General features: G+C 42.2%; 5 protein-coding genes and 1 non-coding gene across 8 annotated transcripts; 4 read left to right on the forward strand and 2 right to left on the reverse strand.

Annotated features, from left to right (window-relative positions):
* Positions 1 to 24553: 24553 nt before the first annotated feature.
* Positions 24554 to 123363, forward strand: ARHGAP29 (Rho GTPase activating protein 29). Its single transcript, XM_060232233.1, has 24 exons — positions 24554 to 24775; positions 28865 to 29210; positions 64101 to 64244; positions 85270 to 85366; positions 86968 to 87040; positions 97965 to 98031; positions 98468 to 98605; positions 98853 to 98917; positions 99373 to 99483; positions 99603 to 99683; positions 100027 to 100212; positions 100415 to 100552; positions 102281 to 102471; positions 104753 to 104916; positions 107840 to 107968; positions 108113 to 108211; positions 109998 to 110161; positions 110901 to 111089; positions 111201 to 111338; positions 116378 to 116610; positions 116859 to 117165; positions 117757 to 117862; positions 118322 to 118432; positions 120161 to 123363. The coding sequence occupies exons 2-24, from the start codon at positions 28949 to 28951 to the stop codon at positions 121045 to 121047; spliced, it is 4080 nt and encodes a 1359-aa protein (XP_060088216.1). The 5' UTR covers positions 24554 to 24775; positions 28865 to 28948; the 3' UTR covers positions 121048 to 123363.
* Positions 123364 to 125330: 1967 nt separating this feature from the next.
* On the forward strand, positions 125331 to 304777 carry ABCA4 (ATP binding cassette subfamily A member 4). The gene is made up of 50 exons (XM_060232234.1): positions 125331 to 125442; positions 140909 to 141049; positions 149939 to 150032; positions 152830 to 152971; positions 155407 to 155543; positions 157885 to 158012; positions 166665 to 166862; positions 185670 to 185759; positions 188833 to 189073; positions 192969 to 193108; positions 195510 to 195626; positions 197284 to 197481; positions 205046 to 205251; positions 205794 to 205970; positions 219439 to 219661; positions 222112 to 222333; positions 224024 to 224228; positions 229728 to 229826; positions 235204 to 235410; positions 242145 to 242322; positions 247796 to 247927; positions 248690 to 248829; positions 250628 to 250765; positions 254420 to 254613; positions 255439 to 255529; positions 257340 to 257545; positions 258642 to 258678; positions 259945 to 260195; positions 262062 to 262186; positions 263242 to 263340; positions 265091 to 265280; positions 268172 to 268266; positions 276248 to 276280; positions 277785 to 277890; positions 278235 to 278309; positions 279775 to 279944; positions 280395 to 280572; positions 281591 to 281706; positions 283217 to 283364; positions 284499 to 284622; positions 287023 to 287152; positions 287288 to 287408; positions 287787 to 287849; positions 287942 to 288048; positions 290070 to 290211; positions 293346 to 293480; positions 297105 to 297208; positions 299310 to 299402; positions 302236 to 302485; positions 304075 to 304777. Exons 2-50 carry the CDS (start codon positions 140984 to 140986, stop codon positions 304195 to 304197), a joined length of 6984 nt encoding a protein of 2327 aa, XP_060088217.1. The 5' UTR covers positions 125331 to 125442; positions 140909 to 140983; the 3' UTR covers positions 304198 to 304777.
* Positions 304778 to 307719: 2942 nt separating this feature from the next.
* Positions 307720 to 357593, reverse strand: LOC132566821 (very-long-chain enoyl-CoA reductase-like). Of its 3 annotated transcripts, XM_060232235.1 has the most exons (13): positions 357534 to 357593; positions 329340 to 329390; positions 329066 to 329117; positions 328252 to 328296; positions 324714 to 324817; positions 322059 to 322174; positions 321834 to 321939; positions 311761 to 311833; positions 311623 to 311666; positions 311094 to 311157; positions 309996 to 310084; positions 308593 to 308638; positions 307720 to 308498 (listed from the first exon to the last, which is right to left on the reverse strand). In XM_060232235.1, exons 1-13 carry the CDS (start codon positions 357558 to 357560, stop codon positions 308371 to 308373), a joined length of 945 nt encoding a protein of 314 aa, XP_060088218.1. In that variant the 5' UTR covers positions 357561 to 357593; the 3' UTR covers positions 307720 to 308370. The 3 variants fall into 3 exon arrangements, with proteins under 3 accessions (XP_060088218.1, XP_060088219.1, XP_060088220.1); XM_060232236.1 differs by lacking the exon at positions 308593 to 308638; XM_060232237.1 differs by lacking the exons at positions 308593 to 308638; positions 311094 to 311157.
* Positions 357594 to 369744: 12151 nt separating this feature from the next.
* On the forward strand, positions 369745 to 390467 carry GCLM (glutamate-cysteine ligase modifier subunit). Its single transcript, XM_060232238.1, has 7 exons — positions 369745 to 369963; positions 377878 to 377943; positions 379950 to 380034; positions 383332 to 383388; positions 386264 to 386466; positions 387779 to 387893; positions 388621 to 390467. The coding sequence occupies exons 1-7, from the start codon at positions 369838 to 369840 to the stop codon at positions 388791 to 388793; spliced, it is 825 nt and encodes a 274-aa protein (XP_060088221.1). The 5' UTR covers positions 369745 to 369837; the 3' UTR covers positions 388794 to 390467.
* Positions 390468 to 392787: 2320 nt separating this feature from the next.
* DNTTIP2 (deoxynucleotidyltransferase terminal interacting protein 2) lies at positions 392788 to 404335 on the forward strand. The gene is made up of 7 exons (XM_060232242.1): positions 392788 to 392977; positions 395469 to 397156; positions 398009 to 398144; positions 399734 to 399829; positions 400579 to 400743; positions 403015 to 403124; positions 403738 to 404335. The coding sequence occupies exons 1-7, from the start codon at positions 392903 to 392905 to the stop codon at positions 403829 to 403831; spliced, it is 2364 nt and encodes a 787-aa protein (XP_060088225.1). The 5' UTR covers positions 392788 to 392902; the 3' UTR covers positions 403832 to 404335.
* A 5564-nt stretch (positions 404336 to 409899) lies between these two features.
* TRNAR-UCU (transfer RNA arginine (anticodon UCU)) lies at positions 409900 to 409984 on the reverse strand. Its single transcript is given in 2 exon segments — positions 409900 to 409935; positions 409948 to 409984. It is a non-coding gene; the product is annotated as a tRNA-Arg (tRNA).
* Positions 409985 to 513111: the final 103127 nt, after the last annotated feature.

The following is a 513111-nucleotide window of genomic DNA, read 5'->3' on the forward strand; positions in this document are numbered from 1 at the left end:
TGGTAGTCACCCATACAAATGCTAAGCAGTCCAGGGTGGATCCTAGTGTTGTCAGTTCCAGGTTGGGAAATAACTGGAGATTTTGGGGAAAATAGATGTGAAAAACCTCAGTTTGAGACCCTGGAGAGCCTCTGCCAGTCTGAGAAGACAATACTGACTTTGATGGACCAAGTGTCTGATTCAGTATTTATTTATTTAGAATTTATATCCCGCCCTTCCCACAAATGGCTCAGGGCGGCTTCATATGTATAAGGCAGCTTCATATGTTCATATATATATATATATCTACCTCAGGATGAAGCAACAAATTTTATTAATATTTTTTGCATATAGAAGACCCTCGATGACCTGGTGGAGTCCTGGAACGATGGGCTCTCCAGGGCCATCGATGAGATTGCACCTAGACGTCCTCTGCGCCCTCGCCTAAAGCTAGCACCCTGGTATAACCAGGAGTTGCGGCAATTAAAGCGAGGACTCAGACGACTAGAGAGGCAATGGCGGTGTACTCGAGACGAAGCGACTAGAACATCTTATAGAGAGTGTATGAAGTCCTATGAGATGGCAGTCAAAGCCGCAAAGAAAACATACTTTGCGGCTAAGATTGCATCTGCAACTTCGCGCCCGGCACAATTGTTTAACACAATTCGGACTCTTATAACGCTGCCACAGGGCAGCCCAAACGCTAGTCAATTGGAAATCGGCTGTGAGGCTTTTGTGAATTTTTTTGCAGATAAAGTCGCGTCGCTCCGCTGCGACACCCCCGCCATATTGGAGACAGTATCCGAACCCGAGGCTCCTTGCCTGTCTTCAGATTGTATTCTGCATGGTTTCGGCGCTCTCAGCCTGGAGGAAGTTGACAGGATCCTCTTGTCTGCACGCCCTACAACTTGCAATTCGGACCCTTGCCCCTCCTGGCTTATTAAATCTTGCCAGAGGGAGCTTAGGTATCCTATACGGGATATCATAAATAGATCCCTGATGGAAGGGCAATTTCCAACACCTCTTAAGGAGGCAGTGGTCCGCCCCCTCTTAAAAAAACCAACACTGGATCCGGCCGAATTGGCACACTATCGGCCGGTCTCGAATTTACCCTTTTTGGGTAAACTCATTGAGAGGGCAGTGGCGCTGCAATTACAGAGTTTCCTGGAGGATGCTTCCGTCCTTGACTCCCATCAGTCGGGCTTCCGCCCGGGTCATGGGACGGAGACAGTGCTGGTCGCCCTGGGGGATGATCTCCAGCGGCATCTGGATCGAGGCGGCTCGGCAGTACTGATGTTGTTAGACCTGTCGGCAGCGTTCGATATGGTCGACCATCGGTTGCTGACTTGCCGTCTCGCCAACATGGGGATTCAGGGGTTGGCTTTACAATGGCTTACCTCTTTCCTCAAAGGTCGGGGACAAAGAGTGGCGATTGGGGGTGAATTGTCCCAGAGGTACCCGTTGGATTGCGGGGTTCCTCAGGGAGCAGTTCTATCCCCGATGTTGTTTAACATCTATATGCGCCCTCTTACCCAGATTGCCTGGAGATATGGGCTGGGCTGCCACCAGTACGCTGATGACACCCAGCTCTATCTACTTATGGACGGCCGGCCTGCCTGTGTCCCAGAAAACCTGGACCTGGCATTGCAGGCCGTGTCTAGATGGCTCAGGCTGAGTGGGCTGAAGCTAAATCCGACGAAGACAGAGGTCCTTTGCCTGGGTTGCCGTGGTCCGGGGAGGGAGATTCCCTTACCGGCCCTCGACGGTGTGCCTCTGTCAGCGGCGCACAGGGTTAGGAGCCTGGGGGTGCTACTGGAGCCTACCCTAACTATGGAGGCCCAGATAGCAGCCACTGCCAAGTCCGCATTCTTTCATCTTAGGCGGGCAAGGCAGCTGGCCCCTTTCCTGGAGGACGGTGACCTGGCAGCAGTGATCCATGCAACGGTCACCTCGAGGCTGGACTACTGCAATGCCCTCTACATGGGGCTGCCCCTGTGCCGAACCCGGAAGTTGCAGCTAGTGCAGAATGCCGCTGCCCGGCTGTTGTTAGGGCTCCCTAGACGGGAGCACATTCAGCCGGGGCTTCGGGAACTGCACTGGCTGCCGATAACATACCGAGTTCGGTACAAGGTGCTGGTTATGACCTTTAAAGCCCTTTATGGTCTGGGACCTGCCTACCTTAGGGACCGTCTCTCCCCACATGTTCCCCAGAGAGTGCTGAGGTCGGGGTCTCAGAACCTCCTTGTAATCCCTGGGCCAAAGGAGGCCTGTCTGAAAGCGACCAGGGACAGGGCCTTCTCGATTGCAGCTCCCGGTTGGTGGAATCAGCTCCCGGAGGAGGTGAGGGCCCTGCGGAACCTGGAGCAGTTCCGCAGGGCCTGTAAAACAACCCTCTTCCGGTTGGCATATAATTAATTGTGATCAGAATGCCGAATATTAAATCTCAAACATCAGATTACTGAATATTGGAAATTGAAGGACTGATTTAAGGAAAATGTAGCATAGTGTATATCGATGTGAGTTTTATGTATTTTTAGGTTTTTATGTATTTTATTGTATAATTTTAATCATATTTAAACCGATCTCTGTTAGCTTTTACTGTTGTAAGCCGCCCTGAGCCCGCCTCGGTGGGGTAGGGCGGGATATAAATCGAATAAAATAAATAAATAAATAAATAAATAAATAAATAAATAAATAAGCAAGCAGGAGAGTTCTTGCACAGCTATTATTCATTTCAGTGGCATTTCCGGATAGATCATTACTTTCTCATTTGATCAGAGTTTTACTTACATTAATACCAGAAAATGGGGGAAACTGCTCTTCAACTAAATTAATGCACATATTTAACATTTTTCTACAGTTTCTAAACAGAAGAGGAATTTCTTATCACCTTTGTGGAATGTAAACACGTACGCATGTGGTACACAGTATACTGGCTGTTAAGGTATATTACTTGGACAGAGAGTCCTAGACCACTCATATTTTTAAAACTTCTTTGAAACCATACTGGTTGCAGGCAATAGAAAATACTGGGATTCAGTTTTCTTTAATTACTTAAAAGATAGGGTTGCCAGGTCTGTGTTGGAAAATACCTGGAGACTTTGGGGGTGGATCCAAGAGACGGCGGGGTTTGGAGATGGGAGGGGCCTCAACAGGATATAATGCCATAGAGTCCACCCTTCAAAGCATCCATGTTCTCCAGGGGAGTTGATTTTTGCCAGCTGGAGATCAGCTGTAAAAGCAGGAGATCTCCAGGTCCCACTTGGAGGCTGGCAACCCTATTTAATAGATGTTATCTCAAACTTCAGAATATTAATCAAGTGAGATGCAAAATGAAGCACAGAAAGTGTAAAGAATTTCTTGCATAATGTAGGGCCTCTTGAGTAGAAAAGAGAAGCAACAAGTATATTTAAAATACAATTATTGTTGGACTTGGGAGACTAAAAGGAACTAAAAGGAAACATCATAAAACATTACACACAGCTGCTTAAGAAAACCACTTTATTTTGTAAAGTTCATGTGCTTTATTTGTAAAGTTCATGACAGAGCCGTGGAACTCAATGCTGCTAGAAGTAATAGCAGATTACAGGATAGCTGAATTTTAAAAGAACTACACAAATTCTTAGTGTTGGTGGGGGTTGAAATTGTGAGTAACTAGTAGCAGGCTCAAAAGATTCATTGTTGTAGTTGGTTTTCCCCAAGGCAGAATTAGGCTCCCTAATGCTACTGCTAAATGTCACTTTGTTCCCTCTTCCTTCTGGCATCTCTTATACGATAGCATATGATGTGACATTAGTGCACTATGCAATGCTCCATCACCCACTTCACATCATTGGCTGACAGGGAAAGGCACAGTATGATGCTGTCACTTATTGTGTTGTAGCAGATTTACAAGTAAGAGGGCGCAAAGAGCAGTGGCAATTCCATCTCCTAATGTTTAGTCTCACACTACAGACAGCAGCAACTAGACAATAGGGCACTGACAGAATTACTGCAATCAGATAAATTCCTTTTAGCTCTGCCTTCAAATGTTTGAAATACCATGAGAAATTTCCAGGGTGTTTTCTGCTTCCTTTTTCTATGTTATATTTACTGAAAGGGCATAAATGCAAACTTTTTTTTCCAATAGCATTTGTATTAACTTTTAAACAAAATATAATGCCATAACTGCATCTATTATACACCAAAGTACAGATAATCAAGGTAAAATTCAGAAAAGAAATAAAGAAAAAGGGAGTATGTGTAATTATTCCATTCTATTTGGAAAGATAGTTATCTTCTCTTATTTTAAAAAGTATTTTTCTTTTTTCCCCCACATACATATTCAAAATTATGTTTCATAAAGATACCATTTATTAATAATATTTGGTACTTCAACTTGAGAAATTAAATAATCTAAAATTGGAAACCAAATAGTTGCAAAGTTTGTAATTTGAGTTGGATTCACCAGAGATTTTAATTTTTTTGTAATATTGCTCATTAAATAAAGATTCCAGATCTTTTTGTGACAATGGTGGTCTCCCCCCCCCCCATAATTGAGCTATTATTGCTTTTGCAATGCAATTTGTATAAAGTTTGTTTTATATTCATGTCTGACCATCATAGCCAGATCTAAATGTAACATATATCAAATCCACAACTGTTGCTGGTATAGTCTTAAGACACCAAAAATAAATTCAGCTACATCTCTTATTTATACCTGTTGAATACCCCCCAATATTTATTTATTTATTTAATAATATTTCTATCCCACCCTCTTGGGTTACAACAGAATAAAACAATTAAAAACATCACAACATACTCAGTTAAAACCCATGAATCCCAAATAACAGAATCCACAAGATAGCAATTACAGTCTGAGAGGAACTCCTACACGAATCCAGCATGAGTGCCAGAGATGGACCAAAATGTCAGGGGAGTGTCAGGGAAATATCTTTTGAGGGCCAGCATGATGTAGTGGTCACAGTGCTGGATTAGTATGTAGAAGATTTAGTTCAAATTTGCCAGGTGACATTGGACAAATCACTGATCACACGCTTGTCAACCTAACTTATATCACAAGGTTGATGTGAAGATAAAATAAAGGAGAAAAATGTAAGCTGCCTTAGATTCTCAGAAAGACAGGGTATAAATAATTTTGTAGTTATTACAATTTTGTAGTTATTGTAGTGTGTGTGTATATATCTGAGAACTTTGGGAGTAGAGCCAGGAAATGTTGAGGGTGGAGCCAGAAGTAGGGTTGTGACAAGCACAATTGAACTCCAAAAGGAATTCTGGCCATCACATTTAAGGGATTGCACTCCCTGTAATTGCCTTACCTCTATCGGAAATAATTGAGGCACTTTTTAAGGGGGCTTATAGAACTGGACCCCCTGGTCCAATCTTTCTGAAACTTGGAGGGAGGGGTGTTGGGTTGAGGAGAGGCACCAGATACTATGCTGAGAATTTGGTGCCTCTGCCTCAAAAAAACAGTATCCCCAGAGCCCCAGATACTGACAGATTGATTCTCTAATATACCCTATGAGTATACTGAAGCAGGAGGAGCACCTCTGAACCAGAGGATCCCCTGCCCCCAACTGGGGATTGGCCACCTTATTCCTGCTTCCTTCTCTTCTTCCCACGCACCAGCCAACCTATCTTTATGTGTTTCCCTGTCTTCCTTCTTCCTGGGAAAACTCTGGCCTCCACTGCTGGGTCCATTTGCTCAATGGCTGCTACCTGACAGGGCCTGGGAACTCCAAAATGGTGACTGAGAGATCAGTAGGCATTCTTTTCTTAAAGTTACAAGCATTGTTTCTATTGGGTTTTTTTTTTGGGGGGGGGGGTAATACTCTGATGCATTTGCTTTTAGATTTCCAGGTTTTCTGCAAACCTGGGACTTCCTTCAGGTTTGTAGAGAAATCCCCTGTATCTGTCCTAAGCTTCGTTTTGTGGACCTATTTATCTACACTCCATGGTAGGGCTGCCAATCCCCAGGTGGGGGCAGGGGATCCCCCGGTTTGGAGACCCTACCCCCACTTCAGGGTCATCAGAAAGCAGGGGGAGGGGAGGGAAATGTCTGCTGAGAACTCTATTGTTCCCTGTGAAGATTTATTCCCATAGAAAATCATGGAGAATTGATCTGTGGGTATCTGGGTTTCTGTGGGGGCTGTTTTTTGGGGTAGAGGCACCATATTTTCAGTATAGCATCTAGTGCCTCTCCCCAAAATACCCTCCAAGTTTCAAAAAGATTGGACCAGGGGGTCCAATTCTATGAGCCCCAAAAGAAGGTGCCCCTATCCTTCATTATTTCCTATGGAAGGAAGGAATTGAAAAGGTGTGCAGTCCCTTTAAATGTGATGGCCAGAACTCCCTTGGAGTTCAATTATGCTTGTCACAGCCTTGATCTTGGCTCCACCTCTAATGTCTCCTGGCTCCACCCCCAAAGTCCCCAGATATTTCTTGAATTGGACTTGGCAACCCTACTCCATGGCCCAGTTTGGCATTATATATATGATTATTATGATAGGCTAACTGCCTATGTCATAGCTATTTGACACATTTTTGTAATGTCATCTTTTAGAAGAAGAAAAAGATATTGGATTTATATCCCGCCCTCCACTCCAAAGAGTCTCAGAGTGGCTCACAATCTCCTTTACCTTCCTCCCCAACAACAGACACCCTGTGAGGTGGGTGGGGCTGGAGAGGGCTCTCACAGCAGCTGCCCTTTCAAGGACAACCTCTTCCAGAGCTATGGCTGACCCAAGGCCATGCCAGCAGCTGCAAGTGGAGGAGTGGGGAATCAAACCCGGTTCTCCCAGATAAGAGTCTGCACACTTAACCACTACACCAAACTGGCTCCTTAATTTCAGTTGAGTTACTCTTCTCACAAAATTTGCTCCTTGTTTGAAAACAAGTAGAATTTCAGAGCATGATGAAATGGTTGTTGGCAAAGGCTGATGCGGAATGATTTTCTGTCAGCCATGCCATGGTCTCATGAACAGTGGAATCACCTGGAGTAAAGCCAATTTTCTGTTTTTCTCCGGAATACTCTTGGTGAGAGACAATGTCCTTTCCTCACATCTGGAAGTTTAAGAACTAACCTCAGCAATAACAAGGATGAAATGCTATCAAACACAGGACACTGCTATGGTGGGCTAAACACAAGTTATTACAGAGCTTGTGATTTTGCAAACCAAAAACCATAGGCTGGGGAATCAGAGAAACCTTACATTACAACAGAAGCAGTTCAGCATTGATCCACTGAATGATAGCTGGCTGGAAAATTAATTTTATTTCTGTGGGATATTCAATTATCTTGAAATGTAAAGAGTCTAGCTATCTAGCAGATAACTCTAACAAACAAGAAACTTTGCTGCACTTACTGGTATCTTTTAATTTACCTTTACTTTTCTCACTTTCTTAATATACTTATAAAAAAGAAATGTAGCTAAAATTAAAAGTTAAAATGGAAGACTGAGCTCTTGTGCTCTCTTCCTTAAACTCAACTAAGTAACCACAGGGTCAATGGGGAGTTAAAGATTTCAATAACTTTTCCCATGGTTATCCTTCAGTCCCTTTCCTGCCTACAGAAGTAGGACTATTTGACATCTGTGCCTTGCCTTAGTCCCTTGCTCTCATGATAAATTATTTTATATTTGTTTGCTCTAACCTAATCTGGGCATCTGTGGAACCAGTCACCTGAAGAGCTCAAATCCTTTTGAACCTTTCTGCATTATTGTTCTTTACTTGTTCTTTCTCTAGGTTTATCATCAGTAGACGTTGATAGTTTGTAACACTTCAATAGATTCTCACCCTTACACAAGCTTTAATTTAGGCAAAGAGTTACAGGGGGAAAGAAAAGAAATGTGGATTAACCATGGTGAAAATAAACATAAACCACATTTATTACTACTGGGTTCAATAATATTTGTTCTCCGCTGCTTACAAATAAATAACGATAGGCAGGGTTTGCAGGTTTTTTTAGCAAGAATGCACAGGAATGCAGTTCCAGCTGGTTTAGCAACAGGGGCATGGCCTAATATGCAAATGAGTTCCTGCTGGGCGTTTTCTACAAAAAAGCCCAGACTATAGGTATAATCCACGTTATAATTTGTTTTAGAATTCTTCTTTAGATACTAACATGCAAAATGGAAAACAATAGCAGTAAGTATTATTTGCAGGTTGAAAAGCGCAACCTAAAGCCACTTCGGAATATTTTGAAATTTGTACAAGTCATATGCCTTCAATTCTCAAGCCTGCAGAACCTTCATAACATTGCAATTTTTCCCCAAATTACACACAAACCACTTCGGACCAGTATACCACTGTTGTTGGTTAAGGAGAGCAAAGCCTGGATAGTTCCTTAATTTAAAGGCCCTGGCTTTGCAAAGCTTTACTTTACCATAAACTATATATATTGCTTGAAATGGTATATAAATTAAAGAGTTGCACAACAGAACCACTGTATGCATTGAGATTCAAACATACTGGTCTTAAGGAGACTAGTTCTTTTGGCAGTATAGCCTGCTGATTTCAATAATGCTTACAGGTAAATTGTGCTCAGTGCAATCTGAAGTAGAATTACACCATTCTAAACCCACTGATTTAAAAACATCTAACTCAGCTTAGGAGCGCACTCTAAGGTTGTGGTCAGATGAGAAGTTTGATCCAATGTTGTTGCTGTTCCCTTGTGGATTTAAAGAGCATGATCAGACAGGGACATCAGCCTCCCCTTCCCCGGTAGTTGGCACCCTGTTCCGACCCACCTTCAAAACAGAGTCATTAGGCACAGGGGAAAGTCTGGTCTTTATAGATAGCAGCAGTTTCACCCTGCATTCCCAGATGTCTGAACTTCGCTGTTGTGAACTGAAGCCAGTTGGGAACTACAAATGTCTCCATCATTTTTTTCCAGTTGTGGCAATGTGCACATAAGATCATGTACACCCATAACATTAAAAAAACCTCAACTGAACAGTGCAATCTGTGGTTGATGTGTAGTATTAATCTGGATGATTGAATATGGAGTGTGCTGTGAAGCCACCTGAGCGTGTGCTGTCTGATCAAACCTTCCCACTACAACTTAAACAGGTACAATTAGGGGCACAGTCAGACCGCACCTAGCCTATAGTCTGACCACAGTCTAAGAGTCAGTGACTCAACAGAATCTTCCACTGAAATACACCATGATTACTTCCATTTTATGCGTCTGAAACCCACAGACTTGCAGATGATGTACGAGCATTTTATAGCCAAAATACATGCCCATCTCACACTTTTCATGGCTCTAAACTGTTCTAAAACCTTTTAAAGTATCACTGGTGACCCATTTTGAGAGTCCAACCAGTTATTTTAGTAGTAGTGGTTTCTGCACAGCCACCTCCTTCTCAATGTGGCTTTCAAAAAGCTTAAAATCTAAAATGTAACATGAAAGGCAGTAGGGAGACAGAGTAGGAAGGCAGAGATGGGGCAAGCAGGAAAAAACATGCAGTCAGTTCAGTGACATGTGAGGTTTTGTGTATTATGTGATGGAATTGGATGCTTGCATAGGTTGTACTGGCAGCAAACATGGTTGCGAACCATCATGTAAACAAAAAAAATGGTTGTAAACCATTATGCACACTCTGAAACTGCCTTATGCTAGGAGAACTAATCCATCTACGTCAATGTTGTCTTTGGCTGCAGCTCTCTTGGGTCTCAGGCAGAAAAAACAGACTTTCCCAGTCCTGCTATCTGAGATGCCCAAGGACTGCACCTGACAAAGTCTGTACTTCGCTAGTGGAGAGACAGCCTTTCTCCAGTACTGACATCATGAAACTGAGCATCCAGTTTTCATTTTTCCATCAGCTACTTTGCCTGCAGCCTTATAATTATGACTATGTTATCTACAGAAAGCCCTTTTCAGTTTAAAAGGCCATAATCTGACTTCTCCAATACTTTCATGACTCTTCCAATGCTTATGACAGTGTGTGATTTCCACAGTTCTTGATGCAATTTCATTTCAAGTAGGCTTGTTTCAAGCAATTCTCACAGTGTAGCCATCCTCACTCATCCAACCTCTCCTGATGCATGACCAGCAGAGCCAACAATGCTGATGTAATAGTTCTAAAAATACAAACATTCCTTTCATTGTAGTTAAAACAGGCCTGCTATTATTCGGTGCTTAGGTGGTCCGCCTGTTCAGCCTTTGACCTTTTACCACAGGCCCCTTCCATTCAACTAACACTATTGGAACAGCAGAGAATGCCTCTTCATGCTTTCACCTCCCATCACTGACTTCTGCATTTCAGCTCAGTGTAATGTACCAGTAGTTCACCAGAATCGCAGATAATGGTCCTGCAGATGAACTACTGCCATGTTGGATGCTAGCAACCATCTAGCTGACAAAAAGACCCCAGCTGCAACCAACAATTCAATCAGGACTCCCCCACCTCAGTATTTTTTATTAAAGCTGGCTGAGTAGAATATAACATTTAGCAAATACTATAAAAAAGGAAATGGAAGAATATAAAGTCTATTGCAAGAAGGTTCAGTAAAATTGCTCCACCCTTGTTTATTTATAAAAACTCTGGATTTTACCTCCTGCCTGTAAACTTCTGCTGGGCAGTCAAGCTGTATAATCCCACACAGCAAAACGGAAGGATGAGAAGATTACTTTAATTTTTCTAGCTATACTCAATGCACTCACACACATCCAGTTGTTGTGGAAAGTTCAGGATATTAACAGATCACTGTCAACTTTAAAGACAACAGAACAGCTGAAACTGTTCAGTTTGAGTGACTGAGAGGAAATTCCTAAAAAGCCCCCTCAAAACTACATAGGAAGCTTACATAATTTTCAATTAGGAACAATTTACAATTGATGGTACATTGAAAGCAACTTTGGTAAACTACCAAGTAATTATTTAGAAATATTTTATTTTGAAAATGTACATGCCATTTCTCCCGAGATCTGCTTGAGGCAGCTTACAGCTGGAATAAAAAACCAAAAACTATTAAAACACAAAACAAAGCCATGGTTTTATATGCTCCTAACCAACTTCTAAGCAAACTCACTTGGTTTGTGCAGCAACCCCCCCCCCCTTATGCTGAAGTAGTTTCCCCCCAGGCGAACACACAAACTGGCCCATCCCTAATTTATAGCATAAGGACTCATGACAGCTGCAATAAAAATGTAGCTGATTCTTGCCGCACGCTGAGGAAAATCTGAGTTCCCTGCCATGTTGCCCTGCTCAAGATATCTCATCCTCCTGCATCCCAAAGAGCATTTTCCTGCATGCTGTATGTGCCATTAATTTATTCTACACGCCTCTTCGGCATGAATGATTACAGATATGCTTTTAAAAGTTTTCCCGGGAACATTTTTAATAGTTCCACTGATACCCAGGAAGACACCCCTGTACTTATTCCCAAGCCATGCACCCCTGGAATGTGATATTGCAATGTAACCCTAGAATATTAATTGGATACAGCAATGCCCATTTGAATTGGAATGGTCTTTCTTGCACATAAGGGAGACAAATCCAGTTCCTTCTTGACCCCAAAGCAGGTCTGTAATGTGATTCTGGTTCACAGGCCAGAACAACATGATGCCAGCTGAAAGGTTGAGAAGCGTCCATCTTTCTGCTCCTGGGAGTGAAAAAGTTTCGGGCTCGGAGAGGTGGTGTGGGCAGTGCCATAAAAATTCCTTCACTTTTGGCAACCTTTAAAAGTCCTGTTATCACAGCATAAGGAAATAAGAATGACCCAGGAAACCTCCAACACAAATAAATGGCTTGTATCTGGTAATCCTCAGGACAAGATGGCAGAAACACGAGGTTAGAGGCCAAGCACTCCTTTTGTTGTGAATGTGTGTTATAACCTGTAAACTGATCTCACAATTCTGACTTTTAACAAAGTTTCTATTTTTCTTTAATTAATTGCTAAGGCCATCAAAGTCATTCAGTCCCCTGACCACTTGATGGATGCCCATCCATGTTTGACACTAAGAGAGAAATCTATCACTTTTGGGGAGCTTCAAAGGAACCAGTTTTGGGAAAAACAAGGCCATAAAGTCATTTGGCCAGTGTAATTAAAATGCCTATGTTGGGGTATGGATCTATGATACGAATGGTCTCTGATTGGATATTACACATATGACACCCCGACTTTCCATTGGTGTGACACTCTGCCCCCTCATTGGGTAGTGGAATTGAGTGATGTGACGTAATTTTCCCTAGAAAACAGACAACCCAACCCGTCAGGTTTAGGGTTCGTGGATGCTGGTTGCAGAAGAAGAAAAAGGAAGGAAAAAGGGAACCCCTTCATCCTCTCCTCCCTCCACCCCCTTCCTACCCTCACCCCCCCTTCCTCTCAAGAGAAATCTCCCTCCAGAAGCCTTGCATTTTCCTCTGACTGAGTCTACCCTGCAAGATATAGGTATTGTATCACCCTTCCCCATCCTGCTTATTCAGCTAACCTCTTGTATTCCTCTTGTATGCTTGAAATTGTTTGATTGAGATGTAACTATTTGAAACCCTATGCTATAATAAAATCCATTATTAACCAAAGGATTTTCAGTGGTCTATCTCCGTAGACAAAGACATAGATCCCATACACCTCACCTCTCGTAGGCCTACCATTTTGAGCTAAGAAATATTAATATTCCCCAATAAAAAGTTGTTTGAGGTGTAACAAAAGTGGTGGAGAATGCAGCGGGCATGTCCTGTACTTTTGGGAACTGTGAGCTAAGCCTCAGAAGTAGTGGAAAATGCGATTGGCATGTCCTGTACTTTTGGGAACTGTGAGCTAAGCCTCAAAAGTGGTGGAGAATGCAGCGGGCATGTCCTGTACTTTTGGGAACTGTGAGCTAAGCCTCAGAAGTAGTGGAAAATGCGATTGGCATGTCCTGTACTTTTGGGAACTGTGAGCTAAGCCTCAAAAGTGCTGGAGAATGCGATTGGCATGTCCTGTACTTTTGGGAGCTGTGAGCCAAGCCTCAGAACCTAAATTTACAGATTTAGAGAAAAGACCCTGAAAAATCCTGGTTAAGTGTGTGTGTGAGATTCGGTGTGCTTGAAAACTGTCGGTGGGGATCAGCTTTCTCTTTTTTCTCTCTACGGTGGAGTGTCAGTCAGCCGCACCGATTGGGCCATGAGATTCCGTGCAAACGGCCATGAGCTTTAGTCGAACGCAAGGGGTTGACACTTGCTGAGGTCCTTGGGAATCAGTGCCCATCATGGGCCTCCCTGTTTGTTATTTTGCCCAGGGCTATCTGGTTGGGTTCTCATAGGCTAGGGAAAAGTCTCACCTGTGTGCAAAATCCCCTTTCTCAGGCAGAATGCTGTCCCTTTAAGGAGCAGCTCAAGAGAGAGCCAGCAGTTTTACCCTTAATGAGCAGCTCTGATTAAGACAACAGAAACATAATGTTTGACAGAAAGGACCCCTCAGACAAAAAGGAACCCTCTTCCCCATCCCAAACGATGTTTAAACCCAAAGAGAAGTTAGGCAAACTTCAGAAGTGGCTTATCAAACAAGGAGAGAACCCATGGAAGGGAGGTGTGTTTAAAGGGCCAGACCCACGCACCACTCTGAAAAATGCCTTTCAAGATTTCTGTGAAGGGTTTAAGCCCCGTTCATCCTCTAAAGACAAGTATGCTGCTTGGGGTCTATGGTCAGCACTGGGAGACTGTGCTGAATATGCAAATGAGATGCAGGCTAGTTATGAGGAAGCTGCAGGAAAATTGGCAAAACTAGAAAAGGAATTGGCTGAGAGAACAGAGACAATGCAGAGAGACTCCAGAGAGAAATTACATCAGCTAGAACAGGAATGGACAGAAAAATTGAACACTCTAAAACAGGAATCTGAGGAGAAACTAGAGGCTACTGAAAGATCCTACATAGAACAGATAGACACACTACAATATGAGGCACACAACAGATGGGTCTCCCTTGACACAGAGTTACGTGAAAAATTAGAATTAAAGGAGACAGAGATAGAGAACTTGCGTGCTGAGAAATATGACCTATTTGTTGACAAGCAGGCTTATGCCTCCTCTTCTTTAGATGCCCAACAGAAACTTAAGGATGCTTTGACCCGTGCTAGTGCAGCAGAGCAAAGGGCTGCAGACTTAGAAAAACAACTCACAGAAACTCAGCATGCAGCCAAATTTTTAGTAGAGCACCAGTCTGCACAAAAACTTGAGTCTTCACATGACGCCTGCAGGAAAGAAATACACTCCCTCACACGCAAATTAGGACTACAGAAGGCCTTGATTGCCTCTGTACATCCAGGCACTATTGTAGACATGGATTTCTCTGAGCTAGAGCCTGACAGTCAACAGGAAGATGCTAAGCCCCCACCCCCTCCTTACAACCCAGACTGGCCACCACTTAGACCAACTAGGCCTGGAGCTGCCCCATCCCCAGTCACCAGTAAGCCAGTCAGCACTCAGGCTGACACAGACCCTATTTCTGAGCAAGCCCCTGAACCAGCTCCTGTCCAACCCGTAACTACCAGAACAGTTTCCACCCGAAGCGCAGGAGGGAGACTGAATGTTCAGGAGGTCAGTGAAAAGGTACCCTGGAAGCCGCAGGAGGCAAAGGCTATTGCTGACCAAATTGGTCCCCTTACTAGGGAGACTGGGACTGCCTGGTTCACTGCCATCCAGAACACCTACCCAAATGCTATAGGAGAAGACCTTTCCCAGCTAGCAAGGCTCTGTACAAATGGAATAGATGGCCCCACCATTGAATCTGGTATAGCCACACGCCATCTCTCAGCTCTTAGAAACCAGCTTGACTGGATGAGAGAGGTTGCAAAATTGCTCTGGCCTGGACGCCCACTTGAACACCTGTACATCACAGAAACTCAAGGCCCAGGGGAAAACCCAGAAGCATATGTAGATAGGAAAAAGCTTTTAGCCATGCTAGCTAGGAGAGTTCAAAGCCTACATGGAACCTATGAATTTGATGATGCAGACTTTAAAACAACGCTTGTTGCAGGACTAAATACCCAGACAAAAACCATCATTGGTCTACTGGATCCCATTGCAGTTCCTTGGGACACCTTGGCAGCCAGAATTAGGCAGGCTACTGACTATCTGAGAGAGACAGGAGGCCTGAAACTGCAAAACCGTTCCAATCGTAAAAATCAGGAGCCCAAAAACTCAGAGCCAATTCAGGTAGTCACATATGCTAACAATGGGCCTCATTCACAATACAGGAATGAGACAAACAGCCGACCTAATGCACCTCAGCCCCCTCCACGCAGCTGGAATAGGGACAGGGCAGGCAACAATAGATACCCAAATAGGAATCAAGAACCTGGATACGGACATGACCCTGCTAGAGCTGCCCCACCCCAGAATTTTTACCCAGCTCCCCCTCCTAGACAGAATCCCCCTTCAGCTCCAGCACAAATGACACAAGGACTTGCTCAGGGACCGCCACACAGTCAGGCACCCCAGCATCCCCCACAAGAAACACTTAGAAAGGCTGTTTGGAACCAGCTCAGAGACACAGGAGCTGATATGTCTTACTATGACAAGCAACCCTTGCAAGTGCTCCTTGCAGGCCTTCTGAACTCTATGCCCCCTGCTGCTATGCAAAATCAAGCTACACTCATGCCTGCCGCCACACAAAGCCAGCCTTTACACAGTCAGCTTGCTCAGAGCCAACCTGCACACTCGAGGCCCACAACCCCACCCCAAGCACAGAATTCAAACCCTTTCCATGCCCCTCAAGAACATCGCCCCCAGAGTATCCCAAGGATAGCAACAGTTTCAGAGTCACGTGTTTGCCATGACCAACGTCCAGGGCCTAGCCACCAGCAATAGGGCTGCCCGAGGTCCTTGCCTTTACCCCAGGAAGTCATAGCTAGATTAGCCCCTGATGAATGGGGAAGGCCAACCGTTAAGGCAGGTGTTGGGACCTCAGGGAAAGAGTTACCTGCCACACTTTTAGTTGACACTGGAGCTTCACTGAATGTGCTGCACCCAGAATTGGCTGCTTGTGGAACACAAACGAACAAGGCCACAATTTTGGAAGGCTTTGCAGGAGGGTCCCACAGGACCAAGATCTGGGAAGACATACCCCTGACCGTAGGAATGCTCAGGACTATAATTGCAGCTTGTGAGAATCTCAGGGAGGATGCAGGAATTTTAGGAATGCCCTTTCTCAGAGGACAGAGCATTACAGTCGATTTGGCCAATGGTTTCTTATGGCAAGTTCAGAATGGACCTGAAATAATATCTGCTATCCATAGATGTGCTGCTCTAAAGGCTCCCTTACCCCTAGCCCCAATTGTAGGCGACCCTTGGGTGGAAGAGTTTCCTGAAGTCTGGGTCACAGACAAAGTAGAGTGTGGGACCGTTAAAGGTGCCTGTGTTCTCATTGAAGGGAAAGACCCACCCCCTCAGAAGCAGTATAGGTATCCTAAAGAAGCAGAAATAGGGATAGGGAAAACTATTGAAGGTCTTTTGCAATGGGATGTAATTACACCCATGCAGTCCATCTGCAACGCGCCCCTATGGCCAGTCCTCAAGGCAGACGGAGTAACCTGGAGACTAACTGTGGATTTTCGAGCTCTTAATGCAGTCACACCTCCTGTGGCGCCAGTGGTGGCTAAATACAATGAAATCTTGACAGCCATTGCTGCAGGGGCCAAATACTACAGTGTTTTGGACCTGGCCAACGCCTTTCACTCAATTAAACTACATGAATCCTGCTGGTATAAATTTGCCTTCACATTCCGAGGTCAGCAGTATGCTTTCAAAAGGACCCCCCAGGGTTTCCACTCTAGCCCCAGCATTTGCCATGCACACGTGGTTCAAATGTGGGACAAATTGAGCCCTGCATCTCGCCCCCATGTTGTTTCGTACGTTGACGATATTCTCGTGTATTCTGACACGGAAGAGAGAACACGTGAAATCACAAGGGAGGTCTTAAACCTCATTAGAGAGACAGGCTTCAAGGCAAACCGAGAGAAAGCCCAATTGGTCAAAACCGAAGTGAAATACCTTGGCCTCTCCTTAGGAACTGATGGACGCACCCCAGACTCTCAGAGAGTAGAAGTTGTTTCTAAGCTCCCAGCCCCCACTGACCTCCCTACTCTGAGAGCACTTCTGGGAACATTCAACTTCTCTAGGGATTTCATTGAATCATTTGCAGACAAGGCACGTCCCTTATATGCACTCTTAAAGAAAGGAGTTCGCTGGAACTGGGGACCTGAGCAACAGAAAGCCTTTGCAGAGCTCAAACGTAGTTTGATTCAAGCCCCAGCGCTTGCACACCCAGACGTGACCAAGCCTTTCTACATACAGCTAGCCACTTCAGACGAAAGCATAGGGGCCACTCTCTTGCAGCAGCAAACAGGCTCTCTAAGAGTCATTGCCTATGGCTCTAGGAACCTCACCCCTGTAGAAGCCAGATTCAGCCCCTGTGAGAAGAATTGCCTAGCCCTAGTTTGGAGCCTCACACACTGGGAATTCATTATAGGAGGTGCAAAAGTCATAGTTCAAACTACACACACACCTCTCAAATACATCCTTTCAGGGAAAGTGCAAGATGGCCAGGTCTCCAATGCAAGGATTGCTAAATGGACACTAAAACTGGTAGGCAGAGGAGTAGACTACAAGAAAGAACAAACTGAATCTCCTGCCCCTTATGGCCTCATAGTTTCAGGGGAACAGCATGAATGCCCCCTCCCTCAGATGAATCACACTCAGTGGCCAGTTATATGGGGAGAGTCTCTAGCAGAAGCACAGCAGCAAGGCTTTGTGTGCTGGTTCTGCGATGGCTCCTCCTTCCATGTAAATGGTTCCCCCAAGACAGGCTATGCTGCAATCAGAGTACATGATTCTTATGTTCTAAAGGGCATAGCACGTCCACATTCTAGCCAGGCAGCAGAGGTAGCAGCCCTCCGTGCCATCCTGGAATTTGAACCCTCAGATTGCCCCCTGGCTATATATACAGATTCAGATTGGACAGCAAAAGCTGCAACTGTATGGCTGCCAGTATGGTTGGCAAATGAGTTCAAATCCTCAGAGGGGAAGCCCATCTCACACAGAGACAAATGGATCCATGTTGCTGCACTAATTCAGAGCAGGCAAGCTGCAACCTGGGTCACACATGTCAAAGGCCATCAGAAAAATAATTCAGACACAAGCACCTGGAACAACCGAGTGGATGCACTAGCTAAAGAAGCTGCCCTGGAGGACCAGGACCCAGCAAACCCAGAGCCTAGTCCCCAACCTCTACACCCAGTTACAACCAGACAAAGAGCAGCACTCCCTGCTCCCCTCTTAGACCTATCTACTCTCCAGGAGGGAGATGAGCAAATCCAAAGCCTAGCCACTGTAGGAAAAGACCCCACAGGCAGATATACCATCGAGAAACTAGAAGGAGTCTACTGGGCTGTGGATCAGAACCGCAACAGGCACTGGATAGTCCCTGTAGAAGTCAGAAGTGATTTAATTCAACTTGCCCATGAACAAGGACACAGAGGAAGACAGCTCACCCTAGAAAGAGTTAAAGACACAGGGTGGTGGCCAAACATGAGACAGGACATTGAGCAATGGGTAGACAACTGCCTAGCCTGTGCAATGGTTAATGCAGACAACACAGGAGCCAAAGCACCCATACAACACCAGAGAATAGAGGGTCCTTGGGCACGGATTCAGATTGACTTCATAGGCCCCCTCCCTCTCACATCCCGTGGCAACCGCCATTGTCTGACAATAATTGATCCCTTCAGCAAGTGGGTAGAAGCATTTCCCTGCAGAAATAACACAGCAGCAACTGCAGCCCGCCTTCTTTTTAACAATGTTTGGTCTAGGTGGGGCATAAGTCGTCAAATTGATAGTGATAGGGGCGGAGCCTTCATTGGTGACATCACAAAGGAATTATGCAAAGCATTAGGCATACAGCAAAGATTTCATGTGGCTGGTCATCCCCAAAGTTCTGGAAATATAGAACGTACAAACAGAACGCTCAAGGAGGCTCTGTGCAAAATGGTTAAATCCTCTGGCAGGGACTGGGACGAAAAACTCCCCATCATCCTCATGGCTCTTAGAGGTACTAAAGCTGTTCATGGTTTCTCACCACATCAAGTGATGACTGGCAGAAAAATGCTTTTCCCAGAGGCTTTTTGGTTAGATACAAGCCTCCCATCAGACTTGGAACCAGTTGTAATAAGTGATGCATGGGTAAGGTCCCTGATCACTGAAATCTCTGCCATTCACAAAAAGGTTGCCCTGCAGTTAGGCATAGCCCGTCAAGCAATGGATAAAAGACTGGGATGGGTAAGAAACCCCAGACAATGGGAAGAGGGTCAACTTGTAATGTACAGAAAGTTTTCTGAAAAAGAACATGCCCTCACTGCCAAATGGAAGGGACCAGTCCCAATCACAAAGAGGATCAGCCCTGCTGTGTACCAAGTTGCCATCCCCAAGTCAGGAGGTACCTGGCTCAAGTTCTTCCACTGCTCTCAGTTGAAAGACTGGAAAGGGAAACCCCCTGACGCTGTGGCCAACTCTGCTCCAACTTCTCCCCAGAAGAATTCTGAAAAGCAACCCCCAGATAAACCTGGAAAAGCCTCCTCTATAAAGATCAGACAGATCTCGCTGAATTATGCTCCTACACCTGCTCTGATTGATCTGGCTGAGACTATTGTGGCTCTCTGAGGCTACAAGCATTGAGCTACTATGTAAATATAGGAAACTTGACCCTGCACCCCAGCAGCAAGGGTGGGGCAAGCCTCTGCTATTTGTGTATATGTTTCTTTCTTGATCTTCAGCTAGAAGTACTATGCAGCCAGGCATAACCCTTTTCCCTTACAGAATACACTCTCCTCCAAGGATTGCACTTCAGGACGAGGTTGTTTTTCTTTTTAAATTTTTAAATATTGTAATGCATCCCATAGTGATAATCCTTGCCATATAAGCTGGCATGGTAGTCTTTTTAATTTATCTGGTATGTTGGTTAAGGCGTCAATTCAATAGACTAGAAGCCTTGGCAAACTCAATCAAATATAGTCACTCAGAAGAACTATGAATGCATTACAATTTCCAGAAAAATATCTATATATGCATATATTTAGGCATATGTGCATATACACCTAAGAACAAGCAGAAATTCTAAAGATTTGTTTTTAAAAAAATGCCAACCTCCAGGGCATACCTGGAGATCTCCAGCCGAGACCTGGAGACATGCAAATGAAGTCTGGATTTTGTGTTTAATGTAGCAGCCAATGAAAGTATTCAAAACTCAAAAGATGGAACCAAAAACAAAAACTCAAAAGAGAAAAACCAAAAAAAAACTCTGAGCATTTCCTTTTAGCAAAGGATTGGCTCTAAGTGAAACTTTAGGATGCCAGCTCCAGCCTGGAGGTTCCAAATATTTGGAGACTGCGTTTGCCTTATTTTTCTTTAAGCCCTTTCTCCAAAGAGACATGGTACTTAAGCTCCAGGCATAAGATATAATATTGGAGGAAGTAATCTCCAGGTTCCAACTGGAGACTGGCAACCTTACAAGAGCGGCCATGTTTCCCCCCCCTCTTTTCAGAAATCCCACATGTTCTCCCACTCCCCTTTTTTTTTCTCTACAGTCTCTCCCTGGCATGCTTAGCAGGAACTACAAGCAACTGCCACACCTACCCATTTCTCTCCCCTCATCACTAACAACTCTGCTCTGCACTTGCACGCCAACCCTGCAAGGCAGACCAGGTACAAATAGCACGTTTGTGCAATGAGAACAGAGAAACAGTCCAAAAAGCCTTAATGCCAAGGCAAACAGACAAACAGCATTATTTTGAAAACCCCAGCCAGACTTTTTTTTTACAAAACTTCCCCCACAGAGAAACTTTTTAAAATTAAAACAAAGACCAGTGACCACGTGGTCAGCACAGAGATATACCTTAGACAAAGGAAAGGCAAAGAACTACAGAGTTTTTTTCTTCCTCTCTCCCTTAAGTACAGAAAAAAACTAGGGGGGGAAGTCAGTGATTTTTGAATAAGAATCTACTACTGTGGAGTGGAAGTCAGAGATTTTTGAATAGATTTTTGAATGGATCCAGTTTTGAATGGAAGCCAGTGAGATTTTTGAATAGATTTCTGAATAGATCCAATTAGTTTTGAACAGAATCTAGTATTTTTGAAAGGAAATTCTCTTTGAACCCAAGTTTGAACAGATTTTTTTTAAAATGCCTTCCCTTTTAAATTAAGACCATTTTTTTTTTCCCTCTGCAAACAGCCAAAAGCAATTTTTATTTCCCCTTGCTGGAAACTGGGAACTGCAAGCAGAATTTTTAAGCCTCTCATATGCTGCTACAGATTTCACAGCCAGGCAATGGCTGATACCAGCTTCCCTCTTCCCCCCTCCATTGCATGACGTTTATACTTACAAAAGAACCGGGTGTTTTGAAATTCTTATCTCCTTGTGTTCTCCTTTTTTTTTCTCTGCTCCATGCAGGGAAAACAAATCCTTTGTTCAATAAGGAAATAAAGGAAAAACAGACTGCTTTTTCTTTCTAGATCACAAAAAATCATAGAGAAAGACAAAGCCATCTCTTTTTCCAAAAATGAGAAAAGGAAAAAGTGCCCTGCAACCCACATTTTTGTATGGGGCAGGACTGACTTAATTTAAAAGGAAAAACAGGAAATTTTACCAAAAAGTATACCAGCATTGCAGAGACGCATGTGCTCAGAGCCATCTTTCTTCCTCTGTCCTTTGAAGAAGAAGAGGAGCAGGAAATGGGTGGAGTCCCACTGGGACAATGAATTGCCTACTTGTGGCATGTAGCTAAAGGAATGCAACCTTTTGTTTTACAAATGGCCCTGAAGAAACAGAGGGCATTTTAACCTCATGTGCTATATCTTCCAGCTCATTTACACACACGCCAGCAGTAAAAATGACCCTGAAGACTTCAGTTTGCCCAAACAAAGGTGTGCAGCAAAAAAACCCTGTCCCTTCGGAAATGATGGTTCCAGATACATCCCTGCTGCAAGAATACACGGGGAAGAATAACAGATTTCAAATGTGCCTGTTAATTTTGTAGATGCATATACAAAGCCTACAAGAGGAAAATGTCAATGTAAATGTACCTATGTATCTGTTACTGAACCCCATTGTGCTGTACTTGTCACATTAAGAGTTAGATTAATATAGAATCCTATGTTCTTTCCCCTTCCCCCTCAAGAAAATGATATTCTATGTTTGTCTTCAAGTTTGATAAGAATATTTTAGCAATGAGTTAATAACTGCCTGTTTGGTAGCTTAGAAACATTGAGCATATATTTTGAACATTTTTTTTTCTTTGTGTGTAACTATGCAACTTTTGATATCCTGTTAATTAGCAATATAAGTTTAGTTACTGTTTTGTACTTCATTTATATTAGAACTTATGATTAGCTATTAAGTGACCTTATATATATGCATAGTATAGTATAGAAGGAGGATTGGTTTTGGTAAAAATGTATACTCTCACTTTTATAAGGCAAGAAACTGTCTTCCCCCTAAGCACCTATCCAAATATGGTTTTGACTCCCATGTTCTTTGTACATGCAACCTCAGAGGCTCAGTGTTCATTATCAGAAACATATATGCACACCCCATGAATTCAGCTTAACCCACCAAAGGTTCCAGTTAATTTTTGAACTGGCCTGCAGTTTTTTTTATTATTATTTTTTACCTTTTAATTGGCTGCAAAATTTTAAAGCTCCCATAACCTTTTTTTTTTCTCCTCTCTCTCTGTTCTCAATCATATTTTATGGCCTGACATTTCTTTCTCTTTCTATATCTGTATGAATGGTTGTACCTTGATGTGAAAAAGAAGTCTCACTGAGAGTTCGTCTCCATTTTCAAGGGGGGGACTGATACCCAGGAAGACACCCCTGTACTTATTCCCAAGCCATGCACCCCTGGAATGTGATATTGCAATGTAACCCTAGAATATTAATTGGATACAGCAATGCCCATTTGAATTGGAATGGTCTTTCTTGCACATAAGGGAGACAAATCCAGTTCCTTCTTGACCCCAAAGCAGGTCTGTAATGTGATTCTGGTTCACAGGCCAGAACAACATGATGCCAGCTGAAAGGTTGAGAAGCGTCCATCTTTCTGCTCCTGGGAGTGAAAAAGTTTCGGGCTCGGAGAGGTGGTGTGGGCAGTGCCATAAAAATTCCTTCACTTTTGGCAACCTTTAAAAGTCCTGTTATCACAGCATAAGGAAATAAGAATGACCCAGGAAACCTCCAACACAAATAAATGGCTTGTATCTGGTAATCCTCAGGACAAGATGGCAGAAACACGAGGTTAGAGGCCAAGCACTCCTTTTGTTGTGAATGTGTGTTATAACCTGTAAACTGATCTCACAATTCTGACTTTTAACAAAGTTTCTATTTTTCTTTAATTAATTGCTAAGGCCATCAAAGTCATTCAGTCCCCTGACCACTTGATGGATGCCCATCCATGTTTGACACTAAGAGAGAAATCTATCACTTTTGGGGAGCTTCAAAGGAACCAGTTTTGGGAAAAACAAGGCCATAAAGTCATTTGGCCAGTGTAATTAAAATGCCTATGTTGGGGTATGGATCTATGATACGAATGGTCTCTGATTGGATATTACACATATGACACCCCGACTTTCCATTGGTGTGACACTCTGCCCCCTCATTGGGTAGTGGAATTGAGTGATGTGACGTAATTTTCCCTAGAAAACAGACAACCCAACCCGTCAGGTTTAGGGTTCGTGGATGCTGGTTGCAGAAGAAGAAAAAGGAAGGAAAAAGGGAATCCCTTCATCCTCTCCTCCCTCCACCCCCTTCCTACCCTCACCCCCCCTTCCTCTCAAGAGAAATCTCCCTCCAGAAGCCTTGCATTTTCCTCTGACTGAGTCTACCCTGCAAGATATAGGTATTGTATCACCCTTCCCCATCCTGCTTATTCAGCTAACCTCTTGTATTCCTCTTGTATGCTTGAAATTGTTTGATTGAGATGTAACTATTTGAAACCCTATGCTATAATAAAATCCATTATTAACCAAAGGATTTTCAGTGGTCTATCTCCGTAGACAAAGACATAGATCCCATACACCTCACCTCTCGTAGGCCTACCATTTTGAGCTAAGAAATATTAATATTCCCCAATAAAAAGTTGTTTGAGGTGTAACACCACTTCCTCTGTAGACTTTGTATGAAATAGGTGGCTATGAGCTGACTAGTACATAATCTCTTATGCTACATCTCCCCCTCAACTTTAGTCTCAGTAAGGCGCTGAAACCTGAATGTTTCGCTGTACATTGGGTTTTTTTTTTAAATGCCTGTTAAAAAAATCTCCCCGAAGTATAAATAATAACCAAAGGCAGGTACCAGAAAATAGGGACAGAGAGAAGACGCACCGTTTCAGCTACTTTTCCCCTCCAAAAACTAAAAGCGGACTAGACACGCGTGTACATTCACACGAAAGGGGAAACACAAACGTCCACCCCACCCCTGGAGGTGCGCGAGACGCCTCCTCCTCGTCAAGGCAGCCGCCCATTCCTCCTCTTTCACCCCGCCCGTACCTGCTGCTTCATTAGCATTGCCGCCCCGCCCGCTGAGCGGAGCCGTCCAATAGGAGTCGACATTTGGAGAGGGGCGGGGCGGGTCCGGGCGGGTGCGCTAGTGGCGACGGCGTTGGTCAGTATAGGCAAGAGGGAGCGAGAGACCGGCGGACTGTGTTTGTCCAGGGGGAGGGCTTAATGGGCGGAGGGGATGTGGCGGCACCCGAGGATTTGGAGCCGCCAACGACAGCGCCCTCGTGCCGGCCATAAGGCTGCCCTTTCCCTTCTCCGCTCAGGCCGGTAAGAGCCGCAGAACGCAGCTGAGGCGGGGTCGCGTGGGGAGGAGGGAGTTCGAAAGAAGGGGCGCGCAAGGCAGGTAATAACGACGTCCCTTTGCGGCTCCCCCCCCCCCCCTCACCCTTCTCTCTCCTTCAGGGAAGCTGGTGCTGCGCGGCGTGAGCTAAAACTCCGGGGCGACTTTCTGAGGGCGAAGTTGGGCTGGATAGGAGGAGCCCTTGTTCCCCCCCCACCCCCCATTTTAACCACCTTACTTCTGCGATCCTGACTGACAAATCTCCGCGCCCACACCTTGTCCACTGAGGGGAGAAAAGTGATATCAGCTCCTTTCCCTCCCCCTTCTCGTGCCCCTCTGCTGGGGGGGGGGAGTGGGCTGTTTCCGCCCTGCCTTCCACAACCCAGTTTCGTCCCCCAAAAGTTTGCTTTGGTTGCTATCTAGTTGTTGCTCGCTGCCTGCCAGCCTGCCTCTCTCGCTCTTCCCCCGCCCTTCCCGTCTCTCTCTGCGTTTGCAGCCCCAGCGTCTCCTTTCGATTGTATTTAAATCCTGGGCATGAGCAGCAGGAGAAGGGAGGAGGAGGACGACGTGCGATTTGGCAGCTGGCTGCGTGCATGGGCCGGGGAAGGGGGCTTTGGACTGCCTGCTGCAGAGTGGGAGACTGACGGGAGCGGACAGAGAGTCTTGCTAGGAATGCCAGATATTCCTTTGAAGGGGGCGGGAGTGCTCGGCCTTTCCTTCGCACAAATCTGGCCCACGCCGGGGAGTTGTGAGCGTGTTAATCCATGCATTTGTTTGTCAACAATTCTTGCAGTTAGGTGGTTGTCTCGGCCCGTATCACGCCCGCCCCCCCCCCCTTAGTAAAACCGTTGCTGAAAGCTCTCTCTTTTTACACCTTGCACGTTTTAGATTCGGTGAGGGAGAGGGGGGAACTTTGAAAAAGAGATATTTCCTAAGGTTTGTTTTTAATCAGGAATGTTGTGCATGAGAACTGAGCTGCCTGTAGGTCCCATTGAAGCCGGTGCAAGTTATTTATGAGGAAATACGCAGAAGTTTCCTTTGGTTGCTATCTAGTTGTTGTTTGCTACCATCCAGCCTACCTCAAGTTTGAGATAGTTATTCTAAAGAAAAATAGGAAGCAGTTTTACCCCTGTACTGCAGTGTGTGTTGTCTAGGCTGAAAGTTTTGCTTCTGAGTGATGGGAAAATACAAAAATACATGTTTTGTGCCATGGAAATTTTATATTGATAGTCTATTGGTCTGAAGACTGGGATAATAGTTGCAGATGAAGGCCAGAATTATTTCCTTTGAATAATTATGGGGACTTCTCCCACTGGGGAGAAGATGTAACATGTAGAATAGACTGGAGATCAAAAGAGGATTTCAAAACAAGTTTTCATTTTAAAAAACTAAATCATTGTCTTTTTATTTTGTGTCCGAAAGAGTTTTGGTTAACCAACCTGAGAGGAAGCACTTTAAAATAATTAATTATTCTAAATAAAATGTGACTTACAGATGCCAAACCACAAAACTTGTGTGTGTTTAGCAAGTTCTGCTTGTCTCACTGGTTGTTTGTCCTTTTAAAAGAAGGAAATTGTTAAGCGGAAGGTAGGCTTGCAGAACAGTTTTTTAGCTGTGAAAATACATAGGAGCTGAGGACGGTTGCACAAAGCGTTTGCATAACATGACTTAAAGAAAACTTCACCTGGGATAATTTTCCCATATGTCCTGTAAACCATATGTTCTGTAAAACATTGTTGACATGAGTTATATTTATACTTGGAGTATGCTTCACTTTGGAGCATTACATACAGATGTTTGGGGGAGGGGTAGAGAAAGCCCAGATGGAACTCATTTGCATATAGGCCACACACCCTTATACCAAGCTGGCTGGAACTGCATTCCTGCTCAAAAAAAGTCCTGACAGATTGCTTTTAAACAAATTTCATAGTTGTAATAAGCCTTTACGTTAAAATGCTGAACACAATTGAAGCATGTGTTCAGATATTACATCTGTAAAATATGTGTTCAGAATTTTTAGCATAATTTGGTTTATTTCTTAAAAGATATTAATTGGATATGCTTATATACACTAAAGCAGATCTTGTTTTTAACCAAATAGTAATTTCAGTATTGTTAAATTATTGGAAATTACAGGATGAGAATTTCAGCCTGACAGTTTTTTCGTTTGTACAGTATGTAGAGAAGGAAGGTTGAATACCTCAGTAAAATATAAATGAGCATAATAAATAATTTTCAGTTAATGGTATTGTTGAATTGTTGTACAAGTAAGGGAAGCCATTTTCATCCAGTCTCCCCATTTTGCTGTCTCTTGTACTTCATGATATTTTGTTCAGGAGAGTCCCCCAAACCTCAGAAGAGCTGAATGTTAGAGAGGGAGAAATTTGGGGTTTGTTGTTTTATTCTGGTTTTAACTGGAAATTATTTTTAATATACTATTGACTTTGAATCATAAGGAAAACTGAGGTATAAATGTTTTAATAATGCAAGTAATCCACGTAATGGTGATGGCCCTGTCCAGATTTTTGAATGACTTCACTCACTGGTTTTATATAGATATTTAAAAGCTTGGGGACCCCATAGATCAAAAGGCAAGGGATTGAGCCACATTCTTCCTTGCACCACTTCTGAAACTTACCCTCCAGGTAGGATTGGAATCACTGCAGAATGGCACCTCTCAGCCCAGAAAGGCAGTCCAGAAGGATACCATGATCTGTGGTATCGAAAGCCACTGAAAGATCCAGAAGAGTCAAGAGTTACACTACCTCTGTCCATCTCCTGGTGCAGGTCATCCACCAGGGTGTTTCAGTTCCACAACTAGGCCTAAAAACAGATTAGAAAGGATCTAAATGGGGAGACTGATGGGAGAAGGTGAGGAAGATTTTCATCAGTAAAATAATTCCAGTTATGAGATCCCACTTACATTATGCTTTAAAAGCAAGAATAAAGGTCGTTTCTGACTCTGGGGTGACGTCGCATCACGATGTTTTCATGGCAGACTTTTTATGGGGTGGTTTGACTTTATTGTGACAAGGATACAAAGAACTGGTAACTTTTGCTTATGAACCCCTAGTAATTTCAGACATCAACTTCAGGTCCTTGCAGTTGCATTGCTTGTAACTGTTTTTAATTCCTGAAGAAGTATGCATGCATGTGAAAGCTTATACTCAGAATAAAACTTGTTGGTCTTTAAAGGTGCTACTGGATTTGAACTTTGTTCTGCTGCTTCAGACCAACATGGCTGCCCACCTGAATTTTAATGTGTGTTATCCTCATTGTGCATCTTCTAAAATGATAATGTCTGAGGCACGTTAGGTACTCACCAAAAGCTGGTCCAGTCACACTCTGCACTGTGTTGGCATGGCACATATAGGGTTGGAGAAGAAAGTTTGAATGTACAGATTTTAAGAATTGTAGTACATACATTATACAAGTCTGTAATGTATACCTTTTAAAATTTTAACATGTGAAGCAGGCCTTGAGGAAAACTGCTTTTTTGTTGCAGCTTATTTTGACATGTACATGCCTTGAAATATGCCTTAGAAACAATGTATTTTCAAAGCGCATGTGCATTCTTAATCCAGATGGATTTTATCCAGGTTGTGACTTCCTTGTGTGAAGTTCTTTTTTGTTTTTAAATAATTGTTTTTATTGAATTTTTGCTTTATAACAAGGACAAAAACATTAACAGTAGAAATACAGGATAAAGTCAGCAATAGGGACATACAGTATGTGATTTAATACAATAATATCACACACAGTAAAATTAGTAACAAGGTCTGACATTAAGGATTTTTGTAATTCAGAATAGAAATTCTAATTTTAAAAAAGCTTGTATCTTAGTAAGGTATATATATTTTGGTCAGTACACCAGGGAATAGATTTTCAAAGTAGTCATAGGACTGCTCTCATTTGTTAGTGTCCATGTAGTTTTAGTTTCCAGATCTGCTCTTAGCTGAACATTTTCTCTAAAAAGGTACATCTAGTAATTTAGCATGTAAATACCGTTTGTAATTCATGTTTATTTGCACTGTCATTTTTGTTCAATTTATTCTTTTTTTTCTTTTCTCTCTCAGTACTTCCTGTTTTACTTGTCCAATGGACCCTAAATAACATTGAATGTTAAGTCTGGAAATTTCATAAACTCTGCAGCGGCTGGGATGTTGCGACAGAACGGCGGAGGCAACAAGCGTGGTTTAGGATTAACCAAACTATCTACCTCCAATTTCTTCACCATCTCTAACTCAGGAAACTGGGGGATGGGGCGCAGTACCAAGAGCAGCTCTCTGAGCAGTATTAGCTCCAACTCTGACTGTTATGACAGCACTGTTGTGGACCCAGAATACATTATGCAGTTGGTGAATGATGTCAGAAAATTTGCAGATGTTCTGTTTTATTTGAGAGAAGCCATTCTTTCAGAAGGTATGTTTATTGCTTCTTTGCAGCTACTCTGGTTGGAAAGTGGCTGTTAACGTGCTATTTCTTGCATATGTTTTGCCTTATACAGGAAGCGGTGGGGGGTTTCACCACACTTCCTCTATGAAACACTGTAGAAATTATTTCATAATTGGGTACAGATGCAGAATTTGAAGTAAGCAAAACTCAGTAATGATGTCTTTGTAAATAAACAAGGGAGGATATATGATAGAAATAGAGTCTACTAAACAATGTTAGGAGCTGTAGCTACAACTGGGCAGCAAGTGTTCTGACAGTTTACTTGGGCAACTGTTAACTGCTTGAAAAATCAAGTTTAACTTCTGTAAGTTTTCTTCTCTAAACAAGATGCTTTTGCTACTTCCTGCCAGTAGGTGGAAACAGCAAATTTGTTCACTCAGATTTATGGTCAGTGTTTTAATACACGAAAGTTTTGTTATTGAAGAGCATCAGCTTTCCTTAAGCAGTACAGAGGGAGTTTCTCACTTCTGAAATAAATCTCTTGGCATTATAACTTTTCACTTCTATAACTAAAGCTTCTATTGCTAATTGCTCCAATTCTGCTTTTAATTCAAGAACCTTATGAACAAGTTGATTGTGTCTTCATTGTATTGTGCAGTAGCAATTTAAGGTTTTGGAAACCAGATTTTTATGTTTCTAGAAATTTTGGTAATTAAGTATAATTTATTATTGCAATGAAGCAGGTGTCTTTCTTAGAAAAGGTATATAGACACATTTGTGATTTTTATTTCTTCAGAAACATGCTTTGCAGAGTAAGTGGATTGTTATAAATGTATGCAGCTCTGATAGGTAAATCAGATAATAAATTTCACTTTTGTACCGTTTATTTCAAGATTTATTGTTAAATTAGTGTGTGGATGCTGCCTTTGGAATTTCTGAGATGCACTACTGTTACTAATTTTAAACTGGCATTCAGTTAAGTCAACCACATTTTAATTCAGGGGAGGGATAGGCATTGGTACTTCCCATTGACAAAGAATGGGAGCAGTTGTGTCACTGGTTCTTTTTAAGTGGTCAGAAGACAGAACCTGGAACACTTGCCTTCACTTTTTCCATTTTGGGAGCCAATTCTTATATCCTGATCATTGTGTTTAATTTCAAATACATGTTAAACAGAATTCCCAGTTAGCATTATGTAGCGCCCCCTTCCCAGTTGTTTCATAGAACCACAGTTTGGAGCAGAAAGGTGGGATTCTTTTGAGAAGGATACTTGCATTCCAGTTTTGGATCCTAATCATGGTTAAGTTGGGAGTTATTTCTGAATTGCACTGGCCAAATAATAAGTTAATAAATATATGATTATCGATATGAGCATAATAGGGTCAGGTGCTCTGCTTTAAAAACATTGTCAGGAAGAGTTAAGACATAGCATGCAGATTTAGTTACATATGCAGCTGAGTTCTAAAGGATGGTCACCCTCCAAAGTTTTTTGACACTCCAAGGGCATCTCTCCCATGCTAGTAGCAGACTGTAATTGCGAAGAGTGCTTCTATTACAGCCCTGAGGTGGGCCACATCACATTGCTTAATGTTATCTCTGACCCTGTTAAACGAACTGTAACAAGGACTTTTTATATTTGTTTTAAATATTAATAAATACCTACTTCTAGGTATTTAAAGGCACTGCCAGTTATGGTCAAATGCTGTTGTCTTATTTAATGTACATAGGAAAAGGTTTCAAAATAGCAGTAGATTATAACTTTAAACCTCATCATCTAGTTATGTGTGAAAGACTTGTGAAACTTCAGTGCTGTACAGTAAGATCCTATTTGTCAATTAAATATAGCTAGATCACTTACAAAAACTGGTATTTCTGAAAGTCTAGGATTTCTTGTTTCTTGCAGTCTCTCTTCTATCTTTGTGCTCACTGAGCAACATCATATATATTTCAACACAAAATAAAAGCAAGTGTGGCCAGATTTAAAGTAAAAGTGAGTGCTTGTTTTAGCCAGTTAGATTTATATAGACATCTTGGTGTCATGCCATCTGGTTACACCTCAGCATGTTAGGTCATGCTACTTGACTATCTCTGAAAACATTTTTTTTCTGGTGATGAATCATGCTCCCCCCACTTCCAGATAGAGCTGCCATTTGCCTCATAGGATGTTGGAGACACACTGATGTAACACATTTTGACCTTGTTTATTTCATTATCAGGATTATTACAGCAATGTATCATTGCCCAATACTGTGTTTCACTACATTCAGTTTGATCTACACAGTTGTGTTAGGCTGCTTAAATATTTTTTTTTTAGAAGACGCTCATAACTTCCATCAAATATAAGGATGGCCATAAGCCTTTAGATGTTATTATGACCCTTTCTAGTTCATTTGTTACAATTGCGTATTCTGTTCTGACATGTTTTTAAAAGTTACCATTTGGGGCAGGACACTAAAGGTCTCCATACTAAACACTAGAGAACTACCAATGTAGCACTAGTGCATTTATGATCTTTTAGTACAAAAAAGAGAGAGAATATTTATTTATTTATAACCCACAAGCTCTCTGCAACAGAGGACATGGGGCAGTTCACAGCATATATAGTTGTATTTTGGAAGTGTGTTAGTCTCTATAGATCATATAGGTAGGATTGTTGTCTTCAGAAAGTGGTGTGAATATGAACTTCTTTCAGTTAGGAATGCTGTTTTTTTGTTAAGAGGAACAGCATTGTGTTGTTTGCAAAGGAAAAACTGGGTCCTTCAGACAAGTCTAGATTATTTAATAGAAAATAATCTCTGTAACACAGGTAAATAAGAAGCTGGTACCAGCTAACCTGGTGTGAATTCATTTTGAGGAATGCTGCCATATTTTGTGTTTGTATAGCAGTTGCTGTATTTGAAATCCCTTATCTGCTGAATGCCCAGTAAGTCTGCTTTTGAGCAATTGTGGTAAATATACATGGTAGTTAACCATATCTTATACTTTTAATCAACTAACATGAATTCAAAGCTTTAGTCTTTGCTTCAAATCCAAGAACATTTTTTTGTTTTTTATGAAGGGTTTGTCTGATAAGCTGATTTGGGCATCTTTATTCTTGAATATCAGAATTATCCTTCTGTTTGGCAACTTAAACTAATGAATGCCATAATTTATCAACTTGTTCTAGGTGGGTTGTTTAGCTGAATCAAGGCAGTTTCTTTACCTCACTAGAAAGACAGCAAGCTTTAGCTGGCAAACAGGGAACAAGTGAGAATTGGAACTCTTGCCATTGCATCTGAGATTTAGACAGTTGCATTTGAATATATGAAATACATTTCCTGACATAATTCTGAATAGAGTTGATCCTAGCACACTATTTTACTATTTCTATGGTCATCAGTACCTAGTGGGGCTCTAATCCTAAACCAATGCCTAGTGGAGCTCTAATCCTAAAGCAAATAGAACTACACAAAATAATTAGTTCTTTTTTTAGATTTTTATTTATTTTTCAGTCTGAAGTAGCATTCATACCAATAATAGAGTCATGTCACAGGATGCGAGCTATCCACACTCAAGAAGAACACAAACTTCTTAAGAAATTTAAGTAAGAAAATGTTTCATTAAACTTGAAATCCAATGTTTCATGGATAATGAACTCTTATTTGTGACATATTAATCCTATCAAAAATATCATACGTGCACCAGTTTAAGCTCAAGTTTTGTGATGCTTTATTTAAGTTGGTTTAAGGTTGATATTGATTTCTAAATCTCCTCTAAGACTGTGTTAGATAATACCAGTGATTTTGACAAGTTCCACCAAAGATTCCTGAGTAAACTTAGCAGTCATAGGTTCTCTTATGGATTAAAAACTGGTTACATGACAGGAAACAAAGAGTAGGATTGGGGCCAGTACTACTTTATTTATTCATAAGTTATCTGGAACTAGGGGGGAATAGTGTAGTGGCCAAGTTTGCAGATGACACAAAATTATTCAGGATGGTGAAAACCAAGGCTGACCGTGAAGACCTCCAAGAGAACCTCCACAAACTGAGTGGGAAATAATGTGGCAAATGAAATTATATGTTGGTAAGTGTAAGGTGATGCAAATAGAGACAAAAATTCCAACTTCAAGTATAGGCTAATGGGGTCTGAACTTGCTGAGATTTAGAGGGGAAAAAGATCTTGGTGTGAAAGTGGACAGCTCAAGTGTACTGCGGCAGTGAAAAAAGCAAACTGCTTTGGGAAAGGAATTAAGAATAAAACAACCAATACTGTTATGCCCCTCTATAGATCTGTGGTGTGGCCTCATCTGGAATTCTGTGTATAGTTCTAGTCAGGGCTTTTTTTGTAGAAAAAGCAGAAAAAGCCCAGCAGGAACTCATTTGCATATTAGGCCACACCCTCTGACACCAAGCCAGCAGGAACTGCATTCCTGCTTTTAAAAAATTCCCTGGTTCTAGTCACCATATCTCAAAAAGGACATTGCAGAGCTGGAAAAAAGTACATAGGAGTACAACCAAGATGATTAGGGGATTGAAGCACCTTCCCTGCAAGGACAGGTTGAGGAATCTGGGACTTTTCCGTTTAGAAAAGAGACAAATGGTGGTGGTGGGGAACAACAACATGATAGATATTTATAAAATTATGCATGGAGTGAAGAGTTGACAAAGAGAAATACTGCTTTACACAGAATGATTAAAATATGGAATTCACTGACAGAGAATGTCCACAGGAATAAAAAGATTTAAAGGGGGATCAGATAGATTTGTGGTGGGTAAGTCTATTAATAGCTATTAGCCATGGTGACTGAGGGGAACCTCTGCACTCAAGAGGTGCTAAACCTTTGAATCCCAGAGCTTGGAGGCAACATCAGAGGATGGTCTTCGCTTCTATGCCTTGTCGTTGGCCATCCAGAGGAACTGGTTGCCCACTGTGAGAGACAGGATGCTAGACTAGATGGACCATTGGTCTGATCTAACAGTGCTCATTTTACATTCTCCCTATAATAGGTTTTCGTTTCTGATGGGTATACTACAGATAAAATCATGGAATTACTTTGTTATGTGGTATTTACCCTCCTCTTTATCCTTCGGCATTTGTATTCTTTGAAATTGAAAAAGCATTAAAGTTGAACCGTGAGTAGTTAGTGGTAGAAAGTGTCAACCTTGCCATACTATAGATGAGAATTTTTAAATGTTTTTTAGTCTCATCATTGGATGTTATAAGGTTGTGGGTTTTTTTAAAGTTTACTATAAGCTTTGCCTATTTGGGCATCATTTTGCACACTGCAGATTTATGCTCAGTACAGCCACCTGCACTACAGGGTTAAATAATGAATAGTGAAATTGTCTGGACAAGAATGGACAAGGATCTTGTTGTGGGTCGGTCAGGACTCAGCAACAGCAAGGATTCCTCAGGAGAAGAAGAGTCTCAGGAAATTGGCTCTGAACCAGCAGAAACTGGATGAGCTGCAGGTTTGTTAGAGTTCACAGAGGCACCAGCATTTCGTTCCAACAGAGGAAACCCTGGCGGCTGTTACCAGTCCTCCAGTTTCATCCATACCCTTTGAGTGCCAGAGACAAAGTCTTAGAAGGGAATATCAGGTATTTTGGGGGTATTTTATTTATTTGTTTGTTTGTTTGTTCTATTCTATTTTTAGCCCACCCTTCCCTTATAACAGACTTAGGGTGGGTTACATCATAAAATCAACCAACAGTAAAAAAACTAATTTAAAATATATAACATTTAAAATTACAGAGTAACAGTAGAGACTAAAATGGCAAATTCTGTCTCACAGACATGGCCTGTTGTCCAGGTGCAGCAGGTCTTACAGCACTGGGATGGAATGAGGGGGGGAGGCCAGTAACAAGTGATGTCCACTGCCTCAGCTGAAAGCCTGGCAGAAGACCTCTGTTTTACAGGCCCTGAGGAATTGAAGTAGATCCCACAGGGCCTGGATCTCCAGGGGGAGCTCATTCCACCAGGGGTCAGGGCTGAAAAGGCCTTGTCAAGGCCAGATGGATGTCTCTGGGGCTGGTTATCACCAAAAGTTGTTGGGTCACTGGTCGTAAAGACCTATGGGGCTCATTCAGGGAGAAGCGGTCCTGAAGGTATGCTGACCCCTGGCCATATAAGGCTTTAAAAGTAAGTACCAGCACTTTGAACTGGATCCAGTACTCAATGGGTAGCTAGTGCAGTTCACAGGATTCAGCAGGATACAGATCAAAGGATCTCATTAATCTACTGGTATACTACAGGCTTTTATTTAGCTTTTATTCAGGTTAGCTATACCAACGAGAGGATCAGCTGGGGTGGTGGGAGGTGAGAGTTCTGTGCTGCCTCAAGTGCTGGGCTCCTCAAGCCAGCTCTGTGTGCTACAGGGAGAGACCACCATGTACTGATCTTGAGGCCAGCCAGTTCTGCATGCAGTGGCGAGAGACCTCCCTGTTGCATGCATGCAGATCCTGGGGTCAGCTTCTCCTCGCCTGAAGTTTAAACTGCCAGGTAGGAGAAGCCTTCCAGCCAGGTCTGTTTGTGGCATTGAGAGACCTCCTTGCCACGCACAGATCCTGGGACCAGCTTCTCCTGAAGCATGGTTTAAACCGCTTCAGAAGAAGCCATAGGTATTTTTCTTCTCAGGTCTATTAGACATGGAAAAATTCAGGACTTCTGAAAAATCCCAAGTCCCAGTACCATACTGGGATTTTCCAGAAATAACTGATTTTTTTTTTCTGGGTCCAAGAGACCCAAACAAAAAAGTACTGATTTTATTTGTGGATCAGGAGATTAGATGGGGATTTCTTTTAAACTATTTTTTCAGAGTTCTCATGATACTTACTTAAATTAGTAAGTTTAAATTCTGTTGACTAAACCACCAATTGCATTTCAGTTTCTTTATCGGCATATGCAACTATACATTGTATAATATAGCTTATTTGTCTGGACAAGAATGGACAAGGATCTTGTTGTGGGTTGGGGATTTTTCAGTTTAGAAAAGTTAAAGTTGAGGAAGCTACTTTAGTTAGTCAATAATAGATCTGAGAAAAAGATTAACAATACTCGCAAAGTACATATAGTGTAATGGATAGCTTAAAGATTCAATTAACTTGTTAAGTCTAACTTTCTCTCTGACTTAAAGTTGTGAACACTTGCTCTCCCCCAATCGCATACTCTGCATTCCTTCAGAACAAATGTTCACTTGTTGCTATAGTGTTGAAGATCAACAGTTGGTAGGGGTATGTTTCTTAAGCAAGTGCACTTGAGTGTTCAGATTCAACTCCTGGTTAACTTAATTTTTGTTGATTTAAATGCCCTTTAAAAAACTTTGCTGTTAAAAGAAACAACTGTTCCTAACAGTCTTATTTCTCTTCTGGCATTAAAAAACAGCAAATACTAGACTTTATTCCAGATTTTAGATAGATGAGTGTACTTGAACCCATGGCTGCCATGGCTGTTAATGCCACTTACTGTCTTATTAGTACTGACTGAGTCATAAGAATTATGTTCCTGTCACATACATACAACACATCCAATATTTATACTGGGACTGAACTTATATACTGAACTTGATGAATGCTAACTTTTAACTGAACAAAGATCAGCACTCTTAATGCAAAAATTCAAATTGAGAGAAATTATGCTTATTACCTTCTGTGAAATGTTGCAAGGATTCTTTGCAAAGTTAAAGCTTTGTGAAGAGGAGTTGTTAGGTTCTGTGTGGTACAGAGTGGTAAAGCTGCAGTCCTAAGCTCTGCTCACGACCTGAGTTCAATCCTGATGGAAGCTGAGTTCAGGTAGCTGGCTCGAGGTTGACTCAGTCTTCCATCCTTCCAAGGTCGGTAAAATGAATACCCAGCTTGCTGGGGGGGAAATGTAGATGACTGGGGAATGGCAAACCACTTTGTAAAAAGTCTGCCGTGAAACGACTGGTGCTTTCACAGGGGACTAGCTTTACCTTTTAACTAGAACAGACTGTTAACAGTTCTGCAGTATATATACAATGGATATGATTAAGTGTCATCAAACTGTCAGTTATTGAGCTTACTCTTTTTACTAAAGCTGTGACTTCAGATATTTGCAATCACATGCCCCCTTCTCCTGTATGGGCCACTTACTGGGTTTAATCCCATTCAGTGAGAATTCCAGCAATGAAGATTTTTAAACTCATTATCCCCACCCCTCGGTCCATAGACTGCAGATGCAGGCAAAAAAAATTCTCCAAGTGTGTGCAGCTTCTCAACTTAGTGCCCTTGACATGCACAACCTGTGGCTTCACTAAGATTTTGCAAACCTTAGGAAAGTCTTGGGAGTGCATTTGTAAGGTATTTACATTGTAAGCTCATGCAAGCACAATAAGTTAACTCTTAAAGAAAGTTTTGTGAGTGTTGAAATTGTACAGAAAAGAACTGTACTCTCAAACTATTCTGGTACTTAAAGAAAGCAAATCGAACTCTTTAGTTTACAGTGATTCACACTAAGAATATCAGTCAGGATTTAGAAATCTTTTTCTGTAGCAGCACTGTTGTGTAATTTGAGAAATGTTGGCGGATCCATTCCTATGACTTCCCTAAGTTTCAGGGATTTTGCTGTTTGCTCTTGGTATTCTGCTTCACTGATTTTCTGAAACATCAATGGAAAGTCTTTAGGGTAGAATCTCCAGAAGTGGAATTCAAATTCTAAATGGGGTGGACTTGCAAGAATCAGTTCATGCCCAATTTTTAGCATCCGGGGTACTTGAATTTGCTAACTAAAGAACAAACTGTCTTAGACCATCCTTTTTTGGGCAGGAGCTCACAGGAACACAGTTCTGGCTGGCTTGGTATCAGGGGATGTGGCCTAATATAGAAATGAGTTCCTGCTGGGCTTTTTCTACAAGAAATCCCTTTGATGTCAGGGGGTGTGGCCTAATATGCAAATAAGCTTGTGCTGGGCTTTTGCTACAAAACAATCCCTGGGTAATAATATGCTACTTTGAACAGTTTGCAAGGCAAAGTCCATTTCTTTATTAGCACTCTAATTTCATAATCCTGGCTCTGTGTGGTCTTTTAGGTGAGTTGTCAGAAAATACCCCTTTCCCCAGTTCCCTATAATGAAAATGGGAAAGCATATAGAACAAATGGCAAATAATAGTAAAAAGAAAATGAATACAACTCAAGTAACTTTGGCTGGATCATTTTCATCCTGCAAGTAAAATCTTGACTCTTGAAAAATTACAATTAAAAATTCTATGAATTTGCCATGCACAGAACAGGTTGTGTAAATAAAGTTAATAGTTTTGGGGCTTTCTACTGCAGTCCTTTTAAAGAGTCCTATAGGCTCAGCTGATCTTTGGGCTAGTTTCCTACCAGCTCAGCTGGTCTTGTGGGGGGGGGGCAGGGGTTCTCATGTAGTCTCATGAAGACTGCTTCCTGCTGGTTCAGAAGATCTTCAGGCTGGCTTCCTGTGAAACTTCATTTCAACAAGGCTGGACAAGAAGCCAGCCATCCCAAAGCTCTGAGCCAAACGAAAGCACTCTGCTGATCCTTGGGGTGACTTCTGTGTAGTACCTTTAAACTTTAAAGAGACTGCAGTAGAAAGCCCAACAACCAGCTTTCCACTGTTTTTTGGATCTTTTCCCAATATAACTGATTTTGGGGGGATTTTTGCCCCCCGTTTCCTTTAAAAATCCTGGATATCTTTGGGATGCCAAAATATACTGGACAAATACTCATTTTTTTGGTGGGGGGGTATATTTTCAGCTCAGGTAGATCCAAATGCACACCCCTAGTGCAAACTGTTCAGAATGACCGTTGGGCACCTTTCCTATCTGTGGAGGCTCAACAGTATAAATAAGATCAGTTTTTCTCATTCATGAATGCAGTGTTAGGGACCATGGTGATGACCAGGAGATGACGTGCTTCTGATATATTTTTCTACTTCCATTTGCAAGTTTTTCCTCCATTTGAAAGTTTACTTGTATTCTGTCCAGATGTGAATATCTTGTATCAAACTGAAAAACTGATAATTGGTGACATGGCAAACATAAATGAATCTCATGGCATCTTAAAGACTTGCAGATTTATTGGAGTTTAAGTTTTTATGAGCTAGAATCCATTTAATCAGATGTATGAACAGTCAGCAGATACATATCCATAAAGAGGAAAACACTGAACAGGGTCAAAAGGCTATGAAGTGTAAGCAGTGTAATCTGACTGGGGTTTTTTTTGTAAACTGAAAAGAGTACAAGAGCCATAGGCTGGAAAAATGACATTCTGTTGAGCCTCTGGGACTTGCAGACATGCAGACCACTGGCTTAAAGCCAGCTGGAAAATAAAACCATGCAAAATGAAAGATGGTATGTGGCTTGTATTTTAGATAGTTGTTTAATTTACAACTGGTGACAAAGTAACTGTTGTACAGTGCCCACAGCAGTATATCTGTCATATGAGAAAGATGTTCTTGTAACTCTGCAGCGTTTAAGATTCAAGGGTCTGAATTAACAATTGTTCACTACTGTACTAGTTAAAGCTTAAATATAAGCAATTTTATACCTTCAAACTAAAAGGAGGGGTTTGTGTTTTTGGTCATTAGAGTTCTTGAAATGCCTAAAAATTATTGACTATCTCACATCAAATAAAGCTCTCAGCAATCACTCCTCAAGTATGTTTTTATTTTTAAAGATGTCTTCTAAAAAGTTGTTAAATGGTGGATTAAATGCTTAAATTGTATAATGCATCTAGGATAGATGAAACTGGAATCTTAAGGCTTGTGAAATTAAAGTTGAAAGAATGAGAGTATTGAAATAGATGGATGGAAAATTGCTTTGTAGCAATATTAGATTATAGTTTTGCACTGTGAATTTTTTGGAGTTTTTCTTCAGCTTAAATCTAATTTTTCATACTAACAATTCATAGTTTATACCATAATTAGCTTCTTGTCTTGTTTCAGCAGAGAAAATAGAACTTTTCCACCTTCTGCTTCCGGTTATATAATGTTTTTGGTTTCTTTTATTGGCCATCTGGTGATGTCTACATACTCAGTAGTCTGTTTGGTTGTCTGAAGCATGTTCGCAGTGAATAAATTGTAGTTTTCACAGAATTCTGTGAGTTGCTCTCCTGCTTCATTTGGTGCTCCTAACTCAAATTTTCTGACAGTATTTGATTTTACTATGTTTCCTGCTTTTATATTCCAGTCACCTGTGATAGTCAGCACATCTTGTTTAGATGTGTGATCAATTTCTTCTTGGACACCTGCAAAACGGACACCTTTCCGTTTCTTCCTTTTTAGCTTCTGTAGTTGGTGTGTAAACTTGAATGATGGTTATAGTGATAAGGTTTCCATGAAGTCTGATATTTTTTGGTCAGACTCTGTATTATAGTACCTGACTGCTTGTGCTACATCTCACTTCACTGTTACAGCAATTGTTTTTTTCTGTGTTTGTCATTCCCTTAGTATAACACTTAGTTCACTCACTCCCAGGATTGCAATGTTTTAAACATTCCATTGCTCATTTTATGATCTCAAGCTTACCTTGATTCATAACTGTCACATTTCATGTTCCTGTTATATGCATCAAACAGCTTTGGACTTTTCTTTTGCATCCATTGACATCAACAGTTGAATGTCCTTTTGGCTTTAGCCCAGTTGTGATTAAGAATACTGCTAGTCATAGTAGCTACCTTCAAGAATTCTGCCCCCATCACCACTGGAACTATCCGTTCTCTTCTGCTGATGTAGCCATTGATCCCTGAAAGGGGTGGATGCAATTTGATCTGGTGTCTCAGCTCTGACTATTCTGCCTCAAGTGGCTCTGCTAGGAGTTTAGCCTTTTGACAGGGTCTAAGCTCCTTAAGGTATTGCTCTAAGTTTTGCTGACACACACAAAGCCCCTCACCATATTAAGGTGTGTGTCCAAGAGGGTAATGCAGTAGTGGTCCTGAATCACTGCCTGGCTGTTGTGGTTAAAAGTCTAAAAGTGAATAGACACCTTTAGACACATTCTGCAAAGACAGAGGTAATGCTGGCTAGGAGTGTGAAGATCTTGAAGAACATTGTTTTCCCCACTTTTGATAGCGTTCAGCTGAAATCCTTGGGGTTGTGTGGGATCCAGCTTTATTACTGGAGAAGCAACTGCAAAAAAAATGCTTTGCACCAACCCAGCCTAGCCTGTTAAGATTGCCCCTTTCCATTGATCTGGCCACCTAGATCCACACCACAGTAATGAAGCTAGACTACTGTACATTGGTTTCTCCTCAAAATCAAATAGGACACTCCAACTATTCCATAATGTTGCATCTCGACTATTATTCTGCAGACACTCCATTAGCTGTCCATCCATTATTGGGTTCAATTTACTGTATTGGCTGTGACATTTTTCCATCTTCTGGGCATGGAGCTGGGGTCACTGGGATGTGTGTGTACGGCGTGGGGGGAGGTATTTGTGAATTTGCTTTAAGAAAAGCTCATGAAGCGTCCACAGTGGTACTCAAGGCATCTGCAGTAGGATCTATGGCTGCAAGGGCATCCATTGTATGGTAGAGAAAGTTGATCAACATACTCCCAGAGGACAACCACCGCACCGTAGAAGGGGCCAATCAGATCTTGAAGGGAGTTTCCTTTCTCATGAATGGTGCCTTGGATTCCATGATCTTAGCCTCCAGAGCAATAGCTTCTTCTGCAGCAGCCAGATGTACCATTTGGCTCAGAACATGGTTGGCACTTGTTCTAAGAATATTGTTACGTTGTACTCCTTCTGTTATGTTCTACTCCTCTTATTTGGAGAAGCTGTAGACCAGGGGTGTCAAACATGCAGCCTGAGGGTCGAATCAGGCCCCTGGAGCGCTCCTATCAAGTCAATTAGCAACTCACTGTTGTCTGCTTCCTTCTCCCTCTCGTTTCCTTCTGCATCACAACTTGCTTTGCCACGCTTGCTCAACTGCACAGGAGATACAGAGCAAGACTCCTCCCTTGGGGAGGAAATGGAGGAAGTAGAGCCAGCTTTGCCAGACTGTCTTAGTTGTAAAGCAGAGCTACTGAGCCAAGCCTCTCTTTCTTCTGTTGACTGAGGCTCAGCAAGCCAGTGAGGTGGATTAGGCTGAGTGTGTGTGTTTGTCTGTGTCCTTTATAAAGTTTATATCTCCCCTACCTGGCATATATTGTGACACACATGGCCTGGCTCGACAAAGTGAAGATAACATAACAAATGAGTTCGACACCCCTGCTCTAGACAAAATCCTGGTGGAAACCAGGGATATAAAAAAGGCAGTGCCCAAGTTCATACGCTACTAGGAGTGCAGGTTCTCATAGCAGCCTTCCTTTCGTTCACAATGCATGCTGTCACACTTTTGCCAGGTCTCCAAAAGAAATTCATGAAATGCTAGTAAACAGCCATTTAGATGCACCACCTTCAACAAGTTCAAAAAGTCAGGAGGCAAACAGTTGGAAAGATCTGACATGGACTCCAAGATCAATGTCGGGACTATTCCACATTCCCCGTCGGGGCATATCTGCCACATTTCCAGCATCAATAGGAGTCTCCAACAGGTACAAAATAGAATTTCAAATGCTGCCACCCACACATTTTGTCCACTTTCTGGAGTACAGCAGCTCAAAAAAGAGGCAACGAACAATGGAAGCCATTCAGTATCTACTAGATATAAGAGTGATCAAACATCTACCAACCAATGAAAGACAGAAAGGAGTCTGTTCCATATTTTTCACAGTCTCTAAGAGATTGGGTGGCTGGCAAGCAGTATTGGACTTAAGAACTTTGAATGGATGGAAACCTTGCAGTTTATAGCAGAATGTCTGCAGCCTCAAGAACTATTGACCTCTATAGACCTCATGGAAGCATATCTGCATATCCTGATTTGGGGGGGTCACCAGAAGTTCCTCTGGTTTTGTTACAACAATCAGCATTTTCGGTTCAGGGCTCTACCATTTGGCCTATCATTGCCCCTGAGCTTTTATGAAGGTTCTGGTAAACCTTGTCATCTTGCTTAGGGAACAGGGGATCCACATTCACCCATACCCTGGGTGACATATTGATAAGGGCCCCATCACTAGAGAGAGCACATGACCAAAACCATCCATCAGCTACAGGACTATGGCTTCTTGGTGAACAGACAGAAGAGCTCTCTAACTTCATCTCACCAACTGGAGCATCTTGGGGTCATCATAGACACCATGTCAAATGGACAGTTCCTATGGATAAGCATATGGAGTAGAGGTCCATCAGTGGCTATTAGCCACAGCTTATTGTTCGAACTCTCTGTCTGGGCAGTGATGCTCTGTATTCTTGTGATTGGGGGGGGGGGCATAGTGGAAGGGCTTCTAGCCCCACTGGTGGACCTCTTGATGGCACTTGGGTTTTTTGACCACTGTGTGTCACAGAGTGTTGGACTGGATGGGCCATTAGCCTGATCCAACATGGCTTCTCTTATGTTCTTTTGTTGCTGTATCAAAAAGCCTAGAAAATCAAGGTGGCAGCATTTTCTGTCATCAAGTCTTCCTCCTTGATGATATTAGCCACCCTACAGGGCCTAACGATTGCCACCATAGATATGATACAATGCGGCAGATTTCACACCAGACCACTGCAGAACTGCTTACACTTGTACCAGTACCACATATCCAAGAAGACAGATTACCCCATTTTAGTTCCACTGAAGGTGAAATTCAGCCTTCGCTGGTGGAAAAAGGTAACCAATCTGACTCAAAGAAAACCTTTTTGGGTTGGGGAATGGACCCAGATTTACACAGCCTTACAGCTTGGGGAGCATGTCAAGACATCCCGGTCCAGGACACATGGTCCACTGCAAAATCCAAGCTGCTGATCAGTGTGTTAGAACTAAGAGTGATCAAGCTGGCTCTACTGCGCTTTGCTCTGAAGATCCACAACCTCTGTGTTCTGGTCTGGATGGACAGTATCTCTGCCAAGGCCTCCATCAACAGGCAAGGAGGCTCAAGATCTATCCTATTACACAAGGAAGCCTGCCAGCTAATCTCATGGCCACAAGATCATCTAGCTTCAATAAGGATGGAACATACAAAGGGTGTTACCAACATCCAGGCATATTGGTTAAGTTGCCAACAAATCAGACAGGAATAATGGTTCCTAAACAACAAGATCTTCCAGCAAATCGTGAACCAATTTGGATAGCCCGCAGTGGACCTGTTTGCATCTCCAAACAGTCACAAATTGAACTGCTTTTATACCCAGTATTTCCATCTGAAAGCAGAATCTACAGATAACCTAACGGCTCCATGGACAAGGGAACTTCTTTTTTCCTTTCCTCCTGTTCCACTACATCCCAGGCTAATAAGGAGGATTTGGGAGCTCAAGGCAGAAGTTTTAGTGGTAGCCCCATATTGGCTGAGATGGCCATGGTTCACAGACCTATAACTTATCAACGAAAAATCACCAACACTACCCATTTTTACAGGGGATGTTACACCAGGGTCCGATCCTCCACCCCCATCCAGAGTGGTATCACTTGACTGCATGGAGATTGAAAGGTCAAAGCCGTTACGTCTGGATTATTCTCCCCAGGTGACCAAACGATTTTGGCATCTTGAAAACCCTCTATCATAAGAATCTACAACATCACTTGGAAAATCATTTGTACGCTGGTTTAGGAGGAAACAAATGGACCCTAATCATTCTAAGATTAAGTCAGTCCTACAGTTTCTCCAGGATAGTATGAAATTGGGCCTAAAGGCAGCCATGCTATGTCGGCACGCTATGTCTTCTGTGTTGTCTAAGGAGCACAAGATGAGTCTGTCTAAACACCCACATATTTCCCATTTTCTAAGAGGCACCACTCTGTCTCTACCTTCTCAGGCACACAGATTTCCCACTTGGAAACTTAATACAGTTCTGGTGAAACTAACAAAATCACCCTTTGAACCTATCACAGAAATCTCTTTAGCATTCCTTTGAATGAAGGTCATCTTAGTAGCCATGAGATTGGCAGGTGGGTCAGAATGACCTCTGCATTTTCCCCAAGGAAAAGGTAGCACTCAAAACTGAACTGACCTTTTGACCAAAAGTCCATTCAGACTTCACCACAGATCTCAAGAGATACACTTGCCCTCTTTTTGCCCACATCCTGTGCACCCCAAAAAGAAGATATGGCACACACTGGGTATTAGAAGAGCACTAGAATGTTACATCCATAGGACCAAGGACATTAGCAAGACAGAATCACTGTTAATAAATCTGTCTCTACCCTACACAGGCAAGAAGATGCCCAACACCTCAGTAAGATGCTTAGGTTATGCATCACTGATACCTACAAAAGTCAAAAGATACAGGTTTCTCTAGGAATAACTGCCCACTCAGTAAGGAACACAGCCACAAATATGACCCTTGCCAACAGAGCATCAGTTAAAGAGACTTACAAAGCAGCAGCATGATCCTCTATATCTACATTTATTAGATAAATCAACGTCTACGACTCAGCAGATGCAGCTTTCAGTTATAGGGTCTTACAGCACATCCTAGAGGACTCAATGATGAACTCCTGCCCTCTCATTAGGAACAATGCTGTAAGATGTTCCACAACATGTCTTCTGCCTCAGAGGGAGAATGGATACTCACTGTGAAGGATACACTTCATAGTCATCTTGGCCTTTCCACATCACCATCACTGTCCTTCAGGAATTAAAAAAACCAACAACCCTATCCCAACAGCAGGAAAGGGCGTATCATTCCACTTTCAGGCTATCTTCTAGTTATGTGTAATTCCTGATCTTGTCATGTTTCTTCTAGTTCTGATTGTTATATATGTTGTTTATTACAGTTATAAGAAAGATAGCTACTGCATATCAGAATTGCCAAACTGAGTTGAGGGTGACTCCCAATATGAAGTTAAAATCGTTAGTTCCTGCCTCCCTGCTTTAATAGGATGGGACTCACCTGACTCACCCACAAATGTCCTCCTATCCTCAGAGGAGAAGGACCAGTCACAGTGAGTATCCAGTGGTCATTCTCCAGAGACTTCTTCTAAGACACAGCTGAGGTGACAAACACAAGATGGTGATCACCTTCATACCTGTGAATATCTAGAAGCATTTGGCAGGCTGCTATTCAAGAAGATTGTGGAACTAGCTAGCTTTTTGATCAAAGCAGGCAATTGATTATTGTATTTAGGAGTGTGTAGGTGAATGTTGCCAACCCTAAAAGAAGTTGTCTGACCTGGCATAGGATCAGGTAGGCAATATCTGAGGCTTCCTGAAATGACTCTCAGATCTCTTAACAATGTGAATTAATTGTCAGGAATTTTAACAGAGCCTGTCTTACACTTCCCCCGCCCCCCAATTCCACCTCGTAAGTTGCCTTAACCAATCTCATTGTCTTTCTTGGAGGCAGGGAAATTTTTAAACTGAAGCCATCCATTATATTGGTCCATTGTGTGCTACTTGTGTGCTGAACTCGCTGTTCCTTGCTTCTTAGGAGAGCATCTTCCTTAGATTAAGCTAGATCCCAGCTGGGTGGATCCTGCCTGGACAGCAGTTCTCAACGGACTAGTCTGATTTATTCATTGCTACTACTAAGCTAAGACTTTCCTTTGTCCTCTTACCTGGGGGAGGGTTAGTAAGGAGTGGTGCATTTGGTTGCTGGTTAGGGGACTTTGGGAGTGGAGGTGTTTTGGTGTGGTGCTCTATGCAATTTCATATGCAGCTTGTGTTGTTCCTTTTTTGTGCTTCTCTAAAGTTTCTGTTTCATTGTATATTTTTCTTGGTTTATTGGCTTCAGTTTTGGATTTTCAAACTTTTTGCAGATTAATAAGTGATTCGGGGGAACATCATTATTTTATTGCTTTGGTTTATATAGGTAGGCTCTATTTTCTCTGATTGACAGGGTGGGTGCACACTTCACTAGACAGACTTTCTGGAAGGGCTACTTGCAGTTAGTAAGTTTGTTCCTTCCCTTCCCCCAAAGATTCCAGGAAACTAGCAGCCATTTTCACACCTTGTTCAATTTACAGAGAAGATGTCTGGGGCACCCTATTCAAGGAGTTATAAAATCAAACCCTTTTGTCCAATTCATTTGAACCATGTCATTTAGAAGACAGGCTAGATAAACTAAGTTCCCTGATATTTTGAAACCATTTGGTAAAATGGTTTTGCTCATGAAAATCTGCCATGCCATTTTTTATCTATGTAAAACAATGGGCAGAGATCTGATCCTGTCTTAATGAAAACAGAAATGTAACCCAGCAAGTCTTTGTGATACATCAACAGCATTTCTGAGAATTTTTTAAAAAGGATACAGCCTCATTTTCTGGAATGAAAGTAAAATAACTTTTTCAGTACACATGCCTAATTGTGTTCTGACATATTCTGGAGAACTAGAATGCTGCTAATATTCTCCAGTAGCTGTTAATAGCATCTCCAAATTTCTCACATTCTTGATTTTCCTAATATGCTACTGAAGAATCTACAACAATTTTGTGCATGACAGTATCTGTTAGGTCACGTGCATGCTGGAACATCATAGGTCTGTCTATGGAGACATTTCATCACCCTTGTGGAATGAAAAAATTGGGACTAGCATCCAATTAAAGACTTTTTGGTGTCTCGTTTAATTGGTTGAATCCGCATAAATGTGGTAGTACAGAAGAGAAAACATTACTTTTTAGAATAAATTGTATGTGTTGCAGTATACAGCAATTCAGAAGATATTCTCTCTTTTTAAAAGAAAAAAATGTAATCTAAGATGATGCTCACTAGCCAGTTTTTGTAAGTACAATAATTTGTTTACACTCTTGCTTTCCATTTTGTATCCTGGAAATGATAAGGGAGACATATCTTTGCAGACATCTGCTTGACAGGCTTGCTTCCCAAACAGGACTTTTAGGTTATACCACACTATACAAAGTCATACTGATCAGTGAAAACATCATGGCTGGGGAGGACTCTCATTCAAACAAGGATAGTCCTTGTTTGAAGTTTTGCATCTATTTGGCATTAGTTTGATTCCAGTAAGTGGGGGGGGGGGATCAAATACTGTGTTTTTAAACCCACTGTGAGAAAGTTGAGTAGAGGGAGAGCGCAGGCTTCAGCCTTGTACAGTTCCCTCCTCTCAAGCCTCTGCATGGTACCTTTGGGGGGGGGGGGCAGGAAAATGTTGACATGAGATCAGGCAAGGGGCCATAGAAAGAGACAGCCACCTTGTGATCTATTCCCTCAACCTATGGGTAGGTACTTTTGCTTGTTTTGCAGAACAGAGACTAAGGTACTTGACCTTTTAACAGTTAAAAGTAAAAGAAACAAATCATGCTTGAAGGTGGCAAAAGTATGAGATCTCTCTCCTGATGTAAAAGCAATCATGACTTCATTAGACATGCTTCTACACACTGACAGGTAAAGCAGTCTACTCTACTCTTTTTTTAAAAAAAGTAGAATACATGGGTGAGGGGAGAAAATTCTGCTTCCCTTTGTTTTACTTTATCTTGTTCCTCTGAGGATCCCTGCACTCCCAGCCTATTCTGCAGGTGTAAACTTTAATCGTGGCTAAAATGGATATCCTTCTCCTATCTGCCAGGATTTGAGAGGGCAAATCCTTTGGATGATGTCTATAATCCAGAGTCCAGAGAATTTCATTGAGAGTCGTGGATTGAAAGTTATGGATGGGAATGTACTTTCCATTGAAACCAAAGTAAACCTGTCCTAAATACATTAATTACTTTGAAATAATATCAAAGAATCCAAATACAGTTTTAATGAACAAAACAAGCTGAACACAAACTGAAGGTTTCTGAGCAGATCTCGAATACTCAAGTATGTAAAATAACTATTACTCTATTTTGTAGGAAGATATATTTTGAGAGTTTGTGTTAGGCCACATGGTGGTTTATGTGCATCGCATAAATGGTCTTTGTACTGACATAGAGCCTCTTGGAATATTCTAGAGCTAGGGTTTTAGGGACAAAAAAATTCCCAGAAAACTGTGCATGCCCAAGGGGGTGGAGTTGTGGTTCTCTTTTGGTTGCTATAACATAGATTGGGAATGTTCTTGGAAACTCTGTGAACTAGTATTTTTAGTTCTTTAGTCTCTCTCTTCAGTGTTTTTCCCTTTCCTTTTTTCTCTCCTTTGATCACTTTTGTTTCTTGTGTTATTTTCCAATTATAAGTTAAGCAGAATTAAAGACAAAGTCTGGATATGGCAATAAATGAAATCAGCTCATTTCTGTAGTGATTGTAAAGGGAATATTTTGATTATTTGATTTCTAAATTTCAATTACTATTTTTCTTTACAAGTAATTTTTTATTCCCAGTTATTTACACTCTTCAGACTTTGAGGTCATGATAAATCATTGTCTTTAAAGATTTTGAAAAAAGTTTTTTCCCCTCTTTGATCTAACCCAGTATTTATGGCTGAACATGCCATATTCAAGAGAAACTGATGCTGCAGAGGGAGGAAAACTGGAAAAATTCCATTTTCTGAAGTTGGATCCCTTATACAAAACACTTTCCATTAATTAATACCTATTTATTTAAAACATTTCTATCCTATTCTATTCTATCTCCTTAGTTGAGGCAAACAGTGTAGCAACCAAGTTGCAGAGAAAAAAACCCCTTAGTCCAGTTAATATCATTTCTCATATGTAATCATTACTTGATAATCTATCACCATATTTGAGTTCTCTTTTCTACAAATATTTGTAAAGCTATTGAGGGGAATGTAAAGTAAAATATTCTTTCTTCAAATAAGCATGTGTGAAACAGAATGCATGTGACTGTAAAAATACCATATTTGCTTTGAAACTACACTCCCTGACCTTCCAACATGCATTCAATATCAATGGTGGTGGGGAGGTAGTGTTGGAATGATTGGGGAAAATATGTGATGAGTTCAACTTGTTTTTCCAACTGCTGTGCAGATCAGTCAGACAGTGGAAACACAACTCATTGTGATAATTTTTGCTTAGTCTGCGATGCTCAATGGAGAGTTTTGTTGCCCAAATACAGAATCAATCTGAATGGTTCTATAGTATTTTTATAGTCTGTATTTAAGTAAATCAAAGCAATCTTCCCCATTGCTGCAATATCTGTTACACTGAAATAAGAATTTGTTAATGACAGTTGCCCAGAACCTAGTCTCAGCTGCTTGTTCTAATTTTTAAGTTGGAACTTTATGTCCTATTTGACATAAACCCTAATACACTCTAAGAGAAGTTATGAATTTCATACACTAGGACTGATGCACAGTTTGATAGATTTACTTCCTCTTCCTTCCTTCTTCTTATCCCTGTACTATTGCCATAACTACTGACTTGAACGTGATGAAGATTCTGTTTTCCCAGTGTTTGCTGTTACCCACAATATGATAGTCAGGGGTTGCTTCCATGCAGATCTTTTGTTCTACCTTGCCTCTTGAACTGCAGCAGTTCTTTTGGGGTCTCCCGCAGGACATTGCTGCCTGGTCATTATCCTTCAGATTTTTCCTGACTGAACGGCAGGGTTTTTCCAGGCCTGCTCTGGTGGTACTGTCTTTCCTAAAAGAGCAAACCCAAATGGATTTATGGACAGTGTGGATTTGAATTTTTAAAAGAGTTGCAGAGTAAAATGCTGGATATTGATATTAAAATTTTTAAAGGGTAGCAGAGAGCCAGTTGAAGGGTAAAGAACATGTTAATACGCCATGTCTTGCACTTGTAGCAGTGATGAGAGTAAAGTGGGAAATCAACCCAGTTTAGGAGCAACCTTAGACAATTGTCCCATTTCCAGTATTTTGGCACTTTGAAGTAAATATTTGTGTATCGGTTTTTGTTCGTGTATTCAAAAAAAAAGTATTTGCACATTGTAAACATGGTAATAGATGTAACTTTTTAATAAAAGTGGATTTTTAGTGTGCTGATTAATCTGAAATGTAACTTAGGTGTCTAGGAAGTTGTGTAACCAGTTCCTTAAAAGCTATTGGAATATACTTCGCATGGATCTCTTGGGTCTTATACGTAGTGCCTAACAAAAGGAGGCTGGGCAGAGGAGCTTCCGGTTTGCGGCACGGTGAGGCAGCAGCGTCTTCGAGCCTGTGTGTCGAAGACGGGCTGAACTAAGGCTTTTGGGGGACCGTCAGGTCCGTGCAAGCCCCAGTCGAGGGGCTAAAGCATATAGAAGGAGCGAGGGGGGCGGCTGGGAGCCAGTAGAGCTCTCCCGACTCTCCTGTTACCTTGTTAATCCCGGAGCCAGGCGGCGTCATTGACGAGTCAGCCCCAGCCTTCCGGAACACGGAGGTGGATGGTGGAGGAGGGGCAAGGAAATTTTTCTGTGATTTGGCGTTGTTTTCTTTGTGTTTTCTGTGCATTTTTTGCTGCAGTTTTTTTTCTTTGGTGGACTTGGCATGCTCCCCTGGAGGGTGTGTGTGTGTGCTGTGATGGAGTTCGAGTTGGAGAGGGAGTCTGCACGAAGCGGCTTGGAGCGGACGTTTCGAGAGAGCCTGAGCGCTGCGGTGGAGTGGGGTGCGCTTCCAGGATCGTATGCCTTCCTTGTTCCCAGCTTTGAGTGAGAGGGAAGGAGCAGGAAGGAGTGGGTCGAGTGAGTTGACGGCGGCCGCCACGGAGGAGGAGGCTCGGCGCTGAGGCGGTGCTTTGAGGACTGTGGGGCACGCCTCTCTTGATTACAGCTCTTCCCTTTGAAGAAAGAAGAAGGTCGTGTGTGTGGGCGACAGGCGAGAAACCAGAAAAGGGTGTGTGGACAGGACGCTGAGCTGCTGAGCTGTGCAATTTGGATTGGAGTGGGTGCGGCTATTTCCGGTATCAGAGGGAACAATTCTTTTTTGCTGCTTGCTGTTTGTTGTTTGTTGTTTATGTTTCTGGTTCAGATTGGATTTACTTTGTACTTCCACAGACCTGAAATTTAAGAAGCAAGAGGCAAGGGTTTCTCCAGTGGGGTGGGTGCTGTATTAATTCTTATTAACTTGTAATAATTTATAGTGATCTGCTTTGTCTTGTATTATCAAGAAAATAATTTGATTTAATTTAGGAAAGAGTGGTGACGTAAGGAGCTAAAGATTAGCATTAAGAGACTAAGGTTATAAGTGGTGAGGAAGGTTCTATGATTAGGTGGGAAACATTTCGGTGTTGACTCCCAGGTTGACTCCTTAGTTCATTTTGGTATTTGTTAGATGGTTAAAGAAAGAGAACAAGACTGGTAATATCTCTAATTTATCCTTAAAGATACAAAAATGTCACAACAGGTAAAGTCGAAGCTGTCACCAGGCCAACCGAAGTCAGTTGGTGTAGGTATCTCACAGGATGCTCTTAGAGATGTACACCAATCCTTCTTGGAGGCTTTGAATCAAATGCAGTCATCCCTAACCTCTCAGATGGAGGGCTTAGCGTACAAGTTGGAAGGTTTGGATAACAAGTTTAAGGACACTAAGAAAGATATTTTAGAAGTAGTTAAGATCACAAAGTCGATTGAGGACAAACTTAAAATAACAGAAAAGCGGGTAGGAGAAGTTGAGCAAAAACAAGATGAATTTATAGGTAAGATAGCTCAATTAGAGATGGATCAATCGGAATATATTCTTAGATTCCTTAATATACCAGAGGAGAAAAATGAGAACCTAATTAAGATCTTGGGGGAGGCTTTAACAGACTTACTGGATATGAAAAAAGAGGAGATAGAAAAGGAATTAGATTTTGCCCATAGAGTATTTACACAATCTGCCAAAAATAATGGATTACCCAGAGAGGTGCACTTAAAATTTGTTCGGAGGTGTTTGAAAGAGAGGGTATGGCGAGAAGTTAGAGATCAACCGCTTATGATTATGGGAACAAAAATTAAAGTTATGAAAGAAATTCCCTGGCTAATAAGATCTAAAAGAAAAGAGTATATGAAATTGGCAATATTACTTCAAGAAAAAGGGATTGTTTATAGGTGGTTGATCGCTGAAGGCTTATTGTTTACGTATGCAAACGGAAGATATAGGATTGACTCAACCTTTAAATTAGAAGACTTTCTCAGAAACCAAGCTGGACACTGGGGTAGGAAGCCAGGACGTAGAGACTCAAAAGAGGTGGAGGATAAGTTAGAACAGAGGGCTTCCATAGACTTGGTGGATCTATCATATTTGAAAGACCAAGAAGAAGGGGAGGTTACACAAGAGGAAGAGCAGACTCAAAGAGAGACAAGGCTCCAGAAGAAAAAAAAAATCCTACAAACCGAGCGTTAGAAACTTTATAATATAATCATGATCAAGAATCTGAAGATTTTATCTTTGAATGTTAATGGCTTAAATTCGTCGCAGAAAAGAAAGCGTGTATTTCTGCAAATAAAAAAATTAAATGCTGATATTGTCTGCCTTCAAGAAACACATATTAAGAGAAAAGATGAATTCAGACTGCTAGAGAAGGCTCTGGGGAAAGCAATAATAACTTCAGATTCAGATAAAAAGAAAAGAGGCCTAGTAACGTATTTTAAGGGAGGTATACAGGCTGAATTACTATTTGAGGCTAACGATGCCAGATTTCAGGGTATAGAAATAAAGAGAGAAAGACAAAAATTCTTATTAATAAATATTTATGCACCCAATGACAAGCAGGCCACATTCTATAAAGACCTCAAGGCCGAAATAAGTAAATGTAAAATTGAACACATATGCTTAATTGGTGACTTTAATGCTGTTGCTAGTCCGGAAATAGATAGAAGCCCCAGATCTAGCAGGGGAAAGCAAGGTAAGACAGGTAGCAACACTTTGCCAGAAAGCTTTTATAGGTTGGCTGATGAATTCCTTTTGGTGGACGTTTGGCGCACGCTAAACCCTGGAAAAAAGGACTTCACCTTTTTTTCTAATAGGCACTCTTCTTGGTCCCGAATCGATATGGTATGGATAACGACAGAATTGATGAAGCTAATAGAAGAGGTGGAAATCCTGCCTCGTACCATAGCAGACCACAATCCTATCTTATTAGGTATGCGAGGCGGGAAAAAGAAAATAGGCTGGAAAATGCCAGCAAGTTTAATGGAAGACAAGAAATTTGTTGATTATATAGATCGGGAGATGAATTTTTTTTCCAAGACTAATGTACAGAATGAGATCTCTTACAGAACGATATGGGATGCAAGCAAAGCATATTTTAGAGGGATAGTTATAAACTATAATGCTGCCAAAAGACGTGAGGAGGACAAAAATTTAAAAGAACTCACTGAAGTACTGAAAAGAAAAGAGAAAGAACTAAAGGTGAAGCCTACAATGGATGAAATTAAAAATTAAATTAAATTTCTCCAACACAAGATTCATTTAGCCCTTTCAGCTGAGATGGAGAAAAAAATACGGTATACTAAGCAACAGTATTTTGAGAATGCTAACAAACCTGGGAAATGGTTGGCATACAAGATTAGGAAAGAGCGTGAAAAAAAGATTATAAAGACTCTGAAAAACAAAGATGGAAATCACATATCTCTACTAGAGGAAATGAAGAGAATTGTAAAAGATTTTTATAAGGAATTATTTAGTGCAGTGGAGGTAGATAAGGAAACCGAGGAGGATTATTTACGGAATAATATATCTCAAAAGTTAACGGAAGAACAGAAGCTAATTTTGAACAGCCCAATTTCGATGTTCGAGATAGAGGAGGCATGAAGTAAATTAAAGGTGAATAAGGCGCCTGGTCCAGATGGTATAATCGCGGAATATTATATTACATTCAAAGAAGTTCTTATCAATCAGTTCAAAAAACTTATTGAGGAGGTATGGCGCTCAGCAAAACTGCCAGATTCTTGGAGATCCGCAAATGTTGTCCTTATCCCCAAAACCGAAAAAGATTTAGATGAGGTTAAGAACTACCAACCAATATCTTTACTTAATGTTGATTACAAAATGTATGCTACAATAATAGCCCAGCGTTTAAAGAAGATTCTTAATACCATTATTCACCCGGACCAAACAGGGTTTCTTTCTAATAGATACATGAGAACCAATGTTCGAATACTTGTAAATATTTTGGAATATTATGAATTACACAGTGACAAGCAGGTGGCGTTATTTTTTTTAGACACTGAGAAAGCTTTTGATAATTTAAACTGGGAATTTATGTTCTTAATTTTAAGATTCATGGATTTTGGGGATGGATTTATAAAAAACATTCGAGCTATCTACAGCGACCAAACGGCCAGAGTAGTTATCAATGGGGACCTCACAGAGGAGATTAAGTTAGGGAAAGGTACAAGACAAGGTTGCCCCTTATCTCCGTTATTATTTATTTTATCTTTGGAAATCCTGAACAATGCTATCAGAAGGAATAATAAAATTAATGGACTGAAGGTCAAGGGCAAAACGTATAAGATTTTAGCCTATGTGGATGACATGGTTATGATTTTGCAGAACCCATTAGATTCGGTTGAGGAAATGCTGTCCGAGATAGAGGATTATGGGAAAGTTGCAGGGCTAAAAATGAATAATCAAAAATCAAAAATAATTACAAAAAATATGTCAATTCAAGGTACTAAAGAGTTAGAGAGAAAAACGAAATTCAAAGTGGAGAAAAAAGTCAGATACTTGGGTATAAATATGACAAGCAAATGTAGTGACATATACGATAATAACTTTACACCTTTATTAAGAGAGATCGAACTGGATACCAAAAAGTGGAGCCATCTGAAACTATCCTTTATGGGCAGAATCGCGCTGGTCAAAATGAATGTGTTACCAAAAATGATGTTTCTCTTCCAAATGATTAACTTTGCGGTTAGGAAGACACTATTTCCCAAATTGGGCCGACTGATTCGTTCATTTATCTGGCAAGGGAAAAAGCCAAGAGTCAAATGGAAAATCTTAACAGACAAGCGAGAAAATGGTGGAGTAGGACTTCCAAACTTGGGAATATATTTTACCGCATGTGTAGTCCTCTGGTTAAAAGATTGGATCACTTTGGAAAGCAGACGAATTTTAGCCCTGGAGGGCTCTGATTTACAGGCAGGCTGGCATGCCAACTTATGGTATGTGGGCAAGACTCAAAAATATTTTATCAGCCATCTAATACGTAAGACAATAAATGATGTTTGGCTAAAGTTAAAAGGGAAGATATATAGTAAAACACCGAGATGGCTCTCACCTGAGGAAGCATCAATTCAACCGCAATTATGGAAATTTAATAAGGTGGTCAGATATAAGGATCTTTTAGACGATAATGATAAACTGAAAGGGAAGGAAGAACTGGAGGCGGCAGGGGTAAAAATTCACTGGTGGGAGATGAACCAAATCACGACTAAATATAATAAGGATAAAATAAGAGGTTTCACCAAAGATAATTTTGACTTTGATAAAATACTTTATACGGATAAAAATAAAGTGATTAAGAAGGTCTATAACTACTTGACCCAGTTAAACCTAGAAGATGAAATTGTGAAGGATACTATGATTAGATGGGCTAAAAATCTAGGAAGGAATCTTAATTTAGATCAGTGGTCTCTATTTTGGAAACTGAATTACAAGACTCTTAAACCAGTTAATTATAGGGAAAACTTCTTTAAACTATTTCATCGATGGCATATTACTCCCATACAGTTATCTAGAATTAACCCAAAGATCTCACCTATGTGTTGGAAATGTGGAGAGAAGATAGGTACCTATTATCATATCTGGTGGATGTGTAAATTAGCAAAAAAGTTTTGGGTTAAAATGCACGGAATGCTAAAAGAAATTTTAAATGTTAATATTCTTTTAAAACCGGAGATAATGTTACTTTCGTTAGTAAGGAATGAGATCCCAAAGGAAGATGAATATTTAACAATTTATATTCTCACGGCAGCTCGTATCTCCTTTGCTAAATACTGGAGACAGGAAATCGGGCCTCCGCAGGAGGAGATTGTTAATAAAATATTATATGCAGCGGAGATGGATGTTTTATCTAATCGATTGAAAGGGGAGTCGAATTCTGATTCACTTTAAAAATGGGGAAAATTTTATAGCTGGTTGAAGAAAACTTCAAATGGGGAGGTGAGAAAGGGATTTGATTATGTGGTATAAGATGTTATTTATTTGGTTGCTTTTTGATTTCTCAACCCCAAATATGTAAACTTATGAGCTCTTTTTTGGTTGACCACTTCCACACTCCTCCTGTATATCTAGCTCATTGTACCTTTTTTTGTTGTTTTTTTGTGACATGTTTCCTTCAGCTGTTTATTGTTTTGTGTGATGAAATAAAAGTATAAAAGTTAAAAAACAAAAACAAAAGGAGGCTGGGCTAACACAGCAGTGCCCTTTCTTGGTTCTATGTAATGTAATTGAAACTGAACTGGCTGGAAGTTGTATTAAAGTTTACAGACTTGTTTATGGAATTTTATTTTATGTTTGGATAGGCAGAATCTTTAACTGTGAGACCATTATTGCTAGCAGTGATAGAGTGGATGTTAAAATTAGGGGAAAAAAAGTGTGTGTGTGTGTATATAGATATAAAAATACCAAAGATGAAACAGTGGAAAGTTTGCAACTTGTATTCCTGGAGCTGAAAAACAAGTGTGTCTAGAGTAGTCTTAACAGGTCTGCTGTATTGTGAGGGCATAATGTTCAATATTGGGTGGTTGTACCTCCCTGATTTGTTGGAATCAGGAAATCACTGGCAATAATTGTTGCTTCCCTGGTTAACATCAGCCTTCTCAGTTGTTTTCCTATTGCTGCCTCTGTGCTAAGAGCAAGAATGTAAGGAGTGTTCTGCTTCATTTCTAGACCGTCTCTGTATATGCCTTGATAGCTCTTCAGTTGCCTTTGATTTCTAAGTGATGTGTTTCATTAGTCTCATTTATTCTTCCTTGCTTAAAAAAATGTAGTGACTTAATGGCAGGTCATAGCTTCCCATTACATGTTAATCTACTTGGGAGAAGTACTCACTTCCTTTGTCCATAATTCCAGAAAGGGTGCATTTTATGGGAACATAACGTCACAGTGCCGAATGAAATGTTGGAAGAGTTATTGTCATCTGATCTGAGGATCTTTTTTTAGCATTGGAATGTTAACTGTCATGCTTCCTTTAATCCTCCAGCCAAAAAACTCATAAAATCTGGAGAGATTTCTACTTCATCTACTGCTCTTTATTTTTTAAATTGTAATTTCATTCAGGAAATTCTCCCATTTTGCTGTGCTAAAGACTCTGAGTTCAAAAAGAATACAATTTTATTTATTTTTAATTTCCTCTGTTCTGATGCCGTGTTAGGCATTAACAACTATCTGCATAAAGGATATTTCCTGGCTGAATAGATTAAAGTTGCTGATTGCAGCCCTAATTCTGCATCACCAGTGTTTTTCTTATTGCCACTTGTTTTTGTCAACATGGAGGATAGAATGTATCTGCAAACAGACTGCTGTTGAACCAGTTTTGTTTTGTTTGTTTGTTTTAACTGGTAACGTATGAAGGTCTTTCTAATCCACTAGTTTGGGTGGCTAAAAATAATATATATATATATACACACCAAAGATGAATAAATAAAACAGTGGAAATTATTTTTTTGCTGTGAATACAGTACATTACAATTTCAAGGCTACTTACTATTTTTTTGTTACACCCAGGTATATTGAATGTCCCAATTAATGTGACATCAGCCATAATTTTTGGTGTACAGCTAATTGTGCATGGGCACAATACAAATTTTAAAATTTGCAGGTGTGGGGTGTTGTGATCTGAATTGCCATTTGGGTTATGTCTCATTGAGAATTTAAAACCCCCAGTTTTATTTATTTATTTGGACAATTTTTTATGCTGTCTCTCCAGGAACCTGCCTGAGGCAGCATTAAAATTCAGCATTTAAAAGCCCCACTCCAGCAGAAAAACAAAGATAGTAAAAACAGACTACAGACAGCTTAAAACAATAGTTTCTAGGCTTAAAAAAGTAAACCTGAGTTAAAAACCTTGGTGAACAGAATGTTTTTGTCTGAAGCCTAAAAGAAAGCAACATAGGCAGCCAGGTGAGCCTCAAGAGGAAGGGCATTCTACAAGCAAAGTGCCACTACTGAAAAAGCCCTGTCTCTGGTTGCCACTTATCTCACCTATGAAGGTATAGAGAGCAGGACTTATGAGGCAAATGTTAACTGTTAAATGTCTTAACATTTATGGGGCAATTAAGAGTCTTCTTTCAAAGGAGTTGAGATATTAAGGTGAATGCTAACATTTGCAGTTCTCCCCCGTCCTTTGTGCAACCTGCTTAGCTTATTAGATGCCACAAGAGATAGAGATCATTTCCCTCTCCCTTTCAATAGCATATCTATGCCCCCTTGGCCTACACCAAATTCCTTCCTGGCTTGAGCTCTATGCTCAAGATAGCTGTGAGTGTTGGAGTAAGAGGGGGATAAGCACCAAGCCTAATCTATCAAATGTTGTCAGTTAAATATAGCTGTATATACAGTTATTGGGCAGCTTCAGGGACGCTGAGGGGAATGAATGAGGTTGCCATCTTTCTTATTCTAGCAAGGCTCTTGTGTCTTTGTAAGTTTTATTGACAGAACAGAATCACAGGTAGAAATGTTTCAGTCACTTCATACCCATGTCTGCCCGTCAAATATTCTTCTGGATCAACCTCAAAGAAGGCTAAATCAACCCCAGAGAAGAAAAACAAAATGTACACTGGTTGCTGTAAGAATCCAGAGAGAGAAATGCAGTAATAAGTAATGTTCTGCAAAAACAGCACAGAGCAGGTGGATTTTTGATATTTGCAAGTGATGCTTGGATTCTACCTTGGGTACAAATGGATGGTAGTTCTCACATAGAGGGGCTGTTACTGTGTGGTCTTGCTGGGCAGGTTAGTTGATACTATCTGCACTGTATCCTGATCCTGCAGCAGTAGTACAGATTAGCTTGGCTAAGTTGGTAGTCACCCCAGACTGCAACTGTTCTTCCCTGTCTACAAGGGAGAGAGCAACACTGCCGTGTTGTCATGCTGACAGTGTGGTACTGGGTACTACCATATCCACCAGCTCACCTGTAGAATTCTATATACCAGGGGTGGTCAACGGTAGCTCTCCAGATGTTTTTTGCCTACAACTCCCATCAGCCCCAGCCATTGGCCATTCTGGCTGGGGCTGATGGGAGTTGTAGGCAAAAAACATCTGGAGAGCTACTGTTGGCCATCCCTGCTATATACTACTTATCCATAGCTGCGGGAGTCAGGGTTAATGGAGCAGTGCATAAAGTAGGTGTCATGATCTTAGGCCTAGTGGCCTACATCTCCCAGGATCCCTTCTGTCTCTCTGATTTGGTGGATGGCAGTTTTGGAGGAAAACTTGTCCAGTGGAGACCAGAGGGGTGGGATCTGGAAGGAAGGAAATAAAAGGCCCTGCTAGAGCAGGAGAGTTGTTCTTGCTGGAGAGAAGGCTGCAGTCAGGAGAGTTCCCTCATCCAAAGAGTGCTGAGTCAGTTGGAATTAGAGTAAGGGAATGGATAGTTAGTCATGTCAGGGCTTTTTATTTTGCTTTGTACCACCTTTCCTGGTTTTCCATGTTCACTGTTGCACAAAAAGTTACAACCCACTTGTTTGTTCTTGTGCATTTACAATAAACTTATTGTTATACTGTCTGGGTCTGCACACCTCTTCAGTCACAGAGAAAAGGTGCTTGCTGAGAAGGAGGACAGGGGTGAGGTGTGTGCTCTGGGCCCTCCCATACAGACCCTTACAGAGTGGTGGCATCCAGTAGAAGGCCCTCCCTGGTCCCCTGCTTGTGGCAGTAGGTACAGTGGTTAGGGGAAGCTGGTCATCTGGAGTGTATTGTCCTTGCGTGCACACACACACACATACACACTGGAGGAGCAGGGTTTTCCATTGACTGTCCTGATATGGAATACCTGTAAGGGGTTCTGAGTACAGCAGTGTTAGGAAAATGACACTTGTTCTCTTCCTTGACTATTTGCATCATGTTATCCAAAGTTCTTTTTTTGTGAGGTTCCCACTGCGAAATCCCCCTCCTCCCAACTTGTGCTAGGGAACCCCAGTTTGCATGCTCTGTCATCTGAGCTGTGGGTGCTTGGGTTGGAGGGGTGGAACCCCTCAGAAATTGCTGTCAGTTCCAACTAGGGTTGCCGGCCCCCAGGTCTTGGCAGGGGTTCCCCTGATTTTGGGGACTTTGGCTCACTGCCAGCCAACTGGCAGCCCCATCCTCAAACAGTGATGTTGTCACATCGGGGACATTACACTCTCTGATTTTGAGGCAAACTATGGTTTTGAAGCCAAAAAACCCATAAGAGTTTTGCCCAAACCCCAGAGCACTGCAGCTGATGTGATGATGTCACTTTTGGGTGACATCGCTATGGGGAATTGAGCACAATATCCCGCTCACTCCTGGAAATCTCCCTACAAAAACAAAGAGGGGACCTGGCAACCCTAGTTCCAACCAGGATTACCCAAAAACACGACATTTAAGTGGGAATTCCAACAGTCCATACCATCATTCTTGAGCATGATACGCTCCTTGTTACTTCATATATCATACTGGTCCTCACATGAGGGTCCATCCAATTTCTGGGTTGTCCGATTCCAGGCTTGAAGCATTTCCCTTCAGTTACGGTTTCCAGACTGCCAGGGTTTAACTATCCCCTCTCAATCCACTTCTCTCCCTCAGAGGCAAGATTTTTCCCTCCATTTTTCTTTCCTGTTCGAACTGAGCAGTCCTAGTGGTCTGTTTTCTTCTTCCCTGAAGAACTTTGGCTGTTTCATTCTGATATTTTTCTGTGAGCTCAGCTCAGGAACCTGAGGGGGAAGGGTCAGGATTGCCCTTTAACTTAAATGGCACTCAAGGAGTTTTGAAATTCAAAAATAACAAAATATTTAATTCAGCATAGAGGGGAAAGGTCAGTTGAAATCAGGGGTTGAAGTTTCCGAAGTAACTCAGTACAGATAACTCAGAGGTAAAACCAGTAAATGCACAGACTTTAGTTCTTATATTTGAGAGAGAGTTTCTTAAGCTATTTACAGTTACTTAAAATCTTTATGTTGAGAGGCTTTTGTTCCAGTGTTTTCCAAACACTCCAATACACTTTGAGTATTTCCTTGGTTTCCAGAGGGCTAGTACACTCTTTCCATTACCCAACCCCCTTCTCTAGAAACAGGAGTACTCATCTTGAGTTTTTAGCTGACTTTTAAGGTTTCTGCCTCTAATCACACCAGACGGGGTCTGTGGTCTCTTCAGAGCTAACAAAATTCTAACTAAGAACTTGAACTTCAGAGCTAACTCCTGTTTAGACTCGGTAGGGAAATTCATTCTCTCTCTAGAAGATCTATCTCGGTTCCTTGGCCCGAATGACAGTCTTAATCAACTTTCCAAACTTTTTTGCCAACTTTCCCCCAGTACTCTTTTTGTGTAAAACTGCTCTCAGCTACAGCTGAAATCAGACTTGACTCAGTCAGGGCAGAAATCCAATTGACTCCTCAGCATGCAGCTCTCAAGTCTTTCTCTACTCAGCTGATCGCAACCAATCAGATTGCTTGGAACAGGCTGTCATTCAAGGCTCTCTGTTTCAGTGAAGAATTAACCTATCACAATCCTTCAGGTGTTTGTAAGCTCTTCTGAACTTTTAAAAGTGCAGTTTGTCACACAGGAGAACTCCCTTTTGAGGCCTTTCCAGCACCATTTATACCTTGTGATGATGAAATCTCCAGTTCTGGACCCCTCTTCCGACGTCTCACGAATTCAGTCTCCTCCTTGCTGCTTACACAACCATCTGCTCACTTGCTATCAACAAACTGCTGAGCAGCAGCTTTCCCCATGTGCTTGTTGGGATACTTCAGTATCCAATCGTTTCAAGTAGGAGTAATGTTCTTCATCATCACATACTGATGACTCTGATAAGTATTGAATTGTTCACCTAATATCTTTTTTGGCCTTAAGCCATTAGAGATGCTAGACTATACTCTAAATAAATTATTCGTGTGCCAGTGGAACTGGGTTTGCAAATCACAGATCAGTGTATTCAGCAGTCAGATCCAGTGTTTCAGTTTATCAGCTCTGATTTACCGCACCTCCTTTACTCCCACTGTTGCCAGCTTTGCTGAGGTTGGCAAAAGATGCTTGGCTAAAATCTGTATCAATGCTGTAAATGTCCAAGAGGATTAAGAAATTTATACAGGCTTCAAGAAGAGGATTGAGAATTTCACCCGCTGTATTGTAGTTGAAGCCTCACAGGGAACAGAGAGGCAAATTTCCCATCTGGCCCTTACTGATAAGAGGATAAAAGTTGGATTTTATGGGGAGAAAAGTTTATTTTGGCTGCTGTGTCTTTTAAGGTGGCATATAACCTTGTGTGCATGGCATGCTACCAACACTTTCTGTGAAAATCTTCCCCTGTGCTTGATCATATATGTGAAAAAGTGAAATACATGACTGTCCATCTTTAGAGATTAGGGACTGCAGCTTACAACAGACAGAAACATGTTGTCTTGTAACATACAGAACATAGAACGAAAACTATTGCTGCTACCATTGGCAGCTGCCAGCATGTGTGTCTCTGCACTACTGTTTTGCAATTTGAGGTTGAATTGTGCATAGAAGACTCTCCCTTTGATAGAGGCTGGCTAAGAAGAGTTGAGTTGTCTTGCAATTTAACTAGGTGATCAAAATTGTCTTTATGTAATTAACATTTAAAAGACATTCATTAAAAATTGAGTTTTCCTACCTAAACTTAAAAGTGATATTTTTGGAAACCAACAAACCATTTGATAAAACCTGGAGATTTTTTAGTGCTCTTTTAAAAAAACATTTGTTATAAATGCTTTTGTTTTGTGACCGTGAGTACAGTTCAAAGATAATTAATTGCACAGTAATTGCATGAAGTCCCATAGAAATAAGTGCCTTTATCACTGTTCTTTCACTTTGACTTCAGTGAAATATAGTTTAATTTTGAATGCCACCCTTAACTTCATTAAAAATCATATTTTCTTAATGATCTCACTCTTTTTCTCAGTCATGAATTTATGATCTAATAAATATACTGCCTGTCACAGCTATTAACTATTCTTTTCTCCCCCCAGAAAATCAGGATTGTCTTCATCATGTTGTTCATGAACGTTTGGGTGAGCTGCTGCGAGTTCTAAAGGCAATAATTAGCAAACACCCAAGTCTCAACTCGGTTGACCTTCTAAGTGCTGCAGGAACAGTAATTGCAAAAGTAAAAGGTAAGGAGATGGGAGCCCCTTGGGCTTGTGCTGGTGGATATGAATTGTAAGCAGTCAAATCGCTTCATAGTGCAACATCAAATACAGATGGTTTGACCTGTACCTTATATATTCTTCCCTATAGATGTTCTATAAACCATAACGAGACCCTCATGTTCTCCAGTGTAACTTCATATTAAGCCAAGTAAATACTGCTCTGGAATTCATCAAGAGTCCATGTGAACATGTTTTTTCCTTTTAATAATTCCCAAGCTGTTTGTAGTCATAAATTGCGACTGTGGACTTACCGTGTGGTTGTTTTGCAGCCACAGGGCTGGGCTTCAGGATGGGAAAGGTCTGAGTATTTCTCCCACTGTGTCCTCTGGAGGCTGCAGGGGCAGAGCTTGGGTGCCTTCCACATGGCTGGCCGATTGCTGGTTGTCCAGGGATCACTTCTTGCAGAGGCAGGGCTTGGGAGGTGAACCAGGGTAGAATCACCTTCAGCAGTCTGCTCTGCTTCTCCCTCTGAGGCAGAGGCCATCTTGTGGGTGATTCTGAACCCACTTGTAGGGAAGCAAGACTAACTTCAAACTTCCTCTTCCTGTTGGGACTCACCCCAAGTCAGTTCTTTTCCTGCCTCAGTAGGGAGAGCACCTAGTTATAGGCTGTGCCTATTACCTCAGTAGTTTACAAATTCTTATCTCTATTCAGTTATCCCTCTTTACTGCTCTATTCCTGCTTTTTCCTTAACTAGCCTTTTGGTACCTGTCTTCCTCTCCTCACTCTTTATTCCTTTCCTTTAGTCAGGTGCGGGCTTCGGCTCCCTGGCTGCCATTTTTTCCTCACGGAGAAGGATTAAGGCGGCTGGAAAACATGTTGAGAAGAGAAGAGGACGACGGATTCCTATCGGAAGGGAGGGTCAGAATCTCACCTCCGGACCAGCGAACTCGAAGGGAGCTGGCAAGACCCAGCAGAGGCTTGTGCGGGACTCCCCATTGGAGCCGCCATTTCACAGCGTGCAAGGAAAACGCGCCAAAAACGGCCGCTCCATCACTGAGACGAGGCTGATGGCTTCGGGCCCGACAGAGTCTTCCTCATCCAGCGAAAGCGGTGAGCATAGCAACCCCGGGAATGAGCACCAATGCAAGGAAGGGGGAGGGAATGAGCCGCTTTACTCTCAGCTCACGAGTAGGCCAGTTTGAAAATCCACCCAGGAGATCTTATTCCCGTGCTTCTCCCTCAAGAATTCCTCACTATGCTATGTGATATGCGGGATGAGATGGACTCCTTCCATAGCAAGCTGACCAGATCCAATAGGTCCCCCTCCACATCTTCCTCGCGATCCCCTTCCCCTCACAGAGAGTCCAGGCCACAAAAACACCCATGGCCAACCAAGGCAGCCCAGAAGCGCATGCTGGCCCAGGGAAGAGATAGAACCGAAGAAGGGTCCCCCCCTTAGAGATGGACTTCAGACACCCAGTGACAGGGAAGAAGGTGAATTTTCCTTGGACGAGGACCCAGATATAGAGGTCCCAGAGCCAGTGCAGAGATTTTTCAAGGGGGAGGACCTACAATATCTGTTAGTTAGGACTCTCACTTCTTTGGATCTCCATGATGATCCTGACATTGAGGAGGAGGAGACTAAGTCCAAGGTCAAGCACAAGGAGGAAGACACGGAGTTTTTTCCAAAGAGGGCTTCATATGCCAAGGCCTTTCCCTTCCCAGCTTATTTTGAAAGGCAAATGAGAGCAGAGTGGAAGAGACCACTAGCTAATAAACAATACCCAGGGTTCCAAAAGTTTTATTCCTTTACTAATGAGTTTTTGCAGGTCCCCCTGGTGGATGCACCACTAACAGCACTGCAAAGCTACGGCATAGTCTCTGAGGAAGGCCATGGGGCCCTGAAGGACAATATTGATAAAGTGGAATTCGCCCTTCACAGAACTCACGAAGATGCAGCAGTGGCGCTCAAAGCTTCGGTGGTGGGATCCTTGGTGGCCAGAGCGGCTATAGTATGGATCCACAAGCTAATTGAAAGGCTACGCCAGGAGGATCATCGTTCCATGGAAGGTGCAAATCACATCTTAAAGGCCATTTCTTTTCTGGCTGACTACGCTAGGCACTATGGGGTTTGCTTCCAGAGCTGTTTCTTCGTCAGCAGCGGCTAGACGTTCTATTTGGCTAAGAGCTTGGTCAGCAGACACCTCCTCTAAGAACATTGTGATGGCATATTCCTTCTATGGGGGGACATATGAAGCTGCCTTATACTGAATCAGACCCTTGGTCCATCAAAGTCAGTATTGTCTACTCAGACTGGTAGCGGCTCTCCAGGGTCTCAAGCTGAGGTTTTTCACACCTATTTGCCTGGACCCTTTTTTGGAGATGACAGGGATTGAACCTGGGACCTTCTGCTTACTAAGCAGATGCTCTACCACTGAGCCACCGTCCCTCTGGAGACTTTTCACTCCAGCTCTGGATAAGATCTTAGTGGAGACCAGGGATAAGAAGGCGATGCCCAAGTTTATACAGTGTCAAGACCGACGATCTTCATATCAGCTTTCTACATCTTCATTTCATTCACTGCATACCCTTCCGCTTTTTCGACAGGGTTCCAAAAGACCACCATAGAACAATTCCAGGCAGTCCTTTCGTCGCCCCGGTTTCTCCAAATTCAACAGAGCTGGAGCTAAACAGCCTGATAGACTGGAGAGAGACCATAAGGGCACCAAACCATGACTACACCCTTCTTCCCATCAGGGCATGTCTGCTCCACCTTCGACACCAATGAGAATCCTCAACAGCAGACACCTGGTGCAAGGAAATTGTCACCAACGGATACAAGATAGACTTTCAGACTATACCACCGTCCGGTCTTGTTTCGTTCTGTCACTGGTCCACAGAAAAGCGCCTCAGAACTTTACAAGCCATTCAGCATTTACTAGACATAGCAGCCATCGAGCCAGTTCCTCCATCAGAATACGGTCAAGGTGTTTATTCAATCTTCTCCACCGTGCCAAAGCGATCAGGGGACTGGATAGCAATTCTGGACTTAAAATTCCTCAACAAGTTTGTGAGTTACAAAGCTTTTCAGATGGAGACACTATGCTCCATAGCGGGGGCACTTCAGCCCCAGTAGTTATTAACATCAGCAGACTTAACGGAGACCTACCTCCACATCCCAGTCTTTCCAGGACATCGGAAGTTTCTTCGATTCAACTATGGCGACCACTACCAGTACAGAGCCCTTCCATTCGGCCTGGCTTCTGCTCCTCGCATCTTCACCAAGGTCATGATCAATGTTATTGTTCTCCTTCAAGAGCAGGGCATCCTGATCCATCCTTAACTGGACAATATTCTTATCAGGGCTCCCTTAAGAAAGAAGTCCGTTCAGGTCAAGGAACAAACTATTTGATATATGCAAGAATTTGGGTTCGTGGTCAACGTCCAGAAGAGCTCCTTGGTACCCACCTACAAGCTGTAACATCTGGGGGTAGTTATAGATACCAGGTTGCAATGTCTGTTTCTCCCGATGGACAAGGCACAAAAGATCAAGGAAGCTGCGTCCTTGGTAATCAGTCGTCCTTGATGTCTCTCACTTTTCTGCAGGGGTCAATGATAGCCACGTTAGATGTTATATATTGGGCCAGGTTTCATGCTCGACCGCTTCAAAACTTTCTACTTCCTTACCAGCTTCAGATTTCCAGGAACTCAATTTGGAAATACGGGTGCCTCTGAAAATAAAGACCAGCCTGCGTTGGTGGACAAGGTTGAAAAATCTTACCAAAGGGAAACACTTCTGGATCAAAGACCAGATCCAAATCTTCACAGATGCCAGCCTTATGGGCTGGGGGGCCACATGTCAGAACCAGTTTGCCCAGGGTCTCTGGACCATGAAGGGAGTCCAGGTTACCCATCAACTTGTTGGAGTTGAGAGCTGTAGGTTGGGCCTTGCATCACTTTCAACGTAAGGTCAGGAAACGCCATGTTTTAGTTAGAACAGACAACATTTCAGCCAAGGCCTACATCAGTCACCAAGGAGGTTCCAGATCAAACAGCCTACACAGAGAAGCTTGTCAGCTTCTGTCATGGGCTCAAATTCACCTTCAGTCCATCCAGTCGGAGCATGTCAGGGGAGTCCTCAATATCGAGGTGGACTGACTCAGTCGCCAACAAATTCGGCAGGGCAGATGGTCGATCAATGACAGGGTTTTTCAGCTAATAGTGGATCGATTCGATCTACCCCCTAGTCGACCTAATCGCTTCTCTGTACAATCACGAACTTCCCCGCTTCTTCACTCGATTTTACCATTCTCGAGTGGAGGATATGGATGCCCTGACAGCCCCGCGGCTGCGGGGATATCTCTTTGCCTTCCCGCTGACTCCGCTCCTACCTCGCCTACTCAGGAAAATCCGAGACCTGGAAGCAGAGGTGATTGTAGTAGCGCCACATTGGCCTCACCGCCCAAGGTTCACAGAACTGCAGGAAATGTCAACGTAACCTCCCATGATTCTACCTGTTTCAGCGGATCTCTTGCAACAGGGTCCGTTCTTCCATCCGTGTCCAGAGTGGCTCAACTTGACCACGTGGCAAGTGAAAGGTCGAAATTGCTTTGGTCAGGATAATAATAATAATAATAAATTTTTATTTATACCCCGCCCTCCCTGCCGAAGCAGGCTCAGGGTGGCTTACAGGTAATCAATACCATTCTTGCCTCAAGGCGACCTTCCGCAGTGAGAATTTATAACACAACCTGGAAAGCCTTCGTTCACTGGTGTAGGAAAAAGCAAGTGGATCCTCTTCGTCCAGAGATTAGGTCCATCTTACAGTTCCTCCAGGATGGTCTTGATTCAGGCCTTAAGGCAGCGACACTAAGGTGCCAGGTGGCAGCCCTTTCTTCGGTTCTTTCCCAAGATCGCCATTCTGGTTTGTCATCTCATCCTCACATTTCCTGTTTTATCAGAGGAGCGGCCCTATTGCTTCACCCTCAGATCCATCATTTTCCAACATGGAGGCTGAACACTGTTCTCACAGCCCTGATTAAACATCCGCCTGAACCCATTCAGTCTATCTCCATGGCCTTCCTTTGCATGAAAACAGTTTTTCTAGTCGCAGTAACTTCGGCGAGATGAGTTTCGGAATTGGGGGCCTTGTCAGTACAGAAGCAATTTTGTATCTTTCGCAAAGAGAAAGTTGTCTTGAGGACCAATCCGACCTTTTGTCCTAAGTTCAACACGGCCTTCCACAGATCCCAGGAGATCAGTCTTCTCTCGTTTTGTCCGAAGCCCGTTCATCCTAAGGAGAGGATCTGGCACACCCTAGTTGTACAATGGGCCTTGAAATGCTTTATTCAGAGGACACAGAGCATTTGTAGAACAGACTCCTTGTTCGTCAACCTTTTGCCCCCTCATATGGGTAAAAAATGTCAAATGCAGCTATCAGCAAGGTTCTCAAACAATGCATCATAGCAGCTTACAAAGTTCAAAAGATTCCAGTTCCTTCTGGCCTGACAGCACATTCAGTGCGCAGCGCAGCCACCAATGCAGCTTTCATGCACAGAGCTTCGGTTGAAAAAGTCTGTAAAGCGGCCATGTGATCGTCAATTTCCATGTTCATTAGGCATTACGAAATCAACGTGTATAATTCAGCTGATGCAGCTTTTGGTCGTAAGGTGCTTCAACACAGTTTGGAGGAAGATGATGATAGACATCCTCCTACAATCTATTGACACTGCTCTTATATGTCCCACAAGATGGCCTCTGCCTCAGAGGGAGAAAGACCATTGGATACTTACCATGAGGGGTCCTTCTCCTCTAAGGTCAAGAGGCCATCTTGATCCCGCCCAGTCGTCATCATCGTTTTCTCCAAAATATGCTGTACAAAAAAAAAATCAAACAAGCACAGAAGGATTCTTACCTTTTCTCTGTGTATCTTATTCTTTGTCCAGCTGGAACTATTGTTATTCTTCCCTTCCTGTTTTTTCATGTTGAAGGTTTTTCATGTTCTTATAACTTGTTTTAGTTATGGTTCTACTGCTGTTAGGAATACCGAACTGACTTGGAGTGAGTCCCAACAGGAAGAGGAAGTTTGAAGTTAGTCCTGCCTCCCTACAAGTGTGTTGGGAATCACCCACAAGATGACCTCTTGACCTCAGAGGAGAAGGACCCCTCAAGGTAAGTATCCAGTGGTCGTTCTGTTTCAAGCCCCTGCTTCATGCTTTACTGTGCTGCTTTCACAGACACCCGTCCTTCCTGGTGTTTTAGACTGTAATGTGTTGTTTTCTTGCTTTGTTATTTATATCACAGCTTCTGGCAGTTTTACATATTGGGCTGGATCCATTTGGGGGAAGCTGACTTGCATGCCAGTCTCCCTGGTTCAGGGATCTCTTTAAGGGGGCCTGGGGGTTGAGCTCTTGCAGCGGTGTGCCCAGCTCAGGGGCAGTCACATAATGACTCCACTCCCAGGAAGTAAGGGCTCCATGCAGAGGCTTGTGCTTCATTTAGGACCACTAGTTTGCCATTCCAGGTTCCCCCAACTGGCAGGTTGGTGATGAGTTTCATCGGCCAACAAGTGCCCTATACCTGGGTCCATGCTCTTTGTGGCACTAATGCTCCAATACGCTGTAATAATAATAATAAAAAGCCGTGACCTGTTTTATCCCACACATCTCTTTGTATGGGTTCCCTTTTCCTTTCTCTTCCAGATGCTCTTCCTTGCCTTTAGGCTCACAGTAATACGTCTGTATAACACTTTTCTGACCAAATGTTGGCCTAGGCAAGAAGCATTTTCTACATTCCCTTTCCATTGATTCTACTTCTGAATGTATTTTCATTACGTGTGTAGTCCCATTTCACAACTCTGCACAGTCTGCATGCATGATTTAACACTGTCATATACAGTGATAAATGGACATTGAGTTGTAAGTTTTGTGTTTACTTATCTCATATTTTTGTGGTATTATTGGTATTACAAGCACTGGCATGCAAATTTGCTTTTTAAATGCCCTTGCAAACAAACATACACACCCACTTATTGCTATAAATGCAATGTTGACCACATAGCCAGATCCATAAATGAAGAGGAACTATTTACATAATGTTTCAGCCACTGATTAAATAGTATGATGCATAACCCCAAGCCTGTCCCAAGTCTATTCCTAGTCAAGGTGTTTCTTGTATATTTTCAGAAGATAACACAATAGCCTTACAGTGTGACCAGAATTATTCCTTTATTAGAAATTGGAAATTGTTCAATGTTTCAACTGCATTAGTTTTAAATCATATTCAGAACTGATACATCTTACACAGTAGGGAAAATGTATTTAGAGAAACATAAATGAAAAATAAAAACCCATTTGTGCATAGCAGAAATTCTGTCATAGATGATTAGGTTGATATATTGGTAACTTGTATATAGACTGTAGAGTTGGTTTATCATTAGATGTAGATCAGCATTTTTTGAGGAACAAAAAATTCAAGGAAGGAAAAAGAAAAGTGTGGAGACTATGTTCTGAAACTGGTATTGTTTCTCTACAACTGGCAGCTTCTTCCTGATTGTCATTTAGATTTACCATTTTCTAAGGGCAAACTGAGACCTGCAAGACTTGTGGGAGAATATTTCCATTCCTTCTCTTCCACTTGTCCACCAGCTAACCTGGTTGCAATGCTACTGCTGCTCCCCCCTCTCCCAGTGACCCATATGGCTCATGCAGTTCAGGTGTAGTGGCAGAAGTAGCTCCTGTTCCTCTGACAGCTCTGCAGAGGAGAGGTAGCAGTAGTGGTGCTGCCAACTGGAATAAACATCAGTGTCACACTGTCACCACTCCCACCTATCTTGCTGAGGTGACTGCAGCTCCTCTCTTCCACCTCAATTTCCTGCATATGTCTGCTGCAGCTCTTGGAGTACAGACTAAGGGCATGAATTCAGCTATATCTGAGCAACCCCCCCCCCCCCCCCCAAACTGAAAAATGCCCTTTCTGGCTATTCTTTGAGACAGATAAAGATTCAAGCATTTTACTAGCTACCTGAAATAGCCAAGCCTCAAGAATCCCAAAATTATTCAGGATTTTTCAGAACCACCTGATTGTCAAAGTTAAGGGCACTTAAAGTGATTGTAGTCCCTTTAAACACTGTCCAGGTAAACTCACCACTTGAAGATGTTTAAAGGGACTGCAAGCCCTTTAAATGCCTTCAGGGTTCTTGGAGCTTGGAGAAGGCATTTAAAGAGACTGTGACCCTCTTGAACACCTTTTTTTCTCTCCACTGAAACCAATGGGTGGGGACACCTTCTTTGGGGCCCCCAAAATTAGGCCCCCTGATCCAATCTTTTTCAAATTTGGGAGGGTTTTTGAGGAGAGCCACCAGCAGCTATGCTGTAAATTTGTTGCCTCTGCCTCAAAAAACAGTCTCTCAAGATATGTCCAGATACGTTCTTCATTATACCTTATGGAGACCATTGACTTTAATGTTGCCATAGGGTATAATGGAGCTGGAAAAATGTAGGATTTCTGAAAAATCCCAAATCCAGATACTATACAGGTATTGGGATTTGAGAATATTGAAAAATACCAATATTTTTCAGGTTTACTATACCCAAACCCCCCCCCCCCCCAAAACTTTTTTTTCCTGCACACCCCTAGTACAGACAATGCTCTTATGTGGGAATTTAAACTTTTTTTCTACCTGTGAGGCAGAGGATATCTTGGTGGGTAATTCCCACTATCCTATCAGGGAGGTAGGAACTAGATTTTTCATCTTCCTATCTGCTGGGGGAGTCATCCACCTCTTCAGTTCTATTCATGCTTCAACAGGCTGAGTGGTTCTTTAGTAGGCCTAGCCTTCTATTTTCATCTATAGAGCCTTTATAGTCCTCTTCCCTTATCACCTACTACTACTTAACTTCTATTCCTAATCTGTCCTCTCTGAGTCGCCTTTCTTTTCTCTTTCCCTTTTGAAGAAGACAGTTCAATGTGAGACTCAGTAAGCCACATTGGCCATTTTGGGCTGACTACAGATGTCCACAGCCACAGTCCCTCTTATGGCTTCTAAGGAGTCCATAGATGGTTTCCTCTTCTAAGGGGAAATAGACACTCCGCTCAGAACCATCGCTATAGAGCACGTAACATCAGGAGCCAGCATGCCTGCTAATTGGCTTGCTTGAGCTGCTCTTGATGAACCAGCCTCCCTTGTGGTTCAGAAGCATGTGAAAAAGCACTGCCTTCTGAAGCCTTCATTTGAATCAGTAGCCCACTTCAACATGAGGTGGCCATTTTGAAAAACCTAACTTGACAGGCAGAGATATTATGTAAGCTCCTACCATCTGTTCTGAGCCGAGAGAAGCCAATGCCAGTTCTTCTCCAGGAAAAAATAACTCAAATTTACTTCCTTCAGGGGAAATCTTAGTGGCACAATCAATCACCTCCCTCCTGATGGGCATTGTATCCAGCCCCAGGGCTTTGATTATCTCAGTAGAGTTTATGAATATGATAAGGCAAATCATGAAGAGGAGAGATATTTAACTTTTGCCACCAAGAAGGCTTAAATTCCAACTGGGCTCCTTCAGACTCTTCTGCCCACCTCTACTACCAAGCATAAGGTTAGCACCTATATCAAAGGTGCCCAGGGCCAACCAAGGCAGCCCAGAAACAATTCTTTGGCTGACAAAGAAATAGGGAGACCCACTGGGAAAGTGAGAGTTCAGGTAGCAGCAGGGAAGACAGAATAGGGGGAATTCATATCTGATTAGGAAGAGGGTGAGATTAATGTTCCTGAGCATTTGGTTCATTTCTTTAAGCCTGAGAATTGCCAGTGCTTACTGGCTAAGACCTTGTCAGTGGTAGATCTCCCAGAGCCCCCGGTAGAAGATGACTCTACATTTCCTGGGTCAGATATCAAAAACAGGCCCAGAAGGAACAAGGAATTCTTTCCTAGATATCTCACAACAGAGAGAGTATTTCCCTTTCCTGAATTTTTTGAAAGGCACTTAAAGGCAGAATGGCTAATTAGTCCTTGGCAAATTGTCAGTTCCTGAGCTTTGTTAAAATTATATGCATTACCAGCCTTTGTAAATGAAATTTTGCAGGTTCCCTGGTCAATGCTTCTGTTGTAGCCCTACAATCATTTGGCCTCCAAAGACAGCCAAGGGTCAGTTAAAGACAACTTAGGCAAGAGAGCAGAAACTGATTTTAAAAAGGCACACAAAGCCACCACTATGGCTATTAAGGCATTAGTCACAGCATCCATCAGGGCAGCCATAGTCTGGGCTTGGAAGTTGGTCCAACTTCTCTCAGAAAACAAAGACTACTAGAGGAGTCCAACAGAATCCTGATGGCCAACATGTTTACAGCTGATGCCACGTTGGGTGTCCTAACCTTCTCAAGACCTATGGCCTCTGAAGTGGATGCAGGGAGTATGTTGTGGTTATGTCCACTCCAAAAATATTGTTTCAGCCTACTCATTATAAGGTGACAGACTTTTTGGAGACGCTCTCAGTAAAGTTCTGATTGAGACCAGTGATAAGAAGAAGGCGATGCCCAAAGACGTTCAGATGCACTGATAGGAAAACCTTCAGCAATCACTCCTTTCATTTGCAGAACACCTCACTCAAGTTTAAACAGGATACCAAGTGACCAGTCTGGGAATCCTTCAGGCACGCATTTTGAAGAGGGTGATCCAATCCTTGATATAACAAGCAATCAGCATACTGAACTGATTCAACAGATTGCGATGACAAGTACCTAAAGGCATGACTGGCCAAACATTCTGGTGGGGGGATGGCTTCTTTTTTTCAGATGCCTAGATCAACTCTCACACAGACTCCTGGGTGATAGAGATAGTCTTGCAAGGCTATTCCATAGAGTTTGCCAGAATCCCACCAAATGGTTCATTATGGTTCTTCCCCATACACAAGAACCAGACAAAACAGTACATAACCTTCAAGGTAATTCAGCATCTGCTCAGGATTGAAGTGGTAGAATTAGTACCTTAAGTAGAGAAGGGCCTGGGAGTCTATTCCATTTCCTTCACAGTCCCAAAGAAGAATGGAAATTGGAGAGCAGATCTCAAGGTCTTCATTGTGGTCTCTGTGCCATCCCACACTTGGGTACTGAGCTCATGCAGAAGCTCACCTTGGAGTTTCCAAAGCTCCAGTCTTAGAATCTTGATGCTCTCGGTCTGCCGTGGGGACCAGGCTAGCAGTTGCATGCCTGAGGCTGAGGGAGAGTGCCTACCAATAGAATTCCTTACATTGATAGGTCTCACAGAGGCATATCTCCATATGCCAATATTTTTCAGAAGTTCTGCATAGGAAGACTTCATCTACAATTAAAGTCCTCCCCTTCAGTCTCTGCACTGCCTCAAGAGTTTTCTCCAAGATGTTGATCAACCCAGTCATTCATTTAAGGGAACCAGCGCATCCTTACTTGGACAATTTGCTCATCAGATCACGCTGCAAAGCCAAGTCCCATTTGGACACACAGAGGATAATTTACTGCCTGTAGTCTCAAGGCTTTCTTATCAATTTTCAGAAAAGCGCATTACAGCCAACCCAGCGAATAGAACATATCTGGGATTAAATATAGACACAACAACTGTTTCTTTCTCATGAGGGAAAAAGCTTAGACCAACAAAACATCAGAAATGTTCATCAAAACCACATCATCTCTGATGATGCTTGCCAAAGTATTGAGGATGTTAATTTCAAGCAGCAACACAGTCCAGTGGGGATTCCTACATACGACATCATTGCAGCTCCTCCTGAGACCCTTTCAACATCAAATTATGAAAAAGGAAGATCTTTCTATCTAGGTTCCATTACATAAATCTAATCTGATTTGGTGGACAAGAATGCCTAATCTTCTTCAAGGGGAGGAGAATTACGCTCCTACAGTGAAACAAATCTCCATGGATGCTAGTCTGTCAGGATGGGGTGGAATACGAGGCAGGATACCTGCTCAAGGCTGCTGGTCCAGGAGCAAGGCATGTCTTTCCATCATCCTGTTGGAACTTCAAGCAATCCATCTCACCTTGCTTCACTTCAGCACACAGATAGTAAGCCAACACATTTTGGTACAAACAGATAATATCTCAGCCAAAGCTTACCTCAACAATCAGGGGAGGGTCCAAGTCATCAGGGCTTACAAGGAGGCAATCAAAATTCTAGCATGGTCAGAGGAGAAGCTAGCATCTATATGAGCAGAACACATCATGGAGTCTGTAGACCTTCAGGTGGATTGGCTCAGTGAGGAGACCATTCTGGAAGGGGAACGGTCTCCCAAGAAGAATCTGTTATATCTAATCACTTCACACTTCAACCTGCCAGTGGTGGATCTGTTTGCATTACTCACCAACCATCAGCTACCTTGCTTTGTCACCAGGCTCTTCCATCCATGGGCCGAAGCAATAGATGCTCTGACAGCTCAGTGGCCAACAGGTCTTCTCTTTGCCTTTCCTCCCATTCCAATAATCCCCAGGCTGATAAGAAAGATCATGGAAATGAGGGTGTAAATCATTGTAGAGGCACCACCTCGTCCATGGTTCTCAGTGCTTCAGGAAATGGCAGCTTCTCCAACTCTAGTCCTACCAGTATCCACAGACATGCTCCAAAAGGGGCCAGTCTGGTACCCTCACTCAAAGTGATTGTGATTGACCACTTGGAGGTTGCACAGGGCAACTTCCTATGGTTAGGGTACTCTTAGAGTGTGCTGGAGACCCCCTTCCCAGTCTGTTCTATTAAAAAACCCCTCTTCAGATCTTTCTGTAAACCTGGGAGGTCTCCCGGGTTTCCAAAAATATATGGTTTCTCTCTGCATAGCCCTGATCCATGGAGTTAAATATCTACAGATGGGCCATGCTGAAAATTAGATATATTGATGTGTTGGAATGCCCAGTTTTATCCAGTTTAATCAAAGCAACAATTACTGGAATTCAACACATTCCCTGGTTCTGGCACTGCTGAAGTGATTCGTTCCAAAATAAGTGATACCTTGCCAGATTGTTTTCAGATTGTCTAAAGACTTTAACACAGAGCCTGGAAAGCCTTTCTAGAGAACTTGGAACCTTGCAAAGTGCAGCTAAATTTTGATCAGTCTTCATAAAAAAAATAAACTGCATCAATATGTGTTAAATGTAACTTGTAATCTTAATAGTGTAATTTATAATTAGTCCATAGAATTTAAGTAATGCATTTTAAACGCTTGAAAATAGCAGGTATTAGAAAGCCATTTTCTTAAAGTAATAAGCTTAGTGAAAATAAAAATAAAATCAAGTACAAAGACAGTATGTGTGTTCTCATTTGGTTGTCTCAGTGTCTGTTATGGTTGCTGTGTAAAAACTGAAAGGTATGGGAGAGCTTTGATTGGGACAGTGAATTAAACTTCAGTTCTGTTCCTGAGAGCATTCAGCAATCTGGTATAAAGTCCAAGGCTAACAAATTGGAAAGCTAAACTTTGTGAAGAATTTGGCACTGCTCATGACATAGCAATATGAAGTTTGTGGTTTATTTCAAAAGTAGTAGTTCCACAGCCTTGCCACTCCCTGTATGCCCCTTTCATCAGTCATATCAATGTGTTTTTCCCTCCAAAACATCCTGTAATGTGCGTAGTTCTAGGTGTCTTGGATTACAGAATTTGAAGCTATGAAGAAATCCTCAAAATGTCTTAGTATCCTTTTTTTTTAACAAGTAGTAATCAAATTACAGTAACAATAAAAGTAAAGCACCAGTCGTTTCTGACTCTGGGGTGATGTCACATCATAATGTTTTCACAGCAGACTTTTTACGAGGTAGTTTGCCATTGCCTTCCTCAGTCATTTATGCTTTACCCCCAGCAAGCTGGGTACTCATTTTACCAACCTCGGAAGGATGGAAGGCTGAATCAACCTTGAGCCAGTTACCTGAACCCAGCTTCCGCTGAGATTGAACTCAGATCGTGAGCAGAGAGCTTAGACTGCAGTACTGCAGCTTTACCACTCTGTGCCATGGGGCTCCTATAATTTAGGGCCAAACTATACATTCAGGTTTTTAAAGAGCTGGGTCTGGGTGGAATAGTTTCTTTAACAGCTGTGAGGAATAGTTTCTTTAAAAATAAAGGAAAGCTTAAATGGGCTTGGAATGCTGCTGCAAGAGGAAAAGGGGCTTTTGCTTCCCCCCTCCCAAGCCATTTCCCCTATGCCATAAAAGTACTTGGTGGGGGGGGGGGAGTTATTTCCCTGTTTTTGCTGCTCCATGTGTACAGAATACTTCACTTGCTGTGTGGCTGCAGGGAAACCTGATTTGAGTCTGGGAACCTGGACCCAGCTGTTTAAAAGTGCTTAGTAGCTCAAGTAGCCAATATGTTTAAGGCACTGAAAAGAATAGAGTTAATTTGGAATTAACTAATTCCAGCTGCAAAATCTGTTTGGCAAATTTCAGGTTGATGTTCTGATTTCTGTAAATTCATAGACTGTGTTTTAAATGATGTTGGTTGGCTGAATGTGTTTACATTAGTCTTTCCTATTTCCATCAAGTTGCGTTCTCATTTAAGTGTAGCTGCCTAGATAGTTGTCATTTCCAGACATGGAAATAGCATTAACGGTTATTGTTGTCAGTGCTATTGTGTGCAGCCAGGATGTCCTGGGGAAAGACTGTGTTCAAAGCCGATGTTAAGTAATATCAGTTGTTTCAGTGACTGTTAGAAGAAAAGCATTTGGACTCTTTGGATAAAAGTATTTTGGAAGGAAGGTAGGAGTTTTATATTTTGTATTTTATGTGGATACACGGGTTTATATACATATAAAAGTTAACACAATTCCCACTTCATTTAGAAGTGGGTGAAACAACTTGTCACTTGTAACAAACTAAAAAAATAAGGCTCCCATCCTAAACCCACTTACTATTTGAATTCATTAATGTGGTTACGAAAATGTTTAGATAAGGAATACTCAAACATTCAACTGAGCTGTGTTCTGTAGGTAGCTTTCCTTGAGGGTGAAAATCTTTGTGCAGCCTGAATATTATAAATAAACTTTCTCTCTCACTCTCATATTTAACTGCATTTCTGAATATAAAATTAACCTTTTGCTTTGACAATTTTCACGTGGCACACAATAGTTGTTTTGCAAGAACCAGGGCTTTCATATACACAGTAGGTATGTGATTTTGATTTATCAGATAAAATTATCTGGCCTGTTTGAACAAAAGTACTCTCTCAGTTATATGGTGCCTGAATTTGGAAGTTTGGGAATTTGTACCCACTAGAAGTCATAGTTATTGTCAGATCAGAGTGATCTTTAACCCCAGTAGTGACATTAGTTGGTAAAATTGCTATTAACTTTTGACTACAAATCTCCTCCCTGTCATCGACTTTTGTAACTTGGGTTTATGAGGAGATGAAAGGAAAGTCATGATGCTCCCCATCATTAGTGGCTAAATTAGGATTGTCAGAGGAATACTTCAGGGATTTGAGTTACTAGTAGTGTGAGACCACCTTTATACAAGTAACTTCTTTATCTCGCTTTAACTGTTGTTCTGGCATACTTTGGTGATCTGCTGATTGCTGAGCATTGAAAGGCAATACTGAAGCTCACATGGACATTTTACAACTGACAGCAGTGAAGGGCAGCTATTTTTGGACTCTGTTTGATGAACGTTTGGTCTTGACCATAGATCTATTGAAGATCTGTCCCATGTGACCTTTTGGTGCCAAAGGTTTACAGAGGAGCAAGAAAGAGATCTTGGAAATACCTTATTACGTTTGCCAGGGAGATCAGATTTAAATAAACTTGTAAAATTATTGACAGATGGAACAAAATGGATAGCATTGCAAATTCCAAAATTTATTGCCATGGTTGTTAAGGCTTAAGATAAAGTTAAGACCTCTTGATGTAAGTCCTGTTGATGAATAGTTTTGTTGTGATAACCAATTTGTGTTATGGTGTAGTTTCTTATTATGGAAGTGATTATATAATTAATCTTTATTATTATGGTTGTGAATTTTATACTGTAGCTGGCAATGTAACATTTTCTATTGTTTTGAACACTAGTACTGGTGTAATGTACCACCTATGGAACATTTTATAAAAATTTCCCCTGTAACTAACTGGTTTGATAACTTTATAATTGTTTTTCCATGCTTGAGACCAATGTTCCAGCTGTATGGTCTTTCCCAAATTCTGCGACCATTTAATCATTGTTTCTTTAACCACTTCCTCTTCTAATTTTATTTGCATCAAATAGTTATATACTTTTTTGATTGTTTTATCTTCTTTTGCCAGTAATATTCCATCTAAATCAAAGTTCTTTTTTGTAAAACCAATTGTTTTATCTTTATTAAACTTAGCCATAATCTGCATATTCAGCCACCAGTCTATTTTTAGTCTTTCACCTAAGTGTTGGAAGTGTGGAATTAAGCCAGGTACATTTTATCATGCATGGTGGACTTGTGATATTGTTAAAAAATTTTGGGTGAAAGTTTATATATTTTTAAAAGAAATGTTAGGTATGAATTTTCATTTTGAACCAGAGACAATGTTACTATCTATGATAGGTAAGGAGATACCAAAAGAAGACGAACATTTGGTGATTTATACTATCACTGCTGCTAGAATTTTAATAGCCAAATATTGGAAGAAAGGGAATTGCCCAAAATTGGAGAAATTGATGGAAAAAGTGCTTTTTGCCGCTGAGGCAGATATACTTTCAGCACTTCTGAAAGGGCAGGCGAAACCAGTAGCAAGTAATAAACGGAAGAAATTGTACAGATGGATTGAAAGGAAGACAGAAGGGAAAGAGGGGGGGGGGGGAATTAGGTTGAAGAGGAATTTATGTTATGATAATAATCTACTTTATTTAAAAGTGATAATTAACATGTTGTTTGAATCCACTTTCACTCTCTGTTTTTTGTTTTATGTTTCATGTATAGGGATTGCTCAGAATTACCCGGATGAATGTTTAACTCTTTTGTTAAGATAGTTTGTTTATTCTCAGTAAAGTTAAAAAATTAAAAAAAAACATTTTCTATTGTGATTTTATTGCTCTGTGTTTGTTATTTGCAGTGACTTTGAGACAATGCAATAAAAGGACTTGACTTAAACATTTCAAGCAGAGGTTTTCATCAAATATGCTTCATTTCAGCTATCTGAAACTCTGACCAAAATGCTTTTCCCTTTTCCCCTCTTCAGAGAGTGTATGGAAGGAAGTGGGCATTGAGCTCTGATTCTGCCTATCCTTTGCAGGACTGGAGATGGGAAAGTTTCTCTCACGTAAACATGGTGACATATATAAACCATTGCTTAAAATACCGAATGATCAACATAATCCATTCAATATTTTGTTGCTAGTTCAGGTAATGATGTGTTCTGCCTGTTGCATTCCATGATTTTAAATGTTACAGGCACTTGCCCCCCCAGTCGGAATGAAGAGACAGACACAAGTGTTGAGTGTAAAAACCGGGCCGCTTTATTAAATAACTTATAACCAATAACTGGCAGGGATGGGACCTGAACGGGACAAGCCCTGGGGTCACCCCCTGACCCCGCCTTGTCCAAAGGGCGAGCCACCCTGCCCCCAGCACAAGCCCGCCGTATTCGGGTTGTAGCTGAGCGGCCAGGCCCCCAGCCATTCTCCACCTGGGCTAGCATCAATCCCCCATAGAAAGATCCGCCCAGGTGAGGCTCCCCGTGATCTGCATTCCCCGCACTGAGCCGTGTAGCCCATCTACGGTTCATACAGACCACCGCACCAACGGTGCTAGGCCATAGGTGCTCCCCTGAAAACCCTGTGGCCAAACATCCTCCAGCCACCGCCAATGCCAAGCCTCTGCTTAGGCATTAGCACCCCAACGGACGGCCCAGAGCCAAGAGAACTGCAACGACCTGGGCGGGGCCAGGGCTTATATAGCCCCGACCCCACGCCCAGACCCGGATACGGGTCTATAACTCTGTTGCTCCCTCCTTCCGAGGGGGCAAAGACGGCCCCCAGCCTGAACGCCGGTGAGCTGGCTTGGCTGGGAAGGGGCCGGACCTTAGAGTGCAACAGTGTTAATGTGAACAGTGTGCTGGTTAGGATTCCTGAGCCTTTGCTGTCCTTTGAAAAATTTGTCTGCTTCCAGCTTATTTAGTTCCTTTTCTCTCCTGCAGCTGACTGGTTCTTGGCATTCACAAGTCATCTGTAAATTATCATATTGTGTTTTGTGTGAAATACTGCCTTGCCCTCTGTAGTAATTGTTCAAGGCTACTGATTTTTATAACAGTTATAATTTTACAATCACAATATTATTATAAGCCAAAACATTCTGAGTAATGGCTTTAGCTGTCACTTCAGCTTGTCACAAAGTTTTTAAAAGGTACCTGTTCCTGGGAGGGAGAGGGCAGTTAACCATTTGTTCCTTAGTATCTTGAGAGAACAGGAAGTAATTAGACCGTACATAAAGGAACAGAAGGAAAAATTCAGGGGGGGTTCTTTCGCTAAAGGCAAAGTAGGTTCTTGCATGTGACAACGAATTTGTTTAGTGAATATCCCACCATATTAAATGTTGCATGAAATCCCCATTTCAGTTCCTCACCTAGTAGAATGTAATAGATGGATCCTTCAACAGTGCAAAACGGTTGCTGTGTAGAATAACCCCAGTTTATCCCTGTCTTTGAGGGTCAAACAAGATGATACGCTGGGAAATCTATGAGCCACTCCCCTCAGTTTTCTGTAGAGGGAAATAACCCTGCAGTCAGTGTGCAGTAGAAGGTTTAGTTTTCCCCAAGTACTTTACAATCAGCTCTACACAACATGATGGTAGTCCTGGAAGAAAAAAAAGAAGTGCTTGTCTCTTTTCCCTTTTGAAATAAGAACATGCAGGAAATGGGTGGTAACCCCCATCTGCTCCTCCCCAGTGGGCCCACTGTGACATGTGAGGCCTCATGTAGTTGCTATTTCCCTATCCATGAATGCTTCAAAGATCTAGTCAATGATTTCCTAGCATCTTGTATTCTTTCTCCTCATTGGGAGGGATGGACATAGCTGAACCTCTTTTGTGTTAAGAAATCTATTCTTGCTTGCCTTTCATAAATTTCAGAGTTTTGTACACACTTTTTTTTAGTAAGATATCGTAAGAGTTGTATAAGAACTAAATATTTCTTAGGACATATCAATCCAACATTATGGGACTCCTATATGAGTTAGGACTTCATGAAAATGAGGCTCAGTGCATACAGTAAATTTCAGAAATGCTGAAATCATGTTCAGTCAAACCTTGATCATATCAGGTCGGAATATTTTGGTTGCCTGTGGACTGTCCTTAGGCCTCTAGATGTTCTTGGTATTGGCATGCATTTGAATATTACCTAATTAATACCCCAACTGGAAAACTTTTGTTTGTTAGTATATCCATTATAAAGTATTCAAAATGAAAGATTAATAGTCGATAATCAGAGTTTTGTCTGTTCTGTCACATGATTGTCTAGTTTAGACTCCAGTGTTTGGAGGAAGGAATATGAGTCAGCAGATATTTAACTTACAAAAATATTTTCAAATCAGAACAGTTATTGCACAGATCTTACCATTAGAGAGTTTAGCACTTACCAGTTTTTCTTCCATATTTATTTTATAGTCTGCCTTTCTCACTGAAGGTGGATTACGCAATATATCAGTATGATCAACAGAGTAGGATATCCAGTAAACAGTGCAATAGGTTTTGGATTGTAGAATATTGAACCAGAACTGAAACAAAGTGTAAGCCATTTGGATGTGACACTTAGTAGGAGCATACTTATGGCAACAGACAATGCATACTGCTACAGTCCTGATAAATTGGGGAGTACTTTGATTTTTTTATGAACAGTTGCTCATATTTGCTTGAGTTCTCCTACTCTCTGGCACTTTACCTAATAGGCAAGGGCAAACTTTTTACTTCCGTGCCCTAGTATACAGGCACCATGGCAGAGGTGGGGAAGAAGTAAAGGCAAGTGGTACATTTTAGTGTAGAGCAGGCAGACATAGGCAAAGAAGGTTTACTTGTACTACTTGGGCCATGCATAGTTAACGGGAAGATAAACCCTATAGCCCCTGCTAGACGCTTTTCTCTTAGATGCTAGGCAGTGTATTCTGTCTTCTATCATTGTGCAGTCCAGTTGGTGAGAAGGAGATACCTTGCCAAGTGCCTGCCTATAGAAGAATTTTCTCCAGCTGGGATAAAAGCTGCTTTCTTTTTAGCAGAAAACCAGCTTGAGAAGAAGAGGCTAAGGAGCCATTGTCTTTTCTTTGAAACTGCAGGTCCAGTGGCTGCAATTAGCTGTTAAAGATTGGATACAGGGATCCTTAAACTACTTGTAATGTGATGTTCTGCCATAAGAGAGAGAGAAACCCTTATCTCAGTGTTGCAAAACAGGTTGTTGAGTGGGTGGTTTTGCAGGGTCACCTGCAGGGGACACCTAGTGCTGAGACATCTTTACATTTGTGCTATGTGGTGCCTGGTGGTATTTTTCTGCATACTTGGGGCCTCTCCTGTGTAGGTTACTTGTATGTGGGTGGCCTTGTTTTTCAGCTTTCATTGTCCACGTATGGTTAGCTGTTAGATACAGAAATTGGTGCATGCTCTGTCATGCTCCTTCTTCCTTAGCTTGCCAGATGCCTTCCAATCCACGTTCTGCAAGCAGAAGAAAATTAATTGCTTTGGGATGCATTCTCCTATCTGTCTAAAATCTTTCTGAAATGATTCCTCTGAGAAATAGGATCCCTGACAATTTCATCCTGCTTTAATGAAGGGGAAAAGTTATAGCTGGAAATGTTTCCCATTTAAGCCAATGGAAACAAAAGTAAATGTAATTTTCAATTATACCAAGTCAGTTTCTTAAAAGAAAACAAATTAAAAAGATTTGTATGATCCTTAATACTTGACTACTAAGCACCCAACATCTCTCCAGTCAGTGATGATATGTTCCTAATCGCGTTCATATTTATTTATTTATTTGTATATTTATTTATTTTATGCAACACATTTTTATCCTACAATCTGATTCAAGTTTCTCACCAATGAAAGTCCACTCTAGTAAATGTACTGTCCTTTCCTTTGTTTCTCCCCTTAGCTGTGAACTTCAAGGAGGTTAATGAAGAAAACAAGCGAGAAGTCTTAAGTGAAATATTCTCTTCTATTGATACACTAGCATTTACCTTTGGGAACATGTAAGTGTTAAAGATTTAGCAGTGCAGACTTTTTCCTAAAGTGCCTTGGGGCAAATTCGTACATTATAAAATGATTATCTCCTCTCCCAACAAAAAAAAGTCTGCCCAGTCCTGTTGACCAGAATCTGCTGCTTGTCCACTAAGGGTTAAGGCTTTCCTCCTGCCCAGCCTCTCCTCCTCCTTTGTGTGTGTGTGATACCGTAATTTTAGATGGTTGTACATTTTTTGGTTTTTTAAAAAGACACTTATATCTTATTATGCAGGAGAAAAATGGGCTAACAATAAGTAATATGTGGTCTGGGAGTTCTGTCCCCATAATAGGTTTGTGGTAGTTTGGTTTGGAACATGGAGGTGGTCCTTAAGCTCAACCCCACATGCTGTTCTTCTGTCCTGAGACAATTTCAGGGAGCCAGTACTTACTCTATTGAGAAATCTTAGGATAGTGATGCATACTCCCAAAGGAGCAAATAATGGTCCCCTGAGATAAAAACAGTCAAGGGAAAAGCTTTAGTCACATCTCCCAGTGTACCACAGTCTTGATCTGGATCATGCTTGTGCACATTTGGGGATTTAGAGCACTGAAACTTCCAGACCACATCTGTAAACAAGATGCATGGGGCCAGAGTTGTCTTACTGATCTAAGGCATTGGGCAAATGTCAAACATGGGGCCCCAGAATCATTGGGTGTGGTGGGCAACATGATGCACTTCCCCCAAAGCTTGATGCTGTTAGATGTGACATCCCAACCTGACTTACAGGCAGACGTTACATTGGATGTTCCCAAGCATGCTGGGCCTGATTTGGCTGATAGGCAAGAGGAGGAGTTGCTTCAGCCTTCCCTGGTGAGCCAAAATGGCCATAGGGGGCCTTATTTACTCCAGCACATAGGGCCCTTCTGACCAGTTTGCCTTGGGAAAAGGTAAAGCCAAATCAGGCCCTGGAGTGTTTAGGAACTTTAGTGCTCTGACATAATGTCTGCATGTAGTTCAGTTCAGGGAATGCTGACTTATAGCCGATAATCACATCTCATTTGATCTGTCTGTGACTTGAGATCCTCTGGAGTTACAACAGCAAAGGTTGTATGGCGATCAGAGGGGCCTCCCTCCTCCCTACAGCTGATTGGTGCCCGCAATTCCAGAGGCTCTCGAGTTGCAGGCAGCAGCTTGGCTCAGGCAGGGTGGCAACTAGCTGTAGGGGAGTGGAGGGTTCTCTCACTGACCTATACTGAACTGCCCAGAAACTGCTGCAACTTGAAGTTTCAGAATAGTAGCTGAGGCAGCTGGCTTTTTGAAACTATGTGAGATCTCTGTTCATTTTCCAAAGCAGTACTAAAGGAGTCTCATGATTTTTCTACTGCTAATAAGAGGAGCACTATCCTGTTCAGTCAGTCTTTAGGAAAGCATGTTCACTTCTGAAGCATCTTTGTCTGTACCAATACCAAATAATAGTTCTACTCTAAGTATAGAAGGAAGATAGAACTTTTTAAAAGTTTTGAAGTGGACTCTGGATACCATTTTGTTTTTTTAATCTATGAGTATGGTAGACATTCCTATGTAACAAGGCAATATGTAAGTGTGGTTTTTTTCTGGTTTACATGGCAGAGTTTCAGACTTCCTTATGGGAGATGTCGACAATGGCTCAGCATTGGGTCTTCCTGTATCTCGACAGAGTCAGGTAGGATGAGTATGTTCTTGCAATCTAAATTCAAACCATGTTTTTAAAAGGTTAATGTTACAAATAACATTTTATCTTCTTCGTGGTCTCTGTGCTTCACACCCATGGGATAATGCGCCTGCGCCGATCCCCGAATCGGTACCTGAAAAGCCCGGGATTTTTCCGCGCTCGGTGCCAATGGGCATGCGCAGGCGTCCCAGTACGCATGCCCACCGGCGCCAGCGCGGGGATCCCGCCAGTTCCTTTCTGACCGCTGCGCTGAGAGGTTTACCTTTCGTGTTCCCTGGTTGGTGAGAATTTTGGCTTTGCCTTCTCTTGTATTTAGCCCGTTTATTGTTTTTCTTAGTGTAGATAGATAGATAAGATAGTTAGTTAGAGAAAAAAAAAAGTTTTTCTGTGTGTGTTTGTCGGATTACCCTTCGGGGGTCTCCTTCCGTTGTTTCCCCCAGTTTTTTTCCCCTCAGAGGACTCTGAGCGGGTTTTTTGGCGACTGCCGTCTATGGACAGTTGCTGGGGGTTTTTCAAGCGCTGCCGTGCCTGCGGGAAAAAGATTGCCCCCCAGACGGCCATTCCTTGTGTTTGCTTTGCTTGGGAGAAGCGCATCGCGTGGAGGCCTGCGCACACTGCCTTCGCTTCTCCAAACAAACGAGGAAAAACCGAGCGGCCCGACTGTCGGCAGCGTTGACCGAATCGGCACTTTGCCCACAGGGATTGGCATCGACCTCATCGGCACTGAAGATGGCGGATACCCCGGCCCAGGAGATCACATCAGCTGATGTGGCTCCGACTCTAACTCTGTCCGAGTTGCCGGAAGAGCGCGGCTCCACAAAGCGTTCCCATGAGGGTTCGGTGGACACGCCCGCTAAAAAGTGCCGGGACGACTCGGGGACCCGAGTACCCAAGAAGGCAAAATCGAAGGAAAAGCGGAAGCGACCCCGCACTCCTTCGCCTTCGATCGACGCTTCGGCTCTGGTGACCTCAGCACCACCGAGGAAGATCCTGGCTTCCCCGCGCCACAGCCCACTGACTCAGCCACATCAGTCGACGTCGGAGCATGAGCGTGAGATCGATTTGACCCAGCGATCTTCTTCATCTGGATTGTGTCGGCTCAGCGCGAGCGGATCGGCATCGGAGGTAGAAGTTTCGGCACCGATAGCCCAGGCTACACCGATGAGGTCCTGAGAGAGATGAGAGGTGGAACCCCTCCCTGCACCTCGCCGTTTCCCGATACCACCATGGGAGCAGCATAGGTGGCAACCTCCGTATTCTTTCTACCCGCCGTACCAGTGGTACCCAGGAGAATTTCCATAGTGGGAACAGGAGTCGGAGTTTTCCTGTATGTCTTGGGTCTCGCACCGATCCCGGAAGGCATCGGTATCGATCCCCCCGGAGAGGTGCATGGTCCCGATCGAATCTCATTGACAGTCATCGCCGCTGATCCGGTCACCCCCGAGGGAATCGATGCTGATTTTGTCGGAGCACTCCGTCCACCAGGAATCCTCGTCATTGGCCTCAGACAGCGAAGCCCAGGACGTGGAGCCCTCGCCAGTCTCCCAGATGGCTGAGGATCTTCCGATTTCACCATCGGAGGATCTAAAGTCCTATGGGGACCTTGTGAGGAGACTTGCAGCCACTCTCAACCTGCCTGTGACTCAGCCGGAGCCAGTTGTGGACGATAACGTGTTTGATATAATGCAAAGGAACACATCCACAGCCATTGCATTACCAGTCACCAAGGTGATTCTCCAGGCAGTCAAGGAGCCCTGGAAGAGACCATCATCCACGCCGGTCTCCTCCAAAAGGCTGGACCACATGTATAGGGTCCAGGAGGCGGGAGCTGAGTTCCACTTTACCCACCCGAGGCCGAACTCAGTGGTCGTCTCCTCCTCCTCTAAGGCACATAAGGTCCACTCCTCTCCACCGGATAAGGAAGGGAAGAAGATCGACGGCATGGGCCGCAAGGTCTATTCAGCAGGGGCACTCGGAGTGAAGGTATCTAATTATGCAGCGTGCATGGCTAGATACCAGTACTCCGTGTGGGAACAGCTCTCCCCCCTCCTCTCTTCCTTGAGTGAGGATAAGAAGGCTGCCGCCAAGAAGTTACAAAAGGAAGGCCTTGCTGTAGCCAGGCAACAACTGGCTGCAGCAAAGCACATGGTGGAGGCGTCGGCTAAGGCCATCACTTCTGCTGTATGCATCCGGCGCCACTCCTGGCTCAGATCGACTGCTTTGCACCAGGATACTAAGACCCTTGTGGAGGACTTGCCGTTTGAAGGCGATGGGCTCAGCACCACAACGGACACTGTGTTGCAGGAGTTTGACAAAAGTGTCAAAACTTCTAGGAACCTGGGCGTGCAGGCCACTTCTAAAGCTCCCAGGTCAAAACAATGGCACAAACCCTGGGCCAAGAAGCCCTACCAGAAGTTTTCTCCGGAGCAGCAATGGCGTCCTCATCCCTCGCAATCTGATAGACCCTCCTATTCTGGCAACAATAGGAGCCGTTATGGGTCCCAAGCAATGGGCAAGTCCAAGGGTGCTCGCCCTCAGAAGCAGGGCCTTTGACTTTCCTCCAGCATGCGTTATCGCCCCCACTGGGACGACATCCATCCGCCTATGCCCTTTCCTGCCTGCCTGGGAGTTGATCTCTACAGACAGGTGGGCTCTGTCCATCGTGAAAGAGGGCTACAAAATAGAGTTTGTTCAGACCCCGGATCAGTCCATGGTAGTTACCACTCCCCCTTCTCCACCTCTGCTGGCGGAGGTGAGCAACCTCCTACAGAAACAAGCCATAGAGGAAGTTCCGTTGGAAGGCAGGACGGGAGGTTTTACTCTCGCTACTTCCTGGTCCCCAAAAGGGACGGGGGCTTGAGACCTATCATGGATCTCCGGAGTCTGAACAAATTTATTCTGTCCCAGAAGTTCAGAATGGCCACGCTGCAAACAATACTGCCCCTCATCAATCAAGGGGACTGGATGGCGACTCTGGACCTCAAGGATGCCTACTTCCACGTCAGCATCCATCCGGCGTTCAGGCGTTTCCTCAGGTTTGCAGTGGGTGCTCGGCACTTCCAGTTCAGAGCCATTCCGTTCGGCCTGTCTACTGCTCCTCGGGTGTATACGAAGCTGATGAGCGTTGTGGCTGCCCATCTTCGTCTTCAGGGAGTCGTCTTTCTGTACATCGACGACTGGCGAAAGACATTGTCAGTCTGGTGCAGCTTCTTCAAAGGCGGCAGTGGGGCACAGCGCAGCAACTTCAGTGGATGCTGGGGTTGATGACGGCGACGACAAGCATGCTACGTTTTGCAAGACTACGAATGAGAGGTCTTCAGCTATGGTTCTTGCGCTATTTTCATCCTCTCAGAGACTCACCTCGAAAGAGGTTCACCATCCCGCCTGCAGCTCTTCAATCGCTACAATGGTGGGAGTCGGAGAGCAACATCTGCCAGGGAGCTCCCTTCCATCTTCCGACCCCTACTGTGACTATCACTACCGATGCTTCCCTGTGGGGGTGGGGGGCCCACATGGAAGATCTCTGAGGTCAGTGGCCGCCGAGTCTGGCTCGTTGTCACATAAATTACCTAGAAGTGCTGGCGGTTCACTTTGCCCTTTGCTCTTTCCACCCGCTGGTGGCGGGAAAGACTGTGGCGTTGCTTACGGACAATACCACTGCCCTGTGCTATATCAACAGGCAGGGGGGGACAGTGTCTCGTCGGCTCTGTGCATTGGCGACGGATCTCTGGTTGGAGTGTCTCCAGTTCGGCATTTTTGTAAAGGCGACACATCTTCTGGGGGTTCTCAACATGCAGGTGGACTCCCTCAACAAGGGTGGGGCTTCTCCACACGAATGGGAACTGCAGTGGCGTTTCCTAGAGCCTGTGTTCCAACTTTGGGGGTACCCGCAGCTGGATGCCTTCGCCACAGCCGAGAACAAGAAGTGCCCTCTGTTCTGTACCAGAGGGGGAGCGGATCCAGCCTCTCTGGGAGACGGGCTTCTGCTTCCTTGAGAGGGTCGGTTCCTTTACATGTTCCCGCTTCTGCCACTGCTGACGAAGGTGGTCAACAAGCTAGCACAGGAGAGGCCCTGCTGCATCCTGGTGACTCCCTGGTGGCCCCGCCAGAACTGGTTCTCGATCCTGCTCCAGCTGTCGAGGGGGGTCTTCTACCAGTTCCCGGTGGAGCCGGACCTGCTGTCGGCTCAGGGCGGGCACGTGTTCCATCACAACGTGCCGCATCTGAAGCTGACAGCGTGGTTCATCAACCAGTTGGTTTTTCTAACAGGGTCCAGCAAGTCCTCATGAGCAGTAGGAAGCCGTCCACCCGTGCTTCCTATGAAAGGAAGTGGCGGAAGTTTAGTAAGTTTTTGGCTGACTCTCCGGTGCCGCCTGGCAATGTGGGGCTTTCGGCAATTTTTGAATTTTTACTGGCCTTAGTGGATGAGGGCCTGGTTTTCTCCTCCATCAAGGTTTATCTGGCAGCGATTTCTGCCTTTCATGATTCGGTGGAGGGGTACTCTGTTTTTGCCCACCCCCCAGTCCAAAAGGTTCTTGAAGGGGTTGTTCAGGCTACATCCACCCTCGAGGTCCCCCCCACAATTGTGGGACTTGACTCTAGCTCTGGACAAGCTGACCCGTCGTCCATTTGAGCCAATGGCGACGTGCTCTTTACAGCTTCTGTCGTGGAAGACTGCATTTTTGGTTGCCATCACATCAGCACGTCATGTTGGGGAGCTCATGGCGATGCGTTGTGACTATCCCTATCTTGCTTTTCGAGAAGCTGGGGGTTCCCTAGCTCCAGACATTACTTTTCTTCCCAAAATGGTCTCTCAGTTCCACCTTAATCTAGAAGTTTGGTTACCTACGTTTTACCCTAGCCCTTCCTCGGATGAGGAACGTAGATTGCATGCGCTGGACGTTAAGCGTGCTTTACTGTTTTATTTAAATCGTTCACAGGGTTTTCGTAAAGACAAGCAGCTTTTTGTTTCATATGCTGCTCCCAAGTTAGGGTCCAGGATTTCGTCTCAGAGTCTCTCGAAATGGCTCACGGAGACGATTAAACTTTGTTATTTGCTGGCGAAGAAGCCTTTACCTGGACCTGTTCGTGGGCACTCCACAAGAGTGATGGCCACGTCGGTGGCATTCCTGAGATGTCGGTGGCATCCCTTTCCGATGTCTGCAAGGCTGCTACCTGGTCTTCTCCGCATGCCTTCATGAAGCATTACGCGCTGGACGTGCGTGCTCAGCAGAGGACTCGGTTGGGAACTGCGGTGCTGCAAGCTGTTTCTTCCGGTTGACCGTCTCCCCGCCTCCAGGTATGCTTTGCTTGCTAATCTCCCATGGGTGTGAAGCACAAAGACCACGAAGAAGATAGACAGGTTGCTTACCTGTAACTGTAGATCTTCGAGCGGTCATCTGTGCATTCACACTACCCGCCCTCCTTCCCCACTGCTGACGGTCTCCCTCCGGTAGGGGCTTCCAGTGGTCAGGAAGGAACTGGCGGGATCCCCACGCTGGCGCCGGTGGGCATGCGTACTGGGACGCCTGTGCATGCCCATTGGCGCCGAGCGCGGAAAAATCCCAGGCTGTTCAGGTACCGATTCGGGGATCGGCGCAGGCGCATTATCCCATGGGTGTGAATGCACAGATGACCACTCGAAGATCTACAGTTACAGGTAAGCAACCTGTCTTTCTTCTTCCATAAAGGTTATTGACAAAATGAAAATTATTAAAAATCTAGCTGCCGCAGAGAAAATTTGAAATCATAGTTGTGAAATTAATTGGCATGTAGCAAACAGTAAATGCACTAAGACTGTATGGATTTTAGTAGAAATGTAGCTGGTTTATTGGATTATAGTGTTTATTGTGGTAATTAATTTTGTTAGTATGTAACCTTTACTCTGGTTAGGAGAAGCTAATACTCTATCACAGTTTAATAGCAGTGGTCCTTTGTTTTTCTTCCTTCTCTGTCCCCTTACAACTAAGAAAATACTTGAGTAAAGAGCAGCAGTAGAGGGACATATACTTAATGAGAGCCAGTTTGATGTGTGAGAGCCAGTTTGGTGTAGTGGTTAAGTTCATGGACTCTTATCTGGGAGAACCGGGTTTGATTCCCCACTCCTCCACTTATACCTGCTGGAATGGCCTTGGGTCAGCCATAGCTCTGGGAGAGGTTGTCCTTGAAAGGGCAGCTGCTGTGAGAGCCCTCTTAGCCCCACCCACCTCACAGGGTGTCTGTTGTGGGGGGAGAAGATATAGGAGATTGTAAGCCTCTCTGAGTCTCTGATTCAGAGAGAAGGGCGGGGTATAAGTCTGCAATTCTTCTTCTTAATAAATTAAAGCAGGACCATGGGAAGTTTGAATTTGCTCATCAGGGAAGGAGTTTTCTAAAGCCACTATCCTTTATTTTTGAATGTGTTGGAAGTATGTCTGTGACACTTAAGAGACAACAGAAAACAAAAGTTTGTTGATTCAAGAGCAGACTTTAAGGGACATAGTTAACAGAGCACAATATGAAATCAATGTAGAATATTACAACTTTCATTATAGACTTTCAAGGTTTCCTGCTTGACAACTGGCCAAACAATTTTTGGGGAGTGGAGTAAATTTATACAGCAGCATTGGCATTTGGTGTTGGATGCCAAAACCTTTTTGACCAGTCTTTTAACAACTGTTTTAATGTCTTTATACATATTTTATAAAAATGTTATTTTTATCATATATGTTTTAAATTGTTAGCTATCTTGGTGGCACTTGTGAGGACAGAATGGTAGAATATAAATCTTGTAAATAATATAATATGCCAGAAATTGGAAGTAGAACAATAAATTATATTAATGTTGCTGTATCTCTTCAGTTGCTTCTATATTTAAAATTGTACTTGGGTCAGGAGCAAAAGTAGAGCAGATATCATAAAATCAGGAGTTTACTCCTTGTGTAAAATTTAGAAGATTTGAGGCCATTTCTACATCAATTGCTTGTTTTATGTATATGGTTTGCTGTATTTAAAATCCTTACACTTTGCCTTGCAAAATGGAAGTTCACAACAGTTAAAATACAATAAAACTATAGCTATAATAAAAACTAGTAGTTCTCAGATATACAGAATAATGATCAAGTAGCAAAACAGCAGCTAAGAGTATTAAACAGCAGTAAAGCACTGAAACTAATATTGTCTTTTTCTAGAAAGAAAGAAAAAAGCATTGTCACCTGGCACCTGTTTGTTTACTTAATTGCCCTGCTTTTCTCCCTGATAGTGATCTAAAGGGGTTTCCCATGTCTCCTGCATTTTATCCTCATAAACAATCCTGTGATGCAGATCTTACTGAAACATATGACTGCCCAAAGTCACCCACCAAGCTTCCCTGGCAGAATTGGAAAGCCAACCCAGATCCTATTCCAACACAAACCAGTGCACCATATTGACTTTCCTAAAGCTCAAAAGCATAGCCCTGACACATAGATGCAGGGAGTTTATCCAGTGGGAATCTAATCTCTAGTGATTAGGATTTTTGCCTCAGAGATTTGTCCTGCTCTGTGTGACCCCAACAATGACCTTAACAAGGAAGCAGGCACTACTTAGGGTACCTTAATCCTGGAAATTTAAGGATTTTAAGGTAAGACATAGCGTGTTAAATTGTGCCTTGAAATAAATTGACAGCCATTGGAGTTCCTGCAGAATTGACCATATGTTCTCAAGGAACAATTGCCAATCAATAGTTTTGCAGCTGCATGCTGACATTCTAAATGGCACACATAGAGCATACTGTAGTAGTAGCATACTGTAGTAGTAGAATGGGGATGTGATCAGAGTATGTATAACTGTGGCTTTGAATGCCACTGAACTGCTTATTGCTGTATTAATGATCAGTTTGAAATGGCACAAAATTAACCTGAGAGAAGGGCTATATTTTCAACAGACCTTTATGCGCACACCATAGGCAAGTGGCTTAGGTCTAGATCTAGCCACTGATGTAGCTTCAGTGGAGAAACACTTGAGAATGTAGAAATGCTCATCTAGTGCAACCAACAATATGTCATTGGTATGTATGATAACATCCTGCTTCTTGGCAAATGATCCATAGTTTATGGATGCCGTTGGGAAGGAACAGCACAATGGTGTGATTCCTTTTAATTATGTCCGACCATAAACAGAAGGAGGCTGCTTCCCCATAGGTAATTTTTCCCCTTGGGAGTGTCCACACAATGGCATGTTCCATTTGAACACAATTTGTGAGGCTCCCTTAACTCAAAGGAAAACCTTTGATTCAGATCAAAGGAGAAAGTATGGAGGTGTCTGGAGGATGTACATCAATGTGAACACAAAAATAATAATAATAAATTTTATTTATATCCCACTCTCCCCGCCTGGGCAGGCTCAGGGCGGCTAACAACATATTCAAATAAAAGTTATACAGTAATTCTAAATCAGCATTAAAAAGTTATACAATAATTTTAAAATCAGCATATCTTAAAAACCATTCCAATTTACATAATTTAACAGTAACAATGGTGTTCCTGGTGCTAAAAATGGTAGAGCTCAGCATCAAATTATCCCCTCCTTCCAGTTCAGACGGGGTTTTATTTCACATCTGAGCCCTGGTTCAGCTTTGCTCCATGGTTTATCTTTCAAGGGGCAAAAAAGGGTTGCTTGGTTCAGGGAGTACATGAGATTTGATCATTGGTGCTTTTTGAATTCAGTAAAGAAGTGGCCCCCCCAACCTTTTTGGCACCAGGGACCAGTTTTATGGAAGACAATTTTTCCACAGACCAATGGGGGTCCTAGGGTTTTTGCTGCCTCCACACCCCATCCCTGCCTCCCATGGGGGTCTATAAGTGAGGAGTGAGTGAAGGTCTCTGCCTCACTCTGGCCCCAGGACCAGCAGGGTGGGAGCACCGAATTTGGCCTCCCCCGCCCTGTAGGCAAATCCCTGTTTGCGTCCCCAGCCTCCTCCATCCTCCGCTATTCACAATTCTAAGGCCCAGGAATGGGCAGTGAAGTGCTGTGTTCCCGGGCTCTTTAAAGGCTGACCCCTCCCCACTGCTGATAGGTGGGAAAAACTGTGCCGAATGCTGAGCTCCCATGCCCCTCTGATGCGCTCACTATCAGCGGTCCTCCCCACTTTCTTCTTGGGCGTGGGAAGGAAGTGGGGAGGAGGCAGGGGCGGTGCCACTTTTTCAGTGGGCCGCTCGCTGCTGCTGCCCCCAGCGCTGATCATGAGCGCACCAGAGGGGCATAGGAGACCAGCCTTCAGTGCAGTTTTTCCCGCTGATTGCCCGGGGGGGGGTGTCGGCCTTTAAAAAGCCCGGGAATGCGGTGCTTCACCACTCCTTCCCTGGCCTTAAAATGGTGAAGAAGGGAGGGAGGAGGAGATGCCATGGAGGGGGGTAGCAAGGTGGCGATACTCTGTGTGGCCTGGTTGCTAACAGGCCACGGACCGGTACTGGTCCGTAGACTGGGGGTTGGGGATCCCTGCTGTAAAGGGATATATAATTAAATATGTAATTAAAACAAAGTAGAGAGTATGTCAAGATGAAGTGGTGCAAGGGGCAGCACATGTGGAAACCATCCCCAGCTTCTCCCACTCTGCTTGCTCTTGCTTGCACAGACCATCTCTGGCATATGCTCTATTAGAGAGTCTCATAACTTCTGCAGTATGATATTATCTGACCTCTTGATACTACATCAATTCAATCAAATGTTTAAGTAGTTTAGCTTTCATTCCCAGTGATGAAGACTCTGCTTTACCCTGCAGCATGTTTAGGGTATCCTATTTGCAGCATTGTATAGTAAAGACAAATTAGAGTTCAGAATAATAGTGCTAGAAATTTCTATTCAGATGTCCCCTCTATTCACACATTGCACTACTTTTTTGAAGTACAGTACTACATAACTTAAGCTGATGAATAGAAACAAGAATGGCTTGAGTATGCATATCATCAGCAAAAATGTCTTCATTGCAGCTTTTCAGAATACTGAAGGTGATATCACCTATCCACGGTCAAAGGCAGCTGTCTTGAGAATTGATGGGGAAGTAGCTAATCCTTTTACAAACTGCCATGTTTAGAGCTCCTCTGATTGGTGATAAGGATTGTGTGGGTGGGTGGTGATAAAAATCCATAATGTGCTTAACTCATAATGAAATAGGACACTGTGGGTGAACTGGACTTTGTGTGTTTATTTTATGTAGAAAGTTTCTAGGCCACTTTCCCATTTAACTGAATGCTTGAAGTGGCTCACACAGTTATTTTTAAAAAATTACTAATTAATCCCCTGGATTTTATTAAGTGTAACAAATGTGCATTTGAAAAAGTGCACACCTTTCACTCAATACCTTGTTTTGTGGAAAGCAGTATATTTGTCCAGAAAATACAATGCTTGCAACCAGACACTGTTGTGGTTGTTATGCTTAAGGCAGCTGTTGGATGTTGTTTGCAGTATTCATGATGATAATAACTTTACTCCAGTGCCTTTTATGCTCTGATGTCATTCACTTTCCAGTTCCACGTAATGCTGAACATCTTTTCTTAAAAGTGGTGAATGCTAGCAGGGTTGCCTCTCTATACTTTACTACTTGGTGAACTTCCTTGGTTCAGCGCTGTCTCCCACTCTCTCTCTCTCTCTCCCTCCCTCCCTCCTCCCCCCTTTCATTACTTTGTTCCACCAAAGCTTTAAATGTTGAAACACACATTAAAGTTACATTAGATCTGAAATGTCCTGCTTGTTTCAATAGTTGCAGATTTAACAAGGGCTTGAAGGTATTAGGCATTCATACATTCCAGGCCATCCTTCTGCATGTCAGTATGACAGAATAGCATAAAATCAAGTACCTGTCAGTCTGTCTGTTATGTGTTACTTTCATTATGGGTTACTTTTGTTTAGTCACGTGTATATTTAGCTAATGCTAACAGGCTGTTTTGTTGTATACCAGTCTTTTGAAAATCTTTCTGTGGATTCTGGGGGATCACTGCATGAAAGGGATGACATTCAAGGGGCAGGTAAGCACGATGGATTTTATGTTTTGTGTAGCACTCCAGGCATGTAGATATTAATGCAAATAAAGTGTAAAAACAGCTTAAAATTAACATGTTTGTGTTAGCCCATAATGCTTAGAGAGGGGAAATTACTGTTTCCATGTAATAAATTCTGAATTGAAATCACAGGAAACTTGTAAAGGTTTGGGAGTGTTAGAGGAACGTCATCCATTCAAACATTTTCTGTTAGGAAGCTTTTGGTTGGCCGTATAATTTGTTAAGCAACAATTGTACGATCCTTTAACATGTTCTAAAACTCCTGCCAGTTCTCAGTAGTGTCAACAGGCATTAAAGAGAATCAGTGCTACCTTAATCTTCACAGTTGGCTATTACCATCTTTCTTGTTGCGGTGTGATCATGTCTAAAATATACTTTTTTCCACTTCATGCTTTATTTTCAGGGCACTTTAGAAGTGAAGAAGTTGATAGCATTCTTTTAAGAAGTGATAATGGCATTGAATCGGCTCTGTCCTATGCTAAAGCATGGTCAAAATACACGAAGGACATAGTTGCATGGTTAGAAAAAAAGCTTAACTTGGGTGAGTGGCTCTTTCTGGCACCTAATGAGCTTTGTCATGATGAAATTAAATCTGTTGTCAGGGGTGTGCTACAGACTGTCAGTAATGTGATTTCTAAATTAGCTGTTCAGTGGAATGAATGGAACTATTGCCCATTTCCTGTGTCTAAGAGACTATGGCAAAATAGTGTCCGTCTTAAATGAAGACTAGAGAGGGGTTTATTTGCTTTCACTCTGTTCATACTAAGTGAAATTTTTTCTTCCTACAGAAATGGAGTGTGCTAAAGGCTTGGCAAAAATGGCTGAAACTACTAAGGCTATTATTGGACCCCAGGTGAGTGGTCAGTGAGAAATGTGTTAAGTTTTACCTAAACATTATTTTAACTGAAGCTTGAAATTACATGGGATAAAGTTCCTTCACTGTTTTCTTATTCATAACTATGTAATAATTAAATTCTGCTGAGTCTTATTTGGCTTACTTAACGTTTTGATAGATCATACTAACACAGAGTATAAGCAGAGTATAAGCAATCTTGGTGTAAACTGCTAGTTCTGATTCTTGTTTGGTATTATTTTGAGAGTTTGTTTACCAGTGTAGTTCCATAACATACTTTTTAAGCATGTTTATTAATGGGGGTTGTTTGAGAAAATTCAGTAATAGTGCAGAAATTTTCAAATGTGTCTGTTTAAAACTCTTTTACACTTAAAACAAGGGAGGGAATTCCACAGAATACTTTCAAGAACTAGACTGATGTGCCTCTGACCCAGATTGCATGTTTTTGCTTATAGGATTACATGCCATTCCAATCAATATTCATAAATGCATTTCAAAACGATATAGAGAACAGTCAGCTTTGGCAACAAACAGCAGCAGCTCTCCAAACTAATAAATTTGTTCAGGTAACTTTCTTCCTAGTAGAAATGTTTTCTGGATGTTCACAGTGTGTGCGCGCATGTGTGCACAGATATTTAGCTATTGATACTTACTTGCACAGTCACTGGGTTTCTCTTTTATGTAGCCACTCCTTGGCAGAAAAAATGAACTGGATAAACAAAGGAAGGAGATCAAGGAGCTTTGGCAACGAGAACAAAAGAAAATGGTTGGTATCTTCATATATTACACACTCTGTCTCATGAGCAGAAATTCTGAGCTGCCATGTGAACTTGCTTGCAGAGAATGTAAAGTATTAGGTACAGATTTCTTCTTTTATTATAATTAATTTTTTATAACAAATTCTCTACTTACATTTTAGATACTCACTTTCTTGCCCTTAATGCTCTCCTTCTCTCCCTCCCTGTAAGTCAGTTTGATGCTTTATATTAAAATTGAGTTACAAAATAAAATGTAGAAGGAGCTAGACCAACACAGCAGTGGCATATTAATTTTCTGTGCTCCTATATGAAAGCTGCTAATATAAAGATATTTTCTTGTGCAATGAACAGCAAGAACTGGAATCCACAGTGAGAAAAGCAAGACTGTTATATATTCAACGGCAAGACGAATATGAAAAGGCAAAATCATCAGCTGCTCGTGCTGAGGAGGAACATGTGAACTCCAATGTGGGCATTGTCAAAGATGCCAGCAAACTAGAGAAAAAACGGAAGCTTGAAGAAGAGGCTCTCCAAAAAGTAAGGGATCCTCTTCAGAAATGACTGCAGTGAAGACAGTCTTGCTTTAGTTCTTGAAAAGATTTAAGCATACATACAGCATGTTGGCTTGTACATGTTACCTGAATTATATTAATCCTTTTAAGTGGCCTTCTCTAGGGGGTTACTGGAGTAGGAAATTCTAGCATCGTCACTTACCTACAACATGATTGGTTACTTGCAGGCTGAAGAGGCCAATGAACATTTCAAAGCCAGTGTGGCTGAAGCTGAAGAAAAGAGAAGTGATCTAGAAAATCTCAAAAGTGATGTCTTAACACAGCTGCGGGAACTTGTGTATCAGTGTGACTTGACACTTAAAGCTGTAAGGATGGGTATTTTACTGTATCATGGCAAACTCTGATTAGTTCTGAAATAAAAAGTGAGGGCAAAACAACATGTTAACAGGAGGTGGGAGGAAAATGTATGAGGAATAGTGTCAGTAGCCATATCTTATCGTATATGATCATACAGGGTAATACATACAGGGGTCATACATGCATGCGAAAGCTTACATTATGAGTAAAACATTGTTGGTCTTAAAAAGTGCTACTGGACTCCTACTTCGTTCCGTTGCGTCAGACCAACACGGCTGCCCACCTGGTTTTATTCTATGTTTATGTTGCTCTTCAGCCAAGTCTTGACTTTTGAAGCTGCTCACATGAATCAAAATATAGTAATAAGTAGCATGTCAGGAGGACAGGTTGGCAGCATTACCTTCTAAACACAGAAAATCAAGGCCTTTCTCCCCTGCTTTTCTCCCTACTGGGGGCTTAAAGTAGTTTACAAAGAAAAATATATCATTTATACAAAGAAAAATATAATATGCCTTCCTGCCTTGAAGTGTTGGATGCAGTGACATGGCTCACTCAGGTCCACTGGCTCTGACTAGCCTTCAACAGGGAAAGATAGCAGCAGCTTAACTTCAATTTGACTTGCAGACAGGCCCGTAGGACCCTATGGGACCCAGAAGTTGCAGCCTCCTTGTGGATTATAGGGGCCCCCTCCTCAAGCTTTGACTCCCCCCTCCTCCTCGGGACCCCTCACTCCGATCACCTCAGCACATGAAGCAGGTAGTGGCACCAGCAAGTTCTCCACTGAAGCACTCTGAGCAAAGTTGTGTGGGTGGGCGGGCAGATTCCAAAATATGGGGATGGGTAGGTGGGCAGCCCTGCTGCTCCTGGTTGGGGAAGGGCACAGGAAGGCAGGGAAATGAGGAGGGAGCACAGAGATACAAATCAGCCTTCTTTTGAACTTTGGAATTGGAGTTGATCACTACAGGCTGAGCTTCAGGAAAGGTAGAAGGAACTGCATGCAATTTAAATCACATTGGAGGGGGGAGGGAGAGGGGTGGCCCCCACCCTCTTCAGCTTCTTGTTCTGACCCCTATGGCCCCCTCCACCTGTGACTCTTAAATATGGGACTGCTTGCAGCAATGTTCCCAAGAGTCCCCCATCCCTTTCTAACTTATCCTTTTATCCTTTATAGTTCAAGTAGCTGTTTTGAAACTGGCAAATATTTTGAAATGTACACATGATGAAGTAGGGAATCATTTCACCTGACTGCCCTCTCCACCACAGCCCCCTGTGCCCCATGGAATTTTGCCCATGAGTCTCTCCAGCATTAGTTTTTCAGAGGTGAATGAAAGCAGGAAAGATCCATGAACACTTTTCAAAAAACCTTTTCATAATTTTTTGCAGTAAGGTTGGGAAATAGTCTCACTGTTTAACTGATGCTTTCACAAAATACAGTTGTTCAAAAGGCATAGTTCTTTCCTTCCTTAGCACAATTTCCACAAAGCAGAGAGTTGCTCAAAGAAAAATAACTCTTTCATATGGTTGCTTTTCTTTTAAAAAGTGTCAAAGTTTTTGTAGTTGGGATTAAGAGTTAAGCCATTTATGACATAACATATCTTTAAATACAGTAGGTTAAATGCATGATAATTTGGTTTTGAACTTCTGGAAATATTTGTTGTGAACCATGAACTGGGAAGAACAACATTAAATAAAGTTATCATCTGTTTCTCAAACTTGCCTGTATTTCTTTCACACAGGCAACAGTTAATCTGTTCCAGATGCAGCATGCCCAAGTTGTGTCTGTTCCAGTTAACTGTCAGTCTCTCTGTGAGAGTGCCAAGCTGTATGACCCAGGACAGAAGTACTCTGAGTTTGTGAAGAATTTGCCAAAAGATGATGTCCCCATTGAATCAGGTTCCTTTGAAACTCAGAGCTCTCAGGCTGGAGGGTGAGAACTCAGATATCTTCTTTGCTCATTTGGCAGTAAAGTTAAACAAAATGCTAGAGGAATGTACACAGAAAATAATAGTTAAATGAACTTGTCATTTTAATAAATCCAGCATTGTCCAGTTGATTTGTGAGATGCCCGCAAAATGGTATGAAAATGAATGGAAATGGGTCCTACAGATAGGTGAATCCTTATATAGTAAAAGCAGAGTAGCCAAATCTCTGGCTGGTTATGTGAGATCAATATTGAACTTTATCTCTGTATCTCCTAGCCATGTGTGTCACTTCTTTCTCTGTCCGTTCTCTCCCCTTGGTCTCTCTCTGTCTCATATCTGCCTGTTTTTTCCTAGAATGCCTGCTCTTTTTTCCTGTTTCCCAGTGATGCTGTATTATTCTCCCCACCCCTCCCATCATTAAATCTTGGCATAATAGTAAAGATACTGCCCAAAACTGCAAACTCAATGAGTATTTTCATCTATAACAGTGATTTTTAGCCTTTTGGGGGTGTCAGACCCCTCTGAGGGAGTTTGATGAAAGCTGTGGACCCCTTCCCCAGAAAAATGCACATAACATTCACCATGATGCAATATAAACAGATATGTATAATCATAATGGCAGGACATATTTTCTTCAATTCCTATCAACAGGAATCTATTCTTGTCATCATAACATGATGGAAATGATAACCGTATGCTACCTGACCACATACAGTAGCATCCTGGGCTACCCTATACTTGTTTGGAGTGAAACAGTATCTACAGGCCCATGGACCACAGGTTAAGAACCTTGGGTCTGTAATATGAAAGCCAATTGGTGGGTAGATAATACTCTTTAACATAATAGGGTAGCCACATTTCCATTGTTGCCTGGTGTTGCTCATGCACATAAGTTTGAGAAGAGAGTTTGATTAGGCAGGCATCCATGTTCCTGCTTTGGAGTTCCCATTGGGAAGAGACTTTTGGTAGATTAATGTAGGCTAGTGGCCATGGGCAGTGAATCCTTGGTGATTCACCTTCTTTCCCTCTAACCTTTTTCCATATACCTTCCGTCTAGTAGAATGGTTCAAGAGCAAAAGGAGGTGGAGTATTGAATGTTTTACTGAAATCTTTTCTTGTCTGTTGTATAACTTTCTACCTACCAGACTGTCATTTTCATAATTTAGTTGTTGAAATTAGGAATGTGTATTCAGAGCATAACTAAGCAAAATATTACCTAAATATATCTTTTCTTGTCAGAAAGATAACCAATTCTAATTAAATTACGCCCAGTTTTTTGTATCCATGCTAGCTAGCAAGAAGTCTCTGCAGGCTTTTCAAGGTTGAAAGTGGATACAGCCCATGTTACTGATTCACACAAAAGAAAATCAAAAGAAATGTTTTGGAAACAAGGAATTTGAAAGCTTCCCTTGTTAGACTGGATAATTTGCATGTGTCTGTCAAAGTTCCATATAATGATGAATTCTTCCAATACTTATCCACTACAACAAAGTAATAAAGACATTGTCAATGTTAAGTCATTTGGGAGGCTTGTAAAAATATTCATTTGGTTCTGATTCTGTATCTCAAGAGAAAATTCAATTTTTTTCAGAGGATACTTTAAAAAGAAATTAAGCCTAGAGCCAGGGCTTTTTTTTATCAGGAACACAGTTCCAACTGACTTGGTATCGGGGGTGTGGCCTTACATGCCAATGAGTTCCTGCTGGGCTTTTTCTACCAAAAAAACCCTGTGTGAAACAATGGTGACATCAGGGGGTATGGCCAAATAGCAAATGAGTTCCTATTGGGCTTTTTGTACCCAAAAAGCCCTGCCTAGAGCTAACAATAGACAGCAAGCTCAAAGCTGAGTTCTTGAACTCTTGACTGTAAACTAATTTTATTGATTTCTCATAGATCCCTGCTTTTGCTGAGCATTTCAGCCATATAACCAGGAGTAAATATGTTGAACAGGATGTGGGAAGTGTTCCACTGCACAAGCTCTATTCTGCTTTTCATTTGGATGCAGACTTTTACAACTGTTGCGGTTAATTTGTATACTGGAAGGGGAAATAATAATATTTTGACAATAGAAATAGCCTTTGTTCAGGTGTGCTTTCAGTAAGTTGTGAAGCATCTATTTCAGGTCCCATAGAGTTGAATGGGTCTAATGACATAATAAACATGGCTAGAATGTAGCCTGAAGCCCAAGGATTTAAAGTGGGAAGGGAAGGGGAAAATGTAATTTCACTTTTAGCTGAAAATATTGCAAGTTCACATTTTCTAAGAACTGCCTTTTCTCTTTGAAAGGATTTTCAGTAAACGATCAAACCATGCACATGCATCCCAAGGAAACTTATCCCAGTGTTCAGGAGACTTTCCTACTCATGCAATAGAAGACATTGGAAGCCCATCCTATTGCCGCTCCCAAAAGATCGGAGAAAAAAGATCTTCTAGCAGCACCGATATATCTGGTAAGTTTTAAATAGGCTTCTAGTTTTCATGGCTGTCTTTGGCAAATCTATCAATCATTCAGCTGTGTATCAAGTAGATATTAGGGGTGTGCATTCAGCTGTATCTGAGCAGACCTTACCACTATTTTCCAGGTATGTTTTTAAGCCAAATACAGATCAGAGAATCTGATCAACTACTAGTATAGCTGATAATAAATAAAATCTAATTTTTTGGGTATATTAGATTATACTGAATAGCTGGTGGTGGAGAGGTTTAAAGTTAAACAAAGTTAACTTTCAGTTCTCCTCTAGGGCTCTTTCCCTCCTTTTGCTCTGGTTTCCAGGGCAATAGGAAGTTGGGGGAAGAGATATCTCTACAGCCCAATGGCAAAAGCACAGGGGGGGCGGGAAACTGTAGTATTTTAGATCCAATCTTTGCATTATTTTTGCAAATGGCATTGCGTTACAGGTTTGCAGCTTGCAGGGTTGTTGGCTTCAAATGTTGAATTCCAACTAAGTAACTATCTTGTTCCCCACCCATTTCCCAGAGAACAGGAGGGAGAGGGGAAGGAGCAATGGCAATTTGGCAAATAGGATTTCAGGTTACAGGGAACATTGCTAGAGAATCACAGAAGTGTGTTCTTTTTTGGAATTCTTCTGTGCATGGGTGAAGATGAAGAAGAATGCAGATTTATACCCCACCCTTCTCTCTGAATCAGAGACTCAGAGCAGCTTTTAATCTCCTACATCTTCTCCCACCACAACAAACACCCTTTGAGGTGGGTGGGGCTGAGAGGGTTCTCACTGCAGCTGCCCTTTCAAGGACAACTCCTACAGTAGCTATGGCTAACCCAAGACAATTCCAGAAGCTGTAAATGGAGGAGTGGAGAATCAAGCCCGGTTCTCCCAGATAAGAGTGTGCACAGTTAACCACCACACCAAACTGGCATAAAAGCAAAGGTCTGGCTGAGCTAGACTCCATTGCTGACAGATGTTTGGAGAGTGTGCACTGACTATGGCTTCAGCTGCTGCTCTGAGCCTGACTCAGCTGCCTGCTGTAGACTTTGCATCAGATCCTGCCAGCCTATAGAAGAGTGAAGACAGCGGCTGGTTTGACTGAACATTTTAAAAGAAGTTTCTTATTTTACTGTTTGTTGTTCTTTGGACTTGGTGGATGGGGGCGGGGCACGAAGCCAAGGGTTTCAAGCCCTTTTTTTGTTCCCTTTAGTTTTATTCTTAGGTTTTAGTTCCTTCTGGTTTTGTGGCTTTCAGTTTGGTGGTTTTTGTTACTTGTTGTTTGGACCTGGAAGTAGGGGAGAGGGGATTAATTCCTTCTGGTTTTGTGGCTAGGCTTGCAGTTATTTTTGTGGATAGATCCAAGAGGTCAGCCATGTTGGTCTGAAGCAGTTGAACAAAGCAGGAGTCAAGCTGCACCTTTAAGACCAACCAAGTTTTATTGAGAACATAAGCTTTCATGTGCTCTCTAAGCACACTTCATCGGACGAGGGGATCACAATACCTGATCCCCTCGTCTGATGAAGAGTGCTTAGAGAGTTCTCAATAAAACTTGGTTGGTCTTAAAAGTGCAACGTTGACTCCTGCTTTATTTTTGTGGAATTTTGTTGGGGAAATGGTGTATAAGGTTTCTCTGGGTTTGGCCTTGGCTTTGGAAGAAAACAAAACATTACTGGGCTTCTGTGTACTGGGCTGGCCATGGTTCAAGTGGGCTAGCAAAAGGGCCTGCCCACCCTGCACTTTTGAGCGTTCTGCTGGGCTTCTACTACCCTTGCTTCTGCCAAAAAAATGTTTTTTAAACCCTGCTGTGATTCTGTGGTGTGACATTGGTTGGTTCTTTTTCACTGCTGCCTCATTGACACTGGGTTGAAGAAGAAGATTGCAGATTTATACCCTGCCCTTCTCTCTGAATCAGACTCAGAGCGGCTTACACTCCCCTAGTAGATACATATACTATCGTATCTTTTAATTCTGGCTATCTGTATTTGGGTTTTTATTTGTAGCTGTTTTAGCAAAACATTAGAAAAAAGCAGAATAAATAATCTTGTTTCATTTTAAAAAAACTTGTGCCCAAAAATGAATGAGTCAGGCTGCAGATGTGAAAAATGTTGAGCTGTTTGTTCATCAGTAACACAGCTTGGTGTTTAACATTTTAGCCAACTCATTTGAATGTATTTATAAAATCACATTTCAACTTTATATATGGCTATTTTTATGTGGTTAGTTCATGTGACTTGATGTCTTCATACAATAATCTGTAAACTGGGTACCCGTGCACACTAGCAAGCCATAAAAGAATTCTTGTGTGAGTCTTTCATAATTTATTGTATGTTTCTACTAAACTCAGAATATACATCCACAAGAGTCTACATGCTGCATCTCTGCATTACATATTGCCTTAATTATTTCATTCCATTCAGTATTGAAATACAGTAGATGATTCTGCCACAAATCTGATTCAGTACCCAGTGCAGCAGAATTATCTGCCTTCATTGAAAGCAAGCCACAAATAGTGTCTCATGCAGATAAATAGGAAAGGTAGCTAATACTTAGCACTTTCTAGACTTGGTGTTAAAACTGGAGGCATCCTTTGTTTGTAATTCAAAAGAGTGTCTTTCATTCAGCAATGTGCAAGTGGAAATGTTAGCACAGTTTAACTTCTGCAAGGCCTTGTACAATACCTAGTACTTTCCTCCCTGTATCTTATAGTGTAAGAGGAAAAGTAGTTTAGAATCTGCTGTGTTTTACCTTACTTCAAAGGGTTAACATGAGTTTTCTTAACACTTCCACTTGCACTTCTACTAGCACAAAAGAAAATCTTTTGGTAGATGCAAGCCGGTGTACTTTAGCTACCACAAATTTGGTAGCTGTTTGAATCTGAATAGAATGCTGCAGTTATGAGACATACTTCCTTTTTTTCCCCCTTAAGTTGCAAGGGGACCACCACCATTTAGGTCCTGGTCTGTTGGTAACCAAAGTGGAGGAATGTGCAGTGACTCTGAAAGTGCAGGAGGAAGCAGTGAGTCACGATCTGTGGACTCTCCATCTGCAAGTCCAGGTACAGATACCTCTGAAGTGATACTGGTCTTTAAACATGAATGCATCTTGGCAGTGATTACACGCTTCATCCAGAATCCATTATTGAGAGGCAGTGAATAGTCAGGCTCTGGAGAAGTTTGAAAATGCCTTCTGTCTTTCATAGGAGACTTTAAAAGGAGGCTTCCTCGAACACCGTCTACTGGTACCATGTCATCTGCTGATGATCTTGATGAGAGAGAACCACCCTCTCCTTCAGACTGTGGTAATGGCACTACATTCTAAGCTGAACTCAAAATCTGTCATAAGAAGTTTTGTAAGTGCTTGATATATTGGAATGCCCTTGTTGGATTTTGTCAGAGGGCAGGCTGATGAGATAACTGGAATGTTGTCTTGTCAGATCAAAGTAACAGCTTATTGTTAAACTGGAACTATAGTAGAGACTAGATCTGTTCTGTAACTTAGGGAAAAAATAAGGTCTAGGCGCTGAGCAATAATGCTAATGTATCAGGAAAACATCTGTTTACCAAAGTGGAAAGCAGTACATTTCTCTTCGGCTCAAGTAATATGTTGACAAAGTGTCAAAGCCAAAAATGTGTGTGAGCGTGAAATGCATAGGTTAGGTAATGATAATGGTGAGGGTGGGAGAAGGAACTTTTTCAGGGATGTTTTGTCCTCCCAGTTTTCTCCATCTACAGTCACCCACCTACTCAGGATTACAGTGTTATTCCTAAGCATGTGAGTTGAGATTTGCAATGATGCATTGGGAAGCATGTATATAGACTTTTCAAATTTCCATTGAAATATTTTAATACAAGATTGACCTTGCATATAAATGTTCTCTTGTGTCACTGAAAAGTTTACAGCTCTCCAGTGGTCCTTCAGAGGTGCAATCTCTACCTCTGGGAAGAAGCTCCTTCTCCAAGCAGGCATTGTTGCCATTTCTTTGCAATTCCTATAGGGAGAGGTACCTTTCCCTCTTCCCCCTGTTTTTTGGCTCTGCCTCATGGCAGACAGACACTGCTTACTGTGCTCCGCATTGAGCACAGCAATTTTCTTTCTTAGTATTGTCAAGGTGATTGCATTCAGATGAAATTCAAGAATAGAATATATAGTCCTTCTGTTGTCCACTTCAGAGTGCAGGTGGGGTTTCTGTATGAAAAATGTTTCCCCATCTCAAAATATAATATCCCTCCCCAAATATCATGTAGTATGGGGAGAATTTTTCTGTTTTATAAGCAATTAATATTATCACTAGCAAAGTGAAGACAGGGAGATATATCAATTGGCATGTTTGTGAATGGTACTCCTTTCCCGGGGGAGAGGGGAAGCAAGGTGGGACCTGTCACAGGAGGCAAAGACTAGTCTGCTGCTTTCATTACCTTACCCCAGTTTCTGCACCTGTGCATGCCTGCATGTGCAAGCAAAACACCTGTCTTTGTATTCTGCAAGGGAGGAGAACTGGCTGTTTATTGTGAGGTGTGTGAGTAGGAAGCAGTAGCCTCTACTGTCTCCCTAATCTGCTTGCCTGGCCTGACTACTGATAAACATTGCCCCTGCCTATCAAGCATGTTTCCAGAGAATGAAAAGGCTCACACAAACACAGAGCCTATGGTTATATATAATACTTTCTTCCAAGAACAGTGATCCACTAATAGAAAGTGGAAATGCTAGACACAGAAAGGCCAGTCAGGATCATCCTGTTTCCTAAGAAGATGAAATAACTCTTCTGGTTGAATGATGTCCTTGTCTGTCATATTTCTGCTGTGTTACTCTCTCCCTTTCTGCCTTTTACTATTGGGAGAAATGAAACCAGTGTATCACAGTAATTCTTGAATCTGGATGTCAACAGCTACAAAATGTTGGAAATAATTCAGTTTGGATTTAGAGCATTTACTGTCTTTGTAAATGAGCTGTTCAGGTTGGATCTTGATTAGTAAATTTACAGTAGTTCCCTACAAATGTCAGTGTATGAAGAAAAATGTATTTTTCTTGCTGTAGTGTTTTTTGTAATTTATGAAGAAAGTAATAGATGAACTTTTTCTTCCAAGGTTTAAATGATCTTGCAACAGAAATTGCCAATTCACCTGGACCTTTTAGAAACACTGTTCTGTCCAAGGCAGCTCAAACACACAAATTGAGGAAGCTGAGGGCTCCATCTAAATGTAGAGAATGTGACAGTCTGGTGGTATTCCATGGTGCAGAATGTGAGGAGGTAGGAATTCGAGAAGGCTTTGTTGTTTTTGGACTCTTCATTGCTGCAGCCAGATATGAAACTAGGCAGTAATATGACATACTCTTTTTTTCTGTCTCCTGCTGTAAGGTGCTTTGGGGAGGGTTTTGTGTGGTAACCACTAAGATGGTTACTCTTTTGTTAGCCATGTTCTTGATAGCTAAGTAGAATGGTACTTAAGTTCCCCTTTCCAATGAGTGTGACATCTTTTCCCCTTGCCAGTTTGGATGTATGAGGGACAAAAAGAGAACTGTTGAGATTCATTAAGTTAGAGGCCAAACTGTACAATATATATGTTACTATTTATACACCTCTGCTTATGAGATGCATCTATGGACTATCAGTTTGCCAAAATGTAGTATTCTGGTTAAACTGCCACTCTCCCTATCTAAGGGGAGAAAGTCATGAAATGTAGAAGACAACATACAGTGTGAAATGCTGTGATAAATTGGATAGTGTTCCAAATCCTACTTCCTTAACTTGTTAAGGCCACCTGAGCATAAGTGGGCCTCTTTTTACTAATGCTAGTGGCCTTGAAGAATACTTTGGTCCTTCCCAGGTTTCAGAACCTCCAGAATCCAAAAGATTTGAACAATTATCTGCCCATTTTGAAAACTTTTAGGGGGCAAGCCGATGTGATTGTTTCATTAATAGAAATTACTTCCCTGCTCCCAAGTTGAAAATGTTTGGAATGTAAATTCATTTGTTTGTTTTCTTCTAGTGTTCTCTTGCCTGTCATAAAAAATGCTTGGAGACTTTGGCTATTCAATGTGGCCACAAAAAACTTCATGGGAGACTTCATTTATTTGGAGTAGAGTTTAATCAAGCTGCCAAAAATACCCCTGACGGCATTCCCTTCATAATCAAGAAGTGTACCTCTGAAATTGAAAGCAGAGCCCTTAATGTAAAGGTAAATATTAATTGAAATTAGAGAGATTGTACCTTTACATAATCTCTAAAATTATTTGCAAGTAACATTTTAGTTCTGCAGTTGTTTACAACTTTTTCTGTTGTATTTAAGGGTATCTATCGTGTGAATGGAGCCAAATCAAGGGTTGAAAAGCTTTGCCAAGCATTTGAAAATGGAAAGGACTTGGTAGAGTTATCAGAACTCTATGCACATGATATAAGCAATGTCCTTAAGCTGTATCTTCGTCAGGTAACTACACACATCTCTGTTGTTCAGTCTGGATGAGAGGTTTACTGAAGTGAACCTGAGTTGGACCTTGTAGATAAGTGCATGGAAGGATTTGGCATTGTGGACCTTGCCCCACTTTCCTCTTCCTTCAAGAAGCCTGCTGCTCATTCTGAAATTCTGTACCAGTCAGTGAACTCTAGTGAACAAGATACACTACAGTATTGGGAGAGAGGGTGAAATAAGAAGGGAGATCTGCCAAGCCCATATTTGTTTTTATAATGTCAATATTTTAAGGATTCATGCTTAAAATTATTGATCCCTTATTGTATATGCTCCAAGGTTGCAGGAGACAAGTACATCAGCTATGATTGTGTTTTTATGAGCTCCTAAAATCTGTTGACCTGGGGTGAGGTGAAGGAGATGAGACAGATAAGTACTGTTGAATTAACCATGTTAATTTCAACATTTTAATATTTTTATTTACATTCTTTATAGTCCACCTTTCTCTCAGGGCAGATTACACATAGTGAGTCAGTACAATCAGCAAAATGGGACACTCAATAACCAGTGATTATAGAAATCTGGAACTAACCTGAAAGAAGCATACATATTGACCTGACACATTAAGTGGTGCAATTAATCGTTGCGGTTTCTGTGCAGGCACACATCCCCAGCCGCAGAAAAGAACTTCCAAGCTTTTCAGAAGAAGCTTCTAGGCTCTGGAGTGCTTCCCCCTCCCCTCTGTCAGTGGAGGTCCATTTTCTCAACCGAAAGGTCACATGACAGGTGGGGCAAGCACTCCTTCCCTCAGTTCTCTTCTTGCTGCTGTGAGGAGAGGACGTGCTCCTAAGGTGCCATTTCATGGGGCCTCAGAAATAAAATGAGGTTTTTCCACAGAGAACAGTGAAGACTTTCACCTACAAATCAGTAGGATGGTTCTATTTAAGAAGTGTGGGGAGTGCCGAGTTAAAATGGCCTAAAATGATGATCATTCCTCATGCCTCCTATGTCGGGGATTGGACCACATTACAGCAATGTACCTTACTCCTAAGGTACATGATGGGAGAGCAACAAGACTCAAAGCCACATTTTTGGGGAAAGCTCTGAGTGCCCCAGATCCCCATAGGGAAAAAAGAGGCCCAAACAGGAAGGGTGCAAGGGCCCATTGTTGGATCTGCAAACTCAAGTCTCTTCTTGGAGCCAAGTATTCACACCAGCGATCTTCAAATTGAAGTCCCTTCAGCACCACAGTTTTCCATTGGAGTTCAATGTTGACTCATTTTCATGTCCAAAGATGTCCTTACAATTGAGAAGAGAATCAGTGTCCCCAGATTCCCCCGAATATGAGGTTTTTGAGGTGCCTCCCAAGGGCCACCTGTGTCACAAGACAAAGGGGAACTAGATCTATTGTCACCAAATCATCAGTGGGCACTCATGGCAACCTGTAATCTTCCACAAGATCCAAGCACCAATACCAATCTGACATGGATTTCCCTCAACACAGTTCTGATTCTGAGAATGCCCTCTTCCAGATTTCAGAAGCAGAGAGCACTGACCCTTTGGCTCCCTCCCAAGGGCCACCTGTGTCACAAGACAAAGGGGAACTAGATCTATTGTCACCAAATCATCAGTGGGCACTCATGGCAACCTGTAATCTTCCACAAGATCCAAGCACCAATACCAATCTGACATGGATTTCCCTCAACACAGTTCTGATTCTGAGAATGCCCTCTTCCAGATTTCAGAAGCAGAGAGCACTGACCCTTTGGCTCCCTCCCAAACAGAGGACCTTGAGATGTATTCAGAGCAGTAGTTCCAAAGACTTGGGTGTAGAGTTTAATGCTTCAGAGCTACAATTGTCCGACCCTATAATGGTTTTGTACAGCCCCAACTAGGGTCCTGCATCACTCTTACTTTTGCAGGGATACAGGCCATAGTTTAGCCATTATAGAAGTCTGGAACTAAACCTGAAAGAAGCATAACATACGTATTAACATGACACATTAAGTGGTGCAATTAATCTTGGCTAAACTGGCCTCAGCACCAGCATTATCAAGGAAGCTGGAAAACCTCTATAGGAACAGAAAAGAAGGCTTTGATTATTTCTTTCATGACCCTCAAGCAAACTCTCCAAGGGAAGAGCTGGAAGCCATTCATTTCCCCCTCAATAAAGAGGGCAGAAGACTTGATCTGCTGGGGAGGAAGATCTGGCTCTGGGGGTGGGCTAATTTTACAGAATTTGGGCTGCTACCAAATTCTATTATGGGGAAAGATGTCACAGTTTCTTGAGTTGCTGCCGGTTGATAAGCAGAGTGTAGTGAAGGTCCTCATTGCAGAAGGACAGAAATTAGAGAAATAGATCGTAATAGCAAGTCAGTGACCTCTGGCATTGTCATATGGAGATATGACCACCATCTTCAAATACTTGCAAGGCTGGCATATAGAGGATGGTGTGGAGTTGTTTTCTGTGGCCCCAGAAGGTAGGACCAGAACCATTGGGTTGAAATTGAATCAAAAGAGTTTCCAACTCAACATTAGGAAGAACTTCCTGACTCTTAGAGCGATTCCTCAGTGGAACAGGCTTCCTCGGGAGGTGGCGGGCTCTCCTTCCTTGGAGGTTTTTAAACAGAGGCTGGATGGCCATCTGACAGCAATGAAGATCCTGTGAATTTAGGGGGAAATATTTGTTGGTTTCCTGCATTGTGCAGGGGGTTGGACTAGATGACCCTGGAGGTCCCTTCCAACTCTATGATTCTGTGATTCTATTGATGATTATGCTCCTCAGTCCTTCTGCTCAAAATGAAAGCCAAATTAGAGGATCTCCCATTTAAGGGTAAAGGCCTATTAAGTGACAAAACTGATAGCAGTTTTGGATTTGATTAGGAAGAACAGGTTGACAACCAAAAACCCTGGGCATAACCCATACTTCATTGACACTTTTTAAACAAAGGTATTTCCCAAGGCATACAAAGGTATCCCCAATCAAGGTTCTGTTGTTCACAGGACCACAGATACCAAGTCTTCCTCCCCCCTAGCAAGGCTTCAGGCCTCCTTATACCCCATACGAACCCCAGAGAGCACTGAGGTCAGCGGGAAAGAACCAGCTGAATATCCCTGGGCCGAGGGAGGCCAAATTGAAGAACACAAGGGAACTGGCCTTCTCTATCGCAGCTCCACACCTGTGGAATCAACTTCCGGACGAAGTGCGGGCCCTGCGGAGTCTTGATCAATTCCGCAGGGCCTGGAAGACTGCTCTTCTTAAGATGACCTTCGCTGAATGCTGAGCAAATGATAGATTCGCTGCTGTTGTATTCCACCATCAATTTATTAAAAACCTGTAATTTAGCACCGTAACTTAATTTTAATTGAAATGTCGATTTAAATGATGGCTTTATAATGTAGTATTTGTTGAATTATATTATTGTATTGTATTGCATTGTATTGAACTAATACGTTGTGAGCCGCCCTGAGCCTGCTTCGGCAGGGAGGGCGGGATATAAATAAAAAGTATTATTATTATTATTAACCCTCCCAGCCCAAAAGACTGGGCAGACAAGATAAAGAGTCTGAGCTTGGTCCTGCACACTATTCAATCATTGTTTTTTGGTTTTGAATTTCTGAAAAGAGAAAGCATTATTTACCACTCCCCAGGGCCAAGATTATGTTGCCTCTTGTTAAGAAATTTCTGTCCAACAGATACCAGTCAGCCAGACACATACAAAGACTTCTAGGTTATATGGCTTCCACCAGTGCTGTGGTCCCATATGCATGAGGCCATTGCATAATTGGTTTATAAGGAACTTCAACAGCAGTTTCGAACTTCAGTGGAGGAAATTGTCCCTGTTATAGCTGTTTGACCAATGTAGTGTCTAGTTGGGATACAGAAGGGGGGGGCAGGATTGTCAGTTTTCTACCTTCTTATCCAGAATTCTGTGTTTTTAATGGAGGAAATCAGACTGTACACATCCCAATAAATTTGTCTGTGCTCTTTAAAAATCGATTTGGGATTCTAAATTTTAGCCATCATTTAGCAAACTTTAACAAAGCAATTTTTCACTAGTCCACATTTATTTTTTATTAATACAAGGCTTATTTGAGTCTTGATCTTTATATATTCTTTTGTATAGATGCCAGCCCCCACCTCCAACCGAGCAGATAGTTTAAAAGATCTTTCTTGAATTCCAGAGAGCATTTCTGCTGACAAAAGATTTTTGTCAGCAGCATGAAACTTCCCCACAGCCTAGAATGTCCCCTGAAATTTTACTTCTCCCCAGGAGCAGCATTTTGAGAAGTGAGAGAATTAAGTGAGAAAGTTGTTCTCCACTGATAGAAAAATTTCTGTCAGCAGAAACACTCTACAGGATCCAATGCACTGACTTCTCCACTTCTTTGGACAGTTGAAGACAGGGAAGATAAAGTTGTCTGTTCAAAACAATAGTAATGGAATATTGGCACAGCAGGTTTCTACAGAGAGGGAGGCAGGTGGTCACTAGAGGCAAGAACTCTTTTGTGGTGGTTACAACATAGAATAGAAATATTTTAAATCAAGCAAATAGTGTCTGTGTCCATTTAATGGATCCCCCCCCTTTCTTGGAAGACTTTGAATCATATAAATGGTGGGTCCCTTGTCCTTTTTATATTTGCAACAGTAGCTGAGGCTGAGAGAATGGCTGTAGATTAATGACCTCGTGATTTTCGCAGTTGAACCAGACAGCTGAACCCAGGTCTCACTGGTCAAAGCTCAACACATAACACTCTTTAATTCAAGTAATTAATTATTAACTCTGCTCAAGTAAATATGATTGGAAGCTTTTTGTTTATTTTAAAGAAGAAAATAAATATAGGAAATTTGGCATTTCAATGTTGTGACAATCAATGGTCTGTAATTTAACAATAAATCCTGCAGTGTATTGTGCAGAGATTTGGTGAGGTCAGCAAGAGAATCTGTCTTGTAAAATAAGAAGGGAACTAGACTAGATAAGAGCTAGTGGTAGGTAGGTAGTAAGACAAAATTAGGTAAAAAAATGCAGGTTGAAATAACTTCTGATATTTCTCCTCAGCTCCCAGAACCTTTGCTTCTGTTTCGGCTTTATAATGAATTCATTGGACTTGCAAAAGAGAGTCAAAATATTAATGAGGAACTCGATATGAAACGAATGAGTCCCAGATCAAAAAAAGGGCAGTCAGTATGTATTGAACTGAATAGGATCATTCTTAAAATCAAAGATCTGCTCAAACTGTTACCTGCACAAAACTATAACACTCTGCAGTTCCTTATAGGCCATCTGCACAGGTAAGAATATTTTAAGTCATCCAACCCATGTTCAGAAATATGTTTTAGTATTTATTTTTAAATATCTGTGCCGCCTTGTGGTGTTCCTAATTTGTGCTAGCACAAGCCCCAACTTAATTTAGTCTCCCATTTTCAGCTTGGTAATATTTAATTCTAAAACTTCTATATAGATTTTATTTACATTGGTCTGCAGGGTAATTTTTTGTGGAAAAATTCAAAGTTTTGTGATGTGCTGTTCTTTTATATAGGGTTACAGAACACTCTGATGAAAATAAAATGTCTGCCAGCAACCTTGGCATTATATTTGGCCCAACTCTTATCAGGCCACGTCAGACAGATGCAACAGTCTCTCTGTCTTCACTTGTGGACTATCCGTATCAAGCTCGGGTTGTGGAGCTTCTTATAACCAATTATGAGAAGATCTTTGACATTATGCTGCAGCCATTATCAGATGCATCTCGGTCTGATGAAAGTACTAATACTAAAAGTATTCTACTAGCAGAAGATCGAGAAGCACAGCAAAGGAAAACTGCATCCTGTGTTGCTCTGAAGGAAGTGAGTGCCTATCATGAAACTTCAGCATTTACTGACTGCATTATGTTTGTACAACAAAAGCTTTGTTATCTAGCACTTGATTATCCACAATGTGCAGTTAACCTTCATTGCCAAAAGGGCAAGCTCCTCCTTCCATACTCTTGGTCTTCACATGCATGCATGCCTCTCCAACTGGCCAGTTTGATGTCTGCAGGTGTTCCTGAGGCTTTCACAGCTGGCAGTGTCAGCTGATAACATCCTTCAGTGCCTCCTTTTCCCTGAGCTTGCCCCAGGCTGTTGCCAGAGAGCTCCCAGGCAGCTAGCATGCTTGTCTGCCTGCTGAGTAGGATGAATTTGTGACTTGGAGAAAAAGGAGGGAAGGTATGATGCCTGCACCATAGGGTGAGGTTTGGTTGTTGTGGTTTCCTCTATGGTGGAGGGCTGAAGAAGAGCAATAATTTTGAGTATCCAGCACCTTTGATACACTAGGAACACCCATTCCTCATGTGTGCTGGTCCAGCACTGCTGGATAACAAAGCTATTACTGTAGTAACTTGTTCTGGAAAACTTTCTCATCTCAGTTTCCATTTATTTTCTGGCTTTTATTGGCAGAACATCCAGTTAGCCCAAAATGAGAATAAAGATTCAGAAATGGTTGTATTGTTTGAAGGACCAAATAGTAGTAAAGACACACAGAAGATTTCTGATGCATTAACAGGTTAGTGTTTGTGTATATTTAAAACATAACTACAGATGGATTAGCGAACAAGGAATTATTTTGACTCTGATATTCACTGCATGGCACACTTTCTTAAAGGAGTTAACTGTTGACATTTCCCATGGGAACTATAGTCTTGGGTCTGACTTCACAAATGCAAATGGCTGCTCAAGGTATGGGGGTTATTTTAAATTATTTACCCACAAAAAATTTTAAGTTCAGAAATCAATCAAAACTTGATCCTCTATAACAAATGAATTATGTCTAATCATAATACTTCTTGGTTAAACCTTACCAGAAATGTAGGGTTTAAATATGTTGTTTAACTTTTTTCTGTTGTTTTCTAATTATGAATATATTATTTGAATGTTTATATTGTTTAAAAATGCTTCAGGCCTGGAATGCATATTTAAATGTGCCAACAGCTTACATTGTGAGCTTCTTTGTTTGCTTCTCTAGACTGGGATTTACAGCTTGGAGCTAAACACAGTCTTGGAAGGAGAAACTCTCCTTCAGAACCACCTCCTGTCTCAGTTCTGGAAAACCACACTGCAACTAAAAAAGAATCTGGTTAGTGTTGGCATTGTTATATGGGGACCCTGTAGAGTCTTCAAGGCAAGAAACTTTCAGAGGTGGTTTGCCATTAATCCTGCTTCTACGTAGTATTTCTGGTATTCCTTTGTGTTTTCCCATTCAAATACTAACCCTATTTAGCTTCCAATATCTGATGAGATCAGGTTATCCCGTGCTATCTAGGTCAGCACATTACAACATATACAGTTGATCCAGGTTACTATAATGGAATGCAAAATAAGAAAGCAGTACATTTTGTTAGACCAACATCTGTTTGTCTTTGTAGAAAAGAAGCTAATTCTTAGCTGTGTAATGGTAACAAATAGTTTAAAATGTACAGTTTTAATCGCTTTATGTAATCATCTCCACAAACCTCCTGTAGTGAAAGGAGTATCCTTATGAAACTTTTAAAAGAGATTTCTTATTAACAGAGACCTTAAGTTCCAAGTTCATTGCAAGAGTCAGTAACTCCAGCATTTTCGTAAAACAATGTGGTGTGATTTATCTCAAGTGACAAAAATTTCTGTAGCTAATTTTATTCATATATGTATAGCAGATAATTGGTTGCTTCTGAGAACTGTGTGACTCAAAAGCTTGTTTAAGCCTGCACAGATAAATATTTGTTAAACTCCTGCTTTTCCCACATATATTATGTTATAGATGGCTCAAAAAGCAGAATTCACCCTGTGTGTTTTAAGTCAGTTATGTTTTGCAAAAACTATTTTGTGAAGGAGGTAGATTTATTATGCCGGCTGGCACAAAGATTTGTGTTCTCTTTGTAACTAAGTCTGTAAAATTCCTTTCTCAAAATAAATAACTGTTCTTCTGAACTGTACCATTTGAGCCAACTCTGGAAGTCCCCAGTCTGTGTTTAGACTAGTAATAATTAGAATGGAGCTGAGCAGAATCTCCCAGTGACCTGCATATGCCAGATATGCTGTGAAACACTATATCCATCATTTTTTAAAAAAATTAATCTGAAAATACATGATTTCTGTTACTGGGAAGAGCAAGATGAATATGTCCTTGTCTCACATCTTGGACTGATCTGCTTTTTACTTATGTAAAATTCAATAGCCCCCCACAGCAGCCATTAAGCTATGATCTGGGGCTCATCATTAATCCCTGTTTCACGTATGTGTCCCTAAGACTCTGATGAAAATAGGAGGGGAAAACTGAAGCCAGATGTTACTTAGAGATTTCTGAAATGAGCTGCTTTTTAATCCTATAAAATTTAAACTGACAAAGGTGTTTGTTTCTACTGCAATTCAGGGGGTTGCACTGGAAACTTTTGGGCTAGGGTCCAGTAAGTCTATTACAGGAAGATTGTAGGAAAGTTCCTCCCTTCCTGCAGTATGTCAAAGAGGAAGAATGATGTATTACAATAAATGGAACCAAGTGGACAGAATTTGCTTTAGAATAGGAAGCAGTTGAGGAAGAATTCTCTTGCAAGATTATACTAAGCAGGACAATGAACTTATCTGCAAGACTGGTTTCTGAGTGGTTCTTAAGTTGACAGTTTTTCTGTATCAAGCATATGGTGTCTTATTCACACAACAGTAAAGCTATTTTAAATGAAATCTCCTGTTTACTCTATTGAAGGTGCAGTCATCTAAAACAGAGTTTCATTTTCTTTATGTGATAAATAGCTTTCTAGCTAATATTGTCAAATTTAACCCTTTCTGATGTCAGGCTTAGAGTTAAAACCAATCTGTTTCTTCCTAGGCAATGCTGAGATTCCAGTTTCAAGTCAAGACTGTGAACCATCTTTCTCTGCAGCTGAGGATGGTACTAAAACCAGTCACTTAAGACCTAATCGTCAAATAACCAAAGTTCAGTTACGCTCTCAGAGGACAAAGCCGGTTGTTCGCCCTGTCAGTTTACCTCTAGGTCAAATGCTTCCTCCTTGTGTTTTGAATGAGAAAAATTCCCGAAATTCAGGGCTGAGTACAGAAAAGCTTGGCAAAAGCCCTATTATTGAAGAGGTTTCTGAGACACCATTGCTTCCAGCTGTTAATGTTGGCTGTAGACTTTCTTGTTATGACCCTCAGACTCTGAAAAAGACTTGGGACAAGCAGTATAAACAATATGATATGACTCCAAGGACAGCAATGATTGTGACCAATCTACCACAAGAAAATCGAACACAGGAGTCAGTAAATACATGTGCCTTAGCATCATCAAGCAGCATTGTTAGCAATTCTGTGAATGCCATACTTCCCAATAAGCCATATGCGGTACCTGTCAGAGCTGCAAGGACAACTGCAGAAGGACAAACCCCAGATTCTAATCCGCTTGCTGCTTTCAGAACACCAAGAACTTTGCAACCACCACCAGGGACATTCTATAAGCCACCAGCCAACAATAAGGCCAAACAAAACGATGAGAGTTCTCCTCCTAAACTCTGTACAGAAGTTGTCAAAGATGAGACTCCAAAGCTAGCAGTGAACCCTGGGCTTGTTCAGGGTTCCTTAGGCTCCTCTAGCCAAAACATAAAGCAACAAAAAAACAGTTCAGAAGCCGTTTCTCCTACAGACTTGAAGCCCACTTATCAGAGATTAAGGCCAAAACGCATGCAAGAACTGGAACAGAGGGAAGCTCACTTTGTATAGGGCAACAAAATTTATCTGGAACATTTATACAGCCTTGTAGTCTTGTCAAGGTGGACTTAATTCCTAGAGGATTTCACCTTTGTGCCATATTGGAATTATTTTTATATACATATGTACAGATTTTTTAAAATATGAGATGTAAAAAAAAGCTGTGAAAAATAATGAAGTGAGTTTTTTTTAATGCATTAGGTTTTTCTGAAAAATGTATTTAAATGCATTCTCAATATAGAAGCAGCTAATAGAAGGTGCAGCTGAAACACCCAGTTATCTAATTGCTTGGGTGTGGAGTTCCCTTCCTGTTTTTGGAAGCCAATTAATTCTGCTTGGGCATAGCAATGAAAGGAGCCACTTTTTCAGTATAAATGATTTTGATTAGATTACAGGGTATGAAATAGAGCTACTTAATTTAAGAATAAACCAAAGCTTGAAACATTGCTCTAAATGTCCATACTCATTTTTTTTCCCTAGCCAGTGCAATTGAATATTTTTGCTCCTGAATAGGTTACATACTGGCCAATACGGCCTTTGTATATCATATATGTGTGTATTATATAACTTCATGTTTATCAGTTGATTTGTTTTGTCACTTGAATCTTGCTTGTACAGAAAATATGTATTATTGAGCTTTACATGTCCAGTTACCAAGTGGGTTAAATGTGAAAAAATCACGCTAGTTCAGGTGCCCTTCAGAAAGGAAGACAAACTTGTGAAAGTGGTACTGCCATCCCTACTGATTAATAAGCCACCATTCCCTCCTCTCACTGCAAATAGCATCTTTTATTGCTTTGTGCAGATGGGATTAAGATTGTAGTTCTGAGGTATGATAAAATAGGTAATAATATCCAAAAACAGCAGTTAGTAACAACCAAATGGTTTTCCATTTTGTATTGTTTATATTTACTGTTTGCTTTAAATATATACATTAATGTGTTAACATTTCACTGTCCATGTAATCTATAATGCCCTTCCTACTGAATATAGAACCTCTTTGTTAATATAATATGATATGAATTAATATACTTGTGTTTACTTAAAATTACTCTGTACAAAAGAGTTTATTTTGGTTTGCACATTGCAAATGCAAAAGTATTAACATTATGAGGAATTTTTTAAAGGAGAATACAAAATAATGGAAAACTGTTTTTTAACAGTTGCTTTTATATATTGTTAATTCAAAATCAAGCGTGGGATGTCAGTACAATAGCAAGTTGGGTTTAAAGCCAACCTCCTCTTCCCATAGGAATATTGAAACTTGCTGCTTAAAATTTCTTCTGTATTCTGATGTTTGCAGAAAGTCTTTATATATTTGCTGAAGCCATAGTAGACAAATGGAGGTCAATTTTTTAATCATCTGAGTGGACTTAATGCACTGAAACTATGTTGTGAATGCAAACCCTGGACAAGGAACCTTAATGTTGGCACCATTAAAGAGCTTAGGTGGGAGAGGCTGATGTTTTCTCCTGCATAGTGATAGAAAGAGGCCTACTACATTAGCCAGGGACTATTGAGATAACAGAACACCTTGATTGTGCTTATTGACATAGTTGCAGTTGTGTGATGTAGCAGCTTATGGGTGCCATTGTTGCATCTTGTGTAAAATATGTGAGAGATTGGATTCTATGCCCCTGTAACTGGTAAGATATACTTCCACTGATTACTTGATGTTGCAGTTAGGATACCAGCACACATGACACAGATGTGTCCTAAAGGGAGTATGCATATGGGCCTGGGCATAGTCTCCATGTGCAGCAGAATGAGTTATAGAATGGGCTGTCCTATTTCAAATTGCTGGTGGGTAAATGCATTTTTAGTGAGTATGTAAAATGTCCCTCCAAACAACTATTACACTACTGGGGGGAGGGCAGCTAGACTAACTCTTCACATGTTGTATGTGTGCCACTTGCAGTAAATGAGTAGTATAGGAAAACTTGTAAAAACATAATATGTCTCCTGCAGTCTGAAGTGGCATGAGCCACGCTACTGTCTCAGCAGTCTGCCATTTCATTCTGCTGCAGATGTAGATCTGGTTATATCCTTAATATCACTTCAGGGTTGACATGAAGATCCATTTGGATCTGGCTGCTAGGCAGAATCTATGGGTTTGCACAGAAGTTAAAAATTGGAGTTCAAATTGGAGAGCCCCCTGTCCCTAAATGAGAAAACAAGTTTTCATGTTAATTTGTTTATATGAGAACTAACCCACCTCTTCATTGTATCACAGATGTGTTAGTGTCTAATTTCTGTTCACTATATATAATTTTTGAACACTGATCATAATCAAGTGTCCTATACCTAATAAATCAAACTTTGTTAATACTTTTGTATTCAGATTAAATTGCCAAGATTTGCATGAATTTAGTTCATCTTCAGGATTTACACAAAACAATATTGGTAAATTTGGTACACTGAAATTACATTAGAGTGAAACTTATACCTGTACATCAACTTCTAAATGCTGTCAGTATACAGTCATCCTACTTTTTGCCATAGTGTGAGCCCTGTGTACATGTTCAGGATGAGTGAGAATGAGCACACTGGATTTAGCCCTTCATGCATTCACCTTATGTAGGCCTCATACTTATAAACGCACATGTAATCTCCATTCCTGTAATCAAAAATGTTCAAATGACAATGCTTTTGTGAAGACAGAGCATAAACATATATAGTTTTTGCATTCCTAAGGCAATAAAACCAAGTAAGGTACATGTGTATAGGAGGGGGAGGGATCAGCTCAGTTGTGAGCAAGGAATGGAGCCGGGTTCCTCCTCTATCTGTGCATTAGCCCTATATGGATGCAGAACAATGAATGCACTTTCAGTCATAATTATATTCAATACTTTTTAACACTTTTAATTTAAAAGTATTTCACATAGAGATTAATCTGAAAGTAGATGGAAGGCTACTTATTTTGCAGTGAATCAAGATGGATGAAGTATGTTATCCCAGCATTACATTACTATCAGAAATGACGTGTATACCTCAAAGGTATGGGACATTTTGTACTACCTTATATCCTGCACTTTGGAAGGATACTTCATTACAAAGGAACATGTTCTATGGCACCACCGCTCTAGTAAAAGTAAAACTCCTCACAGTCTGATTAAGTAGGGGAAAGTCATGGTTGCAACACTGGACGAGTCCTTTGGTATATTCAGACTCATTTCTGCTTTAGTTACATTTAAGTCATTGTTAGTCCAAGTCATTTTCCTGTTCCTAAAAGCATACATGAAGCTGCCTTATACTGAATCAGACCAATGATCCATCTGAGTTTGAATTGTCTACTCAGACTGGCAGAAATCTTTCAAATCACCTATTGTCAAATTGTTTACTTAGAGATTGAACCTGGACTTTCTACATGCGAAGTGGATGCTCTGCCACTGAGCTACAGCCCTTCTCTTAAGAAAGAAAACCACTCTCTTCACACCATCTCAGTCCAACTGTTTATCCACAATCTATTGGTGGGTGTGCAAAAAGCCAGTGGGATGAAAGACTAGGAAATGAGCAATGGACTTTGCTTAAAGTGAAGCACTGCTGTCCTGCATCTGTTCAGCCCAGGGGGAGTTGAGGGTATTGATAGAGGTTCTGAAGCATAGTGTTTGCCACCTACTTATCCTCTTGCATGTTTTGTCTTGTTGCTGCATATATAGATTCTTCTGTCATTCCCTGTTCTTTGTATAAACCTTTTCTATTTTATCCTTCAAAATCTGGTAAATTTAAGATTGACTTCCCAATCTCCATGGCCTCTGTTTGTAACAGGGCTCCAGGTTCTTCAGGCTTCTGCTGCAGTACTCGGCCTAAATCTAGATATCTGTCAAAGAAGCAAAGATGTTATCATAATAGACCTGCCATTTTAATGTTGTCACAAGCCTACTGGCTGCAAGAGAGCATGGTACCAATTTGCATTAATACCCCGTGTGCAGTCCTGCTGCCTTGATAAGCCATAGCTGTCAGATTTGCATGTCATTTTGTGTACTTATGCTAACTCACCAAGGGCCTCTGCGGCTTTGGTGCAATACTGACTTCCATAGCTTGCTGACCCAATTAGCCATGATTACTTGTGCGTGTGTGTTTTATAGAGAGCTCTAGAATCTAGAGATCTATTCTGTTTAAAACACCTTACATCAAATTTTCAAATCTTGTGAGGAATACAAACTTTTTTCAATCTGTATGCTATATACAGTACTTTTAATGCAATGAGACTTAAATGGTGAAAACGGCTGCCCCACGTCAAGCTGGGGATTAAAGCAATCTCCTTACAACTGAGCTGTATTATTGTCTAAGTGCTCACTGTTCCTGAGATGCATTCCTCTACAGTCATAGTGGACTTCCTATCCAGCGTCCTTTCAAGTCTCACAGCAGTACAATGCCTTTGATGGAGATCTCAACCCAAATGAGGTAAGTTTAACATGTTTCGAGTTTTATTCTTAACTCTGTGTGTGTGTGTGTAAAATTCCCACTTCTAAGAATTCTGTGATTCTTGTAATACTGACAAGGCAATATTTAAATGCTGACTTTATCTAGTAGTGAAATTATATGTAATTTTAATATGTTTATACAAATGAAATTTCAGTATTTTTTGCATTTATAAAACAGAAGTACTATAGTCTGAACAAATACTGCAAGGAACAAATTCAGGGGTGGGGGGAAATCTGTATAAGTTATTTTGGTGAGGTAGTGGGGGGAATGATTTTTAATTCCAAATCCTCTGCATTAGGCTGTAGTTGCATGAGAATACATATAATTATACTCAGTTTAGATACAATTGAGGTCAGTAAATAATATCCATACAGTGGAAAGAAGGCTTCTTAGTTAATATGAACATGATATGAATGAAAGGTTGTAAAACATGATTTCTCGAACCTCATATTACATACGTGTATGACCTGTTGAAATTGTCCATATCTCCTTACATGTGTTATCCTTAGCAGAGTTACACCCTTCTAACCACATTGACTTTAATGAACTTAAAAGTGTGTAACTCTACTTAGGAGTGCCCTGCAACTTCCTTAAGGAGCAAGTCCCAAGATCTGTTCATCTGGTAGGGGTTTTAGAACTTGCCCTTGAAACAATAGATCCATAAATCTTATCACATACTTTTTGAGTGAAGGGAATTCAGACATGCTTGCTTTCCGACATGACGGAGGATACTGTCTGAGAAATCTAGATCATCTGAGTGCATGGAAGTCATTTGCAATTCTGATTCGTATCTGTAACGTTCAGGTTTATTATGCTATGAGTGTTCTATAAGTACACTATTCTCTATAAACTACAGCAAGGTTCAAGACATCACATTAAAGGAGAGATGGTCTGCAAATGCCGCCTATGGCCTCCCTCAACTTTATTAAAGGTTTTGTATAGCAGCTGAGTATTCTAATTTTCTTGAAGTGCCTGTGATGCAAGTCCTTTTTATAGATACAAAACTTAGATTTGCCAAGGATTCCAAGTGCATCCACACTGCTGGGATGCAGCTCTGTTGTCAGATCTGGCAAACTTTCAACAGGAGAGCTACCTTTTCCATCATTCAAGAGGAAAAGTTAGCAGCAGCATGCCATATTGATAATGGTGAAATGAGCTGCAGCTATCAACATTCCTTCATCTTTACTCTCATAAGACCAGAAAAGCACTCATTGGCCTCTTTCCTGTTCTCTTTGTTACAGAAAAGTCTCACCGCACAATGTCCTCTAAACTACCTTTTAGCCAAATATGCCATTCCTGGCTGTTGCAGTTAATTGTAAAGAGCTGCTGTGCCAAAGAGGAATGCAAGCAGAGTATGATACGCATACATCCTCAGGCCTCCTCAGATGGCTGCCTGTCACCGAGCTGTGTTGCAGGATCAGCAGAATATAATGTCTCTTAAATTATAGATCAAAAGCTCTAGATGAGCAGCTATGTTAATGTGTTGCAGCAAAAAAAAAGGAGTCTTGCAGCATGCTGGAGACTAGCGTAAACCTATAAATTGTGGTGCCTACCCATTAGGTACTGGGAACAGATGCTCGCTACACAGTCATTTTAAGTTTGAGGGGAGAAACCACTAGGGTAAAGAAGCCATAAAATGGAAGAGCATGTGGGGAATGTAAAGAGTAAAAATCTAATCAGAAAAAAATACAGAAACCAGCTAGTTATACTATCCTAGTGAACATCTGAAATAGGTAGAATGTCACTGATTTTCAGTTATGAGATGAAAAATTCTCAGTTCTAGTTAACCCATAGGAGACAGGAGGAAACATGAACCTAAGTTCATGTTTACTACTATACACTGTAGGTACTGCCTCAACTGACTCCTTGTGAATGTACACAGAGCTGCCCTAAAATGTAGCATCTCAAGACTATGGCTATGCCCCAAAGATAATTTCCCTCTTTCTTGAGAACGTTGATCAGTAACATAGCTGTGCCACTGTACTTCCTATCAGAAGAAACCAAACCCAAATCAGCTGTAACCTTAGTTGGTGCAGTTCTAGATCCTTCAATGTTCTGAGCTCCCCTGCCCTATCCGTTACAAATGGAGTCTGCAATTTCTTTCCAGAAAGCTCAATCAAAATCACAACTCTGACTCATGGCCCCATCCTAAGTACATTGCTGCAGCTGCTGTCCTTTCACTTAGGAGCCTAATTTGGCATTCCAAGTCACTTCATATGTTTGGAGAGACAAGCACTGTGCCATGTCAGAAGACTGCTTGATTGGAAGCATGTCCAGCTCTTCTTTTTGTATTTGCAAAACAAAACAATAAGGAATGCTAGAAAACGGATAACACATTGGTATGTGTCCTACTATTCCATTCAGCAAGTCGGAAGCCTTCCTACAACTTCAGCAACTCTTTCACAGATGGAAGAGCTACTGAAGTGGAAAGAAGGTTCTTTTAGGTAAGAAAGGTTCCCAGTTTTGCTCAGGAGGAGTAATAGGACACTGGCCATTGCAGAAGAAGGCTGAGATAGAGTTAGAAGCTTTCTTGTGAACATACAGATTTTATGCATAGATTTTGACAGGACTAGTACAAAGTTATCTGTTGAAGTGGTACATATGCTGCTCTTTTCAGTGACCTGCTGCAGAGAATACACATTCTTTATAAGCCTAATGAGATACAGGCCTATAATCTCATCAAGGAATATTTCTTAAACCTTTGCACCAAAAATAATACCATGTTTAGAAGAGTCTCAATTTTGCCTCTAGCAGCGGCTGCTGGACTGGCCACTTCTACTTAAGAGTGACTTCTTTGCACTTAACCCTATTATTATAATAGGACTAGAACCACTGTGCAAATACATGAAGATCATTTCTGTTTAAACGTAGGTTGTTTCCACACAGTGTCCTCCCCCCACAACTGCAGCAGTTTAAGGGGTGGAGGGGGGCTTCCACATTACATTCTTACATACATGGCCTTCCACCTTCCAGGTTTTTCCCAGGTTTAGGGGCATGTTTTCTCAGCCTGCCTTGGTACAATTTTTCAGGGGGAAAGCATATTCAAAGCAAGTTTTGGAAAATTGTGGATGAGAAGGTGTGGGTTTCTACACTTTTCCACCCACATTCGGTAACATTTTCCCTCACACTCACTGCCCCCCATCTCACTCTGCTAGCAGGTGTTTTGCCAGCAATTTTAAAATAGATATATCATTATAGCGTTGTTACATTTGTAAATCAGCATGTTCCTGTCTCTTTAACCTTAACCTGAGCATAGTTTATGGTCAGACTAATGTGTGGTAAAATTCTAAAAAGTGGTTAGATTTACTCTGATGGAATGCTTTGCTAGGTTCCAAACTTAATATCCTTAAAAAACATAATATCTAGAATGGTAGAAATAGCCAAGTTTCTGAATTGAGATTCCAGATGTCCATTATTTTTGTATACATCTCCATTATTTTTTTTTAAACAAACAACCTATGCCTTGCTGAGTTTAGAAGTCCCATACACTTAACTCAGAATACAAGTAGGTCAGTCTCAGCCTACATAGATGGTGACACCAACAAGCCAATCATCTTCCAAATGGGATTTACAACTTAATTAGGAAAGATCTTTGTCCAGTCTAATCCAAAAGTCAGATGTGGCCATAGTATTGACAGAGAAGGAATATTGTTTCAGGGTACCCTTGTATACATTATTCAATTATATTTTAATTTGTTTAGATCATCAGTCTCCAGATGCTTTCTGTGTGGGTTCAATGCAATGCAGTGATCTCTAGTTTTCATTCACTTTATCCCTGTTGGAAAGGATATATAATCCAGATTTGTCAACTTCTGGGGTTGGAAAAATGGAGAGCTAACCCGCTTCTTCCAAGAGGAGCGGATCAGACCCTTTGTTTTGGAAATAAAAGGCGATTCCAATGCCTGCTGCCTACATTTTCCAGAAAGGGAACTGTCCAAGACATGCTTGAAGAATGTTGAGGGGGTTTACTTTGGCAGATGAGGAGTCCCAGAGGGATTCCTTTTCTGCTTTGAAGAGCCCCCGGTGAAGAATTGCATTCCATCGTCTACAAAGGGTCTTTGGGGTCATTAAATTGACATAAGCTCATCAAGATTCCAACTTTCTATGGATTACAATAACATCTGAAAGGGAAGAGATCGGTGTAAAGAAGAATAGACATTTGTTAAGGTAAAGATCTTTATCTACCACTCCTGGACTAAAACAAGCTTTTTAAAAATAAAAGATTAAGATTTGGGACAAACTGTGAGAGTATAAAGTCAAGAAGAGGAAGAAGGGGGTAAATTTGGAACTTTTGGGACTTAAGATAAGCAGGAAAAGGCAGAAAAATAACTGTTGTTTGACATACCTGTGGTTTTGGAACCCCCCCCCCCCCCGACATAATAGAGTTGCTGAAACGGGAAGTGACGTTTTACAAATATCGTGAGACTACTAACCATCGAGAACGAGACTTCATGGCCAAAGAGTCAGGAAGTAAATGCTGGAAGAAAGAAACCTTCAAGCCTCCAGGGGCATCTCTAGAGCCAGAAATCATAGAGAAACATCGGCAGCCATTAAAGAAAGGTCAAAGGTTTTATATTTTTAAATAAAGAACGGGATTTTAAAAGTTTATAAAACCGGCAGGAATCATCCTAAAAAGGAAAAAGATATTGGACTATATGAGCAAAACCAAATTTTAAGCATTATCGAAGAAAGGAAAACTTTTTGAAAAAGGGGCTTGGAAAAGTCACAGTTGCCATTTTGGATTTTATAAGAACTTTAAAAATTAATATCTTGAGAAAACGGCGATTTTGGGCTTGTTGGAAAGGGCATGCCCTAATCTATTGAATTCTGTCATTGGTTTGCTGATTGGTGAGGTCAACGTTAGAGCTTATTTTGTGCAATGGGAGGACAGTGATGTCTGATCAAAAGCCGGGAACACGTTTGAGATCAGGCTCATTGGGGGAAGGAAAAATGTCTAAACAAGTTCAAGAGCAACTGGATGCGATGGAGGCAAGACTGGTGAAGGTGATGAAGGACTTAATAACTGGAAGTGAGAAGAAACTAACTAAAGAAATTAATTCTAGTGCTGAAGAAGTCAAGAAAGAAATTAAAAAAGAGATTGAAGAACTCAGGAAAGAGTCACAAGCAACAGCACAGAAGACACAGGAGACTGAAGCTAAAGTCAAAGACCAAGATGCTATTATTAAGAAGATGCAGGAGAAAGCAACACTACAAGATTGCAAGTTAATGGAAAACTTGATTCGTTTAAGAGGTGTTCCTGAAAATGAACAAGAGGATTTAAAGAAGTACATTCCAACAATCATTGCTGAGTACATGGGAGAGGACCCTGAGGTGACAGGACATTTGTATGACTATGTTTAAAGGATCAATTCAGAATTTGCTAGAAAGCGCAAGCTACCAAGGGATGTGGTGGTAAAATTTACTACAAGAGATATCGTGGGAAGGATTTTAAGTCAGCAATATGAAAAAGAAATGGTGGTGGAGGAAAGCTGAGTAAGAATAATGAAGGAGCTGCCAAGGAAGGTCATAAGTGACAGAAGACAATTTAAGAAATTGACAGACAAGCTAAGAGCGAAGGGAATAAGATACAGATGGATTCTACCTGAAGGCCTTGGCTTTGAGTATAAGAGACTGAGAATTACAATAATAGATACTCAAGGCATGGAGAGATTTTTTGCGGACAATAAAGAATTTGGAGACACAGAATAAGTGAAGAATCATTATGGATTACAAATTAATTTATTGGAATGTAAATGGACTAAATTCACCGCAAAAGAGAAAAACAACATTTCATTGGATTAAAAAACAAAAATGTAATATAATTTGTTTACAAGAAGTACATATTAAACAAATGGATTACAATTTTTTTATGGAACAAGTCCTTGGGTGAAGAATTTTTTTCATTGTTAAGGAAAAGAAAAATGTCGTTTTTTATATTAAAAAAGAATTGGAGCCAAAGTTGATTTTTTAAGGACAGTGAAGGTAGATATGTTGCAGTGGAGGTGTTGATGAATGAGGAAAAAATGTTGTTATTGGAACTATATGCCCCAAATGGAGCAAAGAATGTTTTCTTTAAAGACATTATGCAACAATTAGATCAACTGACATATGACCAGATTTTGCTGATTGGAGACTTTAATGGAACTATTAAGAATTCTTTGGATAGGTCCAGGAAAAAAATATAGATGGCAATCTGCCAAAGTCATTTTTTGAACTAATAAAACAAGAAAGTTTGGAAGATGTATGGAGAAAGTTTAATCCCAATGTACGTGATTACACTTTCTTCTCAGTAAGGCACAGCTCCTTCTCAAGAATTGATATGTTATGGACTACCAAAGATTTGGGATTTATTACAAATAAGATAGAGATTTTTCCAAAAATAGGTGAAGACCATAATCCATTATTGTGGTTGGCAAAAGATAGAAAAAAGGTGAGGAGATGGCGATTAAATGAGGACTTATTGCAAAATGTAGAAATAGTGGCTTCTCTTGAAAAAGAAATTAAAGCCTACTTCCAAACAAATGAAAATCAGGACGTTCAATATCAAACCATGTGGGACGCGTATAAAGCTGTAATGAGAGGAATTTTAATTACATTGAATAATAAAGATAGAAGAGATAAAGAAAAACAAATGGTGGATTTACAAAAAGAAATTGGTAAAAAAGAAAAAGAACTGCGAAAAAGACCGGGGAAAAAGAAAATCTTGAGGGAGATTACAATTTTGCAGAGTCAATTGAGGCATTTATTGAATAAAGAGGTGGAATGGAACTTAAAAAGACTGCAGCAGAAATCTTTTGAGGGTCCCATGCTCTTTAACTTGTTCATAAATGATTTAGAGTTGGGAGTGAGCAGTGAAGTGGCCAAGTTTGCGGATGACACTAAATTGTTCAGGGTGGTGAGAACTAGAGAGGATTGTGAGGAACTCCAAAGGGATCTGTTGAGGCTGGATGAGTGGGCGTCAACGTGGCAGATGCGGTTCAATGTGGCCAAGTGCAAAGTAATTCACATTGGGGCCAAGAATCCCAGCTACAAATACAAGTTGATGGGGTGTGAACTGGCAGAGACAGACCAAGAGAGAGATTTTGGGGTCATGGTAGATAACTCACTGAAAATGTCAAGACAGTGTGCGTTTGCAATAAAAAAGGCCAACGCCATGCTGGGAATTATTAGGAAGGGAATTGAAAACAAATCAGCCAGTATCATAATGCCCCTGTATAAATCGATGGTGCGGTCTCATTTGGAGTACTGTGTGCAGTTCTGGTCGCCGCACCTCAAAAAGGATATTATAGCATTGGAGAAAGTCCAGAAAAGGGCAGCTAGAATGATTAAAGGGCTGGAGCACTTTCCCTATGAAGAAAGGTTGAAACGCTTGGGACTCTTTAGCTTGGAGAAACATCGACTGCGGGGTGACATGATAGAGGTTTACAAGATAATGCATGGTATGGAGAAAGTAGAGAAAGAAGTACTTTTCTCCCCTTCTCACAATACAAGAACTCGTGGGCATTCAATGAAATTGCTGAGCAGACAGGTTAAAACGGATAAAAGGAAGTACTTCTTCACCCAAAGGGTGATTAACATGTGGAATTCACTGCCACAGGAGGTGGTGGCGGCCACAAGTATAGCCACCTTCAAGAGGGGTTTAGATAAAAATATGGACCACAGGTCCATCAGTGGCTATTAGCCACAGTGTGTGCGTATATATAAAATTTTTTGCCACTGTGTGACACAGAGTGTTGGACTGGATGGGTTGTTGGCCTGATCCAACATGGCTTCTCTTATGTTCTTATGCTAATAAATCTGAGAAGTACCTGGCGTGGCAAATGAAGAAAAAAAGGGAGAATAAATTTATAAATAGAATTATAGTTGGAGGTAAAGATATTGCGGATCAAGCAGGAATTAAAAAGGGAATTTTATAAATACTATGCTAAACTATTCAAAGGTCAACAAGTAGATAAAGAGAAAATAGAAGTGTACCTGCAGGGAATAAAAGTAAAGCCATTAACAGAAACTATGGGAAAAAACTTTAAATGAACCAATCGAAAAAGTTGAAATAGAAGCAGCAATTAATTCATTAAAATTAGGTAAAACACCGGGTCCTGACGGCTCTTCAACAAAATTTTACAAAGTCCTGGCGGACGTATTAGTACTGAAGCTTCAAAAGTTGATGAATAATATTAGACAAGATGGGAAAGTGCCAAATACATGGAAAGAAGCAGTTGTTTCATTGATACCAAAAGAAGACAGAGATGCCACGAGTGTTAAAAATTATAGATCCATTTCATTACTCAACAATGACTATAAAATCTTTGCTAGGATACTAGCAGAATGACTCAAACAGCACTTAAATACCTTTATTCAAGAGGAGCAAGCGGGTTTTCTCCCCAGAAGGCAAATAAGAGATAATATCAGAACAGTAATAGATATTGTAGAATATTATGAAAAGCATCCAGAAAGAGAGGCAGCATTGTTTTTTGCTGATGCAGAGAAAGCTTTTTGACCATCTTAATTGGGACTTTATGTTTGCAGTGATGGAGAAATTGAAATTAGGAAGTGACTTTATAAGAATGGTCAAGGCAATTTATACAGAACAACAAGCTAAACTTTGTGTGAATGCAGACCTGACAGAGCAAATGACAATTAGCAAAGGAACAAGACAAGGTTGCCTTCTATCTCCGTTGCTATTTATAATGACTTTAGAGATTTTGCTGATGCAAATCAAAGAGGATAAAGAAATAGTGGGGTTGAAATTGAGAGGTTTCTCCTATAAATATAGGGCTTTTGCTGATGATGTGAAGTTTATTAATGAAAACCCATTACAAGTGATGCCCTTGTTAAATAAAATTAAAGAGTATGGAGAGTTGACGGGCTCTTATATAAACAAAGAAAAATTGAAAATTCTAAGTAAGAATCTGTCATTGAGCAAACAAAGAACTACAGAGTATAACTGGATGTGAAGTTACCTTGAAGGTAAAATATCTAGGTGTAGAGATTACAATGAAAAACATTGATTTGTATAAAAACAATTATGAAAAGATTTGGCGTAAAATTGAAGAAGATATGTTAAAGTAGAATAAACTGAAAATGTCTATGCTGGGTAGGATCTCTGCATTCAAAATGAATGTTTTACCAAGAATTATGTTTCTTTTTCAAACAATTCCAATAGTGAAAGATAAACAATTTAATCATTGGCAAAAAAAAGATTTCATAATTTGTATGGGCGGGTAAAAAGCCAAGAATTAAAATGAAAATTCTGACGGATGCGAAAGAAAGGGGTGGTTTCCAGTTGCCTGATATTAAGTTATATCATGATGCAGTTTGTTTGGTATGGATTAAGGATTGAATAACTTTGCTTAACAGGAAATTATTGGTTTTAGAAGGCCAAGGAAATGTTTTTGGTTGGCATGCTTATATGTATTATGGGAAGGAGAAGATGGATGGATTTTTCTCACATCATTACATAAGAAAAAATTTGTTGAATACTTGGAAAAAATATAACAAATATGGTGATGAGAGAAAGCCGTTATGAATTGTGCCAACAGAAGTTATAAAGTTGTCTTCAGATCCACAGGAAGATAAATGGCTATCATATAAACAACTGCTAAAAATACAGGGAGGCAAGGTGGAACTAAAACCGGTGGAAGAATTGAAGGACAAACTTAATTGGTATCAAGTGCAACAAATTAAAAGTTTGGTGGAGCGAGATATTAGAAATACAGGAATAAGACAAGAGCAAACAGAATTGGAAAAAGTGCTGTTGGGCGAAAATGAAAAATTGATCTCAAAAGTTTATAAGTTACCATTGAAATGGTCTACAGAAGATGTAGTGAAACTTCAAATGATAAAATGGGCAATAAATATGAACAAAGAAATACAAATGGAGACATGGGAACACCTATGGAAGAACTCTATGAAAATATCGACATGTTACAATATAAAAGAGAACTGTTTCAAAATGTTGTACAGATGGTATATGACACCTAAGAAATTAGCAAAAATGAATAATCAAATATCAGATAGGCGTTGGAAGTGTAAAAAACATGAAGGTTCTTTCTACCATATGTGGTGGACTTGCGATAAAGCGAAACAGTTTTGGCAAATGATTCAACAAGAAACCTCAAAAATTTTGGGTTATGACATCAAGAGAGCACCAGATATCTTTCTGGTGGGATTACAAATGGAAAATTTTCCAAAATAAGATAGGACATTGTTGTGGTACTTGCTTTCAGCTGCAAGGACATTATATGCGCAAATGTGGAAGCAAGATGAAATACCAGAGAAATGGGACTGGATCTTAAAAGTGTTACACTGGAGTGAAATGGATAAACTGACTAGAATCTTAAAAGACTGTTACTCAGAAAAAGTCAAGGATGATTGGAAGAAATTTCAAGAATTTGTTGAAAAACAATGGAAAGTCAAGAGACACTTAGTGGTTTTTGATAATATTTTCTGAACTTTTAAGGGGAAGATAAAGATGTAAAATGGATTTTTGATTTGACATGCAATTTAGTAGAAGGTTAGATTATGAGATAAATAGAGGGTTAACTTTAATTCTAATTAATACATAATTTTGGTTTATTTTGTATTAAGGTAAATTGGAAGTGAAGATTCTATAAGTGTGAATTTTACCTTTTTTTTCTTTTTAATTATTTTAGACACCGACGGGGGTCAAGAAAAAGAGGGGTGGGGGAGGAGGAAATTTTGTAATGTATTGGTTAATATTTTTGAATTTATGGTTGATGAATATTTTTCAATATGTTGCAAAAATAATAAAACTTGGTTTTTACAAAAAAAAATAATAATAATCCAGATTTGTCTTTTTGTCAGAAAGCGCAGAGGTGAAAAATCAAATAGACAGACAGAGGCCGCCAAATCCCACTGATTTGTTTGTTCTTTGAAAGATATTCTTTTGGTGACAAAAGCTGGTGCTTTGTAAATTACAAAGAGAAACTGCCTCATGGAAGACCCTAGTGGGATAGGCTATAGTGGTAGCATCACCATCACCTTATGCTACCTCTTCTGCATTCCAATATGTTCTCTGGAGTGTTTAAGTTTTGAAGCAGGCTAAACTCATGTGGATGATCTGGCACAATCATCTGTGAGCTGCCAATGTGTATAATGACAAGAAGAAAAAAATGGGGCTCTTGTACCTTTAAGAGTGGCCTAGAAGAAGAAATTTAGACAAATACAGCTAGTCCTGCACAAATGCGGAAAGCTTCACCAGGTCTCTGATTCAGCTATTAAATGTAACCTTATTTGTACCTGGCTATATTACAATTTCCTGCTTTAGTATGCATCATCTCCCATTACAAGACAAATGAATCTTCCAATATCAGCATGTACATCTATTAAAGCATTAAAAAACCCCACCAACCATGAAGTGAAATCCAAGAATAGCAATCAATATTGCAATAAAGTTTCTATGACTTCATTTATGGGTTTCTTTCCAGTGCATAAGAAATCAGGGCTCTTTTTTCTGCAAATCTTTCAATTTTTATAGTCAGTCAGTTTATTGCGGCACTAGGCCAATCAACAACAACAACTCATCAATAACAGTACAACACAACACCAAGCTAAAATATAACATAACAATATAAAACTATGTACAACCATCAAAGTAGTAATAAAATTATCTGACGTAGGCAACACTTAACTAAGGGCATCTTCTTTCAAATACAAACAGCATTTTTATAAAGTCACACTTCCCAGACAAATAAGTATTTATGCTCATACAGGAATAGCGGAGTTTGATTATTTCATGGCATTTCCTGTGCCATGAATATCAATTTTGTAAAGAGAACAAAAGCTGATCTTTACAGGCAAATAAGAAAAATCTTAAATGCAACTATCCAGATAAGGGCAACCTCAAGGGAGCTTTGAGATTCCTCATAGGTCATAAACATTTTATAACTCTGCTTTTTTCCCCTTGTGGTAGACACAAGCAATGTTCCCTCTAAGCTGTAGAGCCTTGTGAGCAAAAATTATCCTTTGTGAGCTACTGGCATTAAAGTTGTGAGCTACTACATAAATTAGTTTGCTCTGGGGCTATTTTTCCTGAGCTAAGACAAAAATGTGTGAGCAGGAGGCTAAAAAACTGTGAGCTAGCTCATGCTAACTCAGCTTAGAGAGAACCCTGGACACAAGGACATGAATCTTTCCCTTCAGATAGCATTAGTCCTTTCAGCTCTTCCAGTGGCATCTGTAGATGTTTCCACAACTGCAGGTCTCAGTGCTGGAAAGAAGCAGGTGATGCTTTTCACATTATAAGAACAAACAGTGGTTGCATATCAAGCTGCTGCTGAAAGTTCAGCTAAAGAGGTCAGTTGAAAAGTTGCCAGCTCTGTATACGTCCTTTCCCATCTACCTATTAGATCTGTATTCTGCTATTCTTCCAAGGGGTTCAGGAAGGCATGCTCTCCTTCTTTGCTTTATCCTCCCAACAACTATGAGGTAGGTAAGGTGGAGAGAGAATGACAAACACAGGCCTACAGAATTCCTTGGCTCTGTGGACACTTAAGCACAGCCTCCCCAGGACTAGTTTGATGCTTGAACAACACTGTCAATATAAAACTGTGGCAAAAAGCCAGGCAGGTGCAAGAGGAAAAGCACAGGAAAAGCCCCTAAGCAGAAGATTTGTTGCCTTCGAATGCCTTTGCCTTTGCAGCAGCAATGGGAACAAAATGGGAAATAGCACCCCCCAACTGAAACATGTGACAACAGTTACAGAAATCCCTCCCTCTGTAAAAGTTAAATTGTGCACAGATGTCACAGCTCCGATCTGAAGGCAAACACAGAAATGATATTATTTAATTCTTAAGAACATAAGAGCCTTGCTGAATCAGACTAATGGCCAGGGGTCCTTTTGTAGGAAAAAAGGGTGGTGGAGCTCATCCAGGGATTGTTATGCAGCTGTACCTACTATTCAATGAACAAGGTGGGAAGGAGGAGGTGGAACTGTAAAAAAAGTTCAAGAGCTGTGCTCCTGTGAACTCCTGCTGAATCCGAGGCATGCCAATGGCCCATCTAGTTCATCCTGGCCAACCAATTCCTCTGGAGGGCCAACAACAGGGTATAGATGATGAGACCTTTGCCTGATGTTGCCTCCTGCCTCTTGGATTCAGAGGCTCAGTGCCTCTGAATATGGAGGTTCCCTTCAGCCACCATGGCTAGTAGCCATCGACAGACTTACCCTCTGAGAATTTATCTAATTCCTTTTGGAAGCTGTTCATTCCTGTAGCTATCGCTACATCCTGGCATCACTACATCTTTCAACCCCTGCATGGTTTTGCTAATCAACACCAACCTCCTTTTGCTGCTGTTAGCATTTTAAAAACTTCTCAAAAAACTTGTCTTTCAAAGACCAGTGTTTATATCTTTAAAATTAACAAAACCGGAAGAGGTTGAAGGGTTAAGTTCCCTCTCCCCTTCCTGTAAAGTATCGGTCTAATCCATGGCTACAAACATATGTAATTTACCCTGGCCATAGCTGCCTTGGCCCATAGTCTTTTGCAGCGAAATCAACAGACTCATGATTGTTTGAAGACAGATTTATGCTGGTATCAGTTTTTAACCACTGCAAATGTATTGGTCTTTACAGGATGCTGCAAAAATATTAATTTAAAGCAAGTGGACAGCTCAAGAAAAACATAACATAACTTTGTTTTCACAAGGGCTGCAAGGTTTCTGACAACCACCTCTTTGCAATAATCACCCAGGCAGACACTGGGGCCAAGCTGCACCCTCCCCCCCAAGAAAAAAAATCTTTGGGCCACCCCAAATCTCACATCACTATATTTCAGACACTGCCCCCTGCGAGAAAACATACTGTAGCGCTGGATCCAAACCTGAGTATAATCAATCTGTGGGACTGGGGGAGGGGGCTGTTTTTTGAGGCAGAGGCACCAATTTTCAGCATAGCTGCTGGTGCGCCTCTTCAGAAAAAAGCCCCAAGTTTCAAGAAGTTTGGACCCGGGTCCCATTCCATGAGACCCAAAAGAGAGTGCCCCATCCTCCGTTATCTCCAATGGAGGGAAGGCATTTAAAAGGAGCACAGTCCCTTTAAATGTGATGGCCAGAACTCCCATTGGAGTTCAATCATGCTTGTCACAACTTTGCTCCTGACTCCACCCCCAAAGTCCCCAGATAGTTCCTGAGTTGGGCTTGGCCATCCTAATATCTTCTCAGAGGGCAGAGTCTCCGAAATGTGCTGGTGTATGATCTGTGGTGGCCAAGAGCTTTTAAAGTTGCCTCAGTTTTTGTGGTTGGCTTCATTAATAAGTCATGAGTAAGGAACTGGGAACCAATTTCAGCCTCCTCTGAGAAAGACATTGCTAATTCACAGGAGCCAACTTCTGCACAACCAGGTGCCTGGCATCCTTCCAGCCCTGTTACAGGATAAATACCTTCCTGACTACCCACAAAAATAAGTACCCAGAGTAGCTTCCTGCACCTATTTAAAGTACTTATATACTGGTGGCTGTGGTGAAGGTCTACACAATAAAAAGAGAACATCTGCAAGTTGGGAAGCATCAGGAAGTGCTACAAAGGACATTGTATCTCCCCCTGTCTGTCCCCACCCATAATACTAGACAAGGAATACTAGACACTGTGTTTAATTAGCATGCCCAAACAGTCCTGGAAAGGGTTCTTTTACTGACAGAAACCAAGGCTTGAAGGTTGGTAATACTGTTGTTGCCTCTGTGGTCTCAGAGGGCATTCATTTCTCACAGCTACAGCTAATGCATCTATTGTTTTAATGGCTTACCCCTCTCCCCAAGTGGGTTTTTAAAAAAAGATTTCAGGTTTTTCTGAAAATCTAGGACTTTTTCAGGTTGACAGAAGAATTTGTGTGGTTTATTTATGGGCATTGCCTCCTGATTTAAGTATCCACAGACGGGGCCATGTTGAGAATGAAATATATTGATAGGATATAGTCTATTGCAATGTTTATTATAGGTATCATCTTGTTTTTACTACATTATCTTCTACCTTTGTAACCTACTTTCTGCCCTGTGATGTCATGCCTTATAACACTTTTCTACATTGTTTTGCAGTTGTGTAATCCTAGTCTTATTGAACTGTTTATTTGGATGTCTTAGGCTTTCTCATTGAATTGTTTTTTATATTTGGTAATCCACCTTGAGTCTCGTGAGAAACTCCTGCGTGGATGCTCTGTTGCCAGCACAAATGCCTTGGCACTCATAGCATCAAGGAATGTGAAAGAGAATCTTCACAGAATGGATGCAGCCACAGAACATCTTGATATTAATGTTATTCTCAGCACAATACATACAAAGATTGGAGAAACAAATTATATAGTTTAGTTCCATCTCAGGATACAACAATGTACATCCTACCTGTATTGTACAACAGATTTTCTGGTTCAACTGGACTTTGGTTAAAGCCCTCAAGGAATATCTGTTTATAACTTTGTTATGTTTCTTTCCAGAACTCATTTGCCTGTGAGAAGATAACAGAAAATTTCTCTTTTCCAAGTCTGGAATGCTGCCAATGCATAAGAAGAATGAGCTTCCTCAGACAGGTCAGACTTCTGCTATGGAAAAACTGGATACTTAGGAAACGACAGAAGGTAAATCATTAGCGTATTTGCGCTGACATGGAGAAATACAGTTAACATGTACAGTTCATAGTCTTTTAATTCTACACTGGTATGTCTCTCTCGGCTTGGCTTCGCGAACGAAGATTTAAGAAGGGTGCAATAGTCCACGTTTGCTGCAGGCTCGCTGGTGGCTGACAAGACCAATGTGGGACAGGCAGGTCCGGCCACAGCGGCTGCAGGGAAAAGTCTGATTTAGGGTTGGTCCTGTAGCAGTGCGATTCTTCCTCAATCTCCTTTTGTCCTCAAGACCAGCTATGCGTGCGTTCTCAAAGGAAGAGACAGCCTGGTGGATGGTGTGTGCTGTGCTGTTATTTAATCCATCCTGATTGTGGGATACGTTTAAACTTTCCATTAGTTTTTAGTATCATCTTCATTTTTCTTAGTATTTTATAAACAAGTTAATGGCTTAAAAAACTTCCATGAGGATGCAACACATATCACCCAAAACAAACACTGGGGAATTATCCTGCTCTGTCAAATTGACAGCAAAGTTCAAGGATCACAGGCCTACAGATGGGCAACAAACAAGCAGGGCAGGACCCAAATGTGAAGGCGGGAGTAGGAGCTGAGGCTGGAGACTAAAGATCTCAATGAGTGGCAGGCAGACAGACTGTGGAAGGCTAGAGCTTAGCAGTCAGTTAATCTCTAGGCTAAAACACAAGCTGGTTGAAAGGAGATGCTGAAACAGCAAAAACTCTTATAAGGCTCTTTATATAACATTTGTTAAAACGTCAAAATTAAAAATTAAAAAAAAAAACCCTGAGGCTCAACTGCAGGATTATATAGGGAACTAAGAGTCCCACCCCGTCCTGAAGATAGGGCTAGGTCCTGAAAGAAGATGATGATATTAGATTTATATCCCACCCTATACTCTGAATCTCAGAGTCTCAGAGCGGTCACAATCTCTTTTACCTTCCCCCCTCCCACACACACACACACAACAGACACTCTGTGAGGTAGGTGGGGCTAAGAAAGCTCTTACAGCAGCTGCCCTTTCAAAGACAATTCCTACGAAAGCTATGGCTGACCAAAGGCCATTCCAGCAGGTGCAAGTAGAGGAGTGGGGAATCAAACACGGTTCTCCCAGATAAGAGTCTGCACACTTAACCACTACACCAAACTGGCTCTCAAGGGATCTTGAGAGCTATATCTTCTTCCCTTGGCTCAGGCTTCAGCTCCGGTCTTCCTCTTTCTCCATTCCAGTGGTTCTGGGGAGGCAGATTGATTCACTCAAGGTTTCCTGGTCTGCTGGTTCTACAAGAGACTGAACAGATGGTTACAGTTGAAAAGGAAGCATGGAGTCTATACCAGAAGTTTCTGGAGTGCTTGAGCACAGTGGAAACCATGAAAAGCTTCTCCCCTGAGAAGACATCTGAAAAGTCTTCTCCCTCTGTATTTGCTGGGCTGGGATAAACCTAGACAGGAATATTGTAAACGGGAAAGCCAGTGCCAGTCAGAATGCACAGTGTGGTGAGAAGCACTGATGACTTGATAAAAGGGCAGCAAAGGGCTCCATCTTGACAGTTTCCATCTTGGTTTGGCCTCTCTCCCTTCTCCCTCTCTGCACTTCCCCCTTTTCTTCTCAATAGACAACTCTACCTCACCCTCCTCCCTAGGATTCATGCCATCTTTTAGCTGTGTAGTGGGAAGCATTTATTATGTATTTTATTATATTTTATTGTAACTGTGTGTTAGTTTTATAAACCATATGTCTTTACAAATGATATCACCCACTCTGAGTCTGGTTTCTGAGGAGAGTGGGTTATAAATTTATTAAATGATAAATAAAATAAATATATTCATATGTACACAAAAAGTAGATGGGGGGAAATTCAGTTTCAACACAGGAAGAAGTGCTGAACCGTTTCCACTCCCTGACATCTTACCTCCCTGTAGCCTGCCCACTGACCTTATTTTCTCCCAACCAGGTTTACTTCCAGAAAAATAATTCCCATGAGATCATCAGGAACGAAGGACAATTAGGACTGTCATTACTTGTTTGCACTGTGTCTTAATTTGATTTTGGTACATGGTTTTGTAAACTGCTTTAAGGGAAAGATGAATATAAATATTGGATGGAAAGATAAATAGAGGGAAAGATGGATGTAATTATTTTAATTAACAAACCGATATATAGGGAAATCTTCAGTCATGTACTTCTCCATGAATTGACACTTGGAAACAAGGAAAGGAGATGTGGGAAAGGAATGCATGATCAGGGCAGACTGTGGGGGTGAAAACAGCCCTGGAAAGCCCCTCCCCATGGAGGGGAAGAGAAAAGAAGGCAAGAAGGGGACAGGGAAGGAGGGAACTCACCATAGTTCCAGGCCACATTATACAGACTGGGGGTCACTGGGGCTTGCAGCTGCAGTGGCTGAAACCCACTTCACACTCATCCACCTTGTGCAGGGGACACAGGCTCCTGCAGTCAGAGGCTGTCAGCTTGTGGTAGTTTGCACCCCTATGCAGGGGCCACCACCTTGCAGTGCTAGTGGATCCTACACATTTTGTGTGAGCCTGCCCCAGGATAGGTAAAGTCCTGGCAGGGGGTAACCCTCAAGCCATTGGTTTAATGGCTAGTCCAGCCCTGTGCATAATCTGAGGCCCACTCCAAGTTAGTGTTCCCAACAGCTCAGGAAGGGAAAAAAAACGTTATTTTCCTGTGATAGAGGATTAATGTACAGAAATAGTTGTAACTCTTCATGGCATGGAGATAACATCAAATTAAGCCTCTATTAAAGGGACAGGACAATTTTTCAGGGGTGGGGGAAGGAGATCTCCTGACTGGTGCCTCCTAGTCCCTACCATTGCTTCACAGGTCAGTGGGGGGAAATGGAGTAGCTGTCTGGTGATGTGCCAATGCACAGCGTGACTTATAGCACTGAACCTTTAAGACCAATCATTGTAGGATTCACTCCAGACTCTATGGCTTAATCATGTTGGTGCAATATCAAAGAGATTGTTCTTGCCCCCCCGCCCCCACTCCCAGTTCTCCTTATGGATTGACAGCTACAGCTAGCAATCCTATCTGCAGTCTACGAAGCAACCCTGCAACCCAGTCTAGGGAGCTAGATAGGATCTGGAAATGACAGAAGAGAAACAGAGCCTTGAGCTGAAATAAAGCAATTGAGGGAATAACGTGGTATCTTGTCATGTTGTATTGATAAATTTTATCATTCTTGACAGTATCCAAGATATTTTTAAGCCACACTGAGAATTTTGGGAGGGAAGAAGGGCAGAAATTTAAGAAAGCAATGCCATGTGAGGTGGGGGAGAAGGAACAAGATCTAATGGATGCTTGTGCACTTGCCTCCCTCTCTCTCCAGTTGCCCTCATCCATACAAGTAAATCTTTCTATATTGACAATCAAACCTTTTCAAGAAAGCCTCAAACTATTGATAGTTGGGGTTGTTGTTTCTTTGCCTCAGAACATTTGAAACTCCTGGCTATGACATTCTTTGAAATGCCCTCTCTTACTTCTTTTTTCTTACGTGGTTCTAAGATTCTGGGTATGCTCCAGCAAAAACACCACAAATGCATTTTGCTCAATCAGCCCAGAATGCTCAGCACCTGAATAGCACAGATTGTATGGATTTATGCTGGGGCATTCCAGTGACTCTAAATGAGAAACAAAACAATGATGAGGAAGTGAAACACTGTTCTTTTGTTTTTCATTCTGAGAAATCAGGAAGAAGGTATTGCTAACTCAATATTCACATCCCTTCAGTCAAAGTCTGAAAACTCAAAATGCAAAGAATCATTTCTGGTTGGATCCTAGGAAGCCTATGGCAATTTTTTTTTTTTTTTGCCATCCAGTCACAGCTGACTTATGGTGATCCTATAGGGTTTTCAAGGCAAGAGACCTTGAGGTGGTTTGTCATTGCCTGCCTCTGTGTCACAACCCTGGTATTCCTTGGTGGTCTCCCATCCAAATACTAACCAGGGCCAGCCCTACTTAGCTTCTGAGATTGGACAAGATCAGGCTAGCCTGGGTTATCCAAGTCAGGGTAGGGGAAAATATTACTGACATTTTTGGCTTGCTTTATGTTGGAGCTGGACCATACACTGAAGCACAAATCAAGTGCTTTGACTTATGCTCAACTGTAGTAACATTAATTGGTTTCTGAAACATGCTTAGTTCTTTTGAAGTTGTCTAGAGGGGTTTTAGGTTTGCAAACAAATATTCTCTATTGTATACCTGAGAGTTCAGCAAGAACCTAGAAACACTTCCCTTGTCTGTGGCCATAGTTTGCCACCCTACTGATAAATTTTGGGTGATATTGCTCTGCTCACACAATACTTTGCCTTAGGCAGTTTGTTGTTCTCATTATCATTGAATTTTGTATTCCTAGTCCTATTTCATTGTTCATTGGAAGATTCATGTTGTATGATTACATTTCTCTCTCACTCTTTTTACTCTGTGATACACCTTGAGTCTCAAGGAGAGAGGTGGGCTGTAAATATGCTAAATAAATAATAGATGGTGGGTAGCTGTGTTGGACTGAAGCAACAGAATAAAGTAAGAGTCCAGTAGCACCTTTAAGACCAACACAATTTTATTCAAAATATAAGCTTTTGCGTGTATATACACACACTTCTTCAGATACAATTAAATGGGAGAAAAGCATTCAAACAAAAACAAAATAGCATATAACATGATGTAGACATTTTGAGACAAATAAAATACTGAATGCTGTTGCTGCCTGTGCAAATTTGCTTGTGAGTAATTCGGTTCAATGGAACTGAATTCCTGAGTCAGTGTGCATAGTTATTTAGTATTGTATTACAAACTTACTTTTAAATAACAATGTTAAGATTGGTTGTTATATTTATAGAGTAGTCAGCAAACCAATATCTCAGTGGTCCAAGCTGTAAAAATGTGTTCTAGATTACTGCTAGACTAGGACAATGAAGTCCAAATTCAGTCAAGCAGATGCTCTCCCCAATCTTTGTCTAGCTAAGCTTCACCCATTACTTCCAGATTCCATCCTGGCTAAAGCCCTGGCCTGACGCCTCCCACTATTGTACCTGACACATCAGAGTCTAATTTCAGGCTGCCATAACTGTTCAGATACTTCTGGGATGTGTCTCTGATCTGTCAGCTTTTGCCCTGACTCTGCATTCCAGCCATTAAGATTCTTTAAATTGAAAGTTAGCAACCTTATAAGGTGGATGTCTGATGGAGGAAGAGATAAACAGTGCTATGTAAAAGAGGATATGATTGCAGTCCGATGCATTTTTCTGCACAGAATTTCATGGTACAAATAACTTTCAGACAACCCCTATTTAGTTTTTCAAAACAAGCACTTAACTTGGAAAAAAAAATCTGCCACAACAGCTCCAAATCCTCTTCAAATTCTCCTCTGCTAACTTTGATGTTGAATAGTCACTGAATGTGTCTCCTGTTCTGTGCAGGAGAAACTAGCTTGGTAAGATTCTTTACTTCCTCTTCTGCTTGACCAGTTAAATTCAAAGATCTCCCCCCACCCCCGAGTTGGGAAACACCTTGACTTCTTTCTGTATTAGATTTATGTCAGACTTTCATTTTGGGTTGATGGGAAGGACAAGGTGTCAAATTATCTTGAAACAAAGGTAGTAAGATGTAGAGCTTGACCAATGTGGTCTCCACACCAACCCTGCACCTGCCAGATTTAACCTAAGTGGCTTCTGAATAAAATAACTACAGTACCCATGACAGAAACAGAAAAATAATAAAACTTTTATTTATTTCAGGGAGGGGAGGCTTTGTTTAGGTCCAGCCTGCACAGTTTGTGAGACCTACCAAACAGGGATTCCAGCCTCCAGGTGGAGCCTGGGGATCCCATGGAATTACAGCTCATCTCCAGACTACAGGGGTCAGTTCCTCTGGAGAAAATGGCTGCTTTGGAGGCATTGTCCCCTACTGAGATGTCTGTCCTCTTCAGGCCCCATCCCCAGATCTCCATGAGTTTCCTAACCTGGATCAGGAAGCCTTATACTCTGCTAGTGGCCAGTGGGGACCTGGCAACCCTATGACCAGGGCTTGAATTCAGCAGGAGCTCACAGGAGCACAGCTCCTAAACCTCTAGCCAGGGTCTGCATGCAGTGGGGAGTTCTCATGCAAATGAGATATGCTACTGAGCTCTTGCACCTTTTTTCCCTACAAAATGGCCCCTGCTTATGACACAAAACCGGTCTCAGCCCATCCTCCAGCTGGCCCGTCAAGGGCATGATACTCCTCCTGTGTATGCTTTCTGGTGAGAACTGTGTTTGGTTTGTGGAGTTGTAGCAGCTTTGTTGTAGTCTGGAAGCTGAAGACTACAAGGGATGTTGCAGAATCTCCTGGACCTGAGACATAAACAGTTGTGAAGAAGGGGGGGCGGGGGGAGTTAGAGTCTGAGTATGGTTTGCTGAACCTCTGAGTATATTCATTTCTCCACATACACTTCAGAGAAGGAAGTTTGTGTAAGTAGATGTCCTGGTGCTTTTTGTTACATCATGTTTACACTTTCAGCACCAGAGAGCAGCTTGGGGATCTTCCTTCTTTCCTGTGATGAAAAACTGAAGGCTTCCCTCCCCCCACATACTTGTTTCTCTGCATGGTTTTAAGCACTGGACAGCAGGAAGCAGTGAAAAAAACAAATGTGCGGCACAACTCAAATGCTACCATGCAGAGGGAAAACACAATAGGGTTGGGGGAAGGAATGTGTTGCGTTTGTTATGCTGATTTTGGTATTAGGATATGAATATTGTTTTGCGACAACCTTTCCTTGCTTGTGTGCTTACTTTGGAATGTCTGTAATACTTGCTCAAAATGTATATTTGTGAAGAGATTATAAGACAAAAGCACTGTAAGTGTCTCAGATGTTGCAAAAAAGATTGACGTTGTAGAGTGTTGATGTTTGCTCTAAAAGAAAGTACCCTGATCATCCCATTAGGATGAGAGTTGTCCAGCAGTTCAGTGTTTTTTGAAAATGTGATGTGAGCAACACATTTGGACAAAGGAAAATGTTGAGTATTTGGACAAATAGAAGACTGCTTTGGAAAGGTTTCTGCATCTGCTGAGGCCATCAAAGCCAGGTGGCAGTCATGGACAGCAATATCCGAATCTACACCTGGAGGGACTGTGCACCAGGTGCTTGCTCACAGTTCCCCTGATGACAAGCCAGAGCTGGAAACGCTGTAACATAAGATATACATATTCCTACTGATTAGCTGAGGCAGAAAAGCCTGGTTTCCTCTCGGTGTGTTTATATCAGGTATGACTATTGATTTAAATATTTATGCCTTTCTCCCCAGTGGGGACTGAAAGCAACTTATTATGACATCATTCTCACTTCTGCCTTTTCCCCCTCAAAACATGAGGTAGCTTAGTCAGAGAGAGTTACTGGCCCAAGGTCACCATGCTAACTTCCATGACAGAGTGGGGATTTGATCCTGGGTCTCCCAGGTGCTGTTCTGACATTCTAATGATTACAGTCATACTGGCTCCCTTGAACACCCTTACTGCCTTCTGTGCTTCATGTGGCTTGAGCTGCCCATGGACTTTGTTACAGCCTTTGTCCATGACAAAGGAAGCCAATGAACTGCTTTGGTTGCGACAAAATAGTATTTATTTTCTCATGCTGAATGGGCCAAATTCTCCAACTTCTTCATACTCCAAAATGGGGGAAATAGCTGATAATATGAATTCAGTATAATTCTAAAGGTTAAAAAACCTAAGTGCTTAACAGAGAGGCAAAGATGATAACTAATACAGAACTAAAACTGCTGTTCTAAAGAACGGAACTACAGAGCTAGTGATGACAAAGGAACGGGTGTCTGTCCTTTTTAAAAACTAAATTGCATCTCCCAGGAGTATCTGAACAACATTGCTTATCTGGCCTTCTTGTCCCTCATGTAATCTTAAAAGATTCTGAGGCTGGTAATGTCTAATGGCTTCTCCTTGAGTGTGACAATATATCAGATTATACCACCATGCTGTATGCCTTCAGAAATACCAGATTAACAGCCCTTTCCCACCTTCCACAAGCAGCAGTCAGTGAACTGGAGTGAAGATGAGGAAACATTGGCCTGTCTCCATCCACTGTACTCAGCAAAACTAGAAAGATCCCTTCAGCCTAAGGCTCCTTCCTTCAACTTAAATGGCTTCTCTTCCACTGTAAGAGCCACTTACATTGGAGAAAGGCTCTTCAGGCCAGAGGAACTTCCTAGAGCCTAAGGTAGGATGCCACCAACAAAGTATGATGCTATCGCATTTCTGCTCTAATTAAACCTGACCAGGAAGAAGTATGGTGCATTGGCATCTGTAAGGTAGCACAAAGCTTAGCCTTGAGTAACCAAGCAAAACAAACAACACAATGAATTACAGAACACCAGCAGAAACCTCCTCTTCTTTGCTGTAATGTTTCCATAATGTGAGACAATTATTGCTCAGCTCCATTTCACACATTGTGCAGCAACAAACACAGTTTTGCTGCCAAGTATACATGAAAACACAGACTGCTCCAAATGTTAGTTCTCTAGGGTTGCTCCTGTATGGTACAAGAGTTTTCAGACACTGATTGGTCACACTCACATATCATATATTAGGTGCATACCTAAAAAATGTAGTTTGTGAAAAATCTTATCTCTCTGCTTTTCCTTAGCAATATTCTGAAGACTCCCCTCCTCCAAAAAAAGAAATGGTCTATTGTGCAACAGTGATTTATTGGACAAGCTCTAGGCCTTGCTAGCCAGCTTGTATTCTATTGTAACTGATGGTTTTGCTTCAGAAAGAATTCTTGTATACTGGGATGATGGATTCATGTTTTATAAGAACTGTGGGAGTCAAAATGATTGCAGGCTATGTGTACAATTATCCAATTGTTTCTTTTTCAGCTTCGTCTTCTGGTTGAAATTCTATGGCCTTTGTCATTGTTTCTTGTCCTTGTCTGGCTGAGGAGGGCTAACCCTGTCTATCGCCAACATGAATGTAAGAGCAGCATCTGTAACTTGAAGCAATCCAACCCACCTTGCTTGGGTTTTAAGTAAACTGATCATGTAATCCTTAACAGTTGATATTCTTCTAAGCCTTTAATAGACCCAGAAGAGTACAATTCTGCTTGGGACTATGCTGGGAGAAACCTCTAAGACAAAAAACAACCAAGCACAAGTAGGTTGCCAGGTTGTGGAGGAAGTGGGGGACTTCCAGGAGCAGGAGGGAGGCCCAGACAACATTGCAATGATGTGTCTATGTCACTTCCAACATGACCAAGAAGTGATGTCATCACATAGTGCCGTTGGATGACACTCTGCTATTTGAATAAAAACTTTATGGTACATTTGGCTTCTACCATAGAGTTCTGCCCAAATACCAGAGTGTCACCTCAACATGATCTTGTTTCCTATGTTGAGGTGACACTCTGATCATATGACTTCCAGGTCACATCAGAAGTGATGTAGACACATTACTGCACTGTTGGCTGGGTGTCCCTCTTTTTCAGAGTCAGTATCCCCCCCACTAGCCAGCTGATCAGCAGCATGATGGTGGGGCCTCATGGTGGGAGACTCCCAGTTCCATTTGGGGTCTGGCAGTCTTAAGCATGACCTTATAGAGAGCTAGAATCCTAAGCTGAAACCATTTCCCCAAACATGGTAGTTTTCTGCATGCAGAGAGAAAATCATAATTATCACATACTAGGGATGGGCACAAACCAAAAAATGAACCATGGCTCAAACACAAACTGTGCAGAAGCTGAGCTTTCCAAGGGGCACCTACTTTGGGAGCTATAACTCAGACATCCCAAATCCAATCTTCACCAAACTTGGAGGGTGGATGGAGGAGAGTATGCTGAAGACTTCCAGTGAGTTTGGCATCTACAATTCACAAGGAGACTGTTCTACCACTTCCTGAACCAAATGAACCATAAACCAGTTCAGGAAAATGGTGGTTCATGTAAGTTCATGCAACCAAATGAACCACGAACCAACATGAACCACCATTTTCCTGGTTTTTACCCATTCCTACCACATACCATACCACACAAGTCCAGACTGCCCCCTGCTCCCAGACACATTGCATGATTGTCAGAAAGAAGAAAGTTGGGCTTGGTTCTTATGTTATCTTAAAAATGTAAATTGTCAGGGTGGGTTTGTTCTGAAATTAAAGCTAGTTTCCAGTGGGTAGTTATGTTTGACTATAGTAGCGGAACATACCTGGAGTCCAGTAGCACCTTAAAGAACAACAAAATTTCCAGAATATAAGCCTTTCTGAGTCAAAGCTCATTTAGTCAGATACTGTATGTGGTGAAGTGAGCTTTGGCTCATGAAAGTTTGATCTTTCAAGGTGCTACTGATCTCAAATTTTGTTCTGGAATTAAAGCTAGTTGTATTAGACAGTCTGTATGAGAGTCATTTTCTTTGCTTTCAACTGAAAATGCAATTCAGAATATAATTTCCCTCTTTTCCTCCTGCCAAATGGGATTAAATTCTCAGACACTCATCCAAGAAATCCTTCATCCCAAATTTCAGGCAATTTTTAGGAGAAAACATCCCTATGCAATTATAATTCGTACTTGCAGAGTGTGCATGTAAAGGCATGAAGTAGAATATGAGTGAGTTTTGCTTCTTTTTCCAGAGGCTTTAATGGGCTTTCTTTTGTAATAGAATATTCAAAGGAAAATCCTACCCCCATGCTGTGCTCTGTTTCTTTCAACACTTTTCTCCCATCCTGGCTGACTTGTGTTGGAACATGACCAGAAGAAAATATGTCTCCAACACTGTAGTGTGGCAGGATATTGTGGGTGGATGGATGGGGAAAGCAACATTTTGTTTTAAAGTAGATCTCTCTCTCTCTCTCTCTCTCACACACACACACACACACACACACACACACACACACACAGATCTACTTTAAAACAAAATGTTGCTTTCCCCATCCATTCACCCACAATATCCATCTCTCTCTCATACCCACAGAGGGAGAGGGAGAGAGAGCACTTTGTCTATGAATGAATGAGCTTGGGCATAATGGCTCCCCTTAAGGCTGCAGCAACTTTAAATATAATTAACTCATCTAAGAGATCTTGGATTCTGCATCAGTCATTTTCTTGTGCTTAAAGAAATTGTCCAAAACTTTGTTATCACCGATTCCCTCTGTCATCTATGTGGGTCTGCATACATTACATGTGAGCATTGCAGTTGTGAAGGAGGGAGCCTTAAGCCTCTGCTTCTATCCCTTTACCCCAGTTTTCAGGGCAGGTAGATTTTCTATTTCTGCAGGAGAGAAAGAAACTAGAGCCTTTGTCCCTGCCCCCCCCCACTGCAGCTCTGCCTGTCTGCCAGCATGTGCAATTAGAACCTTTGACTCTGTCTGTTGTATTTACAAATGGCTATAGTTCAGACCAGATCTGGATTAGTACTGCACAGGGCTTTTTTTCCTGGAAAAAGAGGTGCTGGAATTCTCAAGAGGGAAATGAAGGAAGAACACATGAGTGCCCCTCATCAACTTTTATACAGTTTTTGAGAATTTTGTTTCCATGAAGAAGTTCTGAAACTTCATTCCACTTTCCGCCAGCAAAACCCCTCTGGTATTGCATATCCTTAGAATTCACCATCCTTGGTTTGAAACCTAGCTTTGGAGGCAGAGGGGCTCATAATACTAAATAGCTGTGCTGTTCCCCTTACAACCAGCTCTGAAAGAATTCTTTGTAGAAATGCTGTCTTCACCTGAACTATTTTGGCCACTAATCCTAGCAGTTAATTTTCTGCATTTCATTTCTCATATCCAGGTCATTTCCCAAATAAGGCAATGCCCTCTGCAGGAACTCTGCCATGGCTACAAGGCATCTTCTGTAACATAAACAATCCTTGTTTCAGAAGTCCCACCCCTGGAGAGTCTCCTGGAATTGTATCCAACTACAATAATTCCATGTAAGCAAAGGGAGTATCTTGCATCTTGGATTAAGAAAACATACAGGATGCCTTATTGTATTTACAGTGCCATCCTAAACAGAGTCTAAATCCACTTAAATTTGTGGGATTAGAAGGTATAACACTGGTTAGGAAGGCTGGAAATGCTATGTCTGATATATTACAACTGAAAACCACACCAGATGAGCCTAAACTGTGGGCAGATTTTGTGAAATTTAAAAATGGGCAAACAGAGATAAACTTTTAGGGCATATAAGTGTCTGGATTTATTTCTAATTTTTCCACATTGAAATTTTCCACTTGTCTACCATTACACCTCATTCTCAGGATGTTTCTACACCAGGCATTTTCTGCAGTGTTGACACGGTTAACATTTATTTATTCCTGGAGATTTCTCCGAAGGTGGTGTATTCTCATTTCCCCCCAGGTGTTTTAAATGATTAGTTCTCTGGAACACATTCTGGAACTCTCATCACAACTCCAGCTCAGTCCTTTCTTGTGAAAATTGATACAGCCTATTGAAGCTGAACCTGTCAAAGATGGAGGTTCTGTGGCTGTGGGGAGCAGGGTTGGAGTTGGAGCATAGACTGCCGGCTCTTGACTGGGTGCCTCTAACACCAGCACCGACCTTTCAGTTAGGACAGCAAGAGTTGCCAAACTGGCACCTCCCCATGCCCCATTAGGGGTCCCTTATTGCTGCATCTGGAATTCTGGATTGAAAATCTTTAATAGGACACCATTAGAATTTGTAAATGTTATTTTAATTGTTTTTACTGGTTTTAAATGTTGTATTTATACATCACCCAGAGCCAGGCTTTGGTCAGGATAGGGCGATTCATCAAGTCAACTCCCTTGGTGGTGTGGTTTTTGACATGGTTGGTGACTATGTGCAAGCCTACCTCCATTGAGACTAGCTATGGAATGTAATATATACCTTTCTCTGTCATTATTTCCTTCCTCCTGCACTGTGCCCTACAATGTTATTAAATATGATGTAGCCATGTAGACCGGATGACAATCTGGTTATCATGGTTGGCTATGGCTCAGTGGGAGAGCATCTACTTAGCATGCAGAAGGTCCCAAGTAATCCCCTGGCATCTTCAGTTAAAAGAATCTGGTAATAGGTGATGTGGAAGACCTTTACCTGAGTTCCGGGCAAGCCTCTGGATTATACTGGCCTTAGTGGACCAGTGGTCTGGGTCATTATAAGGCAGCTTCATATGTGTTCCTCATTATTTCACACAAGTTCAGACATCAAGTTTTAAAGTATCCTTGATGCATGATGAAAAAAGACAGGGACAATTTGCACGGATATAAGCCCATAGAGTACTTCTAATTCTTAACCATGGTTGAGAAATTGAGAAGTGTTACATCTGTTCCAGGGTTACAACAGAAATGTCAGAATTTTCTATTTTGTGAAATCAAGGTAGTAGTAAAGTCAAAACACAAGAGACATTTCCTTTTCCTTTTCAATTCCTTTCTTTTTACGTTTTAATGATGAACATCTGAAGTGTTTAGTCACATTCTTTGAAGTCACTCTTCTTCAATGTTCATCCCTGGAATATGGACAGACTTTTATTTATTTACTATGCATTAAGGAAAACTGGTGTGTTCTTACAGTAACAAGTTCATTTTTTTCATGCTCTCAGGCATATATTCTGAGTGTTTATAATTTATTCAGGCCCCTTCCCTTGGAATGGAGAGTAACTGTCAGGTGGGAAAGCTCCACACAATTAATCACATGAATGTGATACCTTTACTAGCAGAGAGGCTATAGCTCACTGGCAGAGCATCTGCTTGGTGTGCGGGTCTATGGTTCAATCCCCAGCATCTCCAGTTTTTAAAAAGGGACCAGATAGTAGGCGATGTGAAACTCAGTGCCGGATTAAACCCTGTGGAAGCCCCTAGGCATTCAAAATCTCGGGGGGGGGCCTTGCAAATTATCTCAGAATTGGAGCACCCGCCCTGCTACCTGCAGCCCCCACTGCAGTCTGCAGGCACCTTCTCAAAAGTCCCTTTGACAAAGCTGTGGGGGAGAGGCAGAGAGAGGCAAACTTGGCAATGACGTTAGCATCAGCCACATCAGGCAAGCTGGGCAAAGAACAGCTCAGTTGCTGGCTGTGTGAGCAGGCTGGGAGGGCTGCAAGCAGGGAGAAAACTGGGCGGGGAGTCAGCTAGGGGCCCCTAAAGGTGCAGGGCCAGTGCCTAGTTGGCCTAATTGTTAATCAGGCCCTGGTGAAACTTGGGATCCTGGAGAGCCACTACCAGTCTGAGCAGACAATACTAACCTAGATGGACCAATGGGCTGACTAAGTGTAAGGCAGCTTCATGGGAGATACACTCATGATGTATCTCCAGCAGAGTCAGATAGCATCTTGGGAAACTAATTTCAACCAAATAACTGTCAATGCTATGAAGCATTTTCTGCCTTTCAGTTTAGCAAGAGTGTACCAAGATGCTCAACAGCTTTTACTGGAAGCTCCTGGGATACGACTGGGCAGACTCTGGAGAGAATTGCGAACCTTAAGCCGGTTTATGGAAACACTGAGGACTCATCCAGAAAGGATTGCAGGTCATGTTCCTTTTTGTTTTCTTTCTTTCTGAAACCACTGATCCTTGCTCAGAAGAAGAAATGCAGGTTGATACACCTACATTTACTGAACAACAGCCAGATAGAAGTCCCTGGCTGAGGTCCAGGTATCTCTGCCAGCCAGATTTTCTGCCTGTTTTCTTGCCAACTTCCCCATCTCCTGGCTTGCCTCTCTACCTGCTGTCTACTTGCATCTACTTGCTTGCTATCACCTGCTGTTGCAGTTACAATCTGCGAATACACTGTGAATCTGTGAATATACTTTCATCTCTATTTCTATGGTAAATGACCACTCCTCCTTTGTCTAATGAGAGCAAGTGCAAAATTCTGCATAAATTCAGGAGTCTCTAAAAGACAGCATTGAGAGTGACTGCGACTATCTTGGAGAGATGGACTGAAGAAATAGTGTATCAAACAATTTATCTTTGGATGGGTGGGTGAAAACTTTATTTTTCTGCAAGGCTTTGAGATGTACAGTTCCAGGGCCACACTCCAGACCTTTGGAACTTATTTTCTGCTCCTTGAAATCCCAGGTCTTCCTTTTATGAGCTTGCCAGCTCTATTCATCATTCAGAAAAATAAACAAGTGTGGTCTAAATGCCAAGCCTCTTGTGTAATGAGCAATAGAACTGTCAGTTCACATTCAAGCCCTTTAAAAAACAACAACACTCAATTGCTGTTTACTGTTAAATGAATGTGTTTGGAACCAATGTTGCTCAAAGGCTCTCCTTTCCCAAAGTCTAGCCCCTTCCCAGCCTGTTACTAACTATGTATTCAGAACCAGTGTGGTGTAGTGGTTAAGAGCAGTGGACTCTAATTTGGAGAACCAGGTTTAATTCCCCACTCCTCCACATGAAGCCAACTAGGTGACCTTGGGTCAGTCATAGCACCTCTGAAAGGTCTCTCAGCCCCACCTACCTCACAGGGTTGTTGTGGGGAGAGGAAGGTGATTGTAAGCCACTCGAAGACTCCTTCAGGTAATGAAAAGTGAGGTATAAAATCAGCTCTTCTATTCCATAGCAAAATGTGTAGATCCTTGTACATGGCCATTTGTACACGTTTTATTTTCTGCTGTTTCAAAAGATCTGTACGTGGACTGAGATGTTAATTCAGCACCAAGGTTAGAAAGCAAGCAAGCAGAAGGCATCTCTGACTCAGAGCTATGATCATGAGGGGTGGGGTGGGGTTGTGGGAGGTCAAGCCCCTCTCTGCAGCTTCCTATAAACAATAACTAAGGGTGCCATCACAGTAAGTAGAACACCGAGTGGAAGGTGCTTCCTCCTGAAATTTTATCTTGATCTGACTCCTCTTAAAACCATAAACAGGGAAACAGAATTAGAATAAAGTAAACTGGTCTAGAATGATATTACAGGGCAGGGGGTGGGTGGAGCAGTCACCCTAACAACCAATGAAAACCAAGGATGATATTCCACCCACCTATGTCTTGACTGGGAAGGAGGCAGAAGTTCCACCTGCCTCAGGATCTTATTCCTCTCTGCAGTGCTGGATTAAACCCTGTGCAGGCCCCTATGCAGTCAAAATCTTGGGGTCTCCCTCACAAATTATTTCAGAGCTGGAGCGCCCACCCCAGCACCCACAGCCTCCGCTGCAGCCTCCAGGCAGCTTCTCAAAAGCCCCTTTAACAAAGCTGTGAGGGAGAAGTAGAGAGAGGCAAACTTGGAAATAATACAGCAGCCACATGAGGCAAGTCAGGCAAAAACTGGCTCAGTAGCTGGTTGTGCATAAAGGCTGGGAGGGCTGCAAAAGGGGGAAATGGGGGAGGGAGGAATTGGCCTGGGGCCCCTAAAGGTGTTGGGGCCCACAGGCCAGTGCCTGCTTTGCCTAATTGTTAATCCAGCCCTGCCTCTCTGCAACATTGCACCTTCTTCCAGGTGTTGCTCTCCCCTCCCCTGCCAAGAGTGCTACCTTGTAGTTTGAAAGGGGCTCTTTAAGGTAAAGCAATCAATGCAGGGGAGTGTGGTAATGCCTTGGTTGCCTCCTCCACTATTTGTATTTATCCTGAAAATGTCCCGTCTTCTCTACCAGCCAACCTAATTTCAATCCAGTTACAGTCTCCTTTCTAGCATTTTTTTTAGTGTCCAAAACATGTAGCATACAGTATCTAATGACGTTTACGACACTCCTGTGAGATAAGCCAGTATTCTTATACCTATGTTGCAGAAGGTGTGGAATATGAATTGAGTGTCACAAAATAACAGCTTGCTAAACGCTGCCAAGAGAGTGCATGTTTCCAGCTCACACGCTTAGCTTTGCTGCTACACCAGCTCATGATGGCCTTCTTGTCATTTCTGTCTTTATCCAGGAAGAGGAATAAGAATCCAGGATATTTTAAAAGACGGAGAGACCCTAAGTAGGTTTCTGCTTGGCGAAATGGACCTTTCTGATACGGTGGTTTACCATCTGATGAATGCACAAGTGCGACCTGAACAGGTGGGTTGATAAAATGTTGCAGCAAACTTTGTGTATATATGTGTGTTTCTACAACATATTACCAGTCATCTTATATTAAAGGTCTAGGAAACACTAGCCCCAGTCCTAGCAGCCAGAAACAGTGAACAGTTTACCTATAAAACACAACCTACAGGTCCAGCTACATTAGTAGCAGCTGACTTCTGATCAGACAGCATGGAAACTATCTGACCAGGGGTGACCAAACTTGCTTAATGTAAGAGCCACACAGAATAAACGTCAGATGTTTGAGAGAAGGAAGGAAGGAAAATAGATAGGTGAGAGGTGGAAAGAAAGCAACTTTAAATGCATTCTCCATGCCAGCTGACACGGCAGTGGGGGCTTTGAGAGTCACACAATATGTGTGAAAGAGCCATATGTGTCTCCCAAGCCATAGTTTGGCCGCTCCTGTTCTGGAACATCAGCCCAAAAATGATGCCAAGGAGACCACCATAGAGGTTTCTGTTGGGAATGAATTCTACATCATGGAAAAGGCCATGCTTCTTGCTCTCACTGTCCTTCAACTGGGTAAAAGGCGGTAAATGGACTGAGCTGTCCCCCAAGCCTTAAGGTTAGAGAGGGATATGTAGATGGGATGTCCTGCTAGATATAGAATCCAGGTAATTTTAGGGACAGTCTCACTTAATGGGTTCCAAGACTGTCCTGAGGTGGATGATATTATAGGTGTAAAGGATATTTTGGCAAATATAGAACCTCTGTCTTTAGTTATCTCAAGAGCTTCATTTGAATCACTCCAGATATACCTTTGCTAATCATATATACCTTTGCCTCAGTGTTGGTAAAAAAAATCCCCACTGTGCAGTGAAAACTTGATCAGCTAAACCCTTCTTGCTGAGGGTGTTTACAGGGAGTAACCAAACCTTGCAAGCAGGCTGGCAAGGTGGCAAAGCTGCCTTAACCATTAATCTGATCAGTGGAGACCATGGTTAATGCAAGCAATGGCTGGCAAACCAAACAATGGCTTCACATCCTGATCCTTAAGCAGGCCTTCAGCTTTGACACTTAGCCATAATTAAGGAAACAAGCCATTCTTATGCCAGTATAAGGCCTAAATATTACTAGACGTTGCCTTCTTTTATTTGAAGTTCTACTAAGTCTAAGAAGGACAAGTGTCCTGTACTTTTATTTAGAATTGCCAGGCCCAATTCAAGAAATATCTGAGGACTTTGGAAGTGGAGCCAGGAGACCCCAGGAACAAGGTTTTGACAAGCATAACTGAACTCCAAAGGGAGTTCTGCCCATCACATTTAAAGGGACCGCACACCTTTGAAATGCCTTCCCTCCATTAGAAATAATGAAGGATAGGGGCACCTTCTTTTGGGGCTCATAGAATTGGACCCCCATGACCAATCTTTTTGAAATTTAGAGGGTGTTTTGAGGAGAGTAATTGAATGCTATGCTGCAAATTTGGTGCCTCTACCTAAAAAAACAGCTCCTCGCAGATCAATTCTCCATTAGACCCTATGGGAATTGGTCTCCATAAGAAATAATGGAGTGCCCAGCAGGCATTTGCCTCCCCCCCACTTTCTGATGGCCCTGAAGTGGGGGGAGGGCCTCCAAACCTGAAGATCCCCTGCCCCCCACTGAGAATTGGCAGCCCTACTTTTATTAGAGGCTTAATGTGTGAAAATGGATAATTAAAGCTTTTTCTGACTTGGAGGTAAATAACATCACATTTCATTAACCCTCTGTTAAAAGGAGAGGACATTTTTCTCCAGGCAGTTGGCAATCCTAGCGAGATAGCAGACCTAGCTGCAAGGCACCTTTTGCCCATGACCCGTCCTGGCTTGGGCTCCCTTTGTAGCTGGGTGTGAATCGTTTTTGTTTCAGTGGAGGCAGAAATGTTGTGCAGGAGGAATGCTTAGATGCTCCACTTTTGAACTCTGCAGAGGGACAGATGCAAAGGCATTGTCTGTGCTTTGTCAGTGGCAGACATTGCAAGATGGGTCACCTGCCTTGCATTCTCACCAAATCCTACCCTTCTTTAATGGAAACCAAATTAGAAAAGACTCAGATGATCTGCGTGTGACTCAGACCTGCCAGGCTGTCCTTGCCCCTTCTGTCCTTATGGCTGGGGAGCTGGAAGAGGAATGCCACACATGAATGAGGGTCTGCTGAATCAGATCTCTGGAACTAAAGCCTTTCTGACTGTGAGTACAGGAAGAGAAAGAGAATAACTCAGGCCAAAGAGCACAATTCCGCTGCCCCCTCCCCCTTTGCTACATAATGCCCAAATGTGGGAAATGCGTGTGGCTATTTGTGGCCAGCAGGAGATGGAATTAATGAGCTTGCTTTTCAGTTCTTTGGAGTTTTGCAAATTGTAGGTGGCTTGTATGATCATGGCTGGATTGTTCAGCCAGTTGGGTTCGGACTGGAGCTGTAGGAAGCTCTCTGGCAGTTCTTTGAATTGCACAGAAGAACTTTTTTTTTCTCCTGGCAAGGGAAAGAAAAGTTCTCTGCGGCTTGTAAACTAGCAACGTTGCCAGCACTACTTTGCCAGTAAAATGAAATTATTTGCATCCTCTCTCTCTCCAAATGTCCAGTCCTGCTTGATTACCCACCTTACAAAAAGGACCCAGTGTTCATGGTAACTGCAGGACTCCTCTATCTCCTTTCAGTAGGTGCTGAAAACCATTCAGCTGCCAGTGTGTACAATGCCAAAGCAGTTCTAACACGCCACTAAAAAACAAAAAATCACAGGAGTCTTATTTTGTGTGGGTTATGTGCACTTACTTGTACTTGAGCTGCTGACTGTGCCCTGGGAAGGGATAGTATGCATAAATGTGCTAACTGCATACATTTTGCTTCTATGCATCAGCATGGTATGAACAAATGGAAAAATTGATCCTTCCCCATGATCAGCAACATTTGCATGGGTCATCTATATGGGGCTACTAGAAGCCCTGTTCACAATTTACAGTGAACAACATGCAGGACTATTTTTGTAGAAAAAGCCCAACAGGAACTTATTTGCATATAGGCCACACCCCTGATGACCCCATTGTTTTGCACAGGACATTGTTGTAGAAAAAACCTAGCAGGAATTCATTTGTATATTACGCCACACCCTCACACCAAGCCCGTCAGAACTGCGTTCCTGTGTATTCCTTCTCAAAAAATGCCTTGAACTCATGTACAATAAAAGTACAGTGTACACTTGATTTTTCTTTGCATATGTGTTGAGTAAGTCACAGTTGCATTCAATGCATGTACAGCTGAACATTTATTCAGGTGCTGGTCCCCGGTTTCATTTGTAAACTGAGTGTGCCTTCTCCCTTTCTTTCAAACAGATGGATGTACATCCAAAGTGAATATGGTGCTATCACTGTAACATGTGAACAGGGGTTATGTGGTTCTTAGGCTGGGTTAGTCTGCACAGTCTGTATATCATGAGGTAAAACTGTTACTGCATTATATCACTTCAGTTTGTAGATAGGTGGGTTTACATGTTTAACCTCTCCATGGAAAAGAAATCACTGCATATAAAAATAAGTATCAAGGAGAGATGAGATTAAGAAACCTTCTCCCTGACATCTTATTACCTCTATACAGTGTCCTAGACCAATGGTCCACAGACCCAATAAGCGACTCTGGAATTCTGACATAAAGTGGGGGGACAGAGCCACCAAATGGCTGCAGCAGGAGGCAGATCTACCTGCAGGCGAAAAGAGGGATCACTTTTTTAAAAAATACACTGGGGGAAAGGAACGAGACAGGGTAAAACCAACTCAGTTGTAGCAGCTGCCCCTGAAGCAATGTTAATCTAATCTGCCCAGCCAAATGGATTTCCCATGGTCAATCAGAAGCTAGGCAAATGCCCCCACTTGGTCCCACCCACTTTCTAAAATGGTTGATAAGCACCAGGAAAGATATTTGTGGGTGCCATAATGCTTATGGGCATCATGTTGGGGATCCCTGTTCTAGATAAAGGAGTATTTAATTCCCCACCCACCTTCTAAAGTCCAGGAGCAGTCTGGCTCTGTCATTTGCAGCTTAATTCTTAGGGTTAAACTAGATGTCACTTGGAACAACTGTGATTAGGATCTACCACTTGCACAAGTCTGCAGTCTGAATGCTTTTGCCCAATAAAAGACATGCAGCCAAAGTCCAGGTGAGGAGGAAAAAGAATTTATTGCAATAGATTGTGGAGCAGAGCTAAGCCAAGACCTGCATACCAAGCTATTCCTTCAGGGTGGTCAGCCTTATATACTCATGATATGTTGGCACATGTTGGCACATATACATACTAATTGACTGCAACATCCAACATAATTTAATTGTGAGAGTCAGCTACGCATTACTAATACATTTTATCAAGTTGGCATTCGTTCATTGGCTACAAATTGTGGTGTAGCAAAAAATTCAAATGTGTGTGTGTCTGTGTTGACTGGTTAAATCTGATTTGGGGTCTAAGAACCCCGTACTTCTATTGTTACTTAGAAACGCAGTAGAGATTCAGTAGCCATAGTGAAAGATTGGTGAAAGTTATATCTCTGTTAGAGGTAAGGATGGTATGTTAGTTGTTTTGGTTTCAGACCCTACATTGTGAGACAGGGACCAATTTCGCACTCAGTTTACCCTGCTGTCATGTTCCTCTTCTCCATGCAGCGTCCTTTGGATTTTCCACTATCTGCTCCAGAGCTGCAGGAAACATCACGGTTTTCGTGGGGCAAATGGAAACTGGTTTTTAGCAGTTTCTGTTTGCCGCGCAAAAACTGCGATGTTTCCTGCAGCTCTGGAGCAGATAGTGGGAAATCCGAAGGATGCTGCGCGGAGAAGAGGAACATGACAGCGGGGTAAGCTGAGTGCGAAATTGGTCTAACTCTTCTACCTTTTCAGCCACGCCTGAGTGTTAACATTTGAAGATGTTGCTTCTGCAGGCTTGCGGTCTTCCTAACTGAAGCTGTGTCCCACAACTTTTTTAAAAAGCAGTCATGTGAAAGAAGGAAATTCAGTCAAATTAGGGCCATATTTCTAGGGGAGAGGAGTTGACCCTTCCCTCAGTACCATTTTCTAGCTAATCAACCCTGCTTCTGCTTAGCTGCTCTTTGCCTCATATGGAAAAACATTCAGATCCTATATGAGGCATGATGGAGTTCCATAGAGAGTGTGGCAATGTTGATGTTCTGCGCAGAATAGATTAAGCACTAGTACTGACAGATCTTCATTTACCTTGGATCTCCAACTGGCTTAGTATATGTTGGGGTATCATCTGGGAATGCATATGTTTTGGGGAAATATATCTTATTACAAATAACATCCTTTTACTGGTTGCCACAAAGTGCGCATGAACTGTTTGCTACGTGTAAACGGATGTCATTACTGAAATGCCATGGGATACTTTGCCCCATTACTCATATATCCTGTTTCCACCTTAAATGCTGTTTTGAAGACAGAATGTAAAGAGGTTATGGGTCGCAGAAAGACCCCCATCACAAGCCTGTGAATCTTGCAAATAGCTGGACACAGCTGAAGTGCTGACCTCACAGTACCCTGGGAGTGCAGGAAATGACACACACATGAAAGCCAACACTAATCTAGAGGCCAGCTAAGTGAGAAACTATTTTATTCCTCATCTCAAAAGTTCTGAGGGAACAATAGCATGCTGATAAAATTACTGGAATGTATTTCTCAACTGCTGCTTTCAGGTTTCACAAAAGATAACACTCTGCAGTTGACTCATAGCAAAAGCTCAAGGAAGATTGGTTAAAAGTCAGAACCGCTGCCAGGTTGCTGCTGACCTCTCACTCTTCAGAGGCATTTTCTAAGCTGAGGCCCTGTTCTATCAAAGTTCCTCATGGTGATTAATTACAGGAAGCCATGTTTAAATCCTTCTTTCATTGCTGACATAATAGAAGATTTTCTAATTGCTGGGAATTTTGAAGCCCACTCATAAAAGAGAATTTAGATGTAAATGCTTTTAATATTAATGCTCAGGCAAATCAATTAGGTCTGCTGCCCACAGAATATGGTTGCTGGGGGTGGGGCTTAAAGTGCTGTGCCAAGAAAGGCTCAAATATGTGAACTGGAACAATGATTAAAACTAAGCATATTTGTATTTTTTAAATTGGCATAATTTATTCAGAAGTAGGGCTTTTTTTCCTATGAAATTTTCAGGAAGCTTCAGCCAACATGGTCAATATTGTTTTCTTTTAACTGCCTTTGTATCTAGGGTTGCCAACTTCCAGGTGGGGTCTGGAGATCTTCCACTTTTACAACTGATCTCCATCTGGCAGAGATCAGCTCCCCTGGAGAAAATTGCTGCTTTGAAGGGTGGACTCTAAGGCATTGTACCATGCTGAGACTATTCCCCTCCCAAACCCTGACCTCTCCCAGATACACCCCCAAAATCTCCAGGTGTTTTCCAACACAGACCTGGCAACCCTATTTGTATCTGTGGCATTATGTGTAATTGCTCCTGGTGCTATTATGGGTATCATAAATCTTTATTATATTGTTTCTCAGTCATCATTTCCACATTCATATCTGATGTACTTTATAGTATATATTATTATATTTTATATTTCTAAAATCTCATATCGCCACATAGACCTGTGAATCTGGGTTAAATACGGTCTAATGAACAACACATTACAAAGATAATGTTATTTCCTGTCAAGGAAACACCCCAGGAAATTTCCCTTCTACTCTCCTGTCACTGTATTGATATTCTGTGCAGATGATATGTGCAACCCCTGACACTCAGACAATTGTGAAAGTAATCATACTCACTGCAATAGTACTGTGTAATTAATTGTTTTTACTACTTGGGATAGACTCCCAGATAACTATTCCCTGCTCTGGAAACTAGCACTGGTGAAAGTTTAGAATGGACACATGTGAATATTTTCTTCATAGAGTTGCCAACTGGCCTGGAGAAAAATGTCAAAAAGGGACTCACTACAGTTACCATCTTGCCATCAGTGCTGAAGGAATGGTTATCTGATTGGGTAGTGAAAGAAGTGCCTAGTACCACTCCTTAACAGCACACATGTTTTGATTTCACTAGGAACCCCAAAATCAGACACTGGAGACCATCCATGTAGACTATTTGCATGGGACTTGGTACAAGTTTGTAAGGCATTCAATATATACTATTAGAGACATGTGGCCTCCATCTATGGATAGCTGCAGCCACAGATCGGGGCCATGTGGAAGCTAAACAGATTTTTCAGCAAACTTGAGGCACTTCCCAGGTTTGCAGAAAAATCTTTATTTTCTGCAATGAACCATGAACCAAACTGAACTTCAAAAATGCAGTTAACGTCTGGTAAGAAAGAGCTTAAGACAGAGGGGCAGATAAAGGTAGGCTGGCTATTAAGTGGAAAGAAGATAGGTTGCCAATTGCCAGGTTAGAAAATTCCTGGAAATTTGGGCTGGGGAGTTGGGGAGGGGAGGGACCTCAGAAAGGTATAATGCCATAGATGCCACCTTCCAAAGCAGCCATTTCATCCAGGGGAACTAGGGTTGCCAACCACAAATTACAACTGCTCTCCAGATGACAGAGATCACTTCCTCTGGAGAAAATTGCTGCTTTGGAGGGTGAACTCTACAGTATTATATCCTGCTAAGGTTGGTTCCTTCCCCAAGCCTTGTCCTTCTTCTAAGGCTGCTCCCCAAAATTTCCAGATATTTCCCAACCTGGAACTGGCAACCTAACTCGGGAACTGATCTCTGTAGTTGGGAGATCCATTGTATTCCAAGAGATCTCCAGGCTGGCAACCCTAGAAGGAAAGAAGAAAGCAAGAAAAGAAAGACTACAGGGGGCTTTCAGGAAAAGAAAAGAATAGTGGGGGAGGGGAAAACAAAATGTCTTCTGTAAGCCCTTGTGGGTTCCTGCTGGCTGTTATTTGATTTTCAAGCCAAGTGAAGTGTGTTACTATTAGAAGGCCCTTATATTCCATCTGATAACCTTGAGGCTTTTATTCACATGGACCTTGTTTTTCTTGCTGCAGACCTTAAGCAACTTTTAACCTTATACTAAGCAGTGTATAGACACATATAAATGTGCTTGAATATTAATTAGTACATGTAAGCAAACAATACTTCTTTCTTATGATGATGGTCCTTCAAGGATTTTTATTACTTCTTTAATCAGTATTTTAAATTACTTTTATTGTCTAATTTCTGTTCATTTGTCCTAAAATAATGATCTATGGTTGACGAAGAAATCTGGGTTGTAATACACAAAGGTTTCAAATCAGGGCTGTCCAGGGACACATTCATTTGATGTGTCTGTAGCACCAGAAGCAATTTGATTTCTTATAGCCACAATTTTGAGTATCTTATAAGCAAGATGACAAAAGAGTAATGAGAGAATAGACAGTTTTTAAAAAATCCTTGTGATTTTGATTTCTTCCTACAAAACAGATATCCTGAGGAGGAGGGAATTTTAAATTACATCATCAGAGGTCAGTTACCTAACATCAGATAGAAATGGGGATGTTGAGCCAGTTGGGTCTATTGTCTGGTTCAGCAGGGCTCTTTTTATGCTTCATGTGGCTATTGGTGTTATTATTCCATTAAAGAAATGATAGCAGCATCATGACCAATGCTAATTTGTTATTGGGAACAAATGTTGATCAAAAGATGTGATTTGTGTTTTGGCTATAGTTTGCCTTTGGTGTTCCAGACCTGACTTTGAAAGATATAGCCTGCAGCCGGACCCTGCTGGACCGCTTCCTTATATTCAGCAGTTCTAGGGGCTTTCACGCTGTACATACAGAAATGTGTTCCCTTTCCCAGTACAGTTTACAAAGAGTGGAAGACGTTTTATATGCGAACATAGACTTCTTTAAGCTTTTCCGTGTGGTGAGTATCATACGATTTGTCTTTTTACATGTTTTTTTTTGTTCTCAAAAGATCTTCTTTGCAGTGACTCACTATGCTGATCATATTTCCGCAGTTTTACATTAACTGCACTGGCTTCCAGTTTGTTTTGGGTCCAGTTCAAAGTTCTAATGATGATCTTTTAAGCCACTGGATCAGGGGATCTGAGGAATCTTCTTCACTCACATGAACTTGCCTGTAACTGAAGACTTATGGCTACTGCCCCTTTCTTCATAGTTGTATTAGGTGAAGCAAAGCATGTAGGAGAGGGCTTTAGGAGCATGGATACCAAAGTTCCATCCCAGAAGATTCAGCCAGTCTTCTTACTTCTTACTGTTGGTAAGGTAATCAGTTCTAGGTAGAGTAATTCCGGGAGATGCGTGGGCAAATGCCTGGGGAGGATGGGGTTTAAGGAGAGAAAGCTCAGAGGGGATAAGATATCCCAGAGTTTGCCAGTTCACCTAGAGGAACTAATCTCTGTTAAGTTTGGAGGTCAGTTGTCATTGCAGGAACATTCCAGGGCACACCTTGAGGTTGGTAACCCTAACTGCTGACTTCCTGAAAGGTGGTGAAGAAAACAGACACCCTTTAAAGGAGGCTGAATCCAATATAATGAGTTTATTGCCAAGACACTTTTTAAAAAATCCCTGTTTATTGGGTTTTATTGAATGTTACCACTTTTGCAGCACTTTTGGTTACCTGTTTGGATTTCATTGCAATTTCATTCTGCTTTTTATGGGTTTTTTTAGCTTGTTGTTGATATTTATAGCTTTTCATATGCAGTTTTGTGTTTTAATGTTTTAAATTTATACACTACCCTGCATATTCTGTAGAAGGACAGGATTTAAATAAAGTAAATGTTTAAATAAAATACTTGATATACTAGTTCCACTGCTATGTTTGCCCTGGATGTAGAAGTGAAGCTATTTGAGAATTTTGTTAGACACAATTGTTGTTCTCCTCTGAAAGAATAACACATGACGACTGTGGCCTAGAACCCCTCAAGAGAACTCTCCAGGCTATTTTGTACAAACAGTACTCCTTTCCTTTATGGATGCAAACTGGCAGCATTTTACCCAGTTTGTTCAGTCAGTTAAAGGTGCTCTAGACATTAGATTATTTGTACTTAAATTGTTGTTTTCTTCCATAAAGTAATGTTACTGTAAGGTACTGGGGTCGGCGCAGTAAGAGACCAGAGTCGGAGAGTGATTTCAGCAAGCTTTACTTCAGGAACACACACAGACAGACTGAGCTCTGTTCAAACTTCCCGCTCCTTTATACAATTCTTGCCCCCTTCTGATTGGTCCTTAACTATCTACACGGAATGGCTGTTTACAGGGCCCTAAGGGCCTATCAGGGTACAGTATGAGCCTGGATGTTGGTTGGCTACTTATGTTTCAATCCTTCCCCTGATTGGGCACGCTTAGGCCTTCTCTGGAACCCTGGTGTGGAGTTCAAGCTCTGGCTTGTTCGGCTTCCCTCCAAAAGTAACAGTTCTCCCATTTGAGCCTAGGACACAACACCCCTCCCCCCATAGTTCCAGCTATCAGGGTGACATAGTCCTGGAGATATGCCGGAGGGCAGCGGTCTCATGTCGAGTGTCGGAGCTCCGAGGGGACTGGGCGTTCCAACTCGGTTGGTGGTACCGCGGCTGCAGAGCTGGAGACATCTGGGACGGCGGCCCCGGGAGACTTGGGTTCAGCTGCGCGGTCAGGGGTCTCCTCCTGCTGGGCCAAAGTGGGCTCCACGGAACCCTGTTCTGTGTCAGGCTCTCGGGGACTTACGTTGTCCGGATCTGGAGCCTCTGACCTTGGCTCCCCGGCAGCCAGGCGACCACGGAGTTGGTCGATGTGTCGCCTCAGGATATGTCCACCCTCCAAGGTCACTGCATAGGAGACCGGTCCGGTGACGTGGTCCACCTTTCCAGGGAGCCAGGCGGGGCCAGTGGTGGCATAGTTCCGTGCCCACACTGTCTCACCTGGGTAGAACCCTCTGGGGGCTTTAAGGTGTTCCGGCGCCGGTCGCCTGTCTGGGGCTCGGTCAGGGTGCAGCTTGTCCAGCAGGGTGCTGATGCGGCGGCCCATGAGGAGTTCTGCTGGACTGCGACCTGTGGAGGCGGTGGGTGTGGTCCGGTAAGCCATTAGGAAACATGCCAGGTCTTTTGGCCAGTCTGAGGGGCCCAGACGGTTCAAGACCTCCTTTGCCATGCGCACCATCCGCTCTGCCTAGCCGTTGGTGGCTGGATGAAACGGGGCAGAGCGAATGTGCCTGATGAGGTTCCTGGCCAAGAAGTTCTGGAACACTGCGGATGTGAATGCTGTGCCATTGTTGGTGACGATGGTCTCCGGCAAACCGTGGGTTGCAAAGATGGCCCTCAGAGCCCTGATGGTCGCCTGCAACGATGGCGAGGGCACCTGGACCACCTCCAACCACTTGGAGTATGAATCCACTAGTATGAGTAGAGTCCGCCCATGGAAGGGGCCAGCAAAGTCCATATGCAGTCTTGACCAGGGGTTTTTGGTGGATTCCCATGATTGCACTGGGCCACGTGGGGGGTCAGGCCTTGACACCTGGCACTTTGGGCACCTTTTAACCCAAGCCTCAATTTCTGCATTGAGGCCGGGCCACCAGACATAGCTCCGTGCGAGAGCCTTCATGCGGACTATGCCCGGGTGTGCCTCATGCAGGGCTCTCAGCACTTGGTCTTGCAAGGGTTTGGGGATGACGACTCTGTTGCCCCATAGTAGGCAGCCTTTGTGGGTGGATAGTTCGTCTTTCTGGGCTGCAAACGGAGTAAATTCCGGCCCAGTCGAGCCCTTGGGCCACCCCCTCCCCACCCAGCCCAAGACACGGGAGAGGACTGGATCACGAGCGGAGCGGGCAGCAACGTCGCGGGCGAGCAACGGCCTGTCCGGAAGCATGTCCATCAGTAGGATCTGATGAGCTGGGGCTGGATCAGGATCCACGTCAGGCAAGGGCAAGCGGCTCAGGGCATCAGCATGGCCCATTGCCTTGCCCGGGCGATTCACTAGGGTGTACATGTAGCCGGCTAGAAAAATGGACCAACGGAGGACCCATGGGGACAACACCTGAGGGGTCTGCTGGTCCGATGCAAAGAGGCCCAAGAGGGGTTTGTGGTCTGTATATGTAATTTTTTTGACGCCGGCCACGACTGCCAACCCTTCTTTGTCAATTTGGGCGTAGTTCCGCTCCGCCAACAAGAGGGTCCGCGAGTAGTACGCGATAAGGACTTTGGTCCCATCAGGGAGTCGGTGGCCCAGAACTGCCCCCACGCCATAAGGGGATGCGTCGCATGCAAGGACCAAGGGCAGGGTCTCGTCGAAATGGGCAAGGACGGAGTTGGATATCAGGAGGCCCTTGATATCCTGGAAGGCTTTAGAGTGCTGGCGGCCCCACGCCCAGGGTCGGTTCTTGTCTAGAAGTCGGTGCAGGGGTTCGGCCACCGCTGCCTTGTGGGGGAGAAAAGCATGATAAAAGTTTAGGAGGCCAAGGAAGGCCTGGAGTTCTTGCTTGTTGGTGGGCACTGAAGCATCTCTGATGGCACGCAGCTTGGCGTCGGAGGGGTGGACCCCCTGGGCATTGATGGAGAACCCCAGGAATTCCACCCAATCCATGCCCAGGAGGCACTTCTCCCGTTTGACCTTGAGGCCGGCTGTTTCAAAACGTTGTAGGGCTCCTCTAAGGCGGACGGCGAATTCTTCAGGTGAGGCTGCCGCGATCAGCACATCATCGAAGAATGGAGTGACTCCGGGAAGTCCTTTTAAAAGGGAGTCCATTAGTTCCTGGAACAACCCCGGAGCCACACTCATGCCAAATTGCAACCGCTTTACTCTAAAGGCCCCCCAGTGGGTCACAATTGTTTGGGCGTTGGCCGTGGCCTCATCCACCGGCAACTGTTGGTAAGCTTGGGCCAAGTCCAACTTGCCGAAAATTTTTGCGCCGGCTAGGGTGGCTAGAACGTGGCTGATGATGGGCACAGGGTATGCGTGGGTCTGAAGAGCCTTGTTGAGGGTGCACTTATAGTCTGCACAAATCCGCACCTCCCCACTGGGCTTGACTGGAGTCACAATGGAAGTTTCCCAGGTTGCATGGGTGACAGGCTCTAGTATTCCCTGTGCAATCAGTTTATCCAGTTCCTCCTCAATTTTAGGCTTGAGCGCGAATGGAATTCGCCGCGCTTTAAGCCTAATAGGCCGCACTGTGGGGTCGAGGTGTAGTGTAACCGGGGGACCCGTGTAGCAGCCCAAGGTGCCATCGAAAACAACCGGGAACTCTTCGCAAACCTTTTTAAAGTCCACTCCGACAGTTATTGACCCCCTGATCTCTAGTCCCAGGGGCTTGAACCAGTCGAGACCCAAAAGGTTTGTAAGGTGATTCTTGACCACTAGCACTTGTAGCTGGCCCTTGAACCCCTTGTATTGGACTGGGACCGGGCCCACTCCCAAGATAGGCACCTTGTTCTTCTGGAAGTCCACTAAGGTAGACCCCGGGTCCCTGAGACGAGGCCTCAGCCTGGTAGGAATTTTTAAAAATGTCTCTGCCGCTATAATAGATGATGCTGACCCAGAGTCCACCTCCATTTGGCAGGGCACCCCCCCGATCCCTACATTGACCCGGATTTTGGAGGGCCTGACTGGCGAGGGTAGGTACTGTACCGGGTATCGGTGGGCGTGGAGAGCGTCAATCTCGAAGTCTGGCTGGCCTTCAGAGTGCGCAGATCTTTGCGGGACACGTGCTCGGGATTTGGATCTGCAGGCGCAGGCGATGTGGCCTTCCTTGTTGCAGAGTCGACAGGTGGCATTCCGGAATCGGCAGGTCTTCCGCTCGTGCTGGCCCCCACAACTAGCACATGCAGGTGGTGTCTTGTGTCTCATGCCTTGTGGGACGTGGGTGGTCTTCCTTCCTGCTGAACGATAGCCGGTTTGTAGAGCTCTGTCCTCGTCCGAGTCCTCAGTAGATGGTTCAGGGTTGATCTGGTGTGCCGCAGCCTGTCTTGTCGGCTGTGGCTCTGCTGATCTGCTCTTCTCCCAGCTGGTGGCCACGTCGATTGCCTTTGTTAGGTCGCAATCGGAGAGGGACAGGAGTTTCCGCACTAGTTTTTCGTCCCTCAAGCTCCATACAAACTGGTCGAGAAGGGCTACGTTGAGGTCTGCGAAACTGCATTGGCTTGCCACCCAGCGCAGGCTTGTTAAGAACGCCATGGCGGTTTCGCCTGCCTTCTGTGTCCTTTGTCGGAAGTCCCAGTGCCGGGTGAGCTTGGTTGGCTGGGGCTGGAAATACTTCTCCAGAGCGCTGATGTCGTCCACCAGCGTCTCTGAGAGCTTCCTGGGTTGGAGAAGAGCCCTGGCTAAGTCCACGGTCTCCGTGCCACACGTACTGATAAGCAGAGCTCTCTGCATGGTAGTCTCTGTAATCTTCCAGAAGGTCAGGTATGACTGGAAGCCTTCGACCCACGAGTCCCACAGCTCGGGGCGATCGATGCTAAAGGGCTGTAGGAGGTTGGCTGGAGCCTCCATTCTTGGCAGCGCGTCTGGGCGGCTTGCAAGCTGGGGTGTGCGCAGAGTGGAGGTGCGGACCCAGATGGCTTGGATTTAGTCACCTTTCCGTGTTCCTGGTTCTGTTGCTGGTTCTTACTGGAATCCCACCTTCGTCGCCAGTGTAAAGTACTGGGGTCGGCGCAGTAAGAGACCAGAGTCGGAGAGTGATTTCAGCAAGCTTTACTTCAGGAACACACACACACAGACTGAGCTCTGTTCAAACTTCCCGCTCCTTTATACAATTCTTCCCCCTTCTGATTGGTCCTTAACTATCTACACGGATTGGCTATTTACAGGGCCCTAAGGGTCTATCAGGGTACAGTATGAGCCTGGATGTTGGTTGGCTACTTATGTTTCAATCCTTCACCTGATTGGGCACGCTTAGGCCTTCTCTGGAACCCTGGTGTGGAGTTCAAGCTCTGGCTTGTTCGGCTTCCCTCCAAAAGTAACAGTTCTCCCATTTGAGCCTAGGACACAACAGTTACAAAGGGCTGGATTGAAAAAAATAACACCATCCCTAGAAAAGGCTGATGTCACTTCCTGTCCATAGCCAAGATGGCAGCTGCTGATCCCACACTAGGGCCCAATTGCCTTGTGATGAGGAGGCAACAGACGTCTTTCCTCACAAGGAGGACAAGGTGCAGGCAGCAAAAGAAAAACAAAAACCACCACACTGTAGTGCCTTATTATGAATGCAAATTACTTGTCTGTATTCACATAGTCTAGCAAATAATTAGGGTTGCCAATCCCCAGGTAAGGACAGGGGATCCCCCAGTTTGGAGGCCCTTCCACAGGAAATAATGGAGAATTGATCCATGAGTATCTGGGGCTCGGGATGGCTGTTTTTTGAGGTAGAGGCACCAAATTTTCATCCAGTGGCTCTCTCCAAAATACCCCCCAAGTTTCAAAAGGATTGGACCAGGGGGTCCAATTCTATGAGCCCCAAAAGAAAGTGCCCCTATCCTTCATTATTTCCTATGGAAGGAAGGCATTTTAAAAAGTGTATGGTCCCTTTAAATGTGATGGCCAGAACTCCCTTTGGAGTTCATTTATGCTTGTCACACCCTTCTCCTGGCTCCACCCCCAATAACTCCTGACTCCACCCCCAATGTCTCCTGGCTCCACCCCCAAAGTCCCCAGATATTTATTGAATTGGACTTGGTAACCCTACAAATAATAAAGTGAAAAGTCTCTTGTTAATTTCACAACAGGTTGCTTTTTTCATAGAATTCATACAGCAGCCTTGACCAACAGACCCATCTGGATATGAAGACTGTTTCAAATCGTCAAATTCTTCCTCATGGTCACCTTCTTGTTTTTGGAACTGCACAGAAAAAATAATTTTCAAACATCGGTAAACTCACATCTATGTCATAAATCCCAACTCTAATGAAGCTTACCCAGTACTCTAATCTTCTATATCCTCAACCATAATCAAGGTTTCTTCTTAGTTTCCCTCCATCACAACATGCCTCATTCTGGTAGGATGTCTGGGTGTTTTGGAAGCGCTTGGTGTTCCAGGCCAGATTTTTTGCCCATACTGGATCTGAACATTTGAACTCTTATTTTCATAGTTGGATTAAAATAAAAAACTATAAACCAAGGGTGTGGTTTAAACATTACATTCCTATAGAGAGGAATTAAAACATATTTTGGTGGGGGGAGCACCTCGGCCTGCTTTCTAAGAACAAGCAAGGAGCAAGCATTTTTTTTATAGATGCGGGAGGAATATCAGAATGTTGAAATCATCATAAAAGTCCTGCACATACTCTTTCCACATATTCCAGAAACTGTTGTTGGTGGCTATCTTTCTTTTATACACCCCAAATCCAGGTTGGTGAGGAATGAATTAAGACATGCTGAGGCCCTGAGCAACAATAAGTTTAAGAGGCCACAAAATGATGCCATATTTAATCAACTGTGAAAAACCTGAAACTGTAGTGATTTTTAATGTAGAAACCTCTCATTTATTTGAGTCACTAATCTAGTGTTCATTTAGCTTTTTGCATAAATTTGACTGTGAAGGAGGCTTTTAAAAAGATTTGTGAGAGCTGAACATTTTAAATCATATTACTGAAGAAGGTAAAGGAAAGGCAAAGTGATGAAACACAGGACAGGAATGAGAGATGTGCAGATGAAACAGAGGTAGAGAAAAGAAAAGCCAACTGGGAATCAGAACGGGGGTGGGTAGCTGGAAATTCACATTCTTGGGAAATAATGCAAAATCGTTGTCAGTGAAAGAAGAGTAAAGGGAGGATTTGGGGTCAGAATGAAAAAGAAATGGCCAAGAATCTGAACTCTGAAATCAGAGAGAGAAGAATAGTAGAGTTTTGTCTGTGGAAGCAAAGAGTGAGTGCAGCTGAGAAAAGAAAGATTGGCTTTATAATTGTCAAAGTCAGCACATTCTTTAGATTTCTTCCAGAACTATTCAGCAGCCTTGTACCAGGGGTGGAAAAAGTGGGCAGACAGAATGGGAGGAGTGCAGAGGAGGAAGATCCATGGAAGAGGGCTGGTATACTTTAGCCAGCTTTTTTGTTTGTGTTGGAAGTCATTCTGCGTAATAAAACTTATCAGGTGAGGAAAAGGAATAACAGTCTCAGTGTGCCTCTTTTCTCATCCCTTCAGAGACGACATCAACAATTAACTTGGGGTTCTTTAGGCTGCAGGCAGTTCTGTTCACTGTACATGACAGGTAATAAATACCAGTCTGTGCTTCCTATAAAGCTGTCAATTTGTAAGCATTGTGATAGGACAACCTATGAGTTACCTGTGCAGTAAAAGCTTGCTTCTGTGCTCAGCTGAGACAGCTCTCCAGAAGGAATGATACCTCAGCTGTATGGTTAGTTCCACCAGAAGCTTTTTAAAATCTGCAGTCTGATAGAGGGCTGTTTCATTTTACAACCCTGCCTAAGGATATGAAATCTGAACTCAAAGAGGATCCCCACTGAGCAACGGAAGGCTAGAGAAAGACAGACAAAAAACTTCCAGAGTAAAAGTGACTCCATCCTTTACCCAGACAATTGTTGCAGTGTGTCAGGAAATACATATTTACAGGCCTGGAACGGTTACCTTTCAACCTAACTCTGGAACTGATTTCCTGTCTTTGCTACTGCTAAGGCAGAAGGAAAGGGATGTTTTTAGAGCTACCGTAGACCTTTCTTGCAGATATTGCTGGGCCCCAGAGTGAGCTCATACTTTGCCTATCTCTACTACTAAAGTTGGTTACATGTTTCATTCAGTCCCTGTTCATTAATTCAGAATTTTGCTGCCCAAAGGAGCCCTGTTTCAGTCACATGGGACATAACTGCTAAGTTTTCAGAGCCAGTGTTTGTTTAAACAGAGGCCCTCTGGCGTAATTTCTTTTCTATTTGTTTTTTTTTAAACTAAGCAGGGAAAAATCAGATTAGCAGAGTCTCTAAATGATTGGCTGTAATCATGGAGCTCCTGCCTCAGAAGTATGTTTGCTCTATGCAGCTGCAGTGCGGAATTTTTAATATATCAACTGGAGCTTTTGCAGCACTCTTCCCCCCACCCCACCACCTGTGCTCTCTTCAGCACCTGGCAATCTACAATATAACCCTGAAAATGGCTTGTTTGTTTGAAAAGAGGATCTGGGAAACTGCAGACCAGGCCAGGGAAGATACTAGATCAGCTTATAAAGCGGTCATTCTGTAAGCATCTTGAAAACAACAAAGTCATTAGGAGAAGCCAGCATGGATTTGTCAAAATAAATCCTGCCAGACTAATCTTATCACGTTGTTTTGATCAGGTTACTAGCCTAGAGGATGATAAGAGTGCTATGGATGAACTAGATCTTGAGAGGTATAGTTGACAGTTTCCCATGATACTTTTGCTGGGAAACTAGTTCAATGCCGGCTAGATGACTGTATCATCCAGTGGATCCTCAGCTGATTGCGGAACTGCAGTCAGAGAGTTTATCGGGGCTCAACTAAATTTTATGCATCATCTGAGTGGGGTGAGGGCTCTGACCCAACTTGAAATACATGTGCTATCAGGGAATTGTCACTCCCAAGTGCTGCAGGCTCGGTTTCTGCTTGTGACCACAGAGCATGAGGAGGAGGGGGGCTTCAAATAATCCAATGACAGGGCAAGATGGGAGATAACCGGCTCGGTAGTAGAACATATGAAAAGGGTCTTGGGACTGTTGACTATAGGAAAGGCTAAAGGAAATTTAAGTTGCATGGAAAGAAGCATAATATCTGTATATTTTATATACAGGCCTTAAATAGGTCCATGCAATATAGAAATCCTTAAACATGCTAGAAATAGTTGGGTTGTATCTTATCTCTCTGCTAAGTGCAGTTTTTTCCTGTCCCACGGTGACTTCCTCTGGAGGAAGGATGCTTACCCTTGAGAAGACCCCTTTGAGCTCAGCAGCAGTGTTTAGCACTATGTTCAGTATGGGAATCCTGCCAGGAATAAGGTGTCATTGTCAAGAAGAAGATATTTATATCCTGCCCTCCGCTCCAAATCTCAGAGTTGCTCACAATCTCCTTTACCTTCCTCCCCCACAACAGACACCCTGTGAGGAGGATGAGGCTGAGAGAGCTCTCCCAGAAGCTGCCGTTTCAAGGACATCTCTGAGAGAGATATGGCTGACCCAAAGCCATTACAGCAGTTGCAAGTGGATAAGTGGGGAATCAAACCCGGTTCTCCCTGATAAGAGTCCACACACTTAACCAAATTGGCTCTCAAGAACTGTGTCCCTTCTCACCTGCAGAATTATTTTGTTTCACTGTGTTGTCATGTCATGAGCTTCCTTGCTCCCATCAGCAGCTGCCAAGATTCTGGAGCATTTAGTACCAGGAAGCCTTTTTAGTTCCTTGTTCACTATGGTAGCTTTTGAACACAAACTAGTGAGGATCAGTGCTGCGTGAAGTCATATATGGTATAACAAGCAAAGAGCAAGGTTACTACCTGAAGCTTTGCTTTACACAACTATTCTAATAGGGGTTTTTTTAAGCAACATCTGTTCTGACTGGAACAACACGAAACATAATTTTGAAATATAGAATTTTTATTTAAATCCCACAAGGGTCAGAGAATTGATCAAGAGAGGGAAGGGAAGCTTAAATTTGCAGTCAAATACAGATACAATTTGCAATAAGGGGCTGTATCCAGTTAGCTTGTTTGCTCAATCTTGGCCCATTTTGCTTAGCCTCTACCCCATGAGACTTTTGTGCATGCAAGTCCCACAATCTTCAGCATAGCGTTGGGCAAGGGGGGGGGGGAGGTTTGGACTTTTTTCACCAGTGGAAAAGCTGGCTAGATTCAACCCAAACTATTTCCAGTATAAATGCATAAAAAATAGGGAGCTTTGTCCCAAGGCCTCAGACTCCTAGCTATACCACTGGTCAGACATAATATATCCAGATATAATAGAATGCACACACACACACCGCCTTTCTGCCTGAAGAACTGGCAAAAATGTTTGGAAGTTAAAATGTTTGAACATTAGAGATCCATATATAGTAAAATATTACTAATTAATTTATATACATTAATTGCTTTGCTTTTGAAATTCTCAGGTAATACTTGTTTAATTCGGCTAATAATTATAAGGATGAATAAATTAGTAAATTATTCATTTATTAATACTTAAATGTTATATATATATATATATATATATATATATAACTACTTAAATATTATAAAGTATTATAGAATATATTTTACTATAACCTTTAAATAACTGGGATTTAATGTTCACCTTAAAATAAATAATTTTCTTAATTATAGTACAGTTACTATATATCAGTAATTATATTTACAAATATTTATATAATAAGTTATTTGTAAAATTAATTTACTATATACATATATGTTCACATATTTATATTTATAAACAAATGAATTTACATAAAATAATGTTTAATTTCTTGTTTAAAAACTGGAAATCTAGTATTAATATGTTAAATATTTATTGTTATGTCTTCCACCTAGTTACCTTATAAACACTAACATTATAACAGAAAAAAATGTTAAAGAATGACATAGGTCAAATAAAAAAAATCAAACTGTAATGAGAAGTTAACGGACAGTCGAATATCTTCACTAATCCAAGTCACCAGTGTGATCTTGGGTGTGTGTGGCAGAGCATGGAAATGAACACAAATAGGGATTAGATGAATTCTTAAAATTCCTTGTTTGTCGTAAAATCACCCACCATACAATTTCCTGGTTTTCTAGATCGTTTCATAGGAGGAGAAACTTGAGGCCCCACTTGTGGTATGTGTGATATCACAGAATCATCCATTGTGAAATAATTTTAGTAAGCCTGATAAGCTGTCTAGAAGATAGATATAATTGTGAAAAGGCAGTGGATCATCTTCATTTTTGGATTTTATGTTTCCTGCCATCTGAGAAATGAGAACAAGAAAAACTCACACCTGTTTTCATCTTGCATTTTGCAGACAGCTCACCATGTTCACATGCATTCAACACTGTGTTCCTCCAGGTTTCATCCCCCCACCACACACACATTTTTTTAAAAAAAATCCCAGTCTAGGAAAAAGGACAAGCACATAGGTGGAAGGGGAACATGGAGTGGAAGTGGCTTCCAATTCTTTCAAGAACAAATCCAACAAACCGTCTCATCAAGTATCTTTGACAGCCAGTGGTTGGGCCAATATCAAGATAAATTAATCCTAATTTAGAGAAACCATGGACCCTGTCTAGCATAGTGATGCTCATAGTCATGCTCAAGTTAACTGCAGTGGGAATTATTCTTTCATCAGTAAAAAACAGTCTAAGAATTACTTAGATATTATTTCGTGGGAATTCAGCCCTAAGACACAAATTATGTTTTCATTTTGTCAGGGCCTAATTTTCTGTATCTCTTGATACACAAATGGTGGTCTCTGTTAGGAAAACAGCTAAACTAGTATCTCTACCATTTTACACAGCAGCGTGGAACTAGCGAGGACTCGTGAAAGCAGAACCCCATTTCTTCCTTCCTGTCTTTCTCCTGCTCAGTGTTCCCTCCCTCCCAATCACCGTCTTCCTGTTCTCAGTTGCTCCCCCCTCCTACTTTTTGCAACCTCCATCTCCTCATTTGGTAGCCATCACTGATGTTCCATGCCAGACCTTGACACAGACATCTTGGTGTCCATTGCAGGCACTATGGGAACTCAAATTGTCTCAGCCTCTGACAGTTCACACACACACACACACACACACACACACACACACACACACACACTGCCACCCATGGCTGTGCATGTGCATGATGTCATTATTTTGTTGGAGGGGGTTGTTGCCCCAAATAGAATTGCTTTTTTACAGAATTGGATTTTGAGGGTTCTTCTGGGTTTTTAAGATCCTCACTGGTCACTGTGGACCAGCAGAATTAGATTTGGTTATGATGAAAATGCAAGCCCCCATTTGGCTACCCTCCATTGCATTTGTACAATTCACAACAGGTGATCTCTTATCTGTACAATGAGTTCTACAATTGGTAAATAACCAGAAATTTCACCTAGGGGTGATCTGTGACCAGAGGATCTATATGTTCAGGCCGGAGGGGGCCTAGGAGCATTGCGGGTACACCTCACTGGGTTTCAGTGCTTGCCAGAGGTGCCAAGCTGTCTTAGGGTTATTGGGGGGGGGGCTGTTGGAACTCTGGGGATGTTTATCTGTTATTCTGAACCTGCCTTTGGAGACTTCGGGGTTAGCCTGGCTGGCTCAACATGCGTTTCCATTCCTCTGCACAGTTGAAAAATTCATCACAGTTGATGGGTGTGCTCTGGACCTCTGTATTTCAGCCTGGGAGGGTGCGGTGAGAATTGTGGGACTGGGCACATTTCCCCTGCTTGTCTGGTGGGACTGGGATGCCTGCCACGCTGGTGTGGGGTTATTTTGGGAAGCCCTTGTCAGACATTATGTCATGTCTGCTTTCTGTCATTCTAAATCTACCTTTGGAGACTTTGGGGGGGGGGGGTGGCTGCAATCAGGCCCATAGCCAGAAGATTTTGGGTGGAGGGGCCCCCAATAGGGTTGCCAAGTCCAATTCAAGAAATATCTGGAGAATTTGGGTGTGGAGCCAGGAGACTTTGGGGGTGGGGCCAGGAGACATTGAGGGTGGAGCCAGGAACAAGGGTGTGACAACCATAATTGAACTCCAAGAGAGTTCTGGCCATCACATTTAAAGGGACAGCACACCTTTTTAAATGTCTTCCTTCCATAGGAAATAATGAAGGATAGGGGCACATTCTTTTGGGGCTCATAGAATTGGACCCCCTGGTCCAATCCTTTTGAAACTTGGGGAGTACTTTGAGGAGATGCACTAGATGCTATACTGAAAATCTGGTGCCTCTACCTCAAAAACAGCTCCCCCAGAGCCCCCGAAATCTCCAGATCAATTCCCCATTATACCCTATGAGAATCGATCTCCACATAGGGAATAATGAAGTGCTCAGCAGACGTTTCCCTCACTTTTCCCTCCCCCCCTGTTTCTGGTGACTCTGAAGGGGGATTGGCCTCTCTATTCATGAGTTGCTGCCAGCTTCTTCACAGCAACGCAGACACCCCATCCCAAGAGCAAGCCTTTCAATCGGAGACTGAAGCCTCCAGAGGTGCAAAGGCACATGGTCCTCTGGGGGTGGGGCTTCCCCCCACCAACCAGCTGACTGGGAGTGGAAAGGAGTATGGGAAAGCGGAAGAACCCCCACTGGGACCTGGGGATTGACAAGCCTAGCCCCCAAAGTAAAAAATTTGGTGGGGGGGCTGCGGGGCCAATGACCTTGTTTGCATGGAAGGCTCCACTTGGGGAGCCCTTCATGCAAACTTCATGAGTTTCCCTGCCTCCTCAGCCCACCGGCCGCCACCAAACTCTCCTTTCCCTTCCCTTCCTTTAGTCCCCCCCCCCAGGCACGGTACCCGCCCTCTCCTTCCCTTCGCATCCCCCAGTGTGCTGCCCGCCACCCATGCCTTCTTCGCCAGCCTGCTGCTACCACCACCCATCCCTCATTTCTCTTCCCTTTGCACCTCCCCCAATGCGCTTCCCGCCACTGCTGCGGTCTGTGCCTCCTTTGCTGGCTTGCCACCACCATTACCACCACCCACCCCTCCTTTTCTTTCGCCTCCCCCCCGGCGCAATCACCACACCTGGGCCCTGCTGTGATTGCACGCGGGGCAATGGAAAGGGAAGGGAGGGGTGGGCAGTAGCGGTGGCAGCGAGCTGGCGGAGGAGGCATGGGTGGCGCTGTGGTGGCACGGTGGCGGGAGGTGCAAGTTCAACGGTGCTGAAAAGAGGGGCCCTACAGGGGGAAGGGGGGTTAATAGAGGGATCATGCCCCCCCCAGGCTCCCTTGTGGCTACGGGCCTGGCTGAAATCTTAGGGGGGATGCTTGTCTTGCTTCCAGTATCTGGATGAGGGGATCTGCCCAGATTAAGTTTCCCTGTGAGTCTGGTGTCACTGGCTTGTTCTTGAGCTGTTCCATAGATCTCTGTAACTGTAGCTGTCTTTTCCAGAGAGAGCACTGAGGTGGCCTTGTGGGGGGATCCATAACTGGGACCCCAGAAATGAAATCCACCCCCAACTTACAGAGATTGTAGGGAAGTGGGTAACAGGGTGAGGTTTCCTGTGCATTTAATGTGTGGCCTGCAGGGGATCCATTCTATACACTTTGGAACCTGCGCCTGACATTTCCCCCAAAAGCACTTTCCTGGCTTATGCCATGTTGTCACTGGTTCCGCTGAGCTTGCAGGAATGCCCCCCACCTAGGCTTGCCAATTCCCATGTCCCAGTGGGGTTCTTCCACTTTCCTAGGCTCCTTCCCGCTCCCAGTCAGCTGGCCGGTAGGGGGAAGCCCCACCCCTGCAGCCCCCATGTGCCTTTCCACCTCCGGAGGCTTCAGGCTCCACTTGGAAAGGCTTCCTCTTGTGTCTGTAAGGCTGAATGGATGTTGTGTCTTTAAGACTGAATGGGGGCGGGGGGGGGGGAGTAAGCAGAAGAACATGGCTGCTCCCAGTGGCTGTGGTTGCACAATCTTTTCAGAGGTCCTTTGCATAAGAAAGGTAACTTGAACCTTTGGTTGCTCTGTGTTACTTTGAAGAATGTGGAACTTCAGCAACTTGTGAGTAGAGATGCCAATCCCCCCACTTCAGAGTCATCAGAAATGGGGCGAGGAGAGGGAAATGTCTGCTGGGCACTTCATTATTCCCTATAGAGATCAATCCTCATAGGGTATAATGGAGAATTGATCTGGGGGTACCTGGGGCGCTGGAGGGGCTGTTTTTTGAGGTAGAGGCACCAAATTTTCAGCGTAGCATCCAGTGCCTTTCCTCAAAATGCCCTCCAAGTTTCAAAAAGATTGAACCAGGGAGTCAAATTCTATGAGTCCCAAAAGAAGGTGCCCCTATCCTTCATTATTTCTAATGTAGGGAAGGCATTTAAAAGGTGTGCGGTTCCTTTAAATGTGATGACCAGAAGTCCCTTTGGAATTCAATTGTCCTTGTTACAACTTTGCTTATGGCCCCACCCCCAGTGTCTCCTGGCTCCACCCCCAAAGTCTCCTGGCTCCACCCCCTAACTCCCCAGATATTTTTTGAATTGGACTTGGCAACCCTACTCCCACCTTCAGTTTTTACTGCCAAGATTCTCAGGGACTTTGGTTTTGTTCTTCTGGGCTTCCATTGCCCTTACCTTTTTTTGCTGTCTTTCCCCCTCTATTAGAAACAATGAAGGATGGGGCACCTTCTTTGGGGAACTGTAACTCAGACCCCATAAATCTGGTCATCACCAAGCTTGGAGGGAAGGTAGAGGAGAGTCACCCGGAGGTCCACTGTGAGTTTGGTGTCTCTAGTTTGCACATGATCCGTTCTATACATTTGTGAACTTCTGGACCTGCTCCTGTCATTTCCCCAGAAAGCACTCATCTGGGAGCACCTTCTTTGAAGGGGGGAATATACTTCAGCCATACCCCATAAATCCAATTATCACTAAACTCACAGGGCAGATAGAGGAGAGCCAGCCAGAGATCCCCTGCATGTTTGGTGTCTTTAGTACACTGGAGGCATTCTATCAAGTCATGAATCTTACAAACTGAATCAGTTCATTTAGGGCCAAAAAGTTTGTGACAGCCCATTGTTCGCAGACCGGGTGCACCACAGACTGACCTGAACTGCATTTCCGCAGTTTGTGCCCATCCCTAATAATCTGGGTAAACTCTCGCATATTATCTGGTGCATCTTCTTCATATCCTTATCTATAAACTTTGAAACAAGAGCCAAATAATTTTGTTTTAACCCAAGCACAAAACTCAGACTAGCTCAAAAGCCTGTTAAAGCAATTCTGTCTTTAAGCCTGGCTAGATGGTTAGCAAACTAGGAACTTTTGTTTCCTTCTCTGTGAGATTGCTCTAGAGGAGCTGAGCAGCATTGGGGAAGGCTCAGGTCCAGGAAGCTGTTGGCTGAATCTTGACAATAGAGGGCATGGCAAGAGATGGGAACCTATAACAGGGTAAGAACATAAGAGAAGCCATGTTAGATCAGGCCAATGGCCCATCCAGTCCAACATTCTGTGTCACGCAGCGGCCAAATATATATATATATATATATATATATATATATATATATATATATACACACACACACACACACACACACACACACTGTGGCTAATAGCCACTGATGGACCTCTGCTCCATATTTTTATCTAACCCCTTCTTGAAGGTGGCTATGCTTGTGGACGCCACCACCTCCTGTGGCAGTGAATTCCACATGTTAATCACCCTTTGGGTGAAAAAGTACTTCCTTTTATCCGTTTTAACCTGTCTGCTCAGCAATTTCATCGAATGCCCACGAGTTCTTGTATTGTGAGAAAGGGAGAAAAGTACTTCTTTCTCTACTTTCTCCATCCCATGCATTATCTTGTAAACTTCTATCATGTCACCCCTCAGTCGACGTTTCTCCAAGCTAAAGAGCCCTAAGCGTTTCAACCTTTCTTCATAGGGAAGGTGTTCCAGCCCTTTAATCATTTTAGTTGCCCTTTTCTGAACTTTCTCCAATGCTATAATATCCTTTTTGAGGTGCGGCGACCAGAACTGCACACAGTACTCCAAATGAGACCGCACCATCGATTTATACAGAGGCATTATGATACTGGCTGATTTGTTTTCAATTCCCTTCCTAATAATTCCCAGCATGGCGTTGGCCTTTTTTATTGCAAACGCACACTGTCTTGACATTTTCAGTGAATTATCTACCATGACCCCAAGATCTCTCTCTTGGTCTGTCTCTGCCAGTTCACACCCCATCAACTTGTATTTGTAGCTGGGATTCTTGGCCTCAATGTGCATTACTTTGCACTTGGGCACATTGAACCGCATCTGCCACGTTGACGCCCACTCACCCAGCCTCAACAGATCCCTTTGGAGTTCCTCACAATCCTCTCTGGTTCTCACCACCCTGAACAATTTAGTGTCATCCGCAAATTTGGCCACTTCACTGCTCACTCCCAACTCTAAATCATTTATGAACAAGTTAAAGAGGATGGGACCCAGTACCGAGCCCTGTGGCACCCCACTGCTTACCGTCCTCCACTGCGAAGACTGCCCATTTATACTCACTCTCTGTGTATGTAAAACAAAGTATGTATAAACAGTAGTTTAAAAAGTATGTATGTTTAAAAAGTATGTTTTAAACAGTAGTTTAAAAGCAGCCCCACACACACCGGTCAGCCCCTATTTGTTTTATCCTCCTGTCCTACTGCCTCCACTTCCCCTTAGGCCAGAAGAATACATCAGAGAGCCCTGGTCAATGTAAAGGGAGTAGCACTGGAATGTTGGTGGGATAGCAAGTCTGTGGGTGTGCTTGGAAGCTAATTCAAAATTCCTACACCGAAAGTATTTCTTCTTGCAAATCATCACACAGGCACGTGTATGTACTTGTGCTGGGAAGCAATGATTGGTAAGAATTTAATAAGCTTTGAAGGGGCCCTTAGGGTGTCTTCTCTCTGGCTCAGGCAATACTGTCACTCAACTTATGGTTCTGCTTAGAGTTTCTTGCTGGCACTTGGTAGTCTCTACAGGGTAGTTTTATATCACTCTAACCCAGTAATTGATGGGCTCAAAAGAATCCATCTGAGAGACTTCAGGTCCAGTCAATTGGTGCTTCCCAGGTGCTTTTGCCATCATTATTTCCTTTTTGTTTTCAAAAATTTTCTAGATTGTCTAGAGTCTGACTGTTTCTCACTTTTATTCATTGACAGCTTCCTACGGTTTTAGACATTAATTCACCAGGTGCTGACTTGCGCTCATGGGGCCGAATATTTTCTAATGTGTCTCAAGCAGTGCAACAGGTAAGTGTCTGGGGAGTTGAAGTTCAAACTATGTATTGTTCAGAGCTCCAGGATTCTAACTTGCAATTCTGCGAATTTTTTAAAAAACCAAAGTAGTCTGGGGCAGACAATGTCTATAAAGAGAGGTCTGTTAACCCTTTCTTTTCCTATCATTTTTAGCTCAAAATAGCCCTATGAAAATCTATCACCCTGCAGATGAAAAAGCAACTTGGGGAGAGTGATTTTGAATTGCAGAGGCACCATAAAAGAGATAAGCAGCATATCTCCATTTCCCCACCCAGATATACAGCTAGATCAGGACTGTTTTAAGCTTTAAAATGCAGAGGAAAGAGTAAAGGAACTCTGCAGTGTAGTTTGTGATCTCCCTTTCAAAGCAGCCATTTTCTCCAGGGGAACTGATCGCTGTAACCTGGATATCAGTTGTAATACTGGAAGATCACCAGCCATCACTAGTCCTTTCCTATAGGAATTTCCCAGAAATAAATCTCACTAAATTGAATTTATCAGCTGTTTCTTTGTCTTTCAAAGGTGCTGCTATTTATTTATTTTGCTTACTTTTTTAAAAAAAACCCATTTATTGTGATTATAATAAACTGCAAAACATATAACATCCATCACATGCACATTAATAAAACCATGCATTGTCTCCTGACTGAATGATTTTCTAAAGATGGATATTTTCACGAGTGTTCCTTTGGAAGGCCTAGAATGATGGCACCAACCTCACCTCCAGGGGATGGGTATTCCATCAACTACAGGCAGCAGCTAGAAAATGCCTCCTGCCCGTATCAATAATAAATCTGTCAGCAGCACACACTTGTTCCCACAGGAGAACACCATTTGTTGATTTCAATACATAGGCACCTGAAGGAGGCCTAAGCTGTTTAGGGATTTAAAGATTAAGAACAGAACCTTGAATTGGGCCTGGAAACAAATTGGGAGCCTGTATAGCAAGAGTAGCCCTGGTTTTACATCATGCTGGATCCCACAAAGGACCCTTGCTAACTGTGTTTTGGAATAATTGAATTTTCAAAATCATCTTCAAGGCCAGCCCCACATAGAATGAAATACGCAATGATCTCGTGTCATCAAGGCATGTGAACTAAGGAAAATGTGTTCTGCTACAGCTGGCTGACTGGAGCATCAGGGCAAATTCAGACACCTGAAGGACAGTTCTGGGTCAACACCCCCCTGCATGGGGTAGGCATGAACGGCACTTCCTGCAAGTGGGTGACCAAAACCCTGAATAGGATGGGTTCTAGTGGGAAACTGCTACTCTTTTTCCTTTTCCTTCCTCCAAAGTGGGAGATGGTCTATGGGTACTTGGGGCTCCCCAGCCCAGGGCTCAGGCAAGGGAACCCATTGGCTAAGAATGGCCCTGAAGCTCAGCAGGTTACTTTAGGCCAGTCATTTTCTCTCTAACTAGCCTCACAGGGTCCCCCCCACAATTAAATGGAGGAAGGAAGATCAATATGTAATCTTTATATATACTGTATATATTAAAAGCTTGTGTCCTATTTTCACATGCATAGTAGACCCTGGCCTGAAAATACTGCCCTCTAAAGGGAGGGGATTTCTATAGAGACAATGAGTGAATGGTTGCCTGGCAACATGACAGTAAAAAACGGGAGTTGACTCTTAAGGAAAAGTGTTTTTCTCCTGAGGGAGTGGCAATTTCTGAATTTCTGAAGATGTTTGAGAGGAAAAAAGTCTGTGGAAATGGAGAAAGGCAGTTGGCAGAAGTGTGGCCATCTTCTAATGTGGCCGTTTGATCCTGAGTCCTTGTAGGTTTTCTGTTATGACTTTGAGGAAAAATGGCTTTTCAAAACTTGTGAAGAAGAGAGACCTTACCAAGTGTAATACAACCTATATGCAGTTTGTGAATCAGAGTCAGAGACTCTGGAGGCTTCTTTTTTTCTTATCCTAACTTTGGGACTGCTCATTGCTCAGTAGAATTTCAGGAGAGAAGCCATGATGACCTACATTCTAGAACAGGGGTCCTCAAACTACGGCCCGCGGGCCAGATGCGGCCCGTTGAGGACGTTTATGCGGCCCGCCGGGTTATGGCAAAATCAGACCGGAAGTGACGTTCGACCTAAACTTGCGTTAGCAACGCACACTTCTGACACTGGGCTGAGGCGGCGGAGACAGAGTGTGAGGTGATACCGAGGTGAGGTGAGTTCCCAGGCCGGGGTGTGTGGTGTGAGGAAGGGAGAGAGATGCAGAAGACGGAGAACTGATGGCCCGCAGCCTTGTACAGTAACGGCAGTCTGGCCCTCCAACAGTCTGAGGGACAGTGAACTGGCCCCCTATTTAAAAAGGTTGAGGACCCCTGTTCTAGAAGAACTAGATTGGAGTCCAGTAGCTCAAAATCTTGTTGGTCTCTAAGGTGCTACAGGACTTGAATTTAGTTCAATGAAATTCATTATTCCCACTGATTTGTTTAAAATTCCCAGTTCTGAACCTGTTGTTTCCTGACCTTGAAATAAAAGCTATTTGTTTAAACGTTGTTCAAAGTTTGGAATGGGGCATCCACAATTCTCTGACCTCTACATTTTAAAGGATGATATACATTCTACTCTGAGCTCCTTGGAAGAAGGGTGGGATGGAATTGTAACAGAAATGTAAAAAAAAAAAAAAAGCAATAGATATGAAATAAATGTAGAGAACACGAGCGTATAAAGGCAAGATGCATCCCTTCGAACATCAAAAGCCTGTGAGAGGTAAGGTTTCCTTTAACTGGTATTCTTAGCAAGAGATTCTGATCTGAAAGCCAGTGTAATGTAATGGTTAAAGTGTCAGCCAAGGATCTGGGAGATCCAGCTTTGAATCCCTGCTCTGCTTGCTGGGTAACCTTGGACCAGTCACAAGCTCTCAACCTAACATACTTCACAGGGTGACTGGTATGAGGATAAAATGGAGAAGGATAGAATGATGGAAATCATTTTGGGTTCCCTCTGGAGAGAAAGGTGGGTTATAAATGAAGTGAATAATCAATAAATTTACACTCCACATAGGCGTATCCTTCTATATTTAGTATAACTGCTGATAAAGATGCTTTGTTTCACTACAGCTAATACGTAGGCCAAGTGTTCAGGATCTTTTGTCTGTTCTGCGACCACTTGTGCAAAATGGAGAACCAGAATCCTTAGGGCAGCTGATGAGTGTTCTATCTGATCTTCTCTGTGGCTATCCAGAGGGAGGTGGCTCCCGAATACTCTCTTTCAACTGGTACGAAGATTATAATTACAAGTCCTTCCTTGGAGTCGACTCTACAAAGAAGAAATCTGTTTATTTATATGATAACTCAACCAGTAAGTATGTCGGTTGTCTGTGACTCTGTACATTTTCTATGGGAACAGATTAAAGATTGATCAAGCTGCTATTTATACAATTAGTTATTTTAGGTACTTGGCTTAAACAATTAGCATCTCATCTGTGTCATGTCATAAGGTAGCTGGGCCATTAGAGAAGGACTCTGGGATGATGTCATGTTCCCTTGCAATGCAAAGTTACCAAAGCTGTCATTTAAACCGGCTAACTGGTTTCCTCTGTTGTAGTGTCTTGGCTGTGATGGTGACAAGCACCAGATGCCTCAAAGAGAGAGAGACTCAAACTAAAACAGTGATGGATATTCTGTCCATTATGGAAATAGCTTTATCAACATCATTGCTGGTGAAGTAATTTTATTGATTCAAGAAGAGTTTTTAAAAATGGCTTTCTTTGAAAAGCCCAGTCTTGTCTGTTATAAATATTGGGGATATGTTCAGTACAAATATCAAATATATTTGCTAAGTATGTACTTGAAAAATATTATGTGGTAGAATATTCCATGAATTGGTTTATGTTTTATATTGTTTACTTTTATAGATTATTTAAATCAAATGCTGTTACTTTTAGTTTTACTCACCTCACACATTGGTGCAATTATTGATGTTCCCTTTTTCTCTGCTACAGTTCAACCATATTTTTTCTGTCATATATTTACTTGTTTTTCCATGTGGTTTTGGACATGAAAATGCCTTTCCAATATTCTGAGGAAAGTGGGTAACCTCTTCAATTATGTTAACAAATAAAGGAAAGAAAAGTGGGTAACCTAGAATGAACACCTAGGGAGCAAATGCCAAGCAGGTCTACTCAGAAGTAAGTCCCTTGTTATTCAGCTGGATCATAAGGAAGGCTGAACACAGAAGAATAGATGCTTTTGAGATGTGGTGCTGGAGAAGAATCTTGAGAGTCCCTTGAACTGCAAGAAGATCAAATCAGTCAGCCCTAAGGGAAATCAACCCAGATTGTTCCCTGGAAGGTCAGATGCTGAAGCTCAAATACTTTGGGCACCAAATGAGAAGGGAGCACTCACTGGAGGAGATCCTGATGGTGGGAAAGACAAAAGGCAAAAGAAGAAGGGGATGGCAAAAGATGAGATGGCTGGACAGCGTTACTGATGTAACAAACACGAATTTGAGCAGGCTCCAGAGGATGGTGGAAGACAGGAGGGCCTGGCATGACTTTGTCCATGGGGTCACAAAGAATCAGACTTGACTGTGTGACTGAACAACAACAAAACTCCCAAGGAAGCGTAGCCCTAAGGATATGACTTCTCTTCAAGTGATATTTTGATGGTTTGAATTATTATCAAAGTGATTGCTCTGATATTTGGTACAGCAAATAAGGAAATACCTAAACCCAAGATGTATTTTTTCACCATTTGATCACAATATAACAATATGGCAATAATTTTTGTCTGAACTTTTTCTCTTTCTGCTCAGTTGTTTTCAGAACTCTGCTTTGATAGATTTTCTGTACAGATCTGATAGTTTAGGCAGCTATAAATTAATCTTATGCACACTATGATTTGAGTCTATTTCCTTTTTTCCTTTTGCATATGCTCATATCTTTAAACCTAAACATCTAATTGTCCAGCCAGCATGGTGCAATGGTTAAGAGCAGCAGACTCTAATTTGGAGAACCCAGTTTGATTTCCCACTCTTCCACATGAAGCCTGCTGGGTGACCTTGGTAATCATTTTAGGTCCCTGCTATTTTGCAGAACTCTCTCAGAGCCACCTACAAACAAGATCGGCCCTATCATGAGGTAGAACATAGTGAAAGGGAACAGGTGCCATATCTTGAGTACCAATAAAGGACAGAGTACAAATATTGTTATATAATTTAAATTTGTTTGCCCTAGGCCAGTGGTGCTCACTCTTTGGCTTGCAAAGAGACATATTTGCAACTACTGTAAAGCAAAAGGCTACTGTATGTTCTGTGTACCATCCTACCAAATGCACACATCACCTGTTGGTGTATGGGTAAATAGAAAAGTGAGTGCTTGAGGCAAGAGCTGTTATGGAATGGGAATATAATACTGCCTCTGGGTTGTCAACTGTTTTTTTTTCTGCCAGGAATGCTAAACCTTTACATTTTCTCTAATTGAGTCAAACGACCTACACAATAACAGCTTCTGTAAGCCATCTTCCTGTGATTGATGTCTCCTCAGAAAAAAAGGATTTGTATTTGTAAAAAAATTGGATTTGTAAAAAAAGGATTTGCAGGACCTACAGACTGCCACTAAATGGGGTGGGGTGGGGGACAAAATCAGGTTGTAGTCTTAAACCTGTTTACTTGACTCATAAACCTTAGGGATGATAAGCATTACTTACTATTGAAATACTTACTCCAGTGGCAGCAAAAACACAAAAGACCACTATTTGGATAACAAAGAAGTGGAGAAGAGAGCAGTTTTAAGCATGTCTACTCAGAATCCCACTGAGTTCTGTTCAGTGGGTCTTAGTCCAAGGAAAGTGTTTTTAGGGTATTTTGAAGAGACATGCTCTTTCCCAAACAGAAATATCTGCATATTTTAAATATATACAGATTTTACATATCTATACATATTATATGTATTTTACAAAAACATATGTGTGGAGAAATGTCCTTCACCCAGGAATTCACTCCAATGTCTCGGTCATTGTGACTATACTCTGTGTGCTCAGGAACCCAAAGGCAAACTCATAACTGTTGGAGAGCAGAGGGTTGGGGAAAAGAGCCATCAGTCTCCAAGCGCAGAGCATTCAAGCTCTTGGTTACGTCAATGGCTCTGGCCAAAGCAATACAATGGCATACCACCCTGTTAGAAGGTGATATCCGGGGACAGAGATGGCAACAAACAAATTGCAGAGGTGTTGAACTCATTTGTTACAACTCAAGGGCCAGATCTGACATAAATGTTACATCATCAGGCTGGGCCATGTGTGCCATAAAACGTAACACAAGGTACCGGAGATATAAACTTTTATAAATGGTATTTCAAATGTTGGATGGCAACAGTTGGTGAATGCCAGTAGCAGGCTTGATTGGATTAGGTGTGCTATGCAGAGGGGTAGAAGGCATGGAGATACCAGTATTGGTAACAAGACAGGAAGCCTATGTCTCAGTTCCATCCAGGAGGATTCAGTCCAGGAGGATGCAAAGAATAACTGGACTTGTCTGACATTAGAAACCACAACAGTCAGTTGCTGACCTAAGAGTAGCAGTGCTCTTACAAAGGAATTTCAAAGGGAGATTAGAAAGAGAGACTGCTGAACTGCAGTTGATAATGAAACTCAAGACAATGCATCCTCTGGGACTGAATTGAGAGTTAGTTTTCCTGTCTCCTTACCAATGCATGTTGTTATTTTTTGGCATTTGAAATTACTCCACTCTCCAAGATATAAGGACCAATCCAAGAAAACTAAGGTAATGGTGAATTTTAAACCAATTTCAATACTAGCCAGTGCTATCTAGACATCGTTTATGATAAGTTCCATGGGTAGGGAAAGCAGACTGTGTGTTTTCACCTTTCTTTGTACTATTGATCAGTATGAATGCTTGAACAGGCTATTAGTTCTTTTTTTAAAAAAATACATTTATTAAACTTCTTTATATATTGAATGCTCTGAAACCAATCTCTGGTAACATACCTTTTTGGTCTTGCTATCTACAGTGTGGTTATGGAGAGGGGTAGTGGATGAAAAATAAAAAACTGTATGATGCTGTTCCTGTATGGCTGCATGGAGCCATACATTTTGCTCAGCCTGTTAATTTCCCAGAAGTTGATATGGCTGCAGTTTTATATGAACTAAATGAAAATAACTGAACTGTAGAATAATTATGAACAATGAAACTGGATGATTATATGATGTATGTCTTCTTTTCTCTATCTCAACAGCACCCTTTTGTAATGCTTTGATACAAAACATGGAGTCAAACACTTTCACCAAAATTGCTTGGAATGCTGTGAAACCACTTTTGATGGGGAAAATCCTGTATGCTCCTGATTCACCAGCTGTGAGGGAGATACTGATGAATGTAAGAGAGATTCTCTCTTTTTCCAGCAACTTAAATGTAATATATTTTAACTAAGCATTCTGCAAGGGAGATCCCCTGAACCAAGCAATTCCTTACCAAGGTTCTTTCAATTTCTTTGATTTGGTGGTCATCATTAAAAAACAAAAAGCACAGGATCCAAAGTTGCTCAGTACTCCTGAGGAGAGGGGGAAGGGGGATCCAGCAACTTGAGACAGGTTATTGTTGCCCAAATTCAGAGATTTTATTTATTTGTACAATACTTTTCTCCCCAATGGGGACCCAAAGCAGCTTACATCATTCCCCTGTCCTCCAGCTTATTCTCACAACAACCTTGTGAGATAGGTTAGGTTGAGAGAGTATGATATTTTTATTACTTCAGCTGATACGTCATAGGTATGTTCATTGCCCAGTCTGGAGTAGTCCAGTTGATAAGAAGTACAGCAGAAGCAAACTTCAACCCCTCCCTTCCTTCCTTCCTTCCTTCCTTCCTTCCTTCCTTCCTTCCTTCCTTCCTTCCTTCCTTCCTTCCTTCCTTCCTTCCTTCCTTCCTTCCTTCCTTCCTTCCTTCCTTCCTTCCTTCCTTCCTTTTCATACTATATTTAACCTGCCAGAGGGTCTTCACAGATACATTGAGATAACAAAGCAACATTCTGTCATTGTATTGCTTTTGTAGCAAAATACTATGCCATCCTCATAGCCTTGACTAATTTGACCTTCAGTCTGTGGCTTTTATCTGTGGTAAGGCTCCCTTGTCTAACTTAGGGGAAAATGTTTTGCTGTCTAGGATAGCTCTATAGAACTTAAAAGCACCATTTTGTTTTTCTTCCCTCCAATTTTTTTTTTAAAACTAGGTAGGGTTGCCAAGTCCAATTCAAGAAATATCTGGGGGCTTTGGGGGTGGAGCCAGGAGACTTTGGGGGTGGAGCCAGGAACAAGGGTGTGACAAGCATAATTGAACTCCAAGGGAGTTCTGGCCATCACATTTAAAGGGGCAGCACACCTTTTCAAATGGCTTTCTTCCATAGGAAATAATGAAGGATAGGGGCACCATATTTTGGGGCTCATAGAATTGGACCCCCTGGTCCAATCGTTTTGGAACTTGGGGGGTATTTTGGGGAGAGGCACTAGATGCTATACTAAAAATTTGATGCCTCTACCTCAAAAAATAGCCCCCCCCAGAGCCCCCAATACCTGCGGATCAATTCCCCATTATTCCCTATGGGAATCGTTCTCCATAGGGAATAATAGAATGCTCAGTAGACATTTCCCTCCCCCCTCACACTTTCTAAAGCGGGGGGGGGGAGGGCCTCCAAACCAGGGAATCCCCTGCCCCCTCCCTCTCTCACACACACAAATACTTACTGGGTCTTCTTCCCGCAGAACTTTACTTGATCTAAAAATGAAAGCAAAACAAAGGGAGGGGCCGTTCTCCGAAGCCCTTCCTGTTTCCTGCTCAGCCTTAAAGGCACATATTTTAAAAACAGACCTGCAGGAGCTCTAAAACTACATGGTGATTATAGCGGGCGGGGCTTCCCCTGCTGGCCAGCTGGCTGGGGGCGGGGAGAAGCCTGTGAAAACAGGGGATCCCCCGCTGGAACCTGGGGATTGGGAAGCCTAAAACTAGGTAAGGCCCTAATGAAATCTAGTTTTATAATGCTGTGTTACATTAATCTCTACAAATACTCAGGCCTCAGATTCAGCAGGAGCTCACAGGAGCACAGCTCCTGAACCTTTCTGAGGGTTCCCCCTCCTCCTCCCCACTTACCTTGTCCATTGAATAGTAGGTGCAGCTGCATAACAATCCCTGGTTTAGGAGAGTAGGCAGCCAGCCAGCCACCAGGGGCTTTGCCACGCCCCCAGCAGCCCTCATGAACCCCTGGAGAAGCCTGCACCACCCTTTCTCCACTTCTTATGGGATTTTGGGTGGCAGGAGGCTTGCTGGCCTTTTGACTGGGGGGGTGGGTGGGTGGGCAGGAGACCAAGGCCTGCTTCAGTTGGCTGGATCTCTAGCCAGCCCAAGCAGTCCTCGCTCACCCAGGGCTCTCCTTTCTTGCATCGGGTTGCTTTTGACTGGTGGGGGGACATATGCTAATGAGTTATGCTGATGAGGTCCACCACCTGTTTTTCTACAAAATGACCCCTGCAAATACTACTGGCAGCCTGGCAAATATAGCCATAAAGCTTCATTAATCAGTGTGCCAAATGTGAGAACTGTTGTTTGTAGCAGAATTCCAGAGTATCTTCCATTTATGGTATCTTCATATTTTGCTCTATGATAAGAAAAAGGATGTGTACCATTCTTTGGTCAAGGGTAAAAAGGGTATTTAACATATGCACAAGCTCTTCATACCATCCACAAGCTCTCCCTGCCTCTTTCTCTGTCAACTTCTTACTGTCCCAGGCAAATTCCACATTTGAAGAACTTGATCGCCTGAGAATGATCACTAAAGCCTGGAAAGAAGTGGGTCCTCAGGTGCGGAACTTCTTTCAAGACAGTGTGCAAATGAACATGATTCGGGTATGTAGAAATGCCTTCTTGAGTATACGTATACAGTATGGGAAGTCAACAGTCAAGGATGAATGAAAATTCAATCTTTGAATAGGAATAAACCTGAAAATTCTTAAGAACATAAAAAGTATCTTGGTGGATCAAATGAAGCACCCAAATTATGTTCAACATTCTATTTCCAGCTAGCCCAATCTAGTCCAATACTCTGTTTCCAGCTAGGGGGCAGCAGGAAACATCTGGAAACACAAGGCTCAACAACAGCTTACCTTTTCTTCCATGTTTAATTTAAACTACCTTTTGGGGCATTGTTTTTCAAATTTAGCTGCCAGGATTGCTTCATCAAGAAGGAGGGCATGAGGAGGAGGCAAAAAAGAGGCGCTGTAAAGCATTCCTAGCATTCCATTTTCTTGCTAGAAAAGCCTCCACTGCACCCCACTTAGGGTTGCCAAGTCCAATTCAAGAAATATCTGGGGACTTTGGGGGTGGAGCCAGGAGACTTTGGGAGTGGAGCCATATGCAAAGTTGTGACAAGCACAATTGAACTCCAAAGGCTCTTTTTGAAACTTGGAGAGCATTTTGAGGAGACTCATCAGATGCTATGCTGAAAATCTGGTACCTCTACCTCAAAAAAACCGCCCCTCCAGAGCCCCAGATACCCCAGGATTAATTCTCCATTATACCCCATGGTCCAGCAGACATATCTCTCCCTCTCCCCCATCCCCGTTTCTGATGACCCTGAAGCTCCGGAGGGCCTCTAAACTGGGGCTCTCCTGCCCCCACCTGTGGATTGGCACGAGTTGCTGAACTTTCAAGTTTTTCACAGTAACACAGGGCAACCAAAGCTTCAAGTTTACCTTTACACTATGCAAACAACCTCTGCAAGGACTGGGCAACAAATGGAGGGTCTGGGCTCCTTTCACAGCCATGTTGTTCTGCCTCCCCCCCCACTCCCCTTTAGCCTTAAAGATGCAGACACACCATCCAAAGAGGAAGGCTTTCTCAAGTAGAGACTGAAGCCTCTGGAGGGGGAAAGGCACATGATGACTGTGGGGGCGGGGCTTCCCCCCACCGGCCAGCTTACTGGAAGCGGGAAGGAGCCTGGGAAAGCAGGAGAGCCCCCGCTGGGACCTGGGGACTGGCAAGACTAACCCCACTGCTTTTATTAAGTACCTTCTTCACCCAAAGGGTGATTAACATGTGGAATTCACTGCCACAGGAGGTGGTGGCGGCCACAAGTATAGCCACCTTCAAGAGGGGTTTAGATAAAAATATGGAGCACAGGTCCATCAGTGGCTATTAGCTACAGTGTATGTGTGTATATAAAATTTTTTGCCACTGTGTGACACAGAGTGTTGGACTTGATGGGCCGTTGGCCTGATCCAACATGGCTTCTCTTATGTTCTTATGTTCTTACCTTAATACTTCAATCCTTGAGGCTGCATTTGCAAAGGAAAAATGTTTAAAATAAACACAGAAGAAATCATAATCTTCTGTAATTTACCTTGAATCAAAATGAGAGAGGTACACTACACATTAAGTAAAGAAAAAAAATGGTTGAGAATATAACTTGTAAGTCACGGTGCATTCAGCTAGTTCCCACATGGACTGAAATGATATTGTATAAAATATGTGCAATGAGACTGTTTTTTTAAAAAATAAACCATAGGACACTCTGCAGAATCCGACAGTAAAAGGTTTCTTAAATGAGCAGCTGGGTTCTGAAGGTCTGACTGCAGACGATGTGATCAATTTTCTGCACAATGGCCCATCAGAGAGAAGAAGGGGAGAGATGGTGAATTTTGATTGGAGAAATGTCTTCAATGTCATCAATCGGGCTCTCAGTACAATTCACCAGTACCTGGAGGTGAGTGGAACTTTCCCAATTCCCATTTTTTTACCCTCTCAGTCATGTTAGCATTTTAACACCAGTGCCTCTCCTTAACAAACATAGGGGATATTCTACAGTATGTTTGAAAGGTCTCCTTCTTACATGGAAGCAGCAAGTTGCAAACACAGCTATTATTGGTTGGACAATTTGCACTTAAGTAGTTGGCCTGTTGTGTAGGAACAGGCCTTGCATGGCCACAAGTGCTTATCTTGGATTTGCATAAAGACTCGCTTCTCATCAGCACATGAGCCTTAGCTTCTGCTTCCTAGAAGGTAATTCTACATTTTAAATAATGGTATTTGTTTATATGCAAATGATACAAATCAATTATTTATTTACACATATATTTACTCACAAGAAAATAATATGATTAATTTACAAAATATTGTAAATAAATTAATGAGGTGCATGTTAATGAGGCATAAAGCAATCAAGCAAAACAGAAACTTTCAAATGTTGGGCTGTGAGAAATAAATGGATTAAGTAATGGTTTCTATGAACCCAAACAGAGGACATTCCTTGTTGTATCTGTGCATGATTTATTGTTGTGGTCTTTCTTATCTCTGTAGATTTAGACAGGTAACCCTGTTGGTCTGAAGGAATAGAACAAAGTTTGAGTCCAGAGTAGATTTCCCAGTCTCCCACTGGGGCAGCAGTTCCCCTGGTTTGGGGGCTCCCAATCCATGTCATTGACCTGGCCCCAGGGTGGATCCCCACCCCAAAAGAGCTCCATCACACATTATGTGCCCAATGCGATGACATCACCCAGAAGTGACATCATTGTGCTGGGCATGTCACATGGGGGACAATCTAGCAATTTGGGTGAAAACTCTATGGCATCATAGAGTTTTTACCGAAATCCCCTGCATAATGTGCCTGGTGAGATGACATCACTTTTGGGTGCTGTCGTTGTGCCAGGTGAGACCTGGCAACCTTAGTCCAGGGGCACCTTTAAGATGAACAAAGTTTAATTCTGGGTAGAAGCTTCTGTGTGGACACAGAAACTTATACCCAGAATTAAATGTTGCTGGTCTTACCTTTTTGAATTAGCTTTATCTTTCAGTAATTTTCTTGCATCATTGCACTGGATGTGAATGGATCTTTCCGTTATTATTAATACAAAAATGCTACAACTTATTTTAAAATCATGACTTCTGAAGGCTTCAAATCTCAAAGAACATATACATCCTCAAAGCATCCTCAAAGAACATAAACCTTGCAGAATCAGATAAAACATTAATCTAGTCTAATACTCTGTTTTCAGCCAGGGCTAGCTAGAGACCTCTGGAAGGAAACACAGAGGGCTGCCAACTCCAGGTTGGGAAATTCCTGGAAATTTTGGAGCTCAGCCTGGGGAAGACAGGGGAGCTCAGCTCTGGGGAAGAGAGCTCAGCAGGATACAATACCATTGGGGAGGGACGGTGGCTCAGTGGTAGAGCATCTGCTTGGGAAGCAGAAGGACCCAGGTTCAATCCCTGACATCTCCAAAAAAGGGTCCAGGCAAATAGGTGTGAAAAACCTCAGCTTGAGACCCTGGAGAGCCGCTGCCAGTCTAAGAAGACAATACTGACTTTGATGGACCAAGGGTCTGATTCAGTATAAGGCAGCTTCATATGTTGTTCATATGTTCAAACCATTGAGTCTACCCTCCAAAGCAGCCATTTTCTCCATGGGAACTGATCTATATTGCCTGGGAAGGGCTGGGGGTAGAGAGAGGAGGCACTGCAGTGTACAGTGTCATTATACCTTAGAATGGTATGATGTCATACAATCCACCTTCCAAAACAGCCCTCAAAAGATGAGTATTCTTCTTGTTTCAAGGTAGGGAGTGAGGGTTTGTCCCACTCAGACATGGATTACACATAATCTTTGCTTCTTCCCAGAAGGCCCCTGATGGAAATGGAGAGAAGGGTAAGTTCCCCTTTCTTTCCCCTCCTCAGCACAGCCCAGCTTTGTATACAGCTTTAATTCCATATTGGTTCTTCAGCACTGGAAATAAATTGTCCAGGGCTGGACAGGACTACTAGTGAGAGAAGATCACCAGCCATCAGTGTCTAGCATCTGATAAATCACTGGATCCAGCCCAGTATGCTTATATGAGCGATCTGAAGATCATGGCCTGAAATATCTTTTTACTCCTCCCCTTTCTCAAACATTCATCCAACATGATGAAGAGTTTTGGAGAACTCAGACACTTGCACACTGTACTTTGGGTGATCATAATCAAAAGTATTCGATAGCTATTATTTTGGGATTATACTTTGGACCAATACAACTACCTGTTGTCTTGGCTGCCGTGTTGATGGTCTCAGTGGTGTTATTATTACCTTATCCACTGCTTGTGAGAACCATTTCTTTATTATTGCACCGCAGTTAATCTCTAAATATAAAGTGCCAGGGCATTTTTTTAAAAAGTATGTCAGTTTATGTAGCACGTCATCCTTTTTTCTTGGGCTGCTGGAAGCACACAGATTAGAAGGCAGTCCCTTTGGACTCATTAGGATTAATTTGGGGGCCATCATGCTTACAGCTGGGCATTTAGTGTTAAAAATCATTTCAAAACCCCATGCAGGTTCACCACATTTGCACAATCTGAATAAGTAGGGCAAGTAGACTACCTCTGACACTTGCTTGCAGGGATTTCCCTCCTTTACTTGAGTCCCTCTTGATTTTGTCTGTTTTCAGATTATTCTAAAGCAGGACTGGCCAAACTGCAGCTCAGGAGCCACATGTGGCTCTTTCACATATATTGTGTGGCTCCCAAAGCCCCTGGCATGGAGAAGACATTTCTCTCTTTAAATCGCTTCTCCAAGCCAAACCAGCTGGTGGTTTGGAGAATGCAAATCTATTTTCCTTCCTGCATTCCTTCCTGCCTTGCAGCTCTCAAACATCTGATGTTCATGTTTAGTGACTCTCAAACATCTGACATTCTATGTGGCTCTTTCATTAAGCAAGCTGGCCTCCCCGCATTCTAAGGGCAGAACTACAGATAAATTGCATTTTTGTGCTTCTGGTGGGGGGAGGAAGCTGGGGTGGAGTAAAGGAGCCTTTTAGCCATTTTCACTCATGCTATTTTCATACTGGACATTGCCACACCATCCTTAGCAAGCATCACGGTACAGTAGGGTGACCAGGTCCTCTCAGGCCACCAGCAGGGGATGGGAGGGTAGGGTTGCCAAATCCAGGCTGGGAAACTCTTGGAGATCTGGGGATGGAGCCTGGGGAGGACAGGGACCTCAGTGGAGTCCAATGCCACAGAGTCTACCCTCGAAATCATCCATTTTCTCCAAGGAGACTGATCTCTGGAGATGGGCTGTAATTCCAGGGGATCCCCCAAGTCCCACCTAGAGGCTGGCATCCCTACAGAAAAGTACTATGTGTAATGTGTCATTCTTTCCAGCCAGGTAAGAATTAATTTAAATTTAATTTTTGGAATATTCTGCTAACAGATTTTACTTGGGACATTTTTGAAGTTGTAGCTTTTTACTTCTGGCAATACTACAAGTTTTAAAGGTGTAATTAAAGTAGCTCCAAATCCTTTTCCAGAGGCTTTTCAACTGGCCATTGATTATACTTGGGTTTTCACTTTGGGGGTCTTAGCTGAGCAAAAGATGGTGATGCAAGGCCAGGTGAATTTTTTGGGTGGGACAGGATGCCTAAAACAATGGACGGATTGTTTCCCCAAGGGATTTAAGGAGTGGTCTTGGCAGGCATTAATTATAGGCCTGTGTCTTTCTGACTGATGGCTATGGGAGGGGAAGACTCTACATGAACACATGAATAATGGTGGAAGGGAACTCAGTGCAAGCAGTTGCTTGCAAACCTCTGTTCATGTGGAAAATCTGAAAGATCAACAGTTTGTGAGTGTTTTAATCTGGTTTACTGGATTTGTAAGAAGCTGCAGTCTGGACTGGAAGTTTGCATGGTGGGAAGGAGCAGGGCTTTTTTTTTTTTAGCAGGAACACAGTTCCAGCTGGCTTGGTGGCAGGGGGTGTGGCCTCATGTGCAAATGAGTTCATACTTAGCTTTTTCTACAAAAAGTCCCATGTGAAACAATGGTAACATCAGGGTGTGTGGCCTGATATGCAAATGAGTTCCTGCTGGCCTTTTTCTACAAAAAAAAGCCCTGGGAAGGAGGGATACATGTTCTTAGATTTCAGCCTGGGAGCATTTTAGAGATGAACAAGAGTTTCAGGGTGAATTAAAGCTCCCTTCATCTGGTATCAGATCACTGATTCTCAAAAGTTTATTCCCTGAAACTCTTGCTGATCCCTAAGGCCCCAGTAGGGGTCAGTCACCAGAGGTGAAAATGACTTCCAGGTGCAGACACAGACACATACACTATCTATCTGTCTGTCTGTCTGTCTGTCTGTCCGTCCGTCCACACATACATACAAAATCCCAAAAATAAAAATAAAATAAAATGAGTAGCCATGTTTGTCTTCTTGTAGAAAGAGAAAAGAGTCAGAGTCCAGTAGCACTGTAAAGACTTAAAGACTAACAACATTTGTAGCAGGGTATAAAGTTTCATGCTCACTTCTTCAGATACAGCTAGAATGCGAGTTCATCTGTCCTTATATCTTGGACAGTGGAGTGATTTCAGATGCCAAATGATAATAGCAGATGAATGACAATAGCAGGTGTGATACTCAGAGGGGATACTTCTAAAGGTCAGGGTATCTTTTGGAATATTATCATTTCAGGATTTTATAGGAACCTGAGTTCTTATCAAATACACCCCCTTAAAAATGAAATGGAAAAAGTTTCTTCAGATGACAAGGATGAACTAGGGTTGGCAGACCCACAGTCCAGGTGGGGGTTCCCTTTATTTTGGGGTCTTCAGCCCACAGCGGGCCACTTAGCCAGCAGAGGAAGCCCCATCCCCAAACAGCCTCCTTGTGTGGCAATTTCGCCAGTGCAATGACATCACACAGAAATGACATCATGCAGCAGAGTTCTAGTGTTTGGGGTAAAACTCTGGTTACAATAGTTTTCCCCAAAAACTAGAGCATTCCTGCTATGATGATGTCACTTCCATGTGGCATCATCACATCAGCAGTGTCATGCATGTCAACATCACCCCAACCACCCCACTCCCAGAAACCTGCACCCCACCCCTGCCAGCAGGGTAAGTCCACCTGGCAACCCTAGGATGAACAAAGGAGTCTTTACATTACAGAGTTTTCTGTCTGTTAAATAACAAGTTGCCTGTGAACACTTTGAAGTAGAGTAATTATTGGTTATTGGCCTGCAAGAGACCATCAAAAAGATAAGATCAAACAAGTTAGCTTTGTGGCAATCTGTGAAGTGAGGTAATTAAATACATCTCTTCCCAGTCAGTTTGGGAGCTGAATACTGTATCCTCACATTCCAAGATTAGAACTAGGTAATGACTCTAATTTCAGAGGAAGGAAGTATAAGCAAGATACAAGCGTGTGTGTGTGTGTGTTTGGTTTTTTTTAAATTCCATTTATGCAGTTTCCAGTTGCTATAGTATTTACTCAAGTGCAAGACATCTAGGTTTATTCCCAGCTATGCCATCAAAAAACAAAAAAGAGGGGTCATCTTACATTTGCATACAGTTACTGTTATGTCTACTTGTGTGTGTGTGATTATAATATTTTAAGGAGGTCACATTACATTCACGGTCATCTTCCTTTTAAGTAAATACTGTATTTTTGAACTAGCACATTAGTTAAATACCATTACATGAAGGTAGAATTGTGACATGATGTCTGTTGTAAGAACAAATGTGGCATAGTTCTCTAAAGTGGAAGTTGTCATGCTAGATCTCAGCTTCATCATGAACTCACTGGGTGGGGGTGGGGGGACTTTGTTACCCTATACATTTAATATACACATGAAAACAGTGACCTATCTTACAAAGTTGTTAGAATTACTAGGATAATAATGCATGTTAAATTGATTTGGGCAATTAGGAAAAAATGCATATAGCAAACTTACCTATTTTGGTGCTGGGAGGGGCAAAAGTGGGAGGGCTTCTAGTGTCCTGCCCCTACTAGTGGACCTCCTGATGGCACCTGGTTTCTTTGGCTACTGTGTGACAGAGTGTGGGACTGGGTGGGCCATTGGCCTGATACAACATGGCTTCTCTTATGTTCTTATCTATGATTACAATTCACATCTCACTTTTGCCATGTGAACTCACTAGGCGCTTTAGGCATGCCTTTGTCTCTCACTTTCCCAGTCTGCAATATAAGGATAACTAGACTACTTTACAAGATTGTTGTAAAGATTACAGTGGTGATGTATGTCAAGTCTTTGAACATTCTGAAGTGTTAAATGCTATCAAATCTTGTTGTTGTAGTGATTCACCTTAGGCCATCCAGTAAATTTATGCTCTTAACCCCTGTGTAACAGCAGCTCATTTAATCTGAAAGCAGCGTGGTGTAATGCAGTGATTCCCCACATGCTGCCTGCCATTGTCATAGTGCCTACCAGTGTGTTTCCCAGCAGCCACTAGCTACTTGCCCAAGCAAAGAGTCAATTATTCCTTTCCTCCAGTGTTGGAGTAGGAGGTGCTTTAGAAGAGCACAGGGGGGCTTCCATATGGGCTCCCCATTGCTGGTGCAGGTGGTTCCCTATTGCTGGTGCAGCTGCAGATAAAGGGCAGCAGTCTTTGCTGCAGTTTCCCTGTCCCAGCCCCCCAGAACTGGCCACCCTTCTCCCCTGGTCCATCAGGGCTTTTGCAATTTTTTTTTTTTTAAATTAGCACTAGAATATCACAAGTGGAGACTTGCAAGAAACTTGTGGGGAGGGTGCATCTCTTCCCCTGCCTTTACTTCCTTCTCTAACAATCTTCCCCCTTTCTCATGCTCTCCCCTTCTGTCAGTCTTTCACATCTCTCTTTCTTCTCCTTCCCTTATCTGTCAACCTCCCCACTCTCTTTTGCCCCATCCCCTTCTCTATCAGTGTACCTCTCCCTTTCAGTGTTGACCTACTTCCTCCCTATTTCTCCTAGCTCCCCTTCTTGTCAATATCCTCCATTTCTCTTTGTTCCTTGTCCTCACTTTAGTGGCTGTGGCTGCTGTGATGTCAGGTAGCTGCTCCAAACTGGGAGCAGCTGCCACTGAGTATGGTGTGGCTCAAGACCCAGCCATGGCCTGCAGCATTGGCAGTGTCTGGGAGTTGCTCTGGGCCCAGAGATTCCTCCCCCCCTCTATTAAAAAATCTAGAGAGAGATGCGCCAAAGATTCTTACCAAATTGCAATTTCTTCCTCAGAAATAATATTTGAATTCTTACCAAATTGCAATTTCTTCCTCGGAAATAATATTTGAATGGGCTTAGAACCAACAATTCCTTCCTCATGAGTCTTTTCACTGTATGAGGTAAGCCATGGCAGTTAATCTGCATATAATATTGATGTCTAATTAGAGTAAAAAGGAATACAATGATATTGAACCTATTTTCCTCAATGGATGCCTGGATCATATTAAGGGGGCTGTCATTTTATATGCCCAATGTATATACCTGGCTGGTTTGTTCTAATATGTCTTCCACCTTTATGACTTTCTGCAGTGCTTGAACCTTGATAAATTTGAAGGCTATGCTGATGAAGCTCAGATCACTCATCGTGCTCTCTACCTCCTGGAGGAAAACAAATTTTGGGCTGGTGTCATCTTTCCTAACCTGGGCACAAGAACCAAACAGTTGCCACCTCACGTGACATACAAGATACGTATGGATATAGATGCAGTGCAGAAAACAAACAAAATCAAAGACAGGTGATGGCTTCCTTTCATATCAAAATGTGTATATGATCCAAGTCTTTGCCTGCCTTGTGGCCCTAAGAACAGGATGGCAAGAGTCAGAGTGGGGGGGTTTTTTAGAAAAAAAAATCAGAGCAGTGATGGCTCCAGACATCTGGATCCAAAGGCAGAATATCCGAATAAGAAGCTAGTGCAATCCTTGGCCTCAGTGGAAACAATATAATGATAAACAAAATAACTGACATTTCAAAAACCGCTCCCTAATGATAGAGTTGCTCCTGAATTGAAAGAGGCTTTCAAACAGATAGGTGCATGCTGATACTGTACAGGCTTGCTTTACATATTTGATACAGAGCTGAATTTATTTCTAGACCCAGCCTTGTGGAATAGTAGAAGAAGAGAAGGCTTGGTGAGTGGGTTATAGCAGTGGGGCACAGGAGGTAATGTTGCCACCAGCAGTGCTTTTTAGAACTATAAATAATAATTTTAAAAAGCAACTGATCAGAACCACGTTCCCCCATCAGTTTCCTGGCTAAGTGTGTGTTTTTCCTTCACAGGTACTGGGATCCTGGTCCAAGAGCTGATCCAATCGATGATTTACGTTACATCTGGGGAGGGTTTGCCTACCTTCAAGATATGATTGAGCATGGCATTATCAAAACCCTAACCAGTGCTGAAGTGCCTTCAGGGATTTACCTGCAGCAAATGCCCTATCCGTGCTTTGTAGATGATGTGTGAGTAAATGCAGCCCTGGTGCCTCTCTCTTTCTCTCTCTGAACTAACTGGGTGGCTGGCTGGGTGGCACCTCAGCATTTCCAGGAGGCTGGGAAGCTTTGCCTTTGATCTTGCTGGAGAAATCCCAGGATGAAGGTATTAGGCAAATTCTCCCCAAGGAGTCAGGGATTGTGCTCCCCTCATTAAGCCTCCGATAAGGAGGTTTGAACAAAAAACAAAGCACTGTAGGGTGTTTTCTTTAAATACCTAAAAGACAGAGCAACATAAGAGGCCTGTGATTTCCACTGAAATAAAGCCTTCATTTGATTCATTAACAGCAGGAGAATGCAAGAGAAGTTGCGGAGTTTATAGCCAAGATTCTTTTCCTTCCCCTTGAAACAATAATGGGGGGGGGGAGCATTAATTTAAAGAACAAAACAAAACCCTCCTTTGACTTTTTAAAAGAACCCAACAAGAGAATTGGTGTAGCTGTCCAGAAACATGAAATGATTTTGTAAGACCTTTTATGTATTTGCATGTTATGCAAGCAGTTGAGTCCCACCAAAACACTGAACAAGCTAGGCACTTCTACATTTCTGACCAGGAGATTTTAAAGTTCTGGCAGAAGGAATGCATCTGCAGAACTGAGTTCCCAGTTTTGCATGGGATTTGTCAGGGCTCAGCTGTCTGTACTGTTTTGCAGGACTCATGTTGTGCAAATACAACAATGTGTGAGTTTAGCAAATCAGCCCACTTCTCTAGCATTGTAATTTGATTGTAATTTAATGTTTTAATCATATATTAATATGAACCTGGTTGTTTTATTCTTTGTTGTACGCCACTCTGAGTCCTGTTTACAGGGAAGGGCAGTATAAAAATTGAAATAAAGAATAATAACTAATACTGGCTGGGCTAACTGCTGCAGCTTTTCACTCTTGAGGTATCTAACTCCCTGAGGTTAAGCAGAGCAGACTCAGTCACATTGAAGAGGGAGATATCAGAGAAGGTAAAGCTTTCTCTAAAGGTTTCACATATCTATGATTTATCATCAATCATAATGAACCCCAGATCTCTCTCTGTTGCACATAATGAAGGGTTCTTAAGCCCTGCAACTGGTTTTGCTCAAAATGGTACAGTGCTTACGCACAGTGATATCTCTGTAAGTAGCATAATATGAGAGGAGATCCTACTTCTTTAACATTTTATAATCCATTGTTTAAGTTGTTTTGAGACTATTAATTGATCTTCTAAACTCAACTGTAGTAGACAGGTAGCCAGAGGTGCACGGTATGCCTTGTTGTATGTTTGTGAAGAAAGATGCACCCTTGGAGACAGGGAGCCCTCTGGTGGTCATTGACACCACTCCACAAAGAAAAATCAAAACACATGTAATTAGGATGAACCAAAATGATGCAAAACATCATATGAGCTTTTGAGTGTAATGTTTGGAATATTTGTTAAAAATTAACAAAACTTCCAAAGCAGTTAACTGTAGTGTTTAAAGTGTTACATGAACACATGTAGCTGGTTTATATTGAATCAGATCCTTGATCCATCAAAGTCAGTAGTGTCTCTACTCAGACTGGCAGCCTGTCCAGGGTCTTAGACAGATGTCTTTCATTATTACCTACTACTTAATTGTTTTACCTGGAGATGCTGGGGATTAAAACAGAGACCTTCTGTATGCAAAGCAGATGCTCTGCCATTGAGCCATGGCCCTCCCCTGGTGTCAGATTAGGAAATGAGGGTGGGGTGGGCCCAGGTTCAAATTCTCACTCTGCCATGGAAGCTAGCTGAGTGACCTTTGGCCAGTCACATGTTGTCAGCCTTACCTACATCACAGAGTTGTTGTGAGAATAAAATGAAGGAAAGGAGAACAATATGAGCTGCTTTGTGAAAGGAAGGGTATGTAGTGGAAAGAGCTGTCAAGTCACAGCTAATTTATGGCAATCCCAGAGGTTTTTCAAGGCAAGAGACATTCAGAGGTGGTAGGGTATAGAAGGAAAATAAAAAATAAACCAATGGAACATAAATTAAAGTAGTAACCTCTTACAGTAAGCCAAAAACCAAACGGGGAGTTGGAAGTCTATAATTTCTGACAGTGAGGAAAATTCTTGCCATATCTGTGCTTCCTTGGGTTATTGATCGGGTGCAGTTCTGAGGTAAAATTGTCCCTAAGTGATTGTAGCTTAACATAGTAAGTTACAGTTGGTGTACACTTATTTGTATTCATATACTGTCAGGTGAAGGCTGTTACATACATGACATATTTCCTACCTTAGGGAGAAACTCCATTTAGAGGCAATATTCATATATAACTTATTCATACACTAATTTTAAAAATAATTCTGGTGTCTATTTTGCTATATTAAGTTGTGGTAAAATAGACTTTTGCAGATTTTTCACATGTAGTAGCAGTCACAAATTTCCCCAATTTGCCCATGTCGTGTGTGGAGCAGCTCTGAAATGTGCTAAGGTAACATTTTCATGCACTATATTTATTTCATGCACTATATTTATTTCATGCACTATATATTTCATCCATTAAATAACAGAGTTCAAGAACCTCTTAATGGAAACAAAATTATATTTTTTAAAAGTTTAAAAGTTCACAAGGGGCACCTGTGTGTTTCTCCTTCATTTTCCTCTTGAGTGTTCCAGCATTTCTCTTTCCAGAAAAAAAAAAAGCCCTGGGTAAGATATACTATAAAATAAATATGTCATGCAGCTCAACAAGACTATGCCACAAATGTTGAGCCATTTTTGGCCTCAGATTTCTATATGTCATTTTTAAAAACCTCTTCTCAGAGGGGTATAATATTGACTGGCAAAATGTGTTCATTCTCTTCAATATGAGCATTCTCTATGCTCAGTCTCAGGATCTTTCTTTTTCTTTGCCTATTCAGTAGCAAATTCATTTAGCAGCTTTGTCCTGGGGCAACAAATCTTCTACTTCTTCCCTTTCTTCCCTGCTCCTTCATTTTCCAGCTGATGCCATCCAACCATAATCTTACCTTTGGCTCCATCTCCCCCTCCCTGGTGGTAATCCCCATAAACACATGATGTAAATTTATTTTTTCCCCTCTTTAATTACTACATCTCCATGCGTGAATATGTTTTTATCTGCTCAAGAATGTGGGCTTGCATGGAGAAAGAGTCTGTCACTAGATCTGGTATCTGAGAATGGTAACCGGTTAGAGAGCTCTGACACTAATTGCCTGGTGAGCCTCAGAATAAGATTGGAGCCTGTAAGAAGTAGTAAAAGAACAGTCAGTACTATTTTTAAGATATCCACAGCACCTCATTATTTGGCACTAAAATTAGGGTGTCATCTTTCTGACCCATAAAACCCAAAGATTCTTGAGCAAGTGTAGTATAACGTTCAGAGTGTTGGACTGAGAGTTCAAATCCATGTGGTGCCATGAAGCTCAGTAGGTGACTTTGGGTCAACTGTACACTTTCAACCTAACCTACTTCACAGTTTTTTGTGAAGATAAATAGAGAATGGAATACTGTGTATGCTGTCCTGAGCTTCTTGGATGAAAGGTGGAATAAGAATGCATTATAACAGGGGTGTCAAACATGCTGTCCATGGGCTGGATCAGGCCCCGAGAGGGCTCCTATCAGGCCCACGAGCAACTCACTGTTGTCTGCTTCCTTCTCCCTCACTTCCTTCCTTCTGCATCACAGCTTGCTTTGCCAGGCTTGCTCAATCAAGCTACAGAGCAAAGCCTCTATTTTCTCCACTGACTGACCGGCACATGAAGAACTTATGTACAAAAGCTCACAATGCCCAGCCATTTCATGTTTTCTTCTGGGTCTTAGTCTCAAAGCATTGACCATGAGATTTCTGTAATGAATGTCAGGAAACTGAAGAGGAAACTGAAAGGAAAGGTAAATACAGTCAAAACCCTTGGGGAAGCTTGGAGGCTATTTAAAACTACAATCCTAGAAGCTCAGATAAAATATATACCACAAGTTAGGAAAGGCACAAACAGGTATAAGAAAAGGCCTGCTTAGTTAACAAACAAAGTAATGGAAGCTGTAAAAGGTAAGAAGGACTCCTTTAAGTGGTGGAAAGCTAGTCCGAGTGAGATTAATAAAAGGGAACACAGGCTGTGGCAAATCAAATGCAAGACTGTGATCAGGCAGGCAAAAAGGGACTATGAGGAGCATATTGCAAAAAACATAAAGACCAACAATTAAAATTTCTTCAAGTATATTAGAAGCAGGAAACCAGCCAGGGAGGCAGTAGGGCCCTTGGATGACGAAGGGGTAAAAGAATTACTGAAGGAGGATAGGGAAATGGCTGAGAAGCTGAATGCATTTTTTGCCTCCGTCTTCATTGTGGAAGATGAGAAGTGTTTGCCTGCTCCAGAACCACTTATTTCGGAAGGGGTGTTGAAAGACCTGAGTCAGATTGAGGTGACAAGAGAGGAGGTCCTACAACTGATAGACGAATTAAAAACTAAGTCACCAGGTCTGGATGGCATACATCCAAGGGTTCTGAAAGAACTCAAAGTTGAACTTGTGGATCTTCTGACAAAAATATGTAATCTTTCATTGAAATCTGCCTCCATTCCTGAGGACTGGAAGGTAGCAAATGTCACCCCCATCTTTAAAAAGGGTTCCAGAGGAGATCCAGGAAATTACAGGCCAGTCAGTCTGACTTCAATACTGGGAAAGTTGGTAGAAACCATTATCAAGGACAGAATGAGTAGGCACATTGATGAACACAAGTTATTGAGGAAGTCTCAGCATGGGTTCTGTAAGGAAAGATCTTGCCTCACTAACGTGTTAGAGTTCTTTGAGGGGGTGAACAAATATGTGGACAAAGGAGACCCAATAGATGTTGTTTACCTTGATTTTCAGAAAGCTTTTGATAAAGTTCCTCATCAAAGGCTCCTTAGTAAGCTCAAGAGTCATGGAGTAAAAGGACTCTTGTGGATGAAAAACTGGCTAATTAATAGGAAGCAGAGAGTGAGTATAAATGGGCAGTCTTCACAGTGGAGGATGGTAAGCAGTGAAGTGCCGCAGGGCTCAGTACTAGGTCCCATGCTCTTTAACTTATTCATTAATGATTTGGAGTTGGGAGTAAGCAGTGAAGTGGCCAAGTTTGCAGATGACACTAAATTGTTCGGGGTGGTGAGAACCAGAGAGGATTGTGAGGCACTCCAAAGGGATCTGTTGAGGCTGGATGAGTGGGCGTCAATGTGGCAGATGAGGTTCAGTGTGACCAAGTGCAAAGTAATGTACATTGGGGCCAAGAATCCCAGCTACAAATACAAGTTGATGGGTTGTGAACTGTAAGAGACTGACCAAGAGAGAGATCTTGGGGACGTGGTAGATGTCAAGACAGTGTGTGATTGCAATAAAAAAGGCCAACGCCATGCTGGGAAATTATTAGGAAGGGAACTGAAAACAAATCAGCCAGTATCATAATGCTTCTGTATAAATCGATGGTGTGATCTTATTTGGAGTACTGTGTGCAATTCTGGTCACCCCACCTCAAAACGGATATTATAACATTGAAAAAAGTCCAAAAAAGGGCAACTAGAATGATTAAAGGTTTGGAACACTTTCCTTATGAAGAAAGGTTAAAACGCTTGGGGCTCTTTAGCTTGGAGAAACGTCAACTGCGGGGTGACATGATAGAGGTTTACAAGATTATGCATGGGATGGAGAAAGTAGAGAAAGAAGTACTTTTCTTCCTTTCTCACAATACAATAATAATAATAATAATAATAATAATAATAATAATAATAATAATAATAATATTTTATTTTTATATCCCGCCCTCCCCGCCGGGGCGGGCTCAGGGCGGCTGACAGACATGGGAATCCCATGAATCATAAAACAACATAAACAATTTTAAATATCAGTTACAGTAAAAATTATTTAAAAGTTAAATATATAATAAAATAGGTGCTAAATGCTGTAGTCGTGATATCCACAAGATGACTAGTTGTCCATTCATCAAATTAGTCGGGTTCCATCTCAAAGGCCAGCTGAAAGAGACATGTTTTGCAAGCCCTGCGGAATTGGTTCAAGTCCCGCAGGGCTCGCACCATCTCCGGAAGGTCGTTCCACCAGCGAGGGGCTATCACCGAGAAGGCCTGCTCCCTAGTGGCCCTCAGCCTGGCTTCTCTTGGCCCAGGGATTGTCAGTAAGTTCTGTGAGCTGGATCTCAGTGCTCTCTGGGGCACATATGGGGAGAGGCGGTCCTTTAGGTAGGCAGGTCCTCGGCCATATAGGGCTTTAAAGGTGATAACCAGCACCTTATAGCGAACACGGTAGACAACCGGCAGCCAATGTAGATCCCGCAGCCCAGGCCGTGCAGTTTCCCACCGTGGAAGTCCCTCCAGCAGCCTGGCCGCCGCGTTCTGGACTACCTGAAGCCTCCGTGTTCGGTATAAGGGCAGCCCCATGTAGAGGGCATTGCAGTAGTCTAATCTCGAAGTGACCGTTGCGTGGATCACAGTTGCTAGGTCGGTGCGTTCCAGGAAGGGGGCCAACTGCCTCGCTCTCCTAAGATGAAAGAAGGCGGATCTAGCAGTGGCAGCTACTTGGGCCTCCATTGATAAAGAGGATTCCAGTAGCACTCCCAGGCTCTTGACTTTGCGCACTGGTACCAGTGGCGCACCGTCAAAGGCCGGTAAGGTGATCTCCCCTCCCAGCCCGCCGCGGCCCACGCAAAGGACCTCAGTCTTCGCCGGATTCAGCTTCAGCCCGCTCAGCCTGAGCCAGTCAGCCACGGCTTGTAATGCCCGGTCCAAGTTTGTTGGGACATCACCAGTCCGGCCGTCCATCAGTAGATAGAGCTGGGTGTCATCTGCGTATTGATGACAGCCCAGCCCATACCTCCGTGCAATCTGGGCAAGGGGGCGCATAAAGATGTTAAACAACATCGGGGAGAGAACTGCTCCCTGAGGCACTCCACAATGAAGTGGGTGCCTCTGCGACAGCTCCCCCCCGATTGCCACCCTTTGTCCCCGACCGTCAAGAAAGGAGGAGAGCCACTGTAAGGCTAGCCCCCGAATTCCTGCGTCGGCGAGGCGGCGGGTCAGCAGCTGATGGTCGACCATATCGAACGCAGCCGATAGGTCTAGCAACAGCAATACCGCCGAGCCGCCTCGATCCAGTTGTCGTCGGAGGTCATCCATGAGGGCGACCAGGACTGTTTCCGTCCCATGACCCGGGCGGAAGCCGGACTGGCATGGATCTAAGACGGAAGCGTCCTCCAGAAATTCCTGTAACTGCATCGCCACTGCCCTCTCGATAATCTTGCCCAAAAAGGGCAGATTTGAGACCGGCCGGTAGTGTGCCAATTCGGCCGGGTCTGATGACGGTTTTTTCAAGAGAGGGCGGACCAATGCCTCTTTCAGGGGTGTTGGAAAAACACCTTCTGAAAGGGATCGATTTATAATATCCCGTATAGGATATCTTAATTCCTCCTGGCAGGCCTTGATTAGCCAGGAGGGGCATGGGTCCAGGTCACAAGTCGTGGATCGTGCAGTGCCAAGAATTCTGTCGACTTCCTCCAAGCTGAGCGGGTCGAAGCAATCCAGAGTTAAATCCGAAGACACGCATTGGGCTTCGAGTCCACTTACTGCCTCTAAATTGGCGGGGCAGTCCTGGCGGAGCGATTGGACCTTATCCGCAAAGTATTTCGCAAAGGCCTCGCAGCCTATCTCCAATTCCTTAGCTTTTGAATTGCCTTGAGGCAATGTAGTCAGGTTCCGAATTATTCTAAATAATTGGGCTGGGCGCGAATTTGCAGATGCAATCTTAGCCGCAAAGTATGTTTTCTTTGCGGCCTTGATTGCCATCTCATAGGACTTCATAAACTTCCTATAGGATGTTCTAATCGCCTCGTCACGGGTACGCCGCCATTGCCTCTCTAGCCGTCTAAGGCCTTGTTTCAGCTGGCGTAATTCCGGGGTGTACCACGGAGCCAGCTTAGTCCGAGGTCGCAGAGGGCGCCGAGGTGCGATCTCCTCAATGGCCGTAGAGAGCCGGCTATTCCAAGTCTCAATCAGGCCATCGAGGGAGTCGCCAGAGGGCCAGGGATCCCGCAGAGCCATCTGGAACCGTTCCGGGTCCATTTGGCTCCGCGGGCGAGCCATAATCGGCTCTTCGCCTAAACAGGTTTGGGGGGGCATACTTACACGGGCCTTGAGAGCGAAGTGATCCGACCATGGCACTACCTCTGCAGTTATATCGCTCACTGTAATCCCGGCCGCGAAGATCAGGTCTAACATGTGTCCTGCCTGGTGAGTGGGGGTTACAACAAATTGAGAGAGTCAAATTGAGACAGTCCCAAGAACTCGTGGGCATTCAATGAAATTGCTGAGCAGTCAGGTTAGAGCGAATAAAAGGAAGTACTTCTTCACCCAACATGTGAAATTCACTGCCACAGGAGGTGGTGGCGGCTACAAGCATAGCCAGCTTCAAGAGGGGATTGAATAAAAATATGGAGCAGAGGTCCATCAGTAGCTATTAGCCACAATGTCTGTCTCTGTGTGTGTGTGTATAGACCACTGTGTGACACAGAGTATTGAACTGGATGGGCCATTGGCCTGATCCAACATGGCTTCTCTTATGTTCTTATGTCAGTAAATCAAATGTAAGTCTGCAACTTACAGATAAACAGCTGAACAGCGCATGAACAGCATATTCAAGATTGCTACAGCACAGACATTGTCCCCAGATTCAGACCAAGAGGTGTCAGTTATTAGAAATAAATAAAATATTATAAGAGTGCTAATCTTTTCAAGCATGTTTTAAATTTTAAAAAATCTTTAATTGTGCTTGTCTTTAATTGTGCTTCTTCATAATGTTTATATCTCCGCTACCTGGCATGACATTTTATGACACACATGGCCCAGCCGAACAAGGTCTCATTTATGTCAGATACAGCCCTCATAATAAATGAATTCAACACCCCTGCATTAGAAGACCTTCATTCCCACAGATGCTGCATGTGTGAACAATGGAAACATGGAACAACTGATATTTGTTGTTCATCTTTGTGGCATCTGTCCAGTCCCATATGGGGACTGCACGTTTGCAGGCTGGCCACAGAGAGGAGCTAGTGAGTTTTACAGAGAAGTTTCTAGAGCTCAAGAGTGCTCCCCTCCCCTCTGTCTTCAATGTAGCCTTTCTTGTTCAAAGCATCACATGACAGAGGGGTGTGAGAACTCTTCCCTCAGTTCTCTTCTTGCTGCTGTTTGGAGAGGACATACTATATAGCAAGCTACCATGAATGACATTCCTCAGTATTTCTGACTAGATTTCTTTATCTTTTCTTCAGAAGAAAGGGTAGGTTGGTACTTTTTAAGAAGTGTGAGGAATGTGGAGCCAAAATGGTGAGCACAGATTGTGCTTCTTATGTTTGAGTGACAGTCACAATACTGCCTCCGGCCTAGTCTACTTCCACCTTGTGCCGAAGGCTAGTGAAGGGAGAGTGGCTAGACTTAATGTGGCTTTGTGGAGAAAAGCTTTGGGAGCCCCAGGTCCACATTTGAATAACCACCTGGGCTTAGAAAAAAAATCAAGGGTCTCATCAGTAGGCTCAGTACCAACCCCCTTGATGAACCACCTGAAAAATCAACCAAGACTCAGTTGACCTCAGAGCCACCAGCAAAAAAATAGAAGAAAAAGGCAAAACATACCGCACATCATCACACCATGTAGTGTCACCTTGACACCAACAATTCACCTTGCCCTGATGTCAAGCTTCACTTTCATTTGGGAGTTGACACAAATCAGCAGGTTGTCATCACTCCCAAGTGGTGTCTCAGAATAGTGCATCGTCACTGTCCAATCATGCTTCAATGTCACCTCAATGTCTATCATCACCAATACTGATGGATATCAACTTCTTCCTGAGGCTGAGGACTCTGTCGTCTTTGGGGCAATACTACCAATCTCTGAGATTGCTGGACCACGAAATCTTTGAGATCCCACCAGCACAACCTCCAGTGCAACATGGATCACAAGATGAGGAAACCTCAGGTCAAGGGCTGCCACAAAATACAAGTGATATTCCCCACACAGTGGGGCTCATGGGACCAGTAGTAGTTTCCTGCATGATATCCTCCCTCTCAGCCTTCTAAGTTGAGTAGCAAGAAACATGCTATTGCCACCCAGTGCTCCATCATCAACGCAGCATCGTATTTTTAAAATTCAGAAGGAGCCATGGATCAGTGCTTGCAACGCAAGTCAGAAGATGCATCTGTGCCTTCACCAGATGACACAGTGGGTGAGCTGTCAGCTCAATTGTCAACAGAAGACCTAAAACTTTATACTGAGCAGATCATTTGTATGGCTAAAGCCTTAAATCTGGAATACCTCTCTACGGAGCTCCAGTCTTCCAACCCAACAATAAAGATCCTATACAACCCAGAATCTGGACCCGTGGCTCTGCCATTACTGCAACACATACAAGATATCGCTATGAATTCTTGGTCCCAACCGGCCTCCAATGCAGCTTTGATAAGGAAGTTTGAACATTTGTACAAAGTGAAAGAAGAAAGTTGTGTATACCTCTTTCATCACCCAAGAGCTCCTAGATTAGAGCTCCTTGGTCTCTGAGGTCCTTCCAGCTAGAGGATGGTTGTACTCTGTACTCTGTACCAATGGACAAGGGCTGCAGACTTGGCTTCTTAGGCTGGAAGGTATACTCATCTGTGACACATCTAGGATATTTGAGTATCTCCTTACTCTGAAAGATGAGGGCTTAGCAACTTCATTAAAATCCACTTGGCTGTGATCTCAGCTTTTCATGAAACAGTAAAGGGTTCCACAGTTTTCTCTACAGTTCATTGAATTTATACCCACTTGCTGTACACCTTGACCCACAATGGAGTTTATCTGGTTTTGTGCCAGTTTGGTGTAGTGGTTAAGTGAATGGTGGGGTATAAGTCCAGTCTTTTCTCTTCTTCTGTCCAAATTGATTTATAAACCATTTGCACTGATGGTGAGGACCATTTTGTCTTTTCTTTCATATAAGACAGGGTTTTTGGTGGCTATCGCCTCTGCCTGCAGGGTTGAGGAACTAAGCACACTTTGCTGCCACCCTTCCCTTCTAAAATTCCATATAAATAAGGCAGCGCTGACACCATGTCTGGACTTTCTCTCTCAGATAGTCTCGCAGTTCCTCATGGGTCAGGATATCACCCTTCTGGGGCTTTCTCCCCTTCTCTGACATCTACATCAGAAAAATGATGCACATGTTAAACGTTAAAAGGGCTCTCCTCTTTTATTTAAAAAGAACAGAGGCCTTTAAGAGGGACAGGAATTTGTTCATCTGTTTCTAAAGCTGCAATAAAAGGAAGGCTGCCTCTGCACAAACCTTGTCTAGATTAGAGCAGCATACACGGAAACAGGCAAGAGCTGTCCATTCACTGTATCTGTGCACTGTACGAGGACTCAGGCTTCATCAGTAGCCTTCTCATCTAGGCTATTCTTTAAGGATGTCTGCAAGGCTCAAACCGGCTAAACACCCTCGACTTATGTACAGCATTACTGCATGGACATCAACTCCCAGAGTGAGACAATTGTGGGGAAAGTGGTATTACAGTCAAATTTCCGCTAATCCAGCCCACACCATCCGTCTCGGTAAGTGAACTTGTTTTTTCTCCAATGTGGGACTGCAAAGAAGCCACAAAGATGAAAATGGGGTTGCACTTACCTGTAACTGTTGTTCTTCAAGTGGTCTTCTGTGCAGGCACACATCCCTCCCTCCTCTCCCTGCTGTGTGCCTCTCTACTTATGCTCACTCCTTACAGCGGTGAAGGAAGAACTGACAGAAGAGTTCTTGACCCTCCTCCATCACTGAAAGCCAGTTTGGTGTAGTGTTTAAGTGTGTGGACTCTTATCTGGGCGAACCACTTGCAGCTGCTGGAATGACCTTGGGTCAGCCATAGCTCTTGCAGAGTTTTCCTTGAAAGGGCAGCTTCTGGGAGAGGTCTCTTAGCCCCATCTACCTCACACAGGGTGTCTTTTGTGGGAGAAGAAGATAATTGTAAGCCACTATGAGGTTCAGAGTGAAGGGCAGGGAATAAATCCAATATCATCATCATCATCAGTCATCATCATGTAACCCTTTAGGCATGAAAGACTATGCTGAAGATAGAGGGGAGGGGGAGCACTCTTGGGCTCTAGAAACTTCTCTATAAAACTTGATAGCTCCTCTTCATAACCAGCCTGTGAAAGCTCAGTCCCCATCAAGACCACTTGATGAACAATGTTTATAGGTATGTGCAACCTCATTTTGTCAGCATGAATGGAATTATCTGTTGTATCATATATACAACTTTCCCTTGCTTTCCCTTGTTCTGTTTTTTTCATTAATCTATAGACCTAAAAAAAATGGAAGGCGAGAGATGGAGCTGTTGATAGTCTGTGCTTATAAAGCATGCCATTTGTCCCTCTGCTGCATACCCAGTACACTTGGCTGTCACAGTAACTACAACCTGGGATCTTCAAATTAGTGCTGAGGACACAATCCCATTGGATTAGGGTTGCCAGGTCCAACTCAAGCAATATTTGGGGACTTTGGAGGTGGCGCTTAGAGCAAGGGTATGACAAGCACAATTGAACTGGGAAGGGATTTCTGGCTATCACATTTAAAGGGACCACATGCCTGTTAAATGCCTTTCCTCCATTTGGAAATAATGAAGGATAGGGGCACCTTTGTTTGGGGCTTATAGAGTTGGACCCCCTGGTCCAATCTTTTTGAAACTTGGGGGATGTTTTGAGGAGAGGTATCAGATGCAATGCTGAAAATTTGGTGCACCTACTCCAAAAAACAGCTTCCCCCTCCCCCAAGAGCCCCAGTTATCCACAGATCAATTCTCCATTATACCCTCTGGGAATCGGTCTCCATAGAGTATAATGGAGCGCCCAGTAGACATTGCCCCCCCCCAGCTTTCTGATAACCCTAGAGTCGGGGGAGGGCCTCCAAACCAGGATTCCTTACCCCCACCTGGGGATTCAAACAAATAAACACTGTGATAGGCTGGCTAACACATTTAGTAAAATTTTTATCAAGAATATTTTTATCAATAATGTTACAAATATTTTGTAAAGAAGTACAACCTTACAATATTACAAAGAAAAGTCCATCCCAATGAGCACCTGGATATAGGCTAATTTTGTTAAAATCTTCCTCAGGAGTATTCCTGCATATTTCAGAGTTATCAGCCTCTTGTACAATTCAGTATGTGTATTGGGAGCAAGCCAGCCCTTAACTTCTTCTCTAAACAGATGCAAAAGCCTTCTGGATTTGGCTGGCAAAATGCTCTCTGCAACCTCTTTATTTCCTTCAAAATTAGCATCCTGGAATAAACCGTGGTGAGATACAACACAAAATTGAGAAGAGGGAATGACAAATCTTTAGTGTATCTCTGTTCTTCCTCTATTTTCCTATTGCTTCTTGCCAACAACTAATTTTATCTGTGTTTTGTTTGTTTCCTTGGGCAGCTTCATGATTACTCTGAACCGTTCCTTCCCCATCTTCATGGTACTGGCTTGGATCTATTCTGTCTCCATGATAGTAAAGAGCATTGTGCTGGAGAAAGAAATGAAACTAAAGGAGGCCATGAAGAACAGGGGGGTCACCAATGGGGTGATCTGGTTCACATGGTTCCTTGACAGCTTTATCATGATGGCTGTGAGCACGTTTCTCCTGACAGCACTCATTACGGTAAGCATCACCTGGGGTGGATGGTTTTCCTTTTTTTCTTTTTGGAAAGGCCCAGACGTGCCATTTGACACTTGAGAGGCAGGTATTAGGTTGCTAGCAGGAAACAATAGGATCTATACATAAGAAGAGGAGATGCATTGGAGACCTGGGTTGTTTTGAGCACGTAGAAGCAGGCACATACCTCTAAGAAGCCCCCAAAGGCAGCAGCAGCACTTGACAAGAGAGAGAGATAAATTCACTTGAGACTCCAAAGATTGCCTTTGTAACAAGTGCCTGAGGTTGGATTAGGTTGACAGGTCACGTTCTAAACATTACAGAAAAGTCCAAGCACAGGTCTTTTAATAAGAAAACTTCAGTGTGAGGAATCTTTACCTCTCTGACTCAATTATCATGACTCCCTATTTGCTTGCTTTGAAATAAGATATTTCTTAAGATATGAACATTGTACTTAAGTACTCCTTGTTTGTTGAGAAATTATTTGTGCTTATTTTTTAAAACTATTCTACCTTCTGCTGTTGCATTTGCAAAGTCCTGCCTTGCCTTTTGACTGCTTAATACTTTCTAATCTATCTCTTTCTGTTTCTCCACACATGATGAACAGGCAGGTTTTTGTAAAATATAGAATAGCCCTCATGTTGGAAATGACCGCAGAGATGAGGCCTCAGGGAGAGCCAAACTCTATCTCTTACCCCGCCCCCATTTCTCAAAGAGAATTCTTATGACTGTTGATTCTGCTGAGACTCACGAACACAAAGGCATGTGATAAAGCAGGCAATGTGGAAGGTTCAAGCATCTATTCAGTGCCAAATGACATGTGCTTCTCTCATGTCCTCCCTGTGTCCTGGCAATTAGATAGGCACTGTGAGTTCTTTGCTCAGAACCCAATTACCAGATATATGTGGGATGACTGGATCAGGACTGTGGCACGTAGGGAGAGGTAGCTTTTAAGCCTTCCCTCTGTACCATTTTCCAATCCAGAAATAGCCCTGAGGAGAGCACTATTTGCCCATTACATGTGACCCATCATATGTGGGGTTTTCCCCAGTAGGGCCAATAGTTATCCAACACCTTACACTCTTAACCTCCATATATGTTACCACGTATCATCAGTGGTAAAATAACAGAATTGGCAGTATTTTGTTACCTCAGAGGAATAAACCAGGAGAGCTGAAACTCCACCTAACATACTAGCAAGCTACAAGATTACTACTGGCAGTAGACCACTGGCATTATAATCACTGGCACAGGTGGCTATAACATTCTTTTATGTGAGTTAACATCAGAAGTGATCTAACAACTGTAGTCCTTGATGGTGTATGTGGCGTTATAATTGCCACTCTGGTGCAACGTGCTTCCTTGTGCAAGTATAATACTCCTTAATGCTGATACTTACTGCTGTTCAGGAGCAAGCACACACCCATTTATGGAGTATAGCTACACTTGAGGTATCTTATCAATGTTACAACTCCTGTCACAAAATGATTGTGGATAAGAGGCCTAGGAGTAAAAAACAAATGTCTTTTCTACTGGTTTAACAGTATAATCCTGTACAGGGCTTCTCCAGACTAAACTCACTGAAATGAATGGGCTTAAACTGAAGTAACTGTATAAAATTGCATTGTCAGGAAGGTTATTACTGAGATTCCCATTGTTCACTTTAACGGGATCATTTGTAGATATTTTTATTTACTTCATTTGTAACCCATCTTTCACTGCATTGGGAATCTGTACATAGTTCCTGTCTCCTCCATTTGGTTCCCAAACAATTCTGTAAGGTAGATTAGGCTGAGTGGCTGTAAATGGCCTAAGATCACCCAGTAAACTTCCAAGGCAGAATGGGGGCTTGAACATAGGTCTCCAGAATCCTAGTCCAGCACGAAATCCCATTAGCTCAGGTCCAAGAAAATTTATGCCCATCAATCATCCAAAATTCATCTGCTGGGTCACTTGCAAGACAGTTAGATTTTAGCCACCTTCAGCAGCCTTCCTGGGTCTAAGTGTCTGTGTCTTACAGTGGCCAAATGCACTATTTCACTCTATGAAAAAGTAAAAAATCTATGGTAAAACTGGCTTCCACCATAGAGTTTTTGCCCAAATACCAGAGCATTACCTGGAACTCACTGGCATGATAACATAACTCCCTGTGCTTTCTACTGGTAAATCTCCTGCTGGCCTGCTGATTGGTGGCTGGGGGGAAAGCCGGGGCGGGGGGGAACCCTCCTGGAGTTTACAGTAGGCCCTGTACTAAGAGCCCTGTAGGAGGATTGGCTACATCAGGGGTGTGTGGCCTAATATGCATAGGAGCTCCTGCTACAAAAAAAGCCCTGATGCCTAACTAGGAGAAACAGTTAGCCACAGATCAGCACTGAGTGCCACTGAGAAGTGCTATGCTCTCTGCCCTTAACTGGAGACAGTGATTAACCAGACCTCTTCTTATTTGATTCCCCCAGTGTGGTAAAGTGCTTCACTATAGCAATCCCGGCCTCCTCTTCCTGTTCCTGCTGACCTTCACCACAGCCAGCATCATGCAGTGCTTCTTGCTCAGCACCTTCTTCTCCAAGGCTAATCTGGCAGCCGCCTGCAGTGGAGTCATCTACTTCACGCTGTACTTGCCCCACATCGTCTGCTTTGCCTGGCAGGAGTGGCTGACTGTTAAACTCAAGATTATTGTGGTGAGAAAATTTACCCCCATCCTCTCGGGAAGCCTGTAACCTAAGGCATCTTCTCTCCATCTCTGACTGTGTCAGTCTCTAGCTCTTTATCATTTTGACATTTTCTCATATCCTTGCAGTATTCCCAGTTTTTTTTTTTCATCTCAATGCGTAAGCATCTGCTGAAGAGTCCTTGACACACCTGGCAAAGAAAAGTTGATCTGAGGATTAATTCTTCCCTTGCTTGTAATCTTCATAATCCTAGTGGCACCAAAAGAACACGAAGGCTTTATTGGCACTGCACTTTTTAAAAGAACCAAAGTTCTGTACCTGAGCAATCCAGATTCTGTGCCAGTAACAAGTTGGATTTAAAAACCTGTACAAATTACACAAATTTGTATAATTTATTTAATTTTTCATAATCTCCTTTACTGGAAGGTATCCAACCATCCATAGACAGAAGGTACACAGGGTTTTCTTGCATTCCCCTCTCTTACTACTGCACCTGGAAATATCATTCCCAGGGTCATGGAATCCATAGAGAGGATTGAGCTGGGCAGAGGAGTAGCCATCTGGGTCAGTGGTCTGGTATAACTTGGCTCTTTTAGGTCCAAGAAGTGGGCTGATGTGAGGAGGGACAATCAGATGAAATCAACCAGCACAGTTGCACTTTCAGAAGATGAGGGATGAGCGATTTCACCTTCTTGTCCTTCTTCACTCCACCCACCCCCCACAGCTATTCCTCCAGTTGGGTCCTGCAGCCCTGGGAATGCTCTTCAAGGGGTTAGAAGGAACTACAGGAACAAATAGGAACACAGGAAGACTACAATTCATGCATGAAGCACTAGAATGCACATAGCTTTTTTTGTGCAAGAATGGCCCTGTAGTACCTGAGAGAGAAGATATTTTGTGTATGAACAATCAGCATTTCTAAGCATTTTTTTTGCCTTCTATTTAAGCATGTAGTTGTGTACCTGATTACATCAGCATTCCTTTTAGCCATTGTTTTTGATCGTTTAGATGGAAACTTTATTTAACAGAGATGAACAGGTGAGCATTCCTGGGCATTTTAACAAGCTGAGTTAAATAGAGCCTGCAGCCAGTCTATCAAGCATATTGTCACATAACTGAAGGAAAAGAAAAAATTGCTTAGGAATTTTACCCACACATGCACAGAGAACATTTTATCTCCCACATGACTTGAGGCTTTAAAAACAGATCCATGGATCTGTAAATCACTTTCAATAGTGTTATAAGTGAGTTTTGCTGTGGCTGGATAGATAGCCTTTTATGTACCCTTGGTTACACTAGATTAGAGTAAAAACTGTAAAACTGGACTGGCTTTTCCTGGCATTAATTACCCTGCTATCTAGGCAGTTTTATTTTACACATCTGCATCTTACAGCAAAGAATTTTCGAGGATGGTAAAGAGCTGGGGTTTCTGTGCTTTCTGTTATCTAAAAATACATTTTAATATTAAGTTGCTCAAACATGGGTTATCTGAAAGAAGAGGGAAAAGATTAGCATGAATTAATGGAAGCATCTGAGCATGGTGAAGTCCAAAATTAGTTATAGAAATTCTTAAAAACAAGTTGAATGGAATGTTTGTAGAAAAATGATGAACAGGCTAAGACTCCCCCCCCCCCCCATCCCCTGATTTCATAAAGGTATTCCACATTGTACATTCATGGCATTTTCCCATTTCTTCCAGAGCTTACTTTCCCCTGTGGCTTTCGGATTTGGTACAGAATACTTGTCACGCTACGAAGAACAAGGTCTTGGGCTACAGTGGGATAACATCCAAACCAGCCCACTAGAGGGAGATCAGTACAGTTTCTTGCTCTCTATAGAGATGATGCTTTTTGATGCTTTTATCTATGGATTGTTTGCTTGGTACCTGGATAATGTCTTTCCAGGTATGGTATTTCCTCTGCCTATTCTAAATGACAATCACAGTATAGTAACTATTGCTATTATTGGAGGGAATCTCATCTCCAGTAATTTAGCAGAAATGGTGGACAACTGGGGTTAAAAATATCTTGGCTCCTACTTAGTAGTTACCACATGTAAAGTTTGAGCTTGCTAAATCATACATTCCACCTCTTTTAAAAAAAAAAAAAAAAACCCAGTGTGTGTATTGGTTGGGATTCAACCTCATGAACATTGCTAGGCCTGAAGTGTTTGAGTGTGCAGAGAAATTTGTAGTGCAATCCTATGCATTTGTTGTGCATCCCCCACCTTGCACCCAACAAGCCACTATAAAATGCAAGGAATTCCCTAGTGCACAGGAACAACGCTCTGAAGGAGCTTCAGGGGACACTTTATCCCAATCAATGTGTCTGTTTGAAGGAGAGAAACTCGCATTTCCATGCATTTCAAGAAACTTGTCTGGCCACATATTATGTGCATAGAAAAGTCAAAACAAAGCACCATGAAAGATCGTATCTGCCAAACTAAAGATCACCTGTTACAATTGATTTTCAGTTTAGATAGGTTTTTTAAAAAACAAACAAACGATGCAGCTGAACTGTGCAGTGTATCTGTGTGCAGAACAAGAAAGTTTTGTCTTTTATTCAAAATTTGTTCTAGCTCAGAAAAGTTGAATAAAGCAATTTTGTATCTTCCCATCACTTAAAATTCTACCCCTATATGTAATCGCTGCCTGCAGTCAAAGGCAGTCAACCAGCCATTTCCAAAACAGAGCTAGATGAAGACCAAGGAGCCTCTAGAGGTCATCCACTCTGACATCTGTGGGAAATTAGATAGCATATACAAGTATTTTCTTAATCTAATTGACAATTTTTAAAGGTATACAATAGTTTATTTGCTTAAAGAGAGGTCTCACACCTTGGACAGATTCGGAGAATACTTGGCCATGGTGTCCAACAAATTTGGAAGAAATCCAACAATTCTATATTTGGATATTGGTGGTGAATACCTGTCTCACACTATGGAAGAGTTCCTGCGGGAAGAGGGAATCCAACACCAAATGACAGTTCCCCATAACCCTGTGCAAAATGTTGTTGCAGAGAGAAGGAATCAAACCACATAGAAATGTTGAAGTGCATGCTTAGAGGTGCATTTCTCACAGGCAAATTTTGGGGAGAATCTAGTCTCACAGCAACATAAAGACAGAATAGGATGGTCAAAAAAAGCAACAGGGACCATGCCATATCAGCTTTGGTTTTGCTATAAACCACCTATGGGACACAAGAGTATTTGGAAGCAAGTGCTATGCCTTTGTTCCCAAAGAGATAAGATCATCCAAGCTAGATGACCGAGCCACAGAAGGCATTTTTGTTGGCTATTCAGGCAGATATAAAGGCTACAGAATTCTGGATCCAAAGACTAACAATGTCTCAATAAGAAGATCTGTACATTTTGATGAAACTGAGAGGAACTCCAGCTTCAGAGGGGGCAACACTGAAGCGGAGAGCCAGATTGTGTATCCTGATGTGACCAATGTGAAAGAAGAAGAAACAACTGATCGTGAGACAAGCCTGACCAACAGAGAAACCTCCAGTGATTCACTACACTTTTCTAATCAAGATGAGACCACAGAAGTTGCAATACAGTGATCAGCATGCTCAGAGGTGTACCACCTGATAGTCCTACCTTGCAAGAATGATGGAAACACGAGAGCCTTCATCTTGGAAACAAATATCCCACCTGCCACCTGCCTGCTGACGACTATGATGAGACTTTTGCACTAGTTGTCAAACATACAACAGTGCAACACTCTTGAGTGTTGCTACAAGCAAAGGAATGCAGGTTGAGCTGTGTGCTTCTGCAACTAGGACAGAACCCAAAGGGCTTAACCAAATATTAACCAATATGTGGGAGTTCTGTAACCAAACCCTTCATTTTTTAAAAGTCAAAAGCAATTACAGATTAGCTAAATCAGGTCAGAGTAGCAGCACAAAAAGAAAGAAAGGGAGTGTTTAACCTTTCCCTTTGCACTGTTTCCTCACTCTAAATTTTCCTCCCCTCAAGCCTGATATATATCTAATGGGGGAAAACATACAACCTGTACATGTCTCTGAGTGGAAATAACTTTTAGGGGGAGGACAATTTAGGTCAGAAGAATATCACTGGAAGCAAGAGTTAAACATATTAAAACTGCTTTCTGGGTTTGATTTGTTCCACATGATGGCTCCTTTGAACTATCTTTTTAAAAAGGCAGATCCTGACCACAGAACTCCTGAGCAATACCCAGACTATGTTCCAATGGAGTGTTTCCATGATGGATTTCCAACTTTTTTGCCTCCTCCACCTATTGCAGCCCCAAATGCCCCCAGAAGTAGTAAGCAGCAGGGCAGGGAGACTCTATATACTCTGCACATAAAAATCCTTCTGAATATGAAAGTATCCCACTGGTTCCAACTCTAGTTTGGCTATAAGACTTTTTTCAACTCTGGCTGTGGATTCTTTTTAGATAGGAATAAACAGTCCGTTTGTGCAAAAAAACCAAAAAAACAGAAAAGGAAGTTACAATTGAAGTTCCCCAAGAATCTGTATTGGCAACTCAGTAGTAAGCAGTGAGGTACTTTAATTTGTGGAAGATATCAAATTGTTCAGGATTGCAAAAACCCAAGTGTATTGTTATTTCCAGCAAGATATCTTCCAAATGAGGTGAAGGGTCAACAAAATGGCGAATGAGATGAAAGAGAAGTATGCGCTTTGGGGCGGGGCGGGGGGAAATCCCAAATACCAGTTGTTGACAATCAAACAGAGTAAGGCTGTTGGCTTCATGCCCTGTCAGCGGGCTTTCTAGAAGCACCGAACTGTTCGTATCAAGATGCTGGATTCCGTGCACTCTTTGTTTGATCTATCGGTGCTCTTCTTACGTTCCTAATTCTAATGAACATCCAGTACTCATAAAATTATCTCAGAAATCATAACACCCAAAAGTATTATTTAGAAAACCACCAGGAAGAAATAAGCAGTTGAGATCACCTGTGATTAAACTGACCAGAAAGGCGGAAACCCCCAAAATATAGATAAGATTTAAAAAGGGATCAGTTCTCACAGTGGCACTGTTTACCTAAATGTATGCCAAGAAAAATATACAACTGTTCGTTTAAATTATAATTTTATGTAGGGAACAAAATCTATCAGTATTTGTGTAACCTGAGTGGTGAGGAACCCAGGAGCAATACCAAAGTGTTTTATTTCCTTTGGATAACAGAGTACTGAAAATTTATTATGTCTTTGTATCATCTGTTTATTTACAAATATACAAACAATATAATGGAATAAAATAGAACACACACTTCAGTAGATAGTAAAGCCTATGGTTCTGCATCAGACAGACAGACAGTTCGATATTTGGAGACACAGCCTATGGAAAATTTATTTGTTCATAATTAAGTTAGTGGTTTTCTACCACCAAGGAAATTTTCCATAAACATTCTTACAAGGAATAAATGATAAGATACCAATTAATCATCCCAGCATAGTAGCAAGAAAAGCTGTTAATAAAAGGAGACATCGTGATGCGACATCACCTCAGAGTCAGAAATGACTGGTGCTTGCACAGGGGACTACCTTTACCTTTAAAAACAGGGGTGGGGAACCTCCGTCCCGAGGGCCATATGCAGCCCTCGAGGTCACTTGGTGTGGCCCTCGGGGATTGCTGGGCCGAACCGAGCCATGTAGCAGCCTCTCTGGGGCTTTGCTGGCCAGGGAGGATTGTGGGGCCCAGCCGTGATGTGCAGCAGCCTTCCCAGGGCCAGGCAGGGATCACAGGGACCAGATATACTGTGCGGCAGCCTCCCTGGGGCCTGGCTGGCCTGCCAGAATTGCTGCAGGGCCTGGAAAAGTTACTGTCACAGTTCAGTTTGCACTTGATTATCCCAGATGGTGTGGCCTAATATGCTAATGAGTGTGTGACCTAATATGCTAATATTAGGGGATGTGGTCTAACATGCTACTGAGTTCCTGCTGGGCTTTTTCTACAAAAAAAGCCCTGGGCCTATGCATTTGCCTAGGGCGACAGGCCGTGTGTATGTGTGTGTGCCAGATTAGGCTGTCCCCACATGACTTCAAATAGAAAAACAATTATTTGCATTAATTTTGCTGGCCTGAATCATTCTCCCTTGGCAGAGCACTGTTTTTTAAGTTGATAATTTTTTATGGCCCGCAAATGATGTTATAAATATCCATATGGCCCTTGGGGGAAAAAAAGTTCCCCACCCCTGTTTTACAATATGCTAAGTTAGTGATTTTCTGGTGCCAAGGAAACTTTCCATAAATATTCTTACAAAGAATAGATGAGGATTGAAGAGAATTCCAGGGCCTGTTTTGGGGCTCAAAAATCGAAATTAGGTTTGCCAACTCTGGGTTAGGAAATTTGTAGAGAGTGGAGCCTCAAGAGGGTGGGGTTTGGGGAGGGAAGGAACCTCAGAGGGGTATAGAGCCCACCCTCCAAAGCAGCCATTTTCTCCAGGGTAACTGACTCTGTATTTTGGAGATAAATGTGATTCCTGGAGGCTGGCAATGCCTATTTGAAATTCTGGTTTCGTATTTTAGGCCTGATAAAAAAATAATGCTGCTTCTTTGCTTGGGCTCAGCATCTTGTTTTATACTGTGGAGCAATCCTTGCTTTGTTTGCAAATGAGAGATCCAGAGAACTCTGGTGTACTAAGTATGCATACTTTAAGTAGATTACAGCACAGTTTCGATGAGATGCTGAACGCATGCAAACCTGATCAGGGAAACTCTTTGCCTCACTAGGAATATGTTTAGTAGCACCCCTGTTAGCCTTAACTGTGGTTGGCATTGCTGCTGATGTAATACTGAACTGTGGTTAAGACCAGTGGTGGGAATTCATGAGCTACCAAGGTGGGGTCAGGTTGTGCAATGGTTAAACTATCTGGACTGTTTTGTCTTCAATTGCTTCTTTTGTCTGCCAAATTTTAAAATAAAAGTCAAGTTTAGGATTCTTTAGTTAGAATCCATGCTCTTTGTTGTTAAATGCAATAGAGTATGCTGTTTAGAACTGATGATGTAATAGCTAATAATGAGTACTAGGAATGTCTACATTCATAGTTATCCTCAGGCGGACTTTGAGGCATTATTAAAGCTTGAAACCATCTCTAGGCTGAGGAGGGGTTAATTCTTTAATGAAATTCAGTTTTGAAAACAAAAGTCATTTCAAAGGAGCTATAGATAATGTATATATCCTTTTCTCCTTTCGAGGCTGAATTTGTTTTTTTCAGAACCAAGGCTGGTCTGTGGTGGGTAGTGTGGTGGGTGTCTGTGCTTTGTTAGAACATCTAACATGCAGCTAGCTACATTTCTTGCTAATGAAATGGCAAGTAATTGTTGCCAGTGTAAGATTTGCATAGATGGGTTCTTCCCCATGGCAAAATACAAAGAAGATTGTGCACCCTACCAACTTGCTTTTGTTTTAGGAGACTACGGGATACCACGGCCTTGGTATTTCCCTTTGCAGCCATCTTACTGGCGTGGATCTGGACGTCTAAAGGCTGAGAAAACAGCAACTGCTGAGGGTGAGTTGTTTGGGAAAGCTGATGGTCGGAAATAACTTCAGAACCATTGATCCGTTTAGAGGTGAATGCACTCTTGCATTCATTATGGGAGCCATTGAAGAGATTAGACGCAGACATACAGTGGGAATCTTAGCAGGTGGCTTTGAACTCTGAGTGGCCCTCTATTATTAAATTGTTGTTGGAGAGTGAGTCAGTGTTCTGTCTGAAATCCTCCTAAATTATGCTTAAGTAGCAGCCTGTGAATCACGTGTCTCTCTTCTGATGTGTCTGGAGATAGAAGGGCTTTTGTGATGTGATGTGGCTCAACTTTGAACCAATGAGTATGATTCTGAACTTAACTGGGCTTTCACTAGAGTAGCTATCAAGATCAGGTAATATTTCACTAGCTACTGTGACATACTGATAAGAGTTTTGGACTAAGGCCGATAAAACCCAAGTCTGTGAAGCTCATTGGGTCACTCTTTCTCATCTTAACCTGCCTCATGGCATTGTTTGTGAGAATAGATGGAGGAAGGGAGATTTGCACTCCCGTGAGCTTCTTGAAGGAAGGCCAGGCCAGAAGGATGATACATGGATCTTGCAAGAATCATTCTGTCATTTCCCCCACCCCCCTGCCCTGAAAATCTGCTGATGTCCCCATGCTATGTTGGCCCATCACAGTTAATCTATTGAGCTGGCAAGTGATGTCTTTGCCTGAAGCCTGTTGCTCATAGGTGGGCCAGAGCCCCTTTAGTTGCCATGCCATCTCTTGCTGTCTTCCCATGTTTTCACCTTGTAGTCAAAGCACTTCAGCAGAGTTCTGCAGGAAGTAGAAAGAATATTTTTCCACCCACCCTGTGGTGCAGACCCAAACTGAAACAAAGAAGCAATATTTCTCCATCTGTTTCACACAAGTGTGCCTGCCTATTGACTGTAAAAGAAGTGCTGCACAGAACCCATCATTGCACTAAATAGTACAGCCAGTTGTTTCCTGCTTTTTCAAAAAAGATCTTGGCAACATCCTGGATTCTGGGACAGCCTTGCCAGTTTTGTTCAGCCACTTGTCCATCAACTGCAGACCATCTTGCCTTCTGTTTGCTGGTCTGACACATCTCAGAACTGACCAGTAGGAGCCCCTCATAACATGCTTTCAAAAGGAACAATTTTATAAAAGGGACATATAAGTCTATTGCTTTTAGCCTAGCAGCTGCTGTTCCATTTGGGGTTGCACTGAGGGCCAAATTATAAACTTAGTTACCATGTTTACTCACATAAGAAGATTTGCCCCCCCCTCCCAGGTGTGCCATTCATATATAAATTACCCACAACGATTTGTGTGTGCATCATGTTTTTAGAGGGGTTGCGTTGTATTCAACATCAGCTTTTGTACATGGAAAAAGCATGAATACTGGTGGCAAATAGTCACATGAATTTATACACCACAGGGAACACAAAGTCAAGCATGAATTTCCAACACTTGCCATTTTCATGTGTGTGTTTTTTTCATTACAAAGAAACAATTTCATTTTGGGCGCTATAAAGTTCAAATCAACCCCAGCTCTCCATTGAAACTCACCCCTATATACTGAGGTTCTTGTATGTGCCTCTGCAATGTATTAGTAAGTCCATTTAACTTTTCATCAAGTAGCTTGTAGCCAAGTTCAGACACTCTTTGTGAGGCAACTTAAGCCGTTCTCAGCCTCTCAGGCCCACAATTTCATGGAGGGCTTGGTTCAGTTATTATTACAGTTGTTGCTTCCTGGCAGTGATTTCATCAGTTGAGGCAGCACCTTTTTGAGCTTCCGTGCAATGGCTGCCAAGAAGTCATAGATGTATCCACAAATACATCTACCCAGTCCATGTTATGTCCTCCGCTCACAATTATATTCCTGGTGACAGATGGAACATGGCATGTCGAAGGTACTTTGGATGGGCAAACTGACCATAGTGTGCATGTGTGTGTTTTAACAGTGTGGAACTTTAAAAACTAGTTTTAATTAAGGAAATCCTATGGCAGACAGCCCCATTGTATTCTCAAAAACTTTAAACCAATTTGGTGGTTCCGATGTCTGGAAGAGATGCATAAGCAAACTGCCCTTTGTGGGATCTGTTTATCAACAATCCACAAATCCACAATAACAAATGGCTGCTATACCACAGAGATGGAGGGGTTATAAGGGGAGAAAGAAAATCTGTTATTTGCACAGCCATTCTACTCATCACCACCATAATACTTCATCATCCCCGACAGGCTGTTTGCATCTGGTTCTCAGCAGATGAAGGTACTTCTAGGCCAGCAGGGAGCTAATCCCCTCTACAAACACTGTGAAACTTCTCCCACCAGCCCCATCCCAGTCTTTACACATGTTAGGGTCAGAGAGAAAAGAGGCAGCAACATTGTTCCATCTGAAAAGGCTTTAGATTTTGTTATGTTCCTGGCTGAAAGTACAGTTTTCCCACTGGACACACTGTGAGAGGAATTCTCAATGATGGCAGATGGTTATTACTCCTGATGTGTTTTCTTCCTTGCCTTTTCTTCCTGGCTGCTATCAGAGAAGTAGTACAAGGCTATAAATTACTGAGAAAGATTTAGGTAAAGCTTTGTGAAAATTGGAGGGATACAAGAGATGGTAGAAGCACCTTTTATAGTTTTTGGTCCAAATGTTCGACAATGTTTTTGTTTTTGGCAATGTTTTTGGTCCAAATGTCTCCAAAGCTGCAATGTCTCTACTTATGATTATGTTGGCAAATTGGGGGGGGGGGTGTTGGAAATTATAGTTGGCCGGACACACTGGAAGCATGGTGAGTCCCACAGGTATTGCCAGTGCCACAGGGAATCACTACAGCCCTGAATGCAGAACAAAATGGGGTGCCAGGTTTGGGCACATGTGGTAGAGGTTACCTATGCTTGATTTGTTGTTGTGGCTATATTTATAAAAGAATTTCAGTTTTTGAACTCCAGAAGTTCATCTGATCCAGAGTGCAAAAATAAACCCTCACTTGGGTTTTGTTTTGTTTTTTGCACTCTGGACTAGATGAAGCCTGATTAAAAATCAGGAGATTGATTAAAAATATTATGAACTTCCGTTTTAAACAGTAATTTCATCCCATACAATATAGCAGTTTACTTGACTCATCTGGCTGACATTTCTCTAGTTTGAGTCCAAGGGCACCTTTAAGACCAACAAAGTTTTATTCAGGGTATAAGCTTTCGTGTGCACACACACTTCTTCAGATACAATGAAATGGAAATAACCAGTCCATACATATAGGCAGAGAGTAAGTAGTAAATTAGCATTCAGCATATTTAAAATGTTTAACAGATTTGAGGACCAAACAGGAATAACAGGCTTTGTTTATATGGTTACCATTTGTTTGGTTTAATTTTTTTTTGGGGGGGGGGGACATAGCAAAGGAAATAAATATCTCAAAATTGGAAGCCGATGATGTATCTTTAATGTGGAATGCTGAGAGTAATTAAATGGAAGTGTCTGTTTGGAAGCAAACGAGGATTCATCCAAGTGACAACTGGCCCTGAATACCAAACAAAATGGGGTGCCAGGTTTGGGCATGTGTGCTTGGCAACTGATCTGTTAGGGAGCAAGCAAGGTACCTGAGACGTTCAGGAGCTCTCTCACCAAAGTCAAAGAAAGATGTCCCCAGGGATAGCGACTGTCACCAAGCTCCTATTGATAGAGACAAGCATTCAGATTCCTTTTCTCCTTCACATATACAGAAGCCAAGATATGGACTAAAGGAAAATACAAACGGGATCAGGAATGGTATTCTTAACAGCAGAAAAAGTGGACAAACTTATTTTCAGAGACTATGTCAGTAAGCACATTAGCAGTAAAACAGTAAAAGGAAAAAGACTGATTCATTGCAGCCAAAGGCAAGCTGCCTCTTTTCACCATATTTTGCAGTAAACTGAAGTAAGGTCTTAATAGGAATGCAAAACACACCCAGGTCACTGAAGCAGTAAGTACACTATGAATTCAGTATTTGCCAAATAGGAAACAATTTTGTAAAGAGAATACTATCCATATTTCAATATTGTCACCCAAGCCTTACTTACAATCATTGGAATTTAGGAACAAAACTTTCCCACCTCTCCATTAAAAACCCTAGCCTTCTGGGAAAAAAGTCTCATAATACATTTAAATCTTGGAGACACATATCCCTAAATATTGCTAGACAAAATAGGAAGTCAAAAGTTCTGCACATTTTGTAGTTCACATAATAAATCTTGTATTATAAAAAGACATAGCAAGTCTATTATAAAAAAAGGCTTACTAGTCAAGCAAATCTTTAAAATCTAAGGTGCATACATTTCTGGCAGCCCATTTTTCCCAGTTGCCTCCAAAGAAATATTGCTATTTAACCCTACTACTATGCCAGATTGTTTGTTTTTCCAAGAGAGGAACAATTTTAATAGGATTTTAATATAACCTAATTATAGTCAGTTATAGACAAGTAAATAAAGAGACAAAGATAAAGTTGAAATCTACTTTGGATCCCAACTGGGGACAAAAGTGGGGATATAAATATCTAAAAATAACAAGTTGGGGCTAGTGGGTCATCATAGCAACCAGGAAAATAAGATATTTTCCCATGTAACTGAGCAGAAGATAAGTTATTTGTTTCAGAAATTAAACTGTTAACTCTTGGTTCTTCTAAATAACATTTCATATTGAACCTCTAAGTATTATAACTCGACAGTAAAGCTCTAAATAGGAAGCAGGTAATTTTCATAATAGGATTTTTTTTTCAGGCTAAAGATTCCACTGGAACAATATCTTAAAAATTTTAAAAAACTGTCCTTTTAATGCTTGTTATTGTTCGGCCACTGTTTTGTCTAACAAAGTGGATTGTAGCCTTCAAAAGTTCATGCTCCTAAAGTCAAAATTAGGGTTGATTCATATATTGCAAAGGTGGTGGACACAAGGACTGTCTGTCACTGTACAGAATCTGAGAATTTAATGATGAGAATTTAATTCTCTGGCACACATGAGCCCAATTACTATCGGGACCATAGCACTTAGGAAACCAGGGCTTAAGCCTTCCCTCTGTGCCATTTTCCAAACCTGAAATGGCCCCTGGGAGCAGCTATGTACTGATATGGGAAACTTTATGCACAGCCCTCAGTATATGTCAGTTGCCCCAACAGGACCAATAGCAGGTGCTAGTGAGCATTTCAGGTCAAGGAAATCGTGTAGGAAGGGAAGGTTTAAATGTACTATGTGTACGTGCCGCAGTCCTGATCTGCAAACAAGGTCTTTGTAATGTGTGAACCAATCCATTATTCTAAGGTGCTATAAAAACCATTTTGTAACAATAAGGGCTATCTTATTGGCAGCAAAGGTTGACTTTAAAGAATCTTATCTTTTGATTAACCTAGACAAAATTTCAGAGAAGGCAAGCAGTGTCCATTCAAAGTCTACAGAAGAAGAGGCGAGAAAAAGTGTGCCAGATGAGTCTGCCAGTGGGGATGACAGTCAGAGGAAGAAGAACGGTAAAGAAAATGCATGTAAACGCAAAAGAACAAAAGAACCCAGCGAACAGGAGATCTTTGCATCAGAGACAAAAGACAAAGCTGAAATGAATAGTAAGGAGAGAGGAAAGAGACATAATTATGACTCTTATGTGCCATATATTTGAATTGTAAACTGCTTTTTCAGTATCAATTCATGAATGTCTACATTGCATCTACCTGTCAGCAGGTGTAGTTAGGCAAAGGTGTGTTACTTTATTGTCCATGGGCCAATGTACTGTTCGACCATCATGCAATTTTTTAAAGGGCTATTACTAGTAACCCAATTTGATATAACTTTTTCATGTATGTGACTTTTTAATTTAAAAAGCTGGCTTGAAAACATATAATTCTGTAATCATCAAGAATGATATCTGAGGGCCTGTTTACTAGACAGCAGAATCAAGGTAAAGCTTTAATTCAGGACTTTGTCATGTCAGGCTGCTGGTGTAAGATCTCATGTTTGAATATCCACCCAGAAGCAAAAGATTCTGCATACAAAAAAAAAATCATGCAAAAACCTTGGACCCATACCAGTCTGGCTTCCGCCCAGGCCACGGGGCGGAGACAGTGTTGGTCGCCCTCATGGATGATCTCCGGTGACATCTGGATCGAGGCGGCTCGGCAGTATTGCTGTTGTTAGACCTATCGGCTGCGTTCGATATGGTCGATCATCGGCTGCTGACCCGTCGCCTCGCTTACGCAGGAATTCGGGGGCTAGCCTTACAGTGGCTTTCCTCCTTCCTTGAAGGTCGGGGACAAAGGGTGGCGGTTGGAGGAGAGCTGTCCCAGAGACACCAACTTAATTGTGGGGTTCCTCAAGGGGCAGTTCTCTCCCCAATGTTGTTTAATATCTTTATGCGCCCCCTTGCCCAGATCGCCCGGAGACATGGGCTGGGTTGCCATCAGTACGCTGATGACACCCAGCTCTATCTATTGATGGGCGGCTGGACTGCCGACGCCCCTATAAATTTGGACCGGGCGCTGCAAGCCGTGGCAGGCTGAATTAAGCTGAGTGGGTTGAAGCTGAACCCAACGAAGACAGAGGTCCTTTGCATGGGTCGCGGCGGGCTGGGAGGGGAGATCTCCCTACCGGCCTTCGACAGTGCATCACTGATACCAGTGCGCAGGGTCAAGAGCCTGGGAGTGATACTGGAGCCATCCTTGACAATGGAGGCACAGATAGCAGCCACTGCTAAATCCGCCTTCTTCCACCTAGAAGGGCGAGGCAGTTGGCCCCCTTCCTGGAACGTAGCGATTTAGCAACAGTGATCCATGCAACAGTCACCTCGAGATTAGACTACTGCAATGCCCTCTACATGGGGCTGTCCCTGTGCCGAACTTGGAAACTGCAGCTAGTGCAGAATGCGGCGGCCAGGCTGTTAGTGGGACTACCTCAGTGGGAACATGTGCAGCCTGGGCTGAGGGAGCTGCACTGGCTTCCAATTGTGTTCCGAGTTCGCTACAAGGTGCTGGTTATTACCTTTAAAGCCGCCCTGAGCCATTCGTGGGAAGGGCGGGATATAAATCCCAAATAAATAAATAAAGCCCTATATGGCTGAGGACCTGCCTACCTTAGGGACCGCCTCTCTCTATATGTTCCCGAGAGAGCACTGAGATCTAGTTCCCAAAATCTCTTAAAAATCCCTGGACCAAAGGAGGCCAAAGTGAAAGCAACGAGGGAGCAGGCCTTCTCAATAATGGCTCCCCAATGGTGGAACCAGCTACCGGAGGAAGTGTGAGCCCTGCGGGACTTTAACCAATTCCGCAGGGCTTGTAAAACTGTCCTTTTTCAACAAGCCTATAAGGTGCAACCCTGAAAGTGACATCTGGCCATCTGGATATATATATATATTACTGTATATATATATTACTGTAATGTAGCATCCCTAATTTATTGTGGTTTTTAAATATTTATGTAACTGTTTTAACCGTATTTATTAATTGCATTTTATTATATGAATTGTATTATTATAATCACGGTACATACCATGTCTTGTGAGCCGCCCTGAGCCTGCCTTGGTGGGGGGGCGGGATATAAATAAAAACTTATTATTATTATTATTAAATAAGGAAGACAAGGTGAATGTTCTTCCTGAAGTGCTAGGAAATGTATTTTTCCCACTTGCAGTAGGTATAATCCAGGAAAATCTTTATAATTTGATTCTCCTGAATATATAAATTTACTTTTAGCCATCTTTAAGAAAGCATAGCAGAATCCTATGGCGATAAGGCAAGGTAGCCCCAGTGATAAGGAGCCACTGACTGCAGGGTGTTTCCCCCCCTTAGTAATTAAACCCTGAGGGTTGTGAAAATGCTTATTATTTGGTCTGGGGAGGGAGTTGTGTTTTTTAATGTATGGTCAAGATTTTCCATAGTTTACTTATTGCTAGTAATTAATGTGATGGTATTCAACCACTTTTGGTTGCAGTTATTTATACCAGCTGTATAACAGTAGCCATTAACCAGCTACTGTAGAGAAATTATGTTGTCGAAGGCTTTCACAGCTGGAGTTCACTATGACCCAGAGAGAACTCCAGTTTTTTGGGTTATACCTCTGAGGATGCCAGTCACAGTTGCTGGCTAAACATCAGGTCTCTCAATGCCAAGACCATGGCCATATGGCCCTGAAAATCTACAACAACTAATGTCAAGAAATTGTGTATACGTGGCTTTACCTGAATATGGACTTGTTAGTAATCACCTATGTTCACAAAAGAAAATCATGTAATAATACTGAGGCATTTTAAATTTTGCTTTAAACATTTGCAGACTCATATGAACATATGAAGCTGCCTTATACTGAATCAGACCCTCGGTCCATCAAAGTCAGTATTGTCTTCTCAGACTGGCAGCGGCTCTCCAGGGTCTCAAGCTGAGGTTTTTCACACCTATTTCACACTCAGCCTGCCACCAAGCCCAAACTCTATGGTATATGGGCCAAATTAGACTGTGGGATCACCACTTGTATTTATTCTCATGCCATGTCTTGTTCACAGGTATAATAGGAAAGATAGACTGTGGGGAGGTCACTAAAAAGGTGTCAGGTAGATGAGGATAGTTCACTCTCACTTTATGGCACTGTGTGGGCTGAGGCATTTCTCTCCTAGTGTGACTTTGATACTGGAAATGAATTGATCTTCAAACAACAGAGTGCAATGAGGTAAAGTGAAGGAGAAGACAGGGTTTAGCTACTCACATCTGCATGTTCTATCATGTATTTTAAAAAGACTTCAACCCTTGGTTTACGTATGAAAAGGGGAAGATGTGAACAAATACTCATGAATCCCCTTTCAATTGGAAATACCCATCCAACAGCAATTTTCTTCTTCAATGACTGCTCAGAAACAGAATCATCCATTACTTCAGTTCCAAGGTTTCAGAAGCCCTTTACACATGACATTGATTTCCACATACATACAAGGGGGAATGGGCATGAGTTCAATGTAAGAGTATGCAAAAAAAAAAAAGTATTTTTTTCATGTTCAGAAATATTGGACCAGAAAAATATTGGCGTTACTTGATATGTCCAAATCCCAATAGCCCATATGGTATTCAGATTTGTGATTTTTCAGGAATCCTGATATCCATCCCCCCCCCCCCCCCGCAGCTCTGTTATACCTTATGGGGATCATTACAGTCAGTGGTTCTCATAGGGTATAATGGGGAATCGATCTGGGATATCTGAAAGTCTGGGAGGGCTGTTTTTGAGGTAGAGATATCAAATTTGCAACATAGCTGCTGGTGCCTTTCCTCAAAAGAACCCCAGGTTTCAAAAACATTGGACCAGGAAGTTCAATTCTATGGGCCACCAAAGAAGGTGCCTCCATCATCCATTGTTTCCAATGGGGGGGAAATCATTTAAAGGATCGCAGTCTCTTTAAATACCTTCTGAGAGCTGTACATTCACTCCATAGGCATTTAAAAGGTTTGCAGTCCCTTTAAACACCTTCTCCAAGCTACAAGATCACTTGGAATGGGGTTTAAATTGACTTTGATCCCTTCAAACACCCTTCAACTGTGGCTATCAGGCAGTCCTGAAAACCCCCAAATATACATTTAAATATGTTTTCACCTATCCAATGTAGCTGACAATATTCGGGATTTTTCAGGACTGCCTGATAGCCACAATTGAAGGATGTTTAAACGGATCACAGCCCCTTTAAACACCCTTTAACTGTGGTTTTCAGGTGGTCCTGAAAAATCCCAAATATTTTCCAGTTATATTGGATAGCTGAAAAGATAGTTAAATGTATATTTTGCTGAAATAATAGCTGAAGAATCCCAATAAAGTATTTTTCTACACAACTTTAGTATGATGTTTCCCTTGCCACATGCAATTACTGGCTCATGAGCATAGAATACATCAGCCTTTAAAATTTTGGTGCTTCATCTACATGTGATTGCACTACACATGATCCTCCCAATACATGTGGTCACCAGTTTGTGTGAAGAGGATAATGGACATGTATTTCCAGCTTTGGTACATGTGAGCATGTACCTTCAAACATCTGGGTTTCCAGTCTTGTGTACTGAAGTTGAAATATGTTTTAGATGTATTTAAATGGTTTAAATAGTTTTAATGGTTTTAGATGTATTTAAATAGTTTATGAATATGTGTGTTTGATGTGTTGGTATGTTTGTGGAAGAGCACCTCATTTCGTTGCTCTCTTTTTGTTGAGAACAATGACAATAAATTTATCTATCTATCTATCTATCTATCTATCTATCTATCTATCTATCTATCTATCTATCTATCTATCTATCTATCTATCTATCTATCTATCATATACACCCACTGCTCTGTTTACACAAAAATGTCAAGCACATATATTAAAAGGATCATGCATAACTCAATATCACATTATGCACAGTTTTATTTATTTCTTTTCTTTGATTTATATCCCACCATCCCAACCAAAATCATAACAGAACAGTGTTATTGGGCATAGGACGTGTACATGGGTGGGCTCCCCCTTCCTATGCATGTTGGCTCCATTCTCATGAACTTGCATAGGTGAAGACAAGAATTGTGAGCTCATGGCCTGCCTACCCTTCTATTTTTTGCAGTGCATGTAATGTTGCTGTAGAGGACTAAACTGAGTGATCAAGAAAATCCTGAGTGGAAAGTTAAGAGGATTAACTGGTATTTAAATTACCTCTGCAGTGAAGGGCAGTCATTTTGGTGTCTACTTAATGTGTAATTTTGGCTAAGGGAGTGGCCATTATGTAAGTAACATTTTTAAGTAGTCTACTTGGGGTTCAGGTGCCAATCTTTTTGCAAAATTGGAGTTTCTGTTTTTGACAGCAAACTATGCACTTAGCTTTAAAAACCCTTTACATGGTTTGAGGTATCATTGGGGCTCATCTTAACACGGTGATGCACGCATTATGGAATGCATAAAATCAGGACAGTCCTTCAAAAAAGAACTAGCCCACTATTAACTAAAGGTCACTTTAGCAAATGTTTTCTTAGCACCTTGTTATCATGGCTTATTTCGCTTTTCATCTCTCAGTTTCTCGCAAACTCTGAAAATGCTACCAGGGTTGGCTTGCCTCTTAGTGGGAAAAATACCTGACATTCCCTTTTTTAACCAATAACCTTTAGGCAGCTCAGTTGACAACTGAACTGGATGTGTTTTTGAAAAGCCAGATTTAAAAATAACATAATTTGAAGCCAAACTAAACTCGACAAAGGCAGTTTTTATTCACTTGTCTGTCATTTTCAAACAGTTCAAATCTACACCAAAAGGGGCATACAGAGGTACTGTCCATCATACCAACTGGCTGGTGGGAAGTGTTAGGGCACATTTTTACACTGACTGCCTTTTGACTGACATGATTCCTGTAAGCTTAGGGCAGTTCCTTCATGAAAAAAATTTAAAAGTAAAATCAGTTTGCTGTAAATCTGGATGTTAAGTTTGGAGCCTTCCAGATTGCCTTCCCTGTCTAACAAGAGCTCACATCAGAAAATGGAGTCAGTGCTGGTTTTGCATTAACATTTGAGAGCAGAGTACAGGTTTGGGTCTGGTTTCCCAGGGTCCTGACAGTTCTTGACAGCCAACAGTGGTCTTCGTCACACACGACCCATTAAAAGTGGTCATCTGTCTCGACCATCACTGTTGCTTCACATATCCTGCTGTGAGTTGAGATGTAACTCAACAGAGTCCAGTGATCATTCTCCTCTTCGGGTCTTCACTTCAAAGAACATTTTTATTAGAAGGGAAGAGTCACAGACTCCCAGCAGTGGAGTGGGTCATACCCTCTGAGTTGGCTGCTCTCAAACACAGCATTTCTGGGCACATGGACAATTAAGTAAACAATCTTTATGAAAAATTTTCCAAGCGCATCGTGAGGTAATTTAAAAAACCCAAATCAACAGGCTGTGGATCCTTGGTGTATATCTTCACAAATGCTCAAGGGGCTCAATTACTAAAGAGGGAGCCTTTTGCTCAGAATTAAGAAAAATAAGCACTCTCTTCAGTGGCATTCAAAATAGTGCTGTATAACTGTATCACTATAATATTATAACTGTTGTGGTATAGCTGCTACAGGTTTGTTTGTTTTTTAACCGGCAAAAACCCTTCTGGGTAAGGGGATGGCAAGCTAACAAAAGCGTAGGGAAGAAAGAATGGAGAATTGTCCCATGTTGTGAATGCCTCTGAGTCCATCATGGGGAATTGCTGGCATCCTGAAACACCACATTGCTTTGTAATAGAAACACATGCTTATCACACTACACAAACATGTTTGTGGCTGCAAAGTTGACTCCTATGCTTATCTAATTTTAAATGTCTTTGTCTTTCAAGCAAACTCCTTCTTTGAAGCTGAACCGTCTGGTCTGGTCCCAGGTGTTCGCATTCAGAACCTAGTAAAGATCTTCCCTGGTTGCTCTAGGCCAGCAGTGGATGGCATGAGTATTACCTTTTATGAGGACCAGATCACTGCTTTCCTTGGCCAAAATGGAGCTGGAAAGACTACAACTATGTAAGTTGCTCTTGGATCAGATTACCTGTCACTTGCCTATGAGGTTTTGTAATCATGGCTGCCTTTATTTTTCAGAAGTTTATTTGTATATTTACTGCAAATAAAGGAGTAAATACAGAACACAAGACAGGTGTGTTAGAGAAGAAAAACCATCTCACATAGCCCTGTAACTTTTATGAACATTTGTGGATACTGTGTGACTGGATATGGAGGATTGGCCCCAGTTTCAAGGAACAGAATGCTGCCTTACTTCACAAACAAACTGAGGTTCTCCAAGGGCCACATTCACAGAACTTTAGAACCTGGAAACATCGTTTCCAGCCTGCCTATATATGGGTGCGCCTAACTGAGAACAACTATCTATTTCTGAATTGATTCATCACGTTTTTATCTCACTGTTCCCTTAGGGAGTTCAGTACCCTGCACAAAGATCTAATCTCCTCTAGTTTGTGTTCACAACAAATCTGTTCATGTTTCAGCTGAGAGAGAAATAGAGTGGCTGGCCTAAGGTCACACAATGAGCTTTGTGGCTGAGAGGGGATTTGAAGACATGGGTTCAAATCCAGCTCCTCTTAGTCCAACATTCTAATCATTACATCACCCTGTGAAAGATAATATATGTTTGTTTGGTTTAGGGGTTATTTTCTTTTTTCTTTTGATACATTGCACTTACATTACACATAAACAATTAGTGGCATGACAGTCCTTTGAACTGAGTGCAGGTTTGTCCATCCACATTTCTGCATAGAATAACCAGTTGGCCTTGGGATTTGTTTTATTTGCAGCCAAGTCTCAATATCATGTGTTATAAAATGTAGATAGTTATATATTTTGTTCTCTGGAACAATTCTGATTTTGGATACCATTGTGAAAATTGTCTTCTTTTACCGTTTCCTCCTCTTGCTATCCTAGCTAAGGAAAGGAAAGGTCCTCTGTGCAAGCACCAGTCATTTCTGACTTTGGGGTGACGTTGCTTTCAAAACGTTTTCACGGCAAACTTTTAATGGGGTGGTTTGCCATTGCCTTCCCCAGTCATCTACACTTTCCCCCCAGCAAGCTGGGTACTCATTTTACCAAACTTGGAAGGATGGAAGGCTGAGTCAACCTCAAGCCAGCTACCTGAAAACCCAGATACCGCCAGGGATCGAACTCAGGTCGTGAGCAGAGCTTAGGACTGCAGTACTGCAGCTTTAACACTCTGCGCCACGGGGCTCTTTTCATCCTAGCTAAACAAATGTTAAATAAGAAAAAGTTTGATCACTCCCATCTGTGATCACATAGGCTTCTGAGAACATTTACAAAGAGAGTTCTAAAACAGGCAAGACCTTAGAAAGAAGGAAATGCCTTTCTTATAAAACTGGAAGTAAAAGGAGAAACAAAAAGCAGATGTCTCTGGAAGAGAAGCGCTTTCCCGGGGTCAGGTCTTCTTAAATATGCTGAGAGAGATGGGAAGCCTTTTGTATGAAAGGGCTGAAAAAGCAATGGTCAGCAAAGCTGATATGCCCCTTGGGCCTTTGAGAGTTGCAGGTGCATTGTTTCTTAGAGGTTTGGACAAACATTTCCTTGGCTTTCAGTTCCCATTGCCCCTAGGTTTCTTCCTGAATCACTTGTATTCTGATGCCAGGTCAAAATTTCAAAAATTGCAGATCTATATCTTTTTTTTAAGCTTTCCTTGAACTAAGGGGATTCTGAAACAAGGGTCATCCATTATGTTCTTTTGGGCTGTGTTTCCTAGGGCAAACCAGATGTTATTTATGTAAACATGTGGTGTAACCCTCACATTTCTTGAGATAACAGGGAATGGAGGTTTACAGAAGGACAGATGCTTAATTCCTGCTGCTCCTCAGTACTATTCTGCAAATGCTGTGCCACCCTCAGCCTTTTTCATCTATTTCATCTAACTTCCAGTTTGGAGGCCATTTAGGGGGCCAAGCAGAGGCATTTGTGGGGATAATAAACAGGCAGGGCATGGTTAAGTATCTGTCCTCTGCCAACCAATTATTCCCTGCAATGTCCTCTTCCCTGTAAAAGGTAGCTCCAGGTAAATAGCCATGTTGGTCTGAAGCAACAGAATAAAGTCAGAGTCCAGTAGCACCGTTAATTGGATCCATAGAGTTGTGGACACTGATTGCTCTTTTTTGTGCTTTCTCCAGCCTTCAGTATCCCTTTTGAGATGTGGCATCCAAAACCGCACACAGTATTCTAAATATGGTCACACCAGAGACTTGTGCAAGGGAATTATTTTACTGGCATCTCTGAGACGCCTCCTTTCCCAGCACTACCCCCTTTTCCTCCCATCCATTCCCACCTCTGGGGCTCCCTGAGCCTCAAAACAAGGATGGAGGGAACAGGAGCAACTGTTAGAATACCCAAGTCTGCCCTCTTCTTCCCCAGGAGGTTGGTCCTTTAGCTAAGGCAAGCACTTCCTCTTTCTTCTCTGGCATAGTTTTGGAGCCTCCTAATCCTTCACCCCAGGCCCACCTCCTTAGCCTTGCCTTCAACATCTGCCTTTCCACCTCAGCTAGGGACCGGAATACCATTCCTTAAAATGGCCTCCTGCAACCTGGCTGACATCTTTCCTTGCCTTCCTGGCCCCCTTCCTGAAGGAACTTCTGCTGGGCCATTGCTTCCTGGCCTCCATGGTGCTCTGTTGAGCTGGGGTCCTTGGCCTTGACTGTCCTGCCAGGCCATTGTTGGTGGTAGTGAGGGCTGCCACACTGACTGCTGGCCACCTCCTACTCCCCTGAGCCCGCTGCATCATTGGGGACCCCCTGGACACCACTGCCTTGCAGCTTCTGAGAGGGACATCAATTCATGCTTTTTATTGGGGAGCTGGGAACACACTGGAGGGCCCTGTGTCTTCCCTGTGCTGTGTCTTCCTCCCTGGGAGAATCTTTGCCAGGTGAATGAGGAGTAGAGAAGATTTGTGTAATGTTGGACCTGGCAGTAGCAGCATCCTGCTCAGCTGTAAAGCTACTGGGCATGGCCTAGAAGGCACAGGGAGGGAGGCAGGGAGAAGCCTGGTTTCCTTTGCTGATGATTTCAATGTTTTCTTTTAACATAAAATAAAAAATGTGCAATCTATATTCATTGTGCTGACTTCTCCTCTCCATCACCTCTTGTGAGAAACTAAGCCAGTAAATTCCAGGGCTTTTTTGGTCAGAGCTCCAGAGCTCTGGAATGGGCTGCTGGTGAGATCTGAGTTGTACCCTCCCTCCTGATTTTCTGCTGGCAATGTACAATCAACTTGTTCAAGATGGGCTGTAGGAGGATAATTTTAAAGTTGTTTTCTGCCCTGCCCTGGATAGCCAATCTTGTCAGATCTCAGAAGCTAAGCAGGGTTCACTGTGGTTAGTACTTGGATGGGAGACTGTCCTTGAAATACCCAGTCAGGAGGCAGAGGCAGGCTTATTTGGCCACCTCCCTGAATATCTTTCAGGCTGCCAGTAGGGGTCAGTCACCAGAGGTTGACATGACTTCCAGGTGCAGGCAGACACACACACACAACCCCCCTCCTGTAAGCCAAAATGCCCTCAAAACAAGGTTGGGGAATTTACTGGTGAGCACCTGGCTTAAAAAAGATCTTTTAATCTATGTATACAGGCTACACGTCCAGAAATTATTGCTTAAATTTACCAGGGACACTAATTAAGTAAAAACAATTAAAATTCATTCCAGAAAAATATAGACACACATACAAGATAATAAACTCATAAAACATACATACAGTCCTAAGAAAAATAGAGAAAGATTCAGAGATAACACAAGGATGGACAAACAGGGTGATAATTACCGATCGCAGTCTTCAAGGAAGTCTCCAATGGCGACGAATGAGGACTAGGGGGAGGGGACCCTCAACTGATCAGGAATCGGGGATGTATCTAGACAGCGGAACTGGGGTACTGCTAGATGCACACCTGTGGGGAGCTGGGTCACAGGTTATAAGGACTACCTTGAGCCCTTAGGGGATGGGAGGTACAGGGGCGGATGACAGTGGTCAGCTGGTACATGACCTCAGAAAAAGGGGAGGCCCTGAAATGACCATAAGGGCTGGACTTATACAGTAGTCAATAGCCAGTTAATTGGCATTCCCTGATTGGATGCTCATAACTAGCCAATGAGCAGACTTGGCCTTAGTTACCTGATTGGACTTCCAGGTAACAATGGGCCAAGGGGGCGGCTCCAGGATGACCATTAAGGGAAAGAATGGAGAAAACTATTAAGGTGGGGGGTGGGTACTTAAGTCTATCAAACTTATCTAAAAAGATGACAATAGATGGCCAAATTGCTAACTAGGTAACACCCAGTCTATACAAAGAAACTTGGCTCTGGGTGATGATGTTTTTCCTCCTCTTCGATCTTCTACTGGCACCAGTCTTTGTCTTGAGTTCCATTGGACAAAGGCTTAGGCAGTATGACAGGATCCACACCTAAAGCTTGATGGCTCTATGCATAGGTGACATCTGTTGAGTACGTGAGCCTCCCGCTTCACTGTGATGGAGTCTGGCACTGCAGGAAGATAGCTGCTGGTGGTGTTAGCCTCCCAAGATGGATTCTATGGTTGAGGCTGGAAACCGCTTGCCTGGACAGTTCCTGGTGGCGCACCTTCTTCCGCTTCCAAGGCCTAGGTGGGGATCGCACAGAGGGACTGGAAACCATCTGTTCTCCTGGTTAGCACTCCTCCAGAGACACGGAGAGCTGCTGCAACGTTGTGGCTGTTAGTACTCATAAGTCCTTTCCAGTTTGGTAGACAAAACCCACGTTCTTCTGGCAGATGTGTGTGAGTTGTGTCTCCAGGCATCCTGGCAACCAAGCGGGTGACTACGATGTTCTGGAATTAGGGGTATTTTTCTCACACTCCCCTCCCCCCCAAAAAAGTTATTTCCCAGATGATTTCCCCCTTAAACAATTTTCTCATGTAGTTCAGAAGACAGAGAAAGCTCTTTTTGATAACATATTATCAATTCACTAGAAATCCCACAGTACTATTAATATTGCATATTCTCCCTTCCAGTCTCATTAAGCCTCATGCAAAGTTGTTTGTGGAAGGGAAAATAATTAAAAAGTAGACTGTGTTCTGCTAAATAAACCTTATTTTATTAAGGGTTCTGAAGAATCTTTACTTTATATCCTAAGTCTTTTGGTATTCCTCCCACAGTACAATAGCATAATTAGTAATGTGTAGGGTTTTTTCCTTTTATTTGAGAATCAGCAAGTATTAGGTTTTAGTTGAGTAAGAGGGCTTTTTTATAACATCGTTTGAGATCTCTGAAATGAAATCCTGTCTGCATATCCATATATTTATATTCAGTGTGCATTCCTCTAAATGCATATATAAGCCTCAAGCACCACCTAGTGGCAACCCAAAAACTTTATATGAAATTGATCTGGAGCTACTTTTTCCATTTGTTTAAAATAACATTTTTAAATAGTTTATTAAAATTATATTTTTCCCCTCATGCTTTTTGTCTAGGTCAATCATCACTGGTCTATTCCCACCTACATCTGGAACTGTACAAGTTGGTGGTAAGGACATCCAGACACATATGGACTCCATCCGGCAGAGCTTAGGCATGTGCCCTCAGTACAACATCTTGTTCCAACAGTAAGTCTCATCAGAACCTTACCTTGAACTCATTAATTCCCTACCTGAAGATTGCAGTTGTGATGAGTCTCTGGTTTAGTACTTATTTTAACAGCTCCATTTCCACTTGAAATATTTGTAAAGGGTGTGTGAGTCATTTTTGCTTTGTATTAGTCATTCAATCTTAAAACCAAAATTACCACTCTTGGACAATTGACATGTTGCTGTCCAGATTATGTGCATCAAGGGTGCACATAATCTGGGTAGAACTGTATCACTGGTACTCAAAACCATCATACATTCAAGACCTCAGGGTCTGCTGTGTGAAAGCCAGTAATCCATCATTCTGAAAGCTGGAGACCTAATGAACTGCAGAGCACAAATAGCCAGTGCCTTTTGAGCATGCAAGTCTCCTCAGTCTCTTGTAGTCCTTTATGACTCTTTTCTTTCATTTTACATTTTTACTCTTTTCTTTCATTTTAAAGCAATGGTTTTGTGACGTTATGAGGCTGAAGCTTTGCTTCCCACGATGTACACAGAGTTCTTTGGTTCCATGGTTACCTCTAGCCAAACAGGTTTTGTAGAGTTTGGAAAAAATACCAAATAGTGTGGACATCCATCCCACTTCTGTTTCTGTTAGGACAGTGATCCCTCTTCCTACCTTCCTTTCTGAAAACATTTAAAAAAAAAAAAACCTTTTATTGTTCATTGTTTGCATTACAGTAGTACTGTCTCTTCTGGTGTTCTAAAACAATTCAGCTTCTTTCTGGGATTTTTCAACAGCCTTACTGTTGCAGAACACATCCTGTTTTATGCTCAGCTGAAAGGAAGGTCCAAAGAGGAGGCGGAAATGGAAATGGAGATGATGCTGGAAGAAATAGGCCTCCCTCATAAAAGGAATGAAGAGTCTCAAAACTTGTCAGGTATCCTTAGCTTTTACTTAAGAATTTGCTGATTAGATCACATGTAAGCAACATTTTGGGCCCAAGTGCCACCCCCACCCCTGCTTTCATCTACCTGTGGTTGATCTACTGGCAAACAAAAGGAATAGGGGAGAGACAGCAGTTGTACGTGGCCAATAAGAAACAAGTTGAGCTTTAGAGGAGCCAGTATCTAATGCTCTTGCCTTTGGCCCTAGACTAGAGAACCAGCCCTGTGTGCTGAGAAAAATTATTTGACATGCAGGTGGCTGCCTACCTTTGTTCTAGATATCAAATGGAAAATGTGGGACCTGGAACTAGGGATGCCAGCCTCCAGTGGGGCCTGGGGATCACCTGGAATTACAGCTCATCTCCAGACTACAGAGTTCATTTTCTCCCACCTGGAAAAAATGGATGCTTTGGAGGGTGGACTCTGTGGCATTGCACCCCACTGAGGTCCCTGTCCTCTCCAAGCTCTGACCCCAATTCTCCAGGAGTTCCCCAACCTGGATCTGGCAACTCTACCTCTATCCCCTGCTGATGGCCAGATAGGGCCTGTCAACCTTATGGAGTCCTGATAGACTCCAGAAAAAGCTTCTGAGTAGAAAAAGCTTCTGAACAATGTAGAAAGGTACTATTTGCAGAGGAGAAGTGGTGGGCAGTGAGCGTCCTCTCTGCTTGTCTCCTGTAACTACTTCTACAGCTGCTATTTCCTTGGTCAGAGTTCCCATGCACGTTTGTTTCTAATCAGAGAAATAAAGAGGGCAGGATTAAGCATCCCCCACAGTGCATCTCCACTGCAAACTGATCCTTCCCTCTTCCATTTTGCTGCTGTTAAGTGATGAAATCTCTACTTCCTGCACAACATACACTCAGTGTATTATGTTGTATTTTAGTTTTATGTCAGCAAAATATGGAAAATAATATATTGGCTAAAAAAATGATTTATTTGCTGAAATATTTTCTCTACAGATATGAGTCCCAATTTATCCCAGTATGGTTTGTGCGTTAAGGTATAACATCATTGGCAAAGTGTGAGATATCCCTAAACTGGCTGTAGGTACTATAAGCTAGCACATTATTCATTTTTGTAAAAGGGATACAATTAATGAACAATAGGAAAAGCTCTAGTACTTAATGACTGTACATGTAAAAGATCACAACTACTCAACATTTTTGACATGTTGGGAAAGGCTTAAAGGTATTCATTTACATGTTTGTACATTTCTTATTTAAAAGTGCCTGTTTATGAAAGAATCATGAAACTTGTAGCTTCTAGTTTAGGTTTGGTCTGGCATGTTTTGGCAATTGAGATGAAGAGTCCCTCTCATGATTTAAACAACAACAACCCTGCTCTTTACTGGCCTGAAAAATTTGCCTCCTGAACAATATCTAACTTTACTTTAAGGTACAGAATGCACCCACAGTGAGCCATTCACTGAGTCTGGACTATTCTGCATTCGAGTATTTATATCTAAACATCTATGTACATACAGGTGAACCACATTAGAGATTTTTGAAGGGTAATGGAATATGCCAAGTGATAAATTTGATGGGGCTATCTGTGTCAGTCAGTTGCAGCCAAAGAAGCAGTGCCTTGAAGACTAGGAGACTTAATTGCGGCATAAGTTTTCATGGGCCAGAACCTACTTCATCAGGCATTTCCTGATTGCTTGTTTTTGCAAACCATGCTGTGTGCAAAGGGGAACAAATAGGAATCTACTTACCTCTCACTGCTCTCCTTTCAGATTTCCATCTTTTCCCCTTCACATGCTTACCATTTTATTCCCGTGTTCTTTAGGGGGCATGCAGCGAAAGCTGTCTGTGGCTATTGCCTTTGTAGGAGAAGCAAAGGTGATTGTGCTGGATGAGCCCACCTCTGGAGTTGATCCTTATTCTCGACGATCTATTTGGGATCTGCTATTGAAGTATCGTCCAGGTATTTTGGCATCAGTCCTTTTTTAAAAAATGATTTGCACGTATGGCAGTCTTCTGCTTCAAAACTTCTCATTAATGTACAGACAGCAGTATGTGTAGAAATGTCCAATGGTTTCAAGTGAAGCAAATGTTATTTTGTTGTCTAAACCTGTAACTTATGCTTAATTTACTTGCTAAGAATTATACCTTTACAGCTGCTATCAGACCATTCCTTTGTTTGACATGCCTTTAGGTTCAGGGTTTCTCTTGGAACCTGACATGAGCTCATGTCTGTAGAAAAGCCTCCTTGCTTCCACCTGTGCTCTTCTTATATACTAAAATATCCCACGGGGGACCCAAAAGGGCTCACCAGGGAGGAAGGATCCCATCTCCCACTTCCCGCTTTGTTCTAGCTCCTCTTCCTATGCTTGTTTCCTCCTGCCCTTTGCTGGTCATCTAGTCTTTCTGCTCTTATTTTTATTTATTTACTTAATTTGTTTATGCCCCACCTTTCTCTCCAGTGGAGACCCAGAGCAGCTTATATTATTCTCCTCTCCTCCTTCTGACGTAGGCTAGGCTGAGAAAGGTTCAAGTGGCCGAAGAGCACCCAGCAAGCTTCCATGGCACAAATGGGAATTTGAACTGGGGTCTCCAAGATCCTAGTCCAAAACTTGTAACCACTACACCACACTAGCTCTCATTACTCTTTTAGCCACTCACCTGTACCCTCCCCTTTACTTCTCCAGTCTTTTCCCCCCCTCCAGTCTTGCTAATGGGGTGGGGGAGAAATAGGTGGCTGACAGAGGCAAGCTGAAGCTGGCTCTAGCTTCTCCACATCATAGGGTTGCCAAGTCGGTGTTGCAAAATACCTGGAGACTTTGGGGATGGAGCTGGAAGAAGGTGGGGTTTGAGAGGGGGAGGGGCCTCAGCATGGGACAATGCCCTAGAGTCCACCCTTCAAAGCAGCCATTTTCTCCAGGGGAGCTGATCTCTGCCAGCTGGAGATCAGTTGTAAAAGCAGGAGATCTTCAGGCCCCACCTGGAGGCTGGCAATCCTACCTCATCACCTGCTGGGGGTGGGTTTTGCACAAGAGTAGACTGGTTATTTCAGTTATGGGGAATGCTGCCAGTGGGCTTCTGCCTTTGAGGTTCACTGGTGGCCAGGAGGAAACAGAACCAAACCTTGCTAGATTTGTTTGTGCTGCAGGAGCCACTTGGCCATTGGCGCATCTTGCACAGGTGCCCATAATTGACACCGCTGGCTGGGACTGAGTTGAATGAAGCCTGCAGGGCTGACTTGCAGCACCACAGGATCCGCACAGCTTGGCTTGTTCCTGGGCCACATTAATTCCTAGATTCACCCTTTCTGTTGCAATATTTTGGGTTACTATGGCAATCCAATGTGCTGAACAAACTTCTTGAGGGGTCATGATATCTCTGATCACTTAAAGTGGGGGGGTTTACTCCCCAGTTTCATTTTTTTTAACAATTTATATTTTATGCAAACCTGTAGTTCTCCCCACTTCTCTGCTGAATTTGCAGAAACATATATCCTACCCATAGCTCTTCCTTCTGGGCAGGTTTTTGGTCCACTTGTGGGCTCCTTGTGGCTGTTAGAAATACGGGTGTAAATAAAGGAACTCTTGCAACAGCATCAAATGTTTTCTGTGTCCTCTCTTCCCCACAGAAAAGCTGTCCCTAGAAGTGCTGCCCCAAGAGTATTTCCCTGCTTAGGAATGTACAAGCATGTAAAAAAAAAGTTCTTTCTGGAAGTATGAGTATTGAGCTTCCCAATAAAATGAAAAGACAGTTTATGGAGTGTTGTACACATGGAAGTGTGCTCTCTCTCCCCCCCCCCCCCACTAGCTCTGTTGGCTTTAGGAGATTAGTGCTTGATGTTAAACTGAGATGACAAAGCCAAATGCACTTTTCACTTGAGGGTGGAGAACTTGTTCAGCCTCTCTGCTTTACATAGCTTGTGCCACTTTATGGGCTCTGAAGTTTTTGCATGTTAAACTGCCTAAGAAGTTGTTAGGTAAGGACTAATTATATGATAGGTAAGAAGCCTACAGCCAACTTGTTTTAGCTGCCCAATTAGTGAACCACAGAAGTGCCATCTTCTTGCTGTTACCCACGCTCTTTCTGTCCTTGCATCTCATCACCTCGTCACCACTTTTCTCTTCCCACCTTCTCACCTGTCCCTTTTCAACTCTCACCTTCTTTGTGATGCAGATGCTGTCTCTAGCAAGGCTTAACTGCCAGAAACACAATGAATGAATGGATAATAAAGCTACATTAAACAGGGGAAAGAATATTTTATATAATGAGATGGGTGGATAAATAGGAACTCTGATCAAATTGTCATGCAGGTGATGTGTTGTTGAAGTATCTGTTCCTGCTCCTGAAGTATGTATTTATTGCTTTCTCAGTTCTATAATTCACTAATTTAGAGTCTCCTCCTTCAAAGAAACCCTACTAGACCTGGCACTGGCAGACATCATGGGGGTTTTGTAGCTTGTTAAGAAGCCTAAGGAGCAAGGCAATGCAATGTAGGGTTGGTTGAAGCATTGGTGAAGGCCAGGGGACATAACCAGCAGCAAGAAGGAGGAGTCAGCTGAGTCCATTGTGTCAGTCTGATCAAAAAGGCCTAATCTTATTAGGAGGTCAGGCTTTGTTACATGACTTCTTGTCAAGGCTGGATTAACAATTAGGCCAACTAGGCACTGGCCTATGGGCCCCCACACCTTTAGGGGCCCCGGACTGGCTCCCCCCCAGTTTCTCTCCTGCTTGCAGTCCTCCCAGCCTGCATGCACAGCCAGCAACTGAGCCACTCTTTGCCCAATTTGCCTGTTGTGACAGCTGCTGGCATTGTTGACAAGTTTGCCTCTCTCTGCCTCTCCCCCACAGCTTTGTCAAAGGGGCTGTTGAGAAGGTGCCTGCAGGCTGCAGTGGGGGCCACAGGCAACAGGGTGGGTGCTCCGACTCAGAGATAATTTGCAAGGTGATATGATCACCATCTTCAAGTACTTGAAGGGCTGTCATATAGAGAATGGTGTGGAATTGTTTTCTGTGGCCCCAGAAGGTAGAACGAGAACCAATGGGTTGAAATTAAATCAAAAGAGTTTCCGGCTCAACATTAGGAAGAACCTCCTGACAGTTAGAGCAATTTCTCAGTGGAACAGGCTTCCTTGGGAAGTGGTGGACTCTCCTTCCTTGGAGGTTTATAAACAGAGGCTAGATGGTCATCTGACAGCAATAAAGATCCTGTGAATTTAGGGGGAGGTGTTTGTGAGTTTCCTGCATTGTGCAGGGGATTGGACTAGATGACCCTGGAGGTCCATTCCAACTTTATAATTCTATGATTCTAAGGGGCCCCCCAGATTGTGACCTCCACAGGGTTTAATCTGGCACTGCCTTCTGTAGCCTTTTAACTGTTTTGGTGACTCTTTTAGGTCTCTCTGTTTCTTGCAGTCTCTTCTGACCAGAGCTTAGGGGGTTTTCATAGCCTGAATTTTCACCTGACAGTGCAAGATCACAAGTTACTGAATCTTTCAGGACCCAAGTTTGTTTAAGTGAAGCTGTCCAGTAAACATCTTGAGGTCCCCATTTCAGAAAATATTGCGCTAATCCTTATGTCATCAGTGTGGTGTTAGAGAATCTATGCCTTCCTTTTTAGGTAGGACCATCATCTTGTCTACCCACCACATGGATGAGGCAGACATCCTTGGAGACCGGGTTGCTATCATTTCCCAAGGGAAGCTGCACTGCTCAGGATCGCCTGTTTTCCTAAAGAATTCCTTTGGGTCAGGCTTTTATCTCACTTTGGTCCGCAAGATGAGAAACATGCATGACTGTGGAGGGAAATATGCAGTAAGTGGTTGGCCCTGTGTGCAGAATGTCCAAGCAGAATTACAAACACCAGCTATTGTGAGGGACTTCCCATTAAGCTAGATTTTATTCAAGAGGATAGGGACCTGTTGGAATTTTGAACAAGTAAGGTTCAACCAGGGCTTTTTTGGTTTAAAAAAAAAGCCCAGCAGGAACTCATTTGCATATTAGGCCACATCCCTGACATCACCATTGTTTCACACAGGAACTTATTTGTATTTTAGGCCACACGCCCTGACACCAAGCTAACTGGAACTGCATTCCTGTGCATTTCTGTTCAAAAAAAGCCCTGGGTTCAACTGTCCGGCAACAACAGCTTTTGTTTGTTCAAAAGTCCATTCATCCTCCTTCAGAATCTCCCCTCCCCCCTGAAAATTGCATGCAGCCCCCCTAGAATAGAATGTATGCAAATGAGGTACTGCTCACAACACCAGACATGCATAAATCATACTAACACACCCATTATTATTCAAATGTTATTCATTCTAAAGCTACATTTCCACCATTTTACATAAGGTGGCTTACAATGACATGGAATATGCAGTCATTAATTCAAATTGCAAATATACACATAAAACTATCCCCCCCAAAAATACCACCGCTGTAAATTCTCAGAAATCCTTTAGAAACCAATCCTAAGAACAGCTAAAAAACTTTCCAACTATAGGTTGAAGTGCTGTTCATTTTTTTAAAGGCTGATGCAATATTCACTTCTGATAAGGGTCCTGTACTTAAAATGTATTATGTGCGCATTAAACGTGATAGTATTACTTCACTGCACCTTTTCTGTTTCTTATCTGCTCTTAGACCCCATGCAGCCTGGGATCCAAATGTTCTTGTTTCTGCTCCAATTGTGTACCAGCAAGCAAAGGCGAAACTCTAGAACAGGAATTGGATGGTGAGAACGAAGATTGCGCCACTGCTTGTACAGTGTTATGAAATGTGATCAGGTTACTTTCAGTGCCATCCTAAGCAGAGCTGCACGCTTCTAAGTCCATAGAAGTCAATGGGCTTAGAAGGGTGTAACTCTGCTTAGAATGGCACTGTTAGTTTCATAAAGAATATGTCTATCAGTGGCTGCTAGCCAGGTTAGCTCAATCAAATCTCCATATTTGGAGACAGTATGCCTCTGAATACTTGGTGCAGAGGTCAGTCACCAGGCGTAATTGTGCCCTTCTCTGAGGCCTCTGACTGGCATGTTCAGATATATCATGCTGGATACCCAGTGGGCTCTTCCTGTGTTCTTATTTACTATGTGACATCTCAGGCTTCCTTGTCTGTGAGAGACCATCAGCTGGGTCAAATTATTACTTTGCAAGCAAGCTTTTCAGATATTTGGGTAGCAGTGAAGATTTTATAACCTTTTCAGAATGCAACAGTAGAATCCAGTTGTTGCTATCCATATATAAGAGAGAAGATGAACAGTAGGTTTTTATACCACCCTTTTCTCTCTCTTGGGGAGTCTCAAAGCAGTTTACCATCACACTCCCTTCCCTTCTCCACAATAGGCACCTTGTGAAGTTGGTGTGGCTGAAAGACTTCAGTGAATGGCTCAGGGTCACCCAGCAATCTTCACGTGGAGGAGTAGGGAATCAAACCTGGTGGTTCTCCAAATTAGAGTCCACCAATCTTAACCACTACACCATGCTGGCTCTCTGAATATAATAGTTCTGCTTCATCTTACTGCCTTTGGGGACTGATCACATTGATAGGCTGTTTCACACACTCAGGCTTTGATAATTATGGCATGAAGAAAGTAACAGTGTGTGTGAACACTCCTAGAACTACAAAGCACAAAAAATAGTGTGTGCAGGGGGTAGTGACTTTCAGGTAAGGGCTAAAATTATATCTCTGTCTTTTATTTCTCCCCCACTGTTTAATTATTTGAATCTTATGCGCCTTCCCATCGCTGAAGCCCATGCTATTTCAAGAACATTTAATTCAACAGTAGATAGATCCATGTGGGCAGCCGTGTTGGTCTGAAGCAATAGAACAAAGCTGGAGTCCAGTAGCACTTTTAAGACCAACAGAGTTTTATTCAGAATGTAAGCTTTGGTGTGCATGCATACTTCATCAGATTCTGGCATAGATTCTGACATGGTAATATTTTGCATGCTTAATCATTGCCTACAAACTATATGTAACTCCACTCACTGTACCCCATTTCATTGCCTGATGAAGTGTGCAAGCACTGCTATAGAGTGAGTGAATCCAGATTTGTCCTGGCATAATATGTGAGCTGCCTCTCTGGGGAAACTAGAGTAAATTTTTGATTGCCGATGAGGTGTTCAAAGGGCTGATTCTGATCAGGACCACGGTGCAAGGAAAGGATGGGCATTAAGATTTTTCCCTCCTTGCCCCGTTTTCCCAACCTGAAAGGGCCTCTGGAAATCACTGAGAGCTAACATATGGGTTATCATACTTGCATGCCCCAATATGACTGATATTTGATTTTTAAAAGCTTAGGGAATTCTGCGCACACAATGCCCAGCATTTGATATAGCCCTTAGTTACAGCAGATTGACCCCACAATAATACAGAGTTTACAGTCCTGTGCAATGTAAATCCTAGTGCATTGAATGTGTAGGGCTGAACTGCACCATTGTTTCTAGAACTAGGGAAGCCATTCCATGCCTTTGCCTTATGTATATCAGCCCTAGTCAATACGATTGGTATGCACTCTCAGATCATGCTTTGTTGCTTCATAGGTGATCTGAATGAACTGAATGAATTGATCCATCATCATGTTGCAGAAGCCAAGCTAATTGAAAGCATTGGCCAAGAAGTTGTTTACCTTCTGCCCAGTAAGGATTTTAATCAAAGAGCCTACGCCAGTCTTTTCAGAGAATTGGAAGAAACCCTAACTGATGTTGGACTCAGCAGTTTTGGCATTTCAGACACGCCACTTGAAGAGGTCATTAACCTTTAGACACCCCACCCCAGTCCTTTCCATCATAATTCTGGGTGAATATTTATACCCAAAATGGTGTAATGCTCATCAAGCCTGTATTTGAATTCATAAAGAGACTGCAGTTCTAGTCATTTGGGATTTATGGAGAACTGAAAGGGCAATAGGTTTTGCTGTTCATTAATAAATATCTCCAAGCAGGAACCAATGAGGAACTGATGGGGGGAAAGGAAACTGCTGTTGCTGCCCTCCCATGCTTATTCCCATTTGCCATCTTCTTTCCCTGGCAGAAGATGGGGCAGCACATAGAAAAGGAAGGACAGAGACAGGACTGCCATGCCTGCTCACATTCTGTTCTTTGCAGGGGTGGGAAACAAAGAAAAAGCAGCAGCACTGCCTCAGCATCCCACCCACTAAACACTGCCATCATTTACCATCTGCCTCTTGGAAGTCTCTCCTCTGCCCTGTGGTTAATGCGGGCAGCTGAGCACTGTGGCAGTGTTTGGGCTATGAGGGAACTGCTGGCTGCCCCAAGTTCCCAGCCATCCCAAGCAAATTGCCAGGGTTCAAAGCCCATTGCTTTCTTCTCCCAGCTGTCGTCACACTACATCTGAGTTGGTAGGCAATCCCCAAGATGGCGGCTGAGATCTCATAATGGAACATCATTAGTTTTCAGTTTTCTTTACTTTTTACAGATTTTAAATCCCCCTTGCCTGTCTTCTAAAACAGTCTTCATATTTTTCTGCAAATCTGGGAGATTATCTCAGATCTGCAGAAAAATCTCCACTATCTGAACATACCCTCCTTTGTAGATTTATTGACCTGTATTTTTACTATGTTCAGAATTAGATACATTGATGTATATAAGAGATGCCAGGTACTACTTGTGGGTTAAAGAGTAAGAGACCTAACAGCACAATTTCTTCCCCTTCATTTGTTCTCCTTTCTTTCTGTCCCCGCCCTCTAGCTAATTTGATTTGTGTTAATTGGTAACCAATAAATGGGCAATACTCTTGGTTAGTATTATACTTGGGCAGGGGAAAATGATATATTGAAGGTCTTCTAAGTGCCCCATCAATATTCTAATACATCTCTCTTGCAGGTTTTCTTGAAGGTTACAGCTGAAACACAAAATGCAGGTAAATGCTCCATGATACAATGCCTAATGACCAAACTAAATATTATTCTAAATATCTGCATCTGAATGTAATGGTCAGACATTCTAGATTCCCTCTTCCCCTTTATAACAACTTATAGGATTTTCCGATATTCTGACATAATAACGTTCTGTGTTTCTCTTTGTCTGTGCTCCATGTCATTGGCTGCCATTGGGGTGGGAGTAAAGAATCAAGGGATGTTGTGACATCAGGACCTGGGCAAGTTTTAGAAGTTCCTGGAAAGGACAGGGGCTATGCATACAATTGCCATTTTCAGAAATAGTTACAGATTTGTTATAACTTATAGTTTGACTGTGATGTGTCTTCATTGGATAGTTCTCCATAATAGCTGCGCTGATGAAAATTCATATAACTATCATGCACTCCTGTGCGGAGTTACTTCAGTCTAAGCCCACTGAAATCAATAGATGTAGACTGGAGTAATTGACTTGGGATTGCATTGTGCATGCCTGCTGAACATGCTTCTTTTAGAGATAGATTTCAATAAGAACAGTGCTTCATTTGACTGGATCATGCCGTTCTTATTAAAAGTGAATTAGACAGATTCATGGAGGATAGTCATAATGACTAGTCATAATAACTACTAGTCATAATGATTAAAAGGAACTTCCAGCAAATCTCTGAATGCCAAGGCCAGGCCCAGGAGGCAACATCAGGCCTCTTTGCCCTGTTCATTGGCCCTCCTGGGCAACTGTTTAACCACTGTGTGAAAAATGATGCTGAGCCAGATGGACCACTATCTTCTTAGCTGGTGAGTAATGTGGAGTTGATTTCCAAAGACATCTATGAGCATGTTTTATGTAGATGTGAATGCAATGGTTCAGAAATATTACCAGGCAATATTGATAACAATATTATGAGGTAATATTACCAGGTAATATTAGAAATTACCTGGTTGAAGCTTTCCAAAGCTGATGAGTCTGATTAGAATCAGGGAGGACACAAAGAGCAGGCGAGAGCCAGTTAGAGATGAAGTCTTTTTAACATGCAAAGCCTTTGTTTCTGGCCGCTAACATACCCACTCCATCTGCTTCTGTTGCTGTTTTGCACCTTGCTGGGGGTAGCACAGGAGGTGGCCCCCTTGGGGTAGCTGAATGACCTGAGCCAGCCTTGGTGCCAGGCTTGACATAGACTATGGCCAGGCAACAGTGGTCAATTTCAAGCAAGGGAAGTAGCATTCAGTCAGTCCTGAAAAGAACTAATTGGCATGGTCATTCTGATTCCCAGACCTAGGAACCACACATAGGAATGATTCCACATGTGGAAAAGCAAATACTGGACAAGAAGAGGAAGTTCACCAAGCTCCTCCGGCAACCAATGGTACTTCTCAAACCCCTGTCACTCCAAAAGAAAATAGGAGTGAAGGCAAAGGGTCCAGGCAAATTAAAGGTTACCATCTTACCCTTCTGCATATTAAAGCACTTCTCATCAAACGATTTCACCATAGCACCCGTAGCCTTAAAGACTTCTTTGCTCAGGTATGTACTTATTTTCTTTTTTCATGAAGTTCATATACAAATGCAGGAGTTCATAAGCTTATAAGAGATTAGAGGTGCAATGAAGAGCAGTCTTTCTGGAAAAATACCTCTCTGTGTCGAAGATCCAGCTGTCCCTGTTCTATGCCTGAATCATCTGATGAACCACTTCCCAGAAATCAAGTTGTGTTTCCCTATAGTCAGGGTAGGAAGCCTTTTTTCCTGAATTCAAAAATCCTGTGATTATTCTGGTTGTGCTGACAAACAAATGGAAAGGGAAGAAATGAGGGCTGGACTTGGTCAGATGCACTGGTAGCAAGATCAGACCCACCATGGGCACTGCCAGCATCTCAGGAACTCACCTCAGTCCCCTTGGTTGGAGAACTGGCCCTGCGTGCCAAGCAGTAATGTTCATCACATGTGCTAGGGGGTTACCTACCCTAATCTAAGGTTAAACTATAAGATCTTGGGCCTAAACTGGACTTGCCATCTATCATGTAACTGTCATAGGGCTTAGATGTGCATATGCAGCCCCCAGTGGAGCAAATAACCATCCTCTGGGATCATTTTAGGTCAAGAAAACAGTATGGGGTAGGGCAGGGGTGGGGAACTTTTTTTCTGCCAAGGGCCATATGGATATTTATAACATCATCCGCGGGCCATAAAAAATTATCAACTTAAAAAACAGTGCTCCGCTGAGGGAGAATGATTCAGGCTAGCAAAATTAATGCAAATAATTGTTTTTCTATTTGAAGTAATGTGGGGAGAGGCTAATCTGGCAAACACACACACACACACGACCTGCCGCCCTAGGCAAATGCCTAGGTCCAGGGCTTCTTTGTAGAAAAAGCCCAGCAGGAACTCAGTAGCATATTAGACCACATCCCCTAATATTAGTATATTAGGTCACATGCTCATTAGCATATTAGGCCACACCATTTGGAATAATCAAGTGCAAACTGAACTGTGACAGTAACTTTTCCAGGCCTTGCAACAATTCTGGCCAACCAGCCAGGCCCCAAGGAGACTGCCACACAGTACATCCGGGCTCTGTGATCCCTACCTGGCCCTGCGGAGGCTGCTGCACAGCACGGCTGCTGCTGCACAGCACGGCCCCACGATCCTCGCTGACCAGCCAGGCCCCAGGGAGGCTGCCACATGGCTCAGTTCAGCTCAGCAATCCCTGAGGGCTGCACCAAGTGACCTCGAGGGCCGTATACGGCCCTCGGGATGGAGGTTCCCCACCCCTGGGGTGGGGGAATGACTAAAGCCTCTCCTCCTGGCGCGTAGCAGTCCTGATTTGAACTGGGTCCCTTCAGGGCTTAAGAATGTAATTGTTACAGGGAACCTACAGAGAAAGTGTGATTACCAATCTCCTTTGTGGTCACGTGGTAGATGTCACATCTATTTCAGACCATAATATATAACCACCCCATTGATTGGTATATGGTACACCTTATTGTCAAGTCCCCTGCAATTAAGAAAGCAGCACATTATGATAGTGAAGAGGAAATCCTATTTCTGAGAGTTTATTATGGGTGGGGAATGAGGAGCAAAATGGTACATTAAGTTCTACTCCTTGGGCACTAGAAATTCCACACAGATTATCTGTGGCTTCTGGCCATTAGGAGACGCTATCTTTTTAACTTTGTCTTCACCACCTAGGAAAGATGCCTCTTTGAAATACAAAACCTGAGGTTTTAAGGGTTTTACATTTGTAGCAGATTTGACACTAGAGGTTGATGTTTGTCTCCTTTGATGTCTGATAAGACCAAGGTAGATTTTCCAGCCCTACTGCCCACCCCTGAATGTATATATGGATTCTGCTGTATGCTGTATGTTGCCTGATATTCTCCACATTGCCTTCAGATTGTTCTCCCTGCTAGCTTTGTGCTGCTGGCTCTGGTCCTAACGGTCCTCGTCCCGCCATTTGGTGAATACCCCAGTTTAACTCTCCACCCCTGGATCTATGGAGACCAGTTCATGTTCTTCAGGTCAGAATGTGTTGATATTCATAGTAGACATTCTTTGCTGACACCTTGCTGTCATTTTGTGATGATATTGCTGAGAGGGCTTTAGTTTTCTCTTGCTTTACACCAATATAAATCAATTGTGACTGATCTCAGTTGGTGCCTGTGGCTAGTTTTCAATTTTTTCCAGACTCTGACACCACTCCATTCCTCACTTAAATGTTGCATTTTCTTTATGCCTAGGTAGTATAATGTTCAAGAAGTAAAACTGGAAACCTAATAATATTGATACTAGCAAACAATGAATCTCCTTTAGCTCTAGTGTATGAGAATTATTATTTGAGCCAAATTATTTAGCTTCGGCATAAAAAGCCTTGCTGTATCAGACCAAATTTTCATCTATACCAGCATCTTTTCCCCACACTGTGATGATCTAGGCATTCTGGAAGGCTCACAGCAGGGGCACAAAGTCTTTCCTTGTTACCCTCAATAGCTGTTGTTCAGAGTTATACTGCCATCATGGCTGGTATCCATTAGTGTGTGCGTCCTCTATTATTTGTCTTATTTTACTTAATAGCCACTGCTATATCTTATGGCATTAAGTTCCGCTTACTACATCCTATGACACTGAGTCCCACAAGTGGGCTGCTGCCCCATCATTCATACAGCATTTTCAGAGCTGAAATGGTTTAATTAAACCAGGTCCTTGTGGAGAGCTACATGAAAATATGTAGGCAATTGGATAAACAGAATTGTCAAGGTTTTAAAAAAGGAGTTCTAACAGTTCAGATGTATTTGACAGTTTTAAAATGTCCTCATTAGCACACAAAAATGCAGGTCTGTATCTGCATGATACAGATATTTTCTTCATTTGAAAATCAGTACCTTGGTCAAAGGCAAAGATGACATTCTGTGGTTCTTATTGCAATCCTGATATTTGCCTTATTATGGGCAGAGGGGTGCTTAGCTTCTTCTATGACTCCACCCTATCTCTGCAATCAGTTCATTTTTGTTTTGCACCTGTGCTGCTTCTGTAGTTCAACATCTCTTATAGCCTAAATCTCATCCAATCTTATTAGCAATGAGCAGCCTGGAAGTGAGCAGATGGCTTCTCTTACTGATGCCTTCCTTAAAAAACCAGGATTTGGAAATCGCTGCTTGAGGAGCCAACCCCTCTGGTAAGTCACTTTGTTTTCTTTTGGGGGTAGCATCACAGAGGGAGGAAGAAGCATCAGTGACAGAGCATCTGCTTGGTATGCAGAAGCTCTCAGGTCCAGTTCCCATCATCTTCTGTAAAAAGGGTCAGGTATTAGGTGATGTGAAAGACCTCTGCCTGACACCCTGAAGAGCCACTGCCAAGTCAGGGTGGGCAAGACTGATCTTGATGAACCAGTGATCTGACTCGGTATAAGGCAGTTTCATGTTTTCACTGTTAGGTCTTGAAACAAGACTGGATTGTCTTCCCAGCGATTAAAACCTTGAATAATTATTTTCCCAGTATCAGGTACCAAGCCAGGGGCAAAATGGGAATCTGGAATCTGGTCTCCTACTGGTTTTCTATTACTCTGCCTATTGTACCACTCTGCATCTCTGGATTTCCGTAACAACGCATGATCTAGGTTTTATAGCAACCCCAGTGTTTCTAATATGAAGACAATGATGGTAAGGAAATATTAAGCCATGCCATCATAACTATATAGGGAAAGGACAATGTTTATACTACCTGCCAGGAAATCTGATTTCACCCTGCAGCATACAAAAACCCACGAAGGACATTACACCCAAACAACAGTCACTCTACATATGTGGAAGCCCTGACCCAGAAGACCTGTGCCATTATTTGTTGGCCTGTCCACTTTACTCCTAGAAATAAAATTCTAGACATAATCCTGGCCAATTCAGGCCTTAGCACCATAACAGAAAAAGTAATATTTTTACTTGCAGATGTGGAGCTGAAAGTTTCATACAAAGTTGCCCTTTTTGTCCTAGCAGCAAAGAAAGTTTGAGCCAAGGTAGAGTTAGTATAAGCAAGTTAAGATGTTAACTAGTAGCTAACAGGCATTATGGGAGACTTTTCCATTTTTTGAAATATGCACCAAAATGTAATTTTTATAGTATTTTGATCTAGACTGATTTCCCACTTGTCTTAAGCCGCTTTCACATTCCTCTTCTCAGTGGGGCTTCCCACTATCTGCCCCAGGGCTGCAGTTAGTGTCGACTTTTTTGCCGCAAACAGAAACTGGTTTTAGAGGTTTCTGTTTGGGGCGCGAAAAAGCCAAAGCTAGTGCAGCCCCGGGGCAGATAGTGTGAAATCAGAAGGAAGCCCCGCTGAGAAGAGGAACATGAGAGCGGCGTAAGGTGAGTGGGAAATAAAGTCCTAGGTTCACTGTATTTTATTGTACATTATTTTATTGTTTGTAAAGGCCATTAGCCCTAAACAATAAAACTGATTTATCTATCTACAAAAACCCACACCCCCACTCCTTATTTCAGTTAGGTAGCCTGATTTCCGGTATAGCAACAGGCAAAGCACTTTGAGAATTTTTGATAACATGTTCTAGATATGCCCAAACTGGTTTAATACTGATTCCATTACCCCATGTAATCCCAGTTCATTCTAAGAGGGCCACTAAGGAGCTTTAATAGAAGTATTTGCATCGTCAACACATTAAAATACAATATATCTTTACTGAAAGATTCATGATCATTAAATGGGTATAAACATTTATACAAATGTGCAAATACAATCTTTGTTACCTCCCTCTAAGTATGAGTAGTGATGGATCAAGCTGAGTTTGAGTTTGTGATCTGTTTGAGAGCCATTTCTTTTGACTATAATGAGGGTGAAATATGTAAGTTCAGTAAAAATCTGGGGATCCAACATGACCTATTTGGTAATAAAATTGTTTTTTCTGTATCCTTGTACAGGAACTATACCTGCATGACTACATCAGAGGCTTGGGAGATGCCAACTGTTCCTTTTAATGTCTCTAGACTTTTTCAAATCAACAAATGGAGTCCTGACAACCCCTCCCCCTCTTGCAAATGCAGCACAGAAGAGAAACTCACTATGCTACCTGAGTGCCCTTTGGGAGCTGGAGGGCTTCCTCCTCCGCAGGTAATATGCAGTGCTTGGATGCCATTGTTCACTGATTTGAAACCCTGTGCTTGCTATCTAATTAATTTACACGCCATAGAAAGACTGGGTAATAATTAATCATGCTGTTGTATCCAGGGCTTTTTTTGTAGAAAAAGCCCAGCAGGAACCCATTAGCATATAAGGCCACACCAGCTGGGATAATCAAGTGCAAGTGGAACTGGTGGTAGCTGGCTCCTGCCCCCCACCTGCCCCCCCTCCCTCCCTCTCTGCATGCAGAAGCTGCAGCTGCTCCCACCAGACATTTAAATACACCCACATACCCCACTAGCAGTCCTTCAGAAAACAACACCCACCAAGGAAGGAAGGAAGGAAGGAAGGAGGGAGGGAGGGGTGAAAGAAAGGGGGGAAGAAAGAAAGAAGAAAAGAAACAGAAAGAAAGGGGGGGAAGAAAGGGGATGGGAGCAATTCACCTTTAAAACTGCTGACTCTTTACACTCACAGTAAGCCCCCTGCGCAGCGCAGCTCAGCCCCCTGAGCCCCGCCAGCCAGCGGAATGTCGAGGCCACTGCACAAGTGTAGCTCAGCTTCCTGACTCCTGCCAGCCATCCAGACATTGGGAGGCTGCCGTGCAAGTGCAGCTTGGCCCCCCTGACTCCCACCAGCCATCCGGACATCAAGAGGCAGCCACACAAGCATGGCTTGGCCCCCTGAGCCCCACCAGCCAGCTGGGAAGATGCCTGGATTGAGCCAGAACACTGGGTAAGGCAGCCAGAATGCTGCCCAGGCCAGCCAGAACAGTGTTCTGGTGCATTCTGGCTCAAAAAAGCCCTAGTTGTATCCATACAGAAAGGACAGTCATACTCTGTGCCAGTTCTACACCCCACTTTTGCATTTGCAGTAGTCTTACACATATTTCCGTGCTTTGCTGAATGTTCAAATTTAAATTGTTAGTTGATGTAGATTTTGTAATATTTTGATGAAGACAGTGTTTGTAAGGGACAGATAAGAGGAATGAATGGGGAGAGAAATGCAGAAGGCAGGCCGGACTAATACTCTTGACTCCTGAATTTCTCTTGGAGGTGCTTCTCCTGGTCATATGCAGATTTCTTCTAGCTGTTTCTTCATGAAAATAAAAGCAGGGGTTTCAAGAAGCTAAAATTCTGCAGTATACAGCATAACATACATGCACATGTGGAAAAGCCAGGCTTCTGATATAGGGAGGGATACATCATAAATAAAGTGTCTATTAATTCTGAACAATAGTCTGTTGAGCATCACTATGACAGCTTCTTAGTCAAGGAATGAATGATTCTCCAATATCATCATTGTACAAAGCAAAGAACTGCACTGTCTGAACCCTTGCAATGAAGCAGAGGCAGGCCTCGGATTCAGCGGGAGCTCACAGGAGCATAGCTCCTGAACCTTTCTGAGAGTTCCATTTCCTCCTTCCCACCTTGTCCATTGAATAGTAGGTCTAGCTGCATAACAATCCCTGAATGAGCTCCACCACCTATTTTTCTACAAAATGACCCCTGAGCAGAGGCATTCCAGGCCAGGAGACTTAAGTAGGTCGATGGAAACAAGGGCAAAAGCAGAACCATATAGTTTTGGTGCATTTTAGTAGCTACCAAAAGATGGCTCCCAGTTTTAAAAGCTAAAGGTAGTCCCCTGTGCAAGCACCAGTCATTTCCGCCTCTGGGGTGACGTCGCATGTGACGTTTTCATGGCAGACTTTTTTGCAGGGTGGTTTGCCATTACCTTCCCCAGTCATCTGTTTTCTTTCAAGAAATTCAGTAACATTCTCGTAAGCACTCCTAAAGGTTGTAGCAAAACTTACAAGAATGTTACTGAATTTCTTGAAAGAAAACAGAATAAAATTGGAATAAAATGATCCTAATATTCAGTCCTACTTTGTACAGCAAGGTAAAGGAATGGACTTTTAAAATTTGATCCCATGTGCCAAAGAAATGCAACTTGGACCGTGAAGTTCTGAGTTCAGATTCACTCCCAACTTGTATGGATTCACTGGAGAGTCTTTGGAGCATGTTGTTAGCTTGATAGAACTCTTGATATTAGGGTTGCCAACAGGTCTGGAGAAAAATGTCCTGGCCCTTTAATAAGGACAGTGTGTGAAAATGAGCAGCAGAAGCTTTTCTGGACATGGATTCCATTGAGCCTCTATTAAATGGACTGGACATTTATCTCCAGGCAGTTGGCAACCATAATTAATATTGAATGATTCTATAACATTAATTTGCTCTTACGATGGGATCATGATGATTATGATTTCATTATCTAGTTCAGTAAAAAAAAAAACCAAGGAGATGCCAGAAAACTCCCCTCTTGGTGCCTGATAGATATGTCTGCTGGCCACCTCACCTTTCTCTTACGGGAGATTAATGGTGCCACTCAGTGGTCGGATTCACATACTACATGAACATTTTTCATTTGCTAGCTGCTGAAGGGTTCCTGTGTACATGACTATGTTCTGAAATTACAAAAGAGTTTATAAGCGTGGCTCCCAGCCAGGAGATACTTTTGCTTGGGTTTTGCATGTCACTTGCATTCATCTTCAGGGCGAGGCTCATCAAAGCTTAAAAATTGGTTGACAGCATCCAGTGAAACTGACCCAGCTTAAAGTTGTAAATCTCTGTTGTTTTATTGGATGTAAACTCAGGCCACAGGAAAAGGCCAGCAGTTTCTACTGAAACTCTTTAAGTCGAGACAGGGGGGCAATTCTCTCTTCTCAGTGAGGTAGCAATTTCTCACTTAAACCAGAATTGCAAAAAGTTATTTTTTAAAACTCATGCAGCCTTTTTTCTGCCTATGCCCCTCTGAATGACCAGATTCTGATAATGAAAGGGAATGACTGAAAAAATTTTTAAACTGTATGTTTTTTTGACTTTCAGAGGGTTCAGCGTACCACAGACATTCTTCAGGATCTCACAGACCGAAACATTTCCGATTTTCTGATGAAAACCTATCCCACTCTCATAAGAAGCAGGTTTGGATCTTCTAGTTTGTTAAATGAAAAGTCATTCAAATCTGTGTCAGTTCACAGTCTGAATGTTGATATTACCTGTTCTGAATATGAAATGTACTGCTTAGTTCTCTGCTCTTTAGCACAGTGAAGGAAACCACTACTAATTGGCTGTAGTAAAAATATTATAAAGTTCTTTGGTCTTCCTTATGGTCTCTTCCATGTATTGGACCTACTATTGGCACAAAATTGGCATGTATTTTGCAGGGAACTGGCACTTGGAATCAGCATCAGTAATCCAGATGTTCAGGATACTAGCTGACCTCTAAAGATGAATACTGCAGAGTCTTCCGGCAAGATGGCGCGGTAAGGCAGAGTGCCTATCCAAGTGCTCTTGGAAGATACCCTGAATTGCAAGCCTTAGGGGTGGCCCTCTTAGGGGGCATCACTCAAAGGAGGTGTCTGGGGACACCCCCGTAGCCGAAGGGAGCTTGCAGAAGATTGAAAAGAGCGGCGGAGGCTTCTCCGATCAACCCCTGCTTTCCCTGGGCCGAGGCTTGTATATGCTTCCTAGCACTAACAGGGCTGCTGGAGAAAGGAGCGTCTTGGACTATAGTGATTTGTAAATTTAAATAGCCCAAATAGACTGAAATACAAGGGCTGGATGAAAATTTAAAGTACTGGATTGGATTGAAAAAAGAAAATACCTTGTTTGAGGACAGTGAAGTCTGTGTCTTGACGGAGCAGCTGAGAATGGCACGGACAGCGCCGGCTGTATTGGAAGGAGACGAGGTGAGCGAGGAGAAGATCCCCCTTCCCTTTCTGGCGGGACAAGACGACTGGGAGTATTTTTTTTCTTTTTTGAGAGGTGGAAAGAGAGGGGGAGCGGAGTAGTTTGAGAGGACTGAAGAGACTGAGATTGAGGCAAGAAAGTATAAGAGTTGGAGCAGTAGAGGGGAAAGTGTGATCGAAAGAAAGAAAAGGAAAGTTAAAAAGAAGGAACTGAGAATGGCTGAGTGACTGAGAGGTATTTAGAGTCGAATTGGAAAGAAGGAGGGGGAAGAGGTTGGTGAAGTGAAGAGATGAGAGTGAAGACACGAAAGTTGAGGGTAGCGGAGGAGAACGGAGAGGGAGAGAGAACTGGAGGCGAAAGTGAGGGGACAAGTTTTGAAGATGGCGGAGTGTGGCAGAGCGTGAGGTGGCGAGACGGAGGATGGCATCGAGGGATAAAGGAGGAGGAGGTGGTTCTTAGCGGCAGTTTTCCGTCGCGGCTGCCTTCCCCTTGAAGAACGGGTGGTGAGAGTTGTAGATTCGTTTTGTTTTGGAAGTTCTTTTTCTTTTATTTTTTTTTCATCACTGTCTTCCGTACTGTAAAATTGAACTGTCTCTGAATGAAAATGGCGAAGGTTTAAGTTGGGTGCTGCTGAAGAAGTAGAGCCTGCTGGAAAGAAGAAGGAAGAGAAGATAGGAATGCTGGGACATTTGGACTGAGATCTTAACGGCGGGTGAAGTACTTATTTAAATAATGAATTAATGAACTTAATTATTAATTTCTTGATTTAACTGTTGTAACTATTGTAATGAATTAACTAATTAATTAATATTGAAATCTTAGGTTTATTATTGGACTCCAATTAGTTAATTAATTCTGAGAGGCTTAGTAAAGTTCAACAAAAATAAGAAATGAAATAATAGAGTGGTAAGAAAGGTGACAACTATGACATATGAAGGTGCCAATTATTAGTATATGCACTGTTGAAAATATATTTTGTCATTGAGAAAGGGAGGTAAGGATAGGAGGGAAATTTAAGGGGAAAAGAGAAGATAAGATTCTTTAGTTGGACTATAAAATGGATTCCAAAGCTAAAAAGTTCGCTCAGGCTACCCCACCCCACCCCCAGGTTTGGGGAAGTCTGCTACCTCAGCACTAAATCAGGATGCGGTTGAGAAGCTCCAGAGTATAATGCTAGCAGGTTTTAAACAGAATCAAGAAGCCCTTGAAGGGATCCAGGCAGAGTTGAAGGAAGAAATAAAGAAAACAAATGAAAGGATGGATGAATTTCAGAGGCAAGTATTGGCAAAAACTGTCAGCAAAAGTTGAAGTACTGGATGAACAGGGGAAAACAATGGCTACTTGCATGAGAGAAGTTAAAAGTACTACATCAGATTTGGAGGATAGAGTAGCCAAAATTGAAATGGACAAAGCTATGTACAAACTGAGATTTCAAAATATTTTAGAAGAAAAAGGTGAAGATATATATAAAAAAATTGAGGAAATTTTGACTTTGGGAGAAGAACAGATAATGAAGGCTATAGTTCAAGAAATTGATTGGATAAAGAGGGTAGCAACAACATGCACGAAAAAGCATAATCTTCCGAGAGAAGTACATGTGAGATTTATGAGAGTCTCCACATGTGAGAAAATTTTGAGAGTGACAAGGGAAAATGATTTAATGTGGAAAGGAAACGAAGTCAAGGTTTTGAAAGATATACCTTGGAGTGTAAGGCAAAGAAGAGAGGGCTACAGGAAATTGACATCTTGGTTAACTGACCAATCTATTTCATTTAGATGGCTGGTCCCGGAAGGAGTCTTTTTTATGTATCAAAGTAAAAGGTTTAATCTAACATCTTTAGAGAAAGTGCAGGAATTTTGGAGGGGGTATGTTGACATAGATACTCAAGAGTCTGAGGTGGAAGAAGAGCAAGAAGGAGGAGAAGATTCAAGTAAAACCCGTAACAAGAACATTAAGAGGAAGAATAATGGGAAAATAAAGACAAGATCGCAGGTGTTGAAAGAGAAAAGAGTGATATTAGATAGTAATTCACAAATTGAACAATGAATAAAATAGGACTGAAGATCACATTGGTGAACATCAATGGGTTAAATGAACCACACAAAAGGAAAAAGACCTTTCTCCAATTTAAGAAGACCCAATCAGATATAATATGTATACAAGAAACACATATTGAGAAAGAAGATCAAAAGTATCTGCAAAATAAGAAATTGGGCTGTCTCTATCAATCTTCTGACCTAAAGAGAAAAAGAGGGGTAGCTATATATGTTAGAGAATGGATAAAATCAAAGCTGCTTTACAGTGAAGATACAGGAAGAATTGTTTTGGTGGAAATCGAAGTGGAGGGCAAAAATATGGTTGTAGGAAATATCTTTGCTCCCAATAACAACCAAGACAAATTTTTTGCTGAGCTACATAAGGAGCTAAATGAATTTGAGGCTATAAATTATTGTATTTTGGGAGACTTCAATACAGTACATGATGTCTCTAAAGATTAAAAAAACTGGAAAAAAGAAAAAGTTATGTGGCTCATTACCAAAAACCTTTTTCAAGATGGCAGATGAATTGAATCTGATTGATATTTGGAGGATGAAAAATCCTCAGACATTGGACTATACTTATCACTCTCATGTACATGATTCATGGTCAAGACTAGACATGTGTTGGATGTCGACATCGGTGGCAATATTAGTAGATCAAGCGGATATACTCCCAAAGACTTATGCTGACCATAGTCCAGTTCAAATAACTTTGAAAAAATTAACAACCAGATCTCGTTGGACCTTAAATCTCCAAATATTAAAGGATAAAGAATTTGTGAAGGAATCTAAAGAAAAAATTAAAATGTTTTTTGAATGCAATTGGGAAGAAGATACTTCTATCCAAACAATATGGGATACCTTTAAAGCCTTCTTCAGAGGTTTAGCAATTTGTTATTCGGCACGGAGAAAGAAGCAAAAAACCCGAAAATATAATGAATTATTGGAAAATTTAAGTAAACAAGAAAACTTACAAAAGGTGGATAATACAGAACAGATAAAAATGAAGATTCAAGCTTTGCAACACCAAATAAATTTACTACTATCAGAAGAACTAGAGAAGAAATTAATGTGGGCCAAACAAAACTATTTTGAAAACGCAAATAAAATTAGCAGGTGGCTAGCCTTTAAGTTGAGAAAAAAAAAAGAGAGAGAAAAATTATTAGGTCCCTAAAAGATGAGAATCAAACAGAAGTCATGAAGGGAACCCAATTAGAAGAAGTGGTTAAAAGTTTTACCAGAAGTTATATCAAGAACAGCAAACAATAGAATCCCAGCAGAATGAATATATTGAACAAGCTAAAATGAAACAGGTTACAAATCAGCAATGGAAAACTTTGGAGGACCCAATAACAATACAAGAAATTATTGAGGCAATAAAAAGCCAGAAAAATAACAAAGCTCCTGGTCTAGACGGCCTACCAATTGAATTCTACAAGTGTTTTGAAGAAATCCTTTTATTGCCGTATAAAAGAGTATTGGAAGGGATAAATGGAACAACTAAGATGCCTGAGTCATGGAAAGAGGCGTTAATCTCACTACTACATAAAGAGGGAACTGACCCAGTTGACATTAAGAACTATAGACCGATCTTGTTGTTAAACGCAGATTATAAAATTTTTGCAACTATATTGGCGAATAGACTAAAAAAAATCATTTCAGATATTATACATGACGACCAGTCGGGTTTCATACCTGGAAGAGTAATGAGGCAAAATTTAAGAGTGGTTATGAATATTTTAGAATACTACAAGGAACATCCGGATAAACAGTTTGCTGCAATTACACTAGATGCGGAAAAAGCTTTCGACAATGTTAATTGGAGCTTCATTCTAAAAACTCTGACATCGATTGGTTGTGGAGAAAATTTTGTGAAATTGGTCAAATCAATTTATACAAGTCAAAAAGCGAGAATTAACGTCAATGGATCCCTGACAGACTCAATAATAATTGGGCAAGGTACTAGGCAAGGATGCCCGTTGTCTCCTACCCTCTTTGTGTTAGCATTGGAGCCATTATTACAAATGATCAGAGAAGATTCAGAGATTATGGGTGTTAAGATCATGAGAGAAGTTTATAAAACACAAGCCTTTGCTGATGACATATTAGTTACTCTGGAAGATCCTAGCTATTCAATTGAAAGACTGATGAAGAGCTTAAAGCAGTATGGAGAAGTGGCGGGATTTAAGGTTAATTACCAAAAAACTAAATTTTTATCAAAAAATATGACAAAAGAACAAATATCTGGATTGGAAGTTAAATCAGGATTTCGTTATGAAAAAAAGTAAAATATCTAGGTATAAACTTAACGACAGAATTGAAAACTCTTGTAAGAGATAATTATGAAAAAATACTAAAAGTGATTAAAGCAGATTTAGAACGGTGGTGTGAGTTGCAAATCTCCTTATTGGGGAGAATTGCATCAGTTAAAATGAACGTGCTCCCAAGAGTACTATTTCTGTTCCAAATGATACCGATTATCCTACCTAAAACTTTTTTTAAACAACTAAATAAAATAGTGACAAGATTTATTTGGCAAAATAAAAAACCCAGGATCAAGTTGAAAGTTTTACAAGATAGTAAAGAAAAGGAGGGGGCGGTTGCCTTACCAGATTGGCAGACCTACCACAAAGTATGTGTCTTGACCTGGGTTAAGGATTGGTTGCTATTAAGAAATAAAAGACTTTTAACATTGGAAGGAGCCGATTTGGTAAAAGGGTGGCGCTCATATATATGGTATGAGGATCCAACAAAAGGAAGTATTTTTCTTAGACATGAAATAAGGAAATCATTGTTTAAGACATGGTCTGAGGTGAAAAAACAAGTGTATAGATATACTCCCAAATGGCTTTCCCCTGTTGAAGCGTCGGTTCAACCAAATCTCTTTAGCTGGGGAGATAACTATACCTACGAATGTTTACTAGATGCTAAGCATGATTTGAATATTGATGAAAATTCTAAAATGGATTGGTGGCTTAAAATGCAAATTAAGTCAAGGTATAAGATGGATAAGGGGATAGGCTTCTCCAAAAAACTGAATGAATTTGACCGTATTATATTGGAATCAGATCGAAAACTTATTTCTAGAATTTATAATTGGTTGTTAGATTTGAAAATTCAAGATGAAAGTGTAAAAGAAAATTGGGTTAAATGGATGCAAGATTTTGGCTATACTATTGAATTAGATGAATGGGAGAAAATATGGAAGGAAAATCTGAAATTGACAAAGTTCTCCCTTTTTAAAGAAAATTTATATAAAATGGCTCACCGATGGTATTTTACTCCGGAAAAGCTTTCTAGAGCCTTCCCGAACACTTCCGATAAGTGTTGGAAATGTGGTAAAGTGAAAGGCTCGCTATTCCATATGTGGTGGAAATGCGATTTAGCCAAAAAATATTGGGTGCAAATATCTCTCTGGTGCCAAAAGATTTTAAAAATGAGAATCCCTCATGTACCAGAATTATACTTATTAAATATATGTAAAATCTCCTTACCTAAAACAACGAAAAAGCTATTGCTCCATATTGTTACTGTAGCAAGGATTTTATATGCTAAATACTGGAAAATGTCTCAAATACCGAACAAAAAGGAATTTATGTTTAAATTGCTTGATGCAGCAGAAATGGATATGCTAACCTATAGGTTGAAAGAAGGAAATGTTGAAGAGTGTAAGAAAACTTGGAATCCCATGTATGTATGGGCTAAACAACTGGGCTTTGAATGGATAGAATAATATTATTTGTATTAGTTTGAGTTCATTCGCTCCATTAGATGATGATGTATATAGGTACAATAGTGTGTGTGTGTGTGTGTATATATTCTCTTTTCTTTTTATGTTATGTGTATTATGTGTGTTATTTTCTTTTTATTTGTTGTCAATAAAAATCTTAAACTTAAAAAAAAATAAAGATGAATACTGCTGTTTCACACAGGCTAACACTGTGCTTGAGGTACACTCAGTGGGTTTCATGCTGCCCATTTGCTTCCTTCCCAAAGCCAAGAGCCAGTCCTTGCTTCCCTTTCTTCACTCAAGCAAGAGGTGCTTCAGAAGAATCAGGGAGGCATCACCTTACATCTGCAAGGAGCATCCATTCAAAAACAGCTGCCTCCATCATAGAAGGATGCTTGGCTTGCCCAGCGTGCGATAGCTGGATGGGACGGGGCAAATAATTTTGTGCTAATGCCCATTTCTCATTCTCAAAATTCCAAAAGTGTTCATAGAGTTAATAAGAGGGATCGCTGGGTTAGCAGGATCCAAATGGGTAGCACAACGTGCTGAAATAGTGATCAAAGCTTGAAACCTTCATGATATGATATACATTTGTTAAATTTCCTGGGTGTTTTTTTGTTTTTGTTTTTTGTTATCATCACTACTTAGAAAGACATCAGCATCAAATGCTATGCAACATTTTCTGTTTCCCGCTGCTACATTAAACTCAAAAGATGCACACATTTATTTTGCAGTATTATATTTGGAAAGAGGAGCATATACATCTTAAAGTTGTGAAAGAACCACTACAAGTTCATTGCACCAGATTTTTAAAAGCCTGTCATATTTTAGTAATCTTATGATTTGAATGCACATTGAACTTTTTGCATCAATTTTATTTAATTTTATTGTTCAACCCTCGAACATTGTATGTTGCATCATTTTTATGTTATGATTCTGCATCATAAGCAGATAATCATCCTCTCAGATCACTGAATGTGTTGCAGAGGTGAGTGGGGAATGACACCTGCTATCCCGGCTTCTGATCTTCACGTGTTCATTTGATCTTCTGTACAGAGTTCATTCACTGTAAATGTATGCTCATTAAGTTCTCCCTGCATACTCTGCAGGATACTGGATCATGCAGAAAGCCTACTCACATTCTAGTGTACATGCATAGGCCGTGTACCAAAAAAGTCACCATAAGCACATAGATATTGAGAGCAGACTTAAACCCAGCCCTCCACCCCATTTCCCCCTTGCATCCACTTGTCATCTGAAGAGGTTTTATAATTCTTGTACTGAAATCTTGGTCAGCAAAAACAAATGAACACAATATTCCCCAGATGTAGTTGATTCAGGCAGTTCCCTTTGACATAGACTGTTGTGTTTGAATGAACTAGAGTTGGTTTGGAACGCTAAAGAATATTGTAATGTTAATGTTTTCTTTTTTTCTGCTGCAGCTTGAAGAGCAAATACTGGGTTAATGAGCAAAGGTAGGAGGACCTTGTTCTAGCATGCTGTAGATCTTCTGTTGAATTTTGGAGTGTAAAGACTTGGTCTCAAATGAGGAAGGAATGAGTGACTGATAGCATGATATGGCTGGTCAGTTAGTGTTCTGCCTAAGGTTATAGGTGGCATGATACAGGCAGCTCCTGCAGCATATTTACGTACTTACTTGTTTAAACATTTCTACCCAGCCTTTCCTTGTGGTTCAAAGCAGCTTACAATAATAGTTAAAAAAACTCTTCCAGTTAACCAAAATAAAACCACAAACATTCCAAAACTCTTATCATTAGCATTCCTAACCTCTTCTTTAAAAGTGCCTTTGAGTAAAATATTAGCATGATCAAAGGCAATTACATTAATTCATAATTTATGTGAAGAACACTTTTGTAAAATTTTAGTGAAAATACAGTATTTTTTCCCAGTGTTTCTGATAATACTGGATCATTTTTCACAAAGTTCCTTATTCACTGTTGAAATATTTTTTTAAAAAATGAAATTGTCATTATATTTTCTTACTGCAGAAACTGAAAAACCTGCAACAGTGAATTCTTATAGCCACATCCTTATATGCAGGGCTTTTTTTGAGCAGGAATACACAGCAACATAGTTCCAGCTGGCTTGGCCAGAGCTCCTGCTCAGAAAAAGGTCTCCAGCAGAGGGAAGGCACTAGCCAGCCACACACTCCCAAACTGTGTTTTCCATCCTCTCTGCCACCTCCAGCCTCCAGTGGGCTTGCAAAGAGACCAAGAGACATGGAGCTACTCACGAGCACCCCCTCCCAAGAGAAGCTGGGCCTGCTGCACATGTTTCTTTCCAGGGCTTTTTTTGTAGCAGGAACTCGTTTGCATGTTAGGCCACACATCCCTGATGTAGCCAATCCTCCAAGAGCTTACTGGGGTTTTATTACAGGGCCTACTGTAAGCTCTTGGAGGATTGACTATATTTGGGGGAGTGGCCTAATATGCAAAGGATTCCTGCTACAAAAAAGCCCTGGCTCTCTCTCCAGCTGGGGGGGGGGCAAGGTCTCTCATTGGGCTGTGTGAGAACACACAACCATGAAATACAGCTGATGGCATTGGACTGTTCTATGTCATTATGCAGAAAATCACTTACTGAATGGGTGTTATCACTTCTAGTGATGTCAGGAGTTGTGGTCTAATATGCAAATGAGTTCCTGCTGGGCTTTTTCTACCAAAAAAGCCCTGCTTACATGAATCATACTGTTCTGTAATACATTATCACCAAGTTGTTTTCCCCCTTGATTACTGTTCTGTACAGAATCTGTTATGCAGAAATTAATCTTGAGATCTCTGAAACAAAAAATTGCTTCGTTCAAAATAAATAAATTAAATATATTTGTGACAGACTTCTGCTTCTTTTCTTTAAGAAAGGCACATTTATTCTTGAGTGAATGTTTAATATGTTCATAATTTCTTAAAAGAGCAATGTAGTGCCCCATGATGATGGATGATGATGTGGTCTTGTGTTTAGATATGGAGGAATTTCCATTGGAGGCCAACTCCCAGTCCTTGAAATCACTGGAGAGCAAATGGTTCGTTTTCTCAGAGATCTTGGTCAAATGATGAACATAACAGCGGTAAGCAAGGATTGTTCATGGAAGACAGACCCATTGTTGACTACTGGCCATGATGGAAACCTCTGTTTCCAGTGAACCTCTCAGTTACCAGTGTTAGGAGGCAGCATCAGACCTTGCCTCTGTGCTCTGTATATTGGCCCACTATGAACTGATGGGTCATGTTTGAAATAGGATGCTGGACTAGATGGACCACTGGTGTGATTCAGCTGAGCACCTCTTATGTTCTTGTGTTCAGCGTTCAATTTTGTTTTGAGGGGGGGAACTTTAAACTGTTTCTTTATACCAAAAAATACTGACTTACTTATGTTCACATGGCATTTTAGTCTTTCCTTTGTGTTATTTAGGGGGAGGCATCATTAGCTGTTGCTGAAGAAATGTCAGATTTTCTAAAACACATGGAAACTGAAGACAATATTAAGGTATTCTTCTTGTATTTTGGAAGCCAAGTAGTCTGGAGAATTTGGTTGATAAAAAAAACAATAGCAGAAGGAGAAAAGATGCACACCTCACTTACTATATTGTACTGTCTTCAATTTTTTAAAAAAACTTTTACTAGGAAGCTTGGGATATATGAACAAGAATGGTATAATCAGGGGTGTTGAACTCATTTGTTATGAGGGCTGAATCTGACATAAATGAGATCTTGTTGGGCTGGGCCATGTCAGGCCAGGCCATGTGTGTACCTATTTAAGAGTAGGTGGCAGAGCTATAAACTTTATAAAGGACACGGACAAACACAATTAAATATATATATATTTATTTTTATCTTTTAAAAAGACTTAAAATGTTAGCACTCGGTCTTAAATGTGCTTTCTTTGAATTTCTCCCATGGGATCCAGGGAACTGAGCAAAAGAAGCTGTGGATTTTTCCTTCCTTCCCCAGAGGATGGAGGGAGGGAGGAAGGAGCCCCAACCAATAGAAGGGAGAGAGGTTTGGCTCAGTAGCTCTGCTGTGTGATTGAGAGAGCCTGGAAAAAGAAGCTCTGCCTTCCCCACTTCATCCTCGAGAGAGGAACCTCAGCCCAATGGGAAAAAATAGAGGTTTTGTTCTGTAGCTCCTGTGCGATTGAGCAAGCCTTATAAAAGGAAGCAAGAGATAGGGAGAAGGAAGAAGATGACAGCCATGTAGTGTATCGCCATTACGATACAACGTAATAACGCAACAACACAGTACCAAGCCACACGCGCCCTTGCGAAGAGGCGACTGGGTTGCCCCAGGCGCCTCTTCACAGGGCGCGAAACCCCCGCCAATCACCAGCTGTGGTGGGAAGTTCAACAGGCCAGGATTGGGCTGGCCCATACAGGAGGCTGTACCGGGGGTTGTATATAAGCGGGACCCGGCCCGCGTGTTCCCAGTTCTCTTCTTCTGTTGTAACGTGCACCCATTAAAGCATGTTGCCCGACCAACGTCTCTCGTCTCAGTACGTTACAAGCCAGTTGCTTGGGGGCCAGATAGGAGCCCTCCGGGGGCCTGATTCGGCTCCTGGGTTGCATGTTTGACACCCCTGGTATATGTCATTGAAATGACAATGTTAGGAGATGAAATATGAAAACTCTATTAGAATATCTGCTGGTTTTTTCATCTTATGAGCCTTGGTATTATCTGTCCATTGTACTGAAAACAATTTTGCCTTTCTACAAACTGGACAGACTCATCATGGTTTTCCTGGCTTGTCTGGGATAGTTTTTTTTGCGTCAAGAATAGTATTCTGCCCCTTTTCCATTTCAGATATTTTATAACATGTGAAGGTACTGCAGTAAAGCACATACCTCTAAATACATTCCCACTTATATAGTCATATAAGAAATAAACAACTGAAATAAGCAGACATTGTGTGTGCCATAGCCAACATCAGGTTGCTAATGTGGTTTTTGCTCTTTCAGGTATGGTTCAACAACAAAGGTTGGCATGCCATGGTCAGTTTTCTCAACATTGCTAACAATGCAGTTCTACGAGCCAATCTCCATAAAAGCAAGGACCCTGAGGAATTTGGGATAACTGCCATCAACCATCCCCTGAATCTCACAAAGGAGCAGCTCTCTGAAGTCACTGTGTAAACAACACAAGTTTGCCTTTCTTATTTTCTGGGTATAATTAAGGTGTATTGTTTGTGTTGTAGCCTCATGTATTCTATTCACTTTTGCTCACCTTGAGTAAAGGCCTTGTGTTTTGAGTGATAGGTTTGTGTCTTTCCCTTAGTAATTTGATTGTCAAGCAATATATCTGAAATTTTATGTGGCTAAGGGGTAGAACTAATATTACAAAGTAAATATCAGTTTTCCGTCTGAGACAGTGGCTGGAGGGGATGCTTTTAGGTGAGAAATGGTAGGAAAAGAGGGAGTGCCAAACTTTTCTTCCCTAGAAATGACCCCCATCCTTGTCAGTTTCTAATTTTTTTCCTCACCAGGTTCCAAACTCAGAAATTATCTCAGTTGGGAGATTTATGCCACTGTCCTTCCTTGCTTATGGACTGTCACTTTGCCTTTTGCTTTTCCTGTTGCAGGCTGACCACCTCAGTAGATGCTGTTGTTTCCATCTGTGTGATTTTTGCCATGTCCTTCATCCCAGCAAGTTTTGTTATATACCTGATCCAAGAACGAGTGACGAAAGCCAAGCATCTCCAGTTTGTCAATGGTGTGAGCCCTGTTGTCTACTGGTCCACCAATTTCCTTTGGGATATAGTGAGTAGGCTGAAAATGTGATACAGGAAAATATTGTGTGTTGTTGGAATGAATTCAACAAATTCAGTAAACTGTCATCATAAAGCCTCACCAGAATGATTTGTACCAACAAATTCCCATCTCTTTTTCATTAATTGGAACTAGTCCTGATCCCTGTAACCTGCAATTTATCTTGAAGCAATATAGCCTCCTTCTTATACTTTACCCAGCTGAACATACAAAGCTGTCTTGTTCTATCTAATCCATCTCTCCAATGAGCAGTGGCTCTCCAGCTCCCAGGTCTTTAATTGGAGGGGTCAGGAACTGAACATGTACTCAACTGCTTCACCTATTATATAATGCCATTTTCCCTCCATTACTTACCTAAGTTTGTTTGTGCCTCCTAAGAATCTACATTTTTCAAAACGTCATATATTCCATTATAGACAAAACATGCTAATGGGACTATTTCTCTTTTTTTGCTAAGGGTTATCTTGTAGGTTGCTTTTTAATTTTAAGAGAGGCTAGTTTCAAATGTGTTATTTTATTTGGGTGTTGTCATAACATAAGGCAAGATATTTAGGAGAAGGATAGCAGTAATTTCAATACATAAATAAATACCTTAACTGGATTCTCTTCTTTCTCCCAAAGCTAGTGTTTCATAAAAGATTAATTGTTATTTTGCTCTTTCCTTCTCTACACCATTTATTCATTTTATTAGAAGGGAGAAACATGCCCTTGGTTCCAGTGAGCTTTTTCACTCAATTTTATGTCATTCCCTGTCTCATTACAATCCCCACTGCATGTGCCTTTTGAACACCCACTATCCCCAGCATTTCCTCTTTATGGTGAACAAAGGTGACCTCTGCCTAGGGCCTCCCATATCCTGAAACCAGCCCTGACCTTGTAGGTAACTTTCTAGTTCCTCTGTGAGGGTTGATGGGTCATGCCATGTCCTGAAAAATACTCGGGAAAAAATGGTTCCAAAATGGATTCAAACTTATTTTTCTTTGGGCTTTCTTTTTCTCTTCTGTGCTAGATGAATTATACTGTGAGTGCTGCTCTAGTAGTAGCAATATTCATTGGTTTTGAAAAGAAAGCTTACACATCGCCAAGCAACCTCCCTGCACTTATAGTTTTGCTACTTCTATACGGGTAAGTAATCTAGATGTCTCATTAATTTTTACTAAGACCACTGTATAGGCTATGATTTACACTGAAGTGATGTGTTGTGTGGAGGTTCAGAAAAAGACACATTCAGGGGAATAACACAGAACTGCAATACAGGAATGCCTCAGAGCAGTATAAAAATGGCAGTGTTACCAAAAATAACTGTGTTGTGTCAAGCAAACGGTGTGGCCTGGAGGATTCTGTACTGATACCAGTCACACTTAATTGCAGACAACTGTGGCACTATTGCATCAATGATTGTGCCCTCCTGTTGTTTGGATCTCTTGCCACCTAGCTCAGACAAATTTTGTGGAGAAGATAACTTGGCTGTAGCAGAGCAATAGTTGTTCACTCACCAATAGTTGTTCACTCATTAACATGCTTATGCTGTTATGTGTAGCAAAGCTTTGTGTATTGATTCGCTTCTTTGTCATCTGAAAGAAATCAGTAAAATGTAGAATGTTGAAGTGAGGAAGCATGGGCCCAATGCGTTAGTGGAAATAAAGCCAGATGAAAGATGTTTTCTCATCTATTTTCAACAAAACAATATATATCAAGAAGAAGAAGACTGCAGATTTATACCCTGCCCTTCTCTCTGAATCAGAGTCTCAGAGCAGCTTAAAATCTCCTTTATCTCCTTCTCGCACAACAGACACGCTGTGAGGTGGGTGGGGCTGAGAGAGCTCTCCCAGAAGCTGCCTTTTCAAGGACAACTCCTATGAGAGCTATGGCTAACCCAAGGCCATTCCAGCAGGTGCAAGTGGAGGAGTGGGGAATCAAACCTGGTTCTCCCAGATAAGAATCCACACACTTAACCACTACACCAAACTGGCTGTCAACTATGTAGCACAATAAAAGTACTTTATATATCAAGCTTGTATATATATCAAGTATTGGGAATGTACTTTATATATCAAGTATTGGGAATGAAAATCTACAAATCATAAATGGGAAACAGTTCTGTTCTGCAATAGGGAGAGCGCTCTAGTCCTGACAACAAACAAAAATTCCGCAGAGCTTAAGTAGGTAGAAACAAATTTTGATCGAATAGCTCTGTAAATAAGATCATAGTGACTTTCAACCAAGTATGGTGGGTAACTAATAGTCTCTCCAAAGTGTGTTCATCCAAGAGTATATGCTAGAGTTGTGTATTGTTGCTTTCAGATCCCGCCAACACTTCATATCATCGTCAGACTGTATCTTCATCAAGTAGTTAAAAGTAGCTATATAGTACATCAGTATTATTAGAAGTATGAGTCAAAAAGTACAGTTGACTTCAGTTCAAACACTTCAGTTGCTGGTATAGCTTCTCATATATATGTATTGTTTGGTTGACTATTCATTACAACTGTGGATTCTCATCTGTTATATTTTCACCTGTTCTGACATTCTTCAGTTTGTACCATATTTTTTGTACCATATGAAACCTACTTTGGTCATCTCAGGAAGCAATGCTTGGGGTATTGATTTTTTCCCCCCTGGCTTTTGTCTGCAGATGGGCCATAATTCCAATGATGTACCCAGCATCCTTCTTCTTCGATGTTCCCAGCACTGCCTATGTTGCCTTGTCTTGCATTAACCTCTTCATTGGTATCAACAGTAGTGCCATTACTTTTATCCTGGAGCTCTTTGAAAACAATCCAGTAAGTGGCTCTTTTTCATAGGGTTTAGCTTTTAGTCACAATCCAGAGAGTGGTTTCTGCTGATGCATGTGCAGCCAGTTTTAAGAAGCAAACAAGAGTTTGGTAGAAACAACCTGGAGGCTTCCAAGGAATCAAGAGAGCAGTTTGGAAATCCCTTCCCCATAACTTCCCTCTTATGGATTCTGTGATGTTTCTAAAGGTTGAACAGGCTGTGAGCTCTCAAAAGCTTGAACCCCAGCAACTTTTCACTTTAACTCAGCTGCTCTCTGTATTCCATCCCATCACTCAACATTAACTTTTTATCAAGCTGGGTTTTCCTTTTTCTTTTGGTTAATTGTCAGCCATATTTGTCCACATACACAGGAGGCCCCTAGGAATGTAGTAACCCAACCTTATTCTTAGGTAGTCTGATTTTTCAGTTTTCACCATCCATACAGGAACCTTACCATGATGGGCTGGAAACCCATAAAGCATCAATAGGAAGAAGGAATAAACTGGAAATTTGCCCTCCCCTCCAAAATTCTGTGAACTTTCTGGGTCTTAATCTGTTAGAGTCCATACTCCTTTCCTTTTAAACTGACGTATAGTTGTTCTCAAAATTATTTCTCTTTTGGAGAATTTGCAGTCCTTATTGTGCTTTTTTAAAAGGTTTTTTTCCCTCTTTTGGTTAATTTATTGTCGTATTTACTTCTGTATACCAAGGGAACTCTTGCTTGGTCTGTGGGTTTTGTGCCATTTGTTATTCACACGGGGCTGGCCAGTTGTAACAGTCAGCAGTGAAATTCTTAGAAAGCCTTTGGTATGCCTGCACTTCTGGACTTCAGCATAAAATATTATGAAATTATGCAGAAGGAGCCAGTACCCTTTGTGGGTCACTTCACCTCTCCTTCTTCAGTTGCATAGGAGAAGAAAGCTCCTTCAGCCATCTAGATATCCTGTGCCCCTTTTGCATGCTACATTTGTATGGTCCCATATGCAGAGCAAACCAATGCATGAGTTTTTACTCATTACTGCAAACTAGTAGGCAATGAGCTGTGTGGTCTTTTCGTTTAACTTCAGAATGGTTCCATAAATTATAAAGGCTTCTGTTATATCTGAGTTTTATTAGCACATATGTTTTCTTGTCTGTTGCAGTATTTGCTGAAATTCAACAAAATGCTGAAAAATATTCTCCTAGTTTTTCCTCATTTCTGCCTGGGGCGTGGACTCATTGACCTGGCTATGAACCAAGCTGTAACTGATGTGTATGCTCGATTTGGTAGGTACAATAACAATGGAATTATTACTGGGTGCCCTATAACTAAATATGTGGTAGATTGACTTTTATCGTCAGTCTTGCTGCAGTCTAAAGAAAGACATTTCTAATTACTTTGAAGAAGAGTTATTGTTATGCCCCACTTTTCCCTACCCAAAGGAGTCTCAAAGTGACTTACAATTGCCTTCCCATTCTCTCCCCACAGCAAGTACCTTGTGAGGTAGGTGGGGCTGAGAGAATTCTGAGAACTGTGACTGGCCCAAGGTCACCCAACTTCATGTGGAGTTGTGGGGAATCAAACCTGGTTCTCCAGATTAGAGTCTGCCACTCTTAACCCCTACACTACGCTTTGCCACCGCCCAACCACGTCCCCCTCCATGATGTGACAGATGTAGAAGCAATTAATTTAGAAACTTTGTGTACAAGTTAAGACATTAAATCAATATAGCACCTCAGAGAGGGCTGTGACTTATTGTAAGAGTATACACTGATCCCAGATATCTCCAGTGAAGATCCCAGTCCCAGATATCTCCAGTTAAAAGATCTTGGGTAGCAGACATTCAGAAAGACCTTTCTCTGCCTGAGTACCTAGAAAACCATTGCTGTAGTTGGAGTAAACAATATTGATCTATGTGGATTGAAGGACTTATTTGATTTCCTGGGTTCAAATATTCTCACTGTAGATGAGATGGCAGCCCTTTTCCTGGTCTGTACTATTTTGTTACAGATTGCAGCTGCAGAATCACATGGGGGAAGTCTTTCCATGCACAAAATAACATGCATATAAAGAGCTAGATGTCAGGAAGAGATAACGGATGAAAACACAGATACTAAAAACCAAAGAATATATAAAGATCTATACGTTAATACAGATCAGCAAATACCATCCAAGGAAAAAGCCTCTAAAACTGATCAGGGTTTATAATGTTAATATTAATACTAATATAAAATCTACTAACCTCTAACCTCAGATGGATATAAGTAAAATATATACTACTCCTGCTGGAATATAAACAATTACGCTATTGAAAGTTAAATCCCCCTCTACCAGAAGCTTTGATCCCCTGAGAAATTCGAATAGTACAAAGTTTCATTGCTTGAGCATTAAGAATACATTTTTTTCCTTCCTTGGATTCCTCCTTGTAATATTTATATAGCTTCAACAATACAAAGTACTGAGTAGGTGACATTTCTTGCCAGATCTCAGTTATCCTAATAAATATGAAATAGACAGAAAAGCGACCGTTAGAGACTGGGAATGATGGTGCCAGTGGTGTAGAAACCTGAGAAGTCCCTTCAACATGGAGGCGGGGTGGATTTATTTTCTGTAGTGATTTCTTATTCTGTATCCACCAAATTAACTTCAAAAGTAGCTGGAATGTCTTTTGTCATTCCATGCGCTTCCTTTAATTAGATGAAGCTCACCACTACAAAACCAGCACAACATATTTGTTCTCACTGTGCCATGAATGAAAAAGGTCTGGCTATGAATGTGTCATAACATTAAATATTAAATTAAATGAGGGGCCTGTAGCAATGGGCTCATTGGGAACCCTTAATTTATATCTCCTCTCCTGTTATTGTAATTCACTGCTGCATAACAGAAAACTTGCTCTCATTAAAAAGCCTCTGGTCCACTACTGGAATGCCACTATCAACAACCTCCGCATGGTAAATTATCCACACATAACCATCTCTAACACAAAGCAAAAGACTGTGTGTGAATTGGGGCTGTCATTAAGTCAGTTCCCCAAACAGTGAGGTGCAGTGAGGAAATTCACTGTGGGATGATTCTGATTCTCATGGGTGTACTGTTGCACATTATAACCATAGGATGGAAAATCCACCATGAAGGCACTGTTTTCATTAACACCCACACTGTAAGAGTCATATGGAGACTGGCTTTGAGATCTTCATCCCCAGCATATACAAAGCCTCTATATGTGTAGCAGCATTTTCACATCATTTTCCTTTTACCTTTGCCTCTTCTTTTTTCATCCTCTCCTGCCTTCATTGGTTTCTCTGTATCACAGTTTAAATTTCAAACTCTTTGGTGCAGGGTTCTGGAAAATGTTATATACGTTCAGGGAGAGATGTTACATACAACCTTAGAGATGAGCCCAGATAGGCAGGAAAATAAAGTAGCAGATGCCTGGATTATCCTTTGTTTATTTGTTTTTTCCTTTCTGTATTTGAGTTAACACAATTGAACTTCTCAAAAGGCACCTAGTTAAGCATCCTTACTAGGAGACTTCAGGAAATTGCATAGTGGTTGCTAAGTAATTATGAAAAGAATTATATATTTGCATCTGAAGTCAATTAGTTCAACACCTTTTGTTCTGATGAGCAAGACTTTATCTGGTTACTAAGTCAGCTTGATTTTTGTGGGTTTCATCTCTTAAGGAGAAGAGCATGTTTTGAATCCATTTCATTGGAATTTTGCTGGAAAGAACATGGTTGCTCTGGCGATGCAAGGAGTTGCCTATTTTCTTCTGAATCTTCTGATGCAACGTGATTTCTTCTCTACAAGATGGTATGTTGAAAAATCCACAGACTTCAGATGTCTTATGACTATGTGTTAACATGTAGAAATGACTGACTGCATTTGTGGTTTTTAAAATATGCTGCTCTTCAGACATTATTAACTCATGCAGTATGGTTTCATCAGGTTGCCTCAAGATATCCTGATGCCTATTGTGGATGAAGATGAGGATGTTGCAGAGGAAAGACAACGAATAATGAATAGAGGGAGCAGAACAGATATCTTGAAATTACATGAGTTGACCAAGGTAATCTTCCAGGAATGATAAAATATCCATTTCCTTAGTATCCACTTGGGCAGGAAAGACAGTATACTTCAGCAATCTCTTCAGAAAGGGCACAGTCCAACTACATTGGTAAACCATCTGGATATTAAAGTTTGTATTTTTGAAGGTCTCACCCATACTGGCACTATTTTTCTTATATAAATCCTTTGTGGCCACCATTTTCCCCACTGTACCAATGAAAAGCTGTTCTTTTTCATTAATTGCTGTAACAATTGCCATTTTAAAAGAAGTTTTCCAGTGGTACAACAGGAGAAAATGCAAGGGAAACAGCAATGAAGATTTATTTGAGAGAGAGAGAGGTGTGTGTATATATATTAAAAAACCCTCATCTTATTCTAGATCTATAGAGGTAGACATGTACCAGCTGTGGACCAACTCTGTGTTGGCATTCGTCCTGGAGAGGTGAGTTGTATATCAGCTTTGTAATGCATTTTGAAACAATTCTCATCTGATAATCCTCTGAATTAATAATTATGCACTAATTTATAATTCAGTGCTTTGGTCTCCTGGGAGTGAATGGAGCTGGCAAGACAACAACATTCAGAATGCTGACTGGGGACACTAAACCAACTTCTGGTGATGCTACAGTGGCAGGTTACAGGTAAATTCCTGAGAAATTCCAGAACAGTCTGTTTTAGTCAATAATAGACCATATCCTTGGGATTAAGACCCATTGAGCTCAGTAAAATCTACTTCTGAATAAGCATGCATGGTATCACATTTCCACTGTGCTACCATTACCATGTGTGGCAGGGTGTGGAAAATAAAATTTAAAAATGTACTTTTTGGTGTGAGGAGGTTTGAGTTGGACTTACCCATTTCATCTGACCCCTGTAGGGTATGTGTGGAGGGGGGTTAATGTGGCTCAGTGGAAGAGCCTTTGCTTTGCATGCAGAAAGTCCCAGGTTCAATCACGACATCTGTAGTTAAAAGGCCCAGGTAGCAGGTGAACCACTGCCAGTCTGATTAGAGAATACTAACCTTGATGGAACAGTGGTCTGATTCAATATAAGAAAGCTTCATGTGTGTGCCCTGGGATGAACCTGCTGTGGTCTCTTTTTCTATCTATAGGGTAAAATTGGAGATAGTGGAGGCCAGATTGTCCAAATGAACCAAGTGTTTCTTGTACCAGAATGTAGTTTCTCTGTTAGTGCCATAATTGTCATTTGGTATTAAAGCACTAAACTAGAAACACAAAAGCCCCTTCAACAAGTACTCACAATGAAAGATCTACTTTACTGAGATTGTTGGCTCAGTATTTTAAAAGCATGTTCTTAAATTTGGTTTTCCTGACTATTGCACTGCAGACCTGGGCAGTTACCTGAGATTAATTTCTTTTTTATTTATTATATTTTATTTATTTATTTTAAACATTTCCTGCATTGCCTTTTCTCCAGTTTGGGATCCAGGACAGCTTAAAAATAATCAGCTAACAGCAAAATCTTACAACAATATTCTTAAATACATTAAAAACTTAAAACCTGAACATAAAACTGCAGAGGAGCAGCAGAACAGCTAGATTGTAGGAAGTGGGTAAGAACAAAGAAAAAAAAAAGGAGAAATGTAAAAGAAAACTCAAGAAGAACCCCTTACCTCTCAAAAGCCTTGCTGAAGAGGGCACACCTTGCCTGGAGCCTAAAAGGCAACAATAGAATGCTCTTGATAGATCTCCTTAGTTCTATAGGTAGGGTGCAGGCAGGCAAGTTCATGTGGGAGGAGGTGGCCCATATCGCACCTTTCTTCCTAAATACATTTCATTCACATTGGTGAATTTTAAATTGGTTTTAAATTATTTGTAGTTTGCTTTGTATTTACTGTCTTGTTTTATCTTGAGCTTAAGACCACTGGTCAAAGAAGCTAATAAATAAATAAAAGGATTGGTGTAATCATTTTATATGGAACATTATAGATCATGTGATACAACTTCCATTTAACTGAGTTGCACAGAAGGACATCCAAAGCTTATATATCTACTTATACACATTTACTTGGACATATCGCTGTAGGAAGGATATGAAAGAGGGCTACTTCATTCAGAGTGGAAATCTGGTTGAAAATTTACCAAATTCTGTGTTGTTGTGTAGTTATATGCCATAAACATATACCATGGAAGTGCATATCTGGAAACCCGGACTTTTCAACAACAAAACAACTTTTCAGCAACAAAACATGTAGCCACCTTTCACCATGACTTAGCAGATACTTTCTGTATTTTTAACGCATTTACTTTGGTTGTAATGTATGAAGGAATATCAGCATTCTGAAAAGCAGGGTGCTTGGACTATCAAGAACTGCTCAATGTTTTTTTTTGTTTTATTTTATGTCCCAAATGAGTCAGAAATAAAATTGACCTTGTCCATTCTATTTATTGTTGTGATTGCATCCAGGTGCTTCTGCAGTTTGTTGATGAGTCATGTTAGTTAATATCTGGGCACCTCTTAAGTGAGGCAAGACTCTGATGTGTTATTGTATTCAAACATTGTCATGCCATAAGGAAGGCTTTTTGGAGAGGTAGGATAGAAATAAATGCATAACTTAGAAGGATCCTGTTCTCTCTCCCGCAGCTAGTGACTGAATGTTAATGCAGTTTTATACATAATCTTCTGCCGTTCCTTTTGCCAGCATATTGACTCATATCTCTGATGTTCATCAAAACATGGGCTACTGCCCACAGTTTGATGCTATTGATGATCTGCTCACAGGAAGAGAGCACTTGTACCTTTATGCCCGTCTGCGTGGTGTCCCAGAAGCAGAAGTTGGAAGGGTAATTTTTTTCTTCAACATTTCCTCCTCCTCCTCTTCTTCTTTGCATGACTCTTCTTCTTCGCATGGCTCTTCTTTTACATTTAAAAATGGGGGGGGGGGGGGTTTAATCCAAAATGCACAAAGGGGTTCAGTGTGCTAGTAGCACATGAATGATTCTTTCATACATGAAGTGGAATTTCACATTTGTTTATCTGTAAGAGAAAGGTAAGCAATCCAGAAAGACAAACTGGCTTTTTACACTGAATTACCATTGCACTGAGGCCCATCACCACAGGGTGCCCATCTACACAGGAAGTTTTCATTGCAACTCCCAGTAGGGTTCTCTGTAGATTTCCCTGCATGAAAAGCAAGAGCAAGGTATCTGCTGTTTCTTCCATAACCTCACCAGACCAGTGTGAACATCTTGTCATTGCAACATTGACTTAGGATGGCTAATTCACACAGTAGATGACATAGATTTATTTTATTTGACCTTTTTATGCCCTGCGTTTCTACCCAATGGGGATCCAAAGTGGCTTACATGCCATCCTCACAACAGCCCTGTGAGGTACATGCTGAGAGTGTGTGACTGGCCCAAGATCACCCAGCAAGCTTCCATGGCAGAGTGGGGGTCTGAACCTGAGTTGCCCAGATTCTACTCTGACACTCCAGTCACTACACTGGTTCTCATGTGGGCACTATGAATTCCCAAGCTGGTCCAATGGATTTTCCTAGAAAAGATAGTCATGGGACAACTTGATATGGAAATTAGGAAATCAGTCTGCAAGACATGAGGAACAGCTCACAGATGGGATGTGCAGTGAAAAGTGATTTCCTCTCAGTTGAACTTTGAGGGATCTATATATATATATATTGATTTTCAGAATGCAACGTTATGTTTTACCATTTTACTGCAAAAGTGAAGATGGTGTTCTGTCACTGCTGGAATTTCTTCAGTTGTCATTGTGCAAGCTTATGCTGCAGAGACAACATTTGTAAAGCTGGCAGTCTCGCTTGGAAGCACCACCCTATTTGTTACAAACATACTGTTTGCTCTTGAAGGGAAGTACTTTGGTCAGTTTTCAGCACAAGCTGTTTGTAGACAGCACTGGCTGGCTAGGCCCTTACCAGTCACTAACCCATCTCCATCTAGATCATCTGAATAGATCTGCAGCTAAAATATTTACATTGTCATCACCACCATCAGCACCAAAAATGATGATGTGAAGTCTGTGAAACTGATTATACACACACAGAGTGATTTTTAAAGAAGTTCTTAAAGGTAGTCTGTCAGCCAAAGCATGTGGGGAGGGGCACACCTGATGGTGGAGCTAGTCTTCATCTTGACAGAATATGTGTATATCATGCAGACTGCAACGACAGGAGAGGGATGAAGAAGGACCCAGTATGACTTCTCTTTAAATATCATGTCTCTCTCCAACTAAAGGTCCTTTCTAGACAGTTAATAACCTAATAAATGTGTGGTGGTTATGTGCAAACTGTAATCCTTAGTTGCTGAAAAGATTTCAGTTTCTCTCCAGCTGGATCATCCACCTAGGCAGTGTGGAACATGTTCCTCACATTCAGTGTATGGAATGTGTTCCATCTGTTACTTCAGTAATGAAGAGCCACATGCCCATATCTTTAAACTTTCAAAGATTACTTTTTCAATTTTCTAGAGACCAAGCACTCCTCTGTTCTGAAACAAAGGAATGATCCTTTAAAAACAAAACATTAAGTATTTGTTGCAGACACCACAAGGCATTTATTCTCCCCCGACTTCTGCAGAAAAGGAACTGTGCTTGGGTTAGAGTGATGGACACAGGTTAGGTTCCATGTCTCTAAGAGCAGCCAGTGGTGAGAGGGACAGTCGAAAAAAGTTGAGAGAAAGTCATACTGGCTGAGTGAAGTGAGTAGCAGAAGAGCAACTTCACACTGACTGGGAAAAAGATCAACTTGTAACAAAGAATCCCAAATGCTTGGACAGGGAAATAGTTCAAAAGTTCAACTGAAAAGAAACTTTGTAACATCTGCCTGAATCACTCCAATGTTATGTTCAAACCATAAATAAAAGCTAACTCCTTGCTTCTTTAACCCTGTGGGCTGGATGTGCATTGTCGCCGGGAAAGAAGGCACACACACAAGTTAGGATGTTGGGCTATATATAAATATATATTAGAATATGAATAAATGGTGACAGTGTGTGAAAGCAGCAGCATGTGTGTCCCAATCCACAACGGCATCATGCACTATCTGAGTCTACCCTATCTGGTGATGTCTCTGAATGAAAAAAGAACTTGTGTATGAAAGAGTCAGAGTTCTCCACGTATTTTAAAAGAGGCAAGATGGGTGGTGAGTTGTGACTACTTAACCTACTTGCAACACTGAGTCTGTCGGACAAAGGATGTGGAAGGTAGCAGAGTGTCTGAGTGAGAAAGGATATCACAGCACCGTGGCAGAAAGGAAGCTGTCCTGCCCCTGAAAGGTAGAACATTATAATATAGCAGGTTCAATGCATGAAGAGATGCAGTTGCAGTGGTCAAAGCTCTTTTATTAAGTACAGCATACTAGTGGCTGAACTCTAAGACTGAAAACGAAGCCAACTATATACACTTCAAGGTTCCTGCTATAGGACGCCATTGGATCATTCAAACCAGCCAGGGCCCCTGATTGGAGCAGGGCAACAGGGATTTGGATCCATTGTTCCTGAGTCCCCCAAGCTCGGCTCTAAAGGCTCCAATGAGCCACATAGGAACACCATTAGTTCAACACAACCTTAGTTCACATACACAACAAACATCCACTCAGCTTTTTCACACATGAGCTTATGGAAGTGTTGCTGCAGCAACTAGTCACTTTTCAGAGGGGATGGCATGTTGGTGGGAAGAAGAGCAGAAGTTAGTTAAGGTCTTTCTTAAGAGGAGTGCAATCATTTGCCTAAGGGAGAGTGCAGTATAATTTGGGTCTGCCTTAGTAAAAGACCAGACAGTTTGAAATGTAGACAGTTTGAAGGTGGGGGAGGTGACACATGATTTATAATGCCTATGGGGATCCTAAAGTTGCATGGACACAGCATCCATGGTAGATTTGATCAAACTCATTGTATTTTAAGTATTTTGAAATCTCTTTAATATTCCTTTATTTTCTTCACAGGTAGCAGAGTGGGGAATTGAGAAACTTGGTCTCTTGACATATGCAGATCAGTTGGCAGGCACCTACAGTGGTGGCAACAAGCGCAAGCTCTCTACTGCCATGGCGCTGATAGGCTGCCCTCCTTTAGTCCTTCTGGTAAGTACCTTAATGGTAAGGAAAACAGGCAACACCATCCAGTTCAAGCCAAATTACACATTGTACAGTTCTCCGGTTGTGTGTCTGAGATCAGATGAGTACTGCAAATTCCCCGCTGGGAACTTAATCTTCTGGTGCATGGCAGAGGCTGATTTTGGATCAGGAGTCATGTGCACCTGGGAGGAATGGGCACACAAAACTTGTTTGCTATTCTAGGACAACACTGTGGTTAGGCTCTGCAAGGCTGTAGCTGTCTCTAAGATCCAAAATGTGGTATCTTTGACTTCTCTAAGACACTCAACATAAAATTCTCACTGGCTTTCTTTTGGGATATAAGCTGCGTTCGATATGGTCGACCATCGGCTGCTGACCCGCCGCCTCGCCGACGCAAGAATTCGGGGGCTAGCCCTACAATGGCTCTCCTCCTTCCTGGAAGGTCGGGGACAAAGGGTGGCAATTGGGGGGGAGCTGTCTCAGAGACACCCACTTCATTGTGGGGTGCCTCAGGGAGCAGTTCTCTCCCCTATGTTGTTTAACATCTTTATGCGCCCCCTTGCCCAGATTGTTCAGAGGTATGGGCTGGGTTGTCATCAGTATGCAGATGACACCCAGCTCTATCTATTGATGGACGGCCGGGCTGGCGATGTCCCTATAAACCTGGACCGGGCGTTGCAAGCTGTGGCTGACTGGCTCAGGCTGAGCGGGCTGAAGTTGAATCCAGCGAAGACTGAGGTCCTTTGCGTGGGCCACGTCGGACCGGGAGGGGAGATTACGCTACCAGCTTTTGACGGTGCGTCACTGATACCAGTGCGCAAAGTCAAGAGCCTGGGAGTGCTACTGGAATCCTCCTTATCAATGGAGGCCCAGATAGCTGCCACTGCTAGATCCGCCTTCTTTCATCTCAAGAGGGCGAGGCAGTTGGCTCCCTTCTTGGAGCGCAGCGACCTAGCAACTGTGATCCACCAACAGTCACCTCGAGACTAGACTACTGCAATGCCCTCTACATGGGGCTGCCCTTATATCGAACATGGAAACTTCAGGTAGTCCCAATAGCCAGGCTGCTATTGGGACTACCACGGTGGGAACATGTGCGGCCTGGGCTGCGGGATCTGCATTGGCTGCCGGTTGTGTACCGTGTTCGCTATAAAGTGCTGGTCATTACCTTTAAAGCCCTATATGGCCGAGGACCTGCCTACCTAAGGGACCGCCTCTCCCCATATGTTCCCCAGAGAGCACTGAGATCCAGCTCTCAAAATCTTTTAACAATCCCTGGGCCAAGAGAGGCTAGATTGAAGACAACCAGGGAGCAAGCCTTCTCAGCAATGGCCCCTCGATGGTGGAATCATCTTCCAGAGATGGTACGAGCCCTGCGGGACCTGAATCAATTCCGCAGGGCTTGCAAAACATTTCTTTTCCAGCTTGCCTTTGAAACAGAACCTGGCTAAACTGATGTGTAGCCACTCAGCCATCTTGTGGATATTATGACTCATAGTAATTTAGCACCTATTTTATCTATTTTAACTAATTTATTATGTAATTGATTATTTAAAATTGTTGTTGTACTGTATTGTTTTATTGAACCATGGAATTCCATGCTTGTGAGCCGCCCTGAGCCCGCCTTTGGCGGGGGAGGGCGGGATATAAGAATAAAATTTATTATTATTATTATTATTATTATTATTATTATTATTATTATTATTATTATTATTATTATTATTATTATTATTATATTTTGTATGCTACAGTTCTTGGCAGAATTTGCTAGTCATGTTTTAGCCTTGCTTGTCTTCCTGGCTGCATTGCACCTGTAAGTGACTACATAGTCTCTAAAATTGTTACCTAGGCTTATGATACCTGAGAGATACTTTTTCTGAATTAAATTTGGAGGCCTGCTTCACATATACACCAAAGTTTACTTTATGTGTAAGAATAAGACTGACCTGCCCTTCCAACAGTCTCTCTACCATGTTTCTGTGAGCAAGGCTTGGTCTAGCCGTGCTTCTGGAAATTCCGCTGTATGGAAGAGACTTAACAGTCCAGTCTCACAATAAGCTGCCTTACATTCAGTCAAACAAATAGTCCATCTAACTCCCCTGTGTTTCTACTCTGTCTTTCTGGCAGCAGCTTTCCAGAGTTTTAGGCAGAAGTGTTTTCCCAGCCTAAAATCCTTTTAGGAATTTAAGCTTAGGAACTTAACGTCAGGAACTTAAGCTTTGGTATGCAAACCTTGTGCTCTTCCCTGAAGTCACAAATTCAAGCATCAGCTCCCCCTTTTCCCTATTTTTCTTCTTCCAAAGTGCTGGAGAGACACTGGGGAGAGGCTTTAGGAATTATTCACCCTTGATCCCTCCCCAATTCATCTTCTCTCTGACAGGGTTGTCATAACGATAAATACACACCCAAAACTATATACAAAAATACATACCTGCAAAATAATTTTTATCAATAACCATTTCAACCCATGTGTCCAATTAATGTAGGATTGGTTTGTTCATTCTACAGGTACTACTCAGAAAGTAATTGGATGATACATACGTAGTTTTGCACAGTCCAAAATGGCATCAATTCCCCTGCTTTTTTGGGTCATTAGTTCCCTCCTGCGTATGAATGCTTCCAATGGGAAGCCAGTGATTGGCTAGAGAACTCTGTTTACTTAAGCTAAACTGACATACTGGAGAGAATCAATGGCTACAACAGTTGTCTCCATTTATAGAAGGATCTTGTGCCAATTAAGATCAATTACAATTAGTATACCATAAGAAAAAATATCCACATGATTGCTTCTGCATTACCTTATTTTCTTGTATAAGTCATCACAAATGGTTTTGACTGTTTATAACCAAGCCTGAAAAAAGAAATTATTGATAATGATCAAAGCTAGATGTGCGCCAAAAAAAATCAGTACTTTTCAGGTGTGGGTATATTGAATTGGAAAATTATCAGCATTTCCTGATATTCCTGATTCTCAAGACTAGTATGGTATTTGGATTTGTGATTTTTCAGGAATCCTGATTTTCCCCCCAGTTCCAATGGTTCCCAAAGAGTAAAATGGGGAATCCATCCAGGGGCCTGGGGGGGGGCAGATTTTTGAGGTAGAGATACAAAATTTTTCAGCATAGCTGCTGGTGCCTTTCCTCAAAAGAACCCTCAAGTTTCAAAAAGATTGGTCCATCCCCCCTCAAAGAAGGTGCCCCCATCCTCCATTGTTTCCAATGGAGAGGGAAAAGGTATTTAAAGAGATTGTGGTTCCTTTAAATGCCTTCCGCAAGATTCACATTCACTCCAAAGGCCTTTAAAGGACTTGCAGTCCCAATAAATGCCTTCTCCAAGCTGCGAGTTTACCCAGAAGGCATTTAAAGGGATGATAACCCCTTTAAACACCATTTAACTGTGGCTATGCAATATTCCCCAAGATCCCAAATACTTTTGAGATTTTTTGGTCTTGGCTGTATTGGATAGCCAAAAAGGTACCTAAATGTATAAACAGCTGGAAAAATACAGCAGCTTTTTTTGGGGGGGGGGGGGCTGGATATAGCTGAGTGCATAGCCCTAACCAAAGCTCACTGGCAGACTATTATATTTTTCATCATCTCCAGCTACATTATTATTATCTTGTTCTTTCAGGATGAGCCAACAACAGGTATGGACCCTCAGTCTCGACGTTTCTTATGGAATTCAATTGTCAGTGTGATCAGAGAGGGGAGAGCTGTTGTTCTGACTTCACACAGGTAATGCACATAACTCATGTACAATCAGCTGTGGAACCCAAGACCTGGCCAATTCAAATATTCCAATTCAATGGCCAGTTCAAATATTCAGTGTAAGCACATTGTACAATATCCTAATAACCAAGCATTTCAGCATGTTAAAAATTCCCTGAAGGAAGAAAACTTGCACATCAGGGAGAATCCTACTAAACTTTCTGCTTGAAATGCTAGCATTCTAAATCCAGAAAATATTGAAAGATCTTCCCTCTTTGTTTTTAAGTATTGCAATACCAGAGTGACTGTGTGCATGCTCTTTCTGAATATTAATAGGTCTCAAAGTGAGCTGAAATATGAAGAAGAATAATTGTGGTTTAACTCTTAGCAGTCTGTTATGTATTAATAAGAAAAAACACATTTATTAATGAAGTGAAGATTAAGCCCTTTGTGATCTTCTTTACTTAATTCCACCGAGGTCTATCTAGATGCCTGTGCTGTATCCTCATACTTCCTGTGTATATGTTTAACGGTGCCACTGGGACCATTCAGCACAAGAGGAACAGAGCTGAGCACACAGCTTCCTCTATTGTACCACTTGGCAGGAAACAGGAAGTTTAGAAAATTTCTTCCTACTACTCAGAAGGATACTTGTATCCACCCTGGCAACCACCCACACTTCTCTAGGAATTACTGTCTTTTGTTTTTGTGAAGGCAGAACATTAAGGGCCCTCAAATAGTCTGGAAATAGATCACACTTTGTCTGATTCTTTATTTACTTGGACATGAGACTGTCTTTGAAGCTTCCCTATGGAAGTCATATAGAGCTTCTCAAAGGAAGACCAACAAACACTCAAGGTTAAATAAATATTGCTTGTAGTAGAAGAGCCCCACAGGCCCACTGTTACTTCTTTGTTTGGCTCTTTGAGGCATCTAGACACCCAGTGACTGTCCCCACCCTCTGCCCAACAATGTGCTACTCTCCCAGTTTACCTGACACTTGGAGGAATTTCTCTCTCACTCCTCCTTTAGTATTCTGCCTCCAACTGGTCATTTGAGGAACTGTCCACCAAGAGGGCCAATATTTTTGAGTTTCCCTTCCCACATTGCCATTCTGTGGTTCTGCCTAGTGTCTATGCTGCATCTCCCAGTACTCAGGGACTGGTTACCACAGAGACAGCATACTACACTTGCGCACTCCCAGGAAAACAGTATCTAGTAGCTAAATTCCCTCCTTCCCCAGCACCCTTTTACACAGCAAGTTCAAACAGCAGAAGTCTATGTGGTATGGAGAACAACAACCAGCATGTAAAATAGTGTAGAATTTATTAAAAGTAAAAAGTCCACACACATACCCTGTGCATAGCATCAGAGTGAGCAAGGAATACAAAAGAAAGGTGCAAAACATGCAGTTCTGCTGTCCTTCACTGTATACATGCTCTAGCTGACATTATTCTAAGGCAGGCTCTTTAATTTAGAAGTTACGGTTTCCTGTTCCTAAAGCTTCCTGTAACCTTGTCTAGGCAGCCCCCCTCCCACCCTCTCCACATGGCAATGGCAGCCATCAAGATGGAGCTCAGGTATGAGAGCTCCCTCCTCCAGATGGAATCAGCCAAAAAAGGACTTGCAAATGAACCCCTCTCCTCCATGCTAAGGGATTTTATCTCTTCTGTCTTCCCAGCCCCTTGTGGTTCAAATAATCCTTTCCTGAAATCTCCAGGAATATACCATCTGTCCTTTCACACTCTCCAAGTCTCCATGTCCCTTCTTTATGTCAAATTTCAGCTAAGGTCTGAATTTGCCATTTCATTGTCTCCAGCCAGTTTGACCATTTTATTTTGCCCAGACTGCAAAATAAAAAAGCATTTCCCCACACTATGTTTATCTTGAACAAAAATGAAATACCTGAGAATATGAAGTGGATGCTACTGATCCTCAAGGAGTCAGTTTCATTCTTTAGAGAAAGAAATAACTAGTCTGCAAAAACAGCTGAGCTCCATAGCAAGGCCAAGCTAGATCACAATGAAGGGTCTGTTGTGTATGGTCAGATCCAATATAAACTATTTGTACATATCAGGACTGCAGGGCTACTTTTTATTATTATTATTATTGCTCTCTATTTTACCAGCATGGAAGAATGTGAGGCGCTCTGTACACGCCTGGCTATTATGGTTAAGGGGACTTTCAAATGCCTGGGCACCATTCAGCAACTCAAATACAAGTATGTTAAAAGATTTACTTCTCATTTTTATAGTTACCAGATACTTCTCACTGTGGAAAATGTGTCTAGTTATTGTAACCTTGGGCACAATACAAGAGGGATCGCCTGTGCAAGGCCACAGTAAGCCTGCCTGTAGGGGCATCTCTGCCTTAAACAGCTAATTCATTCTTGTGTTTTTCCTGCAAAGAATCTTGAAATTATGTGTGTTGATGATGGGGCTGAGAATTCTCATTAGAGATTTCAGTTTTCCATTTCTAGTATTCCCTCGGAAGAGCAAATGCCTGGTTAGTCTGTTTTCTGTGGTATACTCTTGCACTGAGGGAGTCATTCAGCTGCTGATTTTCTAATTCCAAATCTGTTCACTTCAACGGGCCATGCTAATTTAGTGGTAATTCTCCAATGATGTCTGTATCAGGATAGTTACTTATAGTGCCTTATTGACTTGAACAACTAAATAGTACAATAAACACAAAGGCTACTTGGCTCATTGCTTCTGTTCTGTTCTCCCAGAAACTTGTGCTGTAATTTCAGCACCACCTTTTTATGCAATAAGGTTGGCTGCAGTGGTTGCTGCAGTTTTTGTCACTATATTGCAAAAGTGGAAACAGGGCCAGTTCTAGACTGGTTGGCACCCTAGGAAAGGCTAACCTCTGCCCTCCCCGCCCCCCCCCCCCCCGGCACTGATAACATCACTGAATCACATGGGGGCACCCATTTGGCGTGCCCAGAAGGCCGGCACTCTAGGCCACCTAGTTTCCCAGTGGCAAGGCTGGCTCTGGGTGGAAAGCCCCTTGTACTATATACTGTCATTAACTCTAAATGAGGCAAGGTTGTGTTCATGAGCTCAGGAGCTGGAAGGACATGGCTGACTCTGCTTCTGTCACCACCCTGCCCCAAAGCCAGAGCCTCTAATACTCCATCTCTTTCACTTCCACACAATCCTTAAACACAGTATATCATGTTGTGCCCAATAAAATTTCTTGAATTCTCACAAGATGAAAGAATTCGGGAAATGGAGTAGAGCATGCCCAGCTTGTGATTCTGTATTTAAAGATGCCTGAGGAGTGAGGAAGGCACAGATATTAAGTGCTGTGGCTGATAGACTGTGTGAGGCACAGAGGAGAGGGCAATAGCAGGAGCAGGGGCTGTTAGCCTTTTATTGAGTTGTATTTCCTTCTGCAGGAATCCTCAGTTATTCAGCTTTAATCTCATATTTTTCAGTTCCTTTTAGAAAATTGTACTGGTTAACATCTGGACTTGTAAAAGTAAGTCAGAGAGTCTTATAACAAGCAAGTTATTCAGCCCAGGCTTAAGGTGTTGTGATCTAAACTGGAAAATCCAAATTCCTACCTGCCCCTACATAGTGCCTATCTGGTCTTGCCCCACACTGTTGCTTCGCATGAATCTGTGTCATCCTTGATATGACAAAACACACTATTACAGTCTTTTTACATTGCATTTCCGCCCAAATATCTACATCAAACATTACTTTTAAGAACAAATACACAAGACTCCCTTTTAACTTGTTAAAAATAATGAAATGGCTTAAATATCTCCTACCCTTTAATTGCATCCATCTCTTGCCTGAGGGTTGACTCATTCTGGTAGATGGTAAGACCAGCCTTGGAAACTTAGCTCTGATTCCCCATTACAAGCATATTTGCTTTGGATCTTTTCCATACAAATTCTTTCATTTCCAGGATTAGATTGCCAGGCTTGGAACATTTCAGACACATCACAGCACAAATTTAGAGATACTTGAGCTAACTGAAATCATTAAACTTAAGAATACTTTACTCTAACCCTCAAGTTAGCTCATTCCAACCACTCCCAAGGTGCGGTTTCATAGCAGGGAATGCAAATAAACTTGATGACCAGGCGCTGAACAAATGATTAAGTTTACTGAGTTCACCAAACATCAAGTCAACTCCTATGAATAATCAGTAGGTGCTGTTTAGTTACTGCACTTATGCTATGTTTCTCCCTATACATGGGGCCCTGAGCAACTAATAACACTAAACTGTACAATTTTTGTATTTAGCCATGCAATTACATATAAAATTGTTGTTAATTATGAGTGCTGGTCTCATGTGGTTTTATCAACTCTTTTTCAAGTGATCTCACTAAAAATAGCATGAGCTCCTCAGATCACTTGTTTATCAAGATTAGTATTATCTAGTATGACTGACAGTGACTCCCCATGGAAAAGGTCTTTCTCATCACCCGTTACTGATCCTTTTAACTGAAAATGCCTGGATTTTAGCTGGGAATATTCTGGTTACAAAACATATTTATGGCCCCACTCCTAAAGAATATTCCTAAATATTCACTGCCATGTTCAAGATGACCAATAGCCAAGATGGCCAAATCTATGGATACTTAAATCAGGTGATTGGACCTGTGAATGGACAAAACAGATCTTTCTGCAAACCTGAACAATGACCCAAGTTTGCAGAAAAATCTGAAATTAAAAAAAAAACAATGCAATGGAATTTTCAAAAAACCCAAATGATTAAAGGAGTGCCTGTAGTTTTGAGAAACAGAAGCCTCTCAGAGACTGTTGCTAGGCAACCACAACAGGCTTGGTTTCTGTGAATAAAAGGCAGGGGAAGGGACAGGGTCTTTTTCAGGACTGTTTTGGCCTTTGGGAAAGGACTGATTGGCAGCTTGATGCCACATGACTTGCATATGTTCTTCCTTCTTGACCATTATGAGTGCCTTTTAAAAAATTGCATATGGCCAATTTCTGAGATAGATTTTATTTATAAGATATATGGATATTTCTTAAAGAACAGTATAGCCCATCACTTTATCAACTTTGGGTATTTCACAGATATGGTGATGGCTACATTGTTACCATGAAAATCAAGGCTCCCAAACCTGGATTGCCTCCAGATCCAAGTCTAGCTGAGCAGTTCATACAGTTGAACTTCCCAGGGAGCATACTAAGAGAGAAGCACTACAACATGCTTCAATACCAGATATGCGCCTACTCACTGGCCAGGATCTTCCGGTTAATTCTCTCCAACAAGGACTGTCTGAATATTGAAGAATATTCTGTCTCACAAACTACCCTAGACCAGGTAAGCTGAAACCTACTGAAACCGTTAAAGCCCCACCTAGGAAACGTAGGCATCTGTCCAAGAATAAATCAAGTCTCTTAAAAGTTTTGAAAATGACTAGCAAGCAATGTTATGGCAATTCTTTATAAAGATTATATGATTCCATATTTCTAGCCAACATGCTTTAATCTTAAAATTGCTTAGGGACATTGCAAGAGTATAGCTTACAACCCCATAGGGACATAGTGCAGTTGTGAATTATACCCTTTTAAACTGTTAACTTAATTGTACTTAGAGTGTAAGGGACAAACTACATTTATGTTTTTTGATAAATTAAGTTGGGGTTTCCTGGACTCAACTCACTTCCCCTCAAGTCACACAGAAGCTGGAGGGAAAGGCATTTTTAAAGATCCCAGGAGCCCAACTCTGTTTGGAATAGTGCCTTGGAGGAAGGAGGGGCTCCTGCCCTTCCCCCCATGCCATTATCCTGAGCTAAAGCAGCCCTGGCAGAAGGTATTTGCATATCTTTGCAGCTGTACATGTTGCAAAAACTCCATGTGGAACTCCAGTTATGCAAGTAGCTCCCTGCAGCGTGGAAAAACACTGTGAAAGCAGGAGCCCCTCCCCCTAGCAGAACTGGGCTCCTTCAAGTTTTAAAAATGCTATTTCCCACAGCTGCTGTATGACTGTAGGGAAAGCTAGTTGAATCCAGGAAACCCTAACCTGTCTCACCAAAAACATAACTCATAGTTTAGCCCTGACTCTTCTTGGGATTGCACTGCAAGTAATTTAAGAATTGGTTTAAAAAGATAACAGTGGATAGTCACTTTCAGTGGGACCAGCCTTCACAGCATCTCCAACCTTTTTGAGCTTGAGAGTACCTTTGTAAATCTGACACAAAATGGCTGACAAAGGAGGTGGAGCCAACCAGGGAGTGAGGTTATACATAACTCTAATATTAACACTTTAACATTGCAGGCAGGCAGCTCTGCTTCAGAATGCCCTTTTTTTAAAAAAAAAATTATCTTGCAGGCACACAGTTCATCTTCAGTCACACAGTGAAGATCCTTGTGCTGTGTTAGCGGTGACTGAACAATTAGAAGGCCTGCTGGGCAGAAGCCACACCTGGTCATGTCTACTTTCAAATAAAACTTGGTGGGCACCAGGAGAGGTGTCAGATATCATGATGTCCACAGGCGCCATGTTGGGGACACCTGTCCTTGTTCTCTCCAGAACTTTAAGGGAAGACTTTAGGGGTGAAATGTCTGGAGACCTGTATGGAAGGTGATGACCAGGGCTGCCAACAGGCCTGGAGAAAAATGCCCTGTCTGCTTAACAGAGGCTTCACTTGATGTTATGCCATGCCATGAAGAGCTTCAACTGCTCATTTCCAAACATTAAGCCTCAATTAAAGGGAGAGGACATTTTTCTCCAGGCCTGACAATAACTGTAGTAATGACTAGTTAAGCAGAGAATGATCTTTCCAAGCTTAGCCCAATGGAATTAGCATCCATCTACATTTTTCATGTTCACAGGACATCTGGATTCCCTGCATCCTTTACCAGAAGCAATGACAATTCTTGATGACACACCTGTTTTTCCTCCCACAGGTTTTTGTGAACTTTGCTAAACAACAGACGGAGGATGAAGAAATCCCTCTTCACCCTCGTGCAGCTGGTGCTAACAGAGCAGTGAAGGTGACCCCTGTTTTCTCTGGGCAGATGAAAGCGTAAAGGAGCTCAGCATCAGCTGAAAAGAATGCTCCTTAGCTGGGGGTCCTGCCATACCAGAGAACTGCAAATATGGGACAAGCTTTTCACAACACAGCAGTTAAACATAGCGGTACCAGTGGGGAACAGTAATGGAGTCAGATGAGTAGGCTTTGATACAAAATGGTTTGATACAAAATCACTTTTGTGTATGTACAATTTAAAAAAAAAACAAGTATTCAAGTCCATCTCTGACATCAAAAGCACCTGTTTTTAAAGTAATGCTGTAGAATTTATGTTTTGGACCCAACTAGGACTTGCTAACAATTGCAAGCTGTGTTGTCTTCTCTCCTGTTACAACCTGGACAGGCACTGGCTATGGCTAACACGTCAATGAATTCACAGGGATTCATGGTTGACTATGGAATTGCAAAGTTTTATGAATGCAAGGGAAACATTCCCTCTCCCAAGTCCCTCAGTGCATTCATGGTTCACCTCTGCTAGTTTATAACTGTAACTTATAAAACCTATCAGCATTTAGGGTGAGAGCTCCAAAGCTTGGATACTATTTAAATTCTACTTAGGCCCAATGATGCATACCTGTGGTGGGTGCTATTTTTACCGCTCCACCAGGTGGAGGTTTGGATATTGTCTAAGACTCTGGTTCTCATGCTGTGTATAACTCTCAGTGGCGCCATTAGGAAACCCATGTGCAGAAGATCCCCAAGATGCTATTATTTCTCACACCATTGGTAAAATGCAGTTAGCAGAAGCTTCTCATTCTTCAAATGAATTATTTTAACCTCCAGCTTAATAAACCTCTGTTGTGGTGCCATCATCATATATTCCAATAGCCAAGATGGCCAAATCTGTGGATACTTAAATCCTGTGGTTGGACCTGTGAATGGACAAAACAGATCTTTCTACAAACCTGAACGATACCCAGGTTTGCAGAAAAATCTGAAATTTAAAAAAAATACAATGGAATTTTCAAAAAACCCAAATGATAAAAGGAGTGCCTGTAGTTTTGAGAAACAGAAGCCCCTCAGAGGCTGTTGCTAGGCAACCACAACAGGCTTGGTTTCTGTGAGTAAAAGGCAGGGGTAGGGACATGACCTTTTTCAGGACTGTTTTGGCCTTTGAGAAAGGACTGATTGGCAGCTTGATGCCACATGACTTGCATAACTTACCTAGGGCTGGCTTCTTGCTAATGTTCGACAGCGACTATCCCACAAAAGCCAGTGTGTTGTAGTAGTTAGAATTCCAAATCAGGACCTTGAACCCCCATTCTGCCCTGGAAACTCACTGCGTGATCTTGGACCAGTTAGATATTCTCAGCCTAATTAACCTCACAGGAAAGGCCAAAATTGACAATTAAGAACACCTGAATGTCTCCTGGCGGTCCAATGACCTCTTACCCATATGTGGACTGACAAACCCTACTCTAATGGAAGGGCTGAGTCTGAACCATCCAAACCCCATGCAAGGCAGAGGGCGGTGTATGCCTTGAGCCCCATGTGAAGCAGAGGGTGGTGCTTGGTTTAGCCCAGTCAAGCCTCATGCAAATTGAGGGAGGTAGCCAGCCAGGATGAGAAAAACAATTTACCTGGCCTTCAGGAAACAAGGGAAGCAAGGCCTCCCCAAAGTGAGGAAAGCAGTACCTAGCCAATTAGTTAGACAGGCTGCCTCTTCCTTCCATCTCCCCTTTTGGAGGGAGGGTCAGGGTCAGACAGACTGCCTCTTCCCCTCTCCCTCTTTCCTTTGGGGACACAGCCAGGGTGGGCTGAGGGAGGGGCTCTTTTGCGGGGGTTTTCACTCCCAGTTCCCCTCCCCTCCTGGGTTGTTTTGAGGAAAAAATGGAAGAGAGGGAGCAAGGTGGGCAAATAATAAATCTCACAGATGAAGGAGCACATAAGAGGTGGGTGGGAGGGAAGTAAGCAGAGATGGTTGGGGATATGGAGTTTGCCAGGTGGAGGGAAAGAGGAAATGTGTGAGGAAGTTGAGAAGGGAGGGAGAGAGGATGGGTGCCCTTCACAAATCCTTGCTGGTTCCCCACAGTGCAGGAAAGAGGGAGAGGCTATGGGAACTTTCAAAGAAGGAAAACAAAATGGTGAGGGAGAGGGAAATTCACTTTGCAAGTCCTCATGAGTTCATGCTTGTGTTGGCTTACTAATTTATTTAAAACATTTATTAGCTGCCTTTCTTCCTTATGCAGCTCAAGGTGGCTTACAAAATTTAAACATATATTTGAATGCTTTAAGCACTCTCAGGGTCTTGTTGAGCCATATTGTGGTAGGAAAGTTTTGAAAATAATAAATAGCCTTTTATTTTTTCAGCCACCATACCGGAGAATAGTACATTAAATCCTAGTAATCTTTGTAGTGTGATTGCTGCCAGGAAGGGAACTCTATGTGTGTAGAATCATGAGGGAAGCTTCTGAGAAACTGGTTCACCATAGGGACTGGGAAGCTTTTAACCAAACTAATGCAACATGTGTTTTGAATGGCTGCTCAGGCTGGTTAAAGTCTTCCCTGCACCTCTACTGTATCACTATGAAGGCATTCACACACTATTTCTCATGTAATCCCCTTTCCCAGTAGCAGTCATATTACAAAGAAAATATAATTTGTATGTTGTCTTCAGTATTTTTAATAAAAAAGACTTCTAATAAATATACATAGGGATACATTAATTTGAATTTCACCTTACTGTTTTCCGTTTACATTAGTACATCCCAAACCATCCCTTCTCAGGTACAATATGCTATGCAATGAAGATGGGCTGTATATATATGTTGTGTGTGTGTTTACCCTGTGATGGATGGCTTTTTTTTAACTTGAGTGAGGTACTAAGCAAAAATATTTTAAAAGTTCAGTAAGCAACTACATGACATCTTCTACTGCTGTAATTATGTGGACTGAATTTAAAATATAACAGTGAATTTATTGCATATTCTCTTTATAAACAATTGCAAAAATTTTCCATACATTGTTTCTAGAGAAATAAATCTTGTCAGGAAACAGTCAGAGCCCCTTCATTGATAGAGTCTAAAACAAGTACTTAAAAGTGTGTTTAAGACAATAGGGCATTAGTTTCTCACTGTGGTTTGCACAGAGCCTTCTAAAAACTGACTGTACACTCTATGGAGAAATACAACACTGGAGGATTCAATATTTCCTTTGACTTTGATGCCTGTGAACAGAGGCATTCCTTTCCAGGACTACAGTTTAGGCCCCTTCTTTAAGTACCACCTAATCGTATGTGTGTTTTCCCCAGTGGTAAATCCCACTGATTTCAACAGGTCTCACTCCCCAATGAAGTGAGCACAGGATTGCAGCACCAAATGTTTTCCAAGAATAAGAAATGTAGACAAGATAAGCACATGATATAGAGTTCTACTCTTCCAAATCAACTGAAGTCAGTGGGATTCTGATTAGAATGGCACCAAGAGTCCTGTGAGAACTTCAGATTCTACGAAGAGAAGCATATTTGAATACTAAGTCTCCACATCATAGATTTTCTGAGTATAGGGAGCTAGAATATTGGTCAAAAGGTCAGGCAAGGACCTTTCTTCATGTGACAGTTTTCTCTGTACAAGAAATTTCTTATAAGGGGAACATTCACATTTGCAACCCCCATCTTGCAGTCTGAAATAGTATACTCCCAACAGGACTGTGTAGAAATTGTTCATGATTCTTAGTCCCATCATTCTCTTCATTTAATGCTTTCATCTTTGTTGTGAACAAGTTGCTGTATTTTCTGCTGATTGAGGTAGCCCAATCAGCTTTCTTTGAGACAGCTTTGGATACATTTCAGTCTTCTTTAATGAGCCCATTTGTGGAACTTTAGACTGTTATGTGATGAATTTTCTTGTTTGCTCTTTGCCATGAGGCCCAGCCAGAAGTATATAGAAAGTGCCTTCTCTCAGCAGCAGACAATATCCTGACAACCTGGGTGTAGTTAGTCCCAAAAGACCTTTATTGCCAAAGAGGCAAAATGGGAACCAATACTGCATGTTGCAAATTCAGAAATACGAGGAGGATGGGGTTGTGGAACCCATAGGATTTCTCACTGTAGAGCAGATTCAGCATGCACTGGGAACACTTCACCTAAGTCATCTTCATAGCCTCTCTCATGGCCTGTAGTTCTGTCCATAACAGCTCATCCACTTTGGTTCTTATAGTTCAGTAAAAATTTTTACAAAAGGAAAGGAATGATAGACATTCGAAGACTAGGATAGTCCTTAAACTCTCGTAGATAAGTGTAATGTTTGTCTTTTGCCCAGACCGTCAGTTGAATGAAACACAGTAAGGTGAATAATCCCACTACAAAAGACAAAGAGATGAATACAGTAAATATTTATAAAACACACTGGTGAGGCTAATACTCCCAAATTTTAAAACCAAGAATTCTATTCACCTGGAACGCACTGAGTCATGATAGTAAAACCAATCCACGTCCCCAGCTGTAACGGCCAAGAAAATTCAGAACTATTTCACATGATTAAAACTGCTAACACAACTATAAATAAAAGATACATACACATCCATTTATGTGAAAACAAAAACACCTTGATAAACAACTGAAATGCAGTCATGCATACAATCAGAGAAATAACAAATGTGGTTTGAATGCATAGCTTGAACTGGAGAGACATATAAAATTACAAATGTACATTTCTGAACCTAAGGCAGACTTACAAATCCTTTCTCCTTCAATTACTGAGCAAATTGAGGAAGGGGAATTCCACAGTCCTCCCAATCTTTCCATTTCCACAAACTTCCCCAACTGAGTACTATTTAACTCTCTCAATGTGCCAGCATTTGGTCTGGGTTTTTTTAAAAAATTATTTTTACACCATCTTAACTGCTAAGTGATTGTTATAATGCTAGCCATTGCACCATACTAACAAGTATATTCTTAGACTTTGAAGGATGAATGACTTATTTTCTTCAACTAATACTATGGGCCTAACAACACAATACATTTTTCACATGCTCTTCCTGAATCTGCCCTGAGGACTGTCAGTCAGATGTCATCTGTGAGCTCCCCACTGGAAACTGAATTCCCAAACATGCAGGGGCTTGATTCAGATTGGAATTGCCTTTCCTGACTTGCAACAGCCAGGGAGGACACTATTTGCCCAGTTGGAGGCTCCATGTGTACTGATGGAGTACAGGTAGGTTTCAATAATGAGGCAAACAGCATTCCATGGGGCCATTTCAGATTGAGAAAACAGCTTAGGAGGGAAGCCTGATGCCTCTGCTCCCTGTGTGCCATAGTGCCAGTCTGAATCAGGCTTGGGGAACGTGTGGAAACTGTAACATTCTTTTTGTCACTTATGTACCTGTACTTCTTTTAGTTGTTTTCTTTTCCACATGTTTTGTTCCCTCTAGTGGTTGCTTTGATATTCCATTGTTGTTTCTCTGGAGTATTTCCCTGCACATTTAAAGTGGAGGGAAATATGCCACAGATACAATGATGTAATATTGAAGTAACCACTAGAGGGAGCAAAAAACATGCAGAAAAGGGGAGGGGGAGTGAAGCCATACAGGCTCATGAGCGAGGAAAAGAAGTATGTGAGAAAGTCCATGTAGTTACTTAAGCCCTAAATGTACCTGTACACAAACTTTGTCTGTATCTTGGACATGAGAGCTGCTTACAGATTTTGCTATTTTTATTACACATGGAATAATTTTGCTGCATGCAAGTCAAACTCTCACACGTTCCCTAATAGTTTTAGGTTTATAACCATGTTAAATGTATATCCATCAAGCAAGACCTGTATCTTATAAAGTTGTCTGCTGATTTAAAATACATACCTCATAGGTATAGTTAGGGCAGGATACAAAATAGAATAGCCATGTGAAAGGATTCTTTGTTGGATAAGGAATCTTACAGGTCTTGGATCCTATGAGTTAAAATATCCACAGAAATTCAGAACAAACTTTACAAATGTGTAAAGAAAAATAATCCAGATTCTCATTTCTGTCCTTCTTGTACCATATGGTTCAGTTTGCTAATTTGAATAATCTGGAGCTACTTCCTATTTGCCTACTTTCTGATGGTTGTACACTTTGATCAGGACTGTACAGACAGATAGGGTGGGGAGAAAGATGTATTTTATTAGGAGCTGGATAAGACCTTTTGTTCACTTCTTTGGTTTTGTAACCAAGAAAAAGGGGGGAAATGATCTGTTTTGGCAGGCCAAGTGCATCACAGTATGCTCAAGAAGCTTTAATGACTCAATGAATAATCTTTGAATCTAGAAACAAGTTCCAAACATTCCAGAGGGAACGATAAACAGAATCCAGAATTCCACTATGATGCCGATAGAGCAAGTTTGGTTCTCAAAAGCCTGATCATCAGAAGCAATCAATAGGTTTACTCCTAATCCTAATGGGTCCATATATACATGAATGGCAGCCATTCAGTAGTACTAAGAACGGTGTTATTTTCACATTGCAGTTAGGAGACTAAGACTGAATTATAGTGAGTGGTCTAAGATCACTTACAGTGTCATCATAAGCAAAGTTATACCCTTCAAAGTCCACTGAAACTCTGCTTATGGTGGCACTGTTAGTGATTTCAGGAGAAAGGAAAAAGCTGAACAGTGGACTTCCCAGTTCACTGCTCAGTCTCTTGGGACAATACTAACTAGGGCATGGCTACAATTAAACAACCCCCATGCTGCTGCTTAAGTATATCTGCTACCTGATTGCATTCTAAAACATGACTACTGTAGGCCTAATTGCCCACTGCTACTAGGTGATTTTCACTGGGGTATTATATATTCTGAATGCAGTTGAGAGTGCTCAGACTCTCTCTTATGAGGTCCTTTTACACTGTGCAAGCTCAGCCTATCGTGTCTATTCACATCCCAAGTAACTTTTAAAAAAATTAGAAACCAAGAACTCAGCTTTTGCTGTCTTTTCTCAGATTACTAAGTGCAACGTGGATAGAAAAATTTCCAGCTTCACATGTCTGTAATGAGAGAGAGGGAAAAAATGTACAACAGTAATAACAAACACTGCTTTAAATAAATAAGGCTCTAAATATATTTACTCCAATCCAGCAAAGGAGGTGGCATTCCATCTATGTAGCACTTGTGTACCCTATTCACTTCACAATGCTCATCTGACCCCATTGAACTGTTTGGTACTCATCGAAATGTATGTTACATCCATCTATTGCTGGTCACTAAGGTTGGATTGGGATTGTTATTACAACTTTAAAAAGGCTCTTTTTCCTGGGTAATGGAAACAGCCTCTCAAACCTAAAACCCCTTTGCCTTTTCAAATTTTTGGAAATTTCATATCTGTGACATTAAGTTGATCCACCAGATCAATTCTGGTTTAAATTTCCTAAGCCGTTAAGAAATATTTGTTTGCGAATACAATAAAGGACATTCCTTACAATATTATATTTTTAAGTGTGCATTTTACTTACCAGACACATGATGAGAGCAAAATTGACTTGTTTTTGTCCATAGGCTACAAAACAAAATATTTGTGAAGGTCTCATTTAGTGCTCATTTAGCTTTCTGAATGAACTGTTCAAATGATGTTCACTTATTTCGTTACTTACAAGGTGGTGTGTATAGAGGATGGTTGATGTAATAAGCAAGCCAGGCAGCAAATCCCCAGTAGTAGAAACAATTCTATTAAAAAATCGTTTTACATGTATTAATAACTTATATATGATTACTGACATTACTTTACATATATATCCAGCCATTATCTCTTTGTCACATTCTGTTGTGACCAAGAAACTAAAGGAATGAGGGAATTCTGTTGAGAGGAGTTTGGGTAGATCTCAGTGACTCCCACTGAATTCTATCCAACAAGGTAAGCATGGTAAGTTGGCAAGACTGTTGGAAACCAACTTATTGTAGAAAAAGGGAGTTACTGGGGACAGATTTTGTCCCTACTCCAGTGTTTCCGAGGGCACACATTTTTACTTTTTCCCATAAAAGTGAATGGCTGACATTCTCCCAAATGGAATAAAATACTGCACTGATGACACAGATGTTTCCTGGAGAATTTTTCACTGTGTGGTTTGGCTTTCACTGGAAGTAGAAACCCAATGGTGAGCATGAGTGAAATAAATGTTTGTGAGCAGAGTTCACAGAACTACATTATCCTTCCCTGCTCTTGTGACACAGGAGCCATCTTTGCAAACAAACATTTACGATGGCCATTTTGTTACTAAACGAAAGAACTTTCAGTTATAGATTGATAACTGCTGTTTTTCAGTCCGTTGCTTGTCAACATTTTGCAACAATACCAACAAGTAAAAATGTGGGGATGGGAAGGAAAGACAGGCAATTTTTTGAAGTGAGAAAAAACACATTTCGAGGTACACACATCATATTAGTTAATTTTTAAATCACTACCTGTTTTCCAGTGCCCTGTAATATATTTGAAAGTTGATCACATCCACATGCTTCAAACCTATGCTAATCTCATGGCAAGTGTAACCACCCAACAGATAAGAACATGACCCCCAATGTAGCATGTTTTAATCTTCACTTTCTTGCAACACAAAGCACCAAAGTGACTTTCCAGTCCTCCAAAGGGAGTTATGGCAATTGCATTAAGTAGGTGGAAGAATGAACAACCTGCTGAGTTCCTAAAATCTTCAGCGAAGTAAACATCGTCCCTTAAACATTAACTTAACCGAAACCCATACATGCCTTTTGTGTTAATGTTTAACTGTACCAAATAGCAAGAGGCAATAGTTTTTCTTTTCCTTCCAGAACTAATCTGTTCCAGTCCACTGAGGCAGCAGATGAAAAGTTTGGATGGATGAGTCCCAACTGGTGTGCGAGGACACCAACCCCTTGAGAGATCGCAGGGACCTAATCCAGGCCAAACTCTGGAATTTAACTGTAGCCATCAGTGCTTCCCTGCCAGTATTTTCCCCAAAGATAGCTGTGCCACTCAAAGGGCATGTTTAAGATGGGGGGGGGGGGGAGTCCTTATGTTCCATTCAGGGGATTCTTTATGTAGTCTGGAACCAGGAATAGCAGTATATCCATGTACCACTGTAGTAATGCATCTCCAGCTTCACTGAACTTCCAGCTGTGGAGGAAGTAATCCAGTGGAAGCCAGGAATAGTTATAAACACATTGATAACCAAGGAAAGTAACAATTGATGATTTCACATCCTCCACCAACCTAACTAAAATCTGATTCCACCGTTCATCAAGATGACATTAAAGGCAAGCTGTTATGGTCAGGCTCAGTGAACAGAGTTCTGGGCTTGGAGGAAAAGACCTAGATTCAGTTCCAAGATCCAATGGCAACTCATCCATTGGCCTCAGCTCATACTATTATAGTTAAACTACCCAAGAGATACAAGAACATCCTCCAGAAGATTTGGCTGAAAGACCACCACTGGTAGTTTGATCACGGGAACAGCAGAGAGAAAGTCCACTTAACCCCTTCTCTTGCCATTGTTTGCTCAGAATCGCCCTCATGATGCTGTTTTTCAGCTCATGGGACAACAGATACAGGTACCCTACAGAAAATCAATGGGAAAGGATGCTGTTCTGGATGAACAAGACTAAACACACAAACCCGCCGTGAAATGTGCTGCAAGCAAACAGCTATATGTTCTAATACTGCTTACAAAAAACATAATAAATACTTCAATAAAGTTATATGAACATTCAATATATGCAAAATTGGTCACCTGCAATAGGTGGGGAATCCCAGATTTTGCTAAGATAGTCAGCACCTATAATGAGTTTTTAAAAACTAAATCCTTTTTTGACCCTCTGGGAGAAAATATATGCATTCTCTCTCATTATTACACCCCAATCCAATTTCCCTGTCCTCTCTAAATTTAGAAGAAGAAGAAGAAGATATTGGATTTATATCCCGCCCTCCACTCCAAAGAGTCTCAGAGCGGCTCACAATCTCCTTTACCTTCCTCCCCCACAACAGACACCCTGTGAGGTGGGTGGGGCTGGAGAGGGCTCTCACAGCAGCTGCCCTTTCGAGGACAACCTCTGCCAGAGCTATGGCTGACCCAAGGCCATTCCAGCAGGTGCAAGTGGAGGAGTGGGGAATCAAACCCAGTTCTCCCAGATAAGAGTCCGCACACTTAACCACTACACCAACTGGCTCTCCTATATTTAGGTTGCAAATTTAGGCTGCAAACTCTTCAGGGTTGGGAGATGGGTTTAGATTAGTTTTGTAAAATGCTATGAAGAAGGTATATAAATAATGACATAAACAATAAAAAAGAATTAGGCTGGAAAATATCGCTTCTTTTGCAACATTGCATATTTTTTCAGTCCACTAAGGCAGAATAGGCTATAACTGCTGATCTTCCTCACTGGACTCCGTATAAGCAAATCTAATAACACAATAATGTTCCCCTTTTTAAAATGCTGATGCAGCTGCCCTAGGATGTTATTATCTGTGTTATTATGTACCTCCTCTCCTATACTGAATGGATACATTAAAAAGGATAGAAAAAAGAGAAGGAGAGGGGAAACAGCATATGTTAACTGTTCAAAGTTTACACTGGCCTACATGTCCCAACACCAGAAAAGAACTGCAGCAACAACACGGATAGCTAGCTAGGATTCAGTCTCTTGGCATCAACAGCCAAAGGCAGATGTCATAATTTAGCAGTGGTTACAGTCTTCACTCATGGTATCAGTTTTGCGACTAGCCATACATAGGTCACAACAGACTGGGTGCTAGTTCACCTCTCACTCTTCCCTCATGCTTCTGATGGGCTGCCTATTAAAATCAAATTCTTAAAGTAGCGTTTATGCCAGAGGTTCCCAAACTTATTTGCCCTAACGCCCCCTTTTCAGAAAAAAAATTACTCAGCGCCCCCTTGGAAATCTACCTTCAAGAAGTGGACTAAAAGATGCAGTGACATATTTGCACAGAGTAAACGAAGATGTTGTAAAGAAGACACTTGAAGCGTGAAATTCTAAAATTATTTTATAAAATCAACTATAGTAACATTTGCATTCACAGAGAATTTTTGAAATTTCAATTCCAACTGACAGGAGGCCATCTAGTTTGACAGGTATTTGACAGGAGAAGATCTAGATGGGCCCAGCTAAATTGGCTGTTTTGTACCAATGATTGGCTGCACAATTCTAGCACTTTGACAGCCAGTCAGGGATATAAGTGGATTAGTAAAAAATCCAAACTCAAGAAGAAGAACAGAAGACCAGCGCCGGCGCTAGGGGTTCTATCGCCCTACACAGAACCCCATGCGCCCCCCCCCCTCCGTGTGCTCCTAAGGGGGGATATTCTTCTCATGCCGGTAATGATGTCATCACGCCAGCCAACAGGCCAGCCCAGAGCCTGGGTGGTGCACACAAGTGCTACCACAGGGCAAACGTTGCCACAGGGCAAAAGTCTGTGCTTGTCGGAGCCTTCAAAGGAAGCCTCCAAAGAGCGCCCAGTTTTACTGCTGCCTACTGCTTTCAGATTGAAAGCAGCTGGGTGGGCGGCTCCTTCCCATTGCACTTGTCAGCTCCAACTAGTGCAATGGGAAGGTGCCGCCACCCAGCCACTTTTAACCCGAAAGCAGCAGGTAGCAGTAAAATGGGGCGCTCTTTGGAGGCTTCCTTGGAAGCCTTCGACAAGCACAGGCAACGTTTGCCCTGCAAAGAAAAGGCAACATTTGCCCTGTGAAGAAAACTGCCCAGGGCTCTCAGCTTGCCTGCTGGCTGACAAAATCATGCCACATGGGAAGGGGGAGTAAGGGGGTGCCCAGCAGCGCCCACTGGCAGGGTGGCACCGTAGGTGGTCGCCTACCCTGCCTACTCCTATGCGTTGGCCCTTCAGAAGACACTGTGTCTGGGGCACTGCAGTTGGCTGAAATCAACAGAAGCAATCAACTGGTAACCAGAGGACTATAAGAAGTTTGACACTGCAAAAAACTTTGTGAGGAGAAAGCCACAGGTTGGAACTCTTCAGAGAGGTTTGTGCAACTGTCTCAGTGCTTCCACTGTCCTGATTTAAACTGTATTGCTGAGAGAGAAACTGCAGGCAACCTTGAGAAGCTGCTAGCTGTAACAAGTATTGGCTAGGATAGACTAGTAAGGTTTTTTGTTTCTGTGTTTCTTGTTTGTCTGTACACTTCTATTTTTTTTAATCTGTCTTGTAAATAAACTGCATCCTTCTTATATTTTCATTGGATGAAATTCTGGTCCTCATTACTAGTCTAATTGGGTGAATTCGCACTAAGTAGCAGACAAAAAGGAACCCTCTATTTTTGCTAATTGGAATTTTTCTCTAAATTAGAAATTCTGAACCCAGAAACATGATGTTTTGACACCTCCCACCCTCTTCTCTTCTTCCTTTATGCTTCCACCGTCCCCTTATTTTTTTCACCGCCCCCCAAGGCTACTACTGCCCCCCCTGGATTGTTCCAGCGCCCCCCAGGGAGCAATATTGCCCACTTTGGGAAACACTGGTTTATGCAATGGTCACCAGCCAATCTGTGCCCTCCACAGCCAGCTTTTCCCTAGTTTAAACAGTACTCTGTTAAAAACTTCACAAACTGGTTTGTCAGAGCTCATCGCCTCCCCTGCAAAGAAGCAAATTTGTACTGAACATACCAAGAGTAACCCCTTCTACTAAAATATGTTGTCTGTCTTCTTTCTGTATATTGCATAACTACTGATATATATATATAGGGCAGGAATTCCTCCTTTCTTCAACTGTATATGTTACAAAGACAGCCTCGTTTTCTTGCCCGTATCAACCAATAATCAGAACAGTGACTGATCAGCAAGTTATCTCTGAGTATGAACACTACACTGATGTTCTCATAATTGCTGATGTACTTTAGAGACAAAATATTTAAGGAAATATCTCAAGTGTTGGATCTGATCCAGTGGTAAATGCTGTAATTAATGTGAACAGCCATATTAAGGAATGGACATGATTTACTATAAGAATCCAATCCTAGTTGAATAGCAGTTTTCTAGAGCAAGTGCCCTTTGCCTCAACTTTAATCAATGGAAATAATAAAACAACTGGCCCTCTGCCACTGAACAGCTTATTCTTCAGACATGTTGTCATTAAATATGGAGCTTAATGAGAACAAGTACTTACTAAGAGCACCTAAAGTGCTATCAAAGAGATTGATCCTACACCTCTGTGAGGATTATGGAGAACCTGTGGTCTGAAAATGTATCCTCTGTATAGAAAGTCCGTGTTAATAAATATATGCAAACTAAAAAGGGGAGTGAGTGTTCATGGTTTAGCAGTAGAGCATCAGCTTTGCACGCAGAAAAGTCCCAGGTTCAGTACCCAGTTAAAGAGATCAGGTAGCAGGTGTCCTGGAAGAAGGCCTCAATATGGTTTCCTGGAAACCAACTGCCAGTTAGAGTAAATGATGATGACCTTGACAGTCCAATGGTCAGGCTCAGTATAAGGCCAGCATCATATAGCTGGCTTGCCATCCAGAAATATTTTGTGTGTGACAGAATCATGCTCTCACACCCTCTGAGACTCTTCCCTCAAAAAGGGTGAAAAGACCACAGAAATCTGGGGACTCATTTAATAGTATGTTTATGTATGTGCTGCTTATCACATTCCATTTTTTCAACTGTTGGCAATTAGAAGATTTGTTTCAATAAGCCAGGCATGGAAGGAAGGAAGGAAGGAAGGAAGGAAGGAAGGAAGGAAGGAAGGAAGGAAGGAAGGAAGGAAGGAAGGAAGGAAGGAAGGAAGGAAGGAAGGAAGGAAGGAAGGAAGGAAGGATTAGTGAGTTGTAGTGAGAGCAGGGAAGTTCTGTTCAGCTGGTGGAAAATGTAGATGTAGTCTGGATCCAGCCCTGTGTCATTCCACTGTATTGTTCCATTTTATACATTATGGATTGCATCTTATGGAGTCCAGGTAGAAGGTACTCAAAGATACAGATTTCCCTGCCTCTCTCCAACAACCTCCTAAGATCTAACTGATAGTGGACGTTGTGGGACCCATGAGGACAACACCTATGCAATCCAATGGGCTGCAGTGAGGAAGGGGAACCAGTCAAATGTACTGCAACCAAACTTCTTGTACCAACAGAAGCACCACTTTCAGAAAAGGAACATGAGGGTGATTTTGCCCAGTTCCCCCTCCTCACTGCAGCCCTCTTGGGCTCAGAGGCTCTTTCTCCACAAAAATCTTTCAATGCTGCCTTTTTGGATGTCTCAGTGAAATCCTGGGGAAAGGAGCACATGGGGGAATGGGAGAGAGACTCCGCATCCACATTTGCCTTTGTACTCAGGCTTCATAGGATCCAACTTACTGCTCCTTAAAGAAAATATCAGCCCAGCCCAGCCCAACCAAAAATAATCTTCTACCCCAACCCTGCAGAAAGCTGCTCTTCCCTCTCTTCCCCCAGGCATAACTAAGATTCTCTGCAATAGTTGATTACCACTCAATAATTGAAGTGTACCTGAAAACGTAAGCAAAAAACACAAATATATTTATCTTTTTCTGGGGAAAGTTTGTGCACATATAAAGTCTAAAATGTCCTTCAAATGCAAGTTCAGCCTTGGAAGTGGGGCCACCACCAACACCACAGCAGCAGCCATTCAGGTATTCCATTTATCACTTCTCCCATGTGCAAGCTAATTTAGGTGGGAATAGCAACCCTTTTCTGATCCCCAACCATCACTCAAAAACACCTTGATCCAGCTATCTCAAACAATGAGTCCCTCTACAGATAGCGCTCTGGTAGAGGGAGCCCACCAGCAAAGTGGGATACACCCAGGTTGCTTTTGCGGTGGGGGCATCATTATATCAGAACCAAATGTATACAGTGCAAGAAACAAGTTGTATTATAGGGGGAAAGGGGAGGAGTAGGGAGAATGGCAACAACCCTGCTCTGCTCACATACAGTACCTCCAGAGTATCAAAGTGCAAATTTGCCCTTTGTTAGAATCCTCTCTGGGCTCATTAGTGCACACTGGGAGGGACAGGCCAGATATAGAGAAATTGTATTCAATACCTGACACATGAAATTAGTACAGAAGAAAAGATTAGTAGTGCTGACTTTATACAATCAATGCAAACTGGGAACTCTTACAGAAATTAATGCAAAACAGAACTCTTTGATTGCCATCTGAAGCACTGCTGAAAAGCACAATCTAAGCACTTTTGTTTTGTTTCTAGTTGAAATTGTGGAGAAACAATTTGTTTCTAGAATATGTTAAAAACAAACAGTTAAGGTGGATTAACAGTGACATACTTTGTACTCGCCATTCAGTTTCCAGCTGACAAAAGACTTGGTTATATTAAGAACACATCCAGTAAAAATACTTCACCTAGATCACACATTTCTCTACTTCCCCTCTTTGAACCAACTGAACAAGCCTTCACTGAACTGTGAAAGTTACCCTGTTAGGGAGAATAGCTTTAACCTCTCCTTTTCTTGGGTACACTGTACTTCCTCCTCCAAATAATTTTTAACATAACAGTCTATCCCTCAACCAAGTCCCTGGAGGGTTGTTTAATGTGACTTTTCTGAATGTGCAGATTGTCCTTAGGATGTTTTAAAGATTAGGGCTGAAACTCAAGCAATGTTCACCAAAAAAGCAGGAAATGCATAAGGCTTCCACCAACCAGGAATGTCAAATATTTCCCAGACATATATGTGGATATGCATGAAAGAAAGCCAGAGATCAACTCACAAAACCACCAATGTATTAAAAATAAGTAAATTGATAGGAGGCAAGAAGTGTGAGGTGAGAGTATCTGATGCATACGGAAGGTCCCATATTTGATTCCTAGTATCTGTGGTCCAAAAAAAGAATCAAGTAGTCCACGATATGAAAACCCTCTTTCTGAAGCCCTAGAGAGAAGCTGCCGGTCTGAGCAGACAATACTGACCTTGACAGTCTGACCCCAGTATAAGGCAGCTTCATGAGTTCAATACTCTTATTGCTCCCCTGATCCCAGTTGGCCATCTAGTCAGCCTAGATAAGAACCACTTGTCTAATGCATTTATCTGTTATGTAGACCATTTTCTATGCACAACATCAAAGTGGAAATTCCCACTTCATCGCAGAATGAAACCAATGACCCATCAGGTTTAAGTTCAGCATACAAAAGAATGCTAGATAAGAGAGTTAAGCTGGAATGAGAGCAAGTGTCCAACTAGTAGTTAATTTCTGTCCAGCTTCCCTCTCTACAAGCAGCAGAAGCCACAGTGAAGTAAATAATTGTGTCAAGAACTACAGCATAAGTAGGAGAAAGGGAAGAATGATCTCTCATCTCCCCCTGAAAGCAAAGTTCACATTTACTTTCTAAGTGTATTGCACAGTGTTTGCCAACAATACTGCAGTTTTCCAAGACTTCATATTCTTTAAAATGTGGTGCAGGGATCCAAAGACAGATATTGACCTCTTCAGGCTCTCTTCTTCAAATATGTGGGGTGAGGGAGAGTTTAGTAGATGAGAAAGCAAGCTGTAAAGGCAAGCAGTAGCCTAAAATGTGGAACAGAGTACTGCAGGGAACATGACCATTCTTTCTGAGTGCAGCTCAGATAAAAATGTGCTCCGCTTGTGGCCACAATTAGGTTGTGTAGGGACTGGAGAATAGGGCTAGAAGAGTGCTAAAGGCTGGAAGTAAGGAGATAGAGCATTCCTGTAGCATGTATCAGAGAGTGTAAAAGAACATGGGGAAATGCAGGTAGGTTGGTGAGAGCTTTCTGTATACTACTCTGAGCTCCTCAGAGGTAGGATAAAAAATGTGCTAGACTGGTAGCCTTAAGTGCAGCTGTGGCCATTGGGAATGACCCCAAGGAGCATGGAACTGACCAAGAGCACAAGGACATCAAAACTAAACTTGACACAGAGCTGCTACTGAAAATACCATCCCCATTAAGAGTTCTTCCTTCCCTTATAACATTTAGACAGTGACCTGGGACATAATGTTATTACACTATTCATTTCTCTGACCCAGCAATGTATCACTGGCTACCACTAGCAGATGGGAAAACTGAAATGGTAAAAAAGTCTACAAGTCACAAGAAGCAGGAGTAGAATTCATCACAGGGCTGCTGTTTTCAGGAAGAAGAAGAGATTGGATTTATATCCCACCTTTCATTTGGAGTCTCAATCTCCTTTCTCTTCCCCTCCCCACAACTGACTCCCTGTGAGGTAGGTGGGGCTAAGAGAGCTCTTTCAAGAACTGCTCTTGGGAAAACAGCTCTGAGAGAATTTGTGACTAGGTGCATGTGGAGCAGTGGGGAATCAAACCTGGTTCTCCCAGATTAGAGTCAGCACTCTTAACCACTACACCAAACTGGCTCTCCAATCAGTCACATTTCAAGCATCATGCCTAATTCTGCATGGAGTCCACACTGTGATGCATTCATCCAATTCCTAGTCTGACAGAAGACTAATCCCCAGTGAGACTTGCTGTCAATCTTTCCATGTGGTTAGGGGGGGAAATGGAATTAAGTGGACATAGAGGCATCACACCTTGCAGCATTAATAGAAAAATCTAGAATAAACTAGAGTGCTAGAGGGGCAAAAAGTGAGGTGTTAGAGATTTGCAGTACAAGCGGCAATACCTTCTGCCAAAAGCCGCATCAAAAATGTGGCTAGTGAGGGTCTGTGAGGAGTGGCCAGATTGAATTTTACACAAGGGCTGCAAGTAGATTTTGTGACAATTTACCTTAACAATACTCCTCAGTGGCATAGTCCCATGGGAGAACCGATGAACAAATATTGTTTCAATCAACCTTTTGATGTAGTGGAAAGAATGGCAGATACATGCCAAGCTAGAAACAGCAAGATAAAAGCATTTCAGAAAGCTAAAGAGACAAATATGGCAAGACATTTTGGAATTAAGTTATGAAACCTAAGAATTTAACTCCTCCAGCCTTGAAGCATGACTTACTTAACGACTGGATGTCGGCTTGAGGTAAACCTGTCATCCAGGCCATAGATAAAAGGCATGCGGAAATAAAACACAAAATAGATGAACAACGGGCCCGTATATTCTATCAAAAATACCTGCAAAAAAGAAAAAAAAAAGGTTATTAGAAGCTCTTCACTGTCATAACCAACTGCATCATATGTCAGTAAAGGAAGAACGCAGATGCAGGCCATGGCTAATCTCCCTATTATATGAATACTGATATTTAGTAAACGCTTGCTGTGTCATACTCTTCCCTACGTGTTCACTTTCCTTCTTCCCATCATTGAAGGGCAGCGGGGAAGGGGGGGAGGACACAGGGCAGAACAATCAATAGAAACCAGCAGCACCTATGAGGAACAGAGAGCTTTCCATGGCCCACAAACATGACAGGCTCACTGGCCTTAGATCCAGCACAGTAACTAGAATATCATTTGGGAGTGAGAGATAAGTACTGTGGATGGGAACAAGCTGTCCCAGGGAAGACAGGCAGATTTTTTTCTGAGAACAGGATTAAAAGGGTATAAACAATTACACTGAAAGCAAAGTAGGATTGCTATTGCACTGTGCCTTTCCTCATGACTAGCAGAAGCAGAATAAAATATGCAACACACACATTAAGGTAACAGTTCACATAATGTACACAACTGCAGAATTCAGCTTCTCTCAGACCAGAACATGAAGTTTCTTAAACACAGGTTATATATAATTCCAAGTTTGATCTGTCTCAAGCCCCTTATGCTTTCTTTATAACATGCAGTTGACTAGGAATCCAGCAAACTGTAATTTCCTTCCTTTTTTAACTTTCTGCCTCCTTTCAGGATACATATTTATGCTGGCACAAGAATGCCCAGATAGGTGAATGCTTACAAGTGGGAACTGGAAGATTCAGACATTTCATTGGGTCAAAAAACATGGTGGATGAATTCTGTTGAGCATGTTTTCTTATTAATTTATTTTAAAATTGTTGCTTATTTCAGTTTTCACAATGCAAACTACACGCTGAGTTACTACTATGTATTAAAAAGGTGGTAATACTACCTAAAGATCTCTCCACAACTGTTTCCTGTACACGCTTATGCTTTGAGATGACACCGTAGTGCTATGATGTTTTCTCTGTACTTCTGCAGGTGTAGCATATCTTAAGCTCTTAGTATTATTTCAGCAGTGGCACCACACACAACCCACAGCAGTGACTCCATGCATGGCCATCCGTTAGTCTCCACCTTGAAATCCAGTGAGAAAGCAGATAAGCCTCCCACTCTACCATGGGAGTTTGCTGGATGAACTTGAGCCAATCACACACTCTCAGCCTAATCTACCTCACAGGGTTGTTGTGAGGATAAAATGGAGGAGAGGAGAATGATGTCAGCCATGTTGGGACCCCATGGGGGAGAAAGGTGAGGTACAAGTGAAGTAAGGAAATAAATATTATTTCAGCAGTGGCACCACACACAACCCACAGCAGTGACTCCATGCATGGCCATCCGTTAGTCTCCACCTTGAAATCCAGTGAGAAAGCAGATAAGCCTCCCACTCTACCATGGGAGTTTGCTGGATGAACTTGAGCCAATCACACACTCTCAGCCTAACCTACCTCACAGGGTTGTTGTGAGGATAAAATGGAGGAGAGGAGAATGATGTCAGCCATGTTGGGACCCCATGGGGGAGAAAGGTGAGGTACAAGTGAAGTAAGGAAATAAATAACATGAAAATGTTGGCTAGCAGCCCCCGCTTACTTCCTGAGTAGAGTTGCGTGAAGGGTGAGGAAAAAAGGAGGCACATGTCTTATGCATATGAGCCAAACCCAGAGTTAACTTTTGCTTATGCAAGACGATCACAGTCCCAGAGGGTTACCACAGCTTCTCCTTACATTGAAAAAGTTTCTGTTAAAGCAAAATAATGGAATAAGATCTTTTATGATGTTATGATCTGACATATGTTATGGATTGCATATAGGATTGTAGCTCGAAATGGTAAACATGGAAGGACAGTATTTTCCGGTCTGAGTTTGCCCATTTCACCACAGACAACCAGCCACATAACATTCAGTCAATATCACTTCTTATCCAATCACACCAGTAGGCTTGCTGTTCCTGTCTTTTCCTGGCATTAGAGTTTTGCCTTTAATAGCTGCAAGAGAGGAAGAAATTCATTATGGAAACGTTCCCTATCACTGCATTTTTGGCCTATTCATAAGCTTTGCCAGGAAAAAGACCCTGTTCCAGTGGCTTCATTCCACAGGAGTGGGTCAGGTAAGTGGTACTTCATTGGATACCTTGCTTTAAAATCAAGAGGGCTGTTTCTTCTCTGTCCTTGTTTTTTTGCTGCACCTGGAATAGTCACTGCTTCTACTAAGTCAGTTTTGTCATGTTGCTGAGCAACCAGTACTGCCTCGCAATGTATTTGCCTGCCAAGTTTGTGAGACAATTATATATATATTTTACCCTTGGAGTTGCTATCTTGTAATCTTAGATTAACTGACCCCCCCCCAAAAAAAGGCCCTTTACTGTTTGTTTCAGTGGGAAAACCAGGAAGCACAAGGGAATCTTCCAGCAATGTAATAAAGACAGTAATGCAAGGATTAAATCAAAGTGAAAAATTTATTAATTAAATGTCTCAGCCTGTGACGCTTACCATGGTCCATCCTACTTGAGGCCCTAAATCTTTAAAATAGAATGTAGCAGTTGTGCCAAGAGGGAGCAATTGAAGGCTTTCTTCATCCCGCAGTGATTTTCCTTCTGTGAAGAAGAGAGGAAAAGTTGGAATGCTTATCCTGAGGAGGACTGAAATATGCAGTCCCCAAACAAAACAGGCATTTTGACACATTGACACTGGTCCTGACACTGACACTCTTGTATTAGTAAACCCTGGCTGGAAACAAAGATTCTAGTTCAATTTAACTCTATGTTTGCGTGGAGGAGTGCCCTTTTAACAGTGCCCTGTCTAGGGCCAGCTTCAGAGGGTGCTGAGACTGGGAAATGCTAGGGCCCAAGACTGGAAAGGTCCAGTACCCAAAGGGCAACACCATTCTCATTCTACATTTAAAAAAACCCTCTACTTGTATGACCTATGTACCAGACATGGGTATCCTCTGAGGGAGCTTTGGTCAACAGCATCTGTTCTGTCAACAGCTGCTGGGTTATAGCTCAGTCTTCTTTGAGTGGCTCCATTGATTAGTCACAGAGCATATTCTTCACATACAGACAGTCTAGGGTTGCCAGATCTCTTCTGGCCAGCAGCAGGGGGAAGGGGGTAAGGCTGCCAGATTCAGGCTGGGAAACTCTTAGAGATTTGGGGATGGAGCCTGACTGAGGACGACAGGGATTTCAGTGGAGTACAATGCCATACAGTCCACCTTCCAAAGCATCCATGTTCTCCAGGGGAGCTGATCTCTGTAATCTGGAGATGAGCTGTAATTCTCCAGGTCCTACCTGGAGGCTGGAATCCTAAAACTGTCACAGCATCTCTTGCTAAAAGGTTTTCAGGAAACAGGGATGGGAAAGGTCCCTTTTTTCTTTAACAGCGGGGGACAACTACTGCTGGCTAGAGCAAATAACTCTGGTCGTTTTCGCACTTAGCGTTTGCTCCCCTTATTCCTCGGCGCAATTATGTCTGGATCATTTTCCTCGTTTTCGCACATTGCCTCTTTAGTGGAGTCGCTTTCCATGAAGCCCCGGCTCAAATCGTTTTTGCACTAGCATCGACTTGAGTTCGATGCCCTGTCAATCATTTTTTTTTTAAGCGCAAGTCTAATTGCGTAACAACGTAAACCGCATCACGTGTGCCGCTTCTGCTTATGGAGTGGCTGCAGCTGTAGTATCCTCCACAGCCCTTTATGTATTAACAGAAGCATTCACAGTGGAGAATCCCAGCACTAGATTCCCCCCCCCCAACACAAATTCCAGAGTTGCGTGTGTGTGTGTGTGTATGTGGCAGCTTCTTCCCTTCCCAGCCTCGATCCCTCTCGGGTGGCGAAGCTGGCATTTCCTCCGCGCTCTTCCCCCTCCCCGGCTGGCGCTTGCAGCTGCAACGGGGACCTGACTGACTCCTGCTGCCAGAGCTCCCCCCCCCCCGCCCCATTCTCTCCTTCCCCTTCTGTGGCGCGTGTGAAGAGCGAGCTCGCGTCTGTTTTCTAACCGAGCGGAATGTAGCCAGGGAGGAGAATGCAGGACTCCAACTTCCCATTTTATACATGGCGATTTTGTGCAGGTCCAGAAATGCTGGTGGCACAGCTGAGGGAGGCATTGCCTTTTTAAAACACACACACATGAACGCTTTGGCCCACGCCGGCACTAGATTCCCCCCCCCCAACAATGTATAATGTATAATGCAATTTCGAAGTTGCGAAATAACGCAACAGCGGAAAAGCAACCTCACATACCCGCCGCTTCAGGAGGGTTTTTTTTTTCTATTTGTTAATTTCGAAATATCGCTATTACGCAAAAAAGATGAAGTTTAAAAAAAAAATGGCCGTGCGGGCACTTTTGGGAAGCGCCGCGAACGGCTGATGATTGGCCAAGGGGGTGGATGGGGTGGGAGGACGGAAAGGGAGAGGGTGACGCCCACAAAGCAGTCGATCCGGCGTGGATGGATTTCCCACAGCAAACTCCGAGGAGTGGATCCGGTGTGGATCCGGAGGTTTTCAAAAACTCCGGAAGGAGGTGGATCTAGATACTCCGGCGTGAAACCCCTGCAGCACCGGAGCAAGACGCAGCGCTGGAGCAACAGGTGCGAAAACCAGGAAAAGATCCGGAGGTAAATGGGGTGCTACGCCGGAGTAAACGCTAGTGCGAAAACGGCCTCTGAGTTCAATAGGAATTGTTCTGCATTGGTCTATAAATACTGACTGTAGTTGCTTCTATAAAAGTGGTCTCCTAAAGTACTGCAGGACTGTATGTTGCAAAACTTCACATATACCTTCACAATATGATGGAAGTGCAACTATAGTTACGGTTCTATATGCAGTGCAGTGCCACTAAATCCCCATTTAAATTCTGCCATGCAACCCACATCACAGGATCCTAAACATAATGCATTGAAAGAAATGAGCTGTAGTCCCTGCAAAATTATGCTGGAATAATATGTTGTTAGTCTTTTAAGGTGCCACAAGATGCCAGCCTGTTTATGCTAAATAGAACAATGTCTGTCAATGGGATTGACCTGTTTCCTGCCAGCAATATTGTCATTGATCCTTTAATCATTTCCTGACCTCATTTCTGTTTGGAGATCACACCATTTGCTCTTTTTAAAACTGATCAGTCATGCTATTTCACTTCCATGCATCAATGGAACAGAAAATAATAATACATTAAAGAATCCTGTTTACAAGCAAAAATATACCACCTCCCTAACACTAATAGTTCCTCACTTCCACTGTTAATATAACTAGCCTAATCTTTTTTTAATCTTATTTCAATTTTATGACCCAACCATTTGCTATCAATCTCACTGTCTTACAGCTACACAGGGTTTTTTAAAAATGCAAATAATAAACCGGCATCCTTATAGGCACATAACTCCCAACAAATCTACAAATCAATTATCCCGCTGCCCTTCCATTATTATAGAATCACTTCCACTAAGCAATCCTTGACATTTAGTCTTGCTTTTAAATTAATCTATCAGTAGCACAATTTCCCTGTTGCAAATGGATGAAACTGCAAGTGCTAATTTAAAAATTCCACAAGGTCCTTTAATTAAACATTTTTTTGCCTTGGCAATATCAGGCTGTGTAAAAACAATAAAGGGAAGGAACTGTATTGTGAGACATTTTTAAGATGGCAGCGCAATCACAAAATGGGGTGGCACAAACCAACCATGCCATCAGCCCAACTGCTCCTCATGGCCTGGTGCATGAATAGTGCTTTATCAGGGACAATCTAGACTGCAATTCATGCAAAATAAAGGCTGTTACCATAAACCAAGTCTGAGAAAGGACAGGAGGAAAACATCAGACTGTAATGGCTTAGTAGCAGTATTGTCTGAATTCTCCACAAATAACTACAGGAATGAATAATGACAATTCCAAACAAAAATGGCTGGGAGAAAAGCAACCTGGAGATTTGTGTTACAAGCTGGCAGTTTGTATTTAAATCATTCTGCATTGTACAGCAAAAATGGAAGATGAATAAAACAACAACAATACACTTGTCTAATCAGTACTAGAACTTACTGGGTTCAAGTCTTATTGACTGCCTTGCTGGATACCACTGAGGATCTGTATGCAGTATAAAAGACATAAAAGGATATTAATAACACTAATAATAACAGTCCACCCTGTTCCCCAGTGATTTACAACAATCTTAAACTAGTTGGGAACTTCTTAAACTGGCAACCAAGCCCATACTAGTGTAACATGGTGATACAACACAATAATTTGGGGATACCATAGCATACCTGGAGATTCACCAGTATAGAAAGCTAGGGCTGTATATTCAGATATACTGGAGCTGAAATTAAACCTCAAATTAGCTGCTTTGGGTGGGCTCAAGGATATCTGAAATTACTTAAACACTCCTCCAATTTTGTAATAATGATAATTTATTTCCTGGAGCTTGGGGAGTGTTTGGAAGAAATAAAGGACTGGGGAGGAGGGAGCCCTGGCAAATAGCTGTTTGGTGGCACATACGCCCTTTAGATTTTAAAGAGGCTATTAAATTCTATGGGAATGTATGGCCACTGAACAGAGGAGGCCAGGTCTACCCCCAATTGAAAATAACTGCTCTTTAAAATGTAAAGGGCACATGTGCCACCAAACAGCTGAGAGGCACTGAAAGTAGACCTGGTGTCAGAAGCTAGGTATATCACTCATAGGAAATAACAACCCCATTATTTAATCTTTAGCAATGGTATAGATATATCAGACCTCTGTGCAAACAGTACAGTCATAATTTGTACATTTTGCACATACTCCATGAATCACCTATAACTGAATAATTTTTTTAAAATATTTTAAAACATATATTTTCTGAAATTGGTTCACTCACATAATTTATGGAACATCAGTCTGATATCACTTATTGTAGCATGTGGCTCAACCTAGGACACAGAAATATTTTTCATTTGGAATGCAGACACTGAAAGAGGGTTTCACCCTGATTAGTTTCTAATAATTCTAGGAAACAGGAAAATGATAGGTTAGCCACCATATCCAAAAGAAGGCTAATGCTCCTGTCCTACTTCACAAAGTTATTTTTTACTGAGAAGAACAACACTCAAGAAGTACTACAGAAATGAATTAATAAAACTATTGTTATTTACCTTCTCCAGAAAGCATAGTTGCTGCTTTGTCTTCCAGTCAAGGATTTCCACCTACAGAAAAATATCAAACACTCTCACAATGATCTCTACAGATCCCAACGTTCAGCAGGTCATGCCAGTAGTTGGTTAGGTGATACGATGCTACATCATGCATTGCAGGTAAGAGCTTTCATAAACTTTTTCACTTTGTTTCACAGAAGGTTAAAGGAGGGAAACATGATCTCTGACATCACTGCAGAAAGAATGGAACCAATCTAGTGGAATTGCTGGAAACTGTCCATGTGTCCTGCTATGATGAATGTCAGTTCTAATACAGACAAGATTAATTTAAAGTTCATGACGTTCAAAATGGTGTGAGAAAGATGTCTCCCATCTAATCCATTCCATATACTGCTTTCACCCATTTCCATAGTATATATACCAATGTGATACAACAATGCAACAATGAATCTCCCAGCACTATTTCTAGCATGGGACACTGTCCTGCACTGCCTTAACACCGCAATGTTCCAAAATAACTCACAGTCAGGACAACACAACAGTTTGCAATGTCAGCAAGCCATTAATATCAGCAGCAATAGCTTGCAACATCCACTTGATGCATCACTGAACTCCATCCCAGAAACTTATTTGTTGAGGCATAAAATTCTTACAATACAAAAGCAAATAATATTTGCCATTTGAAACAAATAAGTCTAAGGCTAAACTTTAATAACTAAGCATGGTTATCAGGGTAAGGCAACTTACATATTCTTGTATTCTCCAGACGGTGGTCCAGAGACCAAAATACATATTTTGCTGAAACTCAGTACATATAACAATGTACATTTACACAAATCTTACACATAAGATCAAAACCAGCAATGCCATATGAACAGTCAAATCCTAAACAGTGTTACTTCCTTCTAAGCCCATTAAGTTGAGGATGTAAGGACTGCACTGTCAAATGTGGAATGTTTCTGTCTCTCATCACTTGAAAACATTTTAAATTTTCCTTAGAGGTAAAACTATTGCCATTTTTAAAAATACCATGAATACCAATACAGCACTAGAAACCAAGAAAAATCACACCAGTGACAATATTCAGCCCATGAGCTGTCAACTGGCTGTCGCCGGTCTATGTCATAGGGACAGTACAGTCATTATCAGGCCAATCCAGAGTGCGGGCAGGATCCTATTTTTCTGTATCCTCACATGCCTTCTAGAATATGAATTCTCCCACCAGACTTGACAGCAATATTAACTCTGGAGTAAGGACTAATGAGGATCGGATCCCTGTTAAACTTACTTTCTGAAACCATCATACTTTTGATATGACACATTGGATCTACAGCAGCCTACAAGATTTTTGCTTGGAATGAAAACTCCTCAGCCACTCTTTTAAAAACAATTCAATTTACTATTATCTAGAAACACATTTAATATTTAAAATATTATCACACAATACATACAAATTAAATAGTTTTGTTTCATTTGCAAAGTAAAACAAAAATCACAAGGAGACAGGAAGTAAGGATTTGATTTCCTAAGACTGTACTTCTACACACTTCAAACAGTTGTAGGCAGTATTACTAAAACAAACAACTATACTTTTAACACATTTCTTTTGCTAGGTAAGGTACTAAAATAGCATTCCTTAGAAAGCATAAAGTATTATGTTTTTCCAAAAAACTTATCAGTCAAGTTACCAAACACCCAAATATTATTTGATGTTTTAAAAAGAGGCATGAACAATCACAGGAATACTCCAGGGCTCCATTACCATATTATATATTTGTACCTGCTTCTATTTGGCATACCCTTATGTGGCTTTTCAAGTCATCCTGCATGATACTGACAAGTGAATGCAGTACTGATTTTTTTCTTTTTTATTTCTTAATCACTCTGGGGAGGGGAGATGCTTATTTCACAGTCTACAAACATTCAGGCCAGAGAAAAAGCAAAACAAAATGAATTAATAAAGTGCTTATCAAGGTGAGCCTCTTTTGGATTTAATTAGGGCTGTGGACTAGTTTCTCTTCATATCCCAACCTTCTTTCTCAGTAGTAAAATTTGTGCCATTAAATGTTTCTCTGCGTAAGTTCTTTTCTCAATCTCTGGTGGTTTGGAGGTTAATATCTAGGCTGGGGTTGACCTCCCCAGCTCCAAGGGTATGAGACACCTGGGGAAGGGGGGCACAGAGTTCTCGAGCAGGAAAGGTTTCTGAGTTAGATACAGTTATTATTCTGCCTAAAGTCTGGTACTCTGGCCAGTTTACCTCTTCCAAGGAAAGTCTGAGCTAGCTCTGGTTGAAGCAAAGTTCCAGGGAGGATGATAAGCCACAATACAAGTCCTGTTGCTTCAGAGTCTCAAACCAACCACAAGAGTAGATGACAGAGACATATCCCTAAAGATAAGCTATGCAGTTATCCATTGAACAGCTGGTGATGGGTTGAAGAGCTGGAAATGGAATGAACTGAGCAGTCAAGAATCTGTGGAAGTAGGGTTAACATGAAAGCAATTCCAGTTAGCTGCTGTATCACTAGATGGGATTTGATTCTGGCTAAACCAGTGAAAGTCTATGTGTCCTGATTGTAGTATGGGGCTGCATAAATAGTGGCAAGTCATCGCAGGGCATTTATGTTGACTAGACTAAATGCGTTTCCCTCCAAAGTTTTGCAAGGGAGATATTATCGAGTCCCTTTAGGCGACAGACTCTGTTCCTGTGGAGCGAATATTCCCAACTCAATTCAGCATATATTGCTTGATTGTTCCTTTTATCATAATCTCCGTAAAGATTTATTTTGCAAGCTTTCTTTCTCCCCAGATTTGTCTATTCTGCCACCCTGCTATTATTTATTAAATGATACTGAGGGGGAGGTTAGCGAGGCTGTGGCAAAATTTTTGGCTGACATCCTTAAATTTAAATCTGACCATGTATGAATGCATCTGCAAGCTCAGTTTCATTTTGATTTTATTTCCAATGTTTAAATTTTTATATTCTGTGTATTTTTATTTGCAACTATTATGCCATTAAAGGTTTGGTATGGTAGTGGCATGGAGTGGATGTATGTTTACCAAGATCTGGAAACAGCTTTTTCAAACTGAGAGTACATCCCCTCAGTTGCCTGAAAGCAGGGTTGCCAAGTCTGTGTTGGAAAATACCTGGAGATTTTGGGGGTGGATCTGGGAGAGGCTAAGGTTGGGAGAGGGGTGGAGCCTCAGCATGGTACAATGACATAGAGTCTACTCTTCAAAGCAAACATTTTCTCCAGGGGAGCTCATCTCTGCCAGCTGGATATCAGCTGTAAAAGCAGATCTCCAGGCCCCACCTGGAGGCTGGCAACCCTACCTGGAAGAGGAATGGATGTGTACGTAGTATACATTCAATACCTGCAATCCACGTACATGCAATTTAATCACATGATGAACTGTAGTTTATACCCATCAGTCTGTACTGTGATGGCTGGACTGAGATAGAAAATCAGTATATGTACAAGATTTAGCATCTTTTACTTATTTATTTTACAAAATTTATATTTTACAAAATTTATATCCACACCAAGGAGGCTAACAAATAAAAATCACATTTTAAAACCATTAAAACAAAAAGCAAAAACAAAACCCACTTCAGAAAATCAGCTTTCTAGAACTTGTGGTTAGATTTTAAAAGTGAATGATTCTGGACAATACCTGGTGAAAGGTCTGTAATGTACTGAAGTCAGAGACGTTCAGATGGCAACATGCTTTATTAGCGAGTACATCACAAAGACAACATGGTGGGGCCGGGTCCCCTGTTATATACATTTCCCGGAACAACCTTCTTCCTCGTCAGGTCCAATCCTGGCCAGTTAAATTTCCTGACACTGATCGCCATAGGCGGGCTGCGTTTGTCCCTTCCAGGCACGCTGTGCTGTACTTTCCAGGATGAATGCCAGACACAACACTCCTCCCCCCCTAGTTCAAGATACATAGTATTTCAAATGAGTGGGCGGCTGTTGCTCTCTATGCAACTGCCAAGGTTCAATCTGGGGAGTTGGAGCTGCTGCCTGTAACCGCTGGTTCCTCGCTTTGGGGCGTGGTCGGCAGAGCATTGTCTTGAGCCTGTGGAGGTATCTCTCCCCCCCATAAGGCTCCTCCACCAGCGAACCCAGCGAGTCCAGCAAGGTTGCTTCTTGCAGCAGCCCCGTGCTCTCTCCGTTCCCCACTCCCCCTGGCCCTGCCGATTCCTCCGGCAGGGTGCAGTGGTGAAGTTGGTCTATGTGTCTGTGGAGGAGCTGTCCTCCTTTCGACGAGACCTCATAAGAGCGGAACCCGGTGAGCCGCAGCACCCAAGCTGGTATCCACTCTGGCCCGCTCGCAAAGTTCTTAGCATAGACTGGATCCCCCGGAAAGAACCCCCTAGTGGCTTCCCTGGTCTCGGGGGAACTGCGGAGATACGGGGCCCGGTTGGGGTGTAGCCTATCAAGCCGGGTGGTTAACCACCTGCCCATGAGTAACTCGGCAGGGCTTATGCACGTAGTTGGATTAGGGTTGATCCTGTTCCCAAATAGGAAGACCGACAGTCAGTGATCCCAATCCCCTTGGACTATGTGACCCAGGGCCTCCTTGGTTGTGCAAACCATGTGCTCCGCTTGGCCGTTAGTGGCAGGGTGAAAGGGAGCAGACTAAATGTGGTGGATGAGGTACCTATTCAGGAATTCCTGGAACTTCCGGGAGGTAAAAGCGGTGGCGTTGTACATCACTACAGTGTCAGGGATTCCATGGGTGCAAAAAACCCTCCGTAAAGCTCTGACTGCAGCCACAGTGGAGTTGGAAGCAAATGGGATGACCTCCAGCCACTTCGTGTAAGCATCCACCAAGAAAAAGAATATTTGCCCCAGGTATGGCCCCGCAAAGTCTAAGTGTAGCCAGGACCACGACATCCGATTGGATTCCCAGCGGTGAACGGGAGTGCTGGGCAGATTTGGCCGGGACTTTTGACACGTCCCCATTCAGCTTGACTGGGGTGACTATGGGGGTTTCCCAAGTGGCGTTGGAGATGGGCTCTAATGGGCTCGATGGGTTCTAATACCCACTGAGCCTTCAGCCTTAAGGGCCTAACCATGGGGTCCAGCTGCAGCGCGATAGGTGGCCCCTTTTAGGTTCCCAGAGCCCCATCGAATACTTCTGGGAACTCCCAGCGCACTTGGTCGAAGATGTGGTCCGCCGCAACAATTTTGATGCCCAGGAGCTTAAACCAAGCCAATCCCAAAAGGGTGGTGAGCCGGTGCTTCACCACAAGTATGTCCGGGGCCCCTTCAAAATGTTTGAACGCCATCCTAACTCTGGCCCACCCCATGATCTACACTGGATTCTTTTGAAAGTCCCGCAATATGAACTCTGCGGGCCGCAGGGCCGCCGGTTGTGGGGGCAGAATTTACTGAGGGTCTCCTCCGAAATTATGGAGATGGAGGATCCCGTGTCCAATTCCATTAGGCAGGGACCCCCCTCGATCAAGACCTGCACTTTGACCTTGTCGGGGGTATCCAGGGGCAAGTTCATTACCTGGATGCTGTTTGAGGCCGTTGTGTGTGCGTCTGTCGAGTCGTGGTGTGCAGACTGGGGCCTCCTATTGGTTTTGGCCCTGCAAGTTCGGGCGATGTGGCCCACTTTTCCACAGCTTCTGCAGTCTGCGTTGCAGACTCAGTGCAGTCTCAGCGGCTTGTGTGGGTCCCCACAGCTGGCGCACTTGGTGCTTGCCCATGGTCGGTTTGGTGTTTTCAGCTTGCTGCGTGGCTGGCGGCGAAGCTGGTGTGCCCCTTCCTCGTTGGAGCCATCTGAGATCAAGGCAGTGGCGGCCTGGTTCACGGAAGGGCTGGTGTGTGTCTGTTTGAAGGCGGTTGACTGTCAAAGTGCTTTCACGAGGTTGATGTCTTTGTCCTCATATGCTAGCAACTTTCAGCACATTTTCTCCTCCCGGATGCCAACCGCAAAGCGGTCCAGCAGGCTCTCTTCCAGGTCCCCCGTGAAATCGCATCTCAGGGCTAATCCACGGAGCTCCATAAGATACTTGGCAGCGGACTCAGCTTGTCCCTACTGTCTCATGTAGAACACGTGCCTGCGCGTGAGACAGGATGGCTGGAGTGCCAGGTGGTTCATCATCGCCTTGACCAGCTGGTCATATGTGGTCCTTGCGAGGGTGGTCGGCGCGATGAGTTGCTTCATCAGCTGGACGGTGTCCACCCAGCACGAACTCAGGAGAAGCGCCTTTTTCTCTGCCGCTGCCTCCATTTTGTGCAGCTCTATGTAGTAGTTGATCTGGTCCACCCATGATTCCCATAAGTTGGGCCGGGTGACGTCAAATGCCAGTAGGGTTTGTCCAGGAGCAGTAGCTGTGTCCTTGGCCGCGGAAGCACTAGAGCTCGGAGAAAAGGGGCTTAAGGCTTTCCCCTTCTAGCCATCATTTACCCAACTTGATATGTCCCCCCTAGCTCTTATTTGCCCTGCTGGGAAAACTTACATTCAACCATCAGTACACGTAAATTTGTCCAAGGAGGCAAATAGCAGTTTGTAAAATTGTGCAGGGAAAGGCTTAAATCCCTCATCTCCACGTGCCATAGTTCAAACTGGACTGTGTTCCGAACACAGAACTCCAGGCACACACCTGATTCAAAGTCCTCATGGTGGCCATGTGAACTTGGTAACACATGAATCAGCTTTGTGTGCGTGTATGCACACACATTAAGCAGTATATCCCTAGACTGAATGACTAGGGCACAGCATCTACAGTTTCATGACCAACTAAACAAAAAAAACCCTAATAACTTCATGCAAATATGCTCAATTTATATGTTAGAAATCAGCTATTTATCGATACAGAACTTGAGTTTTTAAAAATCACAGTGTATATAGCAACCTGACTCTGGACACAAATACCCAACTAAGTGTACAGTAATTTTTCTGTGTATTTGCCCTTAGAATATCCAGCCATATATATATCCTGTTTACAGAGAAACTGTGTTTCTCAAACTTTGAAATTCAGAACATCAGAGTTTTGAATGCAGGCTCTTAATCTGAGCCCCCCCGCCCCAACCCAATATAAGGCAACATACAAACATGCACAAATTCCTTCCCAAGACCCTTCCCTCTGCAGCCATTCACGTTCTTCCAAAAGCTGCTTTGAAATGTTGGAGAAGCTGCATGTGAATGGGTATTCACTGGCTTGCCACTGTTTGTTCACATGGGGATGGAAGAAAAGAAGGTGCATAGGGGCTGCCTAAGATAGCCAGCGCCATTTTGCCCTCTCCTTGTTGCTACTAAAGAGCCAGGCTACATGGACACTGTATCAGCCAGGCTCTGGCTCTTAAGAATTCCAAAGCAGGAATTAAAAGAAGCATTTATGAAACTGTAATCAAGTGTGTATTCCAGTTCTGTTAAGGAGTCACTAGTTCCATTGGTTTTGCTGCGGCTCCAAAGAAGTACTCAACATATTTATTAACCTTGGATGGTTTTATGGGAAACTTGTTTCCCCGTTTTTAATACTCTCCAGTCTTAAAGCTTTTATTTTTAACCCACTGACAGGAAAGATCAAAATCACCCCAATGGAGCTGGCAACATACCATTCCAGAAGCTAATTCTTTGCTATTATCTGTTGCTAAGCAGCAAGACTCAGGGGCAATACAAACAGGGTTTGTCTGGAAACAGTATTAGAGTGTCCACTGTAGCACGTTTGAGCTGTACTGGTACAACTTTTAAAAATATGGGGTAAACCAGGTTTGCATATTTCAATCTCTCCCTGACCACTGCACCCTACAAATCTCACTACTACTGCTTTCCATTTCCTATCTTTCAAGGGTCTGTGTCCCCACTCTTCTTCAGACATAACACAATCACATGTGCATTGTGGGTTCTCATGAACACAGGAAGCTGCCTTATATGGAATCATCAGTACTGTCTTCTCAGACTATCAGTGGCTCTTCAGGGTCTCAGGCTGAGGTTTTTCACATCACCTACTGCCAGATTTTTTAACTGGAGATGCCATGGATTGATTGAAGCTGAGTCCTTCTGCACACCAAGGAGATGCCCTACCACAGCCCCTCCCTGAAGACAACCTTTGCATTTTGGAGACTTGGCTTTTCCTTGCTTGTTTGAGAGATTTTGCTTCCTGAAAGGGACTAAAATTGTCAGATATTATTTGCTAGATTTTTAAAATATATACAAGGGTTGCATCTCACAGAGTTTCTTCTAATGAAAGGATCTCCATCAGAAGAGCATGACTTTTTCACCGCCCTGCTCCTGGGCGGGGGGACATGTGGAGCAGGGGAGAAACATTCCATAGATTCCCACCCAGACTTTATTCACAGAAGAAAGGCTGGAGTTCTTGTATAGACTGTTGCATTCTTGAATTTGGCCTAACCTTTCCTACCTGAACAAAGTTGGAGTCCAGTGGCACCTTTAAGACCATCAAAGTTTTATTCAAGGGATATGCTTTTGTGTGCAAGCACACTTCTTCAGATTCTCACCCCCCCCCCCATTTGTAAGTTCCTTCCCCTCCCCATCAGCATGCCGCCTGACAGTCCAGAACCTCAGAAAAAATATATAGGATACCATCTGGAATGTACAAATTTTAATGGATTGTTGTTCTGTTTTTAACTGTTTATTGTATGTTATTTTATATTGCACATCACCCACAGCCTGGCACAAGCTGGGGTAGGCAATAAATCAATAATACTAATAATATCTGTATCTGAAAAAGTGTGCTTGCACACAAAAGCTTATACCTTGAATAAAACTTAGTTGGTCTTAAAGCTGTCACTGGACTCCAACTTTGTTCTGCTGCTTCAGACCAACATGCCACCCACCTGAATCTTTCCTTCCTGGGATCTCAAAGCTAGTTTCTTCTTCCCATACAAATCCATGTGGCCTGACTGGGGAGAGGTCAGTGCCAATACAAAGTTTCAACAGCAAAAATCACTTGTGGGGGGGGGAACCCCTCTGCACAGCATGGCCTGGCCTAGGGATGGACTAGCTGAGCCTGCTTTCTAGCCATCAGAGGCAATCAGGAAACATGTCTGGCCTGATTGGAGCAGCACCAGCTTCCATTGGCTACTGGGGTGGAAGGTAAGGCTGGTAAATAAGGCTTCTTTAATCATCTGTAGGCTTTCTAAAATTTTAATACATGTTATAAAACATTAGTGTACTGTGACAAAAAAGTGAGACAGCAAAAGTGAGAGCAGGAAATGTTTTGCTACCCATTGGAGTCTACCCTGTATTTTCCACTTCATTTTTCCAGTGCAGAATATAAGGTTTTCACCAAAATTCTTCACCTAGAGCAATAGCATTCTAAGCCCACAAAACATCATGTCCAACAGTGGCTTTCAATGTTTCTTGGAAATGCATGCTGTGTGTCACTTTAATCTTTTCTTCTCCCTGTAGTTTCAGTCCCCTGCTTCTGTTCCTCAGAATGTTTTCCCCAACCTCCACACACCCACTCATTAAAGACTTTGGTTCCTGCTCTCATTACGAGCATACCCCACTGAAAGGAATGGAATGTATTCAGGGATGTTCTCTATCAATTACCCTCCTCATGCTTTGTGGCTGGTTCCAGCACACTAATTTGCTTTATAAGTACAGAGTATAAAAACACCCTCAAATCAGCAGCAGAAATGTTCTAAAGTGTTTAGCCAAAAATAACCCAGAAAACGCTCCTAGGCATTCAGTTTAACAGTTTGTTTCCTTGTACCCAAGAGCATCTGAAATTGTGATAGAGTCAAATTTTTTTTGCTGTTGTTATAAGAAGCCACCCCTCTCAAAGCTGGATCCCTATTGAAATTTTTCTCTTTCTTTTACAGTTGGCAGTATTGGGATAATTATTTTAAGTGAAGAAATTAAACTTCAAAAGAAACAGCAATGATGACCGCAAGCACCTTACTTACCGGATGAATCTATTGCCCTAATGAGGGTAAAGAAACTGCCCCACATTCTTCTAGAGCCATTTCTTGAAACAGTAGGTTGACCCAACCTGCTTTGCAGCTGGTGAGAAAGGAAGGAGGGGATCCCTCTGACCCACAGAAAAGGCAATGTTAAAGATGATGGGACCCATATGGACAGAAGCTATGTGGGATGTGCACTTTGAGTATGGAGCAGAATGAGGCAAAATGGGTGGGAAAGCTGGCTAGATCCAACTCTATATGCTTTACCAGTAGGTTAGATAGGAACATGGCTGATTCATTCAAGGATGGCTGAGGTGATATTTTCATATGCTGGTTCTGAGAAGTTAGTAAAAGAGGAGTTGTGCCCTTCATTGAGATGCCTGTCCCCTTTTGGAGAGAGATTGAACTTTTAGGCAATCTGCCACCAGAATGCCATGTCTTTTTTTCTTGCAAAGCCGCTAGTATGACAGCCCGAAATGCAGCAGGTGATGTTTTACCAGGCATGGAGATTCTGCTGCGGGAAAAGCTCCCCTTCTGAGTTGCTACCTTTTGTACAGCACCAAAGGTACAGAAGTGGAGCCAAACAAAGAGAAGACAACTTCACTTGTACCACATAGGCTAAGGGTGCTTGGGTTTCGTACTGTTATGTTCAATACCATAAAATGGACTTTTCTAAAGGTAGACAGCTTTTTCTTGGTAGACCACAAGGCCTTTTTTCCCCCCTTATGCTTACATCTCTTTTTAGCTCTCTGTACATATACAGATGATAAACATACAGACACACAGAGAAATATATAAGAATGTAAATATTAGCTGCTTGGCAGAATCCTAATTATAAGGCAGTTCAAGTGTCAGCATGATGTGCTGGTCTAGCTATTAGCATACACCCATAAACGGTAAGGCAGCAAGTCCTACAAATGGTTGGTTCTTAGACTTTCCCGTAGGATTTGCCTAGCAACAGAAGTGAGAATACACTTTTGGAAAATGCAGCAGTGAAATTATAAAAATAGTAAGAAGGTGATAAATGCGGGTGTAAATGTTAAATGCAAATCAAAAGCAGATAAGAGTGATGATCTTCTAACATCCAAGAACAGTGGCTCAATCCAAATCAGAATCCTGAAATGGTGTGAATATACAAGCCCCAAGTCAAGAAAGAGACTCCACCCCTGCACACAGTCTTCCATGTTCCAAACGTGTAAAAGGGTGCTATGAAAATCCTGTGTCAAGCACTTAGCTGTATCAGGTTTGTTGTGAACTGCCTCTTGGCTACAGTGGGCTACTTATAGAGGGGGAAAAAATCTATTCCTCCTTTTTTCCTCTTCTTTCACTAATAAGGGAAACAACACTGTCAACATTGATGTTACTCAACATCTATTTAAAGAACAGATCTTTGTGTGTGTGAATAAAGCAGCGATGCTGGCCATCAGCAGGCCCCAACAGAGGATTGCCTGCACAACCCCATGTGCAAACACTGATCTGAACACCCATCTGGATCAGCATCCCAGGAGCTACAGGCCATGCAGAGAAGCATGCAACCTCGCCTTGGAACCCTGAGCCATCATGAATGTGGCTGTGGCAGTTCCCAACTTACCAGTGAGGCTGCCACTGAAACAAGGGGGTTCTGCTTGACTGCTGCATGAGGTTGTTCCACAGTCAGAGTGGCTCCACCCATTCCTCTCAAGCAACCTCCTGTTCCTTCCCTCACACCAGTTGCTCACAGGCCAGATAAAAGCCTTGGACAGGCTGGTTCCATACCCAGGCCTGATGTTTGATACCACTGCTGAAAAGGAAGCCATAGCTCTCAGTCTTCAAGACCTGAACAAGGCTGTTCACTTTCCTACCTGGGATTTTTTTTTCTTTAACAACAAGGCTATTAATGATAGGACATTTTGGAGTTCATTAATTCACAGGGTCACCATAAATCTGCAGTGACGAGACAGCACTTAGCACACATGCAGTGACATGGAGATACTCATAGTGAACCACCACATGTAAATCTTTTGCCTTGTAGCAACATACAACAGGCACAGAAATTCTAAGGATAATCTCCCTAATTTGGGCACCCTAATCCTACGGTCCCACTACAACAGAGAGCTATGAAGCATAACACAATAACAAACCTATGTTCTCCCGACAGTGTAGACCAGGGGTGTCAAACATGTGGCCTGGGAGCTGAATCAGGCCCCGAGCAACTGGCTGTCATCCGCTTCCTTCTCCCTCTCTCTTGCTTCTTTCTGCATCACAGCTTGTTTCGCCAGGCTTACTCAATTGCACAGGAGCTACAGAGCAAAGTCTCTATTTTCTCCATTGGCTGAGGCTCCTCCCTTGGGGGGAGGGGTAGCTTGCTTTGCCAGGCTCTCTCAATTGCACAACAGAGCTACTAAGCCAAGCCTCTCTTCTTTCTGTTGGCTGAGGCTCCCCCCCAATCCCCTGGGGAAAGAAGGAAAGAGCCAGAGCTTCCCTTGCCCAGTTCCCTGGATCGCACAAGACAGATACAAAGAAAGCAGCTTTAAGACCAACAAGTGCTAATGCTTTAAGCACATTTGATTTTTTAAGATTTTTAAATTGTGTTTGTGTGTCCTTTATAACGTTTATATCTCTGCTACCTGGCATTACATTTTATGACGCTCATGGCCCGGCCCGACAAGGTCACATTTATGTTGGATCCGGCCCTCATAACAAATGAGTTCGACACCCCTGTTAGACAATAGCACAATATCTATAGAAACAAAAGCTACTGCAGCTACACTAACAGCCAGTTTTACAATACTCTCAGAAACTTTGCCAAGTACACTTATGGATGGAAGGCACCAATCAAACATGGAAAGTTTTCATCTACAGAGGGCAATGCCCATTAGTCTAAAAGATTCTAAATCATCTCAGTATACACATATGCCTCCATTATGAATAAACAGCCAGAAGCCATAGTGCTTCAGGAACTTTTAGGCTCCTCCAGGAAAAGGGACTACTGTGGGGCCTCTGCCTCTGCACAGACATGTTTGCTATCTCTGTGAGAAGAACCTGCATTTTGCAAGGGAGACAGGCACAAAGAAAAATGAAAGCTGCAATAACAAATATACACCTGCAACCCACAAGCTCAGTGGGAATTACTATGTAAGAGCACACAGAAGGCATGGATTTAAGACCCACAGGGGATGATACATGTGGCCCTACAAGGCTGGGCTTGCTTTAGAAAGGCAAACTATAACAATTTTGGATGGAAGAGGAAGTAGGTCTAGAAACCAAGACTTCCACAGAGTAACTCCATAATCATAATGGAGCAGAGGAACAGCTGGTTTCCTGTGGGTCAGTTCTGCTTGTTGTGGTCTACCAGGGCAGATGGAGTGGGGAACAACCATGCCTCTTTGCATGCTTGATGACCATCCAGTTGCTGTGTGGAGCCAAGCCTGGAGGTAACAATGAATAAACAGATAGCAGCTGCAGTAGATAGTTGTAGTGATTAGTTGCTCATGGAAGTTGTTCCATAAGAGTCATCGCCTGCAGAAGAGAAATAGATTCTTCCATTCTGCAGGCCTCAGTCAAGCTTTTGTCTTCTCCATTGATTTTCAGCTGTTGGACAATGCAAGATTCATTTTGTTCAATCCCATACATTCTGGACACAACCCTGCAAAGTAAAATAGGTCATGAACATTTGACCAGCAGTGGTAACAGTTGGAGAAGACTGTCTGGCATTCACCAACAAGGAGAGATTTGCTCCCCACTGCCTTTATCAGGATGTGGTGGGAATTTACCTGCATGCTGGCATACCTACCGTGCCCTCAGTGTGGGAGATGCTGCAACTACCTGTTGAATAAGTGAAGATGGTTAAACCCATTTCCTCATATTGCAGGGAGAAAGATAAGAGATATCTATGACCAAAAGCACCCAGAAATGAGTATTGTACTTACTTATCTCCGTTCCTGGGTTGCTTGGGGAAATGTATGGAAGAGGTACTGGCATCTTGTTTTGGAATAAGCCTCCTCTCTTGCTTGCCTGTCAGGTGAATCCTGTCTTTGCAGCCTCAGCTGACGAAGTGAATTTAAAGATCTAGGTGGGGTGGGTTTTTGAATTTGGAGCCCTGAGGCAGAGGTACCTACGAGAGTTCTGAGAAGACAAGTGTTATTCTTCTGACTGTCATTTCTTTTTCTTTGTTTGTGGAATATTCTTCCTTGGTTCAGCATGTACTAACACCAGTTTCAACTTATGTATTTCTAGTTCCAAAACACAGAAAAGGCAGGCTAATGTGGCTGTATTATATACACCAAAGTATAGGTAATATCAGAATTTCCCCAGTTGAGCTTTATATAATTCTAGTAGTGTGACATGACTGATTCATATATTTATTTATTTACTAGTTTTTATCCTGTTATTCTACTAAGGTCAGTTCTACACTTGGGCTGTTTAATGTAGTCCTATCAACACTGTTTTGGCTTCAATAAAAACATACAACAAAAATTGTTGTGGCATACAACAAAATTTACAATGGTGTATCCAAACCACTGTGGTTATTGTGCCATTTTCAGTGTTCTTGTGCTTTACTGTTCCATAAGAACATTAGAAGAGTCCTGCTAGATCACCTAGTTCAGCATCCTGTCTCACACAGTAGCCAACCAGTGCCTCTGGACAGCCAACAACAGGGCATAGAGTCCGAGGCCTTCCCCTGATGTTGCCTCTTGGTTCTGGGATTCAGTGGCACAGTGCCTCTGGATGTGGAGGCTCTCCTCAGTCACCACGGCTAGTAGCCATTGATAGACCTATCCTCCATGAATTTCTCTAATCCTGCTTTTAAAACTGTTTATTCCTGTGGTAGGGTTGCCAAGTCCAACTCAAGAAATATCTGGAGACTTTGGGGGCAGAGCCAGAAGACATTGGGGGTGGAGCCAGAAACAAGGGTGTGACAAGCATAATTGAACTCCAAGGGAGTTCTGGCCATCACATTTAAAGGGACAGCACACGTTTTTAAATGCCTTTCTTCCATAGGAAATAATGAAGGATAGAGGCACCATCTTTTGGGGCTCATAGAATTGGACCCCCTGGTCCAATCTTTTTGAAACTTGGGGTATATTGGGGAGAGGCACTAGATGCTATACTAAAAATTTGGTGCCTCTACCTCAAAAAATAGCCCCCTCAGAGCCCCCAATACCCGCGGATCAATTTCCCATTATTCCCTATGAGAATTGTTCTCCATAGGGAATAATAGAGTGCCCAGTAGACATTTCCCTCCCCCCCCTCACGCTTTCTAAAGCGGGGGGGGAGGGCCTCCAAACCAGGGAATCCCCTGCCCCCTCCCTCTCACACACACACAAATACTTACTGTGTCTTGTTCCTGCAGAAGATCTGAAAACGAAAGCAAAACAAAGGGAGGGGGCCGTTCTCCGACAAAACTGTTACTGACCCTTTTCCATGAAGTCCTTCCTGTTTCCTGCTTCCTGCTCAGCCTTAAAGGCACATATTTTAAAAATGGACCTGCAAGAGCTCTAAGACTACATGGTGACTGTGGGGGGCAGGGCTTCCCACGTCGGCCAGCTGGCTGGGGGCGGGGGGAAGCCTGTAAAAATGGGGGATCCCCCGCTGGGACCTGGGGATTGGGAAGCCTATCTCTGTGTAAAATTCTCTGTGTAAAATGGTATTTCCTTTTGTCTGTCTACTGCCCAAAAGCTTCATTGGATGTCCTCAAGTTCTAGTATTGGATGTCCTCAAGTTCTAGTATTGGATGTCCTCAAGTTCTAGTATTTTGGGAGAGGCAGAAAACCGAGGAAGAAATTTTCACCATTAAAATAGAATTAAATGTCCATCAACCAGAACATATGGAGGTTGCCTCTTGGCATACCCCAAAGCCATATCAATGCAACCATCTCAAGGTATTAATGAATAATAACACAAAAACCACTATGACAAAGCTAAGTCCATCCTTTCCCCCCATCAACCAATTCCATTTTCACTGTGTTGGTTCAGTGGAGAAACCAGAAACAACCAATCAGGGCCCTCAGAAGTCTCAGAGGGAGAAAGGAGGGGTGGTGGTAGAAAAGGAGCATTTAACTGTCATTCTCCTCAGACAGAGTCTAGACATTGACAGGCAGGTTACAAGTAGTTCTATCTTGTAATACATCTACAGGTAGTAGGGCCAGTTCTAGGTTTTGGGGGGCTCTGGGCAGAGAGTACTGAGAGCCCCCCTATTCCCACAACTAGCTTCCCTTTCTTGTCTGCCCATCCACATGTCTCCACCAGTTTGTGCATCCTTCCTCTGCCTACTCACAAGCTCTTCTACCATCTGTGGTCACAACTGCCTACCCTGCCAACATGCCCTTTCCCTGATGAAGGTGGGTAGTGGGTACACAGCTAGGTGTGCCATTGCCATGGCCACCAGGAACATCGATGCTTTGTGCACCACCCCTATGTCCTTGTCCAACAGACGGCACTAGCCAGCATGTGCAGCTGGGAGCACAAGCAACAAAGCACTCACAAGCAGGCAATGGAAGAGTGTGAGTGCAGGCAACAGAGGAGATACATGGGTAGAGTGTCAGCAGCAGTGGGCCCTGCCAGAAGCCATGGGTCCTGGCAGCTGCCGCACCTCAGGGTATGCTGATGCTGGCCCTGACAGGAAGAAGCAGACTCAGTGTAGTGTGGTACCCTGGAGGGGCACACGCTGATTTGTAAACTCTCAGATTTAGTATTCCTAGGGAGAGGGAATTTAAGGGGAAGTCTGAAGTATGTGTAAGAAAAGTTCCAGTAATCTGGAACTAGGTTGGAAAACCCACAATTAATTAGCCTGTTTTACACTCATACAATAAACCAGCAAATTCTGGCTGACTCTGTCTGTGGGTGGGACCAGATGAGCCGATTGCTGTGGCGGTCTCTTAGCTTTTAAAAAGCCAGTTCTGTTTGAGACATGCCACAGCAATCAGATGGTGCTGGCAACACAGTCACGGTCCCATGAGGCCAGAACGGGCCATGCGTGTTCACACTGCTCCTGTGCTTCCATGGTGTGCCTGGGCCAATCCCATGGCTGGAAACATGCCATGGAAGCACCACAACTTTGCCACCAGGAAGTTCCTGGTGGTTCTTTAACCTGTTCCTGGACATACGATGAGGTAAGGACGAGCAGTCTGCAGGGGTGGGCAGATGTGTGCATGTGATCACATACATTAAATCCAGAGGTAGGGGTGGTTATGGCATACCCAAAAGCCTGTCTGATTGCAGCCTCTATAACAACTTATCTCTAGTGACCCTTTCTCCAAGTCAAGTTTTCCACACATCTACAGTTGTATTCAGTTTATTCCCAAACACCAAAAACTTTCTTTTCCCATACAAGGAAATAAAGCTCTGTTTTTATTGACCCCTGAAGTCCTCCTTGGTATATATGAATGGACAAGGTTATAAGAGATTAAACAACAAGGCAGGGGACAGCTCAAGAGTGTCTACACAGCACTTCAAAGACAGATAATCAGCATCAGTTATTTATCTCACCAATTGCAAACACCCAGTAAATTACCAAACGCTAACAAACCAGTTCATAGGAAAATCTTTGGTCTCTATATTCTTTAAGTTTGCCTGGTGACAGGGCACAGTGGCATGGCGAGGTTAGTCTTTCAATCTAACACACTACCAGTTAGAGGGCAGTGGAGTTTTACTGTGTGTGCGCTCTTCCCCCCAAAATAAAAAAGGCCTCAGGAGTGTGCTCAAAGAAATAACAAGACCGGTGCAAACCCATGCCAAACAAATATGGAATGTCACCACCATCCATACTACTAAGGCCACACTTCTGTTTTGCATACCAAAAACATGTGGTAAAAATGAGCAAAAGGAAAAAGCAGAAGAAAACGACAAGAAAAGGTTGCGTTCAAGATATATGAAACTTCCATAACATGTATGTAACAAATGATGGCTATTATTGCCACAACTGTACTGTATGGAACTTATCTAAAACATTTCTTAAGGCAGCTTATAAACCAGGAAAACACCAACCTTGATAAAGTAAAACTTTAAAAAAATTGTAGGCATAATGTTATCCTGTCGTTAAGAGTTGGTACTAACTCTAGCTTACTTCACCCCTCCTTTACTGTGGCTGCAAGTCACTCAGGCTTCTTTCTTATAAAAGCAAAGCACAAGGATTATGCCACCAGTAGTGCCCAGCAATCATTGTTATATGGTTATTATATCAGGGTTTTTTTTCTTGTGCACTGCTGACATGAGGGGGGTGGGTGGGCTTTGGAGCAATTCTATCCCATCCCATGGGCATCTCAAGGATACATGCCATAAGCCAGTTCGATGCACTTTACAGAACTGTAAGAAATTTGGCTGAGTCTTCATTTAAAAGCCATTGTTCTAGAAAATAAATTTCTGTAGCAATGGAAGATATTGTTTGTTCCAAGAGTTCCATGATTCAGCAAAGCTGTCATTTCTGAGATTTGCAATTTTGTTACCACCTGTAACAATCCACTAATGACAGCAAATAGTTTTGAAAATAACTCAGCAAAACACACTGGCGGAAAAAAACCTACCAACGTCAGCTGAGGAAAAAATAAATTATTCAGAATGCAAAAGCTCACTTTGTTCACTTACAGTAAAACAAATCTTTTCCTTCTGGAAATGATGTATACCAGAGTGGCCTGTTTCTGAGCTTGAAAAAGAAGTGAATTTCTCTATAAAGCACAAAGCAATTTCTAGAAGAGGTGTAAGATCCTCTCCAACACTTCCATTAGTTTAAGACTGTATAGGTGTGCATTTGAAAAGAGCAAGAGTCCAGTAACACCTTAAAGACTAACAAAATTTGTGGCAGGGTATGAGCTTTCATGAGTCACTGCTCACTTCTTCAGATACAGCTAGAATGCGAGTCCATCTGTTCTATATATTGGAAAGTGGATTAATTTCAGATGCCGGATGACATTAGCAGGGAAATGACAAGTGAAGGTGTGATTAGATTAGGTGTGATATACAGAGACATTGTAAAGAGGCAAGGAGAAATCAACATTGGTAATGAGGCAGGAAACCTGATCTTGTTTCAATCCAGGTGGCTGCATTGTCTTGAACTAATAATAATAATTTTTAATTTATATCCCGCCCTCCCTGCCGAAGCAGGCTCAGGGCGGCTTTGCTATTAGTTTGCTATCAGTTGCAATTCAGCAGTCTCTCTCCTTTCCCTTTGAAATTCCTTTATAAGATAACTGCAAGGTCAGCAACTGAATGTCCTGGAAGGCTAAAATATTCCCCCACTGGTTTTTTTGATGTTGTGATTTCTGATGTCAGACTTGTCCATTCATTCTTTGTTGAAGGGACTGGCCTGTTTGTCCAGTGTAGAGAGTGGAAGGGCACTGCTGACACGTGATGACGAGGATGAGTAAGAACCTGAGATGGTAAGGTGGGTCCAGCTATGGTGTTGCTAGAATCTATGTGAGAGCAAAGCTGGCATCTTGGTTTGTTGTAGGCCTTGGCTCCAGAGTCCATGTTACTGTTAAGAAGTTTATCATTGAGGGTGAGAAGCTGTTTTAGATTAGCAGGCTGTCTGTAAGCAAGAAAATGTCAGCACCCTAGTGCCTGTGTGAGCAAAGTGTTACTATCCAACATGGATTGTGAGCAATTAATAATATATGGAACTGCCTTGAGTTGTGAGCTGTAGGGGACCACTAGTGGTGTCTTGTAGCAAACTGTCCCTGAGTATCATTCTGGCTTTTCCTGTCATCTTTCTCACCATATCAGGAGTATATTGTAGTTGCAAAAAAGCCTGTTTCAGGTTCTTCCTGTATCTCTGTCTGAGGGGTTGGAGAAGATATAACAATAGTGTGTGGCTTGGCCTTGGCTATACACAATGGATTGTTTGATGTGGTTGGGATGATAGCTGGAGGTGTGTAGGTGTTTGCCGATCTGTCAGTTTCTGGTATAATGTGGTACTTATGTGTCCCTTACTGTGGTGTCTAGGAAGTTTATTTCTTGTGTAGAGTAATTCATAGTTAGATTGATGGTAGGGTGGAAGTTGTGGAAAGTCTGGTGAAATATCTAGAAGGCTTCTTTGCCATGGGGCCAGACAACAAAAATGTCATCAATGAATCTCAAGTAAAGGAGAGGTGCCCATGTGTAGAAGGTCAGAAAATGCTGTTCTAGATCTGCCATGAAAATGTTGGCATTCTGTGGAGCCATGCAAATACCCATAGCTGTGCCATTGATTTGGAGGTATAAGTTCTCATCGAACCCGAAGACGTTATGGGTGAGAACAAACATGCAGAGTTCAGTGGCATGTGTGCTTGTGTAAATTCCTGCTTGGCTTAACAGAAGCACTTTGAATAACCTGTCTTCAGAATCTGTGAAGCAAATAATGATCCACTAAGCTAATAAAGCCATATATGGCAGCAGCTGTCAAGCACCTGGTGGGTTATAACGAATTACCAATGGTCAGTTGTACAGCTGGTGGGTCACAGGCTGCAGACCTACTGTAAAGAGGCACTTTCTTCGTGAAATACACAAAGATATTTAATTTTAATCCATGCTTTACATCATATTATATTATCCTGCCAAAATATCCTCACAAGAATTCAAGGTCCAATTGGGAACACTGCAGAAGGCTCAAGTTAAGTGCTGCTGATTGCACTGCTGTTGCCAATCTATCTTCTTTTGTTGGCTTTGGGTTTATTACTCCTGGGTTTAGTACTTATTTCCACACTCTGTGGGGTTTGCATGCATTCTTTAGCTGGGAAAAACCTGAATATACAGTACTTAGTATGACTTCTTTATAGTTCACAACTTTAAATATCCCAATAATTAATCTTTTACTAAATTTTTTCTAAACCTTAGTGGTTGAAGGGGGGGAAGGGAAGAATTAATATTGTGAAAAGTTTTGATAGCAAGTTATCTACTCTTAAAATACCATAATATATTCATTTGGTGACTGAAACCATTCCCTCTGTAATCTTAATGGGAAAACACCCAGAAGAATTATTCACCATTAAAGTGTCCTCGTAATTTTAAAGTTTGTTTCCCTAGCTTGCTACAGTTCCCCAGAGTTCTGTTTTTTCTGCTAGCTAAATGTTTTAGAATTTCAAAAGGACTTTTATGCATAGCAACAATTCTGAATACTTCCTGGCCAGAGGATGCAAGGGTAGAACCGGTCATGACATGTGAATGACATATTTACAGACTCTGATAGACATTTGTAGGACTGCTCTTAAATGATTCTCAGACCCGAGAGTTCTCAAAGAAGTGAAGGCTGCATCTCATCACCATTCTTGTGAGAACTTATAGAAACTATAATCCCTTTCAATTTTAGAAGAGACAGTTAGTGGCCCATTAGCGATCACAGTGGAATTGTTGTCACGTTCGAACTTGAAGTGATGTTTAAACAAAACAAAACTTTTGTTTATAGGTGGGGAACAAATAGAACTGGAAGTTCTGGCAAAAGCAGTATTAACAATAACAAAATAATATACTGAGTAATGCCACAGTCAGTGTGAGGAAAGAAACCAGTCTCCTTAATGTTCTGGGACCTACTGACAACCTTAAGGAAAGTCTGAATAAGAGCAAGTAGTAGATATTCCAGCAAGGGATGCCAGCCTCCAGGTGGGACTTGGGGATCCCCCAGAATTACAGCTCATCTCTAGACTACAGAGATCAGCCCCTCTGGAGAAAATGGATGTTTTGAAGGGTAGACTCTATGTCATTGTACCCCTCTGTCCTCCTCAGATTCCATCCCCAAATCTCCAGGAGTTTCCCAGCCCGGATCTGGCAACCCTACTCCCCATGCCCCACTGGTGGTCAGGGACAACCTGTCAATCCTAATTCCAAGTAGGATTGCTAGCCTCCAGATCTCTCGGAGTTACAGCTCATCTCCAGACAACAGAGATCAGTTCCCCTGGAGAAAATGGCTGTTCCAGAATGTGGACTCTATGACATTATATCCCATTAAAGCCCATCCCCAGCCTCCCCTCCCCCCCATCCAGTAACTTCCTAACCAAGAGTTGGTATCCATATCCAGCAGAGTCAGAGTTCAAGCAGGATGCTTGTATAGGTCTCCTTCTTTAAAATGTCTGCGAAGCAACATTTCCTTACAGAATGAAAACACTAAGGAGGCAGAAGGTGGCCACTCATCAGCCAACCAGCTTCTCAGATACTTCACATGTGGTAGACAAAGTGCTCATGAACAGAGGAAAATCCTTAGTTGAAAAAGCAATTGAGTACCAAGAATAAAACCCTTCAGATAGTATCCTATTCAATGTCTTGAGCTAGGATGTGAAAATACTTCATGTTGTTAATACTAAGGACTATATTGATCAAAAGAAACAAATTCTCTCTCTGTTTAAGAAATCAAGAGCAAAGTCAAATATCTGGAAAGTAGAGATCTGTATATATGCAGAAAATGATCTATATATGTGCAGACAATGATGGCAGAAAGCAATGAATCTGGGGGTATCAGCTAGAAAGGGCATTCCTCATTTTCCCAATCTCTTTGTGTTTGCTGCTGACAGAGGATTAAGTTGGATCCAATGATTCTGTCTCACTAAAACTTCCTCTGACTGACAAAGAAGTAGTCTAAGACAAAGAAGAAAGTGTTAGCAGAAGGGAGTCATTGGATCCAAACCATTATATTGTGGCTTAACCTTTGAGCAGGTAATCCAGGCTTGCAGAGAACATTTACCACACTGCAGGTCTTGCCTTCCCATTGCTGCAGCCTTCCCACAGCCCTGTCATTGTCTGTCTTCCACTGTTTCATCCTCAGGCCCAGTCAATGGGCTAGTGCAGAGGTGCCAAACTTACGGCCAGAACTTTAATCAAGCCTGCGGCTCTTTCCTTCCCCCACCTCCCCTCACCCTCAGAAGCTCGGAGGCTGCTGAAGTTCCCAGCTCCTTCTGCCTTGTCTTTGCCTGCTTCAGCAGGAAACTGTTCTGGGCTTGCAAAGAAAATGCAGAATGGATTTTCCATTAAGGTCTCTGTGTGCAGACAGACTACTTTGGGACTGTTACTAGGCTGTCATTCCAGTCCCCAAACACCTGGCCGCAGACTGGGACTGGTCCATGGCCTGCTAGCAACTGGGCCGTGGAGCAAGGCACAGGTGCTGCACCACCCCTTTTGCCTGTCTGGGACCTGGGCAGATGAAAGAGACAGCATGGCCTCACTCTGAAGCACCACCTCTTTCATACGCCTGGGTACCAGGTGGGTGGAAGGGGCAATGCTGCAGTGACCTTTGCCTACCCCTCATTTAAAGATCCCCATGGGGGGCAGGGATGGGGTGTGGGCAGGGGGGTAGCCTGGGGCAGCAAATAGCCCAGCACACACAACCCACACACACACACCAGTCCATGGAAAAACTGTCTTCCACGAAACCGGTCTCTGGTGCCAAAAAGGTAGGGAGCCACTTTCTCAGAGGACTGTTTCTAGTGCTCTGGGACTGGAATGACAGCCCCCAGAGTAGAATGACAATGCCCAGCAATAGAATCTTTGTTCTGGGACTGGAATGATAAGGAGCAGAGTGGAATGACAGCCCCTGGGAGTAGCAGCAGTGTTCTGGGAATGGAATTCCACTCTGGGGGCCCTCATTCCAATCCCAGAATGCTTCTGCTACTCCCAGGCACTGTCATTCCAGTCCCAGAGTAGTCTGTCTGGGCTCAGAGACCTTAATGGAAAATCCATTCTGTGTTTTCCTTGCAACTTTGTCTGTGCTGCAATGTATTTCAATGGAGTAGAGCTCATTTCACTTTCCAGCATTTGTATGGCCAGTTGAAGCTGTTGCTTCCTGGAGTTGTCTCCTTGCAAATAAATAGTTGATGCTTTGAGTCAGCTTGCCTCTGCTAAATGGACTTGAGAACCGGTGCCTAATGGCTACTCTAACCTGGGAACACACAGCCAAAGAGGGATATTACACTGAAGAGCCATTGCCAATCTGAGTAGACCCGAGGAGGAGAGGAGCTTGCAATGCCCAACCATTTCATGTTTCCTTAGGCTCAGAGCATTTTATTTTTTAGTTTATATTTTTAGTTTCTGCCATTATCCTTGTGCTTTTTCTTGATGTTTTATTTTTAAAATTACATTGTCACATCCCACTATTCTCACACCTTTCCATTTTAAACAAAAGTTTTAAGGCTGTTTGTATTTTAAGTTTTAAAAAAATCTTTGCATTTGTCTGTATATTTTACAAAGTATATATTTCCACTACCTGGCATTACATTTTATGACATGCATGGCCTGGCCCCACAAAGTCCCATTTATGTCAGATCCAGCCCTTATAACACAGGAGTTCGACACCCTTGGGCTAGTGCACAAGTGACACTCCTTAACTGTGGTTAAGGAAAGGGGAGAGGTTGTAACATTCAAAGACCATCACAGCCTTGGACCCTCATATCTGCCTCTCCCCCTATGCGCCACCACGACAGCTTCATTGATCTCATCAAGACCTTCTGCATGTACTACCCTGCCAATAGGCAAGATCAAGAACTGCCTGCTTGCACACAGTCTCTGTTGTGACCCCCACCTTATGGAATGGCCTGCCTGGCGAGGACAGGAAGCCTTCCACTCTTCTGGCATTCTGCAAACTATGCAGAACTGAATTATTCAGGAGAGCTTTTTTACACTGATACTAGAGCTGCTGTATAACGACATGTTTCCAAAAGATGCTTTAATGAAGGGAAAGGAATTGTGGACTACACTATACATAGTACATACTGTGTTGCTATATGTATTGTCCTACTATGACATTTCTGCATCACTTAACATATCCCTTTAATACTAACCTGTTTTTAGATTTCTACTTGGTTTCAGATTTCTACAATTCTAATGCTATTGTACTGATTTATTGGATATCCCAGCTGGTTGCTTATATTGACATGGTGCATAATCTGCCTTGAGTCTTGGTGAGAAAGGCAAACTATAAATAATGTAAATAACACATGGTATTCTCTGATGCTTCTTCAGTAAAAATGCAGCACCTCCTCAGAAAACACCTTAGCACTCTCTTCTTCGGGCACTCCCTTTTCTCTCCCTCCTCCTCTTTTCTGTTGCCAAGGCAAAATCACTACAGACCTCACCCCACAATAGAGGGTGGCATTTCTAAATGAGTATCCACTATGGAGGGATCTAGATAGGCAGTTTGCAGGTCAAAGTTGGTCAGAAGTCACTAAAATGGTGCCAGATTGGGCCAAAACAAATAGCTTGGAAGCCAGTTTCATAAAAGTGAGAAAAATCTGCCAAGATTGGGGGGGGGGGGGGAACCAACCGAGTGAATTATTAGATTCTCTATGGAGAAAAATCTTACTTTTCATTATTTCTCCACTTTTCCTCATAGGCACCTCACCTGAATATGTACGTCAGGAAAATACCTAAGAATTTGGTATTGTTCCAGAATGTGAGAAAAACTTAAGTCCTCTGTACCATACATTGAAGATATCAAAAATGAAGGCCAGTCAGCAACTAATTCTTGGTAAGCTACTGCCAAGTGTTTTTGCCATCTGTTATAGCATAATTTTCATTTCTCTGGCATGAATGAGTATGTAGTGAATGCTTATCTTGCAGCTTGGAGTGGATCAAAAATGGCAAAGCAGTGCTATTCCAATTTCACTTATGTGCCTTTTAGCATCATAAAACTAGGAGATAGAACATATTTTTTGGCACTGTATGCCGAGTGTAATTTCTACGATGACATTTTACATGATTAAGCTGTTGTGATCTATTAAGATGACATAATCTTTTAAACGTGCCAGTTAGAACCCAAAAAAGCACTTGAAATTTTCCAAGTTGAGTATTATAGAGTCTCTGACATTTTGCTTTTGATTGGAACATAATCATTTCTTCCAATACTAAACCTAATGGTCAATTGCTTAGCAGTAAGATGAAAATGAGGCACCAGCTGTACTCACTGTGTATGCAGAAAAATATTAGTTTGGGCTTTTTTAAAGAAGAAGAAGAAGGTGCCATGGTAACCCCACCCACAGGGCATTCCAGGCAACAGCAGAGCAGAGATGGTTTGTCTTTGCCATCCTTTTTATAGCAACCCCAATTTTCCATGGTGATCTCCTATCATCTACTGACCATGGCCCACCCTGCTTACTTCCCCAGCTCTGATGAGTGCAGGCTAGGCTGGGCAATTCAGGCTGCTAGGAAAGAGAAAAATCCTGCCCCCTCAATTACCTGATGCAGACTGACAAATGAATTGCCCCGTAAGAGACACAATGTGGTGAGGTTAGTTTAGTGACAGTTAAAGGGAGGAAATGGAGAAGAGAGGAGATTAGTAATCCAGCCTGCTGAAGCCTATAACATCTTATAGAATCCTGGAATGCAAGATTTGGGTTGGGAGGGGGAGAACCTCCCCACTGTTTCTCTCTAACCCTCCCCAACAATTCCTTTGGATTCCCAATTTGTTCATATTGTATTTCCAAGCCTTACCTAATTACCATTCCACCTGTAAGATGGAAATTGTTTTATAGGTGTGGACATGCTAAGGAAAATATGAGTAGGTCATGTCATATAACCATCAGTTCTTTGAATTTTGACCCATCAGTCTTTGAACCTGTCTAAATATTGGCAAAGAAGGAGGAGGTGGAGGTTTGGATTTATACCCCGCCCTTCACTCAAAGTCTCAGAGCAGTTTACAATCTCCTTCCCTTCCTCTTCACACAGCAGACAACCTGTGAGATAGGTGGGCTGAGAGAGCTCTGAGAGAACTGTTCTTGAGAGAACAGCTCTGAGAGAACTGTGACTGACCCAAGCTCACCCAGCTGGCTGCATGTCAAGGAGTGGGGAATCAAACCCGGTTCTCCAGATTAGAGTCCACTGCTCTTAACCATTACACCAAACTGACTCTCTCTAAACTGTTGTGGTGCCATTTCCTCCAAAATATTTATGACACCTCCTAGTGTTAAAGGGAACAGTGATCCATTCAGAAATACGTGTCAGCTTCTAAACATGTAAGGGATATAGGAAGGTGTGGAGAGCTCAGCTGATCTTAGAATAAACCAGTTAAAATAATCTTCATTGAGTGTGATTGTTTTCCTTTTCAAATATATACTATCTAAGACAGCCACCAGGGAACATAATTGCAGGGAAGGATTGTCTGTGTACCTTTATATTCTGCCCTTCCCATTAGTTTTGTATTTATTTTGGAAATTTATAAGTTGTCTTTCCAGACAACAACTCAGGAGACATACACAGATAAACCCAGAATGAGATGCCCTGGGTGTTCTAAAGAAATCCAACTACATCAGGGGTGGCCAACAGTAACTCGCCAGATGTTTTTTGCCTACAACTCCCATCAACCCCAGCCAGCATGGCCAATGGCTGGGGCTGATGGGAGTTGTAGGCAAAAAAAATCTGGAGAGCTACCATTGGCCACCCCTGGGCTACATCTTTGGCAGTCATGCACTGATATACTTTGAGCTGGTTCACCTGTCTGCCAGGTTGATTTCCAGCCCAAGTCACTTGATACAATCCTTACACCTCCTTAGTCCATATAATCAATGCTCTGTCAGTCATGTACAGCAAATTACCAAAAAGTATGAATTTTGTTGCAGTATACAAAACAAGCAATCCAGTGTGCACCAACATACAGCCCCTTATCCCTGGACCGCAGGCTAACATCACAGGAATGTTAAGTAGCTACCACTGACCCATGGTGGTGTGAACACCTGCCTATGTAGTTTCAGAGGCCCTAGAATCTGAACCGAAGCCAACAAAAACTCCAAAGCTTCAAGTGTGCTCCTGTGCAAGGCAAGAAAAAAAATTGGGTGGCAAATTCCCCTCCAGCTGTCCCACTCCTAGGATGAGTTTAAGGCTGCCACACTAGCAAACAGTAATCTACTGAAACTAAGGAATCCAACAGTTTAGTCCAGCGCAAGCTTCTGTGGACCTTTCCCTCCAATGCAATGAATGGATCCTAGGTAGTTATTTCTGTAGGGGGCATACACAATCCAACAGCAGGGTCAAAGGGCCATAACATGCAGGAAATGCAGGGCGAAAGATCGTTGTAAAGCATTCAGTCCTGATCAAATAAAAGGACAGAGATCGTTCACTAGTTTTGTGAAGCTCGTTAGAACCTGCAATGGGTGGGGAGTCCCAGGTTTGTGGAAGACTGGGGGGGAGGGGGGCCGCGAGCTGAGTTACTGACTGGTCCTGAATGCACCTGCTCGGGACTGAGTGGTTTCCCCCTTAGCTCCAATGCAGATGAGCGGCAGCGTGGAGAGAGACAGAGAGACTGCTCCTCCTTTCCCCGCTCATCGGAAGCTGCCGGGGGAAGACCCCGCCAAGCAGGCATCGCAAGCAGCAGCAGCAGCAGCAGCAGCGCGGCCCTTCGCAGCCCTCCCCTGCGCGGCCCGCCCGCCGGGACACCCACCTCAAAGAAAGTGATTCTGCTGCCCATCTCGCCCGGCTCCTGCGATCAGTGCAGGGAAGGCAAGCGGCGGCGGCGGCGACACCTCCTCCCTTTCCTCCGCCTTGCGCCGCGCTTGCACTTTCGCTGGGGGCCCGGGCCTGCCCTCCGGCCAATCAGGAGATTCCTTCTCCTCCCGAGGAAACCCTGCTGGGAAGCGGGAGGGGGGGGAGAGCGAGCTGTGCTCCGCCAGGCCTCCGCCCCGCTCGCATCCATCACTCCCGCCCCATCTCTGGGGAGATCCCGCTGCTGTTGCCTGCTGCTTCTGCATGCAGGCAAGACGCGCTGAGTTCAGCAGCAGCAGCAGCCCCGCAGCAAAGAGGGGAGAGGAGATCCGTCCCGGCGAGGCGCTCGGCGGCTGTCTGCTGCCGCCACGGCCGAGAGAGGCTTGGTGCCCCACGTGCGCTCTTCAGCCGGCGCGCTTCGTTCGGGTTTCGTTTAGGGGCTTCAGCAGCCGGGGTTTCTTCGCAACGAGCCTGTGAGGGAGATGAAGCTGAGCCAGCGGCTGGCGCCTCGACTTGAAGACGGGTCCTCTCTCTCTCTCTCGGTCCGCTACGCCGCGCCGATACGCTTAGGAGGACCCGGTTAGAATTGTGCAGTCCTGTGCTGAGTTACTCCACTCTCAACCTACTGATGTCAACGGGCGGCCTGGAACAACGCTGCAGAGGATTGCACTGGTTCGTTGTTGGCCTCATAAACTAGCAGAGCGACACTGTTCGGAGTCAGTGGGCTTCGAAGAGTTAATTGTGTAGACTGCACTGTTGGGCGCCGACAACGGTGGCGTGGTGGCGGCGGAGGAGCGCCCCCTTCCCTCCGTTCCTCGAATCCTGTGTGCTCCGTGGGCGCCCCACGTTGACGCCTCAGTAAAAAGAAAGCCTGACTGACTGCCTCATACCTGGTTTTATCTGTGTGGCAGAAGAAAGCACCTGGCTGACGAAGCGCCTGTACTAGTTTCAGAGGTACAGGGCTTGGGCTGCAGTAGAACACCTCCAGGAGGCCTTTGGAGACCAACAAGATCCCTGTCCTTAGTGGCTGGTGAAAGCCTCCAGGGAAGTGGTAGGAGAGAAGCCTTGCGAGACATAAATGACTCTCCCAGGGCGCTTTCCCTAGCTCCCTCAAGGAGCAATCAGTACTGGCCCCAGGCAAGCTCCCTGCCCCCTGCTGCCGCCTGTCACCCACCCACCCCGGCACGATCAGAGGAGCGCTGCTACCAGGCTCTGCCCTACCCACTTCGACAGGGCCCAGGCTTCTTTTAAGTTCTTTGAAGAGCACTTTCAGAAACAGAAGTGAGGAGAGAGCGAACCTCCTCCAGTGCGCTCTTCAAAGAACTTAGAAGAAGCCCTGGCCTTGTCAAAGAGGGTAGGACCAAGCCTTGTCGTGGCGCTTGTCTGATTGTGCCAGGAGGGCACTGCGTTGCACTGTGGAAGGGAAGGGAGGGACGGCAGCGGGGGGGGGGGACTCAAACAGGCATTTGTCTTGGGCACGGGGGAGCCCAGTTCAGCACCCCCCCTCCCAGCGCCCTAGGCAAATGCCTAGTTTGCCTAGTGGGAGCCAGCCCTGGAGGCAATGGTAACACCTCCCGTGAAAGCCATTATTAGATGAAAGGGACCTAGCCAAATACCATACCAAATTCCAATCCTGAGAAAGGTGATTGAGTGAGAAGTGGCTGAATTCCTAGATGAGACTTCCGTCCTAAATCCCTTCCAATCCAGCTGTTGTCCAGGGTTCAGGACAGAGAGCTCTGGTCACTCTAGTTGACAATCTCCGGTTACACCTTGATGGGATGGCACTACTGATCCTGTTGGTTCTGACACAGTAGACCATTTGGTCCTGGTCAGCCGCTTAGCCTCCCTGGGTATGAGGGGTACAGCCTTGAGCTGGTTCTCCTCATTCCACCAGGGTCGGTTCCAGAGGTAATCATGGGTGGAGAGGGGTTGTCACCTTGGGCCCTGACATGTACCGTAGATTTCTACAGTGTAATTTAACATCTTTATGCGCTCTCTGAGAGAGACTGTCAGGAGGTTTGGAGTGGGGTGCTATCAATATCAATTTATTTGGCCAACTACGAGTACATGTCAAAAGCAAGAACTATTCAGTAAAATATTTAAGAATAAAATTGGTCTAAATATAAGAAAAATATTTCTAAGATTTAACATTTAAAATCCATACATAAGAACTTAAGATCTACACTGATTAGATATCACTGATTAGATCGAACTTCCTGATGGAAATGACAACAAAACAGTACATGTTCTACAGATTCTACCTCAGGGTGCCATCAATATGTAGATGACATCCAGCTCAACTTCTTATTTAAAGAGTGACTGGTAGCTGGAATTCCAGTCTTGGCCTTCCCTTCTGCCTGGATGCAGTGGTGGAATGGCTAGGTGAGAGTTGGTTGAAGCAATATCCATCAAAGATAGAGATTATGTGGCTGCAGAAGCCCGGGCCGCTGGGGTGGCCACTTCTACAGACCTTTGACAGGGTCCATCTTTCTACGGTTGTTGCTATCAGGAATTTGACAATGTGGCTCAATTCTTTGCTCTCCATAGACAAATGTGTCTGCACTGTGTTTTAACATCTACGTAGGGCTCCCTCTCTGCCTCAAGAGGCCCTTGCCTTGGTAATTCACTTGTCACCTCAAGACTAGACTAGTCCTGTTCTGTGCAGGACTACCTTTGAAGACGCTTCAGAAACTGCAAGTGGTTCAGAACATAGCTGCCAGATTAATGACAGGAGTGTCCTTGACAGTGCACATAGCACCTATCTTATGGCAGCTGCATTGGCTCCCAAATAGTTACAAGAGCCAATTCAAAATGTTTAAAGCCCTAAACAGCTTGGGGCCCTCATACCTTTGGGACCTCATCTCCCGACATGATTCTCCCCATCTTCTCCAACCTTCATCTCAGCATTTATTGAAGGTCCCCAAACCACGAACCGTCTACTTTGTCTCCACAAGGGCAAGGGCCTTCTCAGTAGGCGGCCCTATCCTGTGGAACCAGCTGCCCAAAGAGGTACGTAGTTTGCAGGACCTCCCTATGTTTTTAATCATGTTACATTTTCAAGATAATTTATTGTACATTTGTATTGTTTTTAATTGGGTTATTTTATATGTTAGTCACCTTGAGCCCCATTCAGTGGAGAAGGAGTGGGATAGAAATTTGATAGATGGATAAATAAATAAGATGTGGGGAGTGGGGTGAGCTTTCAAGACTCAAAGTTCCCTTGGTCAGATACGTAGATGACACCCAGCTCAACTTCTTATGTGTGTCTGATTTAAAAAGCTTTGAATCTCGGAAGCTCATACACTGAAACTCTTGTTGGTCTCCAAGGTGCTCCTGGATTCTTAGCTTATCTGAGGACTTTGGGGGTGGAGCAAGGAGCAAGGAACAAGCACAATTGAACTCCTAAGGGATTTCTGGCCATCACGTTTAAAGGGACCTCACACCCTTTAAATGCCTTCTCTCCATTGGAAATAATGAAGGATGGGAGCACCTTCTTTTGGGGCTCATAGCATTTGACCCCCTGGTCCAATCTTTTTGAAACTTGGGGAGTATTTAGAGGAGAGACATCAGGTGCTATGCTGAATATTTGGTGCCTCTACCTCAAAACACATCCCCCCCCAGCCCCAAATACCCACTGCACTGATTGATTCTCCATTACACACTATAGGAACTGGTCTCCATAGGGCATAGTGGAGACATTTTCCTCCCCCCTCCCCCGCTTTCTGATAAACCTGAAGCAAGGGCAGGGCCTCCAAATCAGGCACCTATCAAGAAATTCTGTGTCAAATTTGATAGTTTCTAAAAACTTATGTAGGCAACCCAAAAGTACATGTAGCAGGTTTGCTGCACAAATCTAGGCAAATCATTCAGAAATTCATCATATTAAATGAGACTTCATCCCAGGAAAGTGTGATAGGATGGCACTCTAAACTGAACATGTATTAAGTTAATTAATTTATTAATTTGATTGAATTAGCGTATATACCTCAAAATATTTTTCTTAGGTGTGTGTTTAAACTGGCATGTGTCTAAAACCTATTTATGGGAGGGTGCATTCCTCAGATCAGCCTGCTGTTTTATTTTTGTTGTCTATAAGAGATAATATATCATCAATAAAGCATTTTATAATAATGTTCCTTGATCACACAAAAGTTCTATAGGACAAGCTGTAAAACACTGGTTAAATACATCATCTAGAATGTCGATATTTTTTCCCATTTTTGATTCAAGGTGCTAGTTCATTTTACTGCCTCTCAGCTCAATCCTTGCCAATCATGTTTATTTATTTACCTCCTGACTTTTGATATCCTTACCCTGTCCCTCAACCAATAGGTTTCTTGACAACACGTTGCAAAAATAATACATCATTTTGACTTATTACAGCTGGCCTCCCTCCCCCCATGCCAGCTTGCGGACGAGGAGAAAATGAACAGATGGGTCTGGATGCTTCTTCAAAGGAAGAGACTGTTCTGCCTGCCTTGGAAGAGGTGACTGTAATGCTTTGCTTGAAGAATCCTTCCCTGAATCCGGACAATTAAAAAAAAACTTTCAGTGGTCTCAAGTTGTGGGCTTTCTTGGGCGAAATGGTTTGTCTAGACTTATTTCAATCAGGTTTCCAACAGTTTTGGAAATGAAACCACAGTCATTTTGACTGACGACCTTGATGGGAGCAGGGATCCCTGTTGATTAAGCAGCTTTCTTTACTAGGTATTCTTGATGGTATCCTGCTCCAGCGGTTATGTTCCAATCTGGCAGGTAAGGACCAGTGTGTGGTGCTGGGAAGACAACTGTCTGACTTTGTGGCACTTGTTATACATGATTCTGCAGCTCACTAGGCACAAATCTTTGGAATAGGCAGGGGTGGAATTCTAGCTCACCCCTGATATAGCCAATCCTCCAAGAGCTTACAAGGCTCTTTTTTATAAGCTCTTGGAGGATTGGCTACATCTGGGGTGTGTGGCCTAATATGCAAAGTTGCTCCTGCTAGAATTCCACCCCTGGGAATAGGTGTCTTGAGATGGTCATGGATGGGATGATGGTCAACAACTAAAGCTCAGGCCAGATGGCTGGGTACTATTGATCAACAGTGTAGCTAATCAGGGGCTGAGGTATCAGCCAGTGAAGAGCGATTCTTGTGCTCCTCTTGAAAGAGCAGGGATGGAGTTTGGAAGTGGCATCAAGTCTCATCCAGTGCTGTGCATGTAGCACCTTAACTGACTTCATCTGGTTCACTAGTTGTGCCATTTCCTATAGAGCAAGAGGTAGCCACAGTATTCATGTGTGATGTTTCACATAGAGCTGCCTCTGAAGATGGTTAACAATTTTTGGGTGGTCCAAAATGAAGCAGCATGACTGCTGATTGGAGCAAGTTCTTAGCAGAATCAATTGCAAATGCTGGTTCTTACTTTAAAGTCCTAACAGTCTGGAAAAGGGGTAGCTAAAGGGCCATCTGGTCCTTTAAAACCTGTCCAGTGATTAAGGTCTTTGGCAGTGGCCCAGCTCTTTGTTCCCTCTACTGAATTGAGGTAGGTGGCTGTTAGGGATTGCTGTCTTCTCACATGAAGCTGTCTTGCACTGAATCAGTATCCAATAAAAATAATATACTGTGAGGGATCCTTCCAACAATTATAATAAAGAATTTTTACATAAATTGTCTAATTGTGCTTATTATAGAATTTACTAGAAAATCATATGTGTCATAATAGTCAATATATAAAAAACTATATCGCAAAAACTTAATCCAATCTTATCGGTCAATTCTCAAAGGCCAACTAGAATACAATATATCAAAAGATTCTAGAGATTACTCCTTACATAACACAGTCTTGAAAAGCCTTCCACAAACAAAAACTAAGGAAGGTAGAAAATTTCCTCTCCTCGTGGGTTCTCTTCAAAGAAGATGGGATGTGGCATCTAGATTTTATATAGCCAGCGTTTTGGAGATCTTCAGAAGCCGATACAATACAATACAATACAATAAACTTTCCTATCTGACTTCAAAAGGAGTTCAGGTACTTTGAAAAACAAGGCACCAATCCCAGTTGTTTGTTGACCAATGAAAAGACCTGACCCAGTAATGGTAGCCATTTTCAATTCCAGAAAGCAATTATATGGATGGTATTCCCAGTAGTAATGTATGGTTGTGAGAGTTGGACCATAAGGAAGGTCGAGTGCAGAAGAGTAGATGCTTTCAAGTTGTGGTGCTGGAGAAGACTCTTGAGAGTCCCTTGGACCGCAAGAAGATCAAATCCTAAGTCCTAAGGGAAATCAAACCTGACTGTTCCCTGGAAGGTCAGATGCTGAAGCTGAAGCTCAAATACTTTGGCCACCAAATGAGAAGGGGGCACTCACTGGAGAAGACCCTGATGCTGGGAAAGACAAGGCAAAAGAAGAAGGGAATGGCAAAAGATGAGATGGCTGGATAGTGTTACGGATGTAACTAACATGAATTTGAGTGGACTTGGAGGATGGTGGAAGACAGGAGGACCTGGCATGACTTGATCCATGGAGTCGCAAAGAGTCGGACTCGACTGTGCATCTGAACAACAAAATATAGGAGGAAGCAATCACTTCTTAAAGATTAAGCTGTGTGGCATAGATTTGCATTCTGCATCTGTAATTTGCATTTTGAGGGTCTGCTTGGATTAGCTTTAATGACTGAAGCAACATTCACATTTCAGCTCTTCAGATCATAAATGAACAAATCTCATTTATGGTCATCCCTGTTGGTCACCATGGTCTTGAAGGATAATGTGATTAAAAACCTCATGGTCAATAGGAAGCTGTTTAGTATTGATGCGAGCCAGATTTGGTGCATGATCAGAATGAAATTTAAGCCTCTAACTATGTTGAGCTCTTTTTTAATCATTCTCTCCATTCCCACTGCAGCCCACTGGGATGCTGCCAAGGTTTTGTTAACCATTATTGGAGACCAATAGACAGTGATGAACATAAGCTTGCAGCAGCAGATTCCAAGTACTAGAAGGCATTATTTGCATAGAATACACACAAAAGGGGGATTTGCTCTTCTGAATATGGGTTAGAAACACATTAGATTTGATTTAGAAATCAGTATTTAGTATTTTGTGCAATATGTTATATAACTTTCCCTTTCTCACACATATTTGATGTCTTCTTTATTATAGTCATTAATATATTATGGCTCAGCATCTCAGATAATTTAATATTTGGAAGGATCAGTTCCAGAGGAAAAGGAAAATTGCAGTCATGTTTCATTTTTCAATTAGACAATATTCTTATCTTTAGTGATACTGAGTGTGTCAGTATCCCAAGAAATAAAGAGCTAGTGATGAGACAGTAGCTATTGCTTTGAACCAGCTAGTGTATATAATGCAGGATGCAACCTTTGCATTTCATAGACCTCTTCTGATCACTTAAGGGGAAAATCATGTTTCCATGGCATGTTGGTTTTTTAATGGAGAAAGAAGGTGAGATAGTGTAGGGGGCATATGACCCAGTAAACATTATATACTTGGAGTTTCAAAAGGCTTTTGACAAAAGACCTTGCCAAAGACTCCTAAGTAAACTTAGGTGTCATGGTATAATATGATGGATCCTCTTATGGCTACGAAACTGGTTAGATGACAGGAAGCAGAGAGTAAGGATAAATGTATAGTTCTCACAGTGGAGAGAAGTAAGCTCTGAGGTCCCACAAGAATTGGTATCAGGGCCACTGCAATTTAATTTGTTCATTTGAGGGTGAGCAGTGTAGTGGCCAAGTTTCCAGATGACGCAAAATTATTCAGGATAGTGAAAAGCCAAGCCAACTATGAAGAGTTCCAACAGGATCTCGACAAATTGGTTGAGTGGCCAACGATGCGGTAAATGAAGATCAATATCAGTGTGTAAGATGATCCACATTGAAACAAAACATCCCAACTTCAAGTATATGCTAATTGGATTTGAACTTCCTGAGACTTTGAGGAAAGTCAGGTGGGTAGCTATGTTGGTCTGAAGCAGCAGAACAAAGTTTGAGTCCAGAGGCCCCTTTAAGACCAGTGTTCATGGTCAAATTAGATGTTGCATTATTGTGGGTGAGGAGCTGTTTTAGACTTCGGGGGTTGCCTATGAGCAAGGAAATGCACCCCCCACCAGTACTTGCAAAAGAGAACTGTCATAATCCAGTAGAGGTTGCAAATCACTGATGATGCCTTGAACTGCAACAGATTTTCTCTGGGTACCATTCTGGCTTTGTTAATCTGTTTCTTGACTTCATCAGGTAGATACTTTAGTTCCAAAAAGATTTGTTGTAGATCCTTCAGGTGAAAATCTTTGTCTATAGGATTGGGGCAGATGTGGCTGTAGTGTCAAGCCTGAGACCAATTCCACAGTTGCTGCTGCTCAGGGCTGGATTAACAAATAGGCTGAGTAGGCACTAGCCTATGGGCCCCCACACCTTTAGGGGCCCCAAAACAGTTTGCCTCTCTCTGCCGCTCTCCCCTGCAGCTTTGTCAAAGCGGCTTTTGAGAAGGTGCCTGCAGGAGATATTAGGAGATAATTTGCGAGGGAGCCTCCAAGATTTCGACTGCCTATGGGCTTCCACGGGGTTTAATCCGGCACTGCTGTTGCTCCACCCCCAGGCTTCTGCTTTCATCGGATCAAGCAACTGATTCCCCACCAGTTGCTGCACGGACATATTTTGACCTGCAGCTCCCTCCTCTTTCCCTTGCATCTACTTGACTGCTAAAAAACAAGATCAGGTAGGTGTGAAGAGAACTGGAGGGAGCCGCGGATCAAAATGCGACTGCGCAGCAACTGGTGGGGAATTGATCTCTTGATCCAATGAAAGCAGAAGTCCGGGGGCAGAGCAACTGTGACTGCAGAATTGGTCCGACCGACTGTATACAATGGATCGTTTGGTATGTTTAGGGTGGTAGTTAAGACATGTAGGTGTGTTTGTCAGTAAATAGGTTTCTGGTATAAGGTGGTGTCTACGTGGCCATTGCGTATTTCAACAGTAGTGTCCAGAAAATGTATTTCTTGCATAAATTGGTTCATTGTTAGGCTGATGGTGGGGTGAAAGTCATTGAATGCCTGGTGGAATGTCAGCTCAATGGGGAAAGCAGCAAACTCTGCTCTAGGAATTATTAGGAAAGGGAGTGAAAGCAAAATGGCCAGTATTATAATGTCCCTGTATAGATCTATGGTGTGGTGTCATTTGGAATATTGTGTGCAGTTCAGGTCATTGTATCTCAAAAAGTTCCTTGTAGAGCTGGAAAAAGTACAGAAGAGGACAACCAAAGTTGGTTAAGGGGTTAGAGCATGAGGCAAGGCTGAAGAATCTAGGACTTTTCAGATCAGAAAATGGACAACTAAGGGGGGACATGATAGAGTTTATAAAATTATGCATAAAGTAGTGGACAGAGAGAATTTCCCCCCTCTCCCAAAATACTCAAGGGTACCCATGGGTTTGATGGGTAATAGATTTAGACAGACAAAAGGAAATACATCATTCCCTTCAGCAGGTATATTTACGAACTCCATATAATACATTTAAACCAAACAAAGCCAAATGCATTTCAGCTGTGAGGCCTTCCTCAGTGGTTTAAATCTTTGCAATACATACTATATAATTATTATTGTTGTTAGTTTATTTATATTCTGCCCATTCCCCCATGGAGGCTCAGAGTACATAAAATATACAATAATCAAACAAACAATCAAAACAGCTAAAATCATAATAGAATCAGTTACAGCATTAAGCTCAGAATCTAAACAGCACTTTACATACCATATATTATGATGTTACATAACCCACTGGCCCCTGTCAGCAACAAACAGTCTGAATAATGATGAAATAGCAATGCTATGTTAATAGTATAATTTTTTCGGCACTGATTTTTGTTAAAATGACAACATGCCTGACCAAGGCACTAAACATCCAGATGCAATGTTTTAATATATGGACAAACTATCTCTCTTTGTATTTGATTCCCTGGCTATATACACCACTGGACAACACTTGATCCTGCTCTGGTTTAAGGAGAAATGTGGACCACTAACATCACCCATCTGGATTAGGGATGCCAGACTCCAGGTGGGACTGGAGATTCCCCAGAATTACAGCTCCTCTCCAGACAACAGAGATCAGTTCCCCTGGAGAAAACGGATGCTTTGAAGCGTGAACTTTGTGACCTTGTACTCCACTGAGGTCCCTGTCCTCCTCAGGCTCCATCCCCAAATCTCCAGCAGTTTCCAGACCTGAATCTGGCAACCCAATTGCCCCATCCCTTGCCAGCAGCCAGAGGGGACCTGACAGCCTTAATTCTGGATAGCTGTATCTTCGATGGTCCTGACTAACAACAAAGACAACATCTTCTGACAAGTAACACTTTGAGATAATGACCTCCTTTCATTATTGACATAAATGAAGAGGCCAGCTGGAAATTACCAGTGTCTAAACTGCTTTGTTCCTCAGATCTTGAGACTTGAAGAACTGATGCATTGCTTGCCCATAGTCAGCACTTGAACCAATCATAATTTCTCACCAAGTGGTGCACAGCCTAGCAATTCACACACTACAGCTTGTGAAGTATATTCTGAACTCCAAATTGCCTGTTGTAAGATAATTCTATTTTTCTACTGTATCTTCAGTTAAAGGACCCAGCTCTACTGGCTTTTACATTAGAATAGATCCAAGTGGGCAGCCGTGTTGTTCTGAAGCAATAGAACAAAGTAGGAGTCAAGTTGCACCTTTAAGACCAACAAAATTTTATTCAGAAGATAAGCTTTCGTGTGCTAGAAGCACACTTCATCAGACAATAGGATAGAATGGCAAACAGTCCTAAATACATTAGAAGACCATGTAAAAATAGATGGCATTGAGGTCAACAAACATCCAGAGACAAGTCTGAGACTGAAGAGCATAAAAGTGGAGAGAAAGGACCTTGAGGCAGGACATTAGTGTAGCCTTCAAGACCTGTCTTCATGACATGCCTTATTTGTGTCATTTTACGTTTGTTTTCCATGAAAGGAAAACAAACACATCTGGCCTGGGGACCAAATCAGGCCCCCAGAGGGCTCCTATCATGCCCCGGAGCAACTGGCTGTCATCTGCTTCCTTCCCCCTATATCTTGCTTCCTTCACATCACAGCTTGCTTTGCAAGGCTTGCTTAATTGCATAGGAGCTACTAGAGCAAAACCTATTTTCTCCATTGGCTGAGGCTCCTCCCTTGGGGAGGAATAGCTTGCTTTGCCAGGCTCTCTCAGTTGAACAGCAGAGCCACTGAGCCAAGCCTCTCTTCCTTCTATTTGCTGAGGCTCCTTCCCAGTACCCTGGGGAAGGAAAGCTTCCTTTGCTCAGTTCCCAGGATCCCATGGGAGAAATAAAAAGAAAGCATCTTTAAAACCAATGAGTGCTAACGTTTTAAGCATGTTTTTAGGTTTTTAAAAAATTGTGTTTGTCTGTGTTCTTTATAAAATTTATATCTCTGCTACCTTTCATTTATGACAGATCCGGCCCTCATAAACAATGAGTTTGACACCCCCACATTAGACTGTATTACGGGATGGTACGGGGTGGAGAGAAGGCATTGAGAGAAGTTTGCTCCAAGCCACGAAATTATGGAGTTCAGCCTTCCTGTGGCCAGGGACTGATCCTTGATATAAGAACTAAATTGTGTGATCCAAATGCGTTCAGTCTCTAATCCACGGAAGTTTATGGCACTAGAATAAAAATAGACAACGACGCCGGTTTACTTTTGGTGGAGCGGACAGCTCAAGTACTCGAACGGCCAGCGGAGGGCGCTGTTCAAAAACAGCACAGCTTTCAGCAGATCGGGCCAAACCAGCTGCCCGGCTCATAGCTCCGGATAGCTGCGCGTGCGCATTGGCCGCAAGACCTTGTTCTACGCTCCAGGGTTCGGCGGCGGGGATTGGACGAAAGGGTTGTTTGCTGCCCGGCACGAAAGTCCCAGTAGCGCGGCCGGGAGGGAGGCGGGATTCCGACGAGAGCGCGCCCTTCATCTCCGCCTCCCGGATAAGCGCCCCCTTCTCCCCCGCCCCCCCGGCACGTCCTTGTCTTGGCCCTTCGGCTGCTGTCCCCCGCCGCGCCATGTGACCTCGAAGGGTGACAAAGCACTTTGCTTTTTGCTTAGTCATCGCCGCCGTCTCAGAGAAGAGAGCCCGGCGAGCTGCCTGCCGCGAGCCTTTCCAGCCCGGGAGCCGCTGCCTGTTGCCAGCCAGCCAGCCTTCGTGGAGCAGCTGCCGCTAAGCCGCCGCCGAGCACCGGGCGCCTGCCTGCATGGGGACCGAGAGCGGCAGCGCCGGCGTCCTGCTGGGACAAGCGGGCATCCTCAACTTGCAGACGGGCAACCTGCTCAACTGGGGCCGGCTGCGGAAGAAGTGCCCGGCGACCCCCAGCGAAGAGGTGAATCCGGGATAGAGAGGGCCGTCCGTCCATTCATTCCTTTCTTCCTGCGATCTTTCCCGCTGTCGCTAGCCGCGAGCGGGCTGGGTGGGAGGGAGTTAACCGCATTTTGCTGTATCTTGACTTCTCTGCTTTCCCTGTCAGCCTCCTCCTAAAACTTCGTTTAATGTGGCTTGATGGCAGATTTCGTTCTCATAACGACTGCGATGGGAGTTGACAGTGATTTGTTGGTCTGCTATATCGCAAACTCACGATCTGCTGTGAAGTCTTTCCCGAGTTTGTCTATGGAATTATATACATTGACCCCCCCCCCGTTAAAAATGACCGTAGTGTGGTCTGCTTAAATTGCAGTAATGTCATTAAAATAGGGTGGAAAGTCCAAGAGGCTGTAATAAAATGTTTATTACAACTGTGAAGGGTAGAAGCTTTGGTAATCAACTGCAAGGTTATTTCCCACTAGAATAGGGTTTATGTGAATGGGTGTGTCTTTAAGTCGGTATTTTGCAGACCAAAGAGACAGCAAATCCTGTTTATTTTTGCTGCAACTGGCTAATATGGCTAACTGTCTGGAAATTATTACCACTTTGGGGAGGTTCAGACGAAGGCTGGAACCTGAGATCAGTTATAGTTTCACTACTTCAAAGTATTTCCCCCCTATTGTTGTATAATACTTCCTTTGTGATTTATCCCTTGGAAAGAAAGGAAGCTGCCATGTTTCTTATGTTTTATCAATAGTTAATGCCCTTCATTTTTGTTAACAGTTTTTGAAAAGGCACTATGGAGTAAGGTTATTGACAGAAGTTGCTATAAAATCTGTAGATATCACCTTTTAAAAAATAGATGGCATAGCACTGTTTTCTTCCAGCATGAATTTGAAGGCAAACTGCAAAAGAGAATTAACATCAAGGAGATGGCAAAGTTACTGGATAATCATAAGATAATTAATGTTCACTTTGACTTACACCACTAGATTTTACCCCTTATCTGTTAAGGGCAGCCGTCAAAATCTGGTTTTTGTACAACTGTCCCAATTATGATTTCATGGTCAGCAAGTTAAGCTAGCAGTGCTGAAAGTTTGATCAACATATTTGCTGAAAGTATATCAAGCAGACATGCCTTAGAGGTGTTCCTTCAAGTGATGAGGCAGAAGTGAAAAGTTATAAAGATTTATGCCAGGAATAATATGCCTTGTTATCGCCCCCTCCCAAACTGTTATCTAAATATGCTTCTATTTTAGCAATGATGCTTATATAGTTTAGCATTGGTTTTAACTTGTTTTACATTGTATTGAACCAAATCGTTGTAAATTGCCTAACCCCACACAAGCGAAGAAAGGCAGTTTTAAAAATAATCTAATTTAATAAATAAATAATAAATATTTGAGTGCCTAGGGCTGTGCCACAGCATGCATGTACAAAGTTTGCTTGCCTCGCCCTTCTTGTAACTTCAGTGTGGAATCTTGTTTTAATTACAGCATAAGCTTGTATTACGTCTCCAGGCCTGAAGGGCAGGCAGCGAACTGTTACAGCTCTATGCTGCGGATCAGCCTTCTCTTAAAAATGGCACAGTGAAATCCATTTCATTCTAATCATTTTTCATGACTAATGAAATGTCTTTTAAGGCTGCTTGAGTGTGCATTGCATGGAAGTAGCTTCTTCCTTGTACCTAAAAAAGCAAAATAATATAACACTCCACAACAGCTGCAGCTGTGATAGTCTCTAAAGTATTTATCATCGTCTTAGATATTAGGATTTTGTTAACTTTGCAGTTGCTACACAGAAAGTTATCTTTCCTAAAATCTTTCACAATTATGCATGCAACTCTGCATGCCAGGTTTACTGATTTAGTATTCTGAATAAAAAGTACAGTCACACCTACCACTCATAATTCAGAGTGTGTGTAATCTGTTTTTTACTCCCAAAATGGCTGCTAATCTAAAACAAATAGAAAGTGATGTCTGCACCAACCAGATGAACACAATAACCATAGTCCTTACCCCGCAATACAATATATTCATAAAAATCCTTTTCCTAGATTCTCAGCAGTCCAAACAGTGAAAGAGACCACCAGGAGAAGACAAAATTCCCCCCAAACTATCAGGAAAATAATTATTTTAATTGAGTACCTGAAGTTCAGGAAGTGATGGAGCTCATAACACTTCTTTCTGGTCCAGAATCACTATTGATGTTCAGCAGTATCTCAGCTAGTTGTTTTGTGGGACAGAAAACTTGAAGACTAATCTTTCAGGTAAACGGTGCTGTGACAGACTATCAAGGGTTATTGCCTCACTGAGTCTGAGAACCTTTGAGTGACAGGCTGTTCAAATGGAAACTGAACATCAGTTAAGAAATTACAGTTGGGAACTGACAGTTGAAGATACAGTTTAGCACTGACTGTGGGCTGGGAAGGAGACAAAAGTGGAGTGGGAGGATCATGGAAGATCCCCATTCAAGGTGAAAAGGGACAGAGCTTCTAATCTCTAAGGTGATTCATAAATAATAATCATTATCATCTAGAGAAGTAATCGCTGCCCAGTGAAAAGAGAGTTAACGCTAAAGAAAGGAGTGATTCCTGGTTTATGTTTATAGAAGGATTCTGGGAACTCCATTGTGTGTTCCTGTCTTCTGAAATTTGACTAGTCAGTGAAACTCAGAAATCTGTTCTTGAATGTTTGCACAGACACTGAAAAGAAAACCTCAGAGTTTCAAAGACCTTATTGAAAAGCAAAAAACGCCTATTTGTTGGCAACAAATTATCTTGAATTTAGTGTAATTACAAAGTTACCTCAGTTATTGTCATCTGTTTTCCTCAAACATCCCACCCCTGATTTCTCATGACCTTTCCCCCTCAAAGTTAGATAAAATATTTTATTTTGACTTTCAAAAGCCTCTTGTGTGCTATTTCAAAAGTATAAGTTAAGAAGGCAATTTTATCTCTTCCCTGAGTTCCCTGGGTTGGGCCATCATCTAAATATATAATAACACAATTGGGTGGCACAGCCATAGACCAACAGAAAAGAAAAAAATAGATATAGGGGCTGCTCAGCACGAAAGAAGAAACAAATGTTGTGTGTGAGAGAGGGGTGAGATCCCCATAAGTGCTATATTTTTTAGAGATTAGGGTCAGTTCATACTTTTCAGTATCTCACCTAGCTTTAGAACAAAGGTCATGAGGATTGCGGCCTCTTGTTCTGCACCTATTAGGCTCCTCACCATTCCTAAATGCCAACAAAATTATGTTTGGCAGCTCTCCAATAGCCTGCAAAATGAAAGAAAGGTGTTCCTTTGTAACTGACATGTCGGAGAATGGCTTCTTATATCATTTGTAATTTGTTGTTGCAAGTGTAGTTCATCACAAGTATATACAGATTACCCTAAACAAAGAGTTTATGACAAGAAACTATTCATAAAAGAAGGTATTTAAAAATCATATAAACAAGCAATATGATAAAAGAGAAGAAAAGATAATACTTCAATTTCCTTGTCCCACCCGCACCTCCTCCCCAGTCTCCATCTTCTTTGATACGGAGTACTTGCTTCAATAGAAGACAATGAGTATAGCGTGTCTCCAGAATTTTAGAGAATAAATGTGAAATATAATTACTTGGATTCCACTTTAAATTTCCTTGGATGGAAGGACTTCCACCCTCAAATTATGATTTCTCCACCTACTGCTGCAGCCCAGAATCTGCTTTCTGTGCTTTTTCTGGAGGATATGGGACCCCCTTCCCCATGGAATAGCTATGGTGGTGGGGGGAGTCAGAGGTCTTCCATTTGAGGTGGGAATTGTGAACAATCAGCCCCTTCATCTGTGGAATTTTCACATGGGATCCAATTTGTAATGCTGCTCACCACAGAACAGCGTTTATGTAACTTTGTGTTCTCACACATTCCACCTCAGACTTGTCATGAGTGAATGAGGCCTTCAAGATGAGCTTAACATTGTTGATGAGGTTAAAGAATAAATGTTAACAAAACCTGAGTATAGTCTTTCCCTGGAGGTACCTATCCCATCATTTTCCTGACATGTATAAAACATGCTTGCCCAGCCGCATCCAGCGACACACTTACCAGAGGCACAAGTTCCTGCTTTCAGATCTTTTTTGTAGTCATGTAACCAGAGCTTTTTTCTGAAAAAGAGGTGCTGGAACTCTGAAGAGGAAAATGAAGGTGAAACACACAGGTGTGCCCCTCATGAACTTTTAAACATTTTTTGAGAATTTTGTTTTCACAAAGAGGTTCCAAAACTCTGTTCCACTACGTTCCCCCAGAAGAAAAGCCCTTCGTGTAACCAAGTATCTTATTTCCAATATAGCAGTTTTCAAGCAGTAATACAGTGAACTTGGAGGTTACCTGTAAATTAATCAGGAATTCCTTAATGAGGACAGGAAAGGTAGATGACTTGTCCATAGCTACCAGTTTTCTTCTTTGCAGCTGTGGTGTGATAATATGGGATGTGTTCTAGGCACCTGAGCCTCAAGCAGAGTGATCAAATGCCAGCTGACTTGGTCAATGCCCAGCATGATCTGATGGTAGGTACACTTTATGTCCCAGAATCCTCTCTAAAGCTGAAGGGCATTCTTCAGCAGTAATTTTTGAAAACTATTAAAACCTAACCTTAGAGCATTTTATAGTTAAAAGAACAAACTACAATATGCAGCCGTTTCTATGGCTGCATGTTTTATACTAAATGGCTATTATATTGCCCTTCTCCAGGCCTATCAGGGAATCCTTTGGATTAGAATCACCAACCAGTTTTGGTTTGATAAATATCTGCATTCTAATCAGTTAACTGATGAAGTGCAAGCATATGTGCATTTTACTAGTATAAATATATGCCCTTTTGAGGTTTTAAAAGTGATAACACTTAATAATCAGATGGTATCAGTGCTTTCTAGAAAGAAAAAACAAGTTTATTGCTTTCACAGTTATTTCCTATATTCACAATCAAAAAGCCTTAAAAATGAACAAATGCCATTAATGTGCTTAAGATTTCCCCTCCCTAGTAGTTATTGTTCTACCATGTTATCTACATTTTTACTTGATTGATCTAACATTTAAAATTTGAAGCGGTAGTAAGGATGAACTAATAGCATTTATAAGCAGTTGCTTCATGATCAGCTATAAAACCCAGGTGACAGATTTCCCTTCTCCGTCATATGAGGGCTGAGGCCAAAGCTATCCTGTACTTTTTGCAAAAAAAATTCATTGATCACACCTCAAGATCAAATTGTCCCCAGTGCTGATTACAGTGATGCTGAGCAGGAAGCTTAAACATTTGACACTTCCTCATCGTCTTCACTTAAAAGGGCATCACCCAGAGGCAAATAACTGACTACTTCCAAGTGAATGTTTACCAAGAATTTTCACACAGGTTAACATGGAAAGGGTCAGAATATAGACAGACAGTGGTCCACTAGTGGCCAGTTTCCAGTGGCCCATGCAGCAGTTGCAGGAATCCATGTAAAATGTGTTGAATTGGGTAGCCCTTGTTCTGTTTCATCAAGGTGGTATATACATTCTTAAGCAAGCGTCAGGATCACTTAATGCATATGTTGTCCTTTGATCCAGCTGGGCAGCCGTGTTGGTCTGAAGCAATAGAACAAAGTAGGAGTCCAGTAGCACTTAAAGGTCTTAAGGGTGCTACTGGACTCTTACTTTGTAATGTTGTACTGTGTAAGAGATACTGAGTGTTGCACTCTTGCTTTGTAAATGTATAAATTTGAAACATATTGATGGGCCACCAGAAATCTAGTGTGATCTGTTGTAATCTGAGTCATCATTTTTTAAAAGACTAGAATCAGTCCAGAATCAGAAGTATACCCCAGAAACACAGCAGCCACAAGAAGCAGTATTCTAAATTAGTTAACAGGAGCTGTACTGAGGAAGTTTAAGATCTGATAGGAGGAGATTGTAAGACAGCAGTAGTAAATTTTTAAAAACATAAAGTCGGGTTTTGGGGGTTAGTCTAACAGGAATATGAAGTAAAATCTGAGGCGATAGCAGATCTTTGATTAAGTTTCCTTGTTGAGGGAATTGAGTACTGAAGTAGGCCAGCAGTATTTTGCTGGATATGGTGTATAACATAGTTGCAACAGAAAGTTGTGTGCCCACCAAAGTTTATTCCTGATAAAAGTATTGTGTAAAACCTAACACTCCACAACTCCTGTTTAAATGTTCATATTTACTTCATTTGTGGTTTCCCCCTTCCCCAAGATACTTTGTTATTTTTCACAGAGCTAGTTTGGTGTAGTGTTTAAGAGCGTGGGCTCTAATCTGGGAGAACTAGATTTGATTCCCCACTCTTCCACTTGCAGCTCCCGGTGTGATCTTGGGTCAGTCACAAGTTCTCTCAGAGCTGTTCTCTCACAAGTAGTTCTTGAAAGCGCTTTCTCAGGCTCACCTACCTCGCAAAGGTGTCTGTTGTGGGGAAGGGAAGGAAAAGGAGGTTGTAAACAGCTCTGAAACTTCAAGTGAAGAGCGGGATATAAATCCAGTCTCCTCATCTTCTTCCTCCTTATTATCAATTCAGCCTTATACTTAGGCCCAGATCCTATCCCCTTTTAACTTCTTTTCTGTTTTTAATTTCCCACTAGGAATCCTGGTGAGGTGGAATAGGTAGGAAATATTGTTAGAAGAAAGAACATTCCTGTGGGGTGGCAGCTAGCCCCCAGGAAATACATCACAACTGGTTAAAGAGATGAACATCTAAAAGGACCAAAGAATATATGGCCCCTGTTTACGACTGGATGTCATCCGTTATTGGCCTGGTTCCAAGCAAAATATATAGGGATGGAGGTTTCATAAACGTTCTAATTTGAGGACTATAGTGCTAGACCAATATAGCACTTCACTGCTACAGTGCCACCATTGAGATGCCTTGGCACCATTAAGATACATTGAGATTGTGTCTGTTGATAGCAGCTTCTGTAACACTAATTGCTGATGTTCTGAGCATCCACTGTTCAATGAGTTACTTCTCTCCTTCTGTATTCATGTAACAACAGCTGCAGTCTCAATGTATCTCAATTGTGCCAAGGTTTCTCAATGGTACCTCTGTTGCACTGATGTGCTATATTGGTCTAGCATTATATTGCTCAACTTAGAACATTCAAAAAAGTTCAAGGAAGATCATGTGGGGAAAAAAGCATGGCACGTTTAGAAATGCTGCAGGTGTGTTAAACAGCACATTACAGTGATTCAGAAGCAACAAGAAGAGGTGAAAACGGAAGAAAGTCGTTTACGTCAAGAACAGCTCCACAAAATCCCAAGAGACATGCTGTCTGTCACTGGGCACAGAAGATGTACCCTCAAAGATCCTATAAGCAGGCTCTGTAAAGTGCTAGAAAAACAGACACATGGGCCCCTTTCAGACAGCCTTCGAAATCCATTTTGATATCTGGTTCTAATGGATTTTTTTGTGTCATTTCAGACATAACCATTTTAGCAACCAGCTGCTAACAGATTTGATTTACCTTTTCATGCAAAGTCACCTCCATCCCTATATCACTTTACTTGGAACCTCTCTCTCTCTCTCTCTCTCGGCTTGGCTTCGCGAACGAAGATTTAAGAAGGGTGCAATAGTCCACGTTTGCTGCAGGCTCGCTGGTGGCTGACAAGACCAATGAAGCCAATAAAAAAAATCTATTGCTTCACACTATTGTGTGCATTGTCTGTTAGCAACCGCATATGCCTCTCAGATGCTGCGGCGTGAAGTTATGGTCTTCCAGCTTAAGGAGCCTTCTTCCAACAAATGGCCCTTTTCATCCAAGGAAGTCTCCAATTGGAGGAAGTCCTTGGATTTTCTTGAGCGGAGTGGAAGGATACAGGTTGCTGTTTAAAATTATGGATCTATCAAAAATGTATTGCATAATAGTAACCAAAGTGGTGCTAAAATTAAAAATTTTCTTTACAGCTGCGGGATTGCATTAAGAAAACCTTAAATGAATGGAGTTCAAAGATCAGCCCTGATCTAATGCAGGTAAGTGATCCTATTCCATTTCCTTGCAAATACATTAACTAATACTGGAATTCCCTCTGGCAAAACTTTATGAAATGAGTTACTGGAAAGGAACTTAACCTGTTTGAATTTCTCAGAATAAGCTTGTTGGGACAAATCTTAACTGTTACAGCATACCACTGAAAAGTTTTACGACATATTAATGAGAGTCCACAAGGATAATGTAATGTCAGGTTGTATCTGTGTGTCTTGAGGATTTGCCTATCACTTCACAGCAAGGAAGAAATGCAAGATGCAGTCAGACCTGGGAATGAGTTAAACATGGGCTGGTGACCACTTGAGCTTATTGAGAGCGTACAGGGACTTGCTTGGCTTGCAGCTATACCACACTTATGCAAAGGTGTATTTTGTATGAACTTGTTCTTTGCAGTGGGGGCTGTATGGTCACCAATATTGGGGTGATCATAGTGGTCTGAAAAAGGGCTGCCACACCTGCAAAATCAGAACGAATGCATTTAAGCTGCTCCCTAGAGATGCAGAATCTCACAAATGGTGTCTTCATGGGTACTTCAGATAATGCAAAAATTCGCAAGCCAGATCAAGGTCTGGTTTGGGAGATAGATCCAAGTGGGCAGCCGTGTTGGTCTGAAGCAGTTGAACAAAGCAGGAGTCAAGTTGCACCTTTAAGACCAACCAAGTTTTATTCAGAACGTAAGCTTTTGTGTGCTCTCTAAGCACACTTCATCAGACGAGGGGATCAGGCATAGTGGGCTGAAATACATGCAGTTTGTTGAGGACACACTGACTGTGATCACATGGTAAAACAGTGTGGCTTGGCCATTTGGTCTGGATAGCCATAAAAGGTAATAAAGTTTCCTGTCAGTTGGTGTTTCTGCACATCTAGGTAAATCACAAAAGGAGATGTATTTCCTAGTTGTAGTCCACCTAATTTGGGAGAATATTCTGGAAAGGGTGTGTCTCTTCCTGTGCTCTTCATGCAGTTCTGCTCTGTGTCTTCATCTAGTGTTCTGCAAGATCCTTTGTCTTCAAACAGAACATCTTTTAGGCAGCAACAGCTACAAGATTACATGTCCTCAAAAAGAGCCCAGCTTGAGACCTGAATGTGGCACCACTTCTTAGTACTGTTTGAAAGCATGTCCTATAGTGCATCTTTTCACAGCTTTGTGAAGTTATTAATCTAGCTATGCAAAATGGCTGGACTATGTTGGAGCCATAAGGAGAAAGAGGCTAGTCCATGACCTGGTTCCTAGGGTGTTTGCCATAGCCGTGTGCAGTAGACTTGGGTCAGAGCTCTGCAGCTAAAGAACTGGTTTTGTTAGTTCAAACTGATGTGTGGAACTCAGTCATTCTCATGTATGTTTGTTTTAAATAAAATGTGGAATATTTAAGATGTCTGTTTCAGTTGGGGTCATGACTTCGTAGGCAAGCCAACTTTAAAAACAAAACAGGCAAGCACACCTGAAACTCAGCTGCCTGTCCATCTTGGCCCTTCACTCTTGTTCCTTTCCTCACCCAGTGCTGTGGCTTTCTGCTTCTCCTGCTTGGGAAATTTAGCGGTGGGGTCCACTGCTGCGTGCCTGAGGAGGGAAGTGGTTGCTCCAGTTTCCTCTTGAGCCACCCAGCTAGAGGTAACCTTGTTCACTTCTGCTGGAGGTAGAGAATGCAGCACCGTTAGCCAAGGGCGGAACCAGTTTCAAGCAGTGTTTGATTTTCTCTTGGCTAATGAAAACACCTGTAGCCACACAGTTTTGGTTAGGTTGCATCATGAATTCTCATTTTATATCAGTTTAGTACAAACATTAAATAAGGTCTGCATTTTTCCTAGTTGAGTAAACTGCTCCATGGAGTTTACAGATATGACAGTGCTGTATTTGAATAAGTGAAAACCTTAACCTCTATGAAGCTGAAAATTGTTTGCTCTCTTTCTGTTTTGTAACTAACACTTTTTAAAATAGACTGTTTGCTAGTACCAATGAGCTTTGCTTTACTGTCGCATTTATTTGCAGGAAATGCCAAAAATCCTTGAATGTACTCTAGCTCAAGCAATAGAAAAGATCAACCCTGAAGAAAGGGAAGAATTGAAAGTTTCAGGTAAATTTTGTTGTGCCCTTGGCACAAGAGATGTGAGGGAGTAATCCCTGACCTAATGTCAAGCATCTTTGATTTGGAAAGTATAATTCTCTGAGGCTTTATGAAAATGTTGAATTGGTTTGACAAAACCATATGAAAATCTTCAACATATCACAACTTGTGCAGAATAACTTAGAGGTACAAGCATGTCTGATGTAATAACTAATAGTTACGAATCAGTTGCTGAGTGGATTAGTTCGTAAAACTTGAAATACTGTCCTCATTAATAGTTCATGAACTGAAACCAATTTTGTGGGTACTGCTTTGATTATGTCAGTGCAGATATACAGTTACAGGGTTGGATCCAGGCTAAATTTCCCAATACCAGCATGGAACTTTCCTGCCTCCTTCCCTCTTACTGCAGTCCACAGATCTCCATAAGGAGGTATACCAGGGCAATAGAGGACTCTGAAGAATGATGTGAGGGGGGTGTCAAAATAAAACACACAATATTGGGGAGTGAATCGTCACTGCCCAGGGTAATGAACTGCCACCACCCACTCCGAGCTGACTCTCAGCTGAAAGAACAAGGGACCAAATCTCTAGCCCTACCGGGAGTTGATCAAGAATTTCGCCCTGCAAAGTAGGATACTTGCAAACTAAGTTCCAAAAACAATTACTTTGGAAGCTGTAGCCAAAATTGGCCAAAGTACTAGGTGTAGATTGAAACCTCAAAACCCAAATAATGCCACAGGAATATATTTACTAAGCTTTATTTAAAAAAAATGTGCAAAAGTATAGAAATATAGAAGCAGTGCAAAGCAGGAAAGAAAATAATACAACTAAATAATTTCCTTAGATTGCTTATTCAAGATTTAATCTTCTGACTGAGATGGGACAAACTAAGGTAAAAAGTCCAGATAGTCCAAAATCTCAGAAACAGATGTTCTAGTTTCAGTCAAAAGATTGGTTAGAAGTACCGAACTAGAATTAATGATCTTACTTTATGGCAGACTGCCCACAGCTGGCCTGATACTGTTTGGCCAATCCATGTGGGTTGGTAAGGCATGTAACCATGTACCTCTGCAGTTGTCACGTATTCACAGTAGTTCCACAAAACTGTGGTCCAAGTGGAATCACTCAGCAAAGTCCAGTTGAGGAGGAAGAAAATAAAGTTTATTTCAATAAACAGAGAGCAGAACTAAACCAAAGCCCCGCATACCAAGCTGCTCCACACCCCTTTCAGGGTGGTCAGTACTTTATATAGCCTTGATGATATGTTGGCGTATACGCATATTAATTGGCTGCAACATCCAGCATAATTTCATCGTGAGAGTCAGCTGCACATTTTTGATACATTTTGCCTAGTTGGCATCAGTTCATTGGCTACAAACTGTGACGTAGCAAAAAATTAAATACAACTGTGTCTTGCTTGACTGGTTAAATCTGTTTTGGGCTCTTAAGAACTCCCTGCTTCTATTGTTACTTAGAAACGCAGTAGAGATTCAATAGGGCATAGTGAAAGTTATGTTTCTACTAAAGATAAGGATGGAATGTTAGTTGTCTTCTGCTTTTCCAGACTGTGTGTTAACCTTTAAAGATGTTGCTTCTGCAGTCTTGTGTCCTTCCTAACTAAAGTGTGTACCACACAATCAAGCAGCTTTGCCATGCCCATGGTTCCTTGTGCTAATGAGACAGAATGTGAATGCAAAATCCCCCTCCCCTCCCTCTTGGTCTCTAGCCTTTAAGTTCCCAGGTCCATAATCTAACTTGCATTTGTGCCTGACTCTATCTCCCCGTGGTGCAGAGTGGTAAAGCAGCAGTACTGTGGTCTGAACTCTGTTCATGACCTGAGTTCGATTCCAGCAGAAGCTGGATTCAGGTAGCCAGCTCAAGGTTGACTCAGCCTTCCATCCTTCCGAGGTCGGTAAAATGAGTACCCAGCTTGCTGGGGGGGAAAGTGTAAAAGAATGGGGAAGGCAATGGCAAACCACCCCGTAAAAAGTCTGTCGTGAAAACGTGAAAGCAACGTCACCCCAGAGTTGGAAATGACTGGTGCTTGCACAGGGGACCTTTCATTTTCTATCTCATTCCTTATCTCTCTGGAAAGGGCCAGTCATTGTGACATTAATTTCCCAGAGAGGAGTTCTCAGTAACTTTTCTTGGCCTAAAAGCCTGAACCAAAATTTTGAAAGGCTAAGAAACAGTTAAACAAGGCTTGTTTCTTGACAGGTGGGTCTGCAGAGGGAAGGAGGAAGGGGAAATTTCCATTTTAATCTGAATCCAACCCACAGTTTGCTTGATTATGTTATAGGCTCACTATTTGCCAAGAATTTCTGACACCAGAACGTAGTGGAGGAGACAAGCAGGAGGGTCAATCATTTTCATTCCCTGCTTCTGACATTTCACATTTGACTAGTTCTTGTTGGAAATTGGAAGCTGGGCTAGATAAACTTTTGACCTCCTCCAGCAAGGCAGTTCTTGAGTTCTTAAATGTGAAGGTGAAGCTAATTCTGAAAGGCATTTCCATCACAGTGAGACTTCCTCAGTGCTTTGCATTGGTAGCATACCTGTACATATCCTTGAGAAGATAACATGTGTTTGTGTGTGGTTATCTATTTAAAAGATATAAGAGTAAATGGAGCTGGATTTTCTCTGGAGTTTCTTGCTGAAGATGCAACTAATAATTTTACACAACTTTCTGAACAAGTTCCTAAACTGTCCTGAACTAAATGTTTTTGCTGAGCTGATAAGACAGTCAGCTTCAGCGTTTCTATCAATGAGTCTGCCTATTGTAAAATATCTGATGGCTGTCATCAAAGGCATGGGCTGATTAAGGCAAAACTCTCGCTACTTGTCATCGGGCTTAACTGGAAATGTTTTCATTTCAGATAAAAATGGAACTGCTATTCACTGGAAGGGCTTGAGCCAGCATGTTTTGTTGGGCTGAATTCCTCTGTAATCTCCCAGTATTTATAGAATGACATGCATCAGTTTCATCTTAACCACCCTCAAACTTAAGCAATAAATGACTTGTAGCTGTACAGCCTGAACCAATGCACACTAGTTGGAAGAGAGACCAGTGGGGCTTATTTCCAAGCTAGCGTGCATAGGATTGCAGCCTTATAGAAAACACTTTACTAGCCAGTAGGCCAAAGTGGCTTCCTGGACACTTTGAAATGTGTTGGGGATGAGGTGAAAGTGACAGAATATGCAGAGTGTATCAGTCGTTAAATTGTCAGAATCACATGGCTTTGGAATTTGCGCTGGCCAGCAGATGTTGTCTTCCATTATTGACTTTGTTTTTTTCCTTTCCAGCAAAACTTTTTATTGCAGGATCAAACTCATCATCAATCAGAGAAGCAGTCAATATGAGTAAGTTCCAGAATGAAGGCTGAGCAGCTTTTGAGTTCTTAGTAAAGTATGATAGTTCTTAGTAAAGCTTTTTGTAACTTCAAAGTATGTTTTTCTCTGAGATTATAGTTTCAAAATCTAATAAATCCTTCATCTGTTTTCATCATTGTCCTAGAAATTATGGCGTAGTATATAATTCAGCTCTAGAATCTGCTGAACTAAACACAGAGATGTCAGGCACAGGAAAATCAAGCTTAATCAGTTTGATTTGTAGTGCTGCGGTAATTTACAAATAATATTTTTATTTATTTATTTAAAACATTTATTAGCTGCTTTTCTCCCTTGTGGAACTCAAGGTGCCTTACAATACGAATAATAAATTATGAAAACATTCTGAAAACACGATAGAACAGCAATCACAAAACGCATTAAAAGTAACAGTTTAAAAAGTACAAGTTAAATCGATTGAAATGCAGTCCTAAAGAAAACTGTCTTCAACTGCCTCCCAAAGGTCAACAGTGAGGAGGCTAAGCACACCTGCTTGGGGAGGTTGTTCCATAGTTGTGGGTCTGCCGTGGAAAAGGCCCTCTTGCATGTACCCACCAAACGATTATCTTTAATTGATGGGAAAGTCAGGAGGGCATCTTCCTTGCTATCTTGAGCAGGGATGTGTGGGAGAAGATGGTCCTTCAGGTACCCTGGTCCCTAAACATGTAAGGCTTTAAAGGCCAAAACCCACATCTTGAATTGGGCTCTGGAGCAGATTGGTAGTCTGTATAATTGATGTAGTATTGGGGACATCTACCAGTAGCTGACCCTGACCAGCAGTCTAGCTGCAGCATTCTGCCCTAGCTATAGCTTCCAAACACTTTTCAGTGATAGTCCCAAGTAGCATGCATTGCAGTAGTCCAGTCTAGATGTAACTAAGGCATGGATCACTGTGACTAGATTTAACTGAACCAGGAACAGATGCAGCTGATGCACTAGCCAGAGCTGGGCAAACATACTATGAACCACAGCAGCCACCTGGTTTTCTAAAGTGACCACTGTGTCAAACGGCACTCCCAAGCTGAGAACTTGACTTTTCAAGGGTACTATAACCCTATCCAAAACAGGGGAAATCTGAAGTCCCTGGTCTGCCTTTCTACTAAACCCAGAGAACCTCTGTCTTGTCAGGTTTAACTTTCAGCTTGTTCAGCCTTATTCAGCCCATTACTGACTCCAAGCATCAGTTCAGAAATGCTAAAAGCATCCTTGGAATTAGGTGGAAAAGAAATGTAGAACTGGGTATCATCTGTGTATTGGTGACATCACAGCCCATACCTCCTGATGGGGAATAAGATGGAATGGCACCCCACAGGCCAATAGCCATGGGGCAGTGCAGGAATCCCCCAACCCTGTCATCTAACACTGAACCCTCAGATAGATTTTGTACCACCATAATATGGTGCCCCTTAATTCCAGTGCTGAGTGGTGGCTCATTAGGATACAATGGTTGATAATATCAGAGGCTTCTGAGAGATCCAGCAGAGCCAGCAGGGTCACATTCCTCTGTCTAGTTCTTGACAGAGGTCATCAGCCAAGGTGACCAAAGCAGTCTCTGTTCCAAATCCTGGCCTGAAGCCAGATTTATGTGAGTTGAAAAAATCATTCTCTTCCAAAAAGTCCTGCAGCATGAGGTTTTCATTTTTCTCATAGCATGTTCTTCTGGCTGTAGTTCAGCCGTTTTGTAAATAAAGCTGAAACTGCTGATATTGTACCAGACTGAGTATACTGGACGCAGTATGCCTTTTGTAAGCTTTATCTGACTCTTAAATATGTTTTCCCTGGATCTCAAAACTGCCTGTCCATAAACCACTGAGATCTTTATTAGCTCTGATGTAGTGTAGTGGTTGGTGAGGGATTAGGACTTGGGAAAGCTCGATTCAAATCCTCCTTCTGCAATGAAGCATGCTTGGGCCAGTCACTCTCTTAGCCTGCCATACCACATAGGATTATTGTGAGGATGAAATGAGGGAAGAATGAATCAATTAACTTCTCTGAGCTCCTCAGAAGAAATCGAATTGAGTGGTTCTTTCTGCCCATTCAGTATACTTATTTATTTATTTTATTCCATTTGTATCCCGCCCTCCTCGCCTAGGCAGGCTCAGGGTGGCTCACATAGACATGCATGTGCATGAGTAAACACAGTAATACATTAAAACCATAAACCATAGAATAATATAAAAACATAAAATACATAAAATATTTCGGTGCTATATTCTTAGTTTTCGATTCTCTGTAAGCCAATCTTAAGTTGTCTTCTCCGCAGCTGCCGTACAGCAGATTACAAGGGATGGTTCATATGTTACCTAGGACTGTAGTGGCCAGCAGTCTAGTTTGCAAATGCCTGGTGGAAGAGTGTTGTCTTACATGCCCTGCGGAACTGTATGAGCTCTCACAGGGCCCTGACCTCTTCTGGCAACTCATTCCACCAGTGTGGAGCCACTACAGAGAAGGCTCTGGCTCTAGCTGTCATGAGCCTGGCCTCCTTAGGGCCGGGGATTGTAAGTAGATTTTGTGATCCAGACTGAAGTGCTCTCCGGGGAATATATGGGGAAAGGCGGTCCCCCTGGCCATATAGGGCCTTAAAGGTGAGAACCAACACCTTGAAATGAACTCGGTATGCAATAGGCAACTTCATTTCCATTTAATACCTTTATTTAGTTGTGAATAACTCTGTAAAATTATTTGTTATAATTTGCCTTGTTTTGCTTGTTTTTATAAAAGTCCATATGAGGAAAATGTGTGGGTGCTCAAACTTGAGCATTTATACAAGGAATAGGATATGTGAATCAGAGGCAAGTGGGTGTGTGTTTCCTAAAACCTTTTTCCTCCTTTCTCCCCCCCCCCCCAGCATGTTCTGCCCTTGGGGTAGACCAGTTAGATTCTGTGATTATTGCTCCTCCTCCAACTGAAGATGGAATAAATCTTTCCCTGGAGTATTTACAGCCTTACTGGGCAGAGCTTGAAAACTTAGTTGAAAACAAAAAGATCGTTGCCATAGGGACTTCTGATCTAGACAAAGCCCTGTTGGAGCAGCTGTTCTTGTGGGCACAGGTAAGAGGCAAACTCATTTAACAGCAGTAGTCCCAGAACAACTATTTGGTTTTGGTTTTCTTCCTAACTACATTTAGTTAAATACCTTCTCAAAAAATGTTGTAATATTTTGAAGCATTGATATTTTAAAGTGGGATTCAGGATGTATGTTTTGCCTTGTAAAAACAGAACAATGGAATTAAACATTTTCGTTCTGTTTGTTTTGGCTGTGAAATATGATATATTTGTCTGAGCCTTTGTATGAGTATAAATTCACATGAAGTTCCCATACCAAAGTGGTGTCCTTCCATGGCCAGTTTTCGATTGGAAAGAGAGCTTCAGCTAGGAAAAAACAAAGGTGAAAAAGAGGCACAGTGCTCGTTTGATCAGGCAATTGGAAGGCACAGGAAAATTGGTTCCGTTATTTTACATAATGCCAAGCAGTTGTTTCCTTCTTACGTCTGTGGCTTGGGCTTGTGGTCTCCCCCCTCCCCCCATGGTGGCTCAGTGGTAGAGCATCTGCTTGGTAAGCAGAAGGTCCCAGATTCAATCCCCAGCATCTCCAACTAAAAGGGTCCAGGCAAATTGGTGTGAAAAGCCTCAGCTTGAGACCCTGGAGAGCCGCTGCCAGTCTGAGTAGACAATACTGACTTTGATGGACTGAGGGTCTGATTCAGTATAAGGCAGCTTCATATGTTCACACACACACACACACCCCTGCCCACACACACTTTCTCTTTCCCAGCAAACCATTATTTAGAATGTCCAGTTCAGATCTGGGATACCTGGGTTTGAGTCCCTGTTCTGCTGTGGAAGCTGGTTGAGTGACCTTGGGCCTGCCACTCATTTTTGACCCTGACCTGCCTTGTGGGGTGATTGTAAAGATACAATGAAGGAGAAGGGAATGATGTAAGCCAATTTGTGTCCCCACTGGGGAGGAAAGCAGGGTATAAAGAAATAGGTAGTTCACTGGGCAGGCTCTTGGCTTTCCACAAGCTTATGTTGGAAACCATGGCACATCACATGTCTGAACCAAGCCATTGGGGCAGAGGCTGAGAGGTGGTACTCCACCTGGGATGAGTAGCTAATTGCACCCCTATGTTTGAGATGTGAAATAAATCCTCTTCTCCATCATTAAGCAGCACCACATAGATCTGTCATGAATGTGTGGTTATTTACGGTGTAACCCTTTATATAATGACTCCAGTCCAAGCCCATTGATTTCAGGAGGGTTGGGCTGGATTAACTTAGCATAAGGCTGCATATAATTAACAGTGCAGTGCCATGGTGCTCCTTTCTGTCTGAAGCAAAGCTGCTCGCTCTTTTTTTTAAGGTGAAGCCAAGTAGTAACCAGGTGAATCTTGCTTCCTGTTGTGTGATGCCGCCAGATCTGACTGCCTTTGCAAAAGAATTCGATATCCAGTTGCTAACTCATAATGATCCAAAAGGTGAGGTTATGATAAGAACATAGGAATTGCCATATTAGTTATACAGGATCCATATCTAGGGTGCTTGAAAATCTTAAGAAGTAGTTCTAGTATTCGGTATAGTAAGTCAGAAGAATAGCTGTTTTGTGGTTCATTGGGTTACCCGATTTGTTGTTTCATTTCATGTTTTTTTAATTTCCCAAATGATTTGTGGATCATTGGTTTATTCTGTTTGGGAAGGCTAGAAAGCGCAGATGCACCATGATGTGCCCGGCGTGATGACGTCACCCAGAAGTGACATTATTGTGCCGGACATGTGGCTGGGGGGGACACTCTATTACTTGAGGCAGGGAACTCTATGATAACAATAAGAGTCCCCCCCCCCCCAAAGTAATGGAGCATCTTTCCTCCCCTACTCCGGCAACAGGCCTTGGTGATAACGTCACTTTCGGGTGATATCATTGCACTGGGCATATCATGGCATGTGAGGAGGATCCCCCACTGATAATGATACAGATGAACTGCCCCCCAAAAAAGCTGTTTCGTTTTTATTTCATGTGCAGCACCATTTGCCGAACCGATTCATAACAAACCACAAATCAACCATATTTTAGCATGAGTCACAGTTTGTGCTTTGATTCATGCCCATGCCTAGTGTCATTCCATTGTCTGGTCATTTGGAGCAAGAATTAATGGCATTCTCATGCAGGTAACAAAATCTCTTACTAATTTCCCTGTTTAATTTTAGAACTGCTTTCTGAAGCAAGCTTCCAAGAAACTCTTCGGGAAAGTATCCCAGAATGCCAAGTACACGAATGGATTCCATTGTGGCTTCTGCGTTATTCAGTCATTGTGAAGAGCAGAGGAATTATCAAATCCAAAGGCTACATCTTGCAAGCAAGAAGAATAGCATCATCTTAAGACTTTCAACAGTGTCCTGGTTCTGAAAAGACCTTGTCTTTACAAAGCATTGCACCAAGGTGCAAACTAGAGAGTTCAGAAGAACGATTGTGATATTATCAAGTGGTCAGTGATGCCCAAATTGTGGAGTGGCACAGACGTGACAGCATAGTCGATCCATCGATTTCCTTTCTTTTCTTACGTGCTTTTTGTACAGAGACCAGCTTGCTCAAAGGGGAAATAGTTGTTTTCACTAAAGCAGAGTTAATTTAGAGATGATATATAAAATTATTTGAAATATTTTAATGAGTAATATAAACTAAAAAAAGTGTGACTACCTATATTTTGATTGAAATATTTTTTATTTGTAAGAAGGACTAGGCCCTTGTTTTCTTATTGTTGCTGCTATGGGGGCAGAAGAAGATTTAACAGTGCTGGTAGAATGAATAGCTTTCCAGCTTAAGCCTGTGGGGAAAAACAAAGTATATGCAAGCAGAATTGCTCAATATAGTCATGAATGTATATTTGATGTTTTCCACATAATGGTAAAGGTTGTATGCCTCTTGTACAAAGGTTAAATTAACCTTCTGTTTTTCTGAGGCACGTTCCTCTGAGAGGCGCATCCCTCTTGTACTTGGCTTATGACCAAGAGCACTGGTGGAAGAACACTGAAAACAAAGTTTAACTTTTTTAAAGTTTGGCTGTTATTGTTTTTTTCTGGTGGTTTAGGAACTAGACACGTTTTGAAAACTATAAAAGGCTAAGGCTTGATATGTTTATATAAACCCTGGCATTGCATACACAGTAGATTATGGTGCAATGAATTTGTCTTACTTTGCAGTCACAAAGAGAACTGTGCTGTCTCCAAGCCAACCAGAGGTCTGGCCAGAAAGTTACCATTATTCAAACAACATGCTATTTAAACAAGCTTAAACATAATGCAGTAGTGAAGAATTTCCTGGGTGATGGCGAACTTTATCTGGAATTAAAAATTTTACATTCATATCACAAATAATGTTTGTCAAAGACAGCTAGAATGTACAATTTTTTTTGTATTGTCCATAATATATCTTCACAAGTTAATCATTCCACTGGGTAAACATCTCATGCTTTTATTTATAAAGATTTTGAATAAGAGTACTGAGCATATGGGGATGTTTTTGTCTAATGTATTGTAAGCATGTAGCTGACATGTCAGTCATCAGCTTTTACATGGAAGTTCACTTCCATCAGAATTATTGGGCATTACTAATTAATGATGCATGAGGTTTATAAAGTAGTTGTTTGGGAGCAGTCTTGGACAACTAATGGAATAGACTTAAGTGCAACATTTCTGACGGTTCTGGAGTAAACTTTGACTTGCTGCTTAAAACATTTGAATAGTTCTAGAGAGTGATTAAATAATAGGATGTGTATATTGAATGTGCAGGAAAACGTTTATATGCAAAATTAGGATTGATTACAAAACTTTTGAACTTTGTAGAGAGACAAAATTGTATGTAGTCCTGTTTCAAAATTAACTAATGGTTTTACTTAAATCTTTTGTGCCGAATGTGCTTTTTACTAGTTTGAGATTATTATTGTTGATAAAGGATGTTTGCTTTTACAGAAACCTGCTGGTGACAGCTTGTCCTTTGCATCAGTGCATTCAGGTTCTGTTCCAGTTTAGAAAACAATAAACACTTTGGCCTCTTTTTTCTTCTTTGACTGACTGTTGTTTGTTGTGTCCTTTGATAGACAAATGCAGTGAAATATTTTGAAATTTAAATTTTAAAAACCCTGTACATTTTAGTAGCTGGAAAGCAACCTTTATCCCACTTGTTAAAGTAGAGCACCTCCTTTTTCTTGCAGACATGAAGAATAGGATCTTCTTTTATTGAGTCTTTCATCAGAGCCAAAGCTGTGCAATTCCGCATCAGTTTCCATTGCTTCAGAATGGAACTGGGTAAAAGTCGGATCTAGATAATTTTAAGAGCCAATCTTCACGTAGCCAGGGCAGAGGGGGAAGAGAGATCTGTGTTAGATCACTTACCAAGGGGAAATCTTGAAGATCACATGAGTTCAATAGAGCTTGCTAGCTATATCTTGACAAACATTTATCAGACTGCTTTCTCAAGAAACAAATATATAATTGGATCACCAGTAACTGACCCTGTTGTGCCCCTCAGAAATCCTTGTAGGAGTCCCATGGGACTATGGTATAGGTTGGCACAAAAATGGGAGTTACTCTAGGTTTAAGAGAAAAATGTATGCTTAAAAGGGGTTTAAACTCAGGTGGTCTTTTTAGAGTCAGGTGGGTAGCCAGGTTATCTGAAGCAGCAAAACAAAGTTTGAGTTCAGTGGCACCTTTAAGACCAATGAAGTTTTATTCAAGGTATAAGTTTTTATGTGCACACACATCTTCAGATACAGTGAAACAAAACTTCTTCAATCATTACATATAGGTGGGGGGTTACTTTGACTCTGGGTGCATCAGCACATGCGAAGTCTCTCAGCTCTTGCTTATACCCAGAATTGAACTTTGTTGGTCTTGGAGGTGCCATCAGACTCAAACATGGTTCTCACATCTGATCATTCTTGTATTTGTCAGCTAATTTACTGCTGTTCATAGATCTTACCAACTGCCTTAATCAAATCTCAGCTATAATTGCCCAGTCACTTATGCATGTTGACTTCAAACTAGCCCTTCCTGGCAACTAACCACCACTGGTCTCAAGTTTTGTTTTGTGGCTTTTTAAGGTTGAAATAGTACCTGCCATTGTACAGCTGCCACCAAGAGATGAGGAGAGACAAGGCAGGAGATGGGAACAGGGCCAAGATCTGGAGGGAGAAGAACTGAGGGAAAATGTCAGCTGGAGGGAGAAGTAAAGGGGGAATAAATAGTGGTTTTAGCAGGTAAGGAAAGCAGGCAGGAGCCGGGTGAGATGGGAGCTGGAGCGGGGCTGGCCAAGGGATTTTGGGTGCCCATGCAGACCTCTCCTTCCATTGAGAGCAGGTAGATGGAGCCTGCTCTCCTTGCCCTCTCTCATACTTACCCTCTTTTCCCCACCACTGCTGTGTTTAGGTGAGGCATGACTGAGGAAGAGAGCTGTCCCACTCTCCATGACAAAGAGATAGAAAGAGGGAGCTGGCACCTAACAACTGCCAGATGGGACAGGGAGCAGCTCTCAGGACAGAGCTCCAGTGCTGGGGATTGAGAGTTGGACTGGTTGGTGTTGATCCACATCTGACATCCTAGACCTAGATGATTGGGGCCTGAGGGATGGGCAAGACTAGGGTAAATAGAGACACATGAGGGCAGTGGGATTCCCTGTACCTGCTGGCTGTCAGGGGTTCCCTTCTTGTAGGGTATAACCCTGCCTGCTTGTGGTTTAGGCCAGAAGTACCTTGGCTGCAGGGCTATTGCCTTGCTTCACTTTTCTATATAGTATCAGTGAACCTTCTGGACTAAATGATGGCATGCAGGTTGCATTCCGGATGCTCATGCCCAGCCGCCTGCAGGATGAACATGTGGTATGTTAACATGGTTGCTGTGATGAGTGACATTCCAGCAAGTTGGGGTCCTAGCAAGCAGATGTTCTGCAGACTAATGGACATACTGGAGTGTTCCCTTTAAGCTGAGTTAGCGCGAGGTACCTCACAGATTTTTAACCTCCAGCTCACATTTTTGTCTTAGCTCAGGAAGGATGACCCCAGAACACACTAATTTATGCAGTAGCTCACAACTTTAATGCTAGTAGCTCACATAGTAGAATTTTTGCTCACAGGACTCTGCAGCTTAGAGGGATCATTGACTGGAACATGAGTGGCAAAAGGTATTTTGTAATAATCGCAATGCAGATTCAAGAACATAAGAATCTGTCTTGAAACTGACTAGGCAGTTAGTTGTTTCCTGAGGAATTCTCTCTAAAGAAGAGTCTCTGCACGCGCAGAGAAATTTCCCTCAAAGTATGATCGCCCTCTCTCTCTCTCGCCGTCGCTCTTTTCGGCTCTCGAAAGAGAGCAGCGTTTCTAATCTTCGCAGGGGAACCATAGAGGGAAGAGAGAGGTTTCCCGCCGGAGTGCTTAAGCAATGCTCAACGATCCGGCAGTGAAGGGGAAGCAGCGCTTCCGGTAAAGAAGTTGGGAAGATGATGGCCACTAGGCGAGCAACGCGGCGAAGTAAGCCGACGCTGTCTTCTGAGGGAAGAAACGATTCCTCTATGGTGAGAGACGGGAGAAACAGCAGGCAGCACCGTGGGGAGGGCTTGCTTATCAGTTGCGTCACACACATCCCTTGCATGCGGTGGTGGTCCAACGGATGGATTTCTTTTCCTCTCCCTCCACCGCGATTTTCTGACCACGCCGGGAGCACGCGCATTCTCCCCTAGGTGCCAGGGCTACGCCGTGTGACCGGGGAAGGGGGGGGGGGAGTGAAGCGTGAGAAGGAAACTCTTTTCTTTGGATGGTGTTGGAAATGGGAATGAAATGTGTGCTAAGATTTCGGTGCATTGCGGCCCTTGCAGAGCATGGGGATCCGGCAGAGTGCCTTTCGCAGCCGAGGTGCGTACTTTTGGCTTTGGGGAGGGGAGGAGGATTCATCTCAGAGCGAACGTTTTCTGCGGTGCTCTGTCATGGATATGTAGGTGGGCTGATCAGGTGAGTAAATTTCTGCAAGCTTTGAGAGGACACTGCAATCTGAAGCACCATTCTTGTCTTAATATCTCGGATCTAGACTGCGAGGAGTGGTGTTTCCTCCTCCTCTACCCCTGTCCTAGTGGGCTTTTGGTGTTTTCAGTGAAAACTTTGTCCCGTTTGTGAAGACGTGCTGTACCTGTCAGTTTCATGGCCATGCTTGCAGGGTATGCATTGCAGTACTTCTGTTCTTGGCATTACTTATGTGAACCTTTCATAATACTTACATGTGCTGTAAAGTACTAGAGAGGAGTTTGCTGTATGTGAGTCTAATTATTGCAAATTGTGTGAAGCTTGTACATGATGTGTCTTGATATTCCCATAGTTCCCCTGACCGGGATAGCCCAGGCTAACCTGATGTAATCAGATCAGAGAAGCTAAGCAGGATCAGTCCTGGCTAGTATTTGGAAGGGTGGCCTCCAAGGAATACCAGGCATGTGATGCAGAGGCAGGCAATGGCAAACCACCTTGGAAAGTGTGGTGCATAACACTAAAAGAGCTGGAACTTTTGGCTGCCAGACAGTCTTAGGATCTCTTGGCTATACTATACACACTGTCATACAATAATTAATTAATCAATCAATCCTCTAGGGAAGAGACAATACAACATGATGTCTTTCCATTTTTGTTTACTGCTTCCAGACAGGACTTGCTCTAATGATCCTGATCAAACGTGTGTGTAAATGGTTCTTTAAGAATAAATCAGTCTGCATTAAATTGAATGTATAAGGAAATAGACTAGTAGCTTTTTATGGTGTAGTTCTGTTATTCTTAGTGATGCTGTTCAGAAATCATAGATATCAATTTAAATAATTGTCATGGAATCACTGAACTGCCTGCCAAGGTACAATATTTTATGGAAGTTTTCAATGCAGTGTGCTTGAGTGCATACTAACTTTGCACAGTTTTGAATGTGTTGCTAGTAATTTTACATATGGTCTCTGTTGCTGATAAACTTCGAAGCTTTCAGCAATAGTGCCATCTCATATGAAAATCTGACCTTGTAACTCTGTTTTACGCTAGCTGGCAAGAAACAGCTTGCTGTGATAAGATCTCTAAAAGTATAAGTATGGTTCTTTAAATTCATAATGCTCCGTTACTCTCTTTAATTTGGATCACGTTTCTTTGTTTTCATTTTTATATGTTCTTTTTGTGTTCTTGTGCTTGGTGAGATAGAACTCCTTGTAGTGGAAGTACTTGAGGTGTATTTGGTGTGTCTGTCAGTTAATTCTCTTCATGTGACTCAACTCGTAAGCTATGTCAAGAAGAACAGTTAATTCTAGGGAAATCTTAATGTTCATTTCAGTTAAAGAAATAAGCCTCAAAATGATTTGCTTTATCCATTCAGTAGATGTCAATGGAATAAGCATTCAACAGAAAAATGTTGTTGCTATTATCAAAAACATATTAAGGTTTTAAAATTTTGTCTGTTCAGCAGTGTAGATTCTATGGTGTAAGGTTCTTTTAAGAGCCCCATGGTGCAGAGTGATAAGCTGCAGGACTTTAGTCCAAGCTCTGTTTACAACCTAAGTTCGATCCTGGCAGAAGCTGGGTTTAGGTAGCCAGCTTATGGTTGACTCAGCCTTCCATCCTTCCGAGGTTGGTAAAATGAGTACCCAGCTTGCTGGGGGTAAAGTGTAAATGACTGGGGAAGGCAATGGCAAACCACCCCATAAAATATCAGCCATGAAAATGTGAAAGCAGCCTTACCCCAGAGTCAGAAATGACTGGTGTGTGCACAGGGGATTATCTTTACCTTTTACCTTTAAGGTTCTTTTAAAAGCAGGGGTGTATCAAAACTTGGGTGATTTGCCTTAATGCTCTAATAGGCAAACTTGAACAAAAATGATATTCTCGTAGTAAAGATTGATGTAATATTGTTTCATTTGTACAATAGATGGTTGCTTTAAATCAAATTACTTTAGTGCCCTGCAATTTGAAATCAGGAGTTTCCTATTTGGCATTTATATTTATCAGATAAAATCACTTTTGCATAACTTTGACATCTTCTCATTCTCACAGTGTTTCTCAATGGAAGGCAGCACACCTGGGAGAGCAACCAGGAGTAAAAGTAAAGGGAATTTCCACCCAGTTATCATTTCTGAATCTTGTTCTGAGAAAATGAAGGAGTCTAAAAAACCCCCAGATACTGAGGAGCATTTGGAGGTACAAGCTACTCAGAATAAGAGTGAAGCTACACATTTAGCAGACTCAGTTGCTGAATTGCAGACTGATGGATATGTTTCTGAAGCAGAATCAAACTGTTCCTCTGTCTCTGTACCCTTGTTCATAAGAGTGACAAGAAGGCGACAAATTGTACTTCCTTGTCAGTCAGAATCTCCAGCTAAAAACAGACAAAGCAAGAGAGTGTTTCCCAGTGAAAACAGCAAATGCCGGGATGATGATCTCTCTGAATCAGAATCGTGCGCTTCCCCTGTTTCAGGACTGCAAGCCTCCAATGTTGCAAGAATGACTAGAAGCAGACAAGTCAAGGCCACTATATTGCCTGTGTGTGAAGTGCAAGCTGAAGAGGTTTCTGATGCAGAATCATGGTGCTCAGGTGTTTCCACAGAACCTTCTCTTCAGTTTAAAAGAATGACAAGGAGCATGCGACTGAGACAACAAGCAGAAACAATATCACAGGGTGAAAGGAAAAGTGATGTTGTGGTAGGAGATGAAAAGTTGCCTAATCATGTATCTAAATCCCAGACAATAGTAATTTCTGATTCAGAACCCACAAAATCTGATTATGATGAACAGCAAACATCCTGTCTCTCAACTACTCAGAGTAAATCAAAGCACCATTCTGAATCTGTCACTAGGAGTGATCTAAAGCAGAGATTTTCAAGCAGATTTTCTAAGAAAAGAGATCGAGAATCTACAAAAACAATGCCTGAAAAAGAGATGCAAAAGGAGAAGGATTGTGAAATTGTGGAGTGTGCAGAGAAAAATGCAGGAAAGAACAAAAACATAAGGGAATCGGCTAGAAAAGAAATACCAAATGTTATTTATGAAATTGTGGAGAACACAAAAGAATTGTGTGATCAAACATCAGAAAAATCTAGAAAAACAGTTGAAAAATTGTCTCCAGTGAAGAGTGCAGCCACATTCTCACAGCAGACAGCCCCTAATAAAGGCAAAAACAATATGGAAACCCACAAGCCAGATACCAGAATGCTTACACATAGTTGTTTCCATCAAGCAGAAGAGGTAATAGAAGTGGACAAGCTACATGAAACGGGCAGCCCACAAAATATCCCATCGCAGACTACAGAAAGCAGTGATGACTGCGGGGTATCTGTTGTTAGTATAGATAGTGATGGATGCCAGGAGGAGCCAGTTGCTGAATCTTCTTCATGTGCAACAAAAAAAACAGGGGATGAGAGGTGTTCCACTGTGTCACTTCTTATCAGTGATGATAGCAGTGAATCTGACAGCAGTGATTTAGAAGAAACAAATGAAATAAAAATGACTGCTAGTTGTGCGGGTAGCAGTAAGCAAAATGCACTGGCCTTGGACACCTCAGACAGTGAAGTGATGTTTGTGATTGACAAAACTCCTGGCTTAGACTCTAGCAAAGCATACTACTTAGAAGAGAAGGACACAGGGAATGATGGGGAAGGAACAAAAAGCAAGGAGTCCTCAGAGCTGGAAGAAGATGAAGAGTTTATCGATGAGGAGGAAGGTTCATCGGATGTGACCCCTACAGCGTGAGTTCTTTCTTAGACTAGCCTAGACACGGTTTCTATATCCTGCTAGACTTGTGAACGATTTGGCTAAAATTTGATCTTGTTACTCTGCTTTCAGTTATCAAATTGGAGAGTAGGGCAAAAACTTTGGGACAAGGAAGGCCTGGAATAATGAAGTAGCTCTGATCATAAGAGAGATTTGTGCCTAACATTGGTTGCCATATAGTAGGGGGAAAAAACACTGTGGTGGCTACAAGCATAGACAGCTTCAAGAGGGGGTTAGATAAAAATATGGAGCAGAGGTCCATCAGTGGCTATTAGCCACAGTATGTGTGTGTGTGTGTGTATGTGTATAATTGTTTTTTTGGCCACTGTGTGACACAGAGTGTTGGACTGGATGGGCCATTGGCCTGATTCAACATGGCTTCTCTTATGTTCTAAACCTTGAAGACCTAATCCAGGAATCATCAAGTGGTAGCTTCAGACTGACTTTCAGCATAATGTCAAACATATCATTGTGCATTTCAGGGCCATTCTGAGAGTCTACATCTAGTCTGTGTCCTGAGGTGGGATGTTTAGATAGGAAGGGGAGTTCTATGGATAGCACTGTGTTTCACATTGCATGGGAAGAACCTAAAGAGCATCTCCTGTCATTTCCTAAGGGAGGAGGAATGGGTGGAGCTAACATTACTGGCCCTGAGCTCTTGTTTAGTCCAAAATATATATTAAAAATTAGTAGCTGAGTAGCATGCAGACACTCCCTCCTTAAGTTTGTGTGTGTTTAAACAACATTATCTGTAACAGTTGATAACATGCATGTGTTGATGTGGTTGTGGGCTGGTATGTTTAAATAACCAGCTCTTTCTTTTCCAGCTTGTCATTATCAAGCAGCATTGACCCTGGCCTAAATCCTAAAGACCTGGGAGAGTTATATATTAATTTGGATTCAGGAAAAGAGAAGTCTGTCTCACATGGAATTGTGCCACTGAAGGAGAAGAAAAAGGATGAGGTAAACTACTCAGAGACTGCTATTGAACAAAATGTATGAGAAGGTGTACCTTGGCCTATTGTCTCAATAGTAAATATATCAGGGGCTTAGAAGAGTATAACTCTGTTTAGAACTGCACTGTAAAACCTCAGAAGCAGCTCTGCTCTTATTAGTTTAGACTTATTTTCTCACTGAATGTTTTTTAATCATGTATTCAGGATTATTTTCTGGCAGGTGACACTACCGTCATGTCCCTTTGTTCAGCTAATCCTGCTGCTATTTTGGCATTTTGGAACATATGTGCCCTTTGTTCAGGGTGTTCTTTGTATTTAGGATGACTTGGCTCAGTAGTAGCCAATATGGATCCAAGTCTGCACATTTTCTTGGCTTTAGCATGTATCTGCCTGTGCTGAGCCACTCCCAAGCCAGTGGTGCACAAACACCTACAGTCAGATGCATCAAAATGACTGTCACTTGGATTTTGGTTAGTCATACTGAGAAATACAGTGCTGACATGCTGTGGAGTCTGCTTTTAATAGAACCAACAATTAAAATCTTTTGAAAGGAAATGATAAATGCAATAGCAGTGGTTTTCATTAGAAAGATTTATATTGGTTATATTACTGCTGCACAAATATTTCGTTACAGTTAGGGACTAATAGAATATTAGTTGCATTTTAACTAGATGGTCTCTTCTTGTTACTCCATCTTGAGATTTTGTTTGTGTTTTCTGTTAGGGCTAGAACTCCACTCTCACCCCACTATCAAATTATTACCAGTCCTCCTTTAAATCACTTAAACCCACTTCTATCATGGGCTTACTTTATTTGCTTGTTGCATTCTGCTTGTCTACATTATGTACTACTCTTACCTGTTGTATTGTAGCTGCCCTCAAATCTGTCTTCTCTTTTCACTCCTGTATGTTTTGCTTAACTTAAGTCCTCAGGGCAAGGACAGGGTCATTCTAGCATGCTATAGTATTAAATGAATGTTTAATAGCCCCTAAGAAATAGAGAGTAAGCAGTGTTCATCCTATAAGAAAACTCCTTATTTATATGCACTAATCTTGATCTTATAAAGTGTACATTGCATTAGAAAAACATTCTATTTTCCATACAAGCCTAAGGAGAGTTAGATCCTTCTAAGTCCATTAAAGTCAATGGGGTTAGGTGTAACTGTGTTTAGGACTCCACTGTTAGCCTCTCGATCTATGGGTCAGTCCCTGTTACAAATGCAGTGGAAAAAATCTATACTGTCTTCATGTGGCTAGATTCTGTAGTATCACATTTCCAAGTGAATTTATTCTACCTCTGTCTTCAGCGAATTAAAAACATTGTTAGTTTTATTTATTATAAATTGTCAGTTATTGTGACATCTTAATTCTTCACTCTCAGTGAAATTTCTGTTTAGTACATTTATGGGCCCTTGATCATCTTTCAAGCTTTGGAAGATGAATTTCATATAGCTATTGTTTTTACAAACCCTGTTTGTTCTTAAAGCTTAAACTGTTAATAGTTGAATGGCTTCTCCAAGTGCTAGAATTTTACCATTATTTGTATAGCAGTGGGTAGTATTTATATCAGTCTAATGAAATATGTTTTCATATGTAGCTCTTGCAGAAGAGTACTATAACTCCTGACTTTGAAAAAAGGGAATGTGTTCCACCCTTAAGAGAATCACTCTACCAACTAAAGAAACAGCGTAGGGTAAGTAGTATGCCACTGAGCAACATTGGTAATTTTCTAAGCGCTAAACATACCATTTTCTTAAAATCTCTCTGCAGATATGTATCTCCCCATCAATACATCTTTGAGTCTGATCTGCCTCACAAGGTTGTAAAGATAAAACAGGGGGATGGCATCCTGAGAAAGTAAAAAATATATAATAAAATTGAAAACTGATATTAGCCATTACTTTTAAACAGTACCTTTTAGCCATTTGTGGTAGAGAATCCATATACAAAGGGACTAAATCATGTATCCAAAGCCAGGGGGAGACTGGTACAGTAATAGAATAGTTGGATTTGAATAAATTTGGGGCAATGGAGGAGAGCATGTATTCTATGAAACAGGAGGGATGCATGGGAAAGAAAGAGTATACACTATCTGATACTGAATGTCAGTTCCTAAACTGTCATGGAAGCTTGCTTGGTGACCTTGGGCCAGTCATATATACTTAACCTAGTCTGCTTTACAGGATTAAGTGGAGGAGAATGATGTATGCCATGATGAGTGGACAAGTGGAGAGTGTAAATGAAGTAACTAAATATATAAACATGGATTACTGTATTTTGACTGCAATTATAAGTGTATTCAGACTGTGTATATGTATTCTCTGTATAAATAATTTAAAACTGTTGTTTGTGTGTGCTTTGCTTTGAAAGCTTATAAAACAAAATTGATTACTATTTCAAAATACTAACTCTTCAAACTTATTTCTTGGTGCTTACACGCAGGCAGAGCGGGGGAAAACAACAGGTGATGGTTGGTTTGGAATGAAAGCCCCAGAAATAACCGATGAACTGAAAAATGATCTTCAGGCTCTGAAGATGAGAGCAGCCATTGATCCTAAACGTTTTTATAAAAAGAATGATAGAGAAGGTCTCCCAAAATACTTCCAGGTAAGAAGGTGAAAAGATTGACCAAGAAAATAGTTGAAATTGTGTGTATGTTTGTGTCCTGCTTCACTACTTTGAAGATTCTTATAAAGTTAAATATCTTCTTGAATATATTCACACTCACTGATGCCTTAGATATGTGATTTTTCTTGTTATGTATTAGCTGTGACTACCTTAAAAATAATACATTTCAATTTCCTAGCTATTGCTTAGTACACCATACTTCTTCTGCCCTTGAACTCTGAAATGCAACTGTGGTGTTTGCTGCATGATTGCTTCTAAAGGAAACCAAGGTTTCTGCTTCTCCAGGAACTTCAGAGAAGGTTCAAACTGTCTGTAGGCTTCCATCTGTGTGAGCCTTATGGACTGTGGGTGGTGGCTACACTGTGGAGTATTATTTATTTAAACCCCTGCTTGTCCCATAAGTCAAGGTGGCTTTTGTTACACAATTTAAAACAGGGTGTTGAACTAATTTGTCACGGGGGATGGATCTCACATAAATGTCACTTTGTTGTGCTGGTCCGTCCATGCATGAGGTACCAGAGATATAAACTTTATAAAGGTGATTTCAGATGTCGAATGGCAATAGCAGGTGAATGACAATAGCAGGCTTGATTGGATTAGGTGTGATATGCAGAGGGGTAGTAGCTGTGGAGATACCAGCACTGGTAATCAGACAGGAAACCTGGATCTCAATTCCATCCAGGAGGATGTAAAGAATAACTGACATAAGTTTGACATTAGAAACCATGATATTCAGTTGCTGACCTAAGAGTAGCAGTTCTGATACAAAGGAATTTCAAAGGGAGATTAGAAAGAGAGACTGCTGAATTGCAATTGATAATGAAGCTCGAGACAATGCATCCTCTTGGACTGAATTGAGACATAGTTTTCCTATCTTATTACCAATGTGTGGTAATAAGACCATTACCATAGTTTTCCTATCTTATTACCAATATAAAACACAGATATAAATATACATCATTCCACTCTCCAAGATATAAGAACCAATCCAAGGGTTCTAATTCCTAATCAGGGTCTTTTTGAAAGAAAATATATCCAGATAGGAACAGAGAAATCCATTTAAAAAAAAACTTTTCAGAATAAGCCAAAATAATTTTCTCAAGTACACTGTACTTGTCAGAAGAATCCATCCTTCCTCCTTCCCTCCAAAGAAGAAGTGTGCTTGCACACAAAAGCATACACCTGGAATAAAACTTTGTTGGTCTTAAATCTGTCATGGAATCCAACACTGTGTGTTCTCTCTCTCTCTCTCCCTCCCCCCTTCATCCTGAAAAAGAAGCGAATCCCCAAATGCTACCTGGAAACCAAGAGGACCCATAAATCTCTTAAGGGCAGACCATGCTAACAAGCCTACCATCTCTGCAGAAAGGAGTTGTTAAGCTCAGTTATGCGTTCAGAAGTCAGTGAACTGACCAAAAGCAGAGGCTGCATCACAACCTTGGACAGTACCATGGTTGTCACTGGCAGCCCTGAAGATGTGAAAACTGGCAAGGCAGTCTTAGAATGTAGACAGAAATCCCCACAGATAGTTATTCTTGAGATCATCAGTATAAATCCAAGACTGCTTCCATCATCTCAGTGAAGGAACCTGCTGGCAAACTAGGCGGATAATAAACCAACAAAATCTTTAACCTGCCCCTGACATCCAGAGTACAGTTAAGTATCCTGAAGGCTAATTTGCTTGAATCCAGTGCACATTTATTTGAATGTGAGTTCCATAAATGTGTTTATGATGCACTGGCTGAGGTCATGCTGAATAAAACTTCTCACTGTGGGTTGTACTTCCCTTAAATTGTCAGTAAAGATTTGAATGTCAATTGTGCAGTTTGTTTTGTACACTTTTAGTGGTCTTGCTTGACATCATACCATATTTTAAGCTGCAGTACTGCAGTCCAAGCTCTACTCACAACCTGAGTTCGATCCCGATGGAAGCTGGATTCAGGTCAAAGTTGACTCAGCCTTCCATCCTTCCGAGGTCGGTAAAATGAGTACCCAGCTTGCTGGGGGTAAAGTGTAAATGACTGAGGAAGGCAATGGCAAACCACCCTGTAAAAAATCTGTCATGAAATCATTGTGATGCGACGTCACCCAGAGTCGGAAATGACTGGTGCTTGCACAGGGGACTACCTTTACCTTTAACTGTACCCTAATCCTAATCTCTTTACTGTATTCTTAATGATTTTTTTAAAAAAGCAAAACCCATTAAAATATGCGTAGTAATCATGGTAACCTTGATTTTTCTTTTCTTAGGTTGGAACTGTTGTGGATTCTCCAGTAGACTTTTACCATGCTCGAATTCCAAAGAAACAAAGGAAGAAAACTATTGTGGAAGAACTTCTGGCAGATGCTGAATTTAGAAGGTATTTACAGTTAATCTCACTAAACATATGGTCACATAAATAAGAAACAAACCTGAAAGATGAGTGAGATCCCAAGTACAGCAAGTGGAACAGGAACAGAATTTTTCTGCCTTCCATTGTAGCACAAAATTATGTTCCTGGGGAGCCATGGACCTTCTCAAACAGCATGCACTTCTGCCAGTGGAAATGATGTTCAGTTGCCTTTTAGATACAGGCATAGATCTCCTTGTTTTAGGGAAAAATTATCCTCAATAGTATTCTCAGTAGAATATCAGAAATCTGTTTGCCGCACCAAATACTCTTAAATGGAAAGAAACAGCAGCATCAGACCCAGGGTCTATCTGGTTTCAAACAGTGGCCTGACAGATGCTTCTTCAAAGCCCAAATCCTAACATCTGTGCTTGAGTGCTCATTACTTCTGAATGTTGTGGTTCCACTTAGTGTCATGGCCAGGTGTCATTACTACTATTTAGTTTATGTTAAACAAATGGGAATTGCAGGAGACAGTTCAGCATGATATTGTTTAATCTGTGAAAAAAGAATTGTGTATAGAACTTGTTTTGTTGATCATACTGTATTTCACTCACACCTTCCAATTACTTCTCTTTTTCAGATACAACAAAAGAAAGTATCAAGCAATCCTAGCAGAAAAGGCAGCCCTTGCGGCCGGCAAGAAAAACAGGAAACAGAAGAAATTTCGTAAATAAGATGGAACACTGCTTTGTGCAAATTTGCAAATTATGGGTTAATATTTATCACATAAGAAACAGGACACAGCAAATCTGTTTTGGCAGCAATTTTTGTAACTACCTTTTTGTTCATTTTGGAAATAAAATCAAGATCTTTCAGTATCCATAAACAAATTGTGTTTCAGACTTCAGAGGAAACAAATGCTATTGTGTAAAATCAAAAGTTCTGGAAATCAACTGTGTAAAGTGCCCTTTCTATTTAACCTATAATCTGTAAATCTTTGGGGTGTTTTCATAGATATCTGTTAAAATAACTGTAAAACTTCCCAAGTCGGGTGAATTAATTTATACTTAATTTTGTTAAGAAAATATTGTAAAGCCACAAATGTATACGCTGGAAAAAATGCTATCTTGTGATGTATTCTAAAAAAAATCTGCACATATGAATAGCAGTTACAATCTATCTCTGGAGGTTTTATACAATGTCTTTTTGCAATGTCAAATTACATATTTTTAAAGGTATTTAAATGTATAGTGTCAGTTTTTAAAATATCTGTAAACTCATAAGTGTATATGGTACAATTCCTGTTCAATAGTATTACACCCCCTTTTTTATAAGCTGCATCTTTTAAATCCATTGAGTTCTGTCCAAAGTTCTGTTCTAGTAATGGTGAAGCCAACTGATTAGGCAAAAGGATTTTATTATGGTAATTTTGGTGATGTTTCATTACACAGTAATAAAAAAATCTAGTTTAAACTTAGATATTAATCTTACCTATCATGACATGCAAAAATTTGAAACAGTTCTATATAAAGAGCTCTAGGGACAATAGTATGACACTGTGGGGTGACATTTCACCTTTGAAACACTTCTTGTGCCATATCTGCAATGTTTGATTGGGAAAGGAAAGGAAAGGTTCCCTGTGCAAGCTCCAGTTGTTTCTGACTCTGGGGTGACGTTGCTTTCACAACGTTTTCTCGGCATACTTTTTATGGGGTGGTTTGCCATTGCCTTCCCCAGTCTTTTACACTTTCCCCCCCAGCAAGCTGGGTACTCATTTTACCGACCTCGGAAGGATGGAATGCTGAGTCAACCTTGGGGCGGCTACCTGAATCCAGCTTCCACCAGAATCGAACTCAGGTCGTGAGCAGATAGTTCAGACCACAGTACTGCAGTACTGCTTTAGCACTCTGCTACAAGGTACTACCTTGTACCTTATAGATCCGTATCAGAATCCCTTCTAAAAGCATGTAACTGTATGCACTAGGCTTCTATTCTGAAAAATAGATATGACAGCTTCATTACTTAGCTATTCCATGATTCTATTGAAATGATAAAATGAATTGCATGGAACGCAAGCAACTAAAGAATAAATTGCAGTCTGAAACACAAACCTTTTTGGGATACTGCGATATGGCTAAACGTCACTGTACAGTACTACGCCATGGAAATCTGCCTTGCTATCCTGAATGGACTTTTTCATACTCATAAGTACTGTGTAAAAACAGCAGTTTTAATTTTTTAAAAAAATTGTACTAGTATATTCATGCAGCAGTTGATGCAACATAATGTCATAGCATTTGTTTTTGGACAGGGAACAGAGGTAAAGGTGGAAATACAATGAAGAGGCTTATATGCCTCAACTCTTCCAGTCAAAGATGGTCCACAAATCTTTGACTAAACCCCAGTTTTCTTCTAGCTGCTTTGTTGGAAAATACTGTGTTAGCCTATGAACTTGCTTGAAGTACATGTTCTAGTGAAATTTAAGAGTACCATACTTTTGCTAATTTTCGCCCTAGTCTTCACCCTCTGTATTGTAAGACGAATTAAAAAGTAATAAATCACCAGGTCCGGATGGCATACATCCAAGAGTTCTGAAAGAACTCAAAGTTGAACTTGTGGATCTTCTGACAAAAATATGTAATCTTTCATTGAAATCTGCCTCTGTTCCTGAGGACTGGAAGGTAGCAAATGTCACCCCCATCTCTAAAAAGAGTTCCGGAGATCCAGGAAATTACAGGCCAATCAGTCTGACTTCAATACTGGGAAAGTTGGTAGAAACCATTATCAAGGACAGAATGAGTAGGCACATTGATGAACACGGGTTATTGAAGATGACTCAGCATGGGTTCTGTAAGGGAAGATCTTGCCTCACTAACCTGTTACAGTTCTTTGAGGGGGTGAACAAATGTGGACAAAGGAGACCCAATAGATGTTGTTTTCCTTGACTTCCAGAAAGCTTTTGATAAAGTTCCTCATCAAAGACTCCTTAGAAAGCTTGAGAGTCATGGAGTAAAAGGACAGGTCCTCTTGTGGATCAAAAACTGGCTAATTAATAGCAGAGAGTGAGTATAAATGGGCAGTCTTCACAGTGGAGGACGGTAAACAGTGGGGTGTCGCAGGGCTCAGTACTGGGTCCCATGCTCTTGTTCATAAATGATTTAGAGTTGGGAGTGAGCAGTGAAGTGGCCAAGTTTGCAGATGACACTAAATTGTTCAGGGTGGTGAGAACCAGAGAGGATTGTGAGGCACTCCAAAGGGATCTGTTGAGGCTGAGAGAAGTAATTGGAAGGTGTGAGTGAAATACAGTATGATCAACGTGGGCATCAACGTGGCAGATGCGGTTCAATGTGGCCAAGTGCAAAGTAATGCACATTGGGGCCAAGAATCCCAGCTACAAATACAAGTTGATGGGTTGTGAACTGGCAGAGACTGACCAAGAGAGAAATCTTGGGGTCGTGGTAGATAATTCACTAAAAATGTCAAGACAGTGTGCGATTGCAATAAAAAAGGCCAACACCGTGCTGGGAATTATTAGGAAGGGAACTGAAAACAAATCAGCCAGTATCATAATGCCCCTGTATAAATCGGTGCGGTCTCATTTGGAATACTGTGTGCAATTCTGGTCACTTCACCTCAAAAAGGATATTATAGCACTGGAAAAAGTCCAGAAAAGGGCAACTAGAATGATTAAAGGGTTGGAACACTTTCCCTATGAAGAAAGGTTAAAACGCTTGGGGCTCTTTAGCGTGGAGAAACGTTGACTGCGGGGTGACATGATAAGAGGTTTACAAGATAATGCATGGGATGGAGAAAGAGAAAGAAGTCCTTTTCTCCCTTTCTCACAATACAAGAACTCGTGGGCATTCAATGAAATTGCTGAGCAGTCAGGTTAAAACAGATAAAAGGAAGTACTTCTTCACCCAAAGGGTGATTAACATGTGGAATTCACTGCCACAGGAGGTGGTGGCGGCTACAAGCATAGACAGCTTCAAGAGTGGGTTAGATAAAAATATGGAGCAGAGGTCCATCAGTGGCTATTAGCCACAGTGTGTGTGTATATATATATGTGTGTGTGTGTTTGTGTGTGTATATATATATAATTTTTTTGGCCATTGTGTGACACAGTGTTGGACTGGATGGGCCATTGGCCTAATCCAACAAGGCTTCTCTTATGTTCTTAAAGCTTTACCTAGGTAATAGTAAAATCCCAGAGGGTTTTGCAACTAGTGACCCCAATACAAAAAACAAGCCAGAGCAATGGAGATGGGGATGAGGGGAATAAATAGATATGGTATTAAGGAAAGGTAAACAATGCTCAGTATGGTTCTGTGGACAAACTATTTTGATGTAATAATTGATAACTTTTAAGGGGGCAGCTCTTGAAACACCAAAATTAAAGTCATTAAGTTAAATTAGGTGAAAGTCAACTGCTAACAAAACACCTCAGTTTCAACCTGTTTTATATATTTAAAAGTGTGTGAATTTTAACATCCAAGCCTTTGCTTGGGTTTCCCCCCTCTCTAATAGGAGCCTAGGGTCATAAAAGCTCAGGCAAGCAAAGTAGCAATTAACCAGCTTCCTTTTAAACAATACTTCACTCCATAATGAAAAACTGTTCTGACCTGGATAGCTGGGCCTAGCCTGATCTTGGAAACTAAGTAGGATCTGCAGTAGTCTATATTTGGATGAGAGACCACCAAAGAACACCAGCAAAGTGACACAGGAGCAGACTGACCAAGAGAGAGAGCTTGGGGTCCTGGTAGATAACTCACTAAAAATGTCAAGGCAGTGTGCGATAGCAATAAAAAATCACTTCTGAATGTCTTGTCTGGAAAATTCTACTGGGTCACCATAAATCACCAGCAATTTGACAAGGCCTCAACAAACAGCAACTGCATCAGTTCTCCACCTTACTTCGGTGTTGAGTTAGACACGCCAGCTAATGGTCTAGTGCAGAGGTGGCTAAACTGGTTCAGGAACCACATGAGGCTCGTTTACACATTTTGTGAGGCTCCCAAAGCCCTCATCACCCTGCTGGCCAGCTTGAAGAAGACATTTTTTCTCTTTAAATCACTTCTCTAAGCCAAGCATGCCAGCAGCTTAGAGAATGTGTTTAAAGTTAAACTTGCTTTCTTTCCACCTCTCCATCCCTCCTCCTTTCTTTCCACCTCCTTTCTTGCGGCTGCCAAGCAGCTGACGTTCATGTCTGGCTCTCCAACATCTGACGTTTATATCCTATGTAGCTCTTACATGAAGCAAGTTTGGCCACCTCTGGCCTAGTGTTCTTTGGACAGTAGGCCACAATTTCCCTTGCGAGGGCCGCTTCTCCGACCAAGCCTATGCCAGGAAATGTAGCTCTTCTCCCCTCACCACCAGCTGTCCCCTTTCTCCGTCTCCCCTCTTCCCACTTTCGCCATTTCGGGCATATTTGATTGTGCTCGAAGGAAAAACCCTGTGAGGAGAGTTCCATTTCCTGTGCTGCTCGATGGCTGCTCAGGGGTTGCGGGGCGGGGGAGAGGAATAGGCGATGGCTCTTGCTTAGGGACGGCTCTTTTCGTCACGGTCGTGGTTAAGTCGACGACACGCGGACTCCCGTGGTAAGAGCAGGTAGACGTGAAGGGGCTGGAGGGTGCCTGAACTGTTTCCACGGCCCGATGTTTCCCTAGGGTTGCCAATCCCCAGGTGGGGGCAGGGGATCCCCCTGTTTGGAGACCCTCCCCCCGCTTCAGAGTCATCAGAAAGCGGGGGGAAGGGAGGGAAATGTCTGCTGGGAACTCTGTTATTCCCTATGGAGATTTATTCCCATAGAAAATCATGGAGAATTGATCCGTGGGTATCTGGGGCTCTGGGGGGGCTGTCTTTTGGGGTAGAGGCACCAAATTTTCAGTATATTATCTAGTGACTCTCCCCAAAATACCCCCCAAGTTTCAAAACGATTGGACCAGGGGGTCCAATTCTATGAGCCCCCAAAGAAGGTGCCCCAATCCTTCATTATTTCCTATGGAAGGAAGGAATTGAAAAGGTGTGCCGTCCCTTTAAATGTGATGGCCAGAACTCCCTTGGAGTTCAATTATGCTTGTCACAGCTTTGATCTTGGCTCCACCCCCAAAGTCTCCTGGCTCCACCCCCAAAGTTCCCAGATATTTCTTGAATTGAACTTGGCAACCCTATGTTTCCCGCGGGTGTCACGAAGAGGCCGGCTTGTTTTTATTGCCGTTGGGAGCGCTGCGTGGGAATAAATGGCCGTGCGGCTGCTGAGAGGAGGGGGTGGTTGGTTATTGCAGTAAGCGGCAGGGCTGGAGACAAAAGCAGCAGAAGAAGGACTAACGAGAGCCTCTCAGTGGGATCAGCAGGCGCTGAGGTGATTAAACGTGGGGCAAGAATAGAGGCTGCTGGTGGCGAAGCTGCCGTGCTGGGATTGTCGGCGGGAAGCGAGCAGGTCGCCGACTTAGTGGCCGCCTCGCTGCCGGGGACAGTCGGGGGTCTTCGTGTGAGGCCGTGCCCGACGCTTCTGCCTCGATCCGGCTCCGAAGACACGCAAGGCCGGGCATTTCCCGAACGGTTTTCGGCAGCCGTTCCGCCCCTGACCGCCCTGGGCAAGCGCCTTCCACCCTGCGCTCAACCGGGCTGGTTCTCGTGAGGGGAAGGCAAAAAGCAGGGTTGTCAAGCGAGAGCGCCTGAGCTGGGCTCTGGGGCTTTCGGGAAGGGTAGTTTTCGCAGGGTCAGCAAATGTTTGCAGTGAATTAGGAGATACTGAAAGTAGTAAAAAAAAAAAAATCAAACAACAACAAAAATCTAACTGCGACTCCGCCGGGACTCGAACCCGGAACCTTTGAATCCCTTCACCCTCTAGAAGTCCAATGCGCTATCCATTGCGCCACGGAGCCACCTGTTGGATTCTTTGTACATTGACTATACAGCCTATGGTGAAAGACGCTCACACTGCACTTGGAAGATGAGAGGCGTTTGTTTATAGTTTTACAGCGTCCCGGATCGGATATTATGAGGGCGGGGGAGGTGTTGGCAGCTTTTTTAAAAAAAACCACCAATGGAACTATTTAATTAAGTAGACTTTCCATTGAAATCACTAGTGTTTGTTAGGCTTTGTGACCTTTTCAAAAAGAAATTATTTGACAGTTTTCAAAATATGTATTTAAGATTTGCTGTTGTTACTAGTAATATAATTGCTTTTGTGTAAAATAATTATATCACATAATGATATACCACATTGATTTTTAATGTTAAAAATTTCTTTATATTTTGATTATTCGAATTATACTGAATATTGTTGTAATGTACTGGGTAATAATTTTTAGCACATTACTGCTTGCTTAAAGATCTTTAGTTAGTTCCCTTCTGGGTTTGAACAAGTAACTCTCCAGAATAACAAGGAGTCTACTTTAAAAATAATAATAAACCATCTTCTGTTGCTTTAAGAGTATGTAACCTTTTCGTTATACAGAAATCTTTGGCAATGAAAACAGGGATAATATTTTTATGCAGATGCTTTGAAATGTTACAGAAACTTAATGTTCTGAAAGCTCCAGTTCAGTTACTTGATGTCAGTTAAATTATTTCATGCTTTAATTATATGTAAAAGTTAACAGTAAAGTGATAGCACTTAAAGATTAACAGTTATTATGTAAAAGTTAACAGTAAAGTGATGGCACTTAAAGATTAACAGTTATTATTACATGAACTAGAAGCCATAAAAAGATTTCCTCTTTGAACAGAAAAAGTTCGCCAACTGCTTACACTGAAAAAACACATCTGACCAGTAAATTACCATTTTGATCATTTTATGTTCATTATTTTGGAGCCACTTCAAAATGTGCAAACCTTAAATGAGAAACTGCTCTCAGGAGCTTTTTAATCAATCCTATGTCCAGAATGTGCCTTTAACAGCAATACTGATTTATTTAAAACATTTTTATGCTGCCTTTCGACCCAATCAGGGTCCACAATGTGGTGATAAAAACATTAAAACAATTACAATACAGCTAAAATATAACATTCAATTAAAACACATAAACAACAGCAGAAGGTGGGCCAATAGTCGTTTTTGGGGGCATGCCAGGTTAAACAAACAAAAAGTCTTCACCTGCTGGCAAAAAATACAGACAGAGGGTGATAAAAAAATCTCCCTGAGACAATTTATTTATTTATTATTTTATTTATTTATTACTTTAAATTTCTATCCCGCCCTCTCCGCAAGCGGACTCAGTTCCAAAGTTTAGATGTCACAACAGAGAAGACCCACTCTTGGCCCTCTCAACTGTCTAGCATCAGATGTTGGGCAGCCAGAGGAGGATCTCAGATGACATGAGTAAGCCAGTAGGCTCATATGGAAGAAGGAGGGTTGCCAACTCCAGGTTTGGAAATACCCAGAGATTTGAGGGTGGAGCCTGGGAGAGTGGAGTTTAGGGAGGACAGGGACCTCAGTAGGGCATAATACTATGCAGTCTACCTTCCAGAGTAGCCATTTTCTTCAGCAGAAGTGGAAGGAATGTTTTAAATGAGTAATAAGAGATTTTTATAGTCTGGAGATCAATTGTAATTCTGGGAACTCTCCAGCCCCCATGGGGAGGTTTGCGATCCTAGAGAAGGTGGTCCTTACGGTACCTTGGTCCCAGGCTGTATGGGCTTTGAAGGTCAATACCTGTGCCTTCAAATGAGCCCAGATACAAATCAGAAGTCAGTGTAGGTGGAACAAGACTGGACTGATGTGGTCCCTATGATCCACACCAGTTCAAACTTTGACCACAGCTTTTTATACCAACTGTAGCTTCTGGACAGTGTTTAAGGGCAGCCCCACATAGAGCACATTGCAGTCATCTAATTTAGATGCTACCATGGCATGCAGATGAATCACCCATGGAACATGGCTTTGCAAAACATCTGGACAGAAGCAGAGCTTGTGGGTCAGGAAGGCTTGTGAACCTAGCAGGTAGCATAAGAATCAGGCCTGTCTCTCATGCTACACTAGACACAGGGGTGGCCAACAGTAGCTCTCCAGATGTTTTTTGCCTACAACTCCCATCAGCCCCAGCCATTGACCTGCTGGCTGGGGCTGATGGGAGTTGTAGGCAAAAACATCTGGAGAGCTACCGTTGGCCACCCTGCACTAGAGTATGCTGTCCAGCTTAGCAGAGTAGAAGCACCAGGACACCTAAGGTGCAGGGAATGGCATTGACCCCGAAGTATATGTTAGAGGGGTGGTGTTTCATCCTTAAGGATTAACTCATGGCACACTTGCCAAAAAGGGGGCCCATCACTGTGCTGCAATAATGTGGAACAAAGAATGGTTTAGTACGCAAACACAAAACACACAGTGCAATCTTTTCATGTCTATGCAGAAGGTCCTGTGATGTTCGGGGGTACTTACTCCTGGGTAAGGGTCCATAGGATTTCACCCTAAATAGATTTTGTCCAGTTGATATTAAAAGAAAGGTTTATGTAGACAGTTTCTAGTCTGTTTCTTTAAATTGCTAATACAGTTGTAGGTTTTTAAATTTGTTTTTCAGCTGTAAAAATGGAAAATGCTTAAGCTTCTGCTCAGTTCAACTCTGTCTTTGTATTAGAATAAGGGTTCATGCTGTGACCGAGACAATGGGCTCGATATTGGAATAGAGATAATCTTAAACTACCTAGCAGTGATGATCTATAATGGCAGGGAGTGTGATGATCTTTCACAACAGGATGTATTCTTTGAACTCCAAGGCAGGGGATATGTGAGTGGAATAATAAAAACTAAGGATAAAGAAAATAGGTAGTGAGTTAGCATTTACTTTGCACACACCTGCCACTTAGTATTTGGACATAACTAGAACTCAGCTACAGAACTTGTGTGGGCTCAGCTGGTGAACCTGTGTTTAATGTCAATACGTATAAATTGAATGAGTACTGGTAGCTGTGCTGCGGTGTGTGCGTGTGCACACATGCACATTTGTGTGCGTAACAAAATGAAAAGGCACCTTCTAATGAATCAGACCTTTGGTCCAACAGTCACTGTTGTCCACATTGTTTGGCTGTGGCTCTCCAGGGCATCCTGTAGTAGTCTTTTATATCACCTATTACCTGAGTCTTTTATATCACTTGTTACCTGAGTTTTTTAACCTGTTATCTTCTGCAGGCCAAGCAGATGCTCTACAACTGAGCCTCAGGCTCTCCCTGAAAAAGGTCACTGTGCTACATTACTAAGAGCCCAGAAATGAAAATAATATAAGTAAAGTGATAACGTTGTACATAGGAAAAGTAAACCTGTTCATCACAGACCTATTTCTTGCTAGCATAGGATGAAGTGATAAAAGTGTACTACACCATTCTTGCAAAGTACCTTTTGGCTGCCATAACAATCAGGGAGCAAAAGATTAGCTCTCCTTCATTTTTGACTGGTTTTTATAACTGGAACTCTCTGTAAATTTGCCATGCTGTACTTCCTATTTCCATGCCAAGAAAGGGATTTGGATTTACTATAACATTCTGTGTTCCTGTCTTAAAATGCACTCTCACAAAAATATTCCTACACATGGGAAAGAAAGGGCTACAACCTTTCTCCCTGACATTCTGTTTTTGTATAGAAAAAAAACCATTTGCAGTAGTATAATCAGTTCAGACACAATTGTGCCACTTTGTGTTGGGGAGAACTTGGTTTTCATAAAGACAGCCTATCTCCATATGAATGGGCCAGAGTTTCTAGATCCATAAAGGTGTCTTACAGGAAGACAGGTTCTGTGGAATTAATCTCTCTAGAAATCAACACCGCTTCCAGCATCCAACTATCCAATTTGTTTTTGTTTGTTTTACAAATAGTACCTTTCTCATTGCTGATCGTGGTCAGAAGAGCTAGTGGGGGTGGGGTGATCCAGTTGCGCTTAGCAATCCTCATTGTCAGAGCAATGGCTAATTATGGGGCATCATCTGCTAGCACTATTTTATCTGCTGCAATGTGTACCTTCTCCTGGAGGGAAACACAACACTAAAAAGATTTCTGTGGTCTGCTTTCAGTACAATTGTTTAAATAGAAGCTTCCTAGTCCTTTGATGCTAATGAAAGGGCCTTTAGCTGAGTCTTCTATTGCCACACATCAGTTGGAAGTTGGAACACTATAATTCGTGAAGTTTACCATTCCTCTGAGTCTGTGCAGAGTGGTCTCTGCTCACCACTGAATTCAGACATCTGAGATTTAGAGAAAGGCATTCCTCTCTAGGAAGATTCAGGTGGGTAGCTGTGTCGGCCTGAAACAGCAGAACAAAATTTGAGTCTAATGGCACCTCTAAGACCAACAAAGTTTTATACAAGGCGTGAGCTTTCATGTGCATGCACACTTCTTCAGATGCATTGAAACTGAAGTCGCTAACCATTACATATAAGTAGAAGGTGGCTTCTACATATAAGTAGAAGGTGGGGAGAGTATTACCAGGTCGGGCCAGTTAGAATCAAGAGATATAAGTAACTGAGCAGTAACTATAGCTAAAACTGGATGAAGGCAATTGGTAAGACCTGTGAATAGCAGCAAAACTTATATCCAGAATAAAACTTTGTTGGTCATAAATATGCCACTGGACTCAAACTTTCTTCTCTAGGGAGGATTGTTTACATGTAGGTTTGAGTAATAATAATAATAATATAATAATAATAATAGATTTTATTTATATCCCTCCCTCCCCGCCTAGGCGGCTCAGGGCGGCTAACAACATTTCACACGATTAACATAAATAGATAAAACTTTAAATTTAACAATTAAAAAGAAATTAAACATAAAAACCAGTTAATCAAGTTAAGTTAAGATACATAATTCGGTGGTACTTACTCCTGGGTAAGGGTCCAGCTTGCTGGGGGGAATGTGTAGATGACTGTGGAAGACAATGGCAAACCACCCCATAAAAATTCTGCCATGAAAACGTTGTGAAAGCAACATCACCCCAGAGTCAAAAACGACTGGTGCTGGCAAAGGGACTACCTTTACCTTTTTAGGTTTGAGGGAGCACTTCATGGCTGATACTCTTTATTACCATAATCCCCCCCAATAAATTATACAATATCTATTCACTTCTGATATTGGATAATTTTGTTTGATGTCCTTTTTTTTTTTTAAAGGCAATTCTAGTAGTTTTCTAAAACAAATTCCTTATTGCTAACTTACCAGTAGATGGTGGTAGTCTTTCTACAATCATGTCCACAAGATGGCAGTGCTACAGGCAATGTAAGACATCACAAGAGAAACATTTGGACAGTAGTGCTTTTCTACAAACTATATCCTAAAGGCCTTTTTCCCTCTTATCTTTGCATGATAGTCAGGATCACCCAATCCCCTCAGATCTCAGAAGCTACGCAGGGAAGGTTGGCCCTGGCTAGTATTTGGATGGGAGACCACCAAGGAATATCCGAGTCATGTTGGGAGGCAGGCAATGGCAAATCACTTCTGAATGTCTCTTGCCTTAAAACCCCTCTGGGATCACCATAAGTTGGCTGTCACTTGATGGCAACAACCACAACAGAAAAGGAAGCAAGAGGCCACTTTTTTGGCAGAGGCCACATTTCAGTGTTATCCCATGCGCTTTGCATGCAGAAGGCACAAAATTCAATGAGGCTGAAGGATCCCAGATTTTAATTATGGGAAAGATCTGTGCCTGACACTCTGGAGAAGACCCACTATATTACCAATTTGGGTCGGTTTAATGCCATTTTAACTATTATAGCATTCCTCAAAAGTTTGATGAAATGCTGAAATTTTTCGGTTAGATCATTAGCTTATTCATCCTTCATGGGGTGAGAGAATGAATGCATTTAAAACCATAAAGTGGATATACACTCAGAGTGGACCAATTCTGGGCTAGACAGACCAAACATCAGGCTCTGAGTAAAGGAGCTCTGTATATTTGAACACAGTGGTGCTGTCCCACTCATTCAAGGCTGTGCACTGTTGTTGGTTTGGAAGGGATGTATGAACACTTGTCTTTGGAGCAGGGGGAGGGCACCATAGTTAACATACGGTATTTCCTGCTTTTAAGAAGTGAAGTCAAATCCACATGGCTGATATCACAGTCAGACTGCTCAGGCCTCTCCATTGCCCCCCAGGAATGGAATGTGACCTGCCCAGAACACATCAACATCCTCTTGTGGCTAGAAGATGCCAGGGAAGTTCAGCAGTGGTGGACAAGGCATCCTTAAGGTACATTTCTCCACTCTTACTTATATTCAGATTGATGAATCCTGGTCTGCAAAGCACAGGTCTAGAGAATCATGACACAAGACCACCAGTAACTGCCATCACTTGACTCTGTGCCCCATCTTGCAAAATCCAACATAAGACAGAGAGATGCAGTTCTTTAAACTCAAACGTTTGCACATGTAAGCAGAAGAAAGTGATATGAACAATTTAATCCTAAACAGAATTACATCATTCTTTGGGGCACCCTGCAGCCATGTAGACAAATTAAGCTGCTATATCCTGAATCAGACCATTGGTCTATCAAGGTCAGTATTGTCTACTCAGACTGGCAGTGGGTCTCCAGTGTCTCAGGCAGAGGTCTTTCACATCACCTACTAGCAGGCCTTTTTAAGTGGAGATGCCAGGGATTGAACCTGAGACTTTCTGCATGCTAAGCAGATGTTCTACCACTGAGCCATGGACCCTTCTAACCAGCTGTCCCAGATACTGTTCCTTTTTTTTTTAACATTTTAGATGTTTATTTGAAATAAATAATGTTATACAGAACACAAGTTGTAGCATGCAATATAAGTAAAAAACAAAACAAAACACAGAATACAAAAATAAATGTGGAATCTAAATACATTGGAAATAATGCAAAGCTGTATGAAACCATAAGGACCAGAGGTTGGAAGATCTCTCCGCTTTCAGTATTCAGAGAAAGCATGCTTAAGGGGAAACTGAATGAAAAGAGAGGATAGGAAAGGAAAAAGGGTAGAGTGACAGTGTAAATTAAAAAGAAGATAAATGTAGATAAAACTGAAGGTACCCACTCCTGTGCCTAGAAGTAGTAGGAAAGAAGAATGCTAATGAACAGATAAGAAAATTATAGAAGAAAGTAGGTTAAAAACTAGAAGCATATCATAGTCATTTGTGAAGGACTGTAAGGGGGAAGTTCCTGTGAAGTAAAATATTCCACGAAAGGAAACCATTTGTCTAAGGAATTTGTGTGAGAAGACAAGGAACTTTGCAAACTGTCAGTTATTTTTTCCATAATGAAATGCTCCCAAACTTTTGAGAGCATTGTGGTCGTTGTAGGAACCTTTCCAAAAGTAAGCAATAGAGGCTTTAGCCGCAATCAAAAGGCTAGCGATCAAGTCCCGACGTATCTTGGGGATTGAAGGAGAGCACCACTGATTTAGAAATAAAAATTCAGGTTGAAGAGGCAATTCATATGGAGTGATGCATTGAATTATGTGAAGAACATCCTGCCAAAACTTCTGTATGAATGGACACTCCCACCAGCAGTGGGCATAAGTGCCCAGTTGTCCACATTTCCGCCAGCATAGAAGGGAACTAGCTTTAGAGAAAGAGGCAGTCCGAAGTGGTGTAAGGTACCATCTGTTTATAATCTTAAAGGATTGTAATCTGGTGCTCAACATTGGTGAGGTGAACAGAGAGGATGAATAGGCCATTGCTCAGAGGAGAGAGTGAGGTTGCAGTCTTGTTGCCAAACAATTTGATGTCCCAGAGGTTTGTCTTCATCTAGGCTGATTAAGATATTGTAGATCATAGAGATAAGTCCAGACACTGTTCTGAAGTCCCTGCCACCACTGCTGATCCCCCATGCTGCCTGAGAATTGGGCAGCACAGGAGGGAGTGCAACCAGCTGTAGGCCAGTCGGGAATGCCTGAGACAAAGGTGTCTTCCATATGGGATGGGATTTTGCGGTTTCCCTGCTGCTAGTACAGCTGCAGAGAATCATCCACATGGCAGTTTCCCTGCCCCAGTCCCCCTAGAAGTGGCCACCTCCACGCACATACTTTTTGCATTTAACACCCTTCCCCCAGCAGTATTAGAATATTGTATCAATATATCATTGTACCAATAAGTGGGGCAAGTTTATTTTTTAATTTAAAAGTATGTCTCTATCCGTTGTACATGTATAATGTATACCTTTTCCCTTGTTTCTCTGCAAGAAAAAGGGCTAGACTAGACTTTAAAAAGAAGAAAGCTGGAAATTCTGAATACTTTCTGCATCTTAGAATAGTATAGCAATATAGCAATATTTTAGTGCCAATTTTTTAAAAGTTCCCCAGTGGCAGGGCGAGGAGATGGCTGCTGCAGGAACAGGGTGAGGGCAAATGACTGCCATGTTGGCCAGAAAATCCAAGTTTACCCCCCCACACACACACACAAAGTTCAGAGCAAAGCAAGTTTGAGAAAGGCTGGAGAAAAACTAGGGGAACCCCCCAGAGATGCACAAATACACCATGATGCTGTGGGGAAGCAGGAAAAAAATCCAATTCCAAAGGCATTGAACTGAAGGCACATAATGTGTGGAAGACCCCTCAGACAGCCCAGGGAAGGGCAGTCAGCTGTAGTGCAAGGGGACACCACCCTAGAACTGGTTGCCTTCCACCTTGCTGAGTGATTCTAGGCCTTATCTTCAAGTTTTGGCCAGGGCTCCAGACTCACTTAGGCTTCCCAACCCTCCCGCTCTGGCGGGAGTCTCCTGGGTTTGCAGCCTCATCTCCCGGTCTTCAAGAAGTGGGAAGCGGGGGGGTGGGGGGGTGGAGGGGGGGGAGAACATACCTGTAGGCTTCATTATAGAGCTCCTGAGCCGTTTGTAAAATGTCTGCTCCTTTAAGGCTGGGCAGGGAGCAGAAAGGGCTTGGGAGAACAGCCCCACCCTTTCTTTTGCTTTCGCTTTCACAAGAGTTCTCCAGAAGAAGATCTGGTAAGTGTGTGTGTGTGTGTGAGAGAGAGGGAGGGGGCAGGGGATTCCCTGGTTTGGAGGCCCTCCCCCCTTTTAGAAAGCGTGGGCGGGGGGAGGGAAATGTCTACTGGGCATTCTATTATTCCCTATGGAGAACGATTCCCATAGGGAATAATAGGGAATTCATCCGTTGGTATTGGGGGCTCTGGGGGGGCTATTTTTTGAGGTAGAGGCACCAAATTTTTAGTATAACATCTAGTGCCTCTCCCCAAAATACCCCCCAAGTTTCAAAACGATTGGACCAGAGGGTCCAATTCTATGAGCCCCAAAAGATGGTGCCCCTATACTTCATTATTTCCTATGGAAGAAAGGAATTTTAAAAGGTGTGCTGTCCCTTTAAATGTGATGGCCAGAACTCCCTTGGAGTTCAATTATGCTTGTCACAACCTTGTTCTTGGCTCCACCCCCAATGTCTCCTGGCTCCACCCCCAAAGTCTCCTGGCTCCGCCCCCAAAGTCCCCAGATTTTTCTTTAATTGGACTTGGCAACCCTAGACTCACTAAACCACCCCTAACCCTTCACTGACTTCAATGATCCTAAAAGGGTGTAACTCTACTTACGATAGAACCATAAGATTCCTTCAAAAGCAAATTAAGAAAACTTGCAAGCTTAGGGACTCCTGCTTTTTAGTGAGATACAGCATGCTACTTACTACTAGCAGGGTTTTTTCTTTAGCAGGAATGCACAGGAAAGCCGGTTGGCTTGGCGTCAGAGAGTGTGGTCTAATATGCAAATGAGTCCCTGCTGGGCTTTTTCTACAAAAAAAGCCTTGACTACTAGGAAGCATGGGGATTTCCAACTGATTTTGGTTCTATGGTTTTCTTTCCAGCCTATCTTTTCAAGAGCTAGTTGACTTTTCCTCTCTGAGGTCTCTTCAGAAACTAGAGAAAATAGATTTCTTTAAATACACTAACAAAGTTCCATTAGATTAATTTCTAAAGGCTTTAAGAAATATTGTAGGTATGAAAAATTATATCACGCTATGCATAACTCCCACTGAACAAGCGCCTTAACGCTTACCCACCACATAGCTGCCCACCACATAGCTAAGTATCCACGGATGGGAAGAACTTTGATGTTTAAAACAAGATTTTGGCTTCACAACCCTACCATGTCCAGTAGGGTTGCCAAGTCCAATTCAAGAAATATCTGGAGACTTTGGGGGTGGAGCCAGGAGAAAGGGTGTAACAATAATTGAACTCCAAAGGGAGTTCTGGCCATCACATTTAAAGGGACTGCACACCTTTTAAATGCCTCCCTCCTCTGGAAATAATGAAGGATAGGGGCACCTTCTTTTGGGGCTCATAGAATTGGACTCCCTGGTCCAATCTTTTTGAAACGTATAGGATATTTTGGGAAGTGGCACCGGATGATATGTTCAAAATTTGGTGCCTCTACCTCAAAAAACAGCCCCCCCAGAGCCCCCATACCCGCCAATCAAGTCTCCATTATACCTTATGGGAATCGGTCTCCATAGGGAATAATGGAGTGCCCAGCAGACATTCCCCTCCCCCCCACTTTCTTATGACCCTGAAGCAGGGGGAGGGCCTCCAAACTGGGGGATCCCCTGCCCCCACCTGGGGATTGGCAACCCTAATGTCTGGATGAAGAGGAGAGGGGCCCATGGAGCAGGGGAGAAATAAGAAGGCAGGATAAGGCTTTTGCATGACAAGTAGTCTTGGATAAACTAGGCTGTGACAAAGGCTGCAGTCCTATAAGACCCACTGAATACTGTGGGACTTGGGGCTGGAAAGCTCCATCAAATCACAGCTGACTTATGGTGACCCCATAGAGTTTTCAAGGCAAGAGACATTCAGAAGTGGTTTGCCATGGCCTGCCTCCATGTCATGACCCTGGTATTCCTTGGAAGTCTTCATCCAAATTCTTGCCAGGGTCAACCCTGCTTAGCTTCCAATATCTGACCTGACTGTGCTAGCCTGGGCTATCCAGGTGGGACTTACCGCTTAGTAATAGGATTAGTTTGCATGAGTAGCTGTGCTGGAAGGGGGAGAGCTCTTGATAAGAACTGCATTCCCCTCTTCTGCTACACAGGACACAGAAACTACAGCTTAAAGACTTTATCCACAAGCAAAAGGTTATTTCAGGTTTCAAATAGAATTCTACAGGCCACATGTACATGTGTAGTTTTCCAATAAAATTAGTAGGCTTCCTTCAAAAATATTTAGAAGCCTTACTGCAAACCTATTCATTTATGGAGGCCCAACCAGAGTAGGCTGATTCCTAAATAACAGATCAGTTACATTATCAACTAATAGCAATTCACAGTGTAATGCTGGACAGAGTTGCACTCTTCGAAATCCATTGAAAGCAACGGGTTTAGAAGTGGGTAATTCTGCTTGCAGTTGCACTGTTATTGACTATCATCCAGCCCACTGCCCTCCAGATACTCATTCAAGGATATCTCATTGCTCAGATGATCACAGAATCATAGAGTTGGAAGGGACCTCCAGGGTCATCTAGTCCAAGAGAAGGAGACTAGATGTCATTGACATACTAATAGCAACTCGCTCCAAACCTCCTGACGACTTCTGCCAGGTATTTCATGTAGATCTTAAACAAAATGAAAGGCAAAATGAAACCCTGAACGACTACGTATCCCAAAGCCCATATGATCAAACACATGTCCTCCCTCCCAAGACCATCTTCTGCAACAGATTAGCCAGATAGGATCAGAACCAGAAGGGTGCTGATGCCTACATATCTGTATCAGCCACCAGTCAGATGAGATGAGAAGAGTGTTAATCCGCTCCAGCAGGATAATTTTCATGCTCTCGTAGTTTAAGCAGTCTTCATTTCAAATGCAATTGTCATCAGGAATCAACTTCCACTCTAGCTAGAACTTCATTCATCCAGGTGATAATGCTTTGTTACTTGTCAAAAACCAAGACATATCCCAGAGGGCAACAGTACTTTAAACATGTTTCTACAAAAGGGAAGCTGAAGATGCAAGGTGTTTTACATGAAACAATGCCTACTAAAAAGTATTGGAACATCCTTTGGAGCTATGGGAATTGTTTAATGAAGCTTAACGACAATGCCTTGCTCCAGCCCTGACCCGGATAGCCCAGACAAGCCCAACCTCATCAGTTTTAAGCAGGGCCAACACTGGCAAGTACTTGGATGGAAAATCTCCAAGGAACACCAGGGCGGGATGCAGAAACAGGCAATAGCAATCTACCTCTCTAAAACATCTACAGTCCCACTAGGAGTCACCAGGCATGCATGCGCATGCACGCACACAAAAAAATACAAAAAAACCCCATCCACATACTGAACTCAGTGGAGCTTTTACTTCTGAGTAAATATATTTACAATCTCTGCTACACTTATTCTGAGCCAGGCCATGGGTCCGTCCATTGCTGGCAGCTGTTCCAAAAGGTCATAGCTGGAAGCTACAGCCAGTGCAGTGTAATGGTTATAGTGGGAGAACCAGGTTTGAATCCCCACTTGTGCCAGAGAAGCTTGTTGTGGGACCTTGGGCCAGTCAGACACCCTTAGCCTCACCTACCTCAGAGGGTTGTTGTTGTGAGAATAAAATGGAGGAGAGGAGAATTATGTAAGCCACCTTGAGTCCCCATTGGGGGATAAGAAAGATGGAGATAAATGAAGTAAATAAATAAATAGCTCCAGATCCCATTTTGACTGAAGGTGTCAGGACTTGAACCTGGGACCTCCTAGATGTAAATCATGTTCTTTCATTGCTCTATTTTCAGTACAGAAAAATGCCTTTTGAAAAGTTCTAGCACCAGTTCTAGTCTGGGATCTTCCTGTTCTAACAGTGAGGATTCTGTTCTGTATCCTGCAGTCATTCATGTGTAGAAGAAGGGCAGAAGATCCAGCTCGAAATCCTGGATATTTATAGGATGCAGGGACCAGGTATGAGCCCACCCAAAATTACTTGGTAGATGAATCTTGATTCTGAGATAGATTTCTCAAGGATCTGATGCTGCCAAAATTGCTCTCTTCAAAAATCTTCCTGGTAAACTGGAGTTTTCATCTGCTGTGTCCTTCCTATCCTTTTTTCCATTGTGCTCTATCTTTTCACCTGCCTTTTTGTACATCTGTGTCCAGGAACGGTGCATGCAAACAGAATGGCAAAAGCATATAAAAACAGGAGGCTAATGCAAGCAGGAGGCTTACGCATATAGGGAGTGAGGCAATAACAGTCTCTCACATCCTTTAAAATGCACATGCATAAAACGTGCTCGGCAAAAGTTCACCCTCCCATTATAGAAAAAAAAACTTTGCACACACAAATGGATGAGAACAGAGCTCAAAAACAGCAGCAGAAGAGATTGCAGCTGACAGCAGATCCATGAAAACTCTTACCTTTTCCCAATGCCTGGCTGATGCAGTGTTCTCTCTTCCTCTCTTTCCCTCCATGTGCTCTGTGAACGGTTTGCACATACTAAGCAAGAGCTGTGATAGAGATGGTGGTGCAGTGCGGCGAGCAAAAGGAAGTCATTTGGATCAGCGATGGGGAAACAGGGGACAAGGGAACAATATGTGATCAAACCAGCTGGGTGACTTTTTCAGATGAATTGCATCTTTAGAATTAAAGCAGAGCAGACCATAAATCTGACAAGAATGTAGCTCAGGATTTATTAGAGAAGAGGGAATGAAGTTGGCAAGGCAAGTCCATGTTATTGAAGGAAATTGTTTTGGTTAGCATGCATGGTGTCTGCATGATTATTTAATTGCAAGAGGATTGATTGTGCATGTTTGATAAATATCTGTTTCTATCTTATAGCACCATCAGTGTGCATAACAGTGAAATGGGAAAGGGTCCCTGCCCTCACAAGCTTACAATCTAAATGTAGACGGCAAAGGAAATAATGGAGGAAAGGAGAGCAAGCCGTGTTCCATGTGTATGGGCTTTGTTTTTATTGGGGGTGAGGAATGAGAGTTAAGACTAAGGAAAGGTGAGTTTCAAAGGGGGGGTCAGGGATGTAGAGAAGCAGCTTCACACAGATATTATTGGAGAGAGTTCCAGGAATAAAGAGAAAATAGGTCTGGCCCTGCAGCTCTGTTTTGCTAACAGTGGCATCTTCTTGTGCACCAAGCACCTTCAAGAGGCTCTTCTAATAGCAGACCAAGGTGCCTTGTGACAGAGGACAATGCCATCATTAGTAGAACAGAGATCCTGTGATAAACTCTATGGTATCAAATACAGGAGCATCTGGCATTGCTGGTGATCCCCTGACATCATGACAAGACTAGTATACTGTGTTGCCAGTAGGGTTGCCAGTCCCCCCCCCACCCAACCACTGGTGCGGGATGGGGAGTAGGGTTGCCTGGGGTAGAATTCTAGCAGGAGCTCTTTTACATATTAGGCCACACACCCCTGATATAGCCAGTCCTCCAAGAGCTTACAAGGCTCTTTTTTTGTGAGCTCTTGAAGGATTGGCTACATCAGGGGCATGTGGCCTAATATGCAAAGGAGCTCCTGATAGAATTCCACCCCTGAGGGTTGTCAGATACAGGTTGGAAAACTCCTGGAGTTTTGGGAGTGGAGCCTGGGTAGGGCAGGGACCTCGTTGGGTACAATGCCATAGAGTCCACCCTCTGAGGCATCCATTTTCTCCTGGAGATCTGATCTCTGTAGTCTGGAGATGAGCTGTAATTCCAGGGGATCTCTAGGTCACACCTGGAGGCTGGTATTCCTAGTTGCTGGCCGCTACCTGTCTCACCCATACCCCAACAATTGTCAGGAGAGACCTAGCAACCCTAAAGCCAATCCAATGGACAGAGACTGTTTAAGGGGATTACAGGGCTTGTGGATAGTTGACTGGGTTGCCAACCTCCAGGTGGGTCCTGGCAATCTCTAGGAATTGCAGCTGCTCACCAGTCTACAGAGGTCTGGTCCCCTGGAGAAAATGGCTGCTTTAGAGGGTGGCGTTTATGGCACTGTACCCATGAGCACCCTCCCCTTCCCAAACTCCACTTTCCCCAAGCTCCATCCCTAAATCTCCAGGAATTTTCCAACCCAGAGTTGGCATTTACTCTTAAAGACATATATGTAACAGGAAATGAAGACAAAAGGGTAGCAGGGCACAACCCCACAATTCAACTGTCCTGAAAAGGGGGACAAGGCCAAAATGCTAACAGAGGATAAGACTGCAATATATTCTTAATGGTGTGACAGTAGGTGATTGCCCCTGAAGCAACCATTCTGAGCAAGGAGTTTTCTCTTGACAGCATGAGAGAACAAGTACTGGTAATTTTATATGATTCACCAGGTGGTGGGGTATCCCTAGATCTGGAACTATGGAGTGGGAAATTGGGTTGCCAGCCTCCAGGTGGGACCTGGAGATCTCCTGCTTTTACAACTGATCTCCAGGTGACAGAGATCAGCTCCCCTGGAGAAAATGGCTGCTTTGAAGGGTGGACTCTGTGGCATTGTATCATGCTGAGCCCCCTCCCCTCCCCAAACCCCACCCTATCCCAGATCCAACCCCAAAGTCTCCAGGTATTTTCCAGCTCAAACCTGCCAACCCTAATTAGGAAACAACTTGCCACACATAGGCCACATTAAACATTTGTGTTCTCCAGCCTCTGCCCCCAAGTGCTCTGGGGATTGCCAGCAGAAGCATCCCTTGTGCCTGATAAAATGTTGTTTCTGAGGTTTTCCTGGAACTTAGAAACAGCTCTTCAGAGAGTTCAAGGGGTTGTAGCTGAAGAAAATCAGTGATTTCCCACCACACCACACCCCATGAGAGGACAGCAACACCTTCTGCTCATGCAAAAAGATCTTTAGATACATCCAGTGATATTTATTTGTCTAGTGTTTTCTGAGGTAGATTTGTCCCCAGTGTAGTGCTTTTTCAACTGTATTTGTTTGCCAACATTTATTCCAGAGCGCCCTTTGTCTGACTCACCCACTCTGTCTTTGTGCTTTCTTCAAGTCTGCCCACTTCACAAGAAATGTGTTCTCAATCTTGCTCTTCTAACCTCCATCTCTCTCAGAAACATCACTTATAAGATTCAGTTTGCTACCTCAAGCGGATCTGAGTCTTCATCAGTCAAAAGCCTCGTCCAGTTCAACATAATAAAAACAATTTTACATAATATTTATATAGCTTACATATAATATTTATATGTTTTCAAAGGGTCCAAACGATTAATAAAGATGTAATAGAGAAGGCAAAACTGGAAAAAAATCTTTTAATGTTCTTTGTTTCTCAGCACATCTTTCTTTGTTAAATTTCAATTTTTAGGATTGATGTGAATTCCATTGCTAAACAGATGATAAAATGCAGGTGATAAGTAAGTAACAGGGAAGGTCTACTTAAGTCTAGTTTACAACACAAAAGAGTGCAAATAACCTCTAGGTAGTAAATATGAATGATGTTAACCATTTAAAGAATATTGGTTGACAGAGCATCTACTTTTAGTAGAAAATGATTTTAGTAGAGAGCAGGGCTTTTTTTCTGCCAGGGCTCTGCCTGGGCTGGCCAGGTTCTGACTGGCCCAACCCTCCCCCCCACCATGCGGCAGCCATGTGCTCCCAGGCCAGGTGGTGTGCCCTAATATGCAAATGAGCTCCTGCTGGGCTTTTTCTACAAAAAAACACTGGTAGAGAATGATTAAAATGTGGAATGTAGTGTAGAAATTAAAGGGGGATTAGATAAATCCATGGAGCATAGGTCTGTCATTGCTAGTAGCCATGGTGACTGAAGGGAATTCCACATTCAGAGGCACTAAACATCTGAAGCCTAGAGCCATGAGGCAACACCAGGGGAAGGCCTCTGCCTCTATTCTCTGTTGTTGGCTCTCCAGAGGAACCCTTTCGCCACTGTGTGAGACAGAATACTTAGGGTTTCCAGGTCCTCTCACCTTTGTGGCAGGGGGATTTGGGGGGCATTCCAGGGATGGGTGGGATGTCATATGTGACATTCCCAATGAGATAACATCATCTGGAAGTGATGTCATCGCATTTGCAATGTTGCATGCAATGCTCTGGGTTTTTGCCTTCAAAACCTAAGAGTTTGTCCAAAAAACAGAGTGTCACCACTCAATATCTCCCCAAGCAATTATGTCACCTGGATTGGGGGGGTATCATGCAGCCATGTCCCTGTTTGGAGGTGGGGTTTCCTCCACTGGCCAGCTGGCTGGCAGAAGATCAAAGACCCCAAAAGCAATGGAGCTCCTGCTGGAACCTGGGGGCTGGCAGCCCTAAATGCTGTACCACTGGTCTGAGCCAACAGGGCTCTTCTTATATTCTGATTTGACTGTACTTATATTTGCATATTATCAAATATTAATTTTGAGACAGTAAAACTTACAATGGATTAAGTAGATGTGGTTTGAAATCTTCAGCTTTAGCAGATGGTGGGATCATATTACATTAAACAGGGCTTTTTTGTAGAAAAACCCAGCAGGAATTCATTTTAGGGTTCCCAAGTCCCCAGTGGCCTCTAGCAATTTGGGAGGAGAAAACTCTATGGTACCTATTGTACCACAGAGTTTTCCCTCCCAAATTGCTAGAGTGTCTGGGAAAACCATAGAGTTTTTCCAGAAACGCCTAGAGCGGCCGGCAAGCAACATTGCCGGCATGATGATGTCACTTCCGGATGACATTGTGTCGGTGATGTCGGGGGAGATTCCCCCGGCCAGCCCAATGTGGGTCGGCAGGTGGGGAACCTCCAGGGCAGGAGAACCCCCACCCGGCCTGGGGGCTTGGTAGCCCTAATTCATTTGCATATTAAGCCACAGCCCCTGATGCCGTCACTGTTTTACACAGGGCTAATTTTGTAGGAAAAGCGCAGCAGGAACTTATTTGCATATTAGGCCGCAGCACCTGATGCCAAGCCAGCCAGAACTATGTTCCTGCTCAAAAAAGCCCTGACATTAAAACAACAGTTCAGATTGCTATGTATTTCTGGGCAAAAACAAGGTGCTGGCTTTAGCTGAAACTAGGCTTGCCAATCCCCAGGTCCCAGCAGGGGTTCTTCCGCTTTCCCAGGCTCCTTCCCGTTTCCAGTCAGCTGGCCAGTGGGGGGAAGCCCCGCCCCCACAGCCACCATGTGCCTTTCCACCTCCAGAAGTTTCAGACTCCACTTGAAAAGGCTTCCTCTTGGGATGGTGTGTCTTTCAAGGTGAATGGGGGCAGGGGGAGCAGGAAAACAATATGGCTGCTCCCAGTGGCTGTGAAAGCAGCCCAGACCCTCCGTTGGTTGCACAATCTTTTTGTTTGCAAAGGAAAGGTAAACTTGAAACTTTGGTTACTCTGTGTTACTTTAAAGAAGTTGGAAGTTCAGCAACTCGTGAGTAGAGATGCCAATCCCCCCACTTCAGAGTAATCAGAAACCGGGGGAGGGGGGAGGGAAATGTCTGCTGGGCACTTTATTATTCCTTATGGAGATCGATTCCCATAGAGTATAATGGAGAATTGATCCGCAGGTATCTGGGGCTCTGGAGGGGTAGAGGCACCAAAGTTTCAGCATAGCATACGATGCCTCTCCTCAAAATGCTCTCCAGCTTTCAAATAGATTACCAGGGGGTCCAATTTTATGAGCCCCAAAAGAAGGTGCCACTATCCTTCATTATTTCTAATGTAGGGAAGGCATTTAAAAGGTGTGCCGTTTCTTTAAATGTGATAGCCAGAACTCCCTTTGGAGTTCAATTGTGCTTGTCACAACTTTGCTTATGGCTCCACCCCCAATGTCTCCTGGCTCCACCCCCAAAGTCCCCAGATATTTCTTGAATTGGACTTGGCAACCCTAGCTGAAACTCTTACATGGTTTGAATCATGGGCATCTACTCCCAAATGACCCTCTAAAGACCAGTGTTCCCTTGAAGCTGAGTTAGTGTGAGCTAGCTCACAGTTTTATAGCTTCCAGCTCGCACATTTTTGTCTTAGCTCAGGAAGAATAGCCCCAGAGCAAACTAATTTATGCAGCAGCTTACAGCTTTGATGCCAGTAGTTTACAAAGTAGACTTTTCACTCACAAGACTCCACAGCTTAGAGGGAGCATTGCTAAGAACTGTTGGAGTGGTCCTGTTCCATAGTCCATCTTGTAGGGAAATCCAAGGCTTTTTTTTTTTTTAAGAAAAAGCCCAGCAGGAGCTCATTTGCATATTAGGCCACAACCCTGACATCACCATTGTCTCATCATGCTGGCCTCCACATGTGGTTGCCTTAAGCTCTGGAATGCATCATGCTCAGTCTTCACCAGTTTGGGTGGAAGGGGGTTGAAAAGCTTTCTGTTCAGGACAGCCACTTCAAGAACATCTCTTGGTTCCTGCCCTTTTATTCCCATTGCTGTGCTGTGAATTCTCCCTGTGACATTTCTAGCTTTTTGTTTTTTTAAAAAATCTTTTTTGCATTTGTACATGGCTTTGTAAATGAAGAAGTAAACAAGTGTTCATAAAAGTGATGGGATTGGTTTTTCTTCGTGGTAATTTTGCATAGAGCCTTATTGTGTCAGTTGAAACAAAAGCTGTCATCCCACTGGGATTGATCAGGACAGCCTGGCTTCTAATGTAAACAGGATGTTAAAAGGCAAAGCAAACACATGTCTAAGCAATGTGAATACATCTAAGAAAATACAGACATATTAAAGGAACAGGAATTATGTGCTTTTGTATAACTCAAAGGATGAATGTTCTGGGAGGGGTGGGGGAGAAAGGCCTTGCAGATGGATGCTTAGTTACAACAGAGGGATTCATCAAGTGCACAAGATAACAACATTAGAAGAAGCAGTGATTAGAAAAGATGGAAGTAGGGGGTTTAACGGCAACAACAGGTCCGGCAGACCCAGTACTCAAAATGCTTTGACCTGTGATTGCTCAAAGTGGAGGCTCTGCTACGATATTACCAGTGAAGGGTGGCTCATGCTACCCCTTTGGCAGAGTCCACAGCAGTAACATCTATATAGTGGAATCATGTTGGTTTGTTTTGACTTTGTTTATACCTTGCCTTTCTCCTGAATGGGGATCCAAAGCGACTTACATAGTTCTCCTTTCACTACTTTATCTTCACAACAGTCCTGCGATATAGGTTAGGATGAGAGTGTGCGACTGACCCAAAGTGTATGTTTTTGAAGAGTTTCAGTCATGGAGAAGTGGAAGTCATATTGCTTTGATAACATATGAATCAACCCAGAGGATTCTCTGCACCTTTTCTACTAATTGGCCATTCCTCTGGTTTACCCTATTAGTATAATTATGGTTCTGATGCTAATTAATGTATATAATTCCCCATCACTTACACTCATAATTTAAAATTGTCAAATTTTCCAGAAGAAGCAAAAAAAATGTTTTAAAAACATTAAATATTTCTCCCATTATACAACTTGTTCTGGGAAACTAGCATTTGTGATGAATTAATTCTCTGAGATTTAAAGGCTGTGTAAAACCTTTTATCTCATTCTTCCTCCCAGGGCACAAAATTTACCTCTAAGGCTCTAAGGCTTATCGCTTTCCAGGAGCAACAATATGAGGAAACTCAAAAATAGAACTTCAAAGACTTTGCAGTGCTGATGGCAGACAATGACTTCTTTCTGTGAAACAAAATGTGCCATGTTAGTTCTTGTGCTCCAGCAGCATGGCAGAGTCCTACGTTCTAACATTACTTTGATATAATGGTCCACATTGTTCTTGTAAGATACTTGAAACTGTTTTCGAAAATGTGAGCAGGCAACAATACTGTGAAGGGTAGTACTTGCTTTGGTTTATCTTACCTTAAAGTGATTGTTCAAAATGTAGTAAATGTCTGGAAACACAGAGATAATAAGTGAATGTTGATCACTGCCTTACAATGCAGTTCTAAGTGGAGTTGAAGTCAACATGCATAGAAGGATATAATCAGGCCCATGGCAACAAGGGGGCCCAGGAGGCCAGGCCTATCCTTTCAATCTCCCATTCCAACTGTATGGCCCCTCTATTGGAGGCCAGGCCTATCCTTTCAATCTCCCAGTCCAACTGTATGGCCCCTCTATTGGAGGGCACCCAATCTGTCTCCTTTGCTTACTGCCATTCTGAACAAGTAGTAGCATTGCTGCAGGTCTTTTCACTTTTTTCGCTCCCCTTTCCTAACACAACAGCATGCAGAACAAAAGGAGGGGGTTAGCTTGTGGAACTCAAGGCAGCTTACAGTGCTGAGAGCCCAGGGCCACCAAATTGGGTGACCCTGTGCCCCCACCCCCCCAACAACAAATTCTGCTGTGGGTCCCACCAGACATGCAATCCTGGCGATGGCCCTGGAATAGGCTTCCCAATCCCCAGGTCCCAACGGGGGATCCCCCGGTTTTACAGACTTCCCCCCTCCCCCAGCCAGCTGGCCGGCGGGGGAACCCCTGCCCCCACAGCCACCATGCAGCTCTAGATCTCCAGCAGGTTTAGAAACCTGCAAACAGGTCCGTTTCAAAATGTGTGTGTGTCTGTGTGCCTTTAAAGTTGAACAGGAAGTACTTCATGGGAAGGGTCAGCAATATAGTCCCTTGGTTTGTTTTGCTTTCGTTTCAGAGGAACTGAGTGTGGGTGTGGATGTGTGTGAGAGAGAGCAGCATAACCCCTGTACTTTTCAGATGTGGTTGTGAAGGAACCAACCAGTAAATGTGTGTATGTGTGTGTGAAAGAGAGAGGGTTGCCAATCCCCAAGTTTGGAGGCCCTCCCCTCCCCCACCTTAGGGTCATCAGAAAGCGGCAGGTTGGGGGGAGGGAAATGTCTACTGGGCTATTATTCCCTATGGAGAACGATTCCCATAGGGAATAATGGGAAATTGAGCCACAGGTATCGAGGGCTTTCAGGGGGCTGTTTTTTGAGGTAGATGCACCAAATTTTCAGTATAGCATCTAGTGCCTCTCCCCGAAATACCCCCTGAGTTTCAAATCGATTGGACCAGGGGGTCCAATTCTATGAGCCCCAAAAGAAGGTGCCCCTATCCTTTATTATTTCCTATGGAAGGAAGGCATTTAAAAAGGTGTGCTGTCCCTTTAAATGTGATGGCTTGGAGTTCAAAATTCCCTTGGAGTTCAATTATGCTTGTCACACCCTTGCTCCTGGCTCCACCCCCAAAGTCTCCTGGCTCCACCCCCAAAGTCCCCAGATATTTCTTGAATTGGACTTGGCAACCCTACCCTGGAAATAATTCTGTTGAAGTTTGCACTTTAATAATGGTTGTCAGTATTTTCTGATATATGTACAAAAAATGAGAAAATGAGTTTTCCACATTCAACCAATCTTGACATTAACCCTAACATAGACATTTGGCTTACAATAAAAGTATGATTTCATGCATAGAATATGGCTGTTCACTTGGTATATGTGCTTGAACACATACTTGTTACTGAAGGACAGACCACATATATTTGAAGGAAGGTTGTCTCCCTTGAATGTCTCTAGTGTCTTTTTAGATGTTACAAAGAACATCCTGTGATCCAGAATGTCAGCAGGTGTCACCAGAAAATGGATCTGTTCTTATTTTTGCAGAACAAGTTTGGAAAAGGTTCAGACTGATTTATTTTTAATTATGCATGAGAATCCTTGGATTAAATATGCAATATCTTTGTAAAAACATTTAATATCTCTGTTGAAAGTTCAGGCTTATGCATTCTTTTATCAATGCATTCAGTCTAAAGCTTCTCCCTCATGCACACTTGCTTGGAATAAATCCTGCTGAACTCAGGGAGAGTAACTTCTAAGAAAACACAGATAGGGTGTAGACTGTACATGTCCATGGCTTTTGGATTTGGAGATGAAAACATGGCTAAAAAGCTATATCTAGCTCTGATGGGAGAGCAGTGGATGGAGTTTTTGTCATGACGCTCAACCTTTGAAGGTTTTTGTTAGCTTAAGTTACAGGTTTGTAAAGTGGGAAATTTCCAGCTGGCAAGAAAAAAAAGCCTTCTGCCAAAATCTGGCCTAGGGTTTTTAAAGTCATATTACCATTAGGTCTCTTCTGTAAAAGTAATTTATGATTCAAAGGTGGATGTGCTTGTACCGGAGGAATTTGCCACTGGTTGGTTCCACAGAGAGGTTGTGGTCTGCACTTCCCCCAAAGGGCAGTGTTTGGGGGCAGGGGGGGCTACCATAGAGTATTGTTGGTTAGTTGCCCTCCATCTGAATTTTCTCCAGCTTTGCTGTTTCTTTCCCCAAATCTGCTTTTGTACAGTCTTCCCTGAAAGATCATATTCAAAGTAAGCATGGGAAGAGTGTGGTTGGTAGTGCTGGTGGGAAGGTGTGGATTTCTGCACATTCTCACCTATATGTTGCACGATTTCTGAACTCATTTTCCTTCACACCCACCATTCCCCAAAAAAGCAGGCTTTGTGCCTTAAATAAACCCCCACATTTAGCAGTATGTGTATTGCTATAGCATATGACATTAAAGTAATGTGCCTACTATGGTTTTATAGGGTAGGTAATGAAAAGTACTCTGGGGGGGGCATGAGAGGAAGTGGAGGAAAGAATGGAGAACTGTCCCATGTAGAGACTCCTCCATTGTTTCTGCGCATGTGTCTGCATTCACAGCACCAATGAGTGCAGAATGGGGCATCATCTCTGTGTAGAAGCAACTACTATTAGCTAAGCAGAGTAGAAAGATAAAACCTTGTAGTGGTGACACAGGGAATGTCCTTATTGGACATTCTTTCCCAAAGTCACGGCTTCCTGTTTGAGGTGGATTGAAATAAGCTTCTTTTTTAACCTCTGTGTTAAAGGGGAAAGCCTTTGGAATGCCATAAATCATGCTCAGAATGAGCACAACTTCATGTGTATGTTCCCCTTCAATACAGGGATTCCTACTTTCCATGTGAGGACAAATGACAAATATTCAAGGCTGTATTTGAGTTATCGTACCTTCTTAACCAAGGCAGCAGGAACATTTTATATTTTGTTTGAAAGTGCTTCTTAAAAGTTGTCGAAGAAGGAACTGAATCTGCTTGGAATAAGGCCATTTTTTTTATGCTCAGGAAGAAGTCCAAAAGAACAATCAGACAGAGCCTTCACAGTTTCTGATTCATCAGCTGTTGACGTCTGAGCAGGTCTGATCTCTGACTGGCTGGAAAGACTTTTCAAGGTGTATCTTTCAACATGAGGATATTTCAGATCAAGGTTATATTTGTGGAACATGACTGCTGATTTGACCAGTAAGCACTGTTGGGTGTTCTTTTGTTAGTAATGCTTTGCAGTCTTTTCTAGTTATAAAATTGTGTTAACAGACTAATTATCGGTTAAGAGTATAGCAAGAAAAGGCTGTTACTGAGCTAGCATGTATAATTCTCTGTGTTTTACAGAATTCCAAGATCTAAAATGTTTCATTGGAGGTGTTCAGTTATTCTGTATTAGGGTCTTTTCACAGATTAAAATGTTTTTATTGTAGTTCATATACTGTAGACTTGGGAAGTCCTCTTACATGGTGATAATTGTAGTATACTGTTCTTATTTGAACATCAGTTTGTTGGTTTGCATCCGCATGGAAAAGTAAACTGCATCTTGTTTTAGAAAATAATTTAAAATGATTTGAAGAAAAGTAGTTGGAAACTCTGTATAGATTCATTACTTTTATTTATTAACCCCTTGGGAAAGTGTATTTAAATTTCTCCATACAATAAGTGCAAGTGTGGATTATGAATGTTCATGCAAAAGTCTACAACTGGATAGAATTGGGGTAGGATAGAAAAGCATTCCAGGGATCATCTATATTAAGCAAGTGGTGCAATGTCTGTATTTATTATTTTGACAGAAGCATAACTTAGATTTTTTTTAAAAATGCATATGACTCCTCGTAGCTGCTAACAAAAACAAAAAAAGACATGACAGAGAAAATGTTAAGGGAGTCATTAATTTTAGCTTTTTGACAAATTAAAATTGCTCTCAGAATTAGAATACTGAAGGCTAAAATGAATGAGCCAGTTATAAATCTGAATAAAATAAAATAAAATATTCATATCAAAGTGATTTCCTAAGAGCACACAGATATGTGAAGCTACCTTGCACTGAGACTTTCAGTGTATCTATTCTGCTCTGGCTGACAGTGGCTCTCCAAGGTCTCAGACAGAAAAGGTTTGCCACTAGCTTCTCCCTTTTCTCCTATTTGATTGGAGATACCAGAGATTGACTTGGTATCTTCTGAACTCAGAGCATGTACTCTACCAGTGACCTAGGTCTTTTCCCCAATGAAGACGTGGGGAAACAGAAATATTCAATCTGTGGGTTTCAATGTTCCTTCTATCCCATCATTTTTCTTTCACACATCAACCACTTCTACACCACACAAAGTTCCTTGTACACCATGCTTAGCATTAAAGCATTAAGAATGACAGTAAATGCTAGGAGCCACAAGGAGGTGCTGAAGTGCAGCATAGACTCCAGGAAAGCACTTGTGATCTATTCTCTCTCTTCCCTTCTGACCTTTTTGTCCTAAAGGAGTGGTAAACGGTGTGTCCTCCATGTAAGAACTGTACCATTAATTGATTTGCATTATTCTGTTGTGATCAAGTAACACCATTTACATCAGCCTTGAAGCAGACAAAACAAAATGATAGTTGGTTGGCTTTAATATGAACTGTATTACAAATGAACCTTTGGATCTACGCAGCCTGTGGCACACAGTTCAGAGGGAAATAGGGGAGCAAGTGTAAGTCGCATATATGCGCTAAGGTGCTACAGGACTCTTACTCTTTTCTAGCACTACAGACAGACTACTAAGTCCTTTTTTCTGGGAAATGCACCAACAACAGTTTGGAAAACTGTGTGGAACTTCTAAAGTTAGGGGTTTTGATATGCGGAAGAAAACAGTAAGCACACTTTCAAAAACAATGAATAGTTTCCCTACGCATTTGGGTTGGTGTAAAGTAAGTCTTGTGACCCTCCTGGGCTAGATACAGATTCAGAACCAGACTTCTCAGAGGATGAATGGGAAAACTTAAAGGCTGCCCTGAAAGAAGATCAGGGGGCTCAGGTGATGGCCACAGTCACCAGACTGGACTCAGAATGGCCAGCTCCTGATGCCTCAGTTCAAGAGGAAGCTACTGTCTCACCAGACCTTGAGGCAGCCATCCCTCTATCTGACAGGGGTGCCATCTCCGGGTTGGGAAATACCTGGGGATTTTAGGGGTGGAGTTTGAAGAGGGCAGAGTTTGGGGCAGGGAAGAACTTCAGTGAGGTATAACACCATAGAGTCCACCTTCTGGAGTGGCTAATTTCCCAGATGAACTGATCTCTGTTGCCTGAAGATAAACTGTAATCCTAGCAGATCTCCAGCCACACCCAGAGACTAGCAATGCTAACCGCACAGTGCTAGACCCCAGACTACCAGCCCCCCAGATTCTCTCTGCAGCTGACAAGAGCAGAGGAGACAGTGGGCCTGTGAAGAGAGAGCAGAATGGTGAAGAAGTGCTATACTTGCAGCTCCTGTTCCTGCTACTGGGCCTGATTACTGCATTGTGATGTGTAGTTCCTTGTGGTAATGGATCCCAAACAGATGCATGAAGCTAAGGAAGAGATTGTGTCAGGAATAGGCCCCTGACAAGTATAGCTGGGGGTGGCACTATTATGTACTGGCTGGTAAGTTAGTCTTACTAACAACTCATCATTTTGCAGATGCATTTGTATTCCTATGATGTACTAACCCCATACTATAAAGGTATTAATGACTACTAACATTTAGGCTTCCCAATCCCTATGTCCCAGCAGGGGATCCCCCAGTTTTACAGGCTTCCCCCCCACCCCAGCCAGCTGGCCAGCGGGGGAAGCCCCTCCCCCACAGCCACCATGTACCTCTAGATCTCCGGCAGGACCTGCAAACAGGTCTGGTTTTAAAATGTGTGTGTTCCTTTAAACTGGAGCAGGAAGCAGGAAGTGCTTCATGGAGAAGGGTTAGCAACAGCATACCTCGTCAGAGTGCAGCCCCTCAGTTTGTTTTGCTTTCGTTTCAGACAAGTGAGTGTGTGTAAAAGAGAGCAGGGTAGCCCCTATGCTTTCCAGACCTCGTTGTGGAGACAGCAGAGACAGTTAAGGGTATGTGTGAGTGAGAGAGAGAAAGCAGGGGGAGGGGAGGGAACTCTATTATTCCCTATGGAGACTTATTCTCATAGGAAATAATGGAGAATTGATCCGTGGGTATCTGGGGCTCTGGGGGGGACAGTTTTTTGAGGTAGAGGCACCAAATCTGCAGCATAGCATCCAGTACCTCTCCCAAAAATACCCCCCAAGTTTCAAAAAGATTGGACCAGGGGGTCCAATTCTATGAGTCCCAAAAGAAGGTGCTCCTATCCTTCATTATTTCCTATGGATGAAAGGAATTTAAAAGATGTGCGGTCCCTTTAAATGTGATGGCCAGAACTCCCTTGAAGTTCAGTTATGCTTGTCACACCCTTGCTCTTGGCTTCACCCCCAAAGTCTCCTGGCTCCACCCCAAAGTCTCCTGGTTCCACCCCCAAAGTCCCCAGATATTTCTTGAATTGGACATGGCAACCCTACTAGCATTCATTGAATTTCTTGAACATTCAGTGCTTTGTATGTAGTGGGATGATCCCAGTTTGCCAGTAGAAAGGGAGCACAGAGAGACAGGTCGAATCTGGTTTCTCTGGGCAACACTAATATGGACCAACTGAACTGGGATGAACCTTGACAAAAGTAAAACTGAGGCCTGAGAAAATGACTTTGACAGGCACAGGAAAAAAGAGGAGCTGTTATTTCAGGAGATATAATTATTGGGGAATGGCCCATCCATGTTAGTCTGGCGAGACACAGTCTTGCAAACTGCATGCTGATAATGGTTACTCTCTGATCTGTTAATAAAGCTTCTTCTGCATATACTCAAGGAGTCTTATGACAGTATCTGGGCAAAACCTTATAGGTGGGGCTGTGAAGCGTTTTGCAATGCTTCTTCCCTGCATCACAAAACAGCATGATTGATGCTCCTGGTTCACATATCCCAAAGATTGGATGTGCACTTTTTAGGATGTACAGCCTCAGCTGTATCTGAAGAAATGCTCAGTGACTCACAAGAGCTCATACCCGACCACAAATTTTGTTAGTCTTTGGATTCTTACTCTTTTCTGCTGTTACAGACAGACTAACACAACTACCCATCTTGATCTATTCTGTTGTGAGTACCTCATACTCCATTTTTTAACTGCTGGGGTCATCCATGTCCTTCTCATGATGCCATTTATGATCACCATGTCTTTCTCATGATCGCCATTTATGACACCTTATGGATTCATTTTTCCATGCAAAAATACATTAGTTTTCTTAGGGAGGGAAAAGTGTGAGTAATTCAGTTGCAAAGCCATGGTAATTTAATTGTAAAATATTAAGTTATGTAACACCATACTAACAATAGCCGTTGTCCTCCAGCGCAGGTTTGCAGATAGAGTTTATCTCCTTAGAATATGGAGGTTCCATTTAGCCATCGTGGCCAAGAGCCATTGATAGATGTTAATCATGATTCATGACTGTGATTTATTATAGTACCTCTCATTGAATAAGTCTTCAGTTTTGCATTTGTTCAATTATGGGCCAGTTGCTTCTTCCTAAATGGATTATGCATTCAAACAACACTGGACTGTGTTGATGGAGAATGGGGAGTGCAGGGAGGGAGGACATATTGTCAAGTATTTTATAATCATAGTCCAAGTGGCCTTTAATCATATAAATCATCTCTTGCTAGCAAGTGGGAAAGGCAGGATATATGTTGTGGATATGGGAAGAAGGCCTGCTTCTTATAGTAGAATTGCTGGTGCGGCGACTTAAAGACCAACACCCTTTCTTCCTTATTTATTTTTCCCTCTCATTTTATTAAAAAGGTAAAGGTAGTCTCCTGTGCAAGCACCAGTTGTTTTCGACTCTGGGGTGACGTTGCTTTCACGTTTTCATGGCAGACTTTTTACGGGGTGGTTTTGCCATTGCCTTCCCCAGTCATCTACACTTTCCCTCAAACAAGCTGGGTACTCATTTTACTGACCTCGGAAGGATGGAAGGCTGAGTCAACCTCGAGCCGGCTACCTGAACCAGCTTCCGCTGGGATCAAACTCAGGTCATGAGCAGAGGGCTCTGACTGCAGTACTGCAGCTTTACCACTCTGCACCACGGGGCTCTCCACTCTGCACCATGGGGCATTTTATTAAATGGCTACAATTTCTTGTCGCCAGTCTACATCAGGGCCAAGGGATGATATTTCCTTCAATCACTACATGCTTTGTTAGCTGGCTGGGAGGTGTGGATATTTATTTATTTATTTATTCATTCATTCATTCATTTGTTTATTCAACTTGTATCCCGCTCTCCCCACCAAAGCAGGCTCAGGGCAGCTCACATTAATAGACAAAATATAAAAATAGAAGTACATCATAAATAAAAACATATAAAACAATTATGTAAAACAATTGTAGATGCTATTTGATCTCACATTAAAATATATTGATGATGGCGGATATCTAGCCATTTGTGGCTTCTAGGCGGGCAGGCATGTCTTTAGCTTTTTTGGGGCCTGAGGTTAAAGGATTATCCTGGCTCCATCAGTCTCATACGTGTACACTCGACCAGCTGATTCTGCGGAGAAAGCAGCAAGGAAACATCCCCAAGAGAATGCCAGAGCCATGCATATTGCATGCAGAAATCCAGTGCTGGTTATTCTAGGGCAGCGTCACAAAATGGTGCTGCCTGAGAGTGACCACCGCTAGAATCCTGTGCACAGTGTTCATGCTGCATAGTAAACTTTTGGAAGAGTTCCATGTGCTGTCACTGTAAGAAGCGATGAAACAGGCTTCAGGAGCATTGTATTTTGAACACAATTTATTCAAAATGCATTGCCTTGGAATTGCATCTCAAATAGGGTTGGCAAACTCCTGGCGATTTGGGGGCAGAGCCTGAGAAGGGTGCAGTTTGGGAAGCGGAAAGAGCTCATTGGGCTATAATTTCATAGAACCCACCCTACATAGCATCCACTTTCTCCTGAGGAATTGACGTCTGCTGTTGAAGATCAGCTGTAATTCCAACAGATCTCCAGGTCCCACCTGGAGGATGGCAAACCTAACCTGAAACTTTATGTCTCAAAAAGAGCTTTCAGGACAGCCTTGCTTTCATATTAATTAGCACCTGCAAAATGTGTTCTTGTGGTTGTCAACACAATTATAGGTACTAGAAAAAGCCAGTCTTGAAATAATTTGTGCATTTGATCCTCTGATTCTTAAATAGCTTCAAAAATGGCAATTATACACTGAATATTGAAAGCTTCTGAAACGCTATGGGGCTCTTTGCTGAAGTGGCTATCAAATTAGTGCTGCTGCTTAAATGTGCCTAATCTCATTTGATTTAAGGAATTAGGAATGAAAGACTAATCTAGCATTTACATGATTCCTGGGCAAAATTTGCTTAAAAGGTAAAGGCAAGCATTGAGTTGTTACTGACCCATGGGGTGATGTCACATCATGATGTATTCTCAGCAGATTTTTTATGGGGTGGTTTGCCACTGCCTTCCCCAGTCATCTACACTTTACCCCCAGCAAGCTGGGTATTCATTTAACCGACCTCGTAAGGATGAGAGTTTACTTATCAATTAATTAAACATAGTGGCTTCACTTTTGAATTAATTGTAGGGAATAAGCATAAACCATTAATGATGGACCTGGCATAGATCAGAGGATCAAAGATTGTTAGGAACTGTAAATATTTTGACCTGATCAGAATCTGTATAATTTGCATCCACCTGCCAAAAATAAAAGGAACAATCGGTGTAGGAATATGTGAAACTGTATGCTCTAATTGAATGGAAATGAAATGTGTGAAGTGGCTCTCTGAACTGGGAGAACCAGGTTTGATTCCCTGCTACTTCACATGCAACTGCTGGTGTAACCTTGCGGCAGTCACAAGTTCGTTCAGAGCTGTTCTCTCAAAAGCCATTCTTGAAAGAGCTCTCTCAGCCCCACCTACTTCACAGGGTGTCTGCTGTGGGGAGGGAAAAAAGATTGTAAACCACTCTGAGACTCCAGGTGAAGGATGGGGTATAAATCCAATCTTCTTCCTAAATATGTTTCCTTATGAAGCTGCTTCCTTAAGATACACTTCTTTTGCTTAGCGTTTTTCTCCTTGCTGTGAAATCACAGCAGTTACTCTGTACTTTCCAATCTCTTTACTGAAATTCCAGGAAGCATGAGGTCATGAATAGCTTGTGAGATCTTTTCATAACTTGGAGAAAATGAGCAGCAGCAAGAACATACTAGTATGAAAACCACTTAATGCATTATCCACATATAAAATGTAGGTCATGTAAATGCTTCCATTTTTTTTAACCCTTCTAGGCTTTGCATGGATTGGAAAGGTACATTTAATTCCCAGTGTCCTGGAAGAATGCATAGATGTTTTGTGTTGTATTGTGAACTTGGGGCTAAACAGATTTCCTGAACTGGTTTTTGTTTGGGATTTAATGTACAATACTTGAATGGAAATTCTGTCTGTTAAAATCCACTCTTCAGTAAACTTGAATGAGATAATGTTTGCACAAAATCAACTGCTTTATCTCTGTTTAATGGCTGTTTCATCTTTTGAGCCAAAATTGCTTCCCTGAGGGCGTCATGTATACTTTCAAGTTGTGTCACTTGTAGTCTTCTTGGGGTTTTGATGCTCCAGACTTTCCTGCCCACATGGCAGTCAGCCCAGTTTTACTGTGGTCTTTCCTGAAACATTGCAGCAAAACAGGTTTCTAGTAGACAGCAGAATCTGTATGCTACACAGAAGCACCACCGGGGGGGGGGGGGAACACTTCCCCACAACATCCAACTTGGGGCATATCACCTAGGTGGAAATGGTCCTTTAGGTCCTTATCATAATCAATCAGCATCCTTTTACACATGCCAATTGTACATGCCAGCCAATACAATATGGTTCCTTACCATATACACATTAAGAACATAAGAGAAGCTATGTTGGATTAGGCCAATGGCCCATCCAGTCCAACACTCTGTATCACACAGTGGTCAAAAAATACCCACACACACACTGTGGCTAATAGCCACTGATGGACCTCTGCTCCATATTTTTATCCAATCCCCTCTTGAAGCTGGCTATGTTTGTAGCCACCACCGCCTCCTGTGGCAGTGAATTCCACATGTTAATCACCCTTTGGGTGAAGAAGTACTTCCTTTTATCCGTTTTAACCTGACTGCTCAGCAATTTCATTGAATGCCCACGAGTTCTCGTATTGTGAGAAAGGGAGAAAAGGACTTCTTTCTCTACTTTCTCCATCCCATGCATTATCTTGTAAACCTCTATCATGTCACCCCGCAGTCGACGTTTCTCCAGGCTAAAGAGCCCCAAGCATTTTAACCTTTCTTCATAGGGAAAGTGTTCCAAACCTTTAATCATTCTAGTTGCCCTTTTCTGCACTTTTTCCAATGCTATAATATCCTTTTTGAGGTGCGGTGACCAGAATTGCACACAGTACTCCAAATGAGACCGCACCATCGATTTATACAGGGGCGTTATGATACTGGCTGATTTGTTTTCAGTTCCCTTCCTAATAATTCCCAGCATGGCGTTGGCCTTTTTTATTGCAATTGCACATTGTCTTGACATTTTCAGTGAGTTATCTACCACGACCCCAAGATCTTGGTCAGTCTCTGCCAGTTCACAATGCATCAACTTGTATTTGTAGCTGGGATTCTTGGCCCCAATGTGCATTACTTTGCACTTGGCCACATTGAACCTCATCTGCCACGTTGATGCCCACTCACCAAACCTCAATAGATCCCTTTGGAGTGCCTCACAATCCTCTCTGGTTCTCACAACCCTGAACAATTTAGTGTCATCTGCAAACTTGGCCACTTCACTGCTTACTCCCAACTCCAGATCATTAATGAACAAGTTAAAGAGCATAGGACCCAGTACTGAGCCCTGCGGCACCCCACTGCTTACCGTCTTCCACTGTGAAGCCTGCCCATTTATACTCACTCTCTGCTTCCTATTAATTAGCCAGTTTTTGATCCACAAGAGGACCTGTCCTTTTACTCCATGACTCTCGAGCTTACTAAGGAGCCTCTGATGAGGAACTCTATCAAAAGCTCTCTGGAAGTCAAGGTAAACAACATCTATTGGGTCCCCTTTGTCCACATGCTTGTTCACCCCCTCAGTTCTTTAACTGTAACAGGTTAGTGAGGCAAGATCTTCTCTTACAGAACTCGTGCTGAGTCTTCCTCAATAACTTGTGCTCATCAATGTGTCTACTCATTCTGTCCTTGATAATGGTTTCTACCAACTTTCCCGGTATTGATGTCAGACTGACTGGCCTGTAATTTCCCAGATCTCGTCTGGAACCCTTTTTAAAGATGGGGGTGACATTTGCTACCTTCCAGTCCTCAGGAACGGAGGCAGATTTCAATGAAAGATGACAGATTTTTGTCAGGAGATCTACAAGTTCAACTTTGAGTTCTTTCAGAACTCTTGGATGTATGTCATCCAGACATAAGAACATAAGAGAAGCCATGTTGGATCAGGCCAATGGCCCATCCAGTCCAACAATCTGGGTCACACAGTGGCCAAAATATATACATATATATATACATATACACACACACACTGTTGCTACTGTGGCTTAGCCACTGATGGACCTCTGCCCCATATTTTTATCTAACCCCCTGGTGACTTATTAGTTTTTAATTCATCAATCAGTTGTAGGACCTCCTCTCTTGTCACCTCAATCTGACTCAGTTCTTCCAACACCCCTTCCAAAATTAGTGGTTCTGGAGTGGGCAAACACTTCTTGTCTTCCACAGTGAAGACGGAGGCAAAAAATGCATTCAGCTTCTCAGCCATTTCCCTATCCTCCTTCAGTAATCCTTTGATCCCTTGGTCATCCAAGGGCCCCACTGCCTCCCTGGCTGGTTTCCTGCTTCTAATATATTTGAAGAAATTTTTATTGTTGGTCTTTATGTTTTTTGCAATATGCTCATCATAGTCCCTTTTTGCCTGCCTGATCACAGTCTTGCATTTGATTTGCCACAGCCTGTTCCCTTTTATTAATCTCACTTTGACTAGCTTTTCACCGCTTAAAGGAGTCCTTCGTACCTTTTACAGCTTTCATTACTTTGTTTGTTAACCATGCAGGCCTTCTCTTATACCTGTCTGTGCCTTTCCTAACTTGTGGTATATATTTTATCTGAGCTTCTAGGATTGTAGTTTTAAATAGTCTCCAAGCTTCCCCAAGGGTTTTGACTGTATTTACCTTTCCTTTCAGTTTCCTCTTCACATGCCTCCTCATCTCAGAGAATTTACCCCTTTTAAAGTTAAACATGGTTGTGCTGGTCTTTTGGGGCAACTCCCTATTTATACAAATGATGAAACCAATAATGGTCACTGCTCCCAAGTGGTGTGATCACTTTTACATTTCTCACCAAGTCTTGGGCATTACTTAGGACCAAATTCAAGATCACCCCACCCCTGGTAGGTTCTGTGACCATCTGCTCCATAGCACAGTCATTGAGAGCATCTAGAAACTCAATCTTTTTCTCTCGATCTGAACACATATTGACCCAATCAATCTGCGGGTAGTTAAAATCACCTATTACGACGCAGTTTTTACGTTTAGCCGCTATCTTTAATCCTTCCATCATATTATAATCGTCCTCTATCTTTTGATTTGGTGGGCGATAACAAACTCCCATTCTGTGTGTACAGTGCTAATGTTGCAATGTTTCCTTCTTGGATTCACTGAAAGGGCACCAGAGTTCCACTAACCTGTTTTCAGTTCTAGGTGGCCAATAAAGACTGTAGGTGTGCTCATAACAGTTTAAGAGAGTTTACAGTTATCAGAACATTGATAAATGTACTCAGAATTCTGGAAGGATTATGATTTACAGGAGGGATTGAGAACAGTAAGTGGACTGGTTACAAGTTGCTTGCTCTGTAGGCTGATTAAAATGCTCTTGTTGAATCTTTCTACATTACATATCACTTAGTACAAAAACAGCGCAGGAAGGAAAACTTTCCTCCTATATTATTTTGGAACTTGAATGCACAGAGAATTTAGACTCAAAAGATCTCTTTCTTAGGCTTGAAAAAAAATTCGTTAATATTTTCTTAAGCAACCTTGCTTAAAGTACAATGCAATCTGAGCAGTAATGAAAAGAGGGGGGAGGGGGTCAGTGGGTGCATTGCATCAGGACCCTTGGGCCCAGGAGGAGCCCAAAGATGCCCAAAGGGAGCCCAAGAGGATCCTGGAGTCCCAGGATGAAGTAGGGTTTTATGCTTTGGTAGATAGTGTTATAACAGGATTAACTGTCAGATTCAGTGCTGTGAAGCATTTGGCAGAAAAGTTCGATTTTTTGTGGAAATATGTCAACATGTCTGAAAGTGATTTGAAAGGGAAAGCTTTATGTTTATCGAATCAATATCCTGATGACTTTAATTATGATGATTTTTTGATGGAAATGCAGCATTTACCTTCAGTATATGAGGCAAATTTTGGAAATGCACAGTTAAAACCATTGGATCTGTGGAACATATTAACAGAATGCAAACTTGGTGACCTCTTTCCAAATATTTGTGTCAGTTTATGAATTCTTTTAACAATTCCAGCAACAGTAGCTTCTGGGGAGAGATCATTTAGCAAATTCAAGCAGATTATTATTATTATTTTTAAAGATCTACAGCGTCTCAAGAATGTCTTGTGGATTTGGCCAGGTTGAGTATTGAATCAAACAGTGCCATAACAGTTAATTTTGATGCTGTCATCAGAAATTTTTCACACAAAAAAGCCAAAGAAAAGTTCATTTTAAGTAAATACAAAGCCTTTTTAAAAAACGTTTTTGACCTTCTGCTTAAAACTACCATGGATTTTTAAAAGATGGCTAATGGAGCAAGAAAGAAGCCCAGATTGGGTCCCCTGGAGAAAATGGCTACTTTGAAAGGTGGACTCTATGGCAATGTCCCATGCTGGGGCCCATCCCCTCCCCAAACCCCGCCCTCTCCTGGATCCACCCTCAAAGTCTCCAGGGATTTTCCAGCACAGAACTGGTGTAGCGGTTAAGTGCACAGACTCTTGTCTGGGAGAACTGGGTTTGATTCCTCCCTTCTCCACTTGCAGCTGCTGGAATGGCCTTGGGTCAGCTATAGCTCTCATAGGAGTTGTCCTTGAAAGGGCAGCTTCTGAGCGAGCTCTCTCAGCCCCACCTACCTCACAGGGTGTCTGTTGTGGTGGGGGAAGGTAAAGGAGATTGTGACTGCTCTGAGATTCAAAGTGAAGGATATATATTCAATAGCTTTCTTCTTCTACAGTGGATTGAAATTTATTGGATTGTATTCAGGGGTTGTTTTGAAGAAAAATAGGTGGTGGAGCTCATCCAGGGATTGTTATGCGGCTGCAATACTATTCAATGGATAAGGAGGTGGAACTCTCGGAAAGAGGAGGTGGAACTCTCAGAAAGGTTCAGGAGCTGTGCTCCTGTGAGCTCCCATTGATTCTGAGGCCTGATTGTATTGATCATGGCACACTATTCCAAAGTGTTAGTCCCTAAGCTTCAAGCACTGAAGAAGATAATGAATTTGCTGCTGTTACCAAATGCCAATAAATCATGTTTGGTGATCACAAATGTTTATCCTTTAATTATCAGATTGTATATTTTATCTTTTTAAAGAAGCAAAAGAGTTAGATGCCCATATCTTAGCAAGAAATGACTTGCTGCAAAGGGTATATAAAGTATTAAGTGATATAATGCTAAAGATAGCCCAGGCTAGCCTGATCTCATCAGATGTCAGAAGCTAAGCAGGGTGGGCCCTGGCTGGCATTGGAATGGGAGACCTCAAGGTCATAGCAGAATAATAATGCAAAGGCAGGCAATATTTTACTTTTTTGGCTTATGGGTGGCCAGAACTCTAGAACAAAACCTTCTGTATTACTGGGGGATGCTATTATTGAGAGGCATTTTCTCAAGTATCAGTGAGTGATATTCATATGGCGTTCTGATACAAGAGAAGTTTCTTAGAATCTTATGGAAGGTTCCCAAACAGGTTGGTGACATTGGATAACCTTCCTTGAGTGACATCTGGCTGATCACCACTGATCATCCTGTTGGCAGTTACAACCACAAGAAAATATATGAATTCTTATTTGTGTTATATGGAATCCCATTAGGCCTGGTTGGGTTCTCTGTGACCTAAGTAGGCACCTTAGGCTTAGAACATTCTCCAAAATCCTCTGTGATGCTTAAGACTTCCACTGGGGCGTTTAAGCAGACAAATTGGTTTGATTTAACTTCCTGCAAGTCATAAATTTGAAATTCTATGCTAATTTCAGATATTCAAACCGAGGAGAATTTGAGCTGTACTAATATTACTAACCTGTGTGCTATGGCTCCTTACATTTCTGCCTTTTGATTATTCACTTGGTTAACCTGAAATGAGGGCAAAGCCTTATTCCAGGCACTGAATTTTTGTGTTTACCAGCCTTTAGTCATTTGTGGTTCATTCCAGAAACCCCTGAAGCCAATAGGAGGTTTTCTTCTTAAGTTTTAATAGTCTTTGAACCACATTCCTGTGTGTTCAAATAAGTTATTCCACTGTAACATTAGACTGCAGGTGTTGATTATGTATGAGTTTATGATTATGTAGGGATGAGAGAGAAATGTCTGATTATTCATCTGTGCATCCTCTCTGATATCATAGCAAACTGAAAGGGAAACTAGAACACCCAAATGTTGCACAGCTATTTTGTACTGGTTAAACCCCCTTGTAAAAAGAGGTATTTATCTTCTGCATGGGAGTGCATATGAACTCTAGATGGAACTGCAGTTGCAGTTGTTCTACAAGGAGGCTAGCGATATATCATCTAAATTGAGGGAAAATTAAAGAATGTAAAAATGAATATTTGCTTAAAACATTGGGAAAGGGAGTTGACTTTCTTGGAATAATGACTCTTGTTATGGTTCCAGTAAGTTGGATCCAAAAGTGTTCAGTCGCCAGCATCAAGACTTACAAGCAGGCAGTACTCCCACTGGTGGAGAAAGGAAGCATTTATTTTTCCTGACTCTCCCCTCTTTCTGCAGGCAGTCACTTTGCTCCAATGCTGTTTGTGAGAGTCCCCTGTGGGCTTGATGAAGAGCAGCAGGAAGAAGGAAGTCTGCTTAGGATCACCTTCTTCCTCCAAATAGGAGATTGAGCACAGCTGGAATTACAGCTCATGTCCAGAAGACAGAGATCAGTTCCCCTGAAGGAAAGGACAACTTTGAAAGGTAGATTCTGTGCCTCCTCCTTCACATCTGAGCTCCCTCCCCTCCCCAAACTCTGCCTGCTCCAGGCACTGCCCACCAAACTCCAGGAACCTCCCAAGTTGGAGCTGACAACTCTAGCTCCACTCCATGCGTGTGACTTTGGACTCACCCAAAGGAGTGTTAGGAATGGTGATATAAAGAAAACACCAGTAATTGTAATGACATGAAAACTGTCATCCGCCCCCACTTTCACTCATATGCTGCTTCTCCTTTGTGGAGCTCAGAGCAGCTTCCAGTGGGCTCCCAGGCTGTCCGCCCCCCCTCTAGACATTGACTCCACTATCTACTTGGTTTTTAAAACTGAGACCACTTTCCAGGACTTTTTTGTAGAAAAGAACCCAGCAGGAACTTATGTGCATATTAGGCCATATCCCCTGATGCCAAGTCAGCTGGAACTGGTTTCTGCCCGTTCTTGTTCAATAAAAGCCCTGCTGCTTTCTATACCTCCCTATATCAGCAAGAATTTCAGCTTCAGAAAAAGTCTGCTTCCCATTGTTGAGTCAGAAGTCTGGCACCAGAGCAATCAGGTTTAGACTAGAACTAAAGTAGACAGAGGCTTTCCTTTGGGTCTCAGTTTGCTGTGAGTCTGGTCTTTTTGAGATGAATTTAAAATAATTAGTTGTTGTAGATTTTCTGGGCTGTATGGCCATGGTACCATAGCCATACAGCCCAGAAAATCTACAACGAATGGACTCTGGCCGTGAAAGCCTTTGATGACATATTGAATTTAAAATCAGTTACGTACTTGCATATCATACCTTTCTCTGTAAAATATATCGACAATGATGGCATTAGATGCTTTTGCTGATAACTTTTTGTTAAATGTTTTTCCTGTGTGGGTGCTGAAATGCCCCAAAGGAAGCAGTATACCTTGGGGGTTTCAATCCATTCATTTCCCAGACACAGACAAGTAAGAGTGAAAAGCTGGATGTTCAGGGGTCTTTGGATATATTTGTGGCTTACCACCAACTGCCTAATCATGGTATAATCAGGAAACGAAGGTAGGAATTGAAGTGTATGAATGGAGGAGGGAGAAGGAAGGCGTGCATGAGTCCAAAGTATGCTCATGATGGGCTAGGGCTACCAACCTCCAGGTGAGGCCTGAAATTTTCTTAGAATTTCACCAGACTACAGAAATCAGTTGTCCTGGAGAAAATGGCAGCTTTGGGACTGTATGATGAGCAATTTCATATCTTTATATCAGTATACTGTTGTACCAATAAATGTAACAGGTTCTGTGAATTCCCTTCTGGAGATATAAGTGGAAAGGCAGATCTCTGCAATGAAAGAGGATAAAGACTTTTACAAAAAATGAAAACTGGGAATTCATAGAACTTTTTAACACTGTTATAATGGGCTATTGATCTAATGATATGAAATAGCAAACAAAAAAAATTAAAAGCCCTTGTGGCCCAGGAGAGGGACATGTCTGCTGCTAGGGAACTGGGCCAGAGAAACCACAAGGAAAATCTGCCATGTAGAAGCCCCATCGAGGAGCCCCATGGTGCCGTACTGCAGTCCAAGCTCTGCTCACGACCTGAGTTTGATCCTGGCGGAAGCTGGGTTCAGGTAGCCAGCTCAAGTTTGACTCAGCCTTCCATCCTTCTGAGGTCGGTAAAATGAATACCCAGCTTGCTGGGGGTAAAGTGTAGATGACTGGGGAAGGCAGTGGCAAACCATCCCATAACAAAAAGTCTGCCAAGAAAATGTAATGATGTGATGTCACCTCTGCTTGCACAGGGGACTACCTTTGCTTTTTTAGAAGCCACATTGCTGTTGCACTGTATTGGCAGCTGCACAAGCATGGAGAAACCACACTATTCTGTTCCCATGTGGGAACCACCTATATAAAACATGAGCTCAGAATGCCTAGCATTGTATATTCAGAGGATGAAGTGCAATGGTTAACCTCGTTGGATTTCTGATCAGCAGGCTTTCCTGTCAATGGAGGACACGTAGAGATGCAGCAGTAAAACTTAACCTGCTGTGTCAATTACAGTACTTTGTGAATGTCATTGGAAAACCAAAAAGCCAACTGGAAAGCTCGAACTAGCCATGTTTGTACATGACTGCACAAAACAAACTCCTGGTATGACACACCTTGTAAAGACAGTACCTCTTTTAATTACGTCTTTAATTTCAATGTGGAAGTGGACTTGCTGATCCAAAGGGAGTTGAACTGCTGAGCAGCAATTTGGAAGTATATTATTATAAAAATGTTGCCCAGACACATGCAAGCTAAGTTGTGTTTCACATAAATGTTTCTCTGCAGCAAGGGAATAAAGCTTGCTATAAAACTGGGGGTTAGATCCAGCTAGTATTTTTGCTTTGTCTCACCCAGTTCTCTTCCTTACGACAGCCCATACAGCTTTACTCCTTGCAGATCCTATTATCTCCAACACAACATTTTTGGGGCGTGGTCAGAGGGGACTATTCCTTTTTATCAGTGGAAAAGGTGGTTGGATGATCTAACCCTGGGACTTGAGCTGCAAATTCAACTTTGTGAAGGGGCGTCTGAGAACATAGTCTGCTCACAATATCTAGGAATCTTTGCTGTTAGATTCAAATATAATATTTTGTAATCTGCTTACTGGTGACTGATTTTTTAAAATCATACTTGTAGTTCACCTTGTATCCCGGTAAGAAATGTGGATTATAAATGGGGAAAAGAGTGTATTTTAGGGTGCCACAGAGTTGGCGGGGGGGTGTTCCTCTGCATATGCTAAAGGCACCTGATTATGGAAGCTTAGAAAATGATTTGCACAAATGAATTGTGAAGCAAGTTTGAGGATTATCAAGTATGAATGGAGGTTATTGATGGGCTGTTATTTGATACTGCTTCTGCCTAGTTGTAAGCAGGCTAAAGTACTCGTTCAGACTGATTTGAGCTATTGTTGGAAGGAAAACCACTTGTCTCGGTTCAGACTGAAGGGTATGCGTAATGTCTGTGACAGTTTGAGCCCTTGGAGAAGCCACTGGTTAAACAGAGTAGTCTATTCAGATAAAGCCTAGGGATTCATTCATATGGAAATCACTTCAGCAAACTGAATTGTTATGAACTACAAGTGGAAAGAACTAACAAAAGGGAGCTGCAGCTGATGTAAATTTTTTAGAGCTCTAGCTGAGGTAACCTGGCAGAGTTCCTTTGCTTTGAACAGCACTTGGCTGGTTTGTACCTGCAGAGATCTGACCCAGAGTTTTTTCTTTCTTTCTTCATGACATTGTGATTCCTCTGAGGTAAGGCTCTGCACTTTAGGAAAATATTTTTGAAGGAGCCAATTAAAAAATTGGAGCCTATTGTGGAGAAGATGTAATTGGTTGTAAGCAGCTTAGGTATATGATATATAATGTTGAGAACTGCATGAGTCTCAGCAATTTGAACTATGCTGTCAAAGGATTTAATCCTGACAATGCTGGATTATGTGACCCAGATGACTATAAGTAGTCAACATGACTGCAACAGCCACTAAACAATGTTGTTATATGCTAAATAATGTAAAGGGGACCACTGTCTCAAACATGTTCCACCCCAGTTTCTTATAGTTTAAAGTGTTATTTATTTCTTATATCATGCCATCAATGCAACAAGGTGCTTTGCAGAGTAAAATAATAACTAAAATATTTAATATTTCTATAGCACCTTTACATTTTAGAGCACCATACAAAAATCCCAGGCAACTCTGTCTAAAAGGGTCAGGTAACTGCTGATGTGAAAGATCTCTATCTGAGACCTTGGAGAGCTGCTGCCAAAGTCAACAGGAGGGACCTGGACAAGTCAGGGTCTGAATCAGTAAAAAGCAGCTTTTTGTGATGTGTATGAGACAAGCATGAGTACAGGCCTGACTTTTCCAGTATCTCCAGGGCTACTTCTTCTCCTATTCAGATGTGTCACAAAGGTGTGGTGTCTGTGGCATCAGGTTGGTTACTCAAGGAATAGACAATACTGTGCTGGGTGGACCAGTAATCTGACTCAGTGTAAAGCAGCATCTATATTCTTCCTTTGACTCATTCCCCATTCTACCCATACTGAGACCATCTCTCTCTCTCTCTCTCTCCTCCCCCCCCCTACATTTCCCAGAAGGATCTTTCCAAAGTAGTGAGTTTACAATTTATCGAAAATATTTATTCAAGGTGTTTACACCCTGTTTTGCTCCCAAACAAAATAATTATATCTTGGAACAGGTTTGTAGAAAAGTCTGATTTTTTAAAATTGGGAGGAGCATGACAGACAGATTAGGCTCTGCCTCTCCCTAAGAGTGACCAATAGGAGATAACAGAATGTTGGTGAGAAGAGAAGGACAGTTAAATAGCTGTTAGTTGAGTTGGAATCAGAGCTGGTTGAGGGAAGCTGGTGTGGTTTGAGCCACTGTGTAACATGTAACAAAGAAGCCTGAATAGGGCTATGTTTCAAAAGTTCTACAGTAAATAAACTTCTGTAATCTCTACCTGATTCACTTCAATTGTTGTGTTCAAACCATAAATAAAAGTTAACTCCTTGTCTGTTTAATCTTGTGGGCTGGATTTGTATAGTCTCAACGAAAGAAGCACAAATGTAGACTTTGGTATTTACAAATATGTGTTAGGATATAAGTAATGATGGCAGTGTGTGACTGAAGCAGAGATTGAATCCCAGTTCCTAACTGCTCTGTGCAATATTTAAGTGAGGGGTGACTGTTAAAGGCAACTGAGTAGTATTGCCAGCCTTCAAGCCTTGGTTTTGTAAGTAAAGGGTTAACACCCTTTCTGGGGCTGTTTCAGCCTTTAAGGGAGGACTTACTTGGGCAAGCAAAAACCTCTGGGTGACTTACTACTATGCAACTTGCACTGGGATATAATGGTTAGCATTTCAGACTAGTTAGCATTTCTGGGAGATCTGGATTTGAATAATTACTCTGCCATTGTAGCTTACTGGATGACCTTGGGCCAGTCACACATTATCATCATAATTTACCTCACAGGATTGTTATGAGGATAAAATGAGAGCAAGGAGAATTAGGTATGCTGCTTTGGGGCCTTGTGCAAAAAGATGCAGTATAAATTTAGTAAATAGATATAGCTGGAGCTGGATGGCAGATAAAAGGTAAGTTGGTGAGTGGATAGGAAAGAGAAAAGGAAGAGGTGAGGATTTGGGAGTTGCCAACAGAAGGGAAAGAGGAAATAGTGGGAGGGTAAAAGGGAAATTATTACTCACAAGTCATTGGGGCAGGGCCATAACAAGGCAGGGCCGTGAGGGTCGCATCCTCTCCCAAATCTGCCAGACTTACCCTCTCCTGGTCCCTGACTCCCGTCTCCCCTTTTTTATACTTTGTTAATTAAATTTGCATCCCCTGGCACCCCTCCAGGAAAAAAATCCTAGATATGGGCATGCATTGGGGATTCCCTACTGTGCAACTGGGCCTGGTCCAGTGGGTGGCACTGCACAACTGGGTCATATTTTTCTCAGGTAGAGGCTGCTGGGCAGGGCAACCATATACTGGAAGACAGGTAAAGGAATGTTGGGCTGGTGTGTGGGAAGGAGATAAGAAAGCAGGAAAAGGGAAGATGCTGTGGGGGATTTCCGGGAAGGGAGAGAGGAAATAAGAAGGAGGAAATTAGTCTTTGTGGGTCCCCTACTTGTAATAGAATATTCTCTTTTTTTGTTATGCTAAGATTCAGATTCATTTCCACAGCTGACTATAGCATCTGTACCAAATGTATCACAAAGAAATTGCTGTAGATACAAGAACTGCTAATTCACTGAGATGGGAAAACCATGTTTGTTCTTAAAGATTACAAGGAACTTGCTGCTATCATCTTTCAAGATATAACAGGGTTGCTTTTTGATAGATACCAATCAACTAAATCACTGAGTTTGCCTTAATGTCTAGATTACACTCTAGATCAAATCAATCTTGGACTCTTGCTATAAACTAAAATGACTAAACTGAAGTTATTGCCCTCAGTTTGCATATCCTGAGGAAAGATGTTAACAATAGGACAGGACACTTTGGAAGTCATTAATTCACAGGGTCTCCATAAGTTTTTTTGAGAAAAAGCCCAGCAGGAACTCATTTGCCTATTAGGCCACATTCCCTGACACCAAGCCAGCCGGAACTATATTCCTTTGCATTCCTGGTCAAAAAAGGTCATGGTCAGAAGCAACTTAATGGCACTAAACATACACACAGAGAGGCAGAGGATTACACCTTATTGCTAAGTCCTCATGTGAATGAGGCCCAAGACTAGGAGGGGAGAATCTAGAATTCTGTCTTTTGGTAGCTGTTACTGTGGGTGACTATAAGGCCAAATTCCATAGAAGTTGAGAATCTAACACCACCCAGCCATTAGGAACAGCTGATGTTACTCAAATTTGGCTTATTCTTGACATTCCTCACTACATACTTCATCTCTCCAAAACCTAGTATAAGCAATCAGGAAAACATTATGATAAGCTCTTAAAATCTGGCAGTTCAAATCTACTCAATTCAATAAGTATTTGTAGCTTTTAATAGGCTGTGCTGAGCTTCCATCCTGCTCTTCATAAACATGTGTAGCATATTTCATCTATTTTTATTAGAAATATTGAAGGAAATGAACAGGGAGGCCCTGAATAATAAAAATTAATTGTAGGATAATATTCATGTTCAATATTTCTCCCTAGGTCATTTTTAAATTTGTTTTTAAAGTGAGGTAATATTAAACAATATGTTTGGGAATTTAAATGCCCAGATTTTAGGTATTATCAATTCCTTAACAAATGAGACTGTGTTACAGTTTGAAGGAGTCAAGTTAAGTGATACATCTGTACGTTTTCTGCAGTTAAATCTGGATCTAGGAATATTCCAGAATTCAGGGCTGGAATGTCCCCTAGGCAGACCTAGGCCATTGTCCAGCATCCCACAGTTAGAGGAACACCAAAACATGAAGCTACCTTATAGTGAATGAGCCCATTGGTCCATCGAGGTTAGTACTGTCTATTCAAACTGGCAGCAAGACTCCAGTCTCAGGCAGAAATATTTCACATTACTTAATAACTAATCCTTAACAGGACATGCTGGGGGTTGAACCTGGGACCTTCTACATGCCACAGAGATGCTCTACCAGTCCCAGCCCACCAGCCCTATTGGCTCCCCATCATACCCACCCACCTATGGCATTGGGTCTGCCACAGCAAGCAGCAGTCCCAGCTCCAGGAGGCACCGAAGGCCCGGGTAGGCATCTGGCAGGGAACCTGCTGCTTTCCTCCTTCCCTTACTCCATTTCAGGGGGAGGCATCATAAGAAGCAGGAGGGCACAGAATGTGGGCACACATGTTGCAGTGGAAACAGAAACAATTAGCAGTGTTGTTGCATCTAACACGTCTTCACTCCCACAAAGGCATCTGCGTGGCTTTCTCACTCTTTCAGTTTTTGTGTTTTTTTAATGAGACAAAGAGTAAGGCCTTTAGAAGGTGCTAGTGAATTAATTCAGCCTTTTTTGGTCTTTATGCTTCTTTGAGCAGATCTAACATCCCACATAAACAGTGTAATCCTAAAGATAGTTGCCTGGCAGTAAGCCCCGCTGAGTAGGATTCCGAAACAACTTGCTTCAGATTGCTCTCTAACTGCTTCAGGGGTCTTGATCACTCCAATGAAGTCCAGGTTTCAGGGGCTGACTTCTTCCAACTTCAGTTTCCATATCTGGTGGTGTTTCTGACTTAGTGACTTGGCTTTATTATAACTCTTTCCTCCTTTATAATGATTGTTCCTGCCTAATCAAATCTTCTACTGTGTGGAAAAGAGGCTTTATTTACTCTCCAAAACATTTCCTGCTGTGGCGTCTAAAAGCTGGCTGGCTGTTGCCAAATGTTTCCAAGGCAATTTTTTACAGTGCATTTTTAACAAATTTGTGTCCTGGTGAGACATGCTGGAAGAAAATGCATTGCATGCCTTTTGTGTTTACTGATTTGGCGGCAAATGTTTGCTCTGCTGAGTGTGATGCTGTCTTAGGAGCTCACAAAGGGGCACTCAACAATGTCTGACCTTTGTATAGATTACTACATTAGATCTTGCTTTAAAAAGTTAATTTCATTTAATTGTTTATACATGCCTAGTGCTAATATCACACACAACTTCTGATGAAAAATATTTTGGATACTTGTGCATTCAACTTTCGCTAGATCCAGACTAAAGCAATTTGCCTTTCACTGAATCACATCTTGCCCAGTACTTAGGTATTTCTCAGACTGCTGATATCAAATTGTTTCTTGATTAAGATAGGAGGCATGCTTTATTCTTTATCTCGAGAAAGCTTGCCCTGGCTTCAAGAAAGCCACAAGTATGGAAGAAATGCTCCACTTAGAACATTGAAATGAGACAGCTAAGCACATAGAAAGCAGGGCATTGTGAATCATAAAGCTCTGAATGAATTAGATTTCGCTTTATGTTCTTTGTAGCACAACAGCAGAGCAAATGCAGCTGGCCCAGGGAGATTAGATAGCTATTGTTTATTATTTCATTGTTCAGTAGGCATTCTCGACTGCGTAAATTCTGCAGATCCTTCAGCACCTCTCTTTGTTCTAAGGTTTAAAAAAGCAGGGAATATTTACATAAAGCAGAGTTGATTTGTATTACTTATGTTTGCCAGTCCTAAATACACTTTCTCAAGGGGTGTCATACATCAGCTTGGGTGGTTTGTGTAAAGAACTGTTTTTGGATCGGGGCTGCATAAACGTTGAGGCATTTGCACAGAGATGCAATGTATTGTTTAAAATGAATTTAAATCAGTAGATCTAAAAACACAGTGGCATTGAATTATTTGAGGCAATCTATGAAATACATCCAAGTATTTCTGTAATCAGGCCATTTATGAATTTGCCTTATATCAGACCACTGGTCTAGTAAGGTCAGAATTGTCAATTATGTTTGACAAAGGTTCAAGCAGAAGTCTTTTAAATTGCTTGCTACCTGATTTTTTTTCTTTTTCTTTTTTTAGCTGGAGATATCAGGGACAGAACATGGGGCTTAAAGCAGAAGCTCTGCGATGGCGCCATGGCCCCTTAAACAGTTCTGCGTAAAACAGGTGTGTTCTTTACAGAGCTGTTCCCTGAGAAGCTCTATAATCAGGAATATATCATAAGACTCTACAGGAGTGATGATTTATATTCATCTTTAGTTATTAGTATATATACTCCTTGCATTAATACTCTTTGATTGTTGCATATCCAGTCTTTTTCATGCGTATTTCTTCAATCAGGAAATAATGAACAGTGATATAAAATAAACATAGATAAAACATGCAGGTGATATACAATGGATTTTAATTACTAAAATTTTAATTACTAAGCATAACAATGTTTGCATAATGATGTTACATCTATACAACATAAAAGCATTAGAACAGATGAAGAAAAAAGTAATAGATTATCTGTATATTCATCAAGACATATTGGTAGTCATGAAGCTGCTTTCATTTCACAGACTTAGATATTGTTCTCACCACTTTCCAGACTTTTGAGCCAGCAAAACACTTGCAATACTTGCTGATCTTTAAGCATGTCCTTTAATGTTTTATTGGATCAGGGCCCAAATGCTTGAATGATCAAGGTGAAGAAGACATACTTAACATGCCTAGAAGGTTAACATTTCTGAACTAGGATGAAGCAAAAGAGAATTGCAGGGATAAGATCCTTTTATGGTGTCATAATTTAATGTTGAATTTGTTTAAGATGCTTAAGGGAAGAATGCTAAAAAGCAGAAATATCAGCTTTCGTATGTTCCTCTTATTAATGACAAATTGGGATATAGAAGGCATAGGTTAAGGCTCCATTATGCCCCGCATAACTAAAAAGGTGATCCTGAATTAATAGGGAAAGATTCTTCAGATTGGAGAAGGGAATCTCTCTTGGGGAGAAAGGATAGGAACAATAGCAAAAAGGTATGGGCCTGTGCTTGGGCTTGCCAGCTTCAGGTTAGGAAATTCCTGGAGATCTGGTGTGTAGCCAAAAGAGGGGAGGTTTTAGAAGCAGAAGAACCTCAGTGGGATATAATGCCAAGGAGTCCATGCTGCAAAGCAGCTATTTTCTCCAGTGAAATTGATCTCTGTAGTCTGGAAATCAGTTGTAATCCCAGGAGATCAACTAGGCCCACCTGGTTGGCAGCCCTACCTGTGTTTCTTCCTTGAAGACTTTCCTCCAGGAATTCTAGACCACACATCAGGGAGGACTGAGACATTAAAAGTAGGCTTTCCAGTCTCCAGGGTCTGGGAAGGAATTCCTCACCCCCACCTGGATGTTGGCAACCCTAGCCAACTACTTTCATTGCTGGGACCCAGATCTAAGTGGAGCAGACCTTGAGGCGTCTCTGGCACTGCAAGGGTTGCTACCAGCTCTGCTTCTGTTATGAAGGTTTTATCTCATTTTTTTAAATTTCAGATTTTTCTTCAAATCTGAGATGTTTTTCAGGTTTGCAGATCTGTTTTGTCATTTCATGGCTCCAGTCTCCAGACTGAAGTAGCCAGAGAATCAGATATAATGATTTGGTACACAAATTTCATTAAGCAAATGAATACAGTCTTCCGTTTCAGTTCAAGACGGAATTCTGAGTGGCCTTCAAAATATTTCAAACCTGGTTGATTTTTGTTCAGTAACTGTTCTGTGTTTATAGTAATTAAGCATCCATATTTTATCTCTTATCTACTCTGCATCCTGCCATGCTTTCTTTAGAAGGTTCCCAACCCCCATGTCTGATTTTTTTAAAAATTACCTCAGCAATGTTACAATGCTCTAAGAACTATAAGCATGTTAAACAGTTTCTTTTATTTAAAAAAGCAATTTGTTGACCACATTACATCAGCAGGTGCACAACTGCGTATGTAAAACATTTAGCATGTAAGCAGGTTAGAACAAGTGCTGTACTGCTGAGAAGTCATTATTCTACAAGGTTTTATGTGCATCAGGCAAAAATCTTTTTGGTTGAACAATGAACAGAAGTGCCAAATACCTGACACAGCAAGATTCAAGGATTTTCTTGCACATGGAAACACATTTATAGAGCATAGTCTGAAGGACAGCAGCATAGCTAAAGGTTTCAATTTGGTCAATGCCCGATAAGAGTACTCCTGGAAACATTTGCATACTACCTTGCATTCCGTGGAAGAAAGGTAGGATATAAATACATTTCTTCAAATGCTTGCTTTCTTCATGCAAGCTGATGGGATAAGCAAAAGTTATTAATGTTCAGAAAAAATGGTTTCATGTACATTATGTAATTAGTTTCCTGTGCACCTCATTTTGTACAATCACTTGTCCTGGAACCATGAATCTCAACAAGGGCCATATAATGAGTGGTAATCTACAATTCAGCACTTTTGGAGACAAATCAGGGGGGCTTTCAGGATTTTAAGAGATCCTTCTCCTTGCTTGCAACAGGTTCTGATAACCAGTGGAGGAGGATTGTTTTCTACTGCTCACTCAACCCCAAGAAATGGGTCCTAGATTTCTTCCCAAGCCTTTTAAAAGGGAGCACACAGTCAACATAGGGGAGTGCAGTAAATTTCTACTAACAGATTGGAGGATAATTTTCACCATTTAGCCTCTTCCACCACAGACCTTGAAAGACCCTTCTGATGTTCGTGGGGGGTCCATAAACACCCCAGAAACATTTTGAGCTTCAGACAGATGAGAAAGTCCTCTGCCATCAGTGGACATAACCACTGGTTCCAACCCAAGAATCAAACTTAACATTAAAGAGTTGGCTAATGGACTTCAGGTGCAAAGCTTTAACTGAAAGTATGTCTGAGACCTGCATGATATCACATACATATATACATGCCCCAATATAAATAAAGTTGCCTTATCTGGAATACTGTTCTTTTCTGACTTGAGGGACATTCATTGGTAATGTTGCATTGCTGGTGCGAGGTAGTGGATGGCAAACTCGCATATCTCTGAGTGTAGGCACTTTCTTGACTTGCGTACACAAACCCTCTGGATTGTGACAATATACAATCTGCTCAGTATTGCTGCAGCAAGATCTTCTTTCATTCTAAGAGAGCATTGTACAGCATGACCACCAGCATATTGTAGACTGGAGCTGTGATCACACACACTGAATAATTCACTTTCAATCAACTTTCAAAGCACTTTCCAACTGGACTCTACTGTGGATTGAAAGTGCATTACTTAGTGCGAGTGATCACAGGCCCAGCAGTTGCTTCACAACCCCTCTACCCTTGTTGTAAGATTTATCAAGTCTCTAGTAGATGTCTGTATGTGAATGGATACTTAATTCGTTTGGTGGGTCACAAATTATACATAAAGTGCATATGAAGTGATACGTGCACACACAGACATACTATAGTGGTGCTGCTTTATTTCACTGTTCTCAAAGTGTGGGTCTGGGGCCCCAACATGGGCTGTGACTCTTTTGCAAGTGGGTTGTGAGGTTAGCAAGGCAGAAAAAGAACCGGGTAAACTGAGAGAGGATGGTTTGGGAGATTTCATGACAGATTTTATGCACAGCAAATCCAGTACAAAATGGCAGAGCCCTGACCTGGATAGCTCAGCAATTCTGATCTCATCAGATCTTGAAAGCTAATCAGGGTTGACTCTGGCAAGTACTTGGATGAGAAACCTCCTTGGAATACCAGCAGTCAGGAGGCTTGGGCAGGCTTTATTCAGCCACCTCTCTGAATATCCTCCAGGCTCCCAGTAGGGGTCACTCACCAGAGGTTGCCATGACTTCCAGATGCACACACACACAAATACAATTTTGTTTAAAAGACAGTGAAATAGAAGCATGTTGCTCAGCAATGCTATATATTTATCAATACTAAACATGAACAATAGAATGTATACTTTTTCCATGTTAATGGACATCAGATTCCTGTGTTCTGAATTAGGAAGGGGAAATGTAGCATAAGTCCCCCCCAAAAAGGGCTAGAGTAGAAGTGGGTTTCACTTCAAAAAGTTTAAGAACCACAGCCTTATTTGATGTCATGCTTGTGACTGATAAACACATCATCAATCAGGGTTGCCAACCTTCAGGTAGTGCTGGAAAACACTCTAATGACTCTAATAAACAATCTCCTCTTTAAATAAAACAGCCTTAAACTTCCAGCTGTCTTGATTTATTTCTAGAGCAATAATGCCTCATGAAAGTGTGGAAACACTCTATGGCCAAATTCAAAAAGGATTTCCAACACCAATATTCAAAGTAAAAACCAGCAGTAGCCTCTGTGGTGTGACAGGGGATACCGATCTAACTTCCTGTTTCACTCAATTGCTTTGTCTCAGCTATAGCTTGCTCATTCAATTGACACTTCTATAATTCCACATCACTTTACTCTTACATTACCAACATAGTTGGTACTCTGCTGGTAATTCTGCTGAATTGTGTGTGTGTGTGCGCGATTTACAGCAAAACTCACTTCTTTGAGCAAAAGTTTGGTGGAGGAAGAATTGCCATCCATACTATGTGTGTTCCTCTTCCGTTATTTTCCCACCACAGCACAATTTGTGGAAGAAAATAGCTCTAGTTATGAGCTAGAGGAGCAATAGTTGTCAAAGCATATTGGGGTTTATATGCAGCTGATAGGCAAAAAAGTAGCAGGGGTAGGTTGACATCTTCTCCATTTTAAGGTTTAAGAGCCATTATTAAATTTAACATAAGTGGCAAGAAGATGCCTCCTAGGTAGGGTTGCCAAGCCCAATTCAAGAAATATCTGGGGACTTTGGGGGTGGAGCCAGGTGACATTAGGGGTGGAGCCAAGATCAAGGCTGTGACAAGCATAATTGAACTCCAAGGGAGTTCTGGCCATCACATTTAAAGGGACGGCACACCCTTTCAATTTTTTCCTTCCATAGGAAATAATGAAGGATAGGGGCACCTTCTTTTGGGGCTCATAGAATTGGACCCCCTGGTCCAATCTTTTTGAAACTTGGGGGGTATTTTGGGGAGAGGCACTAGATGCTATACTGAAACTTTGGTGCCTCTACCCCAAAAAACAGCCCCCCCAGAGCCCCAGATACCCATGGATCAATTCTCCATTATTTTCTATGGGAATAAATCTCCATAGGGAATAATAGAGTTCCCAGAAGACATTTCCCTCTCCTCCCCCCGCTTTCTGATGACCCTGAAGCGGAGGGAGGGCCTCCAAACCGGGGGATCCCCTGCCCCCACCTGGGGATTGGCAGCCCTACTCCTAGGCCAAATCTAGTCTCCTGAGAAGTGCTTCCTGGTTCTTAGGTACCAGCCTACAGAGACAAGATAAGGGCCAATTTTCTCATAAACAGCAGATGAGGTGATAATCCTCCATTTGGATGGAATCACTTAAGGATATAGGTGGGGATTTACATAATTAAGTGATCTCCCAGGCAAAGAAACATTCCCTGCACATAGAGCTCTCAGTATCTAATCTAACATTGACATTCTGGCTTCAAAGGTAAAGATTCTCCCACATAAAGTAACCCCTCCCACAGTAGAATACTATGATTGTTTCCTTGGATAAGTGTCTTTAGGACAGCAGCCCTAGTGAGCCCCCCCCCCCCCCCCCGGCCATGCGGTCTGATGTGATAACATTGAGACATTATTTTACCACCTATAATTTGCATGTGAGAAGCAAACCTAAACTATGTGGAGACGGAGGTGTCTGCGGACACAGAATCTGCCGGCACTGCACTTCAGGAGTGTGTGTGGTTTATGTGCTGGTCTACCAACCCTCCTTCATTTGTTAAACAAGCATTTCAAGAAGCTTAGTTGCTGACCAGGGATCTGCTTAATAACTTTTAAAAATATACCATGCCCTCTGTTCTTCTCTAGACTTGAAAAGGGATATATAATTCAGAATAACTCATTTGTTACAACCTGCCTTTCTAAACTGCTTCTCGTAGATGCACATTGCTCAATATTTACTGAATAAACATTATTTTAGGGCTAGTTCATCTGTGGATCTCTAGTCTGATCTTTCTTCACTTGATTGCATGGAAGTGAAAAGATGGTACCCCAAAGGTATGCCAGCCTCCAGGTGGGACTTGGGATTCCCCCAGCATTACAACTCATCTCCCAGCTACAGAGATCAGTTCCCCTGGAGAAAATGAATACTTTGATAGACTCCATAGCATTTAGGGTTGCCAGCTCGAAGTTGGGAAATACCTGGAGATTTATGGGGTGGAGCCTGAGGAAAGCAGGATTTGGGGAGGGGACAGATTTCAATGGGGTATAATGCCATCGAGTCCACCTTCCAAAGTGGCCATTTTCTCCAGGCCCTATTGAAGAACAACTAGGAAGTGAGTTTGAATGATATGAACATTCTATCATATAGTAATTAAACTGTGGTAGTTCATTCATGCATGGAAGTCATTAGTTGATGTTCCTGGAGTCTATTAATATGTGTGTGCAAACTAACCCTCAAGTTGCTTGCACATCAGAAGGTAAAACTGATTTTTGTTCTGCTGAACTAAAGGCTTCTTGAAGAGACAGAACTAAAAATAATGAAGCATTTCTCTATTTCTAACTTGTTATCTCAGCTGGGTCTCCCAGAGTACTGCAGTCTTTTTGATAAACAGTATAGTGGAGTAGAGGTAAGAAACACTTAAAAAAAACAGGGAAAATTACACAAATATTTCAATCCAGTAGTTTTCAAATTGTTTTTCAGGAAGCTCCAAGAACTGTCTCCAGTGATTTGACAGTCAATCTTTCCTGTGTTTCCCTCACCCCAGACAGTCACAAAAGACCCTGGGAAAGTCAATGCCTGGAGTTGAAAGATCCAGATGCACTAACAACTGCACAGGTCATAAGGGACATCAGTGTGGAGGAGGAAGGGAATGAAATTGTCCCCCTCCCCACTTCTTCAATCAGTGCAGCACACCAGGTATTAGTCTAGGCTGGTCGCATAATCTCAGAAATCCCTTTCCCCTGTTGCAAAAGTACTGTTCAGGTAGGATTGCCAACCTCCAGGTGGGGCCTGGATACTTCCTTAGATACATTCCTTCGAAGTTTATTAAGGCTGTACAAGGGATCAAACATGCAAAGACTGTTTGCTACAAATATTCAAAATAATAACTTACATGTAGATCAAAGTTCTATGTTTCCTTCCTTCCTTCATTTTTTATTAATGAGAGGCATTATGTCACATTAGACTTGTCATTAGCCCACTAACGTGGGCATTCCCCCACCCAGAACCCCCCACTTTCAATTATTTTAGGAGTGGAAGAAAAATGGGAGGGATAGTATTGATGGTGATTCTCTAGGAATTTCCCCACTCTTTATGGTAAATACTGTAGAGGTTGGAGGAATTCCTACAGTGTTGCCCAGATGTCAAGTCCTGTTCTCCAAACCTCCAGCTGGAAGTGGTGTCACACGCTCTGTGATGCTCTAGAAATTTCCTCAATCTCTACAGTAAAGACCATAGAGACTGGGAAAATTCCTATGGCATCACAGAACACGTGACATCACATCTCCTGATATTCTACACTTTTGAGGCACGGCCCCCCAATTTGCCAGCCCAGAGCTGGGGACCTATGTCACACCTAGCTTTGCATTTCACTTAAGCATTGATCTGTAATGGAAGTAGGGCTTTTTTTTCCCACAGGAACACAGTTCTGGCTGGCTTGGCACCAGGGGGTGTGGCCTAATATGCAAATGAGTTCCTGCTGGGCTTTTTCTACAAAAAAACCCCTTGAATGAAAGCATATCAATATTTACTTCTTGTAAAGTAAACTCTTCCTTCCTTCCTTCCTTCCTTCCTTCCTTCCTTCCTTCCTTCCTTCCTTCCTTCCTTCCTTCCTTCCTTCCTTTCTTCCTTCCTTTCTTCCTCCCTCCCTCCCTCCCTCCCTCCCTCCCTCCCTCACAGTTGGGGGCGATGTTTGAACAAACAAGTGGGAGGGATGAGGGTATTTAACCCCTTCCCTGTCCACAGATTCTCTGTTGCAAACTGTCTCCTCCAAGTGGTTTTCCCTTCAGCAGAGAAATTGCATGTGGGGAAACAAGGGAGCATCCACTTCCCCTTCCTGCTGCTTTTCTGCTCCAAATCATGCTTCCCCCTGTTACTTTTTAAAAAGGCATCAGGACTCAACATGTTGGCATATAGTGCATAGTTAGACCTTCAGTAAAGGGTGGCACAATTTACTGAAAGTTACCTGACTCACAGTTATCTTACTACATGTTGGCTGGATTTAGAGTTGTGATCTCAGGTCACATGGAAGGCTAGTGAGCTTGCTAGTGAGTCCAATGGGCTTGAACAACACTTTGTAGAATCTTACTGAACGATCTAGACCATTACCTATAACCTTTTAATACACAAGAACTCTATGGAAGGTGGACAGAGTTTCCACCTTCCTAGTTAAAGAGTTAGAAAACTCCTGTCCTGGAATTCTGTTGAAATTCTGACAGTATGCTAGGATTGCCAACTCCCCTGGTGAGTCAGGGGTGTCTCACTGTCAGGCCTCTCCCCACAAGCTGGCTGGTGGAGGAACTTACAAGGAGAGAGAGGAAGGCCTAGGGAATATGGCTGGTGACATGGCAACATTGCTTCTGGGGCACACAGGAAGCTATGTTATCACACTGGCACTATCCAGGTGACGCTCTGGTATTTTGGCAAAAACTCTATGGTAGAAGCCATTATTACCATAGAGTTTTTGCCCAAATACCAGAGTGTTGCCAAGACATTGCAGCTTGATGACAGCACTTCTGCATGGCCTGGAAGTAACATCTTCACGTTGCCTAGACCTTCCTCTCTCTCCTGGCAATGGCCCTGTTTGCACAGTGGGCTGCTCTTGAGGGGCCCTCCATGCAAATGCCCCCTGCTCAACTTTCCCACAGTGTGAGAAAGTCTGGGACGGGGAAAATAGTTGGTGCAAGGCCTCTGCCTCGCTCTCAGGCTGCCTCCCCTGCAAGAGAAGACAGCCTGGGAGCGAGACGAAGCTGCCTCTTTCCTTCACCTGAGTCTTGGGTGGGCAAAAGAGGCTGCGGGCCAGCTGGCGCATGGGGAGGGGTCACCTAGCTTCAACCCGTGGGCCATGTGGCACCCTAGGCAGCTACCTACATGGCCTACTCCCACGTGCCAGCCATGTCCCTAACCTCCACTCCCAAATCTCCAGGAGTTTCCCAACCTGGATCTGAACCCTACTCCTCCCACACACCATTTCCCTATCAGTGTACCAGGGAGAACTTGGCAACCCTAAAGGCAATCAAAATTGGGAGTGGTATCATGTGTTTTACTATAGAGATTTGAGGGATTCTTGGAGTGTTATGTGATGCCATTTCCCTCAGTCTTGGTGGTCAAATGGTGTCCCCCCCCCCATACTTTCCTGGCTGGCAAACCTAGTTGAAATTAGACAGGGGTTCCCAATCCGCTGACAGGGGTGGGGTTCCCCTGGTTTTGGGGCCTCCAACCTGCCTTCCCGTGGCTGGCTGGCAAGGGAGCCCCATCCCTGAAGAGCTCTGGCATGCCTGATGTGCCGAGCGTGATGATGTCACCTAGAGACGATGTCATCATTCTGATCACATCTCATGGGGGACACTCTATAATTTGAGTGGAAACTCTATGGTGACACCCATAAAGGGGACTGGAGTCCCCCACTGGCCACCAGGTAAGACATGGCAACCCTACTGTGGACACTTTTGGGAACTTTGAGAAAAGATAGTGTGTGACAGAACGAAATGAATCTACAGGGGACGAGACAATCACAAAATGACTGCCGCAGGGCTGGTTCCAGTCACAGCATTTTGGGAAGTTCAACAACATATTAAGAAATTCTGAACTAAGAATCCTCCTATAATGCGGGCCCTGCGGGACCTAGGGCAGTTCCGCAGGGCCTGTAAGACAGCCCTCTTCTGGCAGGCCTATAACATCTAACTGACAATGAGGATACCTTCTGAATGGAATAAAATGCACATACAGACCACTGGTTTTATTTTAATTGTTTTATTAATTATGGTTTAAATTGTATCTGTAAATGCTTTTAAATTGAATCTGTGTAAATTATTATGTTGTAAGCCGCCCTGAGACACTTCGGTGAGAAGGGCGGGATATAAGTCTAAATATAAATAAATAAATAAATAAATAAATAAATAATGGAGGCAGCCATTTTCATATGATTGTTCTTTCTATACACAAAGGTGAGGCTCTTCTGAAGCACCTCCTACTTCAGGGAGGGGGAGGAAAACCAGGATGGGCACATCTCTTTGAGGAAGGGATGCTTTGGAGAAAAAGCAAATGGTTGCCAGAAAGCACACTGGTGGGCACTGCACTGAGGATCTCTGGCACAGAGTCTCTCTTTTTGAAATATTAAGAGCTGCAAGATTAATTTCTGCAAGATTCAGAATCAGAGACATGTACAGGAGGCTTTATAATAATTTTATTTTTAAATTAATGACAATATAATTACATACATACAATAATTTAAATGAGAAGATTTGTTGGCTCTTGTCTTCATTGTTTTTAGTTGGGGAAACCTATTTTAGTGCTATTGTTTGCTAAGTGCTACTGCTTGGGGCTAAACAAGACCATTCAGGGCAAAATATGATCTCAGAAATGGCTTATGAATCTCTGCCCAAGAATTTGAACTTCAGGGTACAAATTCAGACTCATTAAGCTGCACCATTGACTTCTGTAAGCCTTGAACTGTGTCTCACATCTAATTCCTTTAAAACTTTCCTATAATGTGCACGATTTGTTGAAAGACGAAGTCATCAGGACTTTAGTTTTTCATCTTTATAGTCTATGGTTAACAATACTTAAATGCTCTGAGTACACACAACATAAAGTCTGTCTTAGCGTGCACATTTTAGCTGCCAAAGCCATGGCAAACTGAAAAGTTCTGTTTCAGGTTAAGGAAAGTAAAAAGCTACATATTGAAAGCAAATCTGATTCTGCACATACATCACGTATCATGTAGGGCTATGTATCTATGCCACCTCTTCAAAGTCCTGCTCAATGTGGCTTACAATTAAAATTAAAATTGTATTGTAACACAAGTCCTTGGACATTAGCAGCGTAAAAACTATCCATAAAACAGAAGCATACCATTAAAAAGCTGACAAGATAAAACCCCTATCTAAGAGCCAGAGCAAGAAAGATGCGGTTTAGCCTGGTGCCTAAAACAAAGTATAGTAGCTGCCAGGCAAGCCTCAAGGGAGAGGGCATCCCAAAGGCAAAGAGACACTGCAGAAAATGCCCTGTCTCTATTCACCACATGACCCACTTCTGAAAGTGGGGGCTCAGAGAACAGGGTTTGAGAGGGAGATTTTAACTGGTGGGCTGGACTATATGGGAGGACACCTTTTGGTCCCAAGCCGTTCAGGGCCTTAAAGATAAGAACCAGCATTTTGACTTGTGCTTGGAAACAGATGGGTAACTAGTGCAAATCTTTCAGCATTTTTTCCCCATGTGGGAATTGCTTCAGGTTGTAATCAATTCAGTTGGCATAAAATGTATGCTCTACTAGTATTAACTTGGGAAGTGTTCTTCCTGCATACTGAGCAAAAGCAGGAAAAATTTTTATACGTCATAGATCTGTGAACTAATGAATTGTATCTGTGAAGATGCAGACTGTTTACCAAGATCTGAGAAAAGACTACATCACCAAGATAAGGTGTGCTTTACTTTGTTACTTACCTTGAAAGGAGCAAATACAGCCTTGGATTTTAATATTATTTTTTTGTTTTGCCCATTTTTTATTAATGAGAGGCATTATGTCACATTAGACTTGTCATTAGCCCACTAACGTGGGCATTCCCCCACCCAGAACCCCCCACTTTCAATTATTTTAGGAGTGGAAGAAAAATGGGAGGGATAGTATTGATGGTGATTCTCTAGGAATTTCCCCACTCTTTATGGTAAATACTGTAGAGGTTGGAGGAATTCCTACAGTGTTGCCCAGATGTCAAGTCCTGTTCTCCAAACCTCCAGCTGGAAGTGGTGTCACACGCTCTGTGATGCTCTAGAAATTTCCTCAATCTCTACAGTAAAGACCATAGAGACTGGGGAAATTCCTATGGCATCACAGAACATGTGACATCACATCTCCTGATATTCTACACTTTTGAGGCACGGCCCCCCAATTTGCCAGCCCAGAGCTGGGGACCTATGTCACACCTAGCTTTGCATTTCACTTAAGCATTGATCTGTAATGGAAGTAGGGCTTTTTTTTCCACAGGAACACAGTTCTGGCTGGCTTGGCATCGGGGTGTGTGGCCTAATATGCAAATGAGTTCCTGCTGGGCTTTTTCTACAAAAAAAAAACCCTTGAATGAAAGCATATCAATATTTACTTCTTGTAAAGTAAACTCTTCCCATTCCTGAGCCTTTTGAGGTTTTAGCAACTTTCTCTGCTTAAGTATGCTAGGATAAATTTTGTTAGTTTCTAAGGTGCAATTTTACACGAATTGTGACATCATCATATTGTGCCTTTTCCTCATGGCCTATCACTGGTTACAAGTGAGGATGGGGTGGGGGGAAGGCACACGTGCAATTGTACATAAAGAGGGAAGAACTAGACATGAGGCTGCTTTTTCAGCAGCCATGTCCCAAGTCTAGTTGTGCCCAGGCTAAGAAAACATTTGTTTAGAAATGCATATTCCGTTTATTCAAAAGTCTGCTTGAGATGGCTCACAAAATACAGGGGGGGACCATTAAACCATGATATCATTAAAATTAACAGCCATTAAAAACCCAGAGCAGAAAAGCCTAGAACATAAAACTCAGAGCATAAAACATTTAGAAGCCTATGACCCTTACAACAGTTTTCAGGCCAGAAGATTATTGGTTTTTTTAAAAAAAAAACAATTATAAAGATCAACTCCCTAATTAAAACCTTTGTAAAAGAAAGCCTGACACCTAAAAGAAAGTAGGGAAACCTCGAGGTAACTCTTTTTCACTGATATTGATAGTATTCAGAGCCACCATATTCATGTGATTCGTGATCAGATGTCTTCATATTTGAAGATTTAAAAGCAGCCGAAGAGGGGGGGTGTAGAGACTTGGGGTGAGGGGCAGAGACTCATGGAATGGCATCTTGTGATGTCATGACATCTAACAGAAGTGATGTCAAAATTTGCAGTTACATAGCTGGAATGGAAATGATATAATGACAATGTGGGATGCTGTTCCTGTTTCCTGCCTGCTGCTTGCTGGAATGAGGGTAGGCAACAAAGGGGAAGAAGTTTTCTCAGCCCCTTTCTTGGAAATGGCAGCCCTATGTGCATTATATCAGACCCATAGTTCTAAGAGTTTTAACTATGTAATAGAAGAGCATTCCTCCTCTCCTCTGACTTCTGGATTAATCTTGTACTTCCCAACATTCATTTTATTTATTTAAAATACTTTTATTTTGTGCTTCTCCTTGAAAAGAAGGTCTCAGGCTGCTTATAACAAAAAGCAACTTTGGCTGGGTGATTTCCAAAGGAAAAAGTGTCTGAAAGAGGAAAAAATTCACGGCTGCATTTAGTGTTACAGAAAACACCATAGGATCCAAGTCCAGACCTAAGTATGGCTTTCTTTCTTTCTTTCTTTCTTTCTTTCTTTCTTTCTTTCTTTCTTTCTTTCTTTCTTTCTTTCTTTCTTTCTTTCTTTCTTTGTATGGGAGTGCATCCTTAAGGTTAACTTTACCTGGAGTTTGGCCAAACCCTTGATATTGTATCTTATTTTCAGTAGACAATAGCAGAGCAATCCTATGACTTCAGGGGACACACCAGGGTGTAGCATTGCAAGTTTAGCACCTGCACAGTATCAAAATATATCTATTACTGCCTGAAGCCTTAAGTTTAATGTTATCAAGAGATCATTGGTTTAATTTTGATGGATTTGTATTATTAGTAAAGTTATTACCTATATTAGCTGAACCTGTCAAAAAAGGGAGATAACTGGGTTATTAAAAATCTAAAAATATCAATGTAATTCATTTATTAAGACCAATCAAAATGACATAAAACAGTGTACAGCCTGTTTGTCAGGCTAAATACTGGGAGTGGGTGAGGAAAAACATATTTTAAGACATGATGTAGTCTTTTTTTCTGCTCCTGTTTAAGTTCTGCAAACTTAGGAGGCATTGTGAGGAAGCACAAAGTGGAGTTGTTATCAGGCACCCTTGGCCTAGAGTACAATCTGGTATAGGATTGCCAGGTCTCCTCTGGCTACCTAGATATTTGGACCTCAGTGAGGTACAGTGCCAAACAGTCCATCCCCAAAGCATCTATTTTCTCCAGGGGAACTGATCTGTCTCGTCTAGGGGATTCCCAGGTTCCACCTGGAGGTTGGCATTTCTAATCTGTGAGGAGCCCTGCTGTCACATCTAACTAGTTTGATAATATAAACAGAAAAAATGAGGAGTTTGGGAGAGACACTAGTAAGCTGCAGAAAGAATAACACCACCTCTCCCTCAAAGCAGTGCTAAGTTGAAACATGTTTCTAGGAAATTCGCTCTGCCTTTTTCACACTGTGGAAGAAGGAATCAAATTCACCAGGTTGCAAACTGGAAGACGTGCATAACAGAAGCGCTTGCTTAGTTAAATAGACCAGAGCCCTTGCCTGAGGGGCTAGCAAGGTAGGAATTAGTTGCTTCTTCTTGATTGCCTACTGCATCATTCTGAGTACAATGGGTTTCTCCAGGGCCTAAGGTCATTCTTCTGTGAACAATTTTACAGTGTCTGGAAGCTGTGTTTTATTGCTGCCATTCGGATTGCTCCCTGTTCCAGAGGGAACCCCCCCCCCCCGTTGTTAAGGTGCATACAGTTACTTAAATTACTAGAATAAAGTAAACGTTTTTTTTCTACTGAAACCAAGCTAAAAATAAAACCCAGAGAAGCAGTGCAGAAAAAACAAACACAGGGAATATAAGCCCTTTCCCACCGTTGTTACACACCTGCACATATACTTTGATTAGCCCCAAAACTAGTAGTATGGAAAGCAGCCAGTGCCTAATATATATCACATTGTTTGGAGGTGTTATTAACAAGCCCATCGGAAGACCCCAGCATCCCTGCTCACCCACGGAAGGGATGTTTGTCAAGGAGGATCCTCTCACCAAGATACAGAGAACATAGTAGTTGCACTGGAGTCCCCAGCAAACTGACTGACCTCCAGCGATCTTGGAAGACCAACAATGCCCCCCATGATAGACCAGGAAACACAATACTCACTGCTGTGGCACACACAACATGACAAAGGTGGGAACAAAGGGAACACAGTGGTTCTAGTGGAAAAAGAACTGACTAGTAGGCACTCTAGGAATAAGTACCATGCCAATGAACTATGCAAGGGAAAGAGGCAGTGTGAAGTAGAGGTTAGAGTTTTGGACTAGGATCCAACAGACGTGGGTTCAAATCCCTGCTGAGTGACCTTGGGCCAATCTCACATTCTCAGCCAAACCTACCTCACAGGGCTGTTGTGAGAATAAAATGGAGGAGAGGAGAAATTATGTATACTGCTTTGGGAACTCACTGGAGAGAAAGCCTGGATCTATGTGAAGTTAATAACTGTGAGTCTGAACCATGTTCCCTTTTGCCAGGTGCACACACAGTGGAGGGATCATGACCAGTCCAACCACACTGTCCACATGTCTCTGCAGCTCACTTGTTTTGAGGCCCTCTTTATATTAATTCCATTAGATGATTCTCCTCCTTGTATTACATAGATTACACTCAGGTTGGTTTGAAGCAGCAGAACAAAGTTTGAGTCTAGTGACACCTTTAAGACCAACAAAGTTTTATTCAAGGTATAAGCTTACATGTGCATGCACTTCTTCAGATACGAAACAGAAGTGTGCATGCACATGAAGTGTATCTGAAGAAGCGTGCATGCACACAAAAGCTTATACCTTAAATAAAACTTAGTTGGTCTCAAAGGTGCCACTAAAACCTTGTTGAGATTACACTGTTAGTCTCTTAACAACCATCTAAGGTTATTTAGGTTGTAACATAGCGATTTGTTCCAGTGCCCACTGGTAGAGCTTTATAGTTGAGCAGCGATTTGAACTTGGTATCACAAACCCAGCACTTTAAACACATTAAAATGTACTGTTCTCACAAATAATGTATTACAATATTGTATCAAATTATATACATTTTAAAGTGGATCTAGCTATAATTATATTTCAACTGTTACATGTTCTAATTGAAATAGAGGAACTTTTAAAAACTTACGGGGGGACACTCCTTTGTCTATCGAGTTATTTGAAAGCCAGTGAGGTTTTCTGGAATGACACAACTTAATGCAGCAATTCTTTGCAGGTGGTCTTGGCCACTTGTTGAAAGTAGTTAAATGGTGCAATCTGTGTTTTATGACCCTTGAGTTGAGATGCCAACTCTAAACAGATTGCACAATGGATGTGCACCTGCTTGCAAGGAAGAAGATTCCAAAGAATGTGCTTTTAAATCATCTGGGGGTGGTGGTGGTGAAGGGAATTTATCATGACCCTCAATTGGTCCCAACTTTTCTTGGAATGGTGGTCAACAAAACTGAGCTGTAGAAAATAGAGCAGCTTGCAGCAAATGTGAGGAAAGGGAACGAAGGAGTCCTTGATCCTCGACTATAAAGTTACTTGCATTCCTTCCCTGTGGTTCCTAGTGTGCATTTACACAAAGACATGGATATATAGTTACGTCTATGTCTTGTCTTATTTCAGGAAGCATGTTATGGAAGCAGATAAACTGTACCACCCCCAGATTGGCTGTAGGCAAAACTTTCACCTGGAGGTTCTGCCTGCAGCCACTGTATGTTTTTTTTCTCCTTTAAGTGAGAGCAAAGAAGGTTTTCTCTGCTCTGGATTAAAAGTTGAAAACCCTGGAGTCCTCCAGATGTGCTTCAAAAGAGTACACCATTGTGTGGACCCTCTAGCAAAGTGGAGGCATGCTAGCATCCCACGCCAAGAAAAACTCCTCTGTGGAAGCAGCCCAAGATACACTGGGATTTGGTTGGGGGTTAAAATCTACCCCAGAATACAATTAGTGTACTTTCCCCCCAGTAAGTTTAAAACAAACAACAAATCCCCCCCAAAAAATCACTTTAAAAAAATCTGGGAGGAAGGTGCCAAAATCAGCAGATTTTATATTGTTCGTGTTTGGTGAGCTGTATTCAGCACAGTGGGTTATACGCTATGCAAACCAAGTTTATTGGGGCTGATTCTCTAGGGAAGTCAATATGGCTGATAGACTAGGAGCCTTGTGTTTACACAGTTCCCTACAGGTCATGCAAGTGTAGTTTTTTGTTTACTGCTGTATCATGTTTGAATGTAATTGAATAGCTTGCCAACATCTATACATTTTAGTGTGTTCGTTTTAAAATCTGATGACAACAGCTTATGGAAAGCCCTTTATTTTATTGGCACATACAAGTGAGGTCACCTAAAGTATCATGTAAATATTTATCTAATCCTATTATTTAGAGAGGATTAGAGCAAAAGCCAAATAAGAAGTTAATTAATTCACAAGTTAATTGAATATTTTCTAAACCCTGTTTTCACTTTCATTGGACTTGCAATAAGACTTACTCCACTTAACAGAATCCCAGTTGAAGAAAATGGGAGTTGAGAACTGTCCATCGAACACTCATTATTTCTAACATCTTTCTCCTTCAGGAAGCAGAAAGAAATAGAGGTAAGCAATCTATTGTATGGTATCACAAATGGCTAGAATAATTGATGCTAGTTTAATATAAAGAAGAAAGTGTAAAGAACATACATTAAATCAGGGGCTGCCAATGTCTGAATTCTTTGGGGCCAGATTATTACCTAGACAACAATTTGTGGGCTAATGTTTCTTTTGCCCTTATAAGAGTGATGATGAAGCTCTGTTGTGTTTTGGCTGTTTTGACTGCTGGTTTGTTATGTCTGTTAGTTGACCATCATTGCCCTCCAGGATCTTGATGCCTACATTCCAATTGACTGTTCTTTTAGAACCAGTCAATTGAGATGCGAGGCATTTCTCTCAGGAAATGCAAATGAAGGATCTTGGAGAGACCAATAGGGTGGATTGCTGTCCATATAACGGTGTGTGTTTAATCTAGGCCAAATGGATATAAGGAGTGTTGTTGCCTGTTTATGTTCAGTTCTACTCTTGTTCAATAAACCTTGTTCAATAAATCTTGTTCTAGTTTACCTCAAACTGGCTGAACTAACTATATAATAAGCTCAAGAATGAAACTGATGTCATTTAGCAAGCAGAATTTCTGAGCTATGGGCGCATATGTAACATTCAAATGTGCGGGTACTTCTGTTTCTGACAACCTGAAAACATTTTTGACAAACAAGGCTATGGGCCATATTTCCTTTCTTCATCACACCTTGATTCAAATTTGGTACACCTACCAATGACTAGATGAAATTGCTTTACTGAGTACATACCTTGGACTGCCCATCAGGCATCCTCTTGCTGGAGCAAGGATTGAGACTGATAAAGCTCTTCTGGTTGATTAACTAGCTCTGCCATGGAAGCCCACTGGGTGACCTTGGGCCAGTCACACACTCTCCATCTGAGCTACCTCACAGGGTTGCTATGAGGATAAAATAGAGGAGAATGGCATAAGCCACTATGGGTTCTCACTAAGGAGAGAGGCAGGGTATAAATAAACACTGCAGTGGAATAGGCTTCCCAATCCCCAGGGCCCAGCGGGGGATCCCCCGGTTTTACAGGCTTCCCCCCTCCCCCAGCCAGCTGGCCGGCGGGGGAAGCCCCGCCCCCAAAGCCATTATGCACCTCCATGAACGAGTCCCATAGGGAATGATGGGGAATTGATCTGCGGGTATTGGGGGCTCAGGGGGGGGGCTGTTTTTTGAGATAGAGGTGCCAAATTTTCAGTATAGCATCTAGTGCCTCTCCCCAAAATACCTCCCAAGTTTCAAAAGGAATGGGCCAGGGGGTCCAATTCTATGAGCCCCAAAAGAAGGTGCCCCTATCCTTCTTTATTTTCTATGGAAGGAAGGCATTTTAAAAGGTGTGCTGTTCCTTTAAATGTGATGGCCAGAACTCTCTTGGAGTTCAATTATGCTTGTCACACCCTTGCTCCTGGCTCCGCCCCCATGTCTCCTGGCCCCACCCCCAAAGTCCCCAGATATTTCTTGAATTGGATTTGGCAACCCTACAGTGGAAGTTGGTGCCCCTGAAAACATTTATCACAACTGTAAACTGAATTGCTTTCATCATAATGTGATAAGAAGACGAGGTAGAGCTTATGGTACGGTAGTTCCTTCAGTGTGAATCTGTATTCTGTCTTGCTCCTGCTCCGGATCTTTATTGATTTTAACACTTTAATAAATCTTTCTTGATTTTAAGACTTCACTTAAATGCTTGCCTTGCTTGTGATCTTTCCACTCACAAGGTGGGTGCACTTGAACTTGCACATTTAAGATATCAGTTATACATATGTTTTATAGGTTCCTCTTTTGAGGGCAGCCAAAAGATGTCAGAAATTGCTTAAGAAGTAATAATCATGCTTCATAGGCAATGCATACTTCATATGCAGCCTTGCCCCCTGCATCTTTCCTCTTGTTTGCTTGCTGTGGTTGTTCTGACTTCTGTCCCCCGTGTCACCTGATAAACTGATTGTGAAACCTAAGGGTCCCTGGGAGTGGTCTTCTCTGAAGCAGCATATGCACTTGGGGCAAGATGGATGGGGCCCTGCAGTGTAACTGCAGAAGCTCTTTGGAACCCAACTATAGATCACAGTATAGGATGCAGGATCTTCCCAGTTTTCTTATTTGAGTGTGGGATATTTATATGTGACCTCAGAGGTGCACTCAGTGTGCCAAATATTTCTTTCATAACCATTAATGGAAAACTCCTTCACATGGGAGAGTTTGACTTATATCCATACTGCTATCAGTTATAACGTACATGGCCTTCAATTAGTACATAATGTAATATAAATTACTGACTTCCTGATCAGCATTAGGAATAGTGTTATTTACAAGAAAAGAACACACAGATTGTATCAAGGACCCTTTTTCATCCAAAATGGCCTAGACAAACTCCTACAATAGTTCTCTGAGGGACAAAACAGGATTGCCAGCTCTGTGTTGGGAAATACCTGGAGATTTTGGGGATGGAGCCTAGGGAGGGTGGGGTTTGGGGAGGGGAGGAAGCTCAGCAGGGTATAAGATTATAGTGGTCAACCTCCAAAGCAGCCATCTTTTCCAGGGGAACTGATCTTGGTCAGATCTTGGAGATCAATAGTAATAATGAGAGATCTCTGAGTGCCACCTGAAGGTTGGTAACCCTTGGATGCATAAGAGTTGTGACACTCTCCATACTCTCTTGTAATGTTCTGCCTAGAGTCTCTTCATTTATAAACTGTTGACTGACAGAGGACTAATAGATTAAGAGGTGAATGTGAGGGTTCTTAACCTGTGACATCACAAACCTCTCTAAGACCAATAGCAGCAGCAACAACAAAACCCTTGGGACATTCTGTTGGTCTGCAATTGTGCCTCAGTTGGTAATAATAATCAGTGCCCCTTAAACAACACATGTGTACTTCAAATTCCTCTTAGAATGTTTTCCAAAAACTGAGGCTCAAGTTGCCTTTTGAATATCTGTTGTACTTTTGAAGTAGGCCTCTGACAGCTAGATCCAAGTGGGTAGCATGTTGGTCTGAAGCAACAGAATAAAGTCAGAGTCCAGTGGCACCTTTAAGACCAACAAAGTTTGATTTAAGGCATGAGCTTTCATGTGCGTGCACACATCTTCAGATAAATATATAAATAAATATCCGAAGAAGCATGCTTGCACACAAAAACTCATACCTTGAATAAAACTTATTAGTTGTAAATGTGGCACTGGACTCTAACTTTATTCCTCTGATAGCTGTTAATGGCAGAAATGTGGAAGGACTTTGCACTGTCTCTTAGCTTCAGACTTTACATGGGGGGTGGGTGCTAAAAGAATCAGAGAGATAGATAGGCAGAACACTGATCATCCTTCCGTCTCTACTGCTCTGATGCTATTCTTTTAATGTGTAGACTGCTATTCTCAAGGAATCTTCCTTCCTTCTGGTCTTTTGACACCTTCTCTCCACACTGTAGTAGTCTTCTCCAACTTGGCACCATGAGGGCAGGACATGCTTCTTGCATCTCTATCCATTTTAGCTAGTTAGAATAGATTAGAATCCTAACTCTAACCTGTCTAAAATGGAGTTCCTTACAAGAAAGGACTCATATTAATTTTGAAAAGATAAAGAGGCTACATGTGTAACTGTTTTGTCAGCACATACAAACCAGGTAGACTGTTCTGCAGTATGTGCTTTGAGTGCTCTGCTAACTCAAATAGTCCTTCAGAAAAGACACATTTGTAATACAAATTGTCATTCTTGTTGATAAAGGTTTTACATTTGTGTTGCGAATTGTTTTTCATACTGATCGGGAAACGAATGCTGTGCCTGTGTCTTCATCACCTTTTGGCTGTGTGCAAACTGAAGACAAAGATTTTCTACCAGCAATTCTATTTTCTGTTTGTGCTATTTGGATATTGCATGGACTATGTAATGCATATCTTGCAAATGAAACTGAGAAGATGAAACACAGACAGAGTGTTCCCATGCAAAGTTTATACCATGCAAAAGTTTCTGTTCCCTAGCTTCAATGTCAGTTTACAATCAACAAACTCAAAAGGAATGTAGGGACAATGTTAATTTAAAAGTAAGAAAATGTAATCATAGCAAAGAGAGGAGATAAGCAAAAGATGTTGATTGTGCGTGCCTCAGCAATTAAAACCTTATCAAGGTAACGCTATGTATTTTGCAGACAACTGTTATTCACAATATTATTTTCCCATGAAACTTTGATTTTGCATTAAATTTTTTCATGAGGCTTTGCATGCAGAAGGTTCCGGGTTCAGTCTCTGATATCTCTAATTCAAAGAATTAAGTAGTAGATTATGGCAAATCTGCAGTCTAACTAGGATAATTGACACTATGTTAACATAAAGAGGAACATATCGTAGATTGTGCAAAAGACGTCTCCTTGAAACCCTGGAGACCTGCTACCAGTTGAAGTAGTGATCTGGTTCAGTATAATGGCAGCTTCATGTGTTCATGTATTTAAGGTTGCCAGATCCCCTCAGCCCACTGGCAGGGGAGGGAAGAGGTGCCAGATCCAGCTAGAAAACTCTTGGAGATTTGGGGATGGAGCCTGGGGAGGCCAGGGACTTCAGTGAGGTGCAATGCCACAGAGTCCACCCTGCAAATCATCCATCTTCAGGGAAACTGATCTCTGTAGTCTGTAATTACAGATGAGCTGTAATTCTGGGGATCCTCAGGTCCCACCTGGAGGCTGGCATTCCTAATGTTCCCACCAAATCAAAAGAGAGAGGACGATTATAATATGATGGAAGGCTTAAAGATAGCGGCTAAACGTAAAAACTGTGTCGTAATAGGTGATTTTAACTACCTGCAGATTGATTGGGTCAATATGTGTTCTGGTCGAGAGAAAGAGATTGAGTTTCTTGATGCTCTCAATGACTGTGCTATGGAGCAGATGGTCTCAGAACCTACCAGGGGTGGGGCGATCCTGGATTTGGTCCTAAGTAATGCCCAAGACTTGGTGAGAGATGTAAAAGTGATTGCGCCACTTGGGAGCAGTGACCATAATGTTATTGATTTCACTGTTTGTATAAATAGGGAGTTGTCCAAAAAGACCGCCACAACCACGTTTAACTTTAAAAGGGGTAAATACACTGAGATGAGGAGGCATGTGAGGAGGAAACTGAAAGGAAAGGTACATACGGTCAAAACCCTTGGGGAAGCTTGGACGCTATTTAAAACTATAATCCTAGAAGCTCAGATAAAATACATACCACAAGTTAGGAAAGGCACAAACAGGCATAAGAAAAGGCCTGCATGGTTAACAAACAAAGTAATGGAAGCTGTAAAAGGTAAGAAGGACTCCTTTAAGCGGTGGAAAACCAGTCCAAGTGAGATTAGTAAAAGGGAACACAGGCTGTGGCAAATCAAATGCAAGACTGTGATCAGGCAGGCAAAAAGGGACTATGAGGAGCATATTGCAAAAAACATAAAGACCAACAATAAAACTTTCTTCAAATACATTAGAAGTAGGAAACCAGCCAGGGAGGCAGTGGGGCCCTTGGATGACCATGGGGTAAAAGGATTACTGAGGGAGGATAGGGAAATGGCTGAGAAGCTAAATGAATTTTTTGCCTCTGTCTTCACTGTGGAAGACGAGAACTTTTTGCCCGCCCCAGAACCACTAATTTTGGAAGAGGTGTTGAAAGACCTGAGTCAGATTGAGGTGACAAAAGAGGAGGTCCTACAACTGATAGACGAATTAAAAACTAATAAGTCACCGGGTCCGGATGGCATACATCCGAGAGTTCTGAAAGAACTCAAAGTTGAACTTGTGGATCTTCTAACAAAAATCTGTAATCTTTCATTGAAATCTGCCTCCGTTCCTGAGGACTGGAAGGTAGCAAATGTCACCCCCATCTTTAAAAAGGGTTCCAGAGGAGATCTGGGAAATTACAGGCCAGTCAGTCTGACTTCAATACCGGGAAAGTTGGTAGAAACCATTATCAAGGACAGAATGAGTAGGCACATTGATGAACACGGGTTATTGAGGAAGACTCAGCATGGGTTCTGCAAGGGAAGATCTTGCCTCACTAACCTGTTACATTTCTTTGAGGGGGTGAACAAACATGTGGACAAAGGCGACCCGATAGATGTTGTTTACCTTGACTTCCAGAAAGCTTTTGATAAAGTTCCTCATCAAAGGCTCCTTAGAAAACTTGAGAGTCATGGAGTAAAAGGACAGGTCCTCTTGTGGATCAAAAACTGGCTTAGTAATAGGAAGCAGAGAGTCAGTATAAATGGGCAGTCTTCGCAGTGGAGGACGGTAAGCAGTGGGGTGCCGCAGGGCTCGGTACTGGGTCCCATGCTCTTTAACTTGTTCATAAATGATTTAGAGTTGGGAGTGAGCAGTGAAGTGGCCAAGTTTGCGGATGACACTAAATTGTTCAGGGTGGTGAGAACCAGAGAGGATTGTGAGGAACTCCAAAGGGATCTGTTGAGGCTGGGTGAGTGGGCGTCAACGTGGCAGATGCGGTTCAATGTGGCCAAGTGCAAAGTAATGCACATTGGGGCCAAGAATCCCAGCTACAAATACAAGTTGATGGGGTGTGAACTGGCAGAGACTGACCAAGAGAGAGATCTTGGGTCGTGGTAGATAACTCACTGAAAATGTCAAGACAGTGTGCGTCTGCAATAAAAAAGGCCAACGCCATGCTGGGAATTATTAGGAAGGGAATTGAAAACAAATCAGCCAGTATCATAATGCCCCTGTATAAATCGATGGTGCGGTCTCATTTGGAGTACTATGTGCAGTTCTGGTCGCCGCACCTCAAAAAGGATATTATAGCATTGGAGAAAGTCCAGAGAAGGGCAACTAGAATGATTAAAGGGCTGGAGCACTTTCCCTATGAAGAAAGGTTGAAACACTTGGGACTCTTTAGCTTGGAGAAACGTCGACTGCGGGGTGACATGATAGAGGTTTACAAGATAATGCATGGGATGGAGAAAGTAGAGAAAGAAGTACTTTTCTCCCTTTCTCACAATACAAGAACTCGTGGGCATTCGATGAAATTGCTGAGCAGAAAGGTTAAAATGGATAAAAGGAAGTACTTCTTCACCCAAAGGGTGATTAACATGTGAAATTCACTGCCACAGGATGTGGTGGCGGCCACAAGTATAGCTACCTTCAAGAGGGGTTTAGATAAAAATATGGAGCACAGGTCCATCAGTGGCTATTAGCCACAGTGTATGTGTGTATATAAAATTTTTTGCCACTGTGTGACACAGAATGTTGGACTTGATGGGCCGTTGGCCTGATCCAACATGGCTTCTCTTATGTTCTCTTATGTTCATGTATACCAAATATATAGGCCCAATTCAGCCTCAGCACTCTGACTAAATTCACAAAAGTGTACCATTTTGTCTCAGGGAACAAAAGTTGCAATCCTGGGGGAGCACTGGTTAAATATGCTGGCAGAGCACTGGTTGAATGTGTACTCTCAATGGCATAGCCATGAGAAGACGTGCTGCTGCATTTTGCACCAATTGCATTTTCCAGATAAGGCATCAGGGTAGCCCTGCACAGAGTGAGTTACAGTAATCTAGCCTAGAGATGACCGTTGCATGGATCACTGTGGCTAGGTCTTGGCAAGACAAATTGGGAGCCAGCAATCTAGGCGCAGATTCAGAAATGCCAGTCTAGTTACATTTCTGACCTGCGCCTCCATCGACAAGTAGGCATTTAAGACCATGCTGGGCCTGACAGTTGGCACTGATGTCAATGGCGCTCCATCAAGAGCCAGGAGTTGGCTTCCCATACTGACCCTCTTCAACCCAGCCTCAGGACCTCTGTCTTCAATGGATTAAGTTTCAGCTGGCTCTGCTTCAGCCATCTCACCACAGCTGTCAATCCCATGGCCAGTATATCTGGGGCAACATTCGGCTAGCCACTCACCAACACATATAGCTGGGTGTCATCTGCATATTTATGACAACCCAGCCCCAAACTCCAAGTCAGCTGGGCAAGGGGGTGCATGTAAGTGTTAGCAATGGGGAAAGGACTGCCCCTTAAGGGACCCCACATTCTAGTGGGTGTCGTAGTGAAGTCATCCCCGCCATGTACCACCCTTTGTCCTTGACCCTGAAGAAATGAAATCAGTCATTTGAAGACTGTCCCACATATTCCTATGTTGGTGTGTCAAAAGATTATGATCAACAGTGTCAAACGTTGCTGACAAATCCAATAATAACAGCAGCACCAACCCATCTCAGTCCAGCAGCCTACGGAGATCATTTGTGACAGTGACCAAGACTGTTTCCATCCCATAACGGGGGCAGAAGCCAGATTGAAATAGGTCCATAGCCAGTCCTTTGGATTTCTCTTTCTCCAGAAATAGCAGTCTGGAAGAGTTTGCAGCAGGTTCCATTTCTACTACCAGTTTCTATCAATTACGGTATGTTTACATCCCACCCCCCAGCTAGAGCTAGTGAACAGCCAATTTTGGAATGAGGTAAACCACATGTATTCCTCCTTGTTTTACACCATATCTGGCAATGAACTTGGCCCATCATGTTCAAGGGGCCTGGGAAACTTGCTTTCAAACAGACCTGCTCTTTCAGTTAAATGTGACTGCAGACTATTGTTTTCACAGTGGGGACTAATAGCTGTAATCTGGTCTTGTGTTTTTGTTTTGTGTCTGCCTTGGATAAAGTGCTGTGTCTAGGAGTGATCAGTTACCCTGGAAACATTTGTTTTTAAGCACTTGAATGATCCTGGAATATCACATTATTTTCTGGTAGACTTTCATTTGTGGAAGCAGTTTGTCACTTAAAAGTTCTGCTACTTTAGAACAATTTCTCCCTCATTTTAACTGTATAGTTGTAAAAAATGACAGGAACAGACGTTTACTCAGTCTTTTCTCATTGTTGCCAAGTAGTTGGCTGATTTAGGTCACATCACTATACAGATTTTAGACATACCCAGAATTAAACTTGGTTGGTCTTAAAGGTGCCACTGGACTCAAAGTTTGTTCTGTTGCTTAAGACCAACACAGCTACCTACCTGAATTTTAGACAGGTGCTATAACATAGGTTCTTCCACCCCCAGGCCTTAAAGAAAGTCTTTTTCCAGCTGCCATATCTTTTCAGTCTTTTATTTAACTATATCCTATCTCCTTTACTTCATCTTCAGCAAAGTACTTGTTTTCTAGTTTTCCCATCCCTCAGTCTAATCTTCAAGTTACTCCAGAACTAGGTTACCAGCTTTTGAACTGGTCCCCTGTCACTGCTGTTGATCTACTTGAATTAATGAGTGATAATATTTGCCCTGTGGTGCAGAGGGGTAAAGCTGCAGTACTGCAGTCCAAGCTCTCTGCTCATGACCTGAGTTCGATCCTGGCAGAAGCTGGGTTCAGGTATCAAGCTCAAGGTTGACTCAGCCTTCCTTCCTTCCGAGGTCAATAAAATGAGTACCCAGCTTGCTGGCGGTAAAGTGCAGATGACTGGAGGAGGCAATGACAAACCACCCCATAAAAAGTCTGCCATTAAAACATTGTGATGTGACGTCACCCCAGAGTCGGAAACAACTGGCGCTTGCACAGGGAACTACCTTTACCTTTAATCTTTGCTTCCATGCTACAGAAAATTTCTCCTTGCTGATCTTTACATATTAAACTGCTGTTAATGAAACAGGAATAAGCCAGGCTGTCAGTGTCCCTCCCTCCCCTGCCAGTCTGCATCCTTCCAAACTCAGGCTTGTTATTCATAAACAAGCTATTCTCTTCATGAGAGAAAACAGGACTAGAATGTTGATTTTAATTACAATAATAACTTCTGGGTTCTAAACATGTTTAGCATCAGCTTGACATTGAATTGGTTTTCCCTTTACTATTTTTTTTTTTTTGCCTTCTGCACCTTTTTTGGAGGAGAAACACTCATTACCACTTTACAGTCACAATATGCTGAACGCACAGATTTACTTTGCCACTTTGATTGTATGGATCAGTCCTTTGAACTTTCTAAGCAAGATAAACCACAGGTACCTCCTACGTTTCCTTTTTGCCTTTACTCTACTGAACCAAGGCACACTTGGAATAGTGGAGACATAGGCTGGATTCAGACAGGCAATTTGAGGTGACACAGGCACCCACATCCAGATCAAAATGGCGCATTCATACACGCACATCTGGGCCTCGCCTTGCTCTTGCCCTTACCTCATCATCCACCACCTCTCTGCCACTTCAAAAACCCACCAGGTACTAACTGGTGGCAAATCTCCAACGTGCTACCTTGTTACCTTTCTCGGCCATCTGAACGGCCAGGGCACACCAGGGAAGTGCCTCCCAAGTACATGAATGGTGTGACCAAGTACATGAATGGTGTGACCACTCCCCCGGGGCGCATGCAGCCTGTCCCTCTCCCGGCAGCCAAGTGTGTGCCATCTGAGTCTCCTGGGGCGCCTCAAACTTTGCCAGTTTTTTTCTGAGTCTGAGGCTGCCAGTCTGAATGCAGCAATAGAAGCCATAGAAAGGTGACTGAAGGTCAGGTAGGGTTGCTATTCTCCAGTTGGCAGCTGTAGATCTCCTGTTATTACAACTGACCTCCAGATGACCAAGATCAGTTCACCTGGAGAAAATGGCTGCTTTGGAGGATGCATTATATGGCATTATATGCTGCTCAGGTCTCCAGGTATTTCCCAACCCAGAGCTGGCAACCCTAAGGCCAGGTTATTTTTTTAGCCTCCTGGGATCCTGTCCTTTTGTCCCAGCTCTAGCTAGGGCTGGGCCTAGACTGTCTGGCGCCCTGGGCAAGGCTAACCTCTGGTGCCCCCTCCCCCACACTGATAACATCACCGAGTTACATGGTGGTGCCAAATTCAGTGTCCCCGGAAGGCCAGCACCCTAGGCAATTGCTTAGTTTGTCTAGTGGCATGGCTGGCCCTAGCTTTAGCTGCTGAGAGGAAGCTTGTTTAACATGTTTTTAAAGGACCTGTTTTATTTTTCCTGATTCTTTGCAAAACAAGCATCATGATAATATTGCTCTGAGAAAAACTGCAGACAATATGGAAAGACAAAATAACGCTGCTACCATTGCAGAATTTAAAAAATATGTATTCATAGAATGTCACTATGTTTCCCCCACTCACATTTAAATTCTTCATGATCACAACAAAATTTTCCTCAGTGTAATGGAGCAATTCATTTCTTCCTCTGAGAACTGAAACTGGAGCCAAGTCTTGGGGTAGCTTTGCCAACATACACACAAAAAAGTTTGTTTCAAGCACTTCCATAGCACTGTTCAGTTAGAAATCTTATCAGTACTTTTTGTGGTCCTCCTGATGACTACCAGGATTGGAAATCTTTAGATCATCCTGTGCATCCTGTTGTTCTAAGGAAGAACTTCATATGTAGACTCAAGTTTCTGAATATGCAAATACTTCATGTGTCACTGGGATCCCTAGAACAGTCCAAGGTTAAAAGCAAAAGCTACCATCCTATCTTCAAAGATTCTAACTACTCTTCATTGTTATATTCAGAGCTCTGCTTATCCTTTCCCTTTATAAAAATAATTTTAAAAACAGACACAACTCTCACACAGAGATGAGCTGCTGTCTTTCTGTATCCAAGTAGGCAGCCGTGTTGGTCTGAACAAAATAGGAGTCGATTGCACCGTTAAGACCAACTTAGTTTTATTCAGAACATAAGCTTTCATGTGCACGCACATTTCTTCAGATGAGGAATGAGGTCCAGTAAGCATAGTCACATATAGCTGGTGGGGTTTGGAATAGTGGTACAAAATTAAAATCCAATAGCAGAATAGTAAAATTAACAAATTCAGAAAACCTTTGATCTGGGTTGCACCAGTGTGGGAAACCATAAAACAGTAACATGTCAGAATGTGAGAATGCCTGTTAATTATTCTATTGCTAATAATCCTGGGTCAAAAAGAGGGCATTTCTTTCCTAGAAGTTTTTCCTGTCCAACTAATTTACCTTTTAACATGTAACATAAATATATACATCATTCTAGTTTGCCATTAGGAAAAAATACATTAAAATATAGTAGAAGATAGGTTTAGTATATGTGTTTTTCTTTATGAAGCGCCTTTCAGAAATATGTTCTTTTCCATAAAGAATTCCATGTTAGGGAAATTTATGAGGAGCTGAATTCTAAGTGAGTACCTCCTTTAGCAGCCTGGAAAGACTGACCATAGCAATTAGAAGCTATTGTAAGCAGCAGCTTTTGAATGTATTATAGATTTTTCTTGGAAGGTCAGTCTTTAAATATGGAGTGTATCCCACAGGACTTGCTAAATATTTTTAAATAATAGTTTATATATGGTTTAATTTATTATTTGCATGTACAGCTCATAGAAGCGGAAGCGAAATGTCGGATAAAGTACTGCCGTGTTGCCTTCTTCTGTCTGTGCCTTGCTGTACAGAGGAAGAATTCTATGGAGCATAGGTCTCCTTGAAGGACTGCCTTATTGGATTATTACTCTCTGGAGTGTGGATCTCTGCACAAGACTTCATCTTTGGAATTTTTGTCTATGCCCAGCTTATTGGACATTTATTGCCTTTTGAGTGACTTTGGGTGTGGGCTTTTGTTCCTTATGCACTCATGTTGTGATATTGAGAATTTGTGATGTATTTGTATTTTTCTAATTATTAATGAAACACAGGATTTGTTTATAATTTTGAGGCTGGTTTTTGTGGAGGCATTTGTCTTTGTTTCCCTGCTCCATTATTTGCATAGCTCTTTATTGGTTGCTTAATCCCCAGTTAGGGGCAGGGGATCCTCTGGTTTGGAGGCCCTCCCCCTGTTTCAGGGTTATCAGAAAGCGGGGGGGGGGGGAGGGAAATGTCTGCTGGGCATTCCATTATACCTATGGAGAGTGATTCCCATGGGGTATAATGAACTGTTGCTATCTGAGGCTTGGAAAGGGAGGGGATTTTTTGAGGTAGAGGCATCAAATTTTCAGCATAGCAGCTGGTGCCTCTCCTCAAAACACCCCCTAAGTAAGTTTCAAAAAGATTGGACTGGGGGTTCAATTCTATGTGCCCCAAAAGAAGGTGCCCCATCCTCCATTATTTCCAACGAAAGGAAGGCATTTAAAAGGAACACAGTCCCTTTAAATGTGATTATCAGAACTCCCTTTGCAATTCAGTCATGCTTGTCACAACACTTTGCTCCTGACTCCACCCCCAAAGTCCCCAAATATCTCCTAAGTTGGACCCAACCCTAAGCAGTTCATCCTTAACACGACTCGGATGGTTATTCCCTTTATTAAGTCTCAAGAATGAGATCTGCCCATTTCCCATCAAACATTGTAATTATTACTCATGTTTATTTTGAAGAGCTCACTATGCATTCAGTTAATTAATGGCAGCTGATATTTGATGATGTGAATATTTATTTGGAAATTTATACTCCCCCCCCCCATGGGACTCAGAGCAACTTACAACATCATTTGGCCCTCCACAATTTTATTATTTATTTTATTTGGTAGATTTATATCCCACCCTTTCCCATAATGGGCTCAGGGTGGATTATCCTTATAAGAACTATGCTGTGTGAGGTAGGTTAGGCTGGGAAAGAGAAACTGGCCTAAGGTCTCAGTGTAAGTATCCAGAGTTCCACAAACGTAGGTAGGCACTGGCAGTTACAAATTGCATCCATGTAACCATCTGCCCAATCCCAGCATCATGGGGGACACTCCTAATTTCCCATAATTTTTATGCTCATCACAGACCTTTCCCTGGGTCCTCTGGTCCACACAGTGAAAGGGAGGGATTGCTTTGCATTTTTAGGGGCTTGGAATCAGCAAGAATCTGCTTGCCTGCTTCCAAGTCTTCAAAACCACAGTGAGTGAACAACTTACTTGTAGTAGTGGTTTGATGCACAGAGATTCTTATTGCTTCTGAGCACCTGCCCCTCTCCATTAGAGTTGCCAGGTCTGTGTTAGAAAATATCTGGAGACTTTGGGGGTGGATCCCTGAGAGGGCAGGGTTTGGGGAGCGGCTTCAGCATGAGCCATAGAGTCCACCCTTTAGAGCAGCCACTTTCTCCAGGGGAGCCGATCTCCGCCAGCTAGGGATCAGTTGTAAAAGCAGGAGATCTCCAGGCCTACCTGGAGGCTGTGCAACCAAAAAGAGAATCACAGCTATTAGCAATGGAGATATGTCAGAAGACTTCTGTGATTACCAACCTCAATTAATTCAAAACATTAAATATCAAACATAAATAACAGAAAGTTTCAGAAACCCTTAGTGAATATATTTAAAGTCCTTAATAAATGCAATTCAATAAGCAACAGAACATCCCAAACACCCAGACAGCAAAGTCCTAAGGCTCCTTCTCAAACGCAACTCAATGCACAGTCTGTTCAACCAGAAAAGTCCAGGTGGTATTCAAGAAGTGAATAATTTCTTCAAAGTTCCAAGCTTCTCACTGCATGTTTTCAGCCAACACAGCCAGCATATAAATTAAACGTTATGAGATTGTACTTGCTGCCTCATTTCACTTCCGCCTCTATGAGTTTCATAGATAAATTTACAACAATCAGGTAAGAATGCCTATAATTCCATTTGCTCATAGGCAGGGGTCATTTTGTAGAAAAATAGGTGGTGGAGCTCATCCAGGAATTGTTATGCAGCTGCACCTACTATTTAATGGACAGGGAGGTGGAACTCAGGAGGAGGCGGTGGAACTCTCAGAAAGGTTCAGGGGCTGCACTCCTGTGAGCTCCCACTGAATCTGAGGCCTGCTCATAGGTGTTCTTCTGACTTATATCTCGATTTTCACCTGGAGGCTGGCAACCCTAAAAGTCTCCATGGCCCTTCTAGTTTCAAATAAAAGATAGCAGAAAGAATAATTCCAAAATCATCAGATTCGCTGTGATACTAAGGAGGCAATGGCTAGACCAGATCAAGAAGAAAAACAACAACAATCATGTTTAGAGGCTCTCATAAAATAATTATATTGTGTCTGAGGGACATAAATTGACTGCAGACACACAATACAGTAAACTGGGCCTACTGCTCAGGGTATTACTTTTTAAGTTCTCCATTTTCTGTTTTAATTTTGTCATATTTCCCCTCCTACCAGCTCTAAAGATCAGGATTGGGTGGAAGAGGCTTGGAAGCACAACTGCTGTCTCAGAAATATCTAATTCACTAAGCAAAACTTCCCTGTGGCCCAATTCTGTCACCTCGGTAATTTGAAATTTCTGATCACATACAAAAGCTTGGAGCCCATGGCTACTTCTTGGTGGTGCTGATCTGGGAAGTAACAAAACTGGCACTTTTAGTCTCTGTGCAGGCAACTTGAATCTGAGTAGGTGCCTGGTGGGAATAGTTTTTGAGTGGCAAATGTCATCATCTCAGTAACTGAGCCCTCTCACATTCTCACTTTTCCTTTTAGACATACCCAGGAACATGAACTACAACATCATTTGAATGAGATAAATATTTAATTTGGATGCCTCCTCAGCCGTTAGGAGCTGGTGTTTAACCTGTCAAAATTTTCCCTGTGAGAAGTATAAAATGAACAAATGCATATGTGGTTTAGTCCTGAACAATATTAATCTATAAAGGGGGATTAGTATGACATAACTCATAGAGTTGTTTCTAGGGATGGCAACAGGCCTGGAGAAAGAAATGCCCTATGACTTTAATAGATGCTGAATGGGGTGGCATTTACCTCCATGCCATGAAAAGCTCCAGCTACCCCTTTCCTCATATTAAGCCACTAACAAAGAGACAGGACTTCCCTTTCCACACCTGTTGGAAATCCTGTTTGTTACTAGCAGGACACTGGTAGTAACTGTGTTTGGGCCCAGTTGTCTGGGTCAAAGGCAAGAGTACAGATGTTTTAAGTAAATAAATATTTTTAAGTGGTAAACAGTAAAAAGCACATTACCTTGTGAAGCGCTGATTTTTTTTAATATTTTATTCCAAACACAATAAGACCATACACATAAGTTTCATACAAGAAAATCAATATGTAGCACTGATTCATATAACTGTGAGTAACTATAAGTCTCTGGGTAAGTCAACTTTCACATCTGTTGGTTTCATAATTTTGAGTCACAGTGGAATGTAATCATATGGTTGTACATGCTGTAAGGTATGATTCATAGATTCTTGACCCTTAAGATTTCTTGACATAGTTATTGTGGCCAGCCACACTTTGGTTTAGCAGAATTGTGATTATCTGCCTGAGCACAGAAATCCTGTGACATTAATGAGGTATGGGTCAGTTAAATAAGATTTTGCTGCATTGCCTGTTTTATGAAGATCAGAGTTACGGAAAGGAATTGACTTTTGAATGGTAATGGTTAATTGTTTAAAAAGCAATCAAAATTTAGGAACCAAAGTTGCTCCACAAACTACTGTTCTGTATGACAGTATGCTTTGCTGGATCAGAGAACGATTACCCATGTAGTAGCAGTAAAGCCCTTAGGCTCCTGGTTTCTGAACTCAGGCCAAAAATTGAAAGAGAACAATGTTAGCAAAACCCTTTGGGATCATAGAAGATAACACAGCTGCAAAATACCAAGGTTCAAGTAAAAAACAAAGTTCTCTGAGCTAGTACTGTGGGAATTTAGAGAAGTTGATAGAAAAAGAGCATAACCTTGAAAAAGAAGGAGCAAATTTGGAAAGATAAGACCTTGAAAATCGAGTGCAAAAATGTAAACGATGAATTATTGATATACATTAATTCCTGACATAAAAAGTACAGAAGTGGTTCACATATCCTACACAAGAGGTCCTAAGAAGCTTTTATGTTCACTACTCCCATAGTTCATCTGAAGTATTGTGTGAGGTAGGTGCTTCACATGAAGGCCTGTGCACTGCTAGACATAATTTGAATGGGTTTTCCTCTTCCAGTTTATGAGGGAGAGGGACTGTGCCAATTGGCTCTCAAGCCATAGGTATCTCTATATGGAATGCCTGGCTCATTTGAATAATCAGAGTGTGTGACCATTTCCACACAAGTGCAAACCTTCTCATCAGCATTCTTAAATAACTTCTTACAAAAAAGGGGTGCTGGAAAACCAGAGTAACAGCTGGGGATTCAATTTGCTGGGAACCAGCAGCAATACTGAGGTGTGGAAAAGGTCTGTGTCTACTTGCTTCATTCACTGTAGAGCAATGATCATTGGTGATGTGTGATGATTGTTTGGAAACAAAGGTACAGCCACTTGAATTTATATGCATTTTGAGACTTTCATCAGTTAGTATATAAGAAGACCCATACATGTGTGTGAAAGGGGAGAGAGAGAGTTGTATCCAGACAGTAACTTTCCACACTTTCAACTGGTGCCATAGTATCTAGTCAAGAATACAAGATATATATCAGGGAACGTTCAATTTCATCTTGAGAAGCCAGACATACAGACTGTACCGCTTGCACTAGTTATGTGTCTGGTGCTCATCAGCCATGTGAGTTGGCTGGGGATAGCATGGGCTGGAGAGTCTTCAAGTTTTGGCCTACAGAGAGGGAAACTCTGAAAAGCACACTCAGAGCCATTTAATAATTGCCCCAAGGAAAATACATATTGATCCAGTCATACACAGATTCATACTCAGTTCTCTCTCCACAAAGCCCACATAGACAACAAAATTTTTACATGCTAATCCATCAGAAGACAGTAGAAGTTTATCTGAACTACAAAATTATGTAAAAGTCTAGTGTCTTTTTTGCATTACATATTATAGCACACCTCCCCAAGCAGTGTGCACTTTATCCTATATAAATCCTATGTAAATAGTACTCCAGCTTATCTAAACGCATGACTGTCTGAAGGGCTCTCATATCTCTTCCAGGACTTACAAATAAATAAGATGATACTGCAGTTGTTAACACTGTTTAAAAGAAAGCTATTTTGTTATGTTTGTTTGTGGGTCTGTCTATGGCATTTCTTACCACAAAATAAATGTTTCCTTCTTCTGATGTTAAAAAAAGTTATATGAATTGTTTTCACATAGATTTGTGCTGAAATAACTAATGGATGCATGTTTGACTATTTACTGTGTTGCTTTCAGCCATGCACATAATCTTTTAATTTTAAATATGGAGATTCTAAAAGGATGGACATTTAGCAACAGGTCTGTAGATTACTGGGAAAGGCAATGGCAAGGAAAGGAAAAGTCCCCTGTGCAAGCACTAGTTGTTTTCGACTCTAGGGTGACACAAACCATCCCTTAAAAAGTCTGCCAAGAAGACGTTGTGATGTGACATCACACTATGGGTCGGCAACAACTTGGTGCTTGCACAGGGGACAGTGTTCCCTCTAAACTGAGTTAGTGTGAGCTAGCTCACAGATTTTTCGCCTTCAGCTCACACATTTTTGTCTTAGCTCAGGAAAGATGAGCCAGAGCACACTAATTTATGCCAGTAGCTCCCAACTTTAATGCCAGTAGCTCACAAAGTAGAATTTTTGCTCACAAGACTCTGCAGTTTAGAGGGAACATACCAGGGTACCACCTTTACCTTTTACCTTTTGCATGATCCAAGAAGTAGAAAAATATAGACAACATTGTCTCTTTTTGAGCCTTTTCGGAGTGGGGAAATGGCTGGACTCTGTCTCTAGGTACAGTGGAAGATGGTTATCCCCTCCCACAGTCACTTAATTTCAGTGAAGTCAGGAAAAGAGGAAATGTAGCACATGCTTCCTTTCTCACTGTTTCTTGGAATCAAGTGATCTGGGACTCTTCATAGACAAGAGCCCTGAAGCTAAGCATCCCCTTTCCTCGCCATCTCTTTTCCATGTGTATGCTTCGCATGCCTATGAATCATGTCAGAAGCATTTCTGAGTGAGGTTGCAAATATTGTTTGTGGAGAGTGTGACACAGGCTGCAAGTCTGAACCACATTTACTTTCAAGGGTAGGAATGGAGCAGTTTCAGTAGATTTTCCACCTTTTAGTCTGGAAGCCAGATGTTGCCCTTTTTATGTCCAGGTGACAAAATGCAGCTAGGGCTCTTCTGTGGTTCTTTGTATCCATTCCCTTTACAGGCCTGCAACACCACCACCCCCTCCCCACCTGCTGTGGCAAGCAGATCTCCAGGCCTGCTGCACAATCAGCAAGTCAGGAAAACAACAGGACTGCAGAAGGAATAGGCAGGAGCAGCCATGGCTGGCTCTTCTCTTCTTGCTCCAGCTGGAGATATGAAAGGCAACACAGAGTGTTTGGGGTAAGAACAAAGTAGTGGTTTTGATTACATTGATGATAGCTGTCCAGGGCCCCTTAAAGAACATCAGTCAGGATGGTAACCAGTTTATAATCTTAAGGGAACATAACCCAAAGCAATAGGAACTTACCAGCCCAGTCCGCCTTGGAATTAATGGTAATGGCACCTATTGAGGCATGTAATGACATTTCTCACACAATAACAGTGTTGGTCTGGATCCATGGCACTGTGCAAACAGTTTGGTAAACTGAAAGGTACTTTAAACTTGAATTTCTGGCCCAGGAGACTCCTATCTATATGAGAAACTATAGCTGAACCTGAGGAGAGTTTCAGAACCAGTTTGTGATATTGGGTGAAGGGAGGGATCTACTGGAAAAGCAAGTAAAAGGCAGAAATTCTACCAGGCAAGTCTAACTCTCTGGATTAGTTATTTGGATCAAAGATGTGGAAAGTAATTTTGGTACCACCAAATGGAGAAAAGCCCTTACTGGTAACCCAAAATCTGCCCCACAGTGCATGCTGTTTTATCCTAGGTAGTGGCAGTATTGTCCCTACACTGGATCTTGTCCATAATGTGACTAGTGATAAACAGGTAACTTTATTGGTTACTTTTGACTTGTTAGATATTAAGTGACCTAGTGTGGTGTATTTGTTCAAATCCCACTCTCCTGGCTTTCTGCAAACTATGCACATAAGAACATAAGAGAAGCCATGTTGGATCAGGCCAGTGGCCCATCCAGTCCAACACTCTGTGTCACACAGTGGCCAATATATATATACACACACACTGTGGCTAATAGCCACTGATGGACCTCTGCTCCATATTTTTATCTAACCCCCTCTTGAAGCTGGCTATGCTTGTAGCCGCCACCACCTCCTGTGGCAGTGAATTCCACATGTTAATCACCCTTTGGGTGAAGAAGTACTTCCTTCTATCCGTTTTAACCTGACTGCTAAGCAATTTCATTGAATGTCCACGAGTTCTTGTATTGTGAGAAAGGGAGAAAAGTACTTTTTTTCTCTACTTTCTGCATCCTATGCATAATTTTGTAAACCTCTATCATGTCACTCCGCAGTCGACGTTTCTCCAAGCTAAAGAGCCCCAGGTGTTTTAACCTTTCTTCATAGGGAAAGTGTTCCAAACCTTTAATCATTCTAGTTGTCCTTTTTCCAATGCTATAATATCCTTTTTTAGGTAAAACTGAATTTTCCGAAAGGGCTTTTCTGTGCTGCACAGGCAATAGAATTGCACTGTGCTAAATAACTGGATAAATTATTAGGGGATGTTAGGGACTGTAGTCTATACCACTGTGCCTAGCTTGCTGAAACTAGGATCCTAGTGTGTAATGTTTGGATTATTTAACGTGTGATGCAGCTTGAGTCCAAGTGAGAAAAGCAGGGTATAAATTAAAACCAATGAAAATAAATAAATAAATCCCCACTCAGAAGTGACTTAGCTGAGGTGATCTTGGCCACTCCTGCTCTCAGCCTATCCTACCTCCCCAGGCAGCCCTGAGGGAAAAAACTGAAGGGGGAGAACCATGCATACCAGCCTGAGTTATTAGAAAGAAGGGCCGGATAAGACTATAATACCCAATATTTGTAGAGTGGTACAAATTGCTCTTCTCCTTAATCCGAAGCAGGCACAAAACTGGTGTTTGTTTATTGCTTTCCTTACTTGCTGTTTTAATTAAGCCTGTTTCTTTGAAGGTAATTGGCTCTCTGGCTGGCTGAACACTTTTTGTTTTAGCACAGGAGACTGGATGTAAGGGGGGACGTTGACCCCGCACTCTGCCCCCTCCCTAACACACTAATGAAATTAGCTCTGATTACAGACTTGACTTGAATCTGCCACCCACAGTTGCACTTAGGAAATGGTTCATCATTATCACTATTAAGGGGTTGCGTTTACAGGGCGAAATCATCAGAGGGCTGAGGCAAAGTTCGCTTTAAAAAGGAAAAAAAAAACTACCGTAAAGGGCAACGGGAGGTCACCACATGCAAAGCGCTTTCGTCTAGGGGGCTTCGTGAGCTCTGAGCCTGACTGAGCCCGACGCAGGGGTGTGGCTGAGAGCACTAAATCACTCTGGATGTCGGTGCCTGCCTTGTGGGGCTCGTCCTCCTCCCTCTCGGCTGTGTCAGCAGCTGCCTGGCGCGCTCCACGCTGCCCGGGTCGCTCAGCTGGGAACTCTCCCTGCCCGGCAAGCCTTGGGGGAACCATGCAGCAGCAGCAGCCGCCCTCCTGCGCCGCTCCAGCGGTTTAGGGTGCTCGCCACACGAAGCCGGCTGCCAAAGAGCGAAGTTGGCGGCCCAAACTCCGCGGCTCCCGCTGCTGCAGCTACTACCCCACCCTTGAGGTAAGAGTGGTGCCTTCTGGCTGCAGAGAGACTGCGGGCAGTGGGGGGCAGGACTCCCCCAACAGGGCGCGGAGAGGTGGGGGGGGGGGCGGCGGCGGCAAGATGAGCTCTGGAGTGGAGTGAAGAGCCTTTAAGGGAGAAGAGCCGGGCGGCTGAAGGGCAGATCACACACTTGTTCAAAAGACATTATGATTTTGTTTTAGAGCAAGAATGTTCTTTCTCAAGAAGCTCTACCGAGTTCTTTACGAATCTGTTTATTCCCATGGATAAATACACAGGATTACAGTCTTTTATTATTATTTTTTAAAAGTAACGTTTGGGCGTTAGGTGCTGTTTTTATTTGAGACTGTCTGGCTATGACTTTGTAACTTGTAAGCTGCTTTGAGTCTTGGGTTCCAGGAGAAAAGCTGCATATAGATATATTAAATAAACGCGAGTAGTTGGGAACAGCTTCCACCCTGTGATGGAGTCTTCTCAAGTTTTAGAAGACTTGCATTCCTAAAACCTTAATTCCTATAGAAGGCGGTTTCTTTATACTCAGATAGTGCAGTCCTAACCAGAATAACATAATCCTAACTACTCTAGGGAAACTGATCTATGGCCAAGAAATCTCCAGCTGCCACCTGGAGGTTGGCAACCCTGTGAAGTCAGTGGATTTCAGGTATGACACTGAAAATGATTTAATGTAGGCTAGCTGTACCTTAAACTTAATCTCCATATCATCTTCACAGTCCCAAAAGGACAAATGTAAAAAAAAAAATCCTTTCAGTGTATTGTGTGTAAATGGGAAGGATGATCCATCCATGTTAGTGTTCGTAAGTGTAGACTGTGTGCATATTAGTTCTCTCTCTCAATGCTGATTTCTTAGAAGGCTAATGTGAGCTGCTAGTCCAAGCTAGTAATATGAAAAGTAGTAAAACTTGTAATAACAGATTCTTTTGTGAAGATTTGACAAATAGCAGAAATGATGGCTTATTTCTGGTATTAGGACCAGAGATGGCTATTATTTCATGGATATTTTTGTCCATTATTGGAAAAGACAAGGATAATCAATTTGTTTATGCTGCTATAAAGGACTTATAAAATGCGCTTGATTAGATTTCAAAACTAGAAGAAATATTACATGAGGTTTGGGGGGGAGTGGGATACTGGATTTGTGATCAAATATTTGTAACTGAAACTTCTCTCTCATCCACTCTGTTATCCAATTTACTGGGTTAATTGTTGAAGGCTGGAATTAAGGCTTGCCAGGTCCTGCCAGGCCACTGGCAGGGAGTGGGAGGTAGGGTTGCCAGATCCAGTTTGGGAAACACCTGAAGATCTGTGGCTGGAACCTGGGGAGGACGGGGACTTCAGTGGGGTGTAGTGCGATAGAGTCCACCCTCCATTTTCTCCAGGGGAACTGATCTTTGGAGGTGAGCTGCAATTCCGGGAATTGATGGGTGGTTTTACTTCAGCACAGATCCTTGGACCAGATGGTGTTCTGGGATCTTGAGAATCTGATTTTTATGATTAATTTATTATTTATTTTGGTGCTAGTTGCCTTTATCATTGTTGTCCCATCCAACTACACAGTCTTACACAAGCTTTTAAAGTTTTTGGCATAATCTTCTGAGGTAAATTGCTCACCTAGAAGCCTTTAAGGTGTTTAGTCTTCCTGTGCCCAGGTGATGGATTTTTACAATTTCAGTTACTATTAATTGTGCCAAGGTTACCTTTGGATTCAGGAAAGGCTAGGGTTGGAGAGATTTGCTTAATGAAGTGCCAGCTTGTAAGTGTTTCTTGCTTTAAAAAACAAAAACCTGTTACTAAGAGATGCGATGGAATTTGCTGACAGTCATCCCAGCTGACTTTCTTTCTGCAGACACAACTAGCATTGATGTCTGAATGTACAAAGCATTCCCTGTGAAGTAAACTTTGTTTGAAATGTACATGCCAATAAAAATCCTTTTTAAAAGCCTCTGATTTATTCATATGACTGTAGAATTCCTCTCTCCCCCTACCGTTTGTTTACTGTGTTGTGCTCAGATTACGCTACTATCAAATGAGCCCAAGAAGCCTTGGCAATGTTTTGGGTAAGGCTCAACTGGAGTGGGGAAGGTTTTCCAGCCAATCTATTTAGAAAGTTAGCCGAGAAGGAGAAGTGGGCTGCCATGTGTAGCTGTGCTGGCAACATTGTTCTCTTGCTTTGTGTGGCTGAAGAATGAATAGCAGTTGTGTTCCTCCCTGAGAGGAGGAAGGGAGAGGAGAGCCTACTCTGCTGGGTATTGGGTATGACTCATCTTGCACTCTCTGTTTGTGTAGAACTGATGTGACTCTTAAGCTGCTACATGACAGAACTTCAGATTGTGAGGTCTTTTTAGCTCTTTGGATGCTGAAGAAATGGCTTAGATTGGGAGACCGGGAGGGGAAAAGGGTTAGGCTGCTTTTATGATTTCAAAGCCACCTTTAAAATGGGTGCAATAGAATGATCATCAGGGAGGAAAAGATTTTCTGTCTGTTGATCCAGTTTATCTACAGGGCACCTGTGAGAAAGATAAATTCTAGTTGTTCTGAACTCTTTGGAGGAAATGGCATGCTAGTTAAAGTGACGTCTCCTTTAAAATCCCAGTGGGATATATTTAAGCACATCCGTGATTTTTCCTTTTGAATAGCTGTGCTTTGACGGGATCATTCTCTACATAATTTCTGGTTCCTGACTGTATATTTATATTCTTCTGTGTAATAAATTAATAATAATAATAACAAAATGGTTGGATGTTAATCCCTTTGAGTTTGGTTTCTCTTGCTTTTTTCCCTTCAAAAGTCCATTAAATTAAAAGGTATTTTGGTTTACTCTTGGGAAAACAAGTTGGCTGGAAAAGTCTGTAGGCGTATCCATGGCAACTCCTAGAAATCAGGGTAACTGAATGGCTGGAGAACAATAAATGGCCTCACCAGTGAGAAGAAAAGAGAGAATTCTGTCTAGGTGCAGAAGGAGAGCAGTTTTTCTTTTATTCAGTCACTACTAGATTATAAAATAATCGCACTTGAATGATTATAAAGGCTGTAAACTTAAGTATACTGTATTGGAATAAAAAGGTTAATATATATTATAGCATCAATTTACATGGACCTCTGTTCTTACTAAAATGGTCAGCCTGTGTCTGCCCTGTACCTCTTCAAACTTCAGGTTATGGCTCACATGAATGTTCCTCTAAGGAAAAGGGGAAAAATCCCATCCATATTGAAAGCAAGATTTCGGAGAAAAGAGTTCTAGCCTAGCATTCTCACCAGCATACTAGTTTCCTGTGCGAAGTAGACTTGGGGTGGGGGGTGGAGTTTGCTATGGAAGAGGATTCACCAATGTGAGTTCCCACCTGCATTTTAAAGTGGTACAAGTACACTGGTTGAACAGGAGTGAGAACTAGGCCATTGAAGAACATGTCTTAGCATTGCCACTTTTTCATATAAGTGGATGAAAACTGGTGTGGTGTGGTGGATACAGTGTCAGGTGGAAGACCTGAGTTTGAATCCCCACTTTTACTATGGAAGTGCACTGAGTGACCTTGGGCCAGCCACATTCTCTCACTCAAACCTACCTGACAGGGATGTTGTGAGGATAATTATGTAAACCGCTTTGGGTCCTTAATGGGGAGAAAGATGAGACATAAATGAAGCAAAGAAATGCATAAAATATATAGAGCAATAAATTTCCTTATCTTTAGAGCGCAACAGGGTTTTCTGTTACTTTTGCTGTAAGAGTGTTATCATTTTGGAATTTATCTACAATTTAGAAGAATGTCTGATTGAATGCAAATGAATAAATATGCTTTGGATCAGACTACTAGCTTCTTAATAAACAATAATTGAAGAGTAATGATAAAAGAGCTGTTACTATAAAACAGATGTGCAGTGCATCATTAGGGATCCTGGACACTGTGTTGATGAAGGGACTTTGGCAGCTGCAGCTTTTCAAATCGTTCAGCACTAAGATATGACCAGGCTACACCTGCCCAAATCCCCTTTTTTCTTCAGGATATTGGAGCTCTAATGCTGAAAGGTTGGTCATCCATGCCGTAAAAGATCTTGACACATTATTGAGTGACATGCAACTCAGGAAGGATGATTGGAGTTCTCTCCAATGCAGAGAGCTGCTTTCAAAGAGTTGTGTAACATGATCATGCTGAATCATGAATTGAATATTTTTCTTCTGAAATCTGTTTTAGTTATTGAGATAGCAACCAAATATATTCGTTCCAATACCTTTAATGAGCTATTAATGAAAAAGTATTACTTGGAGGATTAGCAATTTTTTCATATTAAACACAAATCATTTATTCTTTGGGGAAAGTTAACTTTAAAGGCCCTGTTAAGGGACATACTTAAGGGATTTTTAGTGCAATAACAACACCATTTACAAGACAATGCAGTTTATAATACCAAGGCCCAATAAATTATCTGGAAGCTTCGTGTAAAAGCCATGCATGTATTATATGTAGCATATTTTATTAAAAAGATCAGAATGTGAATAAAATGTTGGTTTAAGTTGGCACTTACTGTTTGGGATCCCAAAAGCTTGTGTGAAAGAAGGTGTTTCTGCTCATGGGGAGAGGTGTTGCTGATTCTACTTCCTAACTGCCTTCCTTTTAATCTTGCTGTAGATTTCTCTGACTTAAAAGAACTCCTTTTAGGGAGAATGGCCATAGAAAGGCCACATAGTGACCATGCATAGCTCCTTAGGTCCTACCTGAAATTGATTCTGATTAGTCTATTAATGCTTGTATCAATTATGGAGGTGATATACACCTTTTCTTAGTCTCCATCACAAAAAGGTTTTGAAACTGAACCACAGGTAGAATTTCTCTCTCACAAGTTAAAACAGCAGTAGATGTCAGTTGTAAATGTTGTGAAAATGAAGCATATGAGGGCCAAACTATGCAATAAGTTCAACGTGTTTTGGGTCATGGATCATGACCAGATCCGCAGTTAAGCATGCACTCCCCTTAAAAAGCTCTTCTTTGCTCAGCACTTCAAAAGAGGTGAAGGAGCATTCTCCCTGGTGTGCCAGTGGGAAGGAAAGTAGAGAAGCTTTTCAACCCTTCTTTTCTGACTCTGTGTGTCAGAGGTTGTATAATATTTTGCGGCTAGCTTGCAGCAGTCAGACATTTCATGCTAGAATAGGCCACTGAGTAGTGTGTGTGTGTGTGTGTGTGAAGAGTTATTTTCCAAAAACTGTAGCCACAGGTTTTCAAATTTTGCTTTGGTTCTCCAAGGCAAGGAAATACTGACAATAAAGACAAATCATCTGTCCCCTTTGGGTTGGAAACGAGGGCTTGGAGGCAGATGATTTGTGATAAGCCCGTGTTGTACAGTCTAATCAGCCCTTTGAGGTCTTATGGGGCCAGAGATCTTAGTGAGTATTCAAGGGTTATTTTTTTGTGATGCTTGTGATGGAAGTGGCAAAGAGACCTGCCTTGGAATTATAGCTCCTGCTAGCAGTTATAGAATAGTGGCACGACCTGTTGTTGATTCATTGGAGGTCTACATGGGTGGCTTTGTTTGCTGCCCAGCTAGCAGTACTAGGTATAGGTTTAAAGTTCTCAGGGAAGAGCTACAAGAAAACAAATCTATGTGTCAAGAGAGAAGCTATCTTAAAGGAAAATTCTAGCTAAACTTTCATTCTGACTTCTCTGAAGGTGTTAGGTCCCCCCCCCCGGGCCTGTTAATTCACTCACTGAATTCAACTATGATTCTGGTAAGGGAGTGGGGAAGCTTGCTCCTGTCCAGAATATACCTTGGAGACAACCCTATGATTGGTTGGAAGTCAGGAGATTATGGCCAACATTTTTTATAAAGTACAGCCTCTGATGGGAGATTATACCCACTATTATCTCATTTCTCTATTTATCCCACCTGCACAGCCTAAAGATAGCCATTGAAGATATCTGCTGTGGGACATTTCCTCTGCTATGTCCCTGGAAGAGCTTTATGCTCTGCAGATAGCAACCTGCTGGTGATCCCTGGCCCCGAAGATGTCTAGCTGTCCTTGATTGGGGCTAGGGCCTGGTGGAACTCTCTGCCTAATATCACCAGGGTCCTGTGGGATCTTATGCAGTTCTGCAGGGCATGTAAGGCAGAGATGGTCCGCCAGGCTTTTGGTTGAGGGCAGCAATGATTTTCTATTGTGACTAGCATCCTCTTCCTTTCTCTCTCCCCCTAATTCTGATCTTGTGTTTTCTTTTCCTCTGCGCAGAAAGTGCCCAGGCAATCCAGAATTGGGATGTAATCAAATATCTAGGGACACCATCTTGGACTTCTTTTTAACCTGGTGGTCTTCTCGCTTCCATATTTTAATCCTGTTATGATTGGTATTTTAACGTTTTGTATATCTGTTTTGTGGCTCTGTGCCTTTTTGTTGTACATTGCCCATAGCCCTGCACAAGCAGGAATATGGTGATTAACAAATCAAATAATAATAATAATATGATCTGAACACCATGCTTTAGCTATAAGGTTCAGTATCTCTCCTGTAAAAACAGAGCAAGTTGATAACTCAGTTTTGTTATTTTTATGCATATGATTTGTTTTTTAAAATCTTTTCTTGAATTTCTTCAATGAAGCCTTTTGCCACCCCTGCGGTGCGGTCACACGTACCATTAAAAGCGTGTGTGTAGCGCTCAAATCTGAACTGCTGAATATTGATTCGATGCAGGGCAGTTCAGACGAGCATCCAAGAATGCGATTCATTCTGTTGTGCGCGATCAGACATCCAATACTATCACGCTCCTTTCTCGGAGCATGCGTAATCAGATGGTGATTTCTGGGAGGGGAGGGGGTCCATTGAACATGCGCCCAACTGTTTGGAGCTGGGAAATCAAAACTTTCTTCAGAGGCAGGGGGAAGGGCGAAAGTTTGCAGAATTAACATTGCCGATCCAAACCACGGAACTGCCAGGAATTATTTTCCTAGAAATTGGCAGTGACAATGATATCTTGAAATCCTCCACATTGAAAAAAAAGATTTTTTTCCTGTTCTGAATAGTGGGATAACGTTTCCCCCCCCCCTCCGATCCTGTGTTGATTGGAGAAGCAGAAGCGTCACCTCAGATTCCCGGATGATCTGGCAATGCGCATGTCTGCTGGGGCTTTTTTTTTTTAAAAAAAAGGTGAGAGGCAGTATTGTGCGTGAGCTGTCCAAACAACAAAAAGTTGATCTTGTGCCGCTGTTTTGAAAAAGGGCCGGACTTTATGTGCTGTCAAATTAACGCGGCACTGATCCGCAGCAAGTCGGAATGACCCCGGATGACGCTCGATTGCCAGATGTGCATGTCTGAACGAACACATTTAATCCGTCAGCCAGATGGAGCTGTGTCGTCACTAATGGTACGTGTGACCGCACCCCTGGTCTAGTGTATATGTGTGAGTGAGTAATAGTAAAGAGAGGTTGCTTCCCTCCTAGGAAAGCTTCACCTTGCATATTGGGAACTATCACAGCAATAGTTACACATTGGAGCCTCTGTTATCTGTAACATGCCTGGGCTTCTGCTGCTATTGCTTGCTTTTCTCCTTTTGCTACTGGTTGCGTCAGGAGCTGTAGGCTCTGTCTGGAGTTATATGTAAAATAAATAATTGCCTGATGATTTGGTCATTAAGTGCAAGTTGTCTGAGATGACACAATTAGTAAAAAATTAGGAGTGTTGCTAACAATTAAAACTATCCCACATCTGTGTTCAGTTTCAACTTGGGGAGGAAACAAAGCTTGCTGTCATCCTCAGTGATTCAGAACAATACTAATGTCATGAGGAATTGTACAAATATGCTCTCAGCTTATCATAAAATGCAATAAAGAAGAATCAGCATTTTTATTGTAACCAAAGGTACTGGTAGAGTTTAGCAGACAAGAGTTGGGAGGAGCTCTTCAAAAGTATAATTCTTGACACAAGTCAAACTTCAGGGATAATGTTTAATGGCTTTTGAGCTATTTCTGTGCATAGCCACATAGTAGTAATAATCTTTGGACAATATTGTATACTCCATGGATCTTTGTATTCTCTCCCCCCCCCCCCGAAGTTTCTAGGTTCATTTACTAAATACCAGTTTTGCGACCTGTACCTCAACGCTTATGATTGCAAGAGAAGAAATACAAATTAAGTAACGTGATACCTACTTCTGCTGGACCAGCTACACAGGCATCCTCATTAGACAGAATGAAATGGAACTTTGACTTGTTGGTATATAAAGGTTGGAAGCAAATGAAAAATGTGTTAGCCACTGTTAAACATTTATTCTACACTTGAAAGTTAACAGAACGCAACCTACTCAATCCAGGTACTGAGTTACATATAATGGACAGGAATCCTGCGCCCTTAATTTGTCATAAACGCCTGGATTTTAATTCTCAGATGAATATATGTTTTAGTTGTCGGGATATTTTTAAACTTTGAAAAAAATACATTTAATATTATAGATGGCCATTTAGTGTTATCTGATAATTGAAATAGAACAGTACATTCCACTTTCAGTCTACTGACTGAATAGAAATAGAAAGCTGATCAGATGACAGGGCCCAGCAAGGTCTGAGGATGCAAAGGTATATTGCTAAAGCTAAGTTTTATGAATGCGATTTCTCCACTGGCCATTTGGGTAGTTAGGGTCTGTCAACGGCAGCTTGTTTCTTAACCATAGTTAGTCTTAATTGTGGTATTGTGTAAAGTATGAATACAGGAAGAAAAGCAGGAGAAGAACTGCAGTGTTATTTTAAAAGCAACCCGTGCCTCAGTAAATGTTGTGAAAATATTAGGAATTATTACTGTAGTATTTACATTAGAACAGCATTTTTGTTCATTTGATATCTGTTTACTGAAGAAGATCTTATCCCTCAAAACAAAATAGCATTTGGATTCCTATTCTGAACTATATTTGAACATGAATTGTCATTCCTCAGTCATTGTAATCTTATAACTATATTTCATGTATATTCTTTTGCAATTATTACAGTAATCATTCTTAATAAATTCACAGCATTTGCCGTGGTGCCTTTTAAAAAAATGTATGGATGTGAACACCCTTGATTACTTCTTGCTTGTTCATTGGCAGGTAACAGAAAGAAGGCATAAAAATTATTTGTTAAGGAAAACAAGGATATGCAAGATGGTCTTTGACCTAACTCCTGGTTTTACAAACTAGCCACCATTATAATAAACCATAGTTTTGTGTGATGTGTGAATTGTGAGAGAAGACACCATTATTCCTATTTTAGTGAATTTCCCAAAGTTAGAACCTGCCTATATGAGTTAAGACCTGACAGCATGTCTAGAAGAACTGCATGGTCCAGAGCTCTTGGGATTAAAAGGCAGATGTTGAGCTGCATGTCTGAATTCTTTCTCGTTAAAAATAACTCTGACAATAAAAACAAATTGAGGAGAATGATATAGAGTTCTTTTACTTAGTGGTAGCTTTCTACAGCTAGGAATTTTTAATATCTTTTAAATATTTTTAATAATGTGATCTCTCTGCCCCCATTTAAATTCTGAAGTTGTGTGGTCCCAAGAAAACTGATGTGTGTTCATTCTGAATGGAAGATTGACTTACAGCTGCAGTTACAGTGGAGATTGATTTCAATCTCAGGTCTTCCAGATCTGAGCAGTTCTTTGCTAATACCAAATCTTAATTAGTTGTTGGTGCAAGAAGTGGTTTCTCTGTGGATTTTGACATTTTTGCTTATCTCATCCTTGTAGTTTTCAGTCAACAAAACTTGCCCTAGGGTGAATGATGATGCTCCAGTGTTAATTCTACTGAGACATGTTGAAAGGAAAAGTACAAGAGATGCAAACTAAAAGAATCAGATTTCTTTTGAATCGGTTCTTGTTATGGTTTTTAGGCACCCCTGCTAATAAGAGGAGACAGTGTTTTCAGACTTGCATTTTAAGTAGTTTCTGACTTTTCCAGTGTCCCAGCAGAATCCCATTTTTATTTGATCTGAGTTCTTACGTTATCAAACTTGATGATGCAGCAGCAGCAAAAGGCAAGTCAAAAATAACGAAGATTTAGGTCAAGACACCAGCAGCAGCAGCAAAAAAAAAAAGTGTCAAAGAGGCCTTGAATCAAGTGAGGCTTGAGTAGACTTTGCAGGATTCTGAAATTTGTTGGATTTTTAGATTAGGCCAAGGACAAATTAATGAAGATAATTTTCTACACAGATTGAGCCACAGTATTAGTTTTTATTTTCAGATGTATGGCATTTGCTGATTTATGTTTTTTTCTTCCATTACAATGTTGAGGCATTCCATTTACATGGGTGTGTTGTTATAGTCTGAGCTTGGATTTATTTGCATACTTTATCCATAGCCCACTTTTCTCTCTGAGACTCAGGGCAGGTTACAGAACAAAAACAATGCATTTATACAGCATAGGTGGCCAAATTTGCTTAACGTAAGAGCCACACAGAATAAATGTAGATGTTTGAGAGCTGCAAGAGATGGACATCAGATGTTTGAGACCTGCAAGACAGACAAAGGAAGAAAGGAAGGAGATGGGGGGAGGGAGAGGTGAAAAAGCAACTTTAACTTTACATACATTCTCCAAGCTGCCAGTTAACTTGACTTGGAGAAGTGATTTAAAGAGACAAATGTCTTCTCCAAGCTAGCCAACAGGGCAGTAGGGGCTTCAAGAGCTGTATAGTATGTGGGAAAGTGCCACATGTGGCTCCCGAGCCATAGTTTGGCCACCTCTGACACATGGTGCAGTCAGACATACCATGGGTGCAGCCAGACATACCATTAGTGGCGATACAGCTCCGTCTCGCTGACAGATTAAATGTATTCATTCAGACATCCACATCTGGCAATCGAGCGTCATCCACAGTCATCCCGGCTTGCTACGCCTCAATGGTGCATTAATTTGACAGCACATAAAGTCCGGTCCTTTTTCAAAAAAGCTGCACAAGATCGGCTTTTTCCTGTTTGGACAGCTCACATGCGATACTGCCTCTCACCTTTTTTTAAAAAAAAAGCCCCAGCAGACATACACATTGCCAGATCATCCGGGAATCTGAAGTGACGCTTCTGCTTCTCCAATCAACACAGGATCAGAGGGGGGGGGACGTTATCCTACTATTTAGAACAGGGGAAAAAAATCTCTTTTTTTCAATGTGGAGGATTTCTGGAAACACCCCCCCCCCTGAAGTAATGTTTGATTTCCCACCTCCAAACAGTTGGGCGCATGTTCAATGGACCCCCCCCTCCCAGAAATCACCACCTGATCACGCATGCTCCAAGAAAAGAGTGTGATAGTATTGGATGTCTGAACGCTCAACAACAGAATGAGTCGCATTCTTGGATTCTCGTCTGAATGGCCCTGCATCGAATCAATATTCAGCTGTTCGAATTTGAGCGCTACACACACGCTTTTAATGTGAGGTGCGGCCGCACCCCATTAGTGGCAACACAGCTCCATCTCGCTGACAGATTAAATGTGTTCATTCAGACATCCACATCTGGCAATCGAGCGTCATCCAGGATCATCCCAGCTTGCTGCGCCTCAATGCTGCATTAATTTGACAATGCAGAAAGTCCAGCCCTTTTTCAAAAAAGCTTTTTCCTGTTTGGACAGCTCACGCGCAATACTGCCCCTTGAAATGTTTACCGCCCCTCCCACCTTTTTTTTTAAAAAAAGCCCCAGCAGACATGCGCATTGCCAGATCATCCGGGAATCTGAGGTGACGCTTCTGCTTCTCCAATCAACACAGGATCGGAGGGGGGGTGGTGGGAAACATCCCACTATTCAGAACAGGAAAAAAAAATCTTTTTTTTCAATGTGGAGGATTTCCAGATATCATTGTCACTGCCAATTTCTAGGAAAGTAATTCCTGGCAGTTTCCTGGTCTGAATCGGCAACCTTCATTCCGGAAACTTTTCCCCCTTCCCTCCCACTACACACCCGCTTTTAATGTGATGTGTGACCGTACCCCATGAATAACAAACCACCTAAGATGAGCTTTATTATAAATTGTGTAGTAAATAATAATACAAAGACAGAATGCCATAAAGCAAGATAACAGAGTAATCATTGCAACAGACTACAGCTATTCCATTGTAATGGTGCAGCACTCTCCTGGAATGTTCCATTCTGCTACAGTTTAATGATATCCAGCAGAAATCTACAGTGCTGCTTCCAGTCTTTCTACTACATTCATTTATGGCTACTCAAACTCCATGATACACACATTCATCTGCAGACGTGTCTTCTGTTTTCTTGAGAATGTGAGAACAAAAAGGGGTATATAGTTTGAAAAATAAATACTATTTGGGGACAATGGAAACAATCACTTCTATTACTTTTTAGGGCTGCCAACCTTAAGGTGGGGCCTGGGGATCTCATTGAATTACAACTGCTCTCCAGACTACAGAGATCAATTCCCCTGTAGAAAATGGTTGCTTTGAAGGGTCTTGTATGACATCATTTTTATTTTTATTTCTTTGAAGCAGTTTGGGCCCTTTTGGCCATATCTGCACTACAACCTATGTTATTTCAGGACCAGTCAGAAGAGAGCAGGAGGACCATTTGGCCTTGGTCTCAAATTCAAAGAGAGCTTTAGATCTAGATGCTTAGATCTAGGCCCTCTCCCAATATGCCTCCCTGCTTAATTTCAGAAGGCAGGGCACCCAAAGCAGGGCCTCAGAAGATTATTGCACTTGTCAAGTAGATTCATAAGGGATTATTAGGGGGTCCTTCACTTATGTTCCTTTCAAGCCATATAAGACTTTAAAGATCAACAACAGCAGGTTGCATTGTGCCTGGAAGCAGACTGAGGTGATCTGGCCCCATGACCCACTCTAGTCAACATCCTGGCTGCAGCATTCTGCATTAATGAAAGTTGAACACTTTTCAAGGACAGCCCCACGTAGTGTTCCTTGTGGAAATCTAAATACAGAAAGTATCTACTTTATGGCAGAGGAAGACAGGCTAGTGATACTTTAAAGACTAACAGAATTTCCACAAAATTACTTCTGTCATCCATAAATGGATGGAATAATGATGTGGAAAGAATATATAAACATGTCTACTCATGAGCCGGACATGGCTATCCCAGGCCACTCTTGGGCTTGTGGCAAGTTCTGAGGAAATACTGGCCCTTGGGGTTGTCACTTGACTGGGAAGAAAATACACCCAGACTTGCCTTCTCTCTTGCTTTTAACAGCTCAACAAACAGAGGTCAGTAGTAGAAGTTTCTAACATCATTGAGGAGAAATGTCATGGCCTGTTGGTTGTTGCCGCTTCACTTGCTGCTGAAGTTCTAACTATGGGGGCTGGTTGCCAGGCCTCTCTAGCCATATTGCAGTTTTTGTCATGTTAAGTAATTAAACCAAGGTCAGTGATATTAAGGAAAATGGACTTAAGCCATTTGGTTCCCAGAGCTTGCGACTTTGTGGTTGCTTGCATTTTGGCTAACATGCAGTGTTCGTTCAGAGCTTGCTTCTATATCTCTTTGTAATTAAATCCTCCAGCATCTTGATCTATCCTTTGATGCTGGCAGAACTGAACTAACACCAGCAAATGAAGCAACAAAGAGTATTTCCTACAGAATTATTCCTTTTTCAGTTGAACACTGCAGCCTTAAGGCATTGCAGAGTCTTGCATCTGTAAAGAGAACAATTTTTGGAAGCTTTTAGGCCCTGCAAAAACCATATTTGTAGACATCTTGTGCTGGTTTACCTGTATTATAGCTTGCTTCGAGTCCAATAACACCTTAAAGACTAACAAGATAGCTGACTGTTGAGTTCTTATTCAGTGTAGGGCATTAGAGGGCATTGCAAAATCTCTCTTGCATGAGCTAATCCTGTTTGTGCCTCCTTGTAAGAGTTGCATGAAAGCATTTTGTTAGAAAGTAGTGTTGCAGAAATATGTGCTTTGAGGAGAGGAATGCAGAACATGGCTAACAGTTTTTAATGTCATTTTCTTGGAGCAGAGATTGATTTTCAAAGGCAGTTTGAGCCACTCAGCAGGAGTGCCTTGATAGAGAGCATGAACAATAAAAAGCATGTGTTATACTCATGGTTTCTTCAAGGATAGAAGTTGTTTAAAGTTACACAAGACTTGTTTGTGAGGAGGTAGTTTAATTGATGAGGCCTTTTTCACCTTTAGCTTTGGTTGTGGGCTTTTAAAAAGTTGGGTTGCTGTTTTAAGAAACTATGGCTGCTAACAAATGGGCACTTTGGGCCAACTCAGAGACACCTCTGAAATCGTCCCCCAAAATTTTTCCACATACAAACATCTGCTGCCAGTCCTCGTCCCATATGCATCCTGTCCTCTGGCCTCCGCAGTGCGACTCAAAAGGCTACCACTTCCAAAGTGGTAGCAAATTTTTGAGCCGCACGCCAGACGCCTCCTTGGCATCTGGAAGCGAAAGGGCACAAGCAAGGTGCCTTGGCAGTGTTAAACTGCCAAGCTACCCCAAGTCACATCCAGCTTTTTTAAAAATAAAAACTGTTCAGTATGCATGAGTGCATGTGCACATATGTGCACATATGCTCGTGCATAACTACTGAAAATGTATGGGGAAGCTGAGTGACAGGATTGGTGCGCAACAGCCATCTGAACACGCCCATATCACCCCATGGACAGGATGGGGATGGCTTCAGGACGGCTCTTTTTGAGCCGGCCCAATTCAAGACACCTCCCAACTGCCCCAAAATGTCGGTCTGTTATCACCCTATGTCATTACATGGATGATAAGTTTACTTGTATATTGAATCTCTGCTGAAGAAAATGCAGTTAGAGGTGATGTGAATTCAGGATTATGGTCCCGAAAATTTATGCATATACTCTATTTTATCCCCATTGTAGCCAAATGCAAATACTGCATTGACCTCTGAAGTTGCTAGTTGTAAGCAAGTCAGTTTGTAACTAGCAACTACAGTTTGTAACTAGTTCACTACATATGTCCATTAGAATAAAATGAACAGGAGACAATTTATGTGGTTTTTCTCTATCATTCGAGTGATAAAACTGATTTCCCTTGCGATAAGTGCTACAAAACCTCTGCAGAACTGAAGTGTTCTGAGATCTTTGATAGTTGGCACCCAGGCACATAACAAACAGTATTTCATTTTAATCTCAGGGTTTTTCCTTGACTGGAGCATTTGGTGTTACAGGTTCATAAAATATCATAAAACCCAGACACAGATTCTTGAAAAAAATATGTTCAGTGAAAAGGATAACAGTTATAATGCTGTCACTTGCAGCTATCCCTGTCCCTTCTCCCAGTTCAATTCACTGAGTTGTTATATAGGGAAGGGCACAAACCAGTTCACATACTGATTGTGGTTCGCAACTTGAACCCCATAAATCCAGTCCCCACCAAACATGGAGGGCAGGTAGAGATCTCCTGCAAGTTTAGTGTCTTTTGCTTGCACAAAGGTCTGTTCTCCTGGGTCATGAACCTCACAAACTGAAGCTATTTGTTTGGCTGCTAAAAGTTTTTGATGGTTCGTGGTTTGTGAACCAGGCATACCATGAACTTTACTCAACCACATTTTCCTAGTTCATGCCCATCCCTGTTGTTGCATTTTTTGCTTATATTGGACACTTGTGGCTGATCTGTTATGACATCTAAAGTTTGAGTCTAATATAAGACTGTAACTCTCATTCATGTATAGATTTCTTTTAGATTAGGCTGTCCCTGCCTAAAGTCTGTCCATACTTCCTTTTACTCACCTCCAGATAATATGTAGGTACACATTAATAATAGACGGAACTGTGGTTAATTCTTACTGGAGTTGAGTTTGTATTAGCTGGGTTGTGTATCCTACAAACAAAAAAATCTAATTATCTTCTCATGCTCAAATAGATCCTTTTGCTTGCAGGCATTCAGAAACATGTTAGCCATGTCTATAATATGCTTGGTATTCAGAGAAGTCATCTCCCCCCCCCCCTGCAGCTAAATGTTTTTCAGATTAGTAATCTTTTAAAATTGAGTTTTGTCTGTCCAATTCCAATCCCTCCTGACAAATCAGCTGTGACATTAGATTTCTGGTAGATGCTTGACCTGTTAAAGAACTCAGTGTTAAACAATAGATAAAAGGTAAATTGTGGTAGTAAATTGTGGTAATAACAACCTATCTTCTGAAGAGCCTTTAAATACTTTGCATGTGTGGTTTTGCAGCGGAGTTCAATCCTAGGACTGTCAAAGTAGTGGAGGAGGATAGTCACATAGGTTTAACATTGCAATGAGGGCCCTTGTGCTGAAGAGCAGTCACCAGCAACACCACTGGTGTATCTTTGTTTCTTGCTTCATACTGATGGGATTCCAGAGTCAATATTGGGTTACTTGTTTGATTATCAACAATGATCCATATGATCATTCTTCCTTTGTATGGAGGAGCTACCAAATCATATCATTTCAGAGCTACAAGAGCAGGTACAATTAGAGATGTGAAGGACAGGAGAAAAACCTGGGGCAGGGGGGAATGAGAACAATATTATGACAGGACTCAGGGACTCATACAGCCTTTAATGATTTTGGGGGACCGGGTTTGTTTTAAACTGTAAAGCTTCCTCTTAGTTACCACTGTGAAAGAGGAAGAGAGCAAAATCCCTGCATCCCTTTCAGAAGTAATTTGCATAGTTAAATGGACAGTAAAGTGTTAGCTAGAATTAACTGGAATCTGATTATGGGATGGAGGAAAATTCCACCTGTGTTAGTTGAAGTTGGTGGAAATACAGCAGATTGTTACATTCAGCAGCTCCCATGAGTAAAGTGATTGCCCAAGTGAGATCACACAAGTGTGGGCTTGCAAACTGTTTATTTGGGCTGCTTTGTGAGTATGTGTGTTCAGTTTCATTTAGTGGAAGT

The sequence above is a fragment of the Heteronotia binoei genome, chromosome 2 (genome assembly GCF_032191835.1).
Source record: "Heteronotia binoei isolate CCM8104 ecotype False Entrance Well chromosome 2, APGP_CSIRO_Hbin_v1, whole genome shotgun sequence".
Taxonomy (NCBI): domain Eukaryota; kingdom Metazoa; phylum Chordata; class Lepidosauria; order Squamata; family Gekkonidae; genus Heteronotia; species Heteronotia binoei.

Coding starts and splice junctions, on each gene's coding strand:
- LOC132566821 (XM_060232235.1), bottom strand. CDS start 357,560: ATGGGCAGCAGAATCACTTTCTTTGAG. Junction 324,818..328,251: donor GTCAATAAGACTTGAACCCA/GTAAGTTCTAGT, acceptor TCTTCTTCACAG/AAGGAAAATCACTGCGGGAT. Junction 322,175..324,713: donor CTCAAGTAGGATGGACCATG/GTAAGCGTCACA, acceptor TCTTTTTTGCAG/GTATTTTTGATAGAATATAC.
- ARHGAP29 (XM_060232233.1), top strand. CDS start 28,949: ATGTTGCGACAGAACGGCGGAGGCAACAAGCGTGGTTTAGGATTAACC. Junction 98,606..98,852: donor AGAAAAAAAGCTTAACTTGG/GTGAGTGGCTCT, acceptor TTCTTCCTACAG/AAATGGAGTGTGCTAAAGGC. Junction 117,166..117,756: donor CCTGTGTTGCTCTGAAGGAA/GTGAGTGCCTAT, acceptor TTTTATTGGCAG/AACATCCAGTTAGCCCAAAA.
- GCLM (XM_060232238.1), top strand. CDS start 369,838: ATGGGGACCGAGAGCGGCAGCGCCGGCGTCCTGCTGGGACAAGCGGGC. Junction 369,964..377,877: donor CGGCGACCCCCAGCGAAGAG/GTGAATCCGGGA, acceptor TTTTCTTTACAG/CTGCGGGATTGCATTAAGAA. Junction 386,467..387,778: donor AGCTGTTCTTGTGGGCACAG/GTAAGAGGCAAA, acceptor CTTTTTTTTAAG/GTGAAGCCAAGTAGTAACCA.
- ABCA4 (XM_060232234.1), top strand. CDS start 140,984: ATGAGCTTCCTCAGACAGGTCAGACTTCTGCTATGGAAAAACTGGATA. Junction 260,196..262,061: donor TTAAAGACTTCTTTGCTCAG/GTATGTACTTAT, acceptor CATTGCCTTCAG/ATTGTTCTCCCTGCTAGCTT. Junction 287,153..287,287: donor GATTTCTTCTCTACAAGATG/GTATGTTGAAAA, acceptor TGGTTTCATCAG/GTTGCCTCAAGATATCCTGA.
- DNTTIP2 (XM_060232242.1), top strand. CDS start 392,903: ATGATGGCCACTAGGCGAGCAACGCGGCGAAGTAAGCCGACGCTGTCT. Junction 392,978..395,468: donor GAAGAAACGATTCCTCTATG/GTGAGAGACGGG, acceptor TCATTCTCACAG/TGTTTCTCAATGGAAGGCAG. Junction 403,125..403,737: donor GCAGATGCTGAATTTAGAAG/GTATTTACAGTT, acceptor TCTCTTTTTCAG/ATACAACAAAAGAAAGTATC.